Below are 523,145 nucleotides of genomic sequence, written 5' to 3'. Positions count from 1 at the left end.
AGTAAGATTCAATAACATACTGTTTTGGTTATTCACCTTGATACTGTTTTGGTTATTCACCTTGATTTATCAGTTTGATATTATAGAAACATGAATTTTCATATGAAATTTAATGCATTTGATGTTAAGGTGAAAGATAATTTACTTGTAATTACAAAGTATTTCAGACTATTGTTGAACACTGGTTTCACTACTAAGAGTATAATTTAGTATAGTCCTGGAAATACACAAATATCCTCCTTCAGTAAATAAAATAAATGCCTATAATGTATAAGGAACTGCTGCAGGCAAACCCCAAAATGGGGGCTCAGCTTGGGAGGATTCTTGGCTTAATTCAGAAAAGAATTCAAGAGGGAACCCACAGGGAAAGAAAGCAAGCTCACTGGAGCAACAGCATCCAGCAAAATGGCTACTCCATAGGCAGAGGAGTGCTTGCGGGTTGCTGGCTAGCTATATTTATACCAACTCTTAATTATATACAAAATATGAGGTCTGCTATTCACAGATTTTCTGGAAAAGTGGCAAGGAGTTCCTGGAACTATGTAAGGTAACTTCTGGGTGTTGCCATGGCATCTGTAAACTGTCATGGTGCTGATGGCAGTGTCTCATAGCATGCAGATACGTTATAATTTCTAGTCTTAGCTGATTTGGGCCAGTTTCTTAGCGACATCCTGTTTTTGATCAGCAGGGTCATGAAAACAAGGCCTGGTGATCTTTACCTCAGAACCATGTTGGGTCTTGGAGCCACAAAGATAAATGAGTAGAAAAGAATTATTGCTGTCAATTTGAGTTGATACAATGCTACATATTATTGTTTGAAATGTCAAAATATTTCTTATTGTATCAACTAGATTTGGAATAAACTGGAAAACTACTGGATCATTTGGCCATGAAAATGTTCCTATGACATAAATCCTTTTTTATTTATTCCTGGCTCATACTATGTTTTTAGTTTTTAAACATGCCACCATATTCAGATTTATAAATGTAAATATTGTTAAGAAACTTCCATTTACCTATGAAACAATACACTCATTTTTATAAATACTTGAATTTTATAGTTGGTAGAGTTTTTCTAATCAAAGTTAACTAATGAATAAAGAGAAAATGTAAGAAGTGGCTATGAATGTAAACCCACGAGACTCTTCCCTTGTGTCACTATGTCACTGTATGGAGTCACTATACCAAACTAAGAGTATAGGTCTCTCTACACTGATCATAAATAAATACTTAACATCTAAAGATCAACTTTTCAAAAGCTGTATTTTGGTTAAATGGCAGGAGGTTATATTTACCTGATCAGATGGAGTCTAATCTCGTCTTACAAATAATCGAATCCAAAAAGGAAGAATAACTTTATAATATGCAGAGATCTGTGACCAGTTACTTGTGAGCTGTTTGAAATTCATAAAGCTTAAACAACTTAGGTAGTCTATGAAAAAGAAAAGTATTTTTATGCCTGAATTATATCAGCTGACCATAATTATGCTGTGATATTAGAGAAGCAGTATAGCACATAGGGCATATGCTCTGGAGCTACACCCTCTCAATCTCTCTTCAGGCTACACCGCTTGCTAACTATGTGACCCTGCAACATACTTTTATGCTCTGCTCTAGTTTTCTTATCTGTAAAATTGATATAAAAATAGTGCCTGTTTCCTAGGGTTGTTATGAGGATCAAATCAGTATAAGAAAAATAAACTTAGAGCAGTGTGTGACATAAAAATCACTATTTTGGTGTTTCATCCAATTTAAGTGGGTTTTTCCTTAATAGATAAATGATTAAGGGTACAAAAGGTATTAAAATTTTATATAAACTATCAGTAAAAACCATTTTTAATATTTTAGGTTGTGGGAAATTCAGTAGCATAGTAATGATCAAAGTAAATTTTTTCAGCAAAGGAGATCAAGGAGAAACTGTTTCAAGTGAAAAAAATAGGATATAAATAAAAAAATTATCAGTCTGAATAGCCACAGTTTTTGTGCCTGAAGTAGTTTCTGCATGGGGCAGATTGGACTAACCAAATCTCTCTCATTTTTATGGATCTAGCCAAACTGTCTTCCCCAGTAAATAATGCTTTTAATTATATACAAAGAGAAAAAAAAAAGATTTTTTGAATTTATGGGATATACTGAATAAAAGAATAATGGAAAAGCTATTTATAAAATAGTTTAGATTACAAATCTAAAGTTTTATCTTGTTGTCACTGAAGGACTCCACTGTTTATATCTCAGAAATTACTGGCTGGGCGTGGTGGCTCTCGCCAGTAATCTTAGCACTTTGGGAGGCTGAGGTGGGCAGATCACTTGAGGTCAGGAATTCGAGACCAGCCTGGCCAACATGGTGAAACCCTGTCTCTACTAAAAATACAAAAATTAGCCAGTCATGGTGGCATGCACCTGTAATCCCAGCTACTTGGGATGCTGAGGCTGGAGAATCACTTGAATCCAGGAGGGAAGGTTGCAGTGACCAGAGATCATGCCACTACACTCCAGCCTGAGTGACAAGAGTGAAACTCCATTTCAAACAAAAATTATTATGGGAAACACAAAGTAAGATCTTTACTTTGAGAAATATTGTTTTGTGTAGTCCTTGTTTTAACACATGATTAACCACTTGGAAATGTAAAATAATTCTTTTTTTTTCCAAACAAAACTGGACTTGGATATGTGAATGAAATATGTTTAAAAACAGAATAAAATCCAATATTAATCATTTTTAACCTCTGTATATCATAATGTAGGTAGTATATTTACCGTTTGGTTTAGCATGTTTTATTTTTCTTTTCATGGCAGAAAACAATTGTCATTTATTTTCATTGATATTTTCAAATATTATAACATCTAAAACCAGAATGTATCCTATAACACGTTTTCATACAATGCTATGTCCCAAGTAGGAGTCATATGCAGTTGTGTAAAAACTTTTCATTGATACCTCCTGTTAAGATTAGAAGAAAGCACAAGCTTCATAGTGTCTTACATTCAATTAAATACAGTGTATGTATTCATTCTTGATTAATAGAATTTCATTTCTCCTACTTTTACCTTATGCTAATATCAATTCTTAATTATTAGAGATCAACAATCAATATGAAATCAGTTTTACTGTTTTTTTAGGTGTCACTGATTTGAGTACATACAATGCAGTAGGTCTTATATTAGAGAACGTTATATATATTTTCCCTACCCATATAGCAATCAATACAAGCTCAATCTGAGTCACATCGTACAGAAGTGTAAGTAGAGGTTCAGAGTAGTTCATGAAACCTGAAAAACACCAGGTGCGGTGGCTCATGCCTATAATCCCAGTACTTTGGAAGGCCTAGGCCAGGGGTCCCCAAACTACAGCCTGTGGGCCGCATGTGGCCCCCTGAGGCCATTTATCCGGGCCCTGCCGCCCTTCAGGAAGAGACACCTCTTTCATTGGTGGTCAGTGAGAGGAGCACAGGATGCATCCGCATCACTGGCGGTGTCACTCACGTACAGTACTACTTCCGGTGATGCGGGACGCCCGTGTCACAGCTCCGGAAGCACGTCATATGATGCACATCCGGTCTGTGGCTGTGGGGCCCCACGTCACCGGAAGCAGTGTGAAATAACAGCCCAAGTAGGAAGAAAGGCAAAGCACTATAACCTACTACACAGTACAATGGCCCCCATACTCCCCCAAATGTACAACATCATGGCCCCTATAACAAAGTCTCCCCCCACGTTACTACACACCGTGTTTCCCCTATTATAAGACCCTGTCTTATATTAATTTTACCCCCAAAAGATGGGGGCTGTCTTATTTTTAGGAGGTGCCTTATAATAGGGGAAACATGCAGCAGTGGGCTTCCCACAGAAGAGGCCCACCGCTGCTGCAGATGTCCAGGACGCTGCATATACAGTGTCACAGGCTGATCACCGCCATCCCTGTGTACAGCACTGGAGGCGGTGCTGGGCCTGTGACACTATATACCGCTGTCTGGGATAGTGGAGGCAGCAGCACTGGCTGTGAAGGGTGTCACACCTTGCATAGTCCGGCCCTCCAACGGTCTGAGGGACAGTGAACTGGCCCCCTGTGTAAAAAGTGTGGGGACCCCTGGCCTAGGCAGAGGGATCACCTGAGGCCAGGAGTTCAAGACTAGCCTGGCCAACATTGTGAAACCCCATATCTACTAAAAATACAAAAAAATATCCAGGTATGGTGATGGGGGCCTGTAATCCCAGCTATTTGGGAGGCTGAGCCACAAGAACTGCTTGAACCTTGAAGCAAAAGCTGCAATGAATGGAGATCATGCCACTGCACTCTAGCCTGGGCAACAGAGCAAGACTCCATCTCCCCCACAAAATTTTTTTAAGTAAATAAATAAACCTGAAAAACATTTTTTGAACGATGTTTTCTTCCAAAAACAAAAGAAGTTTTTGTCACAGAAAACTGGAAAGATGGGAGTCAATGTTTTGGGAAAATAAACTATAAACAGCACTAATTTCCCAACAGCACAGCCTGTGCCAAGGAATTCATCAGAGATCAAAAGAAACTCAACTCCTCTCCTACTAAATCTGAGATTAAAGATTGCATTTAGATTAAAGTCCTGGAAATATATTCAGAGATAGAACATTTTCTTGCAAGTAACTGACATGGTCGCGCAGTTGGGGAAGCTGTCTCTTTAGTGGCAGAAGATCACACTTTGTATTAAAGGGTTGACTGATAGCTCCTAGGTCTATAGAAATTACTGTATTACAGTAGTTTTTTTTTTTTTTTTTTTTTTTTCAAAAAAATACATATACATCTAAAAATATGTACCTTAAAATTTTACTCAGTGGTATTAGGAAATGCTATAAAAATTGTGATGAATATATCATTCTTGAAAATCAAAAGTTCCTCTGATTTAAACTTTAACACTGAATCATTTGGAAAGAAATGTTTTAATTTTTTTTAAACACTTCTTTAAATTTTTGTTAATACTTTAAGTTCAGGGATACATGTGCAGAATGTGCAGGTTTGTTACATAGGTATGCATGTGCCATGGTGGGTTGCTGCACCATCAACCTATCATTACATTAGGTATTTCTCCTAACGCTGTCCCTCCCTAATCTTCTATCCCCCAGAATGTTTTTTAATAGTTGGAACTCTCAAAATAAAATATTATTCTCAGTATTTTTATATTTATTAAATAGTTCTGATATAATTGATGACAATATCCTATTTTAAAGCGTCCTTATTTTATCTGAATGTTTTAATCTTTATGAAGCAGAAGGTTAAGATAAGTAACCATATAATCCTTACACAAAGGTAAGACAGATTTAGACACTAAGCATTTCTGTTTAAAACATTTAAAGTTGGGCCACATTTTAGACAAAGAGAAAACATGCAAAATTTATCACGTTTAAATTTTGAAGTTATATCACACATACACACACACACACACACACACACACACACACACGTCATTTAAATTTTACAGTCCTTAATTTGTTAAAAACCACTTTAGCAGAATTGTATGGTAGAATTAGTTGTTCCTTTTAAATAAGATTTAAATTACACCAACCTGGATGATACAGCAGAAATAAATATTTTTACTTGTTATATTTATTTCGATTTTCACTAATCTATACATATTTCCTAATGATCACAATGATTTTAAGATGCAGTGTTCTTACTGAAACATTACAAAGTAATGAACAATTAATCAAAGGAAAGAATAATTTTAACATGGATCAATGTCAAGAAATAGGTTTTTGAAAAATTTTAAGATTCACAAACCATTATTATGAACTTTTTCAAGTTTTTAAATGATATGTTATTCAAAATTAGGCATAGTAAGAAACATATGATCTAACTCCTCACTAAACTTGAAAAAATATAGAATAACTAAGGTAAAAATCTATATATTATGCAACAAAATTCAAATTGAGGGGGAAAACTGCTATGCAATATTTATATTCATTTAACCAAAAAATATTTACATATAGCTTGGAAAGATTTTCAAGTCTTGGTACAAGTGTTTGTTCTGTTGATTTAAGAAATGATAGTTATCATTAAGAATTTCTTTAAAGAAATAGAAAGCAGTAAAAACCTGGTTGATAATAGGTTACAGTATACAGGTAAAAATAGTGAAACAGAACATACATATCTGTGAACCTAAACAGAGATGGCCTATGTGCCAATTTCAGATACTTGTTAACAGCACCCAAATAAATATTTGCAGTAAAACATACAGCAGAACTTCACCCAGAGTTTTAAAAGATAGGCTTGTCACTATTTTGAAAAGTAATTCATTGTAATCTATCTTTAATTCTCTGAGCCTCTGCATCTTCATCTAACAAGCAGAGATAAATATTTTAATAAAGAGTTTTGCATTTAAATGAGATCATGCCTATAAAATTTCTTCAGACAAGAAAATTTTATACAAATATGATTTTTAGTAAGAAATAGATAAGTACATGGCTAAATATCCTTAATAGCTACAACATAACATTCTACATCATAGGTAGATGAAATTAATGAGTTTATAAATCAATAAATCTTGGGTCACCAAATATATGATTTTTTTTTAATAACCAAAATACACAAACTAAGGTTACCAATATAGATACTTATTAGTTGAAAAGCCCAACAAACCTATATTCAAAAAAAAAAATTAGAATGCTGATCTGGCTAGAAGTCAGAGCACATGGGAGGAGGCAGTTTGTGTGAGAGTGCATATGGTGAATGGCATTCCAGGACCAAACGGACCTTCAACTTGTGTAGCTGAACAAGTGGCTGTCAGTGTAAACCCATGCCCCGCAGGGGGAGATAGATGAAGAGCTGCTTCTTAGAAAACATGTCAAAAAGACTGGGCATGGTGACTGACGCCTGTAATCCCAGCACTGGGAGGCTGAAGCAGGTGGATTGCCTGAGGTTAGGAGTTCAAGACCAGTGTGGCCAACATGATGAAACCCCGTCTCTATTAAAAACACCAAAAAAAAAAAAAAAAAAAAAAAAAAAAAAAAAAAAAGAGCTGGGCATGGTTGCATGTATCTATAATCGCAGCTACTCAGGAGGCTGAGGCAGGGGAATTGCTTGAACCAGGGAGGTGGAGGTTGCAGCGAGTTGAATTCGCGCCACTGCACTCCAGCCTACACTCCAGCCTGGGCAACAGAGCGAGACTCCATCTCAAAAAAAAAAAAAAAAAAAAGTCAAAAAATGATTGTTTACACATACTCTGAATTTTTACATTTTCCAATCTTCAAATAGAGAATGATATTCATCACTATTATTTAAGAAGTCTTCAGTTTTAAACAAATATTGTGAAGAGAAAAACATTTTATATTTAAAGTTAATGCAAACCTTTAAAATAAATCTTCTTTATTGGTAGCTCAGTTAATAGAATACTTTCTGAACAGTAAATAAGCATACATCATGAGGAAACTGACTTAAGTAGAAGTGACCCAGGGACAGGAAGAGATTATTGTTTGTTCCCAAATTATCTGAATTGGCTATCTAAACTGGGCTGAATTCACTTTACTACGTAACTAAAAAATGTGTTTCTTTCAAGAACTCAGAAAATGCTGAACTTACATTCCAAGGCTATTCACACTTCACATCACTTTTATATATTTAAAAACTTTTTTCATAGAACTAAATTACATCTATCATGTGGAGCTAATTTTTTTAATAAGTTGTTATCCCAAGTGATTTCTACTTAAGTAGGACTTACAGTGAAATTATTCAGTGACAATAAATGGCTGTTCTTAACTCTATGAGTGTATATATGCATGAGTGAAAGCAATCTAGAGAAAGATAAAACCAGGTTGCTTTTACAAAAGACAGCAAACATTACCTTCCATGAAGGCTAAAATGTAGGGCAAAGAGTTTGGAAGCTGAAATGAAAAAACTTGTGTTCTAAGCTGTGTTCTGACACTTCCTACTGAGTTGGCATGAGCTACCTATAACCTTTCTGAACCTCATTTTAACCATCTGAAAAATGGGGGCATATAACATACATGTAATCTCAAAATTCAACATTTTTGGAAATTATAGTATTATTTACTTCATTTTTGATTATTAAACTATGCCTTATTCTTATATTGAAATCTGGGCAATAGTTTAACAGATTTTAATTTTTTAAATAAATTCTTAGCAATTACTGTATTTGTTTAACTTTATACAATTTGAACCTGAACGTTTCCATTGAATTACTGGAAAATGCAAGAAACAAACAGTTCTTTTCTATTTTCTACACATCTATCAATAATCTGAAGAAATTTATGGTACTTACAAAAATTCCCTCAAATAATTTTATCCTAGTTTTATCCATTTAATTATGGAATTGGATAATTATAGTACATAACACTAATAAATCTTAAAATATTGAGTTTAATTTGTAACACTTTCAAACCTAAAGCAGTTTTCCCTGAACTAAAACTTTTCATTTTTCCTATATTCTATTATCACTAAAATTTAACTACATTTTAAAAAGCAATTTTCCTTTTGTCTTCCTTTTCATTTCCTCTCTATTCACCCCCTTTAATAAAATCTTGGTTCTGAAAAACAAGTCATAGTTTCCACTATGCTTTTCTAAAATTTAATTTGACATTACTGTTCATAATGTTAATTTGCATTTTATTTTTTCTCAGCTATTTTCAGAAAAGCTCATGGTTTAAATGACTTTAATAATAAGCAAATAGGCCAGGTGCAATGGCTCTCATCTATAATACTAGAACTTTGGGAAGCTGTGAAGGGAGGGCCATTTGGGTCCAGGAGTTGAAGAGCAGCCAGGACAACATAGGGAGACCCCATCTCTATTAAAAAAAAAAAAGAAATTATTCAGGTGTGGTGATGCATGCCTGTAGTCCCAGCTCTTCAGGAGGATGAGGTGCGAGGATTTAAGGTCGAGGCTACAGTGACCATGGTCATATCAATGCACGACAGAGCAAGTCCCTGCCGCCACCTCCTCCTCCTTCTCCTCATTATGATCATAGTAATAACATTAATATTAACAAGCAGGCCGATCACGGTGGCTCAAGCCTGTAATCCCAGCACTTTGGGAGGCCGAGGTGGGTGGATCACAAGGTCAAGAGATCAAGACCATCCTGGTCAACATGGTGAAACCCCGTCTCTACTAAAAATACAAAAAATTAGCTGGGCATGGTGGCACGTGCCTGTAATCCCAGCTACTCAGGAGGTTGAGGCAGGAGAATTGCTTGAACCCAGGAGGCGGAGGTTGCGGTGAGCCGAGATCGTGCCATTGCACTCCAGCCTGGGTAACAAGGGCGAAACTCCGTCTCAAAAAAAATATATATATATATTAACAAGCAGATAGCTTCACACCATATGCTGCCAATAAACTAGTCAAACAGAAATATTAAAGTTTATTTTATCGTTAAAGCAGAATAGTAAAATCCTTGTAATGATTTTAACATGTCAATTTTAACAAAGTGCATGATAAATATGAAAATTTATTCTTTAAAAATTGTCTTCAAAATATGTATTTCATATCATTAAGGTCCTCCATATTAATTTGAAAGTTACTATGTTTTGATCTGCTTTTTGAATATTTTTCTATGCGGAACTTTTGAATGACATGTGAAGAATATGTACTGCTAAAAGATAAATTCGTCTTGTAATACACCACAATCTTATTCTTTAAAACATTAATGTTAAATGCATTGCTAGTGCTGATATATTTCTACATATCAAATTCATTATTTTTACCACATCCAAATACCACAGTCTAGTATCTAAATTGATAACTCTTATACCCAGATATGTGTTGCACTTAAAATATCTTATTGCTTATAAATATTCCTTTGCCAGTTTTTTTTTTTTGTCTCTCAGTATACTGTTTAAGCTTACTTAAAATAAAAATATGGTCAGAGAGACATAGGATGTTAGAGTTGCACCAGCCTCTAAAAATCATCTGGTCCATGGGTTCTTTGTTTGTGGCTCAACAACTGGTGTTGAGACAGTTTCTGTCCCAACACAGTCTATGCAGAATTTTAGTGTCTGTGTATGTACATATGTTTTCCACTGCTCTCATATCTGTCTCAGAGAGGTCAGCAATGAAACACATGTTATGAAAGAAATCAATTCCACCAAATCATTTTACAAATAGAGAACTTGAGACTCAAGAGAATCTGTGACTCATCCAAGGTCACAGTGAGGTCCAGAAGAGTCCAAGCACAGGAGTGTATGCCCTGTGGAGTTGGGGTGCACCACACCCCTAGTGGTTGTGTTCAATGATCCAGAAGCTCCCCAAACGCTATCCTTTAGGGTGTGAGTGTGAGAGACCAAGCAAGGTGCTGGTTCGTAGGTTATGAGGAAAAAACAGTTTTTCTTTGTGAACTGATACCACTGTCAATACTTCACTTCTTACAATACTCCACTCCCTGTGGAGTTGGGGTGCACCACACCCCTAGTGGTTGTGTTCAATGATCCAGAAGCTCCCCAAACGCTATCCTTTAGGGTGTGAGTGTGAGAGACCAAGCAAGGTGCTGGTTCGTAGGTTATGAGGAAAAAACAGTTTTTCTTTGTGAACTGATACCACTGTCAATACTTCACTTCTTACACCAGATGGGTGGAGTTTTTTTCCACAGTTCTCCAATTTTCTGCAGACAACTGTGTCCTATGATGCAATTAATTCTAGTACTGCCTGGAGTTAGCACAGACCTCACAGGTTAAGGACCTAGTCCCATAGACTGCTCCCACATCAGATGCCAATTCAAAGGGAGTGGGTTCCCAGGTTATCCACAATTTCTAACTGACTTAGTTACAAATCAAAGGTTCCCACAACCCCATTCGGGTTCATTCATTTGTAGAACAGCTCATACAACTTGGAGAAACACTCATGTTTACTAGTTTACGGTAAAGATATGATTAAGAATACAGATGAAGAGGTACCTAAGGTGAAGTCCAGAAGGGTAGAAGAGCAGGAGTTTCTGCCCTATGGAGATGGGGTGTACCAGCCTCCCAGCTGGGGATATGTTCATCAGTCCAGAAGCTTTCTGAACCCCATACTTTAGGGAATTTTTTTTATGGAGGCTTCATCACATAGACATAATCCAATTATTAATTCCAGCTCCTCTCCCCTTTCCAGAGAATGGAATGTGAGGCTCACAGTTCCAAGTTTCTAATCACAGTTTGATCTTTCTGGTAACCAGCCCACATCGGGGAGCCCACCAAGAGTCACCTCATTAGAACCAAAAATGATCTTATCACCCAGGAAATTCTGAAGGATTTTGGAGCTCTATGCCAAGAACCAGGTCAAACACCAAATATTAGAACAAAATATGCTCCTAGAACCTTTATTAGGAAATCACAAGAGTTTTAGGAGCTTTGCGTTAGGAACTGAAGAAAGAGACATATATATTTCTTATCATTTCACAAGATTGACTTTAGAATGTTATTGACCTGGTACAGCTCCCAACATAAGTGGGTTTTCAGTTAACACCCACTTGTGGCTTCCCCATAATTTGGTCTACATAATGTTAAAAGCAAATTTAATCTCCCATTTCAGTTAGCATTACAGTATTATTACACCATAACTATGATGCAATTAGAATTTATTCATATTTTATCTGTTAAAATATGTATCATGAAGAAACTAAAATGCATTTGTCATAATTCTGCAGATAAATCAAGTTATTTCAGAGCACAATAAATTTCTGACCATTCTTTTTTATCAATCAGAAGAAATCATAGAAGTTGGCATTTCTGCTCCACTGATCATGGTGTTTGACCTACATTAGTAAATGTTGTATAACCATTTAATTTCTTATTATTTGGAGTTAGAGGTGATATAAAATAAAAAGAATAGAGTTTAATAAAGATTTATCAATTGTATAACATATCTATGTCGCTCACTTTTTTGTCATTCACTATTTTGTAAAAAACTCAGTACAAAAAAATAAAATGAATGGAAATATAAAATGAATAGAAGAATAATTTCTGTAAGATACAGTCTTCTTTGAACTGCTCCAAAATGTAGTTAGTAAGCTTGGAAGCAGAATAAAACAACTTTGTCTTCTAAAAGTGACCATTATTTAAAAAAAAAAAAAAAGTTACCTAAATGTTTGATCCAATAATCATTGAACTAAAAACATATTTTAAAGAACGATCTAAATTGGCTTTAAATGAGAGAGAGAGAATGGAATAGAAAATATTTCTTCTGAGTAAACAAGGAACTTAAATAATGACAGAAAGAAATGTCCCTCACTGTTCCCTAAAGCAATATCCAATATATACTGAGCTCTTATTATGTGCCATTCAGGAACTTACAGGATTACCTAAGTAAATCACGGACTTGTTAGAGATAAAGAATATTATACATATGAGAAGAATTCAGGGAAATTTAAGCCATAATATAAATACATCTTAAGTCATGGGCTTCAATTCTAGTGTTACAGTTCAGAGAAGGGAAAAGGTAGTACAGACCAAAGGAACCCAGCCTGAGCTGACAGAGGTTTGGGTTGGATAGTTTGAGCAAAAATAAAATACTAAGTCAAAGTTACAGCATGAAACTCCTCATAGTTGTAAACTTTCTTCAGGCAAAGTCTTTGGAGAGCAAGGGAGCAAGGGCAATAAAAAAGCCAATCAAAAACAGATAAAGTTCCTACATGTCTATGAGAAATTTATATTATAGAAACCAGTAAACTGGATTGAGCCAAAAAAAAAAAGAAGGGACACAGACTTTTATCTTAAGTAGGACAACTACCATGGTTTGGCAGTGTCATTAAAAAGATGTTATGTCAGTAATGAAAATGGGAAAGAGTATTGAATAAGATGATCCCAAAACTTGAAAATAATTAAACATGTAATATCATATTAAAATGCCACAGTAAATAAATCTTGTCTCCCGGAATCTTCACCGAGAAATTATCTAATTCTTTCTCAAAACTCTGTTGCTGCTATTATGACTTATTTTGATGTGTTTCTTTTTCAAATAAAAACCTCAGCAACCAAGGAACTCAAAATAAAGTAAAGCAACACACTTCATGAGGGCAGCCTGTCCAAATAGAAAGAAAGTGGGGCTTGGCGGTGGGGGTGGGGAGAGGTTCAGTCTCTTAGCGGGTTATGGTCCTCCATAAGGTCATATTCAACTCACTGCCAGGACCAGGAATTCTAAGAAAATGTTACAAATAAACATCTCAATTATATTAACAAAGATTACAGCCTCTTTTAAAACTCCTCTGTGTTCTCTAACTCTGAAGGTCAATGAACATTCCCATGAATCCTTGCATGTTTATACCAAAGTGTGATGTGAACTTGGGCGAAGGAGGTAACTCTGGCTTAGCTGGGCTTTTTAGATTGATACTAGAAATACTGTTAAAACCTAGTCAGTTTCATACTATTGAAAAGCATTAAAAGATACATTTGTAAGTGGCATCCTAAGACTCAGAAGTGATTCCAGAGAGAGTTGTGAAAGTGCAGATGTATGTTTTGCAGCGCTAACTGCTCTTAGTATTCTGTCACCCTTCCTTAGGGCATCTTCACATATTTCCAGCGTCCCCAGGAACTCAGTCAGCGCCAGGCTGCACTAGCCTTCCCCAGCTCAGGGTACCTACTACACACTTGTACCTTTCCACACTCACTCCCTGCAAACACACTCTTAGAGAACTGCCTCATTAGAAAGTAGCTGATCAATCAGTATTCCAAGGAGTAAATAGAGTATGACTCCGACATTTGCTTGTTAAAGAAAAATATGCCTCATTCAAAGTGAATCATGCTATGTAGTCATCAGGCACAGGTCTCTTAGGGAGAAGTTTTTGGGCAGTGAGGTCTTAAAATTTAGATTAATAGAAACTTTTTTTTTTGAAAGGATTGTATTTTTGCAGGTGATGGTGATTACAGCTAGAAATTGAGAGCAATGAAAGTTTGTCTCTCCAATTACAGCTATGAGAGATGTAAATATTTTCTAATGAAACTCAGTATTCACATATCAATGTCTTTAGATTTACAAGTGGGCCCTGATACTACTTCCACATAAATCTGCATTTATTCCTTAGAGGTCTGTTTGAGATCTGGAGAAATAAATGAAGCAGTAAATGTGTTAGCCAGTCCACAATTCATGTTTATTGTTGGAAGTCTCTAAGCATCTTACAAATAAAAGTCTTTGGGTGGGAAAGTGCTGGAGACCATTCCTCTGCCCTTTGAGTAAAGAAATGAAAGCACAAACCCTTAGTACATTTCAAAGGAGACCTAAGGTGAACCTTTTCTTTACCCTTGAGAGGTTTGTGGGTGTAATGAGTTGCCTTTTGAAGAGACCACATGTAGTTCAGAGTGAATCAGTACACAGCTCAGAACTGCAATGACTTTAGCCAGAACCTAACATCTGTATTATCCCTGGAGCTTTTTACAAGCTCTGATTTTTTTTTTTTTTTTAATTTCCTCTTAAAGTTCAGAAAGAGGTGCCTCAGCTAGAAAGATGCTTCTACAAAAGGACCTGAATTCCGGTAACACTTGCATTCTGCTACATAAAAGAAAGTTTTCACATATGTTAATTGCTCATGTGACCAGGCAATTTATAAATAAGACATACTAAATTGATTATCATTTCTAAGTTTAAGACAGGTGAAGAGAATAAGAACAATGCAATGAACAATAAAAGTCTCCCATGAGTCTCAGAATACTTACGCTGTCTACACTTTACCTTTGGTACTTCATGTTGCCCTTGTTTTACTATTTACTTTTTAAATCTATTTCATTCTTCAAGATATAAATCAAGTTTCTCCTTGCCCATAATAATTTTCCTAATCTTCTTTATAGGACTTAATCTCACTTTCCTAGGAGGACCTTTTTACTATGGCAACCACAGAAAGGCAATACAAAGGTTGAAGGGGCACTAGAGGCATTGCTGAGAGCTGCAGGGGTCAACACTCCTTAGTCAGTTTTGTTTCTCCTAAACAACATGGACTGTTAAAGTATCACATAAAATATCTATAAACTTAAGCTCCAGGAAAAGTTTTGAGTAATAAGATTCTTACTTTGTTACTGGGAAGGGGTCCCAATTTAGACCCCAAGAAAGGGTTTCTGGACCTCACTCAAGAAATAATTCAGGGCAAGTTCATAAAGTAAAAATGAGTTAATTAAGAAAGTAAAGGAATAAAGAATAGCTACTCCATAGGCAGAGCAGCCCTGCAGGCTGCTTGTTGCCCATTTTTATGGTAATTTATTGATTATATGCTAAACATATAATCAAGAATTACTATATGGGTGGATTATTCATGAGTTTTCTGGGAAAAGGATGAGTAATTCCCAGAACTAAGGATTCCTCTCCTTTTTAGACCATATAGGGAAACTTGCTGACATTGCCATGGCATCTGTAAACTGTCATGGAGCTGGTGGGAGGGTCTTTTAGCATGTTAATGTATAATTTGTGTATAATAAGCAGTGAGGACAACCAAAGGTCACTTTCCTGGCCATCTTGGTTTTGGTGAGTTTTGGCTGGCTTCTTTACTGCAACCTGTTTTATCAGCAAGGTATTTGTGACCTGTATCTTGTGCCGACCTCCCGTCTCATCCTGCGGCTTAGTATGCCTTAACCATCTGGGAATGCAGCCCAGTAGGACTCAGCCTCATTTTACCCAGCCCCTATTCAAGATGTGGCCACTCTGCTTCTAATACCTCTAATAGTTTGAATAAGAATTTAAAGAAATCATATTCCAAATATTTTTAGATGTTTCTTCCCACCTAATACTTATCAGTTAATGTTATATTTCCTATAGGATTACTGTTACATGTATAACAAGATACAGACATTTTTGAGGCTTTATACATCAGAAATAAAAAAAATAGTTATTATGTCTTACAATGAAATATAAAGGGTAATTCAGCTTATGTCCCTAAATCATGTCTATGGACTCACATACCATTAGAATAAAATTTTAACTTAGAATGCCTTCTTCACTTTTTTTATGGCTTCCTCAAACTGCAGAAGAATTTTTAATAATTTCATCTAAACTTAAATTTACAAGAAAAAAACAACCCCATCAAAAAGTGGGTGAAGGATATGAACAGACACTTCTCAAAAGAAGACATTTATGCAGCCAACAGACATATTGAAAAAAAAAAAAAAAGCTCATCATCATGGTCATTAGAGAAATGCAAATCAAAACCAAAACCACAATGAGAAACCATCTCATGCCAGTTAGAATGGCAATTATTAAAAAGTCAGGAAACAACAGATGCTGATGAGGCTGCAGGGAAATAGGAACGGTTTTACACTGCTGGTGGGAGTGTAAATTAGTTCAACCATTGTGGAAGGCAGTGTGGCAATTCTTCAAGAATCTAGAACCTGAAACACCATTTGACCCAGCAATTCCATTACAGGGTATATACTCAAAGGATTATAAATCATTCTACTATAAAGACACATGTACACGTATGTTTATTACAGCACTATTTACAATAACAAAGACTTGGAACCAACCCAAATGCCCATCAATGATAGACTGTAATAAGAAAATGTGGCACATTATATCATGGAATGCTATGCAGCCACAAAAAAGAATGAGTTAATGTCCTTTGCAGGCACATGGATGAAGCTGGAAGCCATCATTCTCAGCAAACTAACACAGGAACAGAAAACCAAACACCGCATGTTCTCACTCATAAGTGGGAGTTGAACAGTGAGAACACATGGACACAGGGAGGAGAACATCATACACTGGGGCCTGTCAGGGATGGGGGTCATGGGAGGGAGAACATGCGGACAAATAGTTAATGCATGCAGAGATTAAAACCTAGATGATGGATTGATAGGTACAGCAAGCCACCATGGCACATGTATACTTAGGTAACAAACCTGCAAGTTCTGCACATGTATCTCAGAACTTGAAATATTTCCATGTATTTGTAATGATCTCCAACATCTGAAAAGATTCTACACAGACCATTTCATATGCATTATCTCATCTGGAAAAGCATCCCTGATAGAAAATAGGCATTTATTACCACTGCATTTTTGAGGAGGAAAAAATGAAGCTCAGATAGGTATTATGTTCATCAAAGTGTAACCGGCTGAGCTAGGGAAGGAATCCCTCCTCTCTTTAGCCCTACATTTGCTTGTTGGATTAGTCTTGCTGCTTCCTCTTTAGGTCGGTTTGGAAAACAGCAATTCTCTGAACTGTTCCGGAGACACTGGCTGCCAGGTAGGCTGCCTATTACAGAACCTTGATGGCTATTAATAATTTTTGAAAATATACAAAAACTTTTAAAGAAGTATATCTAATAGTGTTGTTTTCTTCCCCCATTAAATAGAAGTTTTGAAGTCCGATATTTGAAACTACATTTATTGATCATTGCTATTCCATCCAGCAATGCTAACAACATGGGAGGTTCTCATCTAGCGGTTTTTAATCCCACACCTGAGAATATACAGCTACTGAGTTTATGTTGTGTAATGCATTTTTTAGCCAAATCACTTGATACAACCGTGAGACTTAGCATACTATTCATGTAGTTCCGATATGGTACTGAACATAAAAATTATCATCAAGTCTTGGTAAAAACTCTATTTCTTACCTAGGGCTAAAAGAAGAAGCAATGAGAACCTGTAACTTCCCAATAGGGTTCACTCGTTCTGAAAAATCAATAAAGGGTTTTTAAGAAAAGCCCAGTTACCCTTTGATGAACATAACACCTCTCTGAGCTTCATTTTCTCCTCCTCCTATCAGGAATACTTTTCCAAATGAGATAATGCATTTTGTACTTCACTGTTACTGCAGTTCCTTACATTGTTTCTACACCTGTAGAATTTGGACAACATCTATTTTTCAGGGGTCAGATAAGGAACAAATAATTACTATCAGCTGCCATTGATTGAGGACTGTTTTCATGTCATACTAATAATTATTAGATATCTTATTATATCCCCATGTTACAGATTAGAAAACTGACATTTAAAAAATCTAGATTTAAAGCCAGAAAGCATAATTCGGAGTTTAACCACTACTCTCCATGGCCCTGTAAGACAATGCAATGACAGATAGTCAGACTGTCAATTCAGGGTGACTCTTGGAAGAGGAAAAAAATTCAAGCAGGAGAATTCCATGGAAAGGTAAAGCCATAAAGCTGTTGACAATACAGAAAATAGAAAGTTTTCTGTTATTTCTCTTGTTTTCTTTCACAGTGGCAGCCCTTCTCCTACTGCTGTATGAAGAGAAAGAGAAGCAGCTTATACACCGACTTTCTTGAGTCAGAAGGATCCCAGAAATCTACCCACTTGAAAGGAAATTACTGAAGGAGGACAACTGGCATAGGTTCTAGAACAGTCAGAACCTAATAGGGCTGATCCCTCCTCTTTGCAGTGGCTACTTCCTAACCTATAATTGCTCGAATCCCACTCTAAAACAAGCAGTTCCGCACCCCAAGGAATTTGGACTTTCAAAGCTTGATGCTAATAGATTTAGTCGATGTTTCAAGAAGCAATTGCCAAGTTCCACCTAAGCATAAGGCTGTGGCCTCCCTGCCACAACAAAGCAGCAGCACAAAAAACTCTTAATGGCCCGTGGATGATGCTTTAAAACTAAAAGCAGAAACTAGGGTCAAAGGGTTCTGTCAGTAAGACTTAAATGAAGTGAACTTCACAATGATACTAGCAGATCCTAAACCTGAGGATTTCAGACTAAACACTGGGTTAAAAATTCAGAGTTTGTTTCTAATGCCCAGATGAGTCTATTTTAGATGACCTCTTTCAAATACTCATGTTCTTGGCTATTTCCCCATCACATTCATACTTCCCTGCAACACACATGAAGCCAGTATTTCCCCTGCCCACTCATTGTTCCAACAAAATAATGCAACTTCCTCTCAACACCTTTAAAATCTGCTGAGTGCTCTTGTTTAAGCAGCTGTCTGTGCTCAAGACTCTGCCAGTAAGAAAGTTGGTGGATTTTTATGATTTTTTAATAGATTCTGTCTGTTTACTTCCATGGTAAATGAGGCAGGTATACGGTGACAAGGGTCTCAGATATTTATAACATTTTCCTCATTCAAGAGGACCCATTTCTCAAGGTCAGACGAAAAGAAAAGGAAAAAACAAAAAGGAAAAATTAATCACCATCACCACGCCCCACAAAATTCACTGGAACCCAAAGATCCTAAACTGGTAGCCCACTAACTACATCCAGAATTGCGATGTTTGATCCAACAAGTCTTTTAACATTCTGGAGTATTTGCTAACATTTTTAAAGCAAGGGAGACACATGAACACACAGATTTTTACCATCTCTTTAAAAATTGGAAAATCTAAGCCTACATTTTTGTATGACAACAATCAGTTGGAGCCTAATAGGTCTGTACCTTTCAGGGCTAGCACTGTACAACTCATCACAGCTCCACCGGGCCCTCTTCACACATTTATATTACCTGACTAACCCAGTAGGCGTTCAAGTGTGAGAGCCCTGTTGACTCACGTTGCCTTGGCTACACCCCTGTCTGATGCTTCTGTCAACTTGTCAATTTTGCTGGGAAGTAAAGTTGTGGGAAAATAAGTACATTGTTTAATAAAAAGCTTCATAACAAACTGTTAGATATTTATCTCTATATTCTGATGGGGAAAATGACGCTTCCAGGCTTGAGACCTGGTTAGGTCTACGGCTAACAATGGTCATATATTTATCTCTATTTTCTGATGGGGTGACTGCGGCTTGCAGGCTTGAGACCTAGTTAGCTCCATGGCTTGATCAGGATTCCAACCAGTTTTCCCGACCCTAAGATCAGCCCCATTTGCATTAAACTACAATTCCTATTGGCCAGTGAAGCTACAAGAACAAAATGTCCACAGGAATAAGCACCTATCCTGGAATACAATTCATATTCAGAAATTCTTACATTGAAATGTTATGTAAAGATAACGAGAAATGCATGCCTTCCCTGACAAGAAATGAATCCGGGCTTTACACAATTGCAAAGAGCAACAGTGGACTGGGAGCTAAGGTAGGATTCCAGACCCAGCTGTAACCTTCACTGGTGTGGTGACTTTAAAAGGTCTATTTTTTCATTTGGAGCCTCCATGTGTGTTTGACATTTGGTAAGCCTCTGGCGTAATAGCTCCATCTCCTGTCTAGCGGCCTCCTGCAGAGCCCTTCCTCTCTGTCACTGTTTCCCTTAAGTGTTCTCTTTCTCCTTCTTCATTCTTACTGTCTCCTAAGTCTACTTTTTCTTAATTCAGTGTTTTCCTTTACCTTTCCACCCACAATTCCATCTTGTCCATCTGAAGTAGACTAACCTTCCGTAAAGTATTTGCAGATAGGTACAGAGAAAGCATTTATTATATAGAATGCACTGTAGCTAGATGAACCGTGTTGGTAGGGACCATTTGCTATAGTGAGTAACTTTTTAAACAGACATATTCTTATGGAATTATGATCAAAACTATCATACAACATATTAAGATTAAATTTTTTTTTAAATCTGTGATTTCAGTGAATGGGGTGAAACACGACCCAGTAGAGGTCTAAACTGTGTACATTTATATACCATGTAAGAATGAGTCACATCTCACAAACATAGACAGTTTTATGAAAGACAAGTGAAATTAGCAGTACTCAGTCACCACATATGTGAAGGGTGGCCTTTCTCTGATGACATATTTTGGTTCTGTAAGTGGTTTGGTTTAATCAAGTGATGAGGAGGCAAGACATTTCATTTGGCTAACTATAAAACAAACACTACTGGACGGACACAGGGGCTCCTGTCTGTAATCTCAGCACTTTGGGAGGCTGCCAGGAGGTAGAGGTTGCAGTAAGCCTAGACTGTGCCATTGTGCTCCAGCCTGGGTGACAGAGCAAGACTCCATCTCAAAAAAATAATAAAGAAAAGAAACACTATTACAGTACTTAACCAAACAAGGGCTCTTTCTTACAAAAGAAGCAATTTGGAGATAGCCAGTCCAGATTCCATGATGGTATCTATGTTCCAGGACCCTCCTTGCTTTCATTTTATGGCCACAGAATGGTACCTCTTCCCTCAGCTTTTCATCTATTTTCCAGGCAGTAAGAATAAAAGGGAAGACACACAAAAATGGGTGGTGTAGCACTTATTACCAAACCAAACAAAACAAAACAGAACTTTCCAAGTAATTTCCCATTTGGGATTTTCACATACATCTCATTAGCAGGAACTGTATCAGATTGGCCCCGTATTACAAGGAAGGCTATTGGAGAAATAAAGGGCAAACAGTTGCTCTAAACAAAATCTAAGTTTTCTTTAAGGAAGGAGGGAGGATGAGATTTTGAGTAGGCGATTTTATACAGAGCTCCTGTTCTGGGCCCACAGTGTTTGAGTGTGTGGAACTCACAATCTGGTAGAACACAAACAGGTTATGAATAGATGCCAACGGGGTATCCTACACTTCAGTAGAATGACAGTGCAAGGGCTATGTAGACTCCTGAAGGGGAGAATATTCAGAGTCCAGTTCCTGAATTTAGCACCCATTGAAGTCAGCAGAAGTACACAGTTCCTCCTTACCTGTGATGATTATACTTGCTAGCAACTAACTCCCCAGGCTAAGCAGCCAGTCATGCCTACTTCCAAGCAATCCCCTTGACAGCAATCTTGGCTTTATGTACAGCTCTCAGTAAAGCCCCTGGGTTTATGGCCCTCACATCCCTTCTTGTAGACATCCTTACTTCCAAGAGCATGATCTACATAAATCAAATGTACTACAGAAAACAGTGACTATAAATAGAAGTTTATTTTTCATATAACAAGCAGATGGTCTAGAAGTACAGCAGTTCTGTTCCATGAAATCACGCAGGGAACCAGACTCCTCGTTTGTTGCTTTAGCAAATCTAGAGAACGCACCCATCTTTGTGGTATGAAATCATTCATCTTCCAAGAAGCAGGATGGAGCATACTTGTTTTGTATCTTCAACAACCAAAAAGGAAGTTGTACATATTTATCCTTTTGATTCATTTGTTAGAACTTATTCACATGGCCACATTGAACACCAAAGGAGATTAAGAAATGTGACCGTTATTTTAAGCTGCTATGTCTCCAGCTAAAAACTAAAGTTTTTATTACTGTGAGAGAAAAGAAAACATTAAGAATGCCATCTAACACCCAAGTCTCTACCACTACAGAGCAGAAGAACTTAGGAACTTCCAATGCTGTGGCCCCATAATTACCATTTCAGTTATCTGTTGCTATGCAACAAACCTTGCTAAAATTTGGGGGCTTAGAAACAACTTCTTATTTTTCATAATTTTGTGTGTTAGGAATTTGAGAAGGCTCAGCTGAGCACTTCTGTCCCGTATGAGTTGTCTGGAGTCACACATTCAGCTGACCTCTGGGCTGGGTTGGAAGCTTCAAGATAGTGTCATTCACATGTCTGACACTTTGGTGCTCTACCATGTGGCCTCTCTCCTTCCCTTGCATGGCTTCTCATTATTGATTAGACTAGTCTAAGCATCTTTACAGCATGGAGAATGGCTTTTCCAAGCTTCAAAAACTCTTAAAGTCTAGCCCAAGAGCTAACACATTTTCGCTACATTCTCTTTGTCAAGGATGACTAAGGCAAGTCGTAATGCCAGCCTAGATTCAGGAAGAGGGTTAACAGCACCCATTCTTGATGGGTGGAGAGGCATATAGATACAGGGAGAAAAGGAATTGAGGGTGAATACTGTCTGCCACTTCTTGAAGCTGCCTCCCACGTTTACCAGTCTTAACCTAGAATTTTTATTCTTTGTGCCTCTCCTACTCCTGCTGGCAATTTTAACAGGCAAAGCAGAGGCTTGTTGATCTGTGGGCATTCTCCGCTCAGTTCATTATTCAAGGTCCATGATTACTAAGAACATTCAACTCAAAACTTCCTTTAAGAGGCATTTTGCTAAGGTAATATTACTCTCTTAAACAGATCTCATAGTTATATATTTATTTTTAACATGTTGGGAAAAAATAAGCTAACCCATCAAAACCATATTGTATAAATACTGCTATGATGAAACTAAAAATGAGTAGCAGTCCTAGATTTGAGTTGACTGTTTTAAGCAAATATATGAAGGTTGTATCTGGACATAGCAAAAATTATACAGGTGATACACAACACCTGAAACTGGGAAACACTGTTTTAGTGAAAAGAGTATGGAAGTTGTTTTAAAATTACCTTAGTGCAGAATCCCAGCTCTACCACATACTAGCCTTGTGAGCTTAGGTAATCATTAAACAGCTACAAGTCTTAATGGCCATACCTATAAAATGCGATGATTATATTTCCTATCTTGCAAGACTTGGAGAAAGACTTTAAAAGTGAACGTATATGAATTCTAACTTGCAAAGTTAAAACACTGCATAAACTAAGGGGCTTCTAAATAAAATAAAAAAAGGTTTACCTACTCTGTCTTAGTCTTGGGCAGGATGAAAATGGACACTATCTACTTGGAGAAATAAGAACATCAGATTTCTGCAAGGTATCACATTCCCCGGTGACAAGCATCTCTCAGCAGCCAGAGGGTAGCGTGGTCTGCTTGTCTGTCCTAACCCATTCAGAAAAGCCACAAATGCTGCAGCAGTAAGAATAAGGGAGGAGAATTTCAAAACCAGTTGGAGAAGAAAGAGTTCTCTTGACCAGCTGGATAATCTTTGTTTCAATTTCACCATCAGTTTGGTACTATTGTTTAATGAATAGGATCTGCCTCTCGTTTCTTGAAGTAACACGGACATACAAACACATACACACTCATTCATCTTCTCTTTGCTGATCCTAGCTCTATCTCTGCTTTCAAGACTCAGCTAAAATCTCACCACCTGAGAATAAAGTATAGATAATTATACTGAATATATTTTTTAAATGCTTAAATGGACTGAAAGCACCTAAACCAAACTGTCTTCGAGAAAGCAAGACAGAGACTTAAGGTTCGAATTTAAAGATAGTTCTGGAAATTAGAAATATTGCATCTTTTGTGCACTTCTTTCTTATAAACTGTTTAAACTATAAAATATTGGCCAAGTGGGTGGCTCATCCCCATAAGCCCAGAACAGTGGGAGGCTGAGGTGGGAAGATTGCTTGAGCCCGAGAGTTCAAGACCATCCTATGTAACATAGTGAGATCCTGTGTCTACTACAAGTTTAAATGGTGGTATGTGCCTGTAGTCCCTACTACTCAGAAGGCTGAAGTGAGAGGATACCTTGAGCCACAGAGGTTGAGGTGGTAGCAAGCCATGATGGTACCACTGCACTCCAGCTCTAACCTGGGTGACAAAGTGAGACCTTATTTCAAAAATACATATACATTCTTGAATTTACGTCTTTATGCTAGTGCTTATACTTTTGTAATCCCCAAAATTGGATTACTGGGATACAGTATTACAATTACGAGCATCTTTTACTTTATTACATTTTGTTAAATATTTTAGATCAAAATGTTGAGGTAATTTACACATAATTCACATTAACCTGACACCTCCATAGAACTAGATGTCATTTCTATAGTTCTGGCAATCAACCAGCTGAATAATGGTATGATATTGTCATTTTAATTTGCATGTTCATTACTGAAGCTAAAATCTGTTTAATTGTTATTTATATTTCCTCTTCTTTAAATGGATCCTTGGTATCTCTTGACTGTATTTTCATTATGTTATTTTTCCTGTTACCATTAAAGACTGTTTTGTGTATTTAGTGCATCATCTCTGTCTTTTAAGTGTTAACACTTTTTTCCATTTTAAAACATATCTCTCCTTTATATTTTTCTATATTAACTTTACAATTTTTATGTCATTAAGACTGCCTTTTTGAATTTTTTATTTCTTGCTTAAGACTTTCCCCTTTACACAAATGAACTCCTAATGTTTCTTCTAATTGGGTTATTTTAATTGTAAAGATTTTTAAAATTCTATTATTTTTGCATAGTGGGCTCTAGTTTTGTGTTCTTTTATGTTTACTGCCAATTATTAAATTAAGCAAAGTTTGTTAAATAAAAGTAACTTAAGTAAATTAATTATATCTATTATTTATTAAATAAAAGTAATGTAATAAACATTGGTTAACCAACATTTATTAAATAAAATTTAATTTAATTTAATGCATCATTTATTAAAGTAATTTAATAAACTGGTTAATTTAATAATTGGCAATACATGTAAAATAACAAAATTAAACTCCATATGCAAAAACAAGTAATTTATTTGGAATTATTAGATTTCATTTTTAGCATATATTTTTCTGCATATAGTTGAATACACTTTGCTCTCTTTTTAGCTAAATTTTTGTTTAGTCTAATGCCAATACTGTATTGTTTTAGTTTCTGTAACTTTATATTAATAACCATACAGTGCAAGTATTGCCATTACTCTTCTTCCTCAAAAATGGTCTTGCCCCATTTCTAACACATTTTCTTCTTTTTTTTCTTTTTTGAGACAGTGTCTCGCTCTGTTCCCCAGGCTGGAGTGCAGTGGGGCAATCTCTGCTCACTGCAACGTCTGCTTCCTGAGTCCAAACATTTCTTCTGCCTCAGTCTCCAGAGTAGCTGGGACTACAGGTGCCCACTACCAAGCCTGGCTAATTTTTGTACTTTTTTAGTAAAGAAGGAATTTCGCCATATTGGCCAGGCTAGTCTTGAACTCCTGACCTAAAGTGATCCTCCTGCCTCAGCCTCCCAAAGTGCTGGGATTACAGGTGTGAGCCACTGCATCCGGCCTTCTAACATTCTTCTATGTGAGCTTAAAAATAATGTGTTTTTTTTTTTAAAAAAACACATTATTTAAAAAATATTAACGCTGATATTTTAAAAATGTTAATCCTCACCATCCTAGAAGTAGACTTTTTGTTCCTTCCATAAGATGTTGTATTCTCTTCACATTGGTAATTTAACTTTCTTGAAATCTGTATTAACATTTTATACTTTTGTTTTCATAAATAGGATTTTTCATCTATAATAGGTATGTAGAAATTTTTTTTTTTACTATTTTAGAATTGTTTTAAATTCACAGAAAAATTGCAATGATAGCGTAGTATTCCCATAAGTTCCGCAACTATCGTTTATTCATATCATACATTAGTATTATACATTTGTCACAATTAATACACAATTATTTATACTTTTATATATATATATATATATAAAGTCTTGCTCTGTTGCCCAGGCTGGAGTGCAGTGGCACGGTCTAGACTCACTACAACCTCCGTCTCCTGAGTTCAGGCTATTCTTCTGACTCAGCCTCCCAATTAGCTGGAACTACGGGTGCGTATCACCATGCCTGGCTAATTTTTCTACTTAATTTAGTAGAGAAGGGTTTTCACTCGTTGGCCAGGCTAGTCTTGAACTCCTGACCTCGTGATCCTCCCACCTCAGTCTCCCAAAATACTGGGATTATAGGTATGAGCCACTGCACCCGGCCTACTCATACATTCTTATTAACTAAAGTCCATACTTGATTTGGATGTTTTTAGTTTTTAGCAAATATACTTTTTCCTTATCAGGAACCCATGTAGAATATCATATTACATTTAGTTGTGATGCCTCCTTAGGCTCTTCTTGGCTGTTGTTTTTGAGGAGTGCTGGTTAGGTACTTTATAGAATGTCCCTCAATAGGGATTTATCTCATATTTTTCTCATAATTAGACTCGGGTGGTATCTTGGAAGGAAGTAAAGTACCATTTTCACCAGAACATCTGAAGGGTACATCATATCAACATGACTTTCTTGATATTGATGTTGATCACCTGGCTGAGGTAGTATATGTCTGCTGTCTCCATTGTGGTACTCTTTCTACCTCCAGTTCCATTTTTTAGATGTTTCCATATTTTCTTTTTTTTAATTGCATTTTAGGTTTTGTGGTACATGTGAAGAACATGCAAGATTGTTGCATAGGTACACACATGGCAGTGTGATTTGCTGCCTTCCTTCCCCTCAGCTGTATCTGTCATTTCTCCCCATGCTATCTCTCCCCACCTCCCCACCCCCCCGTCCCTCCCCCATTTCCCCCTAATGGACCCCACTGTGTAGTGCTCCCCTCCCCGTGTCCATGTGTTCTCATTGTTCAACACCTGCCTATAAGTGAGGACATGCGGTGTTTGATTTTCTGTTCTTGTGTCAGTTTGCTCAGAATGATGGTTTCCAGGTTCATCCATATCCCTACAAAGGACACGAACTCATCATTTTTGATGGCTGCGTAATATTCCATGGTGTATATGTGCCACATTTTCCCTGTCCAGTCTATCATCGATGGGCATTTGGGTTGGTTCCAGGTCTTTGCTATTGTAAACAGTGCTGCAACGAACATTCGTGTGCATGTGTCCATTTTTTAAAATGTTTATTTTAGAATCATATTTGATAATTTCCTTACTTGAATTTTTTGAGGTTTATTGAGGAAGAGAGGGTCATAATTCTAGTCTGCTGTTTCTGCTGAACAGTAGCATGGTGTTATCATGCAGATAACATTAAAAAAAAATTTTTAGACATTCATTTTTATCCATACACCCTACTAAATTTTTGTATCAATTTTAAGAGGTTGTTTTGTTTGTTTTCAGTAGACTGTGTTGGTTTCCTAGGTGCATAATCATACCTTCTCAAAATAAGAATAATTTGGTCTATTTTTAGGGAACACACCTACCAATTATTTCATTTTCTTATCTTACCACATTTGTAAAAAACTTTACAGTGTTGACTAATAGCAAAGACACTAGTAATCTTGTCTGATTTCTAATTTAATAGAAAAAGGCACCAACATTTTGATGATGATTTAAAATAAACAGTCTTTGCATGTGTGTCAGTTACCAATTTATTGCCTTCAGTTCCAAAGACATCCTTTATTGTCCACTTTTTGACACTGGACCCTCCTTTGCCAGTGTGACATTACACTTTTGGTCAATAAAGGGTAGAGAAGGGTCAGTAATCAGATCAGATATACCTGGCCTAGTGGCGTTTACCTAAGCAATCCTTGCAAACAGCTGCCACCCTCTAATTTTTCCACCACAAATGGTCAGCCCCAACTCATACCCTCTAGCAAGTTTTTAGCAACCAGTATTCTGTGTATCTTGTGGTAGTCACGCCCTCTCCAACAAGGTCTGTATGTCAGCCCTCAAGGGGGCTCATTAAGTTACTAGTTCCCTGGTACTTTCCCTTTGCCCTAGGGTAGCAGTTGCTTTCTCCATTGCTTTCTGTGTTCCTTAGATTTCTCTGCTAAGGGCTGAGCGCAGTTGCTCATGCCTGTAATCCAAGCACTTTGGGAGGCTGATGAGGTCAGATCACCTGAGGTCAGGAGTTCGAGGCCAGCCTGGCCAACATGGTGAAGCCCTGTCTCTACTAAAGATACAAAAATTAGCCTGGCATGGTGGCATGTGCCTGTAGTTGCAGCTATTTGGGAGGCTGAGGCAGGAGAATTGCATGAACCCAGGAGGCAGAGCTTGCAGTGAGCCAAGATCATGCTACTATATGTATATATATACACACACATACATATCATATATACATATACACATATCATGCATATATACACATATATACTTATATATATACACATATATATACATATATACGTGTACATGTTTATGTATATATAAACACATATGTGTATATATGTTTATGTATGTCTATATGTGTATATATGTATATACATATAAAAGAATTCTCTGTTAAGCTCTTTAGTTGATCACCTTTTATTAGTTAATAAACCTTTATATTAATTTTAACCTGTTCTAATTACTGGTGTGATTTCTGTCTTCCAGGTAGAAAGCGGCTGATGTACCATGTTTAATTATTTAAGGAAGACCTTCTTTCTCCTATTTTACTTACAGTTATTTTATCACTGGCCACCAATCAAACAAAAGCCCAAGAAGCAGGTACAGTAGACCGAAAAATGGCCTCCTGATGTTCACCTCCCAATCCCTGGAGTCTGTGACTCTATTACCTCACATGGCAAAAGGTCTAAAGTATTAAAGATCCTGATGTGGAAAGATTATACTTGATTATCCAAATGAACCCTATGTAATCACAAGGGGTCTTTATAAGAGGCAGAAAAGTATGTCAGAGTAGGAGGCGCAATGACAAAGCAGAGGTTGGCATGATTCAAGAAAGGCCATAAGCCCATTCCTTGAATGCATGTGGCCTCTAGAAGCAGGGAAGAGGCAAGAAAACAGATTCACTCCTTAGAGCTTCTGGACGGAAGGCAACTGCACCTGCACTTTCATTTTAAGACTTTGATCTCCAGAACTTCAAGTTCATAAATCTGCATTGTTTTAAGCCATTACATTCATAGTAACTTGTTAGTTACACCAGCATCAGGAATTAATACACATTTTGGTAACTGGAAGTGAAGTTCTGCTGCAACAAATACCTAAAACTGTGAATGTTGCATTGGAATTGGGCAGTGGGCAGAGACTGAAAAAATTTTAAGCAATGCAATAAAAAGGATTATATTACCTTGGTCGCCTGTTAATAGAAATATGGATGTTAAAGGTTCTGCTGCCAAGGATTCAGAAGGAGGTGAGGGGCACGTTAGAGAAAATGTCTGTTGTCTTAGAGAATACCTAAATCATCATCAATACCATGTTAGTAGAAATGTGAACACTAAAGGTGCTGCTGGTGAGGGCTCAGGAGGAAATGAGGAATTTGTTCCTGGATACTAAAGGAAAGGGGATTCTCATTACATAGTGGCAGAAAACTTGGCAGAATTGGGTTTCACAGTCATGTGGTAAGCAGAGCTTGTAAGCAATGACCTTGAATATTTGTCTAAGATTTCCAAGCCATGTGTTCAAAATGCACCCTCGTTTCTTTTTGCTGCTTATACTAAAATGTGAAAGGAAAGAAATAGAGGGAGGGAAGGAGAGATAATGACAGAGGCGGGGGTCAAAATCGGGCAGAGAGAGATCTGAGGATTCTATGCTGCTGGCTTGACTATGGAGGAAGCAGCCGTTGTCACAGAACACAGCCTCTAGAAGCTAGAAAAGGCAAGGAAACATTCTCTTCCAGAATCCCGAAAAGCAATATAGCCCTCAGATATCTGTGGGGTACTGAGGAAAGATCAGCAATCCAGGCACTGGGGAGGTATCCAAGCTGAAAGAAGCAGCTAGGCATGGTGGCTCAGGCCTGTAATCCCAGCACTTTGGGAGGCCAAGGCAGGTGGACCACCTGAGGCTGCGAGTTCGAGACCAGCCTGATCAACATGGAGAAACTCCGTCTCTACTAAAGATACAAAATTAGCCAGGCATGGTGGCTCACGCCTATAATCCCCACTACTCGGGAGGCCGAGGCAGGAGAGTTGCTTGAACTCTGGAGGCGGAGGTTGCAGTGAGCTGCAATCGCACCACTGCACTCCAGCCTGGGCAACAAGAGCGAAACTCTGTCTCAAAAACAAAACAAAAAAGAGAAGCAGCTAAAAGCAAGTGGTGTCATGAGCGGCTGGAGTCAGTGGGTAAACTTGGTGATGTGGACTGACCTGGCCTGAGCCATTCCTCTTTTTGGTAGCTCTGCAGAGCGCTAGCAACAATGCTTAGAGGTCCATTGCTTAATTCCTCCCATAGAATCAAGGGTTTTTACCTGGGTTCTTAGGATGTACTTTAGAGGAGGGATCTGTAAAATGCAAAAAGAAAGAAGCATCTCGATTTTAGTTCCATGGAACTAACTTCAGGCTTCCATCCTCCACGACTGTAAGATGCTAAACTCATGTTGTTTGCAGCTCCTGTTTGTGGTGATTTGCTACAGCAGCCATAGAAAACTAATACACCTGTGAACACCATCTCATGGAATTCCCACAACAACCTTCTGAGGAAGTTATTTTTATATTCAGTTTACACAGGGGGGAATTTAGACACAGAGGTTAAGTAACTTGCCCAAGATCACATGGTTAGTAAGTGGCAGAGCTGGGATATGCACCGAGAGCCTCATAATTCCAGAGATTGCGTCCTTAAACGAGGTCCTGTAGAAACCTATCCAGGAGTGGGGTCTGCAGCAGGTCAGACTTACCTCGAGTAGCAGGAGAGGCTGGGCAAAGCTTGGCAGCTTAACTTGCTCCACAATCCCACAGCTTTGTGTCGCGCATCACCCAACAGTCCTTGGGTAGAGCGAAGACAGGCCTGCCCCTGAACTGCTTGAAAGGCCCAGGACTGGGGAGATGGTGATGGGACCCTCTTCATAAGCAATAGCCAGAAAAATTCTTTGTAGCAGATGGATTTCTTGGGTTCACAAAGCAGAAGGAAAACAATCTGCTCGGCCTGGAGGCCACAACCCTGGCCCAGAAAGCAGACTGAGAAGGTATGAACGGTCTCCACAATCGCACAGGCACGCCCAGCACGAGTGCCCGTGATATGTGCTGCGTTCTCATTGGGTCTTCCCGCATCACAAGAATAGGCACCATCTGTAGGCTCGCCTGAACTTTTAAGCTGAGTCTGCTGAGGCTCCTTGCTTTCTCAGCCTGACATTGGAAGGACTGAGTTGTCCTCAGGTTACACTCCACTCCCACCTTCCACAGAGTGGACGCTTGCTCCTGACAGACGTTTCAGCCACAGCCTTCAGCCACTCCGTATGCAGCAGCCGTTCAGTACTGCTTAGTGTGGAGAGCAGGTGCATCAAATGTAGGGTTGTTTTTTAGAGAATTCATCAAAACTGCGGAGTCTTCTCTGTAAAGAAATAAGCTATAGACTCAAAGCACCTACTATTTTACTACTGAATGGAGGGAATTCACAGCCCTCCTAAGGTCCATCTTTGGAACTCAAGATAAAACCCCTGATTTTATGGGAGGAATTAAGCAATTAATCTCTAAGCATCGGTGCCTGTGCTCTGCAGAGCTACCAAAAAGAGGAATAGCTCAGGCCTGGTCAGTCCACAGCACCAAGCTTACTAAGTCTAACCACTCACTAGGCCCCTTACTGTTTTTTGGCTGCCTTTCTCAGCTCTGGTAACTTCTTCACTGCCTGCATTGCTCATCCTTCCTCACCACCCTTATAGACATCTGAGCCAAATTGTCCACTCAGAACAGTGGCATTTTCTTGTACTAGCTTTGTTCATTTCTTGGGTCAATGCAACATTTTCTCCTCAGCCCTCCTGCAGTGCCCAAAACACCCGCACCCTCACACCTGTTCCCCATCCAGTGTTCTTCAAGGTTAATCTGATGGCATCATTCTCCTCCCTAAACTGTCCCCACCTTCTCAGGTTGGGCCTCATGCTACCAATGTGCTCATTTTTACCTCATCCTATCCTGCCACACTCACAGGCCAATATGCGTGAGCAGGCAGTCAAACCCCCGGCCACTCAGAACTAGATTTGCTCCATCAGAAACTCTTTTGAAATCTCTGGGTCTTTGATGCGCTTGTTTTCTGTTGATGTTCTGTCCTTCAGGGTCTAGTTAGGATGGTTCCTTTTGTGTGTGAAGCCTCCTCTAATCATCTTTCTTTCCTCTCTAAACTTGGGTTACTGTGCGCCCCTGTTAAACTTTGTCCCTTTATCATACTTCCCTCATTTGTACTGTGAGTTAAAAAAAATTGATACATAATAGATGTACATATTTTCAGGGTATATGTGATATTTTGACATATTCATATAATGTGTAATGATCAAATCAGGGGAAACATTTTTTATGCTGGGAACATCAGGATGGTTCTCTTCTAGCTATTCTAAAACATACAATAGGTTATTGTTAACTGTAGTCGTCCTAAAAGAGGCTAATAGGTGCAAAAATAAATGTACGGTGGGTTTTTAACTACGTATCTGTCTCTCTCACTGAGTTATGAACTTCTCAAGAACAAAAACCATCTCTAATTCCTTTAAGTTATTGACAACCAGAACAGTGTTTGGCATTATGTTGCTTGAAAGAATGAATGCAGCTCATCCCAACTCTACCTTCACCCACTCTAATCTCTCCCTCTCCCCAGCTCTTCTATTAGCCTCTTCCCCTGTGTAATGTGGAATGCCACCTGCCATGGGGTGAGATTGCTCCTTTTGGCTTTTCACCTCTGCCAAAATTTCGTTGGCTGGTAACATCATCTACTCAGCTAAAATTATCCATATTTCTTTTTCTATATCTTACTTACCTTTTCCATCAGTTCTGCCATTTTTCAGGTTCAGAATAGTGCCCGATCTCAGGTTCCTAGACACTCAATACTTAATCTTTTGAGCATTTTATAGCATTATATTTCATTGATCTTTAAATGTTACCCCAATAAACCATGGCTCTCTTAAAAAGAGGAAATATAACTTACTTGGGATCTCCAGTGACTTGAATAGGTCCTGCTCAACAATTTTCATGTGTTCAGATGTCTACTGAACTTTTGTGTTCCATGAAACTCTTGACAAACGGTCATCTAGGCCCACTCTGACTCCCTGTGATTTAAAGCTCTTTCCTGAGTTCCATTTGTAGAAGATTTGGCAATAAAATTATGTTTTTGAAACCAAATCTCAATATTTATGACTTCTCCCATTTATCTTGGGCTTTGTGATGTTTGAGGGCAAGAAAAGACTTGATCTGTGTCTAAATTGTCCTCAGCCCCAAATAACGCGTTCATAGTTCTGCTAAACCTGTGCTTCTCAAACCTCATTGTACAAATCATCTGGGGAGCTGTTAAAATGCAGATTCTGATTCAGAAAGTCTGAGATTCTGCAACTAAACAGGTTTTAAGAGGTCTAAAATTCACTCTGAGTAGTGATGCTCAGGTCTAACACATTTTCATGCAATAAGGCTTCAGTTTCTTCACCATCTTCATATTTCTTCTGGACAAGGTTGAGTTTGCCGAATATTTCTTTCAAGTCTGGTAGCCAAAGCTTACCATGCTCCACTTGGTAGTAAAGAGGCAGTTCAATGAAAAGAGTTTTAAGCCAGAATACCTGGGTTTGAGTCTAACCTCTGCCATATACCCCACACTTGATCTTAGCCAAAAGGCCGAGAAGCGATGCCATATACCAATGATATGACACTGAATAAGCCAGATAAATTCACCTGCCAGAGCCTTAGTTTTGGTTCCAAAATAAAAGACCAGAAAAGACATCCATTGATGGTGTCTGGTAGTTGGGAGGATTAGAGGATGCTGTGACAGGGTATGGGAAGCAGCTGATTGATGGCTATGTATTGAATACACTGAACCCATTATTTAACTTATTTCAATAAAGCTTAAAATTTCACTTGTTCTGTTAGCATTTGCATCAGAAAATTGCACAAACTCCTAAGTCCTCAATAACAATTTGTTATCCAGTAACATCTTTTAGTTGGAAGGCACTGGGATAGACCTTTCATGTATTTTTACAAATTTTTATGTTACCCGTCCCCCAAAAATTTCTTCTAAGGTGAGGGGGGCTAACTTACCTTTTGCGTTCCTGTTCTGTGTGTATTCTCCAGAAAAGCTATCCTTTATCGAAAGATATCCTTTCCAGATAAACTTTTCAAAGATTAAACCCTAATAGAAACTGCTCTCTCCACACATCCAGAAACCGGTAGCAGATTATAGAGGAGATGAGAGCCCACCATTTCAGCATTAACTATGTTAATTGGGTCTCAGCTTCCTAACTAGCACAATGAGAGGCTTGCACTAAATTATTTGGTAACCTTGCTCTGAAAAGCTCTAAGGGTTTCCTAGAGAGGCCAGAAGCTGTGGACCTGGCCGGGCACAACGGCAGATGCCTGAAATCCCAGCACTTTGAGAGGCGGAGGCAGGTGGATCACTTGAGGTCAGAAGTTCAAGACCAGCCTGGCCAACATGGTGAAATCCCATCTCTACTAAACATACAAAAGTAGCTGGGTATAGTGGTGCACACCTGTAATCCCAGGTGTTCAGGAAAGGGGGCTGAGGCATGAAAATTGCTTGAAGCCGTAAGGCAGAGGTTGCAGTGAGCCAGCACCATGCTACTGCACTCCAGCCTGGGTGACAGAGTAAAACTCTGTCTCAAAAAAAAAAAAAAAAAAAAAAAAAAAAAAAAAAAAGCAGTAGTTGTGGACCTGTGTGGGTGTGGGTGAAGGGAAGGCATTCTTCAGCACATACGTAGGCACTCAGGCTAGCAGCTTGACTCATATTTTTAACATATCGAGTTCCAAGTAAGATTTATGCAAAGAAAACAATTCTGCTCCAGTTGCTCCAAAAATGTTTGAAAGCCATTTGAATTGGGCAATTGCAAGGTAACTTATGACCCATTCTTTGAAAAAAAAAAAAAAAAAGTCTTTAAATAGGTGACGAGATGAACACAAAAATCTTTTGAATTGAGCAATTGCAAGGTAACTTATGACCCATTCTTTGAAAAAAAAAAAAAAAGTCTGTAAATAGGTGATGATATGAATACAAAAATCTATGTGGATTAGAAATATACTTTATTTTTTTTCCTCTCTCTAGCCGCGGCTAATCCAGAGAATCCTTTTTAGCAGACTGGCTTCTGGCATTTGGAAAGGTAGAATATTCCAGATAACTTATTTCTACCAACAAGTAGAGTCTAGCTGAATGCTGTGCTTGGTTCATTTACCCCAGACACCCAGAATCAGCATTTGCGAGCATACCAACCAATACTTTAGGGGTGCGCGTCCCCCGGCAAATCTTCTTATCTAGAAGCCATGTTCTTACCTACAGCCCCCCGCCCCCAATAGTTGCTGTCATGTTAGAAAGTTGAAAAGAATTTTGTCTTCTCAGTTTGGGGCTGTACACAATTTCAAAGTTAGGAAATTTATTCGGCTCAAAAACTTCAACTTAAGGTTAATATAGCTTACTTTTCCAAATCTGGAGTATTTTTAATGGTTTAGAAAATCTAGTTCTTCAACATCATCCCCCAATTTTTTCTCTCAATCAAGTGTTGATAGGGCTAGTAATGAGAAGAAAATCTGTTCTCTGCCCTTAAGACATATTCATGTGTATAGGGGATGTTTATCCCATTGACATATAAATAACTCCAGGGTAGATCCATGTATTCATGGATGTTTAAGAATAATTCCACTGTTCTTGGGAGAATTGACACAGACACAAAAACACAAGCCCACAACCATATTCTTTAAATTCTTAAAGGGTTTACAATGATTGCTCCCTTGCTAATGAATTTCTTCATTAAATGAAAGGGGCTTATGCCCTGATCTGTTCTAAAGTCGGAGATTGAGTTATGAATAGGAGATGTATCTTGCACACACAGATCAAAATGTAATGGGGGAAAAAAGTGAAAATGTTTAATTCTTGAATAAGTCACTAAAATCGCAAAAATGATCTAAGTATCCCTAGCTCATGCATTATTTTTTGCTTAGTTTTTGTTATCTTATTTTTAAACTATTAACTAAAGCTTAGATCTTATTTGGGCATCACCAGCTTATCTATTATTATTATTATTATTATTATTATTTTTTGAGACAGAGTTTTGCTCTTTTTGCATAGGCTGGAGTGCAATGGTGTGCTCTTGGCTCACTGCAACCTCCGCCTCCTGGCTTCAAGTGATTCTCCTGCCTCAGCCTCCTCAGCCTCCTGTGTAGCTGGGTTACAGGCACCCAACACCACGCCCAGCTAATTCTGTATTTTTAGTAGAGATGGGTTTCACCATGTTGGCCAGGCTGGTCTTGAGCTTTTGACCTCAGGTGATCCGTCTGCCTCTGTCTCCCAAAGTGCTAGAATTACAGGCGCGACTCACCTCACCAGGCTATTATTGTCTTCTTTCTGTTCCTGGATCCAAACCAGGGTTTCACATTGTATTTAGTTGCCCTGTCTCCTGAGTATACTTTGATCTGTGACATCTGCTCCATATTTACCTATTTTTCATAGGCTCTAGTCTTGAAGAGTACAGGGCCCAGATCTATTCTGTAGAATGTCTGCATTCTGGGTTGTCTGGTTTTTCCAGTGGTTACACTGGAATTACGGGTTTGGGGAAATAATACTACAGATGTAGAGTGCTCTTCACATCATGTATTATGGGGTCAAAGTCAACTACCCAGTATCACTGACGTTAAGTTTTACCACTTGATTAAGACAGTGGCTACTAAGTTTCTTTTCTGCAAAGTTAGGGCAGTTTTCCATACTCTGTATTTTGGAACTAAGTTACTAAGTCTAGCTCACCTTTAAGCAGGAGAGATTTAAATTCTACCTGCTAGATGGAAGACCAACTATAACTACAATTATGATTTGGAATATTTTTCAAAAGATTTGTCTCCTCTCCATTTTTTTACATAAGTGAAATTTATTGTCATTTATATCTGTGTGGATTCATGGATATTCATTTTATATTTTGTTTTATAAGCCAATCATTCAATACTGCATTATTTTGTTGCTCAAATCATTCTAGCTTTGGCCACTGGAATCTAATTCGTTTTTATTTCTAAAATATCAGTTATAAGGGATTCTAGGCTAATAAACCCAACATTCTTAAATAGCAGCTCATCTGCAATAATCTCTAATCTAACCTAATAGTCTTTTCCTGCTTAATTATACTGGAGTTAACATTAATCCTTATATCTTAACAGGTGTTGTGTCATGAATTTATCTCTTTCCCTTTGATACTGATGAAAACTACAACCTATGTGAGCAAGCCAGGTTGTCCAACGGTCAACTTGTGAGGCTCAGTTCTGATAAGGTGATCTTCTGTACTCTAATGATCTATGGAGCAGTGCAAAATAAATACATGATTCTCTTTTTTTGAGGGAGCAAAGTTTTTATGTAGAAGTCAAGTAGTGACCAAGAGGGTCACAAAACTAATAAAAATTGACAGTATGTGCATGCTGATATTTCTTTCCTAGTACACTTGTGAACTTCCACAAACATGTATTTCAGGTAAGCTTGCATGCCTGTTATATTTAGTATTTTGCATGTGGCCCATTTCCCCCCTCCTCTGTGGATACCTGCATTATTAATAGGTTATCAACATTAACATTTTCCAAAGCTTGCATAATACCAATTTGTCAGGAGAAGGTCACCAAATTCTGCTATGATTTAGCCATACCAAGTGATCACTCACAGTACCAGAAACCCTGGTTTTCCTCTACATGAAGCCAAGACAATTGCCTTCCAACACAGTGGGTCGTCAAGTACAAAGACTAAATTAAAATGTGCTTACAAAGTTTATTTTTAAAGTAATTTAAAACACAGTGTAACCATATATTTAAAATATTGTGGCAATTTAGATTAGGAATAAACATGAGGTTATTTACACGTTGGCATACATATGTGTGTTTATATACACAAAGTGCAGATAAATACAGAAACACTACAAAATAAACAAAAAATTCAATGATAATTTACGGACAATCACTTTTATATTTATTACTTAATTTGTCATGTTAATGGCTGCAAAGAAGCTCCTAGTACTGAAACATAATATCTAAACATCTGACTTTTATATAAACTACAGTACCTCAAATTTTAACAGTATATAAATAGGATTCTGAATTTAAAACCCAGGTGTCTTCCCTGCCAAATTTCCTATTTGTAAAGGTTTCAGCTCAGAAATCAAGAAGGACTCCGTAAATCTCAACCTTCCATATGGGGTGATATCTTGGATTTTAAGCATAAATCATGTGCAGACCGTGTTCTTAGACCAGTTCTTGTGGGCATCATTCTCGGCAAAAAGGAGGCAGTTGAGGGTACATCAGCAGATATAAAACCTCAAAAATGCTGCCATATAGAGATTAAAAGTATGCACTATATATATGGAGCTATATATAGATTAAAAGTATGTATTTTATTTAAAAATGCACATTTTTAATCTATAAGACTGAGGGAATTCAAGGCAAAATGGAGTTGCTGTTAACTCTGGAAGCATAAAGACCATGGGAAACACTGGTGAGAGATGGGATGCTACAAAGGGGAGAATGTGGTTATCTAATTGAGGTGGTTTTGACACCTTCAGCCCCTGCCTCCTCCAACAGTTGAATTTCCCAAGTAGCCCTGTACACAAGCATCTTGCGGGTAGCGAATATTTATGATGGCAATCATGAAAACGGTCCCTGCCTTTTGGGACTCTTCAGTAAGCACACAGACTCCATTTCTCCATACAGCACCAAGAAAAATTCACACTGAACTTGGCATTTCTCTCATGAGTGCCAAAGGGAAGAGGGATGATGGGCTGGGCTCCCTAAACCACAAAACACCTTCTGAACATTGGTCTAGGACATGCAGATCAATTTTCTGCCAATGGCTTACTGTGCATGCTGTCAACATTCTTATCTAGACTCTATTTAAAACAGTGAGTACAGCTGCCCTCAAGAAAAACAAAATCCAATTTACTGATTTGATCCTCTAAAAGTTCACATCATTCATAAACCTGAGTTTTCCCAAGGTTATTACTAAGTGGAACCAGCACATTTTGAAGCAGGGAGATAATGGTGACAACGAGGGATACAGAGAATGTGTTCAGGAAACTGAGGCTAGTTGATGAATACCTGATACGACGTCTGTGAATCAACAGGAGACAGGCAGGACACAGACTGTTCAGAAAAGTTTTCTTTCTTTGTTGTTTTTTTTTTTTTAAGTGTTTTGATTTTGGAAGGTAATAAAAAAGGGTAGGAGGCAAAGTTAAATAGCAATGTCTACTCTAAGGGGAAACCTTTGGTCAGGAGGAAAGAAACTTCTGGACAACAGTCAAGACTCTGCTGTTTTTCGTGACCTGACCGAGAGATATGATTTCAGGGTCCTATGCAGTGATGTGAGGTCATGCTAATAGATGTGAATTACAAATGTATCATAAAACCAAAGAACAAAATCTGTTCCCTAAATTGCTCGGCCTCTGAATTTAGTCAAAGTGTAAGTCTAGTTGGGGTTCCAAATGCTAAAGAAGGCAACCTGAATACATAATGAAGGTATTTTGAAATTGCTTGAGGTAAAGCTCTGAGGGACTCCTCTAAACTGAAACCACATGAATGGCACCCTTTCAACAGGGACCAGAAGAATGGTTCTAGGAGTGAGAAGGTGAGCAGGGTGCACAGGACTGGAGTAAGAAATCTGTTTGCCTCACAGCATGGTGAATTTTTATAAAGCATGCCACATTCTGTATATCTAATGATGATAAAATAAGAATAAAAATCATATGTATCTTTATTTTTCCTACTTGGAAACCTAGATAATTTGGGGTTTTAAAGTACATTTTTTTCCCTCCACTATCTCTGATAAGAGCCAGCAGACAAATCATTGTTGAGAAACCTGGTTATTTCCATGCACATTACAAAGCACAGGGAACCCATTCAACAAGTAAAACCACTCACATCAAACAAGGAGAAATGGATTTCCTCATACTTCATGAACATTACAGGAATACAAAGATGATTTTACTGTTCAGACATTTATACATAACACAACAAAAAAATCCTTCAGTTGACTAGTTTCCATAAACTCGGTAGAGTTATGGCAAAACAAAAGAGTCATCTGTGAAATATACAAATGTTTTGTTATTTTCACATAACACAAGAGATGATGAAGTTAAACTTAGACCCCTCAATCTCATCGTCATACTGATTATACTGTAAGCAGTGATTAGGGTGCAGAGGTTGCATGTTTTGAAGGTAGGAATGTGGCAATTCTAATGTATCTTCACATTGTTTTTGAAAAGCTAAGATTTTGTTATTGAAATACTATTAGAAGTTGAATGTGATCCTCTTCCAGCGTCTGGCATTGCCTTCCTGTGTAATTAACATGCTGTGTGATTTACAGTACATGTCCTGACTTCTCAAATGCTCATAAATATCTGTAGGAGACTTACTTTAAGGGAAAGGCAGCTTTAGCCTGTGTCCAGTATGTGGCCATGGCTTGCTTACATTTGTAATCCATTATGAAGAAAAAAGAGCCGTCCTCACAAATCTACAAGATTAAAACTTCAAGCACAAGCAGTTTGAATCTGTGCCTTTGTAGCTTGTTTCAGCTAAGGGACCATAGCCAGTACTGTGGCTACAACACATGCCTTGTCATCAGATACAAGAGTTAGGCATCATGTCCACATCCTATGCAGTAAAAAAGCTTTAAATCTGAATGGAACACCTGTAGAATTAGCTCACAGACAACTCAGAGGCAAGAACACTTTGTTCTGTGTTCAAATAAAATAATGGTTGAAGGTTGAGATTTCTTTATGTACCAGTGGGAGAAGTGTAGGATTCTGAATCTCTCTTTGGAGTCAAGTTGGTCTTTGAAAGAAAACCAATTTGCTTTTAAGAGGTTCTAACATAGCAGGATGCCAGATGATGGTAAGCGTGCTTAAACCAAGGGTGCTGTGTAGACTAAGGGACTAGTACGTTGGTAAACTACCTTCTGTTCCAGCAGAGGGTAATCAGGGTGTCAGCAATGCTGTTATTAAGACCAAGGGTCACCAAGGACCTACACCACGAAGATCCAGCAACACCTTATTACAGTGTGCAGAGATCAACAGTAAGAGGTAAAAGAAAAAGATAATCTTTCATCAGACTTTTACATTGCACTGCTAGTTTCTATTACAGAGTATTTTTCCTTCTTTTGATTTACTGACATTGATTCCTAATTCTGACTCTGTTTACTATTATTCTACTTGTCAATTCTAATCTATTCTTTTAATTTGTAAAAGCATAACTTTTCTGAGGCATAGTTGTGTGTGTATATGTGTATTTAACCTATTAATTCTAGAAACATTAAAGTAAAAGAGATTGAGACTACAGATTGTAATAGTGTGTAAAGAGTTTTGTACAGTTAATACCTGAGTGTCTACACAGTGGGGCACTCTGAAGTAATACGTAAGATGTCAAGAACAAGCAGGTCAGGACTGTGGCACTCAAAGGGCAGATAACCAGCTTTTCAGGATCTTGAGAAGAAAGGCTCTTTGCCACATATAGATATATTTATAGAAATAATATATTAGAATTATTGAAATAGAAATATAGAATTAATGGTTCATGCATGACCAGATGCTGATGATATATATATAAGTGGACAGTAAATACCTATTACTATGCTGTACAAATTCACGGAAATTCCTAATAAAGGCTGTAAACTAAAAGACATAAAAGGAAATAATGTACAGATTTTATTTCTGCTAAAGATCATAAAACAATTTCAACTTCTGTGGTTCAAAGTAATTTAAGGATCTTGTACCTTTGTGTTTATTTTCTGTTTCAACTAAAGATAGATTTCAGAGGACATAGCTTCCCCGTAACATTTTCAAACATCTTTTTTATTCGTAGAAGAACATTTCAAAAGCCCAAATTAAATTAACATCAAAATACTTTGACACTTTACAATCTTCCAGATGGAATTTAAGTTCTATGCCTGGATACTGTAGTTTTACTGTTTTCCCATTTTAAATATTCTTCTATGATGTCACTATAATGCTATTGGTAGAGAATACGTGCATATAATTCATCAGTATTTATATTTTAGTGTAAGATTTTATAAGAATTGCAAAGTTATGAAGATAGTTTTACATATCCTCTAAACTAGGGGTCAGCAAACTATAACCCATGAGCCAAATCTAGCCCGCCACAAAAATATTTGCTATCAGGCCTTTATAGAAAATAGAAAAGGTTTGCTGATCCCTATACTAAATCCACAGAAGATGTCTGGAATTCTGGACATACTGTTTACAGTGGAATCAGTGTATGACTTAATTTTGCTTCCTTTATAGATATCATATACATTATTGCTTTTGAATAATATCATCTAATTGGAAAACAAATAAAGTTATATTAAAATAAAGACTTACATCCTTGAAATGTTTAGGACCAGCAAAACAATCATATATAAAAGCAGTATCTTTCTAAGAAAAAAAATAATGACTAAACAATTTAAATTACATTTTTAAGTAACAATTTCAGAGATTCTGAGAGAATACCAGGCAGTAAAGGACAGATCTCAAAATCCATGTAGCAGGTTTCTGGTTTCCAAATTTCTGGGATATAGTATTTAATACAGTATTGGAAATATAATTGTTATGGAAGAGACACTGGAGAGTTGCATAGTATCCAAAAATAAATTTTTCAGAAGCAAGATGTTTTAAAATAAGAAACCAACCAAAAAAGAATGGCCAACAATTTAAACCTTTTTTTTTCCATTAATAAGGAGCTACATAGTCTGCTGGTGAAGAAAGTGATGGAAATTGACTGTTTTCACTTAGTGGGCTGATCCCCGTGTATCTGTGTCAGATAAAATCATAGCACTTATTATTCGTTACCATGGATACCATGAAGATACTGCCATCCACTAAATAGTATTAGAGGAAGACAACATAATTTTCTGGAACTAGTCCCGTTTTGCCTTCATAAGTTGCCTTTAACCATCCTGGTTCCACTGATGGGTACACTGGCAAAATAAATAAATAGCACTCAGTCAACATTAGTGTCAAATAATTATAGCAACAAGTGGGTGTTCAGCACAGTCAGTCCTGGGTATCTGTGGGGGATTGTTTCCAGGACCCCTTGTGGATACCAAAACCTGTGCTTGCTCACATCCCTGATATAAAATGATGTAATATTTGCATATACCCTAGGGACATCCTCCTGTATGCTTTAAATCATTTCTAGATTACTTGTAATACATTTTACAATCTACATACTATGCAAATAGTTGTAATACTATATATTTTTAAAATTTACATTATTATTTATTTTCCAACGTTTTGATCCATGGCTGGTTAAATTGTGCATGCAGAACCCCTGGATACAGAGGGCCAACTATACACTAAACTCAAATTGTCCAAACAAAACAATGTCACAGCCCTTTAAAGTTGGAATGTGCTTTGCATTCACATAGTCAAATAAAACAATCTCTCTCACTTCTACAAACAGGCACATACACACAAGTGCCTGCAGGAGAGGAATGAATCCAAAGGGAATTTAAAAATTTGTATGTATGTATGTATGTACGTACGTATGTGGCTTGCCCTCTTAAGCAGCTGCGACTACAGGTGCATGCCACCCAGAAGGATTTGATGTGTTCATGCATGTCCATCATGAGAAGCAGGACCTGGGATAGCATCTGAGGCTTCTGGCTTCTACTTTAGACTCATACCATCATACTATTCCTTCATCCTCCCCATGATGACAAACTTAAGCAGAGGGAACTGATGCACTTACCATTAGAAAATATCGCTCCTTGTGGGAAGGAAAGCTCATGGCTATGCTCTGCTTTACAGGAATACATGGCTTTGGCTTGGCTGAAAGAACACGACAATTTGTCAAAACCTCAACACTCAACCTAAGTACATCTATATTTAAAACTACTCTTAAAGAATACTATTAATTTGTACTTGTAATTGGAACATAACGTACATGAAGTGCACATATAAGTGTACATCGGTGCTTTTTCCACTGAACACAGTCATGTTACCAGATCAAGAAATCCAGGATAATTAGCACACTAGAAACCCTTCTTGTGTTTCTAGGAAATGTGCTCCAGGGTATCCCTTGGCTGATAACAACATAGGTTGCTTTTAAAGCCTGATTTTATTTAATTGTTTAATAAGCTGCCAAACAGGCTGTTTTACAGCGGTATAGGAACCAAGGTTACTAGGTGCCCCAAAGCTTTTTTTTTTCCACTTTCATGTTCAGGCTATCTGAGGTGAGATCTAAAAATTAAAAGGCTTAAAGAATATGGCAAGTAAGTTGATGAGGCATAATACAGGGAAAATCACGGGATACGCGGATGATAAATCACAACCAACTACAGCTTCACTGTCAGGAAGATGGGGACAGGTGGAGGCTTTGCAAACCGGAGTACACCCATTCTTAAAAAGAGAGGCCAACCACTCAGCTCCCAAGCTCTGTCACTATATGCAAATTCGTGCAAAATGTAGTCAGATACTCTTCTTATTTTTCGAGTGAAGCCAGAATTTAGGAGTTACATATGAGATATGATCCAAAAATATTTGAGCAAACACTGAAAAGGCATCGTCTGAGGCTGCTCATCGAGGCACCAGGCAAGTCTCCTTTAATCTGCAACATTCAATGACCTTGGTAAGACTTGCAAGTGATCCCAACTGCACGCACTTACCGCCTCTTCCACAGCCAGAGTCCAAGACAGTAGCATTTCCAACCTAGTTGGCGGAATGACTTCTTAGCTTCCTAGAACCTCTATAGTCTTCTTCTTTTATTCCCTTACAATCCATTATCTACAGAGCAGCCAGAGGGCAGCTTTAAAATGCCCGTCAGATCATGTTACTTCCCTGACAACCTTTCAACTGGCTTCCTACTTTGGCCCCTGCCTCTTTGTGTCCCTGCTTCTGTGTCCCCACCTCTGCTCTCCCACTCTACTCCAGTCACAGTGGCCCTCTTTCGAACATGCCAAACTCACTCCCACCTCAGGCCGGCTACGGCCATGCCCTGGGATGTTTTCCTCTTGATCTTCACATGGCCATGTACTTCAGGTTCACCTTCAATTTCAAGAGTTTTGCTGCAGGCCAAGCCTTCTCTAATCATACTCTCTGAAATAGTTGCCCAGGTAACTATCACATCTTCCCGCTTCAAGTCTGCATGGTGTTAGTATCTGGTATTTTGTTACTATTGCTGATATTTTTATCTTCTCCCCTAGCTAGCATGCAATCCCACTAACAATGTCTGTTGCTTGGTAATAACTCAGTAAATGTTAACTAAATGAATGAGAAAATGGGCACCTTATCTCTCCTCCTTGGGGTCCCAGCCCTATACCCGCAAAGCAGCATCAGCAATATTTGCATCTACAGCTCTGCCATGCAGCAGCATTACATTATAATTTCATTTCCCTGTTGGCTCAACCCTGGGTCTTAATTCTACACTTCCAGAATGAGGCCCAGCCATTTAAACTGGGGTTCAAAGATCATCTGGATTGGAAAGCACAGAGAGAAAAATTCTGGACCTGCCTCCAATCTGTTTCATTAGAGGTGAGCCTCAGGCTGTACTTTCAGAAAGCTTGCTAGGAGGGCAGGTTTGGGAATGACCCTCAGCCCACATAGCACAACATCCCAGTGAAACATGGTCTAAGGAAGAATGGAGGAAGTAGGACTCGGGGAAGGACAAGTCTTTTTTTTTTTTTTTTTTTTTTTTTGAGACCGAGGTTTGCTCTTGTTACCCAGGCTGGAGTGCAATGGTGCGATCTTGGCTCACCGCAACCTCCGCCTCCTGGGTTCAGGCAATTCTCCTGCCTCAGCCTCCTGAGTAGCTGGGATTACAGGCACGTGCCACCATGCCCAGCTAATTTTTTGTATTCTTAGTAGAGACGGGGTTTCACCATGTTGACCAGGATGGTCTCGATCTCTTGACCTTGTGACCCTCCCACCTCGGCCTCCCAAAGTGCTGGGATTACAGGCTTGAGCCACCACGCCCGGCCGGACAGGACTTTAAAGAACTGTGTGTATGCACGTGAACACCTGCACATGGGTAGGCTGGATGCATCCAGGTGGGAAGTGGGAACACTAGCAGGTTCTGAAGACTTCTAACAATCGGACTACGGTAGTCTCCAACAGAACATAAACTTTTTCCCTATAAATTTCTAGCCAACTATAACCATTTCATTTGATCGGGATATTACTGAGGACTGCAGAGCTATTTCCCTAAAAAACAGGGAAGATTTTTCAAAAAAAAACAAAAAACAAAAAACAAAATCACATTTGCTAATAGCAACAGCTTTCTCCAGTGAACATTAGGTCATATTTCTTTGAATCATTAAGATAAATTATAAAGAGCTATAAGAAAAAAATCTCCAAAGTTCTAGAAGTGATTACAGTATAATATTCTTTACAATGACATAATTTTCAAAACAACACTTTAAAATGTACCCCAAATCTTGTAATTAATGTTTTAGACATAAATGTTCTTCTTACTTTTATAGTTTTCTATGGGACTGGCTGAGGGAGGCAGAAAGCATACAGAATGATTATATCGCTAAATAAATAAAGACATATATTGTTAAATGTGTCAAAATCACACAGTCCCAAATACTACCTGTCATGACTTTTCGATTATCTGTGCACTGACTTGACAGACTTTTCTTCTGCTGAGATCTCTAACTGCAGGTGTTAACTCTGCAGAGAGCTTTGATGATTTAATGTAGACTTCTATATCAGTGAAGTTTCCTCAGGTGCTAATGCTTCCTCTTTTACTGCCTTGGTGTATTGAAGAAGATGTGAAAATAACACTGTCACCTATTGTGTCTCTCTTCAGAAAATTCTAATCTCTCTTTGAAAAGGATTTTGGAAATTCTGCTTCTTACTGCTTGGGAGAGTGAGGTAATGGCACAGTCCCGAAAGCCATTTCTTCCCTTATCCTCAGAAAAATGATCTGCCCACAAGCCTCCTTCCTCATTCTAAATGCCATCTAACGCATTTAATGAATAAAATTTAAAAAGTTTGATTGGGTCAGTGTGCAAAATTTGCCAATGTTTGTCTTAAACATAAGAGAAATTTTTAAAATTCACCAAAATTGATACAATGTCATCTGGAGGCCTGCTTAACAATGATGAATACACGCAGTTTGATGCTATTGATAGTTTCACATCTGAAGGGGATAGGAGTGCACGGAAGTAGAAAGATACTAGAGCAATACTATATATACAAGTGAAAATTTTTTAAAATCACAACAATCTTAAGTATTCATCAACAGAGAATAGAGAACTTAGAAAATAAATTAGAGCACACCAATCTGATGAAGTATTAGACTGCTTGTGTTTCCTGGGTACTAGTTGGAGATGTTTTCCTTCTTTGCTTTCTTTTCTCTTTTTTTTTTTGAGACAGGGTCTCACTCTGTTGCTCAGGCTGGAATGCAGTGGTGCAGTCATGGCTCACTGTAGTTTCAACTTCCTGAGCTCAGGTGATCTTCCCATCTTAGCCCAGGTAGCTGGGACTATTAGGTGTGTACCACCATGCAAACTAATATTTTGTATTTTTTGTAGAGACAGGGTTTCAAATACCTGGGCTCAAACCATCTACTCGCCTTAAGCCCACAGTTCCACCATGTTAGCCAAGATGGTCTCAATGTCTTGACCTCGTGATCCACCTGCCTTGGCCTCCCAAAGTGCTAGGATTACAGAAGTGAGCCAGCTTAGCTGGAGATTTCTTTTTCTTTTTTTTTTTTTTTTTGAGATGGAGTCTCACTGTTACCCAGGCTGGTGTGCAGTGGTGTGATCTTGGCTCACTGCAACCTCTTCCTCCCGAGTTCAAGCCATTCCCGTGCCTCAGCCTCCTGAGGAGATGGGACTACAGGCGCGTACCATCACGCATGGCTAAGGTTTTGTATTTTTAGTAGAGATGGGGCTTCACTGTGTTAGCCAGGATGGTCTTGATCTCCTGGCCTCATGATCCACCAGCCTCACCTCCTAAAGTGCTGGGATTACAGGCTTGAGCCACCGTGCCCGGCTGGAGATTTCTTAAAATTAATTACATGTTCTTTTCATAGATTTTTTTCCAACACACACTTGCTGTTTCCAGCTTGAATATCTGAATGCCTCAATGCTAAAAACTTCCACTTGAGCTGCAGAGTTAAAGCTGCTTGTGTCAAAGGCATGCATATTGCAAAAAATGAAGTGAAAAAGTGAGTAACAAAGTATTTTTAAGTTAAAAATGTGTATTTTATTTACTCATTGAACAATTTTATTAAGCATCGATTGTGTGTTGGGCACTGTGATAGCAACAATACAGTGAACTGCCCCACCCTCCCAGCACCCCCACCCACGTGTCCCTTTGTGTGTTTATCACAGGGTAGTTTTCCAAAGGTGGTGAGGGGAACCTGTGGAAGGAAGATAGAGGGGCAGGCAGGAGCCTAAGATATCATTGATCTGAAGCTAATGGAATGTATATGATAATTCATTTATTTTCTATTATGTCAGGTTTTAAAGATAGCTGAAAGAATATAAAACAGTTCAACCCTGTTTTGGAAAAATATCATTTTTCAAAAAATCATGTTATTTGTGCTAATATGTAATGGGCTTATTGTTATTTAAAATAAATACATATTTTAAAATGTTTTATATGAATTTCTAATACAGTAAATATCAATACGTATAATCCATAAAAACAGAAGTCCTTTGGGGATCCTTATTGATCTTTCAAATTTATAAAGGTGTTATGAGATCAAGAAGTTTGAGAACCATTGCCAAAGATGAGATTAGAAGGCTGTGTACCAAATTTTAATAGTTTTCTTCGGGTGATAAAGTTGTAAGTGGTTTTAATTTACTTCTTTATTAGTTTTCACATTTTCTCAAGGAAAATCATTAATTTTTTTCCTTCTTATGTGTGTTATAATGATTTCTGCATCTTATGTGTGTCTTAAATAAGTAACTGTGCTCTAAACCAGTGATATACAGCCTTTTAAAAATTCAAAGTCACAAATCCATAGAATATACATTCTTCTTTCTCAGCACCACATCACACCTGCTCTAAAACTGACCACATAATTGGAAGTAAATCACTCCTCAGCAAACGCAAAAGAACGGAAATCATAACAGACAGTCTCTCAGACCACAGTACAATTAAATTAGAACTCAGGATTAAGAAACTCACTCAGAACTGTACAACTACATGGAAACGGAACAACTGGCTCCTGAATGTTGACTGGATAAACAATGAAATGAAAGCAGAAATAAAGATGTTCTTAGATGAAGAGACCCAGGCTTTTCAGATCAACTTCCCCTTTGACTATCATGCTGCATTTCAGTATAAGAAAAGGTTGACTGACTGGCACCTCTGGTTTTACCTTCCTATAGGTGACAGGCTAGGCCTTGGGGAAACTCTCCAGAAGGCACTATTTTTACTTAAAATCAAACCAGAAACCTTTTCACATGTGAGTCCTAAAACTGTACACTGGAACCCTTTCACATGTGATTCCTAAAACTGTAAACAGGGAGCTTTTCACATGTAAGTCCTAGAACTGTAAACTGGAACTCTTTCACATGTGATTTCTAAAGCTATAAACCTAATATTCTTCCACATGTAACATCTAAAGTATAAGCCTATATAAAGGCTGAATCTCCCTTTGTTAAACAAGCTTGGCTGTTAGGCAACTATGCCACCTTGCTCCTGGCTGAATAAACCTTCCTCCTGTATTCAGTGTCTGAGAAATCCATTTCCCACGGTCACTCATGCTACAAGAAACCAACAAGAATGAAGACACAACGTACCAGAATCTCTGGGACACATTTAAAGCAGTGTCTAGAGGGAAATTTATAGCAATAAATGCCCATAGGAGAAGCAAAGAGAGATCTAAAATCGACACCCTATCACCAAAATTGAATGAGCTAGAAGAGCAATATCGAAAAAACTCAAAAGCAAGAAGACAAGAAATAACTAAGATCAGAGCAGAAGTCAAGGAGGGAGGGAGAGACACACAGAAAAAAATCCTTCAAAAAACAATCAGTGAATCCAGGAGATGATTTTCTGAAAAGATCAACAAAACAGACAGACCGCTAGCCAGATTAACAAAAAAGAAAAGATAGAAGAATCAAAGAGATGCAATAAAAAAAAGATCAAGGGGCTATCACCACTAATTCCACAGAAATACAAACTACCATAGAGATTACTATAAACAACTCGATGTGCATAAACCAGTACACCTGGAAGAAATGGATACATTCCTGGACACTTGCACCCTATCAAGACTAAACCAGGAAGAAGTTGAAACCCTGAATAGACCAATAACAAGGGCTGAAGTTGAGGCAGTAATTAAGAGCCTACTAACCAAAAAAAGTCCAGGACCAGATGGGTTCACAGCCAAATTCTACCAGATGTACAAAGAGGAGCTGGTACCAATCCTTCTTAAACTATTTCAACAATACAAAAAGAGTGAATCCTTCCCAAATCATTTTATGAGACCAACATCATCCTGATACCAAAACCCAGCAGAGAATCAACAAAAAAAGAAAACTTCAGGCCAATATCCATGATGAACATAGATGCAAAAATCTTCAATAAAATACTGGGAAACCGATTGCAACAGTACATCAAACAGTTTATCCATCACAATCAAGTTGGCTTCATCCCGGGGACGCAAGGCTGGTTCAACATATGCAAGTCTATAAACATAATCCACCACATCAACAGAACCAAAGAAAAAAACCATATGATTCTCTCAATAGATGCAGAGAACACCTTCAACAAAATGCAACAGCCCTTTATGCTAAAAACTCTCAATAAACAAGGTATTGATGGAATATATCTCAAAATAATAAAAGCTATTTATGACAAACCAACAGCAAATATCATACTGAATGGGCAAAACCTGGGAGCATTCCCTTTGAAAACTAGCACAAGACGAGGATGCCCTCCCTCTCTCACACTCCTATTCAATATAACATTGGAAGTTCTAGCCAGAGCAATCAGGCAAGAAAAAGAAATAAAGCCTATTAAATTAATAAAGGAGGAGGTCAAACTGTCTCTATTTGCAGATGACATGATTGTATTTAGAAGATTCCATCATCTCAGACCAAAATCTCCTCAAACTGATAAGCAACTTCAGCAAAGTCTCAGAATATAAAATCAATGTGCAGAAATCACAAGCATCCCTATACATCAACAACAGACTAACAGAGAAACAAATCAAGAGTGAATTCCCATTCACAACTGCTACAAAGAGAATAAAATACCTAGATATATAACTAACAAAGGATGTAAAGGACCTCTTCAAGGAGAACTACAAACCACTGCTCAAGGAAATAAGAACACAAGCAGATGGAAAAATATTCCATGCTCATGATTAGGAAGAATCAGTATCGTGAAAATGGCTATACTGCCCACAGTAATTTACAGATTCAATGCTATCCTCATCAAGTTACCTATGACTCTCTTCACAGAACTGGAAAAAAACCACCTTAAACTTCATATGGAACCAAAAGAGAGCCCATATAGCCAAAACAATCCTAAGCAAAGAGAACAAAGCTGGAGGAATCACACTACCTGACTTCAAACTATACTACAAGGCTACAGTAATCAAAACAGCATGGTACTGGTACCAAAACAGAGATATAGACCAATGGAACAGAACAGAGGCCTTGGAGGCAATGCCACCCATCTACAACCATCTGATCTTTGAGAAACCTGACAAAAACAAGCAACGGGAAAGGATTCCCTGTTTAATAAATGGTGTTGGGAAAACTGGCCAGCCATGTGCAGAAAGCAGAAACTGGACCCCTTCCTGACACCTTACACTAAATTTAACTCCAGATGGATTAAAGACTTAAACATAAGACCTAACACCATAAAAACCCTAGACAAAAACCTAGACAAAACCATTCAGGACATAGGCATAGGCAAAGACTTCATGACTAAAACACCAAAAGCATTGGCAACAAAAGCCAAAATAGACAAATGGGATCTAATTAAACTCAGAGCTTCTGCACAGCAAAAGAAACATCATGAGGGTGAACTGGCAACCAATAGAATGGGAAAAAATTTTTGCAATCTACCTTTCAGACCAAGGGCCAATATCCACAATCTACAAAAAAATAAAACAGATTTACAAGAAACAAACAAGCAAACCCATTCAAAAGTGGGCAAAGGATATGAATAGACACTTTTCAAAAGAAGACATGTATGAGGCCAACAAACATAAAAAAATGCTCATCATCCCTGGTCATTAGAGAAATGCAAATCAAAACCACATTGAGATACCATCTCATGCCAGTTAGAATGGTGATCATTAAAAAATCTGGAGACAACAGATGCTGGACAGGATGTGGAGAAACAGGAACAGTTTTACACTGTTGGTGGGAGTGTAAATTAGTTCAACCATTGTGGAAGACAGTGTGGCGATTCCTCGAGGACCTAGAAATAGAAATTCCATTCGACCCAGCAATCCCATTACTTGGTATATACCCAAAGGAATATAAATCGTTCTATTATAAGCACACATGCACACGAGTGTTCACTGCAGCACTGTTTACAATAGCAAAGACCAGGAACCAACCCAAATGTCCATTGATGATAGACTGGACAAAGAAAATGTGGCACATATACACCATAAAAAACACTGAGTTCGTGTCCTTTGTAGGGACATGGATGAACCTAGAAACCATCATTCTCAGCAAACTGACCAAGAACAGAAAATCAAACACTGCATGTTTTCACTCTTAGGCAGGTGTTGAACAATGAGAACACATGAACACAGGAAGGGGAGCATCACACACTGGGGTCTGTTGGGAGGTGGTTGGAGAGGGACAGAGGGGTGTGGGAAGGGATAACATGGGGGAAAATGCCAGTTATAGGTGACGGGCGGATGGAGGCAACAAACCACCTTGCCATGTAAATACCTATGCAACACCCTGCATAATCTGCACATGTACCCCAGAACCTAAAGTGCAATAAAAAAATAAAAACATAAAAAAAAAAATTCAAACTCATTGAGCAAGATAACTTTGTTGATTTTTGTCCTTTGTAATTCTAGCAAAAAATCTGTCTTTTAAAATTTGATAATATTTGATTGTTTATAATGAACCAGATGCTCAATTCTCAATTTACACTCCTAATTCTCAACTCATCCTTCAGAGGATATTTGTATAGCTTGCCTGTTTATACAACTTTGAAGTGGATCTCCTGAGTATAACTGAGACCCAGGTCAAGGTTTATATGCCTTTATCATGGTAAGACACAGCCTAGTGACATTTGGCTCTTAATGGGATTTTATAGATTAAGGAAAACAATTGTAAATAACTAATCTCTGCTTAGGGTTGTGCCAAGCAAAAGACATTTTTCTCTATTCCAAAAATTCTCAAACTTTTATGTACAGAAGAATCACTCAGGGAGGTTGAAAAAAATGCAGATTCCTCAGGCCTCGGTCTCAGACACTGTGGTTTATAAGGTCTATGGCAAAACCCTGGAATCTTCATTTTAACAAGTCTTGCAGCACGGCCCCTCCCATTCCAGTGAACTTGCTTTCTTACAGATCTCCCAGATGTCTTAGAAGTTAAAACCAGAGTCCTCTCCTGATCTAAACCATTTTTTGCAGCTTCTGCCACTGTAGGTCATGGCTTCTCATCCTGTACATTCTTTTTTGTCTGAACTAAATAAAATCATTCCCCAATGACCAATGCTTGCCCATGTGTTCTTTTTCATTTAGTAAGCCTCCTTGCTAGGTACCCTCACCTTCACATATACAGTGTAATTGCCGTGTAGAAGTTTCTTTTTTTCTTTTTGAGACGGAGTTTCGCTCTTGTTACTCAGCCTGGAGTACAATGGCATGATCTCGGCTCACCGCAACCTCCAACTCCTGGGTTCAAGCCATTATCCTGTCTCAGCTTCCCAAGTAGCTGGGACTACAGGCGCACGCCACCATGCCCAGCTAATTTTTGTATTTTTAGTAGAGACGGGGTTTCACCATGTTGACCAAGATGGTGTCGATCTCTCGACCTCGTGATCCACTCGCCTCAGCCTCCCAAAGTGCTGGGATTATAGGCATGAGCCACTGCACCCGGCCAGAAGTTTCTTAAATGGCATCAAACTCCATGCTCTCTCCTAGTTCCAGCTGCACATTTCTAACTGCCTCTCATTGGCCCTTAGCCTCCTCAAACCCTATGGCCAAAACTTTCACTTCCTTCTACATACACACAAGCTAAGATCAGAAGCTCAACCACCATTCTTTCAGACACTGTCTCAGAGACTTGGAAACTTCTTTACCTGTCTGTTATTCCCAATATCAAAACAGTTGCCCAATCCTGATCCTAGCCTAAAAATCTCCTTATAGCTTTTCATCCTTTCACTACTCTACTGATTAAGGCCTTTTAAATCTCACCAGTTCCATCCTAAATGGTTGACTGTTCTTTCACCTTCACAAGCTCCTGGAATATGATCTGTTCCGGTGCATCATTGATTAGATCACCCACCATGCAGTGCGTGGGGCAATGCCAAAGGGGTTATTTTTCTGTTGCTCAAGACCATCCACTAAAATATCCCAACTGGTCTCTTTCCCAAATATGGCTAGTCTTCCTACTGCCTCTATTGGTTCTATCTCTTTCAAGGTCTAATTCAAGGGTAAGCTTGAGCTCCTTACGAAAAAAAAGTATAAGATAGGCATGGTAGGAGATTAGTCAGAGAAATTCCCTTAGCTTCTATGAGTTGTTCAGTTTTATTTAAGAGTACAAAAGGATGTGAGGTGACTGTTAAGAGTTAGTGTTTAGTGTTTAAATACCACTCATATATTAATCAGAGGCTTGAGCGTCTAAGGCAAGCAGTTTCAACAATAATCATAATAATAGTTATTAACGTAGAAACCATCTACAGTGTACCTGTCCTGTTTAAACACAGTATGGTGTACATTCCCAACAATGTGGCAAGCTGAGATTACTACCTTCAGTGTATGCATAAAGAAAATAGATTCCCCAAAATTGGTAACTCTGAGGTTACACAAACTAGAAAGTGGTGAACTAAAAATGTAAACTAGGGTCTCTCTCACCTGAAGTTTGTTTGTGTTCCCCTGTGCCTACCTCAGTGAAAAGCTGTGACACAAATCACAAGTGTTGTAGACTGACTGACAGACTGCAACTCTGAAGGTAGAGCTGAGTGAGCTCTAAGTCTATGCTGATCCCCATTAGAGGTGGATTTAGAATATTCAGAATGTAAAAACATGTGAAAGAAGTATGAGTTGGTCAGGTGTGGTGGCTCACACTTGTGATCCCAGTGCTTTGGGAGGCTGAGTGGGTGGATCACCTGAGGTCAGGAGTTCAAGCCCAGCCTGGCCAACCTGGTGAAACCCCATCTCTACTAAAATTACAAAAATTAGCTGGGTGTGGTGGTGGGTGCCTGTAATCCCAGCTACTCAGGAGGCAGGAGAATCACTTGAACCTGGGAGGTGGAGGTTGCAGTGAGCTGAGATTGTGCCAATGTCACGCACTGGGCAAGAGAGTAAGACTCTGTCTCCAAAAAAAAAAAAAAAAAAAAAAAAAAGGAGTATGAGTTGACTGTTAAACATCTGAGTTTTTATTATGTTTTGGCTTTCCGATTTACATTATCTATAGCCTATTTTCTTAAAGCTCTATGGGGATTACCTCTTTGGTTACGATTACTTAAGTTTTTACTTAACAGGTAGACTCTTTTTAGAGCTTCCTAATAAAAGGGCTCCATCTAGTGAGCAATTCAACCATATAGCATGACAGAAGAAGTAGCAAGGTTAAAATCCTTTATAGTTAGACTTAAAAATCAAGAAAATCTCAGAGAAATTTTGTTTGCTATGACATGCATGGGGCTTAGTTTTCACCATGTCTTGGTCAAAAGGAAGAAGATAAAGACGCTGCTGACAGAGGTAAGGTGTGAGCACTGTGGGCTCAGCTATTTAAATGATAGGCAATGACCATTATTCTAGGAAGATTCCAAAGTGGCTCTACTCTGTGCAGTTAAAAAAAACCCTAATACAGCCAGGTGCAGTAGCTCATGCCTGTAATCCCAGCACTTTGGGAGGCTGAGGTGGGCGGATCACGAGGTCAGGAGATCGAGACCATCTTGGCGGACATGGTGAAACCCTGTCTCTACTAAAAATACAAAAAATTATCTGGACATGATGTCATGTACCTATAGTCATGGCAACTCGGGAGACTGAGGCAGGAGAATCGCTTGAACCTGGGAGGTAGAGGTTGCAGTGAGCTGAGATCGCACCACTGCACTCCTGCCTGGGTGACAGAATGAGACTCCATATCAAACAAGACAAAACATAAAACCTAATACATGATGGCCCTCACTGGGCTTTCAACAAAACCAAAAAGGGTATGAAAGTCATTGTTATCCTTAATAACACTCACATGCCCAGTAACATATAGGTACTTTTTAAATGTTTGCTGAAAAAGTCCACATACTTTAACAGTTTGATAAAAATTACTTGATTAAATAACCTTTAGAGAAACTATACAGCAATAACTCAATTATCTGTGATTCCTTTACTTCACAGCCTCACTTAGCTAGACATGAGATGCTCAAAAATGTCTTGGTACATTTAAAGGAGAAATCAAGATTTGTTCTTCAAGTTTTCTCATTTATACGCTCTTTCAACATTTAAGCATTTATGGAGTGTCTCCTACCCATACTAGCTGCTGATAGTAAAAAAAAAAAAAAAAAAATAGTGAAAAGTCCCTGCCTATATTAAATTCCGTTATTCCAATTAAAAACCAAAACCCACTGTAGATCAGATGAATACATTTGAAAGCAAGAAGAGTAAAGCAGGAATTTTAGAAGCAACCACATTAGCAGCAGAAATGTAACAACTCATAATGGAGCAGAATGTAAAATCTGAGAAGCCTAATGAAGTTCTGTACTCTTTTAGAGTAGCCTTGGGCAATTAACTCTACAACATATCAGTGGTTTTTAAGAATAACCATATTTTTCAATGGATGTCCATGATGATTGCTTCAGAAAAAGTTACATAACTTTTAAAAATCAAGAACATGCTTTTCAAAAGTGTTCCTAAAATGACTGTCATCAAAGTTGGAAGAAGGATTATAGCAACTTTTATCTTCTAGTAAATGCATTTGTTTAGAACCCTTCTGTGAAGATTTCAGCAAATGAGACATCACTGTAACAATCTGAGAGGATAAATGCTGTTTATAGACATGAATGACTTCCTCTGAAGGGCCACTGGGTGTAAGTTTGCCATCCGCGTAACAGAGAGGTGGAGCTATCACAGAGTGTCATGTCAATACAAAGCAACAATATCACCACTTTTTTTTTTTTTAAATGCATTTAAGGGTTTTGAGAACTTACCGCCCAGAAGAAACTGGCTTAGGTGAACCAACATTTTCAAACAGTTGAGCTTTTGCTGCCACTCTGAAAAATGATTTAAAATGCAAGTTTCACGAAGTCAATACATTCATTCTGCTCAAACTGAAATTCAGGAGTATCAGTTAAACAAGACAAAAAACGGTTAAGAACCACTGTCAAAATTGGGACAGAATTTTAATTGTTTTAAGCTTTAATGTTGATGAGACTTTTAGATCTAACCTCTAGCTTACGGAGTATTGGACTGTAGCAAACCTATAGCTACTTCCTCTGGGGATCTTACCATCCTCATCCTTTTTATCTCAAAAAACCATGGGAGCAGTAGAAGGAACATTTTCTCTCTACTCTGTTCCCAGCAACACTTACCGACTACTGTGGAGCCACAAAGTGAAGATGCAAAGAATCAAATCATGTTAACAAAAGAACTGTTTTCATTCTGTTAGCTAACAAAACACTAGTTATAACAACTATCTCAAGTATTTTTTAATATGTGGACATATGTCTGTTGAGTGAAAAGGACAAACTCTGAAAATATGGCCAATAATCTGTGGATTTACATCTTGTTTTGAACCAAGGAGGGCAAGACAGACAGGATATGATCTAGTTGAACAGGTAAGAGTGTTGAGTATGACTGAAAAGAACCGAAAGAGTTTCTATATTTGCTGGAAGATGATACAAAATTCTTTGATGACCTAAGCTAGATTAAAAAATCTACCTTACTTCTTTAATTGACAAACTCTTCTCCCAGAGCCAAGCCATTTGATAATCTCAAAGATCATTTTAGACCTAATATAGAACACACGTTTTTCTCATTTGAATTTCTACTTTAACAGTACAATCACAAAACAGAAGCTTTTCTCTTTCCTCCACAGAGAATGGAGTTTCTAGTCTCTCATCTTCCCTAACATATTGGCTTAACATTTCTCTCCCTTAATGGCTAGGACTATACACAATGGTTAGTAGACACTTTGACAAATATATTTGCCTACACCGCTGTAACTGGATTTCCAACAAACAGAGGTAACTTATGTTGAACATGCTGTGCAACCAAAAGGTTCTTGTCCAAGAAAACGATGAACTAATGAATTTATGACACAGTTCCTATAGAAACAGGCTTGGCAAAATGTCTTACTGGGCTTTTAATGAATAATTAAAATGTCAGGAAGAATACCATCATATTAAAAATGGGGATGGTATAACAGAGAGAACACAGAATTGAAGTCAGAGAACCCTAGGTTGGAAAACTTAGAAAGCATCAGTTTTCATCATCTCTAAAATGTGGTTTATACTCCCTATTTCAAAAGGACACTGCAGACCTTAAAAGAGGTAACTCATGTAAAGATATCTAGTAATGGCTCAGACAGCATTAGGAAATTTTCAGCAAATGTCAGAGAAACAAAATGAAAGGGAGAGAAACTTTTCATATCTCTGGATGCTGCTTGCTTGTTTAGCCAGGCTTCCACTGTTCTTCTTTCCTCACTGTCTCCTCCCGTCTGTGTTCCCTTCTCTTATCAGCCTTTACACCTCTGCATCATTTCCTTTGATGAGAAGTACCCTCTTTTGCCTTTCATGTTCCTAATTCTCCACCAGCTTGTTTAAATCACTGAGGACTCAGGTAGGGGTGCAGAATGGAAGAGAGAAAGAAGCTGCTTTAAAAGAGAAGGGCAGGGACCTGGCTTATAGTCAATACATGGCAGTCTTCAGCTGAGAGATGGATGTCTGTCTTTTATAGGAACGCTTTAATTTCAAAGCTTATAACTACTGTATTATACATCAATTTTCATTTCCTCAAATTAAGTCATTGATCTGCTTTAAAGGAAAGTGCTTGAAGTGCTGCCCTGTGAGATTCTGTATATATGTGAAAACTACTCTAACTTACACATCACTTATAGAATAGAGTCCTACAGAAGTGGACTGTACCCACTCTACAGATGAAGTATTTCCAACTTATTCAACTTGTGGGATTCCCAAGAGTTCTTCTGAAACACTCAAGTCCTCGATATCCCTGGGAGACACAGTAAACATATAAACTCTCACTTACACTGAGCCAGGACGCTGATAGCCATTGCTTGAGGCAGTGTCTAGTCTTAACCCCCTGCACATTTTCGGAGGCAGGTCTGGGTTTGGTGAAGCTTTGGGTGTCTCCTTGGAACCTACAGAAGTTAAGCTTTGAATAGATCCACTGTAGCTCTTGTTTCCTAAAAAGAAAGCCCAAGAAAATAGGCAAGGTGCTATTAGACAACATAATAGCAATAACACAGTACATGTGCATAACAAAAGGAAGCATTTTTCTCTGAGCCCAAATGGGAAGGTACAGAATGTTCTTTGAGCACAGCAACCCATCGCACAGGGAGATCAAAATCTACAGTAATTACAAAGACATCACTTCACAGACATGGAAAGATTCAGGAAAAATGTCACAGTGCCTAGGTTATAAAATCCAAGCACAGGAACAAAGTAGATAAGCATCATTAGTTTCTCCACCATTAACTTTATCCCTGCTTAATCATGCTGAATAATCCAGCAAAAGTGATACTGAGACAATAACATCTTGCACAAGTTCCACTCTGGCTTACCTTCAGCTGCAGAGATGGATCTGAGAGAAGCAGCAGAAGCTCTTTTCAGTCCTGAAAGCCCGTAAGGGCCTTTCTTGACTAGGTCTATCGGTGGGGAAATGTCCCCTGGGCTGGTGACCGAAGCAACACTCTGGCAATCTGATTCTGCATCCGTTTTGGTTGCATCTTCTCTAGAACTTGATTCAGGACTAGTTGTCCAGAGACCGAGGCTTTTCTGTCCATTGGAAGATGATGGGGTTGCAATCCAAGGAATCCCTCCAGATTTCTCCCGGGGCTGGCAGGAAGCTGACTTTGTAGTGCTATTTTGTTCAGAGGAATGAGAAGAGAGTGACTCAATGCTCCCCATGGGTGTGCTGTCTGGGCTGCTGCTATAGGAGTCACCTGAGGAGTAGGTGGGAGAGAGACAAAAGCAAGTGTAGCTATTGATAACGGAACCACTAAAACCCTTCCGTTCTCGAACTTACCATGTGTTCTGTGGCCACCTGACCCTATTTAAGTGGTAGGCGCCTACCTTGTATGGAGAATTGTCCTCAGTACGGAGAAAGGCTTTAAAATATGCATTTGAACTTGCCGAATGTATTTTTCAATAATGTTTTAGGAAGATTATATATGTACCTATGAACTATCTACCTTTAGGTAATGACTTTACTTCTGGAAGCGTAAGTGGGCTGACTTGAATTCAGACAAGATTTGTTTATGAAACAGAATTCAGAAGTAAGAGAAATAAGATTCCTTCATGACATTACAAGGAATCAATGAAAGGGGGTATAGTAAAGACATATTTCCACTTTCTTTTACTTTTCTGATCATAAGTGATTAATTCCAAGGTACAAAGGACTCAGCCTTCTTTCATTCAAAGGCACCATTAAATATCAGTAGTAAATTTCAAGCACCTCGATTTTCAAAGGCTTTTTTCCTTTCCAGCTAAGAATATAGAAATGTAAGAAACTGGCTATTTCTCTGGGTTCATTTTCTAATGTTCCTAAAAGCAAGTTGTAAGAAAAATCAGATAAAGCGTAATAATACATTCACATATATCCAAATTAAAAATTAGTTAACTATTTTTATTTTTTAAAAAATTTCTGGGCACGTGGTAGGTATATATATTTATGGAGAACATGGGATATTTTGATACAGGTGTGCAATGTGAAATAAGCACATCAAGGAAATAGGGTATGCATCTCCTCAGGCATTTATCCTTTGAGTTACAAACAATCCAATTACATTCCTTTAGTTATTTTAATATAATTGTTATTGTACTAAATATTGTTATTTTAGTACAATAACAATTGTATTAAATTGTTTTTGACTGTTTTCTATTAAATATTGACTGTGGGCAAAAGATCGGGGTTGGGGGGTATAAAATAGAATGAGAACCACCACAGTTTAATGCATTCCGGGGTCTCCAGGTGCCACCCACGTCACCTTGGGGTTTGGCTCAGGACTGTAAGTTAATGATAATATGTGTTATTGCTTTTCATTTCTTTTCTCTTTCAGACACTGATACCCAAGAGATAATGCGTTAAGAACATAATGTGAAAGGAAGGAAGAAAATGACAGCTTCAGTCAGACTTTCTCTTACTTTCTTCTTTACCACTTTGACAATAGGACAAAACCTGCTACGAAGTAGCACCCAATGTACTTAATCACAGTTGCAGAAAAAAGGGCCTTGAGCAAACTACGTCTTTCCTTTTGTATCAATAATGAATTTGCTTACCCAAGCAACCTTACAGCTACTGACAGAGAATATACAAATGATAAAAGAGGAGGTGTTGGGAAAAGAGCATCAGTGACAACATCTTCTCTTTCTACCTAATTACCAATACAGTGAAGTGCAGCTGAATTAAAGAATGAAGAAAGCATCTCGCTAAGGTCGTGTGCACTTACTATCGGGTTCGGCCAGGCATGGAGTATACCTCCCTCTGGGCTTCCTAGATCCTGTAGACAGGCAGATTGCTCGTGTCCTTCGGGATCCAGATCGAGACTGAGGCTGAGGCAGAGGAATGCTTGGGTCTGGAGCAGTATGAAAAATCTACATATAAGAGAAATGGACCAAGGTCAATAAAAGGGTGATATTGCCACTTTCATCATAAAATAAGCTTTGTTCTTAAATAGTCTTAGAACTATGTGCTACTTAATCAGCTACAAAAAATGAATATCCTAGAGCAACTGTAACTTTTCCATTTATATAGAGTATTATTTCTTTTTCTGGGTTTTCTTTTTCATTCTCTCCCATTCCCCAAAAGTAAAATTTAGAAGATCTTTCAATGATTTTAAGAAACCTTCCAAATATGAATAAATATCCATTATTGTAATAGTCTCTTTCCACCTTCATGCTCTGAAAAAAACATAACCTGAGAGGAACTGGGGCTCATTCTGTATCATGTCTCCCACTGAATGGCTCCCTTCTTCTCAGGAGAAGATGGTGCCTTGCTGTTGCCTCTGAGCTGTCAAGGAATGTAACAAGCTGCAGGTAGGGGTATAAGCAGAGCTACAGGACACAGCCATGGGCTCTTGGGTTGTGAGACAGCTTGTGCCCTTGGGAATGCTTCTGTGGGTGCTGGGAAGGGACCCAAGGAAGGAGAGGGGCTTAATCATTCTCTCACAAGGACCAGATCAGAGATAAAAGCACTGCAAATTATTAGACCTTAAATGGCTGAATTTGCTTAAAAATCCAACTAACTCAGCTTTCAAAATTTCCCGTTTCCATAGTTATTCTAAGATCTTTTTTTTTTTTCCCCCAAAAAAAATTCATCTTAGGGACTAGATATAGAGAAGACTTCAAGACTGTTCCCTATATTTTTTCTTTTGTTTAGTTAGAACATTACTTTTAAATAATTAAGAGTTTGATTTCAAAGGGATACAAAGAGAAGGTTAAATAGACCCAGTCACAAAGCGGTTTTAAAGAGTTCTCTGTATAGGATCAATAAATTTACCACACAATGTAAAGAAGAAAACCTTTAGCAGTCAATTATGTAGAAAGCCATCTAACTAAAGAATTTTGAGAAGCACTTAACAACAATGAAAGAAAATTGAAGTCCCCATGAAGAAGTAATTTATACAAAACTTAGGAGCTTTTTACATTTTATAGGAATAAATGATTGCAATATAAAGCTCAAAGACGATACAAATGCAAAATTTCATTATAAAAGATAAAAAACTTGACACCTCCACATGAAAATTCAGCATACCTTTTCATAGTGCTCTATCAGAATTTCTACCACAATATTCTGAAATTTAATATTCATCATAGCAGCCACAGTTTCTTCCTGTGCTCTCATTAGTGTGGGGCCAAATATGACACCAAGATTTGAGACAGTCATGAGATTTTGTTGGCTGTGCAGTGATACTCTGCAAATAAAGATAAAAAAAAAAAACTTAAGTTACATGTTTCAAAATTATGAAATAGTCTCTTCTATCGAATTTGTGGTGCAAAAAATATAAAATATGCCATTATAGGCAAATTGTCCTACTTTTAACCACTTCCAATTGGTATTTGAAGTATGGCCTAAAAAGACGTAAACAGTTAACATTAGTTTAAGTAAAACATAATTACAAAGAAAACAAAATCCATTAAAGAAAAAAACCCTAATTTCCTAAATCAAGTACAATTACCCTAGGAAGATGATCAGCTGTTCGGTTATTTTCAATGCTAGTATAATTCTTTTGGAACAAACAGTTAAGAGTAGACTGGTGGCAATTATATTGAGACTCACCAAGCATATTACTGAGAACCTACTGTTAGAAATTTTCATATATATTACTGAATTTAATCTTCCCAGTAAGTCAGATATTCCTACTGTACAATTTTAAAATCCTCAGAAGCTCCTAAAGAAATGTGTATTTTGGGGTCACAACAAATTCAGGAGAGAGGTACTGTTTCAATTCAGGTCTCCTGACAGCAAGTCAGTGGGTTCTTTGAGCTCCCAGGATAGAGCACTCGCCAACACGTTTCTTTTCTGCCTCCTTCCCTCTCTCCTTCTTGTGTTCCTTCCTCCTCACTTCTCCCACCTCCACCTCCCTCCCTTCCTTTCATCCATTCAAAACTTCACCGAATGCCTCCCTAGTGCTGGGTGCTGTGCTAGGCCAACAGTGAGACAAGACTTGGTAGCACTATTGCAGGCTTGACAATAAAATGAAAAACCTCTGATAACAGTGACCCAAGTGAAGTACTTCTAGCAACTATCAAGGATGACTTTGACTAGTTCATTAATTTATTCTGGAAATTAGATGCATTCTTTACAGGAAACCTCATTCGTCTGACTTATCTTTCAGTTTAACCACTCACTTTTCTATCTTATTCCAAGTCAAGTTATTAGTATAACACCAGGCTATGTTTATGTCTGACTGACCATGCATCACAAACTGCATTCTACAACCAAAAGTGAGACTTTATGGGAAATCCAGGATGTTAGACTATCCATGCAACTCCTGACACAGAACAGGAAGAGAAGACTGCCACACTGACTGACATTTTCCTTATGCCATAGAGAACACTAGCTAAGAAAGCATTTAGTTCAAGTAAGAAGAGTTTCATTCCAAGTTTCCTCTTAATATAATCAAATATTATACATTAATTGCTTAATATGTATTAGAAAATCTACTCAGGAAAGTAGTATGTAAATGTAATAAGCCTATCTAGTTTCAAAGCTGGATCCATCTCTTGGAAGTTGGGTGGGCTCAGTTATGTTAATATCTCTAGGTTTCAGTTTCCTTATCTTTAAATTACATATATATATAACAACCCATATTGGGTTGTTACGAGAATTTAATGAAATAATAAATTAAATTATATATGATCTCAAGATAATATTCTTCCCTGAAATTAAATTAGCATTAGGGACTTTTGCTAAAATGTCATAGTTCCTACAATGTAAACAAAGTGGAATACAGTTAATATTAAGCTTATTAGGAATAAACTTGGGAATCTCAAAACCTTGGTTTAGAAAAGGTGGGTTGATGACTACATGGCACAGAAGATGGATTATTTTGATAACTGATTTCCTTTTCACTGCATTTTTCCTTCTGCTGGGTTACTCAGTTGATACAGACTCCCACCACTCACCATTTCAGTAGGTTCTATAACTTATTCCCTCAACTCATGTAGGGAGCTGATACCCAACTGCTATCTTCTGGAACATCTCCCTTTCTTTTATTTTAACAGGAAATGTATATCAGGATCTGCCCATTTGTATTGTTTCAACTGAATGAAACAACTAAAAAGGCCCTCACTGGGAATTTGGCCTCTACAACCCAGAGAATTCTCTGCCTCCAACTAGCCACACACCTACGGTGGATGGCTTTACCTGAGGTGCAGCAAGCCAAGAATATTGGCACTACAATTTCCCTCATTTCAGGGCTACCTCCTTCAGCCAGTGCCAAGAGCAATGGGTCAAAGATTTTGGCCTGGGGAGTGTACTCAAATAAGAACAGAAAACTCTGAGCCTCTTGCGAACTTGTAAGAAATAACTAGGGAAACAGACAGTCAAAACAAGCCCTCTTAGCATCATAACAAATCTCAAAGCCTGTTGTTTGTTTTTTGTTTTTTTTAAGTGACCCTGCAAGGAGCCAGAATTTAACTGGATATGCTCCAGTGTGTTGTTGAAAACAGCAGAGCAATCTCCCAGCAGTTAGTGAAAACTAACGAGCTGGGTATCATACCAAATAAAGCAGACAACTTTATAGATCAGCTCAGGAAACAAACAGAACTCCGCTGAAACTACTGTTACCCCTGGGTGACTGTGGTCATGTCCAAGGCTGCATTCTCTGAAGAGAAAACAGAAGACACTTCATACTGAGGGGGAAATAGACTTTATTAAAATAGTTCACTAAAGAGACTAAATAAATAGGCTGGGCACAGTGGCTCAAACCTGTAATCTCAGCACTTTCGGAGGCCGAGGTGGATCACCTGAGGTCAGGAGTTCGAGAACAGCCTGACCAACATGGTGAAACTTCACCTCTACCAAAAATACAAAATTAGCCAGGTGTGGGGGCAGGTGCCTATAATCCCAGCTACCTGGGAGGCTGAAGCAGGAGAACTGCTTGGACCCGGGAGGCAAAGGTTTCAGTGAGCTGAGATCATGCTACTGTACTCCAGCCTGGGTGACAGAGGGAGACTCCGTCTTGAAAAGAAAAAAAAAAAAAAGGAATAAACAAGTAAACAACAATAAAAGCAACAGAGGATCAGTATTAGTATCCAGAGTTACTGTAAAAGAGTAGCTAAAATGCCATGTCTTCAACCAAAAGTTATGACAATGTAAAGAGACAGGAAAGTGTGACTCACGCACCAGGAAAAAAGTGGGTAACAAAAACTGCCTGTAAGCAGGCCCAAATGTCAGATTTAACAGAAAAGGACTTCAAAGAAGTCATTATAAATATATCCAAAGTCCTCAAGAAAACCATGTCTAAAAATAAAGTATGGAAGTGTGATGGCAATGTTTCATCAAATAGAGAATATCAATAATAAGAGAGTATTTTAAAAGTAAGAACCAAATGGAAATTGAAGTTTAAATGTACAATAGCTGAAATGAAAAATTCATTACTGCGGTTCAACACTAAATTTAACCTGGCAGAAGAGTAAATCAGTAAACCTGAAGTATCAATAGAGATTATGCAATCTGAGGAATGGAGAGAAAAAAAATGAAGACAGATCATTAGAAAAAAACAGTGACATTATAAAGCACACTAATAAATGTATTATGGGAGTACCAGTAGCAGAGGAAAGAGAGAAGTAGAAAAAAATATTCAAAGATACACTGGCTGAAAATTTTCCAAATTTGATTAAAAACATTAACCTACATATCCAAGAAGCTCAACAAACTCCAAGTAGAATAATTGCAAAGATATCCACAGCAAGACACATCACAGGAAAAGTGCTGAAAGCCAAAGAAAAAAAGAAACTTCCGAAAGCAGTGAGAGAAAAAGTCTTATTGGGGTCTACAAGGAACCCCAATAAGTTTATCAACTGATTTCTCAGTAGAAACAATAAAGGCTAGAAGGCAGTGGGATGGCATATTCAAAATGCTTAAAGAAAAAGAGTCTGCCAGCTAAGAATCTTTTAGTAGCAAAACTAACCTACAAAAAGGAAGGTGAAATAAAAGCAGTCCCAAGTGAACAAAAATTGTTAGCAGATCCACATTACAAAAAAATATCAAAGTGTATCCTTTGGGCTGAAAGCAAGTGACCTTAGACTATAATTCAAATGTACATGTAAAAGCCAAAAAAAAAAAAAAAAAAAAAAAGATAGGTAATTGTGTAATTAAAAAAGTATAAATACATATTTCTTCTCCTTCATTTTCTTGATTGAAAATACAATTTTAATAATATGTATGTATTAATAATTACATTGGCCCATAACACATAAAAAATATATTTGACAATAATAGCAAAAAGGAAAAGCATGAGAGCAAAGCTGTACTGGAGTAAGAAAAGAATACCAGATGGTAACTCAAATTCACAGGAATAAACGAAAAGGTTAATAAATGGTAAATAAGAAGGTTAATAAACATATAAAATTCTACAACTATACTTGCTCCTCTTTCTTCCCTCAACTTCATTAAGAGGCATAAAATTATATAAATAATTATAACTATTGTTGGGATGTAACATATATATATAATATGTTTATTAATTATAGTACAAAAAAAGGAAATAGAGCTATGTAAAAATAATGTTTCTATAGCTCACATGAATTAAGTTAGTATATTCTGATAAGATGTATATGATAAGCTCTAGAAAATCTACTAGGACAAGCAATAAAGTTGAAACTGAATAGCAAAGACAACATGAAACATACAGGAAACAAACAAAAATGGCAGACATAGGTCCAACCACATCAATAATAGCATTAAATGTAAATGTTTTAAACATACAATCAAAGTCAGAGATTATCAAACTGAATTATAAAACAGTAAGATCCAACGATATGCATTCTACAGTAGATATACATTAAATTCAGAAATACAAATAGGTGGAAAGTAAAAGGATGGGAGATGTATCATGCAAACAGTAACCAAATTAAAGCCAGAACTGTATCAGTATCACACAAAACAGATTTTAAATCTATGTAAAATAGATTTTAAAACAAATAAATGCTATTAGAGATAAAAATAAAATATAATAAACGGGTCAATCTAACAGGAATATATAACAATTATAAACACACACACACACACACACACACACACACACACATATATATATATATATATAGCTAATAACAGAGTACTCAAATACATGAAGCAAAGTCATGCGCTTCTGAGAGGGCTTTCCAAACAGAGAACCAAGAGTTTGTTTAGTTTCACATTTGCACTGAGTAAGGATTAGGATTATTGGTCACCTGAATCTTACTGAATTAAAAACATCTTAAATAAAGTGGCAAATTTAACACCACTAACAAAGAACCATGTGAAAAATGAAAAGCCTTTCATTTAGGAGAAATCAACTTTCACTTTTTCATTTACAGTCAAAGGAAATTCCATAACAATTTTCTAAAATGTTATATCTCCTAATGAATAGGTAAGTCCACCCAGGATACATTTTTTTTTTGTAATTTAAGAAATAACACTTTTAAATATTTAAATTATTTGATAATCAAGGAAAACACCACAGACAGCATTTGTTTTCAAGACAAACAAAAAGACTCTCAGGAAGAAAGCAATAATTTATACCATTTTTCAGAGTTAATTAATGGAAATTCAGAATCAGTCCTTTATTCTTTGGAATCCCAATCCAGGTTGATTGTACTAATTTTTTTTTTTTTCAGCCATAAAAGGTTGCCAAGGATCAAGAGTGTTATTTATTGTTTGCTGTTTTTATGAGTAAGTCTGTGGTGATATGAATGCACATTCCACAGCTTCTGTTTGTTGAGCAGGGCTTGACCTTTTATAAGTTCGAGAAAGAAGCCAGGAATGGTGGGGAAGGATGAGCAAAGTAATTTAAGCATTCTTTAGTGGCCAGATACTCTCCCGTGCTATTCCCTATACCAAAACCACACACAGTCACATTAAGGGTGCAGCTTGTATTAATCTAGCATTCTGAATAATTAAGCAAACATATTTTATGTGACACACGTGGATTTTAAAAGGAAATTTTCAAAGTGTTTGCTAAAAAATTAGTTTGAAGACCAGCAAAAAAATGTCTAACAAATTGTGTAAATTTCATGAAGAGCTCACACAACTCAAAACTAAGACTGACCAACAACAGCAAGTCCTGTGTTCATTAGCTAAAATAAGTGCTGCTATGGGTCAATAATTAATGATGAACTTTAAGCGATGTTGATCTTAGTATACTTCCTTTTTATTTTAAATAATGGTGGTAGTAATGGGTAGGTGGGGGAAGATTTATTATATTATCTAAAAGCCTGCAAGTAGGGATGAGATTTATAAATATTTTTATGTAGCAGTACAGGCTGAGTATCCCTTATCCAAAGTGCTTGAGAACAGGATGAGTATCCCTTATGCAACGCTTTTTTTTCAGATTTTCAAATATCTGCATTATATTTACCAGTTGAGCACCCCAAATCCAAAAAGTTCCAATTATAACTGAGCACCATCTCAATACTCAAAAAGTTGTAGATTTTGGAGCATTTTGAATTTCTGATTTTCAGATTTGGGATACTCAAGTTATATTTCCAATGTATATGGCTCAAATGTGCATATATTGAGTCAGTACTTATAACAAAGAATGAAGGATTAATCATTTTATTTAAATGATGGTACTCATTAAAATGGGAAATATCCCTATTAAATACTAAATAATGCTACAGGAAATTCTCCAGTAAGTTTAAAACTGAATTTAGATGTTTGTTTCCAGCAGCATGGCCAATTCACTTTGGGATTAAATATGTATTTGTTGCTCTCTCTGTATCTTTCAATTTCTAGAGAGAGAAAGAGTACATAGATATAATATTTATAATGATTAATTGTGCATGTCAACTAGGCTAGGCTATGATACCCAGATATTTGGCTGAAGATTATCTTAGATGTTTCTGTGAAGGGACTCTTTTCAGATGACATTATCATTTAAATGAGTAGAGTTTAAGTAGAGTAGATTACCCTCCATAATGTGGGTGGGCCTCATCTAATCAGTTGAAGGTCTTAAGAGAAAAAACAGTTCCCTGAGTAAGAAGGAATTCTGTCTCAAGATTGCCTTTGGATTCAAGCTTCAATATCAACTCTTCCCTGGGCTTGTATCCTGCCAGCCTGCTCTGCAGATTTCAGACTTATTAGCCTCCATAATCATGTGAACCAATTCCTTAAAATCAGCCAAACTATATATCTATCTATCTATCTACATATATATATATATATATATATATATATATATATATATATATACATATATATGTAAGATACATGTACACACAAACACACACACTGTTGCTTTTGTTTCTGGAAATAATTCTGGGTAATATCTACAAAGAGAGATTTTAAAGTATATGAATAAACTAGAAGCAAAGTTAGAAAAATCTCCCGAGATCAAGCAAAATTGTTAATATACGGAGGGAATCTACCAGTTAAGTGTTAGTTTGACCTAGGTGAACCTGTTGACTTTGATAGTATAGAGCACTGGTCTTTAAACTCATTGCTTATGAGCCTAAAATAATTGGGAGAAAAAAAAATACTATATAATCCTTCATTTTAAAATTGACACATCTAATTGTTTCATCATTAGTTTAACAATTGCAAAGGATAATTATTTGCATAATTATATGCAATAAACACACAGGTTCCACACTCATATAGAAATATCTTAAAAACAAACTGCCATACTATTTTTTAAGCAAATTCAATGGACTCTAATTATAACAGCAATGGTATAACATCATCACACACTTTAAAAAGACATGAACAAACTTCACAGATGAACAGTAAGCTAAATGAACAATATAAGTTAGAGAATTACTTGACCAGATGCTTTATTAAGATGTCCAGCATCTCTCTGTTCTTCTCTGGCAATTTGTGCACCAGTGCATGTACTGCCTCCACCCTGTAGTTTTGGTCATCAGATTCTGTTACATAAAAAAGGTTGCAAATGTTCAAGTTTTAATTGCATTCAAATGGGTATGTAAACACAAGTAATCCAATCACAATGACTACCCCTACCCCTCATGCCTCATAAGCACTGCTTCATATAGTACTGTCATTATAATTCTTTATGGCTTGCAGAAGTTAAGTAATTTGCCATGGTCATGAAGTTGGGAAGCACAGAAGCCAAAGAAGCCCAGTTCTATTGATTCCACACAGGTGCTCTTCACCACTGAACTGTATACTTTGATATAGCCATAACTCACAACCCACTTGGGGAGAGTTAAACTTTTAGAAATATGAATGATCACAGCACTTGCTGTAGACTGCCTAACGTGCCAGTCACTAGAGAATATATTAGCCTATTGATATGGTTTGGCTGTGTTCCCACCCAAATCTCATCTTGAATTGTAGTTTCCATAATCCCCATGTGTTGTGGGAGGGACCCATTGGGAGGTAACGGGATCATGGGGGCAGTTACCCTATGCTGTTCTTGTGATAGTGAGTGAGTTCTCATGGGATCTGACGGTTTCATAAGGGGCTTTTCCCCCTTTCCTCAGCACTTGTCTCTCCTGCCGTCATGTGAAGAGGCACCTTCTGCCATGATTGCAAGTTTCCTGAGTCCTTCCCAGCCATGCAGAACTGTGGGTCAAGTAAATCTCTTTTTCTTATAAATTACCCAGTCTTGGTTATTCTTTCAAAGCAGTGTGAGGATGGAGTAATACATCCATAGAAAGCTCCTAGAGATTCAACCCAGTGTGACGAGATCAAATCCCACATTCCTCCCCTTAACTTATAAAGACAATACAGAAAATGTTCTGAATTGTTAGCATTATTATATAAGCATAAGCCAAAGAGATTTTAAGCACATACTGACAAAGATAAATGTAAATGTAAGAAATCATCTATGACAAGTGTAGTCTGCCAAGTAAAAGCTAAGATGTTGACAAGTCTGCTAGAGAAATGTCTAACATTTCAGAACAAGAAAGCTATTTAACATTCTCTTACTGTAGCAAATAAATTCTGGGGTGATTGCCCACTGTACCAAATTCTTCCTCCAGAAATTACCTTGACTCATAGGATTTACATTATGGAACTACTATTTCATCTGGGCCCAGCTATTTAGACATGGGGTGAGGAGACAGTCTGCCTCAGCTAAACATGAGGTCTCACCTAGCAAGTGGACTGGAGACATCAAAACTCTGATCTTTCTGCTGGATATATGAAAAGGCAGATAATATAAAAGCTGAAGTGACCAAATGTATTCCAAGAAAATCTGACCAGGAAGGAAAGTGAGAATGATAGAAATACCGTAGAGAACAAAGATGAGAGATCCTCCAGAAAGAGTGAGTAGAGAAATGTCAAATCCCAGCTAGGCAGTTTCTGGTTGCAGACTCATGGAAACCCTGACCTCTGTTCTGCCAAGGAATCCACTGAAATACCTCTTAGGATCTAAATACTGAGCTGGAATTTTGCTGTTTGAAACGAAATAATCTAATTTTTTACTCAGCATCTAGTAAATATTGCTATCTTAGGTCCAGACAGAAGATGAATTCTTATAATATATTTTAAATATCATGGTCATGAATATTATCATAATAATATCATCATCATTTTCCACAGAAGCAAATGGAGAAAAACTTGTGACCAAAAACTTGTACTAAAACAATAAGCTCATTGAGCCATTTTAGCCAAATAGCTCAAATTTCATTTGTTATAAAGCAAAATGTCTATATGCAAGGGTTCTAGGTTGAGTAAAACAAAAAACAAAAAACAAAAAAACAGAAAACAAACAAACAAAAAACTGGCTTGCAGACTTGATTTTGCCATGAATTTATTAGTGTCATTGTACATGTTATTTGCCCACTCTGGGTCCTGATTTCCTAGTTCATAGAATAAGAAGTCAGATTATGTATTTTCTCCAGTCCTGTTTGTCTTACAAAGATTTCTATGAAGAGAAGATAGAGTGGAGAGCTTCAAGAGAAAACTAAATAGTATAGTCTTATGTGAGATCATGCAGTCAGTCATAAATGCTGGATTGAAAACCAAGGTCATTCAACTTTATCTGACACATTTATCAGCACACATTTCCTGTGACATTACAATGTGTACAAATAAACTCATGCAACTAATTTCTTCCTTGGATTGTGAAAATAATCTAGTTGCAGTCACACCTCATACATCTTAACAATGAAATGCCAGCTCTTAATTGTTACAAGTTGCTGTGATGGGCTCAGATGGTACCTGGCACTTCAGTCTCAATAGTTTACAAATACATGTTACCAACTTCTCAGATTACATATGCCAACTATCCCTGCTAATATTTTAAATTGATCTATCTATTCATATCACATGATGGCAGTCACAGATCTAAACAAATGACAAAAATGCGATCATCGCAAATAAAATATGGAAAAGAGGGGATCGATAGAAGCACCTTTTTCCTGCCAAAACTATTTGACTCATCTCCAGATTGAGAATATAGCACGAGCATGTGCAGCCATGTAACCGTCTGTACATATTTGGAGTCCTGCTTAGTTGCTCCTATAAGAAACTGATATTTGTCATTCAAGTAAAATAAAATTAGAATAATTCCTCATGGTTCTTTCTAATCATCAGACTATTATGCAATGAGGTCTTACTAAGTGTCAAAATATTTCAGTTAATTCTGCAATTTCTTACTGGCTTCTAAACACATTATAAACGGCTAAATATCAGATTGACAACTTTTTAAGCAATATTTGAAAAAAATCTTCACTAGCCAATACTAGTAATATTTGCCTAAGGCAGCATAAAACGACATCAATTATAATGCGTATGTGATGCAAGTATACTTACTAACAGCAATGATAAAATCTTTGTGCAACTTGTAAGTCATCAGCGGTTCTGCAAGGCACCTACAAAGAAGTGAAGCACATGTTAGAATGGTAGTATCTATTTTATCCCCTAAACTTTAAGTGTTTCTTTAAGAATTAGGTGATTATTATTCATCAGTTAAAAAAAAATAAAATAAAATAGTATATAAATAAGTAAATAAAAAAGAATTAGGTGATTTGTCAGTATTATAGAGTTCCAGTAGTAGGGCCACGGACAGACCTCAAATGCAGACCTCAAAGACACCAATGCCCCTTAGTACTTCTTTCCACGACTCCACTAAGAGGAAAGACTGGGAAACACTTTTTTCAGTGTAAGAATTACTTTACCACAGGAACAAATAAGGGAACAATAGTCAAAAAACAAAAACAACACAACTTTCAGACATGAAAATCCCATACGCAAACTTCATATAAACAACAAATACTAATTCAGTACTCAAAATATTATATACCTTTTAAAATTATTATTGAAAAAAATTCAAGTACAAGTTCGAGAACAATAAATGTAAATGTTACCATGTTGTGCTATTTCACCTTATGTGAGGGAACTGAGCTACCGAGTGAAGTTTCTGGAAGCAGATTCCATGAAGTCACGTGGTTAGTACCCAAGGGGTGAGTCTGATTGCACCCAGAGTACCAGGAGTTCAACCCTCCTCACCTGAGGTAGTTTTTCAGCCCACTCGTTATCGTCTTATTGTCCCACAGTTCAATATCAATATCAATATCAGGAGGGGATTTAGGAGCTGGAAAGAATAAAAACATGATGTTTTAAACTGAACAATTCAAAATATTCCTTCTGCAATTATGAAAAATGGATACAAACATAAGTAGGTCAAAAGAGAGAGGTACTAATTTCTTAGAATGCCAAGAGTTAACTTTAGGATTGTTGTTTGTGTGAATTGATAAAAAGCCGGCACTAAACCTCAAATATATGTCTTATGGAATAAATCTCCCAAATCAAATTATTGCTAATTGCTAACATGACAGAGCACTTTCCATGTGACCAGCATGCTTCTAAGTGCTTTCCAGAGACTAACATATTCAGTCCTCATGACTCTTAAGAGGCAGGCACCATTATGATCCCTATTTTTATAAATGAAGAGGCTGAGACACAAAGATGTTAACCAAATTACTGAAGGTCACAAAACCTCCAAGCGGCTGAGCTAGGATTCCAAATGACTCTAGCTAGCATCAATGCATCTTATTATATCTCTAGCTTACCGAAGGACACTTGGGAGAGAAAAAAAAATACAGTATTTTTAAAATGTCCCCTCAAATTCTGATTGTTCATCTATTATAAATGAACATTAGAAACCAAATACAAATATGAACTTCAAATATCATTTGAAAATATTCAAAGACAAGTACTAACCTACATCTCAAAGGCTACAGTTTAGATTACCTATAAGATCACAAAAATTATGTAAGTAAGTTGCTTCATCCAAAACTTACAAAATATGGTATTCATGAGTTTTTGAACTTTGGAGTTCACTCCTCCTATTCGATAGAGGCCTAAAATGGTGATACCTAATGGGAAGGAAAATCACAAGAAAATGGCTTGAGACACAGCTTGGCAAGTACAGAGTGTTAGAAACTCAGACATAACGCTTAACAAAATTTGAAAGCTACTTATCCAATTTTGCAGTCTAACTTTAGCAAACCTACCCTGGAAATACCTATCAGACTTCTATTTCCCAGAGCAGACATTGAACAGTGACTTGAAAGTCTTTGAAGATTTTCAAAGTAGCAAAGTGTAGCTGCCTATTCACCATGATTCGAATATTTAAAAAGCATTGGAGATGGGAAGGGATGATCAGTATTCCTTATCTTCTATTTTTTCAGAGTCATGGAGTCCTCCTGCATGTTGAAAAGTCCTCTGGCATTTTATCTTCATTTTAGAGATGAGGAGACAGATTCAGAGAATTCAAAACAACCACTTAACTTCTCAAGACGTTGAAGTGGCAGCACTTAACATTTAAATGTAAGTTTATAAAACTCCAAAGCCCAATATGAATTTTGCTTTAGCCAACTTTTCCTGACAGTGAGTCTAACATTTAATGGGAGTGAAATTCAAGACAGAGGTGATGATTAGACTGAAGAAACGTGCCAAAATTGTGGCAGTGACAAATCAGTGAAAGAAAGAATATAGGGAAGGAAGGGAGTGAGGACAAGCTCCTTAGGAATCTCACCTCCTCAATGCTTGGGAGGAAAAAAAATCAAAGAGGGGCTCGCAATAATAAATAATGCACAGTTTATCAACAAGAAGTACAGGTAGGCTATTTTAGAAAAAAAGTTGAAAGACAAGTATGCCTAAAGCATGATTTTTAGTTAACTGAAGCTCAAGATATAGCTATTTGTATACTGATACATACATTTATATCACTCTTCAAATTTATCGCATGTTAAATGACTAAATACATCTTCATTTCTACTCTGAGAGGTTTCTGTCTAAAAATGAGACACATGACAGGAATGCTATACCTATCAGGCAACACTGACCTCTTGTTTCCACAGCTTGAATGCATTTTCTCACAAAGTTAAACCCTGCTTCATTCAAATACACTGAAAATAAGAGAGAAATCACATTAGGTATTTATTGTTGAACTTACATCCCCACTTCAGCTGGCTCTGTTCAATGTGCCTTTATGACTCAACAGTAGTGAGGTTTTTACTGAGTTTTTCAAATATTCTGGTTACAGGCTGACTTTTTATTTTCTGGTAGAAGGAGAGGAGGGAACTTCACGACCAGTTATTATATCAACCTACTAATATCATTCACAGAAAGTATATTACATTGATCTTATATACTTTTCCTAAAACTAGTGTTATTCCTTTACTACGTGTGTTTTTTTCAGATGATAGAAGCAAATGCAATAAGAATAAATCCTTACTATGTGTTGAAACTTGTATTATAAAGCCTTTCACATGTCCTTTCCCATGATTCTCAAAACATTATGAGGTAGAGAAAAGGCTTTGCAGTCTTAAGATGATTCCCTGGGTTGTTGAAAACCTTCTCTGCTCTCTGTTCTAAGCTCTACAGTTGGGATTCTAACTCGGGTCTGATTCCAAGCTCCATGCTCTACTTTTCATTTTGCTACTATATTTAAAATGATTCAACACATGCATTGTCAGTCACTGAACATTTCTAAAAGGTCCTAGGATTATGAAATTGCAATTATTTTTATTGTTTTTTGGCTAGATTTTCTTTGGATCAATTCTAATTATAATTTCAAAGAGTTTGGGGGTCAGATCAAATTAGATTACTTATTTAAAGAGAAAGCATTTATTTAAAAAATATCAACTGACACCCAGAAGAAAAACTCAAAATTTTTTGAACCATGATAGAAATTTTCATCACATGTGGTAGAGACATGACTTTAAAAATATCTTCAAATAATTAATGAAGAGAATTCAAACCAATAAAAATTTAAAATTGACTTTCATTTAAAGACAGATTAAACACATTCTTTTAACTCAAAATAGATCCCCAGACAAAAAATATATATCAAAAAATTACGATAAAAATCAAGAGAGGGTAATAGCAACAAACTAAAAACTGAAAAAATCCTAGGCACAGCAAGCCCATGAAGCTGAACTAATTGACAGACATGTCTGAAAAATCTGTGCCTAACAATGGAACTAGAGGTACTACCATGAAGGGATATTTATTATGTGCTGTTAGGTGAAAAAAGTAATTGACAGGACAATAAAGGCTATTTTCTCAAAATGTAAAAATCTGAGGGTATGTATGATTGTTCTATTTTCCTAAGAAAAAACTCCACAAAAATATGTGCAAACCGTTGGTGAGCAGAAAGAGGAAAGAAGACAGAAATTGTCATTTTTAATTCACTAGGCATTTGGGGATTGATATTTTGAAAAAATATATGTATGTATTTAGTACTTTAAAAATAACTTCAAAACTCTAGAAACAAAAATGTCAAAACTATAATATGTATTGCCATCAATGGGAACTGGCTCATTTCTTTCTTTGTACTCAGCGTCCTAGTCAGGAGAACAGAACTCAGTGAATACTATGAATGAACTCAACATAGAAAAATGAACAGCCATGGCATCTCATTAGAGTGCAGCTGATGACCTACCTACATGAGAGTGAAGCTTTGCTTGGATATCAGAGAGAGACTACTTATTTCCAATAACTCCAAATACCTAGCATAACACTAAGCACTCACATATTTTTAAATACTTCTTGAATATAGGAAACAGGTAAGATGGAAAAGCAAGAAATCATTTAATTTTCAGTTTTAACAACAACAAAAACAGACAAAAAATGTAACCCTAGGTAAGAACAAGACACTAGCATTTTTGTATCAATTAAAACTGCAAGTTCCTGACATTTAAAATGTTTGGTAGTAGAGGTCACATTGTTCTGCTTTTCAATAAAAGGATGTATTAAGAGAAAACGACAAAGTTTTTTTTTTTTTTTTAATTTCAATAGAACTTCCTTTCAGCAAAAATGAATGAAGACAGCTGTGACATATAAAACCGAATTTCTTCTTAAATATTCATTTTGAGAAAAATAAGTAATAACCAGGCTGTATCTCAAAGTATACTGGGATATTTGGCAGCAATATTCCAGTCTTTTCTAATAAACTCATGTCACAAGCTCATCACAGAGAATAAAATCTTACTGAGAGTCAGTCTAACTGCAAGATTATTCTACAGATGCTGCTATTCTGACATATTCCATGGATCCTGTACTTAGCTCTCATCATGTGAGTAAATATAACATTATTAATCAATTCAGAGATGTGGAAGAATATACTGTGCTGGCAAAAAAAACAAAACAAAACAAAACAAACCAAACCCATGAAGTTCTGTTTCTTTTGATCATCCTTTGCTTTTACTGAAAGAGTAGATTCATGGTGCAGAGATAGTATCCAGCTTTGTGTAAAGCCAGGCAAACCTTAGGTCAGTTCTCAGTTCTAGCAACACTTCTGTATGTCTGAGGTGAAGAAAATGTCACTAATATTTTATAAACTCAAGTTCCTTCATTTGTAAAACGAGGGAAGTAACAATATCTAAGTTAAACAGTTGCAGTAAGATGAAGACAAACCGAATGAAACACTGAAGACTGCCTAACCATGGAAAAAGCCTAATTCAATGCTAGTGCTTTTTTTTTTTTTTCCGTCTGCACCTGAGTATACATCACCGCTCTATGAAGGAAAACGTAAGAAGAAATTATAAAAGAAGCCAGTCATCCAGTTCTAACTAGATGAGAGGGCAGTACTCTTCCACTTACTAGCTCTGTTACTAGGCATGGTTTTAATTGCTCTGTGCCTCAGTTTCCTCTCCTACAAAATAAAAATAGTATCTTCTTCACAGCACTGTTTAAAGATGGAAGCAAGTGAACATTTGCAAAGCTCCTAGAATAGTGTATGCTTAGACTATAGTAAGTGCTATAGAGCGTTGGCAATTATCATTATCATTATTATTGACTAGAGAAAATGCAAATCTCTGCATATGTAAATTTTGTGAATAAGTCATTCTTCCTGCATGGGTGAAATCACTGGGGCTTAAGGGACTGTCAACCACAAGTGTTTTTCAAACAGGCATATATCACTGTCACTTATTTTTAAAATATTTGTGGATACAGCAATGATCTGTTTCTTCAAACACACATAGATGAGGCATACACCAGGCAGGCCCTGTGAACCTAGTCACTGAAAAAATAATAAGTTGGATATTAAGAAATGTCCCTATGTGCTCATTATACTTCAATAAATACAATGAAAAAAATATATCCTCTCACTAGAGCTGAACAGACTACAGCAGACTGAAATCATTGTTCACCCATATTTGTTGTCCCTCCCTGCAAGATTATATATTTCTCAGCACCCTTGAAGCCAGGCTTGGTCATGTGAAATGAACTAACAATGAAATATGAACAGAAGTGACATGTGTCTTTACCCAGAGGACACTAAGAGTCAGTATGTGGCAATTTTCTTTTTCCCTTAGCTCGAGATGCGCAATGATACAAAAGGAGGCTTCTCTATCAACTCAAGTTACAGAGTGAAAACAATGTTAAGAGAGCCACCGTTTACCTATATGGACATGTACAATAAAGAACAAATGAACCTTTACTGTCATCAGCCTCTGAGATTTGAGGATCATCTATCACCAAGCATTACCTGGTCGGTTCTAATTTCATTATGTATAACTTAATTCACTGTGTCAAAACTCACTGAAATAAAGGCAATCCCACACAGTTAACTTTTCCTCTCTTAACTGGAATATATCCCTTTTGACTACTGACTTGTTAATTCACATAACAAAGACAGCAATAGCAGCAGTGGCAGTGCCCATTCATGGCTGCTTTGCAAGGTACTGTAGCCAGTGCCTTCACTTGAGCAACGAGCAATTTCTGCTGAGGTCTGAGAAGGGGACAAGATGGCTAAAATAGTTTGTCTTCCAAAGACTGTGGATGATGTAGTCACAGGGATTGTCATTTCTGAGGGAAGTCACGACAAATACATTCTGTAATGGAAACTGAGCAATCGTGCAAAGCCATGAAGGGTTACTATACTTAATGCAACAGTGCTAATGAGAATTCAATTAAAACGGGTCCTCTTAACAGCCAAAAACCAAAACAAAAAACAAAAAATAAAAAACACCTGGGAACTCTTTAGTATTCAAATACTGATGGAAAGAGTTGTCACTAAATCAAATTGCACCATTGAAAAGGCTGACAATTAATGATAATTCTTTTTCTGTGGAGGACAAGGTACTCCTGGGGCAACAGCACAGAAAGGAGGGGAAGTATCCTACACAGTAGAAGTATGGATTGCTGATGAGAGGTCAATGCTTGGCCCAGAGCAGGCAGCCAATAAAAGCTTATTGATTGATGGCGTGCTAGTTACTGATTTGTACCAGGACTGTTCAAGTACATTCTCTGATGGGTTCTATAAGGGTTAGAGTTTATAATCTTACATGAGTTACATCTGTGAACACTTTCCCAGACTCAGACTCTACCCTAGCCCTGTATCTCCTCCATTTTAGGGAGAACCAGAGGGATACCCAGAATACAACCACTATCAAATTTTATAATATTATAATTGGAATTTTATAATATTAACGATACTTGGACTTCACGAGTGAGGGTAGAAGCAGAAGACAGACCTAATGAACTTAATATATTCAATCAAAGTTAAATCTAAACCTTATTTTTTTCCCTCTGCAAACTGTTCAGGGATAAAGCTTTTATTGAAACCTGAAAAAAAGTTTCCATAAGGCAGTTTAGCAGCACAAAAGCTATTAATCTCAACAAAATTCAAACAGCCATGAGGAAAGAAAAAAGAATAGTCTTCCATGGAGCTAACAAAGCAAAAGTCCTTGTATCTTCAATTTCCTAGCAATTCAAAACTTAGTATGTCCTTATAGATGTAATCTACTTGGCCTTACAGTACATTCTCAAGGTTGACATAGCAAAGCAACACTTGTCTTTAATTTTCAATTCACTTTGCTCCTCTCCTGTTTCAGATCAAAATGTCCCTTATCACAGATGACTAATATCAAGCTATATATTAAATGAAATAAATAAAAAAGAAGTCAGTACGTTTATCAATGTTCATGATACCTGCTCAACCTTTTCTCTTCTCCTTAAGGATGAGCAGTTAACTCTCCATATAGCCCAGACCCAAACTGTTCTTTAATCCTGCTCTGCCCATGAAGAGCACACTAGCTATGACAATCTTCCTAGGTCTCTGTGATAAAAACAAAACTGCAACTGATCAAAGATCAAGGGATGATGTGTTGAAAAAGGACGTTGACAACATAGGGATGTCTGAGAACTTCCAGAACTAATCTATCTAGTTTAGTTAGTTTAGTTAGGTAAACTTCATACCACAGTATGAAGCTCAAGAACATTCAGGACAGATGGCAATTGCATAGAATGAGGAGGAGCAGAAAAAGCTTGTTACTGTGGAGAATATATCCACAGGTAAACTTGGGGAAAGTCACTGAAACATACAGGCAGAAATTTAGAGCTGCTGGGAAATTTCAAGATTATCTTCTGTTCCAATCCCTTCGATTTTGTACATAAGGACTGAATGTTAGGTGACTTTGTCATTACACATATAAATTCTGACATTAGCGGAAATGTCAATTAAAAAGAACTTCCTTTTTCTTATTCACAGTACCTAGAGCAGAGTAGGTGCACAATGGAATATTGTTAAACTGATTGCATGAGAGAATGAGATCTAAGTGCCTTTTCTTTCACAATGCTCACTTTCTCCAGACCCAGGGTTGAAAGACCAGCTAAGAAGCCATCACACAAAATTCATGTCTGAATGGGGACAAGGCTTAGGGAACCAGTAGAAAACGTCAGAGAAAGAAAGCCTAGAAGAAATGTTAGCTGCCTTTGCCTCTGTTAATGACTGGTCCCAACGTCTTTGGGCAGGAAAGGTATGTCATAAAATATAATTTGTTCCCTTTAAATATGTATTCAAAAATGGCAGCACCATGGAAAACATATGGGTGAACTACTTTTTACAGAATGTCCCCAGTGCCATGACTTGAGGACTAGTTTAGTGCTAATCTTAATTGAATGGCATGTGTTTGAGGACTAGTTTGGTTGTAATGTTAATTTAATGGCAACTGTTTAATAAGGATGATAGACATTAGCACTGCCAAAATAAATTCACTCCCAGAGTCTTAAAATTTCAAGGATATTGCCGCATATTTTACAACCAGAAAAATATTTGTAAATTGAATACCCTGTACTTGACCAGTATTTTGGTTTTTTATTTGATGTTTTTTCATAAAGGTGATTCAAGCTTTCCTTATCTGTTGAATCACACAAGTCTCATTTATGGCATCCATACTTTGAAAATGGTAAATTAAGAGTAACTATTAATACAAGGTAGGAAGACTTTTGCATGTTAGTCTTATAAAGAGTAGCATGAAACTACAGTCACAGCATAGTTTTATTCTTCATTCCATGGAATTTGTTCCCTGTAAATTCATATATGGTCCTATTTTAGAACATTGGATGTTTCTTACACTGTTGCTTGTAGGATTTTCAGTGAAGACAGGGATATTATGGTCACTTCTAAATGGTATGCAAAACAAACTTTTACCTAAGTTTTATATTTTACCATCTTAAACTTCATTATCTTCAGCAGTTCAAAACACAAACAGATATTATGCAAAACTGAGTTTCCAAAGGAGAACAAGAGTATTTTAGAGTAAGTGGAAACCATCTTAATTATAGAGGATATAAACGAGCACTCTTCAAAGTGGCCAGTGAATTAGGGCTCATAGAGGTTTCCAGTACCAATTACAGGAGAAGTTACATAGCGAAACCGATGCAATGCTGCTTTTAGGGGAGTCAAATATCAACTAAAAAGGAATACAAGATCTCAAGAACAGGATGATATGCAAAAAAACTGGTTAGAAGGGCTGACAAAAAGAAAGATATAAACTGATTTAAACACTTAACACAATGAGCTCACATGACTTATTTGTCTGAGAACTTCACAATCACTGACACACGAATTTACCCAAGACATAAAATTCTGGACACACCTCTAGGAAGAAAACATGACCCTGTTCTTAGGTTAACAGTACCATGTGCTTGACTATGAAATATGGTAGATATATACTTTGAGTCAATTAAATAACCAGAAAGTGATGAGACACATAATAAAACGGAAAAGAAGCACAATTATAGCCTGGGCAAGAGACTTAGATTTCTATTAATAAATTTTGGTCTTTAATGTAATAGGTTACCTTAAATTTTATGTAAAAAACAAGATTCTGAGGGGCAGAAAATCACTCCAACCAGTTTGAAAGGTACCTCATTGCATGTTGGATTGAAGAATGTTTAGGAAGCCTCAATCAGGGCCGGGTGTGGTGGCTCATGCCTGTAATCCCAGCACTTTGAGAGGCCGAGGGGCATGGATCACCTGAGGTCAGGAGTTTGAGACCAGCCTGGCCAACATGGTGAGGCCCTATCTCTACTAGAAATACAAAAATTAGCCGGGCGTGGTGGCATGTGCCTGTAATCCCACCTACTCAGGAGGCTGAGGTAGGAGAATAGTTTGAACGCGGGAGGTGGAGGTTGCGGTGAGCTGATATCCTGCCACTGCAGTCCAGCTTGGGCAACAGAGTGAGACTCCATCTCAAAAAAAAAAGCCTCACTCAAGTGAATTAGCAATACCATAATGTCCACCCCAGAGCTCCTGGCAGCTAAGTTCTGGAAATTGTGTCCAGTCCTGTGCCTTAAAACCAGAGTTTCTCTTATTGGTAGAACCTGCTGTAGTCTTGACTTTTCAATAGAATGGTAATTCTATTTGGGTGAGCAAATTTGAATTACCATGTGTGTGACAGCTAAAAATAAGTGTAATTTTTAATAAGCTTAGTTTATACAAAAGTAGTAAGACCTTTTGAAATCATATGTAATTTTGTATTTATTTAGAATGTTTACAATACTTAATTTTAATAATACTTACTCTCTGCATTTATAAAGTGATTGATTTGTATTTGTCAGGATCACAAATCTGGTTAATTCGAGCGACTTTGAGAGAATAAAATTTACTATTTTGTCATAAGTTGATATATCTAAAGAAACCTAACCAATTAAATGAACAAATGACAGAATTCTGTCAGATTTACAAAAAGAAAATAAAGTAAAAACGGCTTAGTTTTAAAAATTAGTGCAATTACAAATAAGATCTGCATATTGATTAAAAACAAGCTTCAAGTAAAAATGGCTGAAAATAAAATACTAAAAATAAAACGTAACAATGAAGTTTATGATTCATAACTTTAAGCACTAGAGTAGAAGTTTGTAGTATTTTTTCTATGACCAAGACTCTTCCCATGGGTAACAAAAGCCTACTAGTACTAATGAGAAGAATAAGAGATCTGTGTTGAGCACATGTCTCAGGGAACGCCTGTAATGACTACTATGGAGAGGAGATGGGTTCTGTCACAAGGGGCTGAGTACTGGGTAAGAAACTAATTCACCATACTAAAAGCCAGAATGTGAGAAATGATATAAACACATGCATTATAGGAGCACAATTTTTCTGAAACACACACCATTTTATTATTATAATTGAAGGCACAGTGATGTTTTCAGTGGCTGATACTGCAAGATACCTATTTCCAAAAGAATGATTCTGTACTGCATAAAGATTCAGACTTCCTCTCCAACATAAGTATATTAGTTTTGGTGGTACATTAATTAAGCATCAGTATATTCTGATCAACTTCACTAGGCCACCATTCAGAAGCCCTACTACATACTGTATATAGGTGCAACTGTTTTATAAGAAAGATTTGTCCTTGCGTAATTTAAATTTGAAAGGACTAACCTTACAGTGGATATAAACAATCAAACTAATGTTAGAAAACACATTTCACACTCTTCTCATACGAAATTTATACAGCAGATTACTTTTTAGGTGATTATTTAGAATGAACATTCAGTACATCCAAAACTCTTACCATTTGGTTAATGTATCTGTGATTAGAAAAAAGCTGGCAATAAAGGATTTTATACTAATTACTTTCCTTGATTCCAGTAAGGAAGTAAAGGTAAGAATAAAAAATGAATATAATTTTTAAAAATATTATTTATAAAAAATTTTAAAACTGTAAGTTATTTATTATTGAAAGATCTTTTACATCATGTATTTTCTTTTGATAATTTCTGAAGTTAATCACTAGAAAACATTTAATTCACATAAAATTATAGGCTTTTTATACATTCAATATTTATAACTTTCAAATGAGTGCATTGCCAGCTTTTATTTATTCCATTGTAACTTGTATTTCCACAGCAATCTAAATGTCAGGGTCGGCCAGGTGTAGTGGTTCATGCCTGTAATCCTAGCACTTTGGGAAACCAAACTGGGAGGGTTGCTTGGGGCCAATAGTTAGAGACCAGCCTGGACAACAAAATGAGACCCCCATCTCTATTAAAAAATAAAAATAACAAAAATAAATGTCCAGGTTATTGAGTTTATTTGAAAAATAAATTTAGAAGTCATAAGACAAAATCCACTGCATTACATAAAAGTTGGAACTGCTTTCAAAGTTAAACACATAACCCTAAAAACAAATACACAAATTAATTTTAATTATCAAATAAAATAACTATGTAAACCACTTATGACAATACCCTAGACCAACTGCAGATAAAAGGTAGCAAGAAATTGGCAGGTAATTAAAGAGGATTCAGAACACAATAAAAAAACATATAAACTGTGTTTATAAAGAATGGCTACATAACAATGATTCAGTAATAATATAGTAAAAACATCTTTTTCTACATATACCATGTATAATGACAAGGTCCTTATATTTCACATTCTTGGTCATTATCTACTAAAACCAGCAAGAAGGGTTTATATCTTCAGTCTTGTACTTCTAAGAAAACTGGAGCAGAGAAAATAAGACAAAGAAGCTCTCTACTATTTTATATATTTATATAGATATATAAATATGTTATTATATATAATTATATATTATATATTTGTTAACATATAATTATATATTTGTATAATTATATATTATAGTTATTAATATATAATATTTCATATATAATAAAATATAATTATATATATAAATAAGTGTGCTGAATATCAACTTTCTCAAATCTCTATCAGAGATAAAGCATGGCATGTAAATAAACACCAAGAAATAAAAATTAACTTTTGTTACTGTAATACCAGTAGTTTGTGGTTTTAACATGAGAAACTTTTTAAATAAAAATTTCAAATTTGCTGTACCATGAGATCAATGGTATATTATTTCACTGGAATCAATGGTATACTATTTCACTTACAATCACATGTTTTTGTGTTAAAAATGACTATATGACAAAATTTCAAATAATTATTAAAAGGACTTACTTTCTTCTTTCTTGCTTATAATGGCGGGCAGAGTGTAAATCTAAAAAACAAAGGATGTCCATCAATTACTTCCAGTTAATGACCCAGCACAAAAGATCAACAAGGTGATATCTTATATACTAACATACAAAAAGAGTGTCTTGGATTTCAAGGTCCTACAACTGTGTCCACTATCAACCAACTTCCTTCCTGTCGTTCAGCCACCCTCACTTCCCACTCCTTTTCCATCCACAGCTGTGCTGCCCTGGACAAGGTTCTACCTTCATCTGATTTATGCATCTTACTCTCTTCCCCAGTATGATGCATAATGTGCCTTTCTCAGAAAGCATCTCATAATGGATTTGACCTGACTGATCCTTCTTCCAACTTCCTGCTTAGCATGTTGTCAATGTACATAATCCTAACTTGTACATCGCTGGACTAACAAACTATTCCCTAAATTTGCTGTAAGTCAGGGCTTCTCAACTATTTCAGGTAGAGAGTGAATTTTCTTTTAAATCTATTATTAACCTTTGTGTAAAATATAATAAAATTCAAATATAAAACAATAAAGAATCAATGCAGCATTCCAACTTTTAAATTAAATTTAGCAGACTTGAAATAACCTAAGTGGCTATATGATTTTCTAAAGGCTGCATCATAATTTCTGTACTGATCTTACTGTGGACTGGTAACACAGTTTGAGGCAGGGGTCTCGAAGTCTGAGGACCACACTTTGTATGGCACTATTGTTGTGCAGGTTTTTTGCCATCTAACGAATGGTCCTCAAGTGACCGGATGGGGACTCCTGTTTCCTCTGTGTGTTCACCCTCTGCTAATCTGCTAACAGCGCTCCTTAAGAAAACAGACAGTGATGAATGATTCCGCCTCCTTTTCACATAAGCCTTTCTAATTTTTATAAGTTATAAGATTATCATACCAATTTCAAAATAACTATTAAAAAATGGGGTTACGTATGGAAGTGAAAATGTCAAGCCACAGGCGGTTGTATCAAATCATGCTTTTTTTTTTTTTTTTTTATTGCATTTTAGGTTTTGGGGTACATGTGAAGAACATGCAAGATTGTTGCATAGGTACACACAAGGCAGTGTGGTTTGCTGTCTTCCGTCCCCTCACCTGTATCTGTCATTTCTCCCCATGCTATCTCTTCCCACCTCCCCACCCCCCCGTCCCTCCCCCATTTCCCCCCAACGGACCCCAGTGTGTAGTGCTCCCCTCCCTGTGTCCATGTGTTTTCATTGTTCAACACCTGCCTATGAATGAGAATATACGGTGTTTGATTTTCTGCTCTTGTGTCAGATTGCTGAGAATGATGGTTTCCAGGTTCATCCATGTCCCTACAAAGGATGTGAACTCATCGTTTTTGATGGCTGCGTAATATTCCATGGTGTATATGTACCACATTTTCCCTGTCTGGTCTATCATCGTTGGGCATTTGGGTTGATTCCAGGTCTTTGCTATTGTGAACAGTGCTGCAATGAACATTCGTGTGCACGTGTCCTTGTAGTAGAATGATTTATAATCCTTCGGATATATACCCAGTAATGGGATTGCTGGGTCAAATGGGATTTCTATTTTTAGGTCCTTGAGGAATCGTCACACTGTCTTCCACAATGGTTGAATTAATTTACATTCCCACCAACAGTGTAAAAGTGTTTCTATTTCTCCACATCCTCTCCAGCATCTGTTGTTTCCAGATTTTTTAATGATCGTCATTCTAACTGGTGTGAGATGGTATCTCAATGTGGTTTTGATTTGCATTTCTCTGATGACCAGTGATGATGAGCATTTTTTCATATGTTTGTTGGCCTCCTGTATGTCTTCTTTTGTAAAGTATCTGTTCATATCCTTCGCCCATTCTAGCCATGTGCAGAAAGCAGAAACAGGACCCCTTCCTGACACCTTACACCAAAATTAACTCCAGATGGATTAAAGATTTAAACATCAGACCTAACACCGTAAAAACCCTAGAAGAAAATCTAGGCAAAACCATTCAAGACATAGGTGTAGGCAAGGACTTCATGACCAAAACACCAAAAGCAATGGCAACAAAAGCCAAAATAGACAAATGGGACCTAATCAAACTCCACAGCTTCTGCATGGCAAAAGAAACAGTCAGTAGACTGAATCGGCAACCAACAGAATGGGAAAAAATTTTTACAATCTACCCATCTGACAAGGGGCTGATATCCAGAATTTACAAAGAACTAAAGCAGATCTACAAGAAAAAAACAAACAAGCCCAAATCATGCTTTTAAAAAAGTGATATTGATTAGAGGATCAGTTCTTACCCTGAACCTTGTTCATCACTCTAATCCATGCCTAGCTCAGGCCCTGCAAAGACTGGGCATGTGGTAATTACTAACTGAATAAGATAACTTAATGGGTCCAGCCAAGGTGATGAGTGTGTCATTTTTTAAGAAGTAACTTTAGGGTTTGTGAGTCCTAAAAGTCCCCTATAAAATAAGTCAGAAGGCAGAGCTACTGCCATGAGTGAGACTAGGAAAGCAGTGAAAGTATCTACCCCTCTGATTTCCTTTTTTAATATTTTCAACTATACTATGGGCAAAGCATTTTATATTCTCTATGAAAAGAATTTCCATACTTTGTAATTATTAGAACAATAAAACCTAAATTATAGAATGTATCATAGTCTTACCGGTTCCTTCCCATCCATGGCTTCAAGCCAGAGTTTCCTATTAGCTTCTGAGAAGGCCTGTAATGTGATGATCCCATGCCTATTAAAAACAAATATTTTATATATTTATACATTTACTACTTTTTAAATTCTCAGTTAACTATAAATATAAAATTTGAAGAAAATTAAAGTTAAGAGAAAAAAGAAATGAAGAGAAAGAGAAAAACATAGGAATTAAAAAAAAAAAAGATCGAATTGCAATACCTTTCAGAAAAATCACTGGATATGCGAAAAATGTTTTTAATTCTAATGATCACAAGTGGTAAAATCAAGTGTTTTTGTTACAGAACTGTCTGAAAGACACTAATATCAAACTATTTCCCTTGAAATGATTAAAAAGGATGCAAAGGTTACATTCTTCAAAGCCATCTATGAATTCCACAATATGAGAACCTGACCCTGATGTGGTGCAGCCTAGTCACTAAAAACAATTTCAGTGAGTATGTGACAATGTGGAAAGCATCATACCATAACTAGGTAACATTTAAAAAAACACTAAAACCAAAGCATTTCTCTATGCCATGATGACAATATTGAAATTAATTTATTTAAAAATAATCCTCTCCCATGCCGTCATTCTGAAATAGTTACTTAAGCGTATACTTCAAGAAAGAAACAAAGAGCAGAGAAAAGATGGGAGAAAACCAGCATCTGAAAGAAGAGGCATAAAATATTAGAAACAGATTAACTTAAAAGAAAATGGAGAAATCTGTGAAGAGGAACATTGAGAAGAAATTTTTATTATAAATATTTTATGATTAAAAAGCTGGAATGAAAAACAAATAATAACTACATCTCTTCTGCAAACAAGACAGATCACGAGAATGACAAGAAACTGGGAATGTATATAAATATTAATTTGATATTGAAGAATTTAAGCCAGTGTAGTAATACCAACAATAAAATACTGAAAATCAGTATTTGTTGGATATTTGCTATGTGACAGGCACTGTGTTACGTTCCTTAATTCTCTCATTTAATCCTGAAAACAATCCTTTGAGGTGGGTACTTACTATCCTTAATTTACAGATGAATAAAACCCTAAGTATAGAGTTTAATAAAGTGCTCCAAGGTTATATGACTGAAATGTGTTAAAATAAGAGAAAGCACTAACAGGTTGGTATTCGTCTATATAGAAAATCCAGAAATCTCTTCATAAAACTATTAAAACTAATAAAGAGTTCAGCAAGTAGGTCAGATAAGAGTTTGACATATAAATAAACTAATATCCTCTCTATACAGTAGTCTTAACCATTTAGGAAGCCAAAATTCAACTCATAAAAAAGAATCCTATTTAAAATAACAATAAAAAGAAGGTGCCCAAAGGTAAATCTGAAAAAAGATACGTAAAATATTCAAGAAGTTAATTCTGTACCCATTGAAAACTTTACTGCAACTCCAGTCAAAATCCCAAAAGATATTTTGAGAGACAAGGGGAAGCTTAATAAGTGGATCTTAAAAATCATACAGGGCAAAAGAGTCAACATCATCTAAAGCAGCCTAAGAATAGGGTCATTGCCCTACTAGATACAGGTATACCTTAATGAATTTCTCTTTGCATGATTGAGCTTCACAGACATTCTATTTCTAACAAACTGATGGTTTGCTTGAGTCAACCGGTGTTGAGCACGTCTATCAGCACGCTTTTCCCCACAGCATTTGCTCACATCGTGTCTGTGTCACACTTTGGTGATTGTTGCAAAATTTGGAACTTTTCATTGTTATTGTATCTATCATGTGATGTATGATCAGTGATCTCTGATACTACTATTGTCATTGTTCTGGGGTACCACCAACCATGTCCACATTAGATGGCAAACAGTCAATAGAAGTTGTGTGTGGCACTGCTCCACTCACTGGCCATTTCTCCATTTCTCTCTCCCTCTCCTGGGCCTTCCTATTCCCTGAGATATAACAATATTAAAATTAATCCAATCAATAATCCCACAATGCCTCTAGGTGTTTAAGTAAAGGAAGATTCACATGTCTCTCATGTTAAATCAAAAGCTATAAATGACCAAACTTAGTGAGAAAGACATGTTGAAATCCAAGATAACCTAAAAGCTAGGTTTCTTGTGTCAAGCAATTAGCCAAGCTGTGAACGCAAAGGAAAAGTTCTTAAAGGAAATGAAAAGTGTCACTCTAGTGAATACACAAAAGCTAGCAAATCGAAACAACCTTATTATTGATATGGGGAAAGTGTTAGTGGTGTGGATAGAAGATCAAACCAGCCATAAGATTCTCTTAAGCCAAAGCCTCATCCACAGCAAGGCCCTAACTGTCTTCAATTTTATGAAGGCTGAGAGAAGTGAGTAAGCGGTAGATAAAAAGTATCAAGCTAGCAGAAGTTGGTTCATCACGTTTGAGGAAAGAAGCCATTTGCATAATATAAAAGTGTAACATGAAGCAGCAAGTGCTGATGTAGAAGCTGCAGCAAGTTATACAGAAGATGAAGGCGGCTACAGTAAAAAACAGATTTTCACTGGAGATGAAGCCTTTTATTGGAAGATGGCCTTATTTAGGACTTTCACAGATAGAAAGAGGTCACTATCTGGCTTCAAAGCTTCAAGGAATGGGCTCCCTCTGTTAGAAGTTAACGTAACTGGTGACTTTAAGTCAGAGCCAACACTCATGTATCATTCTGAAAATCCTAGGGTTCTTAAAAATTATGCTGAATCTGCTCTATCTGTTCTCTAGAAATGGAAAAATAAAGCCTGAATGACAGTACAACCATTGACAGCATGGTTTACTGAATATTTTAAGCCACTGCTGAGATCTACTGCTTAGATTAAAAGGTTTGCTTCTAAATACTACTGTCCACTGACAATGCAACTGTCACTGAAGAGTTCTGATAGAGATTTACTTGGAGAATAATATCTTCATGCCTTCTAACACAATATCCATGCTGTAGCACATGGATCAAGGAATAAGTTAGACTTCCAAGTCTTATCATTTAAGAAATACTTTTAATTAGGCTTTCACGGACATAAGTAATGATTCCTCTGATGGATCTGGGTAAAGTACACTGAAAACCTTCTAGAAAGGATTCATAATTTTAGAGGCCATTAAGAACATTCATCCCTCATGGGAGGAAGCCAAAATATCCAATTAACAGCAGTTTAAAAGAAACTGATTCCAACTCTCAGGGATGAGTTGGAGGGGTTCAAGACTTCAGTGGAAGAAGTTACTGCAGATGTAGTGAAAACAGCAAGAACGCTAGAATCAGAAGTGGAGCCTTCTAGAAGATGTAACTTTATTGGTGCAATCTCATAATAAAATTTGAAAGGATGAGGAGTTAGGGCTAAGCAAAGAAAGTTTCTTGAGATGGAACCTACTCCTGGTGAAGATGCTATAAACATTATTGAAATAACAAAGAATTTAGTGTATCACATAAATTTAGCTGACAGTGCAGTACGGCAAGGTTTGAGAGGAGTGACTCCAATTTTGAAATAAGGCCTACTGAGTAAAATGATATCAAATCACATTGCATGGTACAGAGAAATCTTTGTTGAAATGAAGAGTCAACTGATGTGGCAAACTTTACTGCTATCTTATTTTGAGAAAATGGGCATAGCCACCCCATCCCTTGATAACCACCATGCTGATCACTTAGCAGCTACCAACATTGAGGCAAAATCCTTCCCCAGAAAAAAGATTACTATTCGCTGAAGACTCAGATGACCATTCATACTATTTAAAGTATTTTAAAATTAAGGGATTTGTATTTTTTTTACACATAATGCTATCGCACACTTAAGATTGCAGTGTAGTATAAACATAACTTTTATATGCACTGAGAAACTCAGAAATTTCTGATTCAGTTTATTATGATATCCAGTGTAATAAAGTGGATATCATAGGAACCTAACCTGCAATATCTCTGAGGTATACCTGTAGCTAGAAGCTATCATTTATGAGCATATATAGTAAGTCATCGCATACAAAGTGTATACATGGATACATACGATAAGCTAGGGTATTCATGATATTGTGGTAGTAATGCAGGAGAAGAAAAATGGATCATGGATTAGAGCACAGAGCAAGAAGCATACTCCTTATTTTCTTTTTATTCTACTAGTATTGATACAATAAAGGAGTAGAGCTAAGTAATTCCATCGAATTACAAACTTAGAGTCATGACATTTACATCTCTTCCAATACTTTGGGCTAAGAATACCCAGAACAGTGCTTTGTACACAGTCGGCATCCTACAGGCATTAAACTTAGTTGGCTAAAAGAAGCTTTTGGTATTCCCACCTGTATCTTATTCCTTGGAAGCAAGGCCACCAAGCTTCAAAAGTCCACCAAAAGGCTGATCCTGAAGCCATGAAATATGCTATTGGATTCCTTCATCGTAATGGGGACCACGAGGCCACTACATGCACCTTTCTCCTAATACAGTCATGTACATTGATTTTTCAGTTTCTGCTTTGAGTGATGCTAGTTTTTTCTAGCATCCTGGATCTGACTTGCTTTCTTGAAATTATCATGCAATAACAACATGAAAGAATGAAATAAACATGTATACTGATTTTTTAAAGACTAGAAAACACCTGAATGCTGTCTCATGTTTATTTTTAAATACAGAAAGAAACATCCTTTAGCTTATTAAGAAAAATAAAGTGAAAAGGTCAAACCTTTCAACTACTTCTATGTCAAAGCAGAATCGTTTGTCAATTGAATCTGTCTTTCGTCGGATACAAGATTTTAATTTAAACATTTCCGGTGAGCTAGTAACAAGGCCATTCTGAAACAAGAAGAGTACCACAGTTTTAACATGCTGACAAGGTGAACTGAAACATATTAAATACCTGTGCTCAAGTTGCCATATTAAAATGTTTAGCAGAGTATAGGTTATGTATAAAGATCACATCATACCCTGTCCTTTTTATTTCTAACATTAGCAGTCTGATCACAATACATGAAACCATTTGCTAATTAATGGCAAATAACGTTTTATCTAAAAAAATTTGGTAGCATGCCTGTGCAGTAACCTTCAACATATTTACTTAACGGTGTTAACTTATACTATAATGTACATTCCCTCAGAACTTAGATTTAAAAAGGTATAAAGTTACCCAGTCACCTAACATCAGAAATGGATATACAGAGTGATAACAACATTTGTTGCTCTTAATCAAAACTCCCTGGATTGCAAAGAGATTAGTGTCATGTGTGTGTCTTTGTATTAGAGCCTTAAATGATAGCTAGCTCAGGATTACAAGAGAACTACCAAAATAATATAGTTCCAGTATATACATGATTTAATGCTATTGCTATCACATATGTTAGGTTGGTGCAAAAGGAATTGTGGTTTTCTCATTAAAAATAATGGGGAAAAAATGCAATTACTTTTGCAACAATCTAACACCATTCGAATGTTTTGCTGGTAACACACTGCTACTCTGCTACTAAAACCGACTCTCCGGACAAGATCCAACATAGGCCACATTCTTAGAAATTCTCTTCTGTAACTGAGATGCCAGTCTATTTTGAGGGGAACGTTTACCTAATGTATGGTTATTTTTATCTTTGGTTGCAAATGTCATCAATTTATTAAAAGACCTTTGGCTTGGTCTGCTTACTCACTGACACATAAGTTGGTTTTACGGTAGTACCTATGAGAGCAGAAACTAGGTGTGTTATGGCACATAGTAACTTTCCATGATAGTAGCAACTGTTTCTTTTTCTCTGCTATGTTCCCCTTTATGTTTCAGTTTGAATTATTAGACTCTGATGAATGCCCAAGTACAATAAGTTTCTAATGACGTATTTGAGTATGTGTCTAAGTTAGATCCACGTTTACCTCTGCCATGATCTATACCACTAATTATCTGGGCAAGGCACTTACTTTCTACTTACTTTATTTCTTAATCGGTTAAAATAAGGCTGGACTAAATTATCTTTAGCGTTAACTCCCAGCTCTAGGATATTTAGATTGTGACCTAATTAATTCACAAGTTCAATCATTGGCCATATCGTGACCTTAACTCACAAGAAGATTGTATGCTACAGACAATAAAGCTCTCTGTAGCATTTCCTCAAAGTACACTGTATTCTATACTGTTCACTCGCTATGTGAGACATTCAGTAACCAATTTACTTTTGGGGTAAGTGAGCATCTATTGGTTTCTTCTGAGAAACCTTGTTAGCCGGCATTTTGGCAGAGTATGCAGTGCAGAAGGGGACAAGCCATGCAGGGACAAATGTAGCCTCCCCAAGAGGCCACCCAAGGGAAAGATACAGAATCTCTGAGCCTGCTCCAGCCATGGACAGTCCCTTCCTGGGCTGCTAGCCAACCCACAGCATAGACAAATAACTCTGCTGCCGGAAATGTGAGATGACACCTCCGTAATCTACCGAAGGATCCCTATATTTAACTCAGCTGCTCATAAATATGTCATGGCTAAGTTAAAGGAAAGCCCTGGCTACTCTTTTCAAGTCATTCAGGTCACAAAAATGAGAGAAAATATTTGACTTTTTCTTTTTTTTGTAAATGTGTATATGTTAACCAGAGAAACAAACATGATTTTTTAAAATTCCATTTCTTAAATAACAAACAGTTTAAAAAACAAACAAAAAACAAAGCTAACTCACCATTTTCCCACTGGATTTCATTTCTGAAACACTCATTGTAAATGTTTTACTTCCCTTATCATATGTACAATAATGTTTAATCCATGTAAAACCAAGTGGTCCTAATGTAAAGAAAAAAAAGTATTTCAGATTTTGTTAATAAATGATTTGTATCCACGTTTGCACACTCTCCAGTGTTATGATACACCATTGAGTATCTCCATATACCATGCTAGTTTGTAGTATTTACTGTGCATAAGAAAGAACAAAGGGACAGTGCTATAGTGTGGAGTGTTTTAAAATCAGACAACGTGGCTTTACTTGCAGTTCTGACACCTACTTTGTAAAACTGGGTGAGTTACTTTAGATAGGAACTTCAGGTATCCCATCTGTAAAAGTGGTATACTTGTATCCCATAGTCAGGAAGAATGAGGAATAAGAGTCTGAACTGTTAAAAATGGTCTCCGTACTTCTACCTGTATTCTTTACTCTCAAAGCTGTCAGAAATATTCTGTTAAAAATGTAGCCAGGTCATTCACTTCTTTGTTCGGAACCCTCTAGTGCCCTCCTATCTTACTCCAGATAAAAATCAAAGAACCCATTATCCACAAGGTTCCAAGTAAGTGGCCTCCCATGCTTTCCTCGGTCTCACATCCCACTGCTTTCAGCCTTGTGCACTCCACTCCAGCTACCCTGGCCCCTTGTGGGTCTCTGAACACAGTGAAGGCATTCCTACCCTAGGGCATTTGCAGTTGCTGTTTCCCAGGCATGGACTATGTTTCCATTAGATAACTGCGTGACTTGCGCTGTTACCTCCCTTCTGGCCTTTTTCCTAAATGTCACTTACATAATATGACCTTTCCTGGAGAGATATCTAATATCTAAACACCCTCACCTTGATACTTATCGCTCTTCCTTGCTTTCATTTCTTCTTAGTGGTTATCACTGTCTGAAATAAGATTTTTTAAAACTGATTTAGCCCATTTATTGTGTCTCTCTGCCACAAGATTTTAAGAATCTATGTCAGCAGAAACATGTGATGTTCAGCTGACTAGAATAAGAATTCTCAGTCCTTACAACACAGCCAGACATATAGTTGTCAGTCAATGGCATCAAATGAATAATGAATAAAGGAATGAATCAAGTACCTTGTTCTAAGACTTTACTGACCTTAGAGTGATTTCCTCTTACTCCTAATCTGGAAAAAACAAATTCAAATTGCTCTTTAAAATGTAAATAATTTCCACTACCTATATTAGAAGAAACTTGTATGTGTAATGTTCACTTTCTTTTCCACACAAAATATCATGTAACCCTTTTCCATAGCACCCATGTTATTGTCCAGTATTCTTAGCGAATTTGCCAGAGAGTAGAATGCATCATTAGTACAATGTTTCCAAGGCCAAGGTGGAAGACCTTCAGTTTCCCCACAGGGAAGCAAAGTATCCTGCACCCAAACACCAGAGTGGGCTGAGTGGATTGAAAATGGTGCTTATTTTCTATATATTAATAGCACCTCCATCCAGGGACCCATCTTGCTTAACACCTGAATTTTTCTAGCAGCTACTATGCACATGCTATTGCTGGCTTCATTTCAGAACCATGTTTAAAAGAAAGAAATTGAAATATAAAAAAGTACCTCTTGAGATAAAGTGTTTCATGAGCCATTTAATTTTTTTTTCTTTCATAATAATGCCCTTGGTATCAAGTTTAATACTTAAGCCACTTCAGATTTTAGAATTACAGGGTGTAGCCATATACTTTGTAATCACAAAATATTATATTCAATTCCATCTGGGGACCATTTCACACTATAACACTTAATAATACTTGTTGATAATTCCGTCACATGTGATGTAAAAGACTTAAAGGCTTAGAGCTAATTAGTGGAAAGTAACTGGATAGAAATTTTCATATGTAGTGACTTCATTACGTAGGTAGCAATTTATGATGCAATATTAGCTGTAATTTTAAAATAAAGCTGCTACAGTGCTCTCATGACATTAAACCAAAGACCCTTTTTCCTGCCTCCATCTTAAGTTCAGAACCTCCTGCATTTAATCCTCGAGTTTGCTGCAAATGCATGATGCATTCTTTAAAGTTGACTAGCACTAGACCAGGGCAGATGTTTTAGACAGCAATTCTAAAATCCCCAAAAGTGTCTGGGAAAATAAAAATTGATTACATCTCTAAAATTGCAAAATAAAAGATGTTTAATTATCTTGCCCAGCAATCACTTAAGGGGCTGAGATGAATATTTGCAGTGTGGAAGGGAAATTAACATTCATTTGATACTTACTAAGTGCCCATATTTTATCTGAGAGCCTATTATAACAAACATTATAAAGAGAATTTTAACAAAACTGGGCCTGTGATCTACAGATGACAATACTTTCATCAATAGGGCATGGGACAAAAGTTATTCTTTTTAGAGAAATAATACGCTTGAGTTGTTTTATGAATTAAATGAGATAAATTGCAAAGAATAATAAGAACTCATAGTAAGTACAGTATTTTTGATATTACTGAGTATAGAGACATTTTACATATGATATCTCTAATTCTTGCGGTATCATTATGACATGGGTTTAAATCTCTCTCTTTTATAAATGAAGAGAGACTGAGCTCAGAAAATTATTGGCACAAGTCACAGGTCAGCACAGGCATGGAATCCCAACACAGTCCTGTCTGACTCTGGAATCCCTGCTCTTTCAGTTACACTGAAGTTTAGCAGAATGTGATTTAATGCATGCCTCCAGGTGGTAACACAAACACCACAGATTCAGATAAAGTGGAACTCTGTATCCAGACAATGAGCTAAGCCTACACCATCACATCCATCTCCACTTATCACTCAGTTTATGGCTTTGATACCTACTACTGATCACTGGCTGCTAATTGTGTAAGTGCGTCTTATGCTTTCAACTGCAGAATATAAACCTTGAAGCCAAATAATTATCTCATTTTTGTCCCCCACAGAACTTATCCACCTAGCGATAGCAAGTACATAATCGATTACATAATCTTGGTAAACTGGTTAGATTGCTTTTATTGTAAATGCTTTCAAAGATCCCAAGTTAGAAGGGGCTTTGCATATTGGCTCCTCATATAAAAATAATCCCCAAAGCATATAAATACATTTCCTTTTTCTTTATATCCCTTGGAAAAGGGAATGGGGAAGATGATAGGTGGGAAAAGATGGGAGGAAGAGATCATAATGGGGCAAGAGAGAACTTCTGAAGGTGATGAATATGTTCATTATGTTGTAGTGTGATGATGGCTTCACAGGTGCATGCATATGGCAAAATTCATCAAACTGCATGTTTTAAACAGGTGCAATTAATTTATGCCAATTAGCCCCAATAAAGCAGTAAAAATAATGCAGGGAGATACACATCAAATCAAGATGGAAACTGTCTTGGGGAGGAAATAAATATCAACGAACAGAATGCGAATTAAGGAGAATGTAACTGTGAGACCCTCCAACTCAGACACTGCTAAGGGGCCATGACAACAGGGGCATAATCAAAGAAGCATTTTAGAAGGAACCGCTGGAAGCACAGTAGAAGATGGATTAGATGATGGGCAAGCCTGGAGGTAGAGGGGAAGAAGTCAGGAGGTCACTGCAAGGGTCTCGCTTGGGCTAAGGCAGTGGAGATGGAGAGAAGGTATGGAACCAAAGGATATTAAGAAGATAGAATAGACAGATTTGTCCCAAGGCTACAGAGACACTGGGCTAAGAATGGATTGCCTGGATTCCTGTAGCCTAGGACGGTAAGTGGTACCATTAAGAGAGATTTAAAAGGAAAAAAAAAACACAACTCAGAGGAGAGATCAGTACCACAAAGGGCTTTATCATCAGTCCAGAATGACCCAGAGAAGTTAGGCATCTTACAACAAAAGATACCAACATCAGGTAAATGCACAAAACACTCTGTTTAGTCCATCCATGTAGCCCCCAAATTATGGAATATATAAATTATGCTTATAGACTGACCCAAATGTCTAACAGCTTGAGAACAGCAGGACTGAATAATATGTTTGAAGATGCTGTACTAAATAATACTGTAACCTAATCTAAAGCTTTTGTGTTTAGAATAACATATTGTATGCCCATAAAGATTTCAGCAAGTGTGTAACACCTAGAAAAGTATTCAAGAAATAAAACATAATCAGATGACAATAAATAAAAAGTCCAAGGATGGCACCTCCTCTACCACTTGCATGTTTATTGCTCTCACTGGCAACAAATTCTTCCAGGTGGCCAAATCCTTTTTTGGTATAAAATGTGAGCTCCTGCTGGGCGCGGTGGCTCATGCCTGTAATCCCAGCACTTTGGGAGGCCGAAGCGGGTGGATCACCAGGTCAAAAGATCGAGACCATCCTGGTCAACATGGTGAAACCCCGTCTCTACTAAAAATACAAAAAATCAGCTGGGCATGGTGGCGCGTGTCTGTAATCCCAGCTACTCAGGAGGCTGAGGCAGGAGAATTGCGTGAACCCAGGAGGCGGAGGTTGCGGTGAGCTGAGATTGCGCCATTGCACTCCAGCCTGGGTAACAAGAGCAAAACTCCGTCTCAAAAAAAAAAAAAAAAAAATGTGAGCTCCTCTCAATGTACTGTTACATGCAGGTTCTCAAAACTGTATGAAATCATTTAAAATCAAAATTCAAAACTTTACTTAGAGTCCTTTCCAGGCTCAAGTAAAAGACATAACAATAAAAAATAAAATAAAAATTTCCTTAGAGTGCTAAGTGAAAACTGTATTTCCTATTGATGAGTGAAGGGATTGGTAATTTTTCATGAACTGCGGCCAGCGGGGGGAGGGTGATAGCTCCTTATTATGTGCTAATTATAGACTACCTAGGCAGATCACTCGTTTTATCATTTTTAAATATGAAGACAGTAGACTAGCCAAGGTAGATAGTTATGAGAGAAAAATCCTAAAACCCAGATCTCCTGAGCCAGTATTCCTCTGCCATCAAGTCCTCATGGTAATAAATGTTTGCAGAGTCTGCTGGATCAAATTAAATTTGCATGTGTCCTGCTACCCAACAAATGAGCATCACTTGGGCATGTCAAATATAAAATGTGCTGGCATTTTAGTCACCATGTTGCATGTACAGTGTATCAAAAGCCTTTCACATTGGTCCACAATGGCTGGAAACACACACAACTGTTTCTTTACCAAAAACAGCGGAAGAATGATGCCTCAGGGCATATCTGGCTTGAAAGAGTTAATGTAGTCAAAAATAGTCCAACTAGTTCTGCTTAATGACAAGTAACACGCACAAAGAAGTCCAGTTACACAAGTCTGAATGGCTTTTACTATTTTTGTGAGAAAAATATTCTTCATGTGAGGCAATTACAACAGTGCTGTATTGGCTTTGGTACTTATTGCCGAACCTCAGGAACTAAAGAGAGCCAGTCTGACGTTAGCATGATTTCCAATGTTATGCCTGTAAACAGACAGGACGCAGAATTAAATAAAATAATGTTGCCAGAGGGTAAAACTATTATCGCAGTCACCAGGATGATTCATCCCAATAAAGGCTTTGGTTTGCAATTTTCCATGAAACTTTAAGATTAAGAATCACAATTAAATGCTAAAACTGAACTCATGTTATATGGTATTGTCAGTGAAGACTCTAAGTTCCAAGTTCAACAATATGACATCCTGATGGCAAAATGTAAAAAAAATCCTCACTTTGGTGGTGGTAGTGGGAAAGTAGATATGAAGCTATAAGAAATTTCACTCTTCCTACTTGAGGGAAATACTACTAACCGAGTCACATCTCATGGAAATATTAATAAAATGCGAAGTCTAAGAAACGTAAAGTTACGTCTTTGTGACTCACGTTTTTCCTGGACATACAGATAGCCTTCCATCGTCCATTGGCTGGGTGGTCTGTAGTCCTGGTTGGCAGATTTCATCCTTTGCATCAACCGCTCTACCTCTTGTCGAGTACTTTCAAAATTATTCCTTGTCTTAAGTAAACAGAAACAATAATTTCAGTCATTGTATTCTACCAGGTTTCAGGAACACCCAGACTGATGTTCTGTTTTGTTTTTATTTATTTTTGAGACAGGGTATCACTCTGTCACTCAGGCACTATCATGACTCACTGCAGCCTTGACCTCCTGGGCTCAAGTGATCTTCCTGCCTCAGCCCCCGCAAGCAGCTGACTACAGGCACACACCACCACACCCGGCTCATTTTTTGTAGAGATGGGGGTCTCACTATGTTTCCCAGGCTGGTTTCAAATTCCTGGGCTCAAGCAATTTGTTTGTCTCCCAAAATGCTGGGATTACAGGTGTGAGCCACCTAACCAGCCCAGAATAATGTTTCAAAACCTCAAATTTTACAATGATGACCTTGATTCTTTTGGCACTATTTACCACATCTGTGACTTTCTGGTTTGGGTCCAAGGCCTGATCTGAAACTGATTTCGTAAAAGCTTCTCTGAACAACCTTCTGCGTATTTCTCTTTGAATCTCTCTGTCTCTGTCTCTGTCTCTGTCTCTCTCTCTCTCTCTCTCTGTGTGTGTGTGTGTGTGTGTGTGTGTGAGAGTGAGTGTGTGCGTGCGACTTTCTATTTTCACATTCTAACATTATTACTTAGGAGGTAAACTAGGGCAATTAAAAGAAAATACGATGCACTACATAAAATTTGAATTCCCTAAATACCTAAGGTAAGAAAGAGATACACAGGGACTTAGCTTCTTTCAAGGGAAAAAATGAAGTAAGTTCATATACTTTTGATAAATGTGACATTGAACATATGAAGAAAAAAAGTTTGTCACCACTGTACCAAAGGGTTTTTTTGAAGAAACATCATGTAGTTTGGTTTTCTGGCACAGGTATTAAGAAGTGAGTGTTAAAATAACTCATATAAATCAATAGGTTTCCAAGTTCTAACTTATTCTGTTGCAAGAAATAGATTACTCACTTTATATTAAGTTTATTTAAGCTATAGAAAGAATTAGGCTTTTCTCTACGAATACCTCTTTGGCATTACGTCAAAAATATACTCCTGAAGATATAATAATCACTACCACCTAACTCTAAGAGTTTGTGCCCCATTAAAAAAAAAATGTCCAATTTTGGAAAATTTTCTTGTCACTTTCACTATTTTTGTCTTTCAAATATAAGGGTCTGATGTTTCCACCCAATTCCTTACCTCTCTTCTGTTCCTGAATCCTAAGAATCTTAATGTAATTTTATTTAATGTGGAAGTAAATGATAAAAGTATTTCAGCTTTTATAATTTTCCCTTTTAATAGTGGATGAAAAAGCCTAAATACATTCCATATTGAAAAACAATGGAATGAATGAAAGATGAAATTGATTCTGCAAGTTAAATAAAAACTAAAACTCAAAACACAAATGAATAAATCCCCTTAACTATTTCGTATGAGACATTCTAACTATATTTTTATTTACTGGACATTTCCACAATGTCAAGAACCAGATAAGCAGAAAAACATACTTTATAGAAAATTAAGTGAAGGTTTTCCAAGTTATTTTAGCTATATAGTGGTTGGCAGTCAGGGTTTCAGTTATAGTAAAACCTCAACAATTAGAACATCGTCACGTGTCAGGTTTGATAATGTGAAATGGGCGGGCTAAGCTTTTGGGTGTGTTTTTACTTCAATGCAAGTGTTGTTCTGCATTTGAACATCAGAATTTGTATAACTATAGAATTAGAGATGAAAAGGACTGATGAGACAACTTCACAAAATAAATTCTGATAGAAATAGATGGCCTGTTTGAAAATAATTCTCACTTTATAAAATATTTGCTTTTTCTCTCTCTCTCTCTTTTTTTTTTTTTCCAAGTCAGACGGGTAATGTGCTGAGATTTTAAGAAGGTACTGAGGGTTGCACATCTCACACGTGCACATGGACACCCGATCATCATGCCCATGAACAACAAAAAGATCTCTTGCTTATGTTTTAAAGCAGTTATTCTGAACGCCTCAAAACCACGTTTAAACCTGTTATTTGAAAATAATAAACAGCATATATTTTACATGCAATTTCAAAGAACGAGAGACCATTTGATACCAAAGTAGAATCCTCCATTTCACAAATATAGAAATTTTGCTCTTAAAAATAAGACTTCTCTAAGGTCTTATTTTCTTATTTCCAGTATTTTCTAGTTTCTTGAGGTATAACTGACAAATAAAAATTGTACATTTAATATGTACAATGTGATGTTTTAATAAGTGTATACATTATGAAATTACCACAATCAAGTTATCAATCACCACATAGTTACCGTGTGTGTATGCTGAGAATATTTAAGTCCTAAACTCTTAACACATTTCAAGTATTCAACAGAGTATTATTAACTATAGCCACCATTCTGCAATTTGGCTCTCCAAACTTATTCATCCTGCATCACCCAGTAAATTAACAAGAACATTGGATGAAGGTAAAAAACTTTCAGGTGTCTGTAACTGGGTAACATTTATTTTTATAAAATTTGCTAGTATGAATTTTTGTAACATAAGATTAGGGTTTTGTGGGGTTTATTTCCTACTAGAAAAAAATTGTAATACATTTATAAAGTGTATTTTCCCAGTTCTTGAGGTTTTACTGCACACAGACAAGTATTTGAAAGATTCCAAGGTTTGACTTGGTTATAACTTAGTTGCCCTGTAACATCAGGTTTGCTGAGAGACAGTAAGAACAGGTATACTCTTACATTCTGCAAGTTGAACTGCAGCTGTTGTTTATACGGTGCAAATTCCTGGGCAAGTTCATATCCTTCATGGTAAAAAGTAAATAAACCCTGAAGAAATGACAAAAGCTGCAAAGATAAAGAGATAAAGAAACCATGAAAATGTGTTTTAATGGTCACTAAATATAAAATAGGGAGAAAAGTATATTTCATTCTAATTCCTCAAACTAATACATTTTCAGTGGTGTTGGCAAGGCAGGCAATAGATTTATAATGATAAAACAGAAACCACAAAATAATTTTTATTTCCTTTTTGGTAGACAGTAATTTAGTTTTTGAGGCTGATCATGGACATCAGTCATGTTAACTATTCTGCTATTCAAATGCATTGAAGAAATATCCAGAAGAGACCACTAAGATAAAGACTAAAGTGTAATAGCATAGATCCCACCCTGGAAGAGCTTCTAATCAAAACAAGGGGATAAAAGATGTGCGTATATAAGGAAGACCAAACCAGTAAGTCACAGATACGAAGTGCCCAAGGGAAAGAGTAAGAATTTGGCCAGATGAAATTAAGAAAAAGTATCACAAGGTGGCAGTACTGATTTGAGTATTGAATAGCCAACATTTTAGCAAAGGAGTGGGAAGAACTCAAAACAGAGGGAAGTGATGAGCAAAAGCATTGAACTAGATAGATAACACAGGTCTTTCATTTCAGAGAAAGTAAAGTCTTTACAAAGTCATAATTTATATGCTCCTAACTTAATCTCAAGTTCATATGTGCATTTAAGTTTTTATCCATAAATTAAGACAGGCTCTCCATGGAATCACAGGACACAGGTTATATGGAAGATTACATTGAAAAAAAATTTATTTAAGCATTTTCATTTCATTCACAGGGATTGTATTTCACAGACTTGTCCACTAATCTTTCCGACAACCTCTTCCTGCAATAAAGTTAGAAAACATATTTGAAAAGTCACTCATCACATATTTGTACTTTACTATTTTAAATCAAGGAGGACACACGATTTGAAACCATTTTCTAATGTAAATAACATCCAGTTACCTCCTCTGTCTGGGTAGGCAGGGAGGATTCAGCTATGCATCAACTGGTTACATGTACTATGATTGCCAATAGATAAACACTGGTTCTATTTGAAAACAATGATCTCATGCTTTTCTCACTACAAACAAATCATACAGTCATGTTCACTTCAGAAAATGTTTTCAAGCTATTTTGTTATAGTCTAAGAACTTTTCTTCTCTTGTTCAAACAGTACTGATATTGTATCAAAATGTAGCATTTTCCCTTTTACAATTATTTTACACTGTCAGCTTTATATCAGCTAATTATCAAACCTAATTTTTCAATAAATTATCTTAAAATAAATAATACTATGTTTGTCAAATTATCCCGTAAAATATATAGTCTGCCTGAATGCATATAATATGGCATAAACAAAACTGCAGCTTAAATTGGATCAAAAATACCTTTAATAAAGGTTTGCATATATAGAGCTTTTCAGGGAAAAAATAAAATATTATACACACACACACACACACACACACACACACACACACACTAGTCTTCTGAAAATCAACTAACAGTTTATGAAGCTGCTAAGGAAGTAGTGGTTCATGTTTTACGATTTATAATTAGTTCACAATTAAAATGTCTCATTATGAACTGGATGCCATACAAAGCAGATAGCACTTTAAAATTATCATCAGTATAAAGGTTAATTAAACTTCTAAAGAAGATTTTAAGAATATCTGTGATAAATCTTTCCATAAAACACCTAATTTCCTGAGATTCATCTTTTCTAATATTCTTGGTTTCTAGAACACGGAAAAAAGACAAAGTACACTGATGTTTTCAGAAGCATGAAGTAAACCATTCAGAACCATACCTAGAACACTGCTAAAAATTCTAACAAATGGTCAATTATAACTCTTAGGCCACAGAAGTTTCCAGTACATTCAAATTGCTATGCCATGACCTGATGCTCCAGTCCTAAAGTTATGATACAGGTCGAGTATTCCAAATCTGAAAACATGAAATCGAAAACACCCCAAAATCCAAAAATTTTAGAGCACTACCATGATGCCACAAGTGAGAATTTCCACACCTGATATTTTTGCTTTCTGGTGGTTCAATATATGCAAACTGTGCTTTATGTACAAAATTATTAAGAGTATCTTATAAAATAAAATAATCTTCAGGCCGTATGTATGAGGTATACAGGAAACATAATGACTTTCATGTTTAGACTTAAGCCCAGTTCCCAAGATATCTCATTATGGATATGAAAATATCCCAAACTATGAAAAAATCTGAAACACTTCTAGTCCTAAGCATTTTGGATAAGGGATGCCAATTTGTATTTTATTTCAAAAGATTAGACATCTGGAGAAGATGCTGGGTGCTCTCCATGGAATTACCTGTGAGACACTCCCTCACAGGAAGGGCCACTTCGTGCTTGCAGATTCACTGAACCACATGTGAGCTGTTGTAACTAAAATTCTTATGGATGTATTTTGACACAGATTTTGGTAAACCAATATTTCCCACTAAACTCTGCTTTTATATTCTTAATCATGTTTTAAAAAATAAGATCCTGGTACCTGTATTTTATTCAGATTATTCTACATCCTCAGCATTTTATATGCAGCCAACTTCAGTCAAGAGGTAATCCATTGGCAGCTTCTAGCAGAATTCAGATTCACTTAGTAGCAGACAAATACCTTTTAATCTCATAATGCGTGCTGAGCACCCCCTAGGAAATATACAATGCTACGGAAGGCACATAAGAATTATATACAAAAAACCATCCACCTTTTTTTTTTGTTCCACATCCTCGGAAGCAGCATTTGGGAGTTTATTAAAGAGCACATTATAAAATATCTGCCTCTAGATGGCAGCAAAGTTAAATGTTTATAGGTTAAAATATATACTTGTTCATTTCATCCTCTACTAAATTCCAAGATGTGAAACCAAAGGAACGTAACAAGATAGCCCGAAAAGCTTTAAGAATTGCACTTTCCACATACTATTTTCTTTGGTGAATCTGCCTGAATGGCTGGGATGTGAGGAAAAGACTACAATTTCAGGTTACCCTAAAGTAAATTTGACCTTTAAAATACTAACAGTAACCATAATAACAACTGCAAACTCCTAAACAGACAGACTTGGTTTGAATATTAAGAAAGTTCCTTTTATCATTGGGAAAATCTCACACAGCACTTTATTATTCCCAAGGGCACGGAACCAAATTACTTGTCACTCCAATAACCCAACCAATTGGAAAAATTGATACCATACTTAGTCTTTTAAAATAACCCCATTACAAGCCAGAAAAGGAGCAAATATTCATAATTTCCCAGCCCATTAATAACCAATTAACTAAATGCAGTATGGATGTGGAACTTCTGAAAGTGTCAAGCCTTAAGTTACCACTGATGATGTAAATGGCAGATATAAGTAAGAGCTAAGAAAAGGGGTTGATGAGATGAAGAACCGCTAAGTGGCAGATACAGTAATTTCACATAACTGTTGCTCAAACTGAGAAGAATTGAAATGTAAATGCTTTTACAAGGATGTGATTCACTCCTACATGCTTGCCCTCTTTTCTGACTGACAATAATCAATTATCACAACTACCTATTTTCTTTAGCTTATTAAAATTCCCAAAGTGATAGAGACATCCCATCTTCCTAGAGCTGCACTGCCAATCACGCTCCAAATTTGTTCTTCAGTTTAATGGAATCCTTACAATCAATTTCTACAGAGCCCGCCCACCAGCTTTATGAACAAAATAAGGTTCGTTGTCAAATATAATTCAGTAACCATCTTTGACCACTAAGAACTGTAAGCACAGATCTTTTTCTCCTAAGAACTTCATCACTGATTAAAATACTGAACACTCCCTTCCCACAGTTAATGTCAATTTAGCGATAAAAGAGTGAATGTGTTCCTTCCCCACATAAAATCAGGAGCAAGATAATGATGCCCACTCTTGACACTTCTAATATTGTACTCCAGCTTCTAGTCAAAAAAAATAAGAAAAAGAAATAAAAAGTGTCCCGATAAGAAAGGAAAATGAAAAAGTATTTCTGTTTGCAGATGCCATGATCTTGTATATATAAAATCCAAAAAAAACTACAGCAAAGCTATTAAAACTAATAAACAAGTTTACTAAAGTTATAGGGTACAAAGACAATAAAAAAATCAGTTGTATTTCTACACACTTGCAATGAGCAATATGAAAATAAAGTTAAGAAAACAGTGCCATTTACAACAGCTTCAAAAAAAAACTACTTAGGAAAACAGATTTAACAAAAGATGTATAAACATTGTATTCTGAAAACTGTAAAAAGAAATTAAGGAAAGTCAAAGTAAGTGGAAAACATCTCATGTTCAAAAACTGGAAAACTTAGTATTGTTAAGATGGTAATATTCCCCAAATTGACATAGAGATTCAACACAATCTTTGTCAGAATTTCAGCTGACTTTGTTGTGGTAATTGACAAGCTGATTATAAATTTCATAGGGAACTGCAAGAAACTCCATTTAAAAAAAAAATGAAAAAACCTTAAAACAACAACAACACTTCAAAACTTAACACAAGACAGCAATAATCAACACAGTGTGATAATGGCATAAGGGAAAACTGAAACCACAGTCTCTTCTTCACATCCCAGCCGCTCAGGCAGATGTGTAAATCAGTGTAGTAGAAATGACAGTCTATCATACACATATAGTCTATCATCAACTGATTTTCAAAAGAGTAGTAGGACCACACAAGGGAGAATCAATAGCCTTTTCAACAAATGAGTCTTCATATTTGTAGGGACAACTGCATAGCCAAATGCAAAGAAATGAAGTTGAACCCTCCCACCCCCCCACCTTATGGCATAGACAAAAATTATCTGAAAATGGATCAAAGATCTCAACTTAAGACTTAAGCAATGAAACACTTAGAAAAAAGATAGGAAAAAAATCTCTATGATGTGTTTGGCAATGGATTCTTAGATATGACACCAAAAGCACAAACAGCAACAAAATAGAGAAACTTCAAAAATTTAAAACTCATGATTCTATGTACACTGTCATGAAAAGTGAAAGACAAGTCACAGAATGGGAGAATATATTTACAAAAATCATGTATCGGACAAGGGGCTTGTATCTAGAACATATAAACAACTCTTACAATTCAATAGTAAAAAGACAACTAACCTAGTTTAAAAATAGGCAAAGAAACTGAATAGACATTTCTTGAAAGAAAACGTATGAACGGTCAAAAAGCAATTGAAAGATTCTTGACTTAATAGTCATCAGAGAAATCAAAACCACACACAGTGAAATCTAAGTTCAAAGATAGCTAGACCCAAAGAGTGAGCTGATAGCAAGTGTCTGTGAGGACGTGGAGAAACTGTATCACTCATACATCACTGGTGGGAATGAAAAGGGTGCAGTTATTTTGGTGGTCCTGCATATGGTTAAACATATAATTATCACATGACTCAGTAATTCTACTTCAAGAGAGACAAAAACATGTAACCAGACCAAAATTTGTGCATGAATGTCTACAACAGGGGTCCCCAATCCCTGGGCTGCAGACCAGCAGAGTTTGTTTGTGGCCAGTTAGGAATGGCAGGAGGTGAGCCGTGGGTAAGCTCCGCCTCCTGTCAAATCGGCGCTGGCATTAGATTCTCATAGGCGCTTGAGGCCTATTGCGAACTGCACATGTAAGGGAATCTAGGTTGTGTGCTCCTTACAAGAATCTAACTAACGCCTGATGATCTGAGGTGGAACAGTTTCATCCTGAAACCACCACAACCCCACCTCAATTCTTTCATGGAAAAATTGTCTTCCACAAAACTGGTCTTTGGTCCCAAAAATGTTGGGGACCACTGGTTTATAACATTATTCATAACAGTCAAAAGGTACCAATCAACTAATATTTGGATAAGCAAAATGTGGTCTATCCATACAATAAAATATTATTTGGCCCTAAAGGGAAATGAAGTACTGATGCATGCTTTAACATGGATGAACCCCGAAAACCTCATGCTGAGTAAAAAAAGCCAATCACAAAGGTCCTGTAATATCTGTATACAATTTCATCTGTATGAAATGCCCAGAGTAGGCAAATTATTTACAGAGACAGAAAATAATCAGTGGTTTTTCAGCATTAGGGGTTACAGTACAGGGTAACTGATAGCTAAAGGGTATGACATTTATTTTTAAGGTGATGAAAATACTCTAAATTTTTTTTGTGGTGATTGTTGCACATATTTGTGCATATATTAAAATTCCATTCAATTGTACGGTTTAAGTGAGTTATCTGTGTGGTATGTGAATTACATCTTTATGAAGTTTTTTTTTTTTTTTCCTTTTTCGAGACAAGGTCTCACCCTTTCACACAGGCTGGAGTATAGTGGCATGATTAGAGCTCACTGCAGCCTCTACTTCCCAGGCTCAAGTGATCCTCCCACCTCAGTCCCCAAGTAGCTAAGACTACAGGTACATGTCACCAGGCCCAACTAAGTTTTGTAAAGATGGGGTTTCACTATGTTGCCAAGACTGGTCTCAAACTCCTGGGCTCAAATGATCCTTCAGCCGGCCGGGCGCAGTGGCTCAGGCCTATAATCCCAGCACTTTGGGAGGCCGAGGCAGATGGATCACGAGGTCAAGAGATCAAGACCATCCTGGTCAACAAGGTGAAACCCCGTGTCTACTACAAATACAACAATTAGCTGGGCATGGTGGCGCACACCTGTAGTCCCAGCTACTCGGGAGGCTGAGGCAGGAGAATTGCTTGAACCCAGGAGGCGGAGGTTGTGGTGAGCCGAGATCGCGCCATTGCACTCCAGCCTGGGTGACAAGAGCGAAACTCCGTCTTCCCCCCACAAATAAAAGATCCTTCAGCCTAGGCCTCACAACGTGCTGGGATTACAGGTGTTAGCAACCATGCCTGGCCTGAAGTTGTTTTTAAAAAATAAAAATAAACACTTCCCATACACAAAGCACCATAATGCACTGTAAGAAATCATAATGTTATAAAGTATAGTTCCATCCTTCACATTTGGCCATCTAAACTTCTAAGAAGATTAGAAAAGCAGGACAAAGTCAAAGCATCAATTTTCATACTGTGAAAGTGTCAGGCCTGTGAGTTAAATCTGTAGTCTTTGCAATTCCCTGCCTAGAGGAAACTTAAATGTCTTAAAGGATAGCATCAAAATGACTACAGATTGCTTTAAGTCTAATGCATAGGTGTGCAAGGGATTTCATGGCATGAAAGTGAAAGCATATAAAAATCTAATCAAATAAATAATGAGAAACTTGAAGATACAAAGAGAGCCAAGAATGGAAAATGGCCCAGTCAATGCTGGCCTGGAAAAACTACTTTGAAAATGGGAGGACGGAAGGACAAATGAATGAATGGACAAATACGTGCACTGATTAGTAAAACAAAGCCGTGGCCATCCATTGCCGTGGCAGTGAAAAAAGTCATTGGAATTACTGAAAAGATGGATTTCTAAGCATTCAGGATGATGGAATTCAGATGAAGAGGCCTGAGGTACACTTTCTCGTAGTGAAGGAACAGAGCCGTTGATGAATAGCCAGCTTATCTCTACAGTCCAATTGCAATAGAGAAGGTACTGTCACGAGCAAGGTGATAAAGACCAGCAGAAGCTACATGACTGATTCTACCAAACACACAGGATGCATTTTTCTTACTTTTACAAAATTCTATTCACTAAGTTCTATTACAAATTTCCAATTTTCAGTAATAGTACCCTGAAACTTTAGATTTATCCAAGGACAATTACAGATTTTATTTTTATTTAAAAGCTTTGTGGTTTCAGTTTTAAAGAATGACTGCACTTAGATTTTAAGCAGGATAGACATTTAACCTTTAGTCCTGTGGAGTTTCAAGAAACAATGATGCTGCCTTGTTTTTTTTCACTTTGATTTACTAAATTAAAGCTAACTGATTACACTGAAAAAGAAAAACAACATCAAAAGGTTAAACTTTCAAGATCCACACATCTACATACTAGCTGATGGATTGTTTAAAAAGACTTAGCCAGTAGCAGTTCAATCTCAAAATTATTTAAGCTTTTTAAATTTAGAGACTCTTAAAAGTATTTTATAGTATACATTTTGATAATAACAAGCTAAAACATGTTAGCAAATTAGGCAAAATATTCTTCAGCAAAAAATTTAAATCGAATTTAGCAGTCCCAGGGAAAAGCATCAAGAGCACTATATTTTAGTCTATATATGATGATTTATTTTCATTTTCTGTATTAACTTTAAACATTAACACAAAAAGACTGAAATGGAGTCTAAAAGGAATACTGTAACATAAAAATGCTATTACAAAACTTACTCTAGCTGTATATTTAGAAGGCTAATATTAAAATGTGTTTTTAGAAAAGCTACACAGGACTTTAAAGCCACAACTAACAAAGAGATGCATAAATGTTTTTCATGAATTAAAATGTGTTTTTAGAAAAGCTACACAGGACATTAAAGTCACAACTAAGAAAGGGATTCATAAATGTTATTTTCATATCTAGCAATCATAGTAAAAGTGAGCTGGTTTTACACACTGGCTGGTACCTTATTGATGCTCCCGATGTACCAGCTACAAAAGCTCTGTGTATTACCTGTGCTGGCTGATCCCCACCGTCATCCTGGGAACTAAACGTTATTTTTGTCCTCAATTACCAGACAAAAACCTGAGGCAGAGAATTTGTAAAATTTGCCGTATTTGCACAGCTGTAAGATGTGGAGCCAAATTCCATCTTACTCCAACTCATTTAGCTATTTTTACGTTCTGTCTCTGCTTACCAAAGTAAAGGTAAACCTCTTATTTTCTTCTAATTTTAAGAAATTAATATAACTACACAATATAATTTTCTAATCATCCATTTTAAATGGCCAGAGCAAATATTATCAGGAAGGATTAGTTTCTGCAGTTAAGCTGGCACTGAGTATGTGGTACTACACCATGACTTCAGAGCTGGGTTCTGGGTTCCCATCTGCCACTTGAGGTTTGTGGCCTTAGACAACTAACAGTCTTTCTGCAACTTAGCTTCTTCATCTAACAACTACTTCATAATAATGCTGTTATGGATTTACATGTGCTAACACAGAGAAAACACATAGCACATAGTAGTTGCTCACAAAACATCACTCCAACTAAGTATGCTCAAAGGACATAATCAACACACAGATAGGCTTACAGCTGAATGAACCATAAGGCTGATGAACCATAAACGATTCTGTTTTCTAAGCCACAAACCTTTATATACTATGAAATATTTCTGAGATCCCCTGGGCTCCTCCACAACTCTTATTTAAGCTATTTGTATTCAGAGTACTTCTACAACTGTTTCTTCTAATCCATAAAAATTCTCATAAGCCTCGGGTAGCTATGAGCAGCAGGTGAATATTATAACTAAGAGTCAGAAGATGTTGTTTCTCCCTCCTTGATCTCTGCCCCCCATCATAGACCTGAATTAGCATATCATGTTGGCACATCTGAAAGGATGAGCCCATGTTCCACAGAAACTAATATGAGCCACAAATGCAGGCCACTGTGTAAGTGGCGTGATCTTAGCTCACTGCAACCTCCACCTCCTGCATTCAAGTGATTCTCGTGCCTCAGCCTCCCAAATAGCTGGGATTACAGGCATCCAACACCATGCTTGGCTAATTTTTATATTTTTAGTAGAGACAGTGTTTCACCATGTTGGCCAGGCTGGTCTTGAACTCCTGGCCTCAAGCGATCTGCCTGCCTTGTCCTCCCAAAGTGCTGGGATTACAGGGGTGAGCCACTGTGCCCAGCCAGTAAAGATATGTTAAATACTTAAAAAAAAAAAAAAAAACAGTGAAATAAAGTTGAATAATTTAATATAATATATCCAAAATAGCATTTCAACCAGTAATTAGTATAAAAGAGGTATTAATAAGCTATTGTCCATTTTCTCATATTAAGATTCTGCAATCTGGTGTTGATTTTATACTTACAGCACATCCTAACCTAGACTAGTTTCATTTCTAGTGCTCAAAGTCATATGTGGGTAATTACTATTATACAGAATGGTGGGTCTAGCTATCACCAGTGATCTATAATCCCTTTCTATATAAAATATGATACGCTGGAAAAAAGATGGCCATTAAACTTATATATCTTACAGAGAACTGAGTTTAAAAAGCTGATGTCAGTCTGGGTGTGGTGGCTCATGCCTATAATCATAGCTCTTTGGGAGGCCAAGGCAGGTGGATCACCTGAGGTCAGGAGTTTGAGACCAGCGTGGCCAACATGGTGAAACCCTGTCTCTACTAAAAATACAAAAGGTTAGCCAGATGTGGTGGCACAGTCCTGTAATTCCAGATACTCAGGAGGCTGAGGCTGGAGAAACGCTTGAACCCAGCAGGTGGAGGTTACAGTGAGCTAAGATTATGCCACTGCACTCCAGCCTGGGCAACAATGTGAGACTACATCTCAAAAACACCAAACACAAACAAAAAGAATGATTTCAGGAATGCTTTTGAAACGATAACATGTAGCTTATTTATAAATAATATATTAATGCTCCCTTTTAGTCCATGTATCAGACCTAGCTTTTCTTTAGAATGACTATGTAGAACTATTTATTCTTAATAGCACATGAATATTGTATAGAAATTTTATGACAGGCAGTAGGATCTTGATATTAATTAAAATAATGTAAAATAATCTCAAATATATCATTATAAGGTAAGAATATTATTTCATGAAACACAATCCCCTGTTCATATTTTCTTTTTGATATCTTACAATCTGTAGGAGATAAATCCCATTCCCAGGGCATTTGCTTTACTCTAATGCTTATTTGTTAAACTAATCTGGGCTAAAACTAGAATAGACTACTAGATTTCTGCAACATGTAACACCAATACAAACAAGCATTGGGTTTCTAAAGAATAAAAACTGCAAAGACATTAAAGTGTTTTCATGGCTTTTTATGTTTGTAGCTCCTGGGAGCTTAGGTTTAAAACTTTTCTCCTCCAAATTAATCTGTAAATGCATAACCTAAAGATCAACATCCATGCTAATGCTTCATTGATCCCAGTTCTATTCTCATTGTTGAAATGGATATTAAGTACAACTCTATAGATGAGACTCTGAAGCTAGAAATGAGGATGAGACCAAAACTGACAGTACTATTTGGTTTGGCCAGACGTTCTAATAGGAAAAACACAGCAGCCAGGAAAATATTTTGGAAGAAGGACAAATTTAACATCAATTTTGACTGTGGTGTTATAAGAAAGGCATGCATGACAGAAGACTTATCAGGACATCACAGCTTGGGATAAGGTAGAGGGAAGAAAACACATTTCAATTGAAAGATGGCTTCTACTTCTCTACAGTATTTTTTCAGGAATTCATAAATTCTTGTCATTCCTTCTGCCACCTGTGAGCAAATATTTTTTACAATCTCTTCTTTATACATCTGATGTCATCTTATAGAATGTTCTAGTTCACTATTCCCAGAGAGGATGGGCTATAAAAGAGACTTAGCGAAACAAGTGACCCCCATATCATCTTCCAAGAGGAGTAAAGGCATACAGATGTGAAAGTATTTTTCCAGGTGTGAGGAGAATAAACAACAGCACAGCAGACAAGCATAGTGTCTGAAGGAAATAGGAAGACACAAGGAAGAAATACACAGGAAAACTGTCAGAATTAATGGGGTCTCTGACGGTCTGGTGTCAAGAAGAGCTGAAATTCAAAAATCCCAAGGGGGAGGCACTTGGGAAGAAGTTTGCTAGCAAGAAGCGAGGCTTCAAAAACCCTGGTGGGATTCCGGGTGGGACTTAGTCAATGGGAAGGGGAACAGGAACCGTAAGTAGTGGTCATCTTCTTAGAACAGTAAATGTTAGGCTGGCTAGTTGTCTATGAGCCCCAGATGAGCCTCAGAAGGTTCTCTAGGTCACATAAAGTTGAATCAGATCCTTAAAGGGTCTACTACATAAGAGGATAATCCTAGGGGATTTAAGGATTTAGCTGTTTGGTAAACAGAACTTGAACTTCAGTTTGTTACTCTAAATAAAAGGTAAAAGTTAAATCCCTGAGTCTGAGTGATGGTCTTCAGTTTCTTAATCTTTCAAGTTGAAAGTGGGTCTTGGAAATTTGCCTATTGCCTAGTTTACAGGAGAGAGTCAGCAGGCTCCAACTAAAGGAAGAGGTCCTGGAAGCCAAGCAGGGACTGATAACTGTCCCCAGCCTCTGCTCTGTTTCAGTTTTCAGTTATCTTTAGGGGATGGCTGGTGGATTTCCATTAGAAAATGATTTATGTAAAATCCTTTCCTTTCTTCTTATCATATCCACTAATGTAGAAATAGAGTATATCATTTTTTATTATAAATGGATTATTTAAAGGACTGACATAGGAAGAAAAGAATGGCTTAAATTAGATATTCGATTACTTATACATTTTTTAACCCTATCCTCTGATCTCATGGGAATTGAAGAATTCAGACAACAGAAGATTACCTGACTCGAGAGCAAATCTTTATTCATCATACATGCCACTTTATCAAGATGCCCATTTAGGCAATATTGTAACACATTAGGGTATCATTTGAAAAAAAATGCTAAAAAATGAAGTAAGCTTATAAAGACCAGCCACCTGTTCTTTTCCGTAATGTGGTTTACATTAGGGAATCCGTTATGTTTTACACTGACTTAGGAAAATAAATGACTTCATAGGAAAGTCAAGCAGATCCGAGCCCTGTGAGGAAGTGGGGCACAAAGCAAAGGGGGAAACAGCCTTCAGTTTCTCCTCTCCATCTAAAGGCTTGGTAAATGGGTCACTTTACTGGTGAAGAGTATTCATTCATGTATAGATAATGTACATCCTCTTTTTTTTATTTCTTTAGTTAACACACTTGGTTTTTAGAGCAGTTTTAGGTTTGCTAAAAAATGAGTGGAATGAGTGGAATTCCCTTACACCCCCTCAGCCCACCTGTCCCCCACCATCTACTCCCCTCCCGCGACAGCTTCCTCTCTTATTAGCATCTTGCATTTCTGTGGTACATTTGTTATAGTCGATGAGCCAATGTTAATACATTATTATTAACTGAAACCACAGTATACATTAGGGCTCAGTTTTTATACTATTCATTCTACGGGTTTTGACAAATACAATGACATATTCATCTATCACTACTCTATCGTACAGAAGAGTTTCACTGTCCTTAAAGTCATCTGTGTTCCAATTATTCATCCCTTCCCTACTCCCTTTTATTTTTATAAATCATAATTTTCAAGAAAAATTATATACTATAGAAGAAACACTGTACTTTTTTTCTATAGATTGTTTTGAGCCTACTATCTTTTACAAAAAAACTAAAACTTACCGGTTCAACAAATTCAAACTTCTTTTTTTCTTGAACCTCTTGAATTTTAAAGACATATTCTAATGATGCTTCATAGAAGTTCTGATGTTCTCGGTCAATTTGTGTATCTGCCTAAAGAGAAAGACCGGGCAAAAAATGACACAGAGAGTGATTACTGATAGTTCTACATAGACAGGAACTCGATTCCTGCTCTGCTATCTTTACCAAAAAGCAACTCCTACAAAAAGTTTAACACAGCACTTATGACAGTCACTGCCCACAAGAGCTTATAGCGTATGGGACAAGAGACCCACACCTGTGTGTGCATGCACACACACACATAAAGTACACAATAACCATTGCAGTAAAAAAAAAGTATTACAAAAGGCATATAAATGTAAATGAAAAATCATGGGATCATGAACAGATAAAATTCAAAATTCTGAGACAAAATGGTTAATTTGGAGTTGAATCTTAAGATGAACAATTGACTGAATTATCAAAAATATTAAAAAGGCAAGGGCTGTTTTCCTGAAAAAGTAAAGAGGCACGAAGGAGATATATTTAACTGCAGAATAAACACATGGAGAACAAGAGGGAGAAGTGAGTATAGCATCATACAGTAAAACAGCTTGGATGTTGCATAACAAATGAGGATTTTAATGGAGGGAGAAGCATCTAACAATATTAAGCCAGCAGGACCACTTCATTAGATAAGATCTTAGACAACACTAGGAGCAGAGTCAAACAAATAACCAGACAAAAATTCAATGGCTCTAACCTGATGACTCATGCTTTGTCAATGCCATGCACATTTACTAGATCTGATTTGCAGTACGGTTCTACTGAAAAAGTATGAGAGTATTATTGAGTTGATTTCATTTTCTTTCAGGCAATGCTTCTCTCTTCCCTCTTCTCTGCCTGCTATCACCTTAGATACACTCTTTAAAAGAGACTCTGGCCGGCATGGTGGCTCAAGCCTGTAATCCCAGCACTTTGGGAGGCCAAGGTGGGTGGATCACAAGGTCAAGAGATCGAGACCAACCTGGCCAACATGGTGAAACTCTGTCTCTACTAAAAATACAAAAAAGTAGCTGGGCATGGTGGGGTGTGCCTGTAATCCCAGCTACACAGGAGGCTGAGGCAGGAGAATTGCCTGAACCCAGGAGGCAGAGGTTGCGGTGAGCCAAGATTGCGCCATTGCACTCCAGCCTGGGTAACAAGAGTGAAACTCCGTCTCAAAAAAAAAAAAAAAAAAAAAAAGTGACTCTGGCTTAGCAGAGAGACATGACTTCCTTTTCTTGCCCACCTCTACCTTCCTTGCTGCCAGCTGGAAGTTACAAAAGCAGATGAAAAGAAGGAGGTCTCTGGAGTACTAAGTATCTACCAACACCAATTTGGGAGTAGAAAACTTGAAGCCATTTATAATGGACAACATTTCACGTGCCACAGGTCCTTGAAGCGGGTACTGAGCATGCTGTACCCCCTTCCACCGGGAGAGCAATCTCAGAAGGTTGCACCTGGTGTTTGTCCCATGTACCCTTTCTTTATTTCCTTGCACTGTAATAAATCATAGCCATGAATATGACTATATGTTGAGTCCTGTGAGTTCTCCTAGCAAATTACCAAAGCTGGAGGAGGTCTTGGGGACCCCAACACAGAAGTATTTAGTCATTTCTTCAGAAACTTGTTTGCCATGCACAATCTCATCCCACTCATGCCCCTCCAAAAAGGGGAATGGGAAGCAAAGAAAGGATAAAAGAGAAATGACTCTTCTGTTTGGCACTTATAGATGTTTTCATAGCCTCCAATGTGGGCAACTGAAGTTTGATAAACCAAAGCTGTTATGAAACGTCATCCAGAGCATGCAGTACTATAGTATTTAAGGAATATGACCGTTTAATTTCTTTACAGTACAAGAATATACAAAGGCATTCTTTTACTTAGAATAAATCTCTTTGGTACATAAGCTCATCATATGGTTCACTAGCAAACACTTGCTTATAAACCCACTGGCAACTGGTGCTATATACTTTGTACTGGATTAGTAGAGTAATCCCAAGATTCTTCATTCAAACTGCGATAATTTTAAAACTGAAAGGGAGCACTAGTAGTAACTATGCCAGAACAACAGGTGTAAACTGTTGTTTGCCTGGCAAAAAAGGACTTTCAAAAAACAGATTAATTTTGTAAGAAAACCATATGGTTCTGCAGATAGCTTATTGTAAAGCTATCTCAATTCAAAAGAGATGAAAAAGCATCAAGTGGTATTTGTTGACTCATTTCCAGAGGAGAAAAGACTTAAGCTAGACTTTGAAGAATGGGGAAGAGATAAAACAATAAGAGTTTGAGTGATGGGATAGAGTCAGGAAAAAGAAGGTATGGTTAGGTAGGACAAAAGGTGTGTGACTAGGGTTTTCTTTGGAAGAGACAGAAAGGAGAGTCAAGGCAGAAAAAAAAGAGAATGAGTGCAGATATCATCATATAGGCAGCGCAAAAACGTGAGGAGGAGGCTGACAAGAAACAAGCAACATTCAAGATTAATATAAGGACAGCACAGAATACATTAAGAGGTGGGGCAGAGTACATATGAATATTAAAAGATCTCTTATCTGGTAATGGTGAAGGTGTCTGGTGCACCCCAGCAGGAAAGAGAAGCTGAAAGATGTGGGTGTGAGCAGCAAGAAAAAGCCAAAGAAAAATGTGATACAAATTAATAATAATAGGCCAGGCGCTGTGGCTTATACCTGTAATCCTAGCAATTTGGGAGGCCGAGGTGGGTGGATCACTTGAGATCAGGAGTTTGAGACCAGCCTGGCCAACATAGTGAAACCCTGTCTCCACTAAAAATACAAAAATTAGCCAGACATGGTGGTACACACCTGTATCCCAGCTACTCCGGAGGCTGAGGCCCAAGAATCCCCACTTGAATCCAAGGGGTGGAAGTTGCAGTGAGCCAAGATCGCGCCTCTGCATTCCAGCCTGGGCAACAGAGTGAGACTCTGTCTCAAAAATAAACTAATAAAAACAGTATCAGCAAATTAAGAAAATGAGAGGTAGGAGCAAATTTGGGAAAAGATGGTGATGTGCAAGATTTCACATTTCATTAGGAATTGATCAGTCTAAAGTCTTGGTAACCAGCCAGTGGACAGTGCAAAGACAGTCAGGCATGACAAAGTTATGCCTTGAGAGATGTTCATCCAGATGTCATAAACAATAGGAAAGTGGAAGAGGTTTCAGGGACAGAAATTGAAGGATAAGAATAGAGGTGTAACAACTATGCCTAAGGACTTTGCTTTATTTAGGAGATGTCTCAAGAGGAACCTATTGAAAGAGTAGTTAGTGATAGGTGGAAAACCAAAAACTGGATTTCTAAAGGGAATCTATTTTCTCCTTTACTTTTCTCCTAATTATAAATGTAAAAATATTCCTTGCTGTAAGCTCATTCATTATTTGTTACTATGGCAGAGAAATATGAAAATAGTAAGAATTGCAATCCCACTGTTAATATTTTGATGTGAAGCACACCCACACATACACACACCCACACACAAACTTACTTTAAAACAAACTTGGTATAATACTGTATATTCTGGTTTACAATTTGCTTTCTTCCTGCTTATTTGTATGAATATTTCTCAATGTCTTTAAATGATTCTCCAAATAAAACTTTTAACATATCATACTCCATTTTTTAGTCAAACTACATTTGTCTATTTACCTCAATCATTCTTTGTGCCATTTCTAAATTTCTGCACTTATGAATTACTCCTGGATCAATATTCAAACAATTTTTATGCTCATCTCTGATTATTTCTTTGGGGTAAATTCTTACTAAGAGAAATCATCTCATCTAGCATGTTTTAGGTTTGTTGAAATACAATGTCCAATTTACCATAAGAATGATTAAATCCTTTTACGTTCCCACCAGGAGAACAAAAGCGTGTCCAGTTTCCTATACCTTCACTAACAATAGATAGTATCTTTATCAAATTGAAAATGACACGTTGTTATTTGCATTTTTAAATACATGTGACACTGAAACTAACCATATTTATCACAGTTCATATTTCCTCATTAGTCTGCCTGTCTGCATCCTTAGCCCATTTTTTCCACTGAAGTGTTTACATTTCTCACACTGATATGCAAATGCTTCTTGTATATAAGAGATAATAACCCCATGTTATATACTGTTTAAATTCCCTAATGGTTTGACATTTAATTTGGTTTAATGCCTTTTGAAAGAGATCACTTATTTTTATGCATTCAGGTCTTTCTACATTTCCTTTATGATACCTTCCTTTTACTTTATGCTTAGAAAAGAATTATTTATTCACATAACAAGCATTACTTCTTTCCATCCACTATAAAGCCTATAATCTTAATAATTTTGCTTCTGATTGTTCAACTGTTTACTCCAAAAGTCTAATTGACAGCCTTGGGATTTTATTAGTAAAAGATGACCCTTCCATTCAGTCCTGGAAATAAATGGTTAGCCACTTATTTTTCATGAACAAAATGAATAAGATGTCAGCTGTGCAGGCAGGAAGGCACAGAAGGGCCTTTTTGAGAACAAATTAGTAAGTTTGGTGCTGACAGAGGACCCGAGCTGTTCTAGAATGGAGCAGATGACTTTAAATGCCATGTCACAGAATTAAATATTTTTATGGCAGCATCTTTCTACAACAGGTTTGATTCCTAGAGGGGAGAGGGTTAAAAGTAACCCAAGCTACATTTTGCCTTGTCTACATTACGTACCCCTGAGAAGCTACGTTAATACAATTTGTTAGTTGTGTTGTGTTTGGGGATGTATCTCCTGGAAAAGAAGCGTGTGTGTACTTGTGGAGTGAGGTGGGGAGAAGGATGTTACTCAGCTATTATCTTTTCCACCCTCCACTTAAATATGGAACCAGAATAAATATTCTGTTATACCATAGCCTAAGCTACTAGCAAGTCAGGTAATAAATACTGAGCTAAGTTGTCAGGAAAAACTGAGATATATTCTCTAGAACACTTTAAAATTAGGATAATGTTACCATTTCCTTAAGATGGTTTAAACAGCATCTTTTCAAAGGATGATCTCTCATATTTATCAGGAACCTAAAGTTCTTTAGGGCCTCTAACGATCACCCTTAATTTTCCCATAGTCAATTTGTAAAAAGGCAGCCGGCCAGAGCCCTGGGCATGGTAGATGATGATGTACTGGTAATAATGAGATGAGTGTCACTCTACGTGACTATATCCACATCCATACCATAACCCTGTTCTCTCTTAGGTTTCTTTTAGTACAATATATTAAGACATTTGGTCTTAATATGAGAATTTAAAACATTTGGTACATGTAAAATTGATTAAATTACAACAAGCAGTACCAAATACAGTAAGGTTAAATATGTCCAAGAAATTTAAAATAGAAATCTAGTTTTTCTTAATGGCAGATTGTCTTCCATCAGTTTAGCATCAAAATTTTTCCATAAGCACACAATTATATATTAAATTATACTATTTTTAATAGCATGTGTTAATAACAGAAAGCATACTGATGAAGTCATATATAAATATCTAGCAAAACAAAACTTCCCAACGTTAAACATCTTTAAATAAAGAAATTTGATACTGTCGATGAGAACATAAGCCGGAAAGTAACACTCCTATTTCTTTTTGAGGCTGTGGGAACTTTATAATACTCTAAGTTGTTAAGCTTGCCTTGTGGTTGAACTGAGAGGCAGAAGAAATAAGAAAAGGAATAAAGATCGCTGAGGAGCAGGTTGAATTTGAAAAGCAGTACAGGAAAGGAGGAGGCTTTCCTAGCAGAGGGATCAGGAAAGAGGTTCTTGACTGTAACTCCTGCAAATGAAGAGGGAGGAGGAAGAGACTAAATAGACTGTAGGTTCTCCATCGTTTTCTAGACAGCAGTGGTGAGCTGCCGGTGAGCCACCCCAACAACTCCCTACTCATGGTGTTCACGTCAGTGTATACCAGGAGGCGGGGAGTGATGAGGGTGCTGCTTTCATGGCTTTTTTTGCTCTCAAGGTGACAATGGCAAGGGAGTCTGATTTTTTTTTTTTTTTGGACATGCTGTGTCACTGAAACTGGAACTACATTCCTTAGTAAAATAACTAATATTGATTTTATTAATTATAGTTAAAACACTATCAAAGGGAAGGATAAGATATAGTTCAGACAGAGGGAAGAAATAAACCGCTTAGATGTGAGTAAAGTATTTATTCATTTGCTCTTAAAGAAAACTGATATATAATAATTGAGATTTTAAACTGTGTAGTAGCTGGACATGGTGGTTCATGCCTGTAATCCCAGCACTTTGGGAGGCTAGCAGGCAGATCACTCGCTTGAGGTCAGGAGTCCAAGACTAGTCTGACCAACGGTGAAACCCCATCTAGCTACTCAGGAGGCTGAGGCATGAGAATCGCTTGAACCCGGGGGGCAGAGGTTGCAGTGAGCTGAGAGCACGCCACTGCACTCCAGCCTGGGCTACAGAGCCAAATTCCACCTCAAAAATAAAATAAAATGAAATGAAAATAAATAAAATATAAAAATAAAATAAAATGTGTAGCTGTATATCTATCTTTCTCCCAATGCTGAAGCAAAGCTTTAAAATCAGTGTCACAGATATTTTAATTTAATATGAAGGCTATAACATGAATTTAATAGGTTCTGCTCCCAAAAAATGCTCAAAAAGAAAAGGAAAAGATCTTATTTCAACCTTTCTCATTGTTGAAAGAAATACTAATCCTTCACTTGGAACAGGTATAATGTGTTTAAAGTACCGTCCATACTAAGTGCTCAATTAAGTTAGCTACTGTTACCATAATTATTTTATTAAATAGTAGCAGATTTTGAGACACTTGTACCTTCGGAAATTTCAGCTTTACATGACTTAATGCTTTTTCCATATCTCAGTTGGAAAAGCTTACCTCTTGCAAATGAGACTCCTTTTTCTTTGCAGACAAATTTAAATGCTTTTCAAGGATAGAGTAATATTTTTCACTCTCTTTGTCAAACTTCTTCTTTCCATCCTAAAGGACAGTAATAACAACAAGAAATATTTCATTCAGAGCATCCAGAAAACCCTGATTTTCACCATCCCCATCTAAGTCCCATATAATTATTTAATAAAGATATAGTGAGTCCCAAGTATGTGTAAAACCTTAATTTAGTAAAAACAGGAAGAAGGAAGTGAAACAAGCCATTTCAGTATGTCCTCTGCTCTCAAAAAAGCTTTCCATCTTGCGGTGAGAAATACATGTATAAACAAACAGGGCAAATCACATCCCCTTTGGAGCAAATGGAATTGCGGTATGGGTAGGGGCCAGGCTGGCTACAGTAGAGTCCCACTAAGAAGTCTATAATTGACTCTCAACAACAGATTCTGATACAGTAGAGCTGAGATGTGACCAAGAGAAAAATGTCTTTTTTAGGCTTTTTGTTGATTCAGATGAGTCAATAATATATAATGTCTGGAGAACCATTCACATAGACTCTTTTCACAGAATCGTATTATTTCTCAGCCACAAAAGACACCTGAAATATCAAACAACTCATTCTTGGCATGGAGGAAAAGATTTTTGAATGCTGGTAGTTTCGAATAATTAAATAAGAAAATTCAAAGTCAAATGAATCAAAAGGATTCATATAACCTCTGTATCATAAATTCTGAATATAACTCTAATAGCTGACCTTTCTTCCTAATGTTTTGGAGTTTTGGGGAGGATCTGGGAGGGGCAATAGCTAAGAAGGGAGTAACTTTACCTTTTATCCTATGGCATGCTTCCACAGAAATGCAAATAGAATGAAATACTGAAGGGAAAAGGACATACTTGGGTATATAATCTCCTCCAACTATAAATATTGTATCCACCAGATATGTCTTTTCCATTTCTAAGTCCATATGAAATAAATACTAAGTAACTACAATCATAAATTTTATTGGCCAAAGAAGTACTGTTCCTTTTTTTTTTTATTTCAGTGTCCCTGAAACTGAAACCTCTGGATCACCTGAATTTGTCAGGTGTTTATAAGCACATTCAAAATGCAGATTCCTATTTTTCTCCATCCACAGATACTGGAACTGATTTTTTTTTAAACAAGTTCATTATGTGTGTCAAACACATAATGTTTTGCTTTATTGCTTGCATAAATACCTAGAAGAGGTTATTTTAAAATAATGAATAGATGCACAAATGCGTGAGTAGAGGACGGGAAAGAAGGAGAGGGGGAAGTATTAGACTGGTACAGAAGTCACTGCAGTTTTTGCCAGGTGCAGAAGTAATTGCAGTTTTGAACCACACTGAAGAGAAGGGAAATCTTCTGGCTTTAGGGATTTTTCCTACTATTCTGACGTTGTCAGATCCAGGTTAATCTATCTAGGAAATGCTATTTTGATCCATTGGCACTCTTAACTTTCTTCTTGGTTATATTTCCAAGAACCTATCATAATCTTTTCCCATGTGTGAAATTTTAGAAAGTGAGCTGAAAAGGAAGAGTAAGGTTCTGCTTTAAGAATTCATGCCACTTTCAGTCCATGTAAAAACTACTGAGATGTTTGTGCATTCAAGTATTGCCATCTATAAATGGGGAGAAAGGAGAAATCAAACTATTCAAATAACTTTTATTACCTAAAGAGAAAATGTGGTCCTACTAAGAGAAATACAGCTGGAAAATGAGTGGTACTGCACAACAAAAGGTGTGTTAAGGAACTCACACTACAAAATGTGAAACAGCTGACCCAAAGGAAACAGAGACAGCCAGGGTTCAGGATAGGGTTCCTCTCCACTCCCTGTGGAGTAGATACCCAGGTGAATTTCTCATCTTTTGCTTGGTGGATGTTACTCTTTAATCGGCGCTTCATGCCCACAACTAACCTGCAACATACCTTTCTAAAGGTCTCCCTCACTAGCTCTTTTAAAGCTTCCTATCTATGATCCTTTTTTCTCTTCTCTATCTAGGTCATACCATCTGACATAAATGCTCATTTCTTCCAATTTCCACACATTTAAATTGTATCTACTTTTAGCATCCAGCTCAAATAAATGCCATTCATAATTCTCTGCTATTTACTCTTTCCCTTTTGAATGGTCATATAGTTGTATGTATGGGTCTCTAATAGTGTTCATGTTCTACTTACAGCAGAGATTTTATGTATACACCGCCAACTACCTTAAAATGGAATACCTAATAAATATTCGATAAATATTTAATAAGTGAAATTCTTCCTCTCATAATAGTGGCCACCACAGACCCTCACAGACATTCTATTTGTTCAACAAATTATTATCCATGGTACAAGGGACAAATCTGTACAACAGCTCTAATTCAAATCCACTAAGTGAGCAACCAGCTGGGTTACAGTATAGTATAGAAAATTACTCCCTTTCTTCTAAAAACAGATGCTAAAAATTTCTCGCTTTTCATAGAAGAGGAAGAAACTGGTTTCAGGAAGAGAGTGCATAGCTGTGGTGACGACACTTGTATCTTTGTTTTCAGTTTGAGTTCAGTGACATTTTTGGAAATGTTAATTTGGTGCCAATACTTTAGCATTTCTGGCAATACAAAAATCATTCCGAGAACCACTTCCTGGACTCTTCTTTAAACTCTACCCCTTCATACCAACAGGCCAGAAAAGAAGAAGATCTCAAAGATTCCAATTACGTAGATAACAAAAACACATTCAGTTTAAGCATAAAATTAAAGAGCTGGGATAAAAGACGAGGCCACAGGAGGGACAGCTGTAATCTAGGGAAGCATGCTCTAGAAAACAAAAAGCACCTATCCTTGCAAGTCACATTTCCTCCAAAAGCCATGATTTACTGCTCATGTAAGCGAAGTCTTATTTGACTCAGTAATGTAACCCCATATAGCTACCTCTTGTTTCTGTGTTACTTGTTATGGATATCAAACTAAGAATTTTCTCTGAAATCAGAGCTGCTGAAGGAAGGAGAAAATTACCCATGAATTATTACTAAATGCTGTTCAGGATCACTGTTTTCTTATTGATACGGCATTATTAAAAAAATAGAGACTTCATACTATAATGAGATGTTTTCTGTCAATCCACAGTAACTGTATTTAAATTAGATAATTATTTAAAATAAAGTTACAATAAAATAATAATCTTGATGGAAAAAGATGAGAAGTGAGGTAGAAGGGGATGCCCTGGAAGATAAATGAACATATATAAAGTGTAGTACCGTTTTTACTATCATAGTTGATACGATTACTTGCTACATGTCTATGCAGATAAAGATAGAGAGACAGAGAGAGGAGATACAGAGACAGAAGGCAACTACTGTCTAAGTAAATAAAATATATCCTCAAAATGGCAAATTGCTTCCCAGATCAAATTATAGCTCATGGAAAGTAAGCCACATTTGGGTCTGCCATCAGTTGGCTTTCTAATCTACGCTGCATTTATTCTGGGCATAGTGCTCATATTATTACTTACTAACTGTGGTCTTACCACATGACCATTTTAGACACTCAAATGAGAAATGGAAGGAAACCAGAGAAGCACAAACTCCAAGTGTCAACTTTAAATTGTGGCTTATCTTCATTTTTAAAATGTCAAATATTTATAAGACTTTAGGCATATTGCAAAGATAAAAATGACAAAGCTGACAAAAATATATAATGGGGAAAGGACACCGCATTCAATAAATGATGCTGGAAAAATTGGATAGCCATATGCAGAAGTGTGAAACTGGACTCCAATCTCTTATCTCACCATGTAGAAAAATTAACTCAAGATGTGTTAAGGACTTCAAGGTAAGATCTGAAACTATAAAAATCCTGGAAGGCCGAGCATGGTGACTCACACCTGTAACCTCAGTACTTTGGGATGCTGAGGGAGGGGCGGATCACCCAAGGTCAGGAGTTCGAGACCAGCCTGGCCAACATGATAAAACCTAGTCTCTACTAAAAATACAAAAATTAGTTGGGCATCGTGAAGGGCGCCTGTAATCCCAGGTATTCAGGAGACTGAGGCAGGAGAATCGCTTGAAACCGGGAGGCGGAGGTTGCAGTGAGCCAGGATTATGCCATTGCACTCCAGCATGGGCAACAAGAGCAAAACTCTATCTAGGAAAAAAAAAAAAAAAAAAAAATCGTAGAAAAAAAAAAAAAAAACAAGAAAAACTCTTCTGGACTTTGGCTGATGGAAGGAATTTATGACTAAGACCTCAAAAGCAAATGCAACAAATACAAAAAAAGACAAATAGAACTTAACTAAACTAAAAAGCTTCCGAATAGGAAAAGAAACCAACAAGTAAAGAAACTACCTACAGAAAGGGAGGACATATTTGCAAACAATCCATCCAACAAAGGGGTAATATCCACAACCTACATGGAATTCAATCAACTCCAGGAGAAAAAAAACAAATAACCCTATTAAAAAGTAGACAAAGGACATGAATAGACATTTCTCTAAAGAAGACACACAAGCAGCTAACCAACATGAAAAATGCTCAATCTCAATAATCATCAGAGAAATGCAAATTAAAACCACAATGAGATACCATTTCACATTAGTCAGAATGGCTGGTCAGAAAATCACAGATGTTGGCAAGGCTGCAGAGAAAAGGGAATGATTATACACTGTTGGTGGAAATATAAATTATTTCTATGAAAAACAGTATGGAGATTTTGCAAAGAACTAAGAATAGAACTATCGTTTTATCTAACAACCCCAGTACTGGCTGGGATTACCCAAAGTGAAAGAAATCATTAGATTAAAAAGTTACCTGCACTAATATGTTTATCACAGCAGCATTCACAATAGCAAACTCATAGAATCAACCTCAGTGTCCATCAATGGATAACTGGATTTTTAAAATGTGATATACATACATCATGGAATACTTACCACTTAGCCATATAGAAGAATGAAATCGTGTCTCTTGCAGCAACATGGATAGAAATGGGGGCCATTATTCTAAGAAAAGTGATTCAGAAACAGCCAAAAACTGTATTTCTCTATGTTGTGACTGATAAGTGGGAGCTAAAAAATGGGTACACATGAATATACAGAGTGGAATAATAGACACTGGAGACTCCAAAGAGTGGGAGGAGAGTGGGGGATGAAATATTACCTCTTGGGTACAATGAACACTATTCAGGTGAGAGTACACTAAAAGACAAGAATACACAGTACTGTTTTAAAAGAGGCCAATCCAATGTGTTCCACTGACCATGAGCAAGTACCAAAGATGAAGAACAGACTTTATCACACTTAATCACAAATGGAAATAAATTATAAACATGTTATCTAACCACATTTTTCTATAAAAGACTACTAGAAAGCTTTGCTTACTTTAATTAGTACCCTTCATTTTAATGTTAATGTAAAAGAAGTGAATATGTCTACATTTCTTTGTAGTAAAGGAACACATCATTAATATTGATTCATGATATTTTCAAGACAGTCTCAATATTATAAATGGCCACATAGGATATTGTAAAATTTCCCAAGCAACTATTTATGTCATCATGTTAGTACAGCCATTATCTAAATAAGCACGATTTTGAGAAATCCTTCAACTTAAGTAATAATAAAAATCAATAGCTAAGTTTCTATTCTAAAAAGTTGAGAAATTCTTATAAATTATCATGGTGCTAGGCTCTGAAAACACATAAGAGGATTAGAGGTAGCCCTAACTATCACCCCTAATTGGATGACTTCTTCCTCTGATGGTGGGATGTACTCCTTGCCCAGAATGGGAGCCTGTAGCAGCATCACCACCTCTGATTCCCCGAAGGACCAGCTACTAGCATAGTCCACCCTATGTTGTTTAGGTGTTACCTGGGGTGCAAGGGATCTTGGCATCCGGAATCTCAGTTTGTCGAGAATATTGGTGTGGCATGCAAAGCAATGTCTCTCCTGTGGGTGATTCCACCCAACAACTCCTAATCTCCCCAACACATTCTCCACCAACTACCCCATCCACAATCTGCTGAAATCCAGACATCCTAAAAATCCAGATATCTTCCTGGAGGGTTGTTCCATTATAATTTATCTCTTGCTTTCCCAATTACATCATCACCACCACCACCAGGTGATCAAACTCATAGGAACCAAAGGATTCACATTTGCATATACAAGGAAATCCTACAAACTGGACAGAAAGAGAAGCAAGCAGATCATGCATGTCAAGGATATAAAGGAGTAACACACTAAAGAGGAAACCTGAAGTCTAACACACATATGAAGAGTCGCTCAAAGCTCAAACACATTAGTTAATGGAGGCAAGCAAATTAAATCCACGAGATACTACATCATATCAATTGGATGCTATACGAGTTAGAAAGTTGAATGATGCGATGTGGTGAGAGCATGTGGAGACACAGGAACCCTTATGCACTACTGATGGGATTGTAGAGGGGTGAAGTATTTTTAGAGGGAAATACTGCACTACTAAGGGACATATATATGTGTCGTAAGAACCAACTTCTGGGTGTATCTCTCAACGAGATGCTAACAGAAAGATCCACAGCAAATATGAATGAGGATCTTCATTAAGTTGTTACCTGTGGGAACAGAAAAGGAACTGGAGTATTTGTTAGAGGGTACATAAAATGTAATCGATCTGTACCATGGAGTACCACACGGAAGTTAGAGAGAAATATTAAATGTTGATAGATCTCAAAACACAGTTCTGGGTAGAAAAATTTAAAACAGATAGATACATAAGACAACATAATCTACAGAAATTAGATGTAAATAAGGAAAAGGGATATTAATTAAAAACAGAAAATAGAGTTTTAAAAGCTAAAGGACATAGGAAGCCCATCTGACTAACAGAACTGCTGAATGAGAGATAATACAATCAAAAGAATTGCGCCCCCCCAAAAAAAATTCAGGAAAATTTCCAGAACGAATTGTTTTAAAGTTTTCATATTAAAATGGCCCAATATGTATACTGTACAACGAATGAGAAAATAAACAAAAGGCATGTCATCATAAAATGTTTAAAAAACATGGATAACAGTAAAAACCTAAAAGCAACCCATAAGAAAATGGAGCTTACATAAAAAACATCAGAAATCAGATCAACAATGGGTCTTCAGCAACATAAAAGAAGCTATAAATCAAAATCCATAGCCTTCAAATTTCTGAGGACTAATGTATTCAAACCTAGGTTTTCATTTCTAGTTAAATTATCAATCCAGGTTGAGGGTAGAATAAAAACATTTACAAATGTGCAAGGCCTCAAAAATTCTACTGCTTCTGTACTATTTCTCAGGAAAATACTGAGGGGTGTCTTTTGCTCTCATGAGGGAATAAATCAAGAAAGTAAGGCACAAGATCTGGAAACACAGGAACTTAGAGAGGAACAGGAACTCCCCAAATAATGGTAACATGATCTTTCAGAAAATTAGATGGACAAGTAAGTCTTTGAACTTTAACGCAATTGGCTAACATGAGAGTTATAGGAGAAATGTCTCTAAAACAAGAGACTGGAGAAGATATTACCTGACATGTTTAAACCCATTAAGACTATCACCCAGGTGGGAGTGCAGTGGCAACATCTCAGCTCACAGCAGCCTCCGCCTCCCAGGCCAAATGATTCCCACACCTCAGCCTCCCAAGCAGCTGGGACAGCAGGGACATGCCATCATGCCCAGCTAATTTTGGTACCTTCAGTAGAGACGAGGTTTTGCTACGTTGGTCAGGCTGGTCTCAAATTCCTGGCCTCAAGTGAACTACCCACCTCAATTTCCCAAAGTGGTGGGATTACAGGTGTGAGCCACCACATCTGGCTGAAGATTTGTTTTGTAATTATATCCTTGTACTTGGAAACAGAAAATTAAGCAAAACCTGAAAGTAAGGCAATTATTGACACCAAGAAAAAAAAAAAAACTTATGCAAAAATGTGTAATCATAGAATATGATACGGTTTACCTATGAACCATAATTACAAAGTTATATGAACAATGAGTGTTGATCTTTTTAAAAACGTAATCAAATGATATATATTTGGAAGGTAACAGGAAGGGAAATATATTTGAAGTATTAGGGGTTGTGGTACATAAGGATGCTAAATATTCACCTTCCATAGATGGAAGTTAACAATTAAAGACATACATAGTTTTCAACAATCTAATCATATGTGAAAGCATATAAAATTATAAATTAAGCCAGCTCCCTACTCCATCTCTATTCCAAAGTTCTGACCCCTGAAGGCAAATGCTTGTAAATGTTTAAGCTATTGATTCACATTTATCTCCATTTTTCTAAATAATATATTTACTTTCGTTTTTCTTCAGTTTTTGGCATGTTAAATTCTTCAAAAATTGAATTCTGTTTAAAAATGAGAAGGAAAAATGGAGATGGGATAGAGAGAGACAAGGAGAAACACAAAAGTTGAAAAATTGGTAAGAACTAACAAAAACTAGAATGGAGAGATAGAAAGTTTCCTAAGGGTATGCTGACACCTGGCTCACAGGTAGATTTTTATTAATTCATTCATTAACTTGAGCTTTTAGTAAATACCTATTTTGTGACTGGCATTCATGCTCAGGGCTGACCAAGAACACTGAAATGGACCTTTCTCAAGTGGTTGTAAAGTAGTTCGTATACCAGAACTTCACATACAAATTCTACAAGGTAAGAACAATAAATCCTCATTTTATGAGGATGAACACATTATCAGCAAAGAGAGAAGTAATTTGACCAAGGTCACAGAGCTTATGACAGGCAGAGCAGATAATCAAAATTAAATCTGTCTCATTCCCAAGTCCATGTTCCTTGCAAAGTAAAATGCAATCTAAGGAAGCAACAGATTACAACTATAGCACTTCATTTCCTCTCCCAAAAAGTAGGAGAGTGAGGTCGGAGTTGAAGGAGAAAAAGATATGAGGGACAAAAGGAAGCAATGAGGGAAGAAAGAAAGAAAAGTGAACAAAGAAAGAGATTAAAGAAAGAGGGCATGAGAGACCCAGCATGGTGACTCATGCCTATAATCCCAGAACTTTGGTAGGTCGAGGCTTGTAGATAACCTGAGGTCAGGAGTTCAAGACCAGCCTGATCAACATGGTGAAACCCTTCTCTACTAAAAATACAAAAATTAGCCAGGTGTGGTGGCATGGGCCTGTAATCCCAGCTACTTGGGAGGCTGAGACAGAAGAGTCACTTGAAGCTGGAAGGTGGATGTTGCAGTGAGATGAGATCACACCACTGCACACCAGCCTGGGCGACGGAGCAAGACTCCATCTCAAAAAAAAAAAGGGGGAGGAGCGGGGGATGAGAGAGGAAAAGTAGGAAGTAGAGCGGGTGTTGGGTATTTGTATGCTTCTTCAAACCTTTCAAGAGAAAGAGAATGATGTTGAAAGCATATGACATCTGTGATAGTTAATGATGGGTTTCAACTTGACTGGATTGAAGGATACAAACTATTAATCCTGGGTGTGTCTATGTGGGTGTTGCCAAAACAGCTTAACATTTAGTCAGTGGGCTGGGGAAGGCAGATGCACCCTTAAACTGGTGGGCACAGTCTAATCAGCTTCTGGAGAATATAAAGCACGCAGAAAGATGTGAAAAGGAGAGACGGGCCTAACCTCCCAGCCTACATCTTTCTCCTGTGCTCGATGCTTCCTGTCCTTGATCATCGGACTCCCAGTTATTCGGTTTTGGGTCTTGGACTGGCTCTCCTTGCTCTTCAGCTTGCAGACTGCCTATTGTGGGACCTTGTGTACGTTAATACTTAATAAACTCCCCTTTACATATATGTTCTGTTCCTCTAAGAGAACCCCGACTAATACAGCATCCAATTGTCAATCTTCTTTTATAGCTGTAGGAAGACAAGGCAGACTGGAATTAGGAGGCAGACAGCATGTGGAGTGGCTACAAGCTCATGGCTCTGACACCAAACTGGGGATAAAACTAGGGTTACATAATTCTGCATACCAGACAGGATATTTGGAAAATCACCCCGGGTGAATTTGGAGATTTCTTAATTAAACTACTGAAGCTTTGTTCCATGCCAAGAATTAGGATTTCTCTGCTCTTCCGGGATGACAAAGAACTTAGATGAACATACATGAACTGGTAAAATACTAGGCATGACAAAGACTGCTGAGACCAACTTATAACAAGTACTGAATCTGACTAAAACTGACAGAGGCATTTTTTTTAATCTTATTCCTAAGGTAAAAGCAATAGCAGTAGAAATTAAATTTCTATATTATATTACATTTAATACTGATTTAGTTCAAATTTCCTAGAAAACACTGCCTGAGGCAAAGCTTGCCTGCTGAAGCTTGAGGTGTGTGTGTCCACGCGTGCACCTGTGTGGCAAGATTGAGGAATAAAGAGATGTGAGACAAGGAAGGAAGGTGGCCACAGCAGCATGAGGAGCTGGCCACAGCAGCATGAGGTGCCGGCCAGCTTTTCTGGCTCTAGGGCACATCTCCATTCATGCTGTCCAAAACCAACGCCCCTCTGGGCTGTTCATTGGATAAGCAAGCAAGAAGCAGGATTTAACTGCCAGTTCCTTCCCGTCATTGATCAAAATTCACCCCATGGAACAAGAACTCTTCTGCCTTTCAGAGTGTCACCTGGCCCCTATAGCAGTGATGGGAGAAGCCAGATCCCTGAGCTGACAATGTAGTACTCCGTTATGGTCTAGACATGATGGGAGGAGCAAATGTGGTCTGAAGCCTCTGCACCAAGATGCTGTGGATCCCACTGCAGCAGGAGTCTGCACTGGAGCCAGGCCTTGAGCAGGTGAAAGAGACAAGAGGTGATACTCCTAGTTCACGGTTTTCTACTGAGCAAGGCCAAAGGGCTCTGAAGGGCATAAACTGTGCTCCAAACCAATACACATAGTCCTAAGATGTATATAAAAGTTAATGTCCTTATTGACCGTGTTATCTCTATGATTTTACGATAAGAAAAACAAAACATTTTCAAGAGCTTTGCAGGTTCATTCACAATCTTATTCTCTAGAGCCAATTTTGTATATTTTCCAATCAATAAGGATTTCTGGAAGATAATGTTTATAGATAGAAGGGGGGAAAACCCAACATATTACTATAACTCTCATCTTAAGAGTAGAAAACTGAGGTTCATGGAAATTAATTATAGGCCACTCAGTCAGCAAGAGGATGGAGCCCAAACTAAAACACAAGACCTTTCTCAAAATCAGCATTAAAAAGCACAACTGCTTAGTTTTAACATTTAAAGGAAAATGACTCCCCCGTTTTTCAAAGGGTTAAAGTGTTCTGGTTATTGCTACAGAATTAGTCACATGAGCCAATTCTAGGAACTGCCTTCAACTGAATATCTGCTTATGGAATCCCCTTTGCTACTAGTTTCATTAAAAAAGAAAAAAGAACACCCATCTGACAGAGCGCCATCCTTTTTCAATATAATAGAACCCCTTTTTTGTAGGAAGGCACACAGCTGCTAAGAATAGAGAGTACAATTCCCTGTCTCCTAGTAATGAGATGTGTGCATGTGACTAAGTTTTCATCAGAAAATCTGAACAGAAAAATTGTGGGAAGCTCCCAGAAGCCTTCCTAAAATATACCTGGTGCACCTCCTTCAATGTTTCCTCCCTCCAGCTGGGAGAACATGGTCTGAATTTGTACTGCAGAATGTCCTCAGCTGGCTCTTTCTCTGACCGTCCTTTCTTGACCTTTGATCTTAGGGTAAAAACTTTAAAAAACAGAAAAGAGTTGCTCTTTCATAAGAATAGTTCTAGAAAAAATATTGTTAGTGCAGTCTAAGGCTCAATTTCCATAACCAGGTTGTAGGACTCCCCGGGATAAAGACATGGGAGAGAGAGAAATACAGACAGAGACAATGATTTTAACTGATTTACCAGTCCAAAATGTTAACAGTGCAGAGGCTGGGAAATCCTAAGCTAAGCTGTGAGCTAACAAGTTACTTTCTACATGAAAAGGACTGCTGAATGAATGAATGAACGAATGATGGTTAGCCAATGCTGTAAACGCTGCCAACAGTCCTAATTGTCCTCTCCGTTTTACCACTGGTTCTATGACACTGCACACTTCATCACTCTAGAGTCTTGGCCTCCTTCTCTATCATGTGAGAAAGCGAGATGAAATGATTGCAACTTAAACATTTTGGAATCGAGTAGAGCATAGGTAACAATTTGATTATTTAAAGCACGAACAGTTATTTTTCTGGTGGTCCTGTATATACACTGTTCCTAGGCACATCTCCCATGAGAGGCATGGCCACTGGTGTTGCAGCCCTGTGTGCTGGCAAATGACCCCAGACGTAATAAGGTGATCGACTAGTAGCAGTATCAACAGTTAGAAAGGTGGGAACTGGAGAAAACATCTACTGCACGTTCAATTGCTATCTTAGCACAGTCCTTTGTCCTTTTTAGTTTGGGGTTGTAGATTCTACTGAGAAAATTCCATTATCAAAATTTCATATTAAGTGATGAGGGCACTGAAAGGCTTAAAGGAAGGAGAGAAGAAGCAAAAGGTGCTGACATTGAAAATTGTCAGCTTCTGAGGCAAACATGACAACCACTGCATTACGGAAATCGTCATAAAAACTGTCAGCTTGGTAGTTAAAAGAGAAGACTGGGTGGTAGTGCTACCACTTAGCTACTTTCTACTCACATGGCTTAGGCCACAAACTTAAGAATGAATCTCAGTTTTCAGTTACAAAAATGTACCTTCTCTTTTCATTTTACTTTACGGTGTCGTTTCAGCACTCGGTGAATGCTGATGTTTTGTTATCCTTCACTATTGCTTTATCATCAAGAAGTCCCTCTGTCACATCACATAAACATGACCAGAACACTTGCAAAGATGCAGTCTGTAAGTCAAGTCACTATCTTGTCTCTTGTGAAATTACCCATGTTACCACTCCTGCAGCTCACAAAAGTCTAGACTATGTTTACAACTGTGCCAAGTCTGGGAGGGTTGGTCATACCTTACACCATTCAACTCAAATATACTGAGGAACTATTTGGCAGAATACGTTCTAATATTCCTTTAAAATGTAGAAGTGTAGCTGACCGAAAATTTTCCATTACTTTATTTTCACTGGAAGACAACCTGTTTAAAATTCAAAATCTTCTCTCTCAAACAGTGCTTAATCCCTTCTTACAATTGCAAAGGATTAAACAAAAAATAGCCATTCGTTGGTAAAATGTGAGATTAATTCTCCGGCATGGGATGAGTCATTATTTCCCAAGAATTACTTAACTAATGTTTTTAATAATGAACTTATTCCAGTTTTGATACTTAAAAACTACAACTTAAGCAACTTAGCAACTAGAGAAAAGCTAAAATAAATGTTTATATCAATTCTGTATACCACTTGACTTGAGAAATAGGGTTCTTCTTCATGAAGGAATTTATCAGTTAGAATTAGGAAAATTCCTAAAAGCTTAGTTCTATGGTCACCAAAAATTCAAAATTAATTATTACTAATAATTTATTATTCTTTCTTCTAACTCTTAATACATCAATTGATACAAATTAAGTTTTAGGTATTATAATTTCTATAGATTTAAAAAAATCTTCAAATGCAATGTTTTTTCCAAAGGAAATTCAGTTTTATGTTAAAGAAACTGAACTTGAAATTTTCCTTTCAGTTAATTAAATTGCATAAGGTGACAATCTGTCCTGTTTGTCAATTATTTGTGATTCTAAGTTTCTCCTCCCTTCAGTCTTATTTATGGCTGTTCAGCCATTCATTGTTGCCAAAAAAGAAAACAGAAACATTTTACCCAAACTTAATCAATTTTATTACTAACAATGCTTTAAAAATAATTAGCAAGTTCATTTTAATGCAAAGGCCAAGAAGCATTATCTATTTGTTCTTTCCTACACTTCAAATATTTTCTCTCCATATCATGAGGTCCAACATCAACCTACTACAGACTGGAAACATTTAATGAAATTAACTTACAATAACATAAAGCTGAAATTTAAGACACTGAGACTCAAAAGTCTTAATTCAATTTCAAAAAGAAACAGACACACACATCCCTAAATGTTTCTCTGTGTAAGGATGCTGTCATTTCTCATAAAATGATCCCTCAACATTCCATGGAAATGACAGTATTCAAATACTTCTGGAATGCTGATGAATATATCATGAGAATCTAAAGGAAAATTTAAGGTGAAGGAAATAATTTACGAGTTCTTTTACTTTCTTGTAAAATCGAAGTGTGTCACATGGTGACCACCTGCTCTCCATCTTCGGTGAGGAAGCAACAGAAGGAAATGGACTGAATCTGAGATATTTAGGTTAGTCAGAGAAAATAATTTTTCAACAATTTAGTATATTGGATTATATTTGTAGACATGAGGTAGTGAGAATTAACGAATGTGACCAAGTGAGCCAGAGGGCTTCCTTAGAGCTCAGTCATGCTATACATGGAAAACTAGAAAGAAAATCTGCTTTTATTTCAGGGACAGGCAGTACTCAATAGCTAATATATTTGGAAATCATGGTTCCAGACTAGAAAACCAATATTTTCTTTAAGACTTTTCTAGAAGCACCTATAATGTCATCTTCACGAATGCCACTATCTTCTTTATTTGGTTCTAGACATCATATGTAACCAGTTTCATTTGTATTTATAAGACTGGTTTCTTTTGATCAAACTCTCTAAATACAGGCCTAACCCACCAGATTTTACAGTGTGAATTAAAGATAAGATCAGTGTATCACTTTTTAAAACTTGACTTAGTATAACACAATGGATTATTTAGTAAATACAATATTCAAGAAGCAGACTACTATTGAGTATAATTTGATCCCATCAAGAGCTACCAAAGCATCTGGTCTTCAGAAAACAGACTTCACTATATTTCAAAATGACTGCAGTAATTTAGGGCTTTAAAATAGCTGAACTATTTTAATTAACACTCACCTGATCTTCTTCAAGGCCTTGCTCCTTCTCCCTCTTCATAATCCATTTTAGTTAGAATAATTAATTTAAAATACATTTTTTTACTATTACATTTCTTTGTATAAACAGTTTCCAAAGCTACAGAATGAAATCCAAACCTCTCGGCAAAGGAAGCAAGGCTTTCCGTAAATGCAGCACTTTCATGTCTTTTTGGTCTCATCTCCAACACCTGCAACTTCATATTTTATGCTCTACTAATACCAATGCGCTTGAAGTTCTTCTCACATACCATCACATTTTGCCTACTATGCCTATGCTCTTCACTTAAACAGCTCTCCTTTCCCCTGCTAGCGTTCACTCAACCAGCAACACCTGCCTCAAGTATCATCCTTCCAGAGACTGGACTTCCACATTAGATCAAGTGCCCTTTATGTCCACAAAGTACTTTGTACCTACATGTACCTCTAACTCAGCATTTACTCTGGTATAGACATAAAGTATCTGTCTCTATTGAACCCTTCAACAGTTGATGCTTTTGGCTGGGCACGATGGCCCACACTTGTCATCGCAGCACTTTGGGAGGCCGAGGTGGGTGGACCACCTGAGGTCAGCAGTTTGAGACCCGCTTGGCTAACATGATGAAACCCCATCTGTACTAAGAATACAAGAATTAGCTGAGCGTGGTGGTGCACACCTATAATCCCAGCTACTCGGGAGGCTGAGGCAGGAGAATTGCTTGAACCTGGGAGGCAGAGGCTGCAGTGAGCCAGGATCATGCCATTGCACTCTAGCTTGGGTAACAAGAGCAAGACTCCATCTCAAACAAAAAACGATGCTTTTAAGTTATTTCCTATGATTTACTCATCTCTGAACCTGTAAGGATATTTTTTAAAATGTCTACCTGGAATGTAGAGGGTTAATAAATGTTTTTAGACTGAACATTCTGAAGACTTATATAAAAACAGGAGCAACTGACAGGGAAGAGGGACAAGGACAGAAATATATAAGGAGCTTGCTATGGGCCATGCAAATTTTTGTGCCAGTGAACAAAACAAGAGTCTGCTGACGCTATGAATAAAAACCCTAAGAAACATTTGCTTGAAACCCAGACAAGCCACGTTTTTGGCAATGCTTTTCCTTTTCAAGGTTGCATCTATCTCACACACCTCAGAAAAAAACAGCTACGATTGGTCCAGGAAACAATAAAAAAGCCAGGAATTACATGTAGATAAGGAAAGGCATCTCCAACTCATCTGCCTCAAGATGCTAAGTGCAAGTCATTATCAAAAACAACAGCCCCCTTGCAGAGAACCTCAGTAACGGTGTGAAACGCCTGTGAAACAGGTACAGCTCCCCAAGACTTGGAGTTCTCTCTCAAAACACACAGAATCCTCCCCCACGGCACTTCTAAACACTACATTATTTTAGCTAGGATCCTTGATAATAACAGAACAGCACATTCTTCAGTCATAAGGACTATGTGAGAATAAAACTGACCTAAAATTAATTATTAGTCCCTGCCACAGGCACAGACTACAGGTTACTTCAAGCAGCATTTTAACCTGATTTTTACTTTAAAGACATTAATCTGCCTTATAATTTAAAAAAATAAATATTGTTGGGAATAGTAAATTATATCTATTCACTATAATGTTAACAGATTGTGAGTATAGCCTTTAATGACAGTCAAGCAGTCTGATTCCAAATCCCAACTTCACCATTTAGTATCTATGGGGTCCTTAAGAGGTTATTTTTCAGTTTTCCTCAACTGTACAATACAAGTATCAATGGTACTTAATGAAGCCTTTAAAGGGATGGAATGAGGTAATTGCTTGTAAATTATGTGGTACATTTATTAGCACATAATAAATACTCATTCCTCATGGAACTTGTAGGATAATACAGGAAGCCATCAAAAAACAATTAAACCATGAAAGGAAACAAATGCAACAGAACTTCTGCAAGATCACTGCAGCCTGGAAGAGTTTCAGGAAGTCAAACTTCAAGCGTCAGGAGCTGGCTGAGAGAGCTGAATACGTTTTAGACCATGAAGGGACATCTCGGGCGGCAGAAATGTGGACCTTCAAAAGATGTGGCTGCCTAAGGAAAACCTGCCTGCAGATTCCTCAAAATGGTTCTCATGCAGATACCTGCTCTGTTCCTTAGCTCCTCTAAGCCTGGGCTAGTGACCTTCCCTTTGATTTTGCGTCTTATTTTTTGTGTACTTGTTCTTTAACATTCCATTCCTTTCCTGACTTTACTTCTGACAGAGAAGACCAACCCTGCCTATTGCCCACTGTGGCAAAGTCCAAAAGTCTGGCCTTGGCTACTTGACACTGTGACCCAGATCCAAGAAGCTGGAGTCTAAAAAACGGTTAGGACTTTGAAAGGTGAACAAGGTGGGTCAAGAGTTAAGGAAATAAGAAAACCAGCATGAGCCCATGATGGAACAAGGAGTACTGCCAAAAGCAGAAAGAGACTGGGGAGAACAGAGAAACTCTGTCAGTTACTAGTCTGCGTCTCATCTTCCAGGAAAAAAATAGTTTCCCATCTTTAAATACCTATAGTTAATAGAACGAACGAGGTAGGTTAAATCAGAAAACCAGGATGTCAAACAGATCACTTATTAAATGCGCTAAGATGGGAAAAGTCATTTAACCCCTTTGTTTCAGTCTGTTTGTGTGGCTATAACAGAATAACACAGACTTGATAATTTAGAAAGAACAGAAGTTTGTTACAGTTCTAGAAGGTGGGAAGTCCAAGATGAAGGCAGTGGGAGCGTTTGGTATCCTGGGAGGGCTGCTTCAAGATGGCACCTTCATGCTGCATCCTCCACTGGGAGAAACTCTGTGTCCTCATATGACAGAAACTACAAAAGGGCAAAAAGAAAGGAAGTCCCTCAATCAAGCCCTTTTAGTATGGCATTAATCCATTCAGGAGGGTGAAGTCCACATGACCCAAACACCGCAAAAAGCCACACTGTCAACGTTATTGCACTGGAGATTGAGAATTTGGGGAGACACGTTCAGACCACAGCACTCTTTAATCTTCACTTCTTTCTATTGTAAGAAGAAGAGTATAGTCATCCTGTGCAGCACAATCACTTCAGTGATACATTAAGTATTTACTGAACCCTTATTTTGTCCTCTATTGTGCTATTTAAAACATGACTTTTGTTCCAAAGATGTAAGCTTAAGTAAAGGAGAGAATACAACACATAAATATCTACAATGTGAAGTAAAGAGTATACTAATTAATGCCACAAGAATTTCAACAAGATGCTTTGGATCTCAGAAAAGAGATTAGCTTCTGCTGTAGTGACATTGAAAGCACACAAGGCAACAAATGAGAAAATACACACAAAAAAGCACTACACCCATCAGACTCTAACATACTATGACAGCAAGGTGACGATGGATCCATAGCAGTTTCACTGTGACCATCACCACCATTACTTTACCAGTGCCTTCCAACTATCCTGGAGAAGCTGCTCTTGTTCCTTCTACAGCATTACATGCTCTTCAAAAACCGTATTAAATCCCTCTTCCTCTAAAAAGAGTATTAGAATCAATTATTTCATGATCTTAAAAGGTAAATTATCTGGAACAAGGTATTATGTTAAGCCTTTTTTATGATAAAGATGGGAAATTGGTTTCCTTTCAACAACATAATTTTACACATCACAAAACGAATGGCAATTGACTTTTTTGCATACGCACTTAAAAAAATCTTAGTAACTGGCTAAAGAATTTTAGGAATATACACATAAATACATACAACCCGCTGCCCACATACACATCCCCATATCCCCCACTTTGTTTTAGGTCAACTAGTCCATTCTTTCCCAGGCAACACTTTTCTCTAAAATGAAAGACTGCATTCTCATTTTAGCACTTTACGGGAAACAAAACTATCACTTACTGACAAGTAGTGGAAGCTTTTTCAGGGCCTGGGATACATGTCAAGCTAAATTATGGGAAAGCATATTCTTTTTAAAAAGGAAAGGCTGTTTTTCATGACAGTCAAAGACATTAAGCTGCAATTGATGTTTGGGGCATATCCATTATCAACTGTACCTTCTTATGTGAAATGCTTACACGTCTGTCTGTATTGAGCCTTTCACTGTGAAGAAGGTTCTACTATTCTGAAAATAGCCAATAAATGTAACAATTTTTAAATAAAATAGAGGTCTTGAGAGGGTAACAAAGATCATTCTTAGAAACCTCCGTGCTGCCGATGGGTTCTCCAGAAGCGGCATTGGATAGAGGTAGAGAAGGAACACTGATGAAGGGAAGAAAAGCCTAGGCTCACTCCATGGGGAGCTCTGGAGCTAGAAATGCCTGTGAGAGTTGCCTCCTCGTGAGCTTAAACGGCTAGGCCTTTCTGCTCCTGCCCCTATCAACCACTAGATCTGGGCTGCCTGAATGATGGCGTGCAGGAGAGATGTGCCCTTGGGGAGGCAGCTTTCTGCAGCCGAGGAGCCCAGAAGGAGCTGACAGCTACAGAATGTCTGCAGTAGTCCTTGTGAGTAGCAGGAGTTAAAAGGCAATCCTGAAGGGAAACTCGGGTCAGAGATCTCTGGCTCCATCACTTAACGTCACACAATTATATTGCATGATAGCTCACATCTTGGTCAGATGAATGCTTCAAATGAAATAGTTAGGATTACCATGTAAGTACCTCAAGGATTTTTAAGGTAGAAAGACCCAGAGAAATTACTTAACTTCACTTCAAAAAGTAGAAAGTAAAGATGAAAGTGTTTGATTACAGTAGTTTAGACAAAGGTTATGAGAGGAATCTGCAAATCTCTCAACAGATAGATATTATAGGGAAAAGCACTAGACATCATCGGCTAGTTATACATGAACCAGCCACAGTAGGGGACGCTATAGAGAACCAGGGCTGAACTTCAACTGAGCCTGGACTGAACAGTTCAACTGCAAGGATGATGTCACTCATCAACGCATCTCCAGTACTCAACACAGTACTGGGTCCATAATAGAGATGACAGAATGCTCCATAAAGAACTTAATGCATAGTATTTGCTGAGTACTGGAAATGCACTGAACACAAAGTCTAAGCCTAATTCAATGTTCCTCCTACTATATTTGATTTCTTCTCAAAGAAGTTAAAGGACTATTGGAATACTGCCAATACTTACAGTGCCATCCTGAGTACTGACATGCACTAATCTTACTTATCAATGGCATGCATAAGTGAGATCAACGCATGTCAGTACTCAGCACAGTATCAGGTTCATGGAAGGGATGACAAAATGCCTGCAAGCATAGCTTTGTGTTACTGCTTCATAATTTCTAGTGTTTCTCTTTGAAACTACATAATTTAGCAAAGCACAGAAAGAGACCACCTTCATTTTAAATCAAGGAGGATCAACATAAAGTCTAAATCTAATTCAGTGTTCCTCCCACTGTATTTGATTTCTTCTCAAAGAAGTTAAATGACTATTGGAATCTTGCAAACATTTACAGTCTTACTGATCTTACTTGATCTTAATTGGGTCAGCTAGTAAAGAGATGCACTGATGAACAGTCATTTCTTAAGATTAACTTGCACATGTAATACACCAATTATTGCAATAATATGTAACCCCAAACAGGAACAGGGGCATCAGTAGGCTAAGTAAAATGACTCCAGATACATAAGCTAGTTCTTTGTGATGATTATAAAAATTAGAAGGAATAAAGAGCTACTTCTAAGTCTTGTGATAATTTTTAAACAAAGAGATAACAAAAGGGAGGATCTTTCTAAAAAACCAATAATTTACAAAATTAAGCAATCCAAGAACCCTAGAGTTCGGGGAAAACTAAGAAGATGTCATTTAGTTCAACTCTATAAAGAAATGTATTGTTTCTCACAGATGGTTAGTCAGCCCCTTCAGGAACTTTTATTCATACACTTATTCAGGAAGTCTGTTCCCTGTATGATAGCTACACTGTTAGATTCAAACAAATCAATGAAATGCTTGCTTTTAAAAATGCAAGCTGGGAGATAATAACTAACAATTGGATAATACTTCAGATTTCACAAAATATTTTACATTAGAAATTTCATTTGAATCCTTCAAAATCTAAAGAGACAGCTGTGAACTACATCCTCTGATGCTGGCTTGCCCAACGTTATCCAATCATAAAGTCATGAAGACTTAAAACAAAAAATGCAGACCTTAGGCTTCTAAGGGTCTGAGCATATCTAAGAGATGGCAACCACTGAAAGAGCTCAATAAAGCTCAACTTGTCAACTGGCTGCAAAGTTACCTCATCAAGAATTGCTTAGGATACAATGCAATTACAGGGAAACAGTACACCTCTTTTCCCACAGCACTTGGTTCTTTCTGTGAAAATTTGAAGATTTACATTATGTAATTTGATCTCTGTCTACATAAACTTATAATTTCATTTTGGTTCCAGTCATCTTATTTTGAAATATTTTATTATTAATCTTACAGTTGCATTCATACATGTTCAATAAATTTATAAAAATTTGATCCGAAGTTAATTTAGGAATTACAGCTTCCAGACAATGATCCATTTCTTCTGTTTCTTAAAATTAGCCAACATATATATGGTATTTCATAAATCAATGACAAAATATGTTAAAGAAATTTCAAAAATATAATTTTGCAAAATCCCTTTATGAATTAACTTTAGAACCCATTTCTAATTTATACAGACACATGGTCCAAAGCAAATAATTGGTTTCTAAAGTGAAACAAATTATAAAAAGCATCGGATACCCCAGTGGAAAAAAAAAGGGATTTAAACTGATTCCATGATAAATGGAATTTGACTCTCTGCACAATTTTTAAGGCAGCAAGGCAATTGCTACATAAATAACCTAAATAAACTGTTGACAGGGAAGATTCTTTAAAATTCCACAGAAAATCAACTAAGTATAACATAACCAATGCACTTAGTTCCCTAAACTTTCTGGCTCTAATTGAGATATCCAATTGATATTTTGACTGTTTAACTTGATTTGTCCCACGCCCTGTCAGGCATTAAAAAAAGGGGGAGGGGGCTGCTAAACTGTTTACTTCCTTCAAACCAGTGCCACACGGAACAGCAGAGGAGTAAGGGCTATGGGGTCATATCAGAATACATATGCCAACTCCACTAAATCTTATCTCCCCAACCTGTGACCAAACCAGGACATTTATGGATGTTACCAGTTCTAATCTGGCAACTGGGTATGCGCTACACGCTCAGTGGGGAAGAAAAGGTGTTCTGTGGTTAGTCTCTCCCTGCAGCCACATTTCAGGCACATGGCCAGGAAGGAGCAGGCAAGGAGAACAGGCTGGATTTAAATCTGCAAGGACACTCATCCAAATGATACTCAATTCAAATGGTTCCTATTTTCACTGCCATGTGACCACTCAGGCTCTCTATCTACTTTTGAAGATACTCTGGAGGAGAGCACCTAAAAAGAATTTCAAAATATACTGAAATATGAATGATAAATTTCATTATAGTAAAATCATAGAGGAATAAAAGATTTGACAGGGGAGTATATGGGGAGTTGGGGCTGGCAGGGACAGAGGCAAGAGACAGTACCTGAACTAAGTATCAGGAAATGTGCTACCAAGCTCTGCTTTTTTTCACCTATGATATTTTCATGTTTGTGACTTTACCATTACGTGATTCGCTTTTGACTTTTATGCATCATTTTTTACCAATTTGCTAGCCAGTAGTCAATGATTCCTATGGTCTTTTAAGTTTATTAGATTTACAGTAATGTTCATTAAAATAAATTCCTAGCTACTAAATGTTCACCCCAGATAGTATATACAGCAGAGTAAAAGAAAGATTGCTACACTAAGACCTCAGATTAAATTCTGGAACAGTTAGGAATTGAAGGACTGATGTGGCTTACTCTAAACCAACAGCAAGAACAACAACAAAAAAACACTTTATTGCTTTTAAAATACTTTTATTTTGAAACTGCTGTAGTTGCTACAGATATTGGTGAAATAATAACTTGAGCAACTCAGTGACTAGAAAAACAACAACAACAACAACAAAAAAACAGCTGACAGCAATCCCAGACTGATAGCTTTTATGTTATGAAACTAAACAAAGAAATAATGAGGATCAATGGGAAGACCACAGATACTGCCACAATCACATAGTACAAATGAAAAGAATAAGTTGGGGGAAATCCACTATGTGAGGTCTAATTCTAATTATGCCTAAGGCAGCATGACTCATAAAATGAATTTTAAGGATGAACACCAAGCACAAGCTGTTGTTCTAATTGTTAAATTCTACCATCAAACTCTTCAGTGTTGTTCAGACATGACAAACTATCCTGGATAACATCTTCTAAAAATACACTGCAGTCTGAGAACCACATTCACCTTTGGGGTTATTCTAGCACCCAACAAAGACCCACAGGGAGCCTCTCTACTTTCCTTCTTGTAGACCCAAAGCCCTAAATCTGTCCCTATTTCTAGTGTAAGTATATTTCATTTGCAATCTTCTCTGTAAAGTTCTCTGAAAAACGCTTCTAAGGCCTTTAGTTTTCAGAATTTTACAATTAATAAAACAACAGATATGATATATAACAATATTAACTTTTGACAATATTAACATTTATACTGTGTTAAGGTTGACGATAGTGGCTCACACCTGTAATCCCAGCATTTTGGGAGGCCAAGGCAGGTGGATCACTTGAGGTCAAGAGCTCATGATCAGCCCGACCAACATAATGAAACCCCATTTCTACTAAAAATATAAAATTAGCCGGGCATGGTGGCGGTTACCTGTAATCCCAGCTACTTGGAAGGCTAAGGAAGGAGAATTGCTTGAACCTAGGAGGCAGAGAATGCAGTGAGCCAAGATCACACCACTGCACTCCAGCCTGGGCAACAAGAGCAAGACTCTGTCTCCAAAAATAAAAATTAAACACAAAAACAAGAAAATTTTTTTTTAAAAAAACCAAAACCACATTTATGCTACGTTGCTCTGTGCCCGACACTAGGAAGATCAAAATCAAATAAATAGTCTGTCCTTCAGCAGCTCAGTTGAAAGATGAACACTGTCACGTAAAAAGATAAATTACAGCCCAGCTTGAGGCTGTATGTTGAAAGGGATGAGAGTTCAATGACTGTCAAAGCCCACAGAGAATCCAGGATAAGCAGCAGTCTAGTGATTTGAACCCAAAAGGTTATTTTGAAACTGAAACAAACAAAAAAATGAAATACAAATGATAAATGAAACAAAAAGCTGGTTCTTTGAAAATATAAATAAAATTGATAGAACATAGGCAAGATTAAGCAAGAAAAGAAGAGAGAAAATCTAAATAAGGTCAATTAGAATCGGAAGATATTACAACTGACACCACAGAAATACAAAAGATCATTCAAGCCTACTATGAATCCCTTTACACACATAGACTAGAAAATTCAGAGGAGATAGATAAATACCTGGAAAGATACAACCCTCCTAGCTTAAATCAGGTAATTCCAGCACTTTGGGAGGCTGAGGTGGGTGGATCACAAGGTCAGGGGATTGAGACAATCCTGGCTAACATGACAATCCTCATCTCTACTAAAAATACAAAAAAATTAGCTAGGCATGGTGGCATGCTCCTGTAGTCCCAGCTATTCAGGTGGCTGAGGCAGGAGAATCTCTTGAACCTGGGAGGTGGAGATCACACCAATGCACTCCAGCCTGGGCAACAGGGTGAGACCCTGTCTTAAAAAAAGGAAAAATTAGAAACCCTGAACATAACCAAGCAGCAAGACTGTAAGATTGAAATGGTAACTGAAAAATTACCAACAACAACAAAAAACGTCTAGGACCAGATTCATAGGTGAAATCAAACAGATATTCAAAGAAGGGCTGGTACCAATCCTATTGACACTACACCACCAGATAGAGAAAGAGGGAGCCCTTCTTGAATCATTCTATGAAGCCAGTATCACCCTAATACCAAACCAGGAAAGGATATAACCAAAAAAGAAAACTACAACCAATATCCCTGATGAACATAGATACAAAAATTGTTAACAAAATACTGGCTAACCAAATCCAACAGCATATAAAAAAGATAATCCACCATAATTAAGTGGGTTTCATACCAGGGATATAAGGATGGCTTAACATTCACAAGTCAATAAACGGGATATACCACATAAACAGAATTAAAAACAAAAATTACATGATTATCTAAATAGACACAGAAAAAGTATTCAACAAAATCCAGCACCTCATTATGATTAAAACTCTCAGCAAAATCAGCATACAAGGGACATACCTCAATGTAATAAAAAGCCATCTATGACAAACCTACAGCCACCATAATATTGCATGGGGAAAAGCTGAAAGCATTCCCTCTAGAACTGGAACAAGACAAGGATGCCCACTCTCACCATTCCTCTTCAACATGGTACTCGAAGTCCTAGCCAGAGCAGTCAGATGAAGGAAAGAAGTAAAGGGCATCTAAATCAGTAAAGAGGAGGTCAAAAAGTCACTACTTGCTGATGACGTGACTGTATACCCAGAAAACCATAAAGCCTCCTCCAAAAAGCTCCTAGAGCTGATAAAAGAATTCAGCAAAGGTTCTGGATACAAAATTAATGTACACAAATCAGTAGCTCTCCTACACACCAACAGCAATCAAACTGAGAATCAAATCAAGAACACAACTCCTTTTACGATAGCTGGGGGGAAAAAAACAACTTAGGAATACACCTAATCAAGAAGGTAAAACACCTTTACAAGGAAAACTACAAAACACTGGTGAAAAAAATCACAGACAACACAAATAAATGGAAACACATCCCATGCTCATAGATGGGTAGAATCAGTATTGTGGAAGTGACCACACTGCCAAAAGCAATCTACAAATTCAATGCAATTTCCATCAAAATACCACCATCATTCTTCACAGAACTAGAAAATACAATCCTAAAATTCCTATGGAACCAGGAAAAGGGCCCACATAGCCAATGCAAGACTAAGTAAAAAGAACGAATCTGGAGGCATCACATTATCTGACTTCAAACTATACTGTAAGGCCATAGTCACCAAAATAGTATGGTACTGGCATAAAAATAGGCACATAGACCAATGGAACAGAATAAAGAACTCAGAAATAAACGCAAATACTTGCAGCCAGAAATAAACGCAAATACTTGCAAAAAGGTGGAACCAATCCAAATGCCATCTTTGACAAAGCAAACAGAAACATAAAGTGTGGAAAGGACACCCTATTTAACAAATAGTGCTGGGGTAATAGACTAGCCACATGTAGGAGAATAAAACTGGATCCTCATCTCTCACCTTATGCAAAAATCAACTAAGGATGGATCAAGGACTTAAATCTAAGACCTGAAACTATAAAAATTCTAGACGATAACATAAAAAAAAAAAAAAAAACCTTCTAGAAATTGGCTTAGGTAAGGATTTCATTACCAAGAACCCAAAAGCAAATGCAATGAAAACAAAGATAAATAGCTGGGAGTTAATTAAACTAAAGAGCTTTTGCATGGCAAAAGGAACAGTCAGCAGAGTAAACAGACAACCCACAGAGTGGAAGAAAATCTTCCCAGTCTATACATCTGACAAAGGACTAATATCCAGAATCAGCAATGAACTCATGAACTCAAACAAATTAGCAAGAAAAAAACAATCCCATCAAAAAGTAGGTTTAAGGACATGAATAAAAAATTTCTCAAAAGAAGGTATACAAATGGCCAACAAACATATGACAAAATGTTCAACATCACTAGTGATTAGGAATATTCAAATCAAAACCACAATGTGATATCACTTTGCTCCTGCAAGAATGGCCATCGTCAAAAAAATAAAAAATAATAGATGTTGGCATGGATGCAGTGAAAAGGGAACACTTCTACACTGCTGATGGGAATATAAACTAGTACAACCACTATGGAAAACAGTGTAGAGACTCCTTAAACAACTAAAAGTAGAACTACCATTTGAACCAGTGATCCCACTACTGGGTATTCTAGCCAGAGGAAAATAAGTCACTATATAAGAAAGGTACTTAAACACACATTTGCAGCAGCACAAATTGCAATTGCAAAAAGGTGGAACCAATCCAAATGCCCATCAATTAGCAAGTAGATAAAGAAACTGTGAGATAGATACATACATATAGATATAAAGCAGACTACTACTCAGCCATAAAAAGGAAAGAATTAATGGCATTCACTGCAAATTGAGTGAGACTGGAGACTATTATTCTAAGTGAAGTAACTCAGAAGTAGAAAACCAAACATCGTATGTTCTCACTTATAAGTGGGAGCTAAGCTATGAGAATGCAAAGGCATAAAATTGACACAATGGACTTTGGGGCTTCAGGGGAAAGGGTGAGAAGGCGGTGAGGGATAAGAGACTACAAATGGAGTGCAAATACAAATACTGCTTGGGTGATGGGTGCACTAAAATCTCACAATCACCACTAAAGAACTCATGTAACCAAATACCACCTGTTTCCCAATAACCTACGGAAATAAAAAAAATTTAAAGAAAAACATTTATACTGTGTTACTCTGTGCCACTCACTAGGAATATCAAAAACGAATAAATAATCTGTCCTTCAATATCTCAGTTGAAAGATAAACATTGACATATGAAAAGATAAATTATAACCCAGCTTGAGGCAGTGTTTTGAAAAGGATGAGGGTTCAATGACTGTAAAAGCTCACAAAGAATCCAGGATAGGCAGCCGTCTGATGATTTGAACTCAAAAGATTTTTGTTTTTAACTTTGTTTCTTTTGTCAAATGACACTCTCACCTGAAAACCATAATGAGGGCAGAAAAGAAATGACAAAAGAGGAAAAATACAAGAGACCCAAGTGAAATATACAGTGGAGAAGCTGGAAGAGGGGAGGAAGTGGTGATTACGGAAACTGAAGAAAGGTAAGAACAGACAGAGTAGATGAGGCAGGGAGGTGGCAGCTCACAGGGTACAGGCATGGCAGGCAAAGTAGATGTTGTAAATAATGGATGTGGGTGTGGGAAGTGGAACCAGACACAAAGAAATGACAACATCCAATTCTGCCACCTTCTGTCCCAAGAGAAACCCACAGCAACACAATGACACTGATGAGTATTATCTTTAGCCAACAGACAACAAACAAAACCCAATAAATAAAGAATGAATGTCATTTCCTGAAGGATTTTACAATTAGAATGTAGACAGAGAAGATGAGTGGTACAGGCAGAGAAGTTCACAGGTGCAGGGAATTGATTGACAGTTAAGCACAGACAGGGTGACAGATTATTTAACAATTCTGTTACCTCTCTAGTCACTTAGTACTTCAAAACCCAGGGATAACCCCCAAATAGAGAGGACCACATTATTCACACCAGAGCTGTGGATACGAAAAAAGTGAAACAGTGCTTCTAAAACTTGTATTATGCATCCGAATCAACTAGCGATCTTGTTAAAATGCAGATACTGATTTGACAAGTTTGGAGTGGGACCAAAGATTCTCATTGCTAATAAGATCCTAGGTGATGCTGCTGGCCCCAGACTATATATTTTTTAAGGATTATCAATTTTTTATTAAAATATTATCTACTTCAAACTAAACCATACTAAATATTTGCTCATGTCTTCTTTCCTTGCCTAAGCCAATCCTAGAAGGGTTTTTCTGATGTTATCTTCTAGAATTTTTACATACTTTATATACATATGTATGTAAAGTATGTGTATATATATATACATGCTTTATATACATGTGTATAAAGTATACATATGTGTATATATATACTTTATATATATATACGTATATATATATACATACGTATATATATGTATACCTATATATATACACACACATACTTTATACATATGTATACATATATATAAAGTATGTACATATATACGTATATATCTACATACTTTATATATTTACATTTTACATATGTATACATATATATGTATATATACACATACTTTATATATATGTGTATTTTGAATATACATATACATACTTTATATATGCATAAAGTATATACATCTATGTATATACTTATATATTATATTCAAAATATAATACATATAATACATATACATACTTTATATGTAATATACATATATTATTTATGTATATAATGTATATATACATATATTATATATGTATGTAATGTATATATATAAAGTATGTATATTATATTTGAAAATACATATACATACTTTATATATATGTACTATATATAGTCTTATATGTACATACTTTATATACATATATGTATATAATATATATAAAATGTGTATATATATACATACTTTACAGAAGAATTCTATACATACATATATATATATGTAATTATACAAAGAATAAGCTTGTTTCCTTGTGTTTTAAGCAAGTCCATGGAGGCATCTTTCATTAGATGTCAGGGAGCAGTGTTATAATAGGTACAGATAGGATTTTAAGTAGAACATGTACAAGATAAAATGAAAACAATATTAATTTTGGGGGGAAGGATGCTCTTGCCACTGACTTACTCATTTCTCCTCTTCTTCCCTTTACTCATTTTCTAATATCCGCATGTCCCCTGGGATCAGAGCTACTTTTATGACCACAAATGAGAAAATGCGGTATTTAAGTCAGAGAGAAAGCACTTTCTTTATGAAACCACTTTCCTTTCCTTTGCCCACAAACCAACGACATTAGATTTTTAAAGCAGGTCCCTGGGAGAAAAAAAAAAAAATGCTGGGGAATCTTACTAAGCGTTAGTATTTGGACCACATTTTGAATGGTAATGGTATAGAGGACCAATTCCCTCCTACTACCAAATGGAGAATGGGTGACAGGGCAGAGAGGACAAGCCAAATCATATAACTATAACCCAAAAGGAAACAGTTGAAAGTGAGGCCAAGGAAAACCTGGAAATAGAAAACAGAAGGAATAGGAAATTGGCACTTATTACCATTTTTTGTGCCAGGCATCCACATTTCGTATGTTAAATCTCACAACACTTGAGAAGGATTGGTAACCCCTCTTAACCGTCACAACAGTTAAGGAACCATCCTGAAGTCATCAAGTTCACACACAGCAGAGCCAGGATTCAAACCAAGGTCTCCTTGACTCAAAGCCTGTGTTTTTTCCTCTAAAACAACTTAATCTCTGGGAAGCCAGACTCAAGATACAGTCAAACCTGAGGTAGAAATTTTACAGAAGACATGAGAAACTATAGTCTTTCATTTACAAACATGAAATGCTATTGGTCATTAAAGAAAATGTAATTAACAGATTCCATCCTAGAAGTCAAATCTACAGAGTAAACTCAGATCCGCAAAGAAATACAGTAAAGCACAAATGTCCACATAAATTTGCTTCCCGTAGGAGTCTTGTATTTCAAGGCATAAATTAAACCCCAAATTCCCCAGGGGCTAAGAAAGGTAAGCAACATAAGAGACAAGAAAAAACATACAGGGAATTGTTTAAGTGTCATTTTATCTGGGCTTTAGTCTTCAAAATGGAATTCTATTGTTTCTGATTTTATTTATTTTATTTTATTTATTTTATAACATCTGATTTTATTTATTTTATAACATCAAGAAAAACTGACTACTACTTAGTACTCCAATACTAACAGATTTTTTAAAATACAGGAATTTGGCTTAAAGAGACAATACATCTGAAAATGAGGTCACCAGCATTACCAGCTGGGACCAGTTAACCACATTTACCAAATAAGGCAAGTTTTTTCAATGCCTGAAATCTTTCTACAGTGAGCTCACTTCACTTCTCACTGGGTTTCTACAGTAATTGTAGAGGTCATCTCTCCATCTCAGAGTCCGTAAATCACCAGGCTCTTGATGTGAACGTGGGTTGCATGATCTCTGGGGAGCATTAAATTTGGCTTCAGATTATTAGTGACTGTATATAGAAGAGAAAGACGTAAAATCAACTCTAAACACAGAACAGTCAGAAGCTGTATTGAGCAAAACCTATCAATAAAGTCAGTGAGAGCTGTTTACTATGATGAATATAAACGGCAGAGCTTACCTTATTTCTCTCAATATATTTGTCCAGTTGCAAATATATTGCTTGCTCTAGGGCTGAGTCTACACAAACATCCCCACAAATTTCAATGCTGTTAGCTAACAAATGAGTTCACTTATCTGCACAATCCCAAAGAAACAAAACAATTCTTCCCCTTTTTTAATTGGCTGATTTTGTATAGTGTAAAAACAATGCATACAGACAAATTTATGATGAGATTTGTTACACTCTTACTTAAAATAACAAATGTTATTGGGAAGAAGGTTGTCCACCATATTTAGCAGTTCAGAAACCTAAATAAAAGTCGGTGATTGTAAAATGTTTTTACCTGACCTTCTCTTAAATATTTAGATACATTCTACTACAGAAGCAAAAAGGATTCTTTATCTTTCTCTTCTATATTGCTTGTCTGCTAAGCCACAGCCCTTAAATAAGAAAGTATATATTTTCTTCAAAGGTAAAAGATTTCCATGAAAATAAAAACACTTGAAATAAAAATTTGTGATGTCTGTGTTAAGAATATGGTTATTAGCCACAAATTTGTTCAAGGTCAAATTCAAGTTCATGTTGCTGTAAATTCTGTGGTTTTCCAACATAGGAAACCAAATTATCAAACACATGTTATTAAGTATGTGCTATCAGAGAAGGTATTTTGCAAAGGTAAGGACTGAAATTTGTTTCAGGCCTTAGCACAGCAGTCAGAAAACTTTGTTCTATAAGGAATCAAAGAGTAAGTATTTTATGTTTTGTAGGCTACATGCTTGCCTACACAACCAGCCAACTGTGGTCTTATAACAAGAAAACAACCACAGAGAATACATAACACAAGAGACACACCAAGTTCCAATAAAACTTTATTTATGAACACTGAAATCTGAATTCTAGTTTTCACTTGTCAAAAAGTTATTAAGTTTTTTTAAAAAAAACTTAAATATGTAACAACCATTCACAGTTCATCACACACACACACACACACACACACATAGTGGATCAGATTTCACCAGCAGTTTGCCAACCCGTGCCTTAAAACATAGAAAGTAACATTCACAAATCAGGATGGAGACAAAAGTCACCCTTACTGAAGGGTGGAAAACTCATCCTGAGGTAAAACAGAACAGAGTCATCTGGGGTCCTTTACTGAGATCCTTGCTTGGAGCTGGCAAGTAAGAAGTGTTAAAGATAGCACAGAAGACACTGGATTCACTTTCTCCTGTGCCACATTTCTTTTGGGGACTCTATAACAGTGAAATTCATGCATGGGGCAAGAAGCGTACCCTACCCAAAGGGAAGGACAGAAATACATTTTAAAAAGGAAAGACAGGGTAGACTGGAGAATCAATCTGGCACAAAAAGAAACACATTATAATTCCAGGAGCTGCAGAATCAAGGCAGAGAATGAAAAAGGCAAAAGGTGGTGCCTCAAGGAAATGGGAGGCCCAACAAGAGGCTCATCTGTGAACTCCATGGAAAAGATGGGGGCTCCAGAGGTCTGCCCTTCACCTGATAGTATTCAGTGGGAGCTTACAGTCAAAGACCTTTGTGATCTGACACAGGCCCAGGGTATCCACACCGGCTCTCCTGCTGGTATTGTGTTCTAGTTTCCAAGCTTTGAATGTCTGGCAGGTAAAAGACACTGATGGTAGATAATATTTATCATTGCTATGGTCTGGATGTAGTTTGCTCCCACAAAAACACATGCTGAGGTTTAACTGCCAGTGTAGCAACCCTGGGAATCAGGGCCTACTGGAAGGTGTCTGGGTCCCTCAAGAATAAATTAATGCTGTCTGTTGGACTAGGTGAGTTCTCACTCTCATGGGAATACATTACTTCCCACAAGAGCAGGTTGTTATACGGTAAGACTCTTGTACACACGTCCAGCTCTGAACATCGCCATGTTATGTGTAACATGGCACAAAGGCGCTTGGCAGAAGCCAGTGCCATGTGCCCGAACTTCCAAGTGTGCAGGGCCTTGAACCTCTTTTCTTTATAAATTATTCAAACTCAGGTATTCCACAACACAAAACAAAGACAACCATGAACATTCTAAGGTAAATATTAATTATTGGCTGGTAGGTGGTTTCTCAACACCGGCCTTTCACATTGCCCATAAGCTGCCTTCTTGAAATGCAGAGTCAAGACTGCACTGCCCTCATGAATACAGTACGTGATTGAGTAGTATGTGCCTTAGAGCTAAACTGCCTGGGTTCAGACCCTGCTCTGTTACTTATTGTCTGTCTAATCTTAGGCAAATTACGGCTCGGTTTACCAAGTAGTAAAAAGAGGCTGAAAATAATAGGCCCCACTTCACAGGTTTATTGTAAAAATTAAATAAATATATATATGCGAGCCACCTAGAAGACCGCCTGACATATTAAAACCAATTATATACTGATCATCATTATTATTAAATTAAAAAACCCGGATGTGACACAAAACTCTTCATTATTCTACCCCAGCTGGCTATTTCGTGCCTCATTTCTCACTGCCTTCATCCTCCATTTACATACACGTGCTAAATTCTGGCCTGGTATTTACTCACATTGTGGGTTATGTAACATACTGGTATGTTATACAATGAGTTTCATGGGTTAGAATCAGCATTTTTCAAATGAACTCAATTAGAGCAGAAAACACTAGAAAATACCACAATACATCCCTTGCAGAAACAGAAATATGTTAGCACATATACTTGCTAAATTGTGATATAAAATATATTTCTTAATGTGGTTCATGTTTCAAAAAGACTAAATGTAGCAGCTGCAATCACACCAGTATATATGAAGCTTCTAAGCCACATCACAAATTTCAAATTTTTATACCATTATGTCACTTCCTTTTCCAGTCTTCTCTTTGCAAGGGATACCATTTTCCTCTGTAATGACTGAAAAATTTCCACCAGTCTTTATATTGCACCTGTTGGATGGTGTAACTTTACTGGGATCTTTGCCAGCTTCCCCTGGTTAGCCAGAGTCAGTTGTTCCTCCTACTGTGCTTCAAAAATATGATGGGTATGCTTCAGGTATATCACTGATGCCTTTCAATCATAATTATTTATGTCTCTAGAGTTTCTTCTGCTACAGTGTATGCTCTGTAAGGGCACGTATCAAATATTATTTTGGCATCCCCTAATGCTGAGGAATGTACTTGTTACAAAGCAGATCAACACTATCCAACTGAATGTTTTTCTGTCAATGACAACATGAGACAGATGATGGCATGCTAATCAAACTTCTCCTGACTCAAGACCGGGAAAGAAGAATGAGGTAGAAGAACAGATCCTGTTAATATGTTATATGATCAAATCTACATGCTAAAAAACCTCATTAATCCCAGCACTTTGGGAAGCCAAAGCAGATGAATCCCCTGAGCTCAGGAGTTTGACACCAGCCTGGCCAACATGGTGAAATTCCGTCTTTTACTAAAATTACAAAAATTAGCCGGGCATCATGGCACATGCCTATAATCCCAGCTACTGAGGGAGGCTGAGGAAGGAGGATTGCTCAAACCTGGGAGACAGAGGTTGCAGTGAGCTGAGATCGCAACATAGCACTTCATCCTAGGTGACAGAGAGAGATTCCATCTCAACAACAACAACAACAAAAATCTCATTACTTTGGAAGAAAAAAACTAAAACATAGTAAAAGTCTCACCAAAAAGTCTACTAGGCAAGAAAAGGATCAGAAAGTTGCAGCTTAAGGGCTGCTGAGATGTTATTTTCATCTGAATAAATAGTATGACATGAATAATAGAAAATAAACAACTTTACTAATCAATATAAATATACTGCTTTTTAGAAATGCTATAGTATCCAGATACTCATTGGGGGCTTCATATTCAATTTTGATTGCTAAATTTCAACAAGAACACTGAAAAATAGGAGCCGTTTACAGAGAGCGAGAGTTAGGTAAACAGAAACAATGTCATATTAAGAATAAATTATTTATATATGGCACTTGCAAATAGTATTAATTTTTTAAAAATCCATATTTGACCTAAAAATGTAACATAAAGATCTTTTGCAAAAATACAATTTTGGGGAAAGCTTAAAATGTTTCTTAAGTATTGGTTTTTAGGCATCAAAATAAGAAATCATTAGGAGGGTAAAATAGTGCAATCTTACCTACAACGTAAGTACAATCAAATTATAACATTAAAGCTCATTTTTTAATCTAAGCACACAGGAATCACTTAAAGCTGTAATAATCTATATATGTATGTATGTATGCATACATTTAATATATAGTGATATTCATACAGTAATATGAATTGAAAACTTTCCAATAGAATGGCTTCTTGATTAGGTTTCTACCTAAAATTCTAACTCTATGGGAGGCTCAGCGATTGACTGGCATAAAAACATGAAATGCAGAGATAACTACTGACTAACAGTTTCCAGGAGATTTAATTTGGTTTGTTTTTCCATGGGTGGTAATGGGGTCATTTGGAGTTGATACCTCACAAGGATGTTGTAAAGACAGAGAAAACACACTATGAACTACAAAGAAAAAAAGAAAGAGGAAAGATTTACATTCCTTTAAAGGATGCAGGTATAGTATAGAGCCAAGATTACTGAATTAAGTACAAAAAGACTTGGATTCAAATTTCACTTAAGAGTCTATAGTCACCTTTTGGTGGCTGAGAATGCCCTTCATCATTCTAGGTCTCAAATGAGTTATCTGAAAAATGATGATACCTTCTACTTTATGAGTACTATATGCAATAGTGTTCCATAAGTTGTATAGTGTGATTAATTATAAGTAATGGTCATCTAGATGCCTTTTTGCTAGTACCCATGTGAACCACACTTTATCAATATTCAAAAATCAATACAGATTTTTTGTTGTGTCCGTGTTGATTTCTGAATATTAATAAAGTATATCCATGAAACAAAATAAGGCAAACTAACCTACATACACAGTAACTTCATCATTTTTATAATGGTACTTTGGTTACACTGACAGAAAGTATATAATAGAAATAATCATGAATAGTTATAAAAGCAATTAACATCTTAGTACTTACTATGTGGAAGAAACTATGCTAAATAAGTTATACGAAATGTCCAAGCTATTTCAATCCTATGTAGGTAGTTTTATTACTTTCTCCATTTTTCATATGGGGAAATTAAAGCTTAGAAAAGGCAATGAGAATGTCCAAGTTTACACTTCAAGTACCAGGGTTCAATTTCAAGTTAAGATAACAATATAGAACTTGCTGCTAATATTTTAAGACACTATCGCACTGTCCAAATGAGCTCAGCCCATCTTCCCTGAGCAAGAAGAAGAGGAATATCTTCTGTGCACCAAATGTTCTATAAAAGAACTATATGCTTTGTCTCATTTCTGTTTAAAATCTGACTCTACTCTTACTAGTTAGATTACCTTGATCCATTTGCTTAGCTTCTTTGTACGTCAGTTTCCATTATCTATAAAATGAGTTTAACAGTTGTCTTACTTAGGCTAGTTTTGAGGATTAAATAATCCTTTACAAGTAAAGTGCTTAAGGCAACATTTGGTTGACTAAAGGGTCAAGTATTATTATTGTTAAAAAAGATGAATAAAGTGATTAATTCTGCAACCTTATACACACAAGAAGTACCACTGACAGAAGTTAGAATAAAAGGAAGTACAAGCACAGGTATACCTCAGTTATTACTCTGTTGTACTGTACATTAGATATTGTATTTTTTACAAGTTGAAGGTTTGACGCAACCACATGTCTGGAAAGGTTATTAGTGCCATATTTTTAAATGATGCTCACTTTATGTCTCTGTGTCACAACTTTCTAACTCTCATAAGATTTCAAACTTTCTATTATTATTATATTTGTCATGGTGATCTGTGATCAGTGAGCTTTGATACTGTATTGTGATTGTTTTGGGGCTCCATGGTCTCATACCTGTATAAAACAGTGAATTTAATTGATAAATACTGCATGTGTTCTGCCTGCTTTGTCAACTGGCCTTCTCTGTCTCTCTCTCTTTCTCTCTCTCTCTTCCAGCTTCCCTCTTCCCTGACACACAATTAGGCCAATTAATAACTGTACAATGGCTTCCAAGTGTTCAGCTGAAAGGAAAAGTCATATGTCTGCCATTTCAAATCAAAAGCTAGAAATGATTAAGCTTAGTGAGGAAGGTATGTTGAAAGCTGACAGAGACTGAGAGCTAATCCTCTTGTGCCAGTCAGCCAAGCTACCAAAACAAAAGTTCTTGAGGGAAATCCAAGTGCTACTCCAGTGAACATACAAACGGTAAGAAATCAAAATACTTATTGCAAATAGGAAGCAAGTTTTAGGGATCTAGCTAGAAGATCAACCACCACATTCCCTTAAGCCAAAGCCTCATCCAACGCACAGTCCTAACTCTCTTTACTTCCGTGAAGGTTGAGAGGTAAGGAAATTGCAGAAGAAAAGTTTGAAGCTAGCAGAGGTTGGTTCAAGGGAAAGAAAAGCAGCCATATCCTAACATAAACATCTCAGGTGAAGCAGCAAATGCTGATGTAGAGTCACAGCGAGCTATCCAGAAGATCTAACTAAAATGATAGATGAAGACAGCTACACCAAACAACAGATTTTCAATGCAGACAAAACAGTCATCTCCTGGAAGAAGATGCCATCCGGCACTTTCATAACTAGAGAAGAAAAGTCAATGTTTGGCTTCAAAGCATCAAAGGGCAGGCTGACTGTCTTGTAAGGGGCTAATGCAGATGGTGACTTTAAGTTGAAGCCAATACTCATTTACCGTTCCAGAAATCCTAGGGCCCTTAAGATGTATACTAAATCCACTCTGCCTGTGCACTAGAAGATTTAAAACAAAGCCCGAAGGACTGTGCATCTTTTTACAGTGTAGTCTACAGAATATTTTAAGTGTACTCTTGAAAGGAAAAATGATTCCTTTAAATATAGTATTACTCATTGCCCATTTACCTGATCACCCTGATATGTGCAAGTAGATTAATGTTCTTTCATGCCTGCTAACATAAAATCTGTTCTGCAGCCCATGGATCAAGAAGTAATTTTGACTTTCAAGTCTTATGATTAAAGAAATGCATTTCATAACTGATATGGTTTGGCTCTGTGTTCCCACTCAAGTCTCATGACAAACTGTAATTCCAAGTGTTGGAGGAGGGGCCTGCTGGGAGGTGACTAGATCATGGGGGCAGATTTCTCCCCTGCTATTCTCGTGAGAGTGAACTCTCACGGGATCTGGTTGTCGGGAAGTGTGTAACATTTCCCGTTTTGTTCTCTCTCTTCCTCCTGCTCTGCAATGGGAAGAAGGTGCTTGCTTCCCTTGCTTCCCCTTCGCCCTTCTGCCATGACTGTAAGTTTCCTGAGGCCGCCACAACCATGCTTCCTGTACAGCCTGGGGAACTGTGAGTCAATTAAACTTCTTTTCTTCATAAATTACCCAGTCTCAGGCAGTCTTTTACGGTGTGAGAACAGACTAATACAATAAGGCTATCACTGCCACAGATAGTGATTTCTCTGATAGACCTAGACAAGGAAATTGAAAAGCTTCTGGAAAGAATTCACCATTCTAGAAGCCATTGACAACATTAATAATTCATGGAGGAAGTTGATTGTAATCCTCATGGTTGACTTGGAGGGGCCTGAAGACTTCGGTGGAGGAATTTCCTACAAATGTAGTGGAAACAGCAAGAGAGCTAGAATTGGAGGTGGAGCCTGACGTCAACACTGAATCACTGCAATCTCACAATCAAACTTAAAAGGACGAGGAGTTGCTTCTTACGGATGAGCAAAGAAACTAGTTTCTTGAGATGGAATCTATTCTTGTGAACATTGTTGAAATGACAACAAAGGATTTGGAATACTCCATATACTTACTTGATAAGGCAGAGGTAGTGTTTGAGAGAACTGACTACAATTTTAAAATATGTTTTACTATGAGTAAAATGCCATCAAAAAGCAGTATCACACAGTCCAGGAAGTACTTTCATGAAACAAAGAGTGAACCCATGAGGCAAACTTCACTGTAGTCTTCTTTTAAGAAACTGCCACCCACACCCCAACCTTCAGCAACCCCTACCCCTAACAGTCAGAGGCTATCAACATTAGGCAAGACCCTCCACCAGAAAAATGAATACCATTCACTAAAGACTCAGATAATTTTTAGCATATTTTAGTAATAAAGTATTTTTAATATAAGCTGTGTAGGTTGATTTTCAGACATAACACTATCATTGCACATATAAGAGACTACAGTATAGTGTGAATATAACTTTTATATGCTCTAAGAAATAAAAAATATGTGTGACTCACTGAGATATTTGCTTTAGGTCAGTGGTCTGGAACTGAACTTACAAAATCTCCAAGGAACCTCTTATATACAGATCTTTTACCTCCTTGGTTAACTTTGCACCTAATTTTATTATGGCTATTATACAGGGATTGTTTTCTTAATTTTCCTTTTGGATAGTTAGTTACTAGTATGACAGAGGAGAGCTATTTGTTTCCATTGATTTTGTACCCTGCAACTTTGCTCAAGTTGAGCGAGGCATTTGTAATACTTCTTAGGTTCTCTATGCCATTTTTATTTTGAGACAAGTTAGACTGCAGTCACTTTTCACATGACAGGAATCTAAGACTGTAACAGGAATTGTGACAATTATGTATAGATTTTTTTTTGATACTACATGCTAAAATAACTGCAGGTATAAAGCACATTTGAAAATGATAAACAATGTTCAGAGACAGAACCAAACTCCACTACAGACAGAAAAGGGGACCAGAATTACCAGTTTCCACTAGTCTTCAACATGAAAACAATATAAAGAAATCAAGCTCTACTATAAAATAACTAGCAGTATATTGCTGATTTCTGTATAAAAACCATAAAAGAATGTTCATATGATTTTCATTAAAGTCTTATTAAAAATAAAAAGCAATGTCTGAAAAAACATTTCTCATAGAAATAAAAATGTATCCTTTAACTGTCGTGGGCGGTATTGCCCAATTCTTTTATCTCTAATGAAACAAGTCAGAATTAAGCACTTAATTCTGGGGACCCCACACAAAAAGGGGAATTTCAAAAGTAAGAGAAACACATATTAACTATGCTCGGTTCACGGGGTTTGGCCATATTAGAAACATTTTGATAACTAAGATATTTCATACTAAACCATTTATTTGTTAAAAATAAAGAAAATGAAGTATTTCACGACAGACTGGCACTATGGAGTCAAAGGGCTTCTGTCTGAAGAACTGAGTTGTGATCTTCACTGGGCCACCACGTCTCCTCCTAGTTTGGTTCTGTATAATACACATCTGTATGTGGAAGACGAGCCCTTGGCCTCCTTGGCACAAGTTCCATCACTAAACATACACAATACTCTAGTATGTATGTATGTTTACAAACACACATTTTTTTTCCACAGTAAATTATCTTTGATTAGAAACTCAGACATAGGCCAGGTGCAGTGGCTCATGCTTGTAATCCCAGCACTTTGGCAGGCCAACGCAGGCAGATTACTTGAGGTCAGGAGTTCGAAACCAGCCTGGCCAACATGGTGAAATCCCATCTCTACTAAAAATACAAAAATTAGCCACATGTGGTGGTAGGAGCCTGTAATACCAGCTACTCAGGAAGCTGAGGCAGGAGAATCATGTGAAGATGGGAAGTGGAGGTTGCAGTGAGCTGAGATTGCAGCACTGCCCTCCAGCCTGGGTGACAGAGTGAGACTCCGTCTCAAAACAAAAAAAAAAAAAAAAAAAAAGAAAAAAAGAAACTCAGATATAGAGCTCTATCTAAGATTTCAGAGTCAGGTGGTCTATGCAGCAAGAGGCATGCAAAGTGCAGAGAGGCTTTATTTTTGATTCTCTCTGAGAACAAGGAGGTTTCTAATATAGTCACGGAAATAGAGCTGTCGATTTCTTTAAAAAGCATCCAAAAAACAGTTACGATTAATCTCACTGTATATTATTTGGTTGATGCACAAGTAATTGCAGTTTTTGACATTACTTTTGCATTAACCTAATACTACTACTATGAATATATTCCTAGAGTGGAAATTCATATAGTTGACATCAACTGTTCTGAATACCTACTTTCTACTAGTACTCTAGAATTTAAACCAACAGCGTGTCAGGAGAAACCAAACATTCAATCTAAGCCTCTGACACATGCAATGTGTCTGGCATGTAACACAGTTTCATTCTGTATATACCATCGTACTAAGAAACTTTAAATAAATACATCCTTGACAACTGTTTATAGATAATTCTTCTAATCTCCAAGTATCTGAAACAGCGAAACCCATTTCCTTCTGTCCTTCAGTTCAACAACCCCATTATTCATCTTTTCTAATGCCTCTCACAGATGCACAATGCTTCTTTCCCACAACTTCAACTTACCAAGAGCCACACTGTCACAGCAAAGTATCAGGTGTCTCAAAGTGCCGTACAATACGCTACAAAGGAAATGTTTGCGGTCCATGGATTTTATTCACTACAGTTAAATAACATCATCTGGTTGTAAGACAAAGGCCACTTTGACTCAGCATTTTCCACTCTTCTTTGCCCGTGTGGACCAAGCTGAAGAGGTCGCTGACTGCAGTCGAAGATTCTATGCTTAATCAACAGCCCTACCTTCCAGCTGGCTAATCAGCCCAAACATGCTTATGGGAAATCTCTAAGGCAAAGGCTGAAAAGCAACGAGGTGTCACTTGTAGAATTAACTTTATATATCAAATAAGAAAATGCCTAAGTAAACAGGGAGTAAAGTAGTAGAAACAGTAAATAACTTTCATGTATGTTTATTGTACAATGCCAAAAGAAAACTGGTCTATACATACATTTCAGAAGAACATGCCTATTTTTAATTCACTATTCACTTTACTAAGCTAGAATTACTTGGTAACTTGGAAATAATTTAGAGCTAAATGCATTGGGTAGATAAAACACACAGAATCACCACCACCAAAAGGCTAAGTGCAATAATACTAATGCTTTCAAGAGCGGCTTCATTTAATCACAAGTTTAACTTTCCAATGGATAGGCAAAGGCATAGTATACTGTTGAGTGTTCTCAGTTGAGCTCTCCTGCAATTGAGATGTTTACAAAACAAATTAAAATGTTATTAAGACTCCTGCCACTGCAACTGTAAGATAACCTGAACCTCCAAATAAGAAAAAGATAATTCTCAAACAGATGAAACTTACTTTTTTGGGGGGCGGGGGGACCTATAAACTTGGAATATGGGTGCTAGGTAAAGAATTTTTTTACAAAGCTCTAACTAAATTTATAAAAATACCACTGATGGCCGGGCACAGGGGCTCACGCCTGAAATCTCAGCCCTTTGGGAGGCCCGGGAGGCGAATCACCTGAGGTCAGAAGTTCGAGATCAGCCTGGCCAATATGGTGAAACCCTGTCTCTACTAAAAATACAAAAATTAGCCAGGCATCATGGCACGCACCTGTAACCCCAGTTACTTGGGAGGCTGAGGCAGAAGAATCACTTGAACCCAGGAGGTGGAGGTTGCAGTGAGCCGAGATGGCACCACTGCACTCCACCCTGGACAGAGCGAGACACTGTCTCAAAAAATGGCCTGATTTTGGGACCTTGTTGACTCTTAATTTCAGATCAGCTCTGTGATTTGGTGCAGGCCACCTCATCATTTTCCTCATTTTTAAGCAAGTGTAATAGCAGTACCCAACTCACAGTTTTCTTGTGCCCATTTAATTAGGTCATAGATGTTCAGTGGAAGTCCCTGCCAATAAAAATTAGCTATTATTAATTTTGAAAAGACTCTCTCCTTGTGCTAGGACACCATATTCTTGTCATTTTTTCCTTCTTTTGTTCCCTCCTTCTCAGCCCCTTTCCTATCTTTCGTTCCCCAAACATCAAGCGTTGAGAGAGTTCTTAGGTTATAAACGTCCTAGCCCTCTTCATGTCTCACTCTATTCTTTCTCAAAGGGATCTAATCTATTCCCATGATTTTAATTAACACCTAGAAGACAGAATTTCCAAATGTTTCTAGTTCAGATCTGAATATACACCTGCTAACTCAACATCCCATGGATGTCTCAGGGGAGCCTAAATTTCACTCATCATGACTAAAACTCAACAACTATCATTGCCATCGAAACATAAATGTTGCCTCTCTCAGTAACTGGTTCAACAATCACCCTATTATGCCACCTGAAATCCAGAGAGGCATTCCTGAAACCTTCTGCTTCTAACTTGCCAGTGTGTAACCCACTTCCTACTGCTATCATTTCACCTCTAACATAGCTTTCATACATCTCCTTGTCCCCACAGTTACTGTCACCTTCCTTATCTAAAGCCACTAACCAACAGCCCCAAAACGGATTTGCCCAGGTAGTCCGGCCTTCTCCCATCCCTGCCTGATATGCAGTTAGAATGACATTTAAAATACAAATAAAGTATCACTCTCCCACTTACATTTCTATTGCTTATCACTGCCCTTAGTTTAAGGAGTGAAAGACTGTGAGCCATTTATAAAGCTGCACATGTGGCCTCTGCCTCTAGGGTCCACTGTGCTCCAAACATACTGGACTTTCTTCCACGAAAACGCCAGGGTCTTCCCTTCCCCACCTTTATTCATTCCCATATTCCGTTCCCTTGTGTGGAATATTTGTAAGTTTTGTTCCCTTCCCACCATGATGTCTCCATTCTTGGCTTTTTTTTTTTTTTTTTTTTTTTTTCCTTTCTCATGATTGAGGTCTCTCCTTAATACTTCTTGCAGAAGACATTTCCTGATTTCCTGTACAAGTTCAGATGCATTAACTAAGCCCTTGTGAAGCACTCTGCACTTTTGCATCACTATCCCCAATACATCTGTAATTACTTCTATTTCTGTTTTTTTTTTTTTTTTTTTTTTTTTGTTTTGTTTTTTAATGAAAGGTAATAGGGACATAAGTGCAGGAATCACCTCCTGTGTGTTTACAGCTACATCTGTTCATCTTATCAAACACCATGTACATCACATGTGAGCCAACCATGAGACTGATAAGTATTTGCCGAATTAACACAAAAATGGTTCTGATTTTAGTCCTTCACTTAAAAATTGCTCACGATTGGTGAAGAAATGCATATAAAATTCTAATCAAGGCAAACTGTGTTAACTTCTTATAGGAAATAATGTTTAAAGGCTATTCAATCCTATGAAAAGGAAACAGTATCGGTTCTGGAAGGGGAACATCTACATGAGAAAGGCCTACATGAGGAAGACTTGTTTCTGGTGCTGGGATATGAAGCTGAGCAAGACTTAAAAAAGTGAAGGGTAAACTCCTTCTTAATTGGAGTTTACCAGAAAGAGGGAAAAGTTTGCGCAAAGACATGATTAGCGTCAGGTATATATATACAGAGACCCGTGAACAGATAACTGTGCCTGCTGGTGGGGTATACTGAAAGGTAGCAAAGTTCAAAATTCCAAGTTGTGGAAAGCTTTCATTACCAATATTAAATTCTCAAGCAGAACCACTGAAGGTTTCATCAATGAAGAATGACGTAATCGAAGACAGTGAAAATTTGTTAATAGATTAGAAGGAGGGCGTGGAGACCAATTAGGCTATTTCAAATATTTCAGACAAGAGGTAAGGAGGAAAGGAGTAGAAATTATTCTGCATTAGAATGGAAAGCAGTGTTCCAATGGGGAAGGAATGCGACACTGACTAAAAGGAAAACTCAAACAGAAAAAGAATGAGGGAAGGATGGAAGATAATTAGTTCTATTTTAGAAACCTTAAATTTTATATGCTCCCATGACGTCGCACAAGTGGTTAAAATATGGATCTAAGAATGAGGCTGCAGGAAAATTTCAGATGGTCAGAATCAGAAAAATTTTAATTGGTCCATAGCCAACTGAGCATTAACACAAAGGCTTTGTGACAAACATTTCTAAATTTTCTCAAAAACACATATTTTTATTAATAAATAATACAAAGAATATTAAAAGTTCTCACTCATATAATCACTGCTTAAATTTTCAATGTGCCCTGTGTCTAATTTTAATTTTATTTAGGAACAAAGCTCCTCATAATTTCACCCTGTCTTCAGAAGAGTTAATTTCCTACAATTGTTGGAACAGGAAGAACTCACTTATGACATGTTTTTTATCTAATCAGTAGAATAATAATATATCTTTTATGTCTAAAAGAAGTCCAGTCTTTGTAATAGGCTCTATGCAAAAAGTTTAAAATGATGTACAAAATTTTTTTGAAGGTCATTCTAATTTCAAAAATGTTAACATCTGGAATTACGTCATCTTTAATCATCAGGAGAATATCTGAAGAATAATAAAATGTAACACTTACTTTTGCTGCACCTATCTGTTCTTTCCGAAATTTCTCAAGTGGTGCAATTAATACATCATTAGCATTTTGGATCTGAAATAAAAAATGCACATATATTAAATCCTGCATAATTTCATGCCAACAACATTGCAAAAATGGCCACTTTATCCAAGTATCAAATATACACTTTGTTTTAATTTGCATCTATAAAAACAACTTACATGTTATATATAGTTTTTCTACTTTATAATTAAGCTGTTTTCACGTATTTCCCTTGAGCCTAATAACAATGTGAAAAATATGAAAATAAGTACTTATTGTAGTGAAATCTTAGTTTGAATACTTAAATTTCTTTTTCTAAAACTTAACTAAAAAACAGCACATTAAATTCACAAATACCTATAATTACACTGGTTTAATGTAGCCAGTACAAGCATCATTCTAAATCTAAACCACATAAAAGCTCTTCCATTTTACCATTAGAATGACAGAATTCTCCAGCTGCAAAATAAAGCTCATTTTTTACCCTATTTAATTAGATTCCTCATAATGAGGAATTACGGCTTGCCTGAACATTCTCATGTTTCCAACCTGACTAAAACAGTATTTGATTTCATTTCAATGAGAAGTATTTTAGCCCCAAATTTCACATTGAGATTTACTTAAACTTCAAAATGAATAAATCTTTCAATACTGATCTGTAAAACTACTATAATGAGAGTGCAAAATATGAAGGCCAGCAACTGAATGAAAGCAGACAGAAATTTCTAAGAATATCATTATTCTGGAAGGGAATCTTGAAGTTAAAAAATAGCCTCTAGAAAGCATTAAAATAAGGAGGAGGCCCAGTTAACAAAATTTATGACTATGACAACTGAACATAATCTATTACATAATTAGCAAATACCAGGATAAACAGAGAAAGACTCTTATTTTCAAAATATATTATCCTACTTTAAAATAGGTTAAAGGGTATGCGTTCCATGTACTATTCTCCTAACCTTTTTATAAGCTTGAAATTATATCAAAATATACACATTTCAATAAAATTTCACTTATTTTCATTAACTTCTAGTCGTTTAATTTCTTAAATGCCATAATCTAAAAACGCAGAGACAAAATACAAAAATAAATACTAGAGTGTTGACACCACTTTCCATAATCCTGATAATCCTCGATTTGCAGAAAACTGAGAATGACAGATCTTGAAAAGAAGACCAAAATCCTATGCTGTGAAAGCATAGAAAGTAGATCAATACTCAAAAACTCTTGTCACAGACAATGAGGGCCAACTGTAGATACCACTGACATCTATAACCTAATCCTCATTTCTGAGCTCAGACAGACATACCTCTAGATATACTGTGTAAGTACCTTACTGGGCAGAGGTTATTGAAAATAGTAGTAAAATAGCTCACTTTCAATTCTCTCTCTAAGACCTCTTTGCCTCATAAAACCCCGATTACATAAACACACACACACACATATCCAGGTTGTACACAGCTGACTCAGCCTTTAATGTTAAGTTTGCGTAAGGGGAAAGACAGTATCATGAGCACTTTGGTGTAATTTGGAGTAACAGCAACAACAAAGGCTACTACTCATTGAATGTTTATGCTGGAAACTGCCATAAGTCCTTCGCAAGCATGAGCTAACACATTTCAAGTTCGTGAACTTAAATTGGGAGATACTTCTTAACTGGTGAAAAACCCAACAATAATGACACTGAACAAGATGATATCCAGCACAGTGCTTAAGAACAGTACATGGATTTAAAATTGAGAATACCTGGATTTAAATGGGCTTCTGTTGCTTATGAGCTGTTATTTAACCATCCTGAGCATCAGCTGCATCGTCTACCTACCAACTTAGTTCTAAGGACTTAAGAGACAATGAATGTGAAACACTAAATGCTTTCCAATATTTCCAGATGAAGAGATTGTGAATCTCATTCTTCATTTGCCCGGTTAATACATTTCTATACCTAAAACTACTGTATTGACTTTTGGTTGAAGTTTATCTATGTGCAATTAGGAGAAGATATTTTCCCATGAAAGTCTTGAGGGACAGATGGCCTAGGTTCCCCCACATCCAGTGACCAGATAGTTTTTTCATATATACATATACATATACATACATATCTGTATATATATATATGCGCCAAGCACAGTGCGGGGATAGGGAAAGGGGAGAGAGGAATTACGGCAGAGGCTACATTTTGCAGAAAGTTAAAGTCTATTCGAGAAGAGGAAAATACGTAAATGTATCCATTCAACAATTTTAGAAAAATTGAAAGATGAAACCAATATAGTTACATAAAAAAACTATGCAGAAATCTTTGTAAATACATTAGGATTTTGACAACAAGGAAGATGCATGAGTCTATATGAGTCCAGGCAGAATTTGGATGGCTGATGTTAACTGGATGCACGAAAGGTAAAGAATATTCTAGAAACAGGGACACCGTGAACAAAGGCAAGGGGCTGGAACTAAGCATGGCGTGTGGGAAGAAGGAGTGCAGTAAAGATAAAGAAAGCATTCATAAAGCATTCATTATGAGTCAGTCATGATTGTGAACGTACTGATCAAGTTACAGGCTTTTAGTTAACACTTAAAATAGAAATAGTGTCCTGTAAGTTACTGAACCTGGTGGGAAAAAAAGATAAAAATAAAATGGAAGGAGTAGAATGAATATGAAGCACAATGAACAGTGTCTGGCACACAGCAGGCTCCAAAGAGGTACTATATGTTGTTAATAACTGATAACTAATGTTATTAATACTTAACTGGAAAAAGGAAATATACAACCTTGTTACTAGTAGAAAACTAACTGAAAATAAGTAAAATAAGGAAAGAATGAGTTATACCCAATATCTAGGCAACGAAGCCTGTGTATGGAATCACTGCTGGCTTCTGAACACAGGAATAATGTAAAAACCTTTTCTAAGAAGCCAGTCACATATGAGATAGCCTTGAGACTGAAGAGCTGGTGACAACATAGGCCAGCTAAATGGCTGGGAGAAAAATTCAAAAATGAAGTGATAAGGAACGAGATGGGGTGTCAGCAGTATTGACAGATGCACAGGAGGACAGTTCTATGGAATAAGCAAAAAAATTCAAGGACAAATTAGGTAGAGGGAGAAACAGAGAGGAATCAATGGAGATACTAAGGTTTTGGCCTGAGCCACTGGAACTTTGGTACCACATCAAAATTGGGGCAAATGAGGTAGAGAAATATGCTTGTTAGAGAAAGGATAAATCCAATGACTAATTTCACTTTGGTCCAATTACATATGATGTCATGGAAAGACTCAAAGAAATATTATGGCAGAAAATCCCATCTCACATTGGCAGAACTAATAAATATGAATGATTGGTTTTTATTGGGAAAGAAAGGATTGTGAAAGGGAGTAAATGGGCCGATGTCATATCCTAAGACCTTGGCAGTCATATTCACATCCAATGGTTTCCATCTCTGCTAAAACCCTTCTCTGGCTGATACATACATAGGATCTCAGAATAAAGCAAAAGCCAGATGACAACAAAACAGAATAATTAACAGCCACCCTGTGGGCCAAGTACACATTTCTTGGGTTATTTTTCCTCTGTTTTTGGATTCGCTTCTTTTTTTTTTTTCCTTATTCTCCCACTCTATTAATGTGAAACTAAAGGAATAAATAAATAAATGGCAAAGGTATTAAACAGAAAAAAATGAAGGGGGTGAACAACTAACAGGGTGATAGAGAACAACAGAAATAATTTCAGTGTTTCTCATGTGTCAAATAACACACTGAGGTCTTCACAATATAGATTAAAGTCAATTATTTATGGATAACAAAGTCAAACATCTAAAAATCATCTGGAATGTATTAAAACATGAATATTAAAGTGACTCAGCTTCATTTGAAGCTCAGTGCCAAAACTGATAACACACAGTGTCTTCTTAAGGCTTTTATAAAAATTAAAGGTGAAATAAATTGTTTTGAAAAAAATCACTAGCATAGATTTGACACATGGAAGGCTCTCAATAAACTTCTTCAAAGAATTAATTGTATGTCTACTCTGTATTCATAACTATCCTAAGCAGTCTTACAGTTTCCCCCAAATGGTTTAAAATGTAGTTAGTCAAAGCTAGAAACTGAAATCCACATTAATAACAGAACTTATCCAGAGGCCTAGCAGTAGTAGAAAACCATGAACCTACATTTTTTTGTAAACCATCCTAACAAATTCCTGGCTCCGCCTCTGAAACATGATGCCACTTTTGTGTGCACTCAGTGGCTACTGTTCACAATATGTAAGTTTAAATGCAAGAGGTCAAAATGGGAAATGCCAGCACTCAAAGGGCACTAAGTGGATTTACAAACTGATACAGCTGCTGAGGTGAGCCTCAGCTTTGTACATCCCCCTGGGAATGCATGACTTTCATCCCTTTGCAGTGGTCAATCATGTGGATTAAACTCTCTAATTCTGAAGTCATCCAAGTGCAAAGTCAAGAAGGTGTTAAAATTTTGGAAGGATTAAAAGAATTACTGTTGCTGCTGCAAAAGAAAGGAAAATGTCATTTTATAAAGGGTAGAAAAACCTTATTTAAAATGTGAATTAGAGTACAACTATGCTGATAAACCCTGCAAAGTTAAAAAATGTATCAAGAGAAATGCAATTTTTGCTCACAAAGAAGTCTTTCATCCAGATTAACAAAACAAGCTTGATGAAATTCCTTCCAAAAGGGTAATACTTGGGGGAAAAATCAAGTCAGAGTTCAGGAGATTCAGGATCCCATAATATCTGTGGAATGTGCAACTTTGCATGACCTTACTAAGATGCTTTAGAAAAAATACAAAATCAGTTTAATACTCTCCCTTGCTATTGATAACAAATTATTGAAGATGCCTTATTATAATTAAGAAACAATTAACTTATAATTACTAGCCATTACCTAAATCTTGACTTTAAACAACTTATTTTTATAGATATCGGTTCATATTTAAATTAAAAAATAATTACTGATGATTTCACTTATTTTCAGTAGAAGGAAAACAAATCTGATATTGGGTAATACTTTACAATATAGCATTTACCATGTGTTTTAACTATGGGTAGGTTATATTAAGCCAAGAGGTTTAAGTTTCCTGTCACTTTCTTTTGCTATTTCAAGTGGTTCTAATAAACAGCCACCAGGGGGTGCTCATTAATCATTCAAAAGTAATGGCCAGAAATGTTTTTATGTGGTTAGAATGATTCTCCAACTATGTTTGGATTTCCCTCCCCCACATAATAATGAATTATAATTTTTTATGGATCATGCATTTTCAAGGGATATCTTATAGAAATTTTCAGTGCTTGCTTTTCACTACTATTTTACCATACTTGTTCATTTAAAAATAATAGCTTGGCCAGGAGTGGAGGTTCACGCCTATAATCCCAACACTTCAGGAGGCAGAGGTGGGCCGATCACCTGAGACTGAGAGTTCAGTCTGGCTAACATGGTGAAACCCTGTCTCTACAAAAAATACAAAAACTCAGCTGGGCATGGTGGCACACACCTGTAATCCCAGCTACTTGGGAGGCTGAGGCAGGAGAATTGCTTGAACCCTGGAAGTGAAGGTTGTAGTAAGCTAAGATGGTGCCACTGGACTCCAGCTTGGGCAGCAAGGGCGAAACTCCAACTCAAAAAAAAAAAAAAGTAGCAATGGAATAAAAGAAATCTGAAAGGTTATGTCTCTACAATTTTACTTCTTACACTTCTTCCCTTTTCACGTTTTGATTAAAATCCAGTGCTGTTGGTGCCAGTCACAGCTCATCATTAATTAAAGACTATGTGTCCCATTATCTTACAACTCATTAGTCAGAAAAATTACAGTTCCTTACCTCTCACTTTCAAAGCAATAAAACACTCAGTTCTGATGCAAAGATTTAATTATATTCTCAAGTACTATTTAAGTAATAACTCTAATATTCTAAAGCACTATTTAAAGCAATTGTGTAAGGCTATAATAGGCTATGCTATTTACAACAAAAAAACATGAATGGTACAGTTCATTGCAAAAATAATTTCCTGTTGAGATGTCAATATAAACAATCCATACCAAGTGGAAAGACCACAACGGTCTGTAATGATAAGTGAAATGATCGTAATCGATGCAGAAGATATCTACACAGTCTTCGATGTAAAAGAGTAGGTTATTTTCTCATTCATATTTGCAACTGAATCACGGCACAGTTCAAAATCACATCACAGTTCTAACTTGTGATTACAAGCAAGCATCTCTTCTCTGCCTTGTTCCAAACTGTGTCTAGTTCCTCCTTCCTCAACAGTTTCTCAGAAAGAAGCTCTGGCATGGAGTGGGGAACTGGGATGCTAGCCTGGGGTTCACTCTCAGGTACTAGTCAATTTAACTCTCCATAGCTACATAATTTAGACATTCTTCTCTAGTCAGTAAATTCACAGCACTTCTAAACTAGATCTGAAGGGCCAAAACTCACATGAGGTATAGAGAATGGGCACACGCATCTTGCATCGGTAAGTAATCAGAAGTCAAAGACTAAATACATTTTACCTCATACCCTTTAATGTGAGAAAAACAATAGAAAAAAACATATTGCCATCTAAAAACAAGTGCTATATAAGGCTACTTGGATACCAGTCATCCACTTAATTCCTACTTGAACGTTAGCATTTGAACGTTTTGGGTCTACTTACTGACAGAGTTCCAGTATGAATCCCACCCCACTGGACCTCATCAGTTAGACCTAACTCTTACTTGAATTTAATATAACTTTCATCTTTCTCAATTTTTATCAGCAATAATACTTTTCATATGGAAATATATTGGGAAAATAAATTTAAGTTTCTGGAGAATTGTGTCTCTCAGGAGAGTGCTCCCATTTATTTTTAATTAATTGTTGGCCTATATCATGATAACTATGCAATCTTGATCAAGTTACTCAAATTTAGTTTCCTTTTCTATATAATAAAGATGATAATATATCCTTATCTCAGGGCCTGTTTATAAAAGTGAAATTTTTTATGTCTAATGATCATAAGAATTTTTTAATAAAGCATTAATTGCCTCCTATTAAATTCATTCTTTTGAGCAGGCCAATTGCAGTGCTCTAGATTTTTTTTTTTTTTCAGTGAATTAGGAAACTGCTATTGGAGTTGTAGTTTACGAGTGAAATCTCACTAGCACATACTTGACATCAAAGCTTCTTAACTGTAGAAGAGTAGTTAATAAGGGTAGAATGTCAAGCAATCCTCTCTGCTTCCAGATTTTATAACTACTGCCGAATATATAAGTCAAATTAAAGTTTTCTATTTTTAAATAAAACCATCTATACTTAGAAGGTGGAGGAATGGAAAATCATTCAACCAAGAAAGAATTGACCATTTTCACAGAATCCAGCAGAGCAAGTGGGAGAGGACAGCAGATTGTAAAATTTCACGTAATCCACTGTAATCTAAGTAATGTCATAACTCCAGGTGATAACAAATGAAATTATTTGAGTACTAAGTTATTTGAACCACAAAGGTAGTTTATTAATTTTATCTTTCTTGTTGTTGTTAAACAATTTTTGCTTTATTCCTTTCTACCCAGTAATCTCAAATGGGGGATTAAAGTAAGAATATTTTTTAAACATTTAAGCATTGTGGAAGCATTTTCAAATATCAGACATAAACATAACGTATTGCCTCCCCACTTATCTACGTATCACAATCCTGATTACTACCTTTTCATTTATAACTCTTTAATATTGGAGGCTAAAAATGGTCAGAAAACAAAGTCAAACTTCTTTTCAACTATAAATATCAAGACATATGAAAGGTCAGATTAGAATTGACATCTTAAAAGCTACTTAAAATAATTACTCCAAATGACCTATATATACATTCACTTTTTAAAAAACGACTTTTTTTACTTTGACCAAAAGGCACACATTTTTAAGAAAGCAATTCCATAAAACTTTTTAAAACACTACATTAACTCAAAGGTCACACAAGGAAGATACTTAAGTTATCTCATTCAGAACCTGTATTCTCAAAGGGAGATTTAAGAAAGGCTGTACCCTAGGGCTGTTTCATTTCAACAGGTTAAATACTCACTCTGGCATTTGACTAGGTAAAAGTGTTCTTCAGGGACACTGGTAAGGTTACTTCAGCCAGTCCTCCACCTTTGCACATTCTAAAGAAACAGCAGCGTCTGCTGAACTTTGTACCCTAGTGGCACCACTAGTCCACTCCAGTGATGTTCCTGTTTGTTAATACTACAGAAGATGGCCAAAAATATTCCTATAACACAGTTGCCTCGTTTAAATCAATATCCTCATGTTCATGAAAATATACTTCCTCCCATTCTCCTACCTCAAAATTCAGAGACACTGTACATCCTGAGCAGAGCTAATTAGGGCATCAAGAATATTCCTTTTTCCGTGTCCTAACACCTAACTTAGAGTGGGGGAAAGTGGCTTTGTGTATGGGAGCGAGGGGAGGGAGCTTCAGCAAAGTGATAATCGATGTAATTCACTTTTTATCCCATCATTCCCGTCCTCCCACTTAATGCTATTTCCTCTTGCTAATTTTGCTCTATTGTTCTTAGCATTCCCTACTAAGAGTATCTTCGGATAGAAAAAACAAAATCATTCATCTGTTATAATTCTTCATTTATGACTTCAAGCAAACTTCTGATAGCCTTTGCAAGTTTAAAAGCAAATAAAATTCATTAAATAAATTCCTAGTCATAGTTATTTTATAGCAATTGCATCTTACTAGGTGAAAGTTAATGTAATGCAATCAATGGTCCAGTATTTAGTTAATAGCAGATTGCTAAAAGCTTAAGAAAATCCCAACATATATGCAATTTCTTAAATTACTTATTATAGTCGTACATTAATGGGGGAGAAAGGGAGTAAAAAGGAGGACAGGAGAGAAGAGGGAAAGAAAGAAGGAATTATGCAGGATGCAGGTGTACATAAACAAAGCAGAGGATGACCTAATACAGGGAGTAATTTAGAAAAATTAGGTCTGGGGCCAGAGCTGAAGCAGGCCCATAGTGGCTCACAGAACTTTTGTGTTCATCTCTTCCCAACATGCAGTGGGTGAGTGACCTTGTGTTGCAATCAGCCAAGGCAGTAGGATTTCTTTTATGAAAATCAGCAAGCACTACAAATCAGATTTCTCACACATACATAGCCACATGTATGCATTCATGAACATACAACATGCACCTGAGTGCCAGTGGTTAACTTTCTACCAACATATCACTGCCTGGAGCCAAATATGTAATTACGCATTGTTTAACAACGGGCATGTGTTCTGAGAAACATTATCGTTAGGCAATTTTGTCATCGTGCAAACATTGTAGCATGTATTTGCACAAATCTAGATGGTATAGCCTATTGCTCCTAGGCTCTAAACTTGTACAGCACCTTACTGTATTGAATGCTGTAGGCAACTTTAAAATGGTTGAGGATTTGTTTATCTAAATATATCTAAACCTTGAAAAAAATACAGTAAAAATATGGTGCCAAAGATTTTTTTTTAAAGGCACACTGTATAGGCACTTACCACGAATGGAGCTTGCATGCCTGGAAGTTACTCTAGCTGAATCAGTGACTGGGTGGTGAGTGAATGTGAAAGTCTAGGATATTACTGTACATGATTGTAGATTTTATAAACACTGTATGCTTTGACTACATTACATTTATATAAAATACTTTTCTTCAATAATAAATTAACCTTAGCTTACAGCAATTGTTTTTTACTTTAAACTTCTTAATTTTTTAACATTTTGACTTTTGTAATAACAACTTAAAACACATTATACAGCTGTAAGAATATTTTCTTTCTTTATATCCTTATATTGTACACTTTCTTCCATTTTAAATTTTTTAAATTTATTTTTTACTTTAAGATACAAAGACAAACATTAACTGTGGCCTGCACAAGATCAGATCATCAATATCACATCTTCTACTTCCACATCTTGCTCGAACAGAACGTCTTCAGGGGCAATAACACACATGGCACTGTCATCTCTTACAATGACAATGCCCTCTTCTGGAATTCCTTCTGAAGAACATGCCTGAGACTGTTTTACGGTTAATTTCATTGTAAGTAGAAGTACACACTCTAAAATAATGATCAAAAGTATAGTAATACATAAACCAGTAACAAAGGTGTTCATTATCATTATCAAGTGCTACGTATCATACACAATTCTACAAGCTATACTTCTATAGACTGGCATCACAGTAGATTTGTTCGCAGTGGCATCACCAGAAACACGTAATGCACAGCACTATGACATTAAGACAGCTGTGATGTCACTAGGCAACAGGAAATGTTTAGCTCCAACATAATCTTATAGGACCAATATCATATATGTGATTCATCACTGACTGAAATATTTTTATGAATACATGACTAAATATAAATGGCATGCACCACGAATGCTCTAGCTCTTGTTAGCAAGTAATGTTTATAGCCAACATTTTGTGATCATTCCTTCGATGTTCACGTTCATCCCGAGAATCTCTCACAGCCCAGCACCGTAGAAAGCTACTATCTTCTTGTTGAGCATGGTGGCTCACACCTGTAATCCCAGCACTCTGGACGGCCGAGGTGGGCAGATTACCTGAGATTGGGAGTTCCACACCAGCCTGACCAACATGATGAAACTCCATCTCTACTAACAATACAAAAATTAGCCAGGTGTACTGGCACATGTCTGTAGTCCAAGCTACTTGAGAGACTGAGACACAAGCATCGTTTGAACTTGCAGTGAGCCAAGATCGTGCCACTGCACTGCAGCCGGGGTGACAGAGCGAGGCTCCATCTCTAAAAAAAGCAAAAGAGAAAGAAAAGAAAGCTACTATATCCCAGGTAGGTTTGTGAAGCTAAAACTATCATCAGTGCTAGAGTAGAAGTTTGTTTCAGTGTTGTTAGGGAAGCTCAGAAACCCAAAAGCCTTACTTGCATAAGAATAAGTTTAAGTGTAAAGAAGTACCCATGAATTTAATCTTTTGAATATTGGGAAAAACATATTAAATTGGAAATGCTATAGGCTAACAGGTACATGTTTAAAAGAGTTGTCTTAATAACTAAATAAAAGGGATCTTGTGTATTTAGCACTCTTTACCACTGTTTGTTGTTTACTATAGGTGTCTTTGTTGTTTAATACAGGTGAATAAATACATAATAAATAGCCACATAATGACCACAACACAATATATATGGTCAACAAGATGGCATATACTACAGAGTTCCCATAAGATCATAATGGAGGTAAACAACTCCTATCACCTAGTGATGTCATAGCTATGGTGACATTCTAGAACACATTGTCTTTCTGTGTTTAATGTTTAGATACACAAATGCTTACCATTGTGCTATAACTGCCTACCGTATTCAGTAGAGTAACATCCTGTATAAATCTGTAGCCTGAGAGCCATGTGTTACAGTGGAACCATGTAGCCTAGGTATTATTTTCATATTTTCTAATTTCTAAATATTCAAATGTAGATATTTTCCCTGTTAAAACATTTTTTGAAAAGTGATATGCACTGTCTAGTGCATTCCCAAACACAGTTTCAGTACTGTCCAGATGCCATATTTACAGGTATGTTAAAAAGTCAACTTGAGTCTTGCATTGGAACTGAATCTCAAAAAAAAAGTATGCTTGAGTAGAACAATGATGTTTGTTCTTGGCTTATGAAATGCTCACTTGAAATAATGTAATGGTGAGGTAAGGATCAGCATGGCTACAGGAAGGTTAAGAAGAGATCATTAAAGGAGGAGCATTTCCTACACATAATTCTATCCAATTAAAGTTTGAGAAATGAGAAAAAGGGGATATTCCTTCAGAAACATCAGCATCATTGTACTACCTTTTCCTAGTTCACTTTCCCTGGAATAACACTTACTTGGGATGTTTATGTCACATGCTATTTCATTATAAATAAACACAGGAAACATTATAATTGAAACTTGTACAGTTAAGGAAAAACAGCACCAGAAGCTAATACACACACACAGTATATCTTCACTATAAACTATCCCCTTAGTGTCTGTTTGGATATGAGCATTTTAAGGAGCTCTGAGTAAGGTTAGGGGGAAGAGAAAATAATCTTTTTAAATAAATAATTCCTTGATTGAATAAGCCACCAAATTGAATTACAGTGTTGTTAAAAATAAAGCCAGAAAAAATTAATTAAAAGAGAAAACTTCAGAGCTTTAACACGGAATACAAAGTCCATGAATACCCAAACGTTATCTACATCCTACAATTTAACAAACAAGAGATATGATTTATTTTGCAAAGATTTTCTTTTAAACTTTCCCAGGCATTTGAGCACAGGCTCTTAGTCATAGCTAAGAACTACTTCCCAAATAAGTTCCATATGTTATAACTCTCAGCCCTGGTCTTTTCCAAATCCAGATCTGGTCATAAACTATGGGCCAGTTTTCCACACTGTACAGCTGTCAAAAGCCTTTCTTACCCAAGGAAGAGCCTCTTTCAGCCCTTTATGTGAGGTCTTACATCATGTGAAGAATGAGTGACATGTCAATACTAGAGAAATTCTCTTTAAAATACATGACAAGCAACATTTAAAAAAATACACTTTTCCTTGTCTGTGAAAAGCATATTCCAACAGAAAATACAATCATTTAATAAACCATTAACATCTGACCTCTTTTGGTCTTACCCGTAGGCCATGGCTTGAATTACTTTCAGTTCATATAACTGACTATGATGTTAAGATTCTTCTCTAGAAAGTAGCTTGGAAACTACTTTTCTTCCAGATAGCTTAAGACATTTGAGACATTAAGACTCTCCTGCACTGATCGCAACGTGTACAACTAGATAATAAGGCAAAGCAGCAACGCTATGCCACGTGCCACTTAAATCATCCTACGTAATTATGAAAACTGCTCACTTCTCTTTCTTTTTCCTCCTGAAAAATTATGAGATACTTACTATATTTGATAGGAAAGAAAAGTAACACTTTGGGAAGCCAAGGCGGGTGGATCACTTGAGGACAGGAGTTCAAGACCAGCCTGGCCAATGTGGTAAAATCCTGTCTCTACTAAAAATTTTTAAAAAATGAGTCAGGTGTGGTGGCATGCACCTGTAATCCCAGCTACTCAGGAGGCTGAGGCAGGAAAATCACTTGAGTCCAGTAGGTGCAGGTTGCAGTGAGCCAAGATCGTGCCACTGAACTCCAGCCTGGGCAACAGAGTAAGACTCTGTCTCAGGAAAAAAAAAAAAAAGAAAGAAAGAAAGAAAGAAAAGAAAAGTTAGCTCCTCGGATGCCCAGTTCACATGAGCAGAAAGAGTGCTGCTGGCTGTCAAATTATCCTTCTTATATCCATGTTAACCGGGTCCCCAAACACAGAATCCTAATAACAAAACATACTACCAGTAATCACATCCTGCTTGTTAACTTTCTGCTTTTAGTAGTGTCCTAACACATTCAAGTTATTACTAGTTAAGGAATATTTTAATTAACCTAAATTACTCATCTGAAAATGTTGGAGGGAAAAATGCATCTTCTTGGATAATTCAGGAATACAGTAAAACTGAAATGTATGTTACAACCATCAAAATTAAAATAGCTTTGCATACTAACAAAGACACAAAGCTAATGACATCAGTGTACCTTACCCCAAAGCTTCCCAACCTCTGCTTCATATGTCATCGAGAGAGTACCTAGGTGTATCTTTACAGCCTTTTGACTCAAGAGACCTTTCAAGAATGCTTTTCCAGAGTAAAAGGAGCAAAGACAGACTCAATCAACTTAATATTATGTTTCAAGGTAAGAAAACACTCTATACTCCATCCATGGGTCAACCAATACAATTTGCTGCTTCAAATATCAGGTGAAGTGAAAAGTAAATGCTTCCTTCCACCCAGATATTTCTGCCGAGGTCCTTATCCATAAACTGTTTGTCCCACTCCCACCTCAAACCAGGTCCCAGCCTTCTCCACTTCACTGAATTGTCTCCTCTCAGTGAACGGCACTGGCCAACTGCCCAGTCATCCCAGACCAAGCCCTCTCCTTCATCTTCAGTGCCCAATCCAGGGTCTCCCCATCTCCTTAACCTTCCTTCAATCATCCAGGTTAAAGCAATTACACATCTCTTAGCACTCCCTTTCACCACCCACCTATATTTAGCTTTCCACACAGCTGCCAGAATGTTCTCTTTAAAAGGACAGTATTTCACTCCCCAGCATTTACTGTCTCTTCACAACCTTCAACAGAAAATGACTTCCTTTAGCCCAGTATCTAGGGGTCCTTAAAGAAAGGGCATCTCCTTACCTCCTAACAACGCAAACTACCACCTCCATGTGAGAAAGCCTTGATTTCTACCATGTGCATGGCAGACACCCCTGACAGCCATACTTAAGCGTACCTTGAGAATGAGCCTGTATGGCAGATGCCCCGAATGTGTGTATAGAGTTCCGAACTAAGGAATTCAGAGTCACCAGATATTCATTCCTTATCTATGAGGAACATCTGAACCCTTGGCCTGTCCAGTGGAAAACAGGCCATTCAGGGGATGGAGGCCCTTTGCTTTGGCTTAAATAAAAATTGCCAGTTAGAGGTTGTTAGTGAGAGGGTGCTAAGTGAAAATACTATGAAACCTGCATGCTTTTTACAAATGGTTTGGTGGTTCTTTTTGTCCAGCCCACTGTCACTGGACCGCTCTGTATATAAGTGTCCCAGTAATAAAACCCTATATTTTGTGTGCTGGCTCTGGGTCTCTTCTTCAGCCTCTTAAAGCTGGTGTTATTCTATTGAAGTTAACCGGGGTCTGGCATGACACCAAGTAACATGACTTATAAACCCTAGCTCCCCCTGGACCTCTTCAATCCTCTCCTCTTTCTGTTTCACTTGTTCCCTATCTGAACACCTCTTACTCATTCTTTAAACCTCAGCTCAGGTTTTACCTCCTTTATGAGCCTTTTCTAATATTCCTAGGTTAAGCCTTGAGGCCCTTCTTCGAACTCCTATAGGATGCTGATCATACACCTATCACTGCAGATGCCAGTACTCTACAGACTACAGTGTGCACAGTCTATCTTCCCATCCAGATTATGAGTATTTTTGAGAAAATGCTATGTCTCCAGTTTTAATCTTTGTATCCCCCAAATACAAGAGCAGTATCTGAGACATATAGTTATTAGCCAATAAATATTTCCTGATATAAGCTTATTGGTTGGAAGTGGGGGTTGGGGGTATGGTAGGAAGTAGAGAAAGAATTTGGAAGACAAGAAGGTAGAGAGTGGAAAATGTCAAAATCAAACTTAAATGATAAAGATAGACAATGTCAGACTTTACATTCCTGCAAACTAAACATCATTTTCCTATTCATATATCAGTTTCAGTCTCAAACAATAGTCTATCCCTGCATACACTAGTGTGAGGTATTCTAACGAACCACTGAGTACGAAAAATCAGAAATGCATGGATTCAGTATGAAGATATCCTTTGTCTCTTTTGCTGAAAGAGAAGATTTATTAACAAATGTAGACCACCTTCTACTTAGGCATGCCAAATTACAAGCTTTTACTACATACAAAAACTAAAGGTTAAGAACCTCATTAAATTTTTACTTTTACTTCTAAAAGGTGAATGGATGAGATTAATGTCTGGAACTTTGTTTCTTTGTCAATTACAGTTACCATTTTGGAAATGAATCATGAAGAAGCACCGGGGATCGACTAGGGTGAATAGGCATGCTAAATGCTATCTGGCAAAATAACCTATCGCTAGCCATTTGTTAGAAATAAATAAGCAATGGCCTGCTGTCTTATCACTGTATGACGACTTGCTACCCTGTGCCAAAAATTCAATTAGGCTGATAAACAATCTTGGAAGAATGAAGGGTCAAAAACACAGCTTCCTGTCGTCTTTGAGCTTACTAACCAGGGAACATACTATCTACATTACTAAGGTACAAAATTACATTACTGAATTACAATTAGGACAACTGGGCAAAAAGGCAAAAACAAGGGCAAGCCTACGTAAACCTGTGAAGTGGATAAAATGTGTTTTTAGAAGCTTCTAGCTCTTCAGCTACCCCTAAGTAGGTTTTGTTTAGCCTTTATTCGAGTGTGTTTATTTTACCTCTAAGTAGGCTTTGTCTGGCCTCTTTATTCTAGTCTATTTACCATCACCACCTCCTCTCACAAAGGACTTTGCTGCCAGTAAACCTAAGTTTTATTTTTAATTTTTTTTACTTTTGTAGGTTATTGGAAAATAGATGGTATTTGGTTACATGATTAAGTTCTTTAGTGGTGATTGGTGAGATTTTGGTGCACTCATCACCCAAACAGTATACATTGTGCCTATTTGTAGTCTTAACCCTCAGCACCTTCCCACCCTTCCTCCCGAGTCCCCCAAATCCATTGTGTCATTCTTATACCTTCGCATCCTTATAACTTACCTTCTACTTATTAGTGAGAATATACAATGTTTGGTTTTCCACTCTTGAGTTACTTCACTTAAAATAATAAATAGTCTTCAATGTCATCCAGATTGCTGCAAATGTCATTCATTTCTTTTTATGGTTGAGTAGTATTCCACTGTATATACATACCACAGTTTCTTTATTCAGTCATTGATTGATGGACATTTGGGTTGGTTTCATGTTTTTGCAATTGTTAATTGTGCTGCTATAAACATGCATGTCCAAATGTCTTTTTCATATAATGACTTCATTTTCTCTGGATAGATATCCAGTAGTGGGATTGCTGGATCAAATGGTAGTTCTACTTTTAGTTATTTAAGGAATCTCCACTCTGTTTTCCATAGTGGTTGTACTAGTTTACATTCCCACCATCAGTGTAGAAGTATTCTCTGTTCACTGAATACACATCAACATCTATTACTTCTTATTTTTTTATTATGGCCATTCTGGCAGAAGTAAGGTGGTATCACATTGTGGTTTTGATTTGCATGTCCCTGATCATGACTGACGCTGAGGATTCTTTTCATACATTTCTCGGCCATTTGTGTATCTTCTTTTAGAATTGCCTATTCATGTCCTTAGCCCACTTTCTGATGGGATTGTTTGTTTTTCTTGTTAATTTGAGTTCATTATACAATCTGGATATCACTCCTTTGTCAGATGTATAGAGTGTGAAGATTTTCTCCCACACTGTGGGTTGTCTGTTCACTCTGCTGACTGTTCCTTTTCCCATGAAAAAACTTAGTTTAATTAGGTCCCAGCTATTTATCTTTGCTTCTATTGTATTTACTTTTAGGTTCTTGGCCATAAAATCCTTGCCTAAGTCAAACTCTAGAAGGGTTTTTCCAATATTATCTTCTAGAAGTTTTACAGATTCAGGTCCTTGATCCATTTTGAATTGATTTTTGCATAAAGGAGGTGAGAGATGAGGATTCAGTTTCATTTTCATGTGGCTTCCCAATTATCCCAGCACCATTTGTTCAATGGGATGCCCTTTCCCCACTTTTATGGTTTAGTTTGCTTTGTCAAAGATCAGTTGGCTGTAAGTATTTGGCTTTATTTATGGGTTCTCTATTCTGTTCCATTGGTCTACATGCCTACTTTTATACTAGTACCATGCTATTTTGGTGTCTATGGCCTTATAGCATAATTTAAAAACAGGTAATGTGATGCCTCCAGATTTGTTCTTTTGCTTAGTCTTGCTTTGGCTATGCGGGCTCTTTTCTGGTTCCATAAGAATTTTAGGATTTTTTTTTTCTAGTTCTGTGAAGAATGATGGTGGTACTTTGATGGGAATTGCACTGAATTTGGAGATTACTTTTTGCAGTAAGGTCATTTTCTCAATATTGATTCTATGCATTCATGACCATGGGATTGTTTCCATTTGTTTGTGTTGTCTATGATTTGTTTCAGCAGTTTTTGTAGTTTTCCTTGTAAAGGTATTTCATCTCCTTGATGAGGTATATTCCTAAGCATTTTTTTTTTCAAGCTATAATAAAAGGGACTGAGTTCTTGATTTGATTCTCAGCTTGTTCATGGTTGGTATATAGGAGATCTACTAATATGTGTACATTAATCTTGTATCTGGAAACTTTGCTGAATTTTTTATATCAGTTCCAGGAGTTTTTTGGAGGAGTCTTTAGGGTTTTCTAGGTATATAAACATATCATCAGCAAACACTGACAGTTTGCATTCCTCTTTACCAGTTTGCATGCCCTTTCTTTCTCTTGTCTGATTGCTCTGGCTAGGACTTCCAGGACTATATTGAAGAGAAGTGGTAAGAGGGGCATCCTTGTCTTGTTACGTTCCCAGAGGAAATGTTTCAACTTCTCCCCATGCAGTATTACGGTGGCTGTGGGTTTGTCAGAGCCACCATAATACTGAATGGGGAGAAGTTTATTACATTGAGGTATGTCCTTTGTATGTCAATTTTGCTGAGAGGTTTAATCATAAAGGGATGCTGGATTTTGTTGAATGCTTTTCCTGCATCTGCTGAGATGATCATGTGATTTATTTTGTTTTTAATTCTGTTTATGTGGTGCATCACATTTAGTGATTTGCATATTTTAAACCATCCCTGCATCCCTGGTATGAACCCCCCTTGATCATGGTGGATTATCTTTTTGATATGTTGTTGGATTCGGTCAGCTAGCATTTTGTTAACAATTTTAGCACCTATGTTCATCAGGGATATTGGTCTACAGTTTTCTTTTTCAGTTATGTCATTTCCTGGTTTTAGTATGAGGGTGATATTGGTATCATAGAATGATTTAGGGAAGATTCCCTGTTTCTCTATATGGTGGAATAGTGTCAACAGGATTGGTACGAATTCTTCTTTGAATGTCTGGTGGAAATCAGCTGAGAATCCATCTGATCCTGGACTTTTTTCGTAGGTCATTTTTTTATGACTATTTCAATCTCACTGCTTGTTATTGGTCTGTACAGGGCATCTAAGTTTTCTTGATTTAAGCTAGGAAGGTTGTATATTTCCAGGTATTTATCCATCTCATACAAGATTTCTAGTTTATACGTGTAAAGGTATTCATAATAGCTTTGAATGATCTTTGGTATTTTTGTGGTGTCACTTGTAATATCTCTTGTTTCACTTCTAATTGAGTTTATTTGGATTTTTTCTCTTCTTTTCTTGGTTAATCTTGCTAATAGTCTATCAATTTTATTTAACTTTTCAAAGAACCAGCCTTTTGTTTCCTTTATCTTTTATATTTTTTTTTGGTTTCAATTTCATTTAGTTCTGCTTTGATCTTATTTCCTTTCTTCTGCTGGGTTTGGATTTGGTTTGCTCTTGTTTCTCTAGTTCCTTAGGGTATGACCTTAGATTGTCTGTTTGTGCTCTTTCAGACATTTTTATGTAGGCATTTCGGGCTATAAACTTTCCTCTTAGCACTGCCTTTGCTGTATCCAAAGGTTTAATAGGTTGTATCACTACTGTCATTAGGTTCAAATAATTTTTTTAATTTCCATCTTGATTTCTTTGTTGACCCAGTGGTTATTCAGGAGCAGGTTATTTAATTTCCATTTATTTGCATGAAAGGCTCCCAGGGAACCTAAGCTTTAAATATTTCCAATCATTACCACACTCTTTGGCCTACCAATAAAATCTTATGACTTCTATGGCTTCTTTCATGAAGACCTTGCTCCGTGCTCCCTAACAACTAGTAATTCTGATAATTTACGCTGATTTACTTGACAGGTACTAATATGCTTCTTGGGCTCTGGAAGCTAATTGTCCAGGAAAATGTAAGACAGAATAATAATCCAATGCTGGAACTTACAGTGTCATGAATGGTCCAATAAGAGAAAGAATTGGGTTGGTGAAAACACAGTTACTGCTATACCTCCATGCATGGCAAAATTTGAAGAGGTTCTTCATTTGAACTAATGACGACTTTACTGTAGAAGAAGTTCATAACTAGGTAACATGGTAATAATGCTTCCCTTCTCAGTTTATGCACGTAGTTGACAGTGAATGTAGGAGCAATAAGTGTGTGCTCAATGAAGGTTACTGTCCAACCAGAAACAACACAGAGACTATTATTTGTCATAACCTTTCAAGTGAGAACTTAAAATTGTTCATAGATGAAGTTCTTATAAACCGAAGCTAGATGTTTTTGGCTTAGTTTACAATACTTCGATCTTTAGCCACTAGGCCATAATTCATGAATTAATGCCTGTAACTCAATCATTTTCAAGCAAATACTTACCATGTAATACAAAGGACCTGCTCTCATGTTACATAGTTCAGGAACAAAGACAAGCCAAAAATAAACAAGATAATATCAGATAGTCATAGGAGCTACAAAAAAAAGACAAGTTGATGTGACAAAAAATGACAGCAGTAGGGGGCACTGAACTAAATTAGGTAGGCAAAGCCTCAGTGAGGAGATACCTTGAAACTCAGGCATGACTTACAAGAACTCCTCACTCCCCCTACCAACTCCTACTCAAAGATCTGGATGAAGACTTTCAGGCAGAGAGAAGAGCAAGTGCAAATGCTCTGAGACATGATGATGAAATCAAAGGAAGGCTAGCATGACGAAAGCCTAGTGAAGGCAATGGAAATAAATGGTCAGAGATGAAGACTGGGTACAGAGCACCAAAGGTCTTGAGAACCATCGTATGAAGTTCAGATTTTACTCTGTTGACTATCACAGAAATGCAGAATGTGATTATAACAATAAAGGAATGAAAATTATATTCCAATTCAACTGACTCTACATTTTGTACAACATGCCATTATTCATAAAAGCGTTACACTTCTGAGGTTTTTAAGGCCACTGGCACTGCAAAGAAAAGTGAAATCCACTGAGAGTTGAAGGGAAGTTCTATCCCTAAATTGAACTCAACTCCTGAACAAACCAAAAAGCGACAACACAAAGATCCATGGAAAAAAACCCTTTGTTATTTACTGCCAAGAACAAACCAAGTAAATCCAAATATTTACGGCTTTTCTCTATGATTCTATGCTGACAAGAGCTAACAAGGTTAAAGCAACTTCTTCCCAGGGTGAAAGAAAGAATTTTTGTACTTGAATTAACCTGAGTTGTGCCCCACATTTATCACATTTGATGTCATCTATTTATAAAGTAAACTCCTCATTACACAAAACTGTGTGTATCAAGACTGTATTTCATGGCACACCTGTAAAGTGAATCTATTCTTCACATGTCAAAGTTATACCACATTAAAAATAATCTAGGCCAGGCGCGGTGGCTCAAGCCTGTAATCCCAGCACTTTGGGAGGCCCAGGCGGGTGGATCACGAGGTCAAGAGATTGAGACCATTCTGGTCAACATGGTGAAACCCCGTCTCTACTAAAAATACAAAAAATTAGCTGGGCATGGTGGCGCGTGCCTGTAATCACAGCTACTCGGGAGGCTGAGGCAGGAGAATTGCCTGAGCCCAGGAGGCAGAGGTTGCGGTGAGCCGAGATCGTGCCATTGAACTCCAGCCTGAGTAACAAGAGCGAAATTCCGTCTCAAAAAATAAAAAAATAAATAAAAAAAAAATAATCTAGAACTAAGGGGAACATGGGGAACAGTCATAGCTAATATTGTCCATTCTAGGGCTGAAGCCCAAAGACTGAAACCCAAAGAAGATAAAATTTGCAATTGCTGAATGGCAGACCCAGGACTAACATAGTGCCTTTTACCTAGCTGAACTGAAGTGAAATGATGTTTTTCTTCACTCAGTGACCACCTATCAACAATTTAGTATAAATTTGGGAACAATTTTAAATATTCCTCGATATTATCGAGAAACAATCATGTCTTTCATCAGAAATGGATAGCATTACATGAATTCTACCATAAAAATACTGGAATGCTTAAAGAAGGCTTCAATTACCTTGCTTTAAAATAAATCCCTCTCCCTTTTTTTTAAAAAAACCCTTCCAAGTGGCAGCTATGTGATTTTGAGGTGGTGGGGATCTCAGTCATATGTACCCTTTTTGATATGCTCTGAGATCAAATTGCATGGTCAAAAAACTTAAAGGAAATTAACATTAAATACTAAGCGTTCATATTATTCACATTCTAACATTTGATAATTCAGATTTATATATTTGACTCATTGAATATCAAGCCCCTTATATTCTTAATACTCAAAAGTGTTAAGTCTTGAACCATTTCTTGAGTCACCTCTGGGAGAAAATGCTGAAGGGACAGAGGAACATTTTCAAACTCAATCTCCTCTTTGAAAATCTCTGCAATAGAAAACCACCGTTACTGACAAAAGTGTTACAGGGAACACAGGTGTCTCAAGGCAAAGAGCTAAGAGAGACCTGCCTTGTGACATTACTTTGTAAGGGACATTTACAGGAAATGTAGAAACGTTTAACTGTTTTAAAAGAATATGGAGGGGGTATTTGATACACACATTCAGTACATTCTTTCAAGAGTGCTTTCCTTTTTCAAGCATTAATCTACTTTGTTTATAAGCCCTAGTTACGATGTATTTTCACTTCTGATTCAAATTCTAATCTTACAAAATGAAAACTCAGGCCTCTCTCTAGGTTACATCACACATAAAAGTTGACAGCATGGTCTGGCATTATAGTCTCCTTCTAGGAGAAGTTTGGGAAATCATTCTAACCCCTAGTTAGCTCCTTGTATCTTAAGAATCACCAAATATTTGAGAGCTTTGAGGTTCCAGGAGGGGAGTGCAGCTACTCATATACCCTTGACTGAAGACTGGTCCTTATTTATTGGGGATGGTCATCCTCTTTGACCAGCATGCAACTTCAGGAGGGACACACATGGGGTTGTGAAGTTGAAGGGGACACCAGCCTAGCCAGCCAGATCAGCCTAATCAACCCTGGCAATCAATGACGTGACAGATGTCACAGCCAGATTGTCCTCACATCTAACAACCACCAATTATTTGACATAAAACACAACACACTGCCTAGTCAATCACTCTTTACTGTAATGGTATCCAACTCCGCCCTTGGGCAATGGCGCTTCTGCTCTATTCCACCTCAGGACTTACTCCACATATCCTCTTGTTACTCCTTTCTATTTTCTTCATAGCAGATCCTGTCAAGAGCATTTCCAGTTAACTGGTTTGTGGAATTTATAGTATGTTTTAACTAAAGAATGATGACTCAAACCCTACCAAGGCCATAGTCATTCACACTCACCTTTATTGGTTACAGAGAAAGTTCAGGCCATTATTTTTTCTTTAAAAAAGGACAGTATCTTCTATTAATCATTGATCTAAAAGATCATAAAATCTTGAGACAGAGTTAAGATTTGCAGATACTGCTACATGTTAAGAACACAGGAATGGTGGCTGGGTGCGGTGGCTCAGGCCTGTAGTCCCAGCACTTCAGGAGGCTGAGGCGGGAGGATCACGAGGTCAAGAGAACAAGACCATCCTGGCCAACAAGGTGAAATCCCATCTCTACCAAAAATACAAAAATTAGCTGGGTGTGGTGGCATGCACCTGTAATCCCAGCTACTTGGGAGGCTGAGGCAGGAGAATCACTTGAACCCGGGAGGAAAAGGTTGCAGTGAGCTAAGATCACACCACTGCACTCCAGCCTGGAGACAAAGAGAGACTTCATCTCAAAAAAAAAAAAAAAAAAAAAAAAAAAATGGCCAAGAGTTCTCAAGTCAATCTCCATTTAATTCAGTAAGAACTGAGTTAGCCTTCACTACCTGCTTACCACCTTTCAAGATATTAAGGGATGTGAGGATGCCATATTATAGCTGTGTTCTGTAGATTATATGCAATATACATGCTAGAACACATAATACATACATAGAAGCAGCATATAATAGACGGATGGCCCATGTCCTTTAAAAAAAAAAAAAAAAAGACTATCATTTCATTGGGGCACTAGGAGAAATAGTTTCGACAGTGGAAGTTAGTGAAACACTAAATAGTTGAAAAAGGTTGGGAATTAAAATGCCTTCCTAAGAATGAAGCTGGGTTATTTACTAACACAACTGTATTTTTGCCCTTGTCAATGACTGATGACTCAACAACGGATCCTCAACGAAGCATTACATGACCTGTCAACAGATTAAATGTAGATTTTTTTAAAAAAAAACACTATCATGGTTTTTTTGTTCCTTGGTGTTTTTATTTTGTTTTTGAGACAAAGTCTTGCTTTGTGTATTGTAGCACAATCACAACTCACTGTAACCTTGATCTCCTGGGCTAAAGTGATCCTCCCATGTGGCTGAGACCATAAGCACGCAACACCATGCCTAACTGATTTTTTTTTTTAATGTTGTAGAGACCAGGTCTCACCATTACCCAGGCTAGTTTCAAATTCCTATGCTCATCTGATTCCCCTGCTTCAGCCTCTCAAAGTGCTGATATTACAAGCATGAGCCACCAAGCCCAGCCTATCATATCATATTTAAGATATCACATTATAATTAAGATATCTTTAGCTCAATGAGCAGAAGTTTGAGAAAAAGAATGTCTACATGCATTGTCTTTCCTCACAAAGGACTTACTAATTTCAAAGAGAGAAAAGATAAGGTCACAGTGGAAAAAGCTGGCACACATCACCTTAATCAACGGATAAAAGTTTACATCAACAGTAATGAGAAAAAGCGATGCCAAGTGCCTTAATTCCTGCCCAAAATGCAGGACTTTATTCATAGAGAAGCATCACACAAACCCAAATTGAGGAAATTTCTACAAAATAACTAGCCTACACTTTTCAAAGATGTCAATGACATGGTAAACAAACAAACAAAAGCAGACAGACAAACAGACTCAGGAACTGAGGCAGGCAGTTAGCAAGGGAATGAGGCGCAATTATTTTTAGGCAGCTATAAAAAACACAAACAGAGCCAAACAGTTTAGCACAGGACCTGTCTCCTAGTTTTTTTAAAAAAAAAAAGACTGTACCAATGAAAACAAATTTCAGGCATCCTTCTAGGCGAAAATAAGAATATAACAACAACAGAAACAGCCATAACTAATTAAATACAAGATGGCCGAAAACTTAACTGACTGCTGACCGTTGGCTGTATTATGCCCCTAATACCATGAAATTTTCATGGAAAAAGTCTCTCATTCCCATCATGTACCTGATATGACGACAGTTCCAAATTAAGCATATTTAGTCAAAAAAAAAAAGGATGACACCCAGATTTTGGGAACAGCCTGTATATTTCCTGGAAAACCAATCCCCTTATGATAAAATATTCCATGCCTTCAGTATACTTACCCACATAGTATGTGAGCCCTGACCACCGTGCATGTAGCTCATTCTTCTGAGCATGCCTGCACTCCTTTCTTGTGTACTTGTTTTCACTGCACAATAAAACTTCTATACTTTCACTGCGATCTCATTTCCAGATCCTTTTGTGTGACAAAGACAAAACCTAAACCAGTCTTAGGGACAACAGAACCATTCCAGATTTTCATGTCCAAAGCCGAGAAAAATACATATATATATATGGCGCAACTGTCACAATTAGCAAAACTGGAAAAAAACGTTGTGGTATCAGTAGTCTACTTATGTTAAACATCCTAATTTGGATAACTGCACTGTAGGTATGTAAGTGAGTATCCGCGTCTTAGAAAATTCACACTCAAATATTAAGGGTTGATAAAAAGCATGGTGGCTGAAACAGTCTCAAGATAAAGAGTGGTAAAACAAATTTGGCAAAATGGTGAAGGGTATAGAAAAGTTCTTTCTATTCTTGAAATTTTTCTACAAATTAAAATTATTTCAAAAGAAAATGTAAATATTTTAGTAACTGCTAATGAAAATATGAGAAATTTAGTCTTGAATACTCTTGTCTTCATGACATAACAATTATTTCTGTATTTCCAAAACCAAAAATATTTTGCTGGAACTAATCATTTATTCATGATATGATTTACCTCCAGAAACTAGAAAGCAGGAAGTAATCGATAACAACATTCAAACTGGTTGTACAAAAAGGACAGGCTGAAAATAATAATGACGTCTTTAAGTCCCAGATGTTATATATCCTTAGTGTTTTTTCTTTACTGCACATATATTTTGAGGTATTTCATTTACTGAACCAAAAAACAAACAAACAAAAAACACCTTACATGTCTCCAATAGGTTTTATATTTAAAAGAGAAACCTAACCACTCTTCAGCAAACAACAAAAGCTTGGATACATGAAAACTTTTACAGTCACCATTTTATAACAGAATTTATATAATTTTAAATTATTAGGAAAAGCAGAGGGAAAAAAGAAACATAATTCTTACTGATTCAAACTTGGTATTTTCCAACTATACTTCATATTTCTCCTCTAACTCAGAGTTCTCCTAATGTCACAAATATTGCATGGTCAATTTCAGACCTAGAAATTGACATTTCATCTAGCAAAAGGGCTGATTGTTCATGATGGAAAGTTTTTTGTTCCTTCTTTAAAAGCTCTGTAATATTCGAATCTTCCTTCAGGAACCAATTAACAAATTAAAACATCACTTTACACTACCTTGGTTAACAGAAAATTCCATTTGCAGAGAAGACTAAGAATTGATCTGCGAACATTTCAGGAAAAGGATTTGGATTAAGAAATCAGAAGACTGAACTCTACTATAGTAACTAAATGCCTAATCTTGAGCAAGTCAATAAAACTGCCTGAGGCTCAGTTTCTTCATCTCTCAGAGGATGAGATTTGACTGACTTCTCATAAGTTATTTTCAAAGCTCTAATGATTTGTAGCTATTTATTAAGCATGCTCTTATCTGCTATTTTTGTATTGATTTTGATAAATGACCCAAACATCTCAAAAGTGATTTCCTTGTTTGGCTGCCTCCCTTATCACATTAAGTCTTACAGTGTTATAGCCAGAAACCTTTAGGTTTAAATTAGAAGATTACGATTTGCATGTATAACTGTAAAGATAATATATATACAGAATACAAAATGCTGGAAATTCATTTAAATGTTTTTGGAACTCAGGGATAAATGTAATGCCGGAGGTCTCTTGAGAGACAGCAACCTTGAGTAACATATCACAGAGGAGGAGGAACTTCATAAGTTAAATTCCATCCCTTTTATATCCAAAGGCCTTGGGAATGGGGCTTTCCAGTAAACTGGTATAAAATACGTAGATAGAAAAATGAACCTCTACACTATTTGACACATTTCAGAGTTTATATGAAAACATGCAATCAAATGTAAAATATTATTTCACTCAGATAAAGTGTTTTACATATGAAACTGGGTGAAAACAATCATCAACATAAATTTACAAATCTTTAGAAAGTTAAAAAATAAATGTTTTTAGACAGGAAGGTCCACTCCGGAATCAAAAATAAGTACTTCTGCACATTGGATCCAACATTAAAAAAAGAAAGAAAAAACATTTGACCCAGCAATCCCATTACTAGGTATATATCCAAAGGATTATATTTCATTCTACTATAAGGACACATGCACACAAATGTTCAGTGCAGCACTGTTTACAATAGCAAAGACCTGGAACCAACCCAAATACCCATCGATGATAGACTGGACAGGGAAATTGTGGCATATATACACCATGGAATATTATACAGCCATCAAAAACTGTAAGTTCGTGTCCTTTGTAGGGACATGGATGAACCTGGAAACCATCATTCTCAGCAAACTGACAAAAGAGCAGAAAATCAAACACTGCATGTTCTCACTCATAGGCGGGTGTTGAACAATGAGAACACATGGACACAGGGAGGGGAGCATCACACACTCGGGTCTGTTAGGGGAAAATAGGTGAGGGACAATGGGGGGTGGGGAGTTGGGGAGAGAGAGCATGAGGAGAAATGCCAAATATAGGTGAAGGGGAGGAAGCCAGCAAATCACGCTACCATGTGTGTACCTATGCAACAATCTTGCATGTTCTTTACATGTACCCTAAAACCTAAAATGCAATTTTTTAAAAAAAAGAAAAAACAAAAAAAGAGGATCCAGAAGCCTGCTGTCCAAAGTAGAAAGGGGACCCACAATGCATGATGGCCTCCTTCCTCAAGTCATCCTTCCCTATCACTTTGTTCTTATCTTGGTCATAGCATTTATAGCCTCTATTATTTGCTTGGCTACAGTCTGTCTGGATTCCTGCCCACTTCCTTAGCTTCTACTAGTATCCCAGTACTAACGGGTGTCTATTCATGCTATAAGCTTAAACTTCTGATGCCCAGTAATTTGTCTGCCTTTAGGATTTAAGTCCTACAATGTCTTTCCAATTCTGCTCGCTGCTTGGTTTGACAACACAATGACAACTTGTGTCCTCCCAGATGTGATGTCCGTAGCTGTCTCACTGTACAAACTAAAGCTGCACCCTAGCCCAGACACCAGCAACGTGCTCTGGACTTGACCTCTACAAGTCTAATTTACACTATATGGATCAAAAGGACAAAAGTGGACTAAGTTTTGACCCATATAAAGGAAAATATTCTACCAATCAGAGACGACTCATAAAAAAATATGCTATGAGTAGAGAAGTATAACACAGTAGCTTTAACAGCTGACTCTGGAATTGATAGTCCTGGGTTCAAGCACAAATCCACTATCATATATCTGACTGAGCTTTTAAGTTAATCCCTCTAAGTATAAATCTTGTCAGCTACAGAATGGGAAGACTAATCATCTTATTAAGAATGTATTTCATGTAACTGTGATGACTGGAGTGATGTAAATAGGATTACATATGTAAAGTGCTAACAACAGTACCTACGGTATGGAAATCAATGTGGTCACTAACCTGGTCGAATATTAGAAATTGGATATGCCATTTGATTTTTCAAACCTAACATTTTAGTATGAGCTTTTGAAACAGTCATATGCAAGAAACTGTCACAATCTCCTAATGATATTTTAAAAATTTTATTTTTTAAAAGTATCAACCTACCTAGTTTTAAAACATGTCTGCAAATTCATAAACACTTCTCCCATCAAGAGGTAGAGCCCAATTTCCCTCCCGTTGAATATGAGCCAGCCAGAGTGAGTCACTGCTAACACATGTGAAACAATGGTAGCGTACTGTGTGAGTTCCGGAGCTAGTTGAAAAAAGGCAATACGAGGCGATAAATCAGGCTTTTCCTGATTCTCTTTCACCTGGGACACAAGTTTTGGAAGTCATACTACATGTAAGAAGGCTGGCAACCCAGAAGGACCATGCTGGAATAATCACATGCAGTAAGAAATGCTCAAAGAACCCAGTATCATCCTATTATTTGAGTCCTTCCAGTATCAACCAGGAGACATGTGGCTGAGCCTTGAGATGAACTGCAAACCCAGCCTTCAAGCCACTCCAGCTGACACCAAGTGAAACAGTGACAAGCTGTGCCATCTAAGCCCTGCCCACAATGCAGATTCATCAGTAAATTCATGGTGTCATTTCAAGCCACTAATATTTGGGCTGGTTTGTAATACAGCATTGGAAAACCAGAATACTATCTTATCTATTTCTTCTTAAAATACTGGACAGCACGTTTAAAAGGTACTTGGTAGAATAAACAAAGTAGCATTCTCTTAATAAAGTATCAAAACTCCTTAAAACTGAGAAACTTTGAGGCAACAAATTGGTCGTACTTGTTTCAACCAAAATGTGCAAACCTCAATTTCCATTTGTAATAACTTTATTTTCAATGCTGAATTTCAGAGCAGAGCTAAAACATCGGAAGTCAAAATGACCTTTCGTAAGAATGGCAGATATTCAGATAATTTGGGATGTGGCAATATGTAAAAATGCAGAGTGAGACTCTTGTCAGCAGGCTGTAATTACAGGATACAAAACCCACATTCTAGCTGGCTGTGATGCCAAGCTGCACATTTCCCTTCTGGTCTCCTCGCCACTGAAAAGAATCCAGCTTGCTGTTTAACACACCTATTCAAAATCTTTCTACATCACATTTCAGAGCCAATTACTTGGATTTAGATTCAGCCTTTTTATAGTAAAAGGAATTTCTTTTCCAATAATTTGTCTTCCTTCCAATTCACATTCTATACCATGCAGTGCCCCTGAGGGTGCACACCTGGTCAAATGAACTGTTTCAGGATAGCAGTAACTTAGGAGAGGTAAGGAACTTAACTACTCAGAGAATATAACTGATGTCCTGTGAAAAATCATAAACTGAAGAGTTCAGCTGCAATGTTTTCTAAGTTTGTCTGACATTTCGGTAAACACAATCTTAATTGAGCTTCCCAAACAAGAATTCCTGACCTTCATATATGACAAAATCCTGAAATATTCTGTTCACATATCGTGTTAGGAAGACTTAGATTTGTATATAAGTTAGGAAGCTTTTAACAGCAAGGAAGTAGAAAATCCAATTTGAAGCGGGCTGGGCACGGTGGCTCAAGCCTGTAATCCCAGCACTTTGGGAGGCCGAGGCGGGTGGATCACAAGGTCAAGAGATCAAGACCATCCTGGTCAACATGGTGAAACCCCGTCTCTACTAAAAATACAAAAAATTAGCTGGGCATGGTGGTGCTTGCCTGTAATCCCAGCTACTCAGGAGGCTGAGGCAGGAGAATTGCCTGAACCCAGGAGGTGGAGATTGTGGTGAGCCGAGATCGTGCCATTGCACTCCAGCCTGGGTAACAAGAGTGAAACTCCGTCTCCAAAAAAAAAAAAAAAAAGAAATAAAATCCAATTTGAAGTGTTTTAAATAAAACAAATACATCAGTTTATATGATTAGAGAAATAAGGGTAAAAGAAGCTTCAAGTTTGGCTAATCCAGAAAGTTAAAGATATCAGAGATCCAGATTCTTTCTATGTCTCTGCTCTGCTGCCTAGAATATCAGCTACATCCCGTGGCTTGCTATAGGAGAGCAGTCAGGAGACTGTGTCAGTCTTGTTCAGATCTGCAGAGTAAGAAAAAACCTATCCCCACACAATACGCCTGAATCCTTGTCATCTGCCCAAGACACCAGCTAAAGTCATGTGCCTAACAGGGATGCCAGTGCTGAACAGCCTGGGCATAGGCTCACAAAGCCCTCTCTGGCAAGAGGGACCAGATTACCTGATGGGCATAGAGCCAGCTGAGCCAATCACCCAGGACACACTGGTGCTGTGCAAGGGGAAAGGGACCCAATGGATTCAAGAGACCAACCTGCAAGTCCACAAAAATTTGTTCTTTACTAAAGGCCCATTTGATCAATTAGAAAAACAAATTCCTCCATTTGCAAGTGGATTTGGTTCTGAAGTTCCTGTCCCTCACCTTGCCCTGTTAGCTTTTATCTTGAAGTATGATTAGGGCGTAAGAGGCATAGAACACATTTTTTCATTGAAGTGATGTATTTGCCACGTGCCCAAATTAACTCTTGGTATATTTAAACCATTTATAGTGGAAGTATTTAAGCTGGGAATGCATTTTTCCCTCCTTTTCCAGTAAACCAGAAAAAGTAGAAACCTATCTACAGACTATCATGCCCTGGCAGAGACAAGGAATTCCCCACAAGCAACCTGCAGAATGAACAGCAAAAATACTGAGAATAAAATCGTCTACAGTAGCAGCAGCTTGGATGGAAGGAACATGAGCTTCCCTATACAAAGTCCATCTGTGCTTACAGAACACTGGTGAGTCACTGACATAAAGGTGTTTCATCAGATATTTCTTGACCTCCCCCGCCCCCGCAAAAAAATCCTACTAATATTTTTAGTACAATGTTATAATATCCTAATGATGTGGATGATTCCTTGTAAGTCAGTTCTGTGTTTTTCTTAGTAAAATTTCATTTTTATGCATTCTTCTTGAACAGTTTTGTTCCCTTCAGGAACTCAGAAAAACTCAGTATAATGAAAACCGTATTTAAAAACCTAATGATGATGTTTATGAGAATACTGATGACAGTAAACTGAGCTACCCTTTACAGCATCCACTCCTCTGTATAATCCTCACAACAGCTGGCAGAAGTAGGTGCTACTGGTCTCAATTCACACACATGGAAATTCAGGCTTCAGGCGCTTTGGTAATGTGCCCAAGCTCACATGATCAGAACACAGTGGAAAAAGGATTCCACCACAGCAGATATGAATCCAAAAAAAATCCAAGCACAGAAAATTCCAATTAATCTAACTTACAAATACTTTATTAAATTGAGCCAGGTTATCTTACTTTTTTTCCAACTTTGAGCCCTTCCCATCTTTCCCTTACCCCATACATTACTCATGGCATTTTGAGAAGGGGAAAAAAATTATATTCCAAGAAAAATGTTTCCCTCTGCTTTCTTCCCTTTGGTTCTGAAATAGTAACCTGCGGTGCCCACCAAGGTTTCTCAAAGCAGGCTACTGACCTAGCCCGAGCTGACAAACTGTTCGCCTATACACCATCTCACAATAGTGCCAGAGGACAGTTTACTCTATGATATTACTATTATACTTGACACTAGACCAAGTAGGTAATTGGTTCATTCTCTGTTCACAAAAAGCTGAAATCCTACCCCAGCAACAATCTGACAAGAATGTTGGCATCACAGCGGAGTTGAGATGTTATTTTCTACATCAGGGGTTCTCCGACTTTCATGCACACAAGAAACACCTGAAGGTGTTGCAACACCGCAGGCTCTGGCTCAGTGGCTCCGCAGCAAGCCTGACATGATGCATATCTAACGAGTGCTCAGGTGAGGCTGACACTGCTGCTCCACAGTCAACACTGAGAAGCAATCATTCTGTTCTCAGCAGAACTAAGAACAAGAAAGAGAGCGCGTGATCTCCATATTACAGCAGCCAACAAAACATTCAACAAAACATTACAGTCACAGGTTGCCAGTATGAATCTTAAGTGGCATGGTATCCTTTTCCAAATTGCTATTGTCAAATTGGTATTTTTATTTACTGAGGCAATTTGTTGCTGCCTCATGGACAGTGTCTTCCAAAGAGCGTTCAGTATAAGGCTTGTCAAGCTTGGGAAATACATTCCTCTTGGTGAAGCATGTGCATGTGTAATATTTAAAACTGAGATATATTGTAGTACAAAAATAAAAGTTACTAAACCAAGGGGTTTTCAAAGTAATGAGACCGTAGAAGAACCTTCTAACTTTTGAGCCCTTACTAACATCCTATTAATACTGTTTTTATTGTTATTCTACTGTCCTAGAGAACATATATCTAGAATATACAAACACACCGTTGGAGAATCCAAAGTACGCAGCTTTGATCAGAATTTTGTCCTTGCTAATGCCGTCAAAGTATGAACTCCAGAACTTGCAATCATCTTCAGAGTCTGTATTGGATCAATTTTGTTAAAAATAAACTTCAAAGTGAGGAACTAGCTGATTTTATTCATGTGATTTATCATTGAGGAATACCTGGGTAATCAGAAGATCTTAGAAACAATTTATAATAATCACCAATCAGACAACAAGGGGGAAAATAGCATACAACTGTAAACAGATAAAGAAATCATTAACCATTGGAAAATGCCAAAATTGAAGTTTATTATGTGCAGACACAACATGAAAAAGGGTAATTTATATCACTGAACAATCTGGCAGTCACTGGCCACACTAGGGGCAGAGGGGGAGCCACTGAGGAGGAATTGTCTGTATCACAGTCAAGTGGGTAGTGCCCTTAAAGCTAACAAGATTCTGTGCATACCCTGGTCAGCACTACTAGAGCTGCCAATGTGTCCAGTTAAAATATGTCTCCAGCCCTGATTCTAATTATGACTGGTCCTGAGATGGCAGAAATAACTTGGGGAGGTTTCTTGGAAACCTTTTTAAGAGGAATAAACTGACTTTTTCCCTCACAAGCTACTGTTCGTCCTGCTGGAACATGAACCTGATGCCAGAAAGTACAACTGCCACAAAGCCATGTTTGTGCTGTGACAAGCATGAGGATAAGGGCCACAGACTAAGGATGGCAGGAAAGGAGACAAAGGAGCCTGCACTCCTGGAGGCATCACCCCTGGCTGCCTATTTCCAGATTCCTCCTTGCAGAAGGACTATAAACGCAGTAATGATTCAAGCCACTGTTGTGTTTTGTGTCACTTGCAGCCAAACGTGCAAAATTACTTTGCTTGCTATAATATTCACTAGCTGTGCATACTGGGTATGTCGCAACTGTTGGGCCTCACTTTACACATTGACAAAATGGTGTGGAAGGCCAAGCATGGTGGCTTCCACCTGTAATCACAGCATTGTGGGAGGCCAAGGAGGGAGTATCGCTTGAGCACAGGTGTTTGAGGCTGCAGTTAGCTAGGATAATGCCACTGCACTCCAGCCTGGGTGACAGAGCAAGACCTTGTCTCAAAGAAAAAAAAAAAAAAAGAAAAAAAAAAGAAACAGAAAAGCAGTATATTTTAACAATTAATAGTAGGTAGACCCTTTCCCCCTTAAAGTCATGTATGTTGAATCAGAGAGTTCTGCAGGTGTATCTAGGCAGCTCTGACACCCTAATGTGTGCTTATTTATAATGGTTCCTGGTACCTTGCTCAGGTTGAAACCAGCACCGGGGTTCCACACATATTTGAGCATATCTGGTAAACTGCACTGCTATTTCACAGAAGCATAGTCAGAGACAATGAGTTAGTCTCCTTGAACAAACAAGCCTCAGTCATCAGAGAACAGAGGTGAGCACAGCTTGTATAGCAGCAATTTCTCAAATCTGTCCCTGGATCAGCTCTGAAGGCTAGAAGTAAAGAAAGTTCTGAGTAAAACCATAGAAGTTTTTCCCCTGAACTTTGCAAAACACTAAGAATTAATTTATTTATTTATTTATTTATTTATTTATTTTTTAAATTAGGGAGAATCCTTCTAAAGGGTGTAACACAAAAGAGAGAAAAGGATTACCCTCATGATTTGCCACTGACTACAAATCAGCACTGGCCAAGTGAGACCACTTGGGGAACTGATAGTGTTAAACAAAGCAAAGCACTCTCAACAGCAGGAGCCCTGGAATGTTAAGAGCCATGACTTTTACCTCCCATTGTTATCTGCTCAGTGATAGACAGCAATTCTTCACCTGCTGGCAGGCATGAGATTGTGGGCAGTCCCTGAGACTTCCCTGAACATTTATGAAATAAAAAGCCTCCAAATGTCTTACCCACCCACCCCCATGTGGTGAAAGAGAGAATCTGTTTTGGAGAGGGTAGATTTGAGTTGACTTTTGCTTTTCCATGTATCTCATTTTCTGTTACTAGCCAGTTCCAAGATCACGGTGGAGCTCAGTGAAGGCCAGTTCCTGCTTGACACTTAAAGATTCTTTTTCTCTGGCCAAGGAGATGGCTAGAGCCAGCTCTCTCTTGTGAGTATTATATTCACAAGTTCTTGGAGACTCACTTCCTTAGTGGGCCCCTGGACTAGGACTTCTGTGTCATAGTTGAGGTTCATGGTGCCATGATGACTTCGCCAGTGTGGGCAGTGCAGCTAGCCACACCCTACCCCTCAGCTTCCATCACCCGTTGTAATCCCCACAGCCTCATACTGATGACGTTCCCTATCCTACTGAAATTATCCCTTTAGAAAATGACCCCAGGTAAACACTGCCACTGTGAGTTCCCCAACAGGTCCTTGGGAATCCATGCACCTTTGGCATGCCATCAGTTAGGAATGTAGCCACTCACTACAGGTTCTGCTGTCTTCCCCACATGCCACAAGGTCATATCAGCTTCACAGCTATGAGGTAGGTACCAGATCACTGTGCCCCCATAACTACAGGAAAATCATGTGGTGTTTTCCACGTGATTCCACTAAAGGCCTCATCACTCTATGTAAAGACATAAGGCTCAGCTGGGCACGATGCCTATAATCCTAGCACTTTGGGAGGCCAAGGAGGGTCAATCACTTGAAGTCAGGAGTTTGAGACCAGCCTGGCCAACATGGTGAAACCCCATCTCTACTAAAAATACAAAAATTAGCCAGGCATGATGGCAAGTGTCTGTAATCCCAGCTACTCAGGAGGCTGAGGCAGGAGAATCACTTGAACCCTGGAGATGGAGGTTGCAGTGAGCTGAGATCATGCCACTGCACTCTAGCCTGGGCAAAAGAGCAAGACTCCATCTAAAAAAAAAGAAAAATATATACAAGGCTCACAACAAAGCTTATCCAAAAAATCCTTCTCACAAAATCCTTTCCCCGTAGCCATCCTCCTTTTTTAAATCCATGTTAAAGAATTGTGTAATTAAATTTTATAAACTCCCTTCGAAAATCTCTAGCTTGATCTGGTAACTCAATTCTATACGGAACACCAACGGCAAAATATTTTTTTCCCAGCTGAGCAGAAGAAAGACTTATATATCTTAGAGAGACAGAGGTGACATGAGTAGGAAGGGTTTCTTAAGGAGGGTGAGACAGTCCCTGAGGAGCCCCTAAAATTACCAAGTAAAAATAGGAAATTTGGGGGTCTAGAGATCTTGCAATCTAAAAATTGGTGTAGTAAGCAAGTAAAACATGAACTATTACTGTTAATATAACTACACTGATATTCAAGAACTGGTAAGGTCTAGATAAATTCACGTTACCTAAATGTAATGACAATAAATTTAAATTATGGTACATCAGAGAAAGATAAAAATTACCCAAAGTTACATCTATTTAGTCTTGAAATGTATCAAGTAATTTTATAATGATATTGTCCCTAGGATAATATTAAGGCTACTTTGGGTATCCATAGTATAAACCTCTAAAAAAATTCAGAAGCATCCTGAGTTGCAGGGATAGTCAGTATAGGATTTAAAACTTAAACTACAGAAAAGCCACAAAATGGATAACATACACGTTCAATAGCCATCTCATTCATGTGTTTCCCCAGCAGGAAATTATAGGATATATTCCACACCAAGCCACAGAAGTATTTTCTTAAAATGCTTTGCCCAGAAATTATTAAAATACTGGAATAAAGGTTAGGTGGAATCCTTCAAAGTTACACTCTCAAGGAGAAGTGAGGGGAGGTATGAGGAAGAGCAGGAAAGGAAAAAGAAAAGGGGGGGGGAAGAAGCAGCATTTACCAACTAGAATAAAAAATAACTCGTCTACCACCTGGACTCATGAACCCTGGGTATAAGCTTCTGAGGAACACATCTAAAACTCTACTGACATACAACATCTGAAAGCCATGGAACTTAGCCACGGCATGGTTTTCCTCACCCATTCTAGCAATGCTGAGCGTTTCCAAATAAATAAATAAACATAAAAGATTACATTTCAAAAATAGCTGCCTAAATTGGAGCCACAGAATACATGCACATTGAATGTGGGTACATGCCCACACCAGCTGGACTTGTAAAGGCTGCAGTCAAAGAATGAAAAACAGAAGAAGAAATCTGGGAGTGGCACTTTGAAGCAGATTTAAGGAACATCCTCCATAATATATACACTACAGAGTCATCTCATCCCTGCAAAACAAACTGCACATACAGCCAAGACAGTATTGGAGTAGAAAAAGTCCCCATTCATGTTTTCTCTACTCCAAGATAACACACGCCAGATGCCAATACCCAAATATTCTTCATGTACAAATTAAGCATTAAATGAATGGTAAAAGTGCTTATTCTGGTATAAAAATTGTGTTGTTTTTATTAAGATGGCCGATATAAACAAAACACTTTATTTAATGACACTAAAGATTTCAAAGTTAACATTTTCCTAATGCTAAATGCAGTATTTTCAACTGCCCTATGAAGTTATGTTTAACTCTTTATATTATTAAATCAGTATGGCCTCTTCTCATTAAAAAAACAATGTTATGGAAATCACACCCAACTGAATCAGAAACAAGGTATAGTAAGAGAAATAAACACAGAACATAACATAAGGACAATATAATCTTTAAAACCTGAAAGCATTTACATTATCTAATTATTAAACAAGAATGGGTAGTCTATGCCAGTGGATTAAGGCATTTCAAATTTCTAGGAGCTACTCATTTTTAATTCTATCAATGAAAATGATGCTGTAAAATTTTTCTAACAACCACTTCCACTGCTATTACTATTTCAGAGTTACGATGTTATTCCTTGTGACTAATGTACCATACTCCCAATATTGTTAACCATCCTCCTTTGTCTATTAATTTGCTTATACAAGCATTCACTCATCATAATTATTCAGCCCAGCTGTGCTATGTGCTAAGGATTCTGAGACAAGTGATACAGCTTCAAGGAGTCTACAGCTTAGAATGGGAAAGGAACCAGTAAGCAATGATTACAAAATCAGGCAAAATGTATAGTAATAGAGGTAAGGTTATTCAAAACTTGGATGTCAAACTGCTTTCACAGACATAAGTTTATACATAACTTACGAAGTAGGGAGGGAATGATTGTAACCCCGATGTTTGGAGCATGGACCCATGATTAAATCTGTCATCTATGATGATGTATAGTCGATTAGGCACAGAGTCTAAACTAGAGTAATGTAAGCCCTACATTTTTTCACTATACTACGCTGAATTTCCCGGCTCATGAAGATTTTGACAAAAAGTCATCATCATACATCACGCGCACAACTAGTTATTGAATTCATGTGCTTCCTAGATCCGTATTCAGGACTCCAGTGTAGAAGCTAGTACAATAATCTCTATGCATTGATCCTGTGAAATTTTAATGACTTTCTTTTCGTTCTTTCTCATTTCTCAACTGTTTCTCTTAACCTCTCCTGTCATCCCTTTCTAGTGGAAAGGACTTCAGTCATTAGTGTCTACGACTGAAAAACAGTGAGGGCAACCTTAAGGCAAGCATCATTAAACTTTAGCTTAAAAATAAGTCCAAGGGCAGACCACACAATCTATGTAAGCATGTGCAGAAAAGATGTGGCCATCAAGCTATTGAATACTAACTCTATGCTACCCTGGGAAACTTCTGACAAACAGTCCTACAGTTTTACTTCCAAAGGCTACCTCCCCACATGCTGCCAGTGGGTGGGGGATATGCATGTGCAATCAGATATGCTTAGTCTGCAAAAGCACAAACACTGTCTTAATTAGAACCTAATTATTCTAATAAACTCATGGTTAAATTCACGGCCAAATGATGCCCTTATTTTTTTTAGCAATGCTCTACTTGACTGAAAATCTTTGTTTTATAATTTTACTTTTGAAATCTCTGTCAGAATAGCACATTCTTTTCAAATATCCTCAATAATGACATAACCTTTAAATGTAGGAGGGGTTGGGGGGGTAAAAATGATTTTCATTAGAGGCAATGCCTTGTTTTTACTGATGACCTCATCATAAGAGCTTTTCAGAGGAGGTCATTACTTATAAAGAAATATAAATAATTGTTTACATTTGATAACCTAATAATCTCTATTTTTTTATATTGACAGTCTTCATAATTCCATGAGTTAAGAGTTAATAAAACAGAGGCTTTTTCCAGTTAAAAAACTATCTCAGACTTTGCTGTTGTAGCTTAGTTCAAGGGCCAGCAGAGAACTCCAAAGAAAATATTCCCTCTAGTAATACTTGGATTAAATTGGTGAATTGGATGTTTTGGCCAATTAACACACTAGGGAATTACCGGCCTCAACCAGACACAGACTCTGTAATATAAAACTGAGTCATATGTGGTCTTAGTTTCTCAATCACATAAATTTGATGGAGGGAAGCCAACTAAAGAAAAACATCTATATCACATGATTTCTACACCAAGTCTAGTTACTAAAAAATCTCTGAAACATCGCTTTCCAGAGGCAGCAGTGGAGCAAGAGGTAGTCCACCATCCTCAGGAAAATAAAGTAGATTAAAACAGGCAGTCCCACAAGCTGTCTTTCAGGGCCCCATCTTACGCTAAGCAGACCAAATTAAACGAAGCAAATGGTGCTCCTAGACCTAAAAGAAATACGCTGATTTCTAGTTCTTTCTTCATCAAAAAGATTTCAGTGGGAACCTGTCAATTGTCTGGGCTTCTCCAGTTTCATTTCTAAATTGAATTTGACCCTGTAATGTTTGCTGGGAAAAAAAAAGAGCTTTGAGACAGTAGAATACAGGGTGGAGATCAGCCAGAGTGAAAGAGTGGGAAAACTAGAGGTTCTGGTCACGGCTGCTACTCCCGCCAGCTGTATGCCTGTCACCTGTCTGGGCGGCAGGCTCCTCTGTCACATGAGTGTACCAGAAAGCACTCCACTTCTAAAATCATCCTTAACCTTCTCATTTTTGGCCAACAAAGCAAATTTCCAGTATTTGCATTATGGGCTGTTATACATGAGTAAATGTGTTCATTCTCGGGGGTTAGTTTCTGTTGCTACTAAATCATCTAAAGATGTCTCCCACCCTTTGGTCATAAGTAATTACCTTTTTGAACTGCAAAATTTTCCACTCTGTGGGGAAAAAAGAGTAACAATCAAAGTGCATACACTATAGAACAGGACCACACAGTTCACACGGGCACGGAGCAAAGCACTCTATAATGATAGAATATCACTACTCTCAAAGCATCTGGAAGTCTTTCAGATGAAATCACTGCAGTCCACAAATAGCGTAGAAATAATTCAATCGTCCCCACCATGGCTGAGAAAAATGAAGGATGAAGAGTTTTCAGAAGGAAATTTGAAAGCAAGATCCAGTTTACCAATGTTTTCTACAAGAAAGCAGCAGAGCGGTAGAAAATAACAGTGAAAAAAACAGTAATCCATTTTGTATATTACTATTACAGAAAGAGACCAGAACCTGATGTACCCACCTACCAACCACCATCCACACCTATAATTCACCACCTATTCAACAGAAACTCATTTGGGCACTAGTGACAGAAAACTAATTTTTTTAATGCTGAAAAATAGTGAACCATGAGAAATTCTTAAGTTAGTCTAAAGATACACTCTAAAATCTATAAATAAATTCATAACAAATTAAGGTTATGCTTTAACAAAATTCCAAATTTTATTCTGGAATGAAATTATTAAAAATATTTGTGTTTTAGACAAGTACTAAAATGCCTACCTTTAACTCAAAAGGTGTCAAATACCACCCTATAGAGATCTTGGCCCTACCTAGGTCCTATGGAAGGATTCTCTCATAGTCACAAGGTGAAACGTCACAGTATTTTACCCATACATTTATCTTTACCATAAGGACAGTCACTGGATATTCTCCATCAGCAGCAGTATTCTGTCTAGATGACGAAATCAAAAGAAAAGTACAGTTCTTGCTCTGGAAATGATTTAAATCACGAGTCATTAGCAACAAGCCCATCACTTACCACGGAAGAAATGTGGTTCAGATTTAAGTAAAATAAGAATGAATACACAAACACACTGTCTAAGCTGTTTCAGTTGTCATAATAAAGTATAGCTTCAAACTGCATTGGAAGGAAAAGAAATATAAATACAGTAAAGGAAAAGGCAAAAAAGTAAGACAGTGAAGAAAATAACTAAATACAATTAAAAGGTGGCAGTAAGAGGGAAGAGAGATGTCTGATGCTTTCTTGGTTTTCTTTTTCTCTTACCTTTGCCTTTTACTTTTGTGTGTGTGTGTGGTGGGAATGGGGTAGGCTATCGGGAGGAAAGGAGGAAGATAGCTTGCCCAAGCATACAGGGATGTTTCACAGCCACATTTTACTCCCACTGATAGAACAATGGGATGATTCTTTCGTCATTTTGAACATGCTGCCAACATCAGGCTCCTCTACTGCCCCCAACAGCATACTTAAAACTTGATGATCTGGAAACTCAACTCGCTTCCTTCTAAAGAAGGCAAAGGGCATTTCCAAACTATGTAACAAAGAAGCCTCACTCTAGCCACACTTTCCTATTTCCTCAGCTCAGGCTCACCTCAGGTCTTCTCTGGCTCAGAATGCTCCTCCCACCTTCAAATATTAGGGCCCTAGAATTTACTCTCTCTTTCCAAACTAGAATTCTATCTGGTCCTGGTCACCACAAAGGCTTGTTACTTCAGTTCATAATCATCTCTCTCCATCTCCTTTTATATTTACCTGGGGCTCAACACAATTCAACAAGTCCATGTTTTTGAAATGCTTCAGGTTTATAATAGGCTTTTCTGTCTAACTAGATTGTAAGCCTCACTCCAAGGCTAAGGTCCAAACACCTTTTCTCATATCTCCCCAGACAGCCAGAGAGCTGGAAAGGGAAGTACTAAAAAAGAAAACAAAAACAAATGAAAAACATGATGAGCAACAGCTATTTTTTTTTTTTAAAGTAGAAGTTTGGGCCGGACACAGTGGCTCACACCTGTAATCCCAGTACTTTGGGAGACCGAGGCGGGTGGATCACGAGGTCAAGAGATCGAGACCATCCTGGTCAACATGGTGAAACCCCATCTCTACTAAAAGTACAAAAAATTCGCTGGGCATGGTGGCATGTGCCTGTAATCCCAGCTACTCAGGAGGCTGAGGCAGGAGAATTGCCTGAACCCAGGAGGTGGAGGTTGCGATGAGCTGAGATCGCGCCATTGCACTCCAGCCTGGGTAACAAGAGCGAAACTCCGTCTCCACAAAAAAAAAAAAAAGTAGAATTTTTATCTTAAAAAATTTCCAGTCTTTCCATTTGTTGCAAAGTTATTACTGAAAATCATGAAATGAACCTTATTTTTCCATTACTTTGAACAGTTGCATTCATATTTAAAGACTGAAAATGTAACCAACAATACATTAAACAAAACAAACTAAAACTACTCTAAGCCTCTATAGTTACTGAAAAAAGTCAAACTGTGCTCCAAATGCCAAATATCTGTTTATATAGAGATGTATAAATACACAAACAAACAGGTCCTGGTGTACTATTACAGAGCATGGAGGGATTAAAATAATATGAAAATATTACTCAGCAATATCATAAATTTGACTTAGCGTAAACTGATAATAAACCTTACTTAACAATATTCTCCATCTTTTTAAAGAATGACTGGAGTTAAAGTTTCTTTAATCTTTTTAAAGGCTCTTTAAAACTGTCCAGGGAAATTTGAACAGATGCCTTCTTTTTCTCTCAGTAACTTTCCAAATGGCAGCAAAGAACATTCTGGAGTCCCTCTACTAATGAGACCAATGTTCTCCAATTAACATCGTTAATCAAATATAGCCATGGTAGCCTCCAAAAACCCTAAGAACATTATATGGGGACTTCAGTCTTCACTGGTTTTTGGCTTACTGGCAACTCCCCCCCCAACTCGCACCGGTTCAGAACTACTCAATAACCTCAATAGTAGTCTTAAAGTAGAAGTCCAAGTGGTGTCATCAAACCAAAAAAGGGACAGCTATGAAACTAGAGAAAGGGAGACAGAAGCACACTCCTTTAGTAATTAGCAGGAGCTGCCTGGGAACCACTGATGGAACATGAAACCAAAGACTTTATTGAGGCTTAACCTTTTCATATATACTGCTTCCAAGCACTATGGCATACTAACTGGCTAAGATCCTGAACCAAAAATTATCAAATGAAAATCTGAGAAATCACATAGAAATTTCCAAAAATATCCAAAATGAAATGGGAAATGCCAAGGACGAAAAAAGAAATACTATGCTACTGAACTCAAAATGAATATTCTTAAATCAAGAACTCCTAAATATCAGGGAGGGAAAACAAGTGCCTCACAAGCCACTCACGTTCTCATCTTGATCCCCTTCATTATTCTGTATTTGGATACAGATTTGGAAAGCTCTCTAATAATTTGATTTTATTTAACATATAATTGTGTGGTTCTTATTTGGCGAGCACTGTTCTAAGAGCTTTACAAATATTAGTTTAGGTAAGCATCATAGTAACCTTACAATGGTCCTATTATTATCCTCCTATCTCAAATGGGCAAACTGAAACAAAAATATTAAGTGATAAAACAGCTAATGAGAAGCAGATTCAAGATGCACAAATTTCATATTCTGTGCTCTTAATCACTATGTTACCTCTCCTACATCACTGCAAGCTAAACTCAGCAAATTCCCTACCATCTGCAGTTCATTCTTTCCTTCACATGCACTGATATTCACTTGGTAACCTACAAACTTCATCTACCTCTTCCCTTTCCTCTGCCCTGGAGTGAATACCATCAGTTCTTGTCCCTGCCATTTCATTTTCACTGACCACTCTCACCACTTGCTGACATCCCCTTCTCTCCAGCTCCACTAGTAGAGTTATCATTTAGGAGCCATAATTTCTTCCCAGCATTAATAAAATAGCTGTCTAACTAACCTCACTTGCCTGTGGACTTCTCCTATGAGCTGTTCTAAATACTAACAATAAAATTCATTCATTCAGTATACCTCTATTCATACAGGTCCACTGCTATGATCTGTGAATGCAAAAATGAATCAAAGTCCTGCTGTTTAGGGAGTGACAATCCAGTCCCCCAGCTCCGATCATGTAACACCAAAAATACTCATTAAAGTTCTGCTGCTTGCTGAACTATGCTCAAACCCTTTAAACTGGTTTCCAAGTTTTTCACTAGATGATTTTTTTTTCTTCTGCTCTTCTACATAACCCATTGTTTTTCCCTACTATAGCCATCCATGTTTTTTTTTTTTTTTTTAATCTCCCTACATTTGCTCGTGTCTTCCTTCTATGAGAATGCCATCTCTACTTCTTTATCATCTGGCTGAAATCTTACCCACCTGTCAAGGCTGAACTTTCTTAGATCAGACAACAGCTTTCCATAAACCAAAAAAATCATAGCACTTTGAATCAGATAGAAGGTTTCAGTATGCTTTGCATTTCTCTGCTTACAAACAAGCTCTGATTGATATAAAAACATGTAAGTTGTCCTTACGGATGAATGCAATCTCCAATACACACTCCAGGAACATCCAGCTCAGCTGAACAGTCTTTTCTTCCTGGCATTTCCTTCCCTCCTCTCCCTTTCTTACCCTTCTGCAGTCATTGGCATATATCACTTCAGAGCTGATAGCAGAGGCCATATCCTCCATCATCTTTTTTGTTTTGTTTTGTTTTGTTTTGAGATGGAGTCTCACTCTGTTGCCAGGCTGGAGTATAGTGGCATGATCTCGGCTCACTGCAACCTCGGTCTCCCGGGTTCAAGCGATTCTCCTGCCTCAGCCTCCCGAGTAGCTGGGACTACAGGCGAATGCCACCTTGCCCAGCTAATTTCTATATTTTTGTAGAGAGTTTCACCATGTTGGCCAGGCTGATCTTGATTTCTTGGCCTCAGCCTCCCAAAGTGCTGGGATGACAGGCATGAGCCACTGTACCTGGCCCACTATCTCTTTCCAAATTCCTCCAGCTAGAAGTAACTCCTCCCTCCTTTAAACTTGGGTAACACTCTGCCTGTGTGCCTCTTCTAGCACCCATCACATCCCGCATCACTGAGGTTATTCACGTGCATCTCCATCAGTAACTCAGCACCTGAAAAATGGACCCTTGTCTTACACATTTGTCCATCTTATCTATCATGGCACAGAGGCTACCAGATGGCAATGATAATGGGAGAATAATGGGTCAGTGGGTGATTGCATTTATACATGCTGGACTAGGCAAAGAAGCTAACAAAGTTAAAGAAGATGAACGAGATAACTTGAGAGGAAGCAGGATGGAAGGACGAGGGGGACACACATCAATGGGTAGGTCAGCAGGCATTGCTAGCCTCCTTCAGGCAGCATAATTGCCTTCCTTTGCTTTACTATGCTAGATCTGGTCTCAGACTATTGGAGCCAATATGAATGGTTTGCAATTTACAAAATTACTGTTTCACAAAAGCAATCGGTAGAAATAAAAGTCCTTGATCTGCCAAACTAAAACTCTGATAGCATTCTGACAGACTTACTATCCTGGTTTGATGAACTATCAGTATCATCACCACCACCTCACGTAATGCCCTGTGGATGGTTGTGTATGGAGACAGCTCAGTAAGTAATCTTCTGTGAAGTTAAAAGCTGCACTTCTGAATGGTTGTTGGACTTTCAGTTCTGCTACCTGTGGACATTAATGGGTAGGCTTCAATTCTTTCATCTACAAAATTGGGATAAGAAAAGTCATCTCGTGCAGTGGCTCTGAGGATTAAATGACAACATTCATGTAAGAAGCTTAGTGTAATGTCTGGCATACAGGAAGGGGTTAAGCAACATTAATTATTATACAAATGTGTACAATCTATTTGAGTTCATGAAACATACTCAAATTGGAGAAGATTATACTTGCACAATACTTCATCTGAATTCAATTCAACAACCATTTCCTGAGCTTCAACTACATAAAGAGACAAGGTTAGGCACTAAAAAGAATAAAGAAAAGATGTCCCCCATCTTTAGAGATCTTCAGTCTAGTCGATAAGACTACTAAGTACCCCGAACTAATTATAAGTCAGATAACGCTGAGGGATACCTATTAGATACACTAGACATGTCACTCCAGTGGATTTCAAACGGACATACCTGGCAATGTCTGGAGACATGTTGGGTTGTGGCAACTAGGGGGAGGGCAAGACTATTGGTCTGCTACTGGCATTTCGTGGGTAGAGTACAGGGATTCTCCTAAATTTCCCACAATGCATGAACTAGTCTTCTGGAATAGGAAAGCACCCTGCTAAAATGTCAACAGTGCTGGGTGGAGAATTCCCCTGTCCTCTGACTGTAAATATACTGTATTCCGGAGTGTCAGCCCTCACGTCCCCATCCAAAGCCTGATTCACCTCTGATGAGACAGGCTTCCTAAGACATTAGCTGTTTGGAACTCTGCCAGTGGCTTCTAATGGTTATTTCCCATACGCTTATCCTCCTTTTGATCCAAGACGATCTTTCTACTTGTACTACATGGCTAATCAGGCCATGAGCAGACCCCACAAAGCTGCCCAGATTCCAAGCTTTACCATATTCCAATGTGGTCTTTCTCATCCCCATCCAAGCTCCAGTTAAAACAACAACAGGAAGTTCGCCATGGAAATATCAAGCTATTCTCATTTTTATAGCCTGCTTTTTTGAGGCTGGCAGCAAAACCTCTTAAAACATTGCCTGAAAAGAATAAAAGGCAAAGGAAATTATTGTTACCTAGCTGTTGCCAATTAAAATAATGAAACTTTTAATGACTAAATTATTCAATGTAAAAACATACTTTATATTAGTCTGATTACACAATGATCATCATTCTTAATAATTAAGTATCTTAAAATGCACAGTGAAGACCTGGCATGGTGTCTCATGCCTGAAATCCCAGAACTTTAGGAGACCAAGGTGGGCGAATCACAAGGTCAGGATTTTGAGACCCACCTGGCCAATACGGTGAAACTCCATCTCTACTAAAAATAGAAAAATCAGCCAGGCGTGGTGGCAGGCACCTGTAGTCTCAGCTACTAGGGAGGCTGAGACAGGATAATCGCTTGAAACCGGGAGGCAGAGATTGCAGTGAGCCGAGGTCATGCCATTGTACTCCAGACTGGGCAACAACGTGAGACTCCATCTCAAAAAAAAAAAAAAAACACAATAAAAAAAGTTTGATGTTTTGACAATATTTGCCCTATCACAAAGCATGCTCTAGCATCAGTGTATTGAAATAGTCAATATTTCCTGTTACTTTAAAATATTCACCTTCTGTTAATCTGGTGAATTTATGGATATACAGCATATAAGAACAAAATTAAACCCCAAAGTTGTCATAACCGTTAGGATGGCTACTATCAAACAAACAAACAAACAAAAAACAAGTGTTAGTGAGGGTGTAGAGAACTGGAACACTTGCACTCGTTAGTAGGACTGTAAAACAGCGCAGTCACTATGGAAAACAGAATGGCAGTCCCTCAAAAAATTAAAAATAGAATTACCATATGATCCAACAATACTACTTCTGGGTTGTATCCAAAAGAATTGAAATCAGGGTCTTGAAGATATATTTGTATGCCCATATTCATAGCAGCATTATTCATAATAATTAAAAGGTAGAAGCAATCCAAGAGTCCCTCCATGGATAAATAAGCAAAATATAATGTACACATACAATGGAATATTATTCAGCCTTGAAAAGGAAAGAAATTCTGACACATGCTACAACATGAATGAATCTTGAGGACAATAAATGAAGTGAAAAAAGCTAGTCACAAAAAGACAAATACTACGTAATTTCACTTACAACTAGTATCTAGAATAGTCAAACTCCTAGGAACAGAAACTAGAAGGGTGACTGCCGGGAGCTGTGGGGAGGAGGAGATAGGAAACTGTTGTTTAATGGTATAAGTTCTAGAGACTGGTACCATAATAATGTGAATATACTTAACACTAATGCACTGTTCACTTAAAAATGGTTAACATGGTACATTGTATGGTATGTGCATTTTACAACTACAGAAAAACCAAGTTATTAATATTTAATGTCACTTCTAAGTATTCTCTTCTTGGACTCATTAACTCAAAATTCTTTGCACATCTAAGAAGAACTGTATCTACACATCTATCTGGAAATTAGGCTCATATCAACAAACATAGCTTAGATTTAGTTCATTTTCCAAAGGAAAAATAAATGTTGTAAGTTATACAGAATAGAGCATTAGCAATTAAATTAACACGGCCAAAATTCCATGCACATAGACTCTATTTCTCTTTTGCACAATTTGCCTTAAAAAGGGTGATTTTGGAAGGCAGTACAGCCTACATAAATGACTATCAACATAGAAATGATTGAGTAAATCATAATACACCCATACCATGAAAGAGCAGATGTATAACGGTGCAAGCATATCTATGCAACAAAGGCTGAATGGAAAAGTCAACTGTAATACCACAGCATTCATACATCCCTGTTCTAAGCACCTGGGACCAGCAGTGTTAAATAATTTTGGGTCCTGCTCGAAGACGTTATATAGTGTAACAGAGATAAACTAAAACGCAAACATGTATATGATCACAAATCGCAAGTTCCATAAAGAAAAAGTACTGGACACCCTAAGAAGGAGCACTTGTTTTAGAGGGTTCAAGGGATGGATGTGTTCACCTTGAGCCAACTCACATCTTATGTAAACTGAGGCCTGAAGAAGAATGAACAAGATTAAGTCGTGATTAATGGAAGAAGGAATGCTGTATGTGAAGGCTCCTACATATCTGTACATAATAAGTGATATGGTTTGCATCTGTGTCCCCATCCAAACCTCATGTTCAACTGTAATCCCAGGTGTTGGAGGTAGGGCCTAGTGGGAGGTGACTGGATCATGAAGGTGAATCCTTCATGAATGGCTTAGCACTGTCCCTTTGCTGCTGTTCTTGTAATAGAGTTCTCCTGAGATATGATTGTTCTAAAAAGTTTGTAGCCCCTCCCCCATCTCTCTCTCTCTCTCTATCTCTCTATCTCTCTCTCCAGCTTCCACCATGTAAGATGTTCCTGCTTCCTCTTCCACCATGACTGTAAGTTTTCTAAGGACTCCTCAGAAGCCAAAATTGCTATGCTTCCTGTACAGCCTGCAGAATCGTAAGCCAATTAAACCTCATTTCTTTATAAATTATCCAGTCTCATGTATTTCTCTATACTAATGTGAGAACTGCCTAATATAAGAATGGTTGTAATCATTATCATACCCAAAGAGTTAGACTTAAAAGCCTATTACCTTCTCCTTTAGTGAGAGCCCTTTGTTCTCTTTTTTTTTTTATTTTATTTTATTTTTTTTTTTTTGAGATAGAGTCTTGCTCTGCTGCCATGCTGGAGTGCAGTGGTGCAATCTCGGCTCACTGACAACCTCCTCTGGATTCAAGTGATTCTCTTGCCTCAGCCTCCCAAGCAGCCAGGACTACAGACATGTGCCACCACATCCAGTTATTGTGTGTTTGTGTGTGTGTGTGTGTGTGTGTGTGTGTGTGTGTGTGTTTTGTTGTTTCTTTTTTTTTTTTGGAGACAGAGTCTCATACTGTTGCCAAGGGTGGAGTGTAGTGGCATGATTCAGCTCACTACAACCTTTGCCTGCCGGGTTTGAGCAATTCTCCTTCCTCAGCCTCCTGAATAGCTGGGATTACAGGTCCCCACCACCACATCTGGCTAATTTTTTTGTATTTTTTAGTAGAGACAGGGTTTCACTATGCTGGCCAGGATGGTCTGGATTTCTTGACCTCGTGATCTACCCGCCTCAGCCTCCAAAAGTGCTTGGATTACAGTGGGGAGCCACTGTACCCAGCCTGTTCTGCTATTTTCATTCCTCCTACCTATCAAAAGACAAACTGACTTAAGTGTTGCTGAGTCTTATTAAAAAGGGTTGAAGAAAAAGCATGTGCATTTCAGTCTTTTTTTCTCAAGTATATAAAATATAGCAATATATACTTATTAGAGGGATTCAGTGAAAGCAAGTGGATTGTTTGAGTTAACACACTGTGGAAGTTTTATTAAGTCTACTTACAAGAGCAAATAATTTCTGAGACTGGCCCAGATATAACGATTGTTAACCACACTGCAGACCCTGCAGAATCAAAGGAGCTCATCACCTAATTCACTCTCACTCTCTGTATAATCTCATCCAATAGACAAAAGTGAACTTAAATACCATCTATACATTAGTGATTTTCAGATTTCTTTTTCCAGCTTGGATCTCTCCCCTGATTTCCATTCAACACTGCATTTGGCTAATATTTAACATGTCCAAAAGAAAATGCTTGATAACACTCACCACACCTGTTCCCTCTGACAATCCCTCCATCTCAGAATTTCGTCAAGCCTAAAACCTAAAATGAGTGGTTTTCAACTAGTTGAAAAGCAATACAAATATAAAATTTAAAAATTAAAAAAATAATTGAAAAGAAATCAGTTTTCGGTAGGAGTTTTAAGTGTAAGCTCCATAAATAAGGTAGTGAACTTGGGGCTAATAACTGACACTGTCCAGCAGAGTACACAGTCACAGAAAACAATCAAATCAAGACATTTGGGCCGGGCACAGTGGCTCATGCCTATAAGCCCAGCACTTTGGGAGGCTAAGGTGAGCAGATCACTTGAGGTCAGGAGTTTGAAACCAGCTTGGCTAACATGGTGGAACCCCATCTCTACTAAAAATACAAAACCAAGTGTGGAAGTACACACCTGTAATCCTAGCTACTCAGGAGGTTAGGGCAGGAAAATCACTTGAGCCCAGGAGGTGGAGGCTGCAGAGAGCCAAGATCACACCGATGCACTCCAGTCTGGGTGACAGAATGCGACTCCATCTCAAAAAAAAAAAAAAACCTCAAGACATTTGAGGCAGAAGCAGCATGGATCATCTACTCCATGAATTCCCAAATTCTAGTCATTCACATTTCATTTCCATGATTTTGGCCATGGCCATGTCCTACATTTTTCCTGATAAATGGATTTACTTCTAGCATCCTGCAAAGCAATAATTTTCATTAAATCCAGAGTTGCTCTATATCCAATACACATTGAAATAAATGTGGAACTACTAACATTTAAAATGTTCATTCTGGCCAGGGACGGTGGCTCACACCTATAATCCCAGCACTTTGGGAGGCTGAGGTGGGTGGATCACTTGAGGTCCGGAGTTTGAGACCAGCCTGGTCAACACGGTGAAATCCCATCTCTACTAAAAGTACAAAAATCAGCCAGGTGTGGCAGTGCATGCCTGCACCACCAGCTACTCTGGAGGCTGAAGCAGGAGAATCACTTGAACCTGGGAGGCGGAGGTTGGAGTTACCCAAAACTGCACCACTGCACTCTGGCCTGGGTAATACAGCGAGACTCTGTCCCCCCAGAAATAAATAAAGTAAAATGTTCATTAATATAAGGACTAATACCTAACACATTGCTGGTGGTTTCCATTTTACACTTTGGAAAATGCCAAACACTCTTCATTTGTAAAACAGAAAACAAAGTCCCAAGGAGCTTAAAGCTTTACTAGACGTCAATAATTAATTGGGACCCAGACTTTTCCAGTTGTGTTCTGGTTTCTTGCTGACCCTGAAAACGCATGTTATTTGATTTGCATCCCTTGTATATATTCTGTTACCTGCAGTAATAGAAATCATTCTGTGGATAAAACATAAAGTGCATAGAATTAAAAGTCTCAGATGGGAGGGGCTATTTTATTTTCCCTCTATAGAAATAGAGCAACTACTATGTAATGCAGTTTTTTCCCACCCAGGCAGTTAGATATGGTTACACAAATGAAGAGTACATCAGTTTTGCGAACAGCAGTATATCTGCTGTTAAAAATATGTGAAAGATACAAAGGTTTGGTAGAAGTCTGGAACATGAAGAAGGTAAGGTCTTCATAGGGTGGCTATGTTTTCCAAATGAAAAAAGAAAATACACTAGCTTCAGGACCAGCCTGAGGTTAACCACTGCACTAGTAAAAAGTTAACCAAATTGCTATCCGTTGGATTATTACAGTAAATTATCTTGTCTAGTATAATCAGGGGGAAAAAAGTTAGTTAAAATCATTCTTTTGAACTGATTCATTGATTGGTAATCTATTTATTTAGTTCCCCTTTACGATCTTAATTTTTTTAATTTTACACGTACAAGTCCTGCACACCCTTTGTTTAGTTATCCTTGAGTCTCCTTTATTTTTTTTTTGCCACCTTTTTTAGGTTCTGTTTAGAAATATAATTTATATCTATTAACCTGGCTAACCTCTCTTATTCATTTCTAATAATTTGTAGATTCTTTGTAATTTTCTATGTGGGAAACCATATCACAATATGACAATTTTCTTTTATTTTAAGTCTTAAGATTTCTATGCCTTTGGTTTCTTTTTTTTCTTTCTTTCTTTTTTTTCTTTCTTTTTTTTTTTTTTTTTTTTGACATAGAGTCTTGCTCTGTCACCCAGGCTCAAGTGCAGTGGCACAATCCTGGCTCACTGCAACCTCTGCCTCCTGGGCTCAAGTGATCTTCCCACCTGAGCCTCCCAAGTAGCTGGGACACCAGGCCCAGATAATTTCTGTAGAAACAGGGTTTCTCTATGTTGCTCAGGCTGGTCGCAAACTCCTGGGTTCAAATGATCTACCCACTTTGGCCTCCCAAAGTGCTGGGATTACACAAGTACACCCAGCCCGCCTCTGGTTTCATATTACTGAACACACTAGAGGCCCTCCAAAACAATTTTGAATTTAAACAGTAACAGTGCACCTCTTTGTGTGATTCCTAATTTTTAAGGGAATCTTTCTAATGTTTGAGTGAATTAATATGTTTCTAAGTCTTATAAAATTTCATACACAACTATCAGTATTCTGTTCAAATGACAATGTTAACTGGAAATTTCTTAAGGCCATCGCCATATTATAATAGACAAGAGTTGAAGTGATTGCCCAACTCACAATAATTCTTTTGTTTCTAAAAACAGCTCTGATATTCAAAGGAATGCAACATATTCTGTCCCTTTAACTTTGGGTGATTGATCAAGGGTCTTTAAGTGACCTTGGCTAGGCCAATCAGAGCCTCTCTTACATTTCTTTTTCTATTTTTCTTTCTTCTTCATCCTGCTTTAAAATGAGAGACTAGACAATCCTCTCTAGAAACAATTTCTGTGAGGTTTAGTACAATGTTTATGACTCACCATGTGGAAGAGAATGAGGCCGACAAGCAAATGAGAGGCAGAGATAATAAGCCTCTTAGAGGCCTTAAGAGTTTGTGATTCTGGCTGTTTCTTAATCCCAGAAGCAATGTGGGCCCTCTCACAGATAGAAGAGATACCCCAATGTCTTCCCAATCAATTTCCTGTCTGACTTGCAAATGAGTATTCCGGGTTACACACAAATAAATCACCACAGGATGAGGTAACATAGCATCTTGATAACAACCCTTAAGAGTCAGGCTTTTCAAATTATGAATCCTGATTTCAGGAAAAAGGGAATATTTATGAATAATTTGTTATTTTCAATTACTATTATAACAAGTAAAATGTAATGAACTATTTATCATAATATCATAAGGTATTATCATTGGAAGAAATTGTCAGTAAAGAATACACTCGATTTCTAGCTATTTTTTATAGTTAAGAGTGAATTTATCATTATCTCAAAAAAGTTTAATTTTAAAAAGCTTTTGTTGCTTTTTCTCTTGAAATTAAATCTATCAAATTATCAAGTTAAATTTGCATTTTCCTCTGTAGTGCATAAATATACTCTATGGTTTAATGGAAGCAAAGAAAAAAAGCATTGTGTTTACCAAAAATGTTCCCTTATTTCTGAATATCTGGTTGGTTTGTCAGCTGATGTTTCCTATTCATCCACAGCTTTGTTACCATTATTTAAAATTTCCCTTCAGGATATCTTTCACAGGTGTTTTGCTAGTCTACTTCATGCCTGCTTAGGTTTATTTTTTCTGTCCTTTAAGATTAAGTGCATCACTCGGATGTTAAACTTTTAAGGGACAGTTACACAATAACTTTATATACATTTGCCTTTCATAATACCAAAGTATGTTTGTGCTTCCCAAGTATCAAAGAAGAACATCAAAACCTGGTTTATGAATGGAACAAAGACTAGCACTTCCCCACTGTACCAGTGGAAAGTAATGGCCAACACTATACAGTAAATATATTTTTATAAGTGCAAAGATAAAAATGGAAAGATCTCAATATGATGTGCAATTAATAAACTCCAAAGTAAAATTTACTAAACTAGAGATGTGAGGAAAGAGACTAGAAGTGCAGGTGTTGTGTGGCAGCTCATATTCATAGCGATACGCAACAAAAAAACCTTAAAACCCAACGGTTCATAGGAAAACAAAACTTAAAAAAAAAAAAAAAAAACGGTTTATAACTTGACAGAAAAAGAATCCGAAGAATATGAAAGTACTTTATTTAGAGTATCCTATTTAAAATTAATTGCTTTTTCAACAGCATTATCTGGTTTTTAAAAAAAGTTCCCTTTAAATTCTTCCCTGCAATCAATGTCAAATATAAAAAAAATAAAAGGGTCTTGGGAAACAGGAAAGTATAAAGACTAGATGACTATTTTCACGTACGCGTCTACAAATCTTTAAATTTAGAAACTGAATATATAACCATGAAATCCCAGCTTTGAGACTAGCATTAATCATAAGAAAAATAATATATTCATGGCCAGATAATGAAGCTGGACAGTAAAATACAAACATATTTTAAAATTAGTGTCAACTCAGTTCTCTATGTTGACTGCATGCTATGACAGCAGAACTCTAATAGCACACAACCTGAATTTAGTAGGGAAAAGTACCACCTTCTGTCCAAGTATTATTTTGCGAGAGCTAGTAAGAAGCACCAAAAAAAAGTCTCAGTTCTACATCTTTAATTCTTCTTTGATATACTCTGTTAACAAGCAGTGAAATGGCTAAAAGGACACCTGCCACGGTAGGCTTCACTGACAACTGTACTATATCTATTCTGAGGCAGTTTTTGAATTTTCGCAGACATTTGTAGTTATCATTAAGAGTACTAAGTCATTTTCCATTACAGATACAAAAGTTATAATCTATAAATATGAACACTTTGAAATGTATTCTGAAATCTTGGCAATTATCCTACTCAATTCCTTCATACTAACAATTTTTTTTTTCAAAGAGAGTTTATTTCTCTGTCAGATTTAACCATAATGAATTAATTCAAACAACCTGAGAAATGGTGAAAAGAAAACTGTAGTAAGTCTCAACAATCACTTTTTCTTTTTCTATCAAGGAGTTTGTACTACTAAACACTATGCTAAATTTTGAACAACCAAGATGGTTTTCAGAACACCTGACATATGCAAGGAAAATAAGAATATAAAAAGATCAGACCTCTGACCACAAGGTGCCTAAAATCAAACCTAAAAGAGAGAAGGCATGGGATAGAACAGAACAATGAGCTTCAAGCCCCAACTTTTAGAATTGGGTCCTATATGTGAAGTGTGGTCACTTACTGGTGGTCTACATCACACTGAGTAACTCATTTAGAGGCTGTGCTGTGGTTCAGATTATTGTCAGGATCAAATAAAATGTATATAAAAGCCCTCTATACAATTAAAAAATACAAAAGAGGGGACAGGCATGGTGGCTTATGCCTGTAATTCCAGCACTTTGGGAGGCCAAGGCAGGCAGATCACCTGAGGTCGGGAGTTCGAGACCAGCCTGGGCAACATGATGAAACCCCATCTCTACTAAAAATACAAAAATTAGCCAGGCATGGTGATGGGCACCTATAATGCCAGCTACTTGGAAGGTCGAGACACGAGAATCACTTGAAATCAGAAGATGGAGGTTGCAGTGAGCCAAGACCGTGTCACTGCACTCCAGCCTGACAACAATTCTGAGATTTTGTCACATAAATAAATAAATAATTTCAAAAATTTTAAAATAAATTTTATTATTATTAGCACTAAAATATAAAAGCCACTATTATTGCAGTTGTGATAAACTGTATATGATCTACCACCTCTCAATCCTACCTCAGTATTTCAACAGAAAACTGGAAATCAGGAAAGGGAAAGCATCCACAATTCAGTAAATGTGAAAATCAGAACTTTATACATGTAGCACGTTGAAAAGGTTTATTTATTCTTCTTTTTTCTTTTTTTTTAAATTTCAGGTGAAATCACTGTAGAAAAATGTTGCTATGGAGATCAACATACCTAAAATTTGTTTCTAATCAAACTTAACCTAAGACATACCAGAAGCATAATCCGTTTTTCACACATGTGGAATTTTGCCTCATTTAACTGAGACAATAAAAGAAACTGAATTACTTCACAAATAATTGCACTTAAGCATAAAACAGCACCAAAGCCAGAAACTTAAGATTAATCAGTATCACCTACCGAGGGCATATCTGCAAAGCAAAGATGTATGGCAAAAATAATAAATAAAGAGAAATCTTTCATCAAGAGAAATGGGGATACATAATTTTCTCAACCTTTAAAATATTCTACTACTTCATAAATTCTGGGTTCAAGAATGAGGGAAAGACTTAAATAGGTTTATCAGACTTACTGAACATTTTTAGATCTTACATGTCAAAAATTTACTGTGGGAACTGTCAAAGGATTGATGGATAAAGTTTTCATAGAAATATATGCCTAATCAGAGGCATTTGAACCCGAGCAATTCCATCTTGAGCAGGGATGGGGTAAAAACAGGCTGAGACTTACTGGGCTGCATTCCCAGGAGGTCAGGGATTCTTAGTCACAGGATGAGACTGAAGGTTGGCACAAGATACTGTTCACAAAGACCTTGCTGGTAAAACAGGATGCAGTAAAGAAACCAGCCAAAACCCGCCAATAGCAAGATGGTGACAAAAGTGACCTCTGGTCACCATCACTGCTCATTATACACTAATTATAATGTATTAGCATGCTAAAAGACACTCTTACCAGGTCATGACACTTCATAAATGCCATGGCAACACCAGGAAGTTACCCTACATGGTCTAAAAGGGGAAGGGACCTTCAGTTCCACAAATTGTCTGCCCCTTTCCCAGAAAACTCATGAATACTCCACCTCTTGTTTAGCACATAATCAAGAAGTGACTGTGAGTCCACTCAGTTGAGCAGCCCATGCCACTGCTCTGCCTGTGAAGAAGCCATTCTTTCATTTCTTCACATCTATAATAACTTTCACTTTACTATATGGACTTGCCCCAAATTCTGTCTTGCGTGAGGTCCAAGAATCCTCTCTTGGGGTTTGGATTGAGACCCTTTTTCAGTACATTGTTAAAAATCAAGACAATTTCAAAACTTTTAACTATGTTCTTCCCTAATTTTTGCAAGATACTGAAGTAATACATCTAAAGTACTTATTAGCACATCCCTACATACACTATCAACAATATATGTTAGTTATTGTTATTAATGGAATTTGTCATTGAAATAGAGTCTAAGTTTGTGACACTGTGAATTATATGAAGGCTCCAGATCCCCGCAGCATGGATTCAAACCCTTGTGCTACCACGTATTAGTTATGTGCCTTTGAGTTTCCTCTTTTTTGAAATGGTACATTAAGAGCATACACTTCTGAGGCCGGCTGTGCACATGAAATGAGTTGAAACATATGAAACAACTGCAGCACTGCCTCGAACCTTGGAATGCCCAGTGTCAGCTGCTACCATCAGCTAAAGCAGTGCTGCCCCACAGAAACATAATGCAAGGCACGTAACAACTAACACATTCTAGGTGTTCAACAGACACGTATTCCTGATGTCTAACGTACTGAGCACCACTAACAGATTTTTCACATCTCTTGAGGCTCACACTGAAGCTCAAAATCAAATGATGTTACCGACACATTTTTTTCTTTCTAAAAAAAATCTATAACTATTCTGCTTTTGAACCCACTAACCTTACTTTATGCCTTAAAACAAAAGTGAACGGAAGGAAAATAAATAGAGACCTTAATAGTCTTATAAGGAAAATATTATTGAAATTTTAATAAAGGTTATAAATTTTTCTTCAAAGTCCCCCTATAATTTTCCCCCTCAAAACAACACCCAGACAACTAGTTCATTTCAGGGAAGTACTTTTATTATCCAAGGATACAAAGACAGGCTGGGTAGAGTGGCTCATGTCTGCAATCCCAGCACTTTGGAAGGCCGAGGTGAGATGATTACTTGAGGTCAGGTGTTCAAGACCAGCCTATACAACACGGTGAGACCCACCATGTCTGAAAAATAAAAAGATAAAAACTTAAGAGTTAGCTGGGCATGGAGGCATGTGCCTGTAGTCCTAGCTACTCAGGAGGCTGAGGCAGGAGGATCACTTGAGCCTAAGAATCCAAGGCTACCGTGACCAGCCCAGGCGACAGAGCAGGCGTCCCCAAACTTTTTACACAGGGGGCCAGTTCACTGTCCCTCAGACCGTTGGAGGGCCACCAATACTGTGCTCCTCTCACTGACCACCAATGAAAGAGGTTCCCCTTCCTGAGTGCGGTGGGGGGCCGGAAAAATGGCCTCAGGGGGCCGCATGCGGCCCTTGGGCCGTAGTTAGGGGACGCCTGCGACAGAGTGAGACCCTGTCTCTAAAAAATATATAAAAATTCTGGGAAACCTAAAGCAAAGTTTGTAACTTACACAGGTCAAAGGCAAACATGAAATGTTGTGTGCAATGATAGATAAAAAAGAAGTTTCTCATGTTCATCAAAATGAAGAATAAAATAAATAAGTTCACTGGTATAAATTCTCTAAGATAAACTCTAGGCAAAATATTTTGAAGTTGAAGTTTCCTCCATTGGTGACAAAGATATAGCCAAGAAAATAATCTGCATTGCTAAACAAACAAGACATCATTTACCAAGGTCAGGGACTGTACTAGAAAGTGAGGGGCCCAGGGGTCAGACAATGATTGAAGGGAAAAGGAGGAGCATAAAGTGGCCAGATCATTTGGACCCTCACTGTGTCCACAACTTATGAGCTGCTATCTGTTATGGTCCCACATCTCTACTATATACAAGTGAAGAGACAGGGCTTTGAGCAAGCCATCCAAACAGCTTTCTCTCAGTTCTCCTACTGATCTAATGTCCTCCTCAGAGGACATTAGACTCTACCTTGATACTACACATCTGATCTAACTGGGGACTTGATGAACCTCAGAGCTCTATCCTCCTGCCCTTTCTCTTCTGTCTCACACTCTTAGCCTGGGTGATCTCCCCCATTCCCATAGCTTTAAATGCCTCACACAGGTCAACAACTTCTAAATTTATGTCTCCAGCCCTAGCTCCTCCCCTGAATTCCAGACCCTATATTATCTAGCTGCTCCCCAAACAAGGCTACTTACATATAGAGTAGGCATCTATATCTATCCAATTTTTTAGTAGAGATCGGGTCTCACTACGTTGCCCATGCTGGTCTCTAACTCCTGGCCTCAAAGCCATCCTGCTGCCTTGGCCTCCCAAAGTACTGAGATTACAGGCATCTCAGTATCTCAATAAACAGCCACATCTCTCACCAGCTCCCTTATTTTTCTTTTTAGCATTTATCACCACCAGACATAATCTGTTTAATGTTTGTTTCTTCCCCTTAGATTGCAAGCTTCATGAGAGCAGGTCTTTTTCTTATAATGTTAGCATTCAAGAATACTAAAGTTAAGGCCATATGGAAAGGGCAGGGGTCCAAGGAAGATACAGGGGTTGAAGCCTGAGTGATAAAAGGGAGCCAATCAGGAGAGGATATGGATGAGAATGTTCAAGGCAGAGGAAAGGACAAATGTGTACGTCCAAAAGAAGCCTGTAGTGACAAATGAAAAGGAATAAAAAGAAACCCACAGGGCTGGAGAACAGGCAGCAAGAGGGAACAAATTAAGAAGGGAGAGGCTGGGCGCAATGGCTCACGCCTGTAATCCCAATACTTCGGGAGGCCATGGCGGGTGGATTACTTGAGAACAGGAGTTCGAGACCAGCCTGGCCAACATGGTGAAACCCCATCTCTACTAAAAAAAAAAAAAAAAAAAACAAAAAACAAATATAAAAATTAGCTGGGTATAGCGGCATGTGCCTGTAATCCTAGCTACCCAGGAGGCTGAAGCATGAAAATCACTTGAACCTGGAAGGAAGAAAGAGGTTGCAGTGAGTCAAGATCGCACCACCACACTCCAGCCTGAAAGACAGAGACTCGTCTTAAAAATAAATAAAATAAATTAAAATAAAATAAAGGCAGAAATGGCAGTGGGTAAGTTTCCAAGGATTTAGGGGAGGTACTATCACCTCCAGTGGCGCGGAGACAAGAGAGTCAAATTCACTATTTCAACACAAACAACAAAGAAAAGGTTACCTAGATCTCTTCCAGAAAGCTACAACCCAGCATTTCATCCTCTTCCAGGAGTTCTCTTGTTATGTTAACATTGGTGCAAATTAATTTTGAACAGCCTAAGACAAAATGGTGGCATTTGCACAGCCAAGACAGCTGTGATCTAAAGAAAAAGACCGGTTTCTGTGGTGGTACAGAAACTTAGAAGATGTTACCACAACGTTTACATGGTTTAGAAGCCCCTCTTTACATTGGGGGCATATGGGTCTGAACACACAGACACCTGATCAGTGACACCTTCTAACCAAAATCATTTAAGTGCTGCATTTTATGTGAAAAATTCTAGCATTTCAATGAAGATGCACTTTTTTGTTGAGACAGAGTTTCACTCTTGTTGTCCAGGCTGGAGTGCAATGGTACAATCTCAACTCACCACAAACTCTGCCTCCAGGCTTCAAGCAATTCTCCTGCCTCAGCCTCCCGAGTAGCTAGGATTGCAGGCATGCTTGGCTAATTTTGTATTTTTAGTAGAGACAGGGTTTCCCCATGTTGGCCAGGCTGGTCTCAAACTCTCAACCTCAGGTGATCTGCCCACCTTGGCCTCCCAAAGTGCCAGGATTATAGGTATGAGTCACTGCGCCTAGCCAAGATTCACTTTTTTAAAAGCATATATCAATAATCGATACCAGATCCTCACCTTCCAAGTAATACATATTTTATTAAGGTCAGTACAAAGAGCTATTAGATAATTTCTTATATTTGTGCTATTAAAATGTTGGTCTCTGCCTAGCCACGTGATGGCAAGTGTCAATCAACACTGTGGAAAATCCTGCATTACGGAAAGTGTGTGAGATGTATGAGACAGAATAAACTGTATCCTCCTCAAAAGGTTCTGAAATATACTTTCCATTATTCTCTCAGTTGCTTTTTTGTTGCATTAAGAGTATGCATTTTTAGATGGCTTTAGCAGAAATGTAAAAAAAAAAAAAAACCCTCAATATTTAAAGTTAGAAGGAGACAAGACAAAGTTCTATGATTAAAATCAATGTTTCTTTGGGCTCTTTTTCTGCAAATAATCATTAAACTACAAAGATGACATACTCATCTTCCTAAATATGGTAAATTGTTGGAAATAAGAGAATTTATTGAAATTGCTAATTTCTAATGTCCTCTTTCATCTTCATGAGATTTTTCTCTTTTGGAGACAGGTTCTTGCACTGTCACCCAGGCTGGAGTACAGTGGCACAATCTCAGCTCACTGCAGCCTCGACCTTGTGGGCCCAAACAATCCTCCAATCTCAGCTGCTCAAGTAGCTGGAACTACAGGTGTACACCACCAATGCCTGGCTAGTTTTTGTATTCTTTTGTAGAGACGGGGTTTGACTATGTTGTCCAAGCTGGTCTCAAACTCTTGGGCTCAAGCAAATCACCTGACGCAGCCTGTCAAAGTGCTGAGATCACAGGCATGAGCAACTGCGTCCAGCCAATATTTTTGTTTACACATTGTTTCAACATACTGAAGGCTAGGGTCGAACCTAATACATAAGTTATCGATAAAAAAACAGAATTAGTGGCTTTATAATTAATTATAGAGTTCCTTTACAACTTCCTGGTACACTAAAAATATTCTACTTCCCAAATAAAGCTCTAATTGTAAAAATACACGTTCTTCGGCACATCTTTTTACAAAATCTCTCACCATCTATACATACAGTTTGAACATATCAAATCTGAAGATCTAAAATCAGGAATGTCCCAAAATCAAACACTGTTTGAATACAGACATAACGTTCAAAGGAGATGCTCACTGGGGCATTTCCAATATCAAGTTTCCAAATTTGGGATGCTTATCCAGTAAGTATAATGCAAATATTCCAAAATTTTTTTTACATCTGAAATCTAAAACATTTCTGGTCCCAAGCATTTTAGATAAGGGATATTAAAACTATACTATCATTATTTTAATAACATCATATGACTGGAAGTGTTAACTTATCACTGGATTGTTTAGATCTGTGTGATTAGTGATTATTTTGTATAGGATCTGTAGATATGCATTCCATTAGACTTGTATCTATACTTTTTTTCATTACATTGCACATTATTTATTTCAGACCCTTTCTGAAACAACAGGTAGAGCAATCAAAACTCACAGTAAGATCTCACTCTATGAAAGCAGAATTTATTCCTTGCCCCAACAACAGAAACATGGCCAGAAGAAGAAATGCAGATATTTGAAACACTGAGGGTCAGATCTTCATCTCCATGGCTTATAAGACACTCTACCACCTTCTTGAGCCATTTCCTCTCCTTGGTCTCTGTCCTTGACTCTGTCATCATACTGGATGATGTTAAGATCCTGCCTATAAAACATGCAAATCTCTGAGCTCAGCTTTCTAGATTCCTAAGACCTGTCTCCCTGCTCAACTATATCCTAATCTCATCACTATCCACATCAGCTCCAAAACCAAGCTCAGTACATTTCACAGCTTCCCTGTCTTCAGACTCTCCTTTGTTCCCAGTGAACCCTCAAGATCACTAAGTAGTTGTGCTTGCCATCTCTGCTTTCTAAGGCTATCAGTAACCTCTTGCCTTGATTATTGTTATACTCAACCAAGACCCATTTTCATATTGTACAAATCCATGTCTCCTTAATCCAGCACTCTTATCTTCTGGGCCAATCATCAACTTGAATCTGATCTCCCAACTGTGCTTACTGTTCACAGTTCGGCACTGGGTATTCCTAGAAAAAATCCACAAAAACATGGTAACTAGTCTATTCTTGACAGATTTATGATGTCTAACTTCAATTTCTCTTCATTGCTGACCATAGTCCCCTTACTCATCTCTTGTATAACCTACCTCTGGCTCCTGTAAACCACTTCTACAAACTCCTAGGCACAGCAAATAACCATTCCTTCATAACACTATTCTCAACGTGTCCAATCAACCATTTTGCTGTTTCACATTCCTACTGTTTTCACCATTCCTCTTTCTTTTCACCCGCCTTCAAGGAAGAGCTTTTCCTCTGAAGCCTAAAAAGTCTCTTCAGTGCTATGAGAACATTCCTTTGGATCTCTTTCCTCCCAAAAACAACAACACATTTTCTTCTATTCTTTAAACCAATATATTTTCTAGAATTAGAACCCACAATACTTAGTTTATTGCTTTCCTGAACGATTTGCACAAGACCTGACTCACAGCCTCACCAACCCAGAACTATTTCCCTTGTTTCCATTACCCTTCTAATTCTTCACTTTCACATCTCCTCTAACTCCTCTTTTCCATTTCTGTCATCGGATGCTCTTGTTGGCCACAAGTGCACATACTACCCGTCTCCCTATGAAAGTTAGACTTCTACGGCTCAGCTCACAGAGGTACAGTAAGGATTATATATAAAGCGCTTAGGACAGCATGCTCTTTAGGCTGTTTTAAGACCTTTATACTCAAGATCAAAGTCACCTTCACAGAAAACCTTTCTTTGCCCCACCAGAAAAGGTCGGTCTCCCATAAGAGTATACACATTTCTAGTAGTACAGATCACATTGCATGGCTGTCTCTCTGGTGCTGGGACTAGACCCATGTAGGCTAATGTTTCCTAAAAGAATGTGATCATCCCACTACCAAACACAACATTTCTTCCCCACCTTACCTCTTTCTCACATGGCTGCCAAAGTAATATCTCCTGAATCAAACTTAAATTCTCTCATTCTTTTCTCCAAAATCTTCTGGGAATTCTCCCACTAACTATAACAAACACAACAACTTCTAGGCCTAGCCCTATAACCCTGCCTATGACCACAACAATTAATCAATCCTCTACTAATCTTTTCTAAAAATCATCTGCCTTATTCCACAAATTAGACAAAACTGTCTCCCACTTTGGGGCCTCTGTCCAAGATCATTGGTATAACTACCATGCCCTACTTGTGTGATCCTTTCCCAGCTCAGGCAATGTACCCTGTAAGTTAAGGGCACCTTAAAAACACCCACCTTCCTCAAATGGCTTCCTATTATCAGTTCAGAAAAATACCACCAAACTGTGTCACGGTCCCAGAGGATTTAATCTATCCCTGAGTATTATATTGACCAGGCATATCTCAGAGATATTGTGAGTTCACTTCCAGGCTACTGCAATACAGTGAATATCACATTAAATATAAATAAAATACATAAATATAAAGTATATAAATTAAACACATGAATATGCATAAATATAAATAAAGCAAGTCACATAAATTTTTTATACCCAGTGCAAGTAACATTTATGTAATAATGTAATATTGTAGTCTATTAAGTGTGCAATAGTGTCGTGTCTAAAAAAAAATGGTCTACAGGCTGGGTGCAGTGGCTCACACCTAAAATCCTAGGCCAAGCCAGGTGGATCACGAGGTCAGGAGATCAAGGTCATCCTGGCTAATATAGTGAAACCCCATCTCTACTAAAAATATAAAAAAAATTAGCCGAGCATGGTGGTGGGCACCTGTAGTCCCAGCTACTCGTGAAGCTGAGGCAGAAGAATCACTTGAACCCAGGAGGCAGAGGTTGCAGTGAGCAGAGATCTTGCCACTGCACTACAGCCTAGGCGACAGAGAGAGACTCCATCTCAAAAATAATAAAAGATGTACATACCTTAATTTAAAAGTATTTCATGGCTGGAAAATGTTAACATCTGAGCCTTCAGCAAGTGATAATCTTTTTGATGGTTGAGGCTCCTGTCTTAATGCTGCGGACTGTTAAACGAGCAGGGTGGTGGTCACTGAAGGCTGGAAGGGCTGTGGCAATTTCTTAAGACAACAGTGAAGTTCCTAACAATGATTGAGTCTTTCTTTCACAGAAGATTTGTCTGTAACATGCAGTACAGTTTGATAGCATTTTACCCATGGTAGAACTTCTTTCAAAATCGAAGTCTATCTTGTCAACCCTGCTATTGCATTCTCAACTAAGTTTATGTACTCTTCTAAATCCTTTGTTTTTATTTCAACAATATTCACAGTATGTTCACCAGGAGTAGATTTGATCTCAAGAAACATGTATTTTGCCCATCCATAGGAAGCAACTCCTTATCCATTTAAGTCTGATCATGAGATTGCAGTAATTCAATCACATCTTCAGGCTCCACTTCTAATTCTAGTTCTCTTAAATCTTCCATCGCATCTATAGTTACTTACTCCACTAAAAACCTGAACCTCTCCAAATAATCCATGAGGGTTGGAATCAACTTCTTCCAAACTTCTGTTGATATTTTGACCTCTTGGTGAGCATGAATCACTAGAATGATGAATCCTTTCCAGAAAATCAATTTACTTTGATGAGATCCATCAGAGGAATCAAAATCTATGACAGCTATAGCCTTGCAAAATGTATTTCTTAAATCATAAGACTTGAAAGTCAAGTCTTTACTGGACTTACTCCCTGATCCATGGGCTGCAGAATGAATGTTGTGTTGACAGACATGAGAACAACACTAATATCCTTGCACATCTCTATCATAGCTCTTAGGTAACCACATACATTGTCAATAAGCAGTAATATTTTTAATATCTTTTTTTTCGGAGCAACAGGTATCAAAAGAAGGTTTAAAATATTCAGTAAACCATGCTGTAAACTCATGTGCTCTCATCCAGGCTCCATCTTCTATAACTAGAGCCCAGAGAGGGTAGATTTAGCATAATTCTTAAGGGCCCTAAGATTTCTGGAATGATAAATGAGCACTGGCTTCAACTTTAAGTCACCAGCTGCATTAACCCCTAACAAGAGGGTCAGCCCGTCCTTTGAAGCCAGACACTGACTACTGTTATTTTATTGCTATGAAAGTCCGAGATGGCATCTTCTTACGGAAGGCTGTTTTGTCTACATTGAAATTCTGTTGCTTAGTACAGCCACCTTCACCCAGGATCTCAGCCATATCTTCTGGATAACTTGCTGCAACTTCTATACCAGCACTTGCAGCTTCACCTTGCATTTTTGTGTTATGGTGACAGTTTCTTTCCTTAAACCTTATGAACCAACCTCTGCTAGCTTCAAACTCTACTTCCGCAGTTTCCTAATCTGCCTTCACAGAATTGAAAAGAGTTAGGGACTTGTTCTCTATGGGCTTGGCTTAAAGAAATGTGGCTAGTTCTGATTTTCTCTCCAGACCACTAAAACTTTCTCCATCTCAGTAATAAGGCTGTTTTGTATTCTTTTCATTTGTGGGTTTAACAGACTAGCACTTTTAATTTCCTCCAAGAACTTTCCTTTGCACTCACAACTTTGCTAACTATTTGGTTCAAGAGGCCTAGCTTTAAGCCTTTGTCAGCTTTTGACATGCCTTCTTCACTAAGCTTAAATCATTCCTACCTTTTGGCTTAAAAAAGTGAGAGACACATGACACTTCCTTTCACGTGAATACTTAGAGGTCACTGAAAGGTTTTCAGTTGGCCTAATTTCAATATATTTATGTTTGAAGCATTAGAGAGATCTAAGGACAGGAAGAGAGATGGGGAATGGCTGGCTTATAGAGTAGTCAGAACACACTCAACATTTATTGATTCTGTTCACAGTCTTACTTTGGCAGGGTTTGTGGAGTCCCAAAAAAGTCCTAATAGTAACACTAACATTCACTCATCACAGGTCACCACAACAGATATAATACTAATGAAAAAATATGAAACACTGAGAGCATTACCAAACTGTGACACAGGACAGAAAGTATACACATGCTGCTAGAAAAATGGTGCCAATACACTTGCTCAATGCAGAGTTGTCAAAACCTTTAATTTGAAGACAAAAACAAAACAAATGAAAAACAGAAACCACACATTATCTGCAAAATGCAGTACAGCAAAGCACAAAGAAATGACGTATGCCTGTATGTGTGTATATAATCCCCCAAGTGGACAGTGAGGTCAGTTAAATCAGAGACAACGTCTTAGATAAGTATGTGACCCTCACTGTAACTATCAGCATCGTTATCACCATCAGCATATATATACTACCTGTCGGGTGCTGCTACAGATGCTTTCCAACAATCCTGTGGTGTATACACTACTATTTTTCCCATATTACAGATAAGGACATTGCATCACAGACAGAGAACATCACAGATATTTGAAAACACTGGGCATAAAATTATGTTTTTGAATGGATAAGTGTTTTACCAATAAGTATGCTCTAATATCTTTGCATATATTAATCCATCAATCTAGAATGCTTTCCCCATCCTTCCCAGCCTAGCAAAATTCTCCCAACCTTAAGGGTTCAACTCAAATGTTACCCATTAACATTTCCCTTGCAAGTACATTCCTCCTTCCATAAATTGTCTCAAACATTTGAAACAAGTCTGTATTATAACACTGAGGTTGTTGTAACTTCTAAATGTTTGCTGAATTAGAATGAGTTTCTTAATGGCAGCTTGTTCACCATTTTTAATCCTCAGAACAGTTAAATGGCAAGCAAAATAAAGGTAATTTAGATGCATGAAGCAAATAAAATAATTAGAAAAAAATGGTATACCTTATTAGCAATATTTGATAATTGTAGTCACAAATCTTTTATAAAATACATGTAACAATTAGTACATGCTTCAAATCACAAGGTCTTGTAAAAAGTTCTCTAGTTCAAGAGGTCTATTCTTTCTATTTAACATGTTGAAACAAAGCAATATTCTTAACAAATACAGAACAGACTTACCAGTCTTCGCCTTTCTTCTTCCACTGCAATGAGTAGTCTTGCAAATTCTTTTAGTGACTGAGCTGTTTGGAAAAAATGAAACACATTCTTTTTTTATTGCTAATATCTAATTACAGAGGAAGAAACATTACAAGGAAGCTAGTTATTAATTTGTATATAGTATATTCAGTGATTTTATGTTTGTATAACCATTAAAGAGTATACAATAGGATCCTAATGACTAAAAGCTATGAATCAGAGATGCATGTTTGTCTGCATGCTACAAATTAAAGCCTAGCAGGAACCAACAATAATGTTTTTTTCTTCAAAGACATTGGAAGAAATATAACATATATACTTAATACCTAAAATGTACACATACATTGATAAATATAGCACTGAAATAATTTGTAAGGAGTGACCTACAAATAATCAAACATTTTTAAGTCTATAAGGAGAAATAAATCTACTATTTGTTGTACTTAGAAGCAGCCAGGAATGTAAAATTTTCCACTGACTTCTAGTAACTCAAGGGTCACAGATAATTGAAAACAGAGTCCAAATACTGAAGGGATCAACTTTACTCCCACATACAAGGTAGGTTAGATCTTTGCTGTTCAATTCTGTGTGGTCAGAGAAACTAGTAACATCAACATCTTGGGAGTCTGTTAGAAATGCAAACTGTCAGGCCACACCCCAGAATCTGCCTTTTAACAAGATCCCCTGGTGATCTGTTTCTGTATTAAAGTTGAGAGGCCTGCTTCAGAAAACTATGGATACCTGTATTGCTTTACTTTTAGTAGGAATTAGACAAGGACAGCAATTTAAATTGAAATGAGAAAGATCAAGTATTCAGAAACATTGTGGGGGCAAATAAAAACTAAGCAAATAGCCGGGCGCGGTGGCTCAAGCCTGTAATCCCAGCACTTTGGGAGGCCGAGGCGGGTGGATCACAAGGTCAAGAGATCGAGACCATCCTGGTCAACATGGTGAAACTCCGTCTCTACTAAAAATACAAAAAATTAGCGGGGCATGGTGGCACGTGCCTGTAATCCCAGCTACTCAGGAGGCTGAGGCAGGAGAATTGCCTGAACCCAGGAGGCGGAGGTTGCGGTGAGCCGAGATCGCGCCATTGCACTCCAGACTGGGTAACAAGAGCGAAACTCCGTCTCAAAAAAAAAAAAAAAACTAAGCAAATAAATTAAAGGGAGGTTACAGTAGCATATTCTTTAAAAAAGCATAGGTCCAAATGACAATTATGGAAGAGCAATTCACCTATATCAATTTTTCACACCTAATCCTTAAAATGAATAATTAACCAAAGTCAGAATGTTAGGGTCACAAAATGATAACACAAATAAACTTTCTGTTCAATGTCCTTTTTTTGTTGTTTTGTTTTGTTTTTAAAGATAGAGTCTAGCTCTGTTTCTGTTGCCCAGGTTGCAGGGCAGTGGTGAGAGCTCAACTCACTGCAGCCTTAACCTCCAAGGTTCAAGCAATCTTCCTACCTCAGCCTCCCAAGTACCTAGAACTACATGAGTGTACCACACTGGGCTAATTATGTTAATTCATTAATTTTGTAGAGACAGGGTCTCACTATGATGTCCAGCTGGTCTCAAACTCCTGGACTCAAGTGATACTCCTTCCTCAGCCTCCCAAATTGCTGGGATTGCAGGGGTGAGCCACTGCGCCAGGCCATACAGCCTTATTTGTTAGATTCCCAGTTACTTCCTTTCCCCATCTTAATACTGAAAACATCCTATGAGACCAGAAGGTTAGTAATTCTGGCATAAAGCCTACAATAAAGGCAAGTAAGTGAGAAAAACAAATCAAGAATCTCATCAAAAGAACTCATTAAAGAAAATAAAAAATATCTTCCATTTACGAATTAAAAATTCCAATTTAAAATGCTGTTTTCTCTTTTCAGAATTACTAGGCTTACACCAGCCAAACTGGTGTGAAATGCTAAACCCTACGATTATTTCATATTGGGTTTTATTCAGTTACCAGAACAGAAATCAATGGATTACCTGGGAGACTCTGGTTAATCCAATAAACACATTAATGACCTTTACTTTACATTTTAGATAAATGAAATTTTAATTTATCCAGAAATATTGGTATTAATCTTATAATACATTCCAGTTTTGATAACAGTAAGTTGAACAAAAAAAATATTGTATAAAGAATATTTTAATTGAATTGTGTAACAGCATAGCATATTTTTGTAGTTTCTTTTGGTAAGGAAAGTATTTCATCATTCTGGTAGGTATCTACTGCCACTGAAGCTCTTGGTTAGTGAGCTTGAAGAAGTCAACAAAATTTTGGATGCTGGAAAGCAATGATAACATGTCTACAGAGAAAGAAGTCAAGAGGCAGGTCAGTTTGGGTTGCCTGAGTATAGTAATAAGTTTTCTTTTTTTTTTTAAATTCCAAGTCAACGGTTAATTCCTGGGAAAACAAAGTTACATGAATAACACAATCATAATAAACTAAGTAGCTGAGTTGTAACTAATATGTACAAACTCACTACAATATGACATGAAAACGGATTTTGCCAAAGTTGTTTTAACTATCAGGAGAATCAGAGAAAGGAATGTGTAAAACAATATGAAGTAAAGACATATGTGAAAACAGTATGAAGCCTAATGATAAATATCTAACACTGAAAAACAAATTTTAAAAAGAGCAGGATAATCATGGTCTTGAAAAAATTACAAGAAATGACTAAAAGTTCAAAGCAGTCTTTCCAAGAAAGTAAAATAAGTGGTGGGGACTAGCAGGATAAGAGATTGCTAGGTTTCATTAAGCCTAACAAAATCTGTAACTTTTTCAACAAATAATGAAAAATAAAACATGCTACAAATGCTTTATTTTCATACTAGTCTAAATGCTAGTAGGACATAGCAAATATATCATTAAATTTCCCAAAGGGCTAAATAAATACCTAGCACATAGAAGCCTGTCAACAGCTATTTTGGAATGAATGAAAATATAACAATATTAGATTGGCAAGAGCGTACTAGAACTTCCCATTTGGTCAACCCAGGAAATGATTACCGGCCCATACAGCCCCAGGCAATATTTCACTGGCCCCTGGGTATTGTTCTAAGAACAGCTGAAATCCACAGGCTTCCCCCAAAGTGCCTCCTACCTCAAAGTTGTCTTAAATCAGATTTTGATTACAAGTAAGAAAACAAGCTCTCATTTTGCTATTCTACCTTTTGGTTTAAAAGTTTATGATGATGTTTTCGATTTTATTTAAATGATTTTCTGGTCTGTTTCCTATATGAACACCATTTATAGATTTAGTAAGGTAATAGTTGATTACAATGTGAATGCCTGGGAAGAAAAATTTTAACATGCAAAAGCAATTGCATGTCTGATTCTCCACAACAAAAACTCCTCTCCCTCCAGCAGTTTTCTGAGACTGGCCCCAATTTGACAATACGTTTTCTTCCCTCATTTTCTTTTGTTGATTTTTCAGAAAAAGGACTTCAAAAAACTAAGATTGGTCTCTTCAAATTTTGTAGTCTCAGTTCCAGAAAAGTACATATTTCTTGGTACAAATGAAGACATTCATGTTTGTCATTTGTTCTACTAAAAAAAAAAAAAAAAAAAAAAAAAAAAGCTGGGCACGGTGGCTCAGGCCTATAATCCCAGCACTTTGAGAGGCCAAGATGAGTAGATCACGAGGTTAAGAGATCAAGACCATCCTGGCCAACATGGTGAAACCCTGTCTCTACTAAAAATACCAAAATTAGCTGGGTATGGTGGTGGGTGCCTGTGGTCCCAGCTACTTGGGAGGCTAAGGAAGGAGAATCACTTGAACCCAGGAGGTGGAGGTTGCAGTGAGCTCACACTACTGTACTCTAGCCTGGGCGACAAAGCAAGACCCTGTCTCAAAAAAATAAAAAATGCTGAGGACATTAAATGTTCATTTTATGAATTAGTAACAGTGGCCTAAATTTTAAGCCCGTATCTGATATTTACCTCTAAATCTTTTCATTTATAATATCAAAGTATCGTGTTAATAGTTTACTAGGCTTAACATAACCCAGATCTTTCCGTGCTTTCTTAAACAGGAATTTACAATATAACATAGAGCAAGTACAAGAATATGAGGTATTATTATGAAAATTGCATTTTAAGACAACAGGCTAATGGGGATCTCCAGTCACTTCCCTGCCTGATCCACCCACAGAGTCAAACAGAAACCTTGACACAAGCCAGGCAGATCCAAACTGCCTAGAGTGCCCCAGCAGCTCCCTAGACATGAGAGGCCAAAGTTAAAATTTCTGGTGCACAAGACGCAAAAATCTCCTAAGAGACCATGAAAACTGGGGAGTCTATTCCATACCAGACATTGGGCAAAATGCATATAGAAAATAACTCCTCCCAGTACCCATCACTGTGCTTTATACAGAATAGTCATTGAGTTTGAGTGAATGCTTGAGCCACTTATTGTAAGGTTTTCCTTAAGCAAAATCTGAAAGTTACATGCAAATTTCTAATATTCAAGTATCAGCAATTATTTTTAATGGTTCATATTTATGAATATTAATATGACTATATTAATATGAGTAATATTACATGAGTAACAACTAGTTGATTATCTGATTTGGGGGATCCAGACTAACATCTAATACAATAACTGGTCTTAAAATTACAGATTTCAACCATAACAATATTTTTATGACAAGAGCTTAATTTAGTCAGCGATATATTCCAAAGCCAATACTTAATACACAGTGGACTGAAAATAGAAGATCATTAAATGAATTCTGGAGTTTAACAATACATTCTCACAATCTTATTGCTTTACAAGGAGAAACATACCAACTCTTATGCTAGAATTCATGAAATATTATGAAAAGGTAGGACACTTGGGAAATTACGTTAGCTATCCAAATTCCTGCCACCTGTATGAAACTTTCCTGACTATATTTGATAATCTCTCTCCCTTCCTGTCCAGCTGGAGCAGGAGATTACTGAAGAATAATCAAAATATAGTTTTACATATAAATGTTAACGTTCTAACAAATTTTTGGGGTTAAGAATATTACCATAGATTTCCTTTTTATCTCTACAACACAATATTGGAAAAACACTTTCAGAACAAAAAAAAAATCTATCACTCAAGTCTATATATGACAGGTGCTGAGAGTATAAACATTCACAAACACAATAGTTGAATAATACCTAGATAGTGAGGAAGTATGACAATGGCTTCTATATTTGCCAATATCATAAATTCTGAAAAATTCCTAAACTGTCTAAAATACCTATTTTGTAGATTAATCTTTTTAGTAGGCTTAAATTTATCCTACTATTTTTGCCTGGAAGATCTGTTTAATGTCTAAAAGTAGAAAGAAAATTTTTAAAATTGCTCTCTGTTCATTGTTGATATAATTCCATTACCTTAATTACTAGGTAATATACCATCAAATGTTTTAACAATTGATCAGTTTGGGCTTTATCTATTTTACAACTACAATGAGAATCGGGAAAGCATGTCTCTCTTGCATTTATATCATAATCAGACAATGCTATGTTAAAAATTTCTTCCAGAAATATGTATATGTTTAGCATATATACATACCCAAGAAATAGTACAGATCATAAATTCAGTGACATATACAATTATGTAAACAGCATACTATGTCACTTGATTACACTGCACAAATCACTTATGACCTTCTGTAAGGGAGATGCTGCACTTCAGTCAGGAATCAGCCAAGGCTTCCTTCTGGCACAGCATGACTCAGCAGGTTTGGAGCACAGGTGTACAACTCTGCACATTATGTAACGACACAAGATGCATTAGCTGATCAGACACAAGAGCACTTGGCTTGGCTTGGAGCCACTACTGTCCGTAAAAGGTATAATTACCCTGCTAATGCTGTCACCGAGGCTTCCGCCCATGGCTTAGTTACACTCATGGCTTGCTTGCGCCCCCAGTTCACTCACACCCAGAGAGAAAGTAAAGCCATATCAGAACTGTCTACTATTCCTCAAGCATTTCTGACAGCTACCTGCCACTCATCCACCCACCCCTCTTGGTCCTCAGCTTGGGCTAGAACCTGACACTTGGCATCATACCCTCAGATATGCTGCAGTAGAGAACTGGGTCAGCAGTAAGAATTCAAGCTTTGTTATATCTCCAGGAAAACATGAAAATCTATAAAGTCTGTAAAAGCCAGATTAAAACAATGCAATTACATTTTATTAGTTCAGATGATGCCCCAACAATAACCTTACTTTTCCATTTGGATGAGAGATGTAGGCTCTATAAAGCCCTTTCTTAGTATCCTTCTGAACTGACATTTCAGAGTAGGAAAAAAGTAGTAAAACACTACCACTTAACTTGGGCATGAGCTGGAGCAGATGATTTGGTCATATGCTTCTAGATCTGACCACACCGAGAAAAATAAGAGTAGCATAAACATACATAGACAAGTGACTCCCAGCATTATACTACAAAAGCATGCAATAATCTAAGGACTACCGTATCAGTAGTTTAGGCTTGGAACTTCTACTGAGAGGGTCTCAATTTTTTGAACACTTAAAAAGAGCAAAAGTAGCATGCTGACTGCTATACCCAATGGTAAGTTTTAAGAACAATTTAACCCATAACCAAAACAAGAAGCACAATCAGCTTGTGGTATGCCTGAACAATACATACCACATCAGCAAAACAGACTGAGCTTTATGAAAAGTGACACCAACTCTCCCCCAGATACTTGGTGTCTTTGATAGCAATTAATACCCTCACAGATAGGCCATCCACTCTGTCTGCAATACTGGCTTTATCTGCTACCATAAATACTAGCCATTATTTTCTAGAAGCATAAGATCAAATAAGATTTTTCCACTTCATTTGTGGCTTCAACCTCCACAGATGCTCAGCTGCAAAGTCAATAAATTGCTTCCTATTAAATAAACCAAAAGAAAAAAAGTCACAGCCCTACTGACAAATACTGGCATGTCAATGTAAATACAACCTAGTACTTGGAGGCACACATCCTTCTTCTAATAGCTCATAGGCCGGTGGAATCTAAAGTGTCACAGGAAAAACACATGGAAATTTAGTTATCATCGAGGTATCTAAGCCCGGTTCTTCACAATGTCCTCTTTGTGGTCAGAATTTTTTTTAATTGCCAAACACAAATCAAAAACAGAGTCGTCTTGAGAACAAGCTCTGAAATTGTGCATTTCTTCAATTATATCCTATCATCAAGGCATCCCAATGAAGTCATGCAATCAAGTGAGTTAAGTTTAGACAAATATGAGATATACCAAGTTGGAAGAGCTTACTAGACATTATTTGAGTAATTATAAAGTTATTTATTATCATAGCATAGTTCCTAATTATTAGGAAATAAGAAATGGACAGTCCACAAATGAAAATAATAATAAAGTTAAACTTTTATCAAGTTGAACAGATACTCTGCACATGGTTAGGGCCATTTCTGCCTCAGCACTTGTCCGTCTTACCTATATCACAAGCACCTGTGCTGTATGTGGTCCCTCCAGCAATCAAATACCATCTTTGAATCCACTCACTTACCATCAGGGGATTTCTTTATGTCTTCCCTTGTTCCTGTTTATCCTCTAACCATAATACCCAGACTCTTGGCAGGGGCTATGACCCATAATCTAGCCTCCTTTTAAATTCTCACTCAGCCCCTGTCCCCAGTGCGTCCCTCCACCCCTGGGTTCTGACACTGCACAGGCACCGAGGCACTAACCTGTGCCCTACTTTACTCTTGTCTATCAGTGTGGATCCCAACATTGCCTGCCAAACCACATTTGGGCTGAGATTCAGAACTTGTGACCAAGTCTCTAATCTTTTGATCTCTTCTGGTCTAATTGAATATTCTCATTTCTCTTATCTTCACCAGCATAACAACTTATATTAGTCTGTTTTCATGCTGCTATAGAGAATTATGTGAGACTAAGGTAATTTATAAACAAAATAGGTTTAACTGACTCACACTCCTGCATGGCTGGGGAGGACTTGGGAAACTTAGGATCATGGTGGAAGACAAAGGGGAATCGGGAACGTCTTACATGGTGGCAGGAGACAGAGTGCATGCAGGGGAAACTGTCACTTTTAAACCAACATATTTCATCACAATTCCCTGACTACCAGGAGAACAGCATGAGGAAAACCACTTCCATGATTCAATCACCTCTCTCGACACACAGAAATTACAATTCGAGATGAGATTTGGGTGAGGACACAGAGCCAAACCGTATCACCGCTAGACTCAAAAGAAAGAAACCTGTAAGCCAGCAACTTGGTCCGTAGGAGAAAGGTGCTGCCACCACTGCTCCAGACTGTTAGGATGACCTATGAAAATTAATAATAATTATGATGACTCCAGGGTAAAAGTCACAGTAGATTATGGAAATAATTCTAAGCTATATATCTAATAGTTTTTCTTTAACATATCCTCTCAGAACTAGCTTAAGACCACTTAGTAATACCTACTCTGCAACTGCCAAACTACAAGGTAATTTGAGAGTTTAGGTATATACACTGATCTATATACTAGGTTTATATAAATAGTAGGTGTATATATTTCATGAAAGGCCAAATTTTGGCAAATAGGTACATGCAAACGCAAAAAGGACAACCTTTCATTTTCACACAATTTTCAAAACTTAATTTCTGCTGGCTTTTCCCTAGACGTCTTCCCATTATTTTATTACTTCAAATAAATTTTATCTAAATTCTTGAGAAGCCTTTACTGAGATTTCTGTCAATGCACTAAGTGTTGCTGTGCCTAATGAAGTCCTCAAGTCACATATTTTTTTTTGCAGGCACACTCATGAAAATGAGGAACTGTGCAATTCTGATGTTACCTTGTTTTGTTTCAATGATGTTTAATCTATTTCCCAAAGCCAAAACCACCCCCAATTCAGAAACCATTTTCCCATACGTGAGTATTCTCACATTTGGGAGTTCCTCTACCAAGAGGCAGTGACATTACATATACTATCTCATTTAATATCCACATCATAATATGAGGTGCTGAAGTAACTATTCTTTTCATTTCACAGGGGAAAGAAGGACGATCCATCAGCTTCAGAGCTTGCCCCACAATCCCAGAGCTAGCAGGTGGAGAAACCAGTATTTAATTTTGATTGTTTGATTCCAAAGTCTATTCTCTTCCAACAAACCATTATTGCCAAAGGGAAAAAATTAAAAAGTAATGCCAACCTGCATCCTGCTACATTACAGAAGTAAAAGAACAAGCTTATCATCTTTAAAGGCAAACAGTTCCAGAGCTGTTTGTGCTCAAAGAGTAATCGGGCGCCAAGTATCCTGACAGAGGGCGAATAATCAGTAATTTGCTGCTGACAAGCCCCACTTACACCTCGCCCTGCTCCCATGCTTCCTGCCGTCAGGAACTGACCTCCCAGCACTCCTTCACATTCCACAGGCTAAAGCACCCCATTCGTGCTCTTCTGCACCCAAGCTCCTGCCACCACCCACTCCAGTGAAGCCTCAACATCCGCTTCCTTGCCCAGTGCTCTTTTCCACAACCTCTTAACCTCCAGTGACCTGTTCTCTGTAATTCACACACCCACAAGGACACTAAAAGTTCAAGCTATCTAACCCCTTTGCTTTTGCTTTTTGGCAATCCTTTTACTCAACTCTAGTTCACTCCTACTCTCATTTCCCACAGTGGCTATCTAAAAAGAATTCTAGTCTTTCTCTCAAGAACCCAGCTCCAAGCTTTCCCTCACTCTTACCAGATGGCCCAGCCTCCTGCTTCTGTGAGAGAAGTTCAAGACTCTCATCAGCACTGTCATTATTCATTCTCCTCAACTTGCCTCCTGTCTCAGAAAAGGGGCCCTCTTCCTCTCAAAAGCCTACCACTCCACAGTAAGCCTCTAATCTCACTTCTGTCTCTTCTTCTCTTTCCCTCTCTATTATTTTCATCATCACTTCTCCCTCCTCACAATGCTGTTTCTTCTTTCTCTTGGTCTGCAAACAAGCTCCAAGCAAGCGTCCTACTATCCTCATGAGGTCCAAGGGGCAGAAAAACATGGAGGAGGAGATTTGCCTGATGGCAGGTGCTAGCACTTTGCAAACCTCTTTGATGTTCACATCACCCCATGAGAAAGTCACATGTAAAACCCACAAATCTATCACCATTTTCTGCATTTTTCAGATAGGAAAATTAAAGTGTGTGGGTTAAATAACATACATGGTCATAGAACTAATGACTTGCAGAGCTAAGTTTTGAATCCAAATTAGCTGACCTGAAATGTATACACTTTTCCACTACTGTAGGTAGAGCCCCACAGCATCATCTCATCATCCCAAATTTAACAAATCAAATTAACTCCAGGGAATTTAACAGTAGGGATTTTTTTTTAAAATCTCAAATTTAACACATGTCAAACTAAATTCACAATTCTGTTCCACCCCCAGATGCCCTGGCACATAAGAATATACAAATGTGCTGGTAACACTATTCTCCTAGTAACATGAGTGATGAACAATCCTCAGTCCTTTCTTCCATATATCCAGTCACCAAATGCTGCTGATTTCTCTCTCTATCCTTCTTATATACTCATATAAGTCTCTTACTTCATGTCTGCTGTCATATTACATTAATTCCCCAGCTTCTGTGGCTCTAACTCTTTGTATGTAGGAACACCAGAATAAAATCCCTAGAGGGCACCTTTGATCATGTCATTATCCAACTCAAAACCTTTAAATGGATTTTTAAAAAGGGTCGAGGCCAGGCACGGTGGCTCACGCCTGTAATCCCAGCACTTTGGGAGGCTAAGGCAGGTGGATCACAAGGTAGATCGAGACCATCCTGGCCAACATGGTGAAACCCCGTCTCTACTAGAAATACAAAAATTAGCTGGGCATGGTGGCGTGCATCTGTAGTCCCAGCTACTCAGGAGGCTGAGGCAGGAGAATTGCTTGAACCTGGGAGGCGGAGGTTGCAGTGAGCTGAGATCGCACCACTGCACTCCAGCCTGGTGCCTAGAGACAAAGCGAGACTCTGTCTCAAAAAAAAAAGCGGGGGTGGGGGTCCAAACTCCATATTGCAAATAATTTGAGGCCTCCATGATGTCGCCATAAGGTTCCTGGTATGTTAGTCCAAGATGCTACTATTTCTAATCTCAAACTCTGTACTTCAAAACTACTACACATTCCTGTAATTTCCCATTACTGTGTTTTTCTTTTACCTATATTTTCTGGCTGCATCATACCTTACCATTATGACCCAGTTCAAATAACCTCCTCTCTTTAGGCATCTTTTGATGTCCCCAGCTGGAAGTCCTTCTCTGACTCTGATACTTTCACAGGATTCTATCCTTACTGTACCTAAAGCCCTGGGCACATTCTCCTTAACATTATACTGATTATAACATAAGTTATTTTTGACATCCCCTTCTATTTTGTAAGTGTAACAAGAATACAAGATGATTTGATTGCTGTTTGCACACACTAAATTATTCCAGGAAGTTCTTTGCACTCAGAAGATACTCATTATTGGCAGAAAAGTTTAGAGAATCCAAAGTCCACATCAGTATGAACTAAGTAAGTCACACCTTGTATATTATTTCAATTTGAAAAGCTGCTTTCTTTTTCATCTCTGGAAAATTTGCACAGCATCTGTACTGGCTCATGAAAACCATCTCTTATTCTGAAAACATACACTTAAAACCTATTCTCAGGTTTTGAAGGACAACATGATAAGAAATGACTAGGTTTTCCTACAAACAAGTGGCACTTACAGCTTTGGTGACTGCACTGGCACAATGCTCTGTCACAACAATGGAAATCAGGGATCTGATCATCCAAAAGCACACTGCAGGAACAGACTAAAACAGTACCATCCTCCAGCTGTGCCGCCTTCTGCACAGACCACAAATCTACTGTTGATTTTTTGTTTTGTTTTGTTTTCAGACAGAGTCTCACTCTTACTGCCCAGGCTGGAATGCAATGTCATGATCTCGGCTCACTGCAGCCTTCGCCTCCTGAGCTAAGATGATCCTCTCACCTCAGCCTCTCACGTAGCTGGGGCTACAAGTATACACCAATATGCCCAAATAATTTGGGGGTTTCCCCATGTTTCCCAGGCTGGTCTCGAACTCCTGGGCTCAAGCAATCCACCCACCTAGGCCTCTCACAAAGTGTTAGGATTACAGATATGCGCCACCATGAGCAGTCAAGACTGGTGATTAAAGCAGTAATTTTCCACAGGCTGCATGAGACACTAAGGAGCTCCATAAAATAAAAGAATCCTAGGGCCACCACTTAGGGGAGTTTGCCTTAGTTCAGGTCTGCGGTGGAGCCCAGTAATCAAATTTGTAAGGCTCCTCACAGCTGATTCTGACACTGGGCAATTTGGCAACTCCTGACTTTGGGAAATAAAATGCAGGTTTTGTGTGAGGAATTAAAGATTTAAACTATGTTAAAGCAGGAAATGCTTTATATTTCAAAAAAAATTTGTAAGGATCATCGTTACTTCCTTATTTGAAGTTCATGTGTATTTCAATGGCAGAAATAGCACTCTCAGCACTGAGATGTTATCTCTGAGTCCCAAAAAGCAAGCATGACACCAAAGCTCTTCTCTCCACTGCTCCTAGAATAATGACTCAGCAACTATCCCGAATTCTATTGACAAAGAAATTGTGCCAAATTCTCCCTTTTTTAAGGCTTTTATTCCTAGATAACTATCCAAGGCAAACATTTCTTTTACTTCTTGGTAAGGCCTGTGATTCAACTCTGTTCTTGTTTTCCAATTTCTCCCTCTCTATTCTGCTTCCTTTTCATCCCCAGATGTCATCTTCCTTGCTCATACGTTTGTCCTTACTTTTTTACTGTTGAGTTCCATTGATTTCTGAGTGTCTATATCCTGCCTCCTAACGCACTTCTAACAGACACAATCTCCAGGGCTATTGCCTTTCTGGTCCAAACATTTTGTGTCAAAATTAAAACTATATTTTTATTATTTCATTCACATTTTAAGAAGTGTTCTCTTGATGCATAAAGAATTTTGTGATGTGTCTAATCTTTGACTTACTGTGAACTAACAAAGACTTCCATGTTATAATTCATCACATATATGGATGCTGAGAGAAACCTCCTAAAGCGCAACTGTAATCAAAAGCCTTGACTGTTTTTTGAGAACGTGCAAATCAAACTCTGTTCTACATAGCAAAGTCTTCTATAATATTCTCTGGCTCTCAATCTTTATACTCCGGCTAAGAGGTATCACATCCTGGTTTTCTTCAATTTCACAAATATCAAGGTAATGAAAATTCAGGTGTGCAATCAGACTAAGTACGCCCAAGCAGGAAAAGAAGTCCAATGATCCAGAGCAGGAGGACAAATAGAGAATTGGGAAAATTTTCCAATGCTCTAAATGCATCAAAATAAAAAATAAAAAAATCTAGTGCTGGTGCAGCCAGCATGCCTCAGAGATATTTGTTCCTTTTATACCAAATGGTTTCAAATCCAGAATTAGGTCAGTATCTTGGGATCATATAAATTTGATAAATGGAGAACGAACTAAGCTTCATTTTACAGGCAGTTTGCTGTACCACCACCATCTTAAAATTATAGATATCTGTATAATGAAAGTATTACAGAAAAAATAACTAAATAATCATCACTTTTTGTATCTCTGTAGTGCTTCTCACAGTCTATTATGTAGTGAACTTACATGTTTTATCATCTAACTCCTCTGACAAAAGAACACTAACCCCCTTGGGGTGAGGATTTTTTCTCTTTTGCGCAATGATGTGTCTTCAGCACCCAACATGGTACCTGACAAATCCTTGGTACATGGTATTTATTGAATGAATGAACAAATAACCTCAAAGTCAAAGCTGACAACCTAGGAGCCAAGTTATCAAGGTTCTAGTACCCACATGACTTCAGAAAAATCATTCACCTCTGGGTCTAACGGAAAATATCAGCATTATCTCCCATGCTCACCAAAGTCTCTTCTACTCTAGTATACTCAATTTGCGATTTGGGAAACCAGCCAACATTTCTAGGTCAGAAGTAGTCTGATCATTCAGGAAATAAAAAACAAAATCAAAAACAGCTCATGTTGTTCCTCCCCACACCCACATGTACGTAAAGTGGCAAAAGAAAGATCTTAGTATTATAGAAATTAGAAGGGCAGCTCCCAGAGAGAAAGAGACAAACTACTCCACACCAAGAAAACACCTATGATACAATACCATCCCTCAAAGGCGATTTTAAAGCTGATGAAGAATTTAGATTATACTATATTCAACATGGGGAGGGAAACTCCACAAAGAAGACCAGGAAAACACCAGAAAAGAAAACCAGGCCAGTAGGCTGAACTTTGAGAAATGATCGATTACTACTGACTTCTTTCCAAGTAACAAGTCCAAGCTGTGCACATAACACCCACAAGGGCAACCACTTATTTTCCTAGGATCTGATGTTAACCAACAGGTACCCAGCTAGGCCTAGTCTACCTTGAATATGTTCTCTTAGCATAATAAGTTTTGTTTTTACACCATTCAAAACAACTGTGACTTCACTGTCATTGGTTGTTTAATGTTGGTGTCTTCCAAAAAAATTTTTAACTACCTTATGCCACACATAGTGGCTTAGATCTGGTTGATATTCGAGTATTTATGGAATAGATGAGTTATACAACCAGGAAGTGCAGGCACAGACAGGTTTAAAAAAGAGGCAAGAGAAAACTACAAAGCGGGTTTCTGACTCTAATTCCCATCGTCCTTTGGCTTTAACAATGTTGCTACTGTTAAACCTCTCCTACTATGAGTCTTCAATAACACTCCACCGTGTTTCATACAGTGGATCCTGGGTAGGTCACGTGGACCAACTTCATCACTGCTCTGCCTATATCCACAAATCTGCCAGCAATATTGCTCTTGGGATTACCAATACATTTTATAATATGTTAATTTACAAATATAAAACTTGCAAATAATCAGGGTCAAGTACATATTTCTGCACCCCAAATTAGTGTGGGCCATAGCATTTATTGCACTATCTAATTATTTTGTTGAGATTATTTTTTACTAACCACAGGTAAAAGTCCTCCTTGACTATCCACTTCCCTGAAATAAGCCTTTTTTAAAGTCATGTTACTTTAAAAGAGGGGTATTGTTACCACCTTATCCTTTAGTTTGTAAACTTCATGTGCGCAAAATTTTAACCACCTTTTTCATAAGCGCAGTTCTTGTCACATAACAGGTAGTCAATAAATATTGAATAAATGCAAAAAGAATAAATTTTTAACTCCGGTTTGAAATTTATTTTGATATTTGTAAATATTTTTAAAACTTTTTTTTTTCTAATTTTTGAGATTGGAGTTTCACTTGGTCTCCTAGACAACAGCGCAGTGTTCAAGGTTCAAGGAATTCTCCCGCCTCAACATCCAAGTAGCTGAGACTACAGGAGCATGCCACTATGCCTGGCTAAATTTTCTATTTTTAGTAGAGACAGGGTTTCACCATGTTGGCCTGGCAGGTCTCGAACACCTGCCTCGGCCTCCCAAAGTGCTGGGATTACAGGTGTGAGCTACTGTGCCCAGCCAAAAATTTGTTCTAAATGATTCTAAAATACATGTACAAATTATTTATGTGTGTATGTATGTGCATGAATGTAAATATATGACCTCTTTCCCTCTGAAAATTTAGATTAGCCTACTGAAAAGAACCATCGTAGATATCTTCAAGTAAGTACATATATTCTTTTTTATGTAAGGCTCTAAAAGTCTACTTACCCTAAAGTAATTCATTTCTGTAAAAGTTTAATAGGTTTTGCCAGGGGCGGAGGGAAGCGGTTATTCACTCAACAAACATTTATTAAATCTTTGCTACAAATAAAGCTCTAAAGTACTGTGTAGGAATAGGAAGAGGAGTAAAACTTTCAGACCTCAAAAAGCATGTAATCTGCTACAGGAGATAAGAGAATGAGCCCTCTGTACAAAAGACTGGGCTATTTTTTGATTGGCAGAACAAAGTCACAAAAAAGGAAATGAAGTTTCAGGGGACTCATGTATATCAGTAAGTTGAAAGATAAATTTCTTTCCAGGCTTGTGACATGACAAGTTTTCAGGTTGTTTTTTAATGAAAGGCTGAAATATGAAACACCTAAGTGTTTGAATTTCAAATTAAGTCAAATAATGTGCTTCAAAATAGGAAGCTAATATGATAAAAAGCATCTCTCAAGCAGCATGTTTTCTTTAAGAAAGGAACACCACCTGAAATGTACAACTTTCCCAGCTGCTTCAATCCTTAATTGTGGGTGGTTTCTGTGTGGGTACAAAAATAAGGGTGGTTTTTTTAAAAAAAAAAAGGAAAACAATAATACAATTGTCCAACTGAGAGCTATTAAGAAGTAAAATATGCTTCCTCTGCAGAGTTAAAAAGAAAATGTTATTTGTATAAACAATTTAGGCATTTAGAAATGTTCCACTTTAATACACGACTTCCTGATTTATATAACCACATTTAAGTGGTTGTAATGAGGGTCTGTAAAAACTGATGGATACTTTTTTTGATTCAGCAAATGAGAAGGTAATTTACTTCCTTGAATTTAATAAAATATCACAGGTCTCTTTTAGAAAAGTTCAGCTGTGGCTGATAATGGCATTGCCTTTGATTTACAAACTTTTTCCTAAAAATGCCCAAGAAGAATCTCATGGCTACAAACAACTTCACATTTTCTTTTTCTTAAGAGACAGGGTCTCGCCATGTCACCCAGGCAGGAGTACAGTGGTGTGACCAGAGCTTAATGTAACTTCAGCTCTTGGGGTCAAGGGATCCTCCAGCCTCAGCCTCCTGAAGTTAGGTCTATAAGTGCATGCCACCATGCCTGACTAAACTTTTACTTTTTACAGAGATGGGGACTCATCCAGGCTGGTCTGGGACTCCTGGTCTCAAGCATTCCTCCCGCCATGGCCTCTCCAAGCACTAGGATTACAGGCGTGAGCTACCACACCCCACCCAGTTCCACCTTTTGTATCACAATATAACTAGACAAATATTAAGAATAAACCTTAAGAATGCATATTTGTAGCTCACAGCCAATTGTGAAGAAAATTTTCACGGAGGCATTTTCAATAACTTAATCATTTAATTGGTTTAAGACAAAAAACAAAATAGGTCCTTTTTTATAAAAAATTATTAATAATCTTTGAAATGAATCTTCTGCATTTATGATGTCAGTTATAACTTTTAGCCTGAAGTGAAGGCTATTATCTCTCAAAATGTTTCTACGCTAGAGAGGAATCCTTTCAAAATACACAAAGTAAACTGTTTCCCATACTTCCCACCCTAGACTATATTCTTATTTCTCATTTGGGAAACAGAATCAAATTATTACCTTTCCATTTGACCTAAGAGATACATCTTCAAAGTGAAAATTTTATGCCTTTTCGCCACAGTAACTCTTCTAACAAAGAAACTGAAGGAGATTTTCCAACCACTCCCTTGAAAAAATTCTTGACACCCTCAGAGCGGGTATCCAAGCTCACTCTCAGGATTCTGTCTACAGACCAAGGTGAGTCACTTCACCACAGTACCTGCTGATACACACCCAGACTCAGAGATGTAATCAAACAATAAATATCTGCACCTCGGCAAAGCACTGTCAGCACAAGAAGACACAGTAAAGCTCCTGTGACTTGAATTGACAATATTTAACCCTGTCTCCTATACCTTCACTTTTCAACACATTCTCCTAAAGACAGAACAAGAAATAAAAATGTCAGGTACACCTCAGCCAATGCCGTACACAAAACTTGGTTCAGGTTCGATCTCTCATCCATCATGTACAATTTGTACAAACATTTCCATATAAAAGTTTCTCTTTAAAAATATGACATGCTCTTAGTGCTTTTTTTTTTTTTTTTTTTTTTTTTGAGATAAGAGTTTCACTTTGTTGCCCAGACTGGAGTGCAGTGGTACAACCTCAGCTCACTGTAACTTCTGCCTCCTGGATTCAAGCAGTTCTCCTGCCTCAGTTTCCTGAATAGCTGGGATTACAGGCACACACCACCATGCCCAGATAATGTCTGTATTTTTAGAAGAGACTGAGTTTGTTGACCAGGCAAGTCTTGAACTCCAGACCTCAGGTGATCCGCCTGCCTAGCCCTCCCAAAGTGCTCGGATTATACGCCCCCAGGCCCGGCCAATGCTAACAGTTAAGCACTACTTTCCTTGTTGCTATGTCTGCATATCTGCATTCAAAACAAAGTAAACAAGGGACCAGCAATACATTAGTTAAGTCAGAAACAGCTGGGTGAGGGTTACAAAATATAGTTTGATCTGAACTACCTGACTGACTCATTTCTTTACTCAGAATTTGGAGCGATTACCTTAGTTGACAAATGGCAGTGTGTTGCCTGTCACTACCACAGGAATTTTCTGTTTAGGTGTGTCTAAAGGAATGAAGTCTCCACCAAAAATATTTACTAGCAAACTGACTCTCCTTCTTGGTAAATGTTTAATCACTTGAGTGCAAAGCTCATACTGTCCAAGACTTTCCTGAGAGTCTAAGCCATCATACAACATCACTGACCAAGCTGTTTATGCGCAATTGCAACTGGACTTTCCAAAGGTTTCCAAGATTACAGAGAATGAATAAACTTTACCATATTAATGACTAACATTTTTGTATAAACAATTAGCACTAGTTGTATAACACAACTGTATAACAATTGGCACTAGTTCAGCTTGACTAACAATATCTAGATTTTTTAAAAACCTAGACATCTCATTTTTAATCTTTGATTTAAAATGATTTCAAATTATAAGTACTTAATACAAAAACAAAGTAGAGTAACTTGCATGCTCCAGCTTTGGTGTGGATAAAAATTCTCAAGTGATTGTGCTAAGACTTACAGTTTTTTATTATCCTGTAAACTAATGTGCTAAATCAATGTAGCTAAACAACCCATCTCATAGGCAGATTCACAGTAATATCTTTGGGCATCTGGCCATTTGAACTAACCCCCCATAAACAGTGCTTTCAAAAGAGTACGATTTTAGTTTCTGCACAAATAGTCTTTTATTTCCTATCCATAAGGTTTTAAGGCTGGGCAAATAACTCAGGTTGGAACATTATCAAGTCCCATGCAAGCATGTGCTCCAGGACTGATGCAATGGGTATTGTTTTTGTATTTACATACATGTTACTTGTGTAACAGTTAAATAATGTGTGTTACAGTTAAATAATGGTACCTTTTGTATTTGGTCTAGCCCTATAAATTTATCATATGAGAGGAGGTTTGAATCGTGTACCGGTTTATAATCACTCCCCTCTCCTTTGTCACTGATTGCTGAACTCCAAGTGGTTAGCACTGTACTCCTAACTCAATGTCTTCCTTACTCCGTTCAAAAATCCAAAGCCAAGTAAAAAGTGGGCAGTTACTGCAGCTGTGGGAAGTTAAGTGGATGGACTCAGTAGCCGCTTCCCACTCATCCAACACTGCAGTGAGCAGATGAAAGGGAACAAGCCAAAGCTCACCTGCAGCTCATTTACCCTTAGCGAAGGGAGGGCAATGGCCTCTTGATGCTCTTCGATGAAAAGGGATATGCTGAAAAAATAGTACAGGATGCTGCCCTGCTTGGGACTTCAGTCCTGACCTGCTCTCTGAGCCACAGGAATTCCCCACTGGGTCCTTAACAACGAATCCCATTTTGCCTCCTTCCAAGCCAGCAATGTGTCACTGGTACAAAACAAACAAAACAAAAAGCCCAGCAAGCCCAAGGCCAAAAGGGTGGGGACAGAGGGAACCAGTGAAAGGCCGGGGCAGATGTACAGGCCAGACACGGGCCTACACATCAAACACACTCCCAGAACAACTTTCATAATTAGCCACTGTACTGATACAGTAACACCATCTTCTCTTCCTTACTTTGCCCAAAATCTTTTTTCTTTTTTTTTTTTTTTTTTTTTTTTTTGAGACGGAGTTTCGCTCTTGTTTCCCAGGCTGGAGTGCAATGGCGCAATCTCGGCTCACCGCAACCTCCGCCTCCTGGGTTCAGGCAATTCTCCTGCCTCAGCCTCCTGAGTAGCTGGGATTACAGGCACGTCCCACCGTGCCCAGCTAATTTTTTGTATTTTCAGTAGAGACGGAGTTTCACCAGGTTGACCAGGATGGTCTCGATCTCTTGACCTTGTGATACACCCACCTCGGCCTCCCAAAGTGCTGGGATTACAGGCGTGAGCCACTGCACCTGGCCCCCAAAACCTTTTCTCATCCACTTCCACTGTAAGCATAATGAAAGCAAACATCTTAATTCATCTTCCTATTGCCCCCTTACCCATTCATTCCCACCACCACACTTACACACAGAAAGCCTACCAATGTCTTGACTTTTCAGGTCCTTTTGTGCTGACATGACGAACATGCAAAAGATGAGCTTCTTTTTAAGTCATAGTATTTTGTGGCTATGTCATCGTTAGGTCTCAAGCCTACTCCAGCTGAGAGTGTTGTGGGGCTACTGCTCACTGCTCAAAGTCACAGCTGTCCCTGCCTCATTTCTCTTTCATTAAATCAGCGCAATAACGAAGTTGCTGGAACTCAGGCTTCAACAAGATAATGTAAAGACAGCAGAATCACTGTACCTTCCCACATAGAACTGAAGCTGATAAAGGTGGATAAGCGTGATCCTTGAGCTCCACCCATGCCAGCCACACACATTAGTCCCAGGGATACATTTTCCAGTTCATTGTCCTTGGTAGAACAGCTTGGGATAATCTCATAATCATTCATGTTGGGAATGATTCTTCAGAGGGACCTCCTACTACTTCTTTATTATCTACATAATTTATTTACAACTGTTTAGAGTGTATGTGGGAGCTCAGGTAAAGGGTAAAAAGTGTTGAATAGGATATTGAAAGATACCTGTATTTTTACACGAGTTGTTCCAGAAATATTTTATACTTATAAGTAAGTCATTTTCCTCTAAGTTTTCCTAATAGCATTGCTATTAAAATCAGATTCCCAGTGAAAAGGGATTTAATAGGTCTCCTGATTTAAAATTAGCAAGCAACATTACATCACTTTTGTAGATGCCTCATCTCCTGATCTCCAACCTGAAATTTAACTTCTCAAAGCCCCTATAGCATTAGAATTTAATGTAATATTCATTGCTTGTAAGCCTTCACCTACTGATCAATTCACACCTCTCAAAACTAACATGCAACAGCTGCACAACAATGTTCACTTTGCCAAAGAGGAAAGAGTCAAGCAAACCACTGTTGAGATATCAAGTTCACTACAACTTGGGGAAATAATCTAACATCTGCCTAGAAGGCTGCATAGCATAAGGATTAAAAACCCTGCATCCGCAGTTACTACATGCATGTGTGACTTTAAGATGTCTTTTAGGTAAGAAGCTTGATGGAAATGGAAATACGCAGAAAGATGTTTACTGTACTCTTAATAATAACAGGTAAGAGATCAACCAGAAGTAGCCTGAACATACTATAGGGATTATTTCATAAATTCATGTATAGAAACCTGATGAAATAAACTCATAAAACGATTAAAATTATATTAGCTGTGGAAACCCAGAAGTATTTGCTGTAATCTTTTTTTCCAAAGAAAAAAATCAAATTATATATACCATTGTGTTATAAAAATATGTGTATAAGTGAAAAAAATTAAAGTTTATAAGGACAATTAGGTCATTTATTCAACAATTTATCTGAGGGTCTACTGTTAGGATCTGGGTCAAATGCTAAGGCTAAAAGGGTTAAAATAAATATCTGGCCTCTGCCTTCATGGAATTTATAGCTGAATATAACTAAGTGAAGGCTGGCCACAGTGGACCACACTTGTAATCCCAGCACCTTGGGAGGCTGAAGCAAGCAGATCACCTGAGGTAAGGAGTTCAAGACCAGCCTGGCCAACGTAGGGAATCCCCATCTCTATTAAAAATACAAAAATTAGCCGGGTGTGGTGGCACATGCCTATAATCCCCGTTACTCAGGAGGCTGAGGCATGAGAATCACTGGAAACCAGGAGGCGGAGGTTGCAGTGAGCTGAGATTGCATCACTGGACTCCAGCCTCGGCAACAGAGCAAGATTCTGTCTCAAAATAAACAACTAAGTGAAAATAACTGTTATATAAATAATGTGATTATATCTTTTCTAAATAATAATACTAATATATTTGTATTCTAGTAATATAATCTAGCTTTTATCTGACTAAGTGTATACTACAAAGTCTACGTTGAGGACCAGACATTTATAACACGAACGTCAAGAAATGACAAGCAAAACAACTATTGTTCCAAATGTTGGCAGTGCATGATCCCTAATGCTGCCCTTTGCCAGCTATCTTGCGAGGAGGAAGAAGTCATGCTGCTGAGGGGCATGTGGTAGGGCTCTCCCTTATTCCTGGAGGTGCCCTAACTATACCTCAGCCAAGTGACAGGCAAGGCTGGACCATCTTTCATCACAAAACTGAGGGCCGAAGGAGACCAGCCACCTCCACACTCCCCTCTGATTAACACTCCTAAAAAAGCAAGCAAAGAGAATGACCACTTGGCATATATATGCTCAGAAAGACTGCCAATGTGATCACAATGATGTATGCTTCGTGTAAATTCCACATGCAGAGACAGCTTGTCTAAGGACTCTGCACCCTGCCCAGCAATTTCTCCAAAAGGAACTCTTGTGAACCCAGGCAAACTAAAGTCCCACGATGAATCCGGCAATCATTCAGCTTAACTTCTAGTGACAGCCTTCTTTTTGTGGGGGTAACATTGTCCTTTTGTTTCACAGCTACGTCTGTGCTAGGACCTGCTACTTAAGTAGACAAAGCGAATAAAATATACCTTCTAGAAATACAGATATAACTGCTAGAACTATAAAAGAAAAAGAAAGGGAAGAGGAACAAGAGGAATGTGATTGTGGAGACGTATGAAGGGGATTAAATCCCTGCTTCTCAGAGCATGGTCCATAGACTTTAGCAACAAGGACATCACCTTCAAATCTCTTAGAAATGCAAATCTTACACACAACCCAAGACCTGCAATTAATAAGATATCCAGACGTTTGCTGTAGACTTTCAAGTTTGGGAATCACCATTCTAAGTGTTTGTAATATTGTATTTTGAGTACCCAGAAACAGGGTATAAAAATACTTCTAAAATGTAATACCTTCTAAAATATATATACATATTTACATATTCTTTTGATTACATGACATATCTCTAATCCAGCCTACAAAGGGACCACACATCTATAAACTGGAAAATACAGGGGTCTTTAAAAGGTGGGGGGTGGGAGGATTTATAAGAATCAGACCTTCAAACAATAAAAACTCAGATATAGATAAAACTGCAGAGGTCATATAACCTAACCTCCTCATTTTATGGAAGGAGAATCCTTCTGATTCAGAAAGGAACATGCTTTCTCCAGGGACAGATTGCCAAATTACTGAGGCAACATCAGATTACGGTTCAAGTCTCCTGATTCCCAGTAATGTTCTGCATCCTGCCAAAACACTAGTTTAGGGAATCATGACTGATTTGTTTTCTTTAAAAACAAATATTCAAGTTAAAAAAGAATTAAGAGGAAAAAAAGTAAGATAATTTTTAAAACCAGTGCCTGGTATATTTAATAGTAGATACCTTAAATATAGTTGAATGAATGATTCAAAGCAGGGCTGACCTAAGTTACAGAATGATTAAGTCATTTCCTTATGGAAAAAAAAAAAAAAAACAGAGCTTCGATTTAAAAACAATTCATAGTATTTTCAGTGGCTCATGCCTATAATCCCAGCACTTGGGGAGACAGAAGCAGGTGGATCACCTGAGGTCAGGAGACCAAGACCAGCCAGGCCAAAATGGTGAAACTTCGCCTTTAGTAAAAATACAAAAATTAGCTGGGCATGGTGGCAGGTGCCTGTTATCCCGGCTACTCAGGAGGCTGAGGCAGGAGAACCACTTGAACCCGGGAGGTGGAGGTTACAGTGAGTCAAGATTATGCCACTGTACTCCTGGGCAAGAGCGAGACTTTCAAAAAAAAAAAAAAAAATCCACAGAAACACAAAATCACCCTTAAAGTTTCATCAAAGTCAGAAAATATTTTAAATGTTTATTATTTAGGTGTGTGCCTATTTGATTTCGGTAAAATAAATATTAGAAGTAAAACTTTCTAAATTATTACTTAAGATATTGAAGAACAGGGGCCGGGCGCGGTGGCTCAAGCCTGTAATCTCAGCACTTTGGGAGGCCGAGGCGGGTGGATCACGAGGTCAAGAGATCAAGACCATCCTGGTCAACATGGTGAAACCCCCGTCTCTACTAAAAACACAAAAAATTAGCTGGGCATGGTGGCGCGTGCTTGTAATCTCAGCTACTCAGGAGGCTGAGGCAGGAGAATTGCCTGAACCCAGGAGGCGGAGGTTGCGGTGAGCCGAGATCGCGCCATTGCACTCCAGCCTCGGTAACAAGAGCGAAACTCCATCCCAAAAAAAAAAAAAAAAAAAAAAAAGATATTGAAGAACAATAGTACTTACCAATACTAATTTCATCATCTGTTTCAGCATCACCAATACATTCAAATTGGAAATCTTGTAATGACTGGGAAAATTTCTGCACTGCCATAGACAGATCTGCAATCAAAAGCAAAAAAAAAAAAAAATCCATAAGGTGAGGTTCCACCGAATCCTGAACAGTTTCCAATGTAACATTATATAACTTTGATTTTAGTTTTATATTAACCAGGATCCTTTAAAATACCAGGTTTTTTAATGTAACCAAAATTTAAAGACACTACTGTATAAATGCTGAAAATGGATCTGGTCTGCTCTACACAGCGGAGACTTACTACTTTAAGAGAGTGTATTATCTGGAAGCCAGTTTACCAAAGCCTTTCTCAAGGAACTACCACTCACTCACCATAAACGGAGCATTTTTAAGTTCCAGGATACAGGGGTAAGATGTGCAAGGTTGTTACATAGGTAAATGCATGCGATGGTGGTTTGCTGCACCTATCACAACCCATCACCTAGGTATTAAGCCCAGCATGCATTAGCTATTTTGCCTGATGTTCTCCATCCCCCCACACCTACTCCGAAAACAGGCCCCAGTGTATGTTGTTCCCCTCCCCGTGGCCATGTGTTCGCATTGTTCAGCTAATGGAGCATTTTTTTTTAAGACAGAATTCTACTGAGCTTGCTGGTGAAGGAAAAAAAGCCAACAGTTGATTATAAAGAGTCATCAATAATTTTCTGCACAAACTGTGAAAAAAGTAGGAAATGTGTTTTTACCAATAAACTGCCGATTTTGGTCAAGAATGTAAAAGATGACCTGAAAGGCTGTTTACAAATAACTTTGAGAGTCTCATTAAATATGCTCTCCAATCCTGACTTCAGTCTGAACAAGGCTCAGAGTCTGACTAAACCCAGAAAAATAATTGTTTATTTATGGGCAGAAAAAGAAAAGCCCAGAATAATAAGAAGTAAATCCCTGGGAGTCAACAGGTCAGGATGCAACCTAACCAAGTGATTAAAATGCAGGCTCTGGAGCCAGGCTGCCTGGGTGGAAATCCAAGCCCCAACACTTACTTGCCGCGTGACCTTGGACAAATTATTTAACTCCTCTGGGCCTATGATTCCTCACACAGTCAAGCACCGCATAGCAAACAACATATTCCACAGTGGTTCCATTAGACTACTGTAGCTGCCCTACACAGGTGCATCTTTAAAAAAAATCTTTTCTACTGTATTTTTACTGTACCTCTTCTATGTGTGGATATGTTTAGAAATACATACTTGCCATTGTGTTACAATGCCTACAGAATTCAGTAGAGTAACGTGCTGTAAAGGTTTGTAGCCTAGGTGGTATGCCTACTTCCCTATACAGACAAGGTATGTAGTAGGCTATACCATCTAGGCTTGTGTAAGTATATTCTATGATGTTTGTACAATGACAAAACAGCCTAAGGACATTTTCTCAAAATGTGTCCTGGTTGTTAAACAATGCATCATTATATATAAAATGGGAAGATGATATAAACACCTTATAGAATTGTTTTGAGGATTATATAATATTTGCAAAGGGTTTAAACTGTGCCTGGCACTTAATAAACCTGCTTAAGTCTAATAAACAAAAATAAATCAACTTCACAGTACAGCATCAGGTAAATCTTAAAGGTCGCATCTTTCAGAGCTACTCGATCATTTATGTCAACTCAGCCACAGATGTCTACATGAATTAGAAAACAGACTTTTCTGGAATTCACTCTACACTTCATTTAACAGTGTCTCTTTTCCATGGGTTCAGGTCTAATTACCTCAGTCCTTACATTTAATCAAGCAATAGGAACTGATAAATTCTCCCTCCTTGTGCAAATTTTAGTCAGGCCCCTTTAAGCCCTCTTTTTGACTAGGCCTCCACCTTGTCCCTGAACCTTGCTCGGCCTGAGAGCCCAGTTTTAGCAAGGATCCTATTAAGCCAGTCTAGAAAGAATCCCCTACCCTCAGTATCTGCTCAAATTCCTCATCCCCCACCTTTGATGGAGAAGTCTGTGGCCTATCTTCAGCAGGAATCCTACCATTGATATCTCTTCTTAGTCATTTTCAATCCACCCAATATCCCACATCCTGCTTTTTGGCTGTAAATTCCCACATGTTCTTGTATTTAGAGTTGAGCGAGAGCTCTCTCATCTACTGACATAGTCTTCATGCCTGTGTGATAGTCCTGAATAACATCTTCCTTACCATTCTTACAAATGTCAAAGTATTTTTTATTTAACAAAATAATTTTGGTCCTATGCCTAGACATAACCCCAGGACTTACTGTGGCAGCCCCCACATTCATGAAACCCCAAGCCTAAATACCTATCAACGTGGGCACTCAAGAGTGAATAGATCTACAAACACGAAGGTCACATGTTGTACCACTGTCAGCTAAAGAACTTCCAATTCACTCATCAAGGACAATTCGGTAGACCACCAACCTCAAGTTTGAGAGAAGCTTTTCTTTTTAAACACACATTAGACAGTTTGATTTTTAATTCTGAGTGCTCTCCCTGGGACTTGGGAAAAGCATTCCATTTAACACCCCTTTATTTGTATATATAGTATAAAATCAAGGCCTTATGCTTTGCTGGGTTTAAGGTCCCAAATGCAATTCCTACAGCAGAGTTGAGACTGGGGATACAAGGCAGATCAAGATGCTTGGGAACCCTGCAATGGACATCCTTCCTTCTCTTCCCTCCTCACCACCACCAAGAGTTCTTCTGAACTTCCCTCAAACTCAGAGGAGCTAATTGGAAGCTCTGTCCTAGGGAATTGATGACACAGCCTCCCATTTCTTCCCAGACTGTTCTTGACTTACCAAGGCCTTGCACTTTGACTGAAAAAGGTAGTGTTTTGTCCCTTCACAGAGCTCACTGTGAATGCATGACAGTAATTCCCATCCCCAACAAGAACACAGTGGCCCACTTAAAGGCTATTCTGTCAAATCATTCAGTATAAGCGCTGAAGGCAGATTAACTGCGTTAGAATCCTGCTTCTACCAATAATTAGTTGGTCATGACTGTGGGTAAGTTCCATAACCTCTCAGTATCCTCATCTGTTAAGTGAAACCACCTCTCAGGTTTATAGTGAGGAGAATATGAGTTAATATAGATAAAAGAACTTAGAACAGTATCAAACAAACAGAAAGCACTCAGAACATGTTGACTATGTACATGTTCAAACTCTAAGAAAGGAAAAAGAAAAATTACAGTTATGAAGATGGCAATTCTTGGACCTTAGATAACCTTGGAAAGTGCTCAAGACAATCTGCTGATAGCAGTTTGAATTTTCTTGCTACGCTGCAAAGCCATCAAGCTGTGACAGTATTATTATTCAGCATTTCTGTGAAAGAGACGGGTGTCTATTTCAACACTGGATGGACTGAAGAACGCATGAATGATCCCTTCACAGTCCTCTGAAAGCATAATGAGAGACAGGATTATACATGAAAATATGGCTCCCAACTAGTTCAAATAATTCTAAGAACGAAGGGGAAGTCTGAAATATGACACATTTTCAACTTCAAGTGTGTTCGAGTTCTTGATCTTCTTCCTACTTATTCTCATTTTCCTAATGCCGAAGTAATGAAGATGTCAAAAAAACCATCAAGTAAAGAATTTAGGATATTTTCTGGCTGTAATAATAATCAGTCTCTAAAATAAAGAATCCAGCTCATGCTTTTAATCTTGGCTCCATCTACTACTGAGTGTGCAATTTTGAATTAGAAAGCCCAACATCTTCCATTAATTTAAAATCACATGAGACACAGTATTTTCCTAATTGTCTAACCAAAGTTTCTAAACCACTACCAAGCAAAAAAACAGAAGAGCTGTTTCTAAAACCTTTTAAATAAAGTCCATCCACATAATAGAAAGACCTTGATTTTAAAACCTAATAAATTTTTTGATTTTTTTCTTGAATTTTAATGTATCACACTAAAGAGTCAACTTTTTCTCTTAAATATAAGATGAAAGATCCCATGCCATCAATCTAGTTTAGACAGGGATGTCTCACCCTATTACTAACCAACATTCATTTATTGGTGAGCAAGTTGTACACAGTAAAGATGCTTCACATCATACACAAACACACACACACACACACCACATCCTTCCCATTTACCTAACTTGAAAGTTAAGCATCGAGTGTCTTCACATGCATTCACGTTATAACTCTGAAGAAGTTATACTGGGCTTTAATTAGTCAACAATGTTTTCATATGAGAATTAACCTCAAGCTTCCATGATTAGAGGATGCTAATGAAACACTAAAACTTCATTTCATTAGAGGAATACAAAACACCTATAATTAAATAAATATTTAGTTACAACTTTTCTTGCGCACAGATTTAAGAACTAAGGTCTCCTGTGACTTTAGAAGCGTTTTGCTTTTACAATGTTAGTTAAGGAAGCGAGCTATATATATTTACGTCACAACAAGTACAACCAGTTAGTCCATTAGCATAAGGTAGTTCTTCCCAAAATCCAAATTCTCTGGGATTAGATTTAAGGAAGACTCACAGGAGCAATTTGTCTAGATATGTGGAATTACCATCTTTTCACACACAGAGGCAGACATTGTAAAGCAATGAGAACACAAAGGTTAAAACAGAATATATCCTTTCCTCCTAAAGGGCACAGTCAGTAGGACTATGAAGCATGTAATTAATCATAACAGAGGGTAATCGATAAATTCTCTGACAGAGATTAATAACAACCATACTTAGTACCTTAGTACCTGATACTTTTGTAAGCATTTAATATAAATTAACCCATTAGTCCTCACCATAGCCGCAAGAACTAAATACCATCACTCCAATTTTACAGATTAAGAAACTGAGGCACGAGTAAGTTAAGTGACTTCACCAAGGTGACAGTGACACACAAGCTAGTAAACAGCAGAAGCAAGATTTCAACCCAGGGTGCAAGCTAGAACACCCACTTCAGCACACTGCCATACTGGGGTGCACATAGACCTTAAATCAAAGTGGCAAATAAAAAGGCACGATCCGTTTGGCTTGAGTGTGTAGGGGTAGAGTTGTTAGAACACTCCATAAGAACAGGGACTTGAAAGGTGTAACAATGTACCAGGAAGTCTAAAATAATATGTCTAGAATCTTCAAATGGGTAGCTTCCATGTACATACTAAACCATATCTACGAAGACTTGTGCCAAGCTAAGGACTGGTTATTATCTGAAACAAGCTCACTGCTCTTTTCTGTCTACGTTTTTACTGTTACTCCACCTAAGAACATACTTTTCTCCCATTCTCCATTGTAAAAAAAAAAAAATATATATATATATATATATATATATATATATATATACACACACACACACATATACACACACACACGTTTTTCCTCTTTCAAGATTTCTCTCAAGTCCTCATTTTTTCCGAAAAGTCCTTTCTGACCCCTTACAGCTTGACACTGTCTCTGCCTTTCACTGCTCATTACATTGGGACTCTCTTGTGATGGTTTCACCATTTATCTCAGTGATTTGTAAACCTAACCTACCCACCTTATTTTAAGTAGTATATTAACAGTAGGATGCTTTACAATCTATGAATACTACCTAAGTATCCAGGACCCTACCTTGTAAGCAACAGCTCAATTGTTGAAACCATCAATTTCTGCAAATTGGATCAATACTCCAAGCCCCTGGATGACTTTCAGCCTCCCTCCTTTCCTTTCACACTCTTACAGGCCCCTAATGTGGCTTTTATAGTCACTTGTAAAACGTGAGTTACTCACTTTCGGAAATAATGATGACAACAACAATTTTTACTACTTACAAGCAGCTTTAACATAAACTTTCAATAACAGCAGCAATAGTACTGGCAAGATGTCTTACTCTTTAAAAGTTCTTACATATTTAAATCTTACACAAAGCTATCAGGGCCAGTGCTGTGAAAAGTTAAGTATAACTTGCCTGGAGTCAAAGAGCTGGACTCCAACCTGAATAGGTTTTCTGCTTCCCAAACTGGATGCTCTTTCATGGCATGTCATAGTTAATCCCCAAAGAATGATGGGCATTAAAAGTGGCTCATGCCTGTAATCTGAACGCTTTGGAAGGTTGAGGCAGAAAGATAACTTGAGGCCAGGAACTGAAATTGAACCTGGGCAACATGGCAAGACCTTAACTCTACAAGAAAAGGTTTAAAATCAGCTGGGTAATTTTAAACCTTTTCTTGTAGAGTTAAGGTCTTGCTACGTTAAGTAGCCAAGATGGTGGCTTGTGCCAGTAGTCTTAGCTACTCAGGAGGCTAAGGTGGGAGGATCACTGAGCAAAGGTGTTCAAGGCTGCAGTGAGCTGTGAACATACCTGTATACCCCAGCCTGGGTAACAGAGTGAGGCTCTGTCTCTTAAAAAAAAAAAAAGAAGAAGAAGAAGAAGAAAGAACTGGGAAGGCTATGAGCCTTACGATGTATTTAATAAATCCTTTACCTGCTGTATAAATTTCAAAATAGCAAGCCTCCATGCGTTCGACTCTATGAGAGAGAGCCAGCTATGCTGAGCATGGAATAGTCTAGCAGCAAATGTACATACAATGGTCATTATAAAACACAATGTTAAAAGGCAAAGGAGCCAAGCACAGTGGCTCACGCCTATAATCCCGGCACTTTGGGAGGCTGAGGCAGGCAGATCACTTGAGGTCAGGAGTTCAAGACCAGCCTGGCCAACATGGGGAAACCCCATCTCTACTAAAAATGCAAAAATTGGCTGGGCATGGTAGTACATGCCTGCAATCCCAGCTACTCAGAACACTGAAGCAGGAGAACTGCTTGAACCCAGGGAGTGGAGGTTGCAGCAAGTCAAGATCACACCACTGCACTCCAGACTGGGTAACACAACGAGACTATGTCTCTAAATAAATGAAAAAATAAATAAATAAATTTTTTTAAAAAGACAAAGGAAATGCATGCTCATTCCTCTACTTTCTAATGCCACAAATGAAGGCTTCTTGAAGGTAGGTGTACATGCTTCATCTCTCTTTGCCCTTAGTGCCTAATAGAAAGCAGATACCTGAGAAAGAGTGAAAGAAAGAAATGTAAACTGACTGGCAAAGCATTCTTAACATTAAGAATTCACTATAAACTACTGAAAAGCCTGCGGTACTAAAAATGCACACAAATATAACAGAAAGCCTTAATAAAAAACACAGTACATTACATAGCAGAGTAATGTCCTGAGTCATGTACACAGCAGAATATGTCAAGAAATCACCAAATAAGCCTTGCTTTTTCAATAACTGCAGTTATGTTTATTGTGCTCTCAGGGAACTGTGAGTGTCAGATTGTTAAATGGAGAAAAGTCGGAAGGGAAGAATACTGGGTGTGGCAAAGTCGAAGTAAAAGACAATGAAAATCTGCCAGTAAAAAACATTCTATCCCTCTTACTTGAAAAAAGTTTTAAAACACAATCTTTGCTATTTTCTAGTTTACATACATGCCTAGAAAATAGCGGTTCTTTGATATTAAAAAGCCTTCATTAAGAAGGCCCAGAACAAAGTTTGGTCTGTAGTAGTCATTCAACAAATAAAAGTTGAGCTGAAGGAAACTTGAGTAACTAACAGAAATGGAATCAAGGAATTCTCTTTCCTTGAATACGTTGACAAGCACTGCCATGAAGCAATGGGCACGTCCACAGGAGGTCACTGGAGACAGAATTACCAGAGAACAACGGAGCCCGGATGCTGTTCTTCATTCCCCTGAAACGCAAAAAAGCACAGACTACTCTAGGCCACTATATTAATGTGGTGTATTCTAGGCTAGAATAGCATGGTTGTTCGAGCACTTTGAAGTTGGTAAATCAAATAAGCCTACTTTTAGTGAAGGCTTAAAAAAAAATCATTTGGTTGCGCGGTGGCTCACACCTATAATGTCAACACTTTTGAAGGCCGAAGCAGATGGATCACAAAGTCAAGACATGGAGACCATCCTGTCGAAACCCCATCTCTACTAAAAGTACAAAAATTAGCTGGGCATGTTGGCGCATGCCTGCAGTCCCAGCTACTCAGAGGCTGAGGCAGGAGAATCGCTTGAACCCAAGAGACGGAGGTTGCAGTGAGCCACAATCACACCACTGCACTCCATGCTGGCTACAGAGTGAGACTCGTCTCAAAGCAAAAATCGTTTTTACAACAGAAGTATATTCAGGGTCTGCATCCCGTTTTGCAGTGGATACATCCACCTTTCTGGCAGGTAATATAAGTTAAACATCTGTTTTGATGTCTATGTGATAAAAGTGCTCAGATCCAGAAAGAAGTCCTTTGACTAGAAACAATCATTCTTTTTTTATGTCACAGACTACACATGCACAAGGGTCAGACAGACATGGATGGCAATCCAGGGATCACCACTTACTGCACTGTATTTCACAGCAAGTACTTCACCGCTCTGAATTGCAGGCTTCTCATGTGCAAAAGGAAGATATTAATCCTTTGCAAGACTGTCATGAATATTACATAAAACTAGCTTGACGGGCCGGGCGCGGTGGCTCAAGCCTGTAATCCCAGCACTTTGGGAGGCCGAGGTGGGTGGATCACGAGGTCGAGAGATCGAGACCAACCTGGTCAACATGGTGAAACCCCGTCTCTACTAAAAATACAAAAAACTAGCTGGGCGTGGTGGCACGTGCCTGTAATCCCAGCTACTCAGGAGGCTGAGGCAGGAGAATTGCCTGAGCCCAGGAGGCGGAGGTTGCGGTGAGCCGAGATCGCGCCATTGGACTCCAGCCTGGGTAACAAGAGCGAAACTCCATCTCAAAAAAAAAAAAAAAAAAACTAGCTTGACACAGTGTTTGGTATAGAACAGAAACTTGAAATACTGATTCTCAACAAATGTTAACTATTAAACCATTATTTATTATGATGGCAAATACAGAATATGAAATATTTTCATTGTAAGCATAACATATTTAATCTGGGTATTAAATTACTATCTTCAAGAGAGCTTCAGTGAAAATAAATAGTGGCGCTGGCCTCTAATGAAGACCAAACAGTTTGTAATCCCATAAATGATATGTGTCTGGCAAGCAGTTCCAGAAGATGTCGGCCTAAAAATAACAAATAGGAACCAACACTTGGCCAGATTTTATCCAGTTTCTATAAACCTACAAATTCCATAAAAATTAAAAATGAGAAACCACAAAGACTTCATATTGCTACAACCCAAGTTAAAAATAGAAAGTTAAAAGGATAAAATAAACCACCCATCTTCCTACCCTGGGGAAAAAACTTGAAAAGAGTGGGTAAAGAACAGTGGCACAACGCCGTTCTCCAGAGTTTCTTTCTGCCTCAATAATGATTCCTCTGCCGCCTCTCCTGAGATTTCTCTTCCTCAGATCCTTGACTTCAGACAGCTTTGTCTTTAGCCACCTTGTTTTACCTCAATACTGTTTCTTTTTGTAAAGCACTAGCTGTGTTTCTATACACAGGCCACACCTAAGTAGTCATTTAAGTTTAGATGCTGGCACCCCAAGCAACATTTTCTGAAATATCTTTTACCTTTTTTATTTTTTTCCTTTAACTACAAATACTAAGTTACCCAATATCGAGGAGTTTAATTTCTCTAAGCTTCCCAGTAGCTCAGGGGTTGCCTGGCCTGCTTTGCATGGCCTTCCTGGTTTGCCTATCTACCTACAACCACTTCTCCTGTACAGCCACTCACTTGCCAGTATTTGCCATGCATTTACAACTTACTCTCTCATCAACAGATTCAGTAAGGGAAAGCCTCAGTATGTTGGCCTCAGTTGCAGCCCGTTTTTCTTTTTATTACCTAATGCATCCATCACCCAAGACAATGGCTTTGGAAGGGCATTTGGTGTTACCTTATTTTTCACTTCACATATCACCCTATCCATATCACATATCACGCTTTCAACTTCCTTTCTCCATCCCGCCCTTCTTGGTGGTCAAATACATTTATGGTTAAATCATGACTAGTTTCTTCTCTTTTTTTGAGACAGAGTCTTGCTCTGTCACCCAGCCTAGAGTGCAGGGGCGCGATCTCGGCTCTCTGCAACTTCCGCCTCCCAGGTTCACGTGATTGAACCTCAGCCTCCCAAGTAGCTGGGATTACAGGCGCCCACCACCTCACCCAGCTAATTTTTTGTATTTTTAGTAGAGACAGGGTTTTACCATGTTGGCTAGGCTGGTCTCAAACTCCCTACCTCAAGTGAGCCTCCCACCTTAGCCTCCCGAAGTGCTGGCATTACAGGTGTGAGCCACTGCGCCCAGCCTTTAATTTCATTTTAAAGCACCATACTAAGCTGTTACCTACTAGACTAATAAAGGATGTCATCTTTCTTCTGTTTTTTGACGCATCTTTTCTCTCAAACTACTCTTTGCAAACTCAAAATCCCAGCCAAATAAACCAATCTAAACTTAACTTTCAATATCCACAAAGTCATTCTCCGTTTCAGAAACCCGCCCTCTGTCTCTGCTGTAACCTTCAAATGTCTTCAAGTAGGTATGCACAGCTGCAAGATTGCAAATCTGCATCGTACATTCCAGGTGCTACAATAACATTAAGATACCAAGATCTGGTCTGCAAGAGCCTCCTGGCTATACTTGAGGATGGCGGATGTGGTTAATCTCAGCCCTATTAAAGCACCTTTGAAACTTGCCACTTTCTAGATTAAGTAATCTTACAGTTACCCTAAGTAATCAAATCATGCAATCTGTCTGCTGATTACAGACACCAAATACTGTGTGCCTTATGGTATGTAGTCCGAGGCTCAGAAAGCTCTGGACGCGCTTACTGCACCTTCCTGGGGCTACAACTTTTATTTGAAAACTGGGGAGAAAGAAGCCAAGTAATTTTACATGGTGTTGTATTTTTTTTAAATGCATATATTGCAGATAAAGCCTTTTTCATAAGAATTAGCTTGTATCTGATATTTCCACTGAGGAGTCAGTTGGGCTATGTCCCCAGACTACTGAGAGAGTATTTTTCCCTTCCTCTGGTATTAGATGTACTTCACGAAATCTTTGAGAAATACCGCATTATTTTACTCTACCTCCTTTTTTGTATGTCTACTGAAATACTCTAGACAATGTTCCCTTTTATTATTACATTTCTTTGTGTCTAAGTTTTGTAACTCTCCCTGAAGAGCAAGGTGTAGAGGGCACCCCTCCAGTCTTTACTGCACCCAACACAGGACCTTGAAAACAGAAAGCTGTCAATAAACAGAACTAAATGTGAGAATTCAGAGTATTTAGGAGAGGTAAACTAAGGCATTTTTAATACTGGCAGAGAGCAATTAGAGATAAGAAGCCAGGTGCCAAGAAACAGGCTTCCCCTAGCTGTAAAGGGTGCTATGAGGAAGAGAGAAAAACCAGAGCCCCAGCAAACACACAGACTTAAGATCTGGACATCAAATCAAGCAGATGAGAGGTGAGGAGCCAGAGAGAATGGCTGGAAGGTTCTTTCATTTAAGATCTTTTGGCAAGCTGCAGGGTTATGGGGGTGAGTACGGGACACCTGGCTGCTGACAAAAGCAGCCAGACATTTTACCTGCTTACCTAAAATTTCAAGATTGCATTACAAAACATTCACCATAAAAACGATTCTGGTGGTCTATTCAAGCTTGGTAGAATGAGCATTCGGTTAAAAAAATAAAACAAAAAACAAAAAAAAAAACACTCAAATTTATTTCCTTGCATAATCATCTAGCACAAATAGATCCAGTTAAAAAAAATATTAAGAGTGAGGATACTGGTGTCAGACTCACCACTAAATGCTGTTTTGCTAGGTAGACGAGCTAGGTTACTTCAGCACTGAAAGTTTCAATTTGCCTGTCTATAAAATGGAGACAATATTAATACATCTATTTCATAGGATCATTGTGATAAGCAAATGAAATCATGCATGTACAGTTCATTACAGCACATAGTAAGAGCTTCATACACTATCATAATTAAAACTACTATTAATTGATTTTTAAAGAGGTAACCAATGACTGGAAAGACATGTTAGTTCTTTGCTCTCAGTTACTAAACCTACATATAGCCTATTTCTCTGGACCTGAAAAGATAATTCATCATTACATGATGCAGCCACAGTACCTGCCAATCAAGGAAAAAACTATAGTGACAACAAAAATCATTACAGTCAAATTGTCCCTATTCGAAAAAGTAAATTGATCATTTACTTAAGTGCATTTTCATCTCAGCTGTTCAGCATCACACATCATTAATAAAAGTTATGCAATACATTTACTGCCTCCAAGGACTGGGTTTATTACTACAACTTCAAAAAAGCAACATTTCAGTAGTTAATAGATATCTGCATTCCAGCACGCCTTAACAAAAACATTCCCAGACCCAATAATAAAATCTGTTTATCCAAGCAAAGAAACAAGTTAACATACTCACACAAACCTCCAAAAACTTTCCCAAGTATAATTTAAATGGAGTGACCAGCTTAGAATGTGATCATAGCTTAAGTGGCTAGGGTTAAGTTGCTGCATTTATTGTTACAGCCTATCTGGGTTTTCACTATTACATTTTTACTGATTTTTCTTTGATCAAATCAAAGTATATAATATTAGATAATGTCATGGCTATACATGAACAGTACAGTTATGGCAAAAGAATCTTTTCACATAGCAATATGACTAATGTTCTCTTAAAGACTGGAAATATTTTATAATGAATGGTAACTGAAAGAATACATAAACCACTGTCTTGGACAAGATGTGGATGAATGCTGGCATCATGCCTCATTTTTCCAAAGAGAAACAAAAAAGCACACTGTCAAGCAGAGTTGAGCCTGGGCTGCCAGGGAAGTAAAGGCACAAAGATCATTATTCTCCATCTACACAGTGTTTTTTTGTGAGTCGATTTCAAGAAACGCAGTATCCCACATGTTTACAGACTTCATTTTTCTGCTATCCTACCCAATTTTGACACACTAAAGCAATTTCTGAGACTATTTTGGAAAAACAGCACTTTTAAGTTGCAGATTTCATTATGTACCCGTAGAGCCACCCCATTTTTAAGGTATCACCATAGAGATGATGATTTTTGGTGACCTATACTATTTTATGACTTTTTCTGTTCTAATTTAACTTCGAAGTGTGTGTTCTACTTTTAAGAGATTGACCTACTACAGCCATCTTACCACCTTAAATGCACATGATAGGATTTTTCAAATCATATTAATATTTATAGCCCTTAACTCATTGGAACCCTGCTGAGGAAATAAGCTGTATAGATAATTATCTCCATTTTACAGATGAGGAAACTAAGACTCAAGGTTAAGTGACTTACCCAAACAACAGAATCAGGACAGGAATCTCAATCTGCCATGTCCAAATCAACCCTCTTTCTATACTACCTTAAATAACTATGGATATTCCTTTTAAGCCCACAATTCTACCACACTGCATTTAACTCAGTAGCAAACAAAAATTTCATTTTCACAATATCATTTATAATTTTCATGTCTTATTTATAATCTTCTCACTTGAAAAACTCTCATTCTTATTGCTCTTCCTATATTCTTACCATGTAACTATTTTAAATGCCAATGTATTATATATTTACATGGAATGATTATTATAAAAACCTATAAATATCTTTGAAGAAGATATGCATCTCATGTTTGAAGTATTATTTTTATTAATATGGGGTGATTAATGATACGGATCAGAAAGCATAAAATTAAATCTCAATCTTTTATTCCAAAAACTAAGCACAAAGTAAAACTTATTCACCTAAAATGCTGTGCTGTTTATCTGAGCCATTAACATGTATGTACTTCAATGATCTGTACACAGATAGCAACTGCCCGCTGTGATTCTGAATAGTGAAGATTTTTATTTAGCAACCAGAACTGAGGAATTCCAACTGTGTCAACTTGTACAACTACATCTGGCTGTCGAGTGTTCCAAGCTTTGGAAGACACGTTATTTCTAATTATCATATCACTGCAAATAATAGAGACTTCCATACAAATGATACACACAATTTATGCCAGGCTTTAATTAATCAGCATGTAATCAGCCTATGATTAGGTCACCATTCAACTAAAAAACTTAACAAATATATATGTTATTTTCACCTCTCCAAGTATTTTTGGCTTACTTCAAAACTTCTTATCATCGGTTCCACAAATACTACAAATTTTAGGTGCTGTCATATTTATTTTCCACAGTTCATACATTCTGAGATGATAAATTCTATTTAAAATACTTATTTTGAAACAGGGTCTTGCTCTGTTGCCCAGGCCAAAGTGCAGTGTGGCATGATCATTGCTCACTACAGCTTCAACTGCCTGGGCTCAAGCTATCCTCCCTCCTCAGCCTACTGAAGAGCTAGGACTACAGACATGTGACACCATGCCCAACTAATTTTAAAAAAAAAAAATTTGTAGAAGCGAGGTCTTACTATGTTGCCCAGGCTGGTCTCGAGCTCCTGGCCTCACACCATCCTCCTGCCTTAGCTTCCCAAAGTGCTGGGATTACAGGCATGACCCACCATGCCTGGTCAAAGATGATACATTGTAAGGCCTTTATCCAATTTTAGAAATGTTAAAATATTAAAACTGTGAAACTTAGACTCAGCTGAGTTATACTGTATCTTTATATTTTATATTTCCATCAGTCATATTAAATAATGACATTACATAAAGCATGACATTGTCAATTAAGGAAGAGCATTATCCCTAACCTCAAAAAGTTAGTAACCTAATGAGACAAACAGCATATACTACTCTGCCTCAACTTCCTTTTCCTATCTTTGAATACCACAAAACCCTAACACCATGAAAAACCTACTTTGTAAATAGATCTCTGTTGTCACTATTATGACAGTGGGAAATAAGAAGTAAGTTCTTTCTTAGTTTTTCGTTCCTGCATATACAGGGCCTAAAACCTTCAACCTACCACCAGTCCCTTGGGTTTGTTTTTGGCAGAGGCTGTAAACCTAAAACAAGACAGTGAGCTGACAATGGCTACCAGCAGCTGCTTATTTACAGAAGCCATCTGAAAACCCTAGAAATGCTCAAACAGTGGAATTGTGGGCAGTATTTTGGCAAGGGCTCTCCAGATAATGAACAAGATAGTACTCATCTCTCTCTGCATTTACAGAATGAAAACTCATGAGAAGAGATGTAAAAGTGAGAAATAAAATTGTGTGTATACTGTTACTGTTTTTTCCATGCGCCCATAACTTTTTAAGTATGGAAAATTGTCTGTAATCTAAGACTCACATTCATGTTCAGATGCTATGCAGTGTAGGGACCCAGCCCACTGTGATTCAAGGTTAGTGACTTTTATAATAAATGATGTAAAGTTTGTGCCCTAATTGCTACCAGGTTTGTGGTTGGGATGGGATAGGAGTAAACATTGTCTTCAGTCTCCACATATACGTGTGCACACACACACTCTTACACCCTAGCATTTATCACTATTTAACCCACAGCATATTTTACTCACTAATCTGCCACTAGCAACCCCCTCCCTTAGAACCTAAATTCTATGAAAACATAAATGTCGGCCTATTTTGTTCACTGTTCAACAAACAGATTTGGACTTATTATATAAAAGGCAATTAGCTAGTTTTCCATAAACAGATGAATGAGACCAAAAGCATCCAGAGTAAAGTCTTCTTAAGATATGTGTATCCTGTAGTGGAATAAAACTGGATAAGCACAGCACTTCTTTATTATTACTTTCATGTGAAAACAAATACAAATATATTACAGAATAAAGTAAAAAATACACATTAATGAAATTTTGGCTTGTCAATACCAGAATGAAGTTACGTAGTGATTAGTCTTATTAGGAAAGAGGAGTAGGTGTTTGGCGTGGGGTGTGGCTTCCCTCTGTTCTCCCTTGAGGAGTGATTTTATAGGAAGGTATAGAAAGCATAATACTGGAACTAAAGCATTACAAACAGAAACAATATCCTTTTTAAAAATACATCTACAGCCAGGCGCCATGGCTCACGCCTGTAATCCCAACACTTTGGGAAGCTGAGGCAGGTGGGTCACGAGGTCAGGAGATGGAGACCATCCTGGCCAACATGGTCAAACACTCTCTCTACTAAAAATACAAAACTTAGCCGGCATGGTGGCGTGTGCCTATGATCCAGCTACTCAGGAAGCTGAGGAGGAGAATCGCTAGAACCTGGGAGGCAGAGGCTGCAGTGAGCTGAGATCACACCACAGCAACCCAGCTTGGGTGACAGAGGGAGACTCTGTCTAAAAAAAAAAAAAAAAAAAAAAAAACTGTAAAGAAATTAATGTTTCTACTTATGCATTTCAGTATAATTAAAGACTAAAATTAAGTTTTCCCAGAAGTTTATTTCCTACAAGTATGGAATAGAACTCAGCAAGAAGAAAGAAGGAGATAATTAGGAGTAGCCTGAACCCAAGGTTCCTTAAAGTACCAGTTGGTTTCTGAGAATCATAAAGCTAGCACCTAACATGAAAGATCTTCATTTCCCTACTAACCATTTCAATCAAGCATGTCTGATTTCTAGGTCACTGCTGAGTGCCCTTAATTCCAAATTGAGAAAAATTTCTTTAATGTTCCTCCACAATCTAGTAGTGTTCATGTTTACAATGAATGGTAAAAACCTGTATTCATAAATATAGATAAAACGATTAAGTGGAATCTTATCTATTTGGTGAGGAAGATTTTTTAAACATCTCCCATACTAACCAGTCTAAATTTAACTGAAACTCATTTTATCATGTGGTCATAAGTAACACTAATGGGAATTAAAGTTAAAGGTTTGCAATTTGAATGTTCATCTGGGGCAACGTGACCAAACTGGCAGATTAGAGGCAGCCTCTCCCACTTGGAAAGACAAAATAGTAAGTAGAAATTCACACTGTTAACTTTTTTCCAAGGAGCCATGCAGGAACTTAACAGGAAAATAGGAAGAACCACGAACTCTTTGAAAGAAGCTGCAGGCTACAGCCTACATTGTGAGGCAGGTGGAAAAACTGTAAGTCTCTAGAGTGTGTGTGAGAGAGAGAGAGAGAGACTGCGTCCAGGGTACATACTCTCACCGGGAAACCTGGCAATCCAGACTTCATCCTACCCAGTGCGGGAACTGATAGAGCAAACAGTGGGGTATGTAAAAGTAGGTACAGCAGCAAGAAGAGCCTTGCACGCATTTCCAGTCTTCAACACAGATGGAGGGAAGCCATTCCTGATTCTACATGACAGGGGACCTCAGAGAAGTCTGCCAACCAACTCACGCAGTGGCAGAAGTTTGAAAGAAGCTCTCAAGTGAAATTCATAATATAATCTCAAGTGAGGACAAACTCCCTTTGGGAGAACCACGGGGTGAGTGGGAAGCACTTTCCTTGAAATTGCTGCAGCCACAGGCACAGGAGCTGGGCACCCCAGCTTTGTGGGAAGATGAGGAGTGGCATGGCCTGTCTCCAGGGAAAAGAATTATGGCCTGGGGCAGTCTTGAGCATAGACTGCCTCAAATTTAGCTAAATGCTAGTGAACACTGCAGGTAAGACACCTGCCTGACCAACTGCATGGGAGCTGGGTGAGGCTTCCTGCTGTCTGCTACTCCCAACTCCCTGAACAAACTTTTCTGTGCAGCAGAAGCGACATTCCTTCCTGGAACATCACCCCAGTGGCCAGAGAACCAGTCCCCTCACCTCCACAGGGGCCTCTGCTTGCCCTGTACACACAGCCAGAGCAAGAACCTGCCTGACCCAGCCCCAACCTAACTTAGCCCCCTTGACCTGCCCCAGTAGCTTAACACAAAGGACAGAACTTCTGGGAGCCCCATCCATCACCTGGAAACCAGAGTACATCCCCTGGGTAACATAAAGCAAGCACACATTTCACTACTACTAAGGCAGCTGCCACTCTCTTGAGAGCATCACCTTGTGGCTGAAAGCCAACCAACACAGCCCATTACAGCATCCACAGGTAGAATAACACAGCACCCAGGAAAGAGAAAACCTGTGCATAAGCTGAGCTATCACTACAGCCTGCACCACCCAGGCTAACCAGAAGGTCCCAAGTCTGTCCACAGGACCAGTTCATTACTATTACAACCAGAATTTGAGAAAGCCAACAAACTAAGACTATAACCAACCCTTGCCACCCTATCAGAATGCATGCTGGCACCCACTGCTGAGAAGGGTGAAGACAGGTCACATCACTGGAGTCTTTGCAGGCATTCCCCAGCACCAGCCGGAAGTGTGGGGCAGGCTCACTCGGTGAGGAACAACAGGAGTCCCAGTAGTTTGGCTCTCAGGGACTCCTACCTCCAGGGAAGAGGGAGTCCCCCACATTAAGAGAGCACACAGTGAGACAAAAAAACCCAAATGGCAAGCCTGGAATCCCAGATCTCGCACTGGTGGGAAGTTTCTTTCAGCAGTTGCACAGTTGCAGTGCTGGGCTCAGCTGGGATAGTCTGCAGCTCTACTCCAGCAGACAGGCAGACCTGGTGCTCATGAAGAGTCTTGGAAAAGGAAACTACTTTTCCCCCTCATCCACGACTGTGAAATAACTGGAGCTTCTCTCACAGGAGCTTGGTGTGGGTGCACCTATAGATAGCCTTTCTGGACCACTGCAGAGTGACTGAATCCCCACAGGTGGAGTACCCTCTAGATTCAGGCTTGCATGAGAGGTACAGTCACAATTCCTTTCTGCTTGGAACATCAACATTTCTGCAGATTAAAAAAAAAAAGGTATCTGCTGGGCTGGTCATGGTGGCTCACACCTGTAATCCCAACACTTGGGAGGCCAAGGTGGATGGATCACCTGAGGTCAGGAGTTCGAGATCAGCCTGGCCAACATGGTGAAACTTCATCTCTACTAAAAATACAAAAAGTAGCTGGGTGTGGTGGTGGATACCTGTAATCCCAGCTACTCAGGAGGCTGAGGCAGGAGCATCACTTCAACCCAGGAAGCAGAGGTTGCAGTGAGCCAAGATTGTGCCACTGCACTCCAGCCTGGGTGACAGAGCAAGACTCCATCTCAAAAGAAAGAGGAAAAAAAAAAAGGTTCCTGTCTGATCTGAAGAGCCACAACCCTGGGATAGGAATGTGTCTGTAAGATGGATCGCTTCCCTGCTGGCCTCGCAGGGGATCTGAGATGGTTCCCCCTTATTTGTGATAACACCTCAGTATGCTTCAGTGAGGGCTCTCCCAGCTACTACTTCTGTCAAGGCTGTTCCTCTGTCCACCATTGAGTATTGCCATTTACTCACCTGCTTTAGCCACAACTGGTTTCTATCCAGGAACACCTCTCCTACTGGCCTAAAGACTGAACAATTCAAGCCAGCAAATAAAATACTGCAGAAAAAATTAAAAATAAAAAAGTATTAAAAAAAAAAAAGTATACATCACCCGGGTGTGGTGGCTCATGTCTGCAATCCCAGCATTTTGGGAGGCTAAGAAGGGATGATCATCTGAGGTCAGGAGTTCCAAGAGTAGCCTGGCCAACATGATTACACCTCATCTCTGCAAAAATACAAAAATTAACCAGCCATGGTGGCAGATGCCTGTAATCCCAGCCACTCAGGACGGTGAGGCAGGAGAATTGCTTGAACCTGGGAGGCGGAGGTTACAGTGAGCCAAGACCGTGGCATTGCACTGTAGCCTGGGAAACAACAGCACAACTCCGTCTCAAAAAAAAAAAAAAAAAAAGTATACGTCAAGGAATAATGAGGCAAGCTTCAAGATGTCTGCAGTTTAAGACCTATAGGAGGTGGTGACCTTGCTCACCACCGAGCGCATTGCAACTACAATCAGTATCTGAGAAAGTCATCATACTAAGAGTCTCTATAATCAAGAAAGTCAAAAAGAGTCTTCACTACTGAAAGCACCAAAAGCAAAAGCCAAATTGCAGGCTGCTTTGCTGGGAGACGGGACACACCCACCTATTCTGCACCGGGCACCTAACTCTGCACCCAGCACCAATCTCTGCACTCGGCATCGATCTCTGCTCCCGGCACCTGCCTCTGCACTCGACACCTAGCTCTGCGCAGGGTTCCCCTGGAAGGCTCCAGCTGATGCAACCCTGGCCGGCTGTTGCGCTAGAAAAACCCGCCCAACAACCCGCCAACCAATAGCGGCCCACCCCGTCCCAATCCTGCTCCCCTGGAGCCAGTCAGAGCACCCTGCTGTTGCTCCTTACTCACAGCCACAAAAACCCCACACCCCAGGAAGTCAGCCCGACTTCTCTGGCCCCCTTTGCCCAGACCATAGAACCTCCCCCAGGAGCTAAATAAACTGGCATTTATTTTTTTGCACTGGCCTCAGTTTCTTCATTTTAAACTCATCAATAACCCTTACACAAATTAGGCTACAATAAATTATACACAGTAAAGTAACATTCTCAAGGGGCAAAAAAGAAATTAAACACACACACAGAATAAAATATAAAATAAATTCAAGAATAATTAAAAGAAATAATCTACCCAAATGAGAAGGAACCAGAAAAATAACTGGTAATATGACAAAACAGGTTCTATAACAACCCCAGAAGATCACACTAGATTTCCAGCAATGGATTCAAACCAAGACAAAATCTTTAAAATACCAGAAAAAGAATTTTCAGCCGGGCGCGGTGGCTCAAGCCTGTAATCCCAGCACTTTGGGAGGCCGAGGCGGGTGGATCACGAGGTCAAGAGATCGAGACCATCCTGGTCAACATGGTGAAACCCCGTCTCTACTAAAAATACAAAAAAATTAGCTGGGCATGGTGGCACGTGCCTGTAATCCCAGCTACTCAGGAGGCTGAGGCAGGAGAATTGCCTGAACCCAGGAGGCGGAGGTTGCGGTGAGCCGAGATCGCGCCACTGCACTCCAGCCTGGGTAACAAGAGCGAAACTCTGTCTCAAAAAAAAAAAAAGAATTTTCAAAAAGTTGATTATTAAACTACTCAAGGAGATACCAGTGAAAGGTAAGAACCAACATAAAGAAATCAGAAAAACAATTCAGGATATAAATAAAAAATTTTCTCAAGAAGTAGATATTTTACATATTTTAAAGAAAAACCAATTGGAATTTCTGGAAATGAAAGACATATTTAGTAAATTACAAAATGCAATGGGAAGTTTTAATAACAGGTTAGAACAAGTAGATTAAAGAATTATAGAGCTTGAAGACAAGACTTTCAAATTAACCCAATCAAACAAAAATTTAAAAGGCTCAAAAGAAATGAACAAAGCATCCAAGAAATATGAGATCATGAAAAATGGCCAAACCTAAAAACAACTGGTGTTTCTGAGGAAGAAGAGAAAGCAAAATGTTTGGAAAACTTAAGAGGGAATAATTGAGGAAAGCTTTCCTAGCCTTGTCTGAGATCTAGATATTCAAATCCAAGAAACTCATAGAATTTATGGTTGATTCATCACAAAAGGACTTCACCAAAGCATATATAGAGTCAATGTGAAGAAAGGCATTCTAAGAGTGGTGAGATATAATAGCAGTGAGATAAAAGCATCAGGTAACCTATGAAGAAAAACTCATCAGACTAAAAGCAGGCGTCTCACTTAGAAACCTTAAAAACCAAAAGACTAGGACCTATCTTCAGCCTCCTTAAACAGAATAACTGTCAGCCAAAAGTTTTATATATAACAAAACTAAGTTTCACAAATGAAGGAGAGGTAACTTTCAGACAAACAAATGTGGGGAGAATTTGTCACTAACAGACCAGCCCTATAAGAAATGTTAAAAGGAGTTCGAAATCCTAGGTCAATATGCACCAGAATAGAACCTCTTGAAAGCATAAAACTCACAGAGCCTATAAAACAATAGCACAATTAAGAAAACAAAGTAACACTTAACATGATAATTGGAAAACATCTCAAGTCTCAGTATTTACATTGAATGTAAATGACCTAAATGCTCCACTTAAAAGATACAGATTAGCAGAATGAATAAAAAAATCACAAACCAAATATCTGCTGTCTTCAAGAGACTCACCTAATATGTAAGGATTCATAGAAATTCAAGGTAAAGGGATAGTAAAATATATTCCACACAAATGGAAACCCAAAGTGAGCAGGAGGAGTAGCTATTTTTACGTCAGATAAAATAGACTTTAAAGGAACAACAATAGAAAAAGACAAAGGTAGTCATAATATAATGGTTATTGTTATGTTATAATGATTATATATATTATATATAATCATTGTAATAAAAAGTTGTATATAAGGATAATTGCAACACAGAGATATTACAATCCAATTTATATGCACCTAACAGTGGAGGTCTCAGATTCATAAAATATTGACTATTAGTCCCAGTTCTGCTGGCATTAATGTACTATGTGACCTTATATGACAACTTACTAGATGACAACTTCCTGGGCCTAAGGGAATGAGAACACAGACGATAACTATGGACAGTTCTAAAGGATCATCAGCAGAATGCCTGGTAGGTAGCAAGAATTTAACTGACAAAGCTTCATAATTAATAGGACTTGCTACTTCAAGTTATAAAACACTTTAATTCTACAGGCACCTCAAAGCACTTCAAATATATAACCACCACCACCCAGATGTCATACATCTGAAACCTTGAAAAGTAGAAACCTCAGAACTTTACACTCACTACTCCTGCACTGTGTTCCAAAAGGAAAATCAATTTCAGTCACTAAAGAAGACAGACGTTAAGACCATTTCAACCTCAGGATCACCTCTCTATTTCAAAGTTTCCAAGGAAATGAAGGAAGACGCTGATGCCAGTTTGAAAATCAGTTATTACAACACAAGGGTATGTATTAATACACACAAAAATAAGACCTACTCTCTCAACCAGGAGAAGTTAGCCTGCTGAGGAATTAGCAGATGACTTTCATCAATAGGAGTACAGCAATGATAGTATTTGATCCACACGAAGCAAAAAGCAGAAGGTGTTTTGAAACATGAGTAAAAACTAGTTTGGGGACAGGAAAGTGGAGAAAACTATTCAGATCAGCTGCTCCTGGATTTTTATTTCCCAAAGTGGTCACTAAGATTTCCTCCAGAATTTTTAAATTGAAAAATCCACAAAACTAAATTGAGAGTCTCAGGTTAAAGCAGACAACCTTACGGATTTCCCTCTAAACCTGGGCATGCCAAAACTGCACACTGCAGTCCCTAGTACAATGCAAAGTACTGCTTGCTCTAAACATTAGTTAAGGAAAAAATATCAATTTTCAGATTAAAATAAATGCTTCTCAAACTAAGTTATTTTGATTTCACCAAAATTCATTTCTGCTCTCACAATGGGACACTGTGGGGCAGAAGTCTCCCACACAGAGAAACCTGCTTTTCAGACAGTATCTCAGTAATGCATGTCCTCTACCTAGCACTTTCCTTTAGGCTTAAAGCAGCCAGCTCATAGGCCAATAATTTAGATTCTTAGTAACCATAGTAACTACAGAGGGTGAGGAAGCTAGGTCTTCAGGGTTCTTCAATCTGGACTAGGGGCTGCAGATAACAGGCAGGGAATGTGCAAGTATCGGTAGCACAGCAGACATGCACTAACAGGAAACAGCCCACAGCTGAGTTTCCTTTCTCTCACCCTCTCTCTATTCACACACACTTAACCTTCATGCCTTTACAGACTCAGTTGTGCCTTGTGGCTTCAGGAAGCATCACATCTTACGAACCATGAAGAGTAAGATTTATTCGGCCAGGTGCAGTGGCTCACGCCTGTCATCCCAGCACTTTGGGAGGCCATGGTGGACAGATCACTTGAGGTCAGGAGTTTGAGAACAGCCTGGCTGACATGGTGAAACCCTGTCTCTACTAAAAATACAGAAATTTGCCAGGCATGGTGGCACACATCTGTAATCCCTGCTACTCGGGAGGCTAAGGCAGGAGAATCAAACTCTGCTTTCCAAGAACTTTTCCTCTACACCTTCCATTCTCCTCCCCCCAGAGCATAAAGCTTCTAGATAATGCACATGAATGATACTGCCTTCAAACGGCAAACAACAGCACCTTGGTAACAGACAGACAGGTTCAAATCTTAGTTCCACAACTGCTGGCTTTTGTTACCTGGAGTGAATTACTTAACCTCTTGTGCAGTCTCAATTTTCCCCATATGAGAGAATGCTAGTGCTCACTTCACAGTTCTTAGAAGGTCAGAAAAATAAATCCACTGCCCAAGTATTTACTCAGCAAATATGTTTTCCTCCTCTTGTGCACCAAAGGGAAAAACTGAGTGCATCATGTAAGATTCGGGGAGAAGGGAGAGGCCAGCATGACGAGGTCTTTATAAAAACCTTCATATTCATAATAAAAGTCATGGAACATGAGAATCTAAAGGTCTTTTTAGCATTTTAGACTTCACTGTCAACAGGAAAACTTCCAGAAATCATACAAAAAGGAAGAGTATACATACAGGTAAGCTTAAGTGAGTTGAAATTTTAAAAAATTTATACTCGTAACTTTTTAGCTTGCGGGTGACACCAAGTAACTATTTCTTTAAAAAATAATATTTCTAAACATGCACAGCACATCACACACAAAATGTTTTCACAGATAGTCACTGTTCTAGGTAAAAGCCTTTGCCACTAGTATTTTTAAAAGCTGCAGCTGGACTGTGGGTCAGATGGCACTCAGCAGTTGTGTGTGCTGGGGGTGGGGTATGTCAGGAATGAATGTGGTTATCAAGGCATTTCTAAGTAGGGAACCCTTGGAACAACATTAGAGTGAGGGTCATGGGAAAAGAAGTTTTGCTCACCCTACTTCCTGGCAGTATTTTCAGTACACAAGCCATAAGCAACTCATGTTTACAAAAGGAACAAGAAAAAAGGGGCTTATTAGCTGCAGGAGGGAGGTAGAGCCAGAGTATAGATACAAAGAAATTATACCTTAGTACATTACATTTTAAAATTCTTTCTTTAAAAACTCTGGAAATACTTTTAAAGATTTAGCACACTTCACTATGCAAAATATTTCATCCTTACTGCTTCAGTAAATCAAATTAGAGTATTTTTATCTAAGTAAATCACACAAATGAAACTCAATTAAGGAAAAGAAAACAAGCATGCTATATCTACTTTATCCTCTTTAGAACCAATTGCAATCTGAAGTCACTTTCGAGAGTCACAGAAAAAAATGTTCCTCAGGATTTCAAAGTTTCAAATCAAGAGTTCTTCAGGTTAAAACAAGATTGTTTAAAAACCAGACGAATGGTTGCGAACTTGAATTAAAAAAAAAAAAAAAATCCAAGAGTATTTTAATTACCAAAAGTCAATAGTTCCTTATTTTTTAATCACTTTGGTAAAACTCAGACAAAAGATAACCAGTTAACAAATCTCAAAGCTGCTTCATTTAAGAAAAAAAAGGACTGTAAGGTAACTGGAGTAGAAGAAAAAAGCCACTGTCAAATCTACAAATTTCTATTGTGCATTTCCTTGAGTTAATCCTAGAATTGTGGAAAATTATAAGCACTTTACAAAAAGATCTCAAACTAGGTCTGGGCTTAACAAACAGCTTTTTTCCTAAATTCTGAAGTACATGCTTTCTTTATAACTATGGATTTACTAATGGGAGTGGCCTCTTGATTGCTTCCATGCTTGAATGCTATTCAATTAAACAGTCAGACAAAATATGGAGCACTGACCTTGGCAGGGAATGCAGTGGGCATAGTTTGTTTTGCCCTGCTTCTTCTTAAAAAGAAAACAAAATATTCAAACTTGAAATGTAACAATAAATGGATTTCCACATGTTCACTTTACTTGTATCATAATAAAACATTTCTACTTTTTAACTACCTTTAGTAGTTAGTAGCAATAGCGGTTCTCTAGCAACATACTTTTCCACTTTGGTCAGAGGAATAAATTGTTTGCAAGTTTTTCAGGTAATACTCTCACTGATAACCATATCTCTCTTTATACAAAAACGGGTAAAAGGCCAAGAGCAATACTGCTTTGAAGGAATTACAAAATGAGAAAAAACACATCTGATGGAATCTGTTTTAAGTCTTTACGCTAATGTCAGATCCTTTAGATGATACTCTTAAATCCAAAACAAAGCTGGCGCTTCCTTGTTAGACTTAGACTTAAGTATTTACCTTACTAACTGCAGTACTGTGAGGTTCCAAACAGACTGCAGCTCTGAAACATCAGCATCCAATTTCTCCTGGTTATTTCAATGAATTGCAGCCCTTTCCACATTTGAATGCTCAACCCACATTTTTAAAAATGCCTTTCTCCCAGCTCCCCCTTCCACGTTATTAGTATTAAAGATGAAGAGGGACAGCATATGTAAATAATTGCCTCTGACACACTGTAATAATTTTAACCAGGTCAGTATTTGACAGCTATAAATTAAAGTCTATCACAGTGTTTCTAAACTATCAGTTCACAGAATAAAAAATCATTTCTTGGCTGGGCGCTGTGGCTCAAGCCTGTAATCCCAGCACTTTGGGAGGCCGAGGCGGGTGGATCACGAGGTCAGGAGATCGAGACCATCCTGGTCAATATGGTGAAACCCCGTCTCTACTAAAAATATAAAACATTAGCTAGGCATGGTGGCGCGTGCCTATAATCCCAGCTACTCGGGAGGCTGAGGCAGGAGAATTGCCTGAACCCAGGAGGCGGAGGTTGCGGTGAGCCGAGATCGTGCCATTGCACTCCAGCCTGGGCAACAAGAGCAAAACTCCGTCTCAAAAAAAAAAAAAAAAAAAAAAAAATCATTTCTTATTCTGAATATTCTCCCAGTTCTCCCAGTTCCCATCAAAATATCTAAAAATATTTTGGGTACAGAAATAAAGTCTCTTTGAACATTTAGCAACTGCCTACTATGTGCAAAATATAAGGATTCCAATACAATTTCTCACTGTATAAAGACTTTGCAATCTGATGAAAAAAGAAATGGTCATATGCCTAATTTCTGAGGAAGATGAATGCGAGGGGACTGATCATGAGCAACAGGCAAGCAACTAAAGCACTAATGTGAGGTCTAGGCCCCTCTTAAGTCCTCTCCCAGCAGCTTATCAATATAAATCTATTAGCATTTACTGCCAATAAGAAGTTGCAATAAAGATCCATTTTTCTGCTTTAACAGGGAGAGGTCATTCATTCAACAAACAGGTAAGCAGCTACTCAAGGGCAATTGCTGGGCCTGGCACAGGACCTTATGGTAAGAGTAAATGGTGAGCCAGGCCAAGATGTACCAAGACACCTCCATCTCATGGAGCAGGTCATCTGGAATACCTGTCAACACTGAATGGCAGGACACCAGTATGATCACCAATAAGAAAAGAAATGAAAACACATGAAAGTTTTAAAGGACAGCTAGAATTAGAATTAACATGATGCGTGAACCTCACATTGTGATGATGATAGCCAAAAGCAACAACAACGAAACATAAAAATCACTCACAGGATTTTATACTAACATTGTCTCATTCTACCTCCACATCAACCCTACAAAACCTTTCAAAATAAGCATCTTCTTTGTAGCTGCAAATACTAATCGTGAGATTAAGAGACTTGCCTCATTTGTATTCATGGGGGAATGGAAGCAGAGATGCTTATATAACTATAAGGCTATTAACATTTATAACAAAATTAATAATAATTCCTTAATACTATCAAAAGCTAGTTCAAGGCCTGGCTCAGTGGCTCACTCCTATAATCCCAACACTTTGGGAGGTAGAAGCGGGCGGGTCACAAAGTCAGAAGTTCAAGACCAGCCTGGTCAATATGGTGAAGCCCTGTCTCTACTAAAAATGCAAAAATTAGCCAGGCATGGTGGCGTGCGCCTCTAGTCCCAGCTACTCGGGAGGCTGAGATAGAGACTTGCTTGAACTCGGGAGGTAGAGGTTGCAATGAGCCAAGATCATGCCATAGCACTCCAGCCTGGGCAACAAGAGTGAGAGTCCGCCCCCAAAAAAAGAAAAAAGAAAAAAAAAAACAAAAACAGTTCACATTCACGTTTCCCTGATTATTTTTAAATCTGTTCTCCACTTGTTTACAAATAAGAATCCTAACAAAGTCTACTCATTATATTTCCTTATATCTCTGCGATCCCTTAACCCCTTTTAACATAGAATAGTTACCTATTCTATTCCTTTTTTCCTTCCCCCTTCCAAGCCACTGATTCATTAACTAAACTGGTTCCATTGGCCTACAGGATTCCCCAAATTCTAGATTTAGCTTAGTGCTTGCTCAAAGTGTTGCTGACTTTGTTCTTCTATCCCTGGTGTTTCCTGGAATCAGGAAGTTACATGTAAAGCCTTGATCAAAGGTAGGGGAAAATCCAGAATGATGTGTTTTTGTCCTTTCGTTTTTTATTTTCTTGACAGAAGACACTAATGTTTATGCAAGCCAAATAAACATTTTTAATTTTAAAAAAAAGACAAACTGCTTGGCTTATTAGAACAGTAAAACGTAAAGATCCTTTTGGAGAAATTAATCGTTGCCCTCCAGGTCTAAGTCCTTAAAATCATTCTATTTCCTACAACAGATGCTACCAGAGTACTGTCTGGAAATCCAAAAAGAGAGAAAACACAGTGTTTGGGAAGAAAAAACCACAGAGACACCCTGCAGGCATTTGACACTGTCTCTTCATTATATTCCAGTTCCCATTAATCATGTTTGATAAGATGGTGGTAGCAGTCCCATGATTTGTCCACCAGGCATTTTCTGTGTGCCCGCGGAGCCCCAAGATTTCTCAACCCAGGTTTATTACAGGAAGGCAGCTCAGGGGGATTTCCACCAAGTTCTGCGTCTCAACAGAGCCATCCTCAAAACATTGTTGGGAAGCCCCCCGCACCCCCCCTACCCCATATATCCACAAAAAGAAAATACCGACGCTACTGCAAAAAATGGAGATGTATAAGAAGGAAATAAGCTCACAAAGCTTCACAAAATGGTGAGAATTCTCTCTCTCTATTCCTCAAGCCCACTGAGGCTTCAGGTTTCAAAAGAAACAAACAAACAAAAACCACCTAAACAACCTTGGGCTAAACACATGATCATCTCCCACTGTCCTACTCTACATGTGTTCCCAGCAGAAACAGCTGGGCCACAATTGTTTTGAAAAACGCATCTCAGCTCTGAAAATCATCCTTTCCTTTCTATTTCTTCCCTTTACTCTCTTGATTTCTGAACACAGTACATATGACCACATTACCTAGGTAAACAAAGACAGCCACTCAAATAGGATATCAAACACTTAAAAAGTATAGGAAAAATATTGTCAAATCATCTACCTTTCCCCAGTTATTTCATATTTCCTATTCCATTTTAAAAACCCTTGCAAAACTAGAAATCATGCAAAGAAAGAAAATGGATTAAAGTGATTTCCTATTCCTATTTCCTAGTCTTTTTTAAAGCCCCTGTAAAACTAGAAATCACGTAAAGAAAAAGAAAATGACTTAAAGTGACATTTCTATATTGAAATCACTTTTGGCATTTCTTCTTCCATCATAAAGCAAGCTTCTTAAGAAATAGTTCAGAAACACAACAGGGATTCCACTCACTAACAGAAACTAAACTAGGAAAGGGGGCAGAATTTATTTCATGGCATTGGCTCACTATGAAACTCCACAAAAGCAATCATAAAAGAATAGGTACCAGAGAAAACTGGAGAAAATCAGAGCAAGATGGGAAATGAGAAATTCTTTCGTCAGGTCCAAGTCTTCTCCACACAGTGAGGATATGGATCTTGAAGGGGTCTGGTGGGCACTTTCACATCCATTTGGTAACTGAGCTGAGTAGACCCAGGCTCCTGCAACCCCCAACACAGGGTTTGGTGTTTTGTTTTTATTTTAATTTCAGATTGTCCTTACTGTGCATTTCCATTTTACTTCTATATCTGTTATCAGTGTAAACCAATTACATCTGTATACTGATGAACTTAATACATTAAACAAAAGGCTTTGGAATCATAGCACACATGTGTCCCACTCTTAGAAACCTGAAAAGATTAGAAAACTCACAGCTTCAGTTTGTTCTGCTACCATGTCTGTGTCTGTGAATTAAGTAGAGTATGAGAAGAAAGTCACATTGGTACAAGTGTGATTGCTCTCCCAACATGTTGACATTTTGAAGCCACTAAGGATAAGCCTTTTCACAATTAAAAAAGTGTCTTACTAGATATGAAAACTAAGAAAAGGCCAAGAATCCTGCAGAAGAGTTCTCCCTTAGCATAAGAAGTAGATTTCATGGATAACAATCATAAAAGTCTTGATTTGGAAGGAAGTATCTTCATATAAGATTTTCTAGAAGCGGCCGGGCGCGGTGGCTCACGCCTGTAATCCCAGCACTTTGGGAGGCCGAGGCGGGTGGATCACGAGGTCAAGAGATCAAGACCCTCCTGGTCAACATGGTGAAACCCCGTCTCTACTAAAAATACAAAAAATTAGCTGGGCATGGTGGCGCGTGCCTGTAGTCCCAGCTACTCAGGAGGCTGAGGCAGGAGAATTGCCTGAACCCAGGAGGCGGAGGTTGCAGTGAGCCGAGATCGCGCCATTGCACTCCAGCCTCGGTAACAAGAGCGAAACTCCGTCTCAAAAAAAAAAAAAAAAAAAAAAAAAAAGATTTTCTAGAAGCAATTCTACCTAATTTGTGTAAATGGAGTGCCTTTTTTTTTTTTCTTTTTTGAGACAGAGTCTTGCTCTGTTGCCCAGGCTGGGGTGCAGTAGCACAACCTCCACTTACCGCAACCTCTGCTTCCCAGGTTCAGGCAAGTCTCAGGCGTCAACCTCCCAAGAGGCTGGGATTAGCACGTGCTACCACACCCAGCTAATTTTTGTATTTTTAGTAGAGATGAGCGTTTCGCCATGTTGGCCAGGTTGGTCTCAAACTCCTGACCTCAGGTGATCTGCCCACTTCTGCCTCCCAGAGTGCTAGGATTACAGGCATAAGCCACGGCATGCAGCCCTCTGGAGTGCATTCTAAACATGCAGAGAGAGCTAGATCTCTTAAGGAACTTCATTCTACGTCTCAGTTTATGGGATCTCACTAGCAATCCATTCATAATTCAAGTGTATACTTAGAATTAGTGTTTGTCTGCAAGCCTTTCTCCTTTCTCAGCTCTACAGTACTACAGACACTCAAAAAAATCTTTGCCAAGCGAATAATTCTTGTAAGCTTACATTTATTAAGCACTTAGCATGTGCTAAGCATTTTGCCAAGGGCCTTTAAGTAATCATACATAATCCTCATGGCAATCCTATGAGTTAGATCTTTTTATCCCGATTTCATAGATAAAAAAACTAAGGCCTGGCTTTATTGAATAACTCGTCATGAGTCAACCAGCTAGTTGGGAATCTGCATTTAGATTTGAATCTAGCAGCTGAACTACAGAATCAAAGTTTTTAACCACTGTTTTTGTATTTGCTTTGCATAAAGTCAAAGTGTATGCTTAATCACAGGCTTTACGTGCCCAAGTGTTACACTGGATTTGTGGTGATTTACTTCGAAATAATGTTAACCAGTTAATCTGGCTCAATATTTTGGAGCTGACTAATTAACATAACATGTGTCCTTGCTAAATCAACATATGGATGTTGAATAATTTGTATAGGAAGTATCTCAAGATTTTAGGGCAGGCTGAGTAGCATAGAAAGAATTAGAGATAATTTTTCTATTGGTAAAACTGCTGCTTAAGGTTAAGTGTTTGATGGAAGAGGAGTAACAGCTACTAGCTCTTAAACGAATAAGCTATAAGCCAGTCACTCACTACGCCATAGACACAGCACTCTACCTCTATAGCCTCTTGGCCTGTGTTCACCTGAGGGTCTAGCTGCCTGGGCTGAGCACAGGACCTACCAATCTTGTCTTCCTGGGTTGTGATTTGGAATAAGGCTGTCACCCAAGAAATAAGTTAATATACCTGAAAATCTAAAGAAGAAAATCTTCCAAGCCAGACATGCATGGCTGTTTGTACCTATTTGCAATCGAAGGCCAATATAAATATACAGCTAATTTTGGTCTGAGACAATGTGTCTTTTTGTATAAGTTGGCAGGGGTAGACACATACAGTTTCCACCTGCTTGTATCAAAAACTACGCAATCACCAACCATTCAAAACTCATTGAGCACTGTCCTAGCTACTGGGGATTCAGCAGCAAACAGAGAGATAAAATCCCTACCTTCATGGAGCTTACATTCTGGTTGAAAAAGAGACTTAAATATAGAATGTGTTAGAGAGTGATAAGTGCTATGTAGAAAAACATAGAAAACGCAACAAGGAAACTGTTCAACTTTCTTTGAGATGCTGAGGGAAGCCTTTCTGTGAAAGCTACTTTTGAACAAAGATGTGAGGGATCTTTTGTCATTAACTGGTACCAGACATTTGCATAGCTGCTAATTGGGTTGGGCAGACGGTTACACTAAGATTCTCTTCTTATCAGCCATATATTCAGGGACTAAACAATAGCTTACCCAATGCACTCAGCAGCTCAGATAACACTCAACCCTCCCTGCTCCCGGGGCCCCAGAGTGCTCCACTAAAACAAGTTTCATCAATTTAAAGAACCCAGTTCTCAGACATAGCCCTTTCCATTGACAATATCTGGGTAAGAAGCAAAATGAAAAGATCTGCCCACAGTTCTTTACAACACTAGGATGAAGTTATTTGCTGTGCTACTTAAACTTTTAAAAGAATATAATGACATAAATCTTAAGTTATACTATGAGGCACCAAAGCATCATTCCTAATTTTAAGGATTTTTTTTTAAGTCATTTCATTGAAAGGTTTTTAAAAAAAAAAAAAAAACCTGAATGACTTGTCAAAATCATACAACAAAAGCCAAAAGAAAAAAAAGCAAAACCTTGGTCAACAATAGACTGCACACAGGACAGTGGTTTCATAAGATTATAATACTGTAGTTTTACTGTACTTTTTATATTTAGATAGACAAATATTTACCATTGCATTACAGCCATCTAACATATTCAGTACAATCACATGGTATACAGATTTATAGCCTAGGAACAACAGGTTCTATCATATAGCCTAGGTATGCAGTAAATTATACCAACTAGGTTTGTGGAAATACACTCTATGACATTCCCACAATGACAGAATCGCCTAAAAGCACATTTCTCAGAATGTAATCTTATCATTAAGTGACATATGACTTACTATTTAAGCAGCCCACTTCAATAATGCAATTAAAATTAAGCAATTTCCTAGACATGGCTTATGTCAGCATTTGCATGAGTCTTAATCAAAGGCATATGCCAATTCTGATAGTCCTTGAGAGGGAAGGAATTTAAGCTCTGAAGTGCACTTTCAGTGTTTTAAAATCTGATTGTGAGAAAGCAACACTGGCTTTTCAGCTGTAATTGAATTCCAGCCTAAAGAGGTCATTCTTGGTCAGAGGATTTCTCCACATTCACCCACACACCCGGAGCATTAATACATAAGGTTTAATAGCCATGCATACCGCTGCGGTCAAACACAAAACTGCTGATTTTCTCCTAAAGAGAATTCAGATGCTGATGCAGAGTAGAAAGATAAAAAACCAGGATGCAGTTTGAACTTTTCTTCCTGCTTTGTACTTGATAAAAGAAAAAAATCATGATGTCCTTGTGGAAAGTGAAGCTACACAATCCACAGTACATCAAACTTCCCCTAAATAGACAATCACTTTGCGTATTCAGTCAAATGAATCATATTCGAAACTTAGATGACAAATTTACAAAGCAGGGGAAACAGTGTTAAGTGATGTTCATGATGCCCATACTAGTCATCCAGAAAAGAGATTCTATTATATTCAGTAGACTCTGCTGTAGTGTAAAATAGATATAAACAATCCATTTTAGAAATGTCTTAAACCTATGTTTAAAGTTAGCTTTAATTTCTTTATGCAAATTAGGTACATGGACACTTTGCTTCCTATCAGTTATTAATAAACTGACCAGCAAGTCTAGATGGTTATGACAAAGTATTGCAAAGTATCTTCTTAGACTAGAAATATAAATTTTCAATCTAATCCCAAGTCTAACTACATAAGCAATTGACATATACTCTAAAACTGGGCCAAATTCACAACAGAAGCACAATCTCCTCAGCTGGTAGCATTCACAATTTTCTTATGCTTTAATTTTCAACTTTGTAATGCACAGGTTTCCTTTTGCCATACAAAATTTAGATATATTAATATACATTAATAATTACTAAACTGAGTAATTTCTTGAACATCAGGATTCAGGGCTTACACCTACTCAATACGCTTGTCATATCAATTAAAAAAAAAAACAGTGACATCCTTTGGCCATCATACTAATTAAGTAAACAAATACGTATCTGTATATTTTGTTAAGGGTAACCTAAAATTAAATAGTTGGGCTAATCAAGAGAAAGTCCATCACTTTATTTTCTGTCCATTACTGAAGGTTAAATATATATATAGTGAGAGAGAGGCTGGGCACAGTGGCTTGCACCTATAATCCTAGCACTTTGGGAGGCCAAGGTGGGTGGATAACCTGAGTACAGGAGTTTGAGATCTGCCTGGCCAACATGGTTAAACCCCCATCTCTAGTGAAAATACAAAAATGAGCCAGGTGTGGTGGTGCATGCCTGTGATCCCAGCTACTCGGGAGGCTGAGACAGGAGACTCACTTAAACTCGGGAGGCAGAGGTTGCAGTAAGCTGAGATCGCAGCATTGCACTCCAGCCTGGGCACCAGAGTGAGACTCCATCTCAAAAAAAGAAAAAAAAAAAATAGAAAGCAAAGTCATTCATATAATTTCACTTACTCAACACTTATTTAGATCCATCATGAACCAAACACACAGCTTCATGTTAAAGATAGTTTTCTATTCCTAACGAGCTTATAATGAGGAAAGAGGAAAGTAAACAATCGCAATTGCATGGTGTAAGTGCTACAATAATTACTCGAATAGAGGAGAAAGAGCGGGCCAGTAAACATATCTGAGAATGAACCAGAAGGCTCCAGAAGTCCCAAACTTGAAATAGCAACTCTATATTCTTCAGTGTTACCGTCTCTTGCCTAAGGCACCTTTATCTCTCTCAGGGGAAGACTTTCTAGTCTGTAAGCGCCCTGTCTAAGCTAGAAGGAACTGGAATTTTTATTCCTGAGACCCAGCTTAGCGGTTCCCAATCATCACACAGTGTGGGCTACTTCAATCCCACCCCTTTTGCAGGTGGGAGCACAGGTGTGGGCTTTTCAACACCCAAATGGGTGATTAAGGAGATTCCATCCTAGCAGTATTGCCGTTGAGAGGTTTCAGTAAAAGCTATGTCTTTCTTAGGCGGTAACAAAATTCATAAACCAAGCAGAATATAGGAAAAAACAACTGTGTTTCTCTTCTGTACTCTCACACTCAGCACTTCTGTGAATAGAGGTGTCAGGTTTTTTCCTCTCACCAACCAATTCTCCAACACCAGCTGGGTGTCCTACAATTCAATTTAATTCCGACATCAACCGGAGTTAGCACAGACCCCACAGTTTAAGGGCTCAGTCCCACAAGTCCGCCCTGCACTTCAGATGCCAATCACAAGTAGTACGGGCCTAGGTTATCCACCACTGTCTATAAATCAGAGGTTCCCACGAACCCTCCTCAGGTTCAATAATTTGCTGGACTGTATCACAGAACCTAAGAAAACAATTTATGTACTACTGCCAATTTATTACGAAAGATATTTTAAAGGATACAAATAAATAACCAGATGGAGAGATACATAGGGTGAGCTCCAGACGAGTCCCAAGCTTCTGTCCCTGTGCAGTTGCAGTGCTCCACCCTCCCAGCACGCGGATGTGCTCAGCAACCCGGAAGCTCCAGGAACTTCATAGTTGATGGAATTTTAAAGAGGCTTCATCACGTAGCCATGTTCTACTATTAACTCAATCTCCAGCCCACTCCCCTTCCCAGAGGGTGGGGGTGGAGCTGAAAGTTCAAGGCTTCTCATTGTGGCTGGGTCTTTCTGGCGACCAGTTCTTATCCACAAGGCACCAAGAGTTATCACAGGAGAACAAAAGACGCTCCTATCACCCAGAAAATCCCAAGGAATTCAGCACTATGTCAGGAACAAGAGTCAACGACCAAATATTAGAACAGAAGATGTACCCAGCACCCTTACTGCCCAAGAAATTACAAGGGTTTTAGGAGCTCTGCCAGGAACTGGAGCAAAAACCATATATATTTTTAAATTATATCACATATGCAAATTTTATATTTTGGCATTTATTCTCACATATCAAAATGCAAGTACGCTAAATGTTGACGATTTTCCAAGTTTGCTGCACAAAACCACTTCAAATCAAACTATTAGAAAAAAAAAAAAAACTTTAGAATAAACAATAGTAATATCCTCACAGGCTTCATTTCTTTCATCTATGGCTCTTCAAACACTTGACAGCAGGTGGTTTTCACAGATCCCTGGGAGGAACAGAGGAATTGTAACCAACAAGCCCTTAAATCATTTCCCTTAATCTAAAAAACAACTCTGCAGCATTCCTCAACTTTTAGCCCTTCCCCTAGGATCACCTCACTTCCCTGCTGGAATCATGACTTCAAATTGAGCAAGGTTAGATGAATGCCAAATGAAGCCCCCCTGCTACAGATGTAACTGCGGTGAAAAAAGCACCACAGAGAAGTTAACCCAACTGAGTGCAGCCACTTAAGAGAAAGTAATTTCAATCATTTCTGCGACTCAGATGGCCGCAGCTCAGGCATCCACTCAAGAAGCTGAAATTATACAAGGCTTCCCCGGTGAGGTTCCATAATGACTTTTTGGTAGCAATCCATGTAAATTACAGATATGGAAATACAGCTCCCCAAATAACGTGACTTTCTTTTCCTAACAGACTAGATTTTTCTTAAGAGTAAAATAAATTTTGGCCCTTTGAAATCTGCATTACATAGTTCTAAACTAAATAGTAACTGTCACTGCGGCTTACATGAAAAAAAGATGTACTTAGAAAGATATCTTTAATTCAAAGCAATTATATGCCACATAGCTGAATGTGGGTTTTATTACCATTATTGAACAATAGCAACCATTTAATGGGTACTTACTATGTGACAAACGCTGAGTTAATTACTTTACTTCCATTATCTCAGTTATCCTAACCCATCAGCACTATCAGTATCTCCACATTTAATACAAAATAGAGCCAGAATTCAAATTTAGATTGGCTGTATTCCAATTCCCTTGCTTTAGACTTGGGGGTTACTTTCTCAAGAGGGCAGAATCTGAAACCTTGCTTATTACATCTCTTCTTTTGTTCAGAGTACATCATTTTAATGTAATAATGTCAGAAACAAGAGTCAAAGGATACAAATAATCAGGTTATTTATTTATCTGTTTATATAAATAAAGGTTAGAACCTTTTCTTTTCTTTTTTTTTTTTTTTTTTTTTTTTTTTTTTTTGAGACGAAGTTCCGCTCTTGCTACCCAGGCTGGAGTGCAATGGCGCGATCTGGCTCACCGCAACCTCGGCCTCCTGGGTTCAGGCCATTCTCCTGTCTCAGCCTCCTGAGTAGCTGGGACTACAGGCGCGCGTGCTACTGTGCCCAGCTAATTTTTGTATTTTTAGTAGAGACGGAGTTTCACCATGTTGACCAGGACTCGATCTCTTGACCTCGTGATCCACCCGCCTCGGCCTCCCAAAGTGCTGGGATTATAGGCGTGAGCCACCGCACCCGGCCTTATTTTAATTTCTTTTTTTTTTTTTTTTTTTTTTTTGAGACGGAGTTTCGCTCTTGTTACCCAGGCTGGAGTGCAAAGGCGCGATCTCGGCTCACCGCAACCTCCGCCTCCTGGGCTCAGGCAATTCTCCTGCCTCAGCCTCCTGAGTAGCTGGGATTACAGGCACGTGCCACCATGCCCAGCTAATTTTTTGTATTTTTAGTAGAGACGGGGTTTCACCATGTTGACCAGGATGGTCTCGATCTCTCGACCTCATGATCCACCCGCCTCGGCCTCCCAAAGTGCTGAGATTACAGGCTTGAGCCACCGCACCCAGCCCTTATTTTCAAATATTTCTTAACTCATCCTGCAGTTAACTCTCTGTTCAGTTAACTTTTTTTTTTTTTTTTTTTTTTTTTTTAAGAGCAAGGTCTCGCTTCCAGGTGCAGTCACAGCTCACTGCAGCCTCAAACTTCTGTTCTCAAGTGCTCCTCCCAGCTCGTCCTTCCAAGTAGCTAGGACAACAGGTGCATACCACCATGCCTGGCTTTTTTTTTTTTTTTTTTTTTTTTTAATTTTTGGTAGAGACAGTTGCTCTCTCAAATTGTTGGCCTCCCTCAAGTGATCCTCCCACCTCAGCTCCCCAAAGTGCTGGAATTACAGGCATGATCCTCAATGCCCAGCCATAATTCTTAAGTCATGAATAATTCATAAAGATTTTGGTAGACACCTATAATGGCCTGTTTAGAAAACTTGATAAAGAAAACTCAGTCAGTTGTGAGCACTCTAGATTCTAATTATAGCACTTTGCCACTGTGGTGAGTTTCCCTGGCTTAGGGCCTCTCAGTTATCTTTAACGACTAGTTCTGCTGCCTTCTCTGTCCACTCCATCCAAAAGGGATCTCTCCACCTCCTGAATTCATAACACCTGCTACTTCTCTAATCCAGCAATCAATCCTGTATACAGATAGCTCTTATTTTTCTGTTTATGGGTACTCAACTTGTCTACTGTGCCTAACTTTTCATTTTTACTTCAGTTAGTTTCACATGGCAAGTAGCAGCTGGCATTCCTACTCATTTATATATTATGATTCTGCTATACTTTCAAAGGAGGACTTAATGGAATACTTTTACTTTGTTTTGAAAACAAAATATGCATATGATACTTAAAAAAATTATTTAAATTTCCAAAAGTCCATTGGAATATATACCCAAAAAGTACATATGTACTTATAGCACATTCAGAAGTAAAACCTGGCCAAAAAAAAAAAAAAAAAAAAAAAAAACAATTAGGTAGCATTCTGGAAGGCTGCATGCAGTTCATCTTTTGGTTCCTCTCAGTAACACTTGGGGTAAGAGAAATAATGGAGTAATGGACAGGAAGAAGTCCCACCTTTACTACATTTGTGCTATTTCTATTTGGATACTATATTGTTATATAGAAAAATGGCAGTACAAATAATTACAGACAAGATTTCATCTACAAAATTTTAAAAGGGAAATAGCAAATCAGGTACTCATGCATTTCATGCTAATAAAAATATAGCATTTTCTATCCAGTTAACTATCATTTACTTAAAACTTCATTAATTCTTCTATTGTCTGCATACTTTTGGTGTTGGTAATCTACCAAATAAACTGAATTGAGAAGGGGATTTATTATTCCTTAAGTCCTAAAAATGTTCATACTATGAATCCCAAAGACCATCGGGGAGACAAAAATAAAGAAAGGAAAGGAGTAGTTCCTGGCTCCTTCAGTGATAGCACACATTAACCACGGGCTAGCTCCCGGCCCAACTGGCATCAAACCTCATTCAAAGTGTCTAATTACCTCAGTTCCTGTTACTCTACACATCATGTCCAGCTTTCAACTAACAACTACAAGCCATGCTAAAAGGCAAGAAAAAAACAGTCATAAGTGACAAAGCAAGAATCAGACTCAGATATGACAGATGTTTAAATTATCATGTAAGGAACTTAAAGTAACTACAATTAATATGTTAAGTACTCTAATGGAAAAAGCAGACAACATGCAACAAATTGGTAATGAAAGCTGAAAGATGAAAATTCAAAAGAGCCAAAAGGAAGTACTAGAAATCAAAAACACTGAAACAGAATGAAAGGGAGAATGGCTTTCATGGGCATCAGTACACTAGAAAATACCATGCAAAGAATCAGTGAGCTTGACAAATGTCAACAGAAATTTCTCAAACTGGAAAGTGAGAAAAGGGAATAATATCCAAGAAGTGTGAGACAATAACAAATAACATAGCATACACATAATAGGAATATCAGAAGAAGAAGAAAGAAAGAAGGGAGCACATAAACATATGAAGTAATAATGGCTAAGCATTTTCCAAATTTAATGGCAGATACCAAACACTAAGCAGGATAAATTACAAAAAATCTATACCTAGGAATTCCATATTCAAACTGAAGAAAAGCAAAGAAAACAGAAAACACTAAAGAAAGCCAGAGGAACCTAACCTTACCTATAGAGGAACAAGGATAAGAATTTTATCAGACATCTCTTCAGAAGTCAGGAAAAAATGGAACGAAATAGGTAAACTGTTGAAAGAAATGGCCCATTAATCGAGAAATCTGTATCCAAGAAAATTATCCTTCAAATGGAGAAGAGAAAATATTTCCTTGAACAAATAAAAACTGAGGGAATGTGTCACCGGGAGATGTGCCTTGCAAGAAATGTTAACAGTTCTTCAGCCCTACATAAAGAAAGGAAGAGAATCAGAAAGGGAAAAAAAATGTAAAATAAAATTTTTATCCTTTTTATTATTAATTCATCTAATAGATAATCATTTGTTCAGAGTAATAATAGGAACAATGCATTGGTTGATTATAGCATATGAATACATGAAATTACAGCATTATAAGAGATGGAAGGAGGAACTGAAACTACTGTTTTAAAGTAACCACGCTACTGTTGAAGAAGTATACTGTTATTCAAAAGTGGACTTTAATATGTATATTGCAAGCTCTATAGCAAGCACTTAAAAATACTTAAAAGCAATAAAATGGGCATATAAGGGACCAAATAGAATTACATAAAATCCAAAAATACCAGGAGATTTGAAAATAACATAACTTCAAAATGACATATGGGTTGTAAAAGTCACCAAAGTAATTTTAAAATATTTTAAGTTAAATATAAAAATACAACTTATAAAAATTTGTGCAGTGTAACAAAAGCCATGTTTAGAGGGAGCTATTTAGCAATAAATGCATATAGTAGAAAAGCAGAAAGATGTACAAGCAATAATTAAGCTTCTCCCTTAAGAAGAGCAATATAATCCGAAATCAAGTAGCAAAAATAATAAGTAGGGCACAAATCAATAAAACTGAAAATGAAAAATTAATAGAGAATTAACCAGAAGCTGGTTCCTTGAAAAGATTGATAAAATTAATAAACTTCTAGCTGGGATAACCAAGAAAAAAAGAGTGAAGACCCAAATATTAGAAATGAAATTAGGGTTATCACTACTAATCCCCCGTGCATTGAAATAATAGAGAAATACTATAAACAACTCTATGACTACAATATGAAAACTTAGATGAAACTGAATCAATACCTTGAAAGACACAAACTTTCAAAATTCACACAAGTACATAATCTGAATACATCTTTATCTTTAAAAATAATAACTAAAACATCCCAAAAAAGAAAGCACCAGGTCCATATAGTCTCACTGGGAATTCTACCAAATATTTAAAGAAAAAATTAAACCAATTCTCCACAAATTCTTTCAGAAATAGAAGCAAAAAGTATGCTTGCTAACTCATTCTATGAGGACAGTATTACCCTAACAACGAAACCAGATAAAGACATGACAAGAAAGGAAAACTACAGACCATTCTGTCCCATGAACATAGATATAAAAATCCTCAATGAAATACTAGCAAATCAAATCTAGTAATGTGTTATAAAAAATTATCCCAACCAAGTAAGATTTATTCTAGGTATGCAAGGCTGACAGAACATTCTAAAATAAATTAATATAGCCCATCATATTAAGAGGTAAAAAAAAAAAAATCTTAAGATCGCATCAATAAATGTAGAAAGAATTTGAGATAAATATATACAAGTTTCAATTGTCAATTAAAATTAATTAATTAAAAAGTTAAAAGAGGAAAAATATTTAACAAAATTCAACACCAAGTCATGATAGAAACTCTCAGCAAATTGGAAAGATTGATGTGAAGTTCCTCAATTTGATAAAGATGATCTACCAAATACCTACAGCTAAGGTTATATTGAATAGTGAGAAACTAGACACTTTCTCCCTAAAACTGGGAGGAAGACAAGGATATCCCACCTCTCACCACTCAAATCCAGCATCATACTAAAAATCCTAGCAAATAAAAATAAGAAAAGGACATTAAGGAATACAATTGTGAAGAAAGAAATAAAACTGCTTTTGTTTACAAATGAGACAACTGTCCATGTTGAAGATCCCCAAGAATCAACAAAAATATTCCTGGAATTAATAGTAAGGTTTCAGGATACAAGGTTGATACATGAAAGTCAATGTCTTTCCTATATCAGAAATGAAAAGGTACAATTTGAAATTTAAAACTCAACTTCATTTACATTTCACTCCCCTCAAAAAAAAAACTTATGTTTAAATCTAACAAAATATTTCTAAGATGTATATGAGGAAAACTATAAACCTCTGATGAAATAAATTTTTTAAAGATTTAAATAAATGGAAAGATAGTCTATGTTTCTAGACAGGAAGACTTAAAATATTTTCAAGATTTCAGTTCTTCCCAAATTGATCTATAGATTCAGTGCAATCCCAATCAAAATCCCAGGAAGCAATTTTATAAACATCAACAAAGCTGATTCTAGAGTTTATACTGAAAGGCAAAGGACTCAGAGTAAGCGACAATATTGAAGAAGAAAAATAAAGTCAGAGGACTGGTTTTCCTGACTTCAAGACTCACCATAAAGCTAAAGTAATCAAGATTGTGTGGTATTGGTGAAAGAACAGAAAAACAGACCGAGAGAATTAAATAGCCCATAAATAGACCCATAACTGATCTTTGACAAAGGAGCAAATGAAATATAATAATGCAAAGATAGTCTTTTAAACAAATGATGCCAGAACAGCAGGACATCCACAAGTAAAATAATAAATCTAGATATGGACTTCACACCCTTCACACAAATTTACTAGAAATAAATCACAGATCTAAATATAAACACAAAACCGTAACACTCCTGAAAGATAACATAATATTATTATAAAATCTAGAAAACTTCAGGTTTAGCAACGACTTTTTAGATATAACACCAAAAGTTTGATCCAAAGAAAAAACTGGTAAGTTGGACTTCATTAAAATTAAAACTGCCTGTTCTGTAAAAGAAACTGTTAAGGAATACGCAAAACACATGATGTAAACTTCAAATATGCACAATATAAAATTTGTGCGGTAGCTCACACCTATAATCTCAGCATTTTAGGAGGCAGAGGTAGGCGGATCACCTGAGATCAGGAGTTCGAGACCAGTCTGGCCAACATGGCAAAACCCCGTATCTACTAAAACTACAAAAATTAGCTGGGCATGATGGAGCATGCCTGTAATTCCAGCTACTTGGGAGGCTGAGGCAAGAGAATCACTTGAACCCGGGAGGTGGAGGTTGTAGTGAGCCAAGTGTGCCACTGCATTCCAGCCTAGGCAACAGAGTGAGACTCGGTCTCAAAAAATCATAATAATAATTTAAAAAAAAACAAAACTGCAAAACACATATCTGATGAATGACTTATATCCAAACTATACCAAGGACTAGTAACATTCAAAAATAAGAAAAACAGCAACCAGCTATAAAACAGGCAAAATATCAGAACTCACCAAGGAAAAAAGCAGATGGCAAAACAACATATGAAAAGATACTCAATGTTATATGTCATTAGGAAGGTGCAAATAAAACTATGAAATACTACTGTGTACCTATTAGAAGCACTAAAATTCAAAACAATGACAGCACCATATGCTGGCAAGGATATGCAGCAACAGGAGCTCTCATTCACCGTTTACGGGATTGCAAAATGATACAGCCACTTTGGAAAAGTTTGGCAGTTTCTTCCAAAGCTAAACATACTCTTATAATATGGCCAAGACTGCACCACTGCACTGCAGCCTGAGCGATAGAATGAGACTGTCTCAAAAAAAGAAGCAGCAGCAGCTATCAAGTCACAGTATATGCATTTAAGAGTCTTCTATCTTCCATTCTTCCATATTGCTAAGTGAAAGAAGCCAGTCTGAAAGGGATATATACTGCATGATTCCAACTGGATGACATTCTGTGAAAGGCAAAACTTTGGAAGCAGTTTAAAACAAAACAAAATATCAGTGGGTTGACCTAACCACTGACAGGTTAGGTGAGAAAAAGGGCAGGAGAATTATTAGGTAAAGAGCAAGGGAATTGAGGGTTACAAAACTATTCCACATAGTACATACATGACATTGAGCATTTGCCAAAACCCATCTAATTGTACAACACAGAGTGAACCTCAATGTAATCTACTGACTTTAGTTAAGAATATTGTATCAATATTGCTTCATTTAACAAATATACCACACTAATGCAAGATATTAATAGGGGAAACTTCACTTCATATGTGTACGAGAGCAGGGAAGAGATGGGTCATAGTATAACTCTGTATTATCTGCTCAGTTAAAAAAAATGACTTAAAATAATTCTGCATAACTATAGAACCTAAATAAGTATACAGAAGTTCACCATATTATTCTATTTTAAAACCAGAATATGCTAGTTATTTTGATATTCATTTTTGAATACATTTGAAAATGTTCATGGTAAAAGTAGTAAAAATTTTTTTAAGAAAATAAAACCCTAATAAGGACCATGTATATATGTATATTTTAAACTTTTAAAAGCAATATGTGTTCAATAAACATTACATGTCAATGTTAGGCTCTCAAAAAAAAAAGTTATCGGCCGGGCGCAGTGGCTCAAGCCTGTAATCCCAGCACTTTGGGAGGCCGAGGCGGGTGGATCACGAGGTCGAGAGATCGAGACCGTCCTGGTCAACAAGGTGAAACCCCGTCTCTACTAAAAATACAAAAAGTTAGCTGGGCATGGTGGTGCGTGCCTGTAATCCCAGCTACTTAGGAGGCTGAGGCAGGAGAATTGCCTGAGCCCAGGAGGCGGAGGTTGCGGTGAGCCGAGATCGCGCCATTGCACTCCAGCCTGGGTAACAAGAGCGAAACTCCGTCTCAAAAAAAAAAACAAAAAAAGTTATCTCAACCAATAGAGTCAAATACAATTAACATTAAATAATAATCTCATTTTAAGTTCTTGGGGTTTTTTTGCTGTGGTATTTTTCTTTCCAAAACATTCTTGACACTGAATCTAGCCATATTTTCACTTTTATATGTCTGGAATTTTTATCTTGGGCCTTTTCCCCCCATGAGAACAAAACCAGTTGTTATTATTAAATATTATTATTGTATAAACAGTACTGAAACATTAGAGAAAGTTTAGAAAATAAGACAAATAATTATATTCCCACCATCAGGACAGTCATTTGTATGAATTTTTCTCCCATTTTTTTCCAACATTATCAATAATCATTCATAGGAACAATTTACATATAGAATCCCTTGAGGCCCACCTTAAACTTTTTGCTTTAGGTCTTAAACAAAATAATCCATTTAATTCTGCCAGATCATCCAGTTTCTGGGCAATCAGTAAAAGGCTGCTGAACTGAATTAAGGAGTGACTTACTGGATTTTCCCAGCACACATACTCCAGGCCATCTTTGTGAATAACCACCATGGTGTGCCTTCTGGGGCAAGTTCTCAGCAGATTCTCAATTCAGGAAAACCTAATTATCTAGCCTATAATCTAACCCAGTGATCTAGGTCCAAAGCAACAATGGTAAAGGCTACAAATGTTGACTACAGTGCCAGACCAACTAGGGCATGATGACTCAGCCAACGGCAGGAATTTGGCACGAGCCACATTCAGCAGGGGAGGCAAGGTTGGGGGTGAAACTACAGCCTGGAAAACTGCCTGGTATACAGAAGTAATACATAGCCTTGCTGCTAAGCACGCTCAGCTTCTTCCTTTCTCTTTTCAATCACCCTTCTCTATTGATGTGTGAAGTGGCTTCATTTTTCTTCTATGTAAAATAACAGGCTCAGGATGTGCAATATCTGAAAGACAGAAAGAGCAGGCATAGCCAAGAGTATCCTTTTGCTGCTCATTTTACCACCTGTCATTTTGAACCTGCACACACAACACACACACAATAAACGAAAAAAGGAGAAAGAGGAGAGAGGCAGAGATATGGGTGAGGTCACCTGTGAGTGAGTACACACCAGGACCTGGAGGCAAATGTCTTTGCACCACAGATCTGACCTCCAGCTTGCTGCCGAGTACAGGCAGACAACAAGCTAAAGAAAATGCTATTAAGCAGCCCACAGAAGGCCAGCTGCTGGCTCCTACGGGGCTTGATCACTTACGGTCCTCTGAATCCATCTGTTTGTTTGCCTAGGTTTTTCTCCTTGCTGCCATGGAGACTGATGTTAAATAATTATCATGGCCAAAACTTTCAACAGAGCTCAAAGTAGATACAACCTCCTGTCACAGCTTTAATCTGCAGTAAAATCCTCACCCTAACTTGAAAATTACCATTAATATTCAATTATTTTCTCCTATTATTGGATTAGTCAGTATTTCAGCAAAAAGAAAAAGACAGTATCTAGTGGTGAATGAAGAACTAGAAAGCAAGAAAACTGAATTCATTTAGCTGTGCCTGACATTTTTAAATTTATCTAGCACTAAATGCTGTTATTCTAAGCTTTTCAATTAGTCCAATGTTCTTTCCAATATTTTCCCAGTAATCTATTTTCTTTGAAGGATTATTGGTTCTTCCAATCTACTAAGGAATCATATTCAATAAGGCACATAAATCATGAGGTATAGTAAAGCATCACAACCTCCTTTTCCTTTCTCCATCACAAACACCATTCATTAAAGAATACGTTAAAGCTTGAATAAAATATCAAATCCATCAAAAGTAATACACGTTTAAATAAGTCACATTAAAGTACTGAATCTGTGAAACTACTTTACATGATAATTTATTCAATATAGGATTCATTTTAGTAATCTGTGTATTTAATATATATGAAGTAAGAAATTACTATGTGAGAAATTATTCTAAGTGACAATTTACTATGTGAGAATTAGTAAAAAATTATGCACCACATAGATGATTCCAGTTTAATTAAATTCATGTTCAAAAATGCATTTTTATTTTACCATTTGAGACACATTTTCATACCTATATGTAACATTCATTTTTCTATTCTTGGTGTATTTGATTCCTTGTCCAATTTATTTATTTTCAAACTTTACAGGTTGGCATTTTGCTTTCTGTTTCAAACTTGCTCATCTGAGTAAATCTTCCTTTTTTCTAAAAAACAAGTTATTTTCCTCCAAAAACATAAAATATTCTTAATAGAACAAAATAAAAAGACAACGTTTATGTCAAACCGTGTCTTTTTATTTTTATGTCTGTATATGCATTTGCACAGAAATTATCTGCTTTCATGAACTAGGTAAGTTCTCTTTCTTGATCTTAGTCTCAGATGCTAGATCCAGTGGCTGATACCACCTTCAGGGCTATCTACAATGGGGCTAGCCTGGTTCTACCTTGAAGTGCTTCACAAGACCTATAAAATGTGTTTCATGCCACCAACACTGTGACCTCCAAACCATCTCTCTTCTCCAAGTGATCTATCCCACATATCTTTTCAATAAAAGGTGAATCAGGCTTCCCTACATACATGATAGAGACACACATCTAAACTCGTAAGATGGTGTACCTCAATATTTTTTATTTTGATCATGACTTGCAGTAATAACTACATTTTAAAATCTGACATTGTATCCTCGTGCGTGTGTACTTGTAAAACAGAAACAAGTTTCATTAAACAGTATTTGCCCTTATTACACTGAATACACTATGGTGCCTTTTTTTTTTTTTTTTTTTTTTTTTTTAAGATGGAAGCTTGCTCTGTTGCCCAGGCTGGAGTGCAATAGCAGGATCTCAGCTCACTGCAACCTCCACCTCCCAGGTTCAAGGGATTCTCCTGCCTCAGCCTCCTGAATAGCTGGGATTACAGGTGTGCCCCACCATGTCCTGCTAACTTTTATATTTTTAGTAGAGACAGGTTTCGCCATATTGGCCAGGCTGGTCTTAAACTCCCAACCTCAAGTGATCTGCATGCCTCAGCCTCCCAAAGTGCTGGGATTACATATGGTGTGTCTTTTCTACTCTATTTTTTTCTAATACTAGTTCAACATACTAAATTGATTTAACCAACCCTCTAGGATCACAAACCACAGTTTGGAAGCCATTGGAACATTTGAATATATGATATCCTATGTGAGAGAACTTGAGTGCCAGGACAGAATACTCAGGCCAGTTCATGCAGAGTAAATACTAAATCCACATCAAGTTTGAATTATTGCTCATTCCCTACTTGCATGAAACAAAACCAGACTGCTTTCTCCTTGGTTTCCTTTTTTGAATTTATCCTCTACATAACCCAGAGCCATCCTCAGATGATAAATGTTTAGTGATACGTATTATTCAACAGATGTCTAAGCTGTTGAAATCCCCTATGAATACTTAATTCTGTAGCTTTAAGTATCTCAAGAGCTCATCCTGGAATTTTCCTCACTGGCCCTCCTTCAGTCAAAGGGCTCTGAACTGATACCCAAGGACTTTGCTTATTTAATATTGCTTTTTGCTCCACCCAATTCATTCATTCTCCAAATAACCTAAAGACAGTTTTTTAAAAAGGGGGTTGGGGGTTCCTATCCTTCCTAAAACCTCTCACAAGACTTATACTACCAGAAAATGCTTTAATTTTTCTTTTTTGCAGACCTGCCTATCAACAAAATAAAACTACTGTAATTTATGTTTTTTAGTACATTTTTATGGTGAAATTCAAGTCATTTTCTAATAATACTGTCCTCCTCCTAAGAAACAAGCTTTTACCCCATAGGATATAAAACCACAAAAATACAATTCTATTTCATATAAAAAACATGTGAGTCCAGAGAAAGAACTGATGCTTCAGAAATTGACAATCAGTAAATTTACTAACTAGAAAACCATCGGTTCATTTTCTTAAGCACTCAATTTCATTATCTTCATTAACTGACAACAGCATTCGTTTGACAGGGAATCAACTAGTTGTTGTTTTTTTGTTTTCATTTACTTATAATTAAGTTCACCCATTTCTATTATCTAAGCTTAAAAACGTACTTCACAATGAACCACAAGCAGGTCTTAAAATGTGCAGTGGTATGTGTGGCATTGCTGCTCATGGCCTAGACTCAACACATGATGATTCTGCACTCCCAAGGGCCCAGCACAATTCAAGGGGCACACACCATCATGAATCAAATACAGGATAGGCAAAGGTCCCCATGAAGCTTAAGGGACAGTTTAGGCTTTCAAAAGCTCACAGTATGTGTTTCTCAGGTCTCCCCTCATTTCTCATTTGTTAACTGCTTTAATATTAAAAAGATACCAATTTGCCAGCCCTGTTAGGAAGACTCTTCATTTCTGCTTCAGTGCTCTGTCCCTGCTGGTCTGTACTGCTAGACTGTCTTCCCACACCAATCCCATCAGTGGACATCTCCCTCGAAGCTTTGCTGACTGCAGTCTTTCCAGTGACTTCTCAACCATTTAACACCATCCACGTTTTCACATATCTGTATTACGTCTAGCTTGTAAGCTTCCTAAGAAGAGAAATCATTGCTTCCTCACTCTTTTATAAAGTCCCTAATGTGAAGTAGAATACTGTGCACCACCACCATCAATCCCTGAGAGGGGAATACCACACACCAACAGCAATCTCAGAAGAGGATTCTAAATGCCTCGCCAATACTATGCACCAGTATCACTCTCGGAGGAGGAGTTTAAAGCCCTCATGAATTTCTACTGAAGTTTCTATCTCTGACAGGAGGTTTTTACACAAACTCAGTTATGCGCATATGCAGCTAGTCTTGTGAGACAGAACACTCTCACAGCAAGTTACACAAAGCAACTTTATTACTCACATACAGGCAACAAGAAGCAACAGAAGCCTAGGACGCACGGCAGGCCAGTTCCCAAGTATCAGGAAAGCTGCCTGGGAGGAATGAAGTCTTTCCTGCGCATGCCCCACATCAAACTGCAGCTGAAAGCACTCCACTCTAGGTTTTATACCCCAGGGGATACTAGGTTCCCTGGGTTATAGACATCCTGTTCTATAAAGGATAGGGACAAAGTCTGGGCTGTTCTGGATAGTTCTCCTTAACGAGTTAAGTAGAACAGGAAATGAAAGGGGAGGGAGATCTCCCTCAAAGGCAGAATACTTCTACCAAGTTTTAAATTTTCTCCCAGCCCTACATATTTAAGGACAGAAAGAGGAAAGTTATCCTTATTTCTCAACTGCAGACAAAAGCTAAAAAACTACAAAAGGGCATAATTAATTTGAGATCTAAAGTCAATCTGATTCAAACAAGAATTTTTTTTTTATTTTTATTTTTTTGAGATGGGGTTTCACATCATCACCCAGACTGCAGTGAAGTGGTGCAATCACAGCTCACTGCAGCCTTGACTTTCCCAGGCTCCAGTGATCCTCCCACCTCAGCCTCCTCAGTAGCTGTGTCTACAGGTATGCACCACTATGCCCAGCTAATTTTTGTATTGTTTTTGTAGAGACAAGGTTTTGCCATGTTGCCCAGGCTGGTCTCAAACTCCTGGGCTCAAATGATCCCCTCACTTCAGCTTCCCGAAGTGCTGGGATTACAGGCGTTAGCCACCATGCCCGGCTAAATAAAAATTCTTTAGGTTTATATGTTGTAGTTTAACCTGATGAAAGAGAATCTGAAAAGCCTGACCAAAAAGAATCTGAAAAGCCTAGCCAGATAACTCTTCACTAACTGATGTCTACTATCTCTTCATCAGGTCCAAGAACTAAGAACTATCCCCAGATGTTAGAGGGCTGGCTGTCACATGTGCTCAACAAAATTCCTTTCACACAGGAATTTCACAAGTCCTTTTCCCATTGGTTGTAAAAGAAAAGATGAAACATCTCATCAGCTCTGGAAGTTAGGGTTACTGGGAATGGCTGCTTCCAAAAGCATGAAGGTGTCTAAAATACACACACACACACACACACACACACACACAATAATTTTTATGTTTTACTTGTAAGTGGACTTAAAATTCAATTCCCTTTTGGCACTCTGAAATGTTTTTATCAAGTTTAGTAGAATTAGGAATATGAAGTGTCATTAACAACCTTTTCACACTGCAGCATTTAAGAATTGACTTTAAAGGTAAATACACTTTAGTACCCTTTAAACAAATCATTTCATAGTCTCTAGATGATATAAAAGCTCTGCTAAAAAGATTGTCACAAAAACAGGATTTCAGAAATGTTTGCATCATTCTGCCCATTACAGTTACTCATGATTTAAATAACAGAAACTGCAGGACACTGATACCATATTACAAAACCACACCTGTTCAACGTGGCCAGACAGAGCCCAATGGCCAAAATTCTTGTCTTAAATTATTTCTTTCTTTTCAATTCAGCAAAAGAACAGATGAGACAATTGCGGCATAAAAATTTTGTCAGAAACAATGACTCATAAATACAATAAAATTCAATCCACACTAGAAATACAAACATATGGATTACCAAAGTAAACAAAACGCAACAAATTTGCTCAAAGGTAAGCTTGATACAGAAAAGCAATGAATACAACAGACCACATAAGAGTAATACTTCCAAAAGAACAAATTTCTGCAGATCCCCTAAAGAAATCCCTAAAAGATAGCCAATAATAATGTTTTATTATACGAAATTCCTTTTGGCTAAATACCTTAAAATATTCATGTATTTTTTTAGTAGAAATTAAAGAGAAACCAAACTTTTTTTTTTTTTTACTGGGTCATTTATTTTAGATTATGTCCCTCCCTAGTATAATACCTAATCCATGGTAGGTGACTAATAATTAGCTCAAAAATGAATTAATTTAATTATCACAATAAACCTGTGTGGCAAAGATAGTTACTGCCTATTTAAAATAGAGAAAACCTCAGAGAGAGCTAAGAACTTGCCCAAGATTGTACGAAGGATCAGAGTCGGGATCCATTTCCAGGTTGGCTTAATCAATGGCAGATTTTACAAGACTGCAGCAATTTGCTTCATTATCTCCAAGTCTCAAATTTTCTCCTTTCAACTTTGACCCATCTGCCTCAATATCTGACTTCAAAGATAATAAGGACATATTTTCCTAAAAGGGACTCTCACAGGAACGAGATTTGTTTCCTTTTCTTTTTCTTTCTTTTTTTCTTTTCTTTTCTTTTCTTTTTTTTTTTTCCAGACGGAGTCTAGCTCTGTTCCCAGGCTGGAGTGTGCAGTGTTGCGATCTTGGCTCACTACAACCTCCGTCTCCCAGGTTCAGGTGATTGATTTTCCTACCTCAGCCTCCCGAGTAGCTGGGATTACAGGCACCTGCCACATGCCCAGCTAATTTTTTATTTTTGTTAGGGATATGGTTTCACCATGTTGGCCAAGATGGTCTCCATCTCTTTACCTCGTGATCCGCCCGCGTTGGCCTCCCAAAGTGCTGGAATTACAGGTGCGAGCCACCACACGTGAGATTTGTTTCTAATAGTTTATAAAACATTATGAAAGGTATTGAACTCACTATAGGTTCTCTACTTAAACCTGTGCCAGAAATGTATTCTCAACAATCTTAAAATCTAAATCTGTTTTCCAGGAGAACACTTACGGTTCTTAATACTAGTTATATTTTAATGGGAACACCTGGTATAATTAATTTGTCCACAAAAACTATGTGCTTACCACAACCAAGTAAGACATCCCAGACTTAGATACGTATATTTTATGACAGCTTCAATATGTCATTTCTAAAGGAATGAAAAGAGGCACTGCTCAAAGATAATTGGATAAAAGGAGAGAAAGCAAATTAAGCAGCCAGAAATTGGGAGGTAGGAAGGCAGGTGGAGAAAGTTTAGACTAAAAACTACGGAAGTTGCTAGCAAATCATTTACAGAGAATTGTTGATGAATTGAAAAAAAAATGTAGTTAAAGAGTAAAGACTTAAAAAAGAATGTATTTATTCCAGCTACTACCTGATCAGTTCTCAGTAACTGGCCAGAGCTTAAGAACTCATGAACTCCTTCCCGCAACCCCACACAAACACACACACACGTGCACACTGAAAAGCCGTGTGCACTCTGTAGAATCACACTTGCAAAGGTCAGCTAGAAAGACAAGCACGAGGCCTCCCTACCACCACCTGCCACTCATTTCTCATTAACTTCCCTTACTCCACTTCTGGGAGAAGAGAGGAGGAAGAAAAATCTCTTTAATACCACCACCCCGATGCATTTTGCACACAGTATTTCTTTTTGCTATTATTTTACTGTTTTTTTCCACAGGCAGTATTTTTTTCGTATAATAACAATAGCATGCAACAATTCTGTACTTTTCTCTTAGATTTATATCAGAAGAGTTATAGTTAATTGTCTAGACAACTAATTCGGTAAAATTTATTAGCAATTACTTAAGTCATTTCTAATGATTTTCTATTGTAAGTAGATTCTAATTATTGACACAGGTTAAAACCAAGGTTCCCGAACTGCATGCAAGAGTGCAGCAAACTCCAAGGGGTGCTGTGGGACTCAACTAATCAGTACTTACCCCCACCTAGGTAGGGATGTGTTCCTGAAGAAACTGGATTCTTTTAGAAAGGCTGAAAGGGCAAGGAAGCTGGGTGGGCAATCAATATTACCTGCTGTAGAAAGAGGACCATAATTGAGATCACTAAATCAGTGCATACAAACCCTTTAAAGTTCTTGAAACATATTACTAATTTACAATGCCATAGGCAGCATAATGAAAGTTATAGAGTCTCAGTACTCCTTTAATTAGCCAAAGGTATCATTGTAACATCTTTTAGCTAATTAATTAGATAAAAATTAGATACCTTACTCTTATATTCATTTACATTTCTTTGACTCCTGGTAAAGGTGATTATCTTCTCATAGGTTAACAGCTGTTTTCATCCTTTAGCTAATCAACTGTCCTGTGTGTAGTGCCCAGTTACCTACTGGCTTCCTGATCTTTCTTTCCCCATTTATTTCACAGATAATAACCATTTGGTTGTGGATAAATATTCATCACCAATTTAAGTTTACTGAGAAAAGGAGCTGGGCACAGTGGCTCACGCCTGTAATGCCAACAATTTGGGAGGCTGGGGCAGGGGGACTACTTGAGCTCAGGAGTTCGACATCTGCCTGGGCAACATAGTGAGACTTCATGTCTATAGAAAGTAAACAGAAAATTATCTGAGCATGCTAGTGTGCACCTGTAGTCCCAGCTACTTGGGAAGCTGAGGCAAGAGGATCACTTGAGCCTCGGGGGTGAAGGCTGCAGTAAGCCAAGATCTTGCCACCATACTCCAGCCTAGGCAGCAGAGACTTTGTCTCAAAAACACAAACAACAAAGAAGATTCTCACTGGACAACACTTACATTCAAGAAGAAGGAAGAGGTAAACGACCTATAAGAGACTAGAAGAAAAAGTTGTAAACGCTGATGAAAAGATTGGTGACCAGAGAATATGGTTCCCAAGAAACCAAGAGAAAAGAAGCTTCAGTTAACAAGGAGTAGCCAACAGAGTCAAATACACAACAGTCCCATAAAATAACGACCAGAGTGTTACTTCGATTTGGCAACTGATCACTAGTCTAAGCTCTGGACTATCTCAGTGTTAAATCTTCGTGAACTCAACATAATCATTTATTCAATAGTTACCTGAAACATGGCAAAGCACTAAATATAAAGTGTCAGAGATCACAGTTTTGAAGACTCTAGAAATTAATCCACACAGGTATGAGCTGAGGGGGTGTGGCACCACAGAGTTGAACAGAACAAGTGGCCATAAAGAGCCTGAAGCCAGGCTGGGCGCGGTGGCTCAAGCCTGTAATCCCAGCACTTTGGGAGGCCGAGGCGGGTGGATCACGAGGTCCAGAGATCGAGACCATCCTGGTCAACATGGTGAAACCCCGTCTCTACTAAAAATACAAAAAACTAGCTGGGCGTGGTGGTGCGTGCCTGTAATCCCAGCTGCTTAGGAGGCTGAGGCAGGAGAATTGCCTGAGCCCAGGAGGCGGAGGTTGCGGTGAGCCGAGATCGCGCCATTGCACTCCAGCCTGGGTAACAAGAGCGAAACTCCGTCTCAAAAAAAAAAAAAAAAGAGCCTGAAGCCAAAAGGCACCCTAAGAGACTATTTTCTCCTATTAAAAAACTCCTGGCTGGGCACAGTGGCTCACACCTGTAATCCCAGCACTTTGGGAGGCTGAGGTGGGCAGATTATAAGGTTAGGAGTTCGAGATCAGCCTGACCAACACGGTGAAACCCCATCTCTACTAAAAATACCAAAAAAAAAAAAAAAAAAAAAAATTGTCGGGCATGGTGGCACACACCTGTAATCCCAGCTACTACTCAGGAGGCTGAGGCAGGAGAATCACTTGAACCCAGGAGGCGGAGGTTGCTGTGAGCCAAGGTGGTGCTCCTTCACTCCAGCCTGGAACAGAGCAAGACTCTGTCTCAAAAAAATAAAAATAAAAAAAAAAAAAAAAAAAAAACCTCCTTTCAAAAATACAATGTTTATAATATGTAAAAGATAACATGATTTGTAACTCAAAAATAAACCTAATAGTTTAGAACCCCAAAAAAATATGCAAGAGCTGACTTAAGCTGTCCACATTAAGAAAAAGAAGCAGCCAGGCACAGTGGCTCAAAACTGTAATCCCAGCACTTTGGGAGGCCCAGGCAGGCAGATCACGAGATCAAGAGATTGAGACCATCCTGGCCAACACAGTGAAACTTGGTCTCAAAAAGAAAAAAGAAAAAAGAAAAAGAAGCAATCTCAAAGTGTGAGCCTGAATGTGCGTTGAAAATAGTGGTTCCTGATTTCCAGTTAAGTTCAGCCGATGCCTCATTCCACCCCAACCCTGTTGCATTCTCAAGTGCAATAGAAAAACATTCTGGGGCTTCCCAAACTCCACATCACAGTGTGTATATCACAGGCTTCATTTCAGCATAACAGATGGATGCAGATTTTAGGCAGGAAAAATTATTTAAAAGATGAAAGTCTTATTCAATCACATAGCTGATACATGATCCAATTTCCTTCTGCTGGACTGCAGCAAACTGCAGATGTTTCTTTACTCAAAATATAGCTCATTCTGGTTTCACTTACATTTTGTATGTCAACTGCTTTAAATTACTTACACTTAAGTATCACCTTCAATCTGAGGACTTTAAGCCATAAATATGCTAGTAATAAAAAATTTGCAGAAGCAAGAAAAATATTTCATATAATGGTATAAATAGTATATATAGTAGGCCCGCCTCATCCAGTTTTGCTTTCCACCATTTCAGTTAGTCAACTGAGGTCTAAAATAGTAAATGGAAAATTCCAGAAATCCACAATTAACCAGTTTTAAAGTACATGCCATTCTGAGTATCACGATGAAATGTTGATTGTCTCATGCAGTCATGAGTCATGAATCATCCCACTGTCCAGCTTACCCATGCTATATATCCTACCTACCTGTTTGTCACTTAATAGCTGTCTCAGATAGCAGATTGACAGATCACAAGAAGAAAGGTGAGTATAGCACAAGGTATTTGAGAGAGAGACACACAAACCACATTCACTGGGAGGCCAAAGTGGGCGGATCATTTGAGGTCAGTAGTTTGAGACCAGCCTGGCCAACATGGTAAAACCCCGTTTCTACTAAAAACACAAAAAATTAGCCAGACATAGTTATACGTGCCTGTAGTCCCAGCTACTCGGAAGGCTGAGACAGGAGAATCACTGGAATCCAGGAAGCGGAGGTTGCAGTGAGCCAAGATCGCACCACTGCACTCCAGCCTGGGTAACAGAGCAAGACTCCATCTTGACAGATCACAAGAAGAAAAGTGAATATGGTACAAGACAAAGACAAACCACATTCACGTAACTTTAATTACATCGTTATAACTGTTCTATTTTATGATTATTATTGTTAATCTCTTAATATGCCTAATGTACAAATTAAACTTTATCGTAGGAATGCATGGATATGAAAAACAGTACACACAGGGTTTGTTACTATCCTCAGACTGAAGGTCTTCAAACTTACCTCTGTAGATAAAGGATAAAGGACTACTGTGATACAATTGCAGTGCTTATATTTTTTAAGTGTGTTCATGTTTACATGGAAGGTTAAATTAAAGGTACAATAAAGTTTATCAACATAGAAAGCCAGAGAAAGTATTTCTCTTTTGGAGTATTTTTAATAGTGATGTTACTTCACCTTTTCTACTTAAAAACTAGTGTCATTATAATATCTACTATTTGCTGATCTCTTAGGGAACTTTTTGTTTTTTGTTTTGTTTTGTTTTGAGACAGCATCTCACTGTGTCACTGAAGCTAGAGTGTGTAGGGCTTTATCATGACTCCCTGCAGCCTTAGCCTCCTGGGCTCAAGTGATCCTCCTGCCTCAGCCTCCCAAGTAGCTGGGACTAAAGGTATGCGCCATCATGCACAGCTAATTTTTTTATTTTTTGAACAGATGGGGTCTCACTATGTTGCCTAGGCTGGTCTTGCACCCCTGGGCCCAAGCGATCCTCCTACCTAGACCTCTCAAAGTGCTGGTATTGCAGGCATAAGCCACTGTGCCCAGACCAATTACTGATTTCTATGTTCCAGGTACTATGCTAGGTACATCTCACAAAATGGACTTAATCTTCATTTTAAAAAGGAGGCATTACCATTATTATTATCCACATTGCAAAAATGAGGAAGACAGAGCTCAAGAAGGAGAGTGACTTACTAGGACTACTCAGTGTACATACACACAAAATCTCCATATCTACAACAGTGGCTGAAGTGCAGTAGGGGGGTCAATAAGGGTTTCCCGAATAGATGTGATTGGATGAAGAACAGATATCATATTCTCATATAAGATCCCTACACTGTGTGCCTACTATCAAGAAAGTATGTACAAACCACTCTATGAAACAGAGAAAAGAAGGCAGCTAGCTATCTGCAAGAAATAAAGGGTATACATAACACCTACTAACTCTCAGCACCAAGCAATAACAACATGCATACCGTATTTGCAGCAGGCCCACAGTAATGTAAACCCAGGAAAGCAGGACCTCTGTCTGTCCTATATTCCCAAGGCCTAGAGCAGTACCTGACACATAGCAAGTGCTAAATACATCTGTTGAATGAATATGTGAGTAAAGGTCTTATTTTCTTTCTCCTTCACTTCTTTCCTCCTTGCCCATCACTCTGTTCTTTGCATCTTCTTACCTTCTCCTCTCATTCCTCTTGCCATCCTTCGCACTTATGTAAACACTGCTTTTGTCTTGCATTTACCGATATGAGAGTTTAAAACAGTTATCCATCTCTAATTTAAATTAACAGAATGCAGAAATGATACTTCTTTAAATATCTTCCAAGTCATTCTGCTGTCTCCAGCATATAAAGACCCTACCTGAATTTCTTACAGAAAACAATTAATTTAAATATATACTTGGCTCTCAAAATGCTTTCTGTTGTAAAGAATGCAATTTAAATGGTTACAAAATTAAGTTTCTCTTCATATAAATGAGCTGTAATACAGACTTACTATATGACCCTGCAGTTCCACTCCTAGGTGTATACCCAAGAGAGCGAAAATATATGTCCATACAAAAATAGGTGCATGAATGTTCATAGCAGCATTATTCATAACAGCCAAGAAAAATTAGAAAAAACAACTAAAATGTTCAACTGACAAATAGATAAACAAAAGTTAGTACATTTATATATTTGAAAAACGTGTCAATAAAACAGAGTGAAGTACTGATTTATGTTAAATATGGGTGAACGTTGAAACACGCTAAGTAAGCACAGCACCTCACAAAAGGCTACATATTATATGATTCAATTTATATGGAAAATCCAGAACAGGTGATTATGTAGAAAAACAAAGTATATTAGCAACAGTTTCCAGGGGCTAGGGAAGATGGGGAATGAGTGACAGCTAATGGGGATAGTGTTTCTTTGGGAGTGACAGAAATATTCTAAGATTAAATAGTGGTAATAGTTGTACAACTCTGAATATATTAAAAACCAGTAGATTTTTAAAAGGATAAATTTTATGGCATTGAATTGTATCTTAAGAAAGTTGTTAAGAAATATAAATGGCATCTTTAAAGAAGGTGTTTTCATAAAATTAAAATCAACCCTTTGAAATGGCATCTTGAAAATACAAAACTTTGTTACAAATAGGAAACATAAATCATTTGTACAATTTTTTGGCAATATCCCTTGAATCTGAGTTACTATATATATAATTGTCATTGCTCAAGAGAAAATTAATTATTTAATACAAACATCAATTCCCTGAACAAGCCTACTTTAATCAACGTCATTCTGCTAAGTCTACGTAACATGCTAAAAGTGTTTTCACAGCTGGGCGCGGTGGCTCACACCTGTAATCCCAACACTTTGGGAGGCTGAGATGGGAGGATCACAAGGTCAGGGTTTGAGACCAACCTGACCAACATGGTGAAACCCAGTCTCTACTTAAAAATACAAAAATTAGCCAGGCATGGTGGTGCACACCTGTAATCCCAGCTACTTGGGAGGCTGAGGCAGGAGAATTGCTTGAACCCAGGGGGCGGAGGTTGCAGTGAGCTGAGAGCACGCCATTGTACTCCAGCCTGGGTGACAGAGTGGCGTCTCAAAAAAAAAAAGTATTTTCATATTGATACTTCTCTTGACATACAAAGTTTCAGAAGTGGTTCCAGTATGCAGTGGTTAATGAAAACCTGTAGACATCAGCATCTCCAAACACTAGCTTGACACAACTTCCTGTAAGTTCGGTCACATAATGAGCACTTACTAAAAATACAGCATGTGTCCATCTTCTGAGTCCCAAAGATTTGGTGCCTACTCTTACGGAGCTAACTTTCTAAGGAGAAAAACGGAAATAATTAAATCATCCCGATAAGATACAATGAAAAACATGTTATTTACAAAATCACGAAATCTCAGATGAGGAAAGGTCCTTAAAAAGCTAGCAAACTATTCCACAGATGTATTGGTGCATTCCCACAGCAAGCCACATTCAGGAGACTAAGCAATGATACATGGTCTACAGCTCCCACATCAACATTAAATATATGCCAGGCACAGTGATGCCTATAATCCTAGCACTCTGGGAGGCCAAGGTGGGAGGACCACTTGAGACCAAGGGTTTGAGACCAGTCTGGGCAACACAGTGAGACCCCTGACTCTAAAAAATAAGATAATTAAATATAATGCATGTGTCCAGGTAAGATCAAGATGCTTAGAAAAACTCTCTTCACATCCTCTTTTGAAAAAAATATGGTGGCGGTTATTTATAACTCTGGTCTAATTTCTCTCTAGTCTTAACATTAGCTACAGATGAACAAGGTGAGAAAACCAACATTTAATTACAAATACCATAAATTGTACTAGATACTTTACATTTGTTATCTCACTGAATCCCAAACATACTCAGATAAAGTAAATATTACTCCCACATTATAGACAAAGAAAAAACTCACAATAGAAGCCAAGTGGTGTGCTCACAATCAAGTTGCTAATAAGGAGCAGAAATAGGATGGAAAAGCATTTCTCAGACTTCAAAGCTCTGTCTCTTTCTACCCTACCAGGCTGACTACTGTTAAGGCTAAATCTTCAATGATCCTTCTTAACATTAAAATGTTCTAATGATTAAAGACAAAATGTTATTAGCACTGCATATGTGTGAGTGATAACACTAAGCTTAGCTTAAAGAGCAACCCCTCTCTGTTTCTTTTAGCCAGATTTAATGTTCAGATTATTTGGATAAATTGGGATTAGTTTGAACCAATATACATCATGACAGAAGTACAAAGCACAGTCTCAAAGATACAAGTCTAAGCCATAACCCAAGGGCTTAAAGCAGGGACAGTGTCTTTCCTTTTCTTTTCTTTTTCCTTTTTTCTCTTTTTTGTTGTTGTGGCTGTTGCTGTTGTTGTTGTTGGGGTTTCGCCCACCCAGGTTCACCCAGGCTGTAGTAGAGTGGCTTGATCATAGATCACCGCAACCTCAACTTCCCGGACTCAAGTGATCCTCCTGCCTCAGCCTCCCGGGTAGTTGGAACTACAGGCACACACTGTTAACACCTGGCTTAATTTTTTAATTTCTGTAGAGACAGGAAGTGGGTGGGGATAGGGGGTCTTGCTTTGCTCAGGCTGATCTCCAACTCCTAGCTTCAAGAAATCCTCTCTCCTTGGCCTCCCAAAGTGCTGGGATTACAGGCTACAGCCACCACACCTGACCTGAGAGTATTTTTCAGTTGACATCTTGCTTTCATACTCTTATCCCCTCTTATCGGTGGGCATCACAAAACATCACACTCAGCCAGCCATCAACACTAACAGATTTCTAATTTCCATCAGAGCAGTCTGAGGAATGGAGGCAATACTGGGAAGGAAAGGCTGTGCACCTAAGAGAGTTTAAACTTGACAAACCTGGATGCCATCCCTATTACACACTGACTTGCCCTGTTCAGGATTATTCAGGATCTGTATTCTCTTTCTTCAACCTCCAAGGCTGGCCTTCTCCAGGCTGTGCTTCACTTTCCAAGCTGTCCCTAAAGTTAAGACTTCCTGTCCCTCGTTCCCTACTTCCCTCAACCCCAGGCCTGACCTCCTTTTTAACTCACATATCCTATAAGAAATATCTTTCCAGTACTATTTTGTTTTTAAGACACGATCCACATATCCTCTCCTGGTGATTCTGACATAAAGTTAACTGCACCACCTTTCCTGGATCAACTAGCTAAAAGGCTCAATTCAGTGTTCTCACTGAGACAACTCAATCTTCCTCTTCAATTCTTTTTTTTTTTAATTGTACTTTGGATTCTGGGGTACATGTGCAGATCATGCAGGATTGCTACATAGGTACACACATGGCAATGTGGTTTCCTGCCTCCATCCCCCCATTCAGTTCTTAACTGAATGTCCTTTTTGCCTCTAATTTAACTACACTCAGCCCCTCCAGCAACGCCCTACCAATTTCATAATTTTCTCTTCTCACCAATAACTGGCCCAGATGATCTCACCTTCAGCATAACAACATTTACAAAACATCTGTGTAGCACAAGAGACACCTAGGAAACCACTCTTGTAAGCCACTGTCTGTCTTCAGTGCAGAAACTAACATGGTAAAGAGTTCTTTCATCTGCAGTTTGACCTGTCAATTTTGTAAAATTACCCAATTACTGATTTCACTTCTGAGAAGTGCAAATTGTGATCATTTTAAATAATCTGTATATACCACTGACCTAAGCCAGCAGAACTAAAGCATCAGCAGGTATGTCTATAAAGTCTCAAAATTGATACTGCCTGTTCACAAAGCCCTAAATGCTAACCTAATTCTTTCCTGGTTCTCAAATCAAGATAGATAATTATTTTTTAAAAGGTAAATCAAAACTATATCATATCTCATAATCATTTCCTATTAAGCAGGTCTAATTTGAGTGGGAAAAGTCCATGCTTTAATATCTAATAGAGGCATTACCATTTCAATAATTTGTCATTTTTAGGGAATATGATATTAACATTGACAAGAATCTGTTAAAGTTAAATCTTGTAAAAAGCTGAAATGATTAGAATTACAATGATCCTGCCAAAAGCAAATGAAAAAACAAATGCTACATGTTCATATTAGGTTATTATGCATTCTTTCTATTGGCCCACACAAAAATCCTACAAGAAATATGAGGCAAATGTTATTCTCATTTTTGATGAAAATAAGAGTATAGGGCCAGTGGCTTAGAACCATAATACTGTTTAGTGGCAATACCAACACTGGAACAAAGTTCTAACTCCTGATGATGTTCCCCTCCGGTTATCCAGTCTGAAAAGTTAGCACAGAGAAGCCACTGCAGTTGTACATAAAACCTGCTGAAAGAGTATACTTGTAGTCCCCCCATCCTTTGGCTCATTTACTACACAGATATTCAAAATCCTCTTCCGTCTTATGCTCTTAGTAAAATGCAAACTGGTTGATGTTCAGTAGTTATTGAGCATCCACAATATGGTAAGAGCTACTAAGAATACAAATATCCAGGCCAGGCGCAGTGGCTCATGCCTATAATCCCAGCACTTTGATGGCCAAGAAAGGCAAATCACCTGAGGTAAGGAGCTCAAGACCAGCCTGGCCAACATGGTGAAACCTTGTCTCTAGTAAAAATAAAAAAATTAGCCAGGCATGGTGATGTGTGCCTGTAATCCCAGCTACTCAGGAAGCTGAGACAGGAGAATCACGTGAACCTCGGAGGTGGAGGTTGCGGGGAGCCGAGATTGCACCATTGCACTCCAGCCTGGGCAACAAGAGCAAAACTCCATCTCGAAAAAAAAAAGAGCACAGATATCCTAGGCACCTACACGTTTCTATTCAAAATAAAATACAAGCAAGCTTCATTTCATTGCACTTTACAGACATTTTTTACAAACTGAAGGTTTTTAGCAACACTGCATTGAGCAAGTCTACTGATGCCACTTTTCCAAAAGCATGTGCTCATTTTATGCCTCTGTCACATTTCGGTAGTTCTCATAGTATTACAATTTCCTCATTATTGTTACATCTTTGTGATGCCTGTGATCAACGCTCTCTGATGTTACCATTTTAATTGTTTTGGGATGCCATGAACAATGTCTACACATAAATTAGTAAACCTAATCAATAAACATTGCATGTGTTCTAACTGCTCCATCAACCAGACATTCTCCCATGTCTGTTTTTCATTTGTACCTCCCTATTCTCTGAGACACAACAATATTAAAATTAGGCCAACTAATAACCCTACAGTGGCATCCAAGTGTTCAAATGAAAGGAAGAGTTGCATGTCCCTCATTTTATTATTTTTTATTTTTATTATTATTGTTATTTTTGAGACAGGGTCTTACCATGTCGACCAGGCTAGTCTCAATCTCCTGAGCTCAAGCAATCTGCCCACCTCAGCCTCCCAAAGTGCTGGGATTACAGGTGTGAGACACCATGCCTGGCCATCCCTCACTTGAAAGATAAAATGATCATACTTCATGAGGAAGGCACAACAAAAACCAAGACAGTCTGAAAGTTAGGCCTCCTTTGTCAATCAAGTTGTGAATACAAAGGAAACATTCTTGAAGGAAATTAAAAGTGCTACTCTATTACTCCTCGTTCTATGAGGTAAGAAAAAAAAAAAAGATTCAGTGAACACACAAATGAGAAGAAAGCAAAACAACCTTATTGCTGATACGGAGAAAGTCTGAGCAGTCTGTACAGAAGATCAAACCAGCCACACTATTGCATTAAACCAAAGCCTCATCCAGACCAAGGTCCTAACTCTCTTCAATTCTATGATTCCTCTAAGAGAGGTGAGGAAGCTACAGAAGAAAAGTTTGAAGTGAACAGAAGTTGGTTAGAGAGGTATAAGAAAGCAAGCCATCCCTTAATATAAAAGAGCAAGGCGAAGCAGCAAGTGCTGATGCAGAAGCTGCAGCAAGCTCTTCGGAAGATCTAGCTAAGATCATGGATGAAGGTGGTTACAATAAACAAGAGACTTTCTTTTTTTTTTTTTCGAGATGGAGTTTCGCTCTTGTTACCCAGGCTGGAGTGCAATACCCAGGCTGGCGCAATCTCGGCTCACCGCAACCTCCGCCTCCTGGGTTCAAGCAATTCTCCTGCCTCAGCCTTCCGAGTAGCTGGGACTACAGGTGTGCGCCACCATGCCCAGCTAATTTTTGTATTTTTAGTAGACGGGGTTTCACCATGTTGACCAGGATGGTCTCAATCTCTGGACCTTGTGATCCACCCGCCTTGGCCTCCCAAAGTGCTGGGATTACAGGCTTGAGCCACCGTGCCGGGCCCAACAAGAGACTTTCAATGTGGATGAAGCAGCCTTTTATTGGAAGAAGATGCCAGGTAGGACTTTCATAGCTACAGAGAAGTCAAAGCTTAAGGCTGACTCTCATTAGGAGCCAAAGCAGATGGTGATGCTAAGTTGAAGCCAATGCTCATTTACCATTCTGAAAAATCTTAGAGTCCTTAAGAAACATGCTAAATCTACTCTTCTGGCACTAGAAATGGAACAAAGCCTGAATGACAGTATATCTGTTTAATGAATATTCTAATCCACTGCATGGTGAGAGACCTATTGCTCAGGAAAAAAAATTAAAATTTCCTTTTAAAATATTACTGTTCATTGACAATGTACCTGGTCACCTAAGAGCTATGATGGGGATGCAGAAGGAGATTAATGTTGCTTTCATGCCAACTAACACAACATCCATTCTGTAGCCCATAGATCAAGAAGTAATTTCAACTTTCAAGTCGTATGATTTAAGAGATAAGTTGTGGCCGGGTGCGGTGGCTCAAGCCTGTAATCCCAGCACTTTGGGAGGCCAAGGCGGGTGGATCACGAGGTCAAGAGATCGAGACCATCCTGGTCAACATGGTGAAACCCCATCTCTACTAAAAATACAAAAATTAGCTGGGCATGGTGGTGCACGCCTGTAGTCCCAGCTACTCGGGAGGCTGAGGCAGGAGAATTGCTTGAACCCAGGAGACGAAGGTTGCGGTGAGCCGAGATCACGCCATTGCACTCCAGCCTGGATAACAAGAGTGAAACTCCGTCTGAAAAAAAAAAAGAGATACACTGTGTAGGGTGATAGCTGCGATAGATAGCAATTCCTCTGATGGATCTCAGCAAAGTACATTGAAAACCTTCTGGAAAGGAGTCACCATTCTAAATACCATTGAGAACATTTGTAATTCATGAGAGGAGGTCAAAATATCATTAATCAAACTCTGGAAAAAGTTGATTTTAACCTTATGTAGGACTTGAAGGGGCTTAAGACTTCACTGGAGGAAGTAATTGCAGATGTGATGGAAATAGCAAGAGAAGAGGCATTAGCAGTGAAGCCTCAAAATGTGACCAAATCGCTGCGATCTCATAATCAAACTTGAATGAATGAAGAGTTGCTTCTTACAGATGAGCAAAGGAATTGATTTCTTCATGTGGAATCAACTCCTGGTGAAGATGCTGTGAACACTGTTAAAATGACAGCAAAGGATTTAGAATATTAGATAGACTTACTTGATAAAAGCAGCATCAGAGTTTGAGAGGATTGATTCCAATTTTGAAAGAATTTCTACTATGGGTAAAATGCTATCAAACAGCACTTCATGCTATAGAGAAATCTTTTGCGCAAGGAAAAGTCAATCTATGGGACAAATCCCACTGTAGACTTATTTGAAGAAATTGCCACAGGCACTCCAACCTTCACCAACCACCATCCTGATCAGTCAGCAGCCATGAACATCGAGGACAGACCCTTCACCAACAAAAAAGATTGACTTGCTGAAGGTTCAGATGATTGTTAGCACTTTTCAGCAATAAAGTATCTTGTACTTAAAGTCTGCACATTTCTTAGACATAATGCTACTGCACATTTAATAGACTATGTATAGTGTAAACATAAGCTTTACATGCACAGGGAAACCAAAATATGTACATGACTCACTGTATTGTGAAATTCATTTTACTGCAGTGGTCTACAACCAAACCTGCAATATCGCTGACACCTGCCTGTATAATAAAGAGACACAACGGGAGAATAACATGTGACAGCAGAGGCGGAGATTGGAGTGAGGCATCTACAAGACAAGGAATACCCTGAACGGCTGGCAACCACCAGACGCTAGAAAGGGCAAGGATCCTCCCTTAGAGACCTCAGACAGAGCATACCAGTGCCAACACTTTTATTTCAAATTTCTAACCTCAAAAATTGTAAGAGAGATCAGGCATGGTAGCTCACCTCTGTAATTCCAGCACTTTGGGAGGCTGAGGTGTGTGGATCACAAGGTCAGGAGTTTAAGACCATCCTGGACAAGACAGTGAAACTCCATCTCTACTAAAAATACATAAATTAGCCGGGCATGGCGCTGGGCACCCGTAATCCCAGCTACTCAGGAGGCTGAAGTACGAGAATTGCTTGAACCTCGGAAGCAGAGGCTGCAGTGAGCCAGGATCGCACCACTGCACTCTGGCCTGGGCGACAGAGCAAGACTCCATCTCAAAAAAAAAAAAAAAGAAGAAGAAGAGGAATTATAAGAGAATCGCTGGGCGTGGTGGCTCACTCCTTTAATCCCAGCATTTTGGGAGGCCAAGACAGGTAGATCACCTGATGTCAGGAGTTAGAGATCAGCCTGGCCAACATGGTGAAACCCCATCTGTACTAAAAATACAAAAATCTGCTGGGTGTGGTGGTGTACCACTGTAATCGAAGCTACTCTGGAGGCTGAGGCAGGAGAATCACTTGAACCCAGAAGGCAGATGTTGCAGTGAGCCAAAATGGCGCCATTGCATTCCAGCCTACGTGACAAAAGTGAAATGCCATCTCAAAAAATTAGAATAAATTTGTGTATTAAGCTGAGAAAGGCTGGTTTGGTTGGTTCACGCCTGTAATCTCGGCACTTTGGGAGGCCAACATGGGCGGATCACAAGGCTAGGGGTTCAAGATTAGCCTGGCCAATATAGTGAAACCCTGACTCTACTAAAAACATAAAAATTAGCTGGGTGTGGTCACATGCACCTGTAGTCCCAGCTATTTGGGAGGCTGAGCAAGAGAATCGCTTGAACCTGGGAGGTAGAGGTTGCAGTGAGACAAGATCAGGCCACTGCACTCCAACCTGGGCAACAGAGCAAGATTCTGTCTCAAAAAAAAAAAAAAAAAGCCAGGCGCGGTGGCTCACGCCTGTAATCCCAGCACATTGGGAGGCCGAGGCGGGCGTATCACGAGGTCAAGAAATCGAGACCATCCTGGCCAACATGGTGAAACCCCATCTCTATTTAAAAAAAAAAAAAAAAAACTTTAAAAAAAGCTGAGAAAAAAAATTGTTACTCTCTCTAGATCTATAAATCAAACATATTAATGCAGACAAAGAAAATCAAATTTAAGATATTTTAGATATAGAATTGTAGGGCTAACAAAATGGATGTTGTGAAAAATGGGAAGAGTTAAAAGGATTCAGTGTTTCTTGATAAGATTACCAGACGCATGAGGTTATAACTGCACACAAGGAATACAAAGACAACAAGCTGAAGGAAAAGAACTTATTTTTTGACAGACTGAGACTGATGTTGCCTAAAGCACATCAGGGTAGTTATGTCTCCTAGGCTGGTAAAAATCAACTCAAAGTTTAGAAAAATGAGGTCAGGGCTGGAACCCGGGGAGCAGATGTTATCATACAAAGAAAGCAAACAATGAAAGGACTGAGAACGCACCACCAACATTTAAGAGACAGAAGAAATAAAATGAAAACAAAAGAGGAGCTCTGCAACATCATACACTGAGAAACAGGGACAGTAATGAAGCGGGAACTAGAGAAGTAATAACCTTAGCAAAGGTCACTACCAAGGAAAACCAGAATTGCTTTTAAAAAGTCCCTTCTTAGCTTCCATTTAAACATCTTTTTTTAATGGTACACAGCCTTCCCAAATCTCCCCTAAACAGTGTGCCTCTTAAAAAGTCACCTCAATTATCTCTAAAGTTAACAATTTTAAAAGAGAATGTTCTTCCTTAAGTTTTCCACAACCAACAATTAAAAAAAAAAAAATAAAAATAAAGGTCTTTTCTTTTTTTTTTTTTTTTAAGACAGGGTCTCACTCTATGGCCCAGGCTGGAGTACGGTGGCGTGATCATGGCTCACTGCAGCACTGACCTCCTGGGCTCAAGTGATCCTCTTGCCTCAGCCTCCCAAGTAGCTGGAACTACAGGTGCACAGCACCATAGCCAGATAATTTTCTTTTTTCTGTAGAGACAGGTCTCAATGTGTTGCCCAGACTAGTCAAACTCCTGGCCTCAAATGATCCTCCCACCTCAGCCTCCCAAAGTGATGGGATTACAGGCATGAAACTACCAGGCCCAGCCCCAACAACCAACTGGGCGTGGTGGCTCATGCCTCTAATCCCAACACCTCGGGAGGCTGAGGTGGAAGGATTGCTTGAAGCTAGGAGATGGAGACAAGCCAAGGCAGCATAGTGAGTCCCTATCTCTACAATAATTCTTTAATTAAAAAATGCTTTAAAATAAATTAATAAAACAGTTGGAAGGCTAGTCTCAGAGTCTTTTGATTCTCTAGTGTTGCCGGGCGCGGTGGCTCAAGCCTGTAATCCCAGCACTTTGGGAGGCCGAGGCGGGTGGATCACGAGGTCGAGAGATCGAAACCATCCTGGTCAACAGGGTGAAACCCCGTCTCTACTAAAAATACAAAAAACTGGCTGGGCATGGTGGCGCGTGCCTGTAATCCCAGCTACTCAGGAGGCTGAGGCAGGAGAATTGCCTGAGCTCAGGAGGCGGAGGTTGCAGTGAGCCGAGATCGCACCATTGCACTCCAGCCTGGGTAACAAGAGCAAAACTCCGTCTCAAAAAAAAAAAAAAAAAAAAGAAGATTCTCTAGTGTTACATAGCAACTTTGTCACAGAAGGCAGAGAAAGTCTAATACAAGTTCCAAAACTCTAATATGAAAATCGCCTTCACAACTGACTTTAATTTGCTTCCCCTTGCTATCCACTTCCACCCTCACCCCTTTTGGGCCATATCTTTCATTCAGACATTTTAAAGAATAAGGAAATTAAATAAATGAAGAAAAGAAAATTCTCAAAACAGCGAACTAAAACCAATTCACATAGCTCTCATTTGGAAATGGATAATACACTATACAGAACACTCATTTCTATTAGTACCTTATCACTCCCGTCCACACACAGACACAGTCCAGTTTTCCAAATTAAATCATCACTTTTCCTGTACACAAAAGAGAAAATGGAACCTGGATCTTTCATTTGGATAAGCTCCCGTATATATTTACACAGGAGGGAACACTATTTGGCATGTCTTTTGTAGAGCAGCAGGCAATATGGCTTTTTAGATTTGCATGAGGAAATATAGAAATTCCACTACTGATGAATGTGCCTAACTTCCAAATGTGCCTAACTTCCAAATGAAAGAATGTCATTCTGTGTCTATCTATTTTTTTCCACAGTAAAGCCAAGATTCAGAGATAGTACTATTATGAATCCAGCAAGTTTATATACAGGCAGCATTTTTCCAATTTTTTTTGCTTAGCACCTAGCACAGAACCCTCCCAGCATGGTCACCCATTCTTAACAAAATATAAGACACTCTCCAGTATACCCAGAGATGATCACCAAGTCAGATAAACCAACATTTTTAAATGTCATGCTTGGTATTTTAAAAATACCTTTAAAAATTGAGACTTTTGGCCGGGCGTGGTGGCTCACGCCTGTAATCCAAGCACTTTGGAGGCCAAGGCAGGCAGATCACCTGAGGTCGGGAGTTCAAGACCAGCCTGACCAACATGGTGAAACCCCGTCTTATTAAAAAAAAAATAACTTGAGACTTTTAGAGATGGCTGCAGTGGCACGTTCCTCTAATTCCAGCTCCACAGGAGGTTGAGGTGGGAGAACTGAATGAAGCCAAGAGTTTGAAGCGATAGTGCCTCCGAGTAGCCACTGCACTCTAGCCTGGGAAACATAGCAAGACCCTGTTTCTAAAAAATAAAATAAAATAAGAAATTTTTAAAAATAGACTTTTACCATAGAATCTAAAAATTGGAACTGAAAATCAGTCATAATTGATTTTACATAAAGTAATCTACAAAGTGTTATTAGGTTTTGTTTGTTTGTTTTTTGAGACAGGGTATTGCTCTGTTGTCCAGGCTGGAGTGGAGTGGCACGATTAAGGTTCACTGCATCCTCAACCTCCCAATCTTCAATTAATCTTTAATCTTCCCACCTCAGCCTCCCAAGTAGCTGGGACTACAAGCACGCATCACCACACCAGCTAATTTTTGGTATATTTTGTAGAGATAGGTTATGTCATGTTGCCCCAGCTGGTCTCCAACTTGAGTTCAAGCCATCCACCTCCTTCAGCTTCCCAAAGCACTGGGCTTACAGCTGTAAACCATCACACCCAGCCACTATTAGTCTTATCCTAGCCTTTTCCCACTGTATTCGATGTAAAAATTAAATTAGAAGAATTAGTCTCAAAATCCTACAAAATTCAGGCTTTTCTTCTTTTATGTATTCCCTTGTCTGCAAAAAGGAAAAAGGTTGGGAAAACTGGCAGATTATTAGCTACTATAAGGTACCTTACTGTTCCACAATTCACATTCCTTACACACAGTGCTCTATTTGTGTTTCACCGAAACACTTTCTTTAGTATTAAAACTGGATTCTTGATAACATAATCAGAATACTCCAGATATAAAGAATGGAGTATTCTTAAAAAAAAAAAAAAAAAAAAAAAAGGAGTATTCTGATTAATCAAATATTCTGGTTAAATGAAACCTAGAGAGAAGGATCTATCTTACCAGAAATATCCAGGCTGATGTTTAAATTCACCTAGCCAATGACAAAATAATTAAAAGAATTCCATTTCCATTGACTGTCTCTTTTCCTTTGCTTCAAGGGCCATTAAGGTGAACAAATAGTATGTAAGTTGCTACGCTTATACAAAAACCTGCTATTATAACTCAGAATATGACAGCTGCAAAAGATGGAGCATAGTTCCTGTGCCTTATAGATCCAGGTACTCAGGAAGTGGTTTTATTATTTTTTCTTTCTTCTTGAGATGGAGTCTCACTCTGTCACTTAGGCTGGAGTGCAATGGCGTAATCTCGGTTCACGTCAACCTCCACCTCCTGGGTTCAGGCAATTCTCCTGCCTCAGCCTCCTGAGTAGCTGGGACTACAGGCACGCGCCACCAAGCCCAGCTAATTTTTTGTGTTTTTAGTAGAGATGGGGTTTCACCATGTTGACCAGGATGGTCTCGAACTCTTGACCTCGTGATCCACCTGCCTTGGCCTCCCAAAGTGCTGGGATTACAGGAGTGAGCCACCGTGCCCGGCCATTTTTTTGTATTCTTAAAAGAGATAGTTTCACCATGTTGGCCAAGCTGGTCTTGAACTCCTGACCTCAAATGATCTGCCCACTCAGCCTCCCAAAGTGCTGGGATTACAGGCATGAGCCACTGCTCCTGGCCTCAGCAAGAGTTTTTAATTTTCAGGATGAAAGTTAGCCAGAAGCAGCCCATGGTTGATGAGGTCTGATCCACTGGAGTTATACTATAAGGATGATTAGATGCTAGGCAGAGGCTCAGCAGGCTAGAGAAAAGGTTTCACCCACTGAAACCGGTGGGTGGCAGGTGGGGCTGCAGGGAAGCTGGCACCTTCCTACAAGACTGAAATGAGCAGAAATTACTATCCATACCACAGGGATGGCTGGGCCAGAAAAAGTGGCAATCACAGCTCTGGCAAGAAATCAATATTCATCAAAGTAACTCAAGACTTATAAACCCCCTTTCCTTCAGCCTTTCTTATCTATCTAAAAATAAACATTTCAATGATGCATATCATTTACTTAATGCAGCTTAATATCCTAATTTTAAAATATTGGGATATTATTTCTGCTTATGAATCTAGAGAAAAGATTTGCCACTCTCAATATATATGCATTAATAAAAACTGCACTTGACACCAAAGCAATCCTGGCCAGGTGCTGTGGCTTATACCTATAATCCCAGCAATCTGGGTGGGTGGATCACTTGAGGTCAGGAGTTCAGACCAGCCTGGCCAACAAGGTAAAACCCCATGTCTACTAAAAATACAAAAAATTAGCCTGGTGGGGGGTGGCGCACACCTGTAATCCCAGTTACTTGGGAGGCTAAGACAAGAGACTTGCTTGAACCCAGGAGGCAGAGGTTACAGCAAGCCAAGATTATGTCACTGCACTACAGCCTGGATGACAGAGCGAGATTCCGTCCAAAAAAAAAAGAAAGCAAACCTAATGTAAGCATTATCATTTTCATCTTATATAATCAGAGTAATTCTTAAACATAATCATTAATACAATCAGCACTGTACACTAAGAAATGTTAATAAATGAACATACACTTGCTAACTCTGCTTTTCAGTGACTTAAAGTGTAGCAGTTACCTGAGTTTCCTGCACTCTAAAGTACCTTGATCATGACTAACAGGAGGCAGTGCAAAAGATGGTTATTCCTAAGCCAGTCTCCACTACACAGGAACTGTTTTTTGTTCCAACAGCAGCACATTCTCTGACCTAACCCAGGAGAGGTCTTTAATTACTACCTGCTGAAAAAAGAAATCTAGGAGAAACAAAGATACAGTTAAGGGGCATCTACTTAGCTCATGGAGAGCACGAGAAGAGAGGTAGATGGAAGTACATAGCCAGCCCAATTTAATTTCTCATGAGCACCACGGCTCCCATTTAAATTAACACAAGTATAACTGCTTTTAGTTGCAACAGGTCTCTGGAAACAGAACCTTAAAGCACCACATTCCTACTCTACCAGTTCCTAAAATTAATTACAGCTCATCTGAAAGATGCAATTACTTCTGCTCATTTAACTTAAATTCTAATGATTATAAGAAGTAAATGAATGGTTGAAGTAATTACACCTCCATACTTCTGATTAGGCTGCCCAACAACACAAGCAAACAACCTTAATGGAATGAGGAACTCTTGCAGAATAAACATGAATCTACAATGAGTTCCACTTTAAAAACAACCTACATGCAAATTTAAATAACCAAAAATAGCCTAAAACAATGGCAGTTCTTAGAAGAAGCTAAGGGATGACCCAGTAAATAGTGCAGTGACTATGAGAAGTCTCCAATTTGGTAAATCTGCCTTTTTTCCCCCCTTTTAATTCTTTCCTTGTGCCACCAAATATTCTGATAGCAAAGAGGGCCCTGAACACACACACACAAAATCAAAGCTGGCTTAAAAAGTAAAACACTCAGTGAAAAAAGGCTAAGTTGAGTTAGTGAAACACAGCAAATGGAAGGCAGAAGTACTTCATCTTGTCCAAGACATTTCCATCTGCTATTCGCACTTAGGGTTTTCCTTTACTATAACCACCTACTTAATCCCCAAATCATAAAGGTATCATAGCAGTGTATCTCACGCTGAGGTCTGTGGACACTCAGGATAGGCACTTTTAAGAAACTGCGCTCCCCTCTGGCTAACGTCTTAATTACTGGACTGTCCGCATCATCAAGATAATCGGTGCCATCCTCGTTTGTGTCATGGATCACTAGTGCCAGCAACAACTGCTACCAGAACAAAGGCAATATGACTGGGTAATACACAAATAAAGCTTCTGATGGAAGGAAGGCCATCGTCAGGGCAAGAAGAGTCTCAACTGCAGGTTGCAACTGGGAAAAGTAGTAAAAAAACGAATCATCAACAACACACCAGATATTATCAGCAATCTCTGAGAAGAAAATTAGCTTCAGCACAATAACATCATAGATTAGATTAACTAAATGTTGCTGACAAGTTTTGTATTGCTTTCACAATATTGTTTTTATTTACTTTGTAAACTGATTTGCTTTTAAGATTGCTCAAGTGTTATAAGCCTAGAATTATAGTTCCATGCTTGTGTATATTTAATTGTCATAATAAATCATTAAATCTATACCAGAGTCCATTATTTTCTTTTTCCTTTGATCAATACCAAACATATGAATTTAGAAACAGTCTCCAAAAGCCAAACAAACAGAAGGCCAGTTCCAGCTTAAGGGAACTAGAAGACTGAAATAAGGAAGAAAAGGACAGCCAAGAGGCCGAGGGGTAGGGTGGAGAAAGAATGCTGATAATGCTCTCCCCACCCAACCAATTCAACTCAAGGAGTGTCACTCTCGCTATTTATTTTTTCTTCTCTTTCTATTGACAAATTAAAGTTGTATACATTTATGGTATACAATGCATATAATGTTTTGATATAAACAATATGATGATATGTCTATTTGATACATTGTGGAATGGCTAACTCAAGCTAATTTAATCATTATACTTATCACTTTTGTGTGTGTGGTTAGAACACTTAGGATCTTGTGGCACTGGGTGTGGTAGCTCAGGCCTGTTATCTCAGCAGTTTGGGAGGTGGAGGCAGGCAGATCACTTGAACCCAGGGGTTTAATGAGACCAGCCTGGACAACATGGTAATAACCCTGACTCTACAAAAAAAATATCAAAAAAATTAGCCTGGGCTGGTGGTGCATTCCTACAGTCCAGCTACTGGGGAGGCTAAGGTGGGAGAATCACCTGAGCCTGGGAGGTAGAGGCTGCAGTAAGCTGTGTTTGCACCACTGCACTCCAGCCAGGGTGACAGAGTGACACTGTCTCAAAAAAATAAACAAATAAAAATCTTCTTGCTTATCAAGTTTCCATTCTATCTATTCTCTTTTTGTCTCTTTTTTGGGATCTGTGTATTCTTACAAGCTCATTTGACTTAAAAATGACTCTTTGAATTCAAAAGTAAATAAAGACCAAAACAAGTAAAGGGTAAATTATATGAGAAATCAATTTTGAAATGTTTCTTTGAATATAATTTATAAAAGAAAAAAATTAATAAGCAAAAGTAATTTTTCATAGCTCAAATTTTAAGACTGACATCTGTTAAAAAGGACACAGTGTAAGAATTATATTTGATAAAAAGGGTAGAAATGTCCAGTCATACAGCATTAAGTAAAACTCTATTCACCAGTAAGAACGTTTTCAAGTATCACTCACAAATGTCCATATGGCATATAACAAAATAAACGAATAATCCTAATGGTAAGATTTTTATAGATTTTCCTCATTTCACAGGAAAGTTAGAACTAAGACGGGTTAACTCACTTGCCAACTATCACACGGTACTTGATAACACCAAAATTCAAATGTAAGTCTAGGTCAATACACTTAATTAACGATCATCCTTTTTCTCCGAGTGGACATGAATCTGAAACGTAATAATGCATATTTAAACACACGTTAAGTATCTTGTATGTATTACTTAACGTTGAAATCATCTAACTGAATTGAAATCTTCTAATTCAATTTAAAGGAGCCTTATTGGAACAGTCAGGCATGTATGAACTAAGACAGTGCAAGCCACAACTCTCACGAGAAAAGTTAACAGGGATAAAAATAATATAATATGCTTAGAAATACATTGATGACTGTCTGCTAAATGAGGTTACATTAAGAATGCATTAACTATTACTAAAAATAACAGAGCAGTGCTAAAAAAAAAAAAATGAAATGGATAATGGACACATCTATTGAAATAGTCTGTATGAAGTTAGGGAAGGTGAAGTCCTCCCCAGGCCGCAAGGAAAAACAGAAGGGACAGACTGAGGGAAGAAGAGCTCCCTTAGTGGAAGGGGCAGACTCATGGTACAGGGAGGCTCTCACAGTGGCACGGGCCCCATGGTACAGGCAATGCCAGCTGTGCCAGGGCACATGTCTGGGCTAGTGGGCAGGGCAGGGGCAGCCAGTGATAGAACCAGTAAGGCCTTTTGACACACTCCTCCTATCCAAGAAGCTGCAGCCTGGCCTCAGAGCATCCACCCCAAAGGACAAAAGGTAGCTTGGTAGGAAAAAAAAAAAAAAAAACAGTGCTATAGTGTGACTTCAAGGGTTTCTTTGCTCCAAAATCTCTCCCATTTGGTAAATGCTGTTGTGAACTCATTACCAAGGAAACATATCTTTCTTTCCACAATGAAAGAAGTAATAATCAAACGTTAGTTAAAGTAATACACTCTCACCACAAACTTAAGAATCCTAGATCCGAGTCACGGCACCAAAAAATAAAAAAAAAAAAGAATCCTAGAAAGACAGTAGGTTGTATATTTTAAGTGCATAAGCCACATTAATGATCCCCGGCCTATCTCTTCAAAGAGACTACACTCCCAAGATTTCAATTATGAATGGAAGAACAAACCTATAATGATGGAAATCACCTGACTTTTACAAGGCTCGATTCAACCATCATAATAAAGTATGTAATGTCACTTGTAAAATAATATACATGTCAGAGCATTTATCACAGGTGTGTAAGTATTTTCAACTTCTGAAACACTAAAGTTTATCTCAAGCAGAGTGGGGAGAAAAATGTAGACCATCTGGCACCTCCAGCAAGAATCAGCTTGGCATTTGACACTCTTGAGACACAGCTCTTTTTGAAGAGGCATCATGCTTTCTTTTCTTAGATGCAGAGGCTAGTCCCACGAGACTTTAGTGTTTACACAGGGTGGCAAGAATGGCAGATAAACTATATTTTTCACAAATCACAGTAAATGCCATTATCAGTAGTAGCCTCAAATTCAGGAATTAAGTGAATATGGGCATAAAATATATTACCTTATTTTGGATAAGTAACACAAATGGTTAAGTGAATGTTTTAGCATTTGGGATGGTTAAAAGAAAAATTATTTTGGAGCACACTAATTTCAAGGCATCTTGCTAAGCGCCATCCTTACTGCTAACACATGTTTCAAAATACAGATCCCATGCTAGCATTGTCTGTTTTAGGCATACACATCCCTATTACGTTGTTCTACAATGATGATGCACCCTATATGTCCTGGGGGTTACTAGATCACCCAAAGGCCTCTCTACCTTTTGAAAGTATCTCATTCACCCAGTTTTAAGTGATCAGAGATTCCAGGGCTTGATTTCAGTAGCTAAAACATGCAGAAGCCTCTATGAAGACGCAAATACTTTTCACAGGCTCCTTTGAAGATAGAAAAAAAAAGCAATAAATAAAAATTTTAAAAGATGCAAATACCTCCTGGGAAAGGTAGCAAGCCACATCATGCAGTTATGCTCAACTCTCTGTAAAAGAAACCCTTGTGTTTCAGATACTCTTAGGTCTTAGTCATTGAAAGTCAAGATCCAGAGGATAAAAAGAGAAAAGAAGGAAAATTCGGTAAGGAGGTGTATGGGAAAGGAGGTGCAAGAAACCCTGTATAACAGTCATTATACTGTACAGATCACCAAAAGTTCTGATTGTCTTTTTTTTTTTTTTTTTTTTTGAGACAGAGTTTCGCTCTTGTTACCCAGGCTGGAGTGCAATGGCGCGATCTCGGCTCACCGCAGCCTCCGCCTCCTGGGTTCAGGCAATTCTCCTGCCTCAGCCTCCTGAGTAGCTGAGTAGCTGGGATTACAGGCACACACCACCATGCCCAGCTAATTTTTTGTATTTTTAGTAGAGACGGGGTTTCACCATGTTGACCAGGATGGTCGCGATCTCTGGACCTCGTGATCCACCTGCCTCGGCCTCCCAAAGTGCTGGGATTACAGGCTTGAGCCACCGCGCCCGGCCCTGATTGTCTTTTAGACCCTGAACTTTCATCCCAATGACATGCCCAACACCACACACAATGCAAACCAAAACTAACACGCACAGAAAATTTGCAGAGTTAAAATGCACTGGTGCCATGCTGTCTTCGATCATCTTACAAAATGGCAAAACTGCAAATGAATGCTTTTTAAAAAGCCAACTTAATGTGTCCAATGAAGAGCCACTGATGTACGGAAGAAACGAATAATTTTCTTTGAATATCACTAAACTAGCTTAATTTTATCCTTAAGACAAACTCTTGACACCCCCCTTAAGAGTTTTTTAGTTCACACTATTAAGAGACACAATAAATTAAAAAAAAAAAAAAAAAAAGTTAAAGTCCCCAACATCTTTGTAGGAGCATTACACAGAAAGATGACTTGAACGACTTTCCTCAGGATATATTCCAGTGCCCAGTAGAGAACTTTCCCTTCTCTGTAGAAAAGGAAGTAAATAAGTAAAGAACACCTAAGAACAAACTTTGTTGGCCACCAGCAGGGGAGCTCTTCAGCTTTTGTCGCCAAATCCATTCAAACAAAAGAAGCTCCGACTCCTCCAACCCACCCTTCGGACCCGCACCCCGCGGGGACTCTCCGGATCCGGGTGCCCGCTCCCCCGCCAGCCCGACTTACTCCTCAGCGCCCCAATGAGCAGAGAGCCGTCCTTAATGAGCTCCTTGATGAACTTGTTGGTTCGCTCCAGCTCAATCTCGTGACACTGCAAGCGCTCCCTGAAATCCGGGCTGTCCAAGTAGGAATCGCTGAACTCCAGAGTGGGCAGCCCCATGGCACAGGCGCCGCCGGCGGCCGCCGCGGACACGTCCCGGCCGGCGGTCAGGGCAGGGGCGGCCGACGGCGGCGGCGGGCGCTGCGGACGCGCGATCGCGGGGAAGGCGCCGGGACGCGAGGGGACTGACTGCGCCGAGGAAACGGGCCCCGCGCGCCGCGCCGCCGGCTGCCGGGCTCAGTCTTCCTCCCCCGAGGCGAGGCGGGCGCAGGCGCGGGCGGCGGGCCGAGGCGCGGGTCCGCTCAGGTTGCGGTCACCGGGGCGCATCGTCGTTCCGGGCGCCGGGGCAGAGCAGGGACGTTCCTCTCGCGGCGCGCACACACTTCCGGCAGTTCCACTCCCCGGCTGCCCTGACAGTCTGCGGCGGCGTTGTGAGCCAGAAGCGGCGCTCAGCCGCGAGGCCGGCCGGGCTGGGGAAAACCCTCCCCCTCGGCGGACGCAGGCTCAGAGAGCTCGCGAGTCGCACCGGGGCTCCCAGACCCTCCTCCCGCCGCCGCGCTCCCACCCCGCCCCTTCGCCCCTTCACCCTCCTGCCCCAGCCGCCGGCCCGCACTGGGCTCCGGGGCTCCCCGCGCTGCAGCCGCGCGCTGGCGCTCCGGCCTCGGCTGGGGTGTTGGGCCCCTGGTTTGGGCTAGCGCTGGCTGACCCCTCGGCGTCCTCGCCCCGCGAAAGGATCGGACTCCCAGTATACCTCCCCTAACAGTCGTCTCCTCCACGCACTCCCTAGAATTGTCTGGGAGAAAGACCGACGTTCCGTTTCCCTAAAGTTTTGACGCGTAGATGGAAGATACTGCTGACTAGCGCTCGTTTGGATTTTGCTTCACACTTCCCCACCGAATGCCTTTGAATTCCACGTTGAAAAGTTGTCCAGTCGCTCACCCCACCCCTCGGTTTCACTGATCCGGCCTGGAGGTTTCCACCCATCCTACCACCCCCCCGTCCCCGCTCCGTCTCTGGGAAGGTGGGACGATTTTTCAGGTCATCCCCACTCTACTTAAAGTGCTCCTACTTCTAGAAGAATACCCGTTTGCATCACAATAGTAGTCTCTCCTATTGGCACCTGGGTGGAATTGTCCTAGGAGCAGGGAGATTTTCAAATTGTTGAAGTGGACTGGAGTTTCAAATAAACAGTTAATTCCTACCCAGAGGCATTAGGCTTCCTCCGGTGGTGGTTCACCTAATAAATTTTTGTTCCCTTAAAACCTTGACAGCAAAAGAAACGACTGCTTTACATCTCGTCCTGACATCATCCATAGGATTTCTCAGAACTCAGATATTGTTCTTAAGGATCTGCTTTTAATTTCTACGTTTTCATTGCTTTGTCCATATGAACCATCTGTTTAAAAACTATTCCATAGATCATGGGGAAAATTCCATTAAAATGCCTTACATTTTTCCCAATTAAGTTTCAGAGACAGTGAAGATTTTTGGTTTCAATTTTCTTAAATGTACATAAACATGAAAAATAACATGTAAACCTACAACAGATAAGATCGTGTAAACAGTATGGACCAGGCTCAGTGGCTTATGCCTGTAATACCAGCATTTTGGGAGGTTGAGGCAGGGGAATCATCTGGGTCAGGAGTTGGAGACCAGCCTGACTACTAAAAATACAGAAATTAGCTGGGCATGGTGGCACGCACCTGTAGTCCCAGCTACTTGGGAGGCTGAGGCGGGAGAATCACTTGAATCCGGGAGGTGGAGGTTGCCATGAGCCGAGATTGCTCCATCGCACCCCAACCTGGGTGACAGAGGGCTCGGTCTCAAAATACCTTCCATCCGTATTTACATCTTTAGTCCTCAACATATTGGCAAAATGGTCAATCACCATGAGAGTCATTTTAGCTCCAAGTGTTGAATTTGTGTTTGTTAACTACTCCTTTTTTTTTTTTTTTTTCTTTTTCCAGGGTTGGGGAAGGGAGACGCAGTAATTCTGTTTGTCAGTTAATGGAATAACATGACATAAACAGCAGTTTTTCACCTGAGGTGATTTTATATTTACTCATTACTCTGCCTGAAAGACAAAAAACCGCTCGGGCCAGTTTCCTTTCAACTTTTGCCATGTTGCTGTTCCTAACAACCAAATCCAGTGCCAACTGCCGAGATATGAAACGTGATATAACATCACATTCTCTTCCTGTTTTTCATTAAATCATAGTGCTGTGATTAATTCTTTAAAAATGCATCAACAGTGTTTCATAAGTTGCGTTTAATATGTTCAATGCCAAATTTCAGTTTTCTTAAAAGTCTTACATGCCAGGGCAGATGTATTGTAGATGCTAAGATAGGGGTTATCATTTACCCGTTCATGCATGTAATTATATGTTTTATGTCTACTGTCTACATGACTAAGGCCTGGGTGAGGAAGTGATTTCTATAAAAAGATAGAAAAAGCCTCATACATGACCTCAAGCAGTTCTCAGAAAAAGGAAATGTACAGAACAAGTACCCATATAGCATAAGGCAGAATGTGCTATGTTCCACAGTCTCACACAGATGCTGTACTCAATGCATTGGTGCCACCGTTTATCAATATGTTTGCACTCAGGCCCATCGTTGCCTTTACGTGGAATTAGGATTTTTTTCTCCTACCCTTCACTCTGGAGTCTCTAAAGTTTATCAGGTTATAATGGACTTATTTCTTGTAGGTGTTCTCAGGATTACTCATACCTTATTGCTGTGATTCATATTTTAATTATACCTGCTAGTCAGGCTTTCTCTTATGCCACGTTAACACAGCTACTTGAGAAAAATCAGAAATGCTTTTGGTTTGAGGTGGATTTACTGTCAGTTTTGAACTGTTGTTTTCATCCATTATTCTCTCCATCATCATTAACTGAACCGGATTCTTTCCAAGAGAATATAGACTTTCTGTATAAAAGATCAGCAATACCAGCAAGCTTGTTTTTATAAACAAATTTAATGGATTGAAATGTAGCTTGTCCAGAAAGTTCCACTTCATAACATATGACACTGTAAGCTGCATGGGAAGCTTCGCTGATATTAGTGGCTCACAAGCTCTTTGCCACAGAGAAATGTCTCTGTTTTCCTGATTCTGAAAGGGGATATGTGGGGCTTGATTTGCTTGTTTTTGAGAACAAATAGATAGTAGAGGATATTCAACTAATATATGGTATTTGTAAATCTGCCTAAAACTTTTTCTTGACCTAGATCACGCTGACACTTAAACCTGGCACTTTCTTTGTATGTACTCAGTAAGTGTTACTGTCGAGCTATTTTTATTTTTCAATTAATTATGCAGATATTAATTGAAAGACTCAGACTCAGATATTCTGAGGTTAAGTTCAAGCCTGTACGAGATGACTAAACAGAAACCAAGGGTTTCCCCTCCTCCCATCTCCTAGGAACCATTCTACTTTCTGTCTCTATGAATTTGACAACGTAGGTACCTCATATAAGTGAACTTATACAATATTTGCACTTTGTGTCTATCTTATTTCACATAGATGATTCAATCATCAAAAAGAGAAGCAAAAAAGAAGTAAGAATCAGATATACATTTAAAACACATACGAGGGGCCAGGCCCAGTGGCTCAGCCTGTAATTTCAGCACTTTGGGAGGCCCAGGTGGGTGAGTCATCTAAGGTCAGGAGTTCAAGACCAGCCTGGCCAACATGGTAAAACCCCATCTCTACTAAAAATAGAAAAATTATCTGGGTGTGGTGGTGTGCACCTGTAATCCCAGCAGCTACTAGGGAGGCTGAGGCATGAGAATCCCTTGAAGCCGGAAGGCAGACATTACAATGAGCCGAGATTGTGCCACTGCACTCCAGCCTGGGCAACAGAATGAGATTCTGTCTCTAAATAAACAAACAAACAAACAAACAAACACCAAACAAGGAAACAAAAAGAAAACAAGCATTTAAACCTACTTAAATTTTTGACTCAACAATTTCCAAAATACTCGTCTGCCAGCCAAAAATGGACGTTCAGATTAAGCTCTGAGATAGCAACATCTTCTTAGTCTGCCTTACTAAAAGTATGATTATTGTCACACACAATGCTCCTAACATCATATTTCTCTAAAAATCAGTTGGTGTATGAAATTGCATTTCTGATGGGCAAATGTACACATCATTAGTGACAGCAGCCTATGTGACTTAGTAACACTATCTTTTCCAGTTACAAAATGCTCTCACAAATTGTAGAGCCCCTCTCAAATGCACACAGCTTTCCCTGCTTCCCCTCCACAGTTGCCATGACGCACAGACAAATGCTAAATGTAGTATGGGTTGAAAAAGAAACTTCGCTTTGTCTGGGGGTAGGAAATGGGAGTCTCTCTCAGGAAGAGTACAGAACATAGCCACATTGTACAACTCAATGGATTCCAAGAGCTCATTATCCAATGGATGGACTAAAGAGCAATGGTTGGAAGACCAAAAAGTCAAATGATTGAGAGATGAGAAAAGAATATTTAGACGGGGTAAGTACAGATGAGATTGGGCAACAGATGGGCAGTAAGCAGATTAAATAAAGGAAGGAAATATAGTGTGATTTTTGTGGGTAAGAATGCAACGTAACTGAAATTTAAGCCTATATAACTCAGAAGTGTTCGTTTTCTTTAGAAGAAATATACCTAGGTTTAGATTTAGTCTCCTATGCTGAGTTTGAGGTAAAGTTAGAATAATTAAGAGGCACTTTTGCAGGGAGGAAAGTATAGCACAAACACTCAGGGCTGTTGGGTTAGCTTGACAGGGGACACAGAAGCAGAAGTCAAGGTCAACTAGGGAGCAAGAATAACTGCAGAGAGTGGAATTCTATGTGACAATATGACTCTTTTTTTTTTTAAAGAGGTGGTGTCTGGCTATGTTGCCCAGGCTAGTCTTGAACTCCTAAGCTCAAGCAATGCTCCTGCCTCAGCGTCCCAAAATGCTGGGATGACAGATGTGAACCACCACACAATATGACTTGTAAATTCCCTGCCAAATCTAGGTTTTATTAGGATGACAGATTTCAGATGAACAGGATGAAGGAAAAGAACAAGAATCTGAGCAAGGAACACTCCACAACTAACTGCATTTATGAGGGATGGAGAGAAAGAAAAAGAGGAGAGGGGGAGAGAGAGGTATTGACTTAATTTTGAAGACGTTTATTAGCATGGATTTTGATTTCGATTTAGTATTGCCCTCTTGTGGTAAACCATGATGTTCGCTAACTGACAGAGTTCATAAAGAGCGCAGGAAGAGGAGACAAAATGAAAGGGAGCACCCTCCACCAATACTGAGCATGATAGTTTTTGCATGTATTGCCTCATCTAAGCTTATCCACAAGCATGTGAAATAGATATTGAGTCTGATTAACCCCAGTTTAATTAATTAATTAATTAATTAAGAGATGGAGTTTTGCTCTTGTTGCCTAGGCTGGAGGGCAGTGGTACCATCGTGGCTCACTGCAACCTCTGCCTCCCAGGTTCAAGCTATTCTCCTTCGCCAGCCTCCCGAGGAGCTGGGATTACAGGTGCATACCACCATGCCCTGCTAATTTTTGTATTTTTAGTAGAGATGGGGTTTCCCCATGCTGGCCAGGCTTGTCTCAAACTCCTGACCTCAGGTAATCTGTCCACCTTGGCCTCTCAAGGCATGACCTGGCCCGATTTGCCCCATTTTTAACAGATGAGAAAATTATAATTGAAAGTAGTTAACTTGCCTAAATTTATGTAGAAGGTACTGGAGTTGGGATTTCAATCCAGGTCTACCTTGGTAAAAAAGTCATGCTACACACACACACACACACACATTCAACAAATATTTGTAAGTATCTGTTATATGTCTGTGCTGCTGTAGATGCTGGAAAGAAGAGTAGGCAAAGATTTTCTTCAATCCTGACCTAATCAAATTCTCAATCTAATACATTATAGTATCGATATTAATCAAATGGTCACCCAAAGGGCATTTATTAGCTGTATGACTAAGGACAACTTAACTATTAGGCTTTACACCTTTCCCAAGTACAAAATTAAGGATGATAGCGATAATGATAATGACTATCATTTATTAAATCCTTACCGTGTGCCAGATAGTGTCCTACTGTCCTATGAAATAACATCCATTGTTTCATTTGGGTTATTTTTAGCTTTAGACGTGAGACATTTCTATGCCTCTATGACTCAAAGTTAGAACGAGAAATCTCTTCCAACCAATAATGACAATCAGTTACAACCAGAGTGTTTTTGACACTCCATGCATGCATGCTTAGAGACTTGCAGCTGCATTAGAAGAGGAAGTGGTGTTCCTCTCTTACCTCTCACTGAAACCCTGATGGATGAGCGTGACCTCTCCTGGATTTCAAAGCAGCCACTGAGCACACAGAAAGGAAACAAATGTTTACTGAGCAACCACACGGTCCATGGTCCCATGAGGCCTACAAATCCTCACACTAACGTGGAGGTAGGAATTTTATAATGAAGATGAGGATGTTGAAGCCCCAAAATGCAAAACCAAAAACCAAGAGCCACAACAAACCAACAAAAACACCCAGATACCTTGCCCCAGAAGAAACACTGACATCGCTGACTCTAAGATCACACCACAATGAATCTAATGGGACGCATCATACACATTATATATATATATATATGTATATATATATATATATATATATGTATATATGTATACATATATATATACACGCACACATAAATACATTTTTTTTCGAGGTGGAATCTTTCACTGTTGCTTGGACTGGAGTGCGATGGCTCAATCTCGGCTCACTGCAACCTCTGCCTCCTGGGTTAAAGCGATTCTCCTGCCTCAGCCTCCTGAGTAGCTGAGATTACAGGTACCCACTACTATGCCTGGCTAATTTTTTTGTAATTTTAGTAGTTGCAGGGTTTCACTGTGTTGGCCAGGACAGTCTCAAACTCCTGACCTCGTGACCCACCCTCCTCAGCCTCCCAGTGTGCTGGGATTACAGGTGTGAGCTACTGCACCTGGCCTATTTTTATAGAGCTCTTTTTCCACATTTACGCTTTTTGCATTTAGACCCTAAGCTTTTAGAGCAAATCTTATTTGTCTTTGTATCTCTTGCACTTTGCATGCTATCAGCCCATAGATGATACCTAACAAATGTCGTTTTGAATACTTAAGTGCCTTTTAATCTTCTAAAAATCATTCTTCAGCTTCTGTGGCAGAGGTTTCCGTGCAGATTTGCAGAGAAAGGCTTTTCCCATTTGGCACGGAGGTCTTTACGTGTTGCTGGAGCTCTACTGAGCATGAAAGGAGTGGAGCTCATTATGCGTCCTTCCAGGCGATGAGTACATCTGCGCTAGAAGTGCTGCCATCCAGCACACTGTATCAGGCCCTGGCAAACGCAATGAAAGACGTGATGAGGAAAATAACTAGCCCAGAAGGAGCTTAAGGAAACTAACTCAAATAAATGGCTCCACATCCGGCAAAGAGAAGTCATAACTCAATCGCAGTGAAGCACACTAATGAATGTGATAAGAAGGATCATTGAAAAAGAACAGACCCACAGTCTCTACTGTTTGAACATTTCAGATGGGGAAAAAAAAAAAAAGAACAAAGCTGAAAGAATCTGTAATCTGTACTCACAGTGGCAACTTATTTTATAAAGAATAAAGATACATAGTCTTATCCTTTAAAAGGTATATTATCTTACATTCTGTCTGTGAATTTTATCTGCTAATGGAATTAGAAAATTTTACAAAATTTATTAGGTTTTACAAAACTAGGTATAATAACAAATTTGTTTTCAGAAGAGTAAAGTTATTATTTTTACACTTGTTAGTAAATTGTTTTTCCCAGATGTCAGTTTGTTGAAGTTTTATTGTGAGACAGAAGGACATCTGTCCTTCCATCGCCTGGAAGGACAGAAGTGGATTACTGAGATTATGCTTTAGCTTAGTAGATAAAGAAAAGTAATAGTCCAAGTTCCATTTAATGTAGCAGTATATTTCACCCTATGATTTTTTGTGATCTTTCAAAGAATGCTTCAAAAATTTGTGAAGCTCTCCGAACTCTGTTACTTTATGTGGTCAAGTAGAACATTTTACCATATGGTGAAAATCTCATTGGTACGGAAAATGAATATTTAATGAATCATTATAAATCTTCTAAACCTGCTTTTCCCCCAATTTTTTGTTATGAAAATTTTCCAACATACAGAAAAGTTGGAAAAATAACGGAATAGATAGCTACGTGCTTTCTTCTTGGATTCAACAAATGTCAACATTTTGTCGTATTTGTTTTCTCACTTCTCATTTTATATATATATGTATATATATGTATATAGAAAACTTAAAAAAATTTGGTTTTAGACTGTGTCGCCCAGGCTGGAGTTGTGCAGTGGCACGATTTCAACTGACTCCAAAGCTCCACCTCCCGGGTTCAAGTGATTCTCCAGCTTCAACCTCCTAAGTGGCAGGGACTACAGACACCGACCTGAATAACTTTTTGTGTTTTTAGTAGAGTCGGGGTTTCACCACATTGCCCAGGCTGGTCTTGAACTTCTGATCTCAGGCAATCTGCCTGCCTAGGCCTTCCGAAGTGCTAGGATTTACAGGCGTGAGCCACCGTGCCCGGCCTATATGAAACATTTAAACTAAATTTTGGATATTTTGACACATAATCTCTAAATATTGTGACATGAATCACCAAAGAATAAGGAAATTCTCCAACAGAAGTAAAACTTAAAGAAAATTAATATACGATACAATATTAATATAAATAGAAAACTGTTCCAAAAATGACTTTTATAGCTTAAAAAAAAAAAAAGCAAAACAAGATCTAACCAAGATCTTTACTGAGTCCTAATCAATGGCCTATGTAACTATAAAATTCTATTTTGGAGGGCAAGAAAAAAAAAAAACTCATTAATCGTCATTCCATTCACTAATTAAGATTTTTGGGAAAAAAAAAGAGAAAAAAAAAGGCCAGACGCGGTGGCTCATGCCTGTAATCCCAGCACTTTGGGAGGCAGAGGTGGGTGGATCACGAGGTCAGGAGATCGAGACCATCCTGGTCACATGGTGAAACCCTGTCTCTACTAAAAATACAAAAAATCAACTGGGCATGGTGGCGCGTGCCTGTAATCCCAGCTACTCAGGAGGCTGAGGCAGGAGAATTGCCTGAACCCAGGAGGCGGAGGTTGTGGTGAGCCGAGACCGTGCCATTGCACTCCAGCCTGGGTAACAAGAGCAAAACTCCGTCTCAAAAAAAAACAAAAAACAAAAAAAAAAACAGGAGGCTGAGGCAGGAGAATTGCTTGAACCCGGGAGGCTAAGGTTGCAGTGAGCCGAGATCGCGCCATTGCACTCCAGCCTGGATAACAAGAGCGAAACTCCGTCTCAAAAAAAAAAAAAAAAAGATTTTTGGAATAATTGAGCCTAGATTAGTATGTTTCCCAGACTACTGTCCCAAATAAAATGCTTGCTAATCAAACTAGTGGAAAAAGAACTGTTTTGAGTAGAAGCATTTCCAAATCCTTAAGCACCTGAATTTTCACTGGTGGCTTCTAGGAAAAGATTGCTCTAGAGAAAGAGAGTGCTATGCAAAATGGGTGTCTGACTTACAGTGTGTGGTCAGTAAATATTTTTTTACTAAATTAATGAATAAAATACTGAGGACCTAAAGATAAATAGCATCAGCATCATCTGGAAAGTGGTTAAAATTGCAAAATCTTGGGCTCCACCTTCCACCTACAGAATTAAAAACTTGCAGGTGGGCCCAGCATCTGTGTTTTGTTGTTTTGTTTTGTTTTTTGCTTGAGACGGAGTCTCACTGTGTCACCCTGGCTGGAGTGCAGTGTTGTAATCTCAGCTCACTGCAACTTCCACCTGCCAGGTTCAAGCGTTTCTTTCTGCCTCAGCCTCTCGAGTAACTGGAACTACAGGCACAAGCCACCACACTCAGCTAACTTTTGCATTTTTAGTAGAGACGGGGTTTCAACATATTAGCCAGGCTGGTTGTGAACTCCTGACCTCACAATCCACCTGCCTCAGTCTCCTAAAGTGTTGGGATTACAGGTGTGAGCCACTGCATCTGTGTTTTAACAAATGTTCTAGGTAATCCTCATGTTGGCTAGAGTTTGAGAACAGATGACCTAGAACATTTCTTAGTAGACATCAAGACGGAAGAACAGTCTTAGAAAACGAAATTGAGAATACAGCTTTGAGATTAGGCAAGGGGAAAAACGGTAGGTAGAATGGTTAACAGAGGCTTAGCTAGATGCCAATGTCTTGGGGAGCCAACCCGCAGCAGGGCCTCTGCTAGGGAACTGACAATAGGAACAGCACCCTTCAATGACATTGTTACATATCTAATGGTCTTGCTTTTACTCTCACTGTTGAGGTGCACTTGAGGATAGCCTGTATCTTCAGAAAAGGCTGTCACAGTGTCTTACTTAAATTTAATAACCAACAATACTGAACCAATTTTTTTTTATTCAAACCTGTTTTTATCTTAGACCTCTGGGTTCTACTCACACAGAGGAAATGGGACTGGGACTGGACAGGAATGATAGGTCTAGGTGGGTTGTCACCTGACCCAGTCTCTTCCCTTGAGAGGGAATTTTTGTTACCACAATGACTCCCTGGTGTTAGCGTCCAAGGTCAGTTTTGCCATGAAATAGATATGCTGCGGTCTTGTCTTATAGGTTGCCTTATTCAGAAGGCTGAAGGATGTCAGGACCTGAAATGATCTGACTTTTCCTTTCATGCTGGAGATATAGACAGTTGAAGCAGAAAGGAAATAGTAATAAACATATTGAACAAGCTTGTTTGACAGGGAGAAGCAGTCAGAGTAGGGATTTCCAGGTTATCCCTCCGTCTCTAGTAAACTTCATGTGACAGATGACTCAACGGGAAACATGAAAAACTGTCTTTTTCCACTTTTGAAAACCATTCATATGCCTAATGATCTGTTAGTGAGATTTTCTTTCTGATAATGATTGATTTCTGTTCTTCCAGACAATAAGAAATGACTCTGGAGTTATGTGTGAAAAGGAGACTGCTACCGTCTAGTCTTCTCTAAGGCAGAAAAAAAGGGTTACCTAACAATTAAACATTTTCTTCTCAAACGTGAAAAAAAAACTCTACAGTTCTCTTCTAAGCTGTTTCAGGGCATCTTCAAAAATTAGAAGAATAATTACTAGCAAAATTATTTCTTTTTTTTTTTTTTTTTTTTGAGACGGAGTTTCGCTCTTGTTACCCAGGCTGGAGTGCAATGGCGCGATCTCAGCTCAACGCAACCTCCGCCTCCCGGGTTCAAGCAATTCTCCTGCCTCAGCTTCCCGAGAAGCTGGGACTGCAGGTATGCGCCACCATGCCCAGCTAATTTTTGTATTTTTAGTAGAGACGAGGTTTCACCATGTTGACCAGGATGGTCTCGATCTCTTGACCTTGTGATCCACCCGTCTCGGCCTCCCAAAGTGCTGGGATTATAGGCGTGAACCACCGCACCCAGCCTAAATTATTTCTAAAACATTGTGATTATTCCTGTTAATATAGTAGGACCCTTAACTGTGACTGTGTATATGTATATATAGATATATATATACAAATATATATATATATATATACAAATATATATATATATTCAAAATGATCGTTTTGAATTCCACATATTCTCCATAAGTTATTCTCTGATAATTCTTGTTGCAATCTTTTTCACTGCTCCAAAACCTGTATCTCCAAACAAACTCAGGTAGCGGCTGCCCACTGGACATCTCCACGGTGAATATTTCAGAAAAACACAAGCTCAACCTGTACACCTTGATACACTTATCCTTTTCCCTAATCCTGCTCTTCAAATTGCATTCTCTGCCTTAGTTGGACATCTAGGAAATTTGACAGACAATCAGTCACCAAATTATCTCTTTGATATCTCCTCTCTAGCCCCAGCTTCAGCACTAAGTCAGTCCTCACTGCCCAGGCAATCAAAACAAGGCCTTAGTTTGTCTCCCTGGCTCCAGTCAGCAGTTCACTAATCCATGATTACAGCCAGAATAATCTTTCTAAAAAAAGCAAATCTCATTATTCTCTCTAGGACTTAAAATCATTCAGTGGCTCCTCATTGATTAACGGGTAAGAGTCCAAACTCTTTCATGTGCCAAACTGGTCTCTTATCTCTCCAACGTTATTGATTGCCTTATCTTTTGCCTCTGAAATTATGCCTCAGTCCAGCTGGAGGTCTTTAAATTCCCCTAGTGGATTAGTAAGAGGGATCATCAGACGTTCAAGAGGTATTTATGAGAAATTTTATGTTTTAATTTTGATTGAAAATTTTAAAAATAATATAAGCCTACTTTGAATCTTCTACATCAGCACTTTTCAAACTTTCATGTGCATAGGAATCACCTGGAGATTTTGTTAAGGCACTGAGTCTGAATCAGTAAGTCCCATGTGACCCAAGACATTTCTAACAAGCTCCAGGTGATGCCAGTGCTGCTACTCCCTGGAACACTTTCTGAGTAATAAGGGTCTAGGATGATGGCCACTTTTGATTTTATTTTTGAGACGAGGTATTCCTCTGTTGTCCAGGCTGGAGTGCAGTGCTGCAATCTTGGCTCACTGCAAACTCTACCTGCCAGGCTCAAGAGATTCTATCACCTCAGCCTCCTGAGTAGCTAGGACCACAGGCACATACCACCATTCCCAGCTATTGTGTGTGTGTGTGTACATATTTATTTATTTATTTATTTATTTAGGTAGAGACAGGGTTTTGCCATTTGCCCAGGCTGGTCTCGAACTCCTGAGCTCAAGTGATCCATCTACCTCAGTGTCTCAAAGTGCTGGGATTACAGGCACTAGCCATCGCTCCCTACAGCAACGACCAATTTCTGACTAATATCACAAACTTGCCCTATCATCATGGACTAATGAATAAAGAGAGGAGACAATACTTCAAATGACAGATTTTTTTTTTTTTTTTTTTTTACAAATGAAGAACAAGTGATGTCATGGCTTGCTGTATAAAGATTTGGCAATGGTTCTAGTTTTTTAAAAAAAGATGAAATAATTGAATCATCATTTAGGACAAAGTAGTACAAGTATGCCAATTTCAAAAGATTCGCTGCATTCAAGACAATATTGTTTTAGCAAAAATTATGAGTCATGCCATTAAACTGAAATTATTTAAATGATACTAGTTTTGTTTTTCCTTATAATTGATTTGTTCATCTGTTTGGTTTTATAATTATATGACAGCTATAAGCATTGGAGTTTATACTTACTGTTATGTTTCTACACATACAATCTAAGTTGACTCCAGGATACACATGAAATATATTCCTTTATAAGAGATCTAAATACAACGTAAGTCTGAGAAATACTGGACTAAGCCTACTCATGTCTCTTTGCTTTTGTGCCTGTTGTGACTGCTGGAGCACCCTTCCCTAATACCTTGTCAACCTCACCAGTCTGCCATTTCTGAACAGTACTTAGCAAACATGCACGATTCCCTATGATGATGATGGTGACTCCTTTTCTGAGATCCATAGTCAATGTCATACAACAACAGTGTCCTGTCCTAATTTCTTTCATAATGTCGGTGCTGCTTTGCTGCATACTTAAATGCACGTTTACTTACTTCATTCACTACCTCTTCTGTCCCCAAAACAAAGGCCTTGTCCTGCGTGTCTTATTATTTGTACTTATTTGACACATCATAGCTGCTCAATAAATGTTTTCTGGAAAAATAAATAAAGGCAAAACTTGATGTACTCCTTTCTTTTTTTTTTTTTTTTTTTTTTTTGAGACGGAGTCTCACTCTGTCACCAGGCTGGAGTGCAGTGGTGCAATCCTGTCTCACTGCAATCTCTGCTTCCTGAGTTCAAGAGATTCTCCTGCCTTAGCTTCCTGAGTAGCTGGGATTAGAGGCACGTATCACCATACCTGGCAAATTTTTGTATTTTTAGTGGAGATAGGGTTTCACCACATTGGTCAGGCTGGTCTTGAACTCCTGACCTTGTGATCCGCCTGTCTTGGCCTATCAAAGTGCTGGGATTACAGGCGTGAGCCACCATGCCTCACTGGTTTGCTCCTTTCTAACACAGACAAAAAAGAGTGTGCTGACCTAGCATATGTTCACATTTGTGACTGAAAAAAATTAAAACTACAAAATAGTTGTAATGTTCTTCTACATGTAATTTGATTCTAATAAGGCAATTCCAAAGCCTATTGTCTCCTAGAGAATCTGCTGAAAAGTTCATATTTTCCCTAATTTTCCAGAGGTCTGATTGTTTAGATTAAGCTTAGACAGCTTTCAAATAATGCAACAAGAACATTGTGATTACATTTTGGTTGATGCATCATGACAACTAAAAATAGACTGGAAAGACTGAAAACCTTTCCTTGAATCTTCAGCCAAAGTATGGTTAAACATTATGGATGAGCTGAAATTGTGGCTTTTAACTCTCTTTTCTTTTCTTTTTTTTTTTTGGGACAGAGTTTCGCTCTTGTTACCCAGGCTGAAGTGCAATAGTGCGATCTCAGCTCACTGCAGCCTCCGCCTCCTGAGTTCAAGCAATTCTCCTGCCTCAGCCTCCTGAGTAGCTGGGACTACAGGCGTGTGCCACCATGCCCAGCTAATTTTTGTATTTTTAGTAGAGACAGGGTTTTACCTTGTTGACCAGGATGGTCTTGACCTCGTGATCCACCCGCCTTGGCCTCCCAAAGTGCTGGGATTATAGGCTTGAGCCGCCGCACCCAGCCTTAACTTTCAATTACACAGGATAAATTCCATAGCCTGTAGATTGTCCTGACTCAACTTCCCATTATTTTGGCTTTGCCATTCAATGGCAGTTACACCTTCACTGGGGCTGGAAGAGTGAGTAAAACTCAGTTTACCTTGAAGGACAAGAGAAACCTGAAATACAATATTTGGCTTTACTTGATGAGACTGATTTTTTAGCCTATATACAGAAAGTCTACTTTCTTTCTTCTTCTTCTTCTTTTTTTTTTTTTTTTTGAGGCAGAGTCTTTCTGTCACCAGGCTGGAGTACAGTGGTGCGATCTCAGCTCACTGCCACCTCTGCCACCCAGGTTAAAGCGATTCCTCTGCCTCAGCCTCCCAAGTACCTGGAACTACAGGTGCACACCACTATGTCCAGCTAATTTTTTGTATTTTAATGGAGATAGGGTTTCAACATGTTGGCCAGGATGGTCTCGATCTCCTGACTTCGTGATCTGCCCGTCTTGGCCCCCCAAAGTGCTGAGATTACAGGTGTGAGCTACCACACTTGGCCAAACTAGTTTACTTTCTACTGAGGAAGACCTTCTCTTAATTAACCAGGATGATGGACAGTGTGGGATTAGGATTGGGATAAAGAACTGGAGACCAGAAATGGGTCCCATCCAATTCTGTCCCTGATGTGTAAATAGGACTGTAGTGCTATGCAAATACTGTTTGAGAGAATAGCTTTGACGGAACAAAGCCAGGCTGGCAAAGTACAAATCTAGATTTTTATTTTACATTTATAGCTACTTCGACTTCATTATAAAACAAGAGCCCCGTAGCCCTAGAAGCCATAGAAAATTGTATAGTTCCATGGTTTTGAAGGATAATTAATTCAGTTATGGCTTCAACCAGGCTTTTCCCTGCTTAAAACAGAATAAATAATCTAGGAAGGAGAGTTCTCTTCCAACTACTTTAAGGTTATTTTACTCTCTGGCTGTGTTAAACTGTACTCCAAGTTTATCATGATTTTCTTACCTCTGTACCACTCTTTGTCATCCTCATCCAAGGAAAAACTACTTTTTTCAATACTTTACATAGATTACTTCCTTTGAGAAGCTTCCCAGCCATGCTCAGTGAGAGTTATCTACTATTTCCTTCGAGCTAGGTTTATTTCTCCTACAGGATTCATGGAGTACGTAATACACATTCTATTTGTTGACCTGATGTAAACAGGGTGGGAACAGATAAACACAGACATATGGAATTTTGAACCTGTGATACAGTGGATGGAACATCTGATCAGGAGTCAAAATGTGTGGTTTCAAAACCCTCCTTCTCCATGTGGCCAAGTAGAGAAACTTCTCTCTTGTACATTTTGTAAATTGGGCTTTTATATTTTACTTTTCTACTTGAGATTGAGTATTAATCATTTCATATGCCCACTCTTTTGCTCAGTCTCTGTCACACAGTGTGAGCTCAAATAGTCATTATATTGAGCTAAATTAAATGTGGCATTCTTGTTTTGCACTGATACGGCCTTCCGTGTTTCACAAACAGGACCTTGATGCAAACTTGCAGGCTTTTTTTTTTTTTCCATTTGGTTCAGAGGAAAACACACAGACTAAAAACAGATTTGCCCTATTTATTTTCTGATGTGTCAGAAAATTGTCTGCCCAGATGTTGCAGAGTTAGATTCACATCGTTGTGTATTTTGCTGTCTAACATTCTACTTATAAAGGAATTAAGCTAGTCCTCCAACTTTTATTTATCTTTGATGGCTTTGCTCTACCTGTACACTGTGTTCATTTCTAAATGGACTCCTATCCTGGGAATCCCATTTTTGAAACAGATATCTAAACCACAATCTGCATTCTGAACATCTTAAATGCCTACGCACTAACCACGGCTGTTTGTTTATTCCTGGTTTCAACAGGGACAAATATAGTCACTGGTGTTTGCCTTTTAAGGTAACAACCCAATTTAGTACTGAAGGTGGGGGGTGGTAGGAGACAGAGGAAAAATCATCATAGTCACAGAAGACACAAAAATACAAAATATCACAACACTCTCTGTTCTTTGAACATTCATGTAGAAGACATTAAATAAAGTTTGTACAATGTAATTTAAAGGAATAGGTGCAATTCCATGGTATTTTGACAGTATATCTAAATGATTTATGCTTTTAGGCAATTTTTGAAACTTTATCACATAGTGCGGCTCATCGGAGCTCAGTTTGTACTGTCTTATCCATATCTTGTTCTGTAGAAATTCAGAGTATGCTGGGCGTAGTGGCTTATGCCTATAATCCCAGCACTTTGGGAGGCTGAGGCAGGCAGATCACCTGAGGTCAGATGTTCAAGCCCAGCCTGACCAACATGGTGAAACCCCATCTCTACTAAAAATACAAAAATTATCCAGGTGCAGTGGTGCACACCTGTAATCCCAGCTACTTGAGAGGCTGAGGAAGGAGGCAGAGATTGCAATAAGCCGAGATGGTGCCACTGCACTCCAGCCTGGGTGACAGGTGAGACTCCATCTCAAAAAAAAAAAAAAAAAAAAAAAAGGGAAGATAGAAATTCAGGGTATATTTCAGTATTTCAGGAAGAAAGTGGCCCCTGAGTTTTGGTTATGCATTGTATGGAATATAATTGGAGGTCATGTCATTAGTACACCATAGTCATATTTAACAAGTGATCCCACATCATATCGTCCTGACTATATTTCTCTCATACCAATTTTTATTCAGAATAATTTCAGGAGTGTGGCATGCCATTCCCTGAAAGTGATGGTTACACCTTATGTTGGTACAGATCATTTTTTTTTTTTTGAGACAGAGTCTTGCTCCGGGTTTGAGTGATTCTTCTGCCACAGCCTTCCGAGTAGCTGGGACTACAGGCATGCACCACCACACCCTACTAATTTCTGTTTTTTTTTTTTTTTTTTTTTTTTTTTTGAGACGGAGTTTCGCTCTTGTTACCCAGGCTGGAGTGCAATGGCGCGATCTCGGCTCACCGCAACCTCCGCCTCCCGGGTTCAGGCAATTCTCCTGCCTCAGCCTCCTGAGTAGCTGGGATTACAGGCACGCACCACCATGCCCAGCTATTTTTTTTGTATTTTTAGTAGAGACGGGGTTTCACCATGTTGACCAAGATGGTCTCGATCTCTTGACCTTGTGATCCACCCGCCTCGGCCTCCCAAAGTGCTGGGATTACAGGCTTGAGCCACCGTGCCCGGCTAATTTCTGTATTTTTAGTAGAGACAGAGTTTCATTATATTGGCCAGGCTGGTCTTGAACTCCTGACCTCGTGATCCATCCACCTCAGCCTCCCAAAGTGCTGGGATTACAGGCATGAGCCACCATGCATGGCCTATTTGTACAGATGTTTATACTTCACATACTTTGTCTCATTTAACCCTCTGTATTACATAGATCCCTTGCAGTTGCAAGTGACACAAACCAACTTGAACTAGTGTAAGCAATGAAGGAGAGGGAATCCTTCAGGGGTCAGGGTGGGGAGTGTGTTAAATGCTTAATTTTTTTTTTTTTTTTTTTTTTTTTTTTTTTTGAGACGTAGTTTCGCTCTTGTTTCCCAGGCTGGAGTGCAATGGCGCGATCTCGGCTCACTGCAACCTCTGCCGCCTGGGTTCAGGCAATTCTGCCTCAGCCTCCTGAGTAGCTGGGATTACAGGCACGCACCACCATTCCCAGCTAATTTTTTGTATTTTTAGTAGAGACGGGGTTTCACCATGTTGACCAGGATGGTCTCGATCTCTTGACCTCGTGATCCACCCGCCTCGGCCTCCCAAAGTGCTGGGATTACAGGTGTGAGCCACCGCGCCTGGCCAAATGCTTAATTTAAAGCTTCAGGGGCATCTCTAACTCTGTCTCAAATGCTCACCTCGGATTTTCTCTCTGATAATTGGCCTGAGAATAAAATCTAAAGCTACCTGGTTTTGGCTTCCTCATGGTTCTCAGTGCTTGCTGTCCTAGAGGAGAGATTCTGTTTGTTCATATAGCAAAGCTCAGAGACAGACTTCAGTTGGCCGTTTGTGGGTTGGGTGCCCATATCTGGGATCAATTACTGTACAGAGAGAGAGTTGCAGTATTCTAATTGGCCGGATCTGTGTCACTTGCTAAACCTTGTGGTCAGGAGACTGGTGGGGGTCTCATAATTAACCACTGCATCAGAACTACTGGAGGTAGGAAGGCGCAGTTCCCAGAGGGAAAAAGAATGCTGGGAATTTGACAGCAATAGAGGATCACTGTGTTTCTATAAACACTAGGAGCTGTATTGTTTTCCCCATTTTAGAGGCTTAGAGAGACTGATTTGCCAAAATTCACATTGCTAGCAAATAGCTAAACTAAATATGCTAATGTAGCTTATTCCTTTTGCTGACCTTTGGGTAGAACACATTAACCACTTACAAAAATTCTTCCTTCTTGGCCAGGTGCAGTGGCTCACAACTGTAATCCCAGCACTTTGGGAGCCCGAGGCAGGTGGATCACCTGAGATCAGGAGTTTGAGACCAGCCTGGCCCACATGGTGAAACCCCATCTCCACTAAAAATACAAAAATTAGCCGGGCATGATGGCATGCATCTGTAATCCTAGCTACTAGGGAGGCTGAGGCAGGACAATCACTTGAACCCAGGAGGCAGAAGCTGCAGTGAACCCAGTTTGTGCCACTGCTCTCCAGCCTGGGTGACAGAGCAAGACTCTGCTAAAAAAATTTTTTTTTCTTCTCTATGGAAGGGGCACGTACATAGGCCCACAAAGTTACCATCTCAAAGAAATAGTAATTTGGTGCACTTTACAACCTGGGAAGAAAGCAGGAATATTTTGCAAGTGGTTATAAACAAGAAGTTATTTTAGACATAGTACAGCATTGCAAGAAATAAGCACCAGTATTACTCTTGACCTGGGCACAGTGGCTCATGCCCATAATCCCAGGTACCTGGGAGGCTGACACAAGAGGATCAATTGAGCCCATGAGTTCAAGACAGTCTGGGCAAAATAGTGAGACTCTGACTTGTGAAAATAAAATACTAAACTGTATCTAATTTTCCCTTAAGTGTTCTTCTTTTTTTTTTTTTTTTTTTGAGACGGAGTTTCGCTCTTGTTACCCAGGCTGGAGTGCAATGGCGCGATCTCGGCTCACCGCAACCTCCGCCTCCTGGGTTCAGGCAATTCTCCTGCCTCAGCCTCCTGAGTAGCTGGGATTACAGGCACACGCCACCACGCCCAGCTAGTTTTCAGTATTTTTAGTAGAGACGGGGTTTCACCATGTTGACCAGGATGGTCTCGATCTCTCGACCTCGTGATCCACCCGCCTCGGCCTCCCAAAGTGCTGGGATTATAGGCTTGAGCCTCCGCGCCCGGCCTCCCTTAAGTGTTCTTCTGAGATGCTGCAGTGGGGTGGCAGAAAAAATTTGGTTAAAATGACACAGGGGTTGAATCAGGTAAACTAAGAATCTTTTTAGTTAAAAAGTGGTTTCATGTAGGCCGCTGTCAGAGGCAGCTGGAGTCTAAAAGAACTGAGGCAGGAATGGAGGTCTAAAGGTGTCTGGGCAAAAACCTACATGTGCATTCCTAATTTATATTGTCTGCTCCTAGAGACAAGAAGGAATCCAATGGATAGTTCTTCCCCTACTCCTGGAATCCCCAAAGCCTATATCAACAAATATTTAGCTATTCAAATTTAATGCACTGACCATTGCATATGTATATATATATATATATATATATATATTTTTTTTTTTGAGATGGAGTCTTGCTCTTTTGCCCAGGCTGGAGCGCAGTGGCATGGTCTCAGCTCGCTACAACCTCCATCTCCTGCGTTCAAGCGATTCTCCTACCTCAGCCTCCCAGGTAGCTGGGACTGCAGGTGCCTGCCACCATGCCCAGCTAATTTTTTGTATTTCAGTAGAGAAGGGGTTTCACCTGTTGGCCAGGTTGGTCTCAATCTCCTGGCCTTGGGATCCACCCACCTCTGCCTACCAAAGTGCTAGGATTACAGGAGTGAGCCAGCATGCCCGGCCACATAATTTTATCATTAACTTTTCTTCCTTTATTTCCTAATAAACTTCAGATGCATCAAGGTAACACCTCAAGAAATTTAGTAGAAATTTAAAACTAAAAACAGAAGTCATTGACAAAAGTTTATGAAGAAAATGACAAAAAAGAACCCCAGTTTTAGGCTGGACTGAGAAAAACAATGCAATCCCTGGGGTGGGCTTACAATGCTGATTATAAAGAAAAATGAGTTAGATTTTATGGAAAACTTTTTAAAATAAACAAACCAAGAGAAAATGTAAGCATATAGTTTTAGGGACACAAATTTATATATCATGTATCTTGAGGTCTGATTGAGGAGAAAAAAAAAAAAAGACCATCACTTAGAACTATTCCATAAGCAATGAAAACATTTTAAACACATAATTAAGAGGCTTTTCAGAAAGATAGCCTAGGACTTAAAATAGTCTTGTGGCTTTTTATTGTGAGGATGGGACAGTATTTTTGGCATTAAGGAAAATGGGGATATGAGAAGTAAGAATTCCATAGATGTTTAAAGTAAATAAACACTATTTTCAAAATCGGTTGGAAAATACGCACTGACCTCATATTTTCTATAGGGTTTTGACTATGTCTGTAACTTCATGTTTGACAATAAATAGCAGATGTGCTGATTTAAATGCTTTCAAATGTTTTCCAAATTTCCATGAATACAACTTAGCTTTATCATTATTTGCTGAGATGGAGTCTCACTCCGTAGCCCGGGCTGGAGTACAATGCTGTGATCTTGGCTCACTGCAACCTCTGCCTCTTGGGTTCAAGGAATTCTGCTGCCTCAGCCTCCTGAGTAGCTGGGATTTTGACATGCGCCACCACACCTGGCTAATTTTTATAGTTTTAGTAAAGACATAGCTTCACCCTGTTGGCCAGGCTAGTTTCAAGCTCCTGACCTCAAGTGATCCGCCCGCCTTGGCCTCCCATATTGCTGGGATTACAGGCACGAGCCACCATGCCCGGCAAAATATAACTTAACTTTAAATAAGGAGTGGACATTTTGTACTAATCCTGATTATTTTATCCTTTGTTCATCAACCTTTCTAAAATATTTCTGAAATATCTTACTGTTTAGTAGCTTATGATACTCTAAATCAAATCTTGGGGAAATCAGATCAATTTTGTTTTCAAGGTCAGAAGGGAGAATAACAGTGGCAGAGTTAAAAAAATTTTTTTTATCAACTCACATTTGCATTCTGCTATGGCTAGAGAGTTATTTGCTGTCTAAAGCCATTGTATTTAGTCAGGCACCCAAGTTCTGGCTGACAAATACAAAAAAGCCGAGCTCCTGGAAAAGGCCAAAGGGAAAAGCATTGCCAGAGATGCTAACAAATACTCTCACCTGCTGCTCAGTGCCTCACCTCTATTCATAAGCTTTCGACACATTGATGTTCACAGATACGCAAGGAAGATCCCTGACCCCTTCTCATTTATACTCGTTTGTCCAAATGACTATGTACTAGCAAAAACACCCTCACAGTCTTCTCAATATTCCACCTGTCTGGAAATAAAGGAGCTTCTCTATTTTCCCAGGGATACAGGGAGAACTCACTAAAGAACAATGTTGAAGAACTAGGAAGTTGTGTGGCAACCATACTTTCCCTACTCACTCTATAAACTAACTTAAAGCTACACTAAGAAGATTGCATTTAATTTTATAAAATTGAAACATCTTTCAGCTTATAGCTTGTAAATAAACGTACTGATGTTCCTGCTTGGGTGGAAACTTAGGTGAAAACTCACGGTGACTGGACTCCTTGAGCAGTAGAAGCAGTTATTTTAAGAACAAGGGCTGGTGGGGTGCAGTGGTGCACAACTGCAATCCCAGCACTTTGGGAGGCTGTGGTGGGTGGATCAGAAGATCAAGACTTCAGGACTAGCCTGGCCAACATCGTGAAATCCTTTCTTTACTAAAAATACAAAAATTAGCCAGGCATGATGGCATGCACCTGTAATTCCAGCTACTTGGGAGACTGAGGCAGAGAATTGCTTGAACCCAGTAGGTGTAGGTTGGTGTAGGTTGGAGTGGGCCAAGATCACGCCACAGCACACTCCAGCCTGGGCGACAGAGTGAGACTTCATCCCCCCTAAAAAAGAACAAGGCCTGCTAGCAAAGCAAGTTTATGCTGATTGCTATCAACTAGATCTTACAACTTGTTTATTTATTGTATTGTTTGGTAAGTGGGTCTTGCCTCAATTATGATTCTGTATCTTTGTGCCAGATTGGGATCAAGGAAAATGATGCTTTGTTTCTAGCTGTATGTGCTCTGTGTCTCTTTGTCCTTCTGTTTCCCCATCCATAAAGACATTTCAACTTTTCATGGCAGTTAACCAATTTCAAACATCTCTCAAGTCTCAGACTAAAGGAATGATACACTTTTAAAATTATTCGTATGGGCTTTGCCATTCTGCACTGCTTAATTTTAGCAATTTTCATGAGCACTTAAATATAATAATGCATTTCATGTAATAATAACACTTAATTATTATCTATTATTTATTCAATGATCTCATGGTAGCTTATAAACACTAATTAATTGAGATTTACAAACCCTGTGAAGTTAAGTACAATGGCGATGGTTCATTTACCCACTTATTTCTCTAAATGCTGCTTTGAAGTCTTTGAATGTTTAATTAGTGAATGTAACTCAAGCTGCTATCTGGGAAACCTGAAGTAGACACATTTTTTATCTTTTTTTCTGTGACTTCAAATAAAGTTAGCAATGATTTCTGGATACAAAAAAAAAAAAAAAAAAAAAAAACCAGAAATTTTACTAAGTAATTTTGACTTCTGGTTGAAACTACATTCTTAGAAATTTCAGATGAGAGAGAAAGCTATCCTGACAGTCTGATGAAAATGATAATAGTGAAATCGCTCATTATTCCACTACAGCATTCTCCACAGTGGTCCAGGGTGCACTGACTTCATAAAGATTTTATTGAGCCTAATACCTACTTTTCACACTTTCTCTGATTATCTCTTTTGACTTTCTACCCCAAATTTAAAGAATAGACTGTTTTATAATGGGAGAGAGCTGTGGGCTGGTAATCCTGAGGCCTAGGCTCGGCCATATCTGTGATTTAAACCTTTTATCTCACTTCATTAATATTAATTTTTTAATATAAAATTCAGGCAAAATAATACACACTCTACTATACCAACATTATAACCATTATAAAGTGCAATAATATGTATAGTTCTTTCTCTGAGTCCCTACTTGGTTAATGTTCATTCAACAAATATTTATTCAATGCCTATTATGTGCCAGTCTCTGTTCAAAGGGCTTGGAATATAGCAGCAAATAATAAATCAAAGAAGGAATGAATGACTAATTTGTTCTCATGAAGCTTATAATCCACTGGGTAAGGGATATAAACAAGTAAAATATACATAATGTGTTAGACGGTGTTGCGGTTTGAATGCTTGTCCCTTCCAAAACTCATGTTGAAATTTAATTGCCATTGTAACAATATTAAGGGGTGACCCCTTTAAGAGGATGATTAGGCCATGAAGGACCTGCCTTCAGGGGTGGAATTTATGACTTTCTAAAAGAGTAGATTGGGCCCCTTTTGTCTCTTTGTTCTGCCTTCTGCCATGTGCGGACAAAGTGTCCTCCCCTCCAGAGGATGCATCATTCAAGGTACCATGTTGGAATCGTAATTGCCAAACCTGCTGGCACCTTGATATTAGAGTTCCCAGCTGCTGGAACGAGAAGCCAATACATTTATGTTCATTATAAATTATCTAGTCTGTGGCATTTTATTATGGCAACACAAATGAGCTAAGAAATAAGGTGATAAATATTATAGAAAATTCTAATTCAATAGAAATTCTATCACTTATGAGCTATGTGGCCTTGAGAAAATTACCTATACTTCTGTTTTCTTTTCTTTCTTTCTTTTTTTTTTTTTTTAAATGAATGAGAGGTTCTTATGTTGCCCAGGTGGCCTTGAACGCATAGCCTCGCGTCCTCCAGCGCCAGGACAACTGGCCCAAGCCACCGTGGCTCCCTATATCTTGGTTTTCTAACCTGTGACATGGGAAAAATTATACTACTAACATGTCAGGGTCGTTTTGAGAATTTGTATCTATCTAATCACATACAGCACAGTTTGCTCTTCTAGTAAGTGTTAGGGAATTGCAACAAATTTACAGTCACTATGATAATAAGAAAGTACAGGGACTTTCTTTTTCTTTCTTTCTTTCTTTCTTTCTTTTTTTTGTTTTTGAGATAGAGTCTCACTCTGTTGCCCTGGCTGGAGTGCAGCGGTGTGATCTCAGTTCACTATAACCTCTGCCTCACAGGTTCAAACAATTCTCCTGTCTCACACTCTCGAGTAGCTGGGACTACAGGCGCATGCCATCACACCTGGCTAATTTTTGTATTTTTAGTAGAGATGAGGTTTCACCATACTGGTCAGGCTGGTCTCGAACTCCTGATCTCAGGTTATCCACCCACCTTGGTCTCGCAGAGTGCTGTGATTACAGGCATGAGTCACCGCACCCTGCCAGTAAAGGGACTTTCTATAACATGCTGGTATTCTTAGAAACAAGATTTCAACCCAGGCAGCCTGATTTATGGTTTCTGCACCTAACTATTGGCCTACAATACTTCTTACCAACAATCATAGTTAGAGCTTCACATGTATAATCTCATTTAATCTACATAAGGACCTTATAAATAATAGGAAACATGACTGTCACCACTTGGCAGGCTCCTCCTTTGAGCTAGTAAGGCACCATCACTATCCTTCTTCAGAGATCTTTGATCCAGCTCTGCAGGGCCTCTCCAAGATTCAGATGCGAATTACTCTAACATTTTCTCTATGTGCTTCTTATCATTGAGGTGATAGGGCTTCCTGCAATTGCGACCTGTGTGTTATTTCAGCATCCTCTTCTCATTTTTCAAAACATTTTGTTCAAAGGGCTTGGACCAAGCTATGTGTTATTTCAGTGTCCTTTTTCCATTTTTCAGTCTGCCAATACTATTTGATCAGGAAATACCTACCGTAGTTTTCGTTTTCCTGCTTCAACCCAAAATGATTCTGTACTTGGTAGTAAAAGTGGTCCCTCACTAAAAATACACGACAATGATGATCTATTGGGATTGGCTTAGTGATGTCCTTGGCATTGAATGAACCGCTAAATGTATGCTGATCAGAAGGGGAGTACTAGTAATCCGCAGCATGCAGTGTCAAGATGCATCACAATTAAGTTAAGCCCTGTAGATGATTGTGATAAATGCTAACTCAAGCACATACCTCACACTTTCTAATGTAATAGCCCTTTACATAGATAGCTAATGATTTATTTAACCAGTCCTCTATAGGTGGAGTAGTTCTCAATTTTTCACTATGATAATACCATAAAAAACATATATAATATATATAACTACAGCTGTTGATTGACTTATGACCATGATTGGTTCCGACAGACCGGTCATAACAGGATTTGGTCGTAAGTTGAGTAGGCTGTATGTACAGTACTGTGAAATGATGTTTGTTATATATCTAATTTTCTTTGTTCATTTTATGCCCTTTGTATCATCTCTACACCATTTTGTTTCTTATTTTTACATTCGTCAGGTTTAAGTAAAACACTGCAGAGCCGGGCGCTGTGGCTCAAGCCTGTAATCCCAGCACTTTGGGAGGCCGAGGCGGGTGGATCACGAGGTCGAGAGATCGAGACCATCCTGGTCAACATGGTGAAACCCCGTCTCTACTAAAAATACAAAAAAAAAAAACTAGCTGGGCATGGTGGTTCATGCCTGTAATCCCAGCTACTCAGGAGGCTGAGGCAGGAGAATTGCCTGAGCCCAGGAGGCGGAGGTTGCGGTGAGCCGAGATCGCGCCATTGCACTCCAGCCTGGGTAACAAGAGCGAAATTCCGTCTCAAATAAAAAAAAAAAAAAAAAAAAAAACCACTGCATTGCCAGTACAACTGGTTTAATATTTGCAAAACATACAAAATTACCAAATACAGGTGCATACAAAAATACAAAATACAGGTGTAAAAAATACCATAGGAAACATTTTCCCAATTGCAAAACATATCAAAATATATAAACATGGTACAAAACACAAATTGCTATACCGAGTCTGGGATAACAGTTGAAATGGTGCACGCGGAGATGGTAGTGCTGCCGGAAGCTGGTCCGCACTGTGGTACGCACAGCTGGGCAACGTTTGCGCTGCCAGACGCGGAGCAGTCGTGCCTAGCAATTGTGGTCGTAAAGTCGAATGGTCGTAAGTTGCACAGGTCGTAAGTCGATCAATACCTGTATTGCTTTAGGATATCATTAAAAAACTGATGCTTTTTTTTTTTTTTTTTTTTTTTTTTGAGATGGATTATTGCTCTGTTGCCCAGGCTGGAGTACAGTGGTACTATCTTGACTCACTACAACCTTCATCTCCCAGGTTCAAGTTATTCTCCGGCCTCAGCTGCCTGAGTAGCTGGGACTACAGGCACATACTGCCACGCCCGGCTAATTGTTTTTATATTTTTTAGTAGAGACGGGACTGGTCTCAAACTCCTGACCTCAGGTACTCTGCCCACCTCGGCCTCCCAAAGTGCTGGGATTACAGGTATGAGCCACCATGCCTAGCCAAAATGTTTAAAATGTTACACTAATGTTTAAAAATGTGAGAGGTTATTTCTGGCAATGGAATCGTGGGTGATCTTTAGTTTCTTCTTTATAATATTCTGCTTTTCTAATTTCTTTTCCAATAATAATTTCTTTATTATAAGAAAAAATGAAGTTATCTCCTCTACCACAGTTAATGATTATTAATTTTATCACTATGTCAACATAAGTGTACTTTGCTGTGATTTAATGAGATATACACCAACTGTGAACTCTGCAATAATGAGGATAAGTCAATAAGTCAGTTTAACTGATTGCTATGGCTCATGTTTGACCAATTCTTTTTCCTCAGGGTGAAAATATTTTTCAGTTAATTTGAAAATAATTAATGAAATCATAGAATCTCTAGTTTGGAAGACACTACAAATGTCCTAAAGAAGACCATGAAAAATTGTCTCACTAAATAAACTTTTAAGAGATAGACATAGACAGAGATGGTTGGAAGAAACCTCAGGAGCTAGGTAGCTTATGGCCTCTTTATTTGAGAACCAGATAGGCTGACTGATCTTTGGTAACCAGCACAGTGGCTGAGGTGAGACTAGAACTGAGGTACCAAATCCTGACTCCTGGCTTAATATTCTTTCCACTTAACTATAAGTTCCACGCTCTTGTCCATATTGTTTAGTTTTGTACCATACTTTGAAAGTTGCACGTGGCAATATTATTACAGTAGACCCTCTTATGCATGGTTTCACTTTCCACAGCTTCAGTTACCCATGGTCAACTATGGTCCAAAAATATTAAGATATTTTGAGAGAGAGAGAGAGAGAGAGAGAGAGAGAGAGAGAAAGAGAGAGAGAGAGATCACATTCACAACTTTAACTACAGTATGTTGTTCTAAATGTTCTAAATTATTATTATTTTTGTTAATCTCATACTGTGCCTAACTTAGAAATTAAACTTTATCATAAGAATGTAAATATAAGTAAAAGCTTAGTGTAGATAAAATTTGGTGCTCTCTGTGGTTTCAGGCATCCACTGGGGATCTTGGAACATATCTCCTGTGGATAAGGAGGAACTGCAGTATCTTTGTTTACAATTTTTCATTGCAATTATAATATAAAAATATATGTTGCCTATAACTTAATAAGTGCATATATTCATATTTTACCTCTTTAAGACTGGGAGATCCTTATGGCTCTCTGGTGTTCTCACTACAATTTTTATTAGGCAATGTCATCCAAAACAAAAGCTTGAATTACCAACTATGAAGCTGGCATTGCTCAACATTTTATTTGTAGCCCATAATTCTCTGATCCCCAGATAGGTTTTGAAAAAACAAGAATAAAGGTATGAGTTAGAGAGAGCAGGGCACGGGTTTAATGTAATAGAATTGGACCAAGATTAGAGACCAAAAATACCACATGAAGTTCAGCCCCTGCAGAAGTTGAAGAGAATGGCTAAGACGACAGTAGGACAGAAGTAGGGAACAGAGCGTGATTTCAGATGTAGTCAGGGGAGTAGATCTAATTTAATACACATAATGATTGGGTGTGTGGTGGACTATCAGGTGGAGAGCTCTAGGTAAGGACATTGCCTAACACATTGGTGAACAGCAACACGGAGCCTCTGGGAAGACAAATCAAAGCACAGAAGCCAGTCAAAGCCCGTGGACCAGGATCCACATTTAAGAAAGTCCTATGTATTTGTCAGGAGGAATCACATTGGCTGTTTCTTCTTCCCCTTTATAAAAGTCCGGGGTCCTCAAACACATCAAATCAGTAGTGAGTATTGAAATGGAAAGCCCAGCACCAGAACTTGAAGGGCAGGGATAGAGTGGGAAACATTTTCCACAATATTCCTCACTTGCGTTAAGTAACATCTGGTTGGACAAGCCAAAAAATTAATAATCTCCTTTTTAACTTTTAACTTTTGAAGTAATTTTAGGCTAACAGAAAAGTTGTAAGAATACTACAGTCCAGGCGTGGTGGGTCACATCTGTAATCCCAGCACTTTGGGAGGCTGAGGTGGGTAGATTACTTGAGGTCAGGAGTTTGAGACCAGCCTGACCAACATGGTGAAACTCTGTCTCTACTAAAAATACAAAATTAGCCGGGCATGGTAACACATGCCTGTAATTCCAACTACTTGAAAGGTTGAGGCAGGAGAATCACTTAAAGCCAGAGGTGGAAGTTGCAGTGAGCCGAGATGGTGCCATTGTACTCTAGTCTGGGCAACAAGAAGGAGTGGGGAGAGGAGGGAGGGGAGGGGAGGGGAGGATAATCTTTCTGGATACCCATTACTCATATTCCACAAATGTTAACAATTTATTTGCTGTCTCTTTCTCTGTACACACACACACACACACACACACACACACACACACACACACACTTCCTCCACATTTTCTTTATCTACTTGTGACTGATGGGCATTTAGGTTGGTTCCATAATTTTGCAGTTGTGAATTGTGCCGCTATATACATGCATGTGCAAGTGTCTTTTTCATATGATAATTTCTTGTCCTCTAGGTAGATATTCTGTTGTGGGATTGTTGAATCAAATGATAGATCTACTTTTAGTTCTTTAAGGAATCTGCACTGTTTTCCACCGTGATTGTACTAGTTTAACATTCCCACCAGCAGTGTAAAAGTGTTCCCTTTTCACCGCATCCATATCAACATCTATTGGTTTTTGATTTTTAAATTATGGCCGTTCTTACAGGAATAAAATGGTATTGCATTGTAGTTTTGATTTGCATTTCCCTTATAATTAGTGTTGTTGAGCATTTTTTCATGTGTGTTGGCTATTTATATATATTCTTTTGAGAATTTGCTGTTCATGTCCTTTGCTCACTTTTTAATGGAATTATTATTATTTATTTTTCTTTTTCTTCTTGCTGGTTTGTTTGAGTTCCCTGTAGATTCTGGATATTAGTCCTTTGTTGGACATTTAATTTCCAAGTATTTTCTCCCCCTCTGTAAGTTGTCTGCTTACTCTGCTGATTTTTTTGTGTGTGTGCGTGTGCTCTGCAGAAGCTTTTTAGTTTAATTTAAAGTCTCATCTATTCATATTTGTTCTTTCTTTCTTTCTTTTTTTTTTTTTTGGAGATGGAGTTTCGCTCTTGTTACCCAGGCTGGAGTGCAATGGCGCGATCTCGGCTCACTGCAACCTCTGCCTCCTGGGTTCAGGCAATTCTCCTGCCTCAGCCTCCTGAGTAGCTGGGATTACAGGCACGCGCCACCGTGCCCAGCTAATTTTTGGTATTTTTAGTAGAGACGGGGTTTCACCATGTTGACCAGGATTGTCTCGATCTCTTGACCTCATGATCCACCCGCCTCTGCCTCCCAAAGTGCTGGGATTACAGGCTTGAGCCACCGCGCCCGGCCTCATATTTGTTCTTACCGCATCCTTTTCTGGGTGTTTGGTCATGAACTCTGCCTGTGCCAATTTCTAGAAGGGTTTTTCTGATGTTACCTTCTAGAATTTTTACAGTTTCAGATCTTAGATTTAAGTCTTTGATCCATCTTGAGTTGATTTTTTTTAAAAATTGTACTGTAGGTTCTGGGGTACATGTGCGGATCATGCAGGATTGTTGCATAGGTACATACACGGCAAGGTAGTTTGCTGCCTTCATCCCCCCCATCACCTATATCTGGCATTTCTCTCCTCATTATCCCTCCCCACCCTCCCCACTCCTGCTGTCCCTCCCCTAGATACCCCCCTACTTACCTCATTGTGTGATACTCCCCTCCCTGTGTCCATGTGTTCTCATTGTTCAACATCCGCCTATGAGTGATAATATACGGTATTTGGTTTTCTATTCTTGTGTCAGTTTGCTGAGAATGATGGTTTCCAGATTCATCCATGTCCCTATGAAGGGATTCATCAAAGTCCCTATGAACTCATTGTTTTTTATGGCTGCGTAGTATTCCATGATGTTTATGTGCCACATTTTCTTTATCCAATCTATCGATGATGGACATTTGGGTTGGTTCCATGTCTCTGCTATTGTAAACAGTGCCGCAATGAACATAAGTGTGCATGTGTCTTTATTATAGAACAATTTATAATTTTTTGGGTATATACCCAGTAATGGGATTGCTGGGTCAAATGGAATTTCTATTCCTAGCAAATAGAGGAATCACCACACTGTCTTCCCCAATGGTTGAACTAATTTACACTTCCATCAACAGTGTAAAAGTTTTTCTATTTCTTCCCATTCTCTCCAGGAACGTTGTTTCTTGAGTTTTTAATGTTCAGGATTCTAACTAGTGTGAAATGGTATCTGATTGTGGTTTTGCATTTTTGTTTCATTTATCTTTTGTATTTTTTTATTATTGTTTCAATTTCATTTAGTTCGGCTCTTATTTTTGTTACTTCTTTTCTTCTGCTGAATTTGGTTTTGATTCATTCTTGCTTCTCTAGTTCCTTGAGATGTGACCTTAGATTGTCTGTGCTCTTTCAGACTTTTTGATGTAGGCATTTAATGCTATGAACTTTCCTCTTAGCACTGCTTTCACTGTATTCCAGAAGTTTTGATAGGTTGTGTCACTATTATTGCTCAGTTCAAAGAATGTTTTAATTTCCATCTTGATTTCACTGTTGAAGTCATCAAACAGGAGCAAATTATTTAATTTTGATGTATTTGCATGTATCATCTTGAGGGTTCCTTTTTGAGTTGATTTCCAATTTTATTCTATTGTGGTCTGAGAGAGTACTTGATATAATAATTTTGATTTTCTTAAATTTATTGAGACTTGTTTTGTTGCCTATCATATGGTCTATCTTGGAGAATGCTGCATGTGCTGATGAATAGAATATATACTCTGCAGTTGCTGGATAGAATGTTCTATGAATAGCTTTTAAGTTAATTTTTTTCTAGGGTATAGTTTAAGTTCATTGTTTCTTTCAAGATTATCCATCTTGATGATCTCTCCTGTGTTGTCAGTGGGGTATTGATGTCCCCCACTGTTATTGTGTTGCCATCTAACTCATTTCTTAGACCTAATAGTAACTGCTTTATAAATTTGGGAGCTCCAGTGTTAGGTGCATATAAATTTAGGACTGTGAAAATTTCCTATAGGACTATTCCTTTATCATTATATGATGTCCCTATTTGTCTTTCTAAACTGTTGTTACTTTAAAGTATGTTTTGTCTGATATAAGAATAGTTACTCCGGGGTTTTATTTATTTATTTAGAGGTGGAGTTTCACTCTGTCACCAAGGCTGGAGTGCAGTGGCACAATCTTGGTTCACTACAACCTCCACCTCCAGAATTCAAGTGATTCTTGTGTCTCAGCCTCCTAAGTAGCTGAGATTACAGGCAAATGCCACCATGTTCAGCTAATTTTTGTATTTTTAGTAGAGATGGGCTTTCACCACATTGATCAGGATGATCTTGAACTCCTGACCTCAGGTGATCTGCCCTTCTCAGCCTCCCAAAGTGCTGGGATTACAGGATCAACCACCATGCCCAGCCATCCTGCTTGCTTTTAGTATCCATTTGCATGGAATATCTTTTTCCACTCTTACACATTAGTTAAGTCTCTTGAAGATAGCAGATAATTAATTGGTGAATTCTTATCCACCTGCCATTCTGTATCCTTTAAGTGGAGCATTTAGGCTATTTACATTCAATGCTAGTATAGAGATACGAGACACTATTCTATTCATCATGCTAGTTATTGCCTGAATACCTTCCTTTTTTTTTTCATTGTGTTATTGTTTTATGGGCCCTGTGAGATTTATACTTTAAGGAGGTTCTATGTTGGTGTATTTTGAGATTTTCTTTCAAGATTTAGAATTCTTTTTTGCATTTACTTCAGTGATGGTTTGGTAGTGGTGAATTCTTTCAGCCTTTGTTTGTCTGTAAAAGACTTTATCTTTTCTTCATTTATGAGGCTTACCTTCATTGGATACAAAATTATTGGCTGATAATTGTTGTGTTTAAGGAGTCCTAAGATAGGATCCCAGTGTCTTCTAGCTTGGAGGATTTCTGCTTAGAAATCTGTGTTTAATCTGACAGGTTTTCATTTTTAGGTTACCTGATGCTTTTGAATCACAGCTCTTAAAATTCTTTCCTTCATCTTGACTTTAGATAACCTGATGACTATGTGCCTAGGTAATGATCTTTTTGTGATGAATTTCTAGGATGTATTAGTCTGTTCTCATGATGCTAATAAAGACATACTCAAGGCTGGGTAATTTATAAATAAAAAGAAGCTTAATGGACCCAGGTCCACATGGGGAGGCTCACAATCACAGCAGAAGGTGAAGGAGGAGCAAGGCATATCTTGTTTTTTTTTTTAGGCGGAGTTTTGCTCTTGTTACCCAGGCTGGAGTGCAATGGCACGATTTTGGCTCACCGCAACCTCCGCCTCCTGGGTTCAGGCAATTCTCCTGCCTCAGCCTCCTGAGTAGCTGGGATTACAGGCACGCGCCACCATGCCCAGCTAATTTTCTGTATTTTCAGTAGAGACGGGGTTTCACCATGTTGACCAGGATGGTCTCAGTCTCTTGACCTCATGATCCACCCACCTTGGCCTCCCAAAGTGCTGGGATTACAGGTGTGAGGCCCAGGTCCACAAGGCATATCTTACATGGCAGCAGTCAAGTGAGCATGTGCAGGGGAACTGCCCTTTATAAAATCATCAGATCTTGTAAGACTTACTCACTACCATGAGAACAGCATGGGAAAAACCCATCCCCATGAATCAATTACTCCTCACTGTGTACCTCCCGTGACATATGGTGATTATGGAAGCGATAATTGAAGATAAGATTTTGGTAGGGACACAGTCAAACCATATCAGCAGGAGTCCTTTGAGTTTCTTGTATTTGGATGTCTAGATCTCCAGCAAGACCAGGAAAGTTTTCCTCAATTATTCCCTGAAATGCATTTTCCAAACTTTTTCAGATTTTTTTTCTTCCTCTGGAACAACAATTATTTTTAGGTTTGGTTGATTATATATACAATACCAAGCTTCTTAGAGGCTTTATTCAACTTAAAATTCTTTTTTCCTTGGTTTGCGAATTGGGTTAAGTTGAAAGTTTGTCTTCAAGTTCTGAAATTCTTTCTTCTACTTGCTCAATTCTATTGTGGAAACTTTCCAGTATATTTTGCATAGAAGTTGTGATTATTTTTTATTTGTGATATTTATTTCTCTGGAGATCTTTTCATCCATATTCTGTGTTATTTTTTAACTTTGTTTATATTGGTTTTCGCCTTTCTCTCCTGCCTCCTTGAGTAGCTTAATAATCAACCTTCTGAATTCTTTTTTTTTTTTTTTTTGAGATGGAGTTTCGCTCTTGTTACCCAGGCTGGAGTGCAATGGTGCGATCTCGGCTCACCGCAACCTCCGCCTCCTGGGTTCAGGCAATTCTCCTGCCTCAGCCTCCTGAGTAGCTGGGATTACAGGCACACGCCACCATGCCCAGCTGATTCTTTTGTATTTTTAGTAGAGGCGGGGTTTCACCATGTTGACCAGGATGGTCTCGATCTCTTGACCTCGTGATCTACCCGCCTCGGCCTCCCAAAGTGCTGGGATTACAGGCTTGAGCCACCGCGCCCGGCCTACCCTTCTGAATTCTTTTTCTGGAAATTCAGAGATTTATTCTTGGTTTGGATTTGCTACTGGTAAGCTAGTGAGATCTTTTGGGGGTGATAGAGAACCTGGTTTTGTCATATTATCAGAATTATTTTTCTGATAATTTCTTATTTGGGTAGACAATGTTAGAGGAAAGAGCTGGGGCTAAAGAGCTGCTGTTCAGATTGTTTCGTCCCACCGGGTGCTCCCTTGATGTGGTGTGCTCTCCCTTTCCCTAGGGGTACAGCTTCTTGAGAGCTGAACTGCAGTGATTGTTATTGTTCTTCTGGGTCTAGCCACGCAGTGGCGATACTGGGCTCTAGGCTGGTACTGGAAAGCATCTGTAAAGAGTCCTGTGATATGATCCATCTTCAGGTCTCTCAACTGTGGATACAAGCACTTGCTCCATTGGAGTTGGCAAGGGAGTGAAGTGGACTCTGTGAGGGTCCTTGGTTGTAGTTTTGTTTAGTGTGCTAATACAACTCAGATACTGGTTGAGTTAGCAGTAAAGTTGTCACATGGACTGACTCAGGACCTCTGGTTATCCAGGATGTTGCAGGTGGTGAAATTAGCTGTTGTTTTCCTCTTTTTGGGGGCAGGGTTTTTCTTTTATGAGTTGCTTTAATGGCTTTTGTTGGTTGGCCACCCAGTGAAGGTGGCAATTTCAAGAAAGCATCAGCTGCAGTAGTATACAGGGGACTACAAGCTTGCCCTAAGGTCATTTGGATAAGTATTGGATTTCGGAGGCAATGAGTGGGGCCATAGAGCTCCCAGGGAATTAATAATATCTTTTGGGCAGTTAGAGAAAGACCATCAGGATGGGGCGGGGTTGGGCCTGTCTGATCTCAGACTCTCCTTGGACGGGGCTTGCTGCAGCCACTGTTGGGGATGGGTGTGGTTCTCAGGCCAATGGAGTTATGTTCTCAATAGGAGTATGGCTGTTGCTGCTGCATTATACAGGTCTTCAGAGAAATGGGGCAAAGCTGGCTGTAGCAGGCCTCACTCAGCAACCACACAGCTAGCAAAGGAAGCCTCACGCCCAGCATGCCCCACCAGCAGCACCAAGTTTATGTCCCGGCAGCCCCAGGCTTTTGTAGTTGCAAAAGCAAAACAGACTTTGCCCCTCCCCTCCTGATGCAGCCTCTGTGCTGGTATCTGCAATTCCTATTAACCCCACCCCCAGATTCTGCCCTGGAAAATTTCCACTTGGTCAAAATTATTACAAAGTTCGGCTGGAAGTTTCCTTCTCCCTGTAGTCTTTTCTCAATTTTACTGGCAGCCCTCCCTAAAGACCCTGTGAAATAAAGGCAGAAAGAGCTTCCCTGGGGACTGGGAGGGCCTGCAGGGCTCTTCCCGCTGCTTCTTCTACCTTGGTAGTTTGCTTGGTTCTCTAAATTCATTTCAGCTCTTGGTAAGGTTAAATTATTCTCCCATGATTTGGATTTCCAGGTTCTGTAGGGAGAATGTGTATTCAGAGTTGAACTTTACCCCTCTCACACTTTGGGCACTCACAGTTTTTCACCCATCTCGCTGAGTTTGCAGTGGCAAGCCACTTCTTTCAAAGGGTCTGTGAATTATTTTGATTTTCCTGTTATGTTCCTGTGGTAGTTCTTGGAGCAAAAGTTCATGATGTCGGCCGGGTGCGGTGGCTCAATCCTGTAATCCCAGCACTTTGGGAGGCCGAGGCGGGTGGATCACGAGGTCAAGAGATCGAGACCATCCTGGTCAACATGGTGAAACCTCGTCTCTACTAAAAATACTAAAAATTAGCTGGGCATGGTGGCGCGTGCCTGTAATCCCAGCTACTCAGGAGGCTGAGGCAGGAGAATTGCCTGAACCCAGGAGGCGGAGGTTGCGGTGAGCCGAGATCGCGCCATTGCACTCCAGCCTGGGTAACCAGAGTGAAACTCCGTCTCAAAAAAAAAAAAAAAAGTTCATGATGTCAGTCATCTCACGCTGTTCTGGCCATCCAAATGGGAGCTACAAATTATTCCAACTTGACATTGATATCTTGAAAGACTATTGATCAGCTATTTAAAAAATGTTTTATTAAAAACTCATAAAATTTACCATTCAAAAATGTACAGTTCAGTAGTGTTAAGAATATTCACATTATAATGCAACTCATGTCTAGAAATTTTTTACCTTGCAAAACAGAATATTTATATCCATCAAACATTAATTTCCCCTCTCTCTAGCTCTTGGCAACCACTATTTTACTTTGTTTCTATGATTTTGATTATAGTAGGTACTTTATACACATGGAATCATATGGTGTTTGTCTTTTTGTGACTGGCTTATCTCACTTCGCATAATGCCCTCAAGGTTTATCCATGTTGTATAGCATGTGATAGGATTTCTTTCTTTTTCAAGGAGGCACAGTATTCCATTAGAGGTATACACCTCATTTCTTCTTCACTCTCCTTTCCCTCCTCTCCTCTCCTTTCTCTCCTCTCCTCTCCTCTGCTCGCTTCTCTTCTCCTCTCGTTTTCTCTCCTTTCCTTTCTCTTCCTTTCCTCCTTCCCTCTCTTCCTCCCTTCCTTCTTGCCTCTCTCCTTCCTTCCTTCCCTCCTTCCTTCCTTCCTTTCTTCCTTTCTTTCTCTGACAGGGATGCAGGCTGGAGCACAGTGGCAGGAACACAGCTCACTGTAATTTCAACCTCTGGACCTCAAGTGACCCTCTCACTTCAGTGTCCTGAGTAGCTGGGACCACAGGCATGTCCCACTATGCTTGGCTAATTTTTATTACTTTTTAAAATTGTAGAGACAGGGTCTTGCTATGTTGCCCAGGTTAGTCTCAGATCTTTGGGTTCAAGTGATCTTCTTGCCTCAGGCTGCTAAAGTGCTGGAATTACAGATGTGAGCCACCATGTCCAGTCACACCACATTTTCTTTATCCATTCATTTATTATCAATGGATATTTGAATGCTTCCATCTCTTGCCTATTGTGAGCAATGCTGCAATGAACATAGGTGTGCAAATATTTCTTTGAGATCCTACTTTGAACTCTTTTGGCTATATCTACAAATGGGGTTGCTGGATTATATAGTAGTTCTATTTTTAATTATCTCAAGAACCTCCATACTGTTTTCCAGAACGGCCACACTAATCCACATTCCCACCAACAGTGCACAAAAGTTTCCTTTTCTTCATATCCTCCTCAACACTTGTTATTTTCTATTCTTTTAATAGTGGACATCCTAATGAATGTGCAGTGATATCTTACTGTGGCACTGACTTGTATTTCTCTTATGATTTATATATATTGAGCATATTTTCATATGCTTATTGGCAATTTATATATCTTCTTTGCAGAATTTCCTATCCAAAATAAAGTCGTATGCTCGTTTTTTAAATCTGGTTGCTTTCTGTTGTTGAGTTGTAGAAATTCCATGTATATTGTTGCTATTAACTTCTTATCAGGAATAAAATTTGCAAATATCTTCTGCCCTTCTGCAGGCTGACTTTTCACTCTTTTGATTGTTTCTTTTGAAGTACAAAATTTTCAAGTTTGATGTAGTCTCATATTTCTGACTTTTTTGCATGTAGTTTTAGTATCAGATCCAAGAAATCATTGCCATTTCCAACATCCTGAAGTTTTTCCTCTGTGTTTTCTTCTAGGAGTTTTACAGTTTAAGTCTTTAATCCATTTGGAGTTAATTTTTTGCGTATGGCCCAAGATAATGGTTCAAATCCATTCTTTTGCATGTGAATATAAAGTTTTCTCAACACCATTTGTTGAACATACTGTTCTTTCCTCATTGTGTAGTACTGGCATCCTTGCCAAAGATTATTTGACCAAAAACATCAGATTTACTTCTGGCCTGTCTATTCTGTTCCATTGTTCTATGCATGCGTCATTTTTCTAGAACCACACCATCTCAATTACTATTGCTTTGCAGTATGCTTTGAAATCAGGAAGTGTATGGTTTTTCATTTTACTCCTTTTCAAGATTGTTTTGCCTCTTCAGTATATAGAGATTTTTGTAGGCTGTTCTTCTTTGTAGGATTGTTTGATACCTGCTCATGATTAGATTCTAGTTACTCATTTTCAGGAAAATGACAGAGAAGTAATGTTGGCCTCTTCTCAGTGCATCACACGCTGTCAATTAGTTCATTTCTGATGCTGTTAAGTTTGATCATTTGATTAAGGTAGTGTCAGCCAGGTTTTAGGGGTCATCATTTCCCAATTTATTTCCTTTTGCCAGCCTTATCCCATCGTGACTTCTTCTTGAGGATTTTACTATCTAAATGTTTCTCAAATCAATCTGTATTTCTTCTGTGTCTTTGAACTACTCTTGCTGACTTTTCACTGCTCCAAATATGCTGTTCTCTTGTCAGGAACACTTTCTCACTCTCTTGGTTTTATGACTCTTACTCTTTTTTCCTCTCAGCTCAGACATCACCTCCTCCAGGAGGCATCCCCTGACCTTTTAGAACAACCTGAGTCCCTTGTTTCACATTCTCACAGCACTGCATGTCTTTCATTCCTGGGACTTCCTACTGTGGTAAATTTAGATATGTTTGTGTGATTTTTGGATCAACATCTACCACCTCTATGAAGAGAAGCTCTATGGCAGCAGAAATTATTGTCTGCCCTTGTGCTAATACAAACTTTTCAGCTCAGAGCTTTTGTAAATAATTGTCTAAAAATAGTAATAATAACAGCATCAATTCTGAGTGTTTACTATTATTTGCCAGTAACTCTCCTAAGTTCTTATCATCACTGTATTACCTCAGAAAAGCAAATATGAATGAAATATAGTTTATAAAAACAATTTTTTGTATGTCATTGAATTTTCCATTTGTACCATCTTTTGTAAATTATTTAATTGATATTTGGTAACTTGTTGCCTAAAATGTATTATTAACTGGAATAAGGAATCTACAGTAAAAAGTGGATACATCTTTACAAAGAAGACCTTACAAGTAGTAGCCAATAACTCTTTTAAATAATCTTTGTTTTGAAACATATTCTTTCTGTATTTGTAAGCTTAAAAAACTAAAATTACATGAATAACTCTTTTCACAGAGTGATCTGGCACTGTTATAAATGAAATACACAAACAGAATTGTATAAATTCACAATTAAAGCTCACCAGGCTCCATAGTCTTAAACGAATTAAGTTGGAGAAAGAAAGAAATCGTTTCCATTTGACACTATGGTTCAAATGTCATTTTTCTTTTTCAGAAACGACCTACTAGTAGTTATTGGCCAAACCCTCTTTTGAGGTCTTTGACTCCCATCACGAGTAGCAGGCATTCTGGTGTTAACTGTTGTGACTATGGTTTTGTCTTCTAAAGGACAATAGGAGAATTTTTGTTTCAGGCAAGCTTTAAAAGGATCAATAGACTAGATTTGCTTCATCTGCCTTTTAATTACAAATTGTATACATGCAAGTTTGAGATTTTCAAGAGCATCCACTGGGGTCCCGGAAGAAGAGCCCATCATTTTCTACTTTAAAATTTGTTTGCAGTAGTTGTCATTAACTTGCAATTTAATTAATGGTGTGTGTTGCCTGGGTTGAGGGAGTAAGTCGTTAATTTTTTAGTATATGTTGTAATACGAGGATGAACAGTTAAAGTTTTCTCAAATGCCTATAACTTACATATCTCTGTATATCATATCATATATCATGTCAATGAATCAGTCAATCAATCAAGAGGTATTATGAAGTTCAAATATCTAAACATTGAAGTATCTTAAGATCTTGATAGAATTTTTTCATTACTAAAAAGAAAAAAATAGGTAACTCATGTTTTATAGACACAGAGTGTAGTTTGGCCATCTGCATAAACTAAGAGCTGCCTGAATTTGGATAGTCTCAAAATAAGTCATGATTTTGGAATTTGGTTTGACCTCCTCATCCTCCTTAAAAAGTAGCATGAAAAGACCTTGGAAATATCAGGCACAGCCTCAAGCTCTGGGAGCCCAAATTACCTTTAAGATGTATGTATAAACTAGCTTATGACATGAAGGAGAAAATATTCTTTAATTTATAAACCCCACTGAATAAAATTTTATGATTACCAGTTATTTGGTTCAAAATAGAAGTAGTGCTATAGCTTAGCTCCTGAGAGTAGAGAAGTGCTGTAGCTCAGTTCCTGAGAGTAGAGTAGTGCTGTAGCTCAGTTCCTGAGAGCAGAGTAGTGCTGTAGCTCAGTTCCTGAGAGTAGTGCTGTAGCTCAGTTCCTGAGAGTAGTAAACTAGCTAAGAAGATTCTCTATAACATACAAAAGATAACTTTAAAAAGAGAAGTATCATGTGCTCTGTTTGAATTACAGAGTTAAGAAAAAGTTGAAACCTTGCTTTTTGCTCATCATAAAAGTAGTCATAAATATGTTACAGGAATGAGACCAAAAATCCCACATACATATATATCATATATCTTTCCTCTTCTTTTACATACCACACACTCACACCCTTTCTTTTAATTAAAAGAAAATGAGCTCTAACTGTATGTTTGAAATTGCTTTAGTCATTTAACATTATGTCACTAATCTCTCTCCACAATTTAAGTATTCAGCTATAAGATTTGTTTTAAAACTAATTTTTAAAAGCAACATAAACCTCTTAGTCATTATGTCATCAAGTTTTGCATCATAGCTTGGAAAAATGCATAAGTGATCTGATTTAACTATGCAGCACTGTAACTCCAGGGCATTCATGCAAATTCCTATGGCACATTCTCCAACATCATTTCGTATGGCTGCAGAGTATCCCACCACATTTCCAAATCATGATTTATCTAACGACTGGTGTGGTAGTACTCAGCTGTAATCCCAGGTACTCAGGAGGATCAGGAGTCCTGTGTCCAAGAGTCCTATGCTGTGGTGCACTAGACCAATCAGGTGTCCGCACTGAAACTGGCATCAATACAGTGACCTCCCAGGAGCATGGGACCACTGGGTTGCCTAAAGAGGGGTGAACCAGCTTAGGTCAACAATGGAGCAAAAAAACTCTTGTGCTGGTCAGTAGTGGGATCATACCTGTGAATAGCCACCACACTCCATCCTGAGCAACATAGTGAGACCACCATCTCTGGAAAAAAAAAATTACCTAACATATCCACTATTGTTGAGAATCATGTTGTACAAGTATTTTCTTATCATGTACAGCACTGTAAACAATACCTTTGCAGGCCAACTTCCTATCACATCCATGATTGCTTCTTTGGGATAATTTCCTGAAAGTGAATTCTTGGGTGAAACGTGTCTTTTTAAAAAGTTTTAAATATAAACTGCTAAATTGTCCCCCAGAAAGGGACTTACTAAAAGATCAATATACTGTCCCAAGCATAATATCGGAGAGCTGTGTTGCCAGAACCTTGTCACAACTTCACCAGAGCTACAGAAAGAATGAGGTACTGATACACGCTGCAACATGAACAAACATTGAAGACACTACACTTGGTGAAAGAGGTTACTCACAAAACACCATCTGTTGTATGATTTCATTTATATGAAATGTCCAAAATAGTTAAATTGATAGAGACGGTAGAGTAGTGGTTACCAGGGGCAGTGCGGGATGGGGCAATGGAAGCTGACTGCTAATGGAAATGGGGTTTCTTTCGGGGGAAATAAACATATTCTAAAATTAGACAGTGGCGAGGTTTATACAATAAATGATATTTAATATACCTGTTATTATATTAAACCACTTTTATATTAACAAAGCTGTTACAAAAGCACTTTATTGGAAACCTTGACCACTGAAAGAAAAATTAATAGGTATAGTAATTTGCCTTAATTAATAGTGATACTGCACTTCTCTTTTTCCATATGTACTGGTCATTTCTATTTCCTTGAGGTACTTGTCATTTCTCTCACTCTTTTAAAGACTGTTCATCCTCTTTTAAAATGATTTGTATATGTCCTTATCAAATAGGATAATAGTACATACTTCTTAATATGTATCTTTCTATATACTAAGGCAAAAAAATTCTTCAAAAAGTACCTATAATATTTTAATTCCATATTCTAGGCAATATAAGAGCTTTTTACATCAATAAGAAGTTAGAACAGAGCCTTAATACCTTAATTTAACTCTAGAATACCAATAATTTTGATAATTCTCTGGAGAATGAGAAGCAGAGAATATTGACTTTAGCTAAATTAGTTTCATGTCATAGGCAGCTGTAGCCTGCAGCTGCTGGCATTTGTTCAACCCCTAAATTAAATAAGATATTAAATGTAGCTCTGAAAGAAATTCAACCTGGCAAGTGCCCTAACAATATATGTTAGTTTATAACACACTTTAGAAGAGAATTAGAAAATGCAGAAAATAATTGGTGACACTGAACAAAGGATGTGTCATTGACTATTTTATGATGCACTGAGATTTAATTCAAAAGTTTAGGGTAAAGTAATATTCATGATTGTTTCTATTGCTGAGTGAAATACTCACCAGGTGGAGTGAAAAACAAAAAAAAAGTAACATTCTTTCAAAATACTATTTTGAAATACAGAAATCCAAATTTTATATCATATCTGTTGATTTTACAACTCCATTAATTGCAGGAAACACCACTAATGCTTGAGGAAAAAAAATCACCACTTCCACATGTACGCATCAATTACAAAATTTATCACAATTTTAGAATGCTAAACAGTGGTATGTCTTAGTATTGTGGAGATGTGGTAATTTGATACCATTTAATTTCAAGGGAACTGTGAGTATCCAACTACTGGGAGACTTTGGCTCCCTAAACAAACTTTAGATTCTTTATCTCTTAGTGTATAAAAGTTTATTTTTGGCCAGGCGCAGTGGCTTATGCCTGTAATCCCAGCACTTTGGAGGCCAATACAGGTAGAGGTCAGTCACAAGGTCAGGAGTTCAAGAGCAACCTGACCAACATGGTAAAACCCTGTTTTTACTAAAAATACAAAAATTAGCTCTGCATGGTGGCACACGCCTGTAATCCCAGCTATTCAGGAGGCTAAAGTAGGGAGGCTGAACCTGGGAGGCAGAAGTTGCAGTGAGTTGAGATCTTGCCACTGCACTCCAGCCTGGGCAACAGAGCAAGACTCTGTCTTTAAAAAAAAAAAAAAAAGTTTATTTTTAATGGTGGAGCCCAGAAAATGGTTCATCACATGAAAATATTGGATATAACTTAAGGAAAGAGTGGAACCATGAGGACCAGATTACAATCTATATTGTGACATTTATTAGGAACTTCATTACCTGGCCAAACCAATGCCTTCAAATTCAATCCAAGAGCTAATTAAACATAAGTTACTACTTGCCAATCACTGGGGTAAGGGCACCTGAGAGTAAAGCTGAACAAGATCATATTCATTGTTTCTGCCCTGAGGAGCTTGATAAAACTGTTTTTCTTTTAGTTTGGGAGGCTGGGGCAGGTTGGAGAGATTAGAGAAGAATGGAAGAGTCTAGCGGGACTTCATTTCTGCTTATTTTGACAGTTGAGAAGAGACAGAATCTCTTGATAGCATAATTAAAGTTAGATATTGAATGTACAACATGACAACGATAATTATAACATTATATTGTACACTGGAAACCGAAGAGAGTAGATTTGGGCGCTGCTTACACACACACACACACACACACACACACACACACACACACACACAGAGTAGCTATGTGAGATGATGGTCATGTGAAGTTGCTTGACTAAAGTAAACATTTCCCTGGGTGTATCAAAAAAATCTTGTTGTATACCTTAAATACATACAATAAAAAATAAAGGTGAATCAAGCAGAGAGACAAACAGTAAGGACGTTTGGGACTAAAGAAAGAGTACAGGGGAGGAAGGAGGCAAGACAGGAAGTAAAAGAAAACAGAAGAGCAAATGCTGCAGTTAGGAGAAGCTGGGGAGGGGGCCGTGTGTGGACCTCTAGGTCAGCGCAGTTCAGCGATCCCTGATTCACATGACAGCAGAGCCGCAGTGGCAGTGGGAAAACGGATGATGCATCACAGCATAAACAAACAAGCTTCTCAGAGAATGGGTCACTTGTCAAGAGAGCTGAAAAGCAAGAGCGGGCAGGCTCTGAAGAAAGTCCTGTGAAGAATTCTCTAACGAAGAGAGGCTGTTTCCTGGAGAGCAGTCAGGATTGTATAGAAAGTTTGTAAGTAAGCAAATTTTTCAGGCTCAGCTGAAAACGTGTTTATGTAACACTTCTCATCTAAGGTCCTAGGAATGTTTTAGTGACGTTTACATTTGTAGCTTGCTTGCTTTCCGAGATGGGAATAAAACTGAAATGTCTCTGTGATCTGTTCCTTGTGCTGCAATTCCTATGAATTTATTTCCCTGAAGAGAAAGGTAATCTGGACTCAAGGGTTATGTTAACAACAGAGAGAAGGGAATTTTAGACTCTTTGTAATCCCTAATTGCAAAAGATGTTAGGCCATGAACAGGTTGGATAACTTTTAGTTAGCAGCACATCTAAGATGGAGAGATCAACCTTGTGTATGAGGACTCTGTGAGGTTAGGCTGAACGTCAGGGAAATTGTGACCTACACTGCACATTGCATTTCTCGAATGTGGTTTAGAGTTTTCACGCATAATTACTGCATAGTGTTAGATTCTTACAGGACTAAAATAAATATGAAATAAAATGCATGAGTTTCTAAGATCAAAATTTGACCCACTCTTTCTGGGAACAATTTATCCAAGATTCCTTACATTTCCTCTACCTGTTGGTTTCTTTTTATTTTTCACTCTTTTTGTACTTCTCAGAAACAAATCTTAAAATACAGGAGTTTTAACAAATTTCTTAGGAATTGGGATGTGAAAATAAACAATAAATAGTTAATAATATGTATGAGTCTGGAAAGATATACAGAGTGTTTTCTTTTTCTGCCATGATGGAAGAATGCATTTGTAACTTTTTTTTTTTTTTGAGACTTGAGTCTCACTCTGTCACCAGGCTGGAATGCAGTGGCAGATCTCAGCTCGCTGCAACCTCCGCCTCCTGGGTTCAAGTGATTCTTCTGGCTCAGCCTCCAGAGTATCTGGGACTACAGGCCAGATACACCACGGTGGTGGTGGCATGCGCCTGTAGTCCCAGCTAATCTGTAGTCCCAGAGACGGGATTTCACAGTGTTGGCCAGGCTGGTCTCCATCTCTTGACCTCGTGATCTACCCACCTCAGCCTCCCAAAGTGCTGGGATTAAAAGCATGAGTCACCATGCCCGTTTATTTGTAACATTTTTTATTAACAAAACATCTTTCCTATGAAGAGCTAAATCTCATATAGGAGAAACTTCCCATGTTAAAACACATTCTTGAGCTATCAGGACATCTGAAAACAACAGATGGTGCCAGAACAGTGGGAGCGAGCAGATGGATAAAGCAGAGGGAGAGGAGGAGTAGGAAAGCACAAACATGAGAAACTCAGCTGGCAGCCGGCGAGCGGGGAGGTCCAAGCGCATGCTCGCAGGAGGCAATGAGGACATGGAACCTAATGGGATTTCAGAGAGAATTCTGTTCAAACCCTGACTTTTTTTGTGAGGAAACTGCAGGCCCGAGAGTGAAGAAATTTAACCAAATCACAGAGCTGGCTCTGTGTTTCAGCCTTGAGTCTTCTAATTCCCAGTCCTGCAATTATTCTCATGTATCACACAGGTCTCTGCTGATCTGAACTTATAACAGGACCCCTTCCCTATTCTAGAATTAGGTAACAATTCTAAACTCTACTTTTTAATTTTTCTGAGATTATTGAGAAGAAACACAAGTCTAGAAACCTATAAATGACAAAAATTTCAGATATGGAAGATGGATATTCTATACAGCGTCATCTCCCTCCTGTATTTCTCTTGTGCCTGACGCTTCAGCCCCTTGGCAATCTTTCATTGTTATCTCATTTTGTTTCTTCAGTAGAAGGAAGCATTGCACTGTGATTCACTGTGTGGACTTTCATTACCTGGGTTTGAATCCTGGGCCCTAAAATTATGTATGTGACCTTGAATGTGTTACTTAATACCTTTGTGCCTCAATTTCTCCATCTCCAAAACTAAAACAGTACTGACCCCCTGTTATAGTCAGTCTGGGTTTCTGTAAGAGTACTACAGACAGGGTGGCCTATGAGCAACTGAAGTTTAATTCTCACAGTCCAGGAGGCTGGAAGTCTGAGATCAGGGTGCCAGTGTGGAGGGCCCTTTTCTGGTGTGCAGGCTGCCAGCAACAGAAAAAGAACAAAAGAGCACTCTGGGGTCTCTTCTAAAAGGGCACTAATCCCATTCATGAGGGCACCACCCTTATAACGTAATTACCTCCCAAGGGCCTCATCTCTAATACAATTATGCTAGGGGTTAATATTTCAGTGTACAAATTTCAGAGGGATATAAACATTCAGTACATTGCATTTCTCATGGTGGCTGAGAGGATTAAAAGGTTTTAACTCAAGAAAAATGCTTACGGCAGGGCTGATATTTACAGTGCTCAAAATGTAGTCATGGTTATTATTATTATTTCAGTCAGAATCCTTGAAATACTCTTGCCTCTGCCACAAAAGGCCAATTCACTATTCATATCCTAGTTCCTCTGGAAGTTTCTCCAGAGCCCCACAGGATGACTTGAATAACTTCTTTTATGCTCCCTTGAACATACACTTTTGTCCATAAGAGGTGTTATAAGTCTTTATAACAGGTGAGAATAGAGGTTCTCCTGAGACTGCCAGAGCAAAGCAATAAGGGTAGCAATCAAAGGAACCCTGATAAGAGCCCACTGAGTACGAAAATGTATAACAGAAAAATACAATAAACTTATTATTTAAAACCTAAAATATGGTGAGGCCTGGTGGCTTACACCTGTAATCCCAGCACTTTGGGAGGCTAAGGCGGGTGAATCACGAGGTCAGGAGTTCAAGACCAGACTGGCCAAGATGGTGAAACTCTGTCTCTACTAAAAAATACAAAAATAAACTGGGCATGGTTGCTCGTACCTGTAATCCCAGCTACTTGGGAGGCTGAGATAGGAGAATTGCTTGAACCGGGACCAGGGAGGTGGAGGTTGCAGTGAGCTGAGATCCCATCACTGCACTCCAGCCTGGGCTACAGAGCGAGACTCCATCTCCAAAACAAACAAACAAACAAACAAACAAACAAAAAAACAAACAACCTAAAATATTTGGAGCCACTTCTGCTTTAGGACTTTTATTGAGTTTGTAAATCAAATGAGAAAATAAATATCCATGCTGTTTTTCTCTTGGAAAGATACTCAGGACAAAAATGTCAAGACCTTCAACAGATTTTCTGGGCTGCTAAAGGGTAGAGGTCCATAGTTGGGCAGGATGCTTAATTACAGGGTCCCTGGATTTGCACAGGTAGACCTTGAGATAGGAGATAGTGGTTGTGGTGGCAGGGAGGGGTTAGAGAGTTACATTGCTTTAGTTTTGGTGGCCAAACTGAGTATGAGGGGAGGAACTTGTCCTCAAGAGTCCTGGATAAGGGGGAAATCAATGACTTTTAAGGTGAGTGGGATCTGAGCAGTATTACGACGTTAAACACAAACCTAGTGATATCAACTCTAGATACAAACACCATGTATTTATGATGTGTGCATGTGAATGAAGGAAAAGTTCTCAGTTCTATGGCTGGGTTGGTGCTATTGTATGCTGGGTTCCCAAATGTTAATAACACAACCTGCTAATAAGACATGGTATATCACTTATCATGGTGAGTGAGCCCACCACCTCAATAGAACTTGGTGCTATGTTGGAGTAGGGAAAGCAACATCAGAATTAATTGAGAGTTGAAAGTTTGGTTCAGAGTGAGGTATGCACCGGACAATGAAAATATGTATAAATTGAACAAATTCAACCTAAGTGGAAACTCAGGTCTAGAAGTTACTAGAAAACATGTAAGTCACCCTCAGAACTCTAGAAACACTGGAAGAGACATAGGGTTGTGCATACAGTATGGGATTTAAGCCATTTAATCGTCAGCCTTCAGCAAGAAGTCTTTCACTTGGCCACTGGCAAAAGTCAACAATGACTTGGCAATTTTCACACCCCATGGGCTCTTTTCAGGGTTCCTCTGATTGCTACCCTTGTTGTTCCTGCTCTGACAGTCTCAGGAAACCCTCAACTCTCACCTGCATTCCTGCTGCAGTTGTTACTTGGTGACCCTTGACCCTTGCTCGTCTCTCCAGCCTCCTCAGTTGGTGAGCTCTGTTCCTTGACACTGTGTTCCAGCTGCACAGAACCCCTCCAGACCCTCTGGTTGGAAAGTGCCCTTCTAGACCTTCCTCCTGCCTGGCTAGTGACACTGAGCAGTCAGCATTCTGCTTGGGTGGTCCTTCCCTGACACCTTTCCTGACAGCATGCAAGTGAAATCAGGGTGATACTCAAAATAGTAAACACAACAACTAGTACAGCATAGGCATTAGCCAATCAGAACACACACTAGGTTGAAACAACCTAATGGTCTTTGTAACACATGTTAGTTCCGAGTAGATTTCATCATTCTTCTGTGATGTGGCTACTGCTGTCAGCATACATACTCTTGCACTTGCCTGTACCCAGGGCCATCTTTCTCCGAAGGTGTAAGCCTCATGAGAGCACGGACCGTATTTATTCATCTCTTTATCTCTAGAAAGTAGCTATAATATAGGTACACAATTTCTTAACACTTGTTAAATATTAAAAGTAAGAAATCTCAGAAAGGGCTGTTAGCAGGCTTGGCAGAAACAAAAATAGAGAAGGATATTTAAATATTTTACCAGCTAAGGAAACTGAGTATGGCAGAGGTTAAGTAGTATGTGGATTCAGAATCAAGATTGCTTATCTCAGTCTTGGAGTCTTGTAGTCTCCACTCACTCTTGTGTTGGTGGAGTTAGGGAAGTGTGGCTGGGAGGAGTATGGGTCACCACTGTCTCCTGTCCCCAGCACATCCTGGGATTCTGACTAAATAATCTGGATTCTTCACTTACAGCTTCAGCCTACTCATTTCGTCCTTTGTCCATTGTTCTTTCATTCCTTCATTTGTCCTGTCTTTTCTTTTTTCCTTTGTTAACTATGGTTTGAAACAAATTTACACAAAATAATATTTGGAGACATGTTCAAGAAAAAAGTGAATGTAGGAGTTCAAACAAATACTTAGACACCAGTGTTCATGGCATCATTCACAGTAGTCAAAAGCTGGAAATAACCCAACTGTCCATCAACAGCTGGATAAACAAAATGTATACCTTCAGTGGAATGTTATTCAGCCATAAAAGACATGAAATTCGGATGTATACTACAGCATGGATGAACGCTGGAAACATTATGCTGAGAGAAATAAGCCAAACACAAAGGGACAAATGTTGTATGATGCACTTATATGAGGTGCCTAGAATAGGCAAATTCACAAAGACAGAAGTAAATGGAGGTTGCCAAGAACTGGGGAAAGGCAGGCGTGGAGAGTGATTTAATGGGTGCAGTATAGAGCTTCTGTTTGGTTTGATGAAAATATTCTGGAAATGGATAGTGGTGATGATTGCATATGAATATGAATGTATTTCACACCACTGAATTGCACACTTAAATGGTAAATTCTATGTTGTGTGTATTTTGCCACAATTAAAAAATAGTACTATAAGGCATACAATAAAACTAGCAGCCTCCCTGCAAACACGTCACCATCTTCTAGTTCCACTCTCTAGAGGTAACTAATTTTTCTTCCGTTTTCTCCTGGTATTCATCTTTGTATTTCAAAATATTTTTGTTTCTAATTCTTGATCTATCATTTTTTGGCAATATCTAATTATTTTCTTTTACTAAAAATGAGTACTTTTTTGGGCAATATCTAATTATTTTCTTTTACTAAAAATGAGTACTTGGCTCATCCTCTCCCCATTTCTGAGCCCCATCCTCCCAATATTGTTTCTCTGTGTTTCTTTTTCCCCATGTGATTTGGCCATTCTTCTCACGTTGGAACATACATTCGGCTCTTCAAGGACCAGGGTCACATGTTCTTGAGGTGACAGCCCCAGGCACCCACTGAGTGGACATGGCCCAGGCTGCTTTGTTTCCTACTGACTACATTTGTCCCTGTTTGGAATGCAACACTGTCCTAAACATCAACACACTTCTCTGGAGTCCTGGCAGAATGCCAAGCTCAGAGAAATTCTCCTGCTTTTATGGCTAGACTCTAATGTGTATATTTCCAACTGCTGGTTCTGGCTGAAGTCCCGCTTCCAACAGACTGATCTCTGAAAGTCTCATGCTGCATTTGTGTGACTTTAGTTGGTCTCACTAGCCTGCTGCTGCGGTCTCCTCTCAGGAATGAGTCCCCATGGATATGGACAGTAGATAGAATCAAGGACAAGTTCACCATGTCTCTTTGTACTTTGTAATTAGGTTTATTGCTTTTCCAGCCTTCACTTCCCCAGTACTTTCTGTCTTCCCTTTGGGCTATGACACGGAAGTTCCAAATAGCTCGTAGCCAAGCTTTCCAACGTTCATGACATGGAAACCTTCGGAACCAAGCCAAAATAAAGCAAAACAAAACAAAACCCAGCCTCTTTGCAGAGATCCAAAGGGCAAAACTGAGAACTTGGGTGAGGCTCGGAAGAGAATTCTCAAGAAAACTCGCCCTCCCTGAAGGTTAGGCTCTTGGAGGAAGTAGTTAACCAGAGTAAGACAAAAGCAGGTGCTCGCTAGAAGAAAAAATGGGTCAAATTTCTGGATTTGAATTCTTGTCCTAAACTCTTCTGACTTCAGTTTTTTCCTCTGTAAAATAGTAATAATAATAACATCTGCTAGATGTTCCTCACAAGGTTACTATAAAGAGCAAATGAAATAATATATGTGAAAGTATTATAGCAGGTGTGTGAATGAACCTCAGTCCCAAATGTCAGGAGGCAAAGAAATACAACTTCATTTATTCATTGCAAGCTCCATTCTCTCTAATAGCAGAATCTTAACCTTAGTCAATTTGGAGTTCTCCCTCCTTTCCTTTGGTTGCACCTGAGTTCTTTGGAATTTATGTAACGAAATGCATTTGGTATCTGGCTTGTTTGGTTCACTTAACAAATATCCGAAGACCTATTATGTGCAAGGCACTGAAATAAAAGATTTGCTCTTTTTCACAAGGAAGTACAGAATCCAGGGCTTTGCTTCTCTTCGTCGATGTACCTTAAGTCCTTTATGGCTCATTAAGACGTCCAACTTCCCCTTGCAGAAAATTTCCCATGTTTTATCTCGCAGGCTGTGTGCTTCATAACTATGCACTTCATACATACAATGGGATGTGAGTGGGGATTCAGACTTATTCACTTCCTACTTTCATCACTCATATGTGGTCAATCTGTTTGAGACCCATTTTATTTCTTTTTTTTTTTTTTTTTTGAGACGGAGTTTTGCTCTTGTTACCCAGGCTGGAGTGCAATGGCGCGATCTCGGCTCACGGCAACCTCCGCCTCCTGGGTTCAGGCAATTCTCCTGCCTCAGCCTCCTGAGTAGCTGGGATTACAGGCACGCGCCACCATGCCCAGCTAATTTTTTGTATTTTTAGTAGAGACGGGGTTTCACCATGTTGACCAGGATGGTCTCGATCTCTTGATCTCATGGTCCACCAGCCTCGGCCTCCCAAAGTGCTGGGATTACAGGCTTGAGCCACCGCGCCCAGCCTAATGATCATTATACCTCTTATGCATCTCAACAGAGGCGCAATCTTTTGGTATATATGGGAAGATTTCACAAATATATTTGTGATTTGTTAAGGCTGCCATTATAAAGAAAGGAATATACATTAACACATAAAGTCATAGGGGAGCACGATTTCCGGGCAGTTCTTGAATTTTAGTTTCCTATGGCTAGCAAGGGGCTTGTGTTCTGGGGCGACATTAAATATTCAATAAATGTACATTGAATGCATGAATGAATAAAAGAAAAAGATAAAAAAGGAAGTGAGGTGAAATTTATGTCAGGTAACTTGGCTATTTGCTGGTTTGATGGCAAGTGCCAGTTTTCAATGATTCATCTTATGCCTGCCGTCTTCCTCCCCACCCCTCATGAAAAGCTGGCTCTCTTCAGAGTATCTGCTTAGTTCATTGTCTGAGACATAGTACTGTTTTCTCTCTCTTCTGATCTGTTTTCCAGCCTGGACCACCTGCTTGGAACACCTTCCTGTCTTCTGTTCCACAGACTGCCCCTCCCATTTTTCAGCAAGCTCTTGGGATTGCACTACACTAGAGGGGTAAAAACGATGCAGTGTTATTCCAGAAAGGGAAGGGTCCTGGGGACAGCCAGGAGACCTTAACTTCATACCTAAGGTGAGTAGAGAGAGGAGCCCTGAGGATTTGAGGGGACTGGAAGGTGTGGTGGGCAAGTCACTGATAAGCAGAACAAGAGGCTTTATAAGTTAACCCACAGACGACTGGGAATTTCCTGTAAGTTCGTCATGGAAACAGTTCAGTTGTGTGTGTTATTGTCTGCTTTATCTCTCACATGAGATATGGGAGCCTGGCTACAGCTGCTCTCTTCTTTTCTCTGGTTGTTTATTATCCCACTGACCTTCTAATTTGTACATGTCACTGTCTGGATCAAAACATCTGTAGTAGCCTTCCATTTCTTAAGGGCTATATGTGGTGTGCATTCCTGGCTCTGCTGAATCTGGTCATCCCTAACCAGTGTGTCTTTATCTACCTACAGAACATGTGGGTGCTGCCGATTGGCATAGCCATCCTTTGGCCTGCCAGGCAGAACCTTCCATCTGCACCATAGTTCCTGCTGTTTAATCTACTAAAAACGTTCTCTTCTCAGTTTTCCACTCACTAAGTTTTCCCTTCCCTTAAACATTTGTCTAAAATTTGCCTACTCCCCAAATGTTGGTGATTTGTTTTCTGGGCTGGGCCGTGTGCTTGGAACGCCTTCAAACCAAACATCCTTGCACCTACCCTATTTAATTACGTAAGTCCTGATACCTATTGTAATGGCTTCCAATGCTTTTTTTTTTTTGGAAACCAAGTCTTGCTCTGTCACCCAGGCTAGAGTACAGTGGCGTGATCTCGGCTTACTGCAACCTCTGCCTCCCAGGTTTAAGCAATTCTCCTGCCTCAGCCTCCCGAGTAGCTGGGACTACAGGTGTGTGCCACTCCGCCTGGATAATTTTTTCTTGTTTTTTTTTTTTTGTATTTTTAGTAGAGATGGGGTTTCACTGTATTAGCCAGGATAGTCTCCATCTCCTGACCTCGTGATCTGCCCGCCTTGGCCTCCCAAAGTGCTGGGATTACAGGTGTGAGCCACGACACTCGGCTGGCTTCCAAATTTTTTGAGTAAAACTTTTTTTCATATAGTAATATTATCACATGCTTATTTTAGAAAAATTAGAAAGTGAAGATGAGTCAAAAGAAGAAAATTGTAACACTTTAAATTCCATTATTTTATAAGACTCCCCCTTCCTTTTCATGTAAGAACATTTCATTCATTCCCCATAAAACACTCGCACTTTTAACATTTTGATTTAAAAATTGCATAATGAACATGAAGCTACTATGGTATCAGTAATGCTTTTAAATGAATTTATACTTTATTTTCATGATAATATCACCCTACTTTTGCAAAATAGTATGGGAATTCATACATGACAAGGAAGGTTGTCTGGACTGCATTTGAGTTTGGTAACACCCATTCCCAGAGTTCTCTGTATTCTGAGTAGACAAGCTTCCTTCTTTTTTATGGAACATTATCATTCAGCTAGAAATCTGTAAACTCAAAAAGAACTACATATTTAAATATGTACATCTGTATAAAATTTGCATAGCCATGCTTATACTTGTAAACTTTTTATGGCATATAATGTATATTATATATGACATCTTTATGTAATCTGTGTACAAACCATGAGACCATCTGTTAACTATTCTGCATGCCTAGCAATAGAGTAGCAGATGACGGTTAAAAAAATTTAATTTTTTTTTGCGAGGAATGTCTTGCATACTAAAAAGTGTTTATTCTGTTTCCCTTTGTCTCTGGCAGGCTGTGAAGCACTGTTCAAATTGCTCTTTTTTGGTGAAGTTGGGCCTGTAGTCAGCCTACTCTCTCCATGGCAACCCACTGGGGACAGGCTGGGTGAGAGGCAGCGTGTGCACCAAGGTGTCCTGTGCATCTGAGTTATCCAAGGGAGCTGAGAGACGAGGAAGACAGGCCTATGGCTCTGCTACTTTTACCTGGAGTGAAGAGGAGACCCAGTGGAATAGCAAAGATGTGGCTCCAGTGAAAATTCAACCCAAACTTTGATTTTGGGGACATCGTGACCGTGCTAACGAAAGTTAATCTCTGCTGCCTCAGGTTCTTCGTTTTTCACCACTTTTTGGAGTTGCGTAGATTAATTTGAATGTCAGTAGGATAATAGAATACTTACAGATATTAAATGTCTGTTGTAATAGCAACCTATGGTCTCTCCATCTAGTCCCTATTGGGTTGTGGATAACGGTAAGAAAAAGCACGTGAGAAGGTCAGAGAAGATGAATGTAAAACAGTGATTTTGGCACTGGGATGGCTCTGGAAAGTAATCCATAAAGCAGATAATAGAGAGTTTAGTCTCACCGTTTATGGAGCTGCCTTTTTTCAGATTTTCCCATTGCACAAATTGCTCAATAGGATTAAAATAATCACTTTTACAGTTCTATTAACATATTCAATCTGTGAAGTTATTATGGAAGCCCTAAGGAATAGCCTACTCAATTGTTATGTACTCATGACAGAAAAATCAATAATGGAGCTACCAAAAGCCCTTAACATTGTCAGAAATAGCATGTGATTATGTACAAAGGGTCTGTTTAATTCATGCCGGTTTACTTTCTCTAACAGAAATAATTTTGGGTTTCTGAGACACATGGAGACTTCCAAGAACAAGCTACTCTTTTCATCAGAAAAATTATCTCTTCTCTCTCTGGGCACAATGTTATTTTGGTTCTCTTGAGTAACTCAATGTCTCCAGAAGTTTATTCCATAGAAAATTAATTTTACAAGGTGATCATTGAAAAATATTTTCTTTATCAAACGAATTTGGGAAACACTGCATACTATATTTCTGTCTTGGAAATGTACAATGTTTATGAACCTTAGTAGCTCATTTATGAAACTTACATAATGAGATAATATTAAAAATATTTCACAGATTTTTCTACATTTGTAAATATGATTGCACCAGGGTGCCCACCTTTTTATTTTCTTTTGAAATGGAGTCCTGCTTTGTTGCCCAGGCAGGAATTCAGTGGTGGAATCTCGGCTCACTGAAACCTCTCCCTCTCAGGTTCAAGCAATTCTTCTGCCTCAGCCTCTCCAGTAGCTGGGATTACAGGCATGTGCCACCACACCCAGCGAATTTTTGTATTTTTAGTAGAGATGGGGTTTCCCCATGTTGAACAGGCTGGTCTCGAACTCCTAATCTTGTGATCCACCCGCCTTGCCCTCCTAAAGTGCTGGGATTACAAGCATGAGCTACCGTGCCCAGCCAGGGTTCCCACCTTTTGAAGCAATGAGTTTTGGTGTTTTTAGGGAAGGGTGGTGCAAACTAGATTGACAGTACTCAGTTTTGGCCGCTAGTAGATCAATAGTCTTGAGCAGCAGGCTTTGTTGAAAGTTGAGATTACTATAGGCCATAGTAGAGACATCTAAAAAGATGATGTAAGGTAGTGTTTTGCCTTGCGAAAGAAAACCTGACCCTTCTGGATGGAGAAGTGGGAAGAAGATAAAGGGAAGAGGACAGATGACCAGACATGTGTGCAATGGCTTCATTTTTAGGCTTAGAGCTTGTGGCAAATAAATATTAGATTCATAGGAGATGAGGAAAAGCCAAAGGCGAGGATCTTTTGCCCCATTTTCTGGCCAGAACTCTGGGACACCATTAATATGCTACTGTACTGGCTAGAGGAGAGGTGGCATCAGAGTAAAAACGGCAGTGTGGAGTGTTTGCGCAGACAGAGACTAACTTAGCAGTTTTAGACCTCTTTTAGTTTCTAAATAGCATAGATAAGTCCTAGGAATTTTTCTAAGACCTATGGGAGAGGAGAGAAATAGACGAGTAGAGAGCCAGCAGACCTGCTGAAGATGAGTGAAGCAGGTCCTGCAGAAGGCCGAGGCAGAAGACTCTCCAGCAAGAGGTCCTAGTGAGGACGTGGTGAGGGGGTCTCAGAATTATCTTTGCTACTGATGAGTGTAAGGTGAGGCTGAGTCAGCAGGAAAAGATCCTTAAGCTCTGTCTAAGCCAAGATACTGGGTCTTGTAGTGACCCATTGCAGACATCGTCAGTGGCAGTTAGCAAGCTGACCAGTGCCCAGGTGGGTGAGGGACAAGCTCTGTGATCAGAGGATCTAAAAGATAGTAAGAGAATCTCATGTTGCTTACTACCATTAGGCATTTAAAGAATGGTATGCTGCTAAATGTGTAGCCAGCTCTTTTTCTTCTCTTTCTTTCTTCTCTTGCAAAACAAAGTTCTGACTTAGAGCATATGATAATTGCTGTGGGGTCAATATTCACACTATGCTTGATTTCAGGTTATCAGCATGTTAATGAACACAAAGTTGGGAAGAGATGTGCGTAAATGTCTCAGACTTCATGTAAACCCCGGTTTTTTGTGAAACTTTTACCTGGGTGTCAAGTTAAGAAGGGATGAGGGAGGGAAAAAAGCCCGTAAGACTCAGATACATGCTAGTTAATGCTATTCTTTCCATCTTTACTCCTCCCAAGCTACTCCATTGAATGGAAGCTTATAAAAAAGTTATATTGGAAAAACAAATCTACATTGCCTTTGCATATCAGTGTGTAAAATTTTTTCACCCACTCTGTTGTTTGAGCACAGAACTGCTTTCCCCTCTGGGTTACCAATTTATGAATTATGACTTTAACAGCTCTTTATCCTTCATTGATTTCTCTTCTATTTACAAATTTGGGCACTCCTCAAGGCTCACAGTTTCTTTCCTTTTTCTGTTTTCCTTGGGTCTCTGTTACTGGTCTTCAATCACATGTGTTATTTTTTATAAATTTGTGAGCCTATATCTCCACTCTGACATCACCTTGAATGCTCAAATTCTCTTATATATTTCTGTACAATTCTCTTTCTTTTTTTTTTTTTTTTTTTTTTTTTCTTTTTTTTTTTATTGCATTTTAGGTTTTGGGGTACATGTGATGAACATGCAAGATTGTTGCATAGGTACACACATGGCAGTGTGCTTTGCTGCCTTCCGTCCCCTCACCTGTATCTGTCATTTCCCCCCATGCTATCTCTTCCCACCTCCCCACCCCCCACCCCTCCCCCATTTCCCCCCAACAGACCCCAGTGTGTAGTGCTCCCCTCCCTGTGTCCACAATTCTCTTTCTTATACAGTTCCCTGTCACCCCATTAAACCAATATGTCCAGAATCAAATCTAGTTACCGCTCTCAAATCAGTCCCCACTTTCCTGACTTAACGTTTTCATTATCCATGGAATCACTCTTATTCCCTCCTTTCACACTCACTTCTAAGCAGCGTGTCTCTCACAATTTACCCTTATTTTCTATTCCCATTGCCTCAGTGTACTTTAAACATTCATGACCCCGTGTCTAAATAATCGTATGAGACTCTGTGTATAACAATTTTCGTTTTATTTAAAAGGATGTCTGTCTTTTGTAAATAATTAAAATAGTTTATTACAAAAATAGAAAATAGAGTTAGAACAAAACCAAAACCAACCAAACAAAAAGGTCAAAAATAAATGGAAATCCCACTGTCCACACGTAACACTGCTGTTACCCTCTTGGGTAATCTTAGTCCAGGTATTCTGAGAGACAGACAGAGAGAGAGAGAAAGAGAGAGAGAGAGAGAGAGAGAGAGAGAGAGAGAGAGTGTGTACGACACAGAGAGAAAGAGACAGAAAGAGAGAGAGAGAGTAGGAGGGAGAGAGGTGGAGAGAGAGGTAGAGAGTATGTTTCAATCACATATAAAATATAATCCATGTACAGCAACTATGGGATTATGTTGCACATACTATAGTTAACCAGCTTTTAAATTTAACAGTATGATGTGACATTTTTCATGTTAAATATGCATTTAACAAACATGGGAACATGGTATGCATATTATATTTAACCTTTTAAATTTAATAATATAATGTGAATATTTTTCATGTCAAATATAAATTTAAGATTTTGACATTATATTCCATTAAATGGCCATACCATATACCATATTACATTTGCTAACTCTTTATTAATGAATATTTAGCTGTTTTCAGTTTTTAAAATTTTTAAATTGTACTTAAGGTCTGGGGTACATGTGCAGATCTTGCAGGATTGTTGCATAGGTACACATATGCCATGGTGGTTTTCTGTCTCCATCTTCCCGTCACCTACATCAGGCATTTCTCCCAGTGTTATCCCTCTCCAACGTCCCTACCTCCCGCTGTCCCTCCCCAGCCCCCCACCCCTCAACATACTCCAGTGTGTGATGTTCCCCTCCCTTTATCCATGTGTTCTCATTGTTCAACACCTGCCTATGAGTGAGAACATGCAGTGTTTGGTTTTCTCTTCTGTCAGTTTGCTGAGACTGATGGTTTCCAGGTTCATCCATGTCCCTACAAAGGGCATGAACTCATCATTTTTTAAGGCTGCATAATATTCCATGGTGTGTATATGCCACATTTTCTTTGTCCAGTCTATCATCAGTGAGCATATGGGTTGGTTCCAGGTCTTTGCTATTTTAAACACTGCTGCAAAGAACATATATGTGCATGTGTCTTTATAACAGAATGATTTGTAATGCTTTGAGTATATATCCAGTAATGGGATTGCTGGGTCAAATGGAATTTCTATTTCTAGATCCTTGAGGAATTGCCACACTGTCTTCCACAATGATTGAACTAATTTGCACTCCCACCAACAGTGTAAAAGTGTTCCTATGTCTCCACATCCTCTCCAGCATCTGTTGTCTCCAGATTTTTTAATGATCGCCACTCTAACTGGCATGAGATGCTATTTCAATATAGTTTTTATTTGCATTTCTCTAATGACCACTGATGATGAGCATTTTTTCATGTGTTCGTTGGCCTTGTAAATTTCTTCTTTTGAAAAGCATCTGTTCATATCTTTTGCCCACTTTTGAATGGGTTTGTTTGTTTTTCTTATAAAACTGTTTTAGTTCTTTGTAGATTCTGGATATCAGCCCTTTTCAGATGGGTAGATTGCAAAATTTTTTCCCCATTCTGTTGGTTGATGGTTAACTCTAATGATTGTTTCTTTTGCTGTGCAGAAACTCTTAAGTTTAATTAGATACCATTTATCTAATTAAATGGTATGTTTTGGCTTTTGTGCCAGTGCTTTTGGTGTTTTAGTCATGAAGTCCTTGCCTATGCCTGTGTCCTGAATGGTATTGCCTAGGTTTCTTCTAGGATTTTTATGGTGTTAGGTCTTGCGTTTAAATCTTTAATCCATCTGGAGTTAATTTTAGTGTCAGGTGTCAGAAAGGGGTCCAGTTTCAGCTTTCTGCACGTGGCTAGCCAGTTTTCCCAACACCATTTATTAAACATGGAATCCTTTCCCCATTGCTTGTTTTTCAAAGTTTTTGAAAGATCAGGTCGTTGTAGATGTGTGATGTTGCCTCCCAGGCCTCTGTTCTGTTCCATTGGTCTATATCTCTGTTTTGGTGCCAGTACCATGCTGTTTTGATTACTGTAGCCTTGTAGTATAGTTTGAAGTCAGGTAACGTGATGCCTCCACCGTTTTTCTATTTGCTCAGGATTGTCTTGGCTATGTGGGCTCTCTTTGGGTTCCATATGAAGTTTAAAGTTGTTTTTTTTTTCCAGTTCTATGACGAATATAAATGATAGCTTGATGGGGATCACATTGAATCTATAACTTACTTTGGCCAGTATGGCCATTTTCATGATATTGATTCTTCCTAACCATGGCATGGAATGTTTTTCCATCTGTTTGTGTCCTGTCTTATTTCCTTGAGTGGTGGTTTGTAGTTCTCCTTGAAGAGGTCCTTTACATCCTTTGTTAGTTATATTCATATTCCTAGGTATTTTTTTCTCTTTGTAGTAATTGTGAATGGGAGTTTGCTCATGATTTGGCTCTCTTTAAATCTGTTATTGGTGTTAAGGAATGCTTGTGATTTCTGTACATTAATTTTGTATCTGAGACTTTGCTGAAGATGCTTATCAGCTTAAGGAGATTTGGGGCTGAGATGATGGGGTCTTCTAAATATACAATCATTTTGTCTGCAAATAGAGACAATTTGACTTCCTCTTTTCCTAATTTAATACCCTTTATTTCATTCTCTTGCCTGATTGCTCTGGCTAGTACTTCCAATACTATATTGAATAGGAGTGGTGAGAGAGGGCATCCTTGTCTAGTGCCAGATTTCAAAGGGAATGCTTCCAGTTTTTGCCCATTCAGTATGATATTGGCCGTGGGTTTGTCATAAATATCTTTTATTATTTTGAGATGCATTCCATTGATAGCTAGTTTATTGAGGGTTTTTAGCATAAAGGGCTGTTGAATTTTGTCAGAGGCCTTCTCTGCATCTGTTGAGATAATCATGTGGTTTTTGTCTTTGGTTCTGTTTATGTGATGGATTATGTTTATAGATTTGGGTATGTTGAACCAGCCTTGCATCCCTGAGATAAAGTCAACTTGATTGTGATGGATAAGCTTTTTGATATCCTGTTGCATTTGATTTGCCAGTATTTTATTGAAGATTCTTACATTGATGTTCATCATGGATATTGGCCTGGAGTTTTCTTTTTCAGTTGTGTCTCTGCTGGGTTTTGGTATCAGGACGATGTTGGTCTTGTAAGATGAGTTAGGGAGAATGCTTTCTTTTTGGGTTGTTTGTAATAGTTTCAGAAGGAATGGTACCAGCTCCTCTTTGTGCATCTGGTAGAATTCGGCTGTGAATCTATCTGGGCCTGGACTTTTTTTGGTTTGTAGGCTATTAATTGCTGCCTCAATGTCAGACCTTGCTATTGGTCTATTCAGGGTTTCAACTGCTTCCTAGTTTGGTCTTGGGAGGGTGCAAGTGTCCAGGAATTTATCCATTTCTTCCAGATTTACTGGTTTACGTGCATAGGGTTGTTTGTAGTAATTTCTGATGGTAGTTTGTGTTTCTATGGAATCAGTGGTGATAGCCCCTTTATCATTTTTTATTGCATCTAATTGATTCTTCTCTCTTTTCTCCTTTTTTAGTCTGCCAGCTGTCTATTTTGTTGATCTTTTCAAAAAACCAGCTCCTGGATTTGTTTACTTTTTCAAGCGTTTTTTGTGGCTCTATCACCTTCAGTTCTGCTCTGATCTTAGTTATTTCTTGTCTTCTGCTAGCTTTTGAGTTTTTTTGATCTTGCTCCTCTAGCTCTTTCAATTTTGATGATAGGGTGTTGATTTTAGATCTTTCCTTGCTTCTCATGTGGGCATTTATTGCTGTAAATTTCCCTTTAGACACTGCTTTAAATGTGTCCCAGAGATTCTTGTACGTTGTGTCTTTGTTCTTATTGGTTTCAAAGAACATCTTTATTTCTGTCTTCATTTCATTTTTTATCCAGTCGTCATTCAAGAGCCAGTTGTTCAGTTTCCATATAGTTGTGCAGTTCTGAGTTAGTTTCTTAATGCTGAGTTCTATCTTGATTGCACTGTGGTCTAAAGGACTGTTTGTTATGATTTCCATTCTTTTGCATTTGCTGAGGAGTGATTTACTTCCAGTTATGTGGTCAGTTTTAGAATAAGTGTGTTGTGGTGCTGAGAAGAATGTATATTCTGTGTATTTGGGGTGGAGAGTTCTGTAGATGTCTATTAGGTCCACTTGGTCCAGATCTGCATTCAAGTCCTGGATATCCTTGCTGATTCTCTGTCTCGTTGATCTGTCTAATACTGACAATAGAGTGTTAAAGTCTCCCACTCTCACTGTGTGGGAGTCTAAGTCTCTTCGTAGGTCATTAAGAACTTGCTTTATGTATCCAGGTGCTCCTGATTGGGTACACATGTATTTAGGATAGTTAACTTGTTGCATTGATCCTTTTACCCTTCTTTGTCTCTTTTGGTCTTTGTTGGTTCAAAGGCCGTTTTATCAGAGACTAGGATTGCAACCCTTGTTTTTTTTCACTCTCCACATGTTGGGTAAATCTTCTTCCATGCCTTTATTTTGAATCTATGTGTGTCTTTGCACATGAAATGGGTCTCCTGTATACAACACACTGATGGATCTTGACTTATCCAGTTTGCCAGTTTGTGTCTTTTGATTTGGGTGTTAGGGCTGTTTACATTTAACATTAATATCATTAATTCAAAATTCCCTATTCTGTTTGTGCCTATCCTTAACATTTGCAGGGCCCAGAGCAAGAGGCCCACATAGCATATGCCTAAATATTTACAATATATTATTCAAGCTGAAAAAAAAAGTTATGTTTTCTTTCAACTCTTTGCTCCATCCCATATTATAGACTAGCTTGCACCTATGTGTATGGATGTCTTGGCCCATAAGTCTGAGATCTGTATATTACTCTGCAGGGGACCCCCAAGCCTGGATGTCCATGTATATTAGAAAGGAGACTGTGAGACACCATTTGGAGGTTCATACAAGGATAAAACTATTTCCAACTGGTGGGATAGTTTCATGAAAGAAGAGCATTTAAAGTAGTGACTTCCACAGGTGAATGTGGGGAAGAAGAGAGAAAGTTTGTATGAGGTGTGGGCAGAAGCAAAGGAACAAGTGAGTTCTGGTTTAAGTGAGAGAATTGTGAGTGTGATGAGAAAGTTGGTAGGAATTTTGTGAGACAAGGATCATATATTAGCTCATTTTCACACTGCTATAAAGAAATGAGACTGGGTAATTTATAAAGGAAAGAGGTTTGACTCATAGTTCCGTATGTTTGGGGAGGCCTCAGGAAACTTACAATCATGGCAGAAGGGGAAGTAAGTACCTTCTTCTCAGGGTGGCAGGAAACAGAGAGAGAGAAAAAAACCATTAGATTTCTTCAAAACTCAGTGACTATCAAGAGAACACCATGGAGTGGGGAATTGCTCCCATGATCCAGTCACCTCCCACCAGGCTCCTTCCTCAAGACCTGGGGATTACAATCCCAGATGAGATTTGGGTGGGGATATAGAGCCAAACCATATCAGACCATAAGGACCATGGTAGGCCGGAGGATCTAAAATGATGTGTAAGGAGATGGAACATTATTCTTCCAGTAATGGCAAGTAATTCAAAGTTTTTGACAATAAAAAAATATGATTGATTATGCCTATATTTTAGGCAGCTAAATTTGGTAGCAAAATGAAAGGTAATTGTAGGTGGTTGTGCACTGGTGAAGAAACAGAATAGTCCTTCAAATTTCCTACCTCTAAATTTTTCCTTACAATGTTCTTTCACAGTGCTAAGATGGAAGTTATTAGATCCCAGGCACTCTCTAAGGCACTGTGGAAAAACAATGCATTATAGATGAATTTAATGTTGGCTCCTAGATCGACCATCTTATAGCACATGTAGCAGAGGATTAGCAGCAAAATCACCGAAGACGCTAGAAAGATGTCCAGGGTTTGGTGGTATAGAACTCAAACAATGTCTTAAACAATTTTCACTTTTAAGTAATCTTGGCCATAGATTTGTTAGCAAATTTTTATATATGTGTGTATGTGTGTACGATATTGACTACACAGATTTTGAAAATCTGAATTCTGTTTGCTATTTACAGCATTTGCAGAGGAGTAAGGAATACTTCTGTGTTTTCCTGGGTCCTGTAGGAACTGAGGGAAAACAGAGAGAGAAAGATTGCCTTTGGGTTCTGATAGAGTTTGGATATGTGTCCTCTCTAAATCTCATGTTGAAATGAAATCCCCAATGTTGGAGGTGGGGCCCGGTTGGATCATGGGAGTGGATCCCTCATGGCTGGGTGCTGTCTTTGTTGATAGTGAGTGAGTTCTCATGAGATCTGGCTGTTTAGAGTGTGTGGCACCTTTCCCTACACACTCCATCTCTTGTTCCCACTCCCGTCATGTGAGCCACCTGCTCTCCCTTTGCCTTCCATCATGATTGTAGGCTTCTTGATGCCTACCTAGAAGCTGAGCAGAGGCCAGTTCTATGTTTCCTACACAACCTGCAGAACTATAAGCCAATTAAACCTCTTTTCTTTATGAATTACCCAGTCTCAGGTTTTCCTTTATAGCAATGCAAGAATGGCCTAATACAGAAAATTGGTACCAGGAGTAGGGTATTGCTATAAAGATACCTGAAGATGTGAAAGCAACTGTAGAACTGGGTAACAGGTAGAAGTTGGAAAAGTTTAGAGGGCTCAGAAGAACACAGGAAGAGGAGAGAAAGTTTACAACTTCTTAGAGACTAGTTTAATGGTTGTGATCAAAATGCTAATAGTAAGACAGTGAAGTTCAGGCTGATGGGGTGTCAGATACAAACGTGAAAATTATTGGGAACTGGAGCAAAGGTCATGCATATTATGCCTTAGCAAAGAGCTTGACTGCATTCCATTCATGCTTAGGGATCTGTGGAAGTTTGAACTTCAGAGAATTTTGGGTATCTGGTGGAAAAAATTCTAAGCAACAAAGCATTCAAAAAGTGATCTGGCAGCTTCTGGCTATCTTCCCTCACTTGTAGGAGCAAAGCAATGACTTAAAGTTGGAACTTATATTGAAAGGAGAAGCAGATTTTAAAGTTTGGAAAATTTGCAGCCTGGCCATGTGGCAGAAAAGAAAAAGCCCTGTTTTCAGGGAAAGAATCCAAGCAGGTTTCAGTGTAACTGCTTGCTAGATAAATTTGCATAACTAAAAGACTCAGGTGCTGATAGCCAAAACTATGAGAAAAAGTCCTCAAAGGCATTTCAGAGATCTTCCAGGAAGTTTCTCCTGTCAAAGACTCAGGGGCTCAGGAGGACTGAATGGTTTTCAGTGCAAGGCCCAGGGTGCCACTGCCCTGCACCATCCCAACAGCTGCTCCTCACATGCAGGTTGTTCTGGCTCCAGTCTTAACTCAAAAAAGCCCAGGTACAGCTTAGGCAGCCACTTCAAAAGTGTATGCCATAAGCCTTGGTGGCTTCCACATGGTGTTAAGCCTGCTCTGCTTGCACACAGAATGCAAGAATGAGGGAAGCGTGGCAGCCTCCACCTAGATTTCAGAGGATGTAGAGAAAAGCTTGGGTGCCCAGGCAGAAGCTTGCTGCAGGGATAGAGCTCCTACAGAGAACCTCAACTAGGATGTGCAGAAGTGAAAAATGGGTTGGAGTGCCCAACTGGGGTACTGTTTAGTGGAGCTGGAGGAAGGTGGCTACTGCCTCCCAGAGCCCAGAATCGTAGATTCACTGGAAGCTTGCAACCTGCACTTGGAAAAGCTGCAGACACTCAATTCCAACAATTTGAGAGCAACCACAGAGCTGCACCCTTCAGAGACACAGGGATAGAGCTACCCAAGGCCTTGGGAGCCCACCCCTTGCAACAGTGTGTCCTGGATGTGGGACATGGAGTAAAAGGAAATTAGATCGGAACTTTAAGACTTAATGACTTCCCTACTGGGTTTTGAACTTGCGTGGGGCCTGTAGCTCCTTTCTTTTGGCCAAATTCTCCCTTTATGAATGAGAATGTTTACCCAGTGCTAGTATCCCCATTGTCTCTTGGAAGAAATAATTTGTTTTGATTTCACAGGCTCATATGGGGAAGGAGCTCATTTCCAGATGAGACTTGGAACTTAGGACTTTTGAGTGATGCTGAAACAAGTTGAGACTTTTGGGGGATTATAGAGAAGGGATGATTTTAAAATGTGAGAAGAACGGGAGATTTGAGAAGCCAGGGAGGGATGATGTAGTTTAGATATTTGTCCCCTTTAAATCTCATATTGAAATGTAATCCCCAATGTTAAAGGTGCAGCCTGATGGGAGGTAATTGGGTCATAGAGGCAGATCCCTCATGATTTGGTGCTGTCCTAGAGATACCGAGTGAGCTCCTGCCATATGAGATGCCTGCCCTCTTTTACCTTCCGCCATGATTGTAAGTTTCCTGAGGCCTCCCCACAAACTGATGTCAGAGATATACTTCCTGTACAGCCTGCAGAGTGGAGCCAGTGAAACCTCGTTTTAAAAATACATTACCCAGTCTTAGGTATTCCTTTACAGCAATGCAAGAATTTCCCAATATTGGATCTAATTTGGGAATCAGAAGAACTTTGCAAAACAAAGTCTGTATACACATGGGGAAAGTAAAACAAAATATCTAGTGATTATATTGTGCTACTGTGGGCAAAATTGTGAACTTTAAAAAGTACATATAATTTATGAGGAAAACTATAATTATAGTATTTCCATGAAATACCTTATTTCCTGGGCTACCTTTAATAGTCCTTAGAGGTCATCTGTGAAAAGTCAAATTATTTATCTAATTTTGGTCTATTGGTCACAGTACAAAGCTGAGGGTCAGTAGCAGTTATCCCTGGCTGCAAAATATGCACAGCCACATACCATGAGGAAATGTCTAGGCATTTTTAGGGTGAAGTTTACATATTGCATATAAAGCTTTTCAAATTGGTAAAAGCCACGTTATTTGGATTTATTTTGCCTATTTACTTTGTGAAATTGTGTGTAGAGCTGTTGGACATTTGAATATTTCCCTTCCTTAAATTCTATTCTTACACTTGACCTAAGTGACAACGTTTCCTTTCTTCTTGTTCGAACTCTCTGGCCCTTCACTCTGTCTCAGCATTTCCTGCTGAGCTGTCCCACATGCCTCTCTGTCCTCCATTTATTTGTCATGCTTCATGCCTGCTCTCAGAGGAAGAATGAGAAAGAAGAAGGTTCGAGAGTCAAGAGATTCGGGTTTTCACAAGTCTTGCTTTGTCACTAAACAGCTGTATAACTTTGAGAAAGTCTTTTTCACTTCCTCGGCCTTCTTTCCTTCATCAGCAGAGTAGGAAATAGATAACCTCCAGGGTACTCTTCAACACTAACGTTTGCGACTCTAACAAATGAACAATATAATTATTATGATAACAGTAGCGAGAGATATAATGAAAGATGCCCCAAGATATGAAGTGTTTTGTGTTAATGCTACAGTGATGTCATGAATGCTGAATACACTCCACATGAATGATTTCTTACATTTTCTAGAAGGTTCTTTTCTCTCCATCTCTCCTAAAGCTGTTTGTCAATGGAGATATTTAATCCTTTTATCGTCTTTAATCACCGTGCACTACTGTAGCTAGAGTTGAGGCTGCTCTGGCCACTAGCAATGCATGCTAACACTTCTTATGAAGGGATATTCTGAGATCTAGTTGATACTGCAGTTACTAAATCCCCATGAGTGAGATCTGAGACATATTTGCTTTATGTCAGACTCTGTTCTGCATTAAATAATATAAGAATCAGGAGGAGTTATCTAAAAATCAAATATTTAGTAGGACATAGCTTACTGCAAAGATACTGGGATTTTGAATCAGAGACCTACATTTCAGTCCTGGATTCAACAATTAATAGTTCATACCCAATTCCAATGAACTTGTGACCCAGAATCTTAGTATTGTATTTACTACCTTCCCCTTAAAAAATCTTAAAGGAAAGCATGATATAATTTCTAGCTGAGAAAGAGAGTAACAGTAGTATTCATGAAAAGCAAGTGATATTTTAGAAAAATGTTTAAGCAAAAATATAAAGGACAAATTGGATTTGTAGTCAGGGAGTTATATTGGACAAAGACAACTCCTAGTTAATGAGGCTTAAACCTGAATGATTGGGAGCAGAAAAAAGAAGTCATTTGCAGGTGGTAAAAGGAATAATGGGCATTGTATTAGAATATATACCGACTCGAGGTAGTAGCCAAAAAATTGGTGGACATGCCTAATAGTCAATTGAAAATAAGGCCTGGAGGTATAGGATTAGGAATCATTTGTGAAGAAACTATTGCTGAAGCCTCATTAGTGTATCTCTGAGAGAGGGCATACAGCATAGATTTTTAGACTTTAGTGTGAATGAGCATATCTTGTAGTGGCCCTGACCCCAGAGACTTTAATTCAATGAGTTTAAGATGGGGCCGAAGAACTTGTGTACATCACTAGCGCTCTAGTGATGTTGATGCAGGTGGTCTGTGCCTCATGCAGTAGTTCTTGGAACAGAACATGCATTAGGATCACTTGAAGGACTTGTTAAAACACGGATGGCTAGGCCCCACACCCAAGGTCTTTGGTGCTGTAGGTGTGATGTTGGGCTAGAAAATTTTTTTTCTAACAAGGCAATTACTAGTGCTGCTGGTCTGAGGACCACACTTTGAGACCTGCCTTGGGACACATTGACTTCACTGACACAGAGACATCAGGAAAGATTCAAGGACAGATGCCTGGAGGAAATTCACATTCGGAAGAGCAGGAAAAAGAACCAGTGAAGGCCACAAAGAAGCAATCACAAATGTAAAAGAAGAATCAGTATGCTGATGTGATTGAAGCGGCTTAAACATGTTTAAAGGGAAATTTTTCTTTTTATAAAGGCAGAGTAAAAAAAGAAGTCATCTCTTATCTCACCACGACAGGGATGAAATAAGAATAATAATACTATTCTTATAGGATCGCCAAATAATTGACTGAGATACAGTATCTAAACTGCTTATTGAGGTCTGTAGTAAGTACCCAATACATATCATTAATATGTTTTTATTGACAAAAGTCGAAAAAGTACTAAGTAGCAGAGATGAGGCTCTTCCGTATTAAGCAACTAAGGGAGAGAGGATTTAGAGGAGAAAGGGATAGCAACGATTCTGAGGGTTGGTCCCCATCTCAATTCAAAATACGGCAAAAATAGAAAACAAGCCCTTGGATTTGATGATCATGTAGGATAATTAGGGCAGAATCAGACTGTAAAAAGATTTGGCGATCACGTGGAGACAACAGGTGTTGCAGATTCATTTGAGAAACCTGGCATTCAAAGAAAGGTGGGGAATAAAACGCTGGTAGAGAAGGCAACAAGGTGAAGACTGTTTTCATCAGGATGGGGAAAACCTGCACACATTTCTCAACCCAGAAAAAAGCACCATAAAAGTTGGCTGGTTGCGATATGCCAAAGAGTGAAAGGGAAATAAACGGTCGTCTTTGCAGTGGTCTGGAGCAGGCTCAAGGATGAGGCTGAATCACAGGATGGGTGAGCCTTTGAAACGAAAACGTATCTACTTAGCAGAATGTCAGAAAAGAGGGTAAGTCTGGATACGAGGGTTGTTCAAAAGAGAGGGGAGGAAACTTCAGCTACTCATTTAATTGCCAACTCATTGCTTTCTTGACTTTTTCTGTTGCATCTTCCCTGCAAAATCCTATTACATGTTTGCTGGGCTTTTATACATGGCTGTTTAATAGAGCAAATTAACTTAAACATTATCAGAATAAAGATACTCAACACCATATGTAGTCCTTCTGCTCTTCCATGCTGAGCTCTCTCTCATGTTCTCACATTCTCCAAAATCCGTTTTCAACTTGTCCAGTTTCCTTGGCTCTTCTCTTCCACCGCTTTTCCAGCATAGTCTCAGCAGATAACTTGACTCCCTCTTTTGATGTCTTAAATCTCAGTTGTTTCCTTTTATTTACCAGTGTACAGAATATTTTCCTGTGAGTCTCTAAAAGTAAGCACTGACGTTGTATTTAGTATGACGATGAACTCATGGTTTTAAAAATATTTGATTATGTTTTAACCCATTAAAATGATCCTTTTTTTGAGGTTCAAATTGTCCCATTTTTCAGCCAGGAGGAAATGCTTCAAATTGAACCATTATACTGCTGCTGTAACCCCAGTTGTCACAAACAGCTATTTTTTTTTCCTGCTTCCTTGTATATGAAGCAATTTTGTATTATATTCTGGACATTTTGAACATTATGTTGTGGAGATTCTGGATTCTGTTACATTCTTCTACACTTGATCTTAGCCAAAAGGTTATGAAGTGATTAGACTCTGTTATATTCTTCTGAAGAGTATTCATTATTTTGTTTAAGCCAACAATCAACTTGTTTGAATTAACACTATACATTTTTCTCGGCTGAAAGATCAGATCTCAATTCTCTTTTCTGATCCCCTGCTGTAGTTTTTTTTGGTTGCATGGTTCTGGAGTCAGCCAGAGATTTGGGCAGAGTTTATATACAAAAACTTGAAGTTCTTCTTTAAGGACTTCTTTTTTTCTGGAATTTCCTCTCACTTTGCAGTTGCTGTAGTTTCTTAAACTTCCTCTTCTTCAGTTTAGAAGGACCATGTGTAGCCTTTCTATAAAAAATTTTAGCAATTCCACTGCCTGTCTGCAGCCTCAGGCTAAAAGCCATAAAAACAGAAATCTTATCCCTGAAGTTTCTTTTTCCTTTATCCAAATGTTGATTTCCCTCTTCCTTTTCATTACTCTCTAGTAACTTCAGGCAGTTTTGTTTTGTATTTTGCACAGTTTACAGTTGATGTCTGCAGGAGACTCGATGTAATGGAGACTTACCTAGCTATACTGGAAGATGAGTTACAAGGAATATTCTTTTAGAAATAAAATAAAATTGTAATTTTCTTGATATCTAAGTACTAAAAATATTTTGTTGACAGAAAACAAATAACATTTATTGTTATCCAGAGTCGAAGTTTTTTTTAAGGTTTTTTTTTTTTTTTTTCAGTTTTAGTTTTCAGAAGGTTGACTTTGATATATTTTAGTGTGGGTTTATTTAGGTTTGATTCTATTTGAGATTTATTCAGCCTCTTCAATCTGTAGGTTTATGTCTCTTGCCAGATTTGGAAATTTTTTTGTCATTATTTCTTTGAAAACTTTTTTAGCACTACCTTCTTTCTCCTCTTTCTCTTGAACCTGATAATATAAATGTTAAATCTTTTCTCATAGTCCCACAGGTTTCTGAGGTTCTAATTATTTATTTATTTTTGGGCTTATTTTCTTTCTGTCTTTAAATTCACTGATTTCCATTTCCTCTCTATTCCACTGTTGAGCTCACATATTGTATGATTTTTTTAAACTTCATTACTGTATTTGCTACTTTTAAAATTTCCATTTTGTTCTTTTAAAATGTATTTTATTTTTGTTCTGACACTTTCTATTTTAGACTCATTTTTTCCTGCTTTAAAATGATTACCAGATAATTCTAACATTAGCATCATGGTGGTGTTTGTGTCTTTTGGTCATATATTTCAATTTATTTTGTGATCTTCCCAGATTTTGGTGTGATGAGTAATTTTCAATCAAAATATGTACATTTGAGGTGTTTTGTTTTATAGCTCGGGATCTTATTTTATTTTTTATTTTCTACTTTTAAGTGTAGGGGCATATGCGCAGAATGTGCAGGGTTGTTACATAGGTAAATGTGTGCCATGAAGATTTACTGCACAGATTATTTCATCACCTAAGTATTAAGCCCAGCGTCCACTAGCTATTCTTCTTGATGCCCTCTCACCTCCCACCTCTTCCCTTCGACAGGCCCCAGGGTGTATTATTTCCCCCATGTGTCCATGTGTTCTCATCATTTAGCTCCCACTTGTAAGTGAGAAGTTACGGTATTTCTTTGAGCAACGGTTTATAGTTCTCTTTGAAGAGATACTTCACTTCCTTTGTTAGCTGTATTCCTAAGTGTGTTATTCTTTTTTCTGATAATCATGAATGGGAATTCATTTGAGATTTGGCTCTCAGCTTGCCTGTTGTTGATTTATGGAAATGCTAGTAATTTTTGCAAATTGATTTTGCATCCTGAGACTTTGCTGAAGTTGCATATCAGTTTAAGAAGCCTGGGCCAGGCACGGTGGCTCACGCCTATAATCCCAGCACTTTGGGAGGCCAAGGCGGGTGGATCATGAGGTCAAGAGATCAAGACCATCCTGGTCAACATGGTGAAACCCCATCTCTACTAAAAATACAAAAATTAGCTGGGCATGGTGGTGCACGCCTGTAGTCCCAGCTACTCAAGAGGCTGAGGCAAGAGAATTGCTTGAACCCAGGAGGCGGAGGTTGTGGTGAGCTGAGATCGCGCCGTTGCACTCCAACCTGGGTAAAAAGAGCGAAACTCCATCTCAAAATAATAATAATAATAAGCTTGTGGGTTTAGACTAGGGGGTTTTCTAAATACAGGATCAATTCATCTGCAAACAAAGACAGTCTGACTTCCTCTCTTCCTATATGGATGCCCTTTACTTCTTTGTCTTTCCTGATTGCCCTGACCAGAACTTCCAACACTATGTTGAATAGGAGTGGTGAGAGAGGGCATTCTTATCTTGTGTTGGTTTTCAAAGGGAATGCTTTCAGCTATTGCCCATTCAGTATAATACTGGCTGTGGGTTTGCTATCTATGGCTCTTATGATTTTGAGATAAGTTACTTCAATAGCTAGTTTATTGAGAGTTTTTAGCATGAAGCAATGTTGAATTTTATCAAAGACCTTTTCTGCATCTATTGAGATCATAATGTGGTTTTTGTCTTCTGTTCATGTGATGAACTCCTTATTGATTTGCAGATGATGAACCAACCTTGCATCCCAGGAATGAAGCAAACTTGATCATGGTGGATAACGTTTTTGATTTGCTGCTGGATTCAGTTTGCCAGTATTTTGTTGAGAATGTTTACATCAACGGTCTTCAAAGATACTGACCTGAAGTTTTTGTTTTTAGTTGTATCTCTGCCAGTTTTGGGTATCAGGAAAATGCTGGCCTTATAGAATGAATTAGAAAGGAGGAGCCTACCTTTTTAATTTTTGGAATAGTTTCAGTATTAATGGTACCAGCTCAAAAAACAACCTCCTGGATTTGTTGATTCTTTTGAAGGTTGTGTGTGTGTGTGTGTGTGTGTGTGTGTGTGTGTGTGTGTCTATCTTCTTCATTTCTTATCTGATCTTAGTTATTTCTTGTCTTCTGCTAGTTTTGGGGTTTGTTTTATCTTGGCTCTCTAGTTCTTTTAGTTGTGATGTCAGGTTGTTAACTTGAGGTCTTTCTAGCTTTATGATGTGGACCTTTTAGTGCTATATATTTCCCCTTACCACTGCTTTAGCTGTGTTGCAGAGATTCTGGTATGTGTTATATTTGTTCTTATTAGTTTCAAAGAGCTTCTTGGTTTCTGCTTTTCTTTTTTTATTTTTATATTTTCAACATGGAGTTTCCCTCTTGGTGCCCAGGCTGGAGTGCAGTGGTGCAATCTTGACTCACTGCACCTTCTACCTCCTGGGTTCAAATGATTCTCCTGCCTCAGCTTCCCAAATAGCTGGGATAACAGGCATGTGCTACCATGCCTGGCTATTTTTTATTTTATTTTTTCTATTTTTAGTAGAGACAGAAAGTATTTTTTCTAGTTTTAGTAGTCACCATGTTGACCAGGCTGGTCTCAGACTGGAGACCTGAGGTGATCTGCCCACCTCAGTCTCCCAAAGTGCTGGGATTACAGGCATGAGCCACCACACCCAGCCTGATTTCTGTCTTAACTTCATTATTTGCCTCAAAGTCACTCAGGAGCAGGTCACTGAATGTCCATGTAATTGTATGGTTTTAAGTGAATTTGTTAATCTTGAGTTCTAATCTGATTGCACTGTGGTCTGACAGACTGTTATGACTTCAGTTCTTTTGCATTTGTTGAGGAGTGTTTTACTTCTCATTATGTGATCAGTTTTAGAGTAAGTGCCATGTAGTGATAAGAAGAATGTATATTCTATTGTTTTGGAATGGGGACTTCTGTAGATATCTCTCAGGTTCATTTGATCCAGAGCTGAGTTCAAGTCCTGAATATCTTTATTAATTCTCTGTCTTGCTGATCTGTCTAATATTATCAATGGGGTGTTAAAGTCTCGTATTATTGTTGTTTGGGAGACTAAGTCTCTGATGGTCTCTAGGAACTTGCTTAATGAATCTGGGTGCTCTTGTATTGGCTGCATATGTATTTAAGATAGTTAAGCCTTCTTGCTGAACTGAAGCCTTTACCATTATGTAACCCTTTACCATTACCATGCCCTTCTTTGTCTTTTTTTATCTTTGTTGGTTTAAAGTCTGTTTTGTCATAAACTAGGATCAAAACCCTGCTGTTTTCTGTTTTCCTTTTTTTTGGTACATTTTCCTCCATCCCTTTATTTTGAGTATCTGTCTTTGCAAGTGAGATGGGTCTCTTGGAAAGAACATACCACTGGGTCTTGGATTTTTAACCAACTTGCCATTCTGTGTTTTTAAATTGGGGCATTTAGCCCATTTACATTTAGGGTTAGCATTGTTATGTGTGGATATGATCCTGTCATCATGATGCTAGCTGGTTATCTTGCAGACTTGTTCATGTGGTTGCTTCATAGTTCACTGGTCTGTGTATGTCAGTGTGTTTTTGTAGTGGATGGTAATGGTTTTTCTTTTCCATATTTAATTCTTCTTTCAGGAGCTCTTGAAAGGTAGGTCTGGTGGTAAATTCCCTCAGCATTTGCTTCCCTGAAAAGGATCTTATTTCTCCTCTGCTTATAAAGCTTAGTTTGGCTAGATTCAAAACTCTGAGTTGAAATTCTTTTTTCACAAGAATGTTAAATATTGGCCCTCAATCTCTTCTGGCTTGTAGGGTTTCCACTGTTAGCCCGATGGGCTTCCGTCTGTAGGTGAACTGGCCTTACTCTCTAACTGCCCTTAGTTTTTCTTTCATTTTGACCTTAGAGAATCTGATGATTATATGTCTTGGTGATGATCTTCTTGTGGCGTATCTTACTGGGTTCTCTGGATTTTCTGAATTTGAATTTTGGCCTCTCTAGCTGGATTGGGGAAGTTCTCTTAGATAATATCCTGAAATATATTTTCTAAATTAGTTCCATTCTCTCTTTTTCTGGTAACCCAATCAGTTGTAGCTTCGGTACCTTTACATAATCCCATATTTCTTGTAGGTTTTCTTTTTCATTCTTTTTTCTCTATTCTTGTCTGCCTGTCTGATCTCAGAAAGACAGTCTTCAAGCTCAGAGATTCTTTCCTCTGCCTGGTCTAATCTGCTATTAATAGTAGTGATTACATTGTGAAATTCTTGTAGTGTGTTTTTCAGCTCTATCAGATTGGTTATATTCCTCTCTATACTGGCTATTTTGGCTGTCAGCTCCTGTATTGTTTTATCATGGTTCTTAGCTTCCTTGCTTGGGGTTACACGGTGCTCTTTTAGCTCAGCAAAGTTCATTTTTATCCACATTTTGAAGACAACTTCTGTCATTTCAGCCATCTCAGCTTCAGCCCAGTTCTGTGTCCTTGCTGGAAAGGTGGTGTGGTCATTTAGAGGAAAGGAGGCATGCTGGCTTTTTGAGTTGTAAGTGTTTTAGTCCTGATTATTTCTCATATTTGTGGGCTAGTCTACCTTCAGTCTTTGAGATTGTTTACCTTTGGATGGGGTTCTTGTGATGTTGTTGTTTGTTTTCTCTTTTAATACTCTGGCTGCTCTTTGGTATGGCTGCTGCAGCTTGCTGGGTATTCGCTCCAGACCCTAGTCACCTCAGTTTTTCTAATACCTGTAGAAATCACCAGTGTAGCCTACCAAACAGCAAAGATGGCAGCCTGCCTCTTCCTGTGGAAGTTCTGTCTCGGGGGTGCTGCTGTCTTGTTGACACCTATAGGAAGTGGCCGAAGACCCCAGTTGGGAGATCTTACCCATGCAGAAAGAACTGGATCAGGGACCTGTTTAAAGAAGCATTCCGACTGCGTTTTGGTAGAGCAGCTGCCCGTATTGGGAATCCCTTCAGCCCCTGATCAGTTTGGGCTCTCCAAGGCCTGCAGGCTATGCTGGCGTAGATGCCCAAACAGCAAAGGTGGCAGCACTCTGTTCCAGGGAAAAATTAGACCTCTGATGGTCCTAGAACACAGGCAGGGGTGGATAGGTGCCCCGGCTGGGAGGGCCCACCCAGTGAGAAGAAATGGATTAGGGTTCCACTTAAAGAAGCAGTCTGGCCACCCCTCCACAAAAGAGCTGTGGTATGCTGGGGAGCCACCTCTGTCCAGGTTGACTTGGAATCCCCAAATCCTGCAGACTGGAACAGCTGAGTGAGCTTTAACAACAATGGTGTCAGCTTGCCCCTCCCTCAAAGCACTTCATCCCAGGGAGAAATCAGAAATCTGTTCATAGAATATGGGTGGGTGTAGCCAGAGGCCCCAGCCAGCAGGACCTGCTGTAAGAGGAAGACTGGATCAGGGTCCCATTTAAAGAAGCAGTGTGGCCACACCTTCACAAAAAGTGCTGGGAACCCACCTGTCCCTGTTGGCTTGAACTCGCCAAAGCCCACAGGCTAAAACAGCTCAGTTGTCCAAACATCAAAGCTGGTGGCTCACCCTTCCCCCTCCCCACTCCCCCAGCACCCTGTCCCAGGGCGAGATCAGAGCTCTGGTGGGTAGGGGCACCTGGAGGTCCCAGCTGGGAAGTCCTGCCCAGTGAGGAGAAATGGGTTGGGGTTCTGCTTAAAGAAGCAGGCTGGCCACTTTCTGGTAGAGTAGCTGGAAAGACCTATCTTTGTCTGGACCATTTGGACTCTCTAAAGCCTGCAGACTGGAATGACTGAGTTGACCAAACAGCAAAGATGGTGGTCCACTGTTGAATATAGTGTTCCAAGTTTTTCTTCAAATAATTAGTATGCCAGAATGTTCAGTGTCTGTGTTCTTTGTTCTCCATTTTTAAGTTTAATTCCCATGTTATCTTTGCCTCCTTGCCCCTAGTTTCAGTAAACAACTTTCCCACCAGCTCTAATCACTAGTTCACATCTGTTCCCCTGGTAACCTGCTCTGTCCCGAATCACCCCTGGTCACCTGCTCCATCCTGAGTCACTTTTAGTCATCTGTTTCATAATTGTCTTTACTGCTGAAAATGCTCACTCCACTACTCTGGCTCATACCCCTGCTCTCTTTAAAATAGCCAATTGGAATTAGCTTAGGCTGTATGGTTCAACCCTACCCAATAGGGGAACAACACAGCAGTAGGGGCTACCTGCATCAGGGATAAGAACCCCTTCCCCTCCTTTGTTCTGGCGTGCTCTTCCCATTTCGCCATCTATGAGATGCACTCTTCTATAAAATTAAAAATTGCCTTGCTGAGAAAATTTATGTTCGAATGCTATTTCTTTTGTGGCACTGAAAATTTGTTTGTAACACCTGCCCTTTCTCCCCATGGGCCTTGTCCCTTCTCAGGCAGGCTTCACCCTGTTGCTGGTGGCTGGCTGGAATTCCAAGCCAGTGGGTCTTGTCTTGTGAGCTGCTGAGGAGATGGAGCCCGCAGACAGATGCTGCGTGGCCCCCTGGATTCTGCCCCCTTCCTAGGGATATGTACAGACCTCCTGCTTTGCCTGAGTTGTAGATATTTTTGCTAGGAATCTTGGGACTGGAGTATGTAAAGCTCCTGGGTCTCTGTGTGTGTCTCAGCAGCTGCTCTTTGGAAGAGCTGTGAGACTCTATATAGCTCTGTGTGTCAGACCCAAGGCCCAGGTGGAGTGGGCTCACTAGGGGATCTCCTGACTCAAGGGTTGGAAAGATCCATGGGAGAAGCATAGTTTCCCAGAATTGCACATTCACTCACTGCTTCCCTTGGCTGGGGGTGGGGGTCCCTTGACTCTGTGTGACTCCTGGGGAGTCATCACCCACCCTGCTTTTCTTGACTCTCTGTGAATGAGTTGTTTCTCTGATCAGTTCCAGTGGAAGTACCTGAATATTTCAGTTAAAGGTGATGTGTTCACACATCCTTTTTATTCCTCTCCATGAATGTCACACACTGCAGCTGCTTCTAATCAGCCATCTTGGGTCCATCTCTGGATCTTATTTTAAATCTTATGTTTCAACAAGTTTTTCTGACACCCCTCTGGTACTCTGGTAGGAGGATGCTATCTTGTTATTGCCAGGTAGTGGTAGAAGTCTTGGTCTTTATTGACATGGGGGAGGTTGAACTTTTTATTATTGCTGACTGGGTGTGGTAGTTCAAGCTCCTCATTAGGTCACTGCTGATTTCACCCTGGCTTGGAGGAAGAGAGGCATCTCATCACTACTCATTACAAATCATCCATTGAACACAAAGGGGTTGAGGAGGAATGCAGTTTTGTTACCTCTAGTTTCTGATGAAAGTCCTAACTCTTCACTAAGCCTCTTCTGACACCACCCCAGCAAGTAGGGGGAGAAGGGCCCTGTTTCCATTAGTTGGGTATAGAAGTCCAGACTTTCTGATGGCCTCCACCTTAACTAATATGCCTTCTTCTCTCCATTTTCTAGGGTGGTTTTAAAATGTCCAGAGTTTTCGCTTGTACTTAATAGGAGGAATTAGGAAAAGCATATTTACTCTATTTTTGTAGAAGCTGAATTCTGAGAATTTTCAAATTCATTTTTGAATAAATAGTACATTTATATTATATAAAACCCAGCAAAATATAACAAGCTGTATAGCAAAATGTCACTCATTTTTTTTTGTTCATCTTCTGCCCTATTTGTACCATGCCCCTTATCCCTAGCTTTTTTATGCCTTCTGAGTTATTTTATACACACATAAGAAAATGATGAACACAGATAATTTTTTACAAATGATATCATATACATTGTACTGATTCCCCTTTCTCTCTCCATTTGTTATATAGTTAGAGACCTTACTATATTAAGGACATGAGGAGCTTTCTTGGTTTTAGTTTTTTCAAAATAGCTCTATAGATCTTTACTATATGAATAAAAGATAGCATTTTAATGGTATTTTATAAATTGTGTTGCTGAATTGTAAATTTCCTCCAAAGTAGTAGTATCTTTTACAATATATAGTCTATCAGTGGTTAGCCTCACTTAAATTGTAAGATGTTTGGGGAAACTTGGATCTAGTATGTGTGTTTTTCCTTCTAAAATGGTTTACATGTTATATGTTTATTTTGAAGATAAAGAACATTTGTCATATTCTTTTTGTGTATCGTTTTCCAGATGATCTCAGTGATTCCATGATTCTGACATTTTATGAGAAAAAGAAACATGCCAAGTCTAATTATAGGAATTAGAGGAGTGTTTTGTATTTTTAATTGCAAGAAATAGCTATGCAAGATACTTTTGCATGGTCTCTTTCCACTTGCAGAAGAATGCTTGTAAACATAGGCTTTTCCTAGACTTTTGCCTTAATAATTCTGTTCTCTCTTCCCTGTTCCAAGGGCATGTCTCATGAAACCTGCAGTCCAATGCTGTGATTTGTATAAGGTTTCTGGCAAAAAATATTTTATAAGATTTTCCAGCCTGTTTGAATTAATCCAACCTAACCAATCTGTTGATAACAGATTGGACGCTTTTGGTTGAAACATAGAAAAAGTAGTTCACTTGCCACAGATGGAAAGAAAAAAAGTCAAAGATGTTTTGAGTTTTTTCAGAATACAAGAAAAAGCTCTGTTTCTATATTCCTTGATATCATTATTGAGGAGTGACTTTCTTGAGATTTCTGCATGTGAGGTTAGTTACCTGGTACAGAAGAAAGGAATCAAGATGGTAACTTTTCCTTCTATTTCTACATGTGATCATAAGGAATTTATGGTGTAATTGGAGGTAGCTGAATTAGAGAATAAAGACCTAGTTTATTTTAATGCTATGATATTTTTAGGTAAAATGGTTAGTAGAGAGTATGACACAAAGTAACCTTTCAGTAAACAGTAGTAAATAACTAATGTCAAGGAAATCAACCAAGCTGCTTTGAGAGTCTCAACTTGGTAAATCTTGACTGGCTCAATTGATCTGTCAGGACACTTGTAGCTGACACTTATCCTCTCTTCACTTTTTTTTTTATAGTTGTTAATGAAATCAATAGTTCGCTCAGAGAAACTGATCATATCCCCAACTCAGGAATAAATCCTAATTAGCCTAAGCCAGTTTGCTACTCTCATCCCGCTTGCCAGTGCTTGTTTTAAGAATCTATAGGTGATACGATTTTGGTCAGTGAGATATAAAAAAGAGGATTATTGTTGGCTTTTTAGTTTCAAAAGTTTTTTTTTCTTTTTCTTTTTTTTACATAAGAAGAAATCCTGAGGGAGAAATAGGCTTTTCCTCTCCTGAAAATGTTGTCGCTATCTTGATTGGGCTTGACTGAGGACAGCGCTGGTTTTCTGAGGATGGCAAAATGGAAAATGGGAAGAACTTAAGTTATTGATGATAATATCAAGCCCCAAAATTACTAACGCCATAGTCTTGGTATATATCATTTAAGTGAGAAAATGAATTCTTTGTATTTTTTAAGTTGTTGTGATTTGGGTTTTCTTGATATTTGCAGCCAAAAGTTTCTGGTACAATATATTAACATGCTAGATTTGAAAAGAAATTGAAAGCACCAATAATTTATTGAGAAACATCTGTCTATTCAAAGATACTTTGGATATATATATTTGGAAAAAAATGACAGTTGGAGACTCCATTTAGTTTTATTTGGTAAGTCCCCCAGGATGAGTAGAAATATAAACTTGTTAACTCGTGTGGAATAATTCAATGAATATAGTGTTTCAGTTTTAGAAATTATTCACAGATTTTAGGCTGGCTCTGGTGGCTCATGCCTGTAATTCTAGCACTTTTGGAAGCCAAGGTGGGTGGATCACTTGAGGTCAGGAGTTTGAGACCAGCCTGACCAACATAGTGAAACCTTGTCTTTACCAAAAAATACAAAAATTATCCCAGTGTGGTGGTACGCACCTGTAATCCCAGCTACTTGGGAGGCTGAGACATGAGAATTGCTTGAACCTGGGAGGAGGAGGTTGCAGTGAGCTGAGATCACGCCACTGCACTCCAGCCTGGGAAGACAGAGTGAGACTCTGTCTCAAAAAAAAAAAAAAAAAAAAAAAAAGAAAAGAAAAGAAAAGAAAAATTGCCGGGCGCGGTGGCTCAAGCCTGTAATCCCAGCACTTTGGGAGGCCGAGGCGGGTGGATCACGAGGTCAAGAGATCGAGACCATCCTGGTCAATATGGTGAAACCCCGTCTCTACTAAAGGTGCAAAAAATTAGCTGGGCATGGTGGCACGTGCCTGTAATCCCAGCTACTCAGGAGGCTGAGGCAAGAGAATTGCCTGAACCCAGGAGGTGGAGGTTGTGGTGAGCCGAGATTGCGCCATGGCACTCCAGCCTGGGTAACAAGAGCGAAACTTCGTCTCAAAAAAAAAAAGAAAAATTATTCTTAGATTTTGAAGAATGCAAGGCATACCACTAGATTATTTTGCATCCTCAAGATATTTACAAATTACCATGCATCTTTGCAAAAAAGAAAAGCTTTCAAGGAAAGCTGGAAGAGTTGAAGGAAAGAACTCTTCATTAATCAGAGGCAGTTTCCATAAGATTTTAGCCTTAAGTTTATGAATTCATGGACAAGTTTATGAATTAATGGAATTTATGATTGTGTGATCAGCTTCTGAGATATGTTTGGGCTAATTTTCTCTGGAAAAGTATGCAGGTACTCTTTGACATGATGGGGTTACAAATCCCAAATATTATTAAATTGAAAATACATTGAATACATCTGACCTACCAAACATTATAGCTTAGCTTGGCCTATTTTAAACGTACTCAGAACATTTTCAGTACAGTATTCAATAAATTACATGAGATATTCAACACTGTTATAAAATGCGTTTCATGTTACATGATTTAGTCCAGCCTAATAAAATCATATGGCATATCACTAGCCCAGGAAGAGATAAAAAATTAAAAATTTGATGTTTGATTTCTACTGAATGATTATGGCTTTCACACCATCATAAAGTTGAAAAGTGATAAGTCAAACTCATTTGTGAATTGAAGACCACCTTTATTCTTTGATGAGTTTACCCAACTAAAAGCTGAGGGTTTATTGCTGTGATATAAATCTGTAGTTGGAATTGAGTTCTGACCCATGAACACTTGTATAGTTCTTCAGAAGAATTTAGTTCAGTCTGTGAAGTATCATCATCCTTACTGATTAATTGCAAGTGACCAATAATTAGCACTAGGCCTGTAAGTGTGGCAACAGTTCTTTCCCGATTGGATAAGTTGTCCCGGTTGGATTTTTAATATGTTACCTTTATGTTAATATGCCTTTTAATCAGCCTTGAAAAATTCACTTCCATTTTAATTGAATTATGATTTTCTCCTATAGGTGATTGTTTTGAAAAGCTGCAATTGAGGAAGCATCAGCCAAATCTATGGCATAGAATTGGGCAGGGAATAGACATTTGCATGGAGGGCCAGAGATAGAAAATAATGCCTCTTAGTCATGATATTATTTGTTTTAAAATGCAATGAACTTACAAGCATTTTATTGATATTGGAAGGGGAACTTTGTAAAATTTCTTGCTAAGAATAGGATAATAAAAATTAATTTTGCTTTTATTATTAATTATGTCTAAAACATCATCAGTAGTTTTTTCAGTATACTGTCTATGAATTTATTTGAATAAATAATATCATATTTGCATGTTTATAAGTCACTTAAACAAAATCAGTTTTGATTTCAGTTTCTTTAACTCTGTTTTTTCATCAATTTTTGTCTTCTTTCAAATTGAGGTTTTCAGAAATCTGAGTTATCTAATTTGGAGGTTTCTGCTCTATCTGAACATTTTTGGGTTTTCATAATACTGTCAAAAATTTATGTATGTTTTTGAATAGTTTTAAACAACAAAAATGTCCATGGAGTACGTACATATAATATGTTCCACTCTGAAAAGCCTGGATTCCTCCGCTGTCTTTTTGCATTCAGAGATCTGACCACATCCAGGACTTTACACGTTATCTCTTAACAAATGCCATCTAAATACCCATCTCTGACATTTTTACCTGAATGTTTCATTGGCACTGCAAATATGTCTTTAGCCAAAACCACCCCTGTATCGCCAAAACCACCCTTTCTATAGCTGAAAACCAACCCCTCTCTGATATTTCTGTTTGTGTTGATACCCTTCTCATGGTGATTCAGGTTTGAAACTTCAGAACCATTTTTGAATTCATTTTCTCCTTTCCCTCCAGTGTTTATGGAACCTGCTGCCAAAATGCATTTTCTGCTTCAGGTGGAACTAGAAGACAATCAGGCTCTAAGCATTTGTTAGCCCCCTCCGTATGCTCATTACCACGCTAGCTATAGTGGGGGGGCACACAAGAAACTTTACATTTTTACAAGAAAAGCGCAGAAGATCATGCCTAGGTGGTCTCTCCAATTTCCTTGTCTGTCAAAATAAAAAGAACCAACATTAGCTTGTGCAGCAAGTAGTTAGCATATACATACATATGGCATTATTTCTATTCATTAGAGCCTATGAAGTAGATGCCTAATTGTAGAAGAAAATTAGTATAAGAATCTCAGCAGTTTGAAGTGGGCATGAAGTATAAAAACAGGAAATTACAGACCAAAGTAACTCACACAGGATGATACATTATTACTTGAAATACGTACTAATTTTATGGTAGAGTCTAGACCTTAGATCAGATCCATTGGTCTTTGCTTCCCCGAATAGATAATCATAGATATGGGTATGGTACTATCGCTCTCCTTCCCTGACTGAAAAAGCTTTTATTCGTTAGATGGAACACCTTAATTTTTATACCTAGTACCAATTACAGGCCATGATTTCAAAATGATCAGTCACCAAATCTCCTTTCCGAAATTTTTTTAGAAACAAGGTTCTCACTCTCTTACTCAGGCTAGAGTGCAGTGGTGTGATCATAGCTCACTGCAGTCTCAAACTCCTGGGCTCAAGAAATTCTCCTGCCTCCGCCTCTTGAGTAGTTAGGACTACAGGCACATGCCACCATGCCCCTTAAATTTTGTGTGTGTGTGTGAAGATGGAATCTCACTGTGTTGCCCAGGCTAATTTTGAACTCTTAGCCTCAAATGATCCTCCCGCCAATGCTTTGCAAAGTGCTGGCATTACAAAATCTCTTTTAAAATTAACTTTTGGGGCCAGGCATGGTGGCTCACGCTTATGATCCTAGCACTTTGGGAGGCTGGAATGGGTGGATCACTTGAAGTCAGGAGTTTGAGAATAGCTTGGCCAAAATGGTGAAACCCCATGTCTACTAAAAATGCAAAAGACAATAAAAAGCTGGGTGTGGTGGCACATGCCTGTAATCCCAGCTACTTCAGAGGTTGAGGCAGGAGAATCACTTGAACCTGGCAAGTGGATGTTGCAGTGAGCCCAGATCATGCCACTGCACTCCAGCCTGGGTGACAGAGTGAGACTCCATCTCAAAAAAAGAAATGATTTTTTGTATTCTTACAAATTACTCATGCCATTGACTGCCAGAATTTTGGGGGTGGGGATGTGACAATTACTAGAATAACAATATCCTGTGAGATCCATGGGAGTACACAGGACTGGCACCTCCCTTTTGGGGCTCTGAGATAGCAGGGTGGTGATTTGACAAAACAATCTGAATTGACTCTTACAGACAAGTATGAATGACCCAGTGGAAAGAAGTTGTGGAGAGAAATTCAGGCAGACAAAATAGAATGTGTAAAGGCTTGGAGATATGAGAGAGTGTGGTCATTTCAGGTAACTATAAATTCACACATGGAACATAACATGTGAAATGTGAGAAGGGGAATATAAATTAGACTGAACTGAAGTAGCTGTCATGGACCAGAACATGAAGTTCCTGTTCTGCCATCCTTAAGGGCTCCTGAAGTCTATGGAAAATCTAGAATTTCTAAAGCATTTAATGGAGGGATGTGACATGATCCTATATATATTTTCCAAAGAATATTACAGCAGTCTTTAAGATAATGGATTATGAGAGGTGAAGACACGAAGCAGAAGTGCAATTAGGAGGCTGATACAATAATGTAAGCAAAAAATAATGAGTATTAAATAACTGCAGTGTAGTGTCATCGAGGATGGAAGTTTTCAAGAAACAGAAAGTCCATTCATAGGATCAACAGGTTTTGATGATTCAAGGAGTATAAGGAGTGAGAGATAGCAGGTTTCTGGCGTAGGCAACTGAGAAAATAGTGTCACACCTCAGACTACAAATAGCCGACCATGAGCCCTGCTCAATTCAGCCTGGTCAGATTTTCAGAGGGGCAGCCAAGGAAAGTGATGACGTGAAGCCCCTGGATTTGGTGGCCACCAGAGGACTTCCAGAGTGATCTCAGTGAAGCGTGGTGAGAAATGCAGGCCAAATTAAGACTTCAAGAAGTGAGTACGAGTGAGGAATTGAAAAAATCAGGTTTAGATCAGTTTTATTTTTAGACTTTTGACAGAGGAAGTTAGAACATGTTGGCTGACAGAAGAATAACATGGTAAAGGGAATTTGTAAATTTACTCCATATAAAATTAATAAATACATTTTTATTTTAATAACACTAACATGACAATGAATTTTAAAAATTATAAATGAGGCTTAGGACATTTGTAGACTAAGAGGAAGTAGAAAAGGAGAGATTGGAGACCAAAGAGGAATTAGAACAATTGAAGAAGCAGGCCCAGCAGTGCTAGGAAGGGATAGAGATAATCATTAAAGTGGTGGCTCAGACTTGGGAAAAATGACTATGAAGGAACTTACTGTTCTAAGACAAGAGGGAAGGAAAAGATCATGTGAGAAGAATAAAAGGGATTTTATATGGGAAGGAGGGTGTGACTACAGAAGAGTTCTGGGGTGGAGAGACAAAATGCCAAGGCAATTTATGTGAACAGTGTACATTTCCCTGGAATAATGATTTTATGCTCATAGAAGTGGTTTGGATTAGCAGTTGAGGTTATATAATAAGGAATCAGTGATTGATGACTGACAGTATTGTTGCCCATGATTGGGTGGATTACTCGAGGTTAGGAGTTCCAGACCAGCCTGGCCAACATGGTGAAACCCTGTTTCTACTAAAAATACAAAAAATTAGCTAGGTGTGGTGGTGGGCGCCTGTAATCCCAGCTACTTTGGAGGCTCATGTGGGAGAATCACCTGAACTTCCGAGGTGGAGGTTGCAGTGAGCCGAGATCGAGCTACCGCGCTCCAGCCCAGGTGACAGAGCAAGACTCTGTCTGGGGGGAGGGGGTGGCAGGGGGAAGAAAAGAAGGTTCATTGGAGACCAGCTATTATGAATTATTAGATAACCTCTTAGCATAATTAAGAAAGTCTTTATCAGGTTTCACATACCTGTTAGGAACTCTCAAGAAAGACAAAAGGAAGACCAAGAAAGTGGTGTGACTATAGTCTCCTTACCCCTCATTTCTTACGTTTTACCTCCACCCTTCATAATGTCTGTGTCTCAACTCATTTATGTTTTCCAAGTTTATGAGCAGCTGTATCTCAATAGTTGAACAGTGCTTACCTGTTGGGTGTATTTGTGAAAGACACACACACACACACACACACACACACGCACACACACACAGAAAGCAGCTGAGTGGTAGTAGTTGAGCCCAGATGGTGCCAGATAAGAAATCTTCCTCATTTCAGCCGCACCGATGTCTTGCTGATTCCTGCATAGAAGTTTGCATTTTGCTGCCTCTGCACTTTTGCTTATGCCTGTACAAGAATTTCCTTCTTTTCACTATCTAAATATATAAAACTCAGCTCAAATGCTACCTCTTGGGAGGTTTCTCTTGTCCCTTCCCTTAGAATAGCTCTCTCTCATTTCTGAATGTCTCTACTACTATCAATGCACAGATTTTTATGGGCTTCATGATATTTTAAATTCTTTTATTGTTTGTATGTCTCCTATCCCGGTTTAGTTTGTATGATCCTTGGTGATAGGGACCATGCTTTAAATTCCTTTGTGTCTTAGACTAGAGACCATCACATAGTAAATGCTCAATAATACTTGACAGAAAATATGCAAAATAATGGAGAACTTTATTTTGATAAGTAACATTAAATTTTGTTGTTGTTGTTTTTTTTTTTTTTTTGATAAACCAAATGATAAATATCTGTAAGAGGCAATGACAGGGTGAAGAAACCCATGGGCTTTGAAGTCAGCAGCCCTGAATTCAGATCCTAGCTTGTAATCAGATTGCTAGATGTTTGATCTTAAACTAGCTACTTAACTTCTCTGAGCTTCCATTTCCTTAACTACAAAATAGGAATAATTATAATTGCTTTGTAGACTGTTTAGGAAGATTAGAAATAATCTGAATTATTTAGAAAAAAAAGCTTGGCATGTAGTAAATACTCGATAAATAATAGCAACTATTATTATTATTATTTATCTTCTTTTATACTTAAAATGTAGCAGTTACAAAAACCCAGATGTGCACCATATAGCTTAAATAGTAATGAGAAGAGGCCAACACCAAACTATTGACATGCTTTAAACTATACTGGAAGAAACCCAAGACATTCTGTTTATAATCTGGCCTTGGATCCAGTAAGCAACCGACCACAAGCTGCTGGGTGAATGTACCATGAAGATGTCAGGTGCTGCTAACTTCACTGCTCAATGCAAATGCTTATCCAGGGGTCTATGCAGTACTAACCACTTAGAAATGGCTCCATGCACAGATGGTCTGGGTTTCACTTCATTCAGTTTGTATAGTTTAGCATGGCCAATCTGTCACAGGGAATAATTCCACCCTAACCAGATGGAGGGATCAGTTCACCAAGTATTGTCTCATTCCCATTTCTAATGACTATAATTACATGAAGAGATTTTTTTTTTATCAAGCAAATATCTTTTACACTAAAAATAAAGCTCATGGTTAATCTGGAGGAATTCTTTGTCCAGGAGTTGTGGAATTAGTGAATGTTGAATGAGCAGGAAGGAACTGAGGGCCTGCCACCTAAAGTGAAAACAGGCCACAGTGCACATAGCAACCACTCGGTTAATTGGATGTGTGTATTCACGGAAACCACAAGGTTGCCAAGAAGAAGTGCACTGTGAAGGGCTGTTTAGAATAGAGCAAGTATTTTAGGGAGAGTAAAACATACCCAATTCTGTGTTGCCAGACATCATTTGTAAATATCTTTCTATCCTAGGATGAAAGATTATATGCAAGCAAGTATGCCAATAGCTCTTTTCAAAAAACACTTGTCTAAACTTGGCTAGGAGACCTAACATTGTCAGGGAAGTTGCTGCAAATGATGTGCTTCTCTTTGTTAATATCAAACAGTCCTGGAGTTGCCAAACTGTGCTCTCCTCAGAGCCACTTTCTTGGAAGGGATGTGAGTACTGATGTGAGTGGCAGCAAGTTCTGTGGCTAGATTACCAGAGCTGGTAGTAATAACCTGGAAGACAGTTTTAGCAGGTGCTGAAGGTGCTTTAGGCATCAACAGAGGTCATCAACCCCTAGGCTCCCTCTCCTATGATCATCTCTTTTTTTTTTTTTTTTTTTTTAGATGGGATCTCGTACTGTTGCTTGGGCTGGAGTGCAATGGTGCGATCTTGGCTCACTGCAAATTCCACCTCCTGGATTCAAGCGATTCTCCTGCCTCAGCCTCTGGAGTAGCTAGGCTAGCTAGCTACTATGATAGCTAGCTAATTTTGCATTTTTAGTAGAGATGGGTTTTCTCTATGTTGGCCAGGCTGGTCTCAAACTGCTGACCTCGTGATTCACCCACCTTGGCCTCCCAAAGTGTTGGGATTACAGGTGTGAGCCACTGCACCCAGCCCTATGCTCATCTCTTGACCCTTCCCTTTGCACATGCTCTGCTTCCGTTGTTCTTGACGCTTGCAGCATGTTTCCTGTTTTTTCTCTCTGGCTTTCTTCTGCATGTTCTTTCCTCTGCCTGAACACACCTGCTGAACTTTCTTTCTAGGTAATTTCTAGTTTCCCTTCAGGTCTCAGCTTTGACATCACTCTCTTTAGAAAGTTTTTCCTGAAGACATCCTTAGATGCCTCTCCTCTGTTCTTCCATCCCACCTGGAATTCCTGCAAATAATTACTTGTCATATCGTCTATTACCTGCTTCTTCTTATTATTTTTTGTCTCCCTATTAGCCTGAAATTCCTTGGAGGTAGGTGCTGGATTTTTTTTTTTTTCAGTTAGATCCTTAATGCAGCAAGTTACTTAGCACCTTATGAGTGATCAATAGGTGTTTGTTTAATAGATGAGTGAACAGATACATAAGGGTTCTCCCCTGTAGCCTAAGAATACAAAAAAAATGGATATATTGTGTCAACATGATACTAAAGAAATCAGACACGCTGGAAGTCAGACAAAAAGACTGGGTGGAAAAGCGTCGGTTAAAAAATCATTTGTTTAAAAAGAATCTTAACGTAGAAAATGTTTCAAGAGCAATATAAAGAACTTTTAGTTCTTGAGCCATGTGGAACTAAGTGTCTGACAGGATGTCTCATCACCTCCAAATACTTCATTCTGTATTTCCAAACAGCAAGGGTCTTTTCCAGTATGACACAATCGAAAGAATCAGAAAGTTAATTGGGTCACTATCTAATCACAGGCCCAATTCCAGTTTTGCCAGTTTTACCAGTATGTGTCATTTATGGGAAATAGTCCAACCCAAAGTCAGGGGCTGCATTTAGTTATTGTCTTTTTTCAGTCACCTTCAGTCTGGAACAGCTCTGCAATCTTTGCTTGACTTCCATGACCTTGACACTTTTGACAGGCTATTGCTTTTGTAGAATAGTCCTCATTCTGTATTTGTCAAATGTTTTTCATGATTAGGCTGAATTGGAACATCACAGAAATGACGTTGAATTTTATCTTTGCATCATATTAGATGGCACATGATTTTGATTTACTTTATTATTGTTTCCTTTAGCATTCATTACTTGAGCATGGTGAAATCTGCCAACTTTCTCTACTGCTAAGTTATTCTTTTGTTCCTCTGTCTTAAAATGCTATTGTTACTATAAGAAATACCTTGAACTTAGTAATTTATAAGCAACAGAAATTCATTGCCCATAATTCAAGAGTAAGGTGCCAGTATCTTGCATGCAAAGACACATATAAGCTCAAAGACAAGGGATGGAGGAAAATGTACCAAGAAAATGGAAAACAAAAAAAGCAGGGGTTGCAATCCTAGTTTCTGACAAAACAGACTTTAAACTAACAAAGATCTAAAAAGACAAAGAAGGGAATTACATAATGGTGAAGGGTTGAATTTAACAAGAAGACCTAACTATCATATATATATATATATATATATATATATATATATAGCCAATACAGGAACATCCAGATGCATAAAGCAAGTTCTTAAGAGACCTTCAAAGAGACTTAGACTCCCACACAATAATGATGGGCGACCCAACACCCCACTGATAATATTAGATCACTGAGACAGAAAATAAATGAAGATATTCAGGACTTGAACTCAGCTCTGGATCAGGTAGACCTGATAGATATCCACTGAATCCTCCACCCAAAACAATAGAATATACATTCTTCTGATCACCAGATGGTACTTTAAAATTCATCACACAATTGGAAGTTAGACACTCCTCAGCAAATGCAAAAGAACTGGAATTATAACAGTCTCTCAGACCATAGTGCAATCAAATTAAAACTCAAGATGAAAAAGTTCACTCAAAACCATACAACTGCATGAAAATTTAACAACCTACTCCTGAGTGCCTTCTGAGTAAATAAGGAAATTAAGGCAGAAGTCAAGAAGTTGGTTGAAACTAATGAGAACAAAGATACAGTGTTCCAGAGTTTCTGGGATGCAACTAAAGCAGTGTTAACAGGGGGAATTTATAGCACCAAATGCCCGCATCAAAGAGCTAGAAAGATCCCAAGTTAACAAGCTAACAACACAATTAAAAGAACTAGAGAACCAAGAGCCCTCCAATCCCAAAGCTAGCAGAAGACGAGACATAACCAAGATAAGCAATGAACTAAAGGAAACGGAAACACAAGAAGCCTTTCAAAAGATTGACAAATCCAGGAGCTGTTTTTTTTTTTTTTTTTTTTTTTTGGAGAAAGTTAATAAAATAGATCACTGGCTAGGCTAATAAAGAAGAAAAAAAGAGAAGATTCAAATAAACACAATTAGAAATGTTAAGGGGGCTATTACCACTGATTTCACAGCAATGTAAACAAGAATCAGAGAGTACTATCAACACCTCTATGCACATAAACTAGAAAATCTGGAGGAAATGAATACATTCCTGGACACATACACCCTTCCAAGACTGAATAAGAAAGAAATCGAATCCTTGAATAGACCAGTAATGAGTTCTGAAATTGAGGCAGTAATAAATAGCCTACCAACCAAAAAAGGCCCAGGACCAGAAGGATTTACAGCTGAATTCTGCCAAATGTACAAAGAAAATCTGGTACCCTTACTACAGAAACTATTCCAAAAAATCACAAAGGAGGGAATCCTCCTTAACTCTTTCTATAAGGCCAACATTATCCTGATACACAAACCTGGCAGAGAAAGAACCAAAAAAGAAAACTTTAGACCAATAACCTTGATGAACATTGATGTAAAACTTCTCAATGAAATACAGGCAAACTGAATCCAGCAGCATGTCAAAAAGCTTATTCACCATGATTAAGTAGGCTTCATTCCTGGGATTCAAGATTGGTTCCTCATATATAAATCAATATATGGAATTCATCACATAAACAGAACTGAAGCCAAGACAAAACCACATGATTATCTCAATACATGCAGAAAAAACCTTTGATACTATTCGACATCCCTTCATGTTAAAAACTGTCAGTAAACTAGCTATTGAAGGAACATACCTTAAAATAATAAGAGCCATACATGACAAACCCAAAGCTAATATCATACTGAATGGGCAAAAGCTGGAACCCTTCCCCTTGAAAACTGGCACACAAAAAATGTGTCCCTTGTCGTCACTCCTAGTCACCATAGTATTGGAAGTTTTGGCCAGGGTAATCAGGCAAGAGAATAAAATAAAGGGCATCCAAATAGAAGAAAATAGGAAGAGAGGAAGTCAAACTATCTTTGTTTATAGATGACATGATCTTGTATCTAGTAAACCCCATCATCTCAGCCCACAAGCTTCTTAAGCTGATAAGCAAATTCAGCAAAGTCTCAGGATATAAAATCAATGTGCAAAAATCACAAGCATTCCTATATAACAACATCAAGTAAGGTGAGAGTCAGATCACAAATGAACTGCCATTCACAATTGCCACATAAAGAATAAAATACCTCAGAATACAACTAACAGGAGGAGTGAAGGACCTCTTCAAGGAGAAATACAAACCACTGCTGAAAGAAATCAGAGATGACACAAACAGATGGAAAAACATTCCATACTCATGGATAGAAAGAATCATTGTCATGAAAATGGCTACACTGCCCAAAGCAATTTATATAGTCAATGCTATTCCCATTAAACTACCACTGACATTCTTCACAGAGTTAGAAAAGACTATTTTAAAATTCATGTAATACCAAAAGAGAGCCCAAATTGCCCAACACAATCCTTAGCAAAAAGAACAAAGCTGGAAGCCTCATGCTACGTGACTTCAAACTATACTACAGGGCTGCAGTAACCAAAACAGCATGGTACTGGTAGGAAATGGACAAATGGATCAATGAAACAGAACAGAGAACCTAGAAATAAGACCTCACACCTACAAACATCTGATCTTTGACAAACCTGACAAAAACAAGCCATGAAAAATGGCTATCCTATTTGATAAATGCTGCTGAGATAACTGACTAGCCATATGCAGAAAATTGAAAGTGGACTCCTTCCTTAAACTATGTACAAAAATCAACTCAGGATGGATTACAGACTTAAATGAAAACCCAAAACTATAAAAACCCTAGAAGAAAACCTAGGCAATACTATTCAGGAAAAAGGCATAAAGATTTCCAAACAAACGTGCCAAAAGCAATTGCAACAAAAGCAAAAATTGGCAAATGGGATATAATTAAACTTACTGGATTCTGCACAGCAAAGGAAACAATCAACAGAGTGAACGGGCAACCTACAGAAGGGGAGAAAATATTTGCAAATTATGCATCTGACAAAGGTCTAATATTCAGCATCTATGAAGAATGTAAACAAATTTGCAAGAAAAAAAAGCCTCATTAAAAAGTAGGCAAGAGATATGAACAGATGTTTCTCAAAAGAAGACATATATATGTCCAACAAACATATGAATAAAAGCTCAACATCATTAATCATGAGAGAAATACAAATCAAAACCACAGTGAGCTACCATCTCACACAAGTCAGAATGGCTATGAAAAAGTCAAAAAATAACAAAGTCTGGTGAGGCTGTGGAGGGGAAGGAATGCTTTTACACTTTTGGTGGGATTGTAAATTAGTTCAAGTATTGTGGAAGACAGTGTGGTAATTCCTCAAAACCTAGAGGCAGAAATACCATTTGACCCAGCAATCCCATTATTGAGTATATAATGAAAGGAATTAAAATCACTCTATTATAAAGACACATGCAGCTGGGTGTGGTGGCTCACACCTGTAATCCCAGCACTTTGGGAGTCCAAGGTGGGCAGATCACCGAGGTCAAGAGTTCAAGACCAGCCTGGCCAACATGGTGATCAATTAGCCGGGCATGGTGGCATGTGTCTGTAACCCCAGCTACTTGGATGGCTGAAGCAGGAAAGTCACTTGAACCTGGGAGGCAGAGGTTGCAGTGAGCTGAGATCTAGTCACTGCACTTCAGCCTGGGTGACGAGAGCAAAACTCCTTCTCAAAAACAAAACACATGCATATGTTCATTGCAGCACTATTCACAATAACAAAGACATGAAGTCAACCTAAATCCCCATCAGTGACAGACTGGACAAAGAAAATATGGTACCTATACACCGTGGAATACTATACAGACATAAAAAAAGAATGAAAAATCATGTCCTCTGCAAGAAAATGGATGCGGCTTGAGGCCATTGTCCTTGGCAAACTGAGGCAGGCATAGACAACCAAATAGTGCATGTTCTCACTCATGAGTGAAAGCTAAATGATGAGAACACATGGGGGTGAAACAACACATACCGGGGTCTGATGGAGAGTGGGAGGTGGGAGGAGGGAGAGCATCAGGAAGAATAGCTAGTGATTGCTGGGCTTAATACCTGGTAAATGGGATGATCTGCACAGCGAACCACCATGGCACACGTACGCCTGTGTAACAAAGCTATGCATACTGCACATGTAGCCTGAACATAAAATACAATTTGAAAAAAAAAAGAATGTAATCCTAGTGTTGGAGGTGGGGCCTGGCGGGAGGTATTGGGTTATGGAGGTGGATTTCTCATGGCTTGGTGCTGTTCTCACTATAGATATCTCATGAGATCTGGTTGTTTAAAAGTGTATGGCACCTCCTTCTCTCTTTCTTCAGCTCTTGGCATGTGAGACACCTGTTCCTGCTTCACATTTTGCTATCAGTAAAAGATCCCTGAGTTCTCCTCTAGAGCAAAGCAGATGGCTGGTGCTATGCTTGTACAGCCTGCAGAACCGAGCCAATTAAACCCCTTTACTTTATAAATGACCCTGCCTTCTGTATTCCTTGATAGCAATGCAAGAATGGCCAAACCATCCTATTATGGCTTTTATACTATTGGTGTTATTCATGCTAGGTTTTGCTCATTGCCGTTGGGTGTTGCTGCTCCATACCCCATTACTGGACAGGTCTAAGCAATTTTCTTTTTTTTTTTGAGTTGGAGCCTGGCTCTGTCGCCCAGGCTGGAGTGCAATGGCACAATCTCGGCTCACCGCAACTTCCGCCTCCTGGGTTCAAGCAATTCTCCTGCCTCAGCCTCCTGAGTAGCTGGGATTACAGGTGCCCACCACCACACCTGGCTAATTTTTGTATTTTTAGTAGAGACGGGATTTCATCATGTTGGCCAGGCTGCTGTCAAATTCCTGATCTCAGGTGATCCACCTGCCTCAGCCTCCCAAAGTGCTGGGATTACAAGTGTGAGCCACTGCACCTGGCCAAGTCTAAAAAATTTATAAACATTTTATTTATATTTACATATATTGAACATCATGGAATCACAGTAATATCTCCAGTTTTAATCTAACACCATAGGGTTCAATGTCATTATTTTTCTTTTTCATATTTGTAACTTTTTTTTTCTTACAATACTGGCTCTCTTTATCCTTATTATGTTTAATAATTTTATCATTTTTTCCTATATGTAACCAATCTCCCATTCCTGACACCACATCCTTCCTGTACGAGCACCTTCCTTACTGTAAAGATGATTCTAGAAACTGGCTACAGGCCTAGACTAAGGCTCTGCTAGTAAATTCTAACACAAGTATTGCTGCATCCTGTAATAAGGAAGAAAGTCTTCGTCAATTCATGGACCTCAAAAGAATCTGAAAATGTGAGGTTTTTAATATAACTCCTGCTTGGCTGAAAAATATTTAGGTCCTAATCTTAGTGCTTGATCTTTTTCTTTCTCTCCAGTCTATGTGGGACTTTCTGAAAGTACAAGTTAACAATCCCAACCACCTGTCATTTAACAAAGAAGATTTATTACTTTTATCTAAAAAAAAAGAAAGTTATTTAGCTTAGCAGAAGTTTTGTTGTGAAATTGCTGAAATTGCCTCATGTTTTTATTAGTCCTGAGGTGTGTCACTTTTTGGTGTGTCACTCCTTACACACTTCAGTTATAAATATGTAGGGGGCTTATGACTGTGTTGTGATTATGTTGGGACAGAATGTTTTGTGACTTGATTAAGACTGTCACTGTCCACCTCTAGTAGAAAAAGCTTTCTGCCTTTCCCTTCTGTTCCTTTCTTCCCTTCCCTTCCCTTTGTTTTCTTTCTCTCTTTTCTTTTTAATTTTTTCTTAATTTTTTTCTCTCTCCTGCCTTCCTTCTTTTTAATTTCTTTCTTTCCTTTCTTTTTCTTTCTTTCCTCTCCCTTACTTTTCCTCCCTCCTTCTCATCTCTACTTTCTCTCTCACCTTTTTTTTTCTTTTTTCTCTCCTCCTCTCTCTTCATGTCTTTCTATTTTTTGAGAAAATAAATAATTATATATATATGGGACAAAAAGAGGGAGATCATCCAAAGAGGCAGTGGGATGAGACCTTTTCTTTTCAGAGAGTGCAAAGGAATCTCATTAGCCCCTTGAAATCCCAGGAATTGCAAAGATAGACGGTAGCTGAGGGTTCCGTGAAGGTCAGGAGGTAGCTGCGAAATCTGAGTACAGAACACGGGGGTTCTAGAAGAAAAATGTCTTATGAGGGACTAAGAGGAAGAGGAATCTCACGAAAGGCCCATCAGGTAGTAATGACAGAGAGCGATATTTTTGGCAAAGTCAATTTCTCTGAAGTTGGCTACATGGAGACATCAGGCAATGCAGCGGTGCCGTGTGTGCCTCAGCGGTCCCAGCCTAATAGTCAGCAGTGGTTCTGACAAGCCTGGTGGAGGGGAGACAGCCGCAGCAGTACCTGGGGAAGCTCCAGAGTTTTGACCAGTTTGGGACCAGATTTTTACTGGACCTTCTGCCCGCGCCGCATTAAGTCCGTCTGAGGGTCTGTGTGATACAGGGGACTGGGGCAGACACACGCTGGGAAAAGTGAATCTTCTAATGTGGTGGTTTTAACATAACGTCAATAAATTCTCCAACACTTCTCTATCCAAAAGGTGGGGCCTAACTCCTCTCCGCTCGGGTGTGGGCTGAACATGGTGACTTGCTTCTCGTGAATAAAATATGATGGAAGTGGTGATGTGCGATTTCTGAGACTACATAATAATAGGCATTGCGGCCTTCTCCTAGCTCTTATTTTTAGATCACTAGTTCTTGAGTCATGGAGAGGGCCATATGGTAAGGAGTGGGGCCCGCATGCCAGCCGTCCGCAAGCATCTGAGGCCTTCTGTCAGCCTGTGACTGAGCAGCCTTGGAAGCAGGTCTTCCCGTTACAGTCAGGCCTTCAGATGACTGCAGCTCTGACCAACACCTTGGCTGCAACCCCCTGAGAGGTTCTGAAGCAGAACCCCATAGTTAAGTTGCTCTCAAATTCCTGACCCTGAGAAACTGTAAAATAATAATTTTTTTTAAGTTACTGTATTTTAGGGTAATTTGTTATACAGTGATAGATAAGAAGCTCCCTTGCCAACCCGGAGATGGAATCTCAGCCTTGCTTTAAAATACTTGGTGAAATAAAGGAATATGACTGTACTTACCTTCTTTTTTTTTGTGACAAAGTTTTACTCTTGTTGCCCAGGCTGGACTGCAATGGCATGATCTTGGCTCCACAACCTCTGCCTCCTGAGTGAAGTGCTTCTCCTGCCTCAGCCTCCCGAGTACCTGGGATTACAGGCATGTGCTACCATGCCTGGATAATTTTGTATTTTTAGTAGAGATGGTTTCTCCATCACTAGTCAGGCTGGTGTCGAAGTCTTTTTTTTTTTTTTTTGAGACAGCGTTTTCGCTCTTGTTACCCAGGCTGGAGTGCAATGGCGCGATCTCTGCTCACCGCAACTTCCACCTCCTGGGTTCAGGCAATTCTCCTACCTCAGCCTCCTGAGTAGCTGGGATTACAGGCACGTGCCACCATGCCCAGCTAATTTTTTGTATTTTTAGTAGAGACGGGGTTTCACCATGTTGACCAGGATGGTTTCGATCTCTCGACCTCGTGATCCACCCGCCTCGGCCTCCCAAAGTGCTGGGATTACAGGCTTGAGCCACAAACTCTTGACCTCAGGTGATCCTCCTGCCTCTGCCACCTGAAGTGCTGGGATTACAAGCATGAGCCACCGCGCCTGGCCGACTATACTTACCTTCTGAATACTGTGCTGCAAATCATGTGGATCTAGAATGACAGGGACACTCTACACGATCAGAGATAATAACATGTATCCCAGCTGATGGGCTCTGTAGGCTAGGACCTTCCCAAGAATCTTCTCTTCTTTCCTGCTCATTGGACATTGGTAGTCTGGTCTCTGAGGACTTAAATTCCGAGGAAATAAATTTTTCAACCAGAAATGATTCCAAAACAATGTAAGATATTTCTGATTAATCAAAGCATCCCTGGAGTTTCTCATCTAAATTTCAACAAATGGTAAATATTTGAGATGTAATAATATTAATATGAATTGCCTCAAAATATTTCAAATACCTGCTCTGCAATTAAAAATAAAATGTAGGAAGACAAAGAATTAACTGCTTTAGATCTAGAATAAAAACCTTACATGTAGTTTCCCTGGAAATGGATAGCTCTGTATGCCTTTGATATGTGCCTCACCGGTTCCTGACCTTTAGGTGGGAGAATGTTATTTTGCAAATGCAAAGTGGTTTAGATAGACATTCACTGCTGATCTTCCAGATAAAAGCACCCCTTATGTGGAAATTCAACATAACTGAAGTTACTGTTCAAAAATCGTTATTTGCAGGGTAAAATATCTTGCCTGTACCACCCTCATTCCAATACACATTGTGATTTCTCAAAGATTTTGCTTACTGATTCAATCTTGACCTTATTCAGGCCCCTGGGATAGCTTTATTCGTAAATTTAATTTTAATTCAGAGACAATTTGAATAAAAACTGATTGTTCAGGTAGTGAGCACTATGAAAACATAGAGGAGAAACACACATACACACCTACACACACACACATACAAACACACCTACACACCTACACACACAAACACACATACACACACCTACACACAAACACATACACACACATATACAAACACCTACACACATACACCTACACACCTACACACACACCTACACATATAAACACATACACACACATACACCACACACACACCTACACATACACACACCTACACATACACAAACACATACATACACACATACACACACACAAACATATGCACACACACATACATACACACATACACATACACACATACATGCACACACACACACACATACACACTTGTCAAGACTTTACTCGAAAAACATTGCTAGTTTATTTAAAAGTAATTTTTCATCTAAAAATGCCCAAGACTAAGAGTAATTTCACAGAATACTCACTGGACAATATTTCTTTTAAAACTCTAAAGTGCAGATTTTATAGATCAAAATAGAGATGGGAAGCAAAAGACCATTCATGAATTGATCTCTTTCTCAAAATGTTAAGGAATCTCTTTGAAAGTTCTGAATGAAGTGGTTTGATTTCCCTCCAGGATGCCCGGGGTCATTTGGAAAGCTGAGTAGATGTGTGAGTTTTGCACTTTTGGAAATCTGGGTGGGATGGAAGAACACAGTGGCATGTGGGATTTGGCAGAACCTCTCAAATTATTTTTCAAACACTTTAGGTTTGGCAAAGGCAGATTGAATTTTGCCAAATGCCTTTTTCCTTACTTTGGAACCCTAGTGTACTTCAAGGAAAATTTAATACGTATGTTTTTGATTTACTTATTCTTAAGTCATCAAATTATTGTCTTGAAACAATTGATTAATGCCAAAGAAAGTCTTGTGAACCATTTAATGAAATTGTTGTAAAGTCTTATCCTGAATCTTATTCTACTTCCTTTGCTCGTAATGTCAAAGTCATATGATGTGAATATTAAATTAAGCCAAGATTTTGGAAATGTTGCATTTTGTTTCCTATTTAGAACTTTGTGAGAAGGAGGCGGTTCTAAGATTAGCTGAAAATATTACCTATTGTTACTGGATAATATGATTGTAAGATCATAAAATTTTTGAGTTCTATCTTTCTTCAGCATAAGATTTCTCTTTTCATCCTTCTGGGCCATCACCTACTCTCGCCTATCAGCAGATAGCAGGAAATGGTTCCCTTCATTACTGGATAGCTCCAATAGGTTTTCCCCTAAGTTGTGATTAAGTTCACAGCAGACAATGTGGTTATTATCCAGGGAAATTATGCAATGGTGACCTGGAAAAGGTCAGCCTTCCTTGGAGTCACCTCTCAAGGCTAATTACTAGGCTTTTTGCTTGTTTGGGCATCCCAGGGTCACTGCAAATCCCAAATGCTGTAAACTGATTTTGTCATTTCCACATCCAAACCTACTTTTTGTTCCTATCCTTTCTAACTCAAACAATGGTACCAGACTCCTTCACTCTCTCATCTGAGTCTTCTTCCTGAGAAACTACCCTCTACACTGTCTATCCAGGAGAAGACTCATTCAGCAAACACTTACTGAGTGCATAATCTCATTAGCAAATGAAAAGTGCTGAAGCCAAAAAAAAGCAGAAGTCAAATGAATATTGAATGGTTATACCAAGTTATATTATCTTCTGAGCTTAAATGGTAAAGTGAGGTTGGTTAGAGCTGTGTGGTAGGGTTACTTCCTGGTGCTTGCCTTTGGCCAAGCAGAGGCAGAGAGAGGATGACCACAGACAGATGAAAGGAGTGTCTGGATGGTGTTGATTTCATGCTCTCTACTGACCCAGCGGCTCTGAGGGAGCAGAAAATTCTTGGGATATGTAACAATGACTCCACTTTCAGGAAAGTGCCATTTGTAAATTGGCTACACGTGTAGGGACATGGCAAAGAATTGTAGGGGGGCTGACTTGGAATGGAGCCACTGGCCTAATTTGGGGACCGACACAAGGTAGGGGTGAATGGGCAAACTGGGTGAAGAGCATGAGGAGATGAGGCTGGTTCATCTGCTGGCTGTTCAGAAGAGACACCTCTAGTTATGAAATCAAGACTCCTGCATGAGCATACAACACACAGTTTTAAAATAAACCTGTCCTCATGCTTGCATTTAAGAGCTTTCTTTTATTTCCTACAGTACCCAGATGTCTGGGTCAACTACTTTGTTATAGAAACTTGGTTGTAAGAACTATGTGGCAGGTGTGTGTATCTTTATAATTTTACATCAAACATTCAAGAAAGCAGAAGGCAGATGCTATAACAATCCTTGCAGTATAAGCATGGACAGAATAGAATGGATCCTCCCGGTAGAGGTGATGGAGATGAGAATAACCAGGGAAGTATTTTCAGAGGAGGTGGCAGCTGATTTGAGTTTAAAAAGACAGCTGGCTGTCACCCAGTGAGGAAATGAGTAGGGCAGAAAGGAAGGGCATTTCTGGCAGAAGTATCACCATGGGTCATGAGACAGGAAAGCAGGGCTCAATCAAGAAACTACCGAGTAGAATATGAGTAAGAAATGGAGAGAGATGACTTAAGTGGGTTTTGTATTTCATGTTAAGGAATTTGGGCTTTATGATGTAAATGATGGGGTATTATTAAAGAGTCCAAGCTGAAAAGTTAAATGATTAGATTTACTCTTTAGAAAAATGATGAGGCTGGCTGTTTGAAGGGGCAGTCTGGAGATAATGAGATCAGCTTGGAGGCAGTTTCAGTGATTCAGCAAAGGCACTTTGTGAGGCTAAAGAGAAGGAAGCATGCATTTGAGAGCAAAGTAGATACAACTTGATGACTAATGAGATGTGGACAGTGAGGGACCGGGAAAGGCCCAGAGTGAGTAACAGACCTGATATTGCCATGTACTGAGAGGGGGAATTCAGTATAAGGAAAGAGAGTATGTTAGGTGTTGGACATTCCAGGCTGTGGAACATCCAAACAGAAACATCTTGATAAAGGTCTCCATTTCTGAAGAGAGACATTTAGGTCTAAGAATTATCAACACATGAGAGGCTGTTGCAGTCATAAAAACAGATGTCTTCTTTCTAGACGACTTTATATAATGGGAAGAGGGCTGAGGACACAGTTCAATGGCAGAGCTTCTTGACTGGTATAACATGGTGGCAATTTTCTATGAGATAGGGATCCCTTCAAATTTAGGACAGTTGGATAGCAGAAGCAGTGTGCAAGGTCCCTGGGCAGATTGCCTGCAGATGTGGCAGCCATTTCCAGGGCTCCTCAGTGGGATACTGGAACATAATGCTTCTACCAGCTTGTGACTGTCTTTGAAATTGGCTAGCATGATGAAGGTCTTCTAGCCCTTGCTTTGCTGCAAAACTCAGAAATAATCAAGAAAATAATTTACCATTTCAGTATCTACTGATGATGTTTTCTTCAGCATGGAAGTTGCCAACTGTAGTTTTGCTGGGGGATTCATGGTCTAGGTACCCAAATAGCCCTAGGTATGGCCAGTTGAGAGAGACAGAAGGTACGAGGGTGGTAGAGAGGCCAGACAGGGAGTGAGGTGTCACTCTCGGTGGTTGCCCCAAATCTCTGACTTCACCCACACTGGATAATTCTAGCAGTCTGTGGCCAGTGTGGAATCCAAACTGTCCGGAATATTGCCAGTACTTCTGATGAGAATGCCATCATTTTGGAATCTTTGATAAGAAACAGATCAATCAGATTAGAGATTCTCATTTGCATAGAAATTTTAATATTACTCTTGTCAGCAAAAGAAAAGGAAGAGCTAGTCAATTCTTGAAATATAATAATTGCTGCAAACATTTGAATGGTTGCCAAATGTTAAAAACATTTTTATCACCCACTTTTGACAACAAAGTTTCTTGTTGATGTTTACTATCCAGTGAAAAAATTATGATGATAAAGCCTTAACCAGAAATTGTGAATAGCCATTTCAGGAATAAAAAGATTAAAAAATATTGGGGAATTTCAAACAAATTTAACATTTTAGAACTTTTCTAGTTCTTTATGTTTTGTTTTTTCTATCATAAATCATACAATTTTACCCTGCACCCTTTAGATACCACCAGGGAGTACCCCAGTTTATCCCAGTATGCTATACAAATAGTTTTCTTATCTATGCACACCATGATGTAAAAAAGAGCCACTGACTTGGGGAACACCACCATTTAAGGGGTGAGTAGAAAGACAGTAGTCTTTGAAGGAAACTGGAAAAGGTCAGCTAGAGGGTAGGTATCAAGTAAGGATAGAGGGACATCAAGGAAGCCAAGGGAGGTAGAGGGAGGGAGTGGTTAACAGAGTCGTGAGGCATGGAGAGGTTGAGGAAGATGACGAGAAAAGCCTTCTGTGCTTAGCACCTAGAAGACGATGGACGATCTCGAGAGGACAGTGTCAGTGGAGTGCTGAGGACAGAATAAGGTTTGGTATAGGCTAAGGAGTGAAGAGGAATTAGCATGTGGAAGCAATGAAATAAATACAAATCTACGCTTTCAAGAAGCTTGATTTCGCAAGATAAAATGGATGACATCTAGAGGGAGAACCATATACAATTAATAAGAATTGTGTGGTTCCTCCACCGAATTGGAGAACAGAATATTATTCACGGGTTGGCATAAAATAGCCAGCTGAGAGAGAGTGGTTATAGCTATAGGAGAAAGGGGAGAATATACATAATGAAGCAACCTCTTAGGAAACAGGAGAGATCAGAGTCCAGGGAAATGTCTTAGCCTAGAGCAAAAGGGACTCCTTTTTGGAGATGAATGTGAGGTTCTGATACCAACATACTGCAATGCAGCTACAAGCAATTGAGGGCATATGAATGTTATAGTCTGGATTTTTCTTAGTGTACTAGAAGGTGAAATTAATCTAGAAGGAAGCTTGAAGGACGGAAAAGAAAAAGGTAAAGCAAGCCTGAGAAAATGGTCAAGTTTGATGTTTGGAGAGATTGATACTGTAATGGTGCTCACCTGAACAGTTGGGTGATTTTTCTGCCACTATATTCAGTAAGTGTAAGAGTAGAGAAGACAAATGGGTGGGTTAATCCAAGATTGGGACTTTACAGAGTCACCATCGTGGAGAAGCTAGGTGGTTGGAATGATGAGAGTGTTAGAAGAATGGCTGATGAGACAGCAAAGGGTTTGGGCAACATGGGGAGGAAAGCGAAGCTGCTTGATGCCTCCCAGGATATACTGGCTCTAGGAGTCAATCAGTTGTCAGAGTTATCAAAGAATGAAGGAGTAGAAGACCACATTTTATGCAGTGTTTGAAGGGATGTTGGGAATTTTGGTTACAATGAAAGATGGTTTTGCTGACCCACGGGGGAAAACTTAGGGAAGATAAGGGTCAATGAAGAGAGAATTCAGGAGAGAGGGAGCCTAGGGCAGTAAGAAAAGAGAGAATCACAAAGGCTGGCATTTTGATTAGAGTTTTAGACGTTTTAAGATTGCAGGAATGGGAGGCGTTAGTGAGGTCAGTAGGCCTTGATGTCATGGGGGGTATGCAGGCTCAATGCCACATGGTAAAAGGACTCTCATGAGGGTGTTGGGGCCTTCCTCAAGGTCATAAACAGGATGCGGTAAGAAACCATCCAGTGTCCGCCAAAAGCTGGAACTTCTTCAAGCCTCAGTTTCAACTGCGACTCTTCCGGGATGCTCTGTCTCACGTGTCCAGGCAGGAAGCAAACATTTGGTCCATAGGAGGCTGCGCAAAGCAATGTAGTGTGGTAATATCATTGATTCGGAAGTAGTTCCACTCATGTTTCATCTCAGTTTCACATTTAAGGAAGTGTTCTGGGCAGGAGGCGCCTGATCCAGGCTGTTGACTGGCTTAAATCCTGGAGTCTGATGTTTGAGGGTAGGGGGATTGATGTCTCAGCTCCAGAGGAGAAAGTGAAAATTCACGCTTCCTCCACGTTTTTGCTCGGTGTTGACCCTCAAGGGATTGGAGGTAAACAACCACATTGGTGAGGGTGGATCTTCTTTACTCAGTCTACTGACTCAAATGCTAATCTCTTCCAGAAACAGCCTCACAGACACACTGAGGAATAATATTTTACCAGCTCTCTGGACATTCATAGTATCACGATATCGGGAGTGCTGGTCACAGTATCGGGAGTGCTGCCCTGTGCAAACCCAGTGGCTCTGTCACAGTCCAATCCTTAGCCTTTGGGTCAGTCCTACTAAAATAATAATTTTGGCTCAAAACAAAAAAGCATGTTACCACCTAACTTCGCTGCTTGAAAGGAAACTAGAAAAACATCCTCAAAACACGGATTATTCTTGATTCATCTTTTTTTTTCCCTCTGAAGGAAATAGGGAAATATTTCCTTCAGAGGGAACTATTTCCTACAGTAATAACTGTATTATTTCTGTCCTCCTAAATGGGATATAATAAAGTTATATGACTTTTTGATTATTTAAGGTTCTGATGATGTACGAATCCTTCATTTTGCCAGTTAGCTCAGGTGCTTTGATGAAGCACTATCTGTTGGGGAGTGCTATTTGAAGCATCTTTTTTCAGAAATAGGTAAAATGGTAAGGACATTATAAAACTTCTTTTGTAAAAGCCACCCAGCATAAGTATGACAGAATGTTAATGCTTTTAATTATATGCTCTTAAAAGTATTTTGTATGTAAAAATGAAATTTTGTTTTTTGTTAGATACTTTTCTTAATTTTTTTTTTTTACACCTGACCACAGTAAAAAATAATGGGGGAGAAGAAGGGGTACATTTAGTATTAGTTGTGATACTATGTCTCTAAATGATAGCTCCACTGGAAACTTCCTTCTGTCTTCTTGACTCTGCCCCATCTGCTCATCGCTGTATCAAGCTCTCTTCCTTACACTCCATAGAACAAGGAACATATCTGGTGTTTCGGGATATTCGTTTCCTATACACCATGAAAGACATTGCCCACCCCCCAAAAGTGTTCATCGTACACACACATACCCATTCAGGAGAGTCATGGCTCGTGTCACCAACCTGCCTGCTCAATTCCCATCCTTAGACTCCCATGTTAAGTGCCCCTATTCTATAAGCAGGCATTCAGTATAGAACACCAATCAATGCGAGGGACTGCTTTCATTATCTCTGCATCCCTGCAATGCTTAATGCCCAGCCTGGGATGGAGAAGGCATTCCATCATATTTGATGAGCTACACTGCCCCAAAGATGTGTTAAGGATGTGTAAGCAAGAAGGTAGGAGTCTCAGGCAGTGGGTTGATGGGAGAATGGTGGATGAGGTAACTGTTGAAGTAAGGATGGGATAATTATACATAGAAGTAGAATTTTAAAAGTTGTTTTCTCTGAAATCTCAGTCAACTAGAAAGACTAAGAAAGAAGCTTTTTTTTTTTTCTTTGATTAAATAAAGAAATTCTAAATTTCTGAAGCTCAACCCAGCTTGTGATGGCTAATTTTATGTGAAAATTTTACTGGGCTGAGGAATGTCCAGATAGCTGGTAAAATATTATTCCTCAGTGTGTCTGTGAGGCTGTTTCTGGAAGAGATTAGCATTTGAGTCAGTAGACTGAGTAAAGAAGATTCACCCTCACCAATGTGGTTGTGAACCTCCAATCGCTTGAGGGTCAACACTGAGCAAAAAGGTGGAGGAAGCGTGAATTTTCACTTTCTCCTCTGGAGCTGAGACATCAATCCCCCTGCCCTCAAACATCAGATGCCAGGATTTAAGCCAGTGACTCCTTCACTGCTGGTTCTCAGGCCTTTGGACTTGGACTGAATTGTACCACTAGATTTCCTGGTTCTGCAGCTTGCAGATGGCATATCGTAGGACTTCCTGGCTCCCAAATTGTGTGAGACAGTTTTCACAATAAATTGCCTCATCTCTCTCTCTATCTGTATCTGTATCTACATATAGAGAGAGATGAGGAAATTATATATATATATATGTGTGTGTGTGTGTGTGTGTGTGTGTGTGTGTGTGTATAAAATTTCCTGTTCAGGTGAGCACCATTACAATCTCAAGTCTCTCTGAATGTCAAACTTGACCATTTTCTCAAGCTCCCTTTTCTTTTTTTTGTTCTCCCTCTTCCAAGCTTCCTTCTAGATTAACTTGACCTTCTAGTACACTAAGAAGACTATAAGATTCATATGCCCTCAATTACTTGTAGCTGCATTGCAGTATGTTGGTATCAGAACATCACATTCATCTCCGAAAGGGTGTCCCTTTGGCTCTGGGCTAACTCATTTCCCTGTACTCTGATCTTTTATCCTATATCCTAAGAGGTTGCTCCACTGTGTGTAGTCTCCTTTTTCTCCTATAGCTCTAACCACTCTCTCTCAACTGGCTCTTTTATGCCAACCTATGAATATATTCTATTCTATATATATATATATATATATATATATATATATATATACATATATCTCCTCTGGTTTTGTTTTTTTTTTGGAGAGCCCTAATACACTGCTGATGATAGGAAAAGATTGTATCAGCTCAGAAACCAAAGGCATGTCTAAAGAGTGATGTGAGTGAAAGAAATACTTCAAGGAGTGTTGAGACCAGAGTAAACCACAGAGGTGTCAGGACAATGACCACTGCCTTACACAGTTTCCATGTGACTCTGGGTCTCCTCATTGTTTCATGGAGCAAGGCAAGGCTTTCAAAGTAGTGGGTCCAGGACGCAGGTGCTACACGTACTGTTTCTTCCTAGGCAATGGCTCCAGGTGACTCACTCGATGGCCCTCTCTGGTATTCCTTGGAGAAATAAAAACATGCTGCATCCGTATAGAATTTCCATCCAGAGTATTTCAGTTGAATTACTGTCAAGGTTAGGGGGAGTACTGGCCTGCTTTCTCTGCAGCCCATCTCAACGGGAGCTAGTGTGCTTGACTCTTGCCCAAAACCGAATTCTTGATATAGATGACTAAAATAAAACTGCCTGTGAAAAGCTAGTTTATACATTGAGACAGAAACATGGTCTTAGCTGCAATTGTATTTACAGGGAAAAAATAAACAACAGAATAAATCATCAAATAACACTCACTCTTTCTTTCTTCTCTACCCAGCTTTCCTTCTCTTTCATGCTCAACCCATGAACTCTTTGTGAGTAGTTTATTTTACCAAAGAAATTGTTTGATCAACTTGGAATAGGTCAGCTGAAAATAAATTAATTTGATCGGGAGATGAGTGTCAAGAAAGCTGTAATTTGTAAATAGGAAGTTGGGGTGGTATTCACCACAGGGAGGGAGGAATGACGTCATAATTTGGAGATATTCACGTGGCTTCCATTTAAAATCAGGTTAGTCCCTCATTCTCACACCAGTTGAAGGGTAAAAATCCCTCCAGATTTTTTGCTACTTACCAAATACAGCCTAGATATGTCAGCTGAGGACAAAAGAGGGTCAGACCTTCTTATCGGTTCTTTCCCTCTAGGAGGTTATGAAGGAGAAATCTATTTCGTAAGTCTCTAGGTAAGGCAGGGTACATGATACTGATCTACTAAAGCAGGCAATTTTAAATCTGAAAGGAAAATAGCTATAACTTCTACACCCTAATTTGCTGGATTATTTCATCTTTTGTCATGATACAAGTATCTATGATGTTAGAGAGGGAAGCTTGGTCTGAGATGTTATGCTCTTATCAAAGTATGGCTCATCATCATTGAATCATAAGTTGATAAAATATGATCTAAATAGCTGTTAGTAATCAGAATTTTGTTTTCCTCTGGCTTAGTTTTTCCCTTCTGGTTTTGGTTTTATGGTCATCTTTCCAGCTCTGAGCAAATGCTAATATATATATACATATATATATATATATGTATATATGTATATATATATATTTCTTATTTTAAGAAAATAAGAACACTATTACTTGTGAAATATTGTTGAATCTTCTAAATATACAGATTATTCAGGAAATTCAGACTGAAGTTTGATATTATGCTAGAGATATATGCATTAAATACCAAAGCAGCACACAAACATAAAATGAACAAATTTCATTCCTAATGCCTGTTAAAGAAAAAAAATGATGATTCCCTCTCACCCTGATACTCTGTAACATTAACAATGAGAGAGAAAGAGAGAGAAACAGAGATATAGAGAGAAGTGAGAGAAAGAGAGAGAGAGATAATGAGAAAGAATACACAAATTTACTGATTAGATTGACCAAGAGATTGGAGCCAAGTTCTTGCAGGTAACCATCAATCTCTTTATTCCCAAAGGATCCTCATATTCTCCTTCATCAGATCTTATCTACCATGAAACAATGAAATAACTGATCTCTGTGTCATCTTGGTTGCCTCCAACTTGGGACCATGGGGTGTATTCCAGGTCTATTGGTCATTACATGAAAGTGATCATAGTAATAATGACAGCATGTATCTATTAAGGGCCAGCTGTTGCATTAAGTGCATTATAGGCATTATCTTTGGTCCCCACAGCAATCCTCTGTGGCAGTCTGTATTATCACTGCTGCTTCATTTAGAGGAAATCAAAGTTAGAGAGCTAAAAGACTTGCTTTAGGTCACAGAGTTAGCAAAAGGTGGTACAGGATTTGAAACCACATTTATATGTCAGCATTTATTCTTTAGCCTCTATCTTTAGAGTCTGAGGCAGGCACCTACCAGGAAAAGAAAACTACCTGGAAAGGCTGCACCATTTCCTCTAAGTTCTGACTGCCGCCTCGTGCTGTGTACACCCCAACAGTGCATGGTTTATTATGGCCCATTTCCTCACCTGTCTGTCTACTTGTCTACCCTTCTACTAGGCTGAGCTCCTTGATGATGAATCCAGAACACTGACATATCCTGACACACAGTAGGCACTTAATACATCATTGTTGGGTGACATATGTTTAAAAAAAAATGACAGACTGGGTATTTATAATAATCAAGACCATAACCTTGCCCAGCTAATTCTGTATTCTTTCTCAGATGCTCAATAGTTTGCAACTGCACACCGACTTTTAAAATGTAGACAGGTGCAGCTGAAAATACAATCTGATGCATAATTGCCATTATTATATTTGGCATTTGCAAATTTAATTATGATTACAGAATTAGCTATTGCATTGTATCAAAAAGAAAAGGAGTGTTTTAATTTAACATTTTAATAGGAAGTGTATGAATAGTTACTAATTTCATTAGGAAACTATCATCAAGTAATTTTTGAATATCTATGCCACAAAACACAATTAACTTTTTGATGGAAGATGTTTTATTAGAGGCTTGTTTTACTCACGGTAATACATTGTACTTAGCCCAGTCCTCAGATGCCCTCTAGTGTTGATGAATAGTAAGGAAGCAATAAAGTGAAAAATAAGGTAAGTATCCAGCAGTATCCTTTTTGTAATCGAAGATCACATCTCTTCTGACTTAGTACACACATCAAATATAAGGAAGATAGTTTGAATGTTTGCTTTGTTATCATGAGTTAATATAACTTTTTAGAATGTTTCATAGTATTAAAAATAACAGTAAAATAACGTGAATACGTAGAGTTGTTCATATATTCATCATATTATAGAAAACAATGCAACAATCTGCGTACTAAAGTCCTGGCTTAAGAAATACAGCAGAAAATAGAACAATAGAAGTAGAAAAGACCAATACTTAGTTTTTGTTTCACTAAAAAGTCATTTAAAAAGATGTCATATTACCTACAAAGAAATAGAATAAGAAAACTCATCCCCATATGAATAAAGTCAATCCTCAGCCTTGTTAACAAACATGTTCTAGCTAGTTTATCAAACTAGTAAATCTTACTAAGAAAAAAGATGAAATATTGTACATAGTGAGTACTCAATATATAATTATTTATTTTGTACATAGTAAACAATCTTACACTAATAAATCCTGATTGTTTGAGATTTTTAAAAGATATCCCGGGGGGAATAAGAATTTCTATAATGTTGAAAAATTAATATCTATTTTGAAATTAAATTATCCAAAATCATTTGCAGAGGAAATTATTTCATTCACATTCTAAAAACATAAACAATAACTATTTAAAAATCTTACTGATTTAAAACTCTTTCACTCTTGCTATCATGCTTGTTTCTCATAACTTTATCAATCTGGACTACTTACATTTCAGAAATATTTCATCATTTTATTGAAAATTGATATTAAAAGCCCATTATATTAAATTTCTGTAAGACTAAATTTTAATGGCCAATATCTCAAATTCACAGACCGATGACAGTTTCCATTTTGTCAGTAGAAAATGTAGTTTTGAAATACTAAAAAACACACAGATGGAACTCAACATGATTTTCCCACAAGATGTCACTATGGTACCTATGAAATATAGTCACAGATGTATTTATCTGTCTGTGACCTTATTTTTTAAAAAACGATCAATTAAAAAAGATTCACATATGGGTAGATGATCCTGAAATTAAATACATGTAAAATAAATGAATTTATAGATGTTCAATATCTACTACTTATGCATGACAGCAAACATATTTATTTGGATATATATTGAAATCTTAATTACATGAATCCAAAGGGAGTATAAAACTGGCAATCTAAGAATATATGTAAAGTTGTAGTCAAGATTATTCATTCTTAGACAAATACCCTAAAATATGGCATGCCACTCATGGTGAGACTCGTGTCACCAAGTGTGTGACACAGTCATGGGTGGTTACAGATTGAGTCTAGATATTTAATATGCATGATTTCTGATTGACTAACAACTGGCAAATTTGTCTGTCCTTGCTTTCTGTTTAAAGTGAGCCTGAAGTTAAGAGCCAAGAAGTCAGATAGACCAAAGTTCAAAATCCAGCTCAGCCACCTCTATAACCTTTGGCAAGTTAATTAAACTCCCTGAGTCTGCTTTCTAATTTATAAAATGTGGATGGTAATATCTATATCATTGCAGTTGCTGGGAGAGTTCATTGAGACAATGCATATAAAGCACCCAGCACAGAAGAGATACTCAATAAATAATTGTTGTCATTATTAATTCCAAGAGGGAAATGTTAATTAGAATCACATTTTATGCTTTGATCACAGGCCTTAGCATATGAAATGCCAGAGTTTGGTTCACAGTTATGAAACTCCTGTGTCATATAATTCAAGCATATACAAAAATGTAAATGCTTGCAATAACGAATGTTATATAGTGACCACTAATCAGGTTTTTTTTTCTTTTCTTTTTTTTGTAAAGTCAACTATTTGAAGAGTAAACACAGGTCTGACCTTGCTTTTTGGACTGATTCTCTTCTGCTGGTTACTGTAACTGAAATGTGACTTCAGTTTGGCAGCTGCACATAGTTAAATATCTTTTGACCAATTGTTGGGCAAACTGTGGGATTTCCTCTCATCCTCTTGTGTTAATCCCTTCATGTTGTATTGTATTGTTCTCCTATTTTTAAGCCTTTAATAGCTCCCTAAGGCTCTGAGGATAAAGCACAAATATGGCAGACATCTGCAGCTTGCCCAGTCAGTGTAATCAGCTTCAGATGTCACAGTTGGGATGTTCTTGTCACCAGCTCTTAAAAAATGAGGAATCTGGCCATGCGCGGTGGCTCAAGCCTGTAATCCCAGAACTTTGGGAGGCCAAGGTGGGTGGATCACGAGGTCAAGAGATCGAGACCATCCTGGTCAACAAGGTGAAACCCTGTCTCTACTAAAAATACAAAAAGTTAGCTGGGCATGGTGGCACATGCCTGTAATCCCAGCTACTCAGGAGGCTGAGGCAGGAGAATTGCCTGAACCCAGGAGGCCGAGGTTGCAGTGAGCCAAGATCGCGCCATTGCACTCCAGCCTGAGTAACAAGAGCGAAACTCCGTCTCAAAAAAAAAAAAGAATTAGGAAACTGAATGCTGGGATCTTCTAATAACTTGCCCAAAGTCATGCTGCTCCTAAATGACAGTGCTAAGACTAGAACCCAAGTGTTCTCACTCACCGGCTCTATCCCTGAATGAGAATGACACCTTTATCGCAGGAGAAAGGGTTTTTTTCTTCAACTCAACTGCTGTTAGAGACCTAAACCAGATTGGGCCAGTGAAGAACTGCAGAGTTGTACTTGCTCATCCTCAGCAGTCGACTTACACCAAGCAGTAAGACGTTTCAAAGGTCATGAGGAATCCTGTTTGTTTGATATGTCTCATGTATTAAAATTAAAATTTTATGTTTTCTCTAAAGTTTTAAATGGGACAAGTAAGTAAGATAAAACAGTACAACATTGCTAACCATTTCTACAACATGAATTGGTTTGTGTGCCGCTCTGAGGTCTGAAGTCCTCCAATGCTGATGGGGGGACTCGTGCTACTCTAAAAGCAGCAGGGATGTGTTGCAGTAGATCTTTGCTTCTCAGAAGTGTAATCTGTAGGCCAACAGCATTCATTTCACCTGAGAGCTCATCTGGAATGCAGAATCCCAGGCCTCACCTAGAATTTTTTTTTTTTTTTTTTTTTTTTGAGACGGAGTTTCGCTCTTGTTACCCAGGCTGGAGTGCAATGACGCGATCTTGGCTCACCGCAACCTCCGCCTCCTGGGTTCAGGCAATTCTCCTGCCTCAGCCTCCTGAGTAGCTGGGATTACAGGCACGCGCCACCATGCCCAGCTAATTTTTTGTATTTTTAGTAGAGACGGGGTTTCACCATGTTGACCGGGATGGTCTCGATCTCTCGACCTCGTGATCCACCCGCCTCGGCCTCCCAAAGTGCTGGGATTACAGGCTTGAGCCACCGCGCCCGGCCTTTTTTTTTGTTTTGAGACAGAGTCTCGCTCTGTCACCAGGCTGGGATGCAGTGTTGCTCTCTTGCTCACTGCAACCTCCACCTCCTGGGTTCCAGAGATTCTCCTACCTCAGCTGCCTGAGTTGCTGAGATTACAGGCATGTGCCACCACACCTGGCTGATTTTCGTATTTTTAGTAGAGACAGGATTTCACCATTTTGGCCAGGCTGGTCTTGAACTCCTGACCTCAGGTGATCAACTCACATTGGTTTCCCAAAGTGCTGGGAGTACAGGTGTGAGCCACCGTGCCTGGCCCTCACTCAGACTTCTTCAGCTGGAAGCTGCATTTTAACAAGATTCTTAAGGGATTTGTGTGAACACTAAAGCTTAAGAAGTACCATCTTAAGCACTGCATGAAAGAGCCTCATGAAAGCAGAATGCTGTTTAGCTCCTGTCCTGATGCTCTGGCTGGTTTTGCTCCAGGAAACATGCAAACCCCTCGGCACAGCTATTGACATAAATTTGGAACTCCAGAAATGATAATTTTCTGTTTCTTCCTTGGAAAATTATTGCTTATAGCTTGTTTAACAAGGAAATAGTTAAAAAACACTGGACCAATTTTTAAAAATGATAAAAGAAACTTATACCCATTGAGGAAAATTGAGCTAGTATATATAGAAAGAAGAAAATAAACCATTTGTCAATACAGACTGACAGCTACTATTTTTACATATTGGTATATTACCTCTCTGTTACACATACATACACACATGTATTTACTTAATATTTTCTTTTTCTTTCTTTCTTTTTTCTTTTTTTTTTTTTGAGACAGGGTCTCACTGTGTCACCCTCACTGGAATGCAGTGGTGTGATCATGGCTCACTGCAGCAGCTTCGGCCTCCTGGGCTCAGGGGATCCTCCCACCATAACCTCCCTAGTAGCTGGGACTACAGGTGCGCACCACCACACGCAGGTAATTATTTTGTATTTTTTGTAGAGACAAGGTTCACCATGTTGCCCAGGCTGGTCTTGAATGCCTGAGCTCAAGTTATCTGATCGCTTTAGCCTCTCAAAGTGCTGGGATTATAGGTGTGAGCCACTGTGCCTGGCCTCATTTAATATTAATAGCAGGAAGTAATACATTCATATGGTTCAAAAAAACATAAAAATGTAGAAAGTTTTTTTGTCCACTTCTGTACCCCATCTGCTCAGGTCTACCCTCAACTCCAGTAGAAAACTACTTATTATTATTTGTATATCCTTCTGAAGATATTTTTATGCATAATGAAGTAAGCATGAATATTTATTCTTTCCCCATTTTAACACAAATGCTAGCTTTATTCTACAGTTTCTCACCACACATATATCTTTTTACAACTATTAAAAGATGTACAACTCTATGTTTTGTAAATTGCTTTTTTACTTTTTATTTTACCATAATCATTTCCTATGTTTTTACAGTTTTCATAAATGCCATTTGAAATGACCAGATAATATTATATTGTGCATCTGTACAATAATGCACTGAGACAGTAGAGGTTACTTTTGCACACTGTAACTCTTTCACTCATCTTCTTACACTGTGGTGTAACGAGATGAGAAAGGATTAGGTTCAGTTAGAGTTGCAGAAATACATAAAGAAGAACATTATTTTTGAAGAGTTGGAGAATGCCCATTCTTGAGGAGGGATGGGTGAGGATAGCAAGAGTCAATGGTTTTTCTCTCACTGTCTTCCAATCCAGTCCAATACGAAATTTGGTGTTGGAAAGCCAGTTAATGGAGGGTTAAAGGCAAATTGAAGCTCCAGTCTAACTGGAAGAGAGCCTCAGAAAGTACCTCAGAAAGGGGAAGGAAGGGGTATATATGTATATCTATCAAATATCAAGCTAAAATTAAAAAACTTTGAGGATGTAGTTATAAAGAAATATAATTGTGCTCTGTCACTCTCTCTCATGGTCCATAGCAAATCTGCAACTCTGACCCATTGTAAGTGGGAGTTGAGTCACTCTCAAAATATTTCCAGAAGCACCACTGCAATAGGTAATCCAATCAGTATCTCACTCTTCAGATTTCTCAGTTATTAGTAAGATACTGGCACGCAATGTCCACCAAACTCTAGACGACAATGTAGTTAGCCCGGAAGCCATTCTTTATCACTGGGCTTCAGGGTAAAAAGGAGCATCTCATGCTCACCATGGGTAGATTATTTTCTCAAAATCTTTTCTCATCCCTTACTCCAACTCTTGGATACTCCAACTCCTTTGTAGGCTGGAGGTATGTGGTTAGCTACGGGGCATAAAACTAATTCTTGGCCACTTGTTTCATAACTCATAGTTTGATGGTCTTGGATCAATACTTTCATATGCAGATGTGATCAAAATAGAGTTAAATTCAGTCATTTTTGATAATTGCTAGGTACGTTCATGTATAACTAGTGCACATTCAAATTTGTATCAGTTTTAATATAGTTGCTTTTTAGTACCTAAAATATGGAGAAATTTGTATGATATGTTATTCTAGGAACAATACTAGCCTGGAAGGGTCTTGAATTTCCTTGAATTTTATTTTTATGTGAAAGGATTTGCATATTCCTGGAGAGTTAAAATTTTGGCTTGGAGGTGCATTTTTTTTCCCCCAGAGAAAACCATCCATATTGTTTTCTAGAGAAATAAAGAAATGAAATGCCACAAGTGAGAAAACAATTTAGGTTGGAAATTTTGTATGTATGTGTACATTGTCATCTGTCTACAAGATAAATCTATGTGGGAAAATGTCATTTTGGAATTACCTTTTTATGTTATGAAAGAGGGAGAAGGAGAAAGAGAAATAATCGACCCTTGCCACTTTCAGTTTCTACTGCTTTCTCTTGCAAGCAGATACAATGCAGAAATACAAAATGTTTATACAGAAGCTGCTTCTTGGCAGATGTGGATTATATTCTGATGGGGTAAATTCAAAGAACATCACCCCAATGACTCATTTATTCTGCATCTCCTAAGCATAACTCAGTGCAGTTCCACAGCTTTGTCACGTGTGGGTTTGCACAGCTCTCTGTAATTGCTAGTTTGCTTTTTTAGCCTGGGATGAACCATACTTTGAGCAAATCTCCTACACAATTTAGCTTGAACAAATTTGTAAATTAAGGTTGGAGTATTAGTTGTCAAACATAAGATAATCCTTCCGTTTACAGTTATCATGAATGTCCTTTAATAGTAAATCTTTCTTTATGTGGTTTTAAAAATTAAATACACACAATTGGTCCAAACACACATTTTCAGTAGTGCATTTTCCTCAGAGCATGTCAATGGTGGATACAGAGTTAAGTTACCTCAAGTAACTTACGGGCAGTGGGGGAGTCCTGAAGGGGGCAACATAAGCAGTCCCATTCCTGAACAAACGTGAGACTAGCGTCATCTTTGACAATTTGCAGAAGCAGCCAGGAGGAGCGTTAGGAGTCCCACTGGAGCAGGTAGGAGACATGAATAAACAATGTTTGAATTAGTTCAGCCCTTATGAAAAGAAATTTGGAGATTTCTCAAAGAACTAAAAGTAGAGCTACCATTTGACCCAGTAATCCTATTACTGGGTATATATGCAATGGAAAATAAATTGTTCTACCAAAAAGACACTTGAACTCACATGTTTATTTGCAGCTCTAGTTGCAGTAGCAAAAACATGGAATCAACCCAGGTGCCCATCAATGGTGGATTGAGTAAAGAAAATATGATACATATACACCATAGAATACTACAAAACCATAAAACAGAATGAAATCATGTCCTTTGTAGCAACATGGATGCAGCTGAAGGCCATTATCCTCAGTGAGTTAATGCAGAAACAGAAAACCAAATACTGCAGGTTCTTACTAATAAGTGGGAGTTGAACATTGGGTCACAGAGATACAAAAATGGGAACAATAAACTCTGGGGATTCCAAAAGTGGGAGGGAGGCAAGGAGGCAAAGGTTGAAAAACTGCCTATTGGGTACTATGTTCACTGTTTGTGTAACAGAATTATTAGATACTCAAACTTCAGCACCCTGTAATATACCCATGTAACAAACCTACATGTGTACTTCCTGAATCCACAATAAAATAAAACAAAATTTCTGAACCAGTAAAAAATAAAAACAAAAATATTTGCTACTTAATGTTATTATTCTTTCGCTTTTCCACATATGTAAGTGAGGAGGAGGCACTGGGGGTATTTAGGACACATGTCTTAAAGATTTTCTTTCCCTTTCATTTTTATATCTCTACCACAATAACTTGCTTTTAAAAACATGTCCAGGTCTTGCAGCTTGGTTAGGCTCTATAGAAAAGAGTTATAGACGCGGCCGGGCGCGGTGGCTCAAGCCTGTAATCCCAGCACTTTGGGAGGCCGAGGCGGGTGGATCACGAGGTCGAGAGATCGAGACCATCCTGGTCAATATGGTGAAACCCCGTCTCTACTAAAAATACAAAAAACTAGCTGGGCGTGGTGGCGCGTGCCTGTAATCCCAGCTACTCAGGAGGCTGAGGCAGGAGAATTGCCTGAGCCCAGGAGGCGGAGGTTGCGATGAGCCGAGATCTCGCCACTGCACTCCAGCCTGGGTAACAAGAGCGAAACTCCGTCTCAAAAAAAAAAAAAAAAAAAAAAAAAAAAAAGAAAAGAGTCATAGAGAAAAAATGCCATCACATAAATAAATAAGGAAGACCAGACCAGCACATGGAGGCCCAGAAGAACAAGCCATGTCTTGAACTAGCATGAAAAGTAAGGAAAAGAGTTAATGTTCCTGGGTAGGCTTCTTGAAGGTGGGGACGATATCCCATTTACCTTTTTACGCTCATGCGTGGCCCTTCAGTAAATGTTGCTTAATAAAAGAATGACTAGAATCAAATGGCACGCAGGAGACAGTCTGATACGACGCTAGGCCAGGTCTCTGATGTATATCAGTTTCTCAGAATACGATCTCTTGTAGGGCGGAGAACACCTTCATTCCTTTCTAGCCATCTTTCTCCTCCCTGTCTCTGATGGCTCCCTCCTCCCCTCAAGTACCTAGGGAGGATCAGGTGCTCACTCAGAAGTTGATAAATGATTGTCTAGGATGATCAGATTAGTCATTTATTTATAACTATCATAAATGCTGTTGGTACTATTTTACTTTTGAATTTTAAAAATTGCATAAGACATGTATATTCAGTTTAGCAGAGTAGAAAATCGATAAAAGGAAGAAGATCATTTGCTGTGGCACTAGTTAGAGATAGCAAGGTAGGTATCTCTTTGTATAAAAATTGGATCACACTGTACATACTTATTGTTTGTGTCCTGTTTTCTCTCTTTGTGACAAACATCTTTGTTTGTGGTGTGATTTTAGTAGTGCTCTATTAATGTAATGCGTTTCTCATATGCTCTACTCTAACGAAGATTAATCAGTCACAAATTTAATTAAAAAAATAAAATGGATGCTTTTAATGAATCACTAACATTTATTATGCCTCCAGGATCCATCAAACAGCCTCAGTTCTGCACGTGATCTAGAAAAGGAATGGGTTCACCTCAAGAGGGAAATTAAGTTTTAAAATCCAGCTAAAAGTATGTGAAAAAGTAGCAAAACCTCAAGGAAAAGCTGAGCCTTAGCAGTAAGAAGGTGACGCATGGAGAAAGAGGGCGGATACTGCCATCAGTGTCCCCAGCCCCTGAGCAACGGGAAAGGTGCAGAGACCCCAGCTGCACTCCCTTCCTGTGTAGAGAAGGATCAGGAGCAGGAAAGAGGCAGCTCCTTTCAAATTTCATTCAGGGAGATTATTTGGGTTTTGAGAAATTTGTGGCTGTTGTCCTCATACCACTCAAAATCAGAACCTGTCTGATAGAAGCTGATTAACCCCAAGAAGATGGTGCTCTGCAGAGAGCTGACTTTGCAGGGCTCTGTAGAGCGGAGGCAGACGTGCTCCTCAGGGACAGGCCGCTATGGACTTGGCTTTTTTCCCCTCTCACACCCATGAGGATGTGGCTTCACTGGCCAGATTTTGCTTTAATACATAGAGAGGCATTTGCAAGTGTATATTTTGGTGTAATTGCAACCACCACCACTGTGTAATTTTCATCACCCCCAAAGGAAGCCCTGGTAGCAGTCACTCCTTCTTCCTCTCTCTCTGCAACACTGGCAACAACTAATCTATAGATTTGTCTGTTCCAAATATTTCATGTAAGTGGTATCATACGACATGTGGCTTTTTGTGAGAGGCATGTTTCACTCAGCGTGATGTTTTTAAGGGTCTTCCACATTATAGCATGTAGCAGTACTTCACTCCTTTTTACGGCTGAACAATGTGTAGATAGATCCCATTTTGTTTATCTGTTCATCAGCTGATGGGCATTTGCGTTGATTCCACCTGCTGGCTCTTATGGATGATGCTAGTATTCACATTCGTGTACACATTTCCATGTGAATATGTATTTTCAGTTCTCTTAGAGAATCTGATGTGTTTGAATATTTCTTTAAACAAAAATGCATGACTTTGGGAACTATATATCTTCTGCTCAATTGTTCTGTGAAGCTAAGACTACTCTAAAAATCAAACCTATTAATTAATTATTTTAAATGCACACATTATTAGCGTTTAGTGTGAATGGTGATTTAAGCATGCCTGTGAAAGGACGATGGCACAGCAGGAATTTGGCTTTCTCAATGCCAATCAGAGTGACCGGCAGCCCCTGGAGAAGGCAGGCATGCAAAAAAAAAAGCCAGGCCAGGAAATAGTGCATTTCCCTCTGGTCTGTGTGGTACCTGGCCTCCATTAAGTTCTAATCCTTGGCTAAATAAGAAGGAACGTTCAGTTAGCATAGGAAGGGGTGTGATCTCTTGCCCCATATGCTAACCTGGAATGCTGCAGGTAACATTCTTTCCTTTAAAACAATACACATGATAAAATAATACAGCTTGATTGGATGAAATGAGGAAACACAGATGAGTATAAAGAAGAAATTAAATTATTTTCATATAAATTACAAAATCCAGAGGAGGGGCTTATGGTGAAGTATTCCTAGGCCCGACTGCTGTTAATTTTTTCAAAACATAAAATCAGACAGTATAGTTTGTTTTTTCTCTAATCAATGAACTGTGACTATATTTCAGAGGCGTCTACTTAGAAATATCTATTAATGTCATATTGTTCCTTTTTTATGTTCTGCTGTAAGCAAATTTAATCATATTAAGATTTTTTTTTTTTCTTAACAAAATATGAAGAGCGATTTGTTTTCTGGTCCAAAATAGGCACTTCCATTTATTTTATCCTAGGCTCAAACAGGGCTAACCATACGTGAAGCAGAGAGAATTGGACCTAATCAAGAGGGACACACTGACACTTAAAAATAATGGTGGCCTGCCTGGAAATGGCAGGGAAAACTCATGAAGAAATGAGAAACCTGGAAGGGAGAGTTTGGTTTTGTTACAGAATGAAAAGAGATAGAAAAAGGGTGTCTGGGATCTCACCATGGTGAGAGGTTACCGGACGCCTGGAGATTGTGAAAGCTGAAAAAAGCAAAATCCAGAGGAGGGGCTTATGGTGAAGTATTCCTAGGCCCGACTGCTGTGAACACCTGGGCACCCAGGCTGGGCTGGTAACCAGAGGTTCATGAATGCCTGCTGGCATCAACAGAGAATTTATTTGTGATCACAGTTATTACCAGATTTGATGTGCTGTTTCAGAAGTAACATTTTACCGCCAAAATTTGAAAACTATCCATAACACGTGTTCATTTGAGAGTAATCAACAAAGATAGATAATCAAAATGATAATAAATGCTGTTTATTTTGTGTCTTAGGAAGTGTGAAGATATCTCTTTTTATAAAAATGAGATGATAAATTCTTACATTGGTGTACTGGCTTTTATTCCATTAATAATCTATAAACGTCTTTTTGGTAGCATGGATTTTGAGATGTACCCTATCCATTTGGTAATGTCTCTGTTTACTTTCAGTTCCAGCCATAGGTAATGAAATCAAGATGTTGTCTGGATAGGCTAAGGAGATACATTTCCTCTTCAGGCCTCTGGTAAGTCATTACCCTCGATGTGCCCTCAGGATCCAGTAAAGCATTGGTTCTACACGGTTAGAGGAAAACCGGAACCACCGAAAGGAGCACGCAGAAACTAGAAAAAAACAGAGCTGTAAATGCAGGAAACTGTAGAAGAATGTTCTAGAATTGAAACACTGACACGGAGGTGTGAATTAGAACTTGCTGTGCTAGGAAGGAAAAATAACAAGGAAAGAGGGGCTTTCTGTTTAGTAGTAACAATTACTGAAGCCCAGGAATTGTTAAAAGTAAGGCAAAGCAAGATATTTCAGATGAGTACATGGGAAAAGATCATTGTATCATTATTTTCTTCCTGTCGCTGCCGCGCCCAGTTTAGGAAGCACTGCTCATTTCCTGAGGTAGGAGTACATTCCAAGGCCCATGAAGACAGCCACATATTTAATGAAGTTTATTTAAAAATAATGAGTGGCTGTTAATAGCAGAGTTTATATCAAATTCACTTTCAAAGGTATGATTTTATCTTAGGCCGCTCTTAGCTTCCTCTTACCCTTCCTCCCCGAGCAGGTCACAATACCTGGGGCGATCAGCCTCTGATCTCCCTTCTCACTGCGGTTTGGGTATGGTTTGTTTGTCCCCACTAAATCTCATGTTGAAATTCGATCTCCAGCGCAGTGGGGCCTAGTGCAGGGGTTTTTGTTCCCGAGAGTGGACATCTTATGAGTGACTTGGTGCCATTCTTGGTAGTGAGTTCTCAATCGTGCAAGACTGGATCGGTACCCAGGAAAATGGGTTTGCTCCTGAGAGGCTGGTTTGTTCCAAAGCCTAGACACCTCTTGGGTTTGCGCTCTCTGCATGTGCAGCTTTCCCTTTGACCTTCTCTGGTTTGATATGGCACAAATGTCCTCCCCAGAAGCTGCACAGATGCTGGCACCATGCTTCCTGCACAGCGTAAAGAACTTTGAGCTAAATAAACCTCTTTCCTTTAGAAATGACCCAGCCTCATGTATTCCTGCACAGGAACACAAAACAGAGTAAAGCTTTTTCATCCTCCTCCCCTGAAGACCTCCATGTGGCAGGTGTCCTACCTTATACCCTGAAGGAAGGAATGCCACGAAGGGATGCCAAGAAGAATCTGAATAAATAGGCCTTGCTATATTTATTTTATTCCAGTTTATTGCCATTAGATTATATAATTCATTGCAGTTTATTGCCATTAGATCATACCGTAGTTTATTGCCATATAGATTATTTATCCTAGTTTATTGGCAGTAGATACAAAATTTTCCCCAATTTATTGCCATTAGATTATACCCTTTTGTCCTGAATCACACTCCTGCATGACTGTCCATAAAAATACACAGATTTCCCCATTTCTTTGTGTGGGGGATGGGTCAGAGAGGTGGGAAAAATTATAGGGAAAGGACACAAACCTTCTGAAAGGTGGGAAGGTTTCACAGAGCCCAGGGGAAGAATAGCTGAAGGCAGCTGTTCTATAATCCTAGGCAGAGGGCAGGGAAGTAGGTACAAGGGAGTGTGGGGGACTTTATCTTCAACAGGCTTGTTTACTTATGTTGACCAGAAACTCATCTTTGATCATCAGCGTGCCAGCGACGTTCTCTGAAAGGGGAACAATAAATGTTAATTACCTACAGGTTGCATTGGCTCCAGGTTTTCGGCATTGTGCCTAGACTGAATAAGAGCAAGCAATGGTCACGTGCCGTGGCTCACGCCTTTAATCCCCGCCCTTTGGGAGGCCAAAACGTTTGAAACCAGCCTGGCCAGCATGGAGAAACCCGGTCTCTACTAAAAATACAAAAATTAGCCGTGCATAGTGGTGCGCACCTGTAATCCCAGCTACTGGTGAGGCTGAGGCAGGAGAATCACTTGAACCCAGGAGGCGGAGGTTGCAGTGAGCTGAGACCAGGCCAGGGCACTCCAGCCTGGGCAACAGGGCGAGACTTCATCTCAGAAAAAAAAAAAAAAAAAAAGCAAACAGCTCCATCTTCTAGGTGCTACTCTGTCCCCTAGAGCCAGGCAGTCACCTAGCTGCTCTTACACTGCATACCTGTTTCTGAGTACTCATTTCATCTGTCGGCCAGGGTCAGCTGGACGGACAGGCCCTGTGAGTCACACGGCTACAGATCTCGACTGGAACTCTGGAAAACCAAGTGACTGCACAGTAAGTAATTGGTGACCGCGGGGGACTTCCAAGTTGGAGGGGATTTTTAAGCTAGGGTTTCATCATGGGACAACAGTTATCTGCTCAACAGCAACAGTATATAAAAGTATTGAAACGGCTGCTTGAAGCTAGTGGAACCTCAGTCGTGGAGGCCCTGTTAGGGGACCTAATGCAAACTGTTGTTTTCCATAACTCATGGTTTCCAGAAGAAGGCAGTTAGACCTAGAGCTCCGGGAACAGGACAGGAGAAATCTTAAATGACATCATGCGCAAGGGGGACGGGTACTAGTAACGTCTTTAACATTATGGGCCTTAGTTAGGGCTGCTTTGGCCCCACTCTGCACAGAAGAGCCTAAAAAAGGAAGAAAGGTCATCTTCTTTACGGCTGCCTCCTCCCCCCTCAGCCCCACCATTACCGGGTAAAGCGCCACCAAGGAGACAGAAATTTTCCCTGAGCACCCTTCCCCAGTAAGTTGGAAAAAAGACAAGGGATACACTACAGTTATGGGACCCTGTCTCAGGCAAGTGGCATTAGAAGGAGAGCTCTTGGCCTGCCCGGGTGATGCAGGATTAGCGAGGTGCTCCGGTACATGAACCAATTACTTTTAACGCTTATAAAGAAATTAAGCGTAAATAAGGCTTGTGCCAATAGTGTTGCAGGGTCCTTAGTCATCTCTTTGGGCCTTCATTTCTGACATCTCCTGTGTCACGTAAAAATTAAAACAAATTTGCATGCTTTTCTCTTGTTAATCTGTCTTTTGTTATAGAGGTCTTAGCCATGAACCTTGCAATGAATAAGAAAAAGACAAATGAGTTTTCTCCTCTGCAATCATAAAAGCATAGGTATTTGTTTTTACATATAAGTGAGAAGCTGTAAGCATGCTGTTGGTGACATCACCTTGGAGATGCACTGTTCTTGTGGTACTTTAACCACTAGCAATTAGCTCAAGGCATTTTTAATGAATCGCACAGGCAGCCATATTTTTGCTTCTCATCTGCAGACAATCAGTACCATTCCACCTATCCTCAGGTGAAAGCAGAGCACTGTCAGCTGTGTATGTGGTGAGGAAAGGAATTTTCTGCCTTCAAGGGGCATGCTGAATTTTAAAACCCAGCTGGAGTGTCCCAAAAAAGAACACTAAAGGGAATGGAACACTAGAAAAAAAAGAGTCAGGTCAGGAAAAGGAGTGAAGAAAATCCTGGGCTTCCACTGTGCATAGTGAAGGTTACCCAAAGCCTAAAACCCTCCAGAAGCTAAGGCAGGAGTCAGTTTTATGGACGGGCACACGGCACAGTTGTTAGGCCCCATCCTTGTCTGGTACAGTATTGTGTGCCTGCTCTGAGATTAATGGAACACATAGATTGAGTAGGATCATGATAAGTTTAAAAATATGATATGTATTTATAATTGACCACAATGAACTCTAGTGGGTGGTTGGGTCTCAGTTTTGGTGCTACTGTAGGAAGAGGATTTCCGAACCACATCCTACAACCAATGTAATGATCAGAGTCCAACCAAGGATGGCAGTGGGAGAGGAAAACATTTAACTTTCAAATGGTTTTCCCCAGCTCTGCGAGGATTCTCTCTGGCCAGCGAGTGTTGCAGGCAGCTGCATACCCTGTAGGGGAGTCGGGGCGAGGAAGAAGCTAGGCTGAGGTGGGCAGCATTTGCTCTTGCTCCGTACAGCTACCCTACATCGCTTCCACTGTTTCTGAAATCTTGGCCGGCAAATGGGGAAAACACAGCAGGGTGTTTGTGTGTATGCAGCCTCTTCCTGCCAATATGTAACCCACCTGCAGTTAGCATTTTAACTTTTTAATGTTTAAAATAAGTCACACAGGTTTATTTAAGGGGGAAAAAAAACCAACCAGGAAACACTGATTAGCAAAAGGAAAATTTGGTGATTCAAATTAAAGGTAATAATATTGGCATAGTTTTCCAAATGGAATCATTTTGTGTATGTGTTTATATTCTGCTTTATCTGGTAGCATGGATTGAGAATCTCTTAGGTCTGACATTATATTTGAGTTACACTAAAAACATAGTGGTGTTTCTTCTTTATGCTGTTCTGTAACCGATATTACCCACCACAAAATTTTATTTTCCTGTTGAGGAAGTCATAATTCCCTTTCCTGTCCCCTGAAAGGTAATAACACCCACAGTCTTCAAGATCCAACAAAACGTTGCTAGACAATGAATGGGATCCTCTAGAACTGAGTTCCAGTGGGTACTGCATGGAACGGGTAGCAGAATAATAGAAGGAAACAGAGAGCTGGAAGAGCCAGTTCTTTCTGCAACAGTCTAGAGAGGCAGAGACTATTTTCTGGGTTTTCTCTGGGGTATTTAAGTTTATTCAAATCCCACACAATGCAAAAGCTGCAGAGAGGCAACGCATTGCAGAGGAATGTGTTGGGCCACCAGCCAGAAGTTAATAAACACTAATGGATGCTTCTGATGAATGATGTGTTCACAGAGGTCATTTATTTATAACTCCACAACAGAGAGATACTTTACTTTCAAACTTCTAAAATCACTCGAGTAGTACATGTTAATTTGAGAACAGATAAATGCAATGAAGGGAATCATTATTCTAATATGTGATCCGTTATGATAATACTATACTGATTTCTTTTACAAAACTCAGATTATATTGTATATTGTATCTATAGCCTGTTTGCTCTATGTATCTATTTTTCAGTTGCACTATAACTCATTTTTCTATTTGATCTGCAAAAATGATAATTGAAAGTCCATAAACTCCAGGTGCTGCAGTATCCCCAGGTGCCCTCATTCCTCAGCTTACAGAGTCTTGACTGCTTAATCATTCCCTGGATTCTATGAGATACCCCAAACTTTTAAATAAAATTTTCCCTCTATTTAAAATCTGTGGAGTCACTTTTTGGTGTTAGATATCAAATTTTAAGCAATATATATAACAATTATGGGAAAGATAAAAAGAGAGGAAGGCACTCAGATCTAGTGAAAACTGTTGCTCTTCATGGGGCAAGTTGAAGTTAAAAGCAAACAAACCTTCATCTGAAACTGCATAAAAAGGAAAGAAACTTACAGCAAAACAGAACAGCATTAAAAGGAGAAGCAGATCTGCCTGTAGATGGAAAAGAAATTAGAAAATGGGGCGTCTGCAGTTTCATTAACTTAGTGAATTAACTTAGAGCTTAAAAACTTCAGAGCTTAAAAGCTTTTTTAAAAAGGCAAGCTTTTGAGAGCAGTATAAAGTTTAGGACTCACTAAGGATATTAGTGTGGGAAGAACTAAACAACAGTGACCTTTGATCAGAAAATCTGTGAATATTTTCCAGCTGGAAAAACTTCCCATGCAAGAGAAAATTTCCTGGATGAAATACCAGGGAAGAGGCCGAGCATTGGTCAATGTAAAAACAAAGGTAAGAGTAAGAATCATTTCTCAAAGAAGACTTCAAAAAAACAGAATGTATTTTGCAAATATTCTAAATTGAGCATAAACAGAGCAGGAGGCTCTATTTCCTTTAAAATAAAGTACAAGTTTTTATTAAAGTATAAAACTCCCCCCAAAATTAATTTTAAATTTCCAATTCAGAAGGAAGATCTTGTAAACATACTAGCTCTTTTTACTTGACTTGTCATATTTCTCACTTAATTTTCTTAATGGAACAGGGAGACCACTTTCAATTAAACTAATATTTATATGCAGATAAAATTGGATGTAATCAGTGTCTAGGGTGAGTCCATCTTCTCCTAAGAAAAATTTCTAGGGGAAAATAGACCGTATTTGGATTCATTTACATTGTGTGTGCCAGGCTGGAAACCTAAATTTGTCCCTATCTCTTATACTGCCCTCCAATTAGGTTTTGTATGACTGCCTGTAGTTGGCCTGTGTCCCGTTCTGTGAATTTTCATGCTTGCTACTGTATTTACTGCCAATCAGTGTTCAGAGTGTACCAGGGTGCTAATGGATCTTGATCAGTGATCTTGATTTTTCAACCTTCTCAGCCATTATATCCTACACTTTTAGAAACAGGTATTTATATTTCTAGCTGGCATAGAGGACGGCCATTCATTGATAATAAGGAGTCAGGGAGAAGTTAAAATAGACTTCTGACTGTCTTTTGCTTTTCAGAAGCAATTACTATCATTGGAATCAATTCTGCCAGTAGACAGAGTTAAGTTAGTTTTAGAATAGCAGTTGAATAGGCAGTTAAACGTCTGGAGTTTGCATTTACTTTTTTTCCCCCTCTAAGTTAAAGTGGGGACAACAATGAGAGTAATTATTCTACTGGCTTCCTTTAAAGACAGTAGCAAATGGGAAGAAGAGAGGTGAATGGTCACTGGAGCCTCTTTGAAGCTTCATGCTAGAGCAAAGATAGGACGTGGAAAAAGAAGTGGGAAAGTGGGAAGGATAAGGTTGAAGAAAAGGCGATTGATTTTATTTTTTCCAGGCATGGTTTCCCAGATAAACAGGAGGAAAAGAAAAAAAATTCTTTAATTCCCCTGAGCAGAATCCCCCAATGATATGGAAGGATTCTTAATTAGCTTAAGTTAATTAAAGCCATACCAGAAATTGACTATGCTTTCTAAATATTCTTTGATATGATGTTGTGGATTTTCTTCGTTACAGTATATGTTCCACTGAAAAGTTTCTACCTTGTTTCAGCCAAGGTAAAGGGAAAAGATGATTTTCTATTCATTCAAGAGTCATGATTTTAAGCTGTTCACAACACACCTGCCAACAGATCCAAGGGGTTCATTTAAGAATTCCAGGTTAGGTAAAAAACCTGGAGACAAATAACAGATTGTGAGGCAAGAAGCAAGATAGAAATGGAATGAAAAGACCAATTTTCCCTGAGAATAGGATTGGAATGGCCAGAACTCCTCTATGTCAGGATTTAGTGTCTAACGATCTGTGTTCCATTGTACCAAAGTTACTTTAGAGAGTAAATTTATAGTCTTGCCTGAGGTTACTTCTATGGGTCAACTTTGGGATGAGGTAGCATGATATTCTGTTTATGCTCATATTCTTTCTTTGCTCCTTAGCTTTTATAAAAGGCCAATGCCATCCCCATCATGGTCGGTTATTAGTATACTTTGCTCCATACCTAATTGGCACCAAAGACTAAGGACTTCAAGTGCTGGTCAAGGAACGTAGCTTGATAAATATATAGTTGCCAGACAGCTACAAGGCAACTACCCCAACAGAAGGTTTCTCTAGAGAAATGAACCTTTGGTATACCATTTACTATAGATTAGGGCTTGAATTCTGTGTAGTAAGAAGACTAACAAATTCCAAAAGATTTTTATGCATAGAGATGTAAATAAAAATCAAATTTATCAAACCCATTTCATAACTCCCTTTTTTTTTTTTTTCTGTTTTGAGATGGAGTCTCATTCCATTTCCCAAGCTGAAGCGCAGTGGCGTGATCTTGGCTCACTGCAGCCTCTGTCTCCTGGGGTCAATTAATTCTTCTGCCTCAGCCTCCCAAGTAGTTGAGACTACAGGTGTGTGCCACCATGCCTGGCCAATTTTTTTTGTTGTATTTTTAGTAGAGCAAGGTTTTCACCATATTGGCCAGGCTGGTCTCAAACTCCTGACATCAAGTGATCCACAACCTCAGCCTCCCAAAATGCTGGGATTACCAGTGTGAGCCACTGCACCCAGCCAATCATTGCCTTCCTGAATGCCTATATAAACCTCTGTTCTGCAAAGGCTCTTTGAACCAGCCTTACTATTCTGCTGGTTCTGTCTCTGATGCATTAAACAGAACTTTGACACATTCACCAATTGTCTGAATGAGAGTTAACATTTTGAAAGGTACATTTTGACAGCGCCTTTCTCTACGTGCTCTGTGAAGGCTCATCTTGCACTGTTTCAGGGGTTTCTTTGTCTCTCTTTGAAACTCTCTGTTCTTGGATCTCTATAAACCGTATTCTTGCTTCTGAGGAATTTTATGAAAGGCTGGATGGTGTCATGGGAGGGAATCAAATTTTAGAGTCAGACAGATTCAGACTGATGTCATGGTTTCCTGACACACTGGCTTTTCAATCTTGAACGGATCACTTCTCTGGCCACATTTTTCTCTAAGATAGAACTCATCACATTTATTGACAAAGGAATTGCTCAGTTTACTCATTTGTGAAGTGAGGAAGTGAAATTGGCTAATCTCCAAAGTCCTCTTCAGTTCTAAAATTCTGATTCCAACATTTAAGAACTTCTTAGTCCACATTCTTTTAAGAGTCAGACATTTAAATGTACAAAGTTTATTTCTCTTGGTTCAATACTTGGTTATAGAGCAGCCAGAGCAGATAGGGTGGGGAGAACTCACATACCCTCCTCAAATCAGGCTCATAAATTCTCAGAATGCCAGGTCGCCATGGGAGCTCTAGATCACTTTCAGTTCCACTCATAAAAGCACCAGTTGCTTTGTTATAGTTTAAATCTAAGTATCTAACAAGTCAGCAATGTGTTGCCCAACATTAAACTAAAGATAACTTGTAAGTAAAAATAATTTTTATAACTTGTGTCCAAGTCCACTGGGGTGGGGGGTGGTAGGGAACAAACAAACCGACTCGGATGAGGCTAGTTTATTCCTGGGGCCGTGATACCATCTTCAAGTATATCTTGGCAGATGGTAATGTTTTAGCAAATTACACAAAAATTAGACTCTAATAAATAATTTTCTCTATTCTTTTAGATTCATAAAAACAATTTAAGATTCTCATATATAAAATCCTAAAAATAAGAAATATTAAGTCATGTTTGTGGGCTTAAAGTCTGTCTCTATTTTAATTTTTGCATTAACACCAAAATATATTTTAATAATGCTATTTGATATTGGCATAGTGTTATTCCAATAATATTTCTCACTTTGGTTAACCTGGTTCTGTTTAAGTAATTATAAATATATGCAGTAAAGTAGAATAATAATTGTAATAATCTAAATATTTTCAAGAACTTAGTTACGTTTTTACAATAGCTGGCCAGGTGCCTTGGCTCATGCATGTAATCCCAGTACTTCGCGAGGCTGAGGCTGGTGGATCCCTTCAGGCCAAGAGATCAAGGTCAGCTTTGCCAACATGGTGAAACCCTGTCTCTATTAAAAATACAAAAATTAGTTGGGCATGTTGGTGTATGCTTCTAATCCCAGCTACTTGGGAGGCAGAGACATGAGAATCATTTGAACCCGGGAGGTGGAGGTTACAGTGAGCTGAGATGTGCCACTGAGCTCCACCCTGGGTGACAGAGTAAGTCTCTGTCTCAAGAAAAACCCAATAGCTAATAATTTCCTGCATCTAAGTCATATGTGAATGATGCATCTATTCTCATGTTTTAATAGTTTGCTTGAACTAGACAGACATAAGAATATTCTTAGGTAATGAAATTATGAAATGATATTCCATTATTTTTGACACATTCTATTGGTTAGAAAGAAGTCATAGGTCCCACTTACACTCGAGGGGAGGATATTGTTCAGGCACATGAGGCAGGATCACTGGGGGCCATTTTAGAGTCTCTTCACCACAATTCATAAATAAAAAGTGTCACAAAGCTGGGGCTGTGATTAAACTGCAGAGGTACTGATAACATGTGTAATACTTGTTCAGCAGCCAGAGAAAGCACTGTACCCAAACAGATGAAAAACTCTTCGTATGACAGCCCAAATTGCTTTACTTCCCTGTATTTGTTTCTGAATGTGCAAAAACAGATAACTGGACTAGAGGACATCTAATGTCCTAAATGTCTGTGGTTGCAAAACTACTGCGCCTCAGTCTTCATAGCTATAAAGGTTTATTTACTATTGTTATCTTTAGGGTGAATTCAAATTCAGAGAACCTGCAAATAGGAGCTCATCAGCTTTAAGATGGTCTTATTCCCAACAATCATTAAAAATATTCACATTGTGGCTGGGCATGGTGGCTCAAGCCTGTAATCCCAGCACTTTGGGAGGCCGAGGCGGGTGGATCACGAGGTCAAGAGATCGAGACCATTCTGGTCAACATAGTGAAACCCCGTCTCTACTAAAAATACAAAAATTAGCTGGGCATGGTGGCGTGTGCCTGTAATCCCAGCTACTCAGGAGGCTGATGCAGGAGAATTGCCTGAACCCAGGAGGCGGAGGTTGCGGTGAGCCGAGATCGCGCCATTGCACTCCAGCCTGGGTAACAAGAGCGAAACTCCGTCTCAAAAAAAAAAAAAAAAATTCACATTGTGACTAACAAATAATGTTTTGTTTGTGACATGTAGGACATGGACTTAAAGTAGTCTCTTACAAAGTGTCTCCTAATCTTTGTGAAATACAAATGCAGATCTCTGAGCAATGGAAAGCCGCTTTAATGCAGGAAGTTGACCCGAGTTTATGAACACTGAGTTCTGTGCGAGAGAATGCAGGAAAAATATTAAATTATTTTCTATCTATTTCACCCAGAAAAAAAAAAAAACCCAGTCACTTGTTGGGTATAGGTACCTGGATATTTGCAAACTAAGGGTATAGAAAATGGGTCCCAGTGAGATTTGAGGGGCCATTCATAGGCAGAATCATAATCAGGAGATTCATTAGCAACCAGTATAAAACAACAACATTTGAATTAGAAAGGCAGCAAAGACAAAAAGCACGCTTTGCCTTGGCACACCCTGAAGAGTGAGGAACATTGGATTCTATCAAAACAACAGAAGAAATTGCTCACACAATGCCTGAATAAGCAAGTGGAACAAAATCTGCCTAAAAAGGGAGCAAAAAAAGTTGAAATCATCCTAGTAGGTTATTTTAACACATACTTTTTGGATGAATTCTTAAACTTGGGGCTGTTGGGAAAGAACGTATAAAAATAATTCTAAGAAACAAATTCCACTTTCAAATCATCACTCTTAACAAATTGCCTGTTTTCCTGCATGTCATTTTCTGGGAAGTCATGTTGACCTTCCCATTATGTCAATCCAAGCAATTATATTCTGAATTTTATGTTTGATTGCATTCTCCCTGTTAATGTTTCCTTATTTGAACTCTAGAGGGGGAAAGGCTTTTCTTATATCCTCACTGTTCCACAGCTGGGTCTATAAAACAAACGAACAACAGGCAGATTAATAGGGGATAAGGTATGCAATTTTATTAATACCTTATTTTTCATATTACATATGTGGGGCATTATAGAAAAAAGTGAATATCAAAAACTATGGTGAGACATGAGAGCTGCGGGAGAGAAGAACACTCATTGCAAGGTTCACGGCAGAGACACGTGTAACTAAAGAAAGATTAATAAGAGAAAAACATACACATTTATTTAATGTAAGTTTTATAGAACAAGGGAGCCTTCAGAAATGAAGATCCAGAGAAACAGGAAACCTGTGTAGTTTTATGCTTAGTTTGACGAAGATGGAGATGGCTGTGGAGAAGTGCGGTCGCACAAAGGGGACACAAGCTAATGGTGATAAATGAGAGGGGCTTAGTAAGACCTGTTTGTCCAGATGCTTCTGTATGTCCTGTGTCTTGAGAGATGAGGTTCTTTCTTTCCTCTGGATATATGGAGGGCATCTCTGGAATGAGGGTCTTATGACCTGCTTCACAGGGAAGGGCTGAGGGGAAGGTGAGAGAGACCTTCCTTCTGTTGTTTTCTCAAATGCCACCGTATCATCATTTGTGACTAGTATGCTCTGACCCCCATCAGCTTATATTTTGCCTTAACAGAAGAAAAAGAAGGAGTGTAGGCCACTTAGGGGAGAGTGAATCATTTTTAGGAAGGATGAATAAGTCCTGAGAAGAATACATGGGAGATATGATAGTTGATGACAAAGTTTGTCTGGGTATGGTGTCAACTTTAGTCTCCTCTACTATGATAAGGGCCAATTTTACCCAGTTGATGAAACTTCTGGGGAGGAGATTGACTACACTTGTGTTCCTTTTGAAACATCTGAGCTTAGGCAGATAAGGGGAATTCAGAGAAAGCCTCTTCCTGCATTTGCCGTTTTGCAAATGCCTTCAGCTCAAAATAATGTACCTGTCATTCAAGAGAACACCTGGATGGCTAAATAGTAGGAAGCTGAACTTTATGGGTAATTTCAATTTGCAAACCGACAAGAGATAGTCTCCTGTGTGTGCTAAAGGTGTTCTGTCTCCAAAGAAGGGAACGGCAGGCTGGATTTTTTGCCTTACAGGGTCCACATTACACAGCACACCCTGTGTAATGCATATGTATTCAGCAGGTTGGGGGGAAAAGCTATACATATTTATGAGGGGAGCTGAGTGGGTGCACAAGGTAAACATACATGTTATACACATCCCATGTTCATTTTGTGGCAGGGTTTTAGCATTAAAATGGGGTGGAACTTGGCTCTTTATGTTAAAAGGTGAGCTACAGGACACAAAGACAGTCTGTGCACAGCCTCTGTAAGCTGGCTGAAACTGGCCTAAAGTCTGCAGTAAGTTATTAGAAGACAATGTTCAGAAGGCTGGTCCTCTGTCCAGTCAGAGCTGTAGTGGTTTGGGTTGTGAATCAGAGTTAGGAGGGGTCTGACAATTTTCCTGATAACTCCTATTATTTGGGAACTTAAGTGTGGTTTTCCCTGTAGCCCTAGGAATTTAAAAAGTTGCCAGACCAGCTGGCTCCTGTGCCCTTGATCTGTAAGTAACTTTTTTCTTTAAACTTAGGGACCATTTTAGTTGATAAAGGGGCATCTATTTTAGTTTCTTAGAAGACATATATGCCAGAACAACATATTCTAGGGTGGGATGTCCTGAACTCCTTCAATACCTCTGGATAATAAATCTGCATTCGCTTCCTGTGTGCGAGGTTTTAAACTCCCTTTCTCCTCTTTTCTGAGTTTTGCCATCTTAATTTATTGAAAGGTATTTGACGTGACATATCGAACTTTTGTACTTTACAAAGGATTCTGTGTGAACTTCTCTGCATGTCAGGGGAAGCCCATTCTCCCCTGGAGGCTGAACAGGTAGCAAAAGAGGAGAAGAGAACTTCCTGTTCTGGGCGCCCAGAGCTCTGCCTAAACTGACCCTGCAAAGGGGAAACGCTGTCTTCAAGTCAGGGGCTGTGCAGACAACGACTTTGATGCCATCCTCATGTCTCCAAATTGAAGGCAGCACAACTGGATTGAGAAAGTGTTACCAAGCGGAATTTCCTTGAGAAGTTAACTGAATCTGAACAGCCTCAGACACACCCCTCCCACCCAGCAGGTGGCTTTCAGCCTATGTCCGCACAGGCTCATTAGAATCAGATTTCGTCGTTTCTTGAATCACCTGTGGATCTTGTTACCGCATAAAGTGTGATAGAGTGGGTCGGGCTGAGGTTGAATTTCTGCATTTCTAACAGGATCCAGGCTGACCACACTTGGAGCAGTAAGGTCCTAGCCTAACCCCTTACTTGACAGGTAGGTGATAGCTGAGGATGGCTTAGCAAATTACTCCAGGCAGGCAGTTAGCAACAGAGCCAGGACTAGAAGCCAGATTTCCTGATTCTCAGTGAAACACTCTTAGCTAAATATTTTATGACACTTCCTCTTCTCTGATGATATCCCCAATATTTAGCATAGTTGGGTCTTAATATATGCAGATATAAATAATATCCAATTTACAACTTACTGCTGAGGGTATACCTTTTACTTGTTGGATAATTTTACTTCAATATTGTGTGCGTGTGCGTGTGTGTGTGTGTGTGTGTGTGTATTTTTTTTTTTTTTCTTAAAAGGTTGAGTTTTAATTTTTTTTTTCTTAACTCTTTGGTTTTTTTCTTAACCTTTTTGCTTGATTGTCTGGGAATCAATTAGTTGATTCATATGAAGCATGGGAAAAAAGTTTCAGAAAAGAAACATCACATCTCCATAACTGAGATGTTTAGCAAAACCATAAAGCTGAAAAAAACCCATATTTACATCAGGTCCTCCTTCTTCTACACTAACCTTGATACATAAGCAAAAGAAACTGTAGTGAAATGAAACTAATCAGAAGGAGGACTGGAAAGCAACAGGCAAGGCTGTGAGCTAGAACTACTGTATCTCAGGAACAAACACACACACGTGGAAGGCTTTGTAAAACATTCATTCAAATACCAGATATAAAGCAGAATAAAGATAAAACAGTGGCCATATCTGGGTGTGGAATCACGTATCAACTCTTAAAAACAACAGAGTAGATCTGAATTATTTGGCTTACGTGCACTGGCTACTGAAAAATTCAGCGATTTAACTATTTGCATATCTAGCATTGCCCAGAAGCAAGACTGAAAGTTCTTTTCAGAAAGGGATGGCTCCTTTCCCCCACATGGTGACCAGTACAGTTCCTCTAAAGGAGCACATAACATGTTGGAAGTGATTTTCTGGGTCAAGCTCTACATTACAACAAATATGGACTCAACCAGAAAAGTAAGCCCAGCTTACTCTTGGTTGAAACTGCGGTTCCTTTTGCTGCAGCTTGGATTGTTACACAAGTAAATAAATCCTTTTAATTGGCTCACCCCCGGGGGCAAACAGCTCACCCTAGTAAGTAATCATATGGAAGAGTGGAGGCTGGTAAGGTGGGGTGTATCCTGCTGAACACTTTTTGCTTTTATTTTAGCAACCGATTTTAAAAGGCAGCATTGTAACTTGGCATTAAATATTTAAGAATGATATTAAGGTAAGATTGATTCATTTAACTGGCATAATGGAGTGGGGAAGCCGCCTGGAGTGACTAAAGGGCTTCACAGTGGGAAATCTGTGCTAGCAGGCATCAATCCGCACCTGGTAATGGCCATGAATAAACTCAACTTCTTGCTATTTAAATAAATTGATGTGCAATTCATCTGCTGTTTAGAGCCATTGGAAATGCACTGCACTAACTCTGTTCCTTGGCAAGCATCCCAATTAAGTGCCTGGGCCATTTATCAGAGTGCCAAGTGTAGTTCAAATTGCTACCAAGCTTCTACCATTTGCCAAAATGGCAATTTGTTCTAAAAGGAGCTATGGGGTATGGGAAAGGCAGCGGAGTGTGGTAGAAAAGATACTGGACTGAGACAACTGCAGTTCGAGGTCTGACTTCCCACCAGAGCACACATCATTGAAACTCCCCAAAATTGTTTCCTTACTTCTATAATGGAAAGAATAATGTACTTGCTTTACTTACTTGTGAGGCAAAAAACAGGGTAATAAAAGTGAAAGCACATTTCCCTTTAAAAAATACTATTCAAATTATGAGTTATCACTAAGCACATAATTCTTGCAGAGGCACCATAATGGTCACCATTTATTTCCGCTAGTGTTTTACACTGTTCCCTCTCTTCCTCCTTTTTGTCTTGATCAGACAATCTCAGAGCAGGGTGGAGAATAAAAGTGTCAGCCTTTTAAAAGGCTCACACCTTATGAGATACATAGGTTTGTATTTCTTCGTGCTCAAATGTTCAGACTAGTCTTTTAGTTTTATTAGCCACTTCTTGGTGATATATAAATCAATAAGAGAGCACTTTAAACACATTTAAAATAGGTATGATCACGAGGAGCAGCCAGCTAATTTGAGAATTTTATTTGATGATTCCATTTTCATAGATTCCTGTTGGTTCTAGTCATTCTAAAATATGCCGTTTACCCTTCAGTCTTTCCTACTTGGATGTGTTTGGTCAATCGGTTGTGGAATGTGAAATATGATTTATGCCTTTTAATTTTAGAGAAATATAACTCAGAATGAATTACGTCCATGCATTGCATTGAAATGGGGAGGAAAACAAAGTGCTTACCTTTCTATAATGAGTTGTCTCCCACTGAAAAGTTAGAAAGAAGCAATGAGATGGATTGTAATAATAATCTGTGGTCCAGGTGTCTCTACTGATACCATTAAATGAAGTACACAGTAGCCCACTAAAAATGCATTGTAGAATGTGCGTGTTAGGAATTGTGTTGACTTAAGTTGTTTACCATTCTGATCCTTTTGTAGTTTGCTTTTCTCATTATCTTCTACACATTATTAAAGATAATCATTAATAAGATGGCTGACTATAGTTTGCTGAATATTATTTAATCATTAGTATCTAATATGCTTCGATATCCTGTATGATGAAACCTGGTGGCTTAGTCAACTGAAGATACCTCCATTAAGGGCAAACAGTGCAACCATAACTCAACTACATCTTGTAAGATCCTATGCAGAGTCTCTTTTCATGTAGTAAGGTGATGTTTCCCAACTCCTCTCACTATACTCTGGCAATTGCCACTATTTGTCCACTCAGCTATAGCTATGAGGCTATAACTCAGCTTTCTTCTATTGATTTTTGTCTTTCCTGGCTAACTGTTATGAGAATAATGGTCCCAACAAGAATCTAGTTGGTATCAAGTTGTTTTTCATGAGAACCAGCATTTGGAAAGAAAAACTTTACTATAACCAGCATGTGCAAAAAGTAACTTTACTATATTGGTAAAGTTTAGAAAGAAAACTTCTGGCCACTCTCTTCCCAGATTGGCTTGAAACAGAATTTCCAGTAGTCTGTCCCTCTTTCTTTCTCTCGTTCTTTCTTTTTCTCTCTCTCGTTCTTTTTTCTTTCTTTCTTTCTCTTTCTTTCTTTCCTCTCTCTCTCTTTCCTTCCTTCCTCTCTCTTTCTCTTTCTCTTTCTCTATTTTTTTTGAGACAGAGTCTCACTGTCACCCAGACTGGAGTGCAGCGGCATGATCTCAGCTCACTGCAACCACCGACTCCTGGGCTCAAGTGATTCTCCCACCTCAGCATCCCAAGTAGCTGGGGTCACAGGAATGCCACCACTATACCCAGCTAATTCTTGTATTTTTCTGTAGAGATGAAGTGTACTATGTTGCCCAGTCTTGTCTTAAACTCCTGAGCTCAAGCAGTCTGCTGACCTTGGCCTCTCAAAGTGCTGGGATTACAGGCATGAGCCACCACTCCTGTCCTACTTTTTTAATGGAACATTCTTCATAAGATATTAAGGAAGAAATAGTGGCAGTAGATTGTATGGACAGCCTGTTTGTGCCCCTCCAACCTCCAGATTCATATGTAAAGGCCCTAACTCCCAATGGGATGGTATAGGAGATGAGAGCTTTGGGAGTTAATTAATGTTCTTCCAAAAAGAGAAGGAGACTAGAACTTTTCCCCTTTTCCCACCACGTGAGAACACAGCCAGAAGCTGACTTTCTGTAACCCAAGACAGGGGACTTCATCAGATAGTGATTTTGCTGGCACCTTGATCTTGGACTTCACAGCTTCCAGAACTGTAAGAAGTAAATTTCTGCTGTTTAAGCCCCCTAGTCTGTGCTATTTTTGTTGTAGCAGCTCAAACTGACTAAGGCTTATACAGAACACATTTTTTGGGGACCACAAAGCAATAAAATGGATAATAACTTTAAAAACATGAGGAAAAATAAATCCTAACCAGGTAAACATGGTACTTGGAAGAATCAACACTGCCATCTTACAAAATAACTGGTACTAATACAGTGACTCCAAGGGTGCACTCTCTGTTCAGGGCAGAAATACTTCAAGAATTGCCTTGCTTTGCCACTTAAGTTTTAAAAATAGGTTAAAAAGGTTAATTTTTTAAAGTAGTTTAAAATTTACCAATATCTTTCTTAGTTCACTAAAAAAGTAAAACCTGTCTCTGTGCTGAGTAGTCTATGTTAGTGGAATTATCCAATTTTTACTATAGGGCTATTATAAAAAGTTTAGGGCAGTCTGTGACTTATAACACTAAATATTGAGATTAAAAAAATTCCCCTTTCACGATTTTTGGATGAACTCATAAGATGTATAATGAAAATAATTTTTGATGAAAAGTGGTTGTTTTGAAATGCCATCTAAAATTATGGTAATAGAAAATTAATTTGTAGTCTGCTCAAATGAGCTTATTAAAATAGATATTTTCAGCTCAGATAATTTCTTAATATGATGAATGTTGGTAAAGGTATAATATGAAAAAATTATAAATGAGTTCTATTATTTCCATGCCCTGTTTCCTATAAATAGGTAGAGTAGACCTGGCTGAGTAGTTCTTCCTTTCTTTCTAATTGTGGGTACACATTACAAAACTTTTGGAGCCAGCGATACTTTCTATTATAGTCCCACATATTGAAGCTCTCTGTGTGACTTCGTTTCTTCTTTCCTAAATTAAAAACGGCCGGGCGCGGTGGCTCAAGCCTGTAATCCCAGCACTTTGGGAGGCCGAGGCGGGTGGATCACGAGGTCGAGAGATCAAGACCATCCTGGTCAACATGGTGAAACCCCGTCTCTACTAAAAGTGCAAAAAATTAGCTGGGCATGGTGGCACATGCCTGTAATCCCAGCTACTCAGGAGGCTGAGGCAGGAGAATTGCCTGAGCCCAGGAGGCGGAGGTTGCGGTGAGCCGAGATCGCGCCATTGCACTCCAGCCTAGGTAACAAGGGCAAAACTCTGTCTCAAAAAAATAAAAGAAAAAAAAAATTAAAAACAATAATTGCTACTTTTCTCATTGGGCTACCATAAGGATCAAATAAGTTAATACATACAAAGTTTAAGTCCTGGAACACAGTAAGTGCTCAATAAATAATTATGTTATTATCATTGTTAATATTATTGGCTGCTCTATTCAAATCTGCTTGTGCACCACTCTCACCTAGATTGTGCTTATTCCTTGCAATTTTCCTTCTTTCCCTCTGTCTATACAAAAGTTAGCCTCACTATGAAGTAATACCTGAGACTGGGTATAAAAGTAATACCTGAGACTGGGTATTTTATAAAGAAAAGAGGCTTAATTGGCTCATGGTTCTGCAGGGTATATAGTAATAAAGTAATACCTGAGACTGGGTAATTTATAAAGAAAAGTAATAAAGTAATACCTGAGACTATAAAGTAATACCTGAGACTGGGTAATTTATAAAGAAAAGAGGCTTAATTGGCTCATGGCTCTGCAGAGTATATAGGAAGCATGGCAGCATCTGCTTCTAGGGAAGTTTCCGGGAGCTTCTACTCATGGTGGAAGGCAAAGCATGAGCAGGCATCTTCACATGGACAGAGCCATCCTCACAGGAGGTGAGAGAGCAGAGGTGCTGCATACTTTTAAACAACCAGATCTCATGAGAATTTAACTGACTCTCACAAGAACAGCACCAAGGGAATGGTGCTAACCCATTCACAAGGACTCTGCCCCCATGATCCAAACACCTCTCACTAGGCCCCACATCTAACACTGGGATTATAATTCAACATGACACTTGGTGGGACACAGATCCAAACCGTGTTAGCCTCCTTTCAAGATTCTTTCCTGGCTGGGCGCGGTGGTTCACGCCTATAATCCCAGCACTTTGGGAGGCCGAGGTGGGTGGATCATGAGATCAAGAGATCAAGACCATCCTGGTCAACATGGTGAAACCCCGTTTCCACTAAAAAAAATTTTTTTTCCATAGAGTTGTGGAACCTTTCCTAAGCCAAGGCTGTCCTTTTATGATTCTGCAGGTTATATTTGGTAAAATGCCAGGGTGCATGCTTTACATTGTAGTCATCACATTTGAAGAGTTATTAGGATTGTATTCTAGTAGTTATCCTCAAAGTCTCTCTATCAATGGTGTTAATAGCAATTTGTACAAAGTTAACTTTGGGGCCAGGGAGGGGCAATTATTATTCACCATTAAGCTTTCATTAATTTCTAAGCATAGTGTAGTAGACAGAAAGATAGACTTGGTATATGTGCTCCTTGAGAAAGGGAAAAGTAAATAGACAAGAAATATGTGTTAAGTAATTAAAATCAAGTGACCTTTAATCCAATAACCAAATTGCATCAAGTTTTTGGTATGAATTTTAGGATAGAAGATCTTCAATACTTTGGTTGTGCTGGCTCAAAACTATGCCTGAGATCTTTGTCTGTAGCCACAGGAATTAAATGGCCTCCACAAAACAACGAGACCTTATCATACCTCTTAGTAATCAGCTTTCTCGTGTTAAAATTAGGCTAAGAGCACTTGCCTAATTCTTAAAATTTATTTTTTTTAAAGATCATGTCTGGGAAAGTGATCCATAGGTATAAGACTAATATATTTTGTTTCACACATCTTGGCAGCCATTTCTTTTTCTTAAGATAATCAGTTTTTCATCTGCCTTTCTTCTACTTCCTTCTTGAAGGTTGACATGGCCATGAGTTGAGCAGCTGATGGTTCCTGTTTGCAGTTCAAGGTACGAAAGTGGCTGTAAACAGAAGCCGCATCTCAGGAAAGGGCTTGATCAGATTTCATTTCATCTGAGCCCACTGAAAGGGGGTTTGGGCTCAATGAGGCTTTCACACAAATGAAACACAGAAGGCTGATGAGTGGCATTGCGGAATACTGAAAGTGAGTTTACAGAGGACAGTGGGAAGTGGGCCCTAGAGTAATCTTTGAGCCAAAGAGTCACTCTTTAGAGGGAGTCACTTTTTTTGTTATGTGGTTATTCCCATGACTGTGACTCAAATGGTTAAGAGCTCTTACAGGCACACTCTAAGTGGACACAGTCCATGAGATTTAAGATCATACACACTAAAATTAAAGCTGACACTTGAGGAGTCTTTACATTTGGCTCTTGGATTAAAAGAAACAGCTTGCTCCTTTTCATGAACACATGGTGTCTTAGATGAAAGACTGAGCAACCCTGAATTTAGTAAGCAAGGCCTAAGTGGAACAGAAGCTGAGGCTTTAATAGAACGAGGATGGATGCTCCTGGTTCCCATAAACATTCATTTTTTTCCAGCTCATGCGTACCTTTTCTCAGGGATGAAATCAATCTTTTTGAAATAAGGAAACGAACTGTGTCACAAGCCCTTAGAGTTATGAGTGAAAAATATGGTGGATGTTCAGCCACATGTAGGTGCAGCGAATAATTCAGCATATTGAAAATGTCATGTTGATTCCTCAGAAGATTTTAGCCAACATGTCCTAAAAATCTTACTAAATTTGAATTCTTTAAATTTTCAGCTTATCCTGTCCATTTTTAAAAATCAGGAATAATTAATCGTATGTACTCCTTTAAAAAAATACAGATCTTTATAGCTGGAAGGTGCTTCAAACACCATGTAGTCAAATCCTTTCAATTTAAAGATGCAGAGGCTTAAGGAGGAGAAATGCTTGCCCAAGAGTGAAAAGTTACAGAAACAGGACTCAAATCAAGGTCTCCTCCTTCTCTTTCTTCTACACTAAGCTATATTTCAAAAAAAAAAAAAAAAATAAGACAGTTTCTACTCATCGGGGCAATATAAAGATTTTGTTAAAAGCTTTCTGTGGCTCTCAGCTGCATACAGCATAACAGTTAAGAGCATGGGCTTGATATCTGACCGATTCTCCTTTCTAGCTCTTTCACCTCTGTGGCTTTGGACAAATGACTTAATCTTTCTGTTTCATTTTCCTCATTCATAAAAAATTTGAAAAGGTACATAAAATTTATTCTATATTTGGCTTGGTGCTATATACTTGACATGAATTATTTAGTAAGTGAAATATTATATAAAATAATTCATGTCAAGGTATATAGCACCAAGCCAAATATAGAAGAAATGCTTAATAAATATTAGTTACTATTTTTATGTCTACAGCTGAAAAACATTTTTTTTTAAGGAAACTTTTTGTGGTTAGATCCTTCTGCAGTAGAAGAATGTTACCAGCAATGGTCTTTGGGCTCTGAATAATTCTGAAACCTTGATGAGCAAATTGAGGTGTTTACAAGTCAAATGCTATTGACATATCCTTCAATTTCCTTTAGAAAGATTTGCCCTCTCAGGAGTTTCCACATCAATCAATTTCACTTATTTTCCATTTGGACAGCAAATATAAGAGCTTGACCAACAGGGAGGAAGTTGTCAAATCAGCTTCTCTGCCTTTGCCTAGGGTGCCCCTCAGCTTGGAATGTTATTCTCTCTTCATGTAAGTCCAGATTCTACTCATCCTTCTGTTGTATTGGCTCAAATGTAGCAGGGATCCCATACCTACCTTTCAAAAGATATTTGTCTCTGTGTCATTAACAAGTGTCAACATGGATGTCATTCTTTCAGGTAAAAGGATAATCATGATACTGTGAGATAGCAATTATAGCTAAGCAACCTTTATGTGTTTAAATTCATTTGGGACCCCTTCCACTTCCAGATTAACTCTCATGTCTGAGCCCCACAGCCCCCATCACACAACTTGGGTTGGTGTTATCATTTTGGCTGGAGCACATGTCCTGGCACCAGATTTCCTGGGTTCAAATTTTAGCTTTGCCTTTTCCTTGATATTTAATTTTGAATAGGGTACATCCTCTCCCTGTAACTGTTTCCTGCTTTCAAAAATGGGGCTTTAAATAGTGTTTTTCTCAGCTCATCATTATGAGAATCAAATGGGTTAATTTATTTAAACATATAAATGTTGGTTAGCTCTTATGATTATCTCACAGTATCATGATTGTCCTTTTACCTGTCAATAGATCCTTCCAGATTATAAACTCCATGAAATCTGTACTTCTGATTGGTCATTATATTCTCTAAGTCCAAGCAAATATTCATTGATAAAATGCAAATAAATACTGTGAGATCTTGAAGGGAAAGAGCTATATTTTATATATCTCTATATACAGTTAGTGCCTAATATAGGCCTGGCTCATTATTTACGTTCAATAAATGTTTGATGAATACATGAATGAATGTACATTTTTCCAAAAGCCTTCTTTCTGCCAGCCTTGGAAATTAATTGGTAATTCCTTTGTGCTCCTGGATTCCCACAGCACTTAGCTGGTTTCTTACCTACAGCACTCATGCATGACTTCTTTGCATTATACTTGTTTGCACTTCTGCTTCCCTGACCAGTTTTTGAACTTCTTGAAGATGAGGTCTGATGTTCTTTCTGTATCCCTTTAGCACTTAGCACAGTATGAGTGCCCAACTCATGTTTGCTGGAAAATAAAACCAAAAAACAATGACTTTAGTCAAGTATGATAGGGAACATGTTGAAAATCTTATAGATCACTGAATTTCTGCTTCCATTATGAGTTTACTTCATAACTTTAAAGAAAACTAGCTTCCTGAAAAGAAATAAACCTATTTTTAAAAAGTGCCAGTCTCATAAAAAATTTCAGAACTTGTGTCCTATTTACTCCAAACTCCATATTCTGTTATTTAAAACGAAATGTTTTATTTGTTTTTTTCTTTTTTTCCCTTCATGCTATGCTAAGCTTTGGATCTTATTTAAAAGCAAACAAGTACTTTATCTTAATTTAAGGCACTGAACTTTTGCACTACACTCTGGAGGCACTAGACCAGCTTGTTATAATATGGACATTGAGATCAAGTTGAATCAGCAACATCTTGGAAATGCACGTTGTAGCTGAACACAGCATCCAGTGTTGTCTGTGTTTTTATTTCAGTAACACTAATGTCAGGGGTACAGCACACATTCTTTTCCTGGTTTGTTAATTCTGCCAAAATGTCATTCTTGTCAAAATGTCTTCAGAGGTTGTGCAGTACACGTTAAACATGTAGCCTTGTGGAAAATTGCTGTTAATATGATTAAGTTTTGCAGTCAAGATCCCTTCCTTATAAGCATTTTGGTTTTTGTCATACCTCAGCATGAATACGTCTAAGTGTGTTTGCCTTTCATACAGAAACTAATTTGTTGAAATATCATAACACGACCAGTAATTAGGCATTAAAATTATCCCAAATTCTGCCAGAGCACTAAGGGTCACATAGGCTTATATATGCCTAGCTAATGAGTCAGGCTCATTTAAAAAACTCATTTGTCATGGTTATTAGAATGAACCTATATTCCTTTATTACTCAGTACAAATCCTTTGCACATCAAGCCTAGAGCATAAAATTAAAATTGCATGAAACTTTGATCTCCTTCTTCATTAATCACGCTAGATAATTATACACAGGTGTCATCCTCTGTCTAATGGCAGATGCTTTCTGACCCCCAATGCTGAATATTTGCTGTGTACGCTTAAAAGGAGTCTGTGGTGTGTACAATACAAAGCATATCCTTTTTGGTATACCATGAATTGAAAAATTCTACCTGAACAATACTTAGAGATAACTTCAATCAGAAATATCTGGCACCTAATCCAGTGAAAATGAATTTAAGGGTCTAAATGAACAAAAGAATTAGAAAGTATAAAAATAGGTCAAATTAAATACTGTATTGATTTATATAATGTGAAGATTGTAATTTGAATTTCTTTGTTTAGCTTGCCTAATATGCTACCTGAAATAAATAGCCAAATAGTGATTATTCTGTAATTGTATAAACACAGAGTATTGCATCTAGTAAAATATGCATTATACAGTGGCCTGTTGAAAAGTACTACATGATGACCACTAATAAAATACTGTGCGATCAACAATAGACTGATATGAGAATAAGTCTGCAATCCATTGACTTGCCTTTGGTGTAATTTAAATGTTTATTTCCATTTAACTTTCAATCAGTTTACCCAAGGGTATAAGAGTGTACTAAGGTACAGTGTAACATATGAGTTATGGCAATATGTGCTTCATTTACTGTTTTGTTTTTCTATGAATGCCAAAATACAGAACCTTGTTACTGACATCAAAGAAGAATCATAGCCTCCAGATATTTAGACTGATATGAGAGTAGTGTTCTCAGGGGAAAAATATCAAAATGATAACCTAGTCAGTGAGTTTAGAATTGATCAGCAAAACTTACTATGTTTATTTTAATTTGCTTGACACAAATATGCAGTGTGCTAGATATATAATATAGAAATTGACTTCATCTTAGAAAGCATAAATTATATGATTATTTATTAACTCAAGAATTGTTTGCTGAACGTTAACTATTTGTAGATTACTATGCTAGGTTGTGAGGATGCAGAGATGAAAGAGAATTCCTGATATCAAGGTGCTGACAGACTTTTGGGGAAGGGAGATTAGCAAACCGATAATTTTAACAACGAGGGTTATATAGGGCTATAGATACTCAGAAAAGAGATTTCCAGTCATAGATGAGGGGAAGTGAAGAATTATTCCCTGGAAGCGTGATCCCAGAGGACAGCCTAAAAGAGGATGTTAGTTCGACATGAGAAGATTGGAGGAAAAAGAGTTCCGGAAAGAGGGAACAGCATGGATCAAGGCAGGAAGGTTTGGGACACTGCAGCATATTCTTGTCGGGTTACGGCTTTGGGGTGGAGTATATGCTGAGAAATAGTAAGAGAAGGGACTGGACAAGGCAAGGTCCAAATCCCAGAGTCTCATGTGCCCCGCTAGGGAGTTTGAATTTGTTCCTGAAAGCAGCCAAGATGTTCCAAACCACTTCAGGGAGTCCAGTGACGTGGTATCATTTGATTTTTTGTTGTTGTTAGAAAATCCACTCCGATAATAATGAGGAAGGAAGCTGGGCTCAGTGGTTTTTCTAGTAAGAAAACATAGTCCTGAACTAATACAGTGGCAGTGGAATGAAGATGAGTGAAGAGAACAGAGATGATAATGATCAGCAGAACTCAGTTACATGTGCCTATATTAAGTCAGATTAGATCAATATGTGATACGTTTTTATCCTTGTATGGATTTTCTTTTCCCTTGTTTCCAGTCAAGCAGGTTTCATTGTGTCTTAGTTGCCTCAGGGAGGCCTGGGGTAAACAGTGAGTAGAAGAAGCCAATATACTTTTTGGTCACTTTTTTTTTTTTTTTTTCCAAAGGGCTAAGGTTTAGGATAATTTGGGAAAGTCTGCAGAGCTGGTAAAAAGGAGTAAAATGCATGGGAAAAATGGCTGAATATTAACAAAAAAATGAAGATTTTCCGCTGGATTAGCGATTCCCCTTTAACTGGAAGGAAGACATAAGATAGTGTTCTGGCTCTAGGTCCTTCATGAAATTGTAGTCAAGATGTCATCCAGGGCTGCAGTCATATGTTAGCTTGACTGAGAAGGAGCATCACTTTTAGATTCTCTGCAAGACCAGAGAGAGAAATGGTTACAGAATGTGCCTTCTGGCAGATGGGACTAAGAGGTTTCTATAATCCAAGAGAGGCTGTCTCTATTCCAAGTGTGGTCCTCAGGCAACAGAGATCTATAGGATCTGAGGGGATCACATGGAAAGGGACAGAAATGTGCTAGTGGAAACTCATAAATTGATATCCCAATCACTAGAGAGTATCCATCACTCCATTTTGACAATACATAAGCCTTTGGGAACCTTGAGATGATATTGAAAGGAGACCCTGAAAATAAATAAGTTTAAGTTGACCACTAGCTCTGAGAAAGGGGAATGAGAGATCAAAATATGAGTTGGATCACTTTATAGAAAAGAAAGAAAGTTATATTTTTCTCCCACCTGGATTTGTAAACTAGGCTTTTTATTTACTATGCGTATTTTTTAGGTTTAAAAATTATATTCCCCATATGCTTCCTTTTGAATTTTTGTGAAAAAAGAGTTGTAAGAAGTGTAAGAATAAATGGAAAAAAAGACTAAAGGCAAAATTAGGTAGCAATTAAGAAAAATGAGAAGAAAAGAAGAACATTAAGAAGATTCCTTGGGAACAAGAGTATTACAAGAAAGTTATTCTCATCCCGCAAATTTTTTGATGTTTCTGTAAATAACCCACCAGCTCTATGTAAAATGCTTTGTGTTTTGGCCTCTTCAGACACTTGGAAATAATTTTTTGTTTGTTTGTATATCAGTCTCTGATTGGAACGTTTTCTTCATAAGTGAATAATTCATGATATATAATCTTTGCATTTTCCATACGTCTGTCTTCCAAGTGATGGTCTCTGCTCTGGTGTGATCATGTTCTATCAGGAAGACAAGGGAAGCAGGTGGCACTTTCTCTATTCAGCAATGATGAGGGCTTCCTGGGATTGCTAAAGTTGTAGGGTCACAGTTATATACACCATAAGCAGGGTTTTGGGGATCCTACTACACATTCTTTAGTGTCATGATTGCCTTGTAGTGTGACTTTGCTGTAAATGATAATACCAATTTTGTGCAAACTCTTCCAAATATGAGGGTAAATTCTATTGTTTTGCTTCTGTCATCTCTTTCTCCCTAGTTTTCCTTCAAATGTAAGTTCTTTATCAACATAATAATTTCTGAAAGACTGCTAAAGGCATATTACTACTTCAAGAATGTCTATCAGCTTGTGGCTTTGGTGGACCTCATTATGGGGAGGGCTCCCACAGGTGTTGAGTGTCTTATCTGAGGGCTGCGTCTTCAACCAATAGCAGGAAAGTTAGCATGCCAAAGTGCTGTTCTGCTGTCCATTCCTGTCATGTGAACCTGGTTTCTCATTTGATTCTTAATTACCTTTGTGTGAAAATCCTCCTTGTACCCGTAAATGAGCATGTGATAAACAATAAAATGTTTCTTAATTAGTTTGAAGTGTAAATTTACTATGGATTTGTATCTTATAACTGATGGAATACTCTTAACCTTTCTCCAGACTTTAAAAAAATTTAATTTATAGCCTATTCGTGTTTTCAGCTCAGTCCGTGGTTTTCTATTTATTTTTATTTTTGTAGAGATGAGGTCTCACTATGTTGCCCAGGCTGGTCTCAAACTCCTGGCCTCAGGTGATCCTCCCACCTTTGCCTCCCGAAGTACAGGGATTACAGGTGTGAGCCACTGCATCTGGCTAGTTAAAAAAAATTTCTCTGCAGAATTCTGTAGTTTCATCTGAAGGCCTTATGTACCAAGCTCAAGAAGGAGGTGATCACTGATTGGTTAATTCATTCATCCGCAAACAAATATTTATTTGAGCACTTCCTATATCCAGGTGCTTTTGTAGGAACCTAGGATACAGTGCTGACCAAGGCAGGCTGGTCTTTTTTTCTCTTGGAACTTACACTGCCATAGGGAGATAGATAATATGCAACGGGATTGAGTCATATGCCTGCAAGGCATTTACCACAGGGCCTGGTACATAAGTGCTCAATAGACATTATTATTACTATTATTTATTGTGGATACTGTTATTATCAGATGGGTGCAGTTAGATTGTCCCTTTGGACATTCACAGTGTTGCCTTCAGATTTGTGCTTCCCGTAATTGCATTTTTAGATCACGTCCCTATGTTCCTCAACTTCGGAAATTGTCTGGGTACCTGGCAATAGGTGAACCTGTTTTGGAGAAGTCCTGTCCTGCTTGTGTGCCCTGAATCTGAAGTGAAGGAGGCCTTGCCAGTAATCACTTCCCACTGCCCTGCAGCCACACTGTCATGCTCTAGAATGAATGCATCATTAAAACTTTTTCTTCACTCTTTCTCTCCATCATTAGTGTGATATGTCAACATAGGATACAGCATATCAATCATTTCTTGAAGGATTTCAGTAGCAGTTTTTGTGGGTAATGAAAATGATTACTAGGTTGGTAGTGAATTTACTACTGACAATCTGATATGACAGTTCCCTCACACACAATAGCAAGTGTTAAATGAACCTAAAAGAAAAACTGAGATGCCAGAATAAGTAGCAATGAAGGGCTAGAGTTTACTCATAAATCTGGATGTCTGATAAAACATTTTTCACCCTAGGAAGTATATAAGGAATGAGATGATAAAGGGTCAACCCACACTTTCTGGAATAGACTGGAACCCATAGCCTTATCTCTTAGTCATTAATATTAATTTTAAGGAAAAGAGATCTGTAGGATTTACTTGATTTCTCAACTTTTATGTTCATTGTTCTTTAAGTTTATTAATTTATTTGTTTATTCAATGAATAAGACATATGTGTGGCCTTTATTGTGTTCCATAATAAACAACTGTTTCTGGAGTTTAGACTTGACAGACCTGTAAGATAGAAAAAGTATGGGAATCCTTGTAGGATTGTTATATTTTATATAGCCCAAAAAGGAGAATTACAAATTATTATTATTATTTAATAGAAGAAAGGGCATGTTAAATATAAAGGGTAGAAAGGCCAAATCAGAATAAAGGACAGTTCTACAAATAAAGTTAATTTTAGACAAAACTTTCTTTTCATTTTTTTTCATTTTCTAGGCACCTTGGGGCAAGCTGTCACAGGTTGGACAGCTATTATTCTTTAGTGATTTCATAATGAATGTATTGTACCTTTAGAGAATGCTATGTGAGCGCCTTTACCTTAGCAAATCCTTCTCAATCTCCCTGGCAGTCCCCAGCTGCACTGAACTCAGAGTAAAGGCTCGATCAACTCGTCTTACCACTAGGATAAAGTTGTAGAGCATTCAGCAAACCATGGACACTGAAGCTGTTAGAATTATCTGGTTCCCGGTTTCTAAACTTCATTCTACAGCAATTTTTGTCATATCTGCATACAATCTGTACTCTGACTTTTTAAATATTTTATTAAAATTGGCTTTAATTTTTTTATTTAAAACTTACATTCAAAAGAAAATTTACTAAGATCATAGTAGGTTATAGTTCATTCTAAAAAATTCTATTAATGGTATCTGAGTCAAATTAGAGAGGATTATGTGTGTGTCAATAAGTTATATGTCACTAGAGTTCTTCAAGCAGAGGCTGAGTGACTTGTTAGGGAGGATTACAAAGGGCATTTTTCTTAATCCGAATTTTGTTGGAGAACAGTCCCCAGGGCAAGGGTTAATGTGCTAATGCTTTTTGTGGGAGATGCCAAAGCTAGGGCAGAAAGAGTGAGGAAAAAGGCAAATGAAGCAAGGAAGGCTGTGAGGCAATGATAAATTAGGTAATGCTTCATCACAGACCACAAACGACACAGTAGGGCGTTTAGCACCTGAGTTCTCTTTGCATAAGAAACTTTTCGGAATGGGCTGTAAGGAGAAACTGTGCCCGGATTCGTTGGTGGGAGCAGAAAGTAGAGAAATTATAGGTCGGGATTTGCTCTGTGGATTGTTTACTTCTTGCACTTCTGAGTTTTAGCATCTAGCATCTTCAAAGGCTGCTCTGTGTAAGACCTTGTGCTCTCTGTGTGGTGTGAGGAACTGGGAAGTCTCTGCGTGAGACAGGTCTGCCATGTTGTTTTGAGGTGGCCAGAATGGGAAGGAGCTAGGAAATCCAGGGCAAGTGGCTTGTCCACCCCAGGTGGAGGAACCCTATGGGCACAAGGAGTGACGGCTGAGGTAGACAGAAGAGCTGAGGGCCTAGGGACAGGTGGCTCGAAGGGAATCCAAGGATGCACATACAATTTGTGTTCAAATAATATTCATTTATAGGGAGTTTAGACCAATGTTTTCCAAAGTCAGTTACAAGTACCATTTATGGTATACCAGATAATTTTAGGTGACTATGAATGAATACATTTAATTTTTATTTATTTGTTTGTTTGTATTACTATTTTTTTTTTGAGATGGAATTTTGCTCTTGTTTCCCAGGCTGGAGTGCAATGGCGTGATTTCGGCTCGCCGCAATCTCCGCCTCCTGGGTTCAAGCAGTTCTCCCACCTCAGCCTCTCAAGTAGCTGGGATTACAGGCATGTGCCACCGTGCTTGTAAATAAAAAATTTTGAATTTTTAGTAGAGACCGGGTTTCTCCATGCTGGTCAGGCTGCTCTTGAACTCCTGACCTCAGGTGATCCACCTGCCTCGGCCTCCCAAAGTGCAGGGATTACAGGTGTGAGCCACTGTGCCTGGCTGAATGAATGCTTTTCAAATGTTTGGTGTTTGTTCTAATGTGGCTTAGGACAAAATAGTACATAACAATGTTATATGTTATATTTGACACAATGTAAGGTTTCTATTGAATGGAATTTTTGTTTTCTATTGAATGTAATTTTTAAAATAAGAGTCAATTTCAAGAAAATATTAAATCAGTGTACAGATTTATGCAGATATGATAAAATTGCTTTGGGATGATTGAAGTTGAGAAATAGGGAACCAGATGATTCTTCTAACTCCAGTGGCCATGATTTGCCAAATTCCTCTATAACTTTATCCTAGTGGTGAAAAGAGCTGCAAAGATGTAGTAACACAGGACCCCTGTTCGGCAGAGTGTGAGTTTCTTTGTCTCGGATTTGATTTTAGAACTCTATACTTTTTCTCAGTAAAGCTCTGCTAGCCTCCCGGTTTGATTTTATAGTGCCCCATTTTTTTTTCATTAAATATTTACTTTCTCCAGTCCCTTAAAGCAAGATGACCCCCAGTCATCTGTAGGGGTACTTATTCTCTCTCTTCATGCTGAAGCATTTCCACTAACCAAGACGATTCATCTTCATCCTTCATCAGATTTCCACTAACCAAGACGATTCATCTTCATCCTTCATCAGAGTGTGTTATTCACTGAAGTGGTTTATGGCCAAACAGAGTTGCTGGCTTTGCAGATTCTGTCTGGGGTGGTACTGAATCAAACGTGTTCTTGATGTCTAGATAAACCATTTCTTAGATTTTCTTGGTTGAATCTGAGTTAATTTTCAAAGCTAACTGTCAAAGAGATGAAAATCTTACTAGCAAAACCTCTTAGAGTGTGGCCACTTTAATTCAGATGGTCCTATTAAGTACACTGTACCTTATCACATACATTAAATATTAATTAAAATATTTTATTCTTTTACACAAAGCTAAAAACCAAAATATGTGAAAAGATGTAGGCCTAGCTTTGGTCACAGTACTTTACAAACTCTACAGCAATGATGGATACAGAACAATACTACCAGGATGGACTGGTTAAAATATCAACAAGAATTGGATTTGTGACATTTTTGCCGAACTGTATTCCTCCAAACAGACTGTAGCAAATGCTTCTTTCTTTTTCCAGCTCTTTTGAGAAATAATGGACAAATACAACATATATACATACATACATATATATATGGTATGCAGCATGATGTTTTGATATGCATATACATTGTGAAATAATTGACACCATCAAGCTCAGATTATATTCGTCACCACACGTAACTATTGTACCTGCCCCACTTTTTGTTGGTGAGAACACTTAAGATCTACTCTCTTAGCAAGTTTTGAGTGCATTAATATGCTATATAGCAAGGTTTTGGGTCCAGGTGCCATGGCTCATTGCCTCTAATCCCAGCATTTTGGGAGGCCAAGGTGGGCAGATTACGAGGTCAGGAGTTCGAGACTAGCCTGGCCAACATGGTGAAACCCCATCTCTACTAAAAATGCAGAAAGTTAGCTGGGCGTGGTGGTGCACGCCTGTAATCCCATCTACTTGGGAGGCTGAGGCAGGAGAATCACTTGAACCTAGGAGACCGAGGTTGCTCCATTGTACTCCAGCCTGGGCAACAAGAGCAAAACTTTGTCTCAAAAAAACAAAAAGAAAACAAAACACAAGGTTTTGGTCTATGGCAGGCTGTATATATAATGATGGCCCCATAATACTCTTATTTTTATTGCACCTTTTCTGTGTTTAGATATGCAAATACTATTGTGTGCAATTGCCTACAGTTTTCAGTACAAATCTATACATGCTGTATAGATTTGTAGCCTAGGAGAGGTAGGAGATACATATGTGTGTGTGTGTGTGTGTGTGTGTAGCCTATGTGTGTGTATATTATACCATCTAGGTTTATGTAAGTGTACTTTGTGGTGTTTGCACAATTTGGAAATTGTCTAATGATGCATTTCTCAGAACATATTTCATCATTAAGCCGTGCATGGCTCTATACATTATTAACTATCGTCACAATGTTGTAGATTAGATCTCTAGAACTCATCCAGCATAACTGAAACATTGCACCCTGTCTTAGTTCATTGGCCAGTATGAAATTCTCCAATTTATATTTCCATCAACAGTGTAAAACGGTTCACCTTTTTCCACATCCTTGCCAATTCTTGTTATCTTTTATCATTTTTGTAGTTGGAATTCTAACAAGTGTGAGGTAATAGCTGATTGTGATTTTGATTTCCCTTTCCCTGGTGATTGGTGATGTTGAACTCCTTTTCATATACCTGCTGGCCATTTTTGGTCAGCCCGTATATAAACTGTAGTCATTTTTAAATGTTTTCTTTAAAAAAATGTCTATTTAGGTTCTTCACCTGTTTTAAAGTTAGGTTATTTAAAAATTTTTCTTTCTTTTCTTTTCTCTTTTTCTGTCTCTCTTTCTCTTTTCTTTCTTTCTTAAATTTCTTTTTCTTTCTTTTTCTTTTTCTCTTTCCCTTGCTTTCTTTCCTCCCTTCCCTTCCCCTTCTCCTACCCCTTCCCCTGCCCCTTCCCCTCCCTCCCTCCCTTCCCTGTCCCCCCCCCCTCTTTTTCTCTATTTCTCTCTTTCTTTCCTCTCACTCAGTCACCTAGGGTGGAGTGCAGTGGTGTGTTCCTAGCTCACTGTATCCTTGAATTCCTTGACTCAAGCGATCTTTCCACCTCAGCCTCCTGAGAGGCTAGGACTACAGGCATGTACCACTATACCTGGATACTGTTTGTTTGTTTGTTTGTTTTAAGAGATGGGGTATTGTTATATTGCCTAGGCTGGTCTTGAACTCCTGGCCTCGAGTAATCCTCCTGCCTTGGCCTCCCGAAGTGCTGGAATTATAGGTATAAGCCACCATGCCTGGCCTTATTTTTAAATTTCTATCTTATTCTTTTTGCTATTGCATAGTTTGAGTTTCTTATATGTTTTGGATTTTGGTTAACGATCACTTATTGGATATATAGTTTGCAGATATTTTATTTCCATTCTTAGGCTGTCTCTGCACTTTGTTGATTGTTTCCCTTGCTGGGCAGAAGCTTTTAAGTTGAATGAAATCCTACTGTATATTTTTGCTTTTGTTGTAATATCCAAGTAGTAATTGCTAAGATCAATGGCAAGAAGATTTTCCCCTATGTTTTCTTTTAGTAACATTGTTTCAAGTCTTATGTTCAAATCTTTCTTCCATTTTGAGTTGACTTTTTGTATACAATGTGAGACAGAGTCCATTGTCATTCTTTTTTTAAAAAAAACATTTAAAAGCTTAGAGGTCCATGTGCAGGTTGGTTATATTGGTAAAGTTGTATCATGGGGGTTTGTTATACAGATTATTTCATCACCCAAGTATTAACCCTAGTACCCATTAGTTGTTTTTCCTCATGTAATCCCTTCGCCCACCCTCCGTCCTCTGATAGGCCCCAGTGTGTGTTGTTGCCGTCTGTGTCTATGTGTTCTCATCATTTAGCTCCCACTTATCAGTGAGAAGATGTAGCATTTGATTTTCTGGTCCTCAGTTAATTTGCTAAAGATAATAGCCACCAGCTCTATCCATGTTCCTGTGAAGAACATGATCTCATTCTTTTTTATGGCTACATAGTATTTCTTAGTGTATTTGTACCACATTTTCTTTATCCAGTCTACCATTTATGGGCATTTAGGTTGATTATGTGAATTTGCTACTGGGAATAGTATTACAGTGAACGTACATGTGCATGTATCTTTATAATAGGATGGTTTATATTTCTTTGGGTATATATCCAGAAATGAGATTGCTGGGTTGACTGGTATTTCTGTCTTTAGGTCTTGAGGAATTGCCAAACTGTCTTTCACAATGCTTGAACTAATTTACACTCTCACCAACATTGTACAGGAATTTCTTTTTCTCCACAACCTCACAAGCATCTTGTATTTTTTGGCTTTTTAATAATAGCAATTCTAATATGAGATGATATTTCATTGTGGTTTTGATTTTCATTTTTCTAATAATCAGTGATGCTGAGCTTTTTTCATATGATTGTTGGCTGAATGTATGAGTTCTTTTGAGACATGTCTGTTCATGTCCTTTGTCTTTAAAATTTGTTTTTTTCTTCTTATAAACTTGTTTATGTTCCTTATTGATGCTGGATATTAACCTCTGTCAAATGCATAGTTTGCCGATATTTTTTCCCATTCTGTAGGTTGTCTGTTCACTCTGTTGATAGTTTCCTTTGCTGTGCAGAGGTAGTTAAGTTTCATTAGATCTTGTTTGTCAATTTTTGGTTTTGTTGGCAATTGCTTTTGGCATCTCTGTCATGTAGTCTTTGCCTGTTATGTCCGGGATGGTATTGCCTAGGTTGTCTTCCATGGGTTTTATAGTTTTGAGTTTTACATTTAAGTTTTTAATCTATCTTGAGTTAATTTTTGTATATGGTGCACAGAAGGAGACCAGTTTCAATCTTCTGCATATGGCTGGTTAGTTATCCCAGCACCATTTATTGAACAGGGAATTGTTTCTCCATTGCTTGTTTTTGTCAGATTTGTTGAAGATCAGTTACTTGTAGGTGTTCAGGCTTATTTCTGGGTTCTCTATTTTGTTCCATTGGTCTGTGTGCCTGTTTTTGCATTGGTACCATACTAGTTTGGCTACTGTAGCCCCGTAGTATAGTTTGAAGTGGGGTAGCTTGATTTCTCCAGCTTCGTTCTTTTTGCCTAGGATTACCTTGGCCACTGGGGCTCTTTTTTGGTTCCATATGAATTTTAAAATAGTTCTTTTTTTTCTAATTTTGTGAAGCATGTAAATGGTAGTTTAATAGGGAAACCACTGAATCTATAGACTTCTTTTGCGCAGTATGGCCATTTTCATGATATGAATTCTTCCTATTCATGATCATGAAATGTTTTTCCATTCGTGTCATCTCTGATTTCTTTGAGCAGTGTTTTGAGTTTTGTAGTTCTTTTTGGCTGTGATTGTAGAGATTGTATTCTTTTTTGTGGCAAATGAATGGGATTGCATTCCTGATTTGGCTCTTGGCCAAATTATTGGTGTATAGAAATGTTAGTGATTTTTGCACTTTGATTTTGTGTCCTGAGACTTCGCTGATTTTTTTCTTTTTTTTCTTTTTTTTTTTTTTTGAGATGGAGTCTTGCTCTGTCACCAGGCTGAAGTACGGTGGCACAATCTCACCTCACTGCAACCTCCTCCTCCTGGGTTCAAGCGACTCTTCTGCCTTAGCCTCCCGAGTAGCTGGGACCACAGGCTCATGCCACCACACCTGGCTAATTTTTGTATTTTTAGTAGAGATGGGGTTTCGCCATTTTGGCCAGGATGGTCTCGACCTCTGGACCTCATGATCCATCCGCCTCAGCCTCGCAAAGTGCTGGGATTAAAGGCGTGAGCCACTGCACCCAGCCAACTTTTCTCATTTTTAAAAATCAGCTTAAGGAGCTTTGAAGCTGAGACTATGGGGTTTTCCAGATATAGAATCATGTCAGCTGCAAAGAGGGACAGTTTGACTTCCTCTCTCCTGTTTGGTTGCCCCTTATTTCTTTCTCTTGCCTGTTTGCCCTGGGCAGGACTTCTAATACTATCTTGAATGGGAGGAGTGAGCGAGGATATCCTTGTATTATTCCTTGTTTCAAGGAGAATGCTTCCAGCTTTTGCCTATTCATTATAATGTTGGCTGTGGTTTTGTCATGTGTGGCTGTTATTATTTTGAGGTATGTCCCTTCAATAGCTAGTTTTTTGAGAATTTTTAACACGAAGTAAATGGTGGTGTATTTTATTGAAAACCTTTTCTGCATCTGTTGAGATATCATGTGTTTTTTGTCTTTAGTTCTGTTTATGTGATAAATCACATTTATTGATTTGCATACATTGAACCATCCTTTACTCCAAGGGGTAAAGCCTACTTGATTATGGTGGATAAGCTTTTTAATGTGCCGCTGGGTTTGGTTTGCTGTATTCTGTTGAGGATTTTTGCACTGATGTTCACCAAGGATATTGGCTGGAAGTTTTCTTTTTGTGTGTGTGTGTCTGCCAGATTTTGATATCAGGATGATGCTGGCCTCATAGAATGGCTTGGGGAGAAGTTACTCCTCCTTAATTTTTTTGTAATAGTTTCAGCTCTTCTTTGCATATCTGATAGAATTCAGCTATGAATCTGTTTGATCCTGAGCTTTTTTTGGTTGTTAGTCTATTTATTACTGACTTTTAACTTCGGAGTTTGTTATTGGTCTGGTTCAGGGATTCAGTTTCTTCCTGGTTCAGTCTTGGGAGGCTATGTGTGTATGTGTCCCAGAATTTATCTATTTCTTCTAGATGTTCTAGTTTATGTGCATAGAGATGTTCACATTATTCTCTGATAGTTGTTTGTATTTCTGTGGGATCAGTGGTCATACCCCCTCTGTAATTTCTGATTGTGTTTGAATCTTCTGTTTTCTTCTTTTTTAGTCTAGGAGCTGAAACTATTACAAAAATTAAGGACGAGTAACTTCTCCCCACATCTATTAGATTATTCTATCTATTTGTCTGGTCTATCTATTAGTATAGTCTATTTGTTTCATTAATTTTTTTCAAAAAAGAAGGCTTTGGATTTCTTGATCTTTTAGATATTTTTTCATGTCTTGGCCTCGTTCAGTTCAGCTCTGATTTTTGTTATTACTTATATTCTGCTACTTCTGGGATTTGTTTACTCTTAGTTCTCTAGTTTTTCTAGTTGTGATGTTAGGTCATTAAATTTACATTTTTCCAACTTTCGATGTGGGCATTTAGTGCTGTAAATTTCTCTCTTAACACTGCCTTAGCTGTCTCCCAGAGATCCTATCATGTTGTGGCTTTACTTCTTCCTTTCTCCTTTAATTTCATTATTTACCTCACAGTCATTCAAGAGCAGGTTATTCAATTTTCATGTAATTGTATTATTCTGAATGAATTTCTTAGTCTTGGTTTCACTTTTGTGGTTTGAGAGACAGATTGTTTTTTATGATTTTGGTTCTTTTGTATTTGCCGAGAAATATTTATTTCCAATTATGTGATTGATTTGGAGTATGTGCCATGTGGCTATACTATGTAAAGAATGTATATTCTGTTGTATTTTGGTGGAGAGTTCTGCAGATGTCCATCAGGTCCATTTGATCAAGTGCTGAGTTCATGTCCTGAATATCTTTGTTAATTTTCTGTCTTAACGCTCTGTTTAATATTGTCAGTGGGGCGTTAAAATCTCCTGCTATTGTTGTGTGGGAGTCTAAGTCTCTTTGCACTTCTCTAAGAACTTGCTTTATGAATCTGGGTGCTCCTATGTTGAGTGCATATATATTTAGGATAGTTAGTCCTTCTTGTTGAATTAAACCCTTTACCATTATATAATGTCCTTCTTTGTCTTTTTTGATCTTTGTTGGCTTTGAGTCTGTTTTGTCCAAAACTAGGATTGCAACCCGTGTTTTTTTCTGTTTTTCATTTGCTTGGTAGATTTTCTTCCAACTCTTTGTTTTGAGCCTCTGGATATTGCCGCATGTGAGATGGGTCTCCTGAAGACAACAAAGCAATGAATCTTGGTTCTTTACCCAACTTGCCACTCTGTGCCTTTTAATTGGGCATTTAGCCCATTTACGTTCAAGGTTACTGTATTAGTCTACTCCTGCACTGCTATAAAGAACTACCTGAGACTAGGTAATTAATAAAGCAAAGAAGTTTAATTGTCTCACAGCTCTGCATGGTTTGGGAGGCCTTGGGGAACTTTTTGCTTATGTCCTTTCCTGGTTTTGGTATTAGGGTGATATTAGCTGCATAGAATAAATTAGGGAGGGTTCCTTCTTTCTTTATCTTGTGGAACAATGTCAAAAGGATTCATATCAATTCTTTGAATGTCTGGTACAATTCATTTTGCTGTGAATTCAGCTGGTCCTGGACTTTTTTTTGTTGGTAATTTTTAACTACCATTTTAATCTCACTGCATGTTATTGGTCTGTTCAGGCTGTCTAATTCTTCCTGATTTAAGCTAGGAGGGTTGTATTTTTCCAGAAATTTATCCATGCCTTTTAGGTTTTCTGTTTTATGTGCATAAAGGTGTTCATAGTAGCCTCGAATGATTTTTTGTATTTCTGTGGTATTGGTTGTGGTATCTCCTGTTTTATTTCTTAATGAGGTCCTTTGGTTTTTCTTTCTTGCTTTCTTGTTTAATCTCATTAATGATATATCAGTTTTATTGATCTTTTCCAAGAACCAACTTTGTGTTTCATTTATCTTTTGTATTGTTTTTGTTTGTTTGTTTCAGTTTCATTTAGTTCTGCTCTGATCTTGGTTGTTTCCTTTCTTCTGCTGGGTTTGGTTTTGCTGTGTTTTTGTTTCTCTACTTCCTTGAGGGGTGAACTTAGAGTGTCAGTGTTTGCTCTTTCTGTCTTTTCGATGTAGTTGATCAGGGATGTAAACTTTTCTCTTAGCACTGCCTTTGCTGTATCCTAGAAGTTTTGATAGTCTGTGTCATCGTTGTTCACGTCAAAGAATTTTTTAAATTTTTATCTTGCTTTAGGTTTGACTCAATGCCCATTCAAAAGCAAGTTATTTAATTTCCATGTATTTGCATGGTTTTGATGGATCCTTTTGGAATTGATTTCCAGTTTTATTTCACAGTGATCTGAGAGAGTGCCTGATATAATTTCAATTTTCTTAAATTTATTGAGGCTCATTTTATGGTCTATTATATGGTCTACCTTGGAGAAAGTTCTATGCACTGTTGAATAGAATGTGTATTCTGTGGTTGTTGGATGAAATGTTCCATACTTAACTGTTAAGTCCATTTGTTCCAACATATAGTTTAAATCCGTTGTTTCTTTGTTGATTTTGCCTTCTGCCATGATTGTGAGGCCTCCCCAGCCACGTGAAACTGCAAGTCCATTAAACCTCTTTTTCTTTATAAATTACCTAGTCTCAAGTATTTCTTCATAGCAGTATGAGAACAGACGAATGCAGCAACTTTATAAAAGGGATGGAGGAAACTATTTAGCTCTCTTTTTATGTCCTTTTGCCTTTTGCCACATGAGCATATGGCCTAGCTTCATGTGTGGATGCTATAAGAAAGCTGTCACCAGCTACTGAATGTCAGCACCTTTATCTTGAACTTTCTAGCCTCCAAAATCTGTGAGAAAAAAAAAATTTAATACCCTGGCTTGAAACTCCTGTGAAAAACAAATTACCCAGTTTAAAGTATTTTGTTATAGCAGCATTAGCAGATTCAGACATCTTAGATCCAACAATTAAAGATAGACCTGATTTTTCTTCACTGCTTTTTAATTTTATAAAAAACTTGACTTACTAAGCTTTTATGACAGGTAGAGATCCTATCAATGTTGAAAAAAGAAGTAGAATCAGAAGAGTCCTAGGAAGGAGGGCTGGGAAGAGCAGATTTTTCTGAGATCAAAGTCTAATGAAAGATACTACCATTAATAGGTCCAAATTCAGATTTGTAGACCCAGATATATAAGTACCTTGGTTGTAATAGTGGGAGAGGTAAATGGCAGTAACTACTGCAGTAATTCCTGCTCTGACAGAAGTTGGAGAAGCTTAATCATTTTTGGAAAAGTGAATTGGAAAAATAAAAGCTTAGAATGTATAATCGTCACTCTTTTTATATACCTTGTGCTTAGTTGATTTACCTGAAGCTCTAATCGCACTAGCTTGAGTGCATATATAAGAAAGATTCATAACAAATAATGTGATAACTTTCATACTGTGGAATTCCTCAATTTGAAAAGGTTATTGAACCAGCAGAAATAGGGTGATAGAAAGCATACAAGATATGAGATTAGTTTGATTCCCAGGTAGGCCAGGATCTTTTCTGGGAAGTGATGGGCTTATTTTCAGCATCATAGTTAGGACTTCTTTTTGTTGTTGTTGACACGGAATCTTGTTCTGTCATCCAGGCTGGAGTGAAATGGCACGATCTTGGGGTTCATTGCAACTTCCACCTTCTGGGTTCAAGTGATTCTCCTGCCTCATCCTCCCGAGTATCTGTGATTACTGGTGCCCACTGCTATACAAGGCTAATTTTTGTATTTTTAGTAAAGATGAAGCTTTACCATGTTGGCCAGGATGGTCTTGAACTCCTGACCTCAGGTGATCCACCCGCCTTGGTCTCCCGAAGTACTGGGATTACAGGCTTGAGCCACTGCACTTGGCCACAGTTAGGACTTCTAATTGGCATTGAAATTTTATCCTGGAAGTTAAGTGGAAGGGTATGGAGGAAACCCCATGGATTCTGGAAACAGGATGCCAGATACTTTTCTTTCATGATATCAAGTTATAGCTCATCCATAGATTTCAGGCTTGCTGAAGGCAGCATTTCTCAAAGTATGGTCCTTTGTCCAACTGCACCAGAATCTCCTAAAGGTATTCATTACAATTACAGATTTATTGATGTCACCTCTTGAAGCCCTTTAGAGTTGTCTTGACCTGAGACAAAAGGAACAGGTCTTTGTATTCATATGTTGAGCAATTTTTGAGTATGATTGAGGTGGGAGTGTGACCTTTCATGAGACAGTTTCCTTTAGCTAAAGACAATTGTAATCATCTACATCCGTAGTTAACATACCCCATAGCTGGAGGAATGAGTGCTTCTGTCTGAAGCAACCAATATATTCCATCCCTTGCACTAGTCGGGTATACTTGTTTTAACCAGCAAGTTCATCTTATTGGTAAAAACTGCCTAGGATTCCAAGTGCTCCGTGTTCTGGAGAAACAAGAGGAAGGTAGTATGATAAATTATGCTCTCAGTTACTGCAACTATTCTTGAGAATATAATGAATACTCATTTTTCTTCCTCCTCTATCATCTAGTCTAGATTCTTCTTACTTTGGCTAGTATCTTTGCTGATCTAGGAGGATTACTTGTTTGGTTAAATCAAACCCTCATCCCAAAGGGGTGTGAGTCTCTGTTAAGTATGTTTTTCTTAGACTGTGATTGTTGCACTTACTCATTTACCAACAAAATTGGGAGGGAAATACCAGCAGACCCTGACAGATAACCTTGGTGCCAGATGTATTCTTTCCTGCCACCACTGTGTAATAGCATCCTTATCTCTTCCTGAGAATCAGAGTTGAGTGCACCTGCAGATATGGTCATTCTTTTCCCTGTGACGAGTTCTCTGTGGTGAAGAAACAGAAATAATGACTGAGTATCAGCCATTTCTTAAAGTTCAGTAGGACTTTTATGGATCAGGGCATCAAGATGGCCAAGAGGAGGCAACTCTGGAGTGCAGCTCCCAGCGAGTGAGAAGCAGAGGGATAGAGGACTCCATGATTCCAAGTAAGGTGCCGGGTTCCTTTCAGTGAGACTGATAGGACAGTGAAAATAGCCCAGGAAAGGCAAGCCAAAGCAGGTCAAGAGTAGCCCAGGAGGGTGAATTGAGACAGGGTGGGGCACATCCCCATCTGGAAAGTGCGGCTGGCTCAGAGGGTTGGGGACTTCACGTTCTTGGTGCTCCAATTCAGATCCCGCACTTCCCTCATCCCACCTGCAACTCACGGTCCACAGGAGCCCCAGACTGAGGGGCGCCATGGGTCGTTGATGCAAATCCAAGCAATGGCTTGGCCTGCGCCGGTTGTCAGCATGGACCTGGGCAGAAGTTTGGACGAACACCAGCAGGACGGAACTACCCATCCCACAGAAAGAGACAGAGTTAAAAGCAGGGAAACAGGCCATATGGCCTGGCAGGTCCCACCCCCACAAACCCCAACAAACTGAAGCTCAAGCACTAGAGAGTTTCGCAGAGAATGTAACAGTTTGACCCCAACCTGGAAGACTGAGCTCGGGGAAGGAAAGATGCCTGCCATTGGGAAGGTGGGGCTAATCTCACCTGTGTAAACAAACTCCAGGGCAAGACCACCTGGCAGACTGACTAAATCCTAAATCCGAGGCAGTACAGCTCTAAAGACCAAAAAAAAAAAGCACCCTCATACAGGAGATATAGCTCCAACTTCAACAGAAAGGATGTCCACTCAGAGATTCCTCCTGAAATCACCAACTTCAAAGATCAAAGGGAGATAAATCCACAAAGATGGGAAGAAACCAGCACAAAAAGGATGAAACCATCAAAGACCAGAACACCTCTTCTCCTCCCAGGGATCACAGCTCCTCACCATCAAGGGAACAAATCAAGACAGAGAATGAGTTTGATGAATTGACAGAAGCAGGCCTTAGAAGGTGGGTAATAATAGGACTTTTACTGTGTCCTCTGTTAGAAGCTTTTCTCTTCTGGGAAACCATGTCCTCTAGAATTACAGACCTTAAAGTTGTAGGTCAAGAAGTGATGCTACTTCGACTTCTATCCTTCGGTTCCTAGATCTATGTATTCTATTCAGTGAGGATGCAGTACCATATAATAGGCATTAATTTAGGATCTATTTTGCCCTCTAAAGATTGGTGTCTCTCAGGGTAGCATCTTCAAACTGATATCTCAATGTCACCTTAAAAAAGCTCTTTACCACTCGCTCAGGCTGATAGCTGATAGTGAAAGTGCCGGTACATCTGATCATTATGTGCCCACTGCTGTATCTCTTCTGCTTCAAAGTGAGTTCATTAATCTCAGGCAATATTTTGCAGAAAAAATGTGTTGCTGGTTCTTAGGCTCTATAGGCCAACATATAATGGGGTTGGCTGAGGTTTTGCTGGCAGGATAGGCAAATTCATACCTACAATAAGGACATTTCCATTTAAGATTGCTGTAGTTTGAATGTTTATTCCCCCAAAACACCTTGTGTTGAAATTTGGTCCCCAGTGTTGGAGGTGGTGCCCAGTGAAAGGTGTTTTGGTTATGGGAGTGGACCCTTCATGAATAGATTAAATGCCCCTTTCTGCAGGAGGTGAGTTCTCACTCTATTAGTTCTCATAAGAGCTGGCTGTGAAAAAAAAAAAAAAACCTGGCATTTCCCCTTTCACTCTCTCTTGCTTCCTTTTCGCCATGTGATCTCTGTATGCTGTGGCTCTCCTCACCTTCTACCATGACAGGAGGCAGCCTGATGCTGGCATTATGCTTCTGGCATTATGCTTCTTGTATAGTCACAATAGCCAGTAACAGAAATCCCCCACCACTTTAAATAAAAAATAAGTTACCCTGCCTTAGATATTCCTTTACAGCAACATTGAATGGACTAAAATAGAAAATTGGCACTAAGGAGTGGGATGTTGCTATAAAGATAACCAAAAATATAAAAGATACATTGGAGCTTGATAATGGGCAAATGTTTGAAGAGTCTAGAGGGCTCAGAAGAAGACAGGAATATGAAGGAAAGTTTGGAACTACTTAGAAACTGGGTATGACCAGTCTGGTCACTGGTTGTAACCAAAATGTTGATAGAATGTAGACAATAAACTCCATGCCAAGGAGGAATCAAATGAAAATGAGAAAATGATTGAAACTAGAGCAAAGGTCACTCATGTTTCACCTTAATAAAGAACTTGGTTGCCTTGTGTCTGTGACCTAGGGCTTTGTAGAGAGCTGAAATTAAGAGTGATCACCAAGATTATCTTGTGGAAGAAATTTTTCAGCAGTAAAGCATTCAAGAGGTGGCATGGCTGCTTTTAAGAGCTTAGAATCAGATACAGATGCTGCAGTGGAGGAATAATATAAAGGTGGAATTTATAATTTAAAAAAGGAAGCAGAGCATAAGGATTTGGAAAATTCACAGTCTGCAGTCTGTGTTAAAGAAGGAAAGAGCATTTTCAGAAGAGAGGAATCCAAGAGTGCTATGGAGCAACCATTAACATGACTGAAAGGAAGCAAGGTGCAAATAGTCAGAATAATGGGAAAAAAGGCCTTGGAAACATTTCAGAGATCTTGGAGGCAGCACCTCTCATCACAGGCCCAGAGGCACAGGAGAACACAATGGTTTCAGGGGAATAGCCCATGGTACCACTGCCCTGAGGCATTTTGGAATGCTGCTTCCTGCATCTCAGCCGCTCCACCTCCAGCCAAGCCTCTAATGGCCAAAAGTACTGCTCAGGTCATTGCTCTGAAGGGCCTAAGCCATAAGCCTTTGCATCATCTGCATGATATTAAGACTGCAGGGGCCAAGAATGCAGAAACCATGGAGGCTTGGCAGCTTCCACCTAGATTTCAGGAATATACTGAATACCCAGATAGGACTCTGATGCAGGGGTAAAGACACTGCAGAGAGCCTCTACTATGGCAGTGCCTAGTGGAGTACAGATGCCACCTTCCAGACTCTAGAATTATAGAGCTACAGATTTTCCAGGTTGAGGTTGCAGGCTGCCAGTGGTTCTATAATTCTAGAGTCTGGAAGACAGCACCTACTGGGCAGCCTGCAACTTCAACCTGGAAAAGCTGCAGGCATTGGATTCCAACCCAATAGAATGGTCGCATGGGCTGTACCCAGAAAAGCCATGGGGTTGGGGGTGCTCAAGGTCTTGGGAGCCCACTCCTAGCACAAGTGTGCCCAGAATGTGAGACATGAAGTCAAGGGAGATTATTTTGGAGATTTAAGATTTAATGTCTGTTCTGCTGGGTTTTGGATTGTGTGAGGCAAGTTCCCTTTTATTTGGGTCCATTTCTTCCTTTTGGAATAGGAAAGTTTACCCGATGCCTGAACCACGATTGTGCCTTAGAAGTAAATGACTTGACTTTGATTTAAAAAATTCACAGCTTTAAGAAATTTGCCTTGAGTCTCAGATGAGACTTTGGATTTTAAATTGGCGCCAAAACAAATTAATACTCTTGGGACTATTGGGAAAGGATAACGGTATTTTGAATGTGAGAAGGATATGAAATTTTTGGGGCCAGGGGCAGAATACTGTACATTTGAATACTTTGTCCCCCAAACCTTGTGTTGAAATTTGATCCCCATTGGTTGAAGTGGTGCCTAGTGGGAAGTGTTTGCATCTTGGAGGCAAATCCCTCTTTTTTTTAAATTGCATTTTAGGTTTTGGGGTACATGTGAAGAACATGCAAGATTGTTGCATAGGTACACACATGGCAGTGTGGTTTTCTGCCTTCTGTCCCCTCGCCTGTATCTGTCATTTCTCCCCATGCTATCTTTTACCACCTCCCCACCTCCCCATCCCTCCCCCATATCCCCCCAATGGACCCCAGTGTGTAGTGCTCCCCTCCCTGTGTCTGTGTTCTCGTTGTTCAACACCCGCCTGAGTGAGAACATGCAGTGTTTGATTTTCTGCTCATGTCAGTTTGCTGAGAATGATGGTTTCCAGGTTCATCCATGTCCCTACAAAGGACGTGAACTCATCGTTTTTGATGGCTGCATAATATTCCATGGTGTATATGTACCACATTTTCCCTATCCGGTCTATCATCGTTGGGCATTTGGGTTGGTTCCAGGTCTTTGCTATTGTGAACAGTGCTGCAATGAACATTCATATGCATGTGTCCTTATAGTAGAATGATTTATAATCCTTTGGATATATACCCAGTAATGGGATTGCTGGGTCAAATGGGATTTCTATTTTTAGGTCATTGAGGAATTGCCACACTGTCTTCCACAATGGTTGAATTAATTTACATTCCCACGAACAGTGTAAAAGTGTCCCTATTTCTCCACATCCTCTCTAGCATCTGCTGTTTCCAGATTTTTTAATGATCGCCATTCTAACTGGTGTGAGATGGTATCTCAATGTGGGTTTGATTTGCATTTCTCTAATGACCAGTGATGATGAGCAACAAAAGCCAAAATAGACAAATGGGACCTAATCAAACTCCATAGCTTTGGCAAATCCCTCTTAAATAGACTAATGCCCTTCGTGGTGGAGAGGAGGTGAGTGATTTCTTACTGTATTGGTTCCTGGAAATCTGGTTGCTAAAATGAGTCTGGAATCTTGCTTCTCACTCTGTCTTGCTTCCTCTCTTGCCATGTGATCTCTGCATACCTCGGCTCCCCTTCACCTTCTGCCCTGAGCGGAAGCAGCCTGAGGCCCTCACCAGAAGCAACTGCTCATGTCATTTTTCTTGCAGAGTCTGAAGAACTGTAAGCCAAATAAACCTATTTTCTTTATAAGTTACCCAGCTTCAGATATTCCTTTATAGCAACACTAAACAGACTAAGGCAAATATAAATTGCTGCTCCCTATGGAGTGTAAGAAGTCCAGTATAATCAACTTGCAATCAAGAGGTTTGTCAGTCTGTGAAAGAGATGGTGTCATATCAGAGTCTCAGTGTTGGGTCCTGTTTCCCACAGTGGGGACAGTTAGCAATTCCTGTAGCTAAATCATGATACTGAACTTACAGTCTTCATCATCTCCGTTCCTTTAACAATGGCAGTAGGGTAGCTGATGATAGAGTCTGATGTCAACTGGTTGACTCATTTGGTCTACTTCATTGTCATCTGTTGTTCATTGTTGTGTACTTGAATGGATGCTCTCTGGTGGGAAGTTCTATGAAATACAATGATTATCACACTTTTGTGCTCACTTGTATAGGTTCTCCACAAACTCTTCCCTAGACTTCTTTGATTCTCAAATATTTTCTTTTCTAGGTCCCTGTTCAACCAGTTGAGTTGTTCAGCGCTGCTCATGGGTTCATTTATATTCTTTCCTTGACCACATTTCTTTCAACAAAATGACTAACTAGGCAAATTCCCAAAGCCTAGTTATTAAGAGATGATCTATCACTGCTATCTTTAAGGCCATCCGTGAGTGGGGTTATAATGCTGCAGCTGTTTAACTGTCCGTTGGTGGCTTGCACACACATACTGAGCAGACCCATTTGTGAACCAAGCTCAGTATTTTTATTTCTCCAAAAGCTGATCATATAGGCCCCTTCTCCCACTTCACCCCCAGGAATAGTTGTGAGCTGATGGAGAGGCACAGATAAAAATAGGGATAATGTGAAAGTCTGAATCGCTTGCTTGTACAGCTTACTTGCACTCTCTAATCTCATTCATGCCATTTCTAAATAAATTTTTCTTTCTAAAGGTATATTGCTATTACATTAACCTGTAACTTGGTAAATCTAACTGTGTACAACTTACCGTGGGCAGTTCTAGGAGCATGGCCTTTTGATTTCTCAAGGTCAGATACTACATATCCGCTAGGTCCAATAAAATGCCAGATGTTGTTGAAAGGTGTATATTTCTTTGCTGCAGATGGCATGGTCTTTTACCAGATCCCTGGAGGATCTATATTGTGATTCTTCTGCTGGATCTTGCTGTAAGCATCACATAGCATCTTTTCTCATTACAGATACCTCTAATGCCATAGACTCTGAGATGAATTGTGTCCCAAGTAGCAGGACTGTTTTCACCACAGCCTAGAAGCACAAATGAGTCAGATGGGTCAGAACAGTATTCCCAAGTGTCCAATATGCTGTCTTCAGAACATGCAGAGCCCTGACAGATGATTGAACATTGGTGTATCACTTGCCTGATGATGGGCATTTTGAGGTGTAGTAATTTTTCCTTTATTCTTGAAGCGTGTCTTAGTATGTCTCAGATCACTGGACCCCTGGAACCTTCTTGGATGTGGCAGGCCCCTAAATCTTTGTGTTTTATATTCCTCATTCTGGAGTATTTCTTACCAAGGGATCAATCATACATGCCACTTCTTGCTTATCTGATCCAATTACTATGATCTCAGGAATATAATGCACCAGTTAAATGTCCTGCGGAATGTTCATATGGTCCAGGTGTGTTTGAATTATATGATAGAAGATGGGAGAGTTAACATAGCCCCTGGGCAACACCTTAATGTAAATTGTTATTCATCTCTGCTGGGCACAGTGGCTCATGCCCATAATCCCAACACTTTGGGCGGCCGGGTGGATCACAAGGTCAAGTGATCAAGACCATCCTGTTCAACATGGTGAAACCCCGTCTCTACTAAAAATACAAAAAAATTAGCTGGGCATGGTGGCACACGCTTGTAGTCCCAGCTACTCAGGAGGCTGAGGCAGGAGAATCACTTGAACCTGGGAGGCAGAGGTTGTGGTAAGCCGAGATGCCATTGCACTCCAGCCTGGGTAACAAGAGTGAAACTCTGTCTCAAAAAAAAAAAAAAATCATTACTCATCTCATGAGAATGCAGAGTACCTCTGATACCCTTTCTAGTAGGAATAGAAAAGATTGCATTTGCCGAATCAAAGGTGGCTATGCTGATATTCTGTAGTAGAAATACCATATTCGACAAAGCAACTGTAATTGGGACTACTACTTGTTGAGTTTGCATTAAGTTGCCGTCATTTGCTGGCATCCAAGCTTGTAACCTTGGGTTCGAGCAACTCCCTTTGGCTGAAGGAACCCCTGCATTTTCAGCTGTGAGTTTTCAGTAGTCAATACTAACAGAAACTGGAAGAAAGAATGCATTGGTCTTGAAGGTGGGATCTGGGCAATATACTGCAGCATATGCTACAAATGGGTTCTTTTAATAATTCTTTTACACAATTAAGTTTGAGTATTCTCTTCAGGGAGGATGCCCTATATTCTTCAGCTGTGAATTTAAATTTTTTTTACTTTGGATCATAGGAAAATGAATAGGTTTGGTTTATATTTCTCTTTTGGTTTGTTTTACCCATTACTTTGTGTTTCAGTGTTTTTGAAATGTATTAAATTTCCTTTTTAGAACTATTTTCTTTGTTTCAAACATCAGTCATAGTTTTATTCACTAGAATTGTGTAGGGGTTAAAAGTGAGTAAAACTGAAGTAAACAAATGGTTTTTTAAAATTTTTGGAAGACATAGTGCTTATTACCCTACATGCACACACACACACACACACACACACACACACACATACACACACACTTCTAAATAGAAATGTTTCATGTACCTTTCTGCTACATGTACATGTCATTGCTTTTCCAGACTACATCTAGTCTAGATAAAACTAAGTGAAAGGATTTAAAAGAGCTGCAAGACCTTTTCAAGAGTGTAGACAGCTATTATTCATGTAATAGTACAGATTTAGTTACTGTCAGCTAGATCCTGTGAAAGGGGCAACTCAGCATAGCACAGCGGTTACGGCATGCTCATCAAATCCAGATTTCCTGGAGCATGACCACCAACTACAGCTCAACCTTTTTTACTCCATTTTAGTCAAAAGAGCTTTTCTGAAGGCCAGTAAGCAAACAACAAGACATTATTTTGAATTAAGTTTGAGTCATGTTTAAGTATAACAATAATCAACTATTTAAAAATATTGACTATTTCCGAATTTCTTTAATTATTAGCACTGACATTGTAGTAATCCATTAATTGTGACACCTGGACTGGACATATCAAGTTAGGAAACACTGAATTTGAGAAAGCAAACTGATGCAGGAACGGAAAACTAAACACCACGTGTTCTCACTTATAAGTGGGAATTGAACAATGAGAACACATGGACACAGAGAGGGGAACAACACAGACCAGGGCCTTTTGTGGGGTGAAGGGTAAGGGGAGGGTCATTAGGACAAATACCTAACGCATACCGGGCTTAATACTTAGATGATGGGTTGATGGGTGCAGCATCCACCATGGCACATGCATACCTATGGAACAAACCTGCACATTCTGCACATGTATCCCAGAACTTAAAATACTAAAAAGAGAAAACTACTGCTTTAGTGAAAACTCTGCAAATTTGGCTTTGTATCAGAATCATCTGGAGTTCCAAAATAATCCTGAATCTATGCCCCTTTTTTTTCATGAAATCAAGATGTAGATTAGGTCTATCACCTCCAAAATTTCACTGTGTCCCTTTGTCATCAACTGCTCTCTACACATCTAGATCCTGGCAGACACTGACTGGTCTGTCCCTCCTTTTTTTGTCTGTTTTGCCTCTTCGAGAATGTCATATAAAAGAAATCACCAACACACAGACTTTCAAACCTGGTTTCTCTCACTTAACAAAACACATCTGAGATTCATCCATGTTATTGCACATTATCAGTAGTTTATTTTATTTATTGCTGAGAAGAATTCCATTCTATGAATGGACACAGTTTATCTATGCACCAGTTGAAGAATAATTGAGCTGTTTTTAGTTTTTGGTGCTTAGTAATAAAGGTAATGTAAATATTTGTGTATGGAAATTTCATGAAAATACATTTTAATTTACTTAGGTAAGTGCCTAGGGATGGAATTGCTGGGTGGTAAAGGTATTTTGTAAGAAACTGCCCAATTACTTTACAAAGTGGCTATACCATTTTGTACACTGCTCTGGCTCCAGCAAGGAGTGGGGGAGTTCTAGTTGTCATGTACTTTTCCATCACTTAGTAGTGTATTTTAATTGTACCAGTTCTTTATAGTTGTGTAGTGGTATCGCGGTAAGGCTTTTATTTGCATTTTTCTCACAGATAAGGATGTCTTACTGCACAATTCACTTTGAGAAACTGACTTGAAGTCTTTGTTCTGCCACTTTCTACTTGAATCACCCTAAGTTGATTACTTAATCTCTCTGAGCTTCAGTTTCCTCAAATAGACAAAAAATACTGTCTAATACTTCAGCAGCTATTGCCTGGGCTTGGTGTCTGTATCGCCCGTGTACTTCCCCATTTCTCTTAGATTCAGAGGACTGATACGCAATTGAATGCAAGAAGGTCTGTAAAAGACTCAGTGTTCTTGTATATAACATAAATGCGGGTATTCATGAGTCTTCTGAACAAATTTGGTTGTTCTCAAAATTCCATGTTAAAAAAAATATCTTTAAGTACTTTAAAGTACATCCAGATCCATGAAGATCCAATCAGCTGTTTGATCATGTCCTGTGAAGTTTTCCAGCCCACCAGTTACACAGGCATATATTGCCCAATAGACTTCCAGTTTCAAGACAGTATGAGTGAGTTTATGTCATACCTGGAGCATTACACATTCTGTTTTTGTCTTGCTAGGTAATGAAAGATACATTAATGGTACCAATTACAAAGTGTGAATTTGATTTATAGCTCTTTGTTACTTTCTTTGGCAGTCACCATGCAATAGGAAAATCCACACACAGCAAACTAAGATAATTTAGACTGAAATGGTTCCTTGCATTTTAGGCATTTAATTAGGGGTTTTAAAGCTTAATTAAAAAGTTAAATTATTTGACTTTATTTCTGAAACAATGGTATTGTAGATGGTTCAATTATGTAATATAAAACATAATAAGATATGAATTTCTTTGTCTGACATTATATCATCATTCATACATAACAGCTCAGCCTCATAAAATGTATTTGAGAGGACAGAACAAAATTGAAATGTAGCACTATTAAATATGGTATTGAAGGTAACTTCTGGTCTATGAAGCTGTTTTTCTCTCCTTTGTTTCATGATCCTTGCAACACATAAATTTTTCCTCCAAAATGTAAATGATGAGAAAAAAGATTTTAAATATAGTACCTGCAATTCTATCTAAAATGGGCATAGACACACACACAAAACTGGAATGAAACTTCTCGTCAATCTTCAGTTATTTAACACTAGGAAATAAACTGCTTTGCTTACTTCTGAACAATCAGAAACTTCCTTCAGATACACAAATGTACTTTCTAATTTTAAAGTAATGATAGAAAAGATTTTCCATTTCTCTAAAAAGAGATTTATTATAAGGTATTGGCTCATACAATGCTGGAGGTTGAGGAGTCCCACAATTTGCCATCTGCAAACTGCAGACCCAGGATGATCAGTGATGTAATTTCAAGACCTGAGAGCTGAAGAGAGTGTGGTGTAGATTCCAGTGTGAGTTCAAAGGCTTTGACAACCAGGAGTGACAAGGGTAAAAACACATTGACAACTCAGCTCAGATAGTCAGACGGAGGGTGAATTCAACACTTCTCTGACTTTTAGTTCCATTTAGGCACTCAAAGGATTAGATAATGTTCATCCATATTGGGTGGTTTTACTCAGTTCATCAATTCAAATGCTAATCATTTCTGTAAACATTCATACACACACGCTCAGACATGGTGTTTAACCATACCTTTGTGCATCCTGTGGTCCAGCGAAGTTGACACAAAAAATTACCGTCACAGCCTCCCACTAACATACAGAGCCCCTGTACCCCACTGTCAGATCACAGTTCATCTCTTCTTTTCCACGTGTTCTAGGGATTTGACCTGCCACCCATTCTTCTCAAAGCTGCCTTGATTTTGTCAAGTGTCTTTTGCCTCAAAATAGGCTGTTAAATATGTAAAAAAAAAAGTTCATAAGAGTAAATAGCTGGGTTGTAAAAATCTTGCTGTTTTATTACACTGAGACATCCTGGAGGATATGTGGTATCCCAGTGTTCTTGTATGTGGTGGGTTATATGATAAGCAATGATCATATTATATTAGACCTGTACAAGACTGAAGTAGCAGACACCAGATGACAGCTTATGCTGGAAAAAGGCTGGACCCATTCAGGCATGAGGGCTGTGTAATGAGATCATTTTGATTATATCAGTGTGACTACACCTGAGCTCCTAGGCTATCCACCCTCAGCCCTGCAGGTGTGGGTATATCGTGAGCGAATGGAGATGAATATAAAGAAAATGCTTTGTCAACATTTCTTATTGGATGCTGCTGCTATTAGAAATTCAGGAATGGTATAGAAAACATCTGTGAATTGTGGAATTTTGATTTGTTGGGAATAATAAGCAGGGATACCAGAACTTGATGAGACTAATGCCAACTTAATGCTATAGAAGAGGCTGGTTCCTACAAAGGTGTGGTTGTCCTTAGGTAAATGAAAGGGATCACAGTCTAAGGTTGTGTTGATTTGTCTTCAATAGATGGTGCCTGCGCCTTGGTGTCTGTACGGCATGAAGGGAGTGTCTAGGTGAGAGCTGAAAGTAGCACATAGATTCTTTGCCTTCTCACTTCTAGGAAGCCTGCAAATAGTCCCTTTGTGTGTATAGTGGATCCTGTGGCGAGACAGAGTTGTTTTTCAGAACTGAGCCCCTAGCTCTCTCAGCTTCTGGGATTATTGGTGACAGGTATTTCTCATCTAGTTCTTCTCTGAGAACTGGCCTCAATGTAATAGGGTATCCTCATTCAGGATTACAGCCTCTCCCTGGGAATTATCTGTGTGCAGACTGATCAAAGAAAAAGTATAAAATTCCATTCTCTTTTCTCCATTCAGGACAACTGTGAGGGATCATTCCAATGACAGTGTGCCCCACAGGATTGGTTGAGGTTATAAAATCTGCGTGTTAGCACATTTTGTTAAAGAATGGAGGTATAAATAAGAATACCAACCCTACTAAATATAATAAGGCCTTAAGCTAGTGCCTATCTTCTGCACATAGAAAACTATTTCAGAATAATAATATGTAACTTCTTTTCAGTACTTACAGTTGCTTTAATGTATTAACTCAAGTAATCTCATGAGATTCCTATAAGATAGGTATTTATAGTTGAGGATTAAGTGATTTCAGATCAATTATGTTTATGTTCATATCTTTGGTTGTATTTTTCCTTTGCTATCAAAGTTTTTTAATGAGAAACTTAGAATATGAGAGTTACTTTTTCTATTAATAAAATAAGTATTGATTTACACTGATGGGTTTGCAATCATTCATAGTTATACAGCTAGAAAGTAATAGAATCACAATAAAATGATACCTGGGTTATTTAGGAAAAATTCCTATGACTTGGTTACTCTCTTGCCAGAATCGGAAATGGGCGTGTCCCTGATGCTTCTCCAGGGTTGGCCTAGCTAAATGCCCTCAGTTTAATCCTACTCACTCCGGTGAATTATACCAGACACTACTGTGTGTGTTCTTTGTTTACAAAGACATTTGAAGTTTTTTTAAGTTTTTAAATATTTGAGATATTCCTTTAAATGAAATTTATTAAACTGACTTCAGAATTGTTTGGTTGTGGGTGTTTGGTGAACAACCACCTTCTCTCATTTTTTTTTTTTCTATTTTATTTTATTTTATTTTTTTTATTGCATTTTAGGTTTTGGGGTACATGTGATGAACACGCAAGATTGTTGCATAGGTACACACTTGGCAGTGTGGTTTGCTGCCTTCTGTCCCCTCACCTGTATCTGTCATTTCTCCCCATGCTATCTCTTCCCACCTCCCCACCCCCCACCCCTCCCCCATTTCCCCCCAACGGACCCCAGTGTGTAGTGCTCCCCTCCCTGTGTGCATGTGTTCTCATTGTTCAACACCTACCTATGAGTGAGAATATATGGTGTTTGATTTTCTGCTCTTGTGTCAGTTTGCTGAGAATGATGGTTTCCAGGTTCATCCATGTCCCTACAAAGGACGTGAACTCATCGTTTTTGATGGCTGCGTAATATTCCATGGTGTATATGTACCACATTTTCCCTATCCAGTCTATCATCGTTGGGCATTTGGGTTGGTTCCAGGTCTTTGCTATTGTAAACAGTGCTGCAATGAACATTCGTGTGCACGTGTCCTTGTAGTAGAATGATTTGTAATCCTTTGGATATATACCCAGTAATGGGATTGCTGGGTCAAATGGGATTTCTATTTTTAGGTCATTGAGGAATTGCCACACTGTCTTCCACAATGGTTGAATTAATTTACATTCCCACCAACAGTGTAAAAGTGTTCCTATTTCTCCACATCCTCTCCAGCATCTGTTGTTTCCCGATTTTTTAATGATCGCCATTCTAACTGGTGTGAGATGGTATCTCAATGTGGTTTTGATTTGCATTTCTCTGATGACCAGTGATGATGAGCATTTTTTCATATGTTTGTTGGCCTCCTGTATGTCTTCTTTTGTAAAGTATCTGTTCATATCCTTCGCCCATTTTTGAATGGGCTTGTTCGTTTTTTTCTTGTAGATCTGCTTTAGTTCTTTGTAAATTCTGGATATCAGCCCCTTGTCAGATGGGTAGGCTGCAAAAATTTTTTCCCATTCTGTTGGTTGCCGATTCACTCTACTGACTGTTTCTTTTGCCTTGCAGAAGCTGTGGAGTTTGATTAGGTCCCATTTGTCTATTTTGGCTTTTGTTGCCATTGCTTTTGGCGTTTTGGTCATGAAGTCCTTGCCTACACCTATGTCCTGAATGGTTTTGCCTAGATTTTCTTGTAAGGTTTTTATGGTATTAGGTCTGATGTTTAAGTCTTTAATCCATCTGGAGTTAATTTTGGTGTAAGGTGTCAGGAAGGGGTCCTGTTTCTGCTTTCTGCACATGGCTAGCCAGTTTTCCCAACACCATTTATTAAACAGGGAGTCCTTTCCCCATTGCTTGTTTTTGTCAGGTTTGTCAAAGATCAGATGGTTGTGGGTATGTTGTATTTCCTCTGAGGCCTCTGTTCTGGTCCATTGGTCTATATCTCTGTTTTGGTACCAGTACCATGCTGTTTTGATTACTGTAGCCTTGTAGTATAGTTTGACGTCCGGTAGTGTGATGCCTCCTGCTTTGTTCTTTTTGCTTAGAATTGGCTTGGCTAAGCGGGCTCTCTTTTGGTTCCATATGAAGTTTAAGGTGTTTTTTTCCAGTTCTGTGAAGAAGGTCATTGGTAGCTTGATGGGAATAGCGTTGAATCTGTAAATTACTTTGGGCAGTATGGCCATTTTCACGATGTTGATTCTTCCTAACCATGAACATGGAATGTTTCTCCATCTGTTTGTATCCTCTCTTATTTCGTTGAGCAATGGCTTGTAGTTCTCCTTGAAGAGGTCCTTTATGTTCCTTGTTAGTTGTATTCCTAGGTACTTTATTCTCTTTGTAGCAATTGTGAATGGCAGTTCGTTCTTGATTTGGCTTTCTTGAAGTCTATTACTGGTGTATAGGAATGCTTGTGATTTTTGCATGTTGATTTTGTATCCTGAGACTTTGCTGAAGTTGTTTATCAGTTTCAGGAGATTTTGGGCTGAGATGATGGGGTCTTCCAGATATTCAATCATGTCATCTGCAAATAGAGACAATTTGATTTCCTCCTTTCCAATTTGGATACCCTTTATTTCTTTTTCTTGCCTGATTGCTCTGGCTAGGACTTCCAGTACTATATTGAATAGGAGTGGTGAGAGAGGGCACCCTTGTCTAGTGCCAGATTTCAAAGGGAATGCTTCCAGTTTTTGCCCATTCAGTATGATATTGGCTGTTGGTTTGTCGTAAATAGCTTTTATTGTTCTGAGATACATTCCGTCAATACCTAGTTTATTGAGGCTTTTTAGCATAAAGCGTTGTTGAATTTTGTCAAAAGCCTTCTCTGCATCAATTGAGATAATCATGTGGTTTTTGTCTTTGGTTCTGTTTATGTGGTGAATTATGTTTATGGACTTGCGTATGTTGAACCAGCCTTGCATCCCTGGGATGAATCCTACTTGATCATGGTGGATGAGCTTTTTGATATGCTGTTGCAATCGGTTTGCCAGTATTTTATTGAAGATTTTTGCATCTATGTTCATCATGGATATTGGCCTGAAATTTTCTTTTCTTGTTGAGTCTCTGCCGGGTTTTGGTATCAGGATGATGTTTGTCTCGTAAAATAATTTGGGAAGAATTCCCTCCTTTTGGATTGTCTGGAATAATTTCAGAAGGAATGATATCAGCTCCTCTTTGTATGTCTGGTAGAATTCAGCTGTGAACCCATCTGGACCTGGGCTTTTTTTGGGTGGTAGGCTCTTTATTGCTGCCTCGACTTCAGACCATGTTATTGGTCTGTTCAGGGTTTTGGCTTCTTCCAGGTTTAGGCTTGGGAGGATGCAGGTGTCCAGGAATTTATCTATTTCTTCCAGGTTTACTAGTTTATGTGCATAGAGTTGTTTGTAATAATCTCTGATGATGGTTTGGATTTCTGTGGAATCTGTGGTGATATCCCCTTTATCGTTTTTTATTGCATCAATTTGGTTATTCTCTCTTTTCTTTTTTATTAATCTGGCTAGTGGTCTGTCTATTTTGTTGATCTTTTCAAAGAACCAGCTCCTGGATTTATTGATTTTTTGAAGAGTTTTTTTGTGTCTCTATTTCCTTCAGTTCTGCTCTGATCTTAGTTATTTCCTGTCTTCTGCTAGGTTTTGAGTTTTTTTCATCTTGCTCCTCTAGCTCTTTCAATTTTGATGATAGGGTGTCAATTTTAGATCTCTCCTTTCTTCTCATGTGGGCACTCATTGCTATATATTTTCCTCTAGAGACTGCTTTAAATGTGTCCCAGAGATTCTGGTATGTTGTGTCTTCGTTCTCATTGGTTTCGAAGAACATCTTTATTTCTGCCTTCATTTCATTGTTTATCCAGTCAACATTCAAGAGCAAGTTGTTCAGTTTCCATGAAGCTGTGCGGTTCTGAGTTAGTTTCTGCATTCTGAGTTCTAACTCGATTGCACTGTGGTCTGAGAGACTGTTTGTTATGATTTCTGTTCTTTTGCATTTGCTGAGGAGTGATTTATTGCCAATTATGTGGTCAATTTTAGAGTAGGTGTGATGTGGTGCTGAGAAGAATGTATATTCTGTGTATTTGGGGTGGAGAGTTCTGTAAATGTCTATTAGGTTTGCTTGTTCCAGGTCTGTATTCAGGTCCTGGATATCCTTGTTGATTTTCTTTCTGGATGATCTGTCTAATATTGACAATGGGGTGTTAATGTCTCCCACTATTATTGTGTGGGAGTCTAAGTCTCTTTGTAAGTCATTAAGAACTTGCCTTATGTATCTGGGTGCTCCTGTATTGGATGCGTATATATTTAGGATCGTTAGCTCTTCTTCTTGCAGTGATCCTTTTACCATTATGTGATGTCCTTCTTTGTCTCTTTTGATCTTTGTTGCTTTAAAGTCTATTTTATCAGAGATGAGAATTGCAACTCCTACCTTTTTTTGCTCTCCATTTGCTTGGTAGATCTTCCTCCATCCCTTTATTTTGAGCCTTTGTGTATCCTTGCATGTAAGATGGGTTTCCTGGATACAGCACACTGATGGATTTTGGCTTTTTATCCAATTTGCCAGTCTGTGTCTTTTGATTGGGGCATTTAGTCCATTGACATTTAGGGATAGTATTGTTATGTGTGAATTTGATGCTGTCATTTTGATGCTACCTGGCTGTTTTGTTGGTTAGTTGATGCAGATTCTTGATTGTGTTGATGCTCTTTTACCATTTGGTGTGTTTCTGGAGTGGCTGGTACTGGTTGTTCCTTTATATGTGTAGAGCCTCTTTCAGGAGTTCTTGTAGAGCAGGTTTGGTGGTGATGAAATCTCTGAGTGCTTGCTTGTTCACAAAGGATTTTATTTTTCCTTCACTTATGAAGCTTAGTTTGGCTGGATAGGAGATTCTGGGTTGAAAGTTCTTTTCTTTAAGGATGTTGAATATTGGCCCCCAATCTCTTCTGGCTTGTAGGGTTTCTGCTGAGAGATCTGCTGTGAGTCTAATGGGCTTCCCTTTGTGGGTAACCCGACCTTTCTCTCTGGCTGCCCTTAGCATTTTCTCTTTCATTTCAACCCTGGTGAATCTGACGATTATGTGCCTTGGGGTTGCTCTTCTTGAGGAATATCTTTGTGGTGTTCTCTGTATTTCCTGGATTTGAATATTGGTCTGCCTTGCTAGGTTGGGGAAGTTTTCCTGGATAATATCCTGAAGAGTATTTTCCAGCTTGGACTCATTCTCTTCATCACATTCAGGTACACCTATCAGACGTAGATTAGGTCTTTTCACATAGTCCCACATTTCTTGAAGATTTTGTTCATTCCTTTTTGTGCTTTTTTCTCTGTTCTTGCCTTCTCTTTTTATTTCATTGAGTTGATCTTCGACCTCTGATATCCTTTCTTCTGCTTGGTCAATTCGGCTGTTGAAGCTTGTGCATGCTTCACGAAGTTCTCGTGTTGCGTTTTTCAGCTCCATCAATTCACTTATACTCCTCTCTATGCTGTCCATTCTCGTCAGCAGTTCGTCCAATCTTTTTTCAAGGTTCCTATTTTCTTTGCGATGGGTTAGAACATGTTCTTTCAGCTCATTGTAGTTTCTTACTACCCACCTTCTGAAGTCTGATTCTGTCATTTCATCACCCTCCTTCTCCATCCAGTCTGGTTCCCTTGCTGGTGAGGAGTTGTGATCCCTTTTAGGAGGAGAGGTGTTCTGGTTTCGGGAGTTTTCATCCTTTTTCCGCTGGTTTCTTCCCATTTTTGTGGGTTTATCCACCTGTTGTCTCTCATTTTTATTATTTTGCTTCCATCTTCCTTCCTTCCC

General features: G+C 38.4%; 1 protein-coding gene, 1 long non-coding RNA gene and 1 other non-coding gene across 6 annotated transcripts; all 3 read right to left on the bottom strand.

Annotated features, from left to right (window-relative positions):
- Positions 1-39,283: 39,283 nt before the first annotated feature.
- On the bottom strand, positions 39,284-342,412 carry ARHGAP42 (Rho GTPase activating protein 42). Of its 4 annotated transcripts, none has more exons than XM_074400467.1 (24): positions 342,360-342,412; positions 262,898-262,993; positions 238,380-238,441; positions 170,328-170,399; positions 125,105-125,206; positions 118,191-118,301; positions 104,789-104,893; positions 101,938-102,067; positions 96,102-96,202; positions 94,142-94,251; positions 89,466-89,544; positions 86,807-86,846; positions 76,428-76,490; positions 75,381-75,455; positions 74,587-74,671; positions 73,891-73,949; positions 70,931-71,036; positions 63,217-63,376; positions 61,913-62,057; positions 60,026-60,406; positions 59,491-59,647; positions 57,435-57,497; positions 43,870-43,949; positions 39,284-43,096 (listed from the first exon to the last, which is right to left on the bottom strand). In XM_074400467.1, the coding sequence occupies exons 2-24, from the start codon at positions 262,983-262,985 to the stop codon at positions 43,008-43,010; spliced, it is 2,463 nt and encodes an 820-aa protein (XP_074256568.1). In that variant the 5' UTR covers positions 262,986-262,993; positions 342,360-342,412; the 3' UTR covers positions 39,284-43,007. The 4 variants fall into 4 exon arrangements, with proteins under 4 accessions (XP_074256568.1, XP_039327184.1, XP_074256565.1 ...); XM_039471250.2 differs by lacking the exon at positions 342,360-342,412 and adding an exon at positions 341,515-341,710; XM_074400464.1 differs by lacking the exon at positions 342,360-342,412 and adding an exon at positions 316,253-317,755.
- On the bottom strand, positions 103,916-104,020 carry LOC120364847 (small nucleolar RNA U13). Its single transcript, XR_005579983.2, has one exon. It is a non-coding gene; the product is annotated as a small nucleolar RNA U13 (small nucleolar RNA).
- On the bottom strand, positions 203,475-217,050 carry LOC141584813 (uncharacterized). The gene is made up of 2 exons (XR_012518011.1): positions 216,936-217,050; positions 203,475-216,043 (listed from the first exon to the last, which is right to left on the bottom strand). It is a non-coding gene; the product is annotated as an uncharacterized LOC141584813 (long non-coding RNA).
- Positions 342,413-523,145: the final 180,733 nt, after the last annotated feature.

The sequence above is a fragment of the Saimiri boliviensis genome, chromosome 6, assembly GCF_048565385.1.
Source record: "Saimiri boliviensis isolate mSaiBol1 chromosome 6, mSaiBol1.pri, whole genome shotgun sequence".
In the NCBI taxonomy this organism is placed as follows: Eukaryota; Metazoa; Chordata; class Mammalia; order Primates; family Cebidae; genus Saimiri; species Saimiri boliviensis.
This window is presented reverse-complemented; position numbering and strand designations above follow the sequence as displayed.

Excerpts from the sequence above, each read along its gene's own strand:
- ARHGAP42 (XM_039471250.2), bottom strand. The coding sequence starts at position 341,668 with ATGGGGCTGCCCACTCTGGAGTTCAGCGATTCCTACTTGGACAGCCCG. Across the intron at positions 104,894-118,190 it reads AGTTTGAATTTGTTGAACCG|CTTTTGTCATTTCTTCAGGG; the intron begins GTAAGTTTTAGT and ends TTATCTTTGCAG. Across the intron at positions 43,097-43,869 it reads AGGAGCGATATTTTCTAATG|TGTACCCATCAGTGGAACCA; the intron begins GTAAGTGCATCA and ends TTATTTTGCCAG.